The sequence below is a fragment of the Talpa europaea genome (genome assembly GCF_964194135.1).
Source record: "Talpa europaea genome assembly, chromosome: 5".
Taxonomy (NCBI): domain Eukaryota; kingdom Metazoa; phylum Chordata; class Mammalia; order Eulipotyphla; family Talpidae; genus Talpa; species Talpa europaea.
The window spans coordinates 46,014,105-46,555,099 of NC_140071.1; the positions used below are offsets into that span (position 1 = coordinate 46,014,105).

Consider the following 540,995-nt stretch of genomic DNA (forward strand, 5'->3'; position numbering starts at 1 on the left):
AGGATGGGACCTTAGCTTGCTATTAGAATACAGCAAAGGGAATAGTTCATTTAACCTGGGGTTGCAGAACAAGTTTTCATTTAATAGGGGAGTTTTAGGATTTAAAGGAAGGAGAAAGGATTTCAAAGACATCCTTTGTGTCAGCAGAGAATGTGAGCATGCAAAAACATGTTGAGTTTGGGAAGTCTTGAGTTCTCTTTCTGTGACTATTTATAGGAAGAAGGGGTAGGGGTCAGGGAAGGTATGCACATTCAGACTGTGAAAGGCTCTGGAGCCACCCTCTGGGAACTGAATTTCAGCTATGAGAAAAGATTGGCCTGTTATCAACTTTGCTTAAAAATGAATTCTGGAGGTCTACAGCATGTGGGGGTATTTTGGAGGGGGAGAGTGTGAAGACAGGCAAACAAGTTATAAACTCATTTCTATTGTACAAGTCAGGGAGGTTAAGGTCTTGAACCCAGGCAATAACTTTGAGATAGAGAAGAGAGATTTTTGAAAGATGAATTGACAGGTTATAATGTCAGTAAGGTTGTTTCCAGAGTTCTGGGGTGGTCAACTGATTGGTTGTGTGCCAGTTACTTTCTACTCAGATTTGCTTCAGACCCCTTCCTATCCCTTCTTTACATGGCATCCCAGGGAATTGATCCCACAAATTTCATTTCCCGGGTCCCTTGCCTACTGATTTCTGGTTGGGCACAGTAAAATGGGAAGGGTGAGAAGGAGAGAATCCAAGCTATTTCTTCCTTCTATTCCTGTTCCCGTGGCATCATCAGCATAGGCAGACTTGCTTTTGAACATTGGCACCTGCCGTCATCCACGGTTCCCACTCCCACTGGTGGCCTTGACTCTTGGGAGCAGTAACACCACCTGCTCTGTTGTTGTGTCTCTAGAGGTGATAGTAGCTTCCTGCCATTCCTAATGTCTGAGTTGCTTCACCTTCCTCTGTTTTCTCTTTCCACTTTTCTGACATTTTGTAACCAGTTCCCTATGTCAAATTCCTCCACTTGAACCAACTAGTGTGGGTCCTATTTTCCTATGGCTAGATCCTCATTGATAGAAATATAATGATTAAGAGTTGGACAGAAATAAAAATAAAATATTCTAAGTATATATAATGCAGGAGACCAAGGTAGGAGAGGAAGATTATTCAGTTTTGAATCTATTTCCCAGTTTGATGCTAGATGCCTACTGTACCTATAGTGAGCTTCACTCCTGCCCCCTCTAGTCTATTCATCCCAAAGTTAGTTAGAGAAATTTTTAAAAACCTAAGTAGATTATATTCTTCCCTGTTTAAACTTTCCACAATACCAAGAGAAAAAAAAACTAAACTTCTGACCTGCGTATATAAATCTTAACTTGTACATCCTTATCTTTTTCCCTTCATTGAGCTTGTTGAGCCATATTGGCCTTCTGGTTTCTTCAAACTCACCAAGTTAATTTCTCCCTAAGGGCCTTAACATTTGCTGCTCTTACTCTGGGGAACACTCTTTCCTCAGCTTTCTACATGTTGTCTTCACACAGGCCTCTGCTCTGCCTTCATACAGGCCACCTCTTCAGAGACATCCCCACCACTCACTTCCTTATCTAGTTTGTGGTCTTCATCATCAATCACCTATGGAATTATATTCTTTATATCTGAATAGTTCTTTGAAGTTTAAGGAATGAAATTTTGCCTTGTTCGCCTTTCTATTCTCAGTACCTAGTGTAGGGTTAGGCATATATTAGGGACTGCTTAAATACTTGCTGATGAATAAATGAGTAACCATTTTACCTTTCCAAAATTTTCTATAGGTACTTTGCATATTTTATTTCTTTACTTTTGTTATTTATTTTCATTATTTTACTTCCTTGCTTTCTCTCCCTGAAATACCCTCTCCCATTCTATTCTCCCTATTTACCTTTCAAAACAGTTGGAGTCTCTTTCTCTATGAAATTTTTCCTCCCTAAACTGCCAGGGAATTGAATTCCCCCTCCTTTAGGTTTTATTGTACCCCAGAAAGACTAACATTTTATTGTACTTATTTAATATTTGTCTCCTTTTCCTAGACACTAACCTCTTAGAAGTAGCGAGCATGAACTTTTCACCTCCATAGCTTCTGTATCTAGAATAGTGCCTGACACGTAGTTGCATCTGGTAAATAGTGAATGAATAAATGGTCAACATCAGAGATTTTTCCAGTTTCACATTTCTATTTGGTAAAGAAAAATGGCTCCATATATCCCTAAAATTAAGATAATAGTACCAGCCCCATAGCATTTATGGGGAAGCTTGAGTCGTGGAATAAAAGTTCTTAAGAAATTATAGGTATAAAAATCAAAATCAAAACCAACAAGCAACTATAAACCAAAGACACACCACGGGGGGGGGGGAAGGGAAGGGGAGAGGAAGGACTAGGGTCAAAATAAGGGGGGTATGCAATTGTATGGGGAATATAACCAAAATGATAATGCATACATTGTGCAAAAATGAAAAATGATGTAAGAATTATATAAAAAAATTAATTAAAAAAGAAATTATAGGTATAATGTAAATAAAATCCATTGTTTCTATTAGGAGGAAAGGGCTGCTTCCACTGACAAACAAGCACCCTAATGTGAGTATCAGTTTTATTAGACACTTGTCTATAAGAAACTTAAGCTTTCTAGAACTTTGTGAATGATTTGGGAATAATTTGTCCAGATGGAATAAGGTAAGGCAGACTTCACTGAAAAAAGTGGAAAATATCCTCAGGAGCATATAGTTGGCTTTTTTTTTTTTTTAAATGAGTTTGGTTAATCTGGGAGAAAGGCTTTATACTATATTCTCTAGGGATGAATCTACAAAGCCCAGAGGTAAGAAAAGTTAGACTTAGGCGCTGGTCCAAGATGGACAGTTTCATGTATTATACCCACCTACATCTTCCATTTCCAGTGTGAACCCAAGTCCCCCAGCCCAGCACCCTGAGCACTGGAGTGTTGGGTTCTGACACGTATCCCTTGCTCTAGTGCCTTCAAGCCCTCTATTCTGTCACTCTGTAAGTTAGAGGCTTAAAGGGTAAGCAGAAAATGTCTAACCCCCTCTTTCTGCCAGCCTTCTTTTTTTTTTTTTTAAAGATTTATTTATTTATACAAGAACCAAGGTACAGTCAGAGGCATGGGAGGGCGAGAGAATTCACCAGAGACAGAGCGGGGAGCAGAACAGGCAGACGGACTGAAGACACTGTTGAGGGGAGCAGCGGGCAAGGCAGGAGAGTTCTGCCACGCCATGTGGGTTTCTCCCTGGCCAGCTGGGGATCAAACCGAACCGCGCTGCAGAGGCTGCAGACAGCTTCACAGCGTGGTGCTCAACCTGCTTTGCCACCGAGGAGGCTCTCTTCCAGGCTTCTTTATCCTTTGCTCTTCTGCTCTGCCATTCAGGGCCTGTGAGGCTTTTTTTCTCCAGCCCCATTTTGCTCTGTGTATCACTAAGTACCTAATTTACTATTAAACAAGATCAGAAATGAGAAACAGATTTAAAACATTTAAAAATATTTAAGTGCCAAAATGTTGTTGCTAAGGATAAAATTAATGACAGTATTTTTCATCTTAGATTTCCTTGAAGATGAAATGTATCCATTAGAACACAGATTGATTTGATCGGGGGCCACAGTGGATGGGCATATTGGGTTGATCTGTAGGCCTCAATGTAAAGTTGATTGTGGCTTCAGAATTTGAAATGAAGTCAGGGTGCCAAAAGGACCTTCCCTCTTTGTGTTACTCATACTTAACCATAATTTAGACATTTAAAAATACTTTTTAAAACCCCAGTTCTATTAAAGCAAATCCTTGTCACTTGTTATTCCTTCCTTGGATACTGTTCTCATTCAGGTCTCTGCACCGATGTCAACAAGTCAGGAAAGGTTTTCCAGAATCTTCTATCTATCTAGCTTCCTTTAGGTACTGGAGAGGTTTTGTGAGGCTCAGGCTTATATAATTTGAAGACAAACATTATGAATATAAAAACTTATGCAACAGTGAACACTTATTTAGAATAGAAAAAGAAATCACAACAAAGGACAAAATCAAAATGCCATTAATACCCAATCATCAGAAAAGTCAGAAAAAGAATATATATTTTCATTAATTAATTCTCTTTCATAATACTTTATTTACCCCACAATTTTGCTACATTCCTCTTTGACCACCTCTTCACATGACAATGATGGTGTTATAATATTTTCTATGAAGGAAATAAAAAGATAATGTCATTAGTATAGCATCATTGATTAAAATGTTTTTTTCCTTTATGATTTATAGTTTAGAAAATTTTCTTTAGTTTCACTACTCATTACTGGTAGCATCACGCTTATTTTTAATTTGATCTCAAAATTTGAGAAATCTCTATAAGGGCTTCCTAAATATGGGCACTATAAGGCTTTCGAGCACTTCAAATGCCTTTTGTTTTGAGTTGTGTGTGTGTGCGCGCATGTATGGGAGCCTCCATACTAGTGTGTATGTATGTGTGCATGTCATGGCCGCCTTCACACTAGATCTCTGTCATCCCATCCGGGCCTCAGAAGAGGCTTATGTAGTTGAAAAGCTCTGAAACTTAAGCTTCTTTAGCTTCAGGGTCAATGCCCTTCTGTCTCCATTTCCTAATTTCTTATCACTTTACTCAGGTTTTCATTTTCCTCAGCATTTGCTATAATCTAAAATTAACTTAGTTATATGCTTGCCTGTGTGTGTGGACTCCCTGCCCTCACCAGTGTGAGATTGCTAGTCTTAGACCGCTTTGTTCAGTCTATGTTTCCAGGGCCTCTCACAGGAGAGGGACTCGGTAATTTGTTCATTGAATGAGCTAATGAACATTGAATGGAATTTAATGTCAAGCTCTAGAATTTGTTTTTGGAGTTTATGAATGTGGATTTTTATGAGTCATTTTAATTAAACTTGATTGCATAGAACATGTTAGGAACACTAATTGAACTAATAGAACAATTTTCTGAAATGGCAGTTATCACAATGTGTTAATTTCTTTGATTAGAAATTTGAAATAATAAAGCAACAGATTCTTTATACTTTGTGCATCTCTTACATCTTTAGTATTACAGCTTCCAAACTTTCTTGTTCCATTAGCCCCAAAATAATTAAAAAAATCAAAATCCTTATGTATTTTTGTGATTCTTTTAAAAGCGTAAATTTGAATATTTGCAAAGGATGTAATTTCTAACAGTGCCAGCTGACATTTAAAAAAATAGTTGTAGTCACTGAAAGCAAAATACCAAATCAATTTGATTCCTGCCTTCATTTCTCTTAAACATACATTAATTAGCTCATCCTTAGCAGTGGAAAATATTGTAGTGTTTATTTTTTTCCCTTGAATTTGTATTTTCATTCCACTCCTTCTCTCTCTTTCAATATCATATATTTTCATGCCTGAAAGTCTTCTGTGAATAGACCTATCAAACTTTTCTGTAATAAATGTGTACATGCATTTGAATTTTAAGGTTTTTTTTAATATCACAAGCCTCAAGGTATTAAAAATATTTTCTGGATTGGGTTATAACTATTATTAACACACAGACAACTTTCAACATATGAGTATGGAAAGTAAGCTTTTATTAGAAATAAATTTCTTAATTAGATTGAAGGAACATTTACAAATTATTTTATCTATCCATGTTTGAATATTATTGCTGGATGAGAGAGTCTAGCATCAGTTGTCTATTTATTGTTTTCTGGATAAGTTCTGAGAAACCTTATTCACAAATATAAGGAGATGGGAAAGACTGTTTTGTTACAGCAGAGTCAATTGTTTCTTTGAACTTCTTCCAGTTTTGCATAAAAAATTATATAATGAAAAAATTATGTAATGACATATCAAAAATTTTTACTAGTGCACAATGACATGTCTTGGTTCAATTATATTAGGAGCTATCTGACTTGCAAAAAGATTATTCAATTAACCATTAAAATCATTCACTTTCTTAATACCAGTGTTTAGGAATCTCCCTGTGTTGGGTGCCTCAGACTTTCAATGTCAGGTTTTATAATGTAGTGCCATAGAAAGATTTAGGATGAATGAAAAGTGTGCTTTTTCAAAATGTTGATGGTGGGAGTGTTGATTAAAAGCACACCTGGACCATATTATATATATATATATATATATATATATATATATGTGTGTGTGTGTGTGTGTGTGTGTGTATGTGTGTGTGTGTGTGTATATATATATATATATTTATTTTAGACTATAGGAAATACAATACAAATTGAGGATCTCAACTTGATTTCCTTTAAATGAACTTTGAGTTCTAAGAAGGAAAATCTTGGACTCACAGAACAGTTGGAAGATCATTCTGAACCTATTGCACAATCAGATTCAAAGGTGTATTTTTTAGTGGCCAAACCACTAACTCACATAGTAGGCGAGGGATGGGACATACATACCTTCTCTAGTTTTTCTTTTATAGAAATTGCTATTTTTCCTTTAAAAATAATGAAGTGTTCCATTTAAATTAACTTGTAGAGCTTCAGCAACTTCAGTCAGGACCAAAATATAAATATTTGATAGAGGGAACAGAATGTTAGACTCTGGAATAATAACACATAAACTTATAAAATCTGTATTTTATTCTTGAGATTTATTTATCTTGGGACTTCATGCTTGACAACTGCAGCAAGAGAATCAAGCATGACCAGCATAATATTTACAAACAATTGATGAGAATATGATTATTTACAATCAGATCCACCAAAAAAAAAATAAGTAGGTTAAACACTTGTTTGTAAAAATAAACTGAAATTAAAATACAAATATAGTAATTCAGTTTTAATTCATTTAGCAAATATTTACTAAGAGTCTACTGTGTGCTGAGTATATTGACTACTAGAGATTTTGAAATTAATTCTACACTAATTAATGTGCTGCAAGAAGGTGTACACATGGGATTGAGAGGTAGAGCTAGGTCCACCCCTGACTTTACTCTTATCCCATCCTTTTGACTTAGGTGGCTAAGCAAGTCCCAGTTTTCTCTTTTGGAAAGTAGAAATAATAATATGTAGCTTGTAGTGTTATCGTGGGACTTGAGGATGTAATCATATAATAAATAGGAAATGGACTTCTGAAAATATTATCACTCTTCTAATTTTTTTCTGTACCCTGGGGTATACACTCAACAAATGATTGAGTTAACAAATGAATGGATGAAAACAAATACAAATGTTTCAATACACCACTCTCTATAAACAAAAGAATTCACATTGTAGGTAGAAATGGTTATTCTCAAAAGTCTGGTTTTATTTACAGTTTCTAGTCCATTAGTGTTAAATATCTTTTCAAACATTTCTCTTCTGCTTATAAATGAAATCCTCAAACTCACTTTCAGAAAGCTTTCAATGTATTCTAACTTTTTTTTCAAAAATTTGTTTAGCAGTCTGCAGGAATTATTGTAGACTCTTCATAATTATATAAAATAATTCCAAGAAAGTCAAAAGTTTTCTAGAAACATATGGATCTAGAGACAAAAACATTTCACATCTTTGAGAATTCTCGAGTGAAGTGGGAAATGGATGACATAGTGTCTTGTTAGATTATGGTTTAAAGGACCGCTGAGTTATTTTATTGTTAGACCATTTTTTTTCATGTGTCAGTTTGATAAGGGGGCAATTCTCCCACTTTCCAAGGTGAATAGACCAAGTTTTAGCTCTCTAGGGTGTTTCCTAAGATCCCTTTCTGTTTGCTTCCCTTTTCCTGCCTCCTTTTCACCCTGATTCTTCCCTTCAGGGAACAATGTCTACAGAATGTTGGTGGGAGTGTTGGAAGTTAGAGAAGAAATGATACCAGGAAATATGTGTCTTATTGTAAAACAGCTGACTGTGTACATGTGGTGCTTAAGCTTTGGCTATTTACTATATTCTTTACATTGATTTGGATCTTGTTCCTTGTTTTTAATCATTAAATAGGATATTGGGTTATTAAAATTTGAAAACAAAATCTAGGAACTGGAGAGCATGCTTATTTATTAATCCTTCTACCTGATTCCATTAATCTGGTCCTAAGTGTGTTTGAGGAAATGCATTTTAAGTTTCCTTTAAAGTAATATTTCTAAAACAATAACTATAATAAAGTAAAAATCAAAATCAACAGGCAACCATAGACCAGAGACATTCTATAGGGGAAGAGGAGGGAGAGGGATCAGGATAGGGGTGGGAAGAGCACAAAGGACTATGGTGATGGTGTACGGGTGAATTGGTGGTGAGAATTTCACAGGAAATCATACATTGTACAAAAATAAAGGATGGGCCTCCCCCATGGTGCAGGTGGTTGAGCGCAGTGCTGTGAAGCTGTCCGCAGCCCCGGTTCGATTCCTGGCCAGCCGGGGAAACGTCCACATGGTGCTGCAGACCTCTCCTACCTCGCCCACTGCTCCCCTCAGCAGTGCTTTCCGACGTCTGCCTGTTCTGCTCCCCACTTTGGTGAATTCTCTCACCCTCCTGCGTCTCTGGCCTATACCCCTTTTCTTGTATAAATAAAAGTAAATCTTAAAAAAAAAAACAAAACAAACGAATACCATCTTTAAAAGAAATAAAATAAAGGATGATGTAATAAATATATATCAACAGCAAAAAAAGAAAAAATAAATAAAGAATATTCCTAACAATAATTATTCCTAATTATATCTTCTTTAATACACATAACAAATGGTTGAGGTGTTCTTTATCTTATGTTAGTCGTTAAGGTTATGTCAGTACCTCCCATTTCTTATCCTGTTTGAAAACTTAAACCTAGCTCCTAAATTGTACAGGCAGTTCAGGAGAAGAATTAGGAATTTGTTTTGTTCTTTTTCCTAGCTCTGGTTTTCATTCTCTGCGCGCCTACTCCTGCCCACAAATCCAAGGCTGCAGTCTTTCTCTCTAAAACATATTTCTGCCTACAGAGTACCTACTGGTTAATTTACACAGTACTGATTCATCTTGACAGTCATATGCTTCTTGCAGGTGAACACCTCCAGGCAGGCACCTGGAGACACCTTTCTGTAATGATACATATGTTTCATGATGGTGCTATGTATCACCCTCATTTTTCAGGTGTAAGATGTGACAGATAGAATCCGGCTTCTTGTCTTACACCCTTAAGATAGTTGTACTTTTTTTTTAATGTTTCTTTTTATGTGTGTCTTAGCAATCATTTTTAGTTTTTGTAACCTTCTCAGTGTTCCTCCAGATATTTTATTGTCTCTGTGGCTATTTTTTTCCTTCTAGTTTATAATAAGGTAATATGTTGTTCTGGTAATATATTAGGCAAAGATGATTTCTGTGGGGCCATATAAATGAAGTAAATAACTGTGAAAACTTCAGTGGAAAATATTGAAGTTATAGGAAGAGAACCTTAACCAAGAAGGAATAAACTGGCTGGGTTTAGAGATGACTAAATTTATGTAGGTAGAGTATGAGTTTCAGTTTCCCTTTCTCTGTGGCTTCTTCATTCTTTTCTCCCTACTTGCACCATCAATTAACTTCTCTGAAGCTCAGGGTTCTCATGCTTACTAATTTCTAGTTAAGAAGAAAGGCCCCATGGAGGACATGTTCACGGTGTCTGCAATGCTCACTCTGTGCCTGTCTTTTAAACCTGACTCTGTTCATGGGTGGCTTCCTGGTAGACATTTTTATATTAGATGAGCTCATCCCCAGTTATAGTTGATTGGACCAGGAAACATTTGACCCAAATTGCCAATCAGATTCTTTCCCTCCAAATCCTAATTCATTTTTAAAATCTGAGTTTGATTTTAAACTCTTCTCCCTCCTCTCATCATATATGAGGTTTTTGGTTCCAGTGGCTTGTATGAGAGTTTATGTGCTCATGCATGTGAATGATGAGTGTGGATGATGCATTGTTCTCTCACAAGATTCTACCTTCCATGATGTGCCTCTCTAATATGGGGGGAGGGAGGAAGAAAGAGCAAAGATGTCTTCTAAGGTGAGGCTGTAATCTGCACTATGGATGGAACTCATTGTCTAATCTGCACTATGGATGGAACTCATGGGTGGAGGCTCTTCATGGACTTGAGCACAAACATTAGCAGGGGTAGGCCGTGAAGGGATCTGCTCTCCAGGTGGGAAGGCTCTCACCACATCCCTCTGTGACCAGAGCCTCTTGGCCCCATGTCTCAATGGTTCTTGACAAGCCTGCAACCTCCAATGTTACATATCTTCAGTGGTCCCAACTCTGGGGACCAGGAGGAGGTGTTAAGACTACTGCTCTTTACTTCTGAGGAACTGGGAATTTGTAGGGTTACTCATTGGCCTCGCACCCTCTGATCACTCTATTACACTGTTGGCCTCAATATTCATTCCCCCCATGGAGCTCAAGGTAGATCTGAAAGAGCCATGGTCACTAGTCATGTAATCAGTGACTGAAGCTAAGGTTTTTCTCTCAGATATTTACCAACTTGGAGTGGTTTTCCAGAGTTCTTTTTCTCAGCTTTGGAGAGAAGGCCAATATAGAGGCCAGAGTATCTTAATGAAATGTGTCTTTCCCTCAAAAAGGAAAAATTCCTCCTCTTAGACTTTTTATAATAGAACCTGGCAAACCAGTCCAGCCTCTCCTGTCCCTGGGAATAGAGGAGCCTCTATTTAGCAATTAGTCCCTCCTTATTTAACTTAGACAATGTCATAACATTTTTTCTAATGGTCTTAACCCTGCTTTGATCTCTCTGCTATTCTGATAGTGTGAGAGACAAGATTAGCTCTCATACCATTTGGCTACATATCTCAAAGAGATTTCTGTTACTTGCAACCAGAACCTCAGCTATAATACCATCAAATAAATTAATTCTTATTCATACATTTATAGCTTTTTCCAGTAGATTATTGCCTGAAGAAGTCAATGCATGTCTTAAAGGAATGACTCTTCCTGGTATTTTTCAAATGCTGCCATGTTAGTATTACCAAGCAATGGGATCACTGCCTGATGTGTATGGAAGTGAAAACTGTAGCACTGGCCTTTGAGAAAAGAAAGGACTTTACTGCAAGGTCAACTGGTGAGGATACTGAAGGAAAACCTCAAATCTGCCTTGCCAGCCTTAAGTGGACAGGAACTTTTAAATATTATGGCTAGGGCTGGGAACAAGGAAGTATGGAGAGAGGGAAATTATGATGGGTTAGTCCCAATTCAGTCCATAAATAGAGATCTTGGTTCTTTTTCTCTTTCATCCTTGTACCTTTCACTTTTGAAGACTCCACAGATTTTCCTTCCAGTGCTTTTGATTCTGTTTGGGCTCATCTTTGGTTCCCTATAGTGAAGAAGTTGTTTAAGGGAAAGGTGTCACCGGCCTGTACATGAATAACTTGCAGTTTAGCTCTGCTGCATCTGTAGAAAATAAAACTTAAAAGGCATTTTAGGTAGGTTGAATAATGACAGCTTATTGTGTGGTCAACAATCTGAGGGAAAATTGACCTTGGTTTCATTAGTAACTTATGTGAGACTCACCCTCAAGAGAAAAATGATAGTTTTGTGATTTTCCTCCAGCAGAGTTCAGCAAGTGCCATTTAGGAACAGACAATATCCATTGGGACTGCTCCAAGGCTTGGGTTTTTCAGGGAGCAAATGGCACTGAAGAGAATGAAAAAGTAAAGGTACTGGCAGGGAAGTGGTTAAAGTGATGACTATGAGAAGAAAATATAGGTAAAACACTACAAGACATACATCACAATAACATCTTTGAAGACTCATCACCCAAAGCAGTGATAGTCAAGGAAAAGATAAACACCTGGGATTACATCAAACTGAAAAGCTTCTGTACAGCAGAAGAGACATTAACCAAAACAGAGAGACACCCCACTGATTGGGAAAAAATTGTTGCACTCCATTCAAGTGATAAGGGACTGATCACAAAGATATACAAAGAACTCACACAGCTCTACAAAAACAAAATAAACAATCCAGCCAAGAAATGGGCAGAAGAACTTTAAAGACATTTCTCCAAAGAGGAAATGCAAATGGCCAACAGGCATATGAAAAAATGTTCAACCTCCCTTATAATCAGGGAAATGCAAATCAAAACCACACTGAGATACCACCTTATATCAGTGAGAATGGCACATATCAAAAAAACAAGCAACAACAAATGTTGGCGAGGATGTGGTGTAAAGGAACTCTCCTGCATTGCTGGTGGGAGTGCAAACTGGTCTAACCACTGTGGAAAGTTGTCTGGAGGTTCCTCAGTCTACTAAAAATGGAGCTACCATACGACCTGGCAATTTCACTCCTAGGGATCTATCCAAAGGACACAAAAACAGTGATTCAAAAGAACACCTGTACCCCTATGTTTATTGCAGCACTATTTACATAGGAAAAACCTGGAAACAACCCAAATGCCCAAAAATAGATGACTGGATCAAGAAGATGTGGTACATATATACCATGGAATATTACTCAGCATTCAAAAAAGATAAACACATGCAGTTTGCAGCAATGTGGATGGTGTTAGAAGGAATTATGCTCGGTGAAATAAGCCAGAAGGAATAAAGGGGAAAAGGAATATGGGGGAACCAAATAAGACATAAGTGTAAAAAAATAATAACAGTACAAAACACAACAAAGCAAAAACTATTATAAATCAGAGACATACTGCAGGGAAGGAGGAGGGAGAGGAATCAGAGGGAGAGAGGGGGGAGCACAGGGGACTGTGGTGATGGTGCACAGGCGCCTTGGGGAAGGAAATTCTATGGGGACTCAACCTGAGGGAGTGGGGGAAAGCAAAAAAAGTGATGACTATGAGATCCAGGTGGTAGAGTACTGAATAGTTCTCCATCCTGGATGCTCACTGGAATCACTTTTGAAGCCTTTCAATGACTTGATTATTGAGTCCCTCCTCTAGAGCATCTGATGTCCTTGATTAAAGTGACTTAGTCATTCTGAGTTGCAAAGCCTCCCCAGGTGATTCTAATAATTAGCTAAGGTTACAAAAACACTGTTGTATATAAGGGAAAGAAATGGAGTTAGATAAGGGTTGATATATCGAAAAGAGAATGAAAGTCCAGGGTATCGGAGATCCCAAATATAGTAGGACTGATGGAAACATGGATTGGAAGGGAGGGAGTTCTAAGAGTAGATATCGGGTACGTAGTTAGTTTTAGTTGTGGTTTAGAGTCTGCTGAAGTGAACTGGAAGGGAGGCAAAGTGGCTGGTCGAAGGGGCTGCAAACCGTGTTGCATTCGTGGGTGACTGCAGTTTTGGGGCATGATGGCTAGCAGCTGAGGTTGCAGGGAAAGAGCCAGTATGGAGTTGCTCAAGCCCTCACTGACTGTCGTGGAGGGTTATGGGTAGAAAACTGAAAAAACAAGGATGGGAAGAGGATGAGTGGTCGGATGGTATAAGCATTAAAGAAAGAGAGGCTTTTCAGAGGGTTGAAAGAGTGGTGGTTGTTAAGTTGCAGTGGAGAATTTAGAGGAGCTCAAACCACCTCCTGCCACTGTGGGGTTTTGGAGATAGCAGGGAAATGTGCAGTCTACCATTAGACAGCTGTGGCAAGTCCTGGGAAGGAGCAAAACTAAGTAGATCATGTCACTCCTCAGTTCCTTAAAGGCGCCTCTGGGCGGTGTAACTTTGACGGGAAGCAATTGGAAGCTTTTGAGCTGAATCACCCAGGATACTTTATGGAGAATAGATCCAAGGGAGAACAGACAGAAAGCAGGAGTCTCGGTAAAGAAAAATATTGTGTGATAATATACATGAGATGATGGTGGGTTGGTCTAGAGAGAGAGATAATGGTAGAAAGAGGTGAAAAGTGGTCAGATTCTGGTAATAATTTGAAGATAGCTCTGATAGGCTTTGTTGATTAATTAAAAGTGGTTGTGGGCCTCCCTGGTGGCACATGTGGTTGAGCGCAGCGCTGTGAAGCTGTCTGCAGCCTCTGCAGTGCCGGTTCCATCCCTGCTGGCCTCGGAGCAACCCACATGGTGAGCGGACCTCTCCTGTCTAGCCTGCTGCTCCCCTCAGCAGTGTATTTCATCAGTCTGCCCGTTCTGTTCCCTGCTCTGTCTCTGGTGAATCCTCTCACCCTCCTGCGCATCTGGCCTGTACCCTGGCTCTTGTATAAATAAAATAAATTAAAAAAAAAAAGTGGGTGTGAGAGAAAGGGGAGTCAAGGATGACTCCAAAATTTTGGTGTAAACAACAGGAAATTTGGAGATGCCGTTTTCTGGAAGATACCTTGTGAGCAGCAAGTTAGGTGGACAAGCGAAGGTTGTCAGGTTCTTGTGTCAGGTTCTTGTGTCCAGAGTGAAGTTGGGTTGCCTCCAGAGTGTGGAGGGGTCTGGGAAATATTTTATTTTTTTTTAATTTTTTTTCATTTATTATTTTTTTTTTATAGAGGCATGTTTATTTCTTTATTTATTTGTTTTGTTTGTTTGTTCTGTGGGTACAGTCAGAAGCGCGGGAGGGTGAGAGAATTCACCAGAGCCAGAGCGGGGAGCAGAGCAGGCAGAAGGACCGAAGTACCCTGCTGAGGGGAGCAGCGGGCGGCAGGAGAGGTCTGCGCGCCATGTGGGACCCTCCTCAGGTGGCCGGGGAGCAGCCGGGGATCGAACCGGCGCCGCAGAGGCCGCGGGCAGCTTCGTAACCCAGCGCTCAACCGCTGCGCCACCGGGGAGGCCCCTGGGAAATATTTTAAAGGTACCTGTATACATAAACAATATGCTTTTCAAAATGCATTTGATTAAAAACTCTTTTTTATTAAAAATGTTTTTTAAAATGTGCAGGCCCATGTGAGGCATAGTGATCTATAAATGGGATTTATAACAGTGGACTGAGAGAGGTGCTTCTGTATTTGTTGTCCAATAAGTGCATGTGGAGGTTCCCAGTTTCCAGACACCATCTCTTCCTGTAGACAATCAGGGACTATCTCTTCTTGTTTATTATTGTAAAATGTGCTGTTTTCATATCTTCTACTGAGAGAAAAAGATAGAAGTGCTTTTATTTACTCATAGTGCCTTGGTTCTTTGGAAGCTGTTTGTATTGAAACAATATAGATACTGTTTCTGCAGCTCCATAAATTTATGCAAGTTATGTCTGTACTTCTAAGGCTACGTCATCCATGATGTGGCCCATAAACACTGGCTTCTAGCAACTTTCAGAGATGGTTACTGTGCTTGTGGATGATGACCACAGTACTTGTCTTACCCAGAATGTGTGGGAACATGTGAATAGTGATTCATTTTATGATAAATTTGTCTTAAATTTACCATTGGGAGTTTTGGAGTGTAAATGTACAGGAGTTCATCTTCCAGCCATGTTGTTAGGCCCTAAGTGTTGCCTTTCCTGTTGACTGCATGCACGCCTGCCTTCCACTCACCTCCATCGATAGGCAGAACTAGAAGAGAGGTCCCATTCATTCAAAGACTGTCCATCCCTCATCTGGTATGATTTAATACCAGCCCAGGAGACCAGGGCAGCACTCTAACAGGCCAGAGGACATTAGTCAGAATACCCTGTTGACATTGTGGAGCAATGTCTGGAACACTCTCAGAAGAGGCATTGTCATCCCTGGAGGAGGGCTGACAGTAGAGCCTGTGGAGGGGAGTGGTGACCACTGGGTGTCAGTGAGGCTGCTGGTGAGGGTAAGGAGGGTCCATGTCTAGGGGAAGAATACGCAGGATGAAGGACACTCATTGCGATCCCCACTGCCCTTGACTGCCGTGGACTTCAGGCAGCACTGATGTCAGAATCTCCATAGGTGAGAGCCAGTGTTGGGGCCTTCATAAGTTACTCAAGGCTCAGCACCTTGAACTTGCCCTGATTTGACTCATACAAAATCAGTTTCAGTCTATACTGGGCAGGCAGATTTCACCAGATTCCAGGTCAGAAACACTGCACCTGCCAGAGGGGAATCATATGACCACAGGTGCTCCCCCTCAACCCCCTCAGAACCAGGGCCAATATAAGTCCCAGGGCTCCTTGGGGTATTTGGTTGTCTCAAGTAGTAGGGTGGAAGTGGGGGACATGGGAAGGGGTGTAGATGATTCTTGGGCACCAGAAGGGGAGAAACTAGGGATGGTCTTGTGCTGATCTGTCCAAACTTAAGGCACTCCCTTCCCCTGGGTGGCATGGCCACCACCATTCCTAGTTACCAGTGAGGACCAGGCCCATCTATACCTGGATAAACCCAGGATGGGGCACAGGGCCTGAAGCTTTAAAGGTTGGACTGATGTCAACTTTGATGTCAGTGACCTCATTGAATTCTTGGGATTGGTCCAGGCTGAGAATGGCTTTATGGGAAGGAAAACCTTCTCATGCTTTTAACTCCAAACTTGACCACCTCATTATCAAATGTGAGAAGACAGTTCTCTCCCTTCTTGATGAAGAAATCTAAACAAGAATTACCCACTTGATGGTGCCTAGATGGTCCGCAGATTATGCAGTCCTACAAAGAGCTGAGTTCTGAAAATGGAAACAGTTTATGATATAAAAAACCACAGACACATCTCTGTAGGAGGCAGTACCTTTGGGGAGGATTGACATTTCATTTCTCAATTTCAGGTGGAGTCTAGGCTAATACTATTTCCCTGCCCTCTCAGCAGTGTTACTTGTTTTAGTTTGCTGTCTGTTTAGCCAGGGGACTAATTAATTAACAATTAAATCTGCTGGAAACATTCCACCAAGTGGCACTCTGTAAATAGTTGACAATGATGAGGCTACTGCTTATCTAATTGGAAACTATCTAATTGGAAACATAAAATGTGGAGTTTTGCAGTAAGTATGAGAGATTTGTCATCTTACAGATGAGAAAGTTGAAGATCAGAAAAGGGGGAGGTGCTTTGTTTGATGTTGCACAGTGATGTGGGAGAAAGCTAGGAATCCTGATTTTGAATCTACCCCTTGCTTTTTCTACCACATTGCACTAGTGTTGAGAATTGGCTGAATTCCGCTAAGCCAATTCATATGTTGAGACATTAACCTTTCCAAAGAACAGTAAAATCTCATTAAGTCAAAATAATTGGAAGGATGGTCAGGCTGAATTGGGGGAAAAATTTGAACTATTTTCAAAGATATTTAGCTTTTTCCTTTCAAGGCCATGTAGTAAATCAGAACAAATAACCACAAAATGGGCCAAGTAGAGGTCTCACTGAACCTGTTTGAAGGAACAAATAAGAATAAATGGTTCATTAATGGTTTGCATATAAGTAATGACTACTAAAAATATTTTAGGTATTTGGGAAAATAAATGTTTGATAAAAGTCGACTAAATGTTTCCCTTGAAAACTCACTTATTGTAAAATTTACGTAAGGAACTTTCACAAATATTTCAGTTAGACAATGTGTTAAAATTATCCTTTGATTTAGTACCATATAAATTGACCTGTTTTGTTTTTGCTGTATGGAATTATTTCTGTAGCTCGCAGAGGCACAAATGATGACATCTGTCTCTCTCACTTTACATACCCTTAATTTTTCATCTACTCAAGGCCAACAAAATGCCTCCAGCTGCTAGGAAACTGAAAGCATTCTCTGGCTCGTTCTTTTCCCTCACCACAAAGCCACCAATTTTCAACAAATGACCCAATCCTTCTAGTCACCACCTGTGAGAAGTCTTTGTATTGGGCTGCCTTCACTTATTTTCTCTTCAAACGCAGAACATTCATTTGTTCCTAAGGGTGTTTAGAAATATTGGGTCATGTTATCTCTGTTTATCACATGACAGGTATATACTCCTCCTGAAGCCCTTGGGCTCCTTTATTTTTCTCTATTAATTAAATGGACATCTTCCTCCTTTGTTGTGTAAATATCAGTGTCATCTACCTGGCAACTAACACAGGGAAGGTTCCAGACTGGCTGAGGGGATGTTGCTGACTAACAGGGAGGTTTTGGGGATGTTGCTGACTAACAGGGAGGTTTTGTGTGTGTGTGTGGTGGGGGGAGGAAATATCTGTGTAATGCTTTCAAAAAACCCCTGTGTTCAAAACTAGGAAAATGGGGATTTGGTTAGAGATATCAAGTTTTCCTTGTTGGGTGAGTTATTCTTGATATGATTAAAAGATCCATGTGTCTTAGGAAAAAGCTGACCGAAATAAAAAGGGCTACAGCTATTTCTGTCAATTAATATTGCAGTTTACTCTGATGAAACGGCTTAAAATTCAAAACAAGTTACTGAGTCAATCCCTGCTGGTCACCTGCTGCCCCCTTCTGGATAAATTTGAAACTGAAATTTTTGATCTCTTCATGTCCGGTTCTGTCTCCATTGGCTTGTTTTCCCGAAACTTGCTTTGTTGCAGTGTGAAGTATTAGACCATAAACTGCAAAAGATTTATGGAGTACGTTTTTGTTGACTCCCAGCAACACTAGGATCTTTCTTTCCTCACTCGAGGATGAGCTCCTTAGTTTGTGAACCCTCTGTCCTTGTTCCAATCTCCTACCAAGAATCCAAGCTAAAGCAGTCGTTCTTGGCAGGCTTGGACTAATTAGCCAGAAGTCCTTTCCGACTTGGCACCTTGCCTTAGCAATCTTTTCCTTAAAAGGGAGTTTGGATTCTTGACCTCTAAGGTCCCTCTGGCCCTGACTCCGTATCTTTACCACTAAGAAATGGCTATTTAATAGGAATTTTTAGGTATAAAATGAACCTTTCCTTCTAACGTACAAGATTTCTGGAAATAAAATGAATGTACTCGAAGGGGATTGAATTTCAAATTTTTTCACAATCAGTATGCCACTAGGAGGCAGTGTTGACATACAATTTAATTCAAGAATATGTTTTTTACATTTCCTTTTGAGGAAAATATTTTTAAAACCAAGCAAATATAAGACTCAGTAAAAGTTATGATGTTTTGTGTGGCAATAAAGTTCTGAAGATAATATTAAAGGGGCATGAATCTTATGCAGTAATAGAAAAGCACAGTAAAAAAGCACTATTGAAACTGATTTGTGAGAAATGGTAGATAGCAACTTTGCAAAAAAAAAAAAAGGGGGGACCCCACCAACTGGGAGAACATTTTTGCACACAACACTAATGATAAAGGACTGATCACAAAAATCTGCAAAGAGCTGATGAGACTCAACAACAACAAAGAAAATAATCCCGTCAAAAAATGGGCAGAAGAGCTAAAAAGAAACTTCTCTGAAGAGGAAATGCAAATGGCCAACAGGCATATGAAAAAATGTTCAACATCACTTGTCATCAGGGAAATGCAAATCAAAACTACCATGAGATACCATCTTACACCAGTGAGAATGGCACATATTAAAAAAACTAGCAACAACAAATGTTGGCGAGGGTGTGGAGAAAAAGGAACTCTTCTGCACTGTTGGTGGGAGTGCAAACTGGTCCAACCACTATGGAGAGCTGTGTGAAGATTTCTGGACCTACTAAACATAGAGCTTCCATATGATCCAGCAATTCCACTCCTAGGTATTTACCCAAAGGACACAGAAACATCAATTCCAAAGAACACCTGCACCCCTATGTTTATAGCAGCACTATTTACAATAGCTAAGCTTTGGAAACAACCCAAATGCCCAAAAATAGACGACTGGATCAAGAAGATGTGGTACATATATACCATGGAATATTACTCAGCATTCAAAAAAGATAAACACATGCAATTTGCAGCAACATGGATGGCGCTGGAAGGGATCATGCTCAGCGAAATAAGCCAAAAAGAAAAAGAAAAATACCGGATGGTCTCACTCATAGCAGGAATCTAGAAAACTTAAATAAGGGACCAGGAAAATGAATAACTATAAGAAAGTGAAAATCAAAATCAACAAAAAACTATGAACCAGAGACACTTTTGGGGGGGTGGGGGGCGGGAGGGGAGGGATTGGGGTCAGAATGGGGGGTTTGCAATTGTATGGGGTAATATAAAAATAAAATTTATTATTTAAAAAAAAAAGGGGGGGCGGCGTTTGCTTTTCTCTTAGTTGACCTCAGTTATATGCAGCCTCTGAGAGTTGTACTGGTTTGGCTCTATTTCTGTGCATGGGAGGATATGGATTAGATTACTAATTGTCTTAGTAAGAAAATTCTGGAATTTTTTCCCCCTATAAATACTGTAACTATCTCTTTTAAAACTCTAGCATACTGATGAAGTTGGTAGGTAATAGTATTTTTTTAATAGATGGGTAATCTGAAGTATAGATGTTTCATACAGGACGTGACAAATTATAGGATGAAAATAAGAATCAAATACAGCTAAGTCTTATTGCTCTTCTTTTTAGTAGCTGAAAAATTACCACTTCAAAACAACTAAATCAACCCGAGAAAGTTTAAAAAGCAGTACGAACTCTTTTCTAGTAAGTTTAGAGTTGCCATGTTTATTCTTGTATTTTCAGACTTGAGTTCTTAAAGGACAGTAGATATTGTTAGTCTAATAAACCTAGATAGAGTTTGGAGAATCTCTTTTTTTATTCTACTTTTTTCCCCCAAAGCTACCAAAGTAACACATATTCTACTAATCAGTCTTACCAATGGGAGGCATTTAGGTGGGTACAATTTTGAGCAGGATGTAGAAGGCCTACATACTAATATCTGCTCACCCCCCTCTGTTGGTCTGTATGTTTCTTAGTTGTAAAAAAATGGATCAAGAAAGAGAAAAACTCTGGAATTCTGAGAGCTGCACTCTGGGCTTGGATACTTACAGATTGGGTCCTATCCAATTTTCTAAGAATAAATTTTAAAAAGTGTCCCATGGCAGTGCTTTTCAAAGTGTGAGTCAAAACCCAGTAATGGTTCACAAAATCAATTTGAAATGTCACAACTAGCATATTTTAGTAATAAAATAGGAATGGGAAGGAATGGAATAGAAGACACCAGAGATATGAGAATGGATCACAATTTTATTTCAAAGGTTTGTGGTAATGTGCTTTACTGGGTCATTTATATAAATTGTGTTTCTTAATAAAGGTCATGTTCAAAAGAGTTTGGACGTCACTTCCCCATAGCATTTTATCTGTCCCTGTACAGGTGCGAGTCATTTATTATCAGTTCATGTCTCATCTTCCTTACAAGCCTGCAAACTTCTTGAAGTAGGATTAATGTAGGGATTACTTTTCCTTAGTCACAGAGATTTCCTTAATACCTTCTGCACAATGGGTGCTAAGTAAACCTGCTTAAGATTTATTTTTTTATTTTGCTTCTAAGTAAACTTCTAAAACATACTTTCAAAGTTGTCAAGTGCTACGTGCAATTCTATTTTGTACAGCTAATATCATTTTTATGTGTAGGCTGGCATTAAACAAGCATTGCTGTTTAACCATCTTTTCCTTATCTTTAGGAACTGTGGTCCAACCATAGAGGAATTCAGTAGAAATGGGTTCTACCGAGGTTACTGTGAAGATTTGAATTTTTGTTTTTCAAAGAGCTGTCTCAGCTGCTGCTCAGTTGTGGCTTCTTTCTGCTGCATCAGCTCAGCTGTTCCTTTGGTCACTCCCCAGGCATCTGGCTTTGACATTGAAGGGTTGTATGGCCTGCCAGAGGCGATCCTAAGATTCTGCCAGTATTCCTTCCTGGCCCTGTGTTAACAAAACACACATTAGACTTTTCCCCTGAGTGTGGGTCCCCAGGCCACTGAGCTTGAGTATCTCCATGGAGCCATCTTTGGACTCTGAAAGTATATTCACTAATACACATTTGTTAATTTTGGGTAAAATTTTTCCTTCTCTAGAATCTGTAGGTCTAAAATTAACTTGAATTTCTAATGGTAAGATATGCATAGTGATCAAGACCTAAGAATTTAGAATAAGGATATTTTCTCTCCAGCCTATACTATCTTTCCATCCTCACTGGAACTGCCCAAATGAACCAGCTGAGGCCGCATTTGCTGCTCTTCTCCAAGCCCAGTATTGCTTCTGTAGCTCCCACTCTGTGGATCTTAACATCTTTCTCCTTTCTAATTCTATTGTCTCCTTTTACCTCAGTGCCTCAACATATTTGGAATCTAGTCTAGCAAAAGCTTCCTCAAAGGTGCCCCTGTCTCAAGGCTTATATAAAAATTTGCTAACTTGGGTCTTCCCTGGTGGTGCAGCGGTTGAGCGGTGGGCTGCAAAGCTGCCCGCAGCCTATGCCACGTGGTGTGACAGACCTCTCCTGCTGTGCCTGCTGTTCCCCTAAGCAATGTATTTCTTCGTCAGTCTGCCCGCTCTGGCTCTGGTGAGTTCTCTGACCCTCCCGCGCTTCTGGCTTCTGACTATACCCAGTGTTTGTATAAATAAAATAAATCAATCTTAAAAAAAAAAAAAATTTTGCTAACTTGCAAATATGACCTTGTCCTGGACCACTTGAGACCCTCTAGCATCCTCACTGCCTTGAAAGGAAGTCAGATAGTTCATTAGCACAATTAAAAGGCATCCTGCTATTCCTGACAGGTATCTTCTATCAAAGTCTGTCTCCATTATCCCCAAACTTCCAGTTTTTTTAACACATCATTCTTTTTTCTCTTCTCTTGTGCTTTTGTATAGCGTGTTCCCTTGTCTACCAATGTACTTCGTCCTTCAAAGTTCAGTTTCAGCATCTTAAAAAAATCTTAGAAATCCTTCACTAGCTACCACCCCTGTCTTTTATACCATGAGCCATTAGCTCAGACCCACAGCACCCATGCATATCTTTATCCTTGAACTTACTATATTAACTTGAACCTTGTTTATCTCTCTGCCTACTACACTGGCAAATCCTTGGGGACAGTGCTGTGTTTGTCTAGCTTGCTACCTCAGTGTCCACAATGTCTAACATAATTGTGCTCCATGTTGGAGAAACACTGGCACTGCTCTTTCTGTTTGGGGTACTCACCCTCCAGTCCCTTTTCTATCTTGTGGATGCCTGCTTAGTCCTTCAAAACCCAGCCAAAAAGCCCTTTCTTCTAAAATATTAATTAGGCAGAGGCAGTTACTCTCTTCATTGTTAACTTTTTAAAAATCCATGCCTCTACCAAAGCAGTAATCACAGTATCCCTTTACCTTTATCCCTTTATATATGTCTGTTTATTGCTCATCCCCACCAGTGCAATGTAAGCTCTGAGGGCAAAGACCTTTTCTATCTTAACACAATATTCCCAGTCTTAAGAATCATGCTTGGCATAGAACAGGCACTGAATTAATATTTGTTATACTTAAATCTTAACCAATTCATTCAATGTTAATATCCACCACATGATTGGTGCTTTCCTAGAGCAAGAAATCACATTTCATTGCAACTTACACAATTTATAATCTATATTCTTAAGGCCTTCTCCATAAATCACTTCGTAAGGCTGTTTTATAAACATCTCAGTGAGATGTTTAAGGAGAACAACTGATTCTTCGTTATCACACAGCAAATTAGCTGCACTCTTTATAATAACCTCACTTGAACTTGAAATATTCATAATCTAAATGAGTATGGTTTGGCACAATTGGTGTAAATTTTTTACCTGGCTCTAATCCAAGGTTTGGTATGCATGTCCAAACCACTTCCCCAGCTGCCATGCTTTTCTGAAGCTGGTGGCAAAAATCCCCTTTCAGGGGCCAGCTCCTCTGCAATGGCCCTGATGTGGTAGGGCTCAAATCCACAGCACCCCCCAATAAACCTGACACCCAGGTTGTAGGCCTCTCTGGCATATTTTTGAATATCCCATCGGGTTGCAACTCTGGGTTCCAGTCCTGTAAAATAAATTGCATTTTGTCTGAATTAATTTTTTAAAATATTTAAGATAAGCAGTTATAATAGATATGTAATTTCAATACATTAATTAAGTTGTGAATATTCAAATTTCAACTTTTATAAGCTATCAGCTTCTTTGTGTTTATCCTGCTTTAAATGTCATGAAAACTAGTTTCAATATGGTTCCCCATGGTTCCTGCCAACTGATGTTCTCACCTTCATGTACATTATATCAGGTTGGCAGTGAATATGGCAATAGGTAGGGTTTTGTGACTTTGGAGGCTTGGTCATAAAGGACATAATGGTTTCTGCCTTGTTCTCTCTTAGAAAACTCATTTAGGGGGAGGCCAGCTGCCATGATGTGAGAACACTTAAACATCACAACGTAAAGGCCAATGAGCTGAGTAACTGATGCCTCCAGTTAATAGACAGCAAGAAAGTGAAATTCCCAATAGCCAAATAAGAGAACATGGAAGGAAATCCCCTAACCTCCATCAGGTCTTCAGCTCCAACCCGTATCTGGGCTGTAAACCTCTTAAGACACCAGAACAAGAGTTAGCCAGCTATGCTGCTCCCAAATTCATGAACCAAAGAAACTATGAAATTTAAGTGTTTGTTATTTAATTTTTATTATTTACTAAGTTTTATAGTGATTTGTTCTACAGCATAAATTATACAAAATCTTTGCCATTCTCCTTCCATGGTTCTCCTAGAGTGATTATTTTTTAAATATCTTACTTCTCTGTGGGTTCCTATAGAATATAGGACATGGTAAAAGAAGCTGAGTTTGGAATAGGGGGCTGACCATGCTTTGGCCCTGCTGACCTCTTTGGTGTGATTTTCAAGGTAGACTCACCTTTATTTCCCAAACATGCTTTATCCTTCTGCCTAGACTGCAAGTTTTCCCTCAACTCATCTACTTGGTCTCTTCATTCAGATTTGCTATACAGTAACCCAGTGACGCTATCTTCCCCTAGCCCCAGATCCTGGAGTATCTGAGCAATGTTCATAATAGGCAAAAAGAATCTTGGAGATAACCTGCTCTAATATTCTTAATTTTTGGAAGAGAAAATTAAGATCTTGAGGAACTAAAGTATTTTGCTAAGGTCACACAAGTCAGCAGACCAAAGTCAGCTGGGACCAAAACCAATATCTTCACTGATTCTCATCTACGAGAGCATTTTGGGGGGGGGGGGGTGAAAGGTGGGGCAAACTACAAGTATGACTAATTGTCTATCTAGATGTTGATTCAAGTATTTTGCTTGTGGTCCTATCTTTTCCTTCTACTGCTATCTTATATTAGTGGGGTTTTGGCTGCAGGGAAGGAACCGGGGGCAAGAAATAAAGAGATATGGAGTCATTTCTTTACTATGATAAAATATTATGGCTATAGATTTGAAATTTATCAAACATGAAGACATTGAGACAATTTATAAAACATCTGTCTTACCAAAGGGGAATTCCGGAAGATCAATAAATCCCTGTTTGCTGCAGTCAGGGGTGTGGTAGGCCAAGGGCTGAGCCATCAGGTGGGCTTTCAACCTGGCAGCCTCCAAGCCTTCTTTCATGAGCTTCACTGTTTGCAAACTAATTGTGGGGTCAAAGTGGCAGTTCACACCAATGATGGAAGCTCCTGCAAATAGGAAGAACATTTTCGCTTTAGGGAGTCACCAGAAACCAGTAGACTTAACTCTCGTCTCCATTAGGGAGGTTTTATTTATAACAGTGAACTGGAAGTACAGTATTTGGTCCTTGGTCCCTTAAAACCTATCTTACCCTTGAGCAAGAATGATTACTAACAGGCAGCAAGTGCTTTCTGTGAAAAGTGCTTTGAAGAGTCTGGTATAATTGAAGTGTCATTTATGCACACTTGACTGTCCATCTTTTTTATTAAAAAAATCATTATTAGAGTTTTTTTAACTTCAAGTTTTAGTAGTCAATTTTTCAATCTTTGACATTATATTGCAAGCACACTAATTTTTCAATACTCCCAGCTGCTAGATTGTACCTGTGGTTACCATACCACTCATTGGAGGAATAAATCAATGTTCCCTTTCATTAGGTCAATTTAATAATATACTTTCTTGGGCGCAACAGCAGAATGTAATTTAGGAAAGTTTTTCTGTAACATGTTTTCTGGAGGAATTTTGTGTTTGGGGTTTGTAATTAGGAAAAAAACTCAAAAGCCCTTTGACTCTAGCTAATAGAAGTGGCTAACAGTCTATTATTCATTTTGACAAGCTTCTCAGTTACATTTTCACCTCCCCAGACTCACAACTATATGGGATTGTTGCAAAGATTTTTTTTCTGTAAAATTTGTTGTTTGTCCTTATTAAATCAAACAACAAATTTTACCAAAAAACTTTATATTCTTTATGTTCTTAATCACTTCTGGACCAAACAGTTGATTATTGCAATCATTGTACTAATTTTTGAGGTTTCTTTCTCCAGAAGATATAAGGAGACAGTATGACCAGAATACTTACAATCCATCCTGTCAAGATAGAAGGAATTCCCAAATAGAACTTTTCTTTCTTTATTCTTGTGGTTATATACACACAACATATATATGTATATGTACACCCTTATTTATATATATTTGATATTTGTATGCAGTTTAATTCAATTTTGTTGCAATAATCACTATTTCCAGAACTTTTGTCACTCCAGAGAGAAACCCTGTGCCTATTAAGCACTAACTCCCTATTCCCTTTCCTCTAGTCCCTGGTAATGCATTTTCTGTCTTTGTTGATTTGCTTGTTCTACGTAAGTGAAATAATACAAGACTTGTTCTTTTGTGACTGACCTATTTCACTTAGTATCATGTTTTCAAGGTTCACCCTATTTAGAGCATGTATCAGAACTTCATTCCTTTATTCAGTTTATGGGTGTTCCCTTGTATGGACACATCCCATTTGTCTATTCATTCATCATCTGGACACTTGGATTGTTTCCATTTCAACTATGATTTTTTTTTGATGGCTCATGGCCTAAAATTTTGTAGTTGTATATAAAAATACCAAGAATAGGACAGAAGAGATTCTGTCTATAATGAGAGTAACATCAACATCCAGATTCTAGGAGCCACAGAGCTGATGTTACAAACCATGACATCTTTAGTTCTCAGTAGGCTGGGTTTACAGTTTGCTCTTCATGCATGCTCTGGTCAGGCCTCATTCCCCATCGTTCCTCTATATAAACTTTTGTAAAGGGCACCAATGATCTCAATCCTACCAAATCCAGTAGTAGATTCTCTGTTTTAATCTTACTCAACATCTCAGCAGCATTTAACCCTGAACCCATTCTCTCCTTCATCAACACCCCCTTATTGGCATCTGATAACTTTTATAATTTTGAGTGTTGCTTCTGGCTCCCAGGCTGCTTTTTTTTTTATTGCATGCTGATCTCTCACCAAGGCTGACCCCCTCAATCCCACAGTGTCCCTGGATTCCACCAAGCCATCTTCCCTTTTTCATTAATATTTCCTTTTCAGTCCCAGAGCTTTCAGTACCATCTGTATCTAGAACTCTCCCAAACTTCTCTAACTCTGACCTTTCATTTAAGTTCCAGACTTGTATATTCAACAGCTTACTTTACATTTCATTTGGATCTTGACTACTTTTTCTTTCTCTCCTTCTTCCTTTTTTTTTTTTTTTTTGCATGCTCTGTTGCCCAAGTTTCTCCTTCCTTACTTGGTATGATTACATTAATGAATTAATCATATGTTCTCTGTTTATTGGATGTTAATTAGGTATAAAAGTCCTTATAAGAGATTATAGAGAAATATAAAAATCGGACATAGTCCTATCCATAGATTGGATGCAGGCCAAGAATCCCTGCCAATTAACATGGGAATGATGAAGGCTTCCTTTGATACTTTTAAAACAACTTAACTTGCTTTTCCTCCCATTGTTATATTTTCAGTCCAAAATTAGGGTTCTACAACTTCACTCCTAAATCTAAATAATTGTTTTTATTAATGATAAATATGAAGGAACTTTCATGACATATCAAGAGTTGGATAAATATCAGAAATTAAACAAATAACCAATCAAAATCTCTCTATACCACAGAGCAAGTCAGACTCTCTGACACTGTGCTATTCGTTGGCATCAAAATGAGGCAGCTTTGAAAACAGTTTGCAAGTTTTCCCTAATTGAAATGAAACCCAATATCAAGAAAGAAAACTATATAAAAAGATAAATTAGGTGGGCAGTATTTCATATCAAAGAGTTTCTTGATTTATTACACCCATTACAAAAAGGCAAAGCATACCAGTAATTTATGAGACTGAAAAAACTTTGGCAAAGAGGGCAACTAACTTAAAAACTATTAAAGTTTAAAGACTTCTTGACATAAATTTAAAACAAACACATTTTTTCCTAATCCTCTTTTAGATTTACCAAATTTCTTCTCATTTTAAGGTGTCAAACCTCCAGCATAAGTCTACTTCACCCTTTCAAATGGCTGGCATTTATATGTTTTAAACATTTTTTGCTTTGGGACTCAATAATAGTATCATTATAATCCTCAAAAGATAAATGAATGGTTTCCTTTTTAACAAAAGTAGTACATACTGGTTTGTGGGTGGACATGCATTTGTGTATTATTTTAAAAACCTCTCTAATTGCAAACCAATCAAAATCCGTCATCACCTGCTTTAACCAGGCGAACTGCACACTCGCCAGGGGGCACTCCATGCAGGTCTCCCTCTGGGCCGATGCACATGGTCGCTGCCACTGGTTTCCCAGATGATTTCAAGGCTTCAACTGCCCACACAGCTTCTTCAACATGTTCAAAATACTGAAATAAGACAAAGGCAATGTGCTTTTAAACTTGTTTCTCCCCAAATAATTTGAAAACTCATTCTATTCCTAATTTATCAGCAGATGAGCACTTTTCAAACTCTGAGTTGTGATACACAACATTTTTGAAACAGAATAGAATGGTGATTTCTATCTGACTTGCAGTTAGAAGGCTCAAAGATCCACTGTGCTAGATTAAATCAAATTTAGTAAAAGTTCTAACTTGTAAGAGAGAGTTCAAAAGTAAACATTACTCTTATTAGTCAAGTTTAGCACCTAGTTTCACGTGGTTTTCATAAACTTCAAAGCAGAGAAAGTGTAAAGTGTAATTTTCTTTGGTAATATCTTTGTTTACCTCAGCAATCAAGAAGTCCACGTTCTTCTTCATAAAGACCTCTAATTGTTGCTGAAATACTTTTTTAACTTCAGTTTCACTCTTGCAGCTAAGATACGAAGGTGTCTGACTCACTCCTCCTGCCACCAAAGCATCTCCCTCATCAGCCACTTGTCGGGCAATGTCGCAAGCAGCTTCATTGACTTTCTGCCCCTAAAATGGTTGAATATAGAAAATATCTACATTTTCATGTGAAAGTAAAACAAACTTATTACTCAAATGCCCATATTTCCATTGTGTGATTCCAGAGGTGATTTTATTCCAGAAAATACAGAGATGGAATAGTTCAGTGTTTACCAAGGTCAGCAATTAGCAATAACACTAATAATAGTGATGAAAGAAATACATCTCATAATTGTGGTATCTAGGATATTACATTAAACCAAAGATCCGTGAGAGGGTAAGGGTCTTGCATAAAAGGATCCGGCACCTGCCAATTCCTAAGCTGCACTTAGAAGAATACCTAGCAAACAGTGGCAATGATAATAATTCACTTTTATGATTAATTAGAATTAAATTCAATTCAAATGATTACAGAATTTTTGTTATTTTATGATTATGTATTTTCTCAATTGACAGACAAAAGTATCACAAATAAGATATTGTTTAATTAGGCCTTAAAAACTGACACTTACCCTAATTAAAAAAATAAAACCAATGCTGTAACTCCCATAAACTTGTAGAAATTAAGAACTCCCTTTTCATTTTACTTTTTTTTTAAGATTTATTTATTTATGCATACAAGAACTAGAGGACAGGCCAGAGGTGTGGGAGTGAGAGGATTCACCAGAGACAGAGTGGGAAACAGAACAGGCAGATCAATTGAAATACACTGCTGAGGGAAGCAGTGGGTGAGTCAGGAGAGGTTTGCTGTGCCATGTGGGTAGCTCCATGGCCGGGGATCGAATTCGTGCTGCAGTGGCTGTGTACAGCTTCATAGGTTGTCTCTCAACCCCTTGCACTTAACCCCTTTTCATTTTAGAGATGAAGAAGTTGCCAAGCTGATAAGTAAATGTAGTTTCACATAGTTTCTTGTAGTAAGTAGGGAAAGATTCCAGGTTCATAATTCCTTGAACTTATACCTTGCCCCTACTCTATGTCATATTTTAAAACTATAATATTGGCAAGGATGTGGAGAAAAAGAAAATTTCATGCATTGTTGCTAGGAATGTAAATTTGTATAGCCACTCTGGAAAACAGTATGGAGATTCCTCATAAAATTAAAAGTAGCTCTATCATTTGACCTATCAACTCAACTTCTGGGTATTTACCTAAAGAATAGAAAAACAGGGCCTCCCCTGGTGGCGCAGGCGGTAGAGTACTGCGCTGTAAAGCTGTCTGCAGTCTCTGCAATGCCGGTTTGATGCTGGCCGGCCAGCGAGCAGACCTCTTCTGTCTCGCCCACTGCTTGCCTGTACCCCGGTTTTTGTATAAATAAATAAATCTTTAAAAAAAATAGAAAAACACCAATTTGAAAAGATGTGTGCATTCCTATGTTCATTGCACTTATTCAAAATAGCCCAAAAACGGAAATGACTCAAGTGCCTGGTAATGACAGATGAATGAATAGAAAAGATGTGATATATATACAAAACAGAATACTACTCAGCCATAAAAAGATGAAATTTTTCTATTTGCAACAACATGGATGGATCTTAATGGGATTATGCCTAAGTGAAATCAATCAAAAGGAGAAAAAGAAATACCAAATATGCTTTGTTAACAATAAAGGGAAAAATGAACAAACAAGACAAAACAAACACTGACTCTGAGAACAGATTAGTCGTTGCCAGAGGAGAAGATTATAGGGGCAGGAATAGTTAGAAGGGATCGATTAGTTGTTGGTGGATGTGATGGGAAATTTGGTAGTGGTGTGGCATGATATATGCAGTTGCTGATGTAAGAAATTGTACCCGTACATTGTTGAGTAACTCAACTAAATTCACTCAAGTAAAATTTTTTAATCAACTATAAGATCATAAGAATTTGTAAAGATGTTCAGTCAGTAACAGTCAAGAGACTGGGAAAATCATTAATTTGGTTCTAATTTGATCTGTTTCATCAAATGTCTTTCTGTTAATTCAGAGGCTCCAGCTAAAACCTGAGTGTTATCCACACATATATCGTTTCTGTATTATTTAAGACAAAACCAAACTCTGAAGAATCTCAACAGTTTTCTCTATGAAAACTTTTGCGATGATAACTATGTCCACTATGCCCTCATAAAAGTTCCATGTATGGTTTTACTCACTGATATCTTCTCAGCAACATAGTTTCCTCTGTTTTCCAGCTTGTCTTCACTGGCATAAAATGTGAAGGTCTGCATGACATTCGATCCAGCTCTGAGGAACTCTCGATGAAGTTGGCGAACTTGAGAAAGGAATGAGTAAAGGTATTAATTTCTATCAGTTTACTGACCCATATTTTCAAAAGGCTCTAAATGAAGAAATATGAAAGCATCTCCTTAAAATTAAAAATGTTGTTTGGCATTTGTGCATCTTGAAAGCTAATGAGAAGTGGGTTTGGGGTCTCTTGCCAGATAAAAGAGCTTATTTCTACCATGGATGTGAGGCAAAGGGAGGAAGGAGATCTCACAGAAAAGTAATCGTTTTGGCATTTTTGCTGAGCAGAGAAGGTGGGGATGGGAACTCCCTATGATGACTACCTGAGCAGAGATAAGGAGAAAGGAACTGGCGTGGCAAGGAGGATGGCAAGTAGTCTGGAGGGCTGGAATTGAGGGTATGTTGAAGATATGCTGAAGGTGAAAGTGAAGGTGAAGGTGAAATCAGAATGGTGAGCAGACAAAATACGAAAGGACTAGCATGTCTTCCCAAGAAGCCTGGGCTCCAGGTTACATGTAGCAGGGAAATAGCAACAGTTTGTAAGCAACAGGGTGTGTGATTGGCTGTGTGTTTGAAAGATAATTCTAGTAACAGAGTGGAAGAAGAATAATGTGAGCAAGGATCCCAAGCACTGGTCCAGTAATGAATGCCAAGTGGCAAAACTTTCACTGGTTGGAAGAAATATAGTGGGACTCTCCCACCCCCTATTTCCTATATAGCCACTTGTATCCACTTTAAAGAAGGTCATTTGCTCCAAAATAGTGGTCCTAAACCTTGGGCATCCATTAGAAACCAAGAAGGCAGTGACCCAAAAAGGTGAAAACAGCTCCTTGCTTGTTATCATTTTGATTACTCTGTTATGCTTCTTAAAACTGCAGTGTTTCTCAAAGTATGACCCAATTTAGATTCACCAAGAAGGAGTTACTACAACTTCAGATTCCCCAAGACTCTCCAGGTCCAGCAAACCTGATTCCACCATGTGCAAACATCACAACTTTTGACATTAACTTTATTGGGAGAATTAAATATGGTAATTTCTGGATACTCTTTACATTTCCGTTTTATGTTTTTTTATATGAGTCCTAGAGTCTTTGTCCTCTAACCACGAATAGGGTGTGACTGGTCTCTACAACAGTGACATAACCTATTCTAATTAATTATATTCATTTTATGACTTTAAACTCTTCATTATACTTATTTTATTTTATCATCATAGAAGCTAATTAGCTAAATGCAACCAAGATATGTGTGTGTGTATTCTAGCTATAAATATCCATAGTATAGTTAAATAGTTACCCGTGTAAATTTACCTGAAAAACGCAAGTGTTAGGAATTCCACAGAGAACTCTAAGAGGTCAAATAAAACTTTTCAGTATTTCTTCAGTGGAATAATAAATTTATCACAGAATCACTTGGGGACAAAACATGATCAGAACCACTGTGAGGATGTTTGTAATTGTATCCCAATTAGACTAGGTAGTCATAGTCCTTGAGGCAAAAAAAAAAAAAAAAAAAAAAAAGTGCTTGATTATGAGGGAGGAAGACTGCTTCAGACCTTACTGAGAGTGTTACATAATTTGTAGCACAGAGCACTATTAACTTTAATAAGTCCCCCAAATTCTGGATTCCAGGATATATTTGACTGCAAATGGTTTGGGATACGGTTTGTGTAGCTGGAGTGAAACCTTCCTTTTCTTACTGCTCCCAGCATTAAAAAGTCAACCTGGGCTCCAGTCCCACAAAAACATTTCGGGTGCAGGCCAGCTTGCAGGGAAACTTTTCAGGGTTCAGATTAATTCTAGTTATCTTTCAGTCTAAATTAGAAAGTCACTTGTAGATACAAATTTATTTGCATAAAATAGCATGAAGGCTGACCATCCCTCTCATTTGGAGCAGGAATGTTTTAAACACTTTTCACTGCCCCAAAAGGCTAAATACTTCCACTACCTCATAAGGATGTTCTTGTGCAGATACATTACAGAAGATTTCTGATGCATCCCTGTAGTCCACTGTGGGTGACAGAATTTAAACCAGACACTGGCAGGGTGGAATATATGGGATTTCAGTCTGTAGAAGCCAGGGTTAAATCTAATGACTCAGTATCACGGAGTTTTCATTAATTCTTGAAAAGCATGGAACATGCATAAGAAAAAGTAGAGCAAATGCTTAGCACACCTAAATGAGTTCAAAATACTCAAGACCCAGATGGTGAAGAGATGAAACATGGTGTTTCTTCATTAATAAAATAAAAGAAAATACTTTCTTTTGAACTCCTCTAATGTTTACTTTTAAAAAATGGTGACTTATAAAGTTGAAACTTGTAGTTTAAATAATAGTCTTATTTGGTTTATATAGCAGAGATTGGGCAAAGATAGTTTATTGTTAAAATCCATCTGCCCCAAGAAACATTTTATGCTGAGTTTAATACAGCAAGTGAACCTTAAGAAACAAACAATAGAAATATTTAAAATCCTCAGTCAATTAATGGAATAATAATTATTCCATTCTGTTCCTTAAAGCCCTTTAATGCAATGCTTCTCAAAATGTGATTCACCTTATAGTCACTTTGGTACAATTATAAACATGCAGGTTTCTAGACCCCTTTTGAGATTTGAGGACCTAAATCTCTAAGTGGGATCTGAGTTTAACAAACTCAGTTGATGAAATTAAAATTTGAGAACAATTATTGTTTTGGTTCCCCAAGCCTACTGATTTCATTTTTTTAAGGGTAAACAGTATTATTTCTACTTTTATTTGGAAATATAAATTGTATACATTTGCTGGGTTTCACAGTGCAAAGGCTATTATATTTTGGATACTGTGTAGGGATTAGGTGAACATGTTTATCTAGCCATAGATTTATATGACCAAGAATACTATCAAGAGAATAAACTCAACCAAGTTAACAATAACAATAGTTAAAACAATGTTTAACATGCACCAGATACTACTTTAAACAGACACTATTTTAAACACTATAACTTATTTAATCTTCATAGTAACCTTTTGAGGTAGATATCAATATTATTTCAGTTTTGTAGAAGAGGAAACTGAATCCCTGAGAAGCTAAGTTAATTTCCCCAATACCATGCAGCTTAGCAACTATGTCAGGGTTTCTTACTCTAGATCCTGAGTCTTTATGCTTAATTTCAAAGTTCAATTTATGTGCTTAGTTTTCATCCTTTATTACTGAGTTCATAAAAATATACTCTTCTTCAATAAACATAAAAAACCTACTTTATCTTGATAATATTCACAAGAATGTCCTTGAAAGATTCAACTTCTTTCAATTTGTTGGCTGCCAGCTGAGATTCTCCCTAGGCCAAAGGGAGCTTTCCTTCCCTGGGATTGGGAGGGCTGACAGCTTGTTTGGTGCTTGGTCTATTGGTAGGGGGAGAACACAAAGGCCCAGTCCTCTTGACTCAGTTTGGGACAGCTCTGAAAAACCTGTACAACTCCAGAACACCCTGAGGGTTAGCAGAGATCTCTGTTCAAATTGCTTCAAAAGATTGGTCTGCAGAGCCATGGGGCCAGGTTTTATTGTGACTGCTTAGCCATACACACATCACCATGACTCTCCATCTGTGAGAAAGACAGACTACAGTGGTAGGAAACAAAAAAAGAATGTGAAAGACTACTCTCAGAAATGGATGGTCAAGTAGGCTCAAGGCCTGATTGACAAAACCACTGCTGCATTTCAACAGGGAAAGATTTCTTCTACCCCATTCCCTGCTCCTCTTCCTGCAGATACCATGTCCCTCCATTCTCCTGGATCCTCCTGGCCTTGACATGATGCCAGGATCTGATATAAGGGGGCCTTCCCATGATGTCAACAATGGGCTCTCCTGCTCTTAGGATGATGCCTTGGAACCAGCTCCTGCAATAAGGTGCCTATGAGCAGCCACATGTCAATGATGCCTGGGCCCCCAAAGGTGAAACTCTCCATGCATCTCAATACTGAGAGTATTGGTGAATTGAGGTGGGGAGTTCTACAGAGAGTGAGTAGAAAAGATAGGAAGTGGTAGTCAGGAGTGAGATTTCAGATGTGTTTGAGATTTCAGACTGTTATTGGTGATAGCAGGGTGTAAGAGTGGGTTGCTGAGGTGAGGGTGGAGGAAAAGCTCCCTGGAAATGAGGAGATCAGGCATTGACAGAAAGAGAATGGGATAGATCACTAGATGGAGAATGAAATCACCTATAGAGGTGAGGGAGGGCAGAGAGAAAGGCAGTGAGCCAGGTCAAAGCTCATCTAGAGGGGCAGGGATGAAGGGGTGACAGCAACCAGGAGAACCATTGTGCTTATCTAACATTGAATCTACTTAAACACTAGTATAGCACCTAGTAGGCAATAATAAATATTAGGAAAATGTGGCATGAATGTCAATGTTGGATATTAGGCTCCAGACTTGGGTTGACATAGTGCTTTTTGATGAGAACCTAGAATAGAACTTTGCACCAACCAGCTTCTGGGTGTTCCACAGCAGCTTCTGGGGTCCATGGGCCCGCCTTCACATAGCCCCTCTTCTCCAGGGCAAAGACAAACCCTCCATCTCCAATCACAACCTCTCCAGAGTTTAAACGTTCTAGGATGCCCTAAAATGACAGAAGGGGCAGGGGGAGAAAAGGAGCTGCTTGAGTTTTTCAAGGCAATTATCTTTTTTTTTAGTATTTTTGCTATCATTTTGCTCAGAAGCATGATTTCTTTAGAATTCTCATTCTAAAGAATGAGATGTGGGTGTATTTTAAACATAAATCTGTTACTGTCAGCAAACAACCCAAATGCTCATGTAATGAAGATTTTTGTGTACATGTGCCAGGGGCAGGGCTCATTAAAGATTCTTTGAAGAATATTGTGGGAGGATGGTATATCTAAAGAAATACCAATAGGGAATTAAATGAGAGGGGGTTTTTGGTAAAGCCTCAAATGAATATCTAAGCACACATTCACATGAAGGCTAGTCTTTCTTTTTACTCTGTCCATCAACCAAAGAGAGGATTAAAATTGATAATGAAGTTGAAGGGGATATATAAAGCTATAAGGCGTTTTACAAACTAAAAGTCAGCAGACACTTCATAAAGATGGAAGGAAAAGAATACTACCACAAGGATTTCTCTCTTTGGTGTTAACATTCAGTTTCTACAACAACAGGAGATAGGTTACACTGTTTAGGAGATTATGAGTATCCACATTTTGTTCTCGACAAGTGCCAGATGACAAGAACAGGGTAGAGTATTTAAGTGTATATACAAATGTATGTGTGCATATATGTATATATATAGATATATATACATATATGTATGTATGTATGTATGTGTGTATATATATATATATATATATATATATATATATACTTGCAAACTGATTTCTAGCGTAGTCCCCATATCTGTTCTATTTACAATATTATACAATAACTACCCTGGTGTTAATGTTCAAAAGATACATTTTAAATTTAATATTTTTTTTAAAGGAGGAAACTCCTGCCTCTTTTTTTTTTTTTTTAAGATTTATTTATTTATTTATACAAGCACTGGGTATAGTGAGAAGTGTGGGAGGGTGAGAGAACTCACCAGAGCCAGAGCAGGGAACAGAACAGGCAGACTGACGAAACACACTGCTGAGGGGAGCAGCGGGCATGACAGGAGAGGTCTGTCGTGCCATGTGGGACCCTCGCCGGTGGCCAGGGATCGAACCAGAGCTGCAGAGGCTGCAGGCAGCTTCACAGCCCAGCGCTCAACCAGGGGAGGCCCTTAAATTTAATATTTTTAAAGAGCTTTGTGGATTAGAAAGTGTAACCATATTTTTTTTTAATTCCAAAGAATCACAGAATTTAAAAATAAAAGTTACCCTAATTCAACTTGGGTCATTCTGATTTTACAGTTGTAGAATTAAGGCCCAAAGTCAAAAGTAATTTACACAAGTTCTCAGGTGGGGAGTATAGGGCCTCCTGACTCAATACCTTACGTAGTATATAGATGTGGTTTTAAGTGGTGATGAAGAGGTAGAAAAGGCTTGCAAAGACTGTCATTACTTGGAATGTACTTACCATGTTCTATTTATTATGATGAATGACTGCATCTGTTTTGTCACATAAGGGTTACATAAATCTGTGAGAGGCATTCATGGGACTTTGCATCCTAAGTCCTTGACACTTGCTAGAGCCATCCTCATTTTAATCTTTTCCCTTCCTCTGACCCGCTCTATGCCTTTGATCAGCTGGTGCCCAAAGAGGAGAAAACAAGTGATTTTTTCCACTTACAGCAGCAAAATAGTATTATGCTATATGTTCTTTTTTTTTTTTTTTTTAAGATTTGTTCATTTTTATACAAGAGCTGGGGTACAAGGCCAGAGGCGCGGAAGGGTGAGAGGATTCACCAGAGACAGAGCAGGGGGCAGAACAGGCAGATGACCGAAATACACTGCTGAGGGGAGCAGCAGGCGAGATGGGAGAGGTCTGCAGTGCCATTCCCTGGTCGGCCGGGAATCGAACCCGCGCTGCAGAGGCTGCGGACAGCGCTGTGCTCAACCCATTGCTCCACTGGGGAGGCCCTATGCTATATGTTTTTGAGTATCCCTTCCAGAAAAATTTTAAGTTGGAAGTTCATGAGGTAACAACTCCAAAACAGCTACAAATATATTTGAAATCAAAGTAATCTATCACTATTACAGTGTGTAAATGCCACATCTTAAGTCTAGCACTTTGATCACTGTGACTCAATTAATACAAATAGATATACTACTCAGTGCAGTTATATCAAAACTATGAATGAATCAAATAAATGATATATTACTAGCTACTAACTTTGATTCATAGAGCTGGCACTGAGGAGAAAAAGCACAAGCCCTCACAGTCTTACACCCCAGAGATACCATGTCCTGACTTCATCTGCCTCTTCTCCTCGCCATGGATGCCTCTGTCCATCAGGCCTGGGGCTGGGCGCTTTGACAAGAGTCACATTTATTCCCTCCTCCCTCAGTCCCTCTCTTCCCACTGGCGCACTGTAGTCCCACGTCAGTCCCTCAGTGAGTGACTGCATGTCTCTATCCTTCCGTCCATCCATCCATCTCTCAAACTAGTCAAAAACTGAAAGTCTGGACTGTAACATTCATCCCACAAAGGGAAGGGAGGGGCTTATTGTTAATTGGGTGCTGGAGCTGCTAAGTTTTTGCTTTTTAAATCTTACTAACAATCCTTAATATCTTACGGCAACTGTGCCCATTTTTCTTACATTGTCTTTTCGATGTCCGCTTGGTGCATTTTCTGTGATAGCTAGACCCAAACGAAGGACGGATGGAGACTTACCATAATCCAACCAACGCTTGAGCCTTGTGGCTTCCGAGGTGTGGCAAGCGCTGCTAGAACTCGGCAGAGGCGGCCCTGAGGCCGCGGCGGGAAACGGTCGGATCCTGCCCGCGCGACCTCGGAGCCCTGGGCACCGCTGGGCGTAGAGGGGCGCACGCGGTGGCGCCCACAGGGAGGGCTGGGGTTCGACACTGGCGCACTCCCGCCCGCCGCCTTGCGGGAGGGAAGATGCTCGTAGGAGCGGCATCTTTGGAGAGAGTGCTCTGGTCTTGGGGATGCGAGACTTAGAAAATGTTGGGAGTTGAGTCAGAGGTCACATAGGTCTAGGGAGTGCTCTGTATGTGGGGCATGAGTTGGGAGAGGCTCAGGCGCGTTTGGGTCCTGCAGGAGTTTCCTTCTGGTCTCAGCCTGGCTACTGTGACCCTCTGCACTCTCCGAAGGCTGGGATGAGAGACCAGTGGGTGGCGACCTAAAAGTATTGACCGGGATGAAGAATTCGGGTTTCCTGAAGACTCACCTTTTTGGCCTTTTTGCCCCCAGGGGGTGCCATCTTCGTGGTTTACGCACAGGTACTTGCGCGGATGCGGACAGAAATGAAGCAAGCGTTTCCCCCAGTGAAGCGATGAGCTGCTGGGAGCCTGAGGCCGGACTCTTTATATTCGCTGCTGTGTGCGGGGTGGGTTTCTCCAACCTTGGCGCTGTCCAACACGGTCCTCTGGCAGGAACACGCCCACAAACCTTTTATTGAATAGGCCTGCGGAGGATCGTTGGGAACCTGCCATTCGGAGGTGATGACCAAGATTGTTCTCCCAAATAAATGGGTGAAAACATCCAGAAGTAAAACAAGGTCCCTCTTTGCACCTCTCAGGTCCGCGACCCAGATTTACCTCTCCCTTGTCTGGGATCATGCACCATTACTTAATTTACGGGAGGAGGCCCTAGTAATTCCATTCAATAGCAAATATTTGTTAAAGGCCAAGGGTAAGATTATTGAGTGTGGGGGCAATGCCCCAGAACATCAGCCTAAAGTGTGATCTCCTGTGTGATATACATCCTGTGGTTCTGTCATGGAGCACAGATATCATTTATAGAATGGTCCCATACTTATCATGAATTAGTGGGGTATGTTCAAAAGTACTGAATCCTCTCATCCCCAGCACCTCTGGCCTACATCCCAGTTCTTCTATGCATAAATAAATAAATATTTTTAAAAAAAACCACCAAAAGGACCTTCTCCCCTTATATCCAAACATAGTTTGCAGTTTCTAATAATACCGTTGTTTCTAATAAGGATATTGCAATATTTAACAAGGACAGACATTTATGTATGACAGTGAAGATATACTTTCAAGACTTCATATTCAGCATAAAAACTATGTATAAAACATGTAGGCATTACTAAAATTGGAAAGAAATAATTAGCAATGTTAACAATAGTTATCTGTTGATGGGGAACTATAGGTTGTTTTTATTTTATTCATTGTTTTACTGTATTTTTCTAAAATATTTTAATGAGAACACATTGCTTAAAACTAATAAAAACATTAATTTAAAAATTTACAACACACAGTAAATAACCTAGAGAACAATGAAAAAGTCTGAAATAGAATTCATAGCCTTTCTTCCCCAAATAAAAACACGCTTGGAAATTTTGTATGTGAAACAAACTTTATTTCAACATATGCAAAGGAGGAAATTACTGCAGTAAGTGATGAATTAATACAAATTTAGTTGCTAACATGATGTGCACTTGAGATGCAACTGAAGAGTCCTTTAGTTTATTTATAACTGTCAAGTTTAAAATGAAATGATGATAAATTATATTATAAATCAAATAATCTAATATTTCACCTACCCGCAAGAATGAGGTAATGAGGTAATGTTATCTTTCACAGTCCCTGAATTTTCTACCATTAAAGCATTGCAGTAACTGACTAAATAGCAGTTTAGTTCATTAATGCTTTAACTACTTATAGTATTAACCTGGTGAGTATTAGTAAGATGAACAGGTCTGGAACTGCCAATCTGTGGCTGCAAGAAGCAGTTGCAGTGGTGGGTACCAGACGCTAGGGGGCAATATCAGGGCTCCGATGGTAAAAGCTTAAAGCAGGCATTTTCAATTTCAGTTCCTCCAAATTCTGCAAAACTGAGGAGATATTTTAAACTAGTAGCATTTAATTTAAAAATGACTTGTGATTTTTTTTTAGTAGCTAATACAAACAGAAGGCAAAAAAGAAGCTAAAGTCTTCATTGGATATAATCTCTATTACCTGTTAACTATATAATCTGTATTACTTGTTAAACAGAGGGCCTTTATTTGTATTTAAGTGTATACATGTATAGATAAGGATTTGTATTTAAATGAAGGGCATTTTAGTTATGTTAATACTTACCCACTTTCACCTTTTCCAAATAGTTTATAGACAACTGTGAAATAGTTTTGTTTTTCTTCAGTCTGTGAATTTGTTATCCTATCTCCCCCTACTCCTATCTCTATTAGGTCCATTAAAAAAATTCATTCAGCTGCTATTTCCATAGTAGATAATAATATTTATAGTCTGCTAAGTGCTTACCATGTGCCAGGCACTACATGAACCCTTTTACATACATAATTTTATTTATTCCTCTATATTCTGTGAGATGATGCTCCCTCTTTGTACTCAAGATTCGTGAAGTCAGGGAGTTAAAGAGTCATCATTGTGAGTGCTGAAATTCCCTGCCCCACTCCCAAAGGACTAAGTCCGCCTGGATACCACCTGGGGAGTGAATTCTGTAATAACTGTTCTTGGGAAGCTGCCCGTGTTCTTTGTATTCTGCTAAAGCAATGGGATGTGGAAGGTCATAACACTGAAGCCTTTGGCCTCCTGCAAAGATGTTTGTGGTTAAAAATAAATCCTGAAGGGGAAGAGGAAGGTTAGAGCTGGAAATTCATCCCCTAAGTTTTATAACTTCAGAAGAGAGGTTATGAGTGTCTTTAGCTAGTGTTTTGCTATGCTTATATCACATTAATTCATTCAATAAATGATGACTAAGTGCCAATAATACACATTTTCAAACAACACCCTTGTTACTGAAGGTAAAGGGTATCTCCTTCTTTTCTCCAAGGGGAAGATAGACATCATGTCATATCAGAGTTCAAATGTCCCCTTTATCAAGGCTGAGGAGAAAATATCAGGACTTTTCATTTTCCCTTCAATTGACATCTCCTTTATACTGAGCTGATTTTATACATGTTTTTAGACTAAAACAGTTTCATCTAACCTTTAAACCATTGAAGATGTTTTAACACCATGTAGAACAGTGTTTGTGAACTGATGACAAGGAAATGTTGCCAACCTTTTTGTTTTCTTTGGCAAACTCAGTGTTTTTTAAAAAGTGAATGTGAATTCTTCGGAGCAGCCGCTCTTCCCATTTGCCAGTCTGCTGCACACCCAGTTGCCCTACCCCCTTCAAGTTCACTTATTTACTTTACCTTGAAGGCATTTGAGTTCTCAGCTTCTGCTGTAGTAGAAATGTTTGGGGTTATCAAATACATCTGAGGTGTCCTTTGTTCAGAGTTTTTTCAAAGAATCCCCGAATTGAAGATTTCACTTTCCTTATATTTTCCCATGGCCACTAACCTCAGTTTTTTATTGTTGTTACTGCCCAGGATCCTAACAAAGGGATGGTAGAGGTGAACTTTTCATCTAAAACCTTCTTCCCTGGGTGCCCGGCCTTTCCTTGCTTTATCTGTCCATTCCCTCTGTCCATTGCAATGACCACACATTTACCCCAACATATCAGGCAGGTCAAACCACCTCATGCAATTACTCCCCTTTAAAGGCCTTTGTTTCTTTATATGTAAAATGCAAATTAAAGCTGGGTAACTTTTCATATTTTGTTCTTTGCAATGGCTTTGCATAAATTTAGAGCAAAAACAGTCTTTCTGTAGGATTCACCTTATAATAAGCAAGTCCTTCCTAAGGCTGGCTCTAAGAGTCCACAGTGGAGTTTTCACTTTTGATTGCTAGTTCTGAAGAAGCAGCAACATTTTTTGTATTTCTGGATTGTTCAGGGCTTCTTTCCATCATAGGTAAAAATGCTTCTATCAGAGTTTATAGGGGTGCTGACTTATACTCTTCTGGATTCCACAGAAGAGTCTAATCAATGTTCCTGTGAGTTCTGGTCCACTCAGTTTCCCAAACTAGCCTCCCAGCACGGTAATTTTGAGAAAGAAGATATGGAGACATAAAGATCAACAGCAGTTCAGGGAAAATCTGGGTGTGATGCAGTGAGATGTGGTGTTCAGCCCAAGGGATATCACATACCAGCACAGCACTGAGGAACTTACAATTGGTAAGAAATTTACTGCTATGTTGGGACCAAACTTCCTTCCTCTTTTCCTCACAGAAATACGCTGTTTTCGGCTTATCTGCACATAGCTTTTTTCCTAGTTAGCTTTCTGAAGAGGATTTAGTGAGGGTTTTTCGCTAGGTGATAATGGTAAACATCTTTGGGTGGACTGTACAAGATTTAAGCTTACTTTAAAATTTTCATCTGTACACAGCCCTCAGTTGACTTAGGAAGGTAATAATATGTTCCTCAGTAACAAATTGGCACACCCACCAGCTTCTGAACCTCAAGAATCATAGAAACATAAATTTCTTAAATTAATAATGTGTATACTAAGAACCCTAAACAGCAAAAAAGAAGATATATGAAATGCAAGCTTCTCTCTAACTTCCATTTGACCAGTTTTAACTTTTTCTGTGGTTTTTACAGCCTACCCAGCTTAAAGAATTTCTGAAAGAAGTTTGTACTTTCAGAAAATAACTTCCAGTGATACCAGTACATGTCTACCAGAAGAGCTAAAACTAAAACTATAAAAGGTTGGACAGAATGTAGAGTAGCTGAAACTCTAATTGCTGCTGATAGGAGATTGGCATAACTGTTTAGAAAAACATGTTTGGCAGTGTCTTTTAGAGTTGTGCACATCTGTATGAGGCAATTCTACTCCTGAGTGGGGATGTGTATAAATGTTCCTCAAAAGACATGTGCAAGAATGTTCACAGCAGCCCTGGAAACTACTCAGGCACCCATTAACAATAGAATGGATGCAGGAATTGTCACATATTTAGATGATGAAATGCTCTACATAAATGAGAATGATTGACTTATAACTCCATGCAACAGTATGGATAAATCTCACAAGTGTAGTGTCAAGTGTAATGTCAAGTAAAAGAAGCTAGGCACAGAAGGGTAATTGCACTTATGTACAAAAACAGACAAAACTAAGTTATGGTCTTAGAAGCTACAGCATTGATTATCCTAGAGGAGGGAAGAGTGATAAGAAAGGAATGGTGTGCTTCTGGGATATGTTTGTAATGCCAGTTTCTTGATCTGGGTGCTGTGTACATGGTGTGTTCAGTTTTTGAGTATTCATCAAGTTATACATTTACAACATATTTTGTATGCATTTTATGCTCCAATAAAAACTTAAAATAAAAATTTCTCCTTGGCCTTTGAAAGGTCCAATAAATGAAATAAAATAAGGCAGTCTAGATTTTGAATACAGTCATTTCACTGGTGGTATGGAATGATTTAAACAAACTGTTACCTCTAATAGTTTCCTTCTTATAATAGTAATCTATTTTGAAAAGTAAATTCAGGACTTAATATATACATAAAGTACCCAAAACTCAGAAGTTCATTAATTGTTAATGAGATTAACTATACAATTATGATCTAGAGTAAGCAATAAAAGGAAAAAATTAAAACGCTATTTCAGGGTGTCAGTTATATTTATTTTTAAATGGCTGTTAGACCTGCATTGCATAATGTGTAGAAGGCCACATTTTTAAAAAGCTTATTTGATTTCATTTTAATTAATTAGTTAATTAAAATAAATAAGACATTCACTTGAATCAAAATTCAAATGTTAAAGGGTGTGTTGCCCCTCAGGCACCCAGTCCCCCCTAATATCCCCCCATCAATGTTCCAGGGTTTTTGTGTCCATTTAGGCATATTTTATATATGTACAACAAATACTGGCAAACATTCTTTGCCCCCCCCATATAATCAAGCAATAGTACACCATAATCATTGTCTCTACTTGCTTTTTAGTTAACAAAGTATCTTTCAATCAACTTATTTTAATACACAAGGCACTTCTTCATTTTTCAAGAACTTAATATTTTATTGTATAATACACTAGGACTAATTTAGCCTGTGTCTATGATGGACAGTATCATTATTTGCATACTTTACCACTTCAAATAAAGCTGCAATGAATAGCTTTCTATATACATTACTATTTACATTTGAACAAATAATTGTCTAGTCAATATGGAAGACAAGTTAACTTTGTATTATCAGACATTCATTCTCTTTTTTCCACTAGTTCACTTTAATTTTGAGTTTAAAACAATCAAAAGTGAGCTTTAGAGTTATAAATCAAAAGATTTTAGATGAAAGAGATTGATCAACCCATTCACTTATTTATTCTCCTTCCCTCTTGACTCAGTAATCACCACTGAACTTTCTGTCTTCATGATTTTGACTTTTCTGGATACCTAACAGGTAGAATCACATAGAATTTGTCATCTCATTACTGCTTTATTTCGCTTAGCATGTCTTCAAGTTTCATCCTTGCTGCAGCATGCATCAGAATTTCCTTCTTTTTAAGGGCCGAATAATATTACAGTTTATATGCATGCTACATTTTGTTTATTCATTCACTTGCTAATAGGTAGCTAGGTTACGTCTACATTTTGGCTATTGTTTTGCTATGAACATGGGTATACAAATAATTGTGTGAGTCCATGCTTTCAGTTCTTTTGGGTATATACCCAGAATTGGGATTGTTGCATCTCATGCTAATGTTATTTTTAATTTTGTAAGGGAACACAGTACTGTTTTCCATAGCAGCTATACCATTTTACATTCCCACAAACAGCGCAAAGTGTTCTAATTCCCTGACATCCTCGCCAACACTTTTTATTTCTAGTGGGTGTGAGATGATGTCTCAAAGAAATTTTGATTTGCTTTTCTGCATTTATTAGTGATCATGAATATCTCTTCATGTGCTTGTAGACCATTGTATATCCTCTTTGGAGAAAAGTTTATTCAAGTCCTTTGGCCATTTAAAAAATTGAATTGTTTTCCCTAATCAGATATATTATTTGCAAATATTTCTACCCATTCTGTGGTTCTTTTTTTCCCTTGTCTTTCCTGATTCTTTTTTCTTTTATTTTTTGAATGTTGAGTCTTATGTTGATTTATTAACTTGTCAAGATCCCAAATATCTTTATGAGAGTGCTGACACTTGAACATGGGTCTCCTACTCTTTACCTAATCTTTTTTTCTTTTTCTTTTTAACTATTTCATCCATTCCCTAACATTTGGTCACATCAGCATAAAAAGTACTTTGTTCTTGGCAATTGATACTGTATTGGCAAAATAACCTGGTCCTTTGGATGACCCAGTTTCTTGCTTCTAGCCCCTTTTAGTCTCCCTTTGTATATCATCTTAGTGGTTGATGCTCGGAGAAATCAGAACGTACCCAGGCCTTTAGTTACATTAATTATTATGTAATAATAAATTAATAACATTCATTTATTCCAACATTAACTATTATGTAACAATGAATTAATGACATTCATTTATTCCACCATTAATTATTATGTAAGCTAATGAATTAATGGCATTCATTTTTTCATTTAATCCTTCTTAAAATGTTCTATTCTGTTCCTTAAAGTGTTTTTAAAAATCAGCTTTTAAAATGCTTTTCCAAAGGCTATTTATTTACTTCAACAGCTGCTCACTGCTTTACAGCAACAGCCGATGAATTTTTCTACCACATTTTAAAGAACCTGTTATTAGATGGAGCCAGCTTCCATGATCTCCAAATTAATTCTGAAGCACTGATCCTAATAACTGCAGACCATTGCCTAGTATAGCACCTGACACAAGTAGGCTTCCAATAAATATTTTTCAAATGAATGCCACAATGCCACAAGAAAGGATAGGACTTGTGGGGAAAAAGGACTCTATTATTTGACTTAGCAGGGAGAAAGGAGTAATATTTTCTACATTATGGCCTCTGTGGAAATTGGTTTTATTTGTCTCATTTTTTTGTGTTTGGGGCTTTGGGATACTACCTCCTAGAAGGGGGCAGAAATAAATCTCTCCAGAAGAACACAGCAAATTGAAGTAGGCTTTCTGGCTGGAGTTGAAGGAAGCCAAGACTAAAGGCTCTTTTGACTAAGCATCTTCGTTTTGTACTGTGTTGTGAGAGGCTCTGAAAAAGTATTCTTGAAAAAACACTGGAACTATTTGGCTTTTCAATATGATTTCTTATCAACAGTGACCCCTTAAGAAGATAAATCACTGAACATTCCTGGGCCTGTTTCCTGTTATCAACAATAACTGAGTTGAAACAGAAGAGCAACTCTCCTTGGGCTCTAAAATGCTATATTTCTGTTCTGTTATTCAGTTTGGAAGAAAATCTGGAAAAATTAATCAAGCAGGTCTAAGAGATAAATGTAAAGATTCTTTGAAATCAGAGTCTCGAGGTCATTGAAGTTTCTGGAAACCTTAGATGCCCCCCCTTTTAGTTTACATTACAATCATTATCTTTAATAATCTCAACTTATGACCTCAATTATACATTGAATATTATATATTATATCAAAGTTAATATAAAATTTATAATATATTATTCACATGTAATATTAATAAATATTATATACACTATTGTAGATATGCATATCTCATACATATAATGAGATTCTAATGTGACAGCATCACAGTGGTTTTTCTGAATATTTGATTTCTGTTTATTAATGTGGTCATCTTGTCTGGATGCCTACCAACCTTTGCAGGTCCTTATTATGTTCTGGAATAATTTCCCATTTCAGAGTCCTCCCTTCCAAAGATAGAAGCCCCCAAACTCAATTTCCCAGATTCCTGACAACAAAGACATAGCAGACCGGTGACTTGGGCCTTGCTAATCAGACACAAAAACTTGAAAGCCTGAGTGAGAAGCAGCCAGTGTGATGAAGCGGATATTAAGGAGAATCCTTTTTCTGGCTCTGGGTGTAGTCAACCCAGAAGTGCTGGATGGGTCTTCACATCTAGATTTAGCAGTTACCCGTGAATTGACTTGGGTGTTCATTCAGATCAGCCTGGAGGTTTAATGAACTTCCAAATAATCTTTCCTAAATCTTTTCCAGCTTAAACTTAAGAGAGTGGGTTCTGTTGCTGGCAAACAAAGACATTGTCTGATAGAGCTCATTTCCCAAAGAGTCTCTTATGCCCCCCTTGAATCTTGTGTTTACTTTCCAAGACAAAAAATAATCTTTTAGGCATCTGTTCTTAAACTAAAAAATTTCAGTCCATAAAATAATATGATTGATACTTTAATAACAATTATTTATTCATTCAGCAAATCTTGTGCTCAGAGATGAAAAGAGTGTGGTGATTAGTAAGACACAAGCCCTATCTCAGAAAGCTCATGCCTATTTAAAAGCTAAGCATCTTTAATAGTTATAATAAATAATGCTTACCTTTAGTAAGTACTTAATCTGTACAGAACTATTAGTCCTGCAGATGAGGAAAGCAAGGATCATACCCAAGCTAAGTTCCACATGGCTAGGAGCTATTGCCCCTATCTATTCTTGGCCCTTTCTTGAAAGTAACCTTTTTAGTAAGGACTTCCTGAGGTCCTCTCTTATCTAAAATTTTCCACTCTACTAAATCATGTAGGCTCTAGTATAACTAGTTTTTTCCCCCAAGACACAGGACTTTCACTGATAAAATTGAATTTATCCTGTGTAGTCCCTACAACAGTGTCTGATTCATAACAACCTTATTAATGTTCAATATTTGTTGACTAGAATCAATGAATGATGGATTATCAGAGGTAACAGAAAGAGGTACTTTTTGAGAGGAATGTCGGGAATTAAATATGTTCTGATTTTAGGGGCCATACCTATCTCCCTACACTCCCCTCTAATGAAAGCCCTGTGCTCACTAGAGAAATATGGAAATCTTTTTCACTATGGAAAAAAGCCCTGTTTTCATGAATTAGGGACCAATTTTTTTTAATCTACCAAGTAGAAGAGTATGATGTACCAATTTTGCTCTATCTCAAGGTGGTTTGGAATAGTTCATGTTCACCTTTCAGGTAACAGTTGAAATACACACTCTGGATTTAGTTCCTTTCAGACTTTAACATGGTTTCCATATTTTAAATGGCAATTTAAATACGTTTTGAAATGTGTACTTTTCCCCATTGCTTGTGTTCTGGAGGCTGATCTCTCTCCTCTCTCTTGATGCTTCTTTCATCTATTCCAGTCTCGACCTTCCTGGGATCACTTCCTTAGTCATTTTGCTTGCACAGCTTCCCATTTCACTTCCTCATACCCACTGATTTCTCCTACCACTCTCCCCAACTTCAGTTTTTTTGAATGAGTAAAATATGATGTTGGTCTATTGTATATCACACATTTTGTTTGTCAAAATATTTTTGGTAAGAGAATTCAACAAGGCAGCCTAAGATAGTGACTTATTTTTCATCTTTGTATCTCTTGACCTTGGCATGGTTTATACATTCATTTACTCATTCATTCAGTCAACACATCTTTCTTGAGTTCTATAATGTGCAAGATACTGGAAATACAACAATTAATGAGATAGTTTCTTTTCCTCTAAAGCAGGGAATAGGAAAGTCAATAGGAATGATCAAGGGAGCATTAAAACTACATTGTCCTTATTTGTGTTAAATACAAGGTAATATGGTAGTGCACAGGAGGGGTGTATCGACTATTTAGGTCAAGCACTAAGTCAATGTTATTTGAATAATGAATGGATAAGTGAGTGCATATAGTTGGTGTGAAAGCACAGAACTCTCACGGCAAGCATTTACCATCACGTGGACAGATGCTCCTTGATTTGACAGTTTTAAAGAGACCGGCTATCTGAACCTATAGCTTGAAAACTACCACTTCCATTTCCCCTTCTCTCCATTTCTCTCTTTTCTGCTCCAACCAAATGACAGAATGAAATGAAGCATGACTGCTAGAAGTGTCAGGGATATCAGTTCAGTAAGCACCATTTACTTTGCTCAAGACTCTGTAGTAAAATAATGCTGGTATCCGGCAAAAAACTCTTTTCAGCATTTTCATGATCGATTAAACAAAATATGTGCTCGTCTTCAAGGCAGCTAACTGTACAGCCAAATGGGTTGCTTAACTTTGCTTACGATTTTGCATAAGGGTATCAGATCATGACTGTGATCATTGCGAAGCAGGAATTGTTTTCCCAGCTGAACTTTGCCCTTAGTTCCAGCACATTTCTTCGATTTCTTATGATGGTTTCCATGCCAGCTATTTCCTGGTCTGCATTGCTGATTCTACACACAGCACATCAGGGTTTATCAGAGGGCCATCTACTCTTCTTGGTAACTCCCTGGTACAGTAAACATCTGCTGTGAAACTGGAAAGGGCCAGTTCAAGCCAGTTTTTCTTGGTTTCACTGATTATTCCTAACTATTACTTTTTCATTCATTTCTCCCTTCTAAGTCAGAACCTGTTGAAATTTTGCTTTTGTTATGAAAACCTCATTTTTATGTTTAAAATATTTAAATTGTATATTAATTTAGCATGTTAGCATGCATTTTAAAAGGCTAGTATGCATCTCCAAAAATTCAGAACATTCTTTTTCATAGCCAAAATTAACTCTAATTCCTTGATATCCAGTCTGTATTCAAAATGTCTATTTTTTCCCAAAGGATCTTTTATAGCTGGTTTGTCCAAACTGGAATCCTGTCCAGGACCAGGTATTGCATCAGTTTGTTGTCTACGGATAAGTAATCTCAAGACACTGACCTGTGGAAGACACTAGGCCTGTTGTTCTGTGGAATATATAACTTACCTGCTTCTTTGTGGTGTTGTTTACTTTGTCCTACATTACTTGTATTTCCTGTAAACTGGAAGTGAAATCTAAAGGCTTATTAGATACCACTCAACAATTTGGGCTGGTATACATCACTTGTGAAGGAGTGTTTCTTGTTCTGTATCACAACAAGAAAGTCATAATTTCTGGTTCTCCTCCTCTGCATCATAAATCATAATATAAATTCTGAAGCTAATTTATTTCATCAAAAAGGTAATAATTACCATATTAACATATTTAGAGATTAAAAAGATATCAGAGAAAAGGAGACCTTTGTATACCATCTTTTAAATCACTAGTCTTCCTTTCACAGGAGGGAAATATTAATATTCCTCCTAGAAATATGTATGCACAGATGATGGGTATTTTCAAACGTCATATGTTAGAAATGTTTCCATATCAGTACTTGTTGATCTTATGTATTTTTTTAATGACTGCATGGTTTATCATCTTATAGATATAATTTAATCCACTAAATATTTCATTGATGGATATTTAGGTGGCTTCCAGACATGTACTTTTACAAAAATATGGAAATAATTTTATGTCACATCCCTATAAATGACATTATTTGTTCAAAGATGTGAATTCTAAATTTTGATAAATATCACCAAATTGCTTTTCACATAGTTTGTACCAATTTATACTTCTACAAAAAGTATGAAAGACTTTTGCCCTACTCCCTCATTGTCTAATTTTATCTTCCCTGATATTGAACAAGGGTCCCTCATTATTAAACAATCCAGGTTTCTCCTCATTGACCTGCAATGCCCCATTATCATATATTAACTTCATATGGATATAGAAATTATAGATCTATATTATATCTGATCTACCATTTTTTAAAATATCAATACAGGTACCCAGTGGTTTTAGCTACTCTAGCTATCTTGCGTATAGTGATTATCTGACAAGGCACACCTTTCTCCTTCCCTCATTTACCTAATTTTCCCCTGCTGATTTTTTCTCCATATGAACTTGAGCATTTGCATGTCCATTTTCCCTTGATCCTGTTGCTGTTTTCCCTTGGGGTTATATTGCATTTATTAATGAATTCAGAGCAAATTATCCTCTTCAAACATTGTGCCTATCTCTCTATGAGCACATATATAGATGGATTTATTTTATGTTGCATCTTACAATAGCATCCTCAAATTTCCTTCAACAGCTCATGCATATTTCTTGTTACCTTTATTTTTAGGTTTAACATGTTACTGAAAGTATAAAAATATTTTTGGTAAGAGAAGTCAGGAAGGCAGCATAAGACAATGACTTATTATTCAATTTTGCTTTACTTTACCTTAGTATGGTTTATACATTCATTTACTCACTCAGTCAGCACATCTTTTTGCATTCTATAATGTGCAAGGTACTGAAAGTATAAAATAGATCCTTTCTTCAGTGATACTTTCAAAACAGTTGTGGAGTATATATAAAAATGAAATCACTTGTATATAACATTTTTAATGAGCCACTTTACAGAATTCTTCTAATGGAATAATTTTTCAGATGAAAAGCTTATAATTTCTAGTTATACAACCATTTCATCAGCATAAAATTATAATTTTATCTTTGCTTTCCCAATATTTATAATTTTCTAAATGTATTGTCTAGTATTACCAAATTAAGGTAATTAAGAATGGGGGTATTGAGCCTATTTTCTTTTGGGGCACAACTATTAAATTGGAGTTGGAATCCCATGGTTTGAAATACTTTTCCACAAGGTATTTTTACTATTATCTAAAATGTCCTCCAATGACTATATAAATTTTGGAGTCTTTCAGTGTAGGAACTCTATCTCGAGAACTTTTATTGGTTACCACCTTGATTTTTGAAAGTTTTATCAATTTCTGTCTCATCAACATCTTATTCCAGGCCATTGCATTTACTACACCCAAAATGTAACATGGATGGCTAAGAAATCTGGGATGACTGTTGTCCTATTAATAATGCTCAGACTAGAAGTCATCCAAGCAATGAAACACACACAATGAAGTTGTTCAGTACTTCTCTTGAACACAATTTTCAGTGTCTGCACAATATTTCATCAAGTGGGTATAATCTACATTATTGCTCAGGTCAATCTTCATGCAGTGTCTCATCTTCTCATGTCCTTTTGGTCTACATATCTTGTTCAAATTCATTTTTCCTTGTTATTTTTCTTATTTACACCTTCAATACATGTCACTTCTGTAGCTAACAAATTCTGAACAATATGTTTTAAATATATATGTGTGTATGTGTTGTATATGTGTGTGTGTGCGTGTGTATAGTCAATGAAAGGCTGATTAACCTCTCTTTCTGGAAGTCTAAATGAGCTATTCTTAGCTAACATGAACCTCAAATGATTTTCATTTTTCATGGGTTAAGAGATATGTAGATTTAAAAACACTTTGTTACCACTTACTGTATGTAAGTTATGTTTGCTTGCTACACTACTTCTAAGCTGTATGGCATGAAATTGGATGAAGTTTTTCATTTTGCTGGTGCAACCCAAGGACAAGATTCAGAGTGAAAGGTGGCTCCCCTTTCTGATATAGCCTTAGCTCTTTCTCTTCTCCCAATGCCATGTAATGCCCTTTTCACATAATCTTAACCTGCTAAGCAAGCTGTTATTGTGTGTGTATCCATTCCTGCAGTGTGGCATTCAGGGCCACGTAGTGAAGTTAAGCACAGGCTTTGACAATGCAGTGTGCCCAGAAAAGAGTCATCATATGAATGAGAGGATTGGAAACCAAGTCACATACTTATATTACACTATATAACATGCAACAAGTGCCTATTCTATGCCAGGCGCTGTCCCTATGTATCTTGTTATCTTACTCAATCCTCATAGCACTCCATCATTTCACAGATGAGGTAATTAAAAATGTTAGCTGTTCAATGTTGCATAGCAAGTACAGGACAAAGTGTCTTAAAAACTATAACTTAGGTAAGAGGATATGAGGAAAAGTAAGTATATGGAAGTCCTAAAGCCTGTATTTAAATTTTTGAAGGGCTATCATATAGAAGCCATAAATGTGCTCTATGGGTGCACAAAGTTTACACTGGACCAACAGGTGAAAGTTGTTGATAAGTGGATTTCTGGTTAATATATATGCTCAGTGAAGTAAGTCAGAAAGAAAAAGAAAAATACCGGATGGTCTCACTCATAGCAGGAATTTAGAAAACCTAAATAAGAGACCAGGAAAAAGACTAATCAATACAAAATAAAATCAAAATCAACAAGCAACTATAAACCAGAGACACGCTACCAGGGATGGGGGTTGGTGAGGGAGGGGCAGGGAAAGGAAGGACTAGAGTCAAAATAACAGGGGGGGTGCAATTGTATGGGAATATAACCAAAATGAAAATGCATACATTGTGCAAAGATGAAAAAAGATGTAAGAATCATATAAAATAAAATATTTAAATAAAAAATATATAGACTAACTTTCAAAGAATGAGATTTATCTTAACAAAAAAAAAAAAAAAAAAAAAGTGCTGTTGAGAGGTAATGAGTTAATACTGGAAAAGTCCAGACACCAGATGGGCCTATATGGGATGCTGACAAAGACATTCAGTCATTTAGTGGTTTGGATTAGTCACCCTCAGGAATACCTCAGGTCTTAAGATGATGATAAATGAGTCACTCTAATTTCCAGTAAGGTGTGATTGTATAGACTGGGTAAAGTGGCAACATTTAATGTATTCCAAGTTGTCTACATTATAGAAACAAGCAACAGGATTGAAGGGTCGATTCATATTAAGCAGAGTTCATTTTTAAAAATTTTGAATTCTGCAACAGTAAATTTGGATAAATTCTAATAAAAAGCAGCAGCTATGTGTACTACTAGAGGAAATATAGTATAATGGTTGTAAATCTGGATTCCAGAGTCAGACTATATGGGTTCAAATTCTGATTCTACCATTTACTACTAATTATGTGACCTCAGACAAATTGCTTAGCTTTGTTATACCTAGTTTCCTCATATGTAAACTATTGTGTAAAGACACTATCTCATCTTTTTTTTTTTTTAAGATTTATTTATTTATTTATATAAGCACTGGGTACAGTCAGAAGCGTGGGAGGGTGAGAGAATTCACCAGAGCCAGAGCGGGGAACAGAGCAGGCAGACCAATGAAATACACTGCTGAGGGGAGCAGCAGGCGGCAGGAGAGGTCTGCGCACCATGTGGGACCCTCGCCCGGTGGCCAGGGATTGAACCGGCACTGCAGAGGCTGCAGGCAGCTTCGCAGCCCAGTGCTCAACAGCTGCACCACCAGGGGAGGCCCCACTATCTCATCTTTTAATCCCTGTAGGGATCAAATGGGTCTCTTTCTTTCTCTAAATATATCTCTATCAGCAATATAGAGATATTGATATAAATATGTAGAGAGAGGGGAAAGGCAAGAGACTGGAACATAATAAGGAATAAATGTTTGCTATTATTTATTCTAAAGAATGCCCCCTGAAATTTCAGATATTCAAACAATATAAAAAGTGAGTAATTTTTAATTTTATTGTCACAAATTGAGACATTGTTTTGAAAAAAATGGAGAGAAACTGACATGTAGCAAATAACAGAAAAATAAGTCAAAGAACAAAATTTAAAATTTGACTTTTAAAAAGGTCTTCTGAAATAGCTTCTTTGTTTTTATTTATTTTAAACAATCAACAATAAGTGTTTCTTTGAGTATTAAGTCTAAGCACAACCCTAATTACTTTAAGGGAATATGTAAAAATTTTATTACATTATTCTTTCCATAGTTTGTAGTCTAGCTATTTGTAGTTATAAAAACACATTATGCCTTTAAGTAAAATCATCATTGAAAGTAATCACTTTGGGAGGTTATAGACTTATTTCAATAATCCAAACACTGCTCCAAACATTTTTTGCATCTTTTCCTTTGAGATTGTATATGGAATCACTAATACAAATCATTTAAGGAAAGCAGTCTCATGGCTTTAGTTCTGAATTTTGTTTACTTTTTCTCATGCATCTAGCTTAGTCACCTGAATAATCACAAGGCTTGATTCTCAGGGATTGCTGGTTATTTTAATGTTTCAAAATCACCCTAAAAGACAAGTTTTGCTATTCTTGATGATCTTCAAGAAGATGTGTTGTAGCATGACGGGACAGTAGATACCTGGAGGACAGGGACTTTTATCTCTCACCTTGGCATCTGCTGTGTGTCCAGTTCCTCATTTAAGCACAGTGACAGTGCAGTACGGGGTATTGAATAGAACTGAAAGGCACGTGAGCTGTTCAGCAGCTGGAGATGGCAGCTATGCTGAGGGTTAAGGTGAGGAAAAGGCTTTAGAAGGGAATTGAGGAGATTCTTTTCTGTTCTGTTATTTCAGTGTTTCTTTTACTACTCCTTAGGCATCAGGTTTTGACAGCGAAGGACAAAAAGGTCTGCCTGATGCTGGCAGTAGGTTCTCCCAATACTCCCTTTTGGCCCTGCATTAAGATAATAATAATTAATTAAAAGAGTCCTACCTACTTTATAAGTCCAATATGTTTTTATATACAATACTATATAATTATACTAGTATATATACTATATATAATATATAAATACTATATATCATTATACTATATAGTACATATATGTACATATTAGTGTATATATTTAGATAAATAAAACACAGACATACACTCACACATATGTACACATATATGCTTGCCAAATACATACAAATTTGGTGAATGATCAGGCTCATGTAGAACTTGTGCTTCAACAGAGAAAAAAATGTCCAGATTCACTAATTCCAGGGGTGTATTTCCCATTTCTACTTCAATAATAATTAGGTTTCACACCACATTTCAGAAAGAGAATGTTTTTAAATATTACATGTTTTTGTGAATTACATTCATTCTGAAATTTCTAGCAGTTTCTTTCTAATGCTACTCAATATTCTAATGTAATGACAAGTATATGAAGATGGTGTTTAATGTAATGATATTAGTATAATTCTTGAAAAAATAACTATAAACAGATTACACATTTGTCCGTATTTGCTTCTTGTTTTTAAACAAAGAAAGAAGAGTACAAAGGGTGGTCACAGTCCCTTATGTTAAATATATTTTAAAATATTTTTTCTACTTATGAAACAATGAGTAAATCAATATTTTAGGATGATGAAAACATTAATGTTTCATCAGAATAATGTCTTATCTTTAATAGCATTTTAAGGATTCCTAGGCAGTGATAATTAAAACAAGCCATTACTCACTTATTTGAACTATTTCACAAAAATCATCACCTAAGTTGCTTTCTTCTCTTTTTAATCTGTTTGTATGTAGTATTTTTTTCTATGTACAATACCTATGAAAACCACCTTCTTTGGTAAATATATCACCTTGAAGAAATGTTTGGCTAAATGCTTTCTTCTCTACCTTTCAAATCTTTTGTAAATATATACAAAAGATTTTTAAATACTGCTTTTAAATAATTTTTCAATACTTTAGGAAAGTTATTCCAATTAAAAAATGAAGATTGTTCTAAAGTCTGAAGTGGGTAAACACATGCAAATGAATTAAATACAATCACAACACTTAATGAAGAGAAAACTGCAGAGATTGTGAGTGGTTTCTAGGGTGTAGTACTATATGGGCAGGGAGAGGGAGAGGGATAGAGAGGGAGCAAGAGAGAGAGAGAGAACAGTAATTTAGGGGACCTAGGAAAAATGTTTTCAATAATAAAGATGATTGATTCTAACAAATGGTATAATATAAAAATTGTAAGACCTTCAGGAAGGTGACAGCCTACTCTTTCAACAGTGGCAGAAGAAGTTAATTAGAAATTCCTGCACAGTCAAATATTGTATAAAGAAAGTCACAGTCCAAGCATGAAGCAAATTAAGATATAGCATGACTTTGGACTATAGATGAAATGCAAGAGAAGAGAATCAATTTGACCTTGATGACCTTGAACATTCTCCTACAAGTAGCTTAATTTTTATAAAATAGGATTATTTCTCTTTGTCCATAGTTCCATGCTTACACTTGGTTCTGCAGTTAAAAAAAAAAAAGTTTAGAAAATTATTACCAGTATAGCAGGATATTAGATTTGAAATGTAACTGGAGGCACCAAAATAGGTATCAAAGCAAGTGAGATATTGCAGAAAGAGCCAGTCAGATGATTTGCCTGAATCAACACTGGAAAGTCTTGATCACAGAGGCCAGCTACTTTGCTTGTGAGTGAAGAGGGTGCAGTTAAATTGGGATCAGATCAAATTCTTAGAGTCTGTCTGCATAAAAGAAGGGCAAAAGATCCTTTAGCCACTTTTGAGCCTAATAGGAATAAGTGAGCCATCCTTGAGGTATTTAACATCTGGCACAAGAGAATCAGGAGGAAAGACAATCTGCTTGAAAAATCCAGGACCTGAGGGCAAAGCAGCTGTCAGAGAAAAATGCAATGATTGTGGCATGTGAAGTAAAGACAGAAGTTCTCAGTGGAACCATTGGAAGTATCTGCCAGGCCTAGTAAAGGGAGTCTTCCTATTAGGATGTCAGTAAAGTAATAACAGGTTTTTCTCCTTACATTCTCTCTCCTCTCACTTTGATACTTGAAGAGGTCAGAAACCATGGGTAGCAGGATGGGAAGCAGGGGTTGGAAGCAGGAGACAGAGAAAGACACTAAGTCTTGCCTTCCCTGGCTTTCTGTCTCTACGGGAAGACAGAAGATTTATGCTGGAAACATGTTTCAAGTTTCGATTATACATGGAACCGAACACTTTTAAAGGCTGAATTGGGACTGCTAAATCAAGTGATCTTGGGGCTTTCTATTGCCTAAGAAGACCTAAAGAAGTCCTGACATTTGTCAGTATTTTCAAACAGGGACAAGGGAAGGAATTCACCCACTGAGCAGACTCAAGGAGAAAAAAAACCTGCATTCTGATATATTTCATGAATCCTGCTTATTTAATATGACAATGATAATATTATGTTATTTACTATTATGTTACGATATGACCATGATAATATTATATTTTACATTTTTATAATAAACCTACAGACAAAGCTTAGAAGTCTTACATTTAGAAGAGTTACATTTACAGAGCAGAACACTCTGGTTATAAACCTTCATGATATAAAAGTAATGAAGCCAAGAAGTAAATGAGAGAGGAAAGGTAGAGGGAAGCAGGAGTCAATTCTTTCCTTACAGGGAGTGGCATCATGTTATACTGCCTCATTGTGGTGGACTAAGAAATAGGTGGTTAGCTATGAAATTCAAGATTATAAAAATAACTAACAGAAGAAATAAAAATGGAATGAATCAAAATTGGGAAAAGGAGAATAGGAGGAAAAGAAGAAGATTATGTGATTTAAATTCCTCAGCTTTCATAAAGGGTAATGACCATCTCAAATTGACAAAACAAGACAGATAGAAGACTTCAAAACACAAAGGACAGATTCAGTTGGGAATGGGACTGATGTCAGAAGGGGGAAGTTTTTACTTTTAATTTTTATACACTCTGATACCTTTTGAGTTTTTATAACTGTGTATGCATAATGTTTAAAATAAGTAAAGTGAGATTAAAGGAAGGCAATTATGTTGATTTAGAAAATCCTACCTGGCTCTAATCCAAGGTTTGGTATGCATGTCCAAACCACTTCCCCAGCTGCCATGCTTTTCTGAAGCTGGTGGCAAAAATCCCCTTTCAGGGGCCAGCTCCTCTGCAATAGCCCGGATATGATAGGGCTCAAATCCACAGCATCCGCCAATGTACCTGATCCCCAGGTTGTAGGCCTCTCTGGCATATTTATGAATATCCCATCTGGTTGCAACTCTAGGCTCCAGTGCTGTAACACAATAGTTATAACATTTCTGTTACTGTCTCTATTTTCTATTGAAAGATACTCTGGTGGGGCCTCCCCTGGTGGCGCAGCGGTTGAGCGCTGGGTTGCAAGGCTGCCCTCAGCCTCTGCAGCGCTGGATTGATCTCTGGCCAACGGCGAGGGTCCCACAAAAAAAAAAAAAAAAAAAAAAAAAAGATGCTCTGGTGGTTATTATTGTTCAATTAAAAAACTACAAACTTTAGATTATGCATTCTATTATGCATTCTTCAGATGGCTCATTTTTGGTTAACAATGAATGCTTTTGTTTATACAGTCTAGTATGTCAGACTAGACCAGTAAGTAAGTTATTTACTTACTATAGTTGCTTCCATTTTGTTGCAACAAGAAATCACAGGGACCTCCCATATGCACCCGAACTTACCAAAGGGATATTCAGGGAGATCCACAAATCCTCCCTTGTTGCAGTCAGGTGTGTGGAACCCTAAGGACTGCACCATAAAGTGTGCTTTCAACCCTGCAGCCTGGAGGCCTTCCTTCATCAGCTCCATTGTCTTCAAACTGGTCCCGGGCCCAAAGCGGCAATTGACCCCAATGATCGAAGCCCCTAGTCAAAGAAATATAGAAATTCGCAAACTAAGAAAGAAGGAGACAGACAAATACCAGATGGTGTCACTTATATGTGGAATATAGAAAAACTAGACATCTTATTTATTTGCTTGTTTTTAATTTTTTAATAGTTGGAAATTGCCTTAAAGATTAACTCTTCCCCTTCACTTCCCAAGCTTTACAGATAAGGAGACTGTTAAAGTTTATAAACAATGACTGAACTGCTTATCACATTGAGCCCAAATTACCTGCCTTCACCAGCTTCACAGCACATTCTCCGGGGGTCACGCCATGCATGTCTCCCTCTGGGCCTATGCACATCGTCACTGCCACTGGTTTCCCTGATCCTTTTAAGACTTCTACAGCCCACACAGCTTCTTCAGCATAATCAAAATACTAAGAGAAATTTCATTTTTTTTTCTAATGGTCCAAATATAAAGCAGATTTTGAATGACAGAATACAAATATTGCAAAACAGTTACAAAAATGACCACATATATATATATATAAGATATGCTAAGAAATGTATTTTAGCAGATTTTTTTGAGTAAGTAGTTGAGTTTTTTAGCAATAATATACATATTTTTATTTGTGAGCATTGATTCAGTAAAAAGATGACTGTTACTGAAAAAAAGAGAAAAACCACAAAGTTTTAAAAACTGAGTATTTAAAATCGTAATTTGATATACAAAAAATAAAATTGGATTCATCCTTTATGGAACTGGGGTAACTTCTGAAAAATAATGAATAGTTTATCATGCTTTACACTCAAAAGTGTTTTTATATTCATTGCTAGATATTCACAAATAATCCTTAAAAATAGGAAGGCTAGCCCCAGAGAACATTAAAGGACAGAGTGGAGAGGGTTTAGCTACCAGTTTCTTTGCTGATAACTGAAAGGACGCCTTGTCTGGTAAACCCATGGTGCTTTACAGGAACCCCCTCAAGTATGACAACTGAAAATCTGACCTTAAGTTTAAATAGAGAAAAGCCAACAGAAATCTCCTTGGTTTTTTCCTTCTTAATTTAGAGACAGATTCCGTAAATGCAATGTGTGAGGAATGACAGAAAGAATCAAATAGAAGTTCTTACAAAAGCAAACTTGTATTCTCATCCATCTGGGGAATACATAGAGCAGAGTTTGTGTTTGTACCTGCAGATGATTGCTTCAAGGTGGGTTAGCTAGGCTCGTGTCACCCTGAGCCGAGGGAAGGCAAGATTTCAATGGAGCAATTGGGGAAATACAACTGCAAGGCTCTTGTCCTTGTTAGGGTAAAGACTTGTCTTGACACCAAGTAGTAGTAATTGTGATGGGAAATGGTGTTTTAATTTTGGGAGGTGGAAGGAAAAGAATGTTTTAGGTCTTCACGCACTAGGCTTACCTCTGCGATCAAGAAGTAAGTCCACGTTTTTCCTGATAAAAACCTCTAACTAGAGTTGAAAAAGTTTTTTAATCCTAGCTTCATCCTTGTGGTGTTTGTATGTTGCTGTGTGGCAATTCATACTGATTCTTTCTTCAAAATATCACTCATATGTTATTGCCCAAGTAAACACAGAGAGGTGGGAGTGAGTGGAGGAAAGCCAGGGAACTACTGAGGACCAAGTGTTAGTGGTGGGTCTGGATGAGTCTGAGTATCTACCCACAAACTAGGCTTTGCTTCCTTGTGACCTCTAGCCCCAATCACACATTTCCATCCTGTCCTGTCCCTACCATGGGACAGGATGATCACTGAATCACTGTCCCCTTCCTTTCACCCCACATTGTTGGGCCTCCTGAGAATCAACTGCTGCAACTACCCAGAACTTAGAAAACCACAGGGGAAAGTTAGACCTCTCCTGGGTCTGTCCTTTGACTTCAACAGGAACCTAGCATACAAGTGAAAGGGTGTTGGCCTTGACTATAGTGCATTTAAACAAACCTTTGACCATCTGTACAGAATAAATGAGGGCACAAGGCAGTCCAATACCCTCATGAAAGTTGAATACTATGCAGTTATACTTGCCAAAACAGGCTTCATCCTTTCTCTGTAATACGAGGCTTACCTCTGCAATCAAGAAGTCCACATTTTTCCTGATAAAAACCTCTAACTGGAGTTGAAAAAGTTTTTTAATCCTAGCTTCATCCTTGTGGTGTTTGTATGTTGCTGTGCGGCAGATTCCCGCTGCTACCAAAGCATCACCTTTGTCGGCCACTTCTCTAGCAAGGTCACAGGCAACAGCATTTACATCTTCCCACTGAGGTTAGAGAGCAAGAGTTGAGATGGTGGACTTGGTATTTTAAAGGTAAAATATAATAGATAACAAAGGGGTGAATGAGCCAATAAGAGGAGTATAAATTTCTAGTTTAAACAGCAATATGAGAAGACCAGCAGAATTGGGTACCGCCTCCTCTCCTGCCAGTGAACTTTGTATTTCCACGATTGTACTGACTACTCTGGATTGTAGTAAATGTTTATTTGTTTGACTTTCACACTGTGAGCCTCTTCAGATAGGGTCTATGCTTTTGTACCATCTTTGCATCTAGCACAGAGAATGGACTATAATACATACTCAGTAAGTGTTTGGTTGAATGATAAATGGGCATTAACATTTACAGTATTAATACCTTATATTTACAGAATATTTTGCAATACTTCCACATCCTTCACCTTATCCATTTTTTTTTCTAAACAACTTTATGCATGCAAGCATAAGTTATCTCCATTTTGCAGGGAAAAAAACAATGTTCCATGCAGTTGTGTCTTGCACAAAGTCATGCAACCAATAGGTGGCAATGTTGGGTGTCAAAGCCAATACTTTTCATACCCAGCCCGGTGTTGTGTTCCCTAGAACCACTCTGTCTCCAAAGGAATAAGAAGAAATATGAAATACAGTGGAAAGAGTATCTATAAAGTGTTCTTTCTCTGCAGAAAAAAATAGCACAGGAGCATGGTAATGCCCTTTTGATGAGTTATTCTTCCCAGCTCTATTCTCTCCTATCTCCCCTAGTTAAAAATAAAGAAAAAACACTTATATATGTAAAATATAATACTTTATATACATGTAAATTAAACAGTTATAGAAAAGATACTTTATAAGTAGTAACATATCAGGTCAATTCCACAGCTCCCATCCAGAGGTTATTTTTATTACCCCTGATCTTCCTTCCCACCCGCCATCCCACCCCCCCACCCCCAACAGTTGGCATTGCAGTTTACCTTACTTTCCATACTGTCCTCACTGGCAGAAAAAGTGAAAGTCTGCATGACATTTGCTCCTGCTCTCAAGAATTCCATGTGAAGCTGATGAACTACAAAATAGTTGTTTTCAAAATTGAAATTAAAAAAATTAAAATCATAGAAGCTAAAATCATAAAATCATTTTCAGCAACAGGTGCTTCTTTACTCACATCTCTTTCAATTATATACAATTTCAAACTTGGTAATTATAAAAAATTGCATATAAAATTCAGTAAAATCCAAGGATAATACATGGCAGAGTCCCTAAATAGGGGCTCTATGTAGCGGCCTCATATTGCTCTGCTGGTGGGTCTCTGCAGTCACCTGCAGAGACTAAGATCTGGTTGGCCAATTGCCCATCAGTCTCATTGTCTAGAGAGGGTGTATCCATTTACCAGTATCTTTAAAGATGTAGCAGATTTACTTATAGTCAGAGCTGGGCCCTCAGAGCAGAATGAAGAAATTGTCCTAGTGGGCAGAATGCATATGGGTCGAGATTCATTCTGGAAGCAAGCAGCTGGGGAGATATATTCTGGAAGATTTCCCATTTAGAAAGTCTTTCCTCTCTCTGTCTAATCACCACTTCCCCCAACAACCCTTCTTTGCTGTTTCAATACTTTTTTCCTGATTTAGCAAAAAGGTATTCTAAAATTAAGGAAAAGTTCCTCTTGGGCAGATGAAAACTTCCTGCTAAGCACCAGAGAGACAAACCTCATACTATAAAATTCTGGTGTCTGATGAAACAGTAATAATGGCTATCCAGAACTGAGGATATACTAGCCTGTGTCATATCCCCATGTGACAGATGAAAAAACTGATCCTTGGAAAAGTCAGTTTCTTGTCAGTGGGAGACCAAGACAGCACCCCCGCTTTGTTGGATACATTACACTTATGTGAATGAAATTTGATCGAATCAAAAGTTCCTCTCCCAGCTTATATCCCGTTTCACATTTCATTCCTTGTCTTTATTTTCCATTTTAGGAGAGTGAACAAATACACAAAATAAGTAAAAATAGAATTAAAATTCCAATTTGATGTTAATCACCAATCTTACATAACTATGACCTTCAACTGTTTTTTCAGCCAGGAGGAGGTAAAGCTGTTCTCTCTCTCTCTCACATACACACACACACATACACACACACACCCCCCAGAACCTGGCTGTTTATTGTCTATGCTGTGAAGATGGTGATTACCATCAATCATACTTTCTAGTCACACTAATGCAAATTAGTCAGAAGGAGGACTCTGAAGCAATAACAGTTTCACTGAGTTCTATGTCAAGGAAACTTTTGAATGTCCTCAAGGTAAATATTCATGGGAGAAATATTAAGATATGTATTTTAGCACTCTCTAAGAGGGGATTCTCGAGAAAGAGAGTGCATGAGAGAGCGAGAGCATGCCCTTTGCTTCAGTTCATATTCTGTTACCATCTCCACTTCCTGGCAATTTTGCCAAGTGAACCAGTCAGAAAATACTAGTTACTAAAACTTTCTCTTAGGTTTAAGGAAGGCAAGCATTCTTGGTGATGCTGGCACTGACCTGCCTCTGGATGTTCTACTACTACTTCTGGAGTCCAGAGCCCAGCCTTCACATAGCCCCTCTTCTCCAGAGTGATGAGAAAGCTGCCATCTCCAACCACAACCTCCCCACTGTCCAGGCGTTCCAAAATACCCTGAAAAAGAAAGGGAAAAAAATCACCTAAACCCATTCCCTTTCTTTTCATAATTTTAATAAAGGTGATACTATGTTTTATTTTGCAGCTTCAGCTCTGTTAAAATTATCAGTGTCTAAAAAGCAAAGATTTTAAAAAAGATTGAGTATGTCTTGGATAATCCAGGTACTTGTTTTGGGTGATGTGACTTTTTTTTTAAAGATTTATTTTTATTTATTTATTTATACAAGCACTGGGTACAGTCAGAAGCGCGGGAGGGTGAGAGAATTCACCAGAGCCAGAGCGGGGAGCAGAGCAGACAGAAGAACGGAAGTACACTGCGCGCCTATGTGACTTTTTTTAAAAATTAAATGAACATTTAGTGTGAGTCAAATTATAGTGAAAATACTAATTTCATGAAAAATTATTTTGTTTTTTAAACATATGAGGGCAGATTCTGCTAGCTGCCTAATTAATATGCTCTGTTTGGAGTAGGCTGACCAATGAGACATAGGTGGAAGTTTATTAAAGATTTCTGGAAGTGTTGCTTTTCTGATACAGATGCGTACTCCCTTCCATCTTGCTACTTCTTATCCTTCCTAACTGGAATGTCAGCATAAGTCCTGGAAGCCTAGCAGTCAGCTTGCGGTTATGCCATCAAAAGCATGCTAAGGCTAGTGGAGAGCCCTGGTTTCTTAATGACATCACTGAGTAGCTGCAGCAGCTATGGGCCCCCAGACCTCTGGCTAAATGTGAATAACCAATCTCTTTTTGTGTGTGTGTAAAATACAGAACATAATCCTAATGGACACACGTTTTATAATTATGCCCCACATTTTCCAGCATGTCGGAGGATATGTTATTATTGAGTATTCCCAACAACTCTGAGAGCTAGTCAGGGGAGACAGTTTTCCTTACCATTTTATAAATGAAGAAACTGAGGCTCAGAAAGGTTAAATGACTTGTTCAAGATCAAAAAACTAGGTAAAAAAGCAGACTTTTTAGACTCTAGAAGAGATCTTCTAAATACCTAATATGACCTTTTTCTATTTCCCTACCTTTCTATTCATCCCATCCATCATTTAAATAAGGGATTGTAATCAGATCTGTTAGTAATGAGATTATGATTTTCCTTGTCTAAAACATTCCTTTCCTGGATACCCACACCAGCTTACCCTCTCACTTCATTCAGGTCTTAGGTCAAGTGCCTTCTCGGAGATGCTTTCCCTGACCGCCCCATTCAAAACCGCAAACACCCACGTGTTGATCCCCATCCCTGTTGTTCAGACTGCCTTAGACTTAGTTCAGACTCCAGCTGCCCATTCTAGCCAGTCCTATCTGCAGTCAAGTAAGGTATATTAGAAGGGATTTCACTGAAGACTGAGCACCAGGTCACCAGCCCCACGACATCTTCATTTTGCGTTAGAGGTGCACTGGAGCCCAGCTGGTTAGCTGTGTTAGCTGTGTTAGCTGTGTTTCACAGAACGAACTCCTGATTTTAATTATTTCCCCCTATTTTTATATCTAATAGTGAATTTTAGCTAAATGTGAACAAAATGTTCACATTTACTATGAATCTCACCTATCTCTGTACACTCCCTCCATCAAATGCTATTCATTGTTTCCATTTTGTACATTTGAAACATACAAAAGGACCTCAGTTTTAAACTTTCCACAAGGCCTTCCACCTGGCAGATAACCCCTATACAAAAGGGATAAATGTTGGACTAAGACAAGATCTCTGCCCTCAAAAAACTCAAAGTCTGGCTAGCCTGGCAAAGACCAAGAGATAACAAAACATCACAGCACAATGTAATAAATAAGGCTGCAGAGGAATACAGAGGAGAGAAGCAGAGGTATAGTCATCTTTATCAATGTTCATCTGAGAAATCTAACACAGTTGAATTAAGTTAAATGTTAAGAATCAAATTCAATCGTACACGTCAAACAACTTTAAAGGGGAAAAATATTGACACACAATTTGGGTGTTATAGGTTAGACTTTCACTTCCCACAACCAATCTGTCACAGGGTTACAGTGACAGTCCTGTTAGCAATTTGGAACCAAGCTAAATGGGAGGCAAAATATGGATTGAGTAATTTTCATTCTCCATCAAATGATAGGACTAGGGAGAGGGTTTCTTCTGGCTTTATCCCTAAGGGTGTCTATTTAACACTTCTCATGGCTGTTCCCCCTATCCTTGGAATGTTCCACTGTGCACTATCTTCCATTGTTGCCAGAGCAAAAGCTTTTGACTTACTCTTATTTGTAATTATCTCCTCCTTTGAGTCCTTCTTAAGTTCACACACCTTCTTCAACACCTCTACTGCACTGTCCAGTTTCTTACCTTTCTCCTTTGTTTGCCTCAAGATGGTTACGTGCATGTCTCAATTGGCTGTGTCCCTACTTCCTCAGACAGTAGGCAACATAGGGAAGGCCCTTAAATTATGTAAGTTAGCAGACAGATTAGACAGCTTTGAAAATATCACGTCTCATCTATGCTACAACTTTGATCCTGAGGAGACCAAAATATGACAATCTTTAACAGAAAATTAGCTGGGGTTTTAAGAAAATTATACTACATATTTTGACTATCTTTATGATACCAAATAGAGGTAAGACATTTTGATCTTTTATCTGGATGTCTGACCAACAGTTAAAATTTTGCCAGTTTTCTAAATACTCATTAGCAAAATAACTAAATTACCAAGATGTGAATTAAACATTGTTTAACACCCTCTTCACTGTAATACCTACTATCTCAATTAATGATTAGACCATTATAATTAATCTTAAAACAACTCCAGAATGATAGAGGACTGTGTCAAGTGAAGAGCAGTACATTTAGATTTTCATTTTATCCTTCCTTTCAGTGTGTCAGTGAATCCGCTGTGAATTGATAGAGCTCTGAGAGGCATTTACGCCTTCTTTGTGCAGCACTATCACTATCTAAAAACCTGTGAATTGAGGATCTGGCTACAGGGCAGCTTTACTCATGCAGAGGAGACAAACCTCACCCCATGGCAGAAGACAGTCAGCGATCCAATCTGCCTAAAATATCCACCTATCTGTCTGAAATTGTTCTCTTTGGGTAAAAGGAGCAGTTGGAGGTGTTTTGGATGGCAATTAAATGAATTCTTAAAATGTTCTTGTTAGGTGAGAAAAGTGGTGAGGATTAGCTCCTTCCCACTAATATTTGAACTCCCAGGTACACATTAACATGGATTGTCATTATGATAATCTTGGTGTTGCAAGAGCAGAGACCAGGAAGAAATTGAACAGGGACAGCCTATTTTAAAAGTCTTTTTTAAAAAACTGAACTACAAAAGTAAACACAGCATCATAGAAAGTCTGCAGAACGAAATCAGTACAATGTTTTTTGCTGCTTTATCTTTTTTATATTATGCTCATTTTCTTCAGTGCTCATGTTTTACTTTCATAATCGGCAAAGTGTATCTAAAATATGTCTCTGTTTCTCTGTTGTGTTTTTCAAACCCATATTCCACATCTTATGTAACTGTTACCGTTATCGTGTTCTTCCTTACAGTGTATATAAAAATATTTATATAGTTGGGATTAGTCTGCACCATATCTCCTTTTGTAACTTAACCACTGCCAAAGCACTTTTGCTGACTCCATGCTTAACTTTTTAATTAGTTGCCCAATAACTTATTAAGTGGATGAAACTTTAGAGAGCCCACTGTTGTCGGGTGCCTTTGTAGCTCCCAACTTCCCCACCCACCCCAATCTGAATTACAGAGCACAGGTAGGTTGCTCTGAGGGGTTCTGGAGATGTCCCGCATACAAGTTCAAGCGTTTCCCCAACTTTTGGTAACTCCTTCTCCCCATCACAAACACACACTCCGCAAAATGGAGGAGCAACAAAGACAGTGGGTAACTAGATCAAGAGAGACCAAGAAGGAGGTAAAAGAAGGGGATTGTCGGGAGCGAAGAGGCAGAAGGACTCCCCAGCACTGCACTCTCCGCCTTTTGCCGCGGGTCTGTAAGCGTCGGCGCCCAGACAGTTTCCCGCCAGCCCGCGCCTCGCAAAGCTGCGGCCCTTCTCAAAACATGAAGGAAAGGAGTTCTGGAGTCTTGAAGAAGTAAAGAGCGGCGGGTGAGGGTCGGCAGCGGGTAGAAAATGTGAGCGCAGGTGAGCGCGGCTTCTCAGCCGGGAGCCTAGACTTGGAGTCCCCACTCCACCCCGCACTAGATCGGTGGCGGCGCTAGTGCTTGAACTCTCTGCGCCTCAGTTTCCTCACCTGTAAAATGGGAATGAATTTTGCGTAAAGCAATGCCAGACAAAGAGAAAGGGCTCAATAAAAGTCACCCAAGATTGTTATCTAATCCCCACACGAGGCATCATCATCATCCCCAGCAAATCGCGATGCGGTAAACCGAGGTGCAGCGCCCCCCTCCCCAACCCTCCCCCCGCCCCTAGGTGCTTGGCTAAGCTCACAGGGTTTGGCTAGAGGTTGAAGTGGGATTTGAAATCCAAACGGTAGGGGCCCCGCGGCCTGCAGGGCTGAGCACCTCGGACACTCACCTTCTTGGCCCCGGGGCCTGAGGCCGGTGCCATCTTGTCGTGACTGCGGGCACCGGGTCTCGCGGGCGCGTTAGTTCAGGAGTCCGCCCTTCGCCCGGGGGAGGGTCCCACCGCCTCCCAGCCGGCTCCGAGGCCCCGGGCTGCTGGCTGGCCTCAGAACAGGTGCCTGCGCTGTGGGTCTCGGCCTCGCCATGCTCCGGCCAGGAGCGCAGTGGCTCCGGGGCCTCGGGTTTCGGAGCTTCCCGCTGCGTGGCTCCCCCAGCGGCCCGCGCTCAGTCTCAGGCACCAAAGGGTGAGTGGGGGTCCCGCCTGCGCAGAGGCCAGAGGCCCAGGGCTGCTGGGGCGGGAGCTACAGGTTGAGACAGTCTTCCGGGCTAGGGGGCGCTTCGGCCTCTGAGAAACTGACATTCGGATTTCTTGAATTATTTACGTTTTCTTTTCCATACGCAAAGTTGCAAAGTGAAGCAAAATCAAAGGGTTCTTGGAGCAAAATCTCTTTCCCTAGCCCCTTTCCAGTCAACTGTTAACTGAGACTTCATCCAAAGATAGTTTATGTGTAGTGGCGTATGTGTAGGCAAATAGAAGTGTATATGTGTTCTTCTTTGACTTACTCAAACCTTGCTTTTTTCAATTATCAATATTTCTTGGAGATTGTTCATAGCAGCACATATTAATGCGCCTTATTCTTTTTGATGGATGCATAGTTTTCCATCCTGTCAATATTCCACAATATAGTTAAACTGCCTTTTAATAAGCATGTAGACTGTTTCCAGTTTTTTGTTACTGCAAAGCTATGCATATGAAAAATATACACATATATTTGGGTACATACGGGAGTCTGTGTATAGAATTAATTTTAAAAGTGAAATTGCTGGGGAAAAATCATTTACAGTATTGTGCATTTTTAAATATTGCAAGCACCAAATTATCCACTAAGTCAGTGGTGTCAGCCTGCATGTCCCCCACCAGTATATGTCTTTTCTTTAAATCTTGCCTGGTACCTTTGCTAGGTGGAAATGATATTCCCACTTTCAATTTGTCTGATTAAAATAGGAGCATTGCTGAGCATCTTTTGACTTCCCTATCTATGTTGGTAGATTACTCATAGTTGCAAGATAAAGCTTCTATTTTCCAATATCATGAGTTGACTCAATTTTTATTTTATGCCCAATGACCTGAAATTCTGGCATCAGAAGGTCTGGTTTTGAGTTCCAGCCATTCAGCCTTTCATCCAACAAATATTGACAGGGTGTCTGCAATATGCTAAACTTGCTTCTAGGACTAGGACTACAATAGCCACTGAGTCACAGTTCTTGTTCCATTAATTATACAGAATGTGCCTTTAATGCCCGTAAGTTTGTTTCCTCATCTATGAAGTGGAGATATTAATATTTGCTCTAACTCACAGGATTGATGCAAATATTAAATGAGGGAATGCATAGGCAACTGTTTTGTAAAGTGAAAAGCATCACAAAAAATATAACATACAACATATTATCTAATATAATAGTGATGCATTTTATCCAATGAAAAATGAAATATAAATTTGCAAACATTAGTGGATCTGTCAAAACTCAGGACTATCCAAAAATATATTTTTAATAATCATTTGGCAAAATGTGTAGTTCTATTTTGGATAAAATCAACATTCAAATGATTTTATTTCTATTGTATATTCTTTATATACCTAATTCCAAATTATCAAGAAGATGTTTTATTTTGGAAAACACTGGGGCAAGCACACAATCTACAACATTTTGTGTCCACTATAGAAGGAGGGAACCTGGGATTTTTGCATGATTCTTATTTTATTTAATTGCCAGTATTGATGACCATCCCTGACTGCTTCCAGAAGGCATTTAAGATAGTTATCTACATCATTTTAAAATACTATTTTTAGTCTGGAACCCATTGTGCCATGCTGGGAAGAAGAAATACCACACATTGGGTAATGCTTTATCACATATTGCCAAATTGAACCTTCATAATTCCATTTTTCAGGTGAATTTTGAGATTCTTGTCTAAATTTCTTTGAAATAGCTATTCAGTTGGATTGGGGTCTCAAACCCAAGTTTTCTGCTCTTAAATTCTTTATACTTTGTTTCATCTGATTGCTGTCCTGAAAGAAATCATATTTGAACACACACACGTGATATTACTTCTTGTCACCAATACAGTAGTTTCAACTGCAGTGCAAAATCTCCCCAAGCCATTTAAAAAATGGATTTCTGTGCAAATAGTCAGATCATGTGTTCATTTTTTCCCTTATATAAAGAGATAATAAAAGACATTAAAAAATTAAGCATAAGTACTGGAATATATTGTGGTACTAGAAAACAAAGAACTATTCAAAGAATCTTGTGACCATGTCAAAGAATCTTCTGTTAGCTCTATTGGGACAATTTGGCTTTAGAATAAAGGGTGAGTAGTAATGGATTGTAACCCATTTAATACAAAAAATAACCATGAGTTCATATTAATATAAATAACATAAGCCAGAGAACAGGAGAAAGAAAATTACCTCCTTATAGTAGAATGCCAACTGATAAATATAAAAGGGATAATGGAGTTGGGAAATAATCAAGAGATTCTAAAACCACTCAGTGAAAGTTTTTTTTTTTTTTTAAAGATTTATTTATACAAGCACTGGGTACAGTCAGAAGCACGGGAGGGTGGGTGAGAGAATTCGCCAGAGCCAGAGTGGGAACAGAACAGGCAGGCCGATGAAATATACTGCTGAGGGGAGCAGCGGGCGCATCAGGAGAGGTCTGCGCACCATGTGGGACCCTCGCCAGTGGCCGTGGATCGAACTGGCGCTGCAGAGGCTGCGGGCTGCTTTGCAGCCCAGCGCTCAACCGCTGCGCCACCAGGAGAGGCCCTCAGTGAATGTTTATGTGGAGTGGGATTTTTGAGCATTCATAAAACAACACCTACATATTACTTTTAATTACAATGGGGAGAGGGAATGGTGACTTTACTGGATACATCCAACAGCAAGCACCTCAATCAAGTCATCAGACATAAAACAACACCAACAATGGGACAAGATGATATCATAATAATATGCAGTTGGAAGGACACAGTATAATTTCAATAGTTATCTTGCTAAAGCAAATATAAACTGAATGTTCCCATGAGGAATCACCAGAAAAACTCAGAGTAAGATGTGTTCTATAATGTAAGTGTCCAGTACTCTTACAAAATATTCAAGGTCATGAAGCACAAAACTTGCCCATCAAGGGGAACTAAAAGAGACAGCATCCTGAATTTGATCTCTGACTAGGAAAAAAAAGCTCTGAAGTCCATTATTGGGACAATTGATTAAATTTGAATCCAAATTGTAAGTTAAATAATACTATTGTATCAATGTTAAATTTTATAATTTTTATAGCTACTGTAATCATACAAGAGAATGTCTCACATATATATTCTGCAGTATTTGATAGTAAATTGTGGATATCATCTCCCTTCTAAGTATTATAAAAGTTCCTTTTACTTTCTTTCAATCATGAAAATATAAATCTCTAGATTAATTTTGAAGGGAGATTAGAAGCTTGATATCAAGACTGTTCACCAATGTTATCTTTTTCAAATAAACATACTATTTTCTTCCAAATAAAGACTACTATGACAGGTGGCATAATTAGTATCATATCAAATTTAGGGAAGTTTCCATGTGGTCTTTTCTCAGTTTAAAAATTATCCCCAAAATGATAATTTTCAAAGTCTTGTGTTACCAAAATATAATATGGGGAATCTCCCTAGAATCCTTAGTAATTTATACCCTGAGCCTCTAAGACAGAAATTAATGTAGCAAAAGGATTAGTGCCTTAGAAATAATAGTAAGAATAATGTAATAAGCTATAACATAACTTTCGCTAATATAGTCAGCGATATTTACACTAGTTACCTAGTGTTCTAGATGCTGCTCACATATAGCAGTGAACCAATAGATCAAAACAGAGGCCTGGGGCTCCCATGAGAGATCCTTCTGGTGGAATTTTGCTGCCACATCTGGCCTCTCTGAACTTTCATCGCCCTATGCTTTCCTGCCACATAAACATCCCACAACCTGGAGCATCTTTTCTTTCTCATTTTGCCTGTTTGATTTTTACTCATCCTTCAGACCTTTAATAAGCAAACTTCTTCCATATATGCTCTTAGGGCATCCTCCTTTATAGCAACTTTAATTATTTCAATGAATTGCATTGTTGCAGTTTCCACGTTTGTGTTCTTATATGATTGATATCGCTTGACCATTTTGTAAGCTTCAGAGAGTAGAGATAATGTCGGTTTATCAGTGCTACATAGTGTCTAGTGCCCAGCTCAAGGTAGGAACTGAAGAGAAAAATGGATAAATGAATGAGTGAAAGAAATGTGTGTACCAGAAGTATAATCCATGGTAATAATTAACACCCTACTGATCCCTACTTCTACTTGCATTGTATTTTCTGGGAGGCATATCATGTAGGAATCATCAAGAGAAGTCAAGAGGAAACCATGACTATTCTTATTCATGCAACACATATAATAGATGTAGTCACTAGGCTGGGGCCAAGGATCAGGGATAAATAAGACATTGTTCTTAACTTTAAAAAAATAAAAAATAAAAAGCTCATGATTCAGTTAGGAAGACAATCATACAAATAAATATATCAAACCATGAACAATAATTGTGATTTGAGGTGCATGTACATGAGGAGAGGAAGCTAAGTGAGGAAAATTTTATTCTATCTGGCTTTCTTTAACCTCGGAAACATTGAAGGGAAGAGTAGTCCAAGATTAGTAGATGGCAAACCACCATAATTACAGCTTTTCAACTTATAATACAATTATAAGTGTGCTTTCTAAGTAGACTGAGAAAAATTACTCTAGATTCTAAAGGGTAAGAGAGAACCAAACTATTAACAAATCTTAGAAATTTCACTATGAAAATTAGGCAGCAGGGGGAGGAGGAGGGAAACAGGACTCCGTGGACTGTGGTTGAGGATAATGGATGCTTTGGTGGTAGATGTGGGGTGGTATTTACATCTGAAGAGGTGTGAACCTGTACCTCTGAATCATATACAGTGCTGTAAACCATTACCTCAATGAAAAAAAAGTTACTTGTTCAATTCTTTAGCCCTATTAGTTACCTACAGTGGGTCAGAATTATATGGAGTAGGACTCAAATGCCCACACTTCCCTCCCTCAACCAGGTTGCCTAAAGCAAAGTTTAGATGCCCCAATGATTAAGTCAGCACCATGAATATCTCACAGGTACAAGGTACTAGAGAACAAGTAAGGAGAATCACACTAGTTAGAAAAAGCTGTAATTACCATAACCTAGTAAAGCTACCATTTTTAAAAATTGCATTCCAGACAGGAAAAGGCACCGTTATCTCCAGAAACAAGATGGAAAGACAGAGCAGAGACAGTGATAATTGGAGGTGGCTGTGTTGGTGTGAGTCTGGCTTATCATCTGGCCAAAGCTGGGATGAAAGATGTGGTCCTACTGGAGAAGTCAGAACTGACTGCTGGATCAACCTGGCATGCAGTAAGAAAACCATAAAATACACTGAATTATGCCATTAGTGTGATCAATGTGCTTCCTTTTCATGACTCCCCTCTGCCAGCTCTTTAGAGTTTCCTTTCAGTTATGTTGGAAAGTACTTTCCGGTTTGGTTTGTATCCTTCCAGGTAGTGATCAACATTTGTGATGTCTTTGTCTTGAACATATGGTCTCTGGATTCAAACCTTGGGTCTGCTATTTCCTACCCATGTGACTTCAGGGAAATTATTTAAGTATCCATTTTCTGATGTGTAAAATGGGAAGCAGTAATAGTACCTACCCAACAGGGTTGTGATAAAGATTGAATTAATATGTGAAGATTGTTAAACACATGGTAAGTATTTAGCAAATGTTAGCTTTGTATTGAAGGAGAATGGCTGGGTAAGCCTGAATATAGTTTGAGACCTTTATCTATATTCTATTACCTGTTCTTAGTGGCCCTGTTAAAGAAATATATTTATGATTTTAATTTTGTGCTGTGAGACACATTAAGTCATAAGACTTGGCTTTATGGAGACTTAACTATGATGGAAGAAAATGTGCGCTAGAGCTTTCACGTTGTGTTAAATAAAGCACACAAGTCAGTCTTGCATATCTAATGGTATACATAATTGTTCCACTGCTACATATAATTGAGCTCAAATGGAAAGTTGCTCAGGTAAATGAGGTGATTGACACTGCTTTCATACAGCCACACTAATTATCTTTGAAGTCAGCTAAGGATGGAAAAGGAAGTTTTTATGACTGTGTAAGGGCAGGAATGGACACAGTGCAGGTTTTCTGATCCCATGCAGACCGGGTAAAGGAGGAGTCAGAGTCCTCAGTGGTTTTGCAGGTCTTTTATTGGGGTTCAGCGGGTACGTGGCAGGCAGGGGTGCTGGGGGGCTGGGAGGACTGCCAGCCCCCAGCAAATCTTCAGTCCTCCCAGCCCCCAGCAAATCTTCATTCTATCTGGGCTCTCTGGCGTTCTCTGCTTCTGCTTCGGGCTTCTTCTCTTTCGGCTTCTACTGGCATCCCTGTGACACCACCCTTAAAAGCACAGTCTTAGCCCAGGTGTACCCACTTCAGGTGCCCGCCATCAGGCATGCATTCAGGATCACAGAGTTCCCTCATCTATCCTGATGGCGGGAGGGCAGAAAAGCCTGATTTTTTACCTTACCCTACAGACTGTCAGTACAATTTTCATTTGGAGGGTAGATGAAATGGGCAGAGTTAGCCATTGCTCATCATTCCTTCCTTTGACTTGCTTTCCTCTGCTAAAACAAAGACCAGAGAGAACCCCGCTTTTAGAGGAGTTTTAATGTTTAGAATCTACTTAAAGTATGGGGTGGAAGGCTAAAAACTGAAAGGGCTGGCTTTCTACAGCTGAGTTTGGGAGAGAGGGCTGCCAGAACAGCCCTTTGTCTTCAGAATCCCAGGGGTCACATGGTCAGACTACACCCACTTACTAGAAAAGTTACAGGCTGGCTCCTCTCTCATTGATCCTCCCTACTTCCTTCCTTCCAAATGCCTCATTCCTCCCCCTGGGAGGTGCCCATCCTCCCTGAGAGTAATTTTGACTTCTTCACAGGCACACTTGTTTCTTGTTTCTCCCTCCGCCTGCTTCCTCCAAACTGGAGACAGTGGTCAAGGAAGCCACCAACACTGCTGGCGCCTCTCCCCACATTAGGCTTTCTATGCAAACCTTCAGTTTATTATGTAAAAGAAAGCCTGCGTTTCTCCTACTGCTTTCTTGTGACTTCTCCTTGGTGGACTTCAGTCACTCATGCAACAAATGTTTAGTAAGAACCTATACCATGTCAGGCCAGCACTGCTCTTGGCGATGAGGAGATAGTGAACAAAACAGTTTCAGATCTCACAGAGTCACAAGGCAGTTTGTGGGGGTAGTTAGAACACAATTAGGGCTCAACTGAGAGTAATCAGTACCATGAAGAAAAGTAAAGTGGGCTAAAGGGATGAAGAGTGATGAAAGAAGAAAGGAAGAGGTACTTCCAAGAGAGGCAGGAGACTGGACTGTGCAGGTGAGAGCAGGGAGGCAGAGGGGAATTTAAGCCAGTGGGACTATCCTAAGAGGGAGGGCTTATACCCTTTTAGCACTTCTAGGTCATATACTTTCACATTTTAATTGTTTTGCTCTTTTGTTTTTAGTTGATTTGATCAATATGTAGCATTTCCAAATACTGATTCTCAGTCATTCCATGAATTTAGAAAAAGGTGACATAATCCTTAGTCTATGTTCTTTTAAGAAAAATAAGCAAAGTTTTTAAGATGATAGCTTCTTCTTTTTTTTTTTTTAAACAATTTTTATTTATTTATTTATTTATTTTTAAGGAGAGACAGTACATTGAACTTTATTTATTTATTTTTACAAGCACTGGGTATAGTCAGAAGCGCAGGGGGGCGAGAGAATTCACCAGAGCCAGAGCCGGGAGCAGAGCAGGCAGAAGGACCGAAGTACACTGCTGAGGGGAGCAGTGGACGCCAGAAGAGGTCTGCGCGCCATGTGGGACCCTCCTCCAGTGGCCGGGGAGCAGCCGGGGATTGAACCCGGCGCTGCAGAGGCTGCGGGCAGCTTCGCAACCCAGCGCTCAACCGCTGCGCCACCGGGGAGGCCCAAGATGATAGCTTCTTATTAAAAGTTAACTGCAAATAGATGTCTGGATCAAGAAGATGTGGTACATATACACCATGAAATATTACTCAGCATTCAAAAAAGATAAACACATGCAATTTGCAGCAATATGGATGGAGCTGGAAGGGATCATGCTCAGCAAAATAAGCCAGAAAAAAAAAATACCAGATGGTCTCATAGCAGAAATTTAGAAAATCTAAATAAGAGACCAGGAAAAAGACTGTTTATGATAAAGTAAAAACCAAAATCAACAAACTATAAACCACAGACACGCTACATACAGGTGGGGGGTGAGGGGAGGAGGAAGGAGTAGAATCAAAACACGGGGCATGGGAATTGTATGGTTGTATGGGGAATATAACCAAGATGAAAACGCATACATTGTGCAAAAATGAAAAATGATGTAAAAAATATATAAAATAAAAAAACCAAAAAAAGTTAACTTCAAAATAATTTTCTGTTAAGCAAAGAGGTACTAGAGTGAGTGAAAAGGGCATTATCTAGTTTTGGTGAGCAATGTATCATGCTATGTTTAACAAAACGAGAGTCACTCAATGTGACCTCAAGATGGAATCAGGCATCACAAGCCAGGTTATTTGTTCCCCTAGGAGTAAAGGAAAGAAGAAGTTGTCCCAAGAACATGATTCTAGGTCTTTTTGCGAGTCAAGAAGGCTTCCTCTGAAAAGCAACATGAAGAAATCCCACAAATTGGGAATTTTTAACATGGGGAAATTCTTGGAACAGATATCAGAATGTGGATTTTTGGGTAGCTAGTTGAAGGGAAGACTAAAAAGAAATTTATTTATTTATTTATTTATTTATTTTTGATCAACCTGCATAATTGTATTTATTTTCTTTTTCTATAAATTATTTTATTTTATATAATTCTTACATCATTTTTCATTTTTGCATAATGTATGCATTTTCATTTTGGCTATATTCCTCATACAATTCCCACCTCCCTTATTCTGACCCTAATCCCTCTTCTCCTCCCCCCACCCCCATTGTAGTGTGTCTCTGGTCTATAGTTGCTTGCTGATTTTGACTTTTACTTTGTTGCAATTAGGGGAAGACTAAAAATTTAAAGACATCTCACTGAGATATAACATATGTTCAATGTTAAATGTGTCTAGAGAGAGCAGGAATCAAATGTTTGGGAACAAAGACAGAGCTAGCTTAATGAATATTCAAAATGGAGTGACTAATTCATAAATCTTGAGGTTTTGCTATATTTTAATGAGACACTCTTGTCAGCATATGACACTACTGCTAATATAGAATGCTTCATGTGTGATGGAGGGAAAGGGGTGAGGATGGAATGAGAAACATTTGTGGCATGGGGTACCAGGAGAGGCTTGAAAGTAATAAATCTCTCCTAGGAAAGCTCTAACACATGCAAGAGATAAAATCTTTAGCACATCTAAATTTTTTTCCAAATGAGTTTCTGTGGGATTTGAACCCAATTTATTTAGAACACAAAAAAGCGATACCTCCCAATTAGTTTTTTTTTTAATTCTTTTTTTTTTTTTTTAAGATTTATTTATTTATACAAGCATTGGGTACAGTCAGAAGCGCGGAAGGGTGAGAAGATTCACCAGAGCCAGAGCAGGGAACAGAACAGGCAGACTGATGAAGTACAGTCTGAGGGGAGCAGTGGGCGGCAGGAGAGGTCTGCCCACCATGTGGGACTGTCGCCAGGCGGCCAGGGATCAAGCCGGCGCTGCAGAGGCTGCGGGCAGCCTCGCAACCCAGCACCCAACCGCTGGGCCATGGGGGAGGCGCCTCCCAATTAGTTTGTAACAATAACTGATGGATAAGTGCTGCCCACCCGGCGCAGTGGAAGTGCTGCCCACCCGGCGCAGTGGCAGATTAGCAAGGCTGACCCAGGAAGGAGAGACTGCGCTAGGCGGTCAAGGATTCGGCGCAGAAATGACAGACAGACACACTTCAAGAGTGAAGATCTGAATGTAATGTGCTCTAAATTATTACACCTTTTTATACATTTTCTTTATGCATTACATCACATGAAATTATCGCAGAAATGATTAACATGATATTCTTTTCAACATAACATAATCACAAGATATAACCATGACATAGATTTAGTATTTCAAAATGTTACATTTTAACTAGTGATTGATTATGAATTACAATTTCAGTGATTCAAATATACTTCTTGCCCAAACCTGTTTAACTAGTTTATATGTTTTACCTACTGCTATTATTGTTATTACTACTGGAAATCTAGCCTTCTATATTAGCTCTACTATTATTTTGTTAATATTTTACTTGGGGTGGTTAGTTTTAATTAAAAGCTTGCAAGCTTAGTTCTTTTATATTTTAAAGGAACTATTGATTTATGCCTATTTATTTCTGATTCTTAAAAAGTATGTTTTGATGGATGGAGGAAGTTTTTGCATGTTTTTGTCACCTTGGTTGCTTACTGGATTTCAGATTGCCAAATTCATATAGTTATATTTTAATCAGTGACATTTGACTCTGTACACCATTATACCGTAACTAAGAAAATTCAAGTAATGCAGGAAAGGAAAACATTTATAACTAGACAGCTAAACAAAAAGGTATGCTGAAACATAGGGAAAAGTTGTTGCCATGGCAGGAACAGCAGGTGCATTGTCTTCATATCAATCAAACTTCTTATAGTTTAATATCGTCATCTTGCAGCAATGTGTTTGGGGAAAAGTGCAGTATGCTCCCCTCACATACTAACCATGCTGAACAGGGGGTTTCTTAACTGCGAGCCAACAGCATTTGCCTTGCCAGAATATTTTCATAATAATGCCCCTCGGGGACTGCGCCTGTCTTAGGTTGTCAGGAGTCACAGACATGTGCCCGGGCAATGCCATTTCTTGTCTGCCCCTGATCTTACCCGGCATTGACTGTCCAGTCCAGCGCACAGGGGAAAAGGGGTCTTATTTACTCTGACTTATGTTATGTCTGAGTAAAAGCCTCCCTTTTTTCCAGTGTTCACATGCGTTCAGCGGCAGAGGCTGCTGCAGATAAGAGAATATGAAACGTTATAGTCAGATTTCAGCAGAAACTTACAGGTGGTGACTGGAATCGAGGAAGTGGTATGTGGGTACAGGCAGAACAGCCAGGAGGGCACACTGCTTCTTCTCTGTACCAGTGACAGTTATCTTCAGCTACCACAGACCTCAAACCAGTCTCAAAATAAAACAAGCCTTGAATTAGGCCTTCAAATCGCTGTTTCACCAATATCAATCCAATACTTGTACTTTACTAACGAAGTTTGTTACTCACATAGCTCTTGCTTAAGTATTATTCATAGGCTTAAAAGTCAAAACTTGATTCTAAAAAATTCAAAAACTTTTCTATACAAGAAGTAAAATAAATTTTATATGAAGTATTTAATTCATTTCAAGTTGTTTTGTGTGTTTTATGATGTTTTCTAATATAGTAGTACATATTTATATCTCACAGATAAAGAAATACATGTATTTACTGGAGATGCTTAAGCATTTTTATTGGATGTGAGTGCATGGAACTACTAACTAAAAGATTTGGGCCTACTGGGGTATGCTATAGAGGCTCCTGAGAGATGGAGAAGGATTATGAAAGTGATAGGGAGGGCATCGCTAGTTTTAGTCATCGATGATTTTTCCAGCTCCATTATTCTTTTCATTTTTATTAATTTTTTTTAAATTTTATATATTTTTTACATCATTTTTCATTTTTCCACAATGTATGCATTTTCATCTTGGTTATATTCCCCATACAATTCCCACCCTCCTCATTTTGACCCTAATCCCTCCTCCCTTCCCCTTCCTCTTTCTCCCCCCCACCCAGTGTGTTTCTGATAATTCTCACTCTACTGTAAGGGCTCTCTCTTTTCCTTATTTTTAAAGCTATTTATATCAACAATGATTTATAAATTCTTGTTATAGTCAAAGGGATAATTCTTTTTTTTTTTTTTTTTTTTTTTTTATAGAGGCATGCTTTATTTATTTGTTTGCTGGTTTGTTTGTTTGTTTTGTTTATACATGCACTGGGTACAGTCAGAAGCGCGGGAGGGTGAGAGAATTCACCAGAGCCAGAGCGGGGAGCAGAGCAGGCAGAAGGACCGAAGTACACTGCTGAGGGGAGCAGCGGGCGGCAGGAGAGGTCTGCACGCCATGTGGGACCCTCCTCTGGTGGCCGGGGAGCAGCCGGGGATCGAGCCGGCGCCGCAGAGGCCGCGCGCAGTTTCGCAACCCAGCGCTCAACCGCTGCGCCACCGGGGAGGCCCCAAAGGGATAATTCTTAATGATTATTCAAATCTGTTTCGTCTCTCCTCTTTTGTCTTCTTCACTATTATAATTTTTTTCTTCAGATTAAAGGCAAGCCCTTTTGTTTCCTTCCTTGAAGACTTCTGTGACTCTTTCATAATCCTCTCTTTTTTTATTTTCCCTAGTTCTTATGTCTTTATGTGGTCTGGTATTTAATCATATTTTAATCCTAATCATAATCTTATTTAATCTTAATCTTAATCTAGTTGTTTCATGTGTGAGCTTCATGACTTCAGTGAGACTATAGACTCTTGAAAAGTAAGAACAAACTTTTCTCTTTCTCTCAGCTTTTTATTTGATATATCCTTGATGAAGTCCAGCAAAGAAAAACATCATTTTCCCCTCCCATGTCACAAGACCGGTACACGAGTTAACAGTGACTACCATTACATTCAAATAACTGACAGAAAAAAAGCACATAAGTTGACCCAAATTTTAAGCAAAGATTAAAAGACAAAAATCCATTGATAGACGAATGTAGTCTATAAAAAATAAATAATAATCTTTTTATACCTAATGAAAAATTAAGCCCAGGACTTACTTCTGATTGCTCTAGCAGCAAGGAAATGAGGGTACTATGAGTTGTTCAGTGGAAATAGGAATACTATTTCAGTAAGGAAAAGTAACTTTTTCTTGACCAGGAATTCCAAGAATTTACCCTTTAAGCATAGTCTATTGGGCTAAATGTTTTTAATAACAATTTTTCTAGAAAGAACCCATGTGACACTTTCAAATGAAAATTCATTAACTCATAATTTTATGAAAATATCTTTCAGGGGTGGATGGAAACAGACTGATAGAGTGTAGACATATAACATACCTTTCTGGTAGACTGGTCAAACCCAGGTTAGAGAATCATGAGGTATAAATGGTGAATAGAACCTGAAGCCAGTGTTTATGTTGCCAATTCTGAACTGATGGGAGCTAAGTGGATGAAAAAATTGAGTTCTATAGTAAATACATGAAGACTAGAGATTACTTATGATTGTACTAAAAAAGCTCATGTGTACACAGGATACCAAGTATGTTAAGGAGAATTCAGTGTTTGAAAGTTAAAGCTGGACCTGCAGTTCCATCATAGTGGATTTTTCTCAAAAAAGAAAACAGAAAAGAAAAAGTTGTGTATATGTCCAACTGCCTTAACAAGTACTTGAAAGAAACCCAAGGATTCTGGTCCACAAAGGATGATTAATAAACGTTAAATAGAGTGTTTTTGAGTTCAAGAGAACCAAATACTCACCACTACCATAGACGAACCTCATAAGTACTAATTAGATTTTATTTTCAACAAATTTTGCCCTGATGAACTGTGTTCTGATAAAGTAACTGTAAAATGGGACCCTAGATACTTAATTGAGAGAAACTGCTTCATACAGTTGCTTAGAATTCTTTGTCTGGGTACTGTATTGCATCTGTCTGAGATATAAAAAGGATTTTGGTATGCTAATATTTAGGTATTTTTTCCTGACAGTTATTAATCAGTATTTATCAACAAATATTTGTGGAGGAGATTCTATGTGCTCAGTAATCAGGTTGTGCTTCAACAATAGTCTATTTACCAGTTCACCAGTCTTGAATTTTGGATATTTCAGGGAAGGGAACAGGAGGGTGACTCCTTTCCAGGAAATGGTGGGAATTGAGTCAAAGAAAACTCTGCTTCCTGGTCCTTCTCCTGAAGGGAATTCACATGATTCGTTAGGTATGATTTGAGTTCATATGTAATCCATGCCATCCTAATATATTCCTAAATTCACATCTAAATCATCCTATTTTTGAATCTGTGACAACCCTTTTCCTAGTACTATTAAGGACCTAATGTTTATTTTCTTTGACTGGTTCTCACATTATTAATATGATTCAAACTGTATCTTAAAGCTCTGATATGAGCCTCATGTTCTGGTGTGCACACACTGGTGCTGTTGTGGGCTCATCCCAAAGGACTGGCTGATACTTTCTTGCCAGTGAGAAATAATTGCTAACAATAAATTATTGACATTTTCAGAATGTTAATTTTTTTTTCAGAATTTCCTTTCCTTTTCGTTTTTAAGGCAGGTTTAACAACATATTTTCATCCTGGAATAAATTTGAAGAAAATACATTATGATAGCATCAAACTTTATGAAAAACTGGAAGAAGAGACTGGACAGGTAAACACATTTAATTTGAAGTCATCTTTTTGGTCAGATTCTCAGAAATATAGGAATTTCTGGACTAATTTTGATATACCATGCTATGTGACTGAGTGTAGTGATATCACTTACTTGTAAATTGTTTAATATGATAGAGAAATCTGATGAGAGTTTAAAGTAAGACCTTCTAGAGTTTGCTTTACTACTAATTTAATTTCTTACCCTTGAATTAATGTCTCTTTTTGATTTTCTTAAATGAAGAAAGAATAAAACAGCAACTTTCAAAAATATCTCTAGTTAGTTACTATATCTAGAAACTAAGAAAGCATATCCTTTCAGCATTTGGATTGTAAAGGAGCTGACAATGTTGCATGCCTGCCAGATTGTCATACAACATTGAAAAAGACTTCACTGAAAGTCCCCACTTTTATTTTTATCTCTTTTCAGACTTATTGGAACTCTCAAAGTGGCAGGCAAAGAGTGTCTATAGGCTAAGAATGGAGTCTCCTTAAATATTTCATGTTGTTTCCCTTGCCTCAAACCATCAAATGGCTTCTACAGTCTATAGGACAACCGCCAAAGAAGGAGGGTCTTCAGTTGAACCCTGCCTGCCTTTCCAACATTTTCTCTAGCTACTCTTTGCTATGGTCTCAAGCTGCAGCTAGTTTTAATTATATGTAGCTCTGAAAGGTGCTGTGTTCTTTGACTAAAACAACATGCCCACCAGTCTCCATCTTGCCATAAACCTCCCACCCTTCCCAGGTTAACCCCTTTGAGAAGCCAGCCTTGACTTCTCCACCTGCCAGTCAGGCTAAGCTGGGACACATGTTTCTGTTCTAAGATTTCTGTACACCTCTCTTGTGATTATTGCTCCACTGGTCTTCCCTACAAGGTATGAGCAACTAAGGGCAACTACATCTTTAACCTTATCACCTAGTTGAGTGCTTGGTTAATGAATGCAAATGACTGCTAATTTCACTCCATACTTAATCTCATCACTTCAGCATTCTGATTTTTTGTATCCCCTCCTAAAATCCTTTGCATTTCTCTTCATGTAATTTTCTTTTCCTGTATTAATACACAATCCCATGTTATTATAATTATGCATTTAGCTGTCTGCATTCACCTGTAGACTGTAAGCTCCATCTTGGCAGCATCTTTGCCTCTCTCTCTTTTTTCTTTAAAGATTTATTTATGCACACAAGAACTGGGGTACAGGCCAGAGATGCGGGGTGAGGGGGGTTGGCAAGAGGATTCATCAGAGACAGAGTGGGGAACAGAACAGGCAGATTGGCTGAGGTACTCTGCTGAGGGGAGCAGCGGGCCAGGCAGGAGAGGTCTGCTGTGCCATGTGGGTTTCTCTGTGGCCGGTGGGGATTGAGCTCATGCTGCAGAGGCTGCGGATTGCTTCATAGTGCGGTGCTTAACCCCTTGTGCCACCAGGGAGGCCCATCTTTGCCTCTCTTGTTCATTCTGGCACCTCTAGGGTTTAGCATAATCCCTGGCACAGAGGCAGTAGTTAATAAGGAGTTGCTGAGTGATGTCTTTTCATAAGATACAAATATGTTATGTACTTAGCTCTTTCACTATATAGTCAATCTCTCTTCTGGACAGCTGCATTTTCTTTGTGCTAGAGAGCCATGATTAATTTGTGTACTTTTGTTAAAATTATTGTCACAGGTGGTGGGATTTCATCAGCCAGGTAGTATCAGAATTGCTACAACTCCTATAAGGGTAGATGAATTCAAATATCAAATGACTCGAACTGGCTGGCATGCAACGGAACAGTACATTATTGAACCTGAAAAAATTCAAGAGATGTTCCCTTTACTCAACATGAATAAGGTATTTATTTTTAAGGGCATTTTCAACATTTGTTGACTTCAATAAAGATTAGAAAGTTATTCTAAAAATTAATTTAAAATAGAAAAATAATTTTGAATGAATGTGCTCATTTTGAATGACAATCAGATGATTAATGGTGGAATTTGAGCAAATTGCAAGGTAAGCTATTATATATGCTAAATGAAATATTAAAAGGTAATGAAAAATCTTAGTTTTCCCCCTATGACAACTGAGGGAACATTCTCAGTGCTTTTCTATTACTGTGTCCCCAAGATCTAGGGGTTTTCACATATAAACCTTCTATTTGAGAACTGCAGAGAACACAGTAACCTGGTATGATAAATATGTGTGGAAAGACTTGTTAAAACTTTTTACAAAATCAAATTTAGAAATACCGTGCTATGTTGCAACACAAATATCACCTAGCTCATAGCTGTACTCCCCTAACAGGGTCTACAGGAGGTATTGATCTAGTTTTAACCAAACTTGTTTGTGAGAACTCACTTGGGAATTTTGTGTCCTTTTTACTGGGTAATAATAATGCCATTTGATTATAACAATAATGATTAACAACTATGTAGCACTCTAGCACATATGTATGTTTCGGTACTATGCTAAGTTCTTTATATGCATAATTTTGTTTGATCATCACAATAATAAAGGTATATATCTTTACTAAAGGGGAAACTGCCACTTAGATTGCTTACATAGTGGATCCGAGGTCATTCAGTTAGGAAGAGCTAGAGCAGAGATTTGAGCCCAGGCTCTCTGACTCCTTTGTACACACTACCTAAATGTGCCAAGTGGGACTGTGCAGAAAAGCAGTTGTTTATGTTTCTCTAAGCCCTTGGGACTTGTATTATTGATTTGGGTGCTGGTGTTGTTTGCTCTTGTGAGGCTTTACTGACTGCTTGGCACTCCTTTGTATCCTCTGTCTTTGGGTAATACTGGTATGCTAGAAGATTTGTGTTGCATTGAATTATCTGCACTGCAATTCCACCATAGCTAGTATTAAGTATATGCTTACATTTGTTTACATATCAATCAAGTAATGCTTTGCTAGAAGTTTGTGATATCAGAAATGTCTCAAGGGCATTAGAATTAGGCATCCCCACAGTGAAAATATGTGGGAAGAATATTCTCTGGGTCAGGGGCACTGTGCCAAGTCAAATAGATATGCGTTCACTGCCATAAGGACATAACCATTATAAAACATCAGTGTGACATTTGGAAGTCTATAGTTACATGAATTTATTAAAACCAAAGTCTTTTGTACAAAGACAAGATTGGATTAGTATTCAAAAACAAAGAAAATCCTAGATCCATATTATTTCACTGATATATAGTCTACCAAATATTTGAGGAGGAATTAATACTAATCCTTCACAAACTCTTCCAAAAATAGAAGCAAACATTTCTCAACTTATTCTATGAGACCAGTATTGCCCTGATACCAAAACCAGACAAAGACATCACAAGAAAAGGAAGGTCAATATCCCTATTAATATTGACACAAAAATCCTCAACAAAATACTAGTAAACTGAATTCTGCAACATATAAAAAACACTATGCAGCTTCACCAAGTTGAATATACCAAAGAAATGCAAGTTTGGTTTAAAATCTGAAAACAAGTCAATGTAATATACCACATGAATAAAATAAAGGATAAAAATACATGATCATCTTAATAGATCTAGAAAAAACATTTGACAAAAGCTCCTTGCTCATATTTGGTACTCAACAAATTTTTGTTGCATGGATGAGAACTAGCTATACTATTTCACTCTGTTCATTTTCCTAAAATGCATCTGAATTTTATTCGTTTCCCCCACAGTAACTAACCTGAAGCCCGGGTGCAAAGTAGATGGTCAAGAAAAAGCCATTGCATATATTTTTAAAATCAAGCATATATTTTCCTGACACCAGATATGTATTTAACATATGAAATTATTAACTGCTCTAAACAATTATAAATAATTGACCAATTAATATTAGATTTGACTGTGAATGTAAGAAACCAAAATAATAAATGCTTCAACAAAACAGCTTACTTCTATTGCTTTTAGTCAGTCCAGGATTTGACTTGTGGTTCTTTTCCATGAAGACATCAGGGACGCAGTTACTTTCCAGATCATTACTCTATCATTCTTAGAGTGTGACTCTTTTGATCTTATTTCAAGATGGCAGCTAGAGCTCTAGCCATTTTGTCTGCATTCTAGATAGCAGGATGGAGGAAGGGACGAAGAAGAGGAGCAAAAGGCACATGCCAGTTTTCTTTTTAAAATGGTTTGTGAAAGCTTCCACATGACAATTTTTTTTTTATGTTTTTTTGACCAAAAGTTAGTAACAGTTTTAGCTACCTTATTCTTGGAACTAATAGCTACCAAGGAGGTTGGAAATTCCTTGCTCTTAGTGTCTGTGTGTCTAAATAGACATTTGATTTACATTAATATGAGGGGAAGTGAGAATGGATGGTAGAGATAATTACTAACTTCTCAAATAGCCTGTCAACTTAATTCTCGGCATGAGTCCTAAATCTAAGCCTTGTTACAGGACAAAGAAGTGCAAACTGATCAATATGATGCCATGATGAACTTTATTTATTTTTTTATGGTAAATTATTAAAGAGAAAAGGAAACAGAAACCCTGTATAGACATAGGTGGCAGAGAGCTGCATGTGATGAACTTTTAAAGTCCAGTTTTCTTAAGTATTTTCTGTCAGGTTATGGTCACATTGAATAGTAAGTATATATTCATTGAATATTGACTCTTTGTGATTTAGATTTTAGCTGGATTGTATAATCCTGGAGATGGTCACATTGATCCTTATTCTCTAACTATGGCCCTCGCTGCTGGAGCTAGGAAATATGGTGCCCTTTTAAAATATCCTGCACCAGTGACTTCCCTGAAACTCAGGTCAGATGGAACATGGGATGTTGAAACACCACAGGGATCTATGAGAGCAAATAGAATTGTGAATGCTGCAGGTAAGTGTTATATCTTTTTTTTTTTTCAATTTGTGAATTTTTGAAGTGACAAAGATATAAGATATTTAGCCATAATGTTTTATACTATGAATACTGTGATGCTTCCAGTCAAATATTTTGTTTCTTTTAACAGTCCTCCTTCTATTATTTTACTCTGTGTGTGAGATATCACCCAGTCCTTGGTTATTCATAAAAAAAGTTGTTTACCTCCATTTCCCATTTTCTTTTGCTCCAGATTATGTTTTGCCCAATTATATCTCATTTTCCTTCCTATATTCATTTTATACTAATAACTGAATTCTAGTGTTCAAATTCATGAGCACTCTCTTTGTTCTCTGTTTGCTTTTTTAGAATAGACTTGATCATGTGTGTTATCTCTCATCCATCTCTGATTATTTTGGACTCTACTCACAAAACCTTTAACCCTTTTCCTTTCAGATCATTAATAAACACATTTCATAATCTTTCTTTAGGTTACTTGGTTACAGTTTAGATTCTGAGTAGTGAAGCCAAAAGGAATATTTGAGATAATATAACAACTCACTCATTTTCAGTTTGTGGAGACCAAGGTCCAGAGAGGTCATGTTAGTTGGTGAAGTGACACATTAATTATGACAGAACCAGGACTTGGACCTGGGTCTTTTGATTCTTGAGTTAATATACTTTCTAATAGGTCATTTGCTTATGAAATAATTTTCAACTGTCACACACACAAATAAATTCTTGTAATAGTAAATATGCTTGTACACTATAAACTGGGATAATAATTTCTTTTTTACCTGTAGTTCATAATGGCTAATTTAAAACCCAAATATAAGCATGACATAGTAACTAATTTTCTCCTGGAATGCTCCTTAAGTCATTATTTAAATTGTAAAATGAAAACAATCTTTATTATTTATCAAATCAAATGATATGCCTCAAGGCCATACTGGAAACATGTATCCTTAAGATTCTTTCCTCTAAATTATAACCTCTAATTGCTAATATTTGTAACAAAAATGTTTTTTATTGGTCTTCGAAAAAGTCATGTGTTTAATTATTTAAGTGTTTAAATTAGTATTTCTGAATCTTTCTAACCAATGAGTCTCTCTTTAAAAACACAAAAATCTCATGCCTTTTTTGATCTTATTTAAAATTCAAAATAATGTTGAATGACTTGCCTTAAAAAATCAAAGCAAAAGTATAAAACATCATTTTGTTTTGAACTTTGTTTGCTTATTACTAACTCCTCTCACTACTCTCTGCAATCCCCATCTGTCCCCCCCAAACCTCTACTTTTCTTGTCCATCCCCCAGTCTAAATTCTATTAGAAGATATATAGCAATGAACAGAGCTTACCACTTTGGAAGCATATATAATAATGATAATAATTATTGTGGTTATTGTAATTATTTCCTTGAAAGTCTATGCCCAATCTGGGCTGCACTAACATCAAGTTTCTATAATTTCTTGGTGTCAGCCTTATGATTACCCAACTCCTTGTGTACACAGCTTGCTCTATAATCGTGCAGCACTCATTCTGCTAGTAAACTGACTCACCCAAGATCTTGGTTCTTAAGATAATGTGCATAAGAATCACCATGGAAGTTTCCTAGACTTCAAAAAGGTTTTAATTTAGGTGGTCTGGCTGGGGCTTAGAAGCCATATTCTAGCAAGTACTCCAGGTCCTGTGCTGTTGTACCAGATGTTCTGCAAAGTATCTTTTGAGAAACACTGTTATATTATCTAGGTCTTCCTACAGCAGAGAGAATGTAGCAACCTTACTCTTGAGCAAGCAGAGCTGAAAACAGTTTTGACACTGTTAGTGTTCAACAGTCTGACCTCTTAGTGTGCAATAGTCTGACTTGCGTTTGGTACCTGAAGCTTTCAAAATCTGCTTGATTCTATCCCTTCCCTCAGGTGCACCTCAGGAAAAGGGCAGGAGCTATTTATTATGATGCAAACTCTTTCTCTGCATGGTGAATTTTTCTCTTGATGTCATTTCCAATTGACTCAACAAAGCTGAGATAATTGTATAAATTTTACTTAAGAATGTTCCTACTATGGTAAATCAGAAATAGGATTGGATCATGCCAACATGCAGTCCAGTGTTCCGCCAAAAAGAATTGCTTAATTTTGCCTGATACTCTGTGTCACAGAATGAAACCATCACTGCCTTTATATAAACCATGTGGTAGAAAAACTTGTCTGTGTGCCTTGACCTTTCATTTTAGCCTTATTCCTATTAATCACTGCCTTAAAAATAATGAAAGTTATTTCCAATGATTATTTCTCTTGACTCTTACTTGTTTTTCTGGTAATAATGGTAGATTTTAGAACGAATATTCCACTTTCTTTCTTCCCTTTGTACTTGGTGGGTGGGGGTTATAGCAGGGATTGAAGTATAACCTTCCTAAGTTTAAGTTAGCTTGATCCACCTAAGAAGAGGAGAATGTCAAGAAACTGCAGTAGCATAGCGTGAAACAATACAGAGTATGCCTGCTATGGGGTTTGAAATAATACAGTTATATGGTATTATACGTCCATTCCCACTTTGTTTTAATAACAAAATGCATCAATAAGCAAGCAATTCAATTCAGAAATTCATAAATATGTTTAAATGAGACAGAATTAATTTTCTTCAATTTATGTTTTTAATTGAAACAAGTATATTGAGGATACTGCAGTGGTTTGAATTGCTAGACTAAATATTTTGGCTTTTTATACTTTAAATCTACGCTAGTGCATATAACTAGAACATGTAACTTTATTACTTTTCTTATAAAGTCTTGACACTGGTAATTCACATCTTTGTTCTAGAAAAATAAATCAAATCTCTAAATTCTTTTTTTTATTAAACTTTTTTTTTTTAAGATTTATTTATTTTTATACAAGAACTGGTCAGAGGCATGGGAGGGTGAGAGGATTCACCAGAGACAGAGTGGAGAGCAGAACAGGCAGATGGACCAAAGTACACTGCTGAGGGGAGCAGTGGGTATGACAGGAGAGGTCTCCAGCACCATGTGGGTATCTCCCTGGATGGCCGGGAATCAAACCAGCACTGCAGAAGCTGCAGACAGCTTCACAGTGCTGCGCTCAACCCACTGCGCCACTGAGAGGCCCAAATCTCTAAATTCTTAAAAGACCAGCGAGCACTTCTAATGTCCACAGATAAGATTTCTAGTTTGCATGTAGCCACCCATTTCTGGAGCTATTATACAAGTGTAGCCATTGTAACTGTTAGGCCAAAACAAAGCAACAGAACATGAGGGTGTCGTGTAGATGGCTAACTCTGAGTAAACACTGGTATATAAGAATACATAGTCTGACTTCCCAGACTGACTCATGATTGACAATTCTATGTGTAACTATGAACTCCATGATAGATTTCAGATTATTAGATTCTGGAAAAAAAATAGAAAAGTTATGAAAATAAGATTCTCTAGCAGCCAGGGCTTGCGGAAGACATCGGAAGTTGTTGGAGTCACCTGCAGGCAGACCATGTTGAGCCTAGAGAGCGGCAGGCTCACCCCTGTGCCCAGGAAGGGGCATTCACAGTCATCTGAGGTCATCCATAGATGCCTGTGCACCTCCGGGTCTTGGCTGTCAGCAGATCTGAGAAAGAACGCAGAGGAACCCACAGAACCTTCCACTTGGAACTGGTGGAGTTCTTGGTGTCCTGGCTCTCAAAGAAGCCTCTCAGATATGAAGTATCAATAAATGAATTGATTAATGGAGGTTGGGAATAGCTCACTCAGTCATTGATGGGATTCCTGACATGATACTCAGGCAGTGAGGAGGAAACAGCAAAGAAAGAAGCAAGAAAAAATAGAGTAACACTAGATCAGAATTAAAAACAATGACAACCTAGCAATTAAATTTTCTTTTACCATCTACCTAATAAAAAGTCAAATTGGTGAGTATAAGTAGGGGAGAAGAAATGTTTTTGTCTCTTCCTACATTGACTGTCCTCATGCCATTGGTCTCTTTAGCAGAACTGTTCTACTCAGCTTCTGTGGAAGAAAACTTCTCACAAACCTGCAATAGCACAGCCAGCACATCTGGCCTGTGCTTGTGCAGTCTGCTCTTGCCACTTACCATACCAGTTTATGTGTTCTTCCATTTTTGGACTCAGATGGGTATTAAACTTTTCAGGCATAATGAATGCAACAAGACCCAAAATGATGTATATTAGTAATTTGTGTTCAGCAATTTGGAAAGCTCAACTCCATGGAAAAACTGGAAATCCATTTAATTTACAGCAAAGATTCCTTGCCTTGCTTAGTGGTTTAGGATTATGGGAGAATTAAGCTGCAGAAGCATCTTTTATTATAATTTTGTTCTTCCCTTGTTTTCAAAAGATTCTGATTTATAACTGCTATATCAGAAAAACATTTTAACCAAATGTCTTGTTGGGAAATTAATAGACCCAACTCTATCTGATGATTATTTCCTGTCCCATTGATCTAAAATTTAATAGTTTGAAATTTTGTGGGTTTTTTTGGATTCAGAGTCTTTGGTAATCATAGGTTAAGGATGACTGAAATAATTCCAAAAGGATTATGTTGAGGTAGTTGTAGAGAAGTGCATTTAAACTACTATGATATAAAACTGCAACGAAGTTAAAATTTTACCTGCAAAAATTTTGAATTTGTAAAATTACTTTTCTTTGGTAGCAAATGCTTACATTAAATAAAATCAGATTTTGACACTTTCATAAAAAGTAAGATTCTCTAATCATTTGAATAATTTCTCAAAATCATTGTGGAAAAAAAATAGATTACTCTCCCCTTCCAGCTAATGTGTTGATGGGTCACCACATTGTTGCTGAATAATAATTTTTGATTCCAAAATATTTTTGTTCAAATGAAGGTGTCTTGGATTTTTAAAATAAAGTCTTTCTGTATCAAGAGAGTCAATAAGATGTGATGATTCCATGGTCTCCCACTGTGATCCTGTCACATCTCTTTCCTTTAGCTCCATATCTGTATAAAGAGGGTTGCCTGGGGAGAAGCAAGGATTTTTTTTTTTTACTACAAATTTTTTGGTTCCATCTTTTGGAAAGGAAAAAATAATGTTCATTCCCCCCCCCCAATAAGTCAATCATTGTGCACAATGCAAAGTGAGACACGTTGGTTGTGGGACACCCACATGAGGCCTCTTCCCGTTGTTGTGACTTCTCTTCCTCCTGCTCTTGAACTGGTGCCTTCATGTTCTTTACAAGAAAGGATCTTACGAACATATTCAAGCTAAACTTAAAAAACAGGCAAAACTTTGTGCATCTCTCCCAAAGTATATTTACATTTTCAAATTTTTATTTAATAGAATTATCTTGTATTTGTAGAAATCCTAGGCATTAATAATTTGGGCAGGAGAGGCTCTAGGGGAGAGAGGGGATGACTTGTAGGGCTGTATTTTGCATGATTATCCTGAATTATGTTGATCACATCAATATGGGAGTCACTCCTTTGACCATTGCTATCCCCATCTTTCTTATCAACATTTATCTATTTTATATGTTTTTGGTTTTTTTCCTTCAAATAAAAATTTTCATTTTTTCTCTGCTCTCCTTTGCCAATGAGAAAAACACATTTTTAGGAATGGAGTTCCCTTAGATTACAGATATCTTCAAAGCTCTGGGACTATGTTCAATACTGTCTTCTCTTCCCCCATTCAATTTGCAATGACAAAAAAATTAAAGTTGTTATGACATTCTTTAGACTTTGTTATAAGTACTAAGGGCTCCTAAATATTTAATTTTAATGTAAATTGCATATCAAGATTAGATGTGTATATTATTTATGGTGACATTTTAAAATAATTTTTTATTTAAGGATTTTGGGCACGTGAAGTGGGTAAGATGATTGGACTAGACCATCCTCTCATCCCGGTTCAGCATCAGTATGTTGTTACGTCAACTATACCTGAAGTGAAAGCTTTGAAACGAGAACTTCCTGTGCTGCGTGACCTGGAAGGATCATATTACCTCCGGCAGGAAAGGGATGGACTTTTGTTTGGTCCATATGAAAGTCAGGAAAAAATGAAAGTTCAGGACTCCTGGGTCACCAATGGAGTCCCTCCAGGTGGGTTTAGCAAATGGAAGTGTGTACATGTCAGATACGTAGATTTTGTCCTCTCTCTGACCAGGCACTTTCTGTAGAATAAGATGACCCTGCTATACTAGACTATAGATATCCAGGACATTGATGGGGTTTAAAGTAAGCACTATTCTCATTTTCCTTAGAACAGCATGGAATAAGGAAAGAGAAAAGAGGCAGTTGGTGGTAGGGAAGCTGAAACAACATGTTTCTATGGCTTTGGAAGGCTCCAGGTAACTTTTTTATGCCCACACCAAGTCCTACCTCTCACTTTTTCCTGCATTCCCCCAGATTTGGATATTGCTGCTACTGTGCTTTGATAGTTGGAAACAAGATTGGTATCAGAGACAGGATATCCAACCTGTTAAGGATGAAAGCCTCAAGATCTATAACAGAACACATGGGCTGGTACTGCAAAGGGAGAACCCCTGCCTCCTTTCAATATATGGTATATAAATGGATGTGGGAAGGTTCAGGCCACTATGCTAAAAGCAAGAAGTACTATAGTTGCTCATTCAAGGTCTATGAGAAAGATGTATCTTTTTTGTTTTCAATGAAACATTTCTACAAAACCAGATTAAGGATGGAGGTCACATAAGAAGGTAACTCAAAATTTAACCTATAAAAGGAGCTGAAATATTAAAGGAAACCTAAAGAAATGGAGGAAATTGTGCCTTTCTAAAACTATACTGTGATAAAGCTACTCCTCAAAGAACACATATGCCCAAGAAACAACAAATGATCACTAAACAGTCTTGCACAGAAGTTGGGCCAGTGAGCAGAGGGCTTTAGATTTACTGAGTGGGAGCTGCACATTTGGACTTGAGCAAAATGGTTCTAGCAGGAGGGTTGATCTGCCTTCTGGGAGCCTCCCTCTCTGTTTTTTCCCCACCATGGTACTCGAAACAAATATTTAAATAATTCCAGTTGGACAGAGACCAGATCTTTAGGTGGACCTGGGCACCCACAATTGCTTGTCTCACCCTGGTAGTCTGTGCAGATGCCATCACAATGACCCAGCATAAGGTTCACAGGAGCTCCAAGAAGAAGCTGGCTGGCTGCTGTGTGGGAAAATCACCAGTATTGGTGGAGGTATTCTTTTAGAAACTTCTCTTGGACCTACCTTTATTTATAGTGCTTTTTATGAATGAGAAGATCATTGTACTCAAAGACCCTGACTCTTTTCACAGAATTCTAACCCTTGGCTGTATGTGGGAGCCAGCTTGAGCCACACCATTTCTTCCCTGCTGAAAGGAGTATTAAAAGTGGTCTGGACTCCATTATCCTGGACCCTAAAGTAGTTTCCATTCTTCCCAGTGTCCTGGCATGACTTTGTAAATTCCCATTTGCCCTCACCTGAGAGATGGAAGCAGGCTTATATGTGTAGATGAAGGATAAATACCTCTCCAAATGGTCAAGTATGTTTTTTAAAATTATGATTGGAGTAAATATTGGAAACAGTTAACTTTTAAGTTTAACTTTCATGATTTTATTATTTCAACAAAAATAATACTATTATTTTTAGTAATGTTAATGGGTCACCATCTGTTAGTAGTGAACGTCAAGTTTAGACTTAAAGAACAAAGAGGAAGTGCCATTCTAACAGGGCATCTTTAAATGTAAGCTGATTCAGAGAGTTAAATCACCTTGGAATACTTGGCAGTGCAGCTGTGGCCTCCCGACCACAATGGTGTGTCATTTCAGGTTTTGGAAAGGAACTCTTTGAGTCTGATCTAGACCGAATCATGGAACATGTTGAAGCTGCGATGGAAATGGTTCCAGTCTTGAAAAGAGCTGATATCATCAATATTGTCAATGGTCCTATCACTTATTCTCCTGACATTCTGCCTATGGTAGGGCCCCATCAGGGGGTTAGAAACTACTGGGTGGCTATCGGCTTTGGGTAAGTATCTCTGTGTATTCAGTATTTTGTTACAGAATCATGCATTATTAGATACATAAAAATGCCCGGGGGGGTGGGGGGGGGCAAAGAGTTTTCGCCTTTTCATTATAGTTGTAATACAAGAAATAAGAGTTTCAATGTTAAAACTCTGTATAATTAATACCTTATGTAGGTTTTAAAGATTCACATACAAAAGGGCAATGACTTCCATCAACTTTCTCTTTGAATATTCCTGCCATTTCCATTATTCATCTCTTTTTACACTTTGTTATGTTCAAATAGGTCAATTTGCCCCAATTTTACAAGGATGTTTTCACAACACAATGTGACAAGGATAATTCAGAATATCAAGTATATACTATATCTGATGCAGTATTCACCATAATTTATGTCTGTCCAACATGATTTCTTTCTTTATGATTCCTCAGTTTGCTTACTATTTATGATTCCATTATGCATTTGAAGTTTCATCTCTAATATTTGTCCCATTAATTTGGTGAATATGAATGTCAGACCCACTTTACTATCATATCACAGCTTCTAATATTCTATTTTTCTTCTTCATTTTATTTGGCCATTTATTCAACTAATATTTAATGATTGTCAGCTCTGTGCAAGGCATAGTGCTAGGCAATGGGGTACAACTGAGAATAGACAGAGTGCTCTAACAGTAGGCACAAAGCTATCTTGAGTGCTGTTCTGCAATGCAGTAGCGGCTGGGCTCTGAATTAAGAAAGCAGCAATGGGGACCAAGAGCTAGGAGGTAAAATTATTTATATTTGGTGATTGACTGCATCAGATCTTGAGGAAAAGGAAAAAAAGGAAATGATGGTAAGCTTTCTGATTTGACCACTAGTTAGATTCTGGGGCAGTGAGGAGAGAGAGCCAAGAAAATAATAAGTTTCTGTTTTTGATGGGTTAGGTTTGAAGTGTTAAATTTAGATCTGTGGGCCATTCAGAGGAAGAAAAGCAAATGGAGATATGGGGTTGGAAGGTATAATGTAACTGAGGGCTTAGATAATCACTTTAAGGTATGCACCTAAATCCATAAGTAACAGGTACATAAGGAGTACTTCTTATATATTACTAGTATATCTTCTTTGGAGAAATGCTAATTTGTATCATTTGCAGATTTAAAAAAGTGATTGTCTTTTTATTGTTAAATTGTAGGAATTTTTTATATATTGTACCTATGAGAACCTAGTCAGATACATGATTTACAAAAAATTTCTCCCATTAAGTTCACTTTCTTGATGGTGCCCATTAAAGCAGAAAAGTTGTTAATTTTGATGAACTCCATTTTGTGTATTTTTTTCTTTTTTTTTTGCATATAGTTTTGGTGTCATATGTCAGAGGCCATCATTGAATCCAAGTTTATGAAAATTTACACCTATATTTTCTTCTACAACTTTTATAGTTTTAACTCTTACATTTAGGTCTTTGATCAGTTTTAGTTAATTTTTGTATATGGTATGAGGTAGTTGTTCAAATTCATGGTTTTAAGGGTAGCCAGTTTTCCCAGCACTATTTGTTGAAATGAATGTTCCTTCCTCATTGAATTGTGTTGGCATCTGTGATGTCTTTTTTGGATACTACTTCTGGACACTAGTATCCAGTTCCCAGACACAAACTGAGTGCCTAACAATTCAGTTCAATTCTGATGCTAACTCCCAGAGTTAGTGTAGACTCCACTGGTTAAGGACTCAGTCTTACAAAACTATCCCCACTTCAGATATCAGTTGCAAATTCCAGGATCAGCTATACTTCTGACTGGCTGGGTATAAATTTCGGACTTCTGAAAACCTCCTCAGATTCAATAATTCATTAGAATGACTCACAGAACTCAGAATTTCACAGAATTTTACCCATTTAAAAAATATAGCTAAGGGATAACCATAGAAGATAGGGTAAAGTATAGGGGGCAGAGGTGTGGTGCAGAACCTCCATGCCCACTCTGCTATATCACATTCATAGCATATAGATGGGTTCACTAATCTGAAAACTCTTTGTACTCTGGTATGTAGGTTTTTTTTTTTTGGGGGGGGGGTTCACTACAAAGCACCATTGATTAAATAATTCTCCATTGATGATTGAACTTCTGGTGACCAGTGCCTATCCTGAAACTTATGTAGTCTCCCCAATTCCCATCTTAAACTCTCATTAGCTTATAAAAGACTCCACATCCCAATGGCTTTAGGATCTCTGTGTTAAGAACTGGGGACAGGGCCTCCCCGGTGGCGCAGCAGTTGAGCGCTGCATTGTGAATCTGCCTCTGCAGTGACGGTTTGATTCCGCCCGCAGCTCCCCTCAGCAGTGTATTTGATACCCGGCTACCGGGCGAGGGTCGCACATGGTGCGCAGACCTCTCCTGCTGCCCGCTGCTCCCCTCAGCAGTGTATTTCATCAGTCTGCCTGCTCTGCTCTCCCCTCTGGCTCTGATGAATTCTCTCACCCTCCCGAGCTTCTGACTGTATCCAGTGCTTGTATAAATAAATAAATAAATCTTTAAAAAAAAACAAAACAAAACTGGGGACAAACACCAAATTTTATTTTTTTATTATAATATAGCATCCTCATCAAAAATTAACTGACCATATGTATATGGTTTTATATCTCATCTCTCAATACTATCCCATAGATAGCTAGATAATGGCTATCCTTATGCTAGTGTCACACTGTTTTGATTACTGTAGCTTTGTAGTAAATTCTGAAATTGGTAAGTGTGACTTATCCAACTTTGTTCAAGATCATTTTGACTATTCTTGGTCCCTTAAATTTACATGTAAATTTTTCAGTTTCTGCAAGAAAGACTGCTGGGATTTTGATAGCAATTATATTAAATCTACAGATTGATTTGGGGACAATTGACATCTCAACAGTATTAAATCTTGATTCAAGAATGTGGGCTATATTTCCATTTATTTATGTCCTTTAAGATTTCTTTCAACAACGATTTGTAATTTTCAGAGTATAAGCTTTGTACTTCTTTTGCTAAATTTATTCCTATTTTATTGTTTTTGATTCTGCAATTGACTTAATCACAGAATTATCAATTTAGTCAATAAATGTTTTCATGTTATTGACCAGAGCCATTCTCCGAACTGTGAACAGCCAGACATTATCCCTGGTCTTATGCTGTTTAATTTGATAGAACTCCTATTACTGTTGCTAAGGAAATAAGGAGTTAGTTTCTTTAGAACATCTTATTTAATTACTTAGAAATTGTATATTCTTTCATGTGCTGATGTTAGACCCCTGCTCTGATTGCTGTGGGTAATTTTCACAGTTTATAAACATTGGTAGGTGAATGGGGAAGATAACAGGTAGGGGCAAAGAGTCTCACTCTTAATATACAAAGTTAGGATCTTTAAAGTGCTAACTTCCTATGGTGCAGAAAGTTTTCACTTATGACTCAAGCAAAATGTGTATAATCACAGTATGAATTTATTGGTAGGAACCCCCAAACTAACAATATAAGCATACAATTTAATTGGCAGTTAAAGGGGAAAGGCTATGAATTTCCTGCATGCTTGGGAGATTGGTGAGGCAGAGCAGATGGGACCTGGACCAGAAGGTTCCTGGCAACTGTCCATTGACAAATTGTGGAATACCACTCCACATAGTAAAAAGTCCCTGGTGGTTTTCACCAAAATCTGGAGACGGGTTTAGGACCATGGGGATTGGAGTCCATAATTTTCTCAGCTTGGCTTAAATATGATGCCTACATGTATGAATTTTCAGATAGAAAACAAGCCTGCTTACCCCCTCAAGTGATCAGTTAGTTACAAAATACAGGAGCTAGTATTTCCTTGTACCTTTCACCACAAGTCCCTGGGTGACTGCCTGGCCCAATTTTATTGCAGAGGTCATTGCCTAAATGCACCTGAACTAAATTGAGTCTGAGAAAAATATGGGCATGATATTTTATACTGTACATGTTTTTCCTACAAACATTCCTATTAGTCAATAAACAGCTCAAGAGATCTGACAAAGTACCAACCACATCTTTCTATTTTCTTCCTTTCCCATTTTCCTTATGTGAGTAGTTACTATCTAAGAGTAGTAGACTGTTTTGCACATATGCATGTCTTGAAACAGTGGAAACCAGCTATCTGACAAGACACATTTAATTTGGATGCCAAAACATGTACTTTGGAGGGAAAAAAATCATATCATAAAGATTACATTAAATGTATGTTCTGAATAACACAGAATACGCTCCAATTTTAAGTTCTGTAAAATATTTGGGCATGTTTCATTATTTAAAAACAACATGTATTGATAACAAAATCTTTATCTCTGTATTTGAAAGATATGGCATAATCCATGCTGGTGGAGTAGGGAAATATCTTAGTGACTGGATCTTGCATGGTGAGCCTCCTTTTGATCTGATAGAACTGGATCCCAATCGCTATGGCAAGTGGACAACAACCAAGTACACTGAGGCCAAAGCAAGAGAATCATATGGATTCAACAATATTGGTAAAGTTCAAATTTTCTGTTATTTACACAGAATTGACTGCAGTAGCTCTGACTATAAATGCTTTTTAATCTGTTCATTATGATGGTAGTGGTTAGGGACTCTAAAAAGTATGGTACCTCTAAGAATAAACAAGAATGTATACAAACATATGTGTGGTGTACAGCAGTGATTTTAAATTTTATATGTATTTTTACTTTACCCTTTGATAATATTTTTGGCAGCCTTTTAAACATAAATTTTATATATATATATATATATATATATATATAAAATCCAGAATCCATATGTATGTGTGTATGTGTGTGTGTGTAGATAGATATATGGTTATGCTTCTGGATTTTCTGGATTTTAAGTACTGTGTTTTCCATTTTTCTGACTTCCTTCAAAGTATCTTTGGTTACATACTATTTAGAGTGCCCATTTTTCCTTTTCAGTTGGTTATCCTAAAGAAGAACGTTTTGCTGGGAGGCCAACTCAGCGAGTCAGTGGGCTTTATAAAACCCTGGCGTCTAAGTGTTCAATGGGATTCCATGCAGGCTGGGAGCAGCCCCACTGGTTCTATAGACCAGGCCAGGATTCTCAATACAGGTCAGTGAATAATTTAACCTACCTGTGGCTATGACTGTATGATGACATTTTGGAGATGGAATGGAAGGACATCAGCAGAGTTCTGTTTCCCCTTCCCATCCCGTACACCACTCCATGCCAAGGAGTATTGAACTTTTTCTTAAAAAAATGATTTTTGGCAGTAGAAATATTAATCTAGCCCACATGACTTTGGCCCACATCTAGGATTCATGTGACCTTAAAAGTGTCACAACCATTCTGGGTGAAATCTCCACTTGGCATTTTTCAGGAGTTCCAAGAAATCTTCTCCACTACATCCCAACCTCCACATGGTTTCACTTGGCTCCTAAAAGTTGTCATGGTTTAGATTGTTTGGTCAAATCACATAGTGTCTTATCACAAAATGGAAAGTACTTGGAAGGTTTGGATTTTCTATTTATTAAGGAGTAACTCAAAGCAACTGCTTTCTAGTGTATATGCATTGAGTCTTGCAGACTATATGCACTGTTGATGAATTAGGGGAAATGATCATTTATTTAGCACTTTAGGGCTAGCTAAAACATAAAGCACACCACCAACACAATTCTCTGAACTCATCTAAAGTGCTACATGGCATTGTTATACTTAACACTCATTGTGATGTTTTTTCCTCATAAGGATCTATAAACCTAGAGAAAGCAAAGAGCAAACCCAAGAACTAAATGACTTCTTTTTTGATTTGTCATTTTTCTTATTTAAACAGGTTTTGATATCTACTTTAACAGAAAATCCAAGTGATAAAAAGTACAATGGAGGACTAATTGTTGATGAGTGAATTTGGTCTATATAGGCAACCAGTCTAGATTATCTGGGGCAAAATAAGGGTGTGGGTTTTCCTAAAAAACAGAGATATCTATTCTTCACCTTGTGCTATTTAGATTTAACTGTTTATTCTATCATTTTAATAACAAATCTACTGAAAACTCATTAGCATCCTGCTCTGAAGTTAAAAGACCATGTTAGAAGACTCATAAAATAGAAAGGACTTGCATAATGTGTCAGGAGACCTTTGTTCCAGCCCAGTTCTATAATACAGAGGCCTTGGATGTCACTGTGACTTTTCTCTAAAAAATGAAGGCAATGAGCCAGGTCTTCCCTTGCTCCAGGAATGATCAAAAACTTGAGCATCACCTGGGAGTCTGCTAAAATGAGGACTCTCAGGCCCAGCTCCAGATCTGCTGCATCAGAACCTGTATTTTAACAAGTGCAAGTGATTTTATTTGCATTAATGTTTAAGAAGCACTGGACATGATAGCTGCACCCCCATATAGTCTGATTTAGTTAGATTAAAAAAATATTTTCAGAATGCTTCCAGGTGATTCCAGGATGCAACCAAGGTTTAAAACCACAGGACTGGTTAACTTCAAAACTCTCTTCTAGATCTGAGAGCCCACATGTGCTATCTTTTTTTTCTAGTTAATTAATACTTCATTAACTATGAAATGGGGTGGGGGGTGATAGATGAGTAACTTAAAAAAATAAAGATTCCAACATATATGTATGATTTGCAGAACAGAATTTTAGATTGCATTTTTTTCCCAAAAAGGATTTTCTAGATGAATAGAATGTGTTAAAATATCCTTCTTCTGTAATTTTCTGCAAATGAATGAAAGTTGTTGTGTGACACCAAGCATTGTGTTTCAGACCAAGTTTTCGCCGCACAAACTGGTTTGAGCCTGTAGGCTCTGAGTATAAACAGGTTATGCAAAAAGTAGGGGTGATTGACCTGTCACCCTTTGGCAAGTTTAACATCAAAGGCCAAGACTCCACTAGATTGTTGGACCATCTCTTTGCAAATGTCATTCCAAAGGTAAATAACCTTATAGAGGTTCAAGGTCCAAGATTCTGGCCTGCTTAATTCTGCTTCCTCTGATTGAAAAAAATGTTATTTCAGTCCATCTAATGATTTCTGTTTAAAGAGTATACACTTCAACTGAGTAAGACTATACAACATAATTTTAAAATTTAAATTTTTGTTGAATGAATTATCATCAAATGACATTGTGACTTTGCTAAATTGTAAATAGGAACTGTAAGATTTAAATATAATTTTTATTATAAGTAATTATAATGATCACTTAAATTGAGAACTTCAAAATTAATCTTGGGTTTAATTTTATAGGTAGTTCACACAATTGATATAAATGATAAGGTCCAGATGCTTTTTACTATTAACACCCATATTTTAATTTATTTTAAAAGGATAATGGATTTTTATTTCATCCTGTGATAGTTTTAAATTCTTTTATATAGGTGGGTTTTACAAATATAAGTCACATGTTAACGCAAAATGGTCGTGTGTATGCTGAGTTAACTGTTTCTCACCAGTCTCCTGGGGAGTTTTTATTAATTACTGGTTCTGGATCAGAACTTCACGATCTTAGGTAAGTGCATTGACTAATAAAGTTTCATACGGTTTATATACTGACTCCATCTTGCTTTAAGTTTTTATTTTATCGGTAAACTTAGCTTCTTTAATCTTATTGTTTTAAATATGCTTCATGTCTTTTATTAGGAATTATTTGAAGTGAGGGCCCTTACCTCACCAAAAGGAAATCCATCCATAGGGTTACTCATTCTAATAATACTAACTCCCATTTCTTGGGCATCATCAATGCGCCAGAACTCTTTTCCCACATTTTCTCAGATATAAGTACCATTTCCAGACAAGGAAACAGTAGTTTGGGTTAAAGTAACTTGCTCAGGCTAGTCTTGTTGATTCTGATGCCCACATCTGGTCCACTTCAGTAAGATGCCTGAGTTACTTTCTCCTTTTTCATGCTTTGTACTCTCTGGTGCAAAGCTGGATCCAAATCATTGACCTGTCAAGTCAAACCTTCACATGACACTTTGTCTCTTCATCTACTATAAAATGCTGTTTTTAATTTTCCAAATAAATTTGGAGTGTTGTTTAAGAGAAGTCTTACTTTGACAGGTTCCTACTCTAGTTATAAAAAAATCCCCAAATTATACCCTTCAATTCAAGTGGTGTCAGGGGCCATCTATATAGCTTAGCTGTGTGTAAACCCAGATGATCGTCTTATGCTAGACTTGCATTGCTCCAGGGACTGCTCAATAAATTTATAAATCAGTCCTATGATTGAGTTCCAACAACTCATCAAGACTTAGAAAAGGAAGCTAAACTTTAGAGCTTTTATCTTTTTCTTGTAATTGTCAAAGCAATTATGTGCCTGGTTGCAGGCATATCATTAATCTTTAGCAGCACAAGTGTGCCACCTATGTATAGGTATTAGACAAAATTTGCGTGACAATTAATTTTTGAAGAATGAACTATAGTTTAAATGCAGTACTGTCACTATTTAAAAGAGCTGTGTGGAAGAGTTGGTTTGAACTGAAGACGCCTTCTGTACTGTTAAAAATTACTCCCAAATTTATCATTGGGTGGGTTAAAGAGAATCATTTAACATCTCTGGGATTCAGTTTCCTTAACTTTAAATATGTTAGATGTTTAAATGAAATGACTAGACTGAGAGAATGTCTTCAGAGAAATAATGTTACCAGCATGCCTTTTTCAAGCTTGATTTAACACAATATTTATAACCTAAATGCAGATGGATTGAAGAAGAGACAGCCAAAGGTGGATATGATGTTGAAATTAGAAACGTAACTGATGAGATTGGGGTTCTTGGAGTTGCAGGGCCATATGCAAGAAAGGTCCTACAGAAACTGACCTCTGAAGATCTTAGTGACGATGTTTTCAAGTTCCTTCAAACCAAGTCTTTAAAGGTTTCCAATATTCCTGTCACTGCTATTAGGATATCTTATACAGGTAAGAATCAGAAAGCAACCTAGAATAAGTCTCTAAAGTTTTAAAGATGCTATCAGAAATTCAATTTTGTTAGTGTGATTTTGGAGGGAGATTTCTCCTGCCCAATCCTTATGATAATTATGTCTATTCATTTCTAATCTGAGAGACATTACACAGATTTCCAATTGTTCCAGTCCTACAGCTGCCTACCATTTAGAAAGGTAAAGAAGAAAGTGGAGTAAGGATAGCTATTGGAAGAATATTCTGATGCTATCTGGGAATATTTGAGATGATCTCTCTTACATAGTGTCTCCCATAGAGATTACCTTGAATATATCAGCCCTTTCTTTGAGCACTACCACTATCCATCTTTCCTTAAGTTTTCATATAACACTTAACCTTGAGCATTGCAGGTATTAGATACAGAGATAAATGAATACCCTCCTACTCCCCATTAGTGCTCTGGGCTCACTTCTAATTTTCTCTAGACTTCCCTTCCCTTGCATAGACAGAGTACTGGGTACCCAGGCTCTTGTTCAGCTCCATACGTCTCATATTAGGGACATGTGCTGGGGAAAAAATATCACCAGCAGCCCTCAACATTGGTACAAAGAGAACACACAGTATTAAAGACCAGAGCTCTTTCCTGAGACTCCATTCTACCTTTCCCCCGCCCATCCTTCACCTAACCTTGGCAAATTGGTAAACAAAATAGTATATAAACAGAATAATAACCAGACTGTTTGGGTTAAATTTCATTGTCATTGGTATTGCCCACAGTTCTAATGGTGAATGAAATGACCAAGTGTGAAAAAAGTATGTGTGTGTGTGTGTGTGTGTTGGGGGGGGGGAGGTGTAGAAACTTAATTATCCCACAATGAAGATAATTTGAATAAGTATCAGTTGACTTTATTTTATATATTTTTTAACCTTGTGATTTTTGGACAAGGAGTTGGGGGTTAAGGCATCTAAACTGTAAATCCCTTATCTTGATAAAGTATGCTATGCCAATTACTTACTTAAGGTGCCAAATACTTTACTGAAGCTGTGGTCAAGGGTCAGGATTAACTTCTGCTTTACAGCCTTTCTGTATCATGGTAAGAGGTATCCTAGGTACTGCCCTCTGTTTGACAGGACTGAGTATAAATGTGTCTGTGATGTGTCAGGCTCCTTCTCAGTGGGGTTTGGTTGCAAATTTTTTTAAAAAGATTTATTTATTTATTTATACAAGCACTGGGTACAGTCAGAAGCATTGGAGGGTGAGAGAATTCACTGGAGCCAGAGCGGGGAGCAGAGCAGAGCAGGCAGACTGACAAAATACTCTGCCAAGGGGAGCAGCGGGCGGCAGGAGAGGTCTGCGTGCCATGTGGGACCCTCTCCCTGTAGCTGGGGATGGAACCGGCGCTGCAGAGGCTATGGGCAGCTTCGCAGCCCAGAGCTCAACCACTGCTCCACTGGGGAGGCCATGGTTGCAAATTTTTGATGAACTGGTCTTTTAAAATTCCATGATGCCTATGTTGCATAAATGAAATCTGTTTATTTATTTTTGTGTTTTAGCTAATGCACGTTAGGCCTATTGATCATTGTCCTTACTCTGGTTTGTGGCAATTGTGGGTTTATTTCAGGTGAGCTGGGTTGGGAGCTGTACCACAGACGAGAAGATTCCGTGGCTCTTTATGATGCTATCATGAATGCTGGCCAGGAGGAGGGAATTGACAATTTTGGAACATATGCCATGAATGCTTTAAGACTGGAGAAAGCTTTCAGAGCCTGGGGGTCAGAGGTTTGCAATGCTAACACCTTCATTAAAACTTGATGTGTGTTGTAGGATTTTTATATAAGGGCTAGTTTTAACTACATTGACATTGGCTCCAACTGTAAGAGTATTTATATACTATTAGATAACAATTTAATGGGGGGAAAGGTATTTCTCTTCTGTTTCATAGTTGAAAATTCAGTGGAATCCTGACATAATGTTTATTCTGCCCTAACTTCTCCTGCTTGGCTGAGAGCCCTGTACCATCTCTGACTAATGTGAAACTGGGACTGCTCCAAGGAAGCCTGTCCCCACAGGATTTGAGGACCACCTTTCATAGTCTCTATTCCTCCTCTGACATGTTCTGTATTCCCATTTTCTTTTTACTGTGTACCTTTTGGGAAAAAGAAACAACAAAAGATATCTCTCTGAGATGCAGGGTTGATGGTCTAGGATGCATTTGTCCAACCTGCTCCTACCATTCGTAATGGAAACTAATGGTTCCTATTTGTATATTTACATACCATTTTCATATGACCAATTTCATTTACCTTCTCATCTCGCCCCGAAGAAGGTATCATTGGTGATTCTAGGGCAAGGAGTTGGGACTTCGGGTATTAATTATCCCTACTCTACAAACAATCAGATAAAGATTCGGTGAACAATTTGATCCAGATGAAGTATTCAAACTGGTTCAAATTCTGTTCCCCTACTTTATTTCCAATATGGCAGGCTATCTCTGTACTCCTTAACTTTTTCAATTCGTGGACTTGCATTTATCCTCCACCACATACTAGCTCTGTGGCCTTAAACTTCTAGAGCCCCTGTTTACTTTTCTATAAAATGAAGATAATCTTTATCATACAGTCATTATAGATATTAGACATAGTTTGCAAAGTGCCTAGCACATAAAAGAATCAATTGGAAGGTAAAGTGGATTTGAAAGCACAGGCAGGGCCACTAGAGCATTTAGACTGGGCAGAGCACTTGGCTTGAGGTGGAGAGTACAGGCTTCTGGAGTCACTGAAAGCACAGGGACCTGGAACAAGTTAAGATGTTCTCTCAGGAGTTTCTCAGTGATATAATGGGGCCTTGGATGAGGCTGCTGCAGGGGGAGAATAGAGGACAGCCGGTCCCACACTCTAAGGAGTGAAGCAACAGAGATAGCCCTTTGGGAGTGAGGCATTTCTTCACCCTCTTACCTTTTATATTCTCATTCCTCTTCTCTAAGCACACCTCTTAAGAGCTTCTCTATATTCCATGTCCCTTGAATTTCCCAGCGGTGCCAGCACGCCCTCTAGTGTTAATATAGCAATAACAATTTTCTGTGCATTGTTTTGATGTTTTTCTTAAGAGAAATTCTTAAACTGAGCAGAGAGAAAATAATTTTAGAATGGTTCAAATTGATTAGGAAATATGATAGCACATTTCACATCATGAAAATAAGTTTATATTATTTATCTGGTTAATCTGATTTCTGTGTTGTGTTATTTATTTTTTTAAATTTACCTTCTTTTATGGGGTTTAGATCACTTTCCTTAGAGCAAAAAAGAAGAAGAAAATAAATGAAATGAACACACACCACTAACTTCATATATTGTCCTAAACAGTGGCTTTATCTCCTCCTTGAAGAATATTGTAATTATTCATACATATTTGAAGAGGTTGAGATTCACCCTTAATATTTTCCTTTTCCTGGCTCTGTAGAACCCATTTTTCCTACCATCTGTTTTCTCTTCCTACTTATTGGCTAATTATAAGTAAACTACTTGATAAATTTTCAAACTGTAGTTATGTAAAATTCTTATATTAAACACATGGAAGTCTTCTTTCTGGAAGGAACATCATGTTGTGATACCCCTCAAATGTTTATTATAATAAAAGAGCCATGAAAACAAACTGTGAGTTTTAGCTTCTAATTTGCCAATCAGATAACAGTACTTTCTAAAAGGTAGTGATTGAATTTTAGAATAAAAAAATTATTTTAGAGACCAGTCCATGGTTTTTCTTTTTCCTACATTCAAAATCAAAGTGTTCTTTTCCCTAAAATAATACTACTAATAATAAATGAAACTGATGTTACTGAAATGATTTGCACTCATCCAAGATTTAAAATGTGTGCTTCCATTTTAGATGAATTGTGATACAAATCCCTTGGAAGCTGGACTGGAATATTTTGTAAAGCTAAATAAGGTATGTTTACATTCCAGAATGTGCTTGAGTAAGTCTTTGATGCTGTTTTGTGACAGTCAAGCTCTAAAACTTAATTGTGATTTTAGGACAAGTGAATTGAACATAAGACTAAGCACTTCAAAGTGTTTTATATTAAGATTTTGTCAAAATTTGATCTGTTCAAATGAACTATTGCAACCTGCTTGTAGATGTGAGATAGCAGAATACAAAACTTCAAAGACTAAATCTATTTATCATTTTTTATTGTGTTGTGTTTTTTTTATTGAGGTAAAATTGTTTTGCAACACAGTATATAATTTAGAGGTGTAACATCACACTTGTTCAAATGTCTGTTACCACACCACACCCACCAGCATCATCCACCATAATCCATAACCCATCCACCATAGCCCATCCCCTCTTCATTTTTCCCTCCACCCTTAATCCTCTGGCAGGTTCAAATCTACAGTCATATTTCTAGGGTTGTTTTGGTTTAAACTTATCTATTCTTTTGCTTTGTTTCTCTGTATTTGATGAGAGTGAAATGATCCAGTATTTGCCTTTCTCTTTGTGACTTTTTTCACTAAGCATAATCTTCTCTGCTATTATTCAACCTATCAAAAATGGCAAGATTTCATATTTTCTTTTAATAACGAAATAGTATTCTGTTGTGTATATGTACTCCATCTTATTAATCCACTCATCTGCCTTTGGGTATTTAGGTTGTCTCCTTGGCTATAGGAAATAGTGCTGCTGTGAGTTAGTGTTTTGCATTCCTTGGGTAGATACTTAAAAGAGGGATTTGGGGACCATATTGTAGGTCCATTTTTAATATTTTGAAAAACCTCCATACTGTTCTGCCTAGGGGCTGGTTCAGTTTACATTCCCACCACCAGTGTATGAGGGTTCCTTTTTCTCTATCCACATCCTTGCCAACACTTACTGTTTCTGGTCTTTTTGATATGAGCCATTCTCATGGTGGGAGATGTGGTCTTGATTTGCATCTAATTGATTTGATTTGCATGTCATTATGGCTTTAATTTGCATTTCCTTGATGAGAAGTAATGGTGAGTACTTTGTCATGTGCATATTGGCCATCTGTATGTCTTCTTTGGAGGAGTGTCTATGTAGCTCTTCTTCCCAGTTTTTGATTGATTCTTTTCCTTTTGTTGATTTGTGTGAGTTCTTTGTAGATCTTGTATATTAGACCTTTGTTGGATGTATGCTATGCAAATATTTCTCCCATTTGGTGGGTGTAAAGACTAAGTCTAAATTTTAAGATAAAAATTAGTAAAGATAAAGGGCCCCCTGGTGGTCCAAGGGGTTAAGAGGCAACCTATGAAGCTATCTGCAGCCACTGCAGCATGAGTTGGATCCCCAGCCAGGGAGCTAACCCACATGGAGCAGCAGACCTCTCCTAACTCACCCGGTGCTCCCCTCAGTCAGTCTGCCTGTTCTATTCCTCACTCTGTCTCTGGTAAATCCTCTCACCCCCCTGCACCTCTGGCCTGTACCCCAGTTCTTGTATGCATAAATAAATAAATCTTTGAAAAAATTTGTAAAGATAAGATGTCAGCAGATATTCTTGCAAATCCTGGTGGCTTGTGAAGTAACACATGACTAATAAACTACATTAAATAGAATCTCCCTGGGTACTCATAGCCTCAACTCAGCAGATCTATCCATCTGTTTATTAAGCATCTCTGTATGTAGCTACAATTTCTGAGAATAAGTAAATGAAAACCAAACTCAGTTTAGAACTGTTTAATATATAATGATTTTATTTTTAGCAAAAATGGGATATTTTCTGAGAAGCCAATGCAAGTCCAAAGATTCTTAACTGATATTACCATTGTATAACAAACCCCCAGGTCAGTGGCTCTCAAAGCATGGTCTTCACTCAGTAGCATCAACATCAGCTGGGAGCTTGTCAGAAATGTGGATCCCACCTCAGATCCTACCGAAGACCTACTAAATCAGAGTCTCTAGGGGGCAGACCAAGAAATCTGGGTTTTAACAAGCTCTAGGGGATTCTAATGTACCTAAAGTTTGAGAAGTACCATCCTACATAATTATTGTGGAAAAGCATATTATGGGTCAATGTTTTACATCCCAGCTCATCTCTACAAATCCTACAAATATAAATGAAAATATCCCATTGTTATGGATTACATATTTATGTACCTCCACAAGTCATATAGGGCACCTCTATCCACCATATGATGGTATTTAGGGGGGCTTGGAAGATAATTAGACTTCAGGGGAGTCATGAGGGTGAGTCCTAAGTTGGCATTAATGATCGATCATATGAGAAGAGGAAGAGACTTCTGTCCACCATGTGAGGATACAGCCAGAAGGTGATTATCTGCAAACCAGGAAGAGGTGACTCACAGGGGAAGCAAATTGCTGACTCCCTGATCTTGGAATTGACTTGAAAACTGTAGGAAATAAATTCCTATTGTTTAAACCACCCAATCTGTGGTATTTTCTTCTAGCAACCCCAGCTGACTCAAATACCCTTTGAGCTGTGCCTTAGTTCCTGTAAGAAAACCTCATAGAATGCAGTTAGTGGTTGTTTTGAGGGGTTGGGGCAGCAGCTGCTGCTACTTAGGATACTTGCTAGCATTCCAAAAATAAAACTGTTCTGCCTTAGGTACTAATAAGCTTAAAGTAAAGGCTGTTTTCCCATCCTATGGAAATATGTGAACACATGAATATGAATTAGGCTAAGGAAACTTTAATGCCCCTGCATCAGTTCTCAAATTCTGATCTAAGATATTAGCATAAACATGTATATTTATAATATTAGATTTTAGGAAAAAGTACCTCCTAAAGGGTTTTAAAGGGAATATCTTTCTGTACATTTTCCCCATGACTTTTATTTTTATGATGTGCCATCTGCCTCTAGATCAGAGAAAGCAGGTGCTTGGAATTGGACCAGACCCTAGCAACAGATTGCTCCTTCTGATAGCAGAAGTCTTAGTCTAGATGTTTAAAATAAGGATAAAAATGGCCTGACTCTTGGAAGCACTAAAGTTCTGTGGTTGGTTACCAACAGGTAAATAATCAACTATTCTGCTTCAGTGTGTGGGTATTATTGTTTTGGGCTTATGGCATGGATAAATGATCTCTTGGAATTGAAATTGGATTTTTAAAACTCTCTTTATGATTATAAGCAGGTGTCGTTTGTGTGTTTATTAGTTTCTTTAATTTTTTTCAATAACCAAAGCTCAAATCAGAGCTGTTTAATGATAATAATTTTGATATGTGGTATATTTTTTATGATTTCTGAATTGTTGATTCTCATTCTGGTGCTACAGAATTAATTTCTTATGTTTCGTTGGGTGAAGGCCTATGTAGCCCAAAGACCAGGACCTAACTAAGCCAGTCTTTTTCAATTATGTCAGTTCAGGTGGTTAGTGTGTATTAACCTAATCACAGTGATCCTTACTAATTTACAGGATGGGCGAATATGTTGTATCAACTTGGTTTAGATCCTAGTTGGTGGTTTTATGACTTTGTCCTGGTTTCGTAGAAGTCAGAAGAACTTATTAACATTATAAAATAAACTATGTAACTTGATATTTCAGGTACTGTGCCTAAAAACCAAAATGTTACCCAAGCTGGCTGGGTACTTGTATAAAATATTGGGAACTTGTATAAATATTGGGTCCTTGTATAAATATTTTATATAAGTACATAATGCAAGTCCATATTACTTAAAAAAATGATCCTATATGAAAACCAAAGTAGCAGCAACTAATACAGAGGAATATTTATAATCAATACCAATTTTTTAAAATCCTGACATTTTACAATCATTTATAATCAATTCTTGTCTTTCTTTCTCTTCAAAACAAATATGTAGAATTCCCTGATTGGCCCATAAATGTTAACATAGTGATTGTATAACTTCAACATGAAGAAATGGAGAGCAGGATGTTTGGAGCGAGGGATGCCTTTAGAGAAGGCTCAGTACCACCCCATTACTTAAGAGAGGGGAAATTGGTGTGGAGAGGTAAAGTAACCCTACCGCAGTCATTGATGACATCCAGGTTGAACTCTGACCTCACTCTTGCACTTCCTAACCCATCATGCTCTTCTTCCCATCATGGGCTCATCAGCCTTGAAAACCACCCAGGAATTTCTCTCCGTGGTAATAGATAATAGAATTTACACAGACTACATTTTATAACTGACAACTCCCACAGTCATAGTTTAGTTATAACTGATAACTGTTTATATTTTATGATAGAGTCACAATAACTGTCCATCTTAAGTAGGAAGATAGGTAGGTGAGGAGATGGACAGTCAATTGCCTCATCAAAACCAGTACAAAAAGTAGGGAAAAGAAAAATGGCATGTTGAAGAAATTGTAGGTGGCAAAGGAGGATGGTGTGATGGCACTTACCTTCCTTACCTCTTCGAGTTGTTTGCGCTTCAGCCCCCAACTCCATCATGGCATTGGCATATGTGAAGACATACACAATTGTGTGTGCACACATTCATTCCTCTAGTCAACATTTCTTAGACACCTTTCTAGGTCACAGATATCAAAGTTGCAGATATAACTCCTTATAGCGCTCAGCTCTCATGAAGCTTGAAATAAATGGCACTTCGGGATCTAAAGCTGTAGAATACATTCCCCCCCCCCAATTATGTTTATTGAGTAGTTTATAAGTAGGCTTATATCATTATGTATGCTTTGGGGGTTATAAGTTCAAACTGCTACCAGTGTTTATTTTCACACCATGCCCACCACTAATGACCCAAAAATCCTCCACCATGTTCCATTGGGACCCCTCACTCCCCCAACCTAGGATACATTCTTAAATTTAATTCTGAAGATATATTCAGCCTGAGGAGGGCTGTCTAGAAGCATGCAACAGTGCCAGCTTGTGGAGAGAGTTTGTAGGGCGCTGATAGGAAGTGTTAATCAGAACTGTGATACAGATGAAAATACTGAATATATACTTTCAAATCTCCTTAACTAAACTCTTTTTACCTGAAACAACTCATATCACTGTTTTAATGGTATTTTGTTCCAAAGGAAGTTGTTTTGGGAAAAAAATAGTTTCTTAGGAAATTGAGAATAGAAGAAATGCATTTATGAAGAGCAAGGAAAATCAGCTGCCTTAGGAGTCATTTTATTCTTAGATTTTCCCCCTTGGAATTACTGAATCTTTGGCCACATTCCAGAGAACACCAACCAAGGTTCACCAGGAATCAAGTACTAAGTGTAATATATTTAAGCAGATGAGAATTTCTTTTCTATATAATCTCTGTCTCTCTTTTCCTATTTTGGGCTTCTAATTAGTAGAAAAAGAAAATGTGATATAAATTAACTACTAGTCAGAAGATAATGTTGACTCTAGAAAACACAAGGTCTCTGTCGGGTAAAGAAAATATCAGGCTTTTCTGCCCTTCCGCCATCAGGATAGATGATGGATCCTTGTCCTGAATGCATGCCTGATGGCGGGCACCTGGAATAGGGTGTGGGCATAGGTAGATGGGATTCAGCTGAGCTAAGACTGTGCTTTTAAGGGCGGCATCACAGGGACGCGAGCAGCAGCACCAGCAGTAGCAGCACCAGCAGCAGCAGCACCAGCAGCAGCAGCAGCACCAGCAGCAGCAGTAGAACCTGAAAGAGAAGCCGAAGCAGAAGCAGAGTACGCCAGAGAGCCCAGATAGAGTGAAGACTTGCTGGGGGCTGGGAGGCTGGCAGGCCTCCCAGCCCCCAGCCCCCCAGCCAGCACCCCTGCCTGCCATATGCCTGGTGGACCCCAATAAAAGACCTGCAAAAACCCACTGAGGACTCGGACTCCTCCTTTACCCGGTCTGCATGGGATCAGAAAACCTGCACCGGGTCCAGTCCTGCCCTTACAGTCTCTCTTTGGGGAAGGATTATTAAAAGCAAAACAAAGACAATGTGTGTTCTAGAAAATACAGGATCCCTCTTGAGGGAAGATTATTTAAAGCAAGTGATAGTGATGAGAGAAAAGATCACTGCCAGACTTACTACAGCTTAAGTATTCAGTAAAGGTTAGATTAGCATTATGAAAACATTATCATGGAAACAAATCATTGTTCAGACAACAAGTTAAAAAGGAATTTTTAAGGCATTGTAGTGATAAAAGCACCCATGTCTGTTGGGGAAATTTCAGAGTAAATGTAATGGAAATTAAGGAAGCAGAAAATATTCAGTGACCCCTAGTATTGGCAGCACATTAAAATCATCTAGAGTAAAATCCCTAGGCTCAGGAAGCATCCCAGACTGATTTATAAAAAATTTCAGGGGTAAGGAATCAGGCATCCTTTTTTTTTAAAGATTCCAAAAAGACTGAGAATGATTAGTTAGGACCAATGAATTTCAACTGCCTAAACATTGGTTCAGTTTAAGAGGTCCAACATGTTGATTTGATACTGTAATATGTTGCAATGTGATTACCATATTATCTTAGCTAACACCTCCATCACCCCCACATAGTTATTATTTCTTTATTGTGGTGAGAACAGTCAAGCTGTTGTCTCTTAGCAACTTTGACATTTATAATACAGTACTGTTGATTACATCCATTATGCTGTGCATTAGAGCTCCAGAATTTATTTATCTACTAATTGCAAGTTTGTACCCTCAAATGACATCTCCTTAGCTCCCTCACCCTCCAGCCCCTGAAAACCACCATTCTACTCTCTGCTTGTAAGATTTCAGCTTCTTTAGATTCTACTTATAAGTGAGATCATAGAGTATTTGTCTTCTTGTATAATGCTAAGTGAGATAAGTTAAACAGAGGATTGAATTTTCTTTATTTATTTCTGATGTTTCATTGGCTTTCATCCTTGTTGGTGTTTTGGAAGTATAGAATTTACCCCTCAGGTGTAATCACCATACACCTACCACTGAAGCACCTGCCATCGTCCTCTGCCCTAGTCTATCGTGCTCTTTCCCTACTTCATTCTCAACCATTTCCCTTCTACCCTCTCTGAATGCCTCAGTACTATGGTCAGCTTTAAAGTTTGTCTTTGACCCTTTGTTTTATTTCTCTGTATTCCACATCTGTACAAGTGATACCATTTGGTATTTATGTTTCTCCTTTTGGTTAATTTTGCTTAGAATAATCCCTTCCAGCTCCATCCATGTTATTGCAAATGGTGTGAGTTTATCTTTAAAAATCATTGCGTAATAGTCCATTAGGTATATCTACCACATCTTCTTGATCCACCCCTCTGTTTTGGGGCACTTAAGTTGTTCCCATACCTTGGCTATTGTAAATAGTGCTGATTGTTTTCTTTTTGTTGAGTTGTATGAATTCATTACAGATCTTTGATATCAGTCTCTAGTCAGATGTATGGTGTGAAAATATTTTCTACCACTCAGTAGGACGTTTGTGTTCGGTTGTGATTTCTTTCACTGTGCAAAAGCTTTTTAGTTTGATGGATCCTAATCGTTTACATTCTCTTTTGTTTTCCTTGCTGCTGGATAAATCTGCAGACATCACTGAAGCTTCACTTGTAGAGTGTTTTGCTTCTTTTCTTCTGTATTTTATGCTTTCAGATCTTACAACCAAATCTTTTATCCATTTTGAGTTGATTTTTGTGTATGGTGTGAGATAGTGATCCAATTTTTCCCAACACTATTTTTTTGAAGAAGCTTTCCTTATTTCACTGTACATTCTTAGTTCCTTCCTCATAGATTAACTGTCCAAATCCATATAAGTGTGGATTTATTTCTGGAATCATAGTTCTATTCCATTTATCTGTGTGTCTGTTTCTCTGTACCATGCTGTTTTAATTATTGTGGCTTTATGGTAGAGTTTGCAGTCTGAAAGTGTGCTATCACCATTCTTCCTCTTTTTGTCAGGACAGCTTTGACTATTTGGGATCTTTTGTAGTTCCATATGAATTCCAGTAATGTTTGTTCTTTTTATTTGAAGAATGCCATTGAAAATTTCATTGGGATTACATTGACTCTTCATATTGCTTTGGGTCAGATGGCCATTTGACAATATTGATTCTTCTTATCTGTGAGCAGGCAATATCTTTCCATTTCTTTGTGTCTTCTATTTCTTTTAACAATGTCTTATAGTTTTCTTGGTATGTGTCCTTCAGCTCTTTTCATTTCATTTGCAAATAACAATAGTTTTACTTCTTTTTTTCCCCCAATTTGTTTTCTTTTTATATCTTTCTCTTGCCTAGTTCCTCTAGCTAGGATGAGAGGATTGTTTTTAAACAATCATCTCCTAGCCCCATTTTATTTTATTTTTAAAGATTTATTTTATTTATTTATGCATACAAGAACTGGGCTGTATGCCAGTCTAGCTGGCATAGAGGAGAGGTGAGAGGTTTCACCAGAGACAGAGTGGGGAGCAGAACAGGTGGATCTACTGAATACACTGCTGAGGGGAGCAGCAGACAAGACAGGAGAGGTCTGCTTTACCAGGGCAAAACAGGAGAGGTGTGGGTTAGCTCCCTAGCTGGAGATCAAACTCGCGTTGCAGTGGCTGCCTGTAGCTTCATAGTGCTGAGACTTAACCCCTTGTGCCACCAGAGAGACCCAAAACCCCATTTTAAATGAGAAACTTTTCAGGAAAGGATTGAGGGACAGTTTGTCATCTCCTCCACTTTGCCAGTTACAGTAGCTGGTAACCAGCAGTCTCTCTGCTATTCTCTCCACTCCTGTAAACCAGGAGCATAATCTCACAACCAGTGCCTTCCCTGATTTCTAAAGAGGTCTCTCTTGGGACCTGGACTTTATACTGATTCTCTTTCACCTTTGGGAACTTTTGATATTTAGCTTAAAACAATTTTGGAGTAAAAAACAAATCAAATCAAACTGATGACTTTCTTAAAATTTTTTATGGGTTTGACTCCAAATATATCAAACAGAAAAAGGGCAAGATGAGGTTTTTCTCATTTCTACCCTGGTCTAAGAGAGCCCTTTACCCTGACTGCCAGCATCAAAGTTTTCCTATCCTTACTCCTGCCAGATTCCACATGAAACACATATCTGATGACTCTCCATTGCCTTGAGAATCACCACCAAAAATATAGTCTTAATTTCCTTCATTTCCTTTTAGATTCATGTTTGCTTTTTAATAGAGATAATAAGAGATAATTATATTTCACTTAAAATTTACTTAATGTTTTCATCTATATTTAGTATGTATTATAGGTGACTGTTTTAATGACTTATTTTCTTTTAAAATTAATAATTAAAAAAAGCCAAAATTATTTTTAAGCTATAGTTTCAGTGCCCCAGAAATGTATACATTTCTCAATGACATTAGCAGCTATTTATATAGTTAATTGGGCAGTGACTCATTAAAAAGATATATTTTTGTTCTCAGGTCACCCTGAAAGCACCAATTTTAATCACAGCATTAACCTTCAGTACATTTTCTTCTCTCATTTGTAATTAATAATTGCATAGTAGAATAAAATCTGCAATCTTGGGAGGAAAGCCAAGTAAAATGAGAATGAAATGCCATAACCCCACGTTGCCTCTGCCCAAATCAGACACAAGGTTAATTTGGGAAGGAGAATTGTCTCAAGAGGCAGATTAAAGTTATCTCTTATCTGTATTTTAAGTATGTGTTGCTTACTTTTATTAGGTTATTAAAAATTGTATGTTTTTTTCTTACATTGTTGTTCATTTTTGTGCAGTAAGTGGTTTTGCCCCTCAGGTTTAGACGCCATAATTCTCCTGCTACCACATCATCCATCACCATATTCCTCTGTGCTCTTCTCTCCTCTGTTTTGACTCCCCCACCCTTTTCCTCCCTTGCTCTAGGCCTCAGATCTATGGTCAGTTTGCTAGTTTTGTCCTTTTCTCGACCTTTTGTTTGGTTTCTCCTTATTCCACATATAAGTGAAACCATCCAATATTTATCTTTTTCCTTCAGGCTTATTACAATTAGCATAATCCCTTCCAGCTCCATCCATATTGCTGCAAATGGCATTAGTTTGTCTTTTTTTGATTGCTAAGTGGTATTCCATTGTGTAAATATGCAAAATCAATATAAAAAAATCAGTTGCCTTCCTATATACAATCAGACTGAAAAATTGTATTTTTATTGAAGTATCAATGATTTATAATATTATATTTATGATAGAAAGCCTTCTTTTTAAAAGTAAGCAAAAAATGTTGCTCTATAGTTCTTTCCTTATTTAGATATACATACTTTAGTGAAATTTGGTTCACTATGATTTGTTAATCTCCTATAAGTTTGTTGTCATTTTCTACAAGTAGATGTCTTAAGTACCTTAGGTTCCAATCTTAGATTCTTTTTTTTTTTTTAAGATTTATTTATTTATGCATACAAGAGCTGGGGTACAGGCCAGAGTTGTCGGGGGTGAGAGAATTCACTAGAGACAGAGTGGGGAACAGAACAGGCAGATCGACCGAAGTACACTGCTGAGGGGAGCAGCAGGTGAGTCAGGAGAGATCTGCTGCGCCATATGGGTTGCTCCCTGGCTGGCCGGGAATCCTGGCTGGCCGGGAATCTGCTGCAGTGGCTGCGGATAGCTTCATAGGTTGCGTCCCAACCACTGTGCCACCAGGGGGCCCCCAGTCTTAGATTCTTTATCTCATTTTCATTGTATTCATAATAAAGCTTTGTATTTGGTTCTCACCCTTTGAATTACATTAGAGGGAGAAGAGTTGGATTTTCTTTCTGCACATTGTTTTAACCTTGGCCAATGGAAGCTTTCTTTAGCTTCCTAGGCAGGTCAGCAATTTAAAGTTGCAATCACCACAGAAATCATACTACATTGTGAGCTTATCTATAAGCTCTGAATCAGTCAGGGAGTAAACTGAGGGGTCTCAGGCAGAACACTTGTAAGGTCCCGAACTGCTGCTTCACTGAAGATTAGGGGGACCTGTTGCACTCACACCTTATGTTTTGTGTGCAGAAATAATGGTTTAAATCCTAGATGTTGATGGTGAAGAACATCTTTGGTATGAAATAATGTTTCCTTTCCTCTTACCACCAGGAAAAATTAAAATTGTTGTTTCCTTTCTTTGCTTTCAGAGACTAGCTTGTATACTGGAACTGTTTCGAGAAATTTGTTTTCCACACTGTCATCTCTAAATTTCATTCCCTGGAGATATGATTTCTTTGTCACAAATTCCCCCTCCCCCCATAAGATAATAGGTACTTGTTTGGGAACATTTATGCAGAAGCCTTACCCCAGCACCCACTGCTATCAGACTTCTCTCCTTTGCACTGATTACTCTTAGCTTCTAACTAGTTTCTCACACTTGTCCAATGTCCTTGACGTTCTGATGGTTGAATGTATCTCCTTTATTAGCTGAATGTCTCCTTTGAGGAGCCTTGCTCATCTGTTTGTTCAGCTCAGTCAGAAGGTGGTTTGCTAACACTGTGAAAGTCCTGAAGTTTGCTTGTTCCAAAGACTTTATTTCCTAATGCATAAGAATGGATTCAAGGTTGTCTTTGTAAAAATGTCACTCTTACTCACTTTCATTGCATTGGGAATAACCCTGAGCCTGCCCAGGGGAGAGCACTAGTAGGAATATCATCTGTCATGTGTTGCATGGAAGGAGAAAAAAAAAAAGGTTCAAAAGCACACTGTCAGAATAAACTGTTTGATCAAAATGTGTGTGTCTGACTAATTTTGTAACACACATAGGACTGATCATGATGCCTCATACATAGTCAGGACTCAATAAATATCCTGAAAGAACTAATGAATGCAACCCAGCAGGCTAATATATTTCCAATATCTTTATTCTAAGAAAGGAAAAAATACATATACAGCATTTTGAGGTGGTTTTGGCATCACATTTCAAAAAGTGAATTTCCTTCTTGTAAAAAGCTTACTTTAGGTAGAAATTGAGTTGTGCCTTGCTCATTGCCAGCCAGTACCACTGTCCAGAATCATTAGCTATAAGGGTCACTTTCATAATCTACCATTGCAACATCATGCCTTATGTTTTTCTGCCTAGATGGTTCTGGTAAAATTGTTATCACAAGTTATTATCCTTAAGTCTAACCTATTCTGAAGGAATAGGCGGCTGAGACTGTCATTTGAGGACTAAGAAATATTTGTCTAGACATTTGATCCAATCTGTATTTTTATTTAATGTGTAATTGGCGAGAAAATAGCAAAGACAAATTTAAATGCTTGCATCTCTAACCTTGTCACAGTGTCTGAGCATTCATTCATCATCATTATCTTGGATTCCTGCAGCCAGCAGACTTCATAGGAAAGCAAGCACTGAAACAGATTAAAGCCAAGGGGCTGAAACGGAGACTGGTCTGCCTCACCTTGGCAACGGACGATGTTGATCCAGAGGGAAATGAAAGCATCTGGTGTGATGGCAAGGTGAGTGCCGGGGGCTCAGCCAGGGCAGCTCTTCTGCAACAGAAGAGCTCATTGTTTCTGTTGCCTTTTGCAGTGTTTTATTTATTTATCTCTGGGTGAGATGACATGACACACTTTTGATTTCTGAGCTGAAATTCAAGAAACAAATTAATTAACAGGAGGGAAAATAAAATACTGCTCGTTTTTGAACAAGTAACATTCTATATGCTTTGATCAAAAAAACTTAACCAAGGACTTGAAATTCACTGTACAAAAAGGAAGGTATGATTTGGAAGGTAAAATGATCTGTTTGTTCATCACGTCCATTCTGTGAATGCAAGAGACAGTCTTTCGTAAAGAATTTGGTATTGAGATTTAGCCTCTGGGGAGCTTTCAGAAGCAGGCAATTCTTAGCACAGTAGCAGAAAAAAATTTTGAAATGAAAACATCTATGATAATAGAGGGCAGAACCTAACAAGTAAAGTAAAAAAGTAGAAACCAGTTCGCTTTTCAAGGCAGTGTAAAATTACCTTATTCTTATTTTGGAATACTACATTTCATTCATCTATTAATATTGCATAAAACCAGAGTTATTCAGATAACTCCATTTTTTATGACTCTTTATAAAACCCTAAGATGTTGCTGTGTTTTGACCGGTGTCAGTAGGCAAGTATGGGACACTCAGCTTAGACCATGGAGAGGACATCGGGTTGGCCGTGATCCTTCAACAGCTGTTCTTTACTTGAGCAATACCAGGACTCTGAGGTTCCATGCCTAGGTTTTTTTTTTCTCATGCACTTCAACCTCCTTGGTATGTGTTTCCATTTCCCCCTTCTTTTCAGAGTGACAAAAAGCACTTAGGGCTGGGATGGCCTTTGGATAACCAAGGAAATGCCATTTGGGCTTAGGCCTGGATCAGTTTGACATAGAACTAACATCTACAGAGTTTCTACTACACATTGGATATTTTTCATGAATTCTCTTATCTACTTTTATAATACCTCTCCCATTTTAAATGATGTAGGATCATTCCCATTTTAAAATGAAGTTTTGTGTCGGAGAGGTTAAGTAACTTGCTTGTGATTATACAACTAGCCTGATTTCCAGCTCAGGTGTAGTTGAACTTTGATATGCTTGCCCTTTCCTCTAAGCCATGCTGAGTACTCCATTTTGCTCTGTCTCTACTGCTGTCTCTACTGTATTCTCTACTCTACTTCTGTCTCTACTGCTGTCCCACTGTATTCTCTTTATTAATTATACACGGACAGGGTGTGTGTCTGTCTGAAAAACAGGTGGATGTTATTAGACACAGTGAAGCCAACAGGCTTTGCTCAGACCTCAAACCCTTTCTTAAATGTCCCACCTTTAATTGTGAAGAGTTTGCTCTTCTGGGCTCCCTGGTGGCGCAGCAGGTTGAGCGCAGCTCTGTGAAGCTGTCTGCAGACTCTTCAGCACCCATTTGATTCCTGGCCAGCCAGAGAGATTCCCACATGGCGCTGCACACCTCTCCTATCGCACCCGCTGCTCCCCTCAGCAGTGTATTTCGGTCCTTCTGCCTGTTCTGCTCCCTGCTCTGTCTCTGGTGAATCCTCTCACCCTCCCACACCTCTGGCCTGTACCCCAGTGCTTGTAAAAATAAATAAATCTTAAGGGAAAAAAAAGAGCTTGCTCTTCTAATTGAACCACACCTACTCTTACCCCGCAGCCTCCTCTTCCTCTCTCTGCTCTAGATCTCAGGTTCAACCTTCTTAATATGCTCTCCTTTCCCTTTAAAATTTGCTCACAATTTCCACTGATAACCACCTGTACTATGAACTAACTTCTGGTTCTGACCTTAACCTTTTTGGGCCTCAGTTCTCTCATCTATAAAATGAAACAGTTGGGTGAGATAATGTCTAAGGTTCTCCCTACCTCTAACTTTTCCCTCTAGTCATTATATTTTCCCTACCTCAATTTTGTTTTGTTTTACATTTTTCATTCTGTTCTCATCCAGCTTTCCTTTTCTTCCTAACATGGTCCATACCTATCTTTGCAACAACAATCTATTCTACTTGGCCACTGAATAATAGTGTCATTATAGTGTAGTATTCCGTATGTAACCCCATATCAGCCATGATCAACAGGTAGACTTGTAGCCATTTAAAATAAAATACCCAAGTTAAAGTTGAAAACCCTGGAAACCTGCCTCTCAAACTTACACAATGTTATATGTCACTTATATCTCAATAAATTTTTTTGTGGGAGAAGAGTCCTGGAAACCCAAATTTCATTCAAAATTTTATTTCCTTTGCCATATCTGTGCTTTGAATTCACAAGCTATATTTTTCAACTTTTCTATTCTGTGTCATCTGCTTATAAAACTGCTAATGCAATTGTTATTCCTTTATTAATAATATATTGGCGCCTCCCTGGTGGCGCAGGCGGTTGAGCGCAGCGCTGTGAAGCTGTCTGCCACCTCTGCGGTGCTGGTTTGATCCTGGCTGGCTGGCGAGAATCCCACATGGCGAAACAGACCTCTCCTGTCTCGCCCACTGCTCCCCTCAGCAGTGTATTTCGTCAGCCTGCCTGTTCTGTTCCCTGCTCTGTCTCTGGTGAATCCTCTCACCCTCTGGTGCATCTGGCCTGTACCCTGGTTCTTGTATAAAAATAAATCTTAAAAAAAAAATGATGTATTGCTTGAATTTTCCCTGTGTCAGCTTCTCTGTACTTTGATGATTTGAGGGGTCATTTTATCATGCAGATGGTCCCCTTTGATCCACTTTGTACTCTGGAAGGAAATAAAATTGCTTGCTTTTTAATTCCTAGCTTTGAACTTGCACCACGCTTGGTATTTGGAATTCTATTTTCATAATATTACAGTATTAAAGATAGGGTACAACTTTATTCATTCATTTAACATATTTTTATTGAATGTCTATGTGCCCTCTATATTCTCGGCATTTGGAATGCAGCAGTGAGAAAACAGACAAGAGTCTCTGCCCCCCATGGGGCTTACATTCCAGGGGATGAAGAGATAGGCAATGAACAAAATAAATAAATGGCATGGCAGAGTAATTAGTGCCCTGGGAAAAAGTGGAGTCCAGTTGCGAGACTGCGGACCTGGAGAGAGGGATTATGACTTAAGAATTAAATTTTAGAATTCATTTTTAAATTAAAACATAATAAGGGTAGGCATGAGAAAGGCTTTTATTAGTTATAAAACTTTGGCTGGTAAGTTTTTTTTTTTCCAAACATTTACTTATTTATCCATACAAGAGCTGGGATGTAGCCAGAGGTACAGGGGGTGAGAGGATTCACCAGAGATAGACTGGGGAGCAGAACAGGCAGATCTACTGAGATACACTGCTGAGGGAAGCAGCAGGTGAGACAGGAGAGGTCCACTTCGCCATGTGGGTTAGATCCTTGCCTGGGGATCGAACTTGTGCTGCAGTGGCTGCCAATAGCTTCATAGTGCTGAGACTTAACACCCTTGCGCCACCAGGGTGGCTGTGGCAGGTAAGTTTTTTTTAAGAGGATATATTAGAGAAAGTTTGAAGAGTTTAGAACATTTCTTTTTCATTATTTATAAACAAAAGTGAAAGGGACTGTCAAAGAAATGCACGATATTGTCTAACTTAAACTATGTTGCCATGGTAAGTGTCATTTACTGTGTTATCTTCCCTAAGTCAGTTAGCAGTATCTGCAAGTTACATAATTAAGAGAGGAATAAGAAAAGGCTGAAAATAAATGAGGCTTGTTTACATTACTAAAAGGAGGCTAATGTTTGATTTCACAAAGAATTTGAGAAAGAGAATCTACTATGCAGAGGGCAGGAAAGGACTGTTCTTACCATTTACTGAGCAAAAAGTAGGAATGGATTTCATAAAATCTGGAAGATTTCAAGCCTAAATATAAAATTTAGGCTAGAGAAAAATCTTTCCATGAATAAGATAAAAGCAAAGACTAGACTTCTAAAATACTCTGAACTGCGCACCCCTGAATTAGAGAGAAATAAGAAGAGAAATGAAAGTAATCAAGCAAAAAAGTAAAACATTCAATAAACACTTCAAAGTAGCACTCAAAAATAGATCTGCTGTTTCTTTACATTACTAATGCAGGAATGACTCTAAGAGGAATGACTGCTGGGATTTTAAGATATGAGAAGGACTGAGGAAGTGGTGCACGCAGCCTCTGACAAGTCATTGTAGGTTTTTGATCCAGGGAGTAGGGAATTTGAACAAGAGCTTACTAAGGCCTCTTACTGTTTTGTTTTGTTTTAAATGACCAAGCAAACCAGGTTTTCTATGTCATGACTCCAAATACAGATCTCTGTTTTATAGATTAGGAAATGAGGCCAATGTTATCAAGAATGTCTTTCAAAATGCAGTGATTAAAACGCCAACCTCTCTGACCCAAATCCCTGCTTTATACTTAATTGTGATCTAAGGGAGAAAAGCAATTGTATAGCATGTGTGTTAGCTCAGCAATATCTGGACAGTTAATAAATCTGCCGGAGAGGAGAGCAGCTTTGACTAATGAATGCATTTACATTGTTTTTTTAATCAGCTAGTCCTCACCATAATATGTTCAGAAATGATATGGTGATCCTCTGATTTGGGGTTTCAACAAGATAATTAAAAACTGGGACTATGGAGTCTGTATTTATATCATAAATGTGTTAGTTTAGAAAAACTAGAAGCACTGTAAGAACACTGCTGACTGTAGTGGGCTTTTTGCTGAGACACTGAAAGTCCACTGGACTGATTTGAAAAAGTCCCGAGGCTGTAGTGGTTAGTATGCCCTTGTGTAGCCAGGAGAAGCCATTTTGAGTAGGGTTACGCATCACACTTTGCTTTGGTTGTCTTCCTGTTCCTTTTTAAAAATGTGGTGTTTTAACCTGACATTTCTATATTGTAATGTTTTTGCATTTTACTCAGTTTTTCTTTCCCTTTTATTCTTTCCTTTAAATCTGGTTCCATGAATCCTCTTATTTTTTAATCAGGCTTGTTATGTAGAGATTTTTTTAGAACCAAAGCCTTTGTTTTCACTTCCTGAATTTTGATTATATGCTCAGTCTTTTTTCAGGTTTGCCATGCCCAGTTATCCTACTTAATCCTCCTTAAATTTTTTTTAAAGATTTATTTCTTTATTTATACAAGCACTGGGTACAGGTGAGAGAGTTCACCAGAGCTGGGGGGAGGGGGCAGAACCGGCAGAAGGACTGAAGTACACTGCTGAGGGGAGCAGTGGGCGGCAGGAGAGGTCTGCGTGCCATGTGGGACCCTCGCCGGTGGCTGGGGATGGAACAGGCACTGCAGAGGCTGCGGGGCAGCTTTGCAGCCCAGCGCTCAACCGCTGCGCCACCAGGGGAGGCCCTTAATTCTCCTTAATTTTGATTATTCATGCCTAACTCCTTGCAATCACCTAGCCTAGAAAGTTTCATCCCCCATCTCTGCCTACCTAATTCCGTCCATCTTCAGAGTATGGAGCAATCCTGCTTAATTATGGTGATTTCCTTGGCTTCCTAGTTGTATTTTCTTGTGTCTCTATATTCAGTCCTAAACTAGCTGGAAATTCATGAAGGTAGGAATCAGGCCTTGACTCCTCTCTGGAATGTCTAACAATATAAAGAAGTATTTAAGTAAGTAAATAAATAAATAAAATTATATTATATGTAAATAGTATATAATTACATATGTGATATTCACATCACATTGACTATTGATATATTAATAAATAGCTCAATTCAGCACTATTTTGACAGGTCATTTTTTGAAGCCTAACAGGGACAGTTGACTAACTTAGCATTTGGATTTCAGACTTTTACTACTTGTCCCCATTACTGTTATGCTAGTTTGATGATAAAAGGCTTTTTTAAAGTTAAAAATGATAATATTAATGTTAGATCCTTCTTCCTATCAGATCTCTTGGCAGGAAACTGAGCAAAAGAATGCCAGATATTAAGAAACTAGGTTTTATTATTGAAGAATGAAATATTTCAGAGTAGGATTTGTACTTTCAGAGTTATTTTTCATAATTTGTAAACTTCCGTTAATCTACTGAAAAAGTAAAGTTTTTCTCACCATGTTATGGTAAAACTTTCAGAGTTAAATCTGTATGTTAAGTGTTTCTTCTAGAGAAGAGGAGCACAAAGCTGTGACCAAGATCTGAGGAACAGAGATTTTGTTTTTCAGGTGGTTGGCAACACCACATCTGGATGCTACAGTTACAGCATCCAGAAGAGTCTGGCTTTCGCATATGTCCCGGTGGAGCTAAGTAAAGTGGGACAACAAGTAGAAGTTGAGCTTTTAGGCAAAAATTACCCTGCAGTCGTCATACAAGAACCATTGGTATTGACAGAGCCAACCAGGAACCGGCTTCAGAAAAAAGGTGGAAAGAACAAAATCTGAAAAAGATCTTCAGCAGTCAACTGAATTATGATTGCTATATGCTATATTCAGAATTATAATTTATTTCTGGGGGAAGAGGCAAAATCAAGAATTCACTTCGAAATCTAAACTTAGAATCAAACTTTTCTCTATTGTTTTTTAAACAAGATGGAATAATGAAGGAATTTGAATGTTTTTATTGCCCTATATTATTGTTTGTGAAATTCAATCAGGAGAATGTTTAAGTGTTTGCTAATATACAATCATTATAACTGAATTACAGGAGAGTATATAATTTTAAGAACATGTGCATGGTTCTTATTAGCTAAAAACAAATTAATAAATTATGTTTTACATAAGAACAAAATGCAATGCTGTTGATCTATTTACTTCATTGAGAAGGTTTTTTTTTCAGTTGAATTAATGATAATTTAAAAAATTTTGGATTATAATCTGTGGCAAAATTACATTGATATATTTTAATCAGTCTTCTGAAATACTTATTTCTTAATGGCCTCCTTTAAAAGCAGCTTTATGGGACATCATTATTGTCTTTTCAAAGGACAATAGAAGGGAAATTGCAAAAAAGAAAGAATGGTCTTCCAAATAAAGCAGTACTTGTAAACCTTCTGAAATGAAGCTGAAACATAAATAGATTGTGCCAGTACAAACACAGTTTGAATGCTGAACACCTCTCTTTGGAAAAGAATTAATGCAAGTTGACACCACTTTGTGCCGTTCTGAATATCATTCCAGAAAGCATTTGACAAAACAGGTCAAACAAGAGCTTAAAAGCTGACAGGAATGTCCCTCTATTTATAGCTAGAAAAAAATCTATTTAGAATGGACCCGTTGGTATCCTTCTCAAAATTATTTGGGCGGGGTTAACGGAAAAAAATTGTAAAAAGTAGTTTGTCATTTATCATTTATGTTATGCTCATATATTTGTTGTATATCCTTTGAACTTTCTCTAGGTCTTAAAGAAAGATGAATCTGAAGCATAAGAGTCTGTAATTCGGTGCTGGTTAAGGTCTTTGATCCTGTTTTTCTTTCTTTGCCTCTCTATAGTCCTTAACTTTAGGGTATTTATTTACCATCTCTGAACTTTCTCAGAAAAATACTCTCTCAGTTTTCTCTTGATACTATAAATAACAAGAAGTATAAGACGAATAATAATGAAAGCACCATCTTGAATCCATGTCATACAGTTAATATAGCACTAAATCTGACCAAAAAAGAACAGAATATTTAGATGAATGGTGAGCACTTAAAAAAAAATCCTCCTCACAGTATGAAAGAGGTTTTCTTCCTGATTTTCTTAATAAATTTGGTGATAACGCTGAGATTTAACTCCTACGCCACCAGGGAGACCCCAACTTTTAGCTGCTATTGGGTCTCTCTAATACCCCCATTCCCACCCTGCTCAGTGGTCCTGGCAAGGCAGCCTCTCCAGAGACTGACGTATGACACAAGTGGGTCATGGAAAGATGAGCCTGGTTAATCAAATTTCTTCCCATGGGAATCTGAACTCTGACTCATTAAGGAATAAACCAATTGGTTGAAAAATGCATAAAAAGGGATGCTGAGAGGCCCCAGGCAATGAGAAATCCTAACAAGGAGAAAGGCCCTGCTGGAGAAATAGAGTGGGGACCTGAAGCTCCTGATGGCCAATAAACCAATTAGGTGAGAAACTTGACTTAGAAGAGCCTAACTAAAACCACTAGCTTCTAGAAAGTGGATTACACATGTGAGAGGTCTCAAAGGAATCGACTCCAGGATGTGTCAGCCGTGAACAGAAACAACCAGCATGCTCCAAAGAAGTCTAGTGCCGTGCAGAAATACGTGTCTACATTTAGAACAAAATGCTCTTAAAAGCATGACAGTGATCTTTTCTTCCTTTGAGCTAGGAAAGCTTTTTGGAACTACAGAAATACTTCCCTGTCAAATCATTATCAAAATATTTATGGATGCTCTTATGTTGCTAATGTTCATATCCTAAACAATCTATGTCTTTCTCCTTTTCCACTGATAGGAAGGGTGACAGAAAATAAAACATTCAGAATTATGCTGTGTAGGACATCAAATAGCAGACGGAATAGATCTTGAAATTTTATTGAGAGAATTTTGTGCACATTTGAATTGAATAAAAAACAGGGTTGACATTAGGAAACACAACAGCCCTGAAAAGAAGAAAATTTCAGCTAACCAGGAAGCATCATTTAGCCAAAGACTCAAAAAAGCAGAGACCCAAAAATTAAGCAAATCATATCTTCTTCTGATGAGACCTCATATAAAAATAAAGATTATCATCCTGTCTTTATTTCTCTACCATTATTAATGTAGCTTTAGACTAGTTCTGTGGTTTGTGGAAGCTACATTATGAATAATAACATAATTATATTTTCTTCAGAAATAGCTTTTGGAAGTATTAGCATACCATAAAGCACAGAAGAAGAGTGGTAGAAAGACTATTGGACTCGGAAAAGACTTGCTTTTCTGAGATCTGTCCCTGACAGGGCACAGACTACACAACTATCTACTAAAGGCTTTCCTGTATCCCATGGGCAATTGCTTTCCTTAGTAAAATAATCATTAGTCTATACATGTTTGTTGAGTATTTACTATAGATCAGGTATGGGAAAAGCAATGGACAAATATGAATCCTTCCTTGATGGAGTTTATAGACCAGAAACATCAAGGATTTAACTTTAAAATAAAAAGTATATATTTAGTTACCAACTGTGCTGTCATGGAGGCCAAGGAAAGAAAATATTTTGAGAGTGAAGATGGCAAACAGTGTCAGAAGATAGATTCAGGTAAGATTAATGACTGAAAATTGCCCTGCTGGTTAAGCAATAGAGTCATTGGTGCCACTGGCATCAGCTATTTCAGAGGGCAAATGCCAGGATGACTAGACAATGAGTGCAAAGTAAGGAGCTGGAGACAGGGAACAAAGAATCTTTCTATCCAGAAGCAGCTTCCTAAGATAAGTTATAAAGTATATTGATTAGGAAGTTTTTGGTTCCATGTAAGACAATACCCAGTTAACTGTAGTTAATAATTTAATTTATTAAATCACAGTAAGAAGTATGAAGGCAGGCTCAATGACATCATTAAGTATTGTGATTCTTTTTCCATTATGTCAAACCCTTTTCCCCCAAAATACTATTTTAGTTTCAATCTTTTGTTGTTTCAATTATTACTATTTTGATTATATATAAAACAAAGATAACAAAAATAAATAAATAAATATAATATATAAAAATATATAATATATAATTAATAATATATGTTAATTATATATTTTCTATATTATATATATTATATATTAATTGTATATTAATATTATGATATATTAATATATTTATATATAATTGATATATATTATAAAATAATATATATAAAATATGTGTGTACATGAAGTACACATATATATCTGCTTCAAGTTAGCACATCTTTATTACCTACCTTACTAAACATTATACCCTACATGGAAATTAATTTGGAGAACTCTTCCTTATATCACAGGACCCTAACACTTAAATATTCAGCTACATGCATTTATTTCAAGAGTTAGTTTTTGACTTCAGAATTATTCAAGTTTACTTTAGTCATATTTTGGGTCTTCAATCCTTGTGGAGCTAGTTACCCTACACATAGGCTGTAGATTTGAAATAGAGTAATTGTAGATATAACAAAGCAGAAATTGAGTTTTCTCAATTCTATCATTCTATGTGAGTTTCTATTTATGTTCATTATGTCTATTATGAGACAGAGGGCAAACTGAGAGGTGTAATATTATGTTCAGTAAAATGGGAATTTTAATTCATACATGAACTTACTGATTTTGCATATCTTTAAAATTCAAATTTCTTTTTAAATTCTTAATTCAGTTAAAACTAAAGAATGAATTAAGAAAATTTAATACTATATCAGTCACAGTAATTAAGAGTTACCTAAGTTGTAACCTTTTGGTAACTTATTCCTTACTGGACAATTTTTTACATAAAATATCATATCAAAGTCTAATCACAAGAATGGTACATAGAAATTGTGGAGAAAGCAAGAAAATGGTAACTTATTTAGGAAAAATTATCAAATTTCAAAAAATGCCAAGAGAATAGAAAAGATGTTGGTCTTACATGGCTAGAAGAAATTAGTAGAGAAGCATTTGAATGCCTTGAACTTTTTCATCAGTAATTGGGCATTTGTTCTAAAGCAATAGATCGTCATGTCAACATTTTTTATCATTCAGCCATTTTCTCTGATTTTATAGACGAATAAAAATTTCAGATGTTTTTACCATATGTAATATAAATGTTATGATGAATTTTTTGATGAAGATATTTTAGTGAGGAATTTTCAACTACAAAGACATCTGAAATCTATTATAATTATTCCCAAAGAAACAAAGATGTAGACGTATTGCAACTCCTAGGGTTTGTTGTGAAAGGAGATTTTAATGAATCTCTGCCAAACTTTTCATTATGTTAACAGTCTTTTCCTAATTACTTGTACATCTGTTGCTCATGTAAAAGAAACTTTTGAAATTAAGAGCTTAACAAATGTTTTTCAACTATGTGTAAAAATAACTGGGCGAATCTGGCTATACTGCCTATTAAACATTAATATATAAAAATTAATTTCAATGAAGTTACTGCAAAACTTATAGCCTAAATTCAGAAAAGGTGACTTTATTATTCACAATGTACCAATTCTCATAGCAGACCATATGGAGATTTTCCTTTTTCAAAATACATTACTATTGTTAAATAGTAATCCCTTGCTTTTTTTGTACTATAATATTTATTTTCTATTTTTATTTAATTTTAACTAACATGATTATAGATACAAAGTTTAGCAGGAGAAAATTTTCACTTTGCATTTCTTTTCTGTTAGTATTCATGTTATTCCATTATTATTATTAAATAAGGATTCTGTTATGTAATAGAGGCAGGGTTTTTTAAAAAGTATATTAGCTGTTTATTCAAGATGAATTCACTCATTCCTGACACCTCACCAAGGATTACTAGACCAGCTGGGGCTGGCAACACTCTCTCTCTTCCTGGCCTCTCCAAGTGACAAATCTGCTAGGTAGTTCCAAGGAGGGAACTTACCATGAGAACCAGTGAGGTGTCCTCCTCAAGCTAGCACCATACAGGGAGGGGCTTCCTAAGGGCTGAAGCCATGGAAGAGATAAAGCTGCCATGCTATTGAAGATGCTCCCCAGAGCAGACAAGGGAAGAATTACCCAGATTTTTCTTCTCTGAACCTCCAATCTCTGTTCAGTGTCTGCGGTTGACTGACCCTATCTGGAAGACAGGTAGGTAAAGGAGTCTGGGATATGTAGTTTATATCCCTCCAAATCCCCCACCATCCCCGCCCTTCCAATCCCACAGTGCAGAGGAGGATCATGAAATGGTCACTTAGCAATAGGCGATGACTGGGAAACAACACCAATGTTGTCCTTTCAATCATGGTCAAAGGATTTGGGTCAAGAGTTGCAAATGGTTACTCATTGCTGGGGAGATGGTGGGTTTAACTAAAACTTTTGAAAGGAATACTTTCATCAATATTTTTAAAAACATGTTGCATTGTAATATGCAATATACTGCCTTGTAGGTTTAAGTAGGAAAAATTTACACATTTAAATTCTATTTACACCTTTAATTGTATTTAAATAGGCATAGATTTTCTCTGGGTCACACTGGTACTTCTGGAGAGAGGTTGAGATTTACTTTTCACTATATACCTTTTTAACTTGTTTAACTTCTAAAAAAATATTTATCTCTTTCTAAAGATTTATGTTAATTTATTTATGCATACAAGGATTGGGGTGTAGGCCAGAGGTGGGGGGTCTTGGGGGGAGGTGAGAGGATTCACCAGAGATAGAGTGGGGAGCAGAACAGGCAGATCTACTGAAATATACTGCCAAGGGGACAGCAAGCAAAACAGGAACCATGTGGATTAACTCCCTGGCCAGGGATCAAACTCATGCCACAAACCCTTGTGCCACCAGGGAGGCCCAACTTGTTTAACTTTTTAAAAAATACAATATGACTTCTATATTTTAATACAGTTTACATGTTGGTTGGAAATAATCATGGTTGGAAAGAGTTCACTTAGAACGGATGCTTTAGAAATAGGTATACTACGTACAAGAAAGGTTTGGTAACAAAAAATTGAATCAACTCAAATTTTGTATAAAATAAGTACTGTATGAACACTAAGGCTCAGTTTCTATGAAAGGTTAGGGAAAGAAAAGAGGAAAATGAGACAAAATGCCATGCCAATATCCTGCTTCTTGATCTGGTGGTAGTTATGAGTATGTTTGCTTTGTGAGAATTAATTGATCTATAAGCACTTTCGGGTATTTATTACATGCACCAAAAACTGCTATGCCAAAAACTTTTTGTATGAATGATACTATTTTCCTTTCCACGCTCATCTAATTGGTCTTGAGGAAGGGGGAGGTAATTATTGGCAGTACGAAAGGGCTCAAAGGAGTTTCAACCTGATGTAGACAAACTTTTTATCTAGATTATCAATTTCATATATTGGAGAATTTTAGAGTAAAGAGAAATCTTTCCTCTTTTTTTCGATCTGATTCTCTCCCAAAATACACACAGGTACTAGCACACAGAGTATACCTGAAACTTATATAATGTTATAAACATGTATAAGCAGCTTACCTTAATACAAAACTTTAAAATATATTAAAGCAGAAAAAACATGAAAATGCAAGATGCTTCTAATAAAGAATTATCTTCCTCTATGCCTGGAACCTTGACAATGCACTGATAGTAATTAGCGCTGATGGTAGTTAATGCATATAATTTAGGCATGTCACCAGTGGCGGGTAGAAGAAGGGTAAACAAACCTTAAAACACTCATCTCATGCTTCTGTAAGTCCAGACCACAAAGGTCTTTAGGGACCTTCTCTCCCTCATTTACACATGTTAGAAACAAAGATCACTTTCAAAAACTAAATGTATCATGAAAATAATATGATAGCTGATATCTAAAGAAACAGCTTGGATATTTTTTTTCCTGAATTTCAAGACACTCTCCTCCTGGACTATTCAGGCCAGTAACAGAGCAATGAGTAATGTAAACCACAATTTACCACATTTACTGAACTTCAGGTTTTCTCTCTGAAGAAAGACCTCTTACCGTCCTTATCTTTCCCTCAATGGTCAAACATTTAGAAATAAAGTGTTTAAAATTACTTAGTCTTTGTATGCAATATTTATCATGTTCAAAGTCACTAAACCACAAACATGTTGAGAAAAATCTTTGAAATAAAGGGATCTAACTTCTGACTATCAAACATCAGTTAGTACCAGACAAAGGTCAAGAGCACTGCAAAAACTAAAATCAAGAGGCACTAGTAAGCTTCTATGCGTGTTGTGAGTGCCTGACCTTTAGACTTTACAAACATGTTCACTGGGGAATATTTGACTTTCACACTGTTCTCACTTGTAATGCTTTTTACTTAAAAAAAAATGTAAATTAGTGGGCCTCCCCGGTGGTGCAGTGGGTTAAGCACAGTGCTGTGAAGCTGTCTTCAGCCTCTGCAGCGCTGGTTCCATTCCTGGCCGGCCAGGGAGAAACCCACATGGCGAGATAGACCTCTCCTGTCACACCTGCTGTTCCCCTCAGCAGTGTACTTAGATCCTTCTGCCTGTTCTGCTCCCTGCTCTGTCTCTGGTGAATTCTCTCACCATCTGGCACCTCTGGCCTGTACCCACTTCGGCACCCCAGTGCTTCTCTAAATTAATAAATCTTAAAAAGAAAAAACACTGAAAAAAAGTAAATTATTACCATTAATAAAACATTATTATTAGAAATGGATTATATAGGCACAGAGTTCGAAATTTAGAAAATACAAAGGATATATGGTGAGAAGTTAGTATTTTTCCTATCCTGGCCTTCAGTCAACCGGTCTACTAGTTGACATGTGATTATCTCTTCTGTATCTTTCTTGAAATACTCTATAAACATGCAAACATCTCTCTCTTAATATGTGAATATGAGTGTATATGTATACATATATTTTCAAGTAAAAGAAAGCATACCAAACATAATGTTCTTTGCTTAACTTTAAAACTAATGTTGTATTTTGGCAAATATTCCAACACTCCTTTTAAATGATTCCTTAATATCCAAAAATTAATTTGGCCAGGATCTATTACTTGCTTTTCTAATAAAATGATGATAAAGTGATAATCTTGATACATGATATTCTTCACATTGAGTACATCTGAAAGATAATAAATCCCTACATTTGGAACTTTGTGATTGAAATATATGTGTATTTGACATACATGTAAAATTGCTCCCTTTATGGGTTGTGCCAAATTTTACTTGTGATTAATGTATGAGAGGGCTTGTTTCTTTATACCCTACCTAAAGTGGTGAGTTATCACTCTCCTTTTGAGTGAGGTCAGACATCCATTCACATCTTTAATAATCACTTATATTTTCTTTTTGTAAACTAGTATGTTCCTGTATTTTTTCCCATTGAAAACTGGTTTGTTGGTTTTTTGTTTTTTTGTTTTTGTTTTTACTGATATTAGGAATGATGAAATTTTAACTATGGGTTTAATACAGGTTTTGTGTGGGGTCAAAAAGCAAACTAGGTGATTATGTGCAGTACTTTTCTATAAGTTCCAAGCATCCCACCTACCAACTAAACAATTTTTATATCCATGTGTGAGTTGCATCATCTAACTGATTGAAATGCTTTTAACTGATATAATTATGTGTTGGGAAAACACTCCAAAAATCAATGATGACACTAGCTCAAACAAAAAAAAAAAATTCTGTACTTGGGAGAACATAAATTATTATACAGAAATCAATAGCTCTCAAATAATAGAGAGCTAAAAGATACAATGGTAGAGAAAATTTCACGTTGACAGCAAGAGAGAAGAAAATTACTTAGTAATAAATACATAACAAGAAGAGCACAAACCAATATGAGGAACATTTGAAAACCCTTCTAAAATACACAAAAATAGACTTTAATAAATGGAAGACATCCATTGTTCTTAGAAAAGAATTTAGTATCATGATTTCAATTCTCCTTAACTGAATTTATAAGATTAAGGCAATTCCAATAAAATGCTCAAAACTTTTTTTTTAAATGAAATTAGGCCCGTTGATATTAAAGTCATATGAAAGTGGGAGTCTGACTAAAAGGGGCGGGAGACATGCCTGCCCACAACATCAGACGTGGCACTGTACTGGGTAAGAGAGTTCATGAGTAGGCACCCAGGAACATGAGTGCATTGCTAGAGAGTTACAGAGATGAGGGCACAGAGCAAGGACTACCAGCTTGAATCTTAGGCTCGTAACCCAGAACAGCTAGAGCCTGAAATGGCTGGACTACCTTATAGAAGAGACTGAGACATCCAAAACGCCTGCCATTGGTGGCTGCCAAACTAGTAAGCACAAGTTTTAAGAATAACAGAATATGTACATATTCTCAAAGTATCTTCCCATGATATACTTATTAGTTATAAAGGAAAATATTAACTTTACAGAGGAGATCATTAATGAAATGATCAAATAATAGGGCAAATTAATATCATGTTCCTGTGACTATGAAGCATGGAGAAGGATACTTACTTTTGTGGTATTTCTGCACAAACCCACAACCTGAGTCTAATCACTAAGCAGCATCAGATAAACTTCAACAAGAGATTTCATTGTAACTGTCCTGTCCTGTATATTATAGGCATTCAATAAATAGATAAAAAATAGGATCAACTTTTTTTATTTGCATATTTCCAGAGCACCATAAGCAGAAGCTTTTATTTGAAAAATGAAGGACATGAGAAGTCTAGCTGGTTTCAGGAGCAGTTAGTTAAAGGAGAAATTGTCCCTGCAGATCAATGGCCACTGTTTAGGCAATTTGATTTTTATCATGAATGGTAGTATTGAACAGTTAGGGAGCAGGGCAGTCTTTTACAGGGTCTTTAAATGAAAATTTTAAGGCTTAACATAAGAGTCTTCAAAAATTATTTTTTAATTTAATGCAAGGTTTAATCATTTTCTTAAGTTTTATTGATTCCATTAGAAATAAAAAGTGAATGTATAATAATCTTGTGTGCAAAAAGTATAGCTATGGAAGAGAGAAACATTTCTTCTTTTTTTTTGAAAGAAAGGACCATTCTGTTTCATTCAGCTTTAATGATGTGAGTTTTGTTTTTTGTTTTTTTTTTTGGGGGGGGGTGTTTGCATAGAAGAGCTAGGGTCCAGGCCAGAGGTGAGGGCTGGGAGGGTTGGGGAGGGGAGAGGATTCACCAGAGAAGGCTTGGGGAGCAAAGCAGGCAGATTTACTGAAATACATGGCTGAGGGGAGCAGCAGGTGAGACAGGAGAGGTCTGCTGCGACATATGTGGGTTAGCTCCCTGGCCAGGTTCAAACTCAGGCAGTTTTGGTGGGCCATGAAGGTGACAAAGCTGAGACTTAGCCCCTAAGCCACCAGGGAGGCGTGGGAAACATTTCTTGTGTTAAGTAATTTTCAAAAAAGGATGAAATGAGTCATAGAAATATAAAATGAATATATGTTAAGGATTTATTTAACTCATTAATGAGGAAACTGGTAATGTTTCAAACCAGCTGAAAGGACAATCCAAGAAACAGATCAGGAATATTAAACAAATGTGCTACTGTTTTTTTCTTGGTGGTGGTGGGGAGAGTCGTCACTCCAGTGAATAGAAACCATCTGCCAGTATATAAACAAGAATTATTTTCAATTGCTATCAGGTATCCACAACTTTTAGAGTTGTAAAATACCTCCCACGGAATCGCCACATCACCTTGAAGAATGTTCTCTCTAATCTTCCTTTTACAACTATTCACAATTATTATCTCTCTCCAGACTAAGAGTCAGCAGAAAGTCTTCGATGATGGGAACATACAGGTTATAAGGCTCACCTCCCAATTCAACGAATGTGGGATTTTCCCTCCCATTCACATATATTTCAGACAAATTAGATACCACACAGTATGATTCACTATTTGATTGTTGGTGAGCCAGCTCCTATATGGACAAACTAATAAGCTACTCAATGGCCACAGAACACCCCACGACTTCCAGGGCAGCCTGGAAGTAAACCTTCACCTTCAAAGAAGTAGAGCACAGTCGGAGGCCCCCTTTATGCTAGTGGGGAGGAAGTGGTTACATAGGCGTGCACTATTTTTATAAGTGAATCTATAATTTCATCTATACCTCTGCCTTTTCATCGTCACCCATCTGCAGAGGCCGGGCTCTTGCTAGACACAAGTCTTCTATGACCTTCGAGATACCATAGCTCAAGATCAGGAGTCAGAACTGGATTTGGGTTAGGTTCAATCATTTATCAGCTTGTTTATTCTCGGGGAAAAAAAACAAAAACATGGGCACTAATTATAATTCGTAGCTGCCAGGGTTGTTGTGAGCTCTAAAGAGATCTGGGATGTGAAGATGCTTTGTAAACTGTGAAGTCATTCTAAAATAACAAATGTGTTCCTTTTTCAGGATGCCACAGTGCAAAGTTCACCCCGGGAATGTGCTGGAAGCGCGAGGGCGCTTCCACCGAGCCGGGCGGCCCGGGCCCCGCGAGCTCGGCCCCGCTGGCTCCTCCCCCACAGCCCCGGCCCCGGCCCGAGGGGACGCGGCGGGGGCGCGGGCATCGGCCCGCTGTAGCCGTCGGCCCGCGGCGGGTGAAGCCCCGTGCCTGGGCGGGGCAGGCCCCGGTGCCCCAGTTCCTGATTCTATAAGAGGTGCCGGGGGCTGGTGGCGCCACAGGCGCGGGGACCGTGGGTGGCGAAGGATGGGCCCGCGCGGCGCGGCGAGCTGGCCCCGAGGCCCCGTCCCGCGGCGGCCGCTGCTCCCCGCCGTCTCCCCGCCGCTGCCGCTGCCGCTGCTGCTGCTGCTGCTGCCGCTGCCGCCGGGCTCGGGCGCCGGGGCGCGCCGGCCCCACCTCGTCTTCGTGCTGGCGGACGACCTGGGCTGGAACGACGTGGGCTTCCACGGCTCGCACATCCGCACGCCGCGGCTGGACGCGCTGGCGGCCGGCGGGGTGCGCCTGGACAACTACTACACGCAGCCGCTGTGCACGCCGTCGCGGAGCCAGCTGCTCACCGGCCGCTACCAGGTACGCAGCGCCCCCCGCGGCCCGCCGCCCCGCGCCCGGCTCCGCCCCCTCGGGCCGCGGCCCTTCTGCTGCGCGGGCGCCGCCAGGGCCCGCGCCGCCCGCCAGCCTCCGGGAAGGGCCCGGGGAGGCCGGGCGGCCGGGGCGGGCGCCGCCAGGACGGGGTCAGTTCCCTGAGGCGGGCTCTGGAGAGGCGGCTTCGCGCTCCTTCCAGGCCCTCAGCCCACCGCGGCCTCTGCGCATGCCCGGCACCAGGGCGCCCCCTGTCCCCCGCCTCCTCCTCCTCTCGCGGTGGCTTTGTGTCTTCCGCTTTCTAAAGGTCGGAGTGAAAGGGTTTCTGGGAATGCTGAGTGCTGGACCCTGCGAGCCCCTAGGCCGGAGGGTCCGAGCAAACTCTTCCGAGTGGTCGTGTTGGGGGGAGGTTGGAGAGGGACCAGGCCGGCGACCTGGAGAGGAGCTGTGAGAGGTGGGGAGCGCCGGAGCAAGCGGGAAAGTTAAATTGGGAGTTCCTGCCTGGGTGCAACGCTACCTGCCTGAACCCAGCTGTCGTAGGTTAGGGTCGCCCACCAATGATTAAAGTAATCTTTGCAAGTTCTCACCAACCCTGCAATGAAATCTGCCTTGCATAGGTGCTGTTTGTTCAAGCTGGTGTATTTTGGGCCCTTTCTGTGCTGGTCGTGGGATTTGCATGAGCCTTGCTCTCCCAAATCACACCAACCCTGAGTCTTGGAGAAAAACCTTGAGTATTTAGAGTACCCTGTGGTTAAGAAGTGAAGGAGGCTAGAAGCTGGGTGCCCTAAACCAATTTAGGAAACCCACTCAACATAAGAAGCTAGCCTCTCCAAACATTTTACATCACTTTCTCCTTTGTTTTATTCTGTTCAAGTTGGAAAGACCCATTAGAAAGTACCTTGGGTTTGCAAACATACTCCTTTAAGTTACTTACTATTCTGGAAGGGCTAAGGGGCCTTATTGCCCTCACATACTATATACTCATACCATTCTGAGCACTTTACATGATTAACCCTAACTCTCACAGCAACCCAGTAAGGTAAATACTACTGTTACTGTCTCTGTTGGATCCCAAGGAGATGAGGATGGAAGAGGTTGAACTTGCCGGAGATCATAGGGCTAGTAACCGGTGATCAGGATTTCAACCGTGGTCTGACTCTATAACCGCTATGCTATAATGTGTACTCAGAATTATTAAAAGCAGCATCACAAATAATACTTCAGACTTACTAATTAGTCTCTTTATATGATTTTTTGATATTTAGGTAATTCCTGAACAACTCAATTAAAAAAACCCAACTCATCACATTTCCAGTAAAGTATTGCCTATGTGAAATGTAAAATGAAAACAGGGAGAGAGGTTTTATTCCGAATGAATAATTTATTGTGCATACTTTTAAACAATAAAATAAGGAAATTTTATAATTAGGTACTTGAAAGAATTATCTGTGAACTTAATCATGTTTTAATATTTAGAGATTCCCCCTTCCCATAATCATTTAACTTTATACTAGAAAGCTGTAAATTTGATACCAAATGCCAGTCTTGGTTTCTCTTAGCCAATAAAAGGAAAATGAGTTTGAGAAGAAGGAAAGCAGTTTAATTTGTTGACAAATTGAGGAGGGTATCAGACTCCTGTCTGAAAGACCACTCAATAAAGAAAAATCAACCAGCAACTGTAGACCAGAGACATACTACTGGGTGGGGGAGGAGAGGAGGGCTTAGGGTCAAAATAAGGGGGGGTGGGAATTGTTTGGGAAATAGAACCAAAATGAAAATGCATACATTGTGCAAAAATGAAAAATGATGTAAGAATTATATAAAATAAAATAAAAAAAGTTTCCAAAAAAAAAGACCACTCACTGTCCTGGTGTTTGGCACCATGCAGGGATATTTATCCAGAGTTACAAGGGAGTAGGAAGAGCAAGTGGGCAAGGGTCAGCATGTCCATCCTTGTTACATAAATGTCTGGACATTTTGCTTGACACCAGCTTGCTTTCGCTGTCACCTGGTGGTCAGCAATTCAGTATTATCTTCCTAGTGACACCTTTTCCTTTGGAATGTAAGAAATCAAAATTTGTTGAGCCTAGAATGTAAGTAAAGGAAATGGGAATGCTTATCTGGTGGGACAGGGAGACAAGTCCTTCATTGCTGTAACAAAATGATAAGCTTAGGCTGAGTGAACTGATTTTTCCAAGAAATTGAGTTTCTGTTTTTTTGGCTTATAAAAGTTGTTAGTGAAAAGGACTGGTTAGGAATTATAAAAGGTGGGTTTCAGTCTTCACCATGTCAGTTTTCAGTCTCTGACACCCTGACATTATTTTCCACATCTATATGTGGAATTGGATTGATCTCTTGAAGGCTCTTTCTAACTCCAAATTTCCTTGACTCCTACGACTGTGTCCTTTAGAGCAAATGCATACACTAGGCTAACCCACTTTGGCATACCCACTCACCCCATCTGCTGGTAGAGAGAGAGATTAATCTCGCCCAACAGCGCAGTTTAAAGGTTAGGAGTGGCTGGTTTTATTGTTTAAGCCTGCTTTTTTGAAATCTGCATGCTTGGGTGAAAAATGCATTGGGTTAGGGGAAATGGAGAGGGAGACTGATCAATCACGAGATGAGGCAGGTAAGTTTTTGGTAAATTCAGGTTTGCCCACTTAGGCTAGTATTCTTCCCACAGCCCTAAGAGTCCTTCATTCATTCTTTTAAATTTAAAAAAAAAAAAATCTATATTTTACTTTTTTTTTAAAGATAGGATCAATCTCATCCAGTTTTTTTTTTTAACTCCCCCCCCCTTTTTTTAAGATTGATTGATTTATTTATACAAGCACTGGGTACAGTCAGAAGCACAGGAGGGCGAGAGAATTCACCAGAGCCAGAATGGGGAGTAGAACAGGCAGAAGGACCGAAGCACACTGCTGAGGGGAGCAGCGGGTGGCAGGAGAGGTCTGCGTGCCATGTGGAATCCGCTTCTGGTGGCTGGGGAGCAGCTGGGGATCGAACCGGCGCTGCAGAGTCCGTGGGCAGCTTTGCAACCCAGCACTTAACTGCTGCGCCACCGGGGAGGACCTATTTTACTTATTTTTTTAATAGAAAATACATTCACATTGCTTAAAACTCAAAAGTTATAAAAGGCTACACTTATCTTGACAGTCTCTCCTGACACACACATACAATGATTTTTCCCCTTAAGTATCCATTTCCCCATTTTTGGAGACCAACAATGTTATCTGAATTGTATATGTCCTTCCACAGTATTTTATGCTAATACAAACAAATACATATGTAGATAGCCCCCTCCTCTCTTTTTATAAGTATGGCAGCATACTCTCCATATTATTTTGCTCTTTTTTTTTTAACTTAGCATAAAAAGCATCCTCATTAATTTCTATGGCTGTGTAATACTTTTTTTTTTAAAAGATTTATTTATTCATGCATACGAGAACCCAGGTACAGGCCAGATGCCGGGGAGGGTGAGAGGATTCACCAGAGACAGAGCAGGGAGTAGAACAGGCAGAAGGACTGAAATACACTGCTGAGGGGAGCAGTGGGTGAGATAGGAGAGGTCTGCCATGACATATGGGATTCTCGCTGGCCAGCCAGGATTGAACCAGTGCTGCAGAGGTTGTGGACAGCTTCATAGCGCTGCACTCAATCGCCTGCGCCACCAGGGAATGCCCTGTGTAATACTTTGTTAAGTGAATAGATCATAATTTATTTAACCTCTCACATAAAGATGAATATATGGGTTTTTAGTGTCCTGATATATCAAAGAATGCTTAAGTCAGTACCTTGTACTTATGTCATTTTGCAGATGTTTGACAATATCTCTAGGATAATTTCTTAGAGAAGGAATATTCTGAGCTGAAGGGTAAATGTTGAATGCAAGTGGCAAGAATGGGCATCTTTTCTTAATCCTGATCTTAGAGGGAAAGCTTTTAGTCTGTCACCATCAAGCATAATGCATTTGTTCTTCTTTCATTCAAAATTTATTGAGAAACTGTTTATGATGGGCATTGTACTGTATTACTGGTGTTAATTTCTGGCAAAGTTTATTTCTGTCAGGTGAGAGGAAGGAGTGACCAAAAGGAGGGATGAATAATGAATAAATAAATAAGGTCAATTTAAAAGGTGGAGCCATTAACATTGGGGGAAAATGAAGTAGGGGTAAAGTCATAGTGATTCAGGAAAATATCTCCAAGGAGGTGATAAGGGCAGAGGGCTGAGTGAAAAGGAGTTAGGTATGCAAAGATGCTGGGAAAGAATAATATATTATAGTGGGAGTCATAACAGCCATAAAAAGCTCTGAGGCAGGAAGGAGCTTGTTTTAAGAATGGAGAAAGCCATTGTGGCTGAAGCTGAGGGTGGACCAGCTATGCCAGTACTTTTACATTGAAGCCCCTGTGGACTCAAGCATGTTTCTAATCTGACAGGGCTCTAAATGATTGTATTTAAGGATTGTATTTAAGGAGCCTCAATCAAGTGGCCTGTGGCATTCTTTGATAAATGTAGTTCAAATTAGAAATAAATTTATGTTTTATCTTTTTTTAAAAAATCTTTTAAATTGTCCTTAGAAAATACACTGAATATTTCAAATATGAAAGGTTTAAAATAGGATATGATAATTATTAGTTTCTTGGTATTCCTTGGAAGCATGTTATACCCATAATGAAATGAATTTTATTTTCACTTTCCTTTGTTTAAAATATCAACATTAAGAATATTAATTTTAAATTCCTTCAGTTTTTCGAGTAGAATATGTATACTGCTTTTAGTTCAAATGGAAGACTTGAAAATACTAAATGTCCAGGGCCTCCCTGGTGGCGCAAGGAGTTAAGCACCGCCCTGTGAAGCGATCCGCAGCCTCTGCAGCACGAGTTCGATCCCCAGCTATCCAGGGAGCAACCCACATGGCGCAGCAGACCTCTCCAGTCTCTCCTGCTGCTCCCCTCAGCAGTATATTTCAGTCAGTCTGCCTGTTCTGTTCCCCACTCTGTCTCTGGTGAATCCCTCACTCCCACTGCATCTCTGATCTGTACCCCAGATCTTGTATGCATAAATACATAAATCTTTAAAAAAAAAGAAAATACTAAATGTCCATATTCTTATAACTTTTTTTCATATTCTTATGCATTGACTTTATTCAATACAAAATATTTATTATTCCTAGTACACAATTTAAGTGTAGCTATTTGTTCCCTAGTCTGACTTCTCCATCAGAATGCCTTGCTTGTGTGTGGCCTGGGTAAGTAAGCAGCGTTGAACAACTAAATGAATGAAGGGGGAAAGCTCTTTAAGCCAAGGATTTTAACACCAGCAAGCCCTAAAAGAGCTCACTACCATAAGCGCTTAGGGCTGATGTGTCATTTCTAGTCCCCTTGCTTCCTTTCTAAGAAATTAAAATGATTAAAAGCTAACAAAAGTAACAGACCTTAGTGGAAACACTTCTTTTTGGGAAAAAAGTCAAGAAAGGTAACTTTGACCCTCAACTGGGAACGTTCTTACCTTTGGAACTGAGGGGCCACTCCAGCAGAACTCTGTAAACCTTGGCACAGAATAGAAACAATGAAAGATGACAGCAAGGTTTCATTCTTTTTTTTTTTTTTTTTAAAGATTGATTTATTTATGCATATAAGAGCTGCGGTACAGGCCAGAGGTGTGTGGGGGGTGGTGAGAAGATTCACCAGAGAGAGAGCGTGGGTAACAGTACTGGCAGACTGACCGAAGTACACTGCTGAGGGGAGCAGTGGGCGAGTCTGGAGAGGTCTGCTGCGCCATGTGGGTTGCTCCCTGGCAGGCCGGGGGTCGAACACATGCTGCAGAGGCTGCAACAGCTTCATAGTTGCGTCTTAACCCCTTGCGCCACCAGGGAGTCCCAAGGTTTCATTCTTAAGAGACCCAAGCCACATTTTTCTTAATCACATTGATAAACAGGACACTTTCACAGCTTTTCACTCACCTGTGGTGCAGAATCTTAGACAAGAAATATAGGAAGAATGCCACACGGGAGCATGTGGGTAATTTTTGACTTTTCTCAAGTTTAGCTTTAAGAATGTGAGCAGGTGAGACCCATGGCTGAAGGCAGAATAGGGCAACCATAGCGTGGTTAGAGGGATTCTGCGGGAGCAGTTCCTCACCTCCCTATTCTGTTCCTCCTTGCCCACCTCCTTGTCCTGCCTGCCCATTCTTTATCAGCCCCTCCTGTGCCCCCCATATGCTTGCCTCTCAGTGAACTCTTATTCCTGGACTTTAAGGTTAACAGTGGGGCAAAAGGAAGTGAAGAGCCTGATAAAATGGGCAGACTGCTTGGGGAAGGATGGGTGTCCCAAATTGGGAATGTTCATTGAACCCCTTGTCATGAAAGGTGAGTGTCCCTCCTAAGCCTAGCCAGAACCAAGAAGCATTTTCCCAGAAAGGAAGTGTTTGAAGGCTATTCTACAAGTATTATTCTACAAGTATTGCTGATATTTTAAAGAGATAATTCCATTTTTTACCTATTTTACTTCCCAGGTAATGGGAAATAAGGAACTAAGTCTGGAGCTGAGTTGAATAGGACGCACTGAATTAGGGGATTTTTTTTTTCTTGATTGATCTTTGAGGTTTGTTATTTTAAGAATCAGTTTGAGCATAAGCTGTCACTGTCTGTTTTTGTTTCCTTAATCATTCATTTTACTAAAAAAATTTTTCCCTTCATATTTTCCTTCCTTTTCACATTGGGCTGATTGCTATTTATAATCTAAGCAGAGGAAGGCACTGAAACAGTTCTTGCCTTGTTTATTCTTACAAATGACATCCCTTTGTGGGTTTAGCCAGAGATTTACAATCTTTGCTAATCAACACCAAAATAAATAGACCCTTAAAACTGTCAGTGACACCAGCCAGTTCTGCTGCCTGAGTTCTGAAGGACCAGGCCAGATGGCAGAGCCAGACCCCTAACACACATAATGTGTGTTCTGTAGCTCTTGGCTTCAACAACACAGGCAGATGACCACTTTTTAGAAGGCGTAAGGGGAGAGAGAGCAGATTCTCCACTATCCATTTGTTCTGTGGGGCATCTCCAGGAATAAACTCTAAAGTGGCATGAGTGGTACTTGACCGTGGTTAAAACCTATACTGGCCAAGGCACAGGCTGGAAATTCTGAACTCCTGGCTCACCACCAGCAGGTTCTGTGGTTGTGTTCCAGTCAGGAAGCTTCCCTCTAGGCTCTCTGGTATATAAAGTAGAGGGGTGCAGCTGCCTAGTTTTCTGAATTTTCAAGTACTGTAGTAGAAGGTGCTGCTCGAATGTGTGGGTGCAATGAGGGTATGAGTTTTCCTTATATGGCACAGAGCCTTCCTTCTGTTCAAATGGATATTATCTCAACACTACTGAAGTGAGGAGAGAAATCGCTGTCATTGCCATATGTGTAGCTGTGGTTCACCTAGCTCTCCGGAGGGTTTATTATAAGCGTAGCTGAAATATTGTGCTCTGAATTTTGAAATAGTAATCAGTACACCGTAGACCTCCTAAACTCCTGAAAAGGGACATGTCCCAGGTTCTGATGCTGGAGACACCCTCCTCTCTGCCCCCACCAGATTGGTATTTGCTTTTTAAATTCATAGTAACTTCTAGCCTATAGAGCACAGATAACTTACAGGATCAAATAAATGTTTATAACCAGTAAGACTATACAAGCAAGGTGTCCTAATCAGTTATCTTACAGAAAGAACCCAGAGCCTCTGAATTTGCAAACTGCCTTAGCAGAGGGAATCCTTGACAGCCCAGAAAATCCTAGAAGTATTTTTCGAGATAGGAGTTGGCTTAATGAAGAAAAAAACAGCTGCACACAGTAGAATCCTTGGGGCTTTTGTGTATTATCTGTAGAACCTTCTCTATTCACAAGTACTCTCACTGAAGTTTGCGTGTTAACAATGGAGTTGTTTTAAACCTGTTTTATTTACAAGGGGATGCTTGTTTTTTCTGTTGATTCCTGTAGTGCCCTGTTACCATCCTGCTCCATGAAGCATGGTGTAGCTCTATAGTTCTCCACTAAAATAAAGTATTCGGTTGGAACTGGCTCAGCATTGGCCTGTTTACTGCTTCTCTACACATTACAGCTTCCTTACCTCAAATAGTGTTTGAGCAGACTGAAAACATGTTTTTGGCTATGCTCCATAGTTTGGCTTCTGCTTCCCCAGTAATGCCATAAAAATGCTTTGTCAAATAAATTCTCAGGAACTGAAAAGAACAAATTCTCTGCTCCATATGATTGTAGATAATAGAGGCAGGCTTCAGCTGACCACATGGCTTGGTGCCCATGGCTTAGTAAAGCCGAATCACACAGCATCCCTTGACAGTGCTTTATAGCCATCAGAGTTAGTGCTCTGCATGTGATGGATGAGGTTTCCATTTAACAAAATTTGCACTGAGCATTTATTTCCATTGGGTCTTTTGCATTCCTTAAAATGTTATCTTTCTTATCCTGCTCTGTTGCCAATTAGCGTATATTATGGAGTTTTCGAACTCAGGGTTAATTTTTGATCGGGTAAACTTCTAATGTTAACCAGTAGAATCCTATGAGAGAAAGTACTCTCTCTCTCTCTCTCTCTCTCTCTCTCTCTCTCTCTCTCTCTCTCTCTCTCTCTCTCTGTGTGTGTGTGTGTGTGTGTGTGTGTGTGTGTGTCCCTTCCTTAGTCTGGGTATTGTAACATCTTAGCCAGCATTCCAGCTGGAAAGAAATATTTTAGAATAATTAGGGAAGGTTTATTTACAAAGGGACTATTTTAAAAGATATCAATGTATGGGGGTGAGGTGGGGAGGGACAGGACACATAGGATAATATAGTAACTTGGTAGAGCTGTTATTTTCTCTAGATCAGGAGGGCAGGAAGGAAGGGGCGCAACTCTAGAGAGAGAATGCTGTAGCCAGTGCTGCCTGCAGAATGATCTGCTGTGAGAGGCAGAGTCTGGCACTTGGAAGCCACTCATCTCCCTCTCTCTAATCTCCTGTTGGGGCTTCCGGTTAACTGAACCCAATCGGAAGCTGAAAACTGAAATCCCCATCGGTCAGCTTCCCAGGGCAGCGAGGAGGACAAAAGGCAGAGTGGCTTTGGAGGGCAAATAGAAGGCATTGCACATATCCCAGTGCAGGTATCCAGTTATTCCTAGGAGAGACATACAAATCTCAATACAAAACAAACTCACTTTTTATTTTTAAGTTTTATTGAGATATGATTGACATACAAAATACTGCATATATTTAAAGTATAAAATTTGTAAGTTTTGGTATGTATTTACCCGTGAAGCTGCCACCACAATCAAGACAAACATATCCATCTCCTTTAAAAAAAAAAACCACTTTAACATTTAAGATAGTCCAGGTGGTTTTTCTGAAATATATAATGTGTGATAATGAAATAACGTAGCAGCAGGGGCAAATCCAACAAGTGTTAGCTCTAGAAAGACACCAAAAAAGAAATTTATGACTGTCAAAACTTATGAAGAAGCTATAACAAATTAGAAAAAAATTAGAAAAAAAAAAACTCTGAGTTTGAAAAGGTTTTTTTTGTTGTTGTTTATTTCTACTTTGTGTTTTTTGGCCACATATTTTTTTTTTAAGATTTATTTATTTATTTATACAAGAACCGGGGTACAGGCCAGATGCACGGGAGGGTGAGAGGATTCACCAGAGACAGAGCAGAGAGCAGAACAGGCAGACTGACGAAATACACTGCTGACGGGAGCAGCAGGCGAGACAGGAGAGGTCTGCTGCGCCATATGGGACCCTCGCTGGCAGGGATCGAACTGGCACTGCAGAGGCTGCGGACAGCTTCACAGCGCGGCGCTCAACCGCCTGGGCCACCAGGGGAGACCCTGGCCGCATATTTAAAACAAAACAAAATAAAAATCTGAAACTGCTGTGAGAAATAGTTGAATGTAAGAAAATAAGTGTTAAATCAATATTTAGTTAGTGTCAGCACAGCGGTAGTTTCAGTAGTTTTTATAGGGTCTTCATGTGCTATGCAGCAAGCTCCCAGAAAGACCCAGGTATAGGTACATGTTCTGTATAATGACCCCAGTCTCCAGAAAGCAATGCGTGGGAAGGCAGGATGTGCTATTGTTAACAATGCTTACAATTATAACCATTAAATTGTTGAGTATTTAGAATATGCTGGTGATAGAACCAGGATGGGATTTAATTTTCTGAACTTTATTCTATCTTGTTTTAAATTAGGGAAACCAGTAAATCATTTACAAACACGTTAAAAAAACATTTATTAGTAATTTCTTATTACCACCTTACAGCTAAAGGGGGGTGGCCAGAGAGTCATGGTCTGAGTGACAACTGGTATTCTCTCTATCCCTCCCTGTGGCAAGAGCCCTGTTTATTCCACCTCGAGATCCTCAGGATTAGGGCAAGCTGGCATCTGGTCTGGTTCAGGAGTTCAGTGCAAGTCCCCAGTCCCACTTCATGCACAGAAAAGCAATTCCCTCGCTAGAACAGGACAAAGGACAGGCATTGTGAAGTTTTAGATTGAGATTGGGCAGGCAAGGAAGATTGGGCAGGCTGTGGGGTTGAAGGTGAGGGTGGGGGCGGTGTTCAGGGGCATCCAGTGACCCAGGAGTTTCCATTCTGGCCTTCAAATTTACCTAGCAAGTTCAGTTCTCAGGGCCTTTGTGTATTTTAATTCTTATGCCTATATATTGCTCTTGCCCCAGATTTTTGCAAAACTCTCATTCTCAATTCAGATTACTGCTCAAATATCTCTTCCTCATAGAAACTTTCTTTTGCCATTTTTTTATCTTAAAAAATAATCTTTGTTGCTCTCTCCCTCTCCTACTTTCTTTTCCTATTAAAGTGGTCACTGTTGGATAATATCAGTAAGTAAACTTTTTGGTCTTTGAACCACTATACTGCTTAAATATTGTCAAGGACCCCCAAAAACTTGTGTGTATGCAGGTTATACTTTTCAAAATTTACCTTATCAGAAATTAAAATAGAAATTTAAAAAATTTGTTATTCATTGAGATAGAGTAATGCTAATACCATTAAATATTAACATAACTTATAAAAGATAATGGTATTTTCTAAAATGAGAGAATTATATGAAATGAATGATATTGTTTTATATTTTTGTACATGTTCTCTATTGAAAAAAGATAACTAGGTTGTCACATCTGCTTCTGTGTTCAATCTGTTGTCAAATGTTGTTTTGATAAAAGTTGAACATTTGGCTCTACACAGATATGTAGTTGGAAAAGGGAAGGTTGTTATAATAGCCTTCTCATCTAATTGTAGCTATTCTATTTTGACATTACATCAAGACTCAGGAAGTGGTTGTTTTTTAAAGGCTAATTGTTGTGTGGACCTTGCACCCTGGACATATTTATATGAGCCACTCCCAGCTTGTGGGTCAGATGGCTGTTTTTGAAAGGAAAAATTGGTCGCTTTCTTTTGAAATTATGGTTTTTATAAAGTGGGATGAGAAATGGGATCGTCACTTTTATTATACTGTTGAATAACCCATAAAAAAAAAAATCACAGTCTTGAAAGATTTTAGACAGTCCTCCTCATCAAACACCTACTTTTCATGTCACAGAAATTGAATGCTTTTCCTTGATAAATCCACATCTCGTATTATGGCTGCCTTTTTGAGGTGGGAAGTAAGTACTTAATAATTTCTAATATCACTTTAATATATGTTTAATTTATTGAAAATATCTAGCAGTTATTAAGAGTGTTTATTCCTTCCTCCCTCCCCCCTCCTGATTATACTCATTACCTTATTTGAATAAGTGAATAAAGTACCTTTCAGAAATATCCTTAAACCAGTATGGAAATAGAGTTAAACATCCAGGTCTATAGATATGTCTAATAAATTAGACAGTCATTTTATCTGTTTGCTGGGAATGTTTCAGTTTATTAATCTATAATTTTATGTTTATCTCTTTAAGATCCACACGGGTTTACAGCACCAAATAATCTGGCCTTGTCAGCCCAGCTGCGTTCCTCTGGATGAAAAACTCCTGCCCCAGCTTCTAAAAGAAGCAGGCTACATTACCCATATGGTCGGAAAATGGCACCTGGGAATGTATCGGAAAGAATGCCTTCCAACCCGCAGAGGATTTGATACCTACTTTGGTAATGGAAATGCACATGTTTCTTTAACAACCAGGCTAACTGCAGCCATCTCATAAAACACACCCAAGTGTAATCAAATGAAATGTCTGGCAACATGAACACAGAGTGAATCGGTTAGCACCACGGAGGGGAGGCTTTCTTATGCCCCCTCCATAAATGTGGCTCCTCACCCCAGGTGGCAGGAGCTCCCAGGCAGCAGTTACCTTGGTCAGGGTACCGAATGCCATGTTGGAGCCTGTGAAGAGTTTGCTACCTCCACATCTGAGACCATTGTGTTCTCAGAGAGCCTTATTACTGAAAGGGGTACAGATTGATTTTGTTTTTTAGGCCAAATCCAGTACAAGAATATTTCCATCACAGAGATTCAGAATATTTTTTTCTTCCCATGGAATTTGTTTAAAAGTTGTTTTTTTCCCCCCTGGAGATGGTGGAGAAAATACTTTTCCATTAGCATCCTTCCATCTCCCCCTCCCACCTTCTGTGTAATATGCTTTTGAAATCAGGAGATTGGAGAAAGTAAATAAAAAAATAGAATGGAAGGATTAATAACAAGTGGCAATAGGAAGCATAATAAGAAATAAGGGTTTTATGGGTTGATAGCTCTATAAAAATAAATGTGAAAACTAAAGTTTGTTTAGTGCCCTCTTTATATCTGTTATAAATCATGTCTTAACCTATGTATCTTGTCAGTGGCTGTATGTCTTTCTGTCAAGTTCTTTTCATATTGAGCTATCTTTCTGTCTAGCTATTTAGCTACCTACTTACCTCTCATTTGTCTATTTATTTACAACCTGCCATATCCAAAAAGGAACACACACTGAGCATAAAAAGTTTTAAAATAAATAGAATAAACAGTAGTGGTAAATAGAAAAAGATGAAATAGTTTCAAGCTATTGAATTACAAAAACCTGTCTGGCTCTTGGCAAGCTTTGAATTCAACTCTGAGATTCGAGATTTCCTATGTCCAAAGGGGGAAAAAAAGGAAACGGCTGTAAGAATCACGTTATTTATAAGATAAATGGAAACCAGATGTTCAGGAAGAGTAAAACATTTTTCTGGCTCTTAAACATAAGTGAAATTTCTTCTTTATGAGAAGGTAAGGTGGACAGCAGCCTCAAATACATCATTTCAGTAATAAAGTGATTTTCTCATGGATGTTTCTCAAGTCATTCCCTTTTATTCAAGTTAGGGCCTAAACACCAAAGTGCATTTGGTAAAAATGATTATATGGTGCCCAAAACAGTGCAGTGGAAAAACACATTTCTATTGTGCTTGTTGGATGCAGGGTTAAGATCAAGACACAAGGACATCAGACATGACACCATTTGGGTCCTCCTGTAGACACTGCTAATTAGTCATGGCATTCTTTCTTAATGAACCCGGGTATATCCTCAGTGTCTTCAAGTAGCTGATAAAAATCAGGCTTGTATACAGGTCCTCTTTGTCAACTTGGAAATTCTAGAGGAAAAAGCAACCTTTGACAATTTTCAATCATGTCAGTGCTAAAATGTGGGTCACTGCTTATACTCTAGGAAGAAGAAGACTATAGCTATTTAAAAAATTTTTTTTAAGATTTATTTATTTTTATACAAGAGCTAGGGTACAGGCCAAAGGCGTGGGAGGGCGAGAGGATTCACCAGAGACAGAGCGGGGAGCAGAACAGGCAGACAACCAAGATGACTGAAATATACCGCTGAGGGGCATGGCAGGCGAGACAGGAGAGGTCTGCCGTGCCATGTGGGAATGTCCCTGGCAGGCTGGGAATCAAACCAGCGCTGCAGAGGCTGCGATGGTGGCACCGTGCCATTGGGGAGGCCCTGTTTAAAATTTTTATTAAAAGCCAAGTTATATAAAATTCAGTTGGACAGAAAGTAGAAATGATAACCTAATAGTATTAAAAAGTCTAATAGGAGTTCAGTGAAAGCACCCCATATTCAGGGAATGGACGTTTGGAGACAAAGAAAATAAAATGGCCATGCAGCTGTTGTCATTGTTATGATTCGGATGTTCTATTCCAAAGAAGTCAGAGATAGTGAGGCTAATTGTAAACTCTGTGAATACGTTCAATTCCCTAAATTGTGCACTTTAAATGGGTAACTTGTAAGGTATATAAATTATGTCTCAGTAAAGCTGTTAAATAAAGAAGTCAAAATTTGACTGCTTAAAAATTATTTCCTCATTTTTTTTCTGGAAAAACATAGGCTGTCTTCTTCTTTAGGTTCCGCATAGACATTCATTTGTGAATCACTGTGTTAAGAAAAGTGCCATATGACTGTCATGTGGTAGCTTGGTACAAATTTGGCAAAGTATGTGAATAAATAATTCTTAACTCTTCCTATTTGTAATATCTTGCTACTATTTATAGTTCATACATCTTTTAACCAAGTGTATCCTATGAATATATTCTCCCAAATGATAGAAAACAATTTTGGATAAAGAGCCTGAAGTAATTTCCTTAATCTCTAATACCTACTTATTAAAAACCCAAATAATAACCGAGTGTCCTGACCCCTTTAACAGGCTGAGATGATTTTTTATGTATACTTTTCTTTCTCTGTCACTACTAATTACCAACACATTGGCTTTCCCTTTTTGTTTTATACATAAGAGAAAAAATTGTCTCTTAAAAACTTATCTTCATATCAAGGTATCCACTGTTTTCAGGACCTTAAATTTGCTGGATCATGGAAAAGGAGGAAATTAACTTGTTATAAAAGTTGTGTGAGAGTTTTCATAGGGAAAGTTAAGTCCTGTGGAAAGAACTAGGCCTGTTTTATCCTTTTTTTTTTTTTTTCTTTTTCACTTGGGAACAAATTATGCATTGGGTTGAATATGCATTTTGTTTGAAATGCCTCTTTTATGCTTTGAAGCCTCCTCCTTCAAGGAGTTTGTTGTCAAGATTGTCCTGGAGCAATCTCAGATGCTTTATCATCCTCATTTTGAGGTTAACAAGCAGAAGATAGATTAAATTCCATCAGAGCTATTTCTTTTTAACAGCTTTATTAAGATAATTCACATACCATATAGTTCTCCCAATTAAAGTATCCTATTCAGTGATTTTAAACAAATTCACAGGGTGACTACCATCCCAGTTTAATTGTAGAACATTCCTTTGTCCTCAAAAGAAACCCCATTAGCAGTCTCTCCCTTTCCCACCAACTTGGCCAGATCTATGCAACCACAAAGCTATTTTTTGTCCTTATGTATTTGCTTATTCTGGACATTTCATATAAATGGAATCATAATATGCAGCACAGCTTACTTTACTTTAATATTTTAGGAAAATATAGAGCATGTGCAGAAGCAACTATTCCTTTCATTTTAAAGTCCAAATTGTGGTTGATAAGCAGTTGATGCCATTTAAATATAGAGTGAAAATAAGGTCACCGTAGGTAGAAAAATCTAATTACAGTGCTGCACATCATTTCCATCTTTGGCTCTGTTTAGTTGCCTAGAGATCCTCTCTTTGTAAATGTTTGTGTCTTTCACCAGTGGGTGTCAGCATCTGACTACAGATGATTCCTTCTGGAGCTGCTTCCATAAATAACCTTGAAGCCAGTCTCCCAAGGTCAATATCAACACTGTTTTTAATCCTGAGTTCATTTATGTGATCATCTCAGAGTAACAACTTCAAATATCACATTAGCTATATGCTATTTTAGCCACTAGATAGATTTAAAAGATTAAAATATTATCACCTTTACTAAATTTGAACTGTTATTTTTAAATCATATTATTTGAAATCACCCACTTTGAGAGTTACATGATAGAGCCTTATGTTCTAAAGACTTGAGAGAGGAATGGATTTGAATTTTTATCCAGTTACCTTTTAATGCCTTCTGCTATCAAGTATAGAGATGTTAAGATGCTGTTCTGATTAACCTTGTCATTTGATTAGCCTTGTCACGGGTAATCAATTGCATTAGGCAATTAAATGCTGAAACATTAGTTTGTTTAGCAAGTTGTTTGTGATGCTGACTACTTTCATCTCCCATTCTTGTAGGCTATCTCCTGGGTAGTGAAGATTACTATTCCCACGAGCGCTGTACATTAATCAATGCTCTGAATGTTACTCGATGTGCTCTTGATTTTCGAGAGGGTGAAGAAGTAGCAACAGGATATAAAAATATGTATTCAACAAACATATTTACCAAAAGGGCTACAGACCTCATAGCTAACCATCCACAAGAAAAGGTAAGTCTTGCCCTCTTCATTGATATCAAAATTGTGTTAAGATAGCATCTCTTCACATGAATATAGGAAAGATCACTCTTGTTCAGGAAAAAATGTAATGCATTCTAGGAGAGTGGTTTCCAAATTTTAGAATACATCAATGTATGCCTGGAAGCTTTTTAAAATAGAAATTCCTGGAGCATAGTTCTAAGCATTGGATTCAGTAGGTGTGGGGAAATCCATATGTTGGCATTTTAGAGAAATTCTTAAAGGGTGATTCGCATGCAAGTGCTCCCCATTCTTTTTTTTTTTTTTTAAAGAGGCATGAATTTTTATTTATTTATTTATTTGTTTATACATGCACTGGGTACAGTCAGAAGCGCGGGAGGGTGAGAGAATTCACCAGAGCCAGAGCGGGGAGCAGAGCAGGCAGAAGGACTGAAGTACACTGCTGAGGGGAGCAGCGGGCAGCAGGAGAGGTCTGTGCGCCATGTGGGACCCTCCTCCGGTGGCCGGGGAGCAGCCGGGGATCGAACCGGCGCCGCAGAGGCCGCAGAGGCTTCGCAACCCAGCGCTCAACCGCTGCGCGACCGGGGAGGCCCATGCTCCCCATTCTTGAATCCTGTATCTACAGAACTTTAATACAAATGTAATCTTATTGGTGTATTATCTGCATGTTCTGCAAATAGTAAATTGACTTTAAACAATAGGCTGATATGTAAGATGACACTTTATCATGACAAACTTTTTGTTAAATGATTGACAACTTTAGGTTCAGGGTGGTTCTCTAACTTGGTTTTTTTCCCTTCAAGATTATTTTGGCTATTCTAGATATTTTGCAATTCCTTGGTAATTTTAGCCTCAGTTGGTCAGTTTCTACCAAAAATAAAATAAGTGCCTGACTGGATTTAGAATTTATTGAATCTAAGATCAATTTGGAGAGAATGAACGTCTAAATGAGTCTTCCAGTCAATCAACATGGCACACTGGCGAGCATGTTTTTCACGTTTGCCACATTGAAGTTACTGTATATGTATATGTCAGATGTTGAAAATTTTTGACTTATCTATAAGTAAAAATAGAAAAGAGTCTGAATAGTCTTAAAGACTATTTTTGCTGAACCTAGAGTTAATCTCATGAGTGGAAGTTTAAGTTCTCTGGGTTTTTAAAGACAGAGGTCTGCATTAGAAAAATGTGGTCCATACACACATGCGTGTACATGCACACACTAGAATACTTATTCAGCTATTAAAAAAACAGATGAACTCATGCCATTTGCAACAACCTGGGGAACTGGAGGATAATGCAAAGTGAAATAAATCCAAAAGAGAAAGACAAACACTGAATGGTGTCACTGATATGTGGAATATAAGGAAACAAAACAAAAGATCAGATAACACCAAACCAGTAATAGGCCCTAGCAAACTGACTGGACTATAGGGTGGGAGGGTGGGCGGGGAGCAAAAGGGTGAGAAGGGTGCACAAGGGACTATGGTGGAGAACAATGGGTGCCTTGGTGGTGGGTGTGGTATGAGGACATGCCTCTGAGGATGTGTGATTTTGTGCCTCTGAATCACATACAATGTTGTAAACTAGTTATTTCAGTTAAAATAATCTCTGGGTTTAGCTTATAAATGCCTTTTAGATTGGGTCAAATATTTGTGCTGTCAGACGTTGGACTAAACTTTGATTTCATTCAAAACTTCATTAGCACCCCCATGAAATTAGTCCTTCACGTGGGACACTGACAGCAAATTACAGAAAGTATGGTGTTGCCTGGTTCTTCCAATTTCTTGCCCATTGTCTCTTTGACAGCTACTAAAGGTCTTTAGTGCAGATCATAGTGTAGAGTCCAGTTTATGTGCCTGTTCAGACCTAGTAGCTGGCTGCTCCTCCTTTTTGATGTGGGTTTTTTTTTTTTTTTAATCACTCTTACCTATTTGCATTTTGGAGTAACCAGAAGAAATTGGAACATTCTTTCAGATATACTAACCTATGCCTATTTTGAAATTTAGACTTAAACCAATATTTAGATACTTGGAAAGATAATTGCTAGGTAATTGACTTAAGTCCTCAGTTTTTTCCTATTACTTGGCATTTATATATATAACTAAAACCTCAAAGAACAAGATAAAGTCTTAAGGGAACTGCGTTCCTTGTCCCATCCTTTGTGGTAGGCACCATTTACAGATAAGCAAACTGGCTTAGAGAAGTTAAGTAACTTGTTCAAGGTTACAGAGCTATTAAGAGTCAAAATGGGAATTTTAACCCACATTATTTGATTTCAGAGCTCGATGTAATTTAACAAACCTCCCTAGTTTACAGCTAATATCCAAGACCGAAGATTATAAGCCATAGCATGTAATTCAGCTTGGTGGTTCCAATCTTCATAGTATATTAGGATCACCTGGGAAGCTTATAAGAAACACCCGTTACCAAATCTTGTGATTTATTGGTCTGGAGTGGGACCCTGTCATTAGCATTTAATTCCCCTCTGCCTTACCTCCCACCAGTGATTTTGATATGTGGTCACTATTGACTCCCCTCAAATACAAGGGGAAAACCGAGGCCAGCTGGCTTTTTTTTTAACAGGTTCACAATATAACATTACTTAATCATGCAATGACTGTAATGTGCCTACAGTAAAAATTAGTTCCTATTATGGAACAATAGAGTATTCTCTCACAGGGCCCATAACAGTAAGCGGATAAGAGGAAGCAGCTGGGGCGAAACAGTTCTTTGTGGGTGGGCTGCTTAACTGGTTGGTGGGGAAAGCACAGGAACTGAGGAAAAGGAGGCCACCAGAGCTCACACACCATCTGAACTGGAGTTATTAGTAAGGTGCTGCTTATGGGCAGCATTTCTGAAATTGTCAGGTGGGAGGTGTCTGAAATATTCTGAAGCATTATCCAGCATCCCCAACATTCTCAAAGTAGTTTCAAGCATAGACATCCAGTTCTCAATAAATCGATGCATCATATAGTTCCGGGAGCTGCAGTTATTACCATTTTATCCCAGTGTTAAATATGATTCCTTGCTAATTTCTCAGGTGCTATATAGACTATAACATAGGCAACTTGTGCTAATCATTCAAGAAATATCCTGGCAGTATCCACAGCTAAGTTAATAAGGTGCCTATTTAAAAGGGCACTTGAGGGGCAAAAGCAGATGGAACTATTTTGTAACAGAAACACAGTTGGTGCTGGACTCAGGGAGATTCTGCTAATAACTGCTGCGCTGTGTGTTGAGGAATGTCTTTTCTCTTTCCTACAGGCTAATTCCCTTAGCACTAACACTGAAGTGTGAGAGTATCATATTCATAAAATGTCTTATTTAAAAATAGTCCCCCTCAACACTTTGCAGAATAAAAATAAATGTTTTTGCATACACTGAATCTGCTAGAAGCTTCTTAAAGTAAATGTGAATTTTTAGACTTAATTTTCCCTGATAAAATTTTATAAAAGTCAAAGATAGAATAATAATTTAAAACATATAAGATACTTTTTAAAATTTGAACTTTAAGTTAGGAAAATATACTGAAGAAATGAAAATAAGGCTTTCTACCTCTCTGAAATTAGGTTTCTTAGCATTGAGGATACTTAAGAGTACTTATTGTAGATCTCCTATGATATACTAAGAAAGGGGGGAAAAACACTCAGGAGCATCTTACTAGTATACTAACAACTTTCGGTAATAATGCCATACTTTTACGTAATACTTAAACATTTGGGCATGATTTACAACTCCAACTCTGTTTTATATTCCTAAGAAACCTGAAACCCTAGAGTCAGGGTTGCCATGAAGGTGGCAGCTGATGAGACTACATCAAACTAAAAAGCTTGTGTACAGTGAAAGAAACCATGGCTAAAATGAAGACATCCTACTGAATAGAAGAAGACATTTGCTCACCATACATCTGACAAAGGACTGCTATCAAAGATTTACAAAGAACTCATAAATTCTACAGAAACAAAACAAATTTCCTAATCAAAAATGGGCAAAAGAACCAAACAGACAACTCTCCAAAGAAGACATTAATAAGCCAGCAGGCAGATGAAAAAATGTTCACAATCACTTATTATTTTAAAAAAATGCAAATCAAGACCACAGTGAGCTGCCATCTCACACCTGTAAAAATGACCCATATTGAAAAGACCAGAAACAAGTGCTAGTGAGGATGCGGAGAAAAGGGAATCCTCCTACACTGCTAGTGGGAATGCAACCTGGTGCAACCCTCATGGAAAGCCGTGTAGCAGTGTCTCAAAACATTAAACATGGATCTGCATTTGTAGGGTAAAGAAAATGTCAGGCTTTTCTGCCCTTCCGCCATCAGGATAGATGATGGATCCTTGTCCTGAATGCATGCCTGATGGCGGGCACCTGGAATAGGGTGTGGGTATAGGTAGATGGGATTCAGCTGAGCTAAGACTGTGCTTTTAAGGGCGGCGTCATGGGGACGCCAGCAGCAGCAGCACCAGTAGCAGCAGTAGAAGCAGAAGCCGAAGCCGAAAGAGAAGCCAAGAAGCAGCAGAACGAACGCTAGAGAGCCCAGATAGAGTGAAGACTTGCTGGGGGCTGGGAGGCCTGCCAGCCCCCCAGCCAGCACCTCTACCTGCCATATGCCTGGTGAACCCCAAATAAAAAACCTGCAAAACTACTGAGGACTTTGACTCCTCCTTTACCCGGTCTGCATGGGATCAGGAAACCTGCACTGTGTCCAGTTCCTGCCTTTACAGCATTCAACTCAGAAATTCCAGTCGTAGGCATCTACCCCCAAAATTCAAAAACACTAATTCGAAATGAAACTTACACTCCAATGTTTATTGAAGCGCTATTTACTTTAGCTAAACTGTGGAAACAACCTATGTACCCCAGAACAGATGAGAGGATCAAGAAGATGTGATATGTATACATAATGGAATACTATTCGGCAATGAAAAAAGATACTCATGCCATTTGTAGCAACATGGATGGAGCTTAGAAGGATCATCCTAAGTGAAATAAATCCAAAGGAGAAGGATAAATACCAGATGATATCACTAATATGTGGAATATAAAGTGACTAAATTAGTAGTCAGGTAAAGACAAGCTGAAAAGCTAACCCTTGATGGCTGACTACAGAACTGAAACACTAAGGGAGTAGGGAGAGGGAAAAAACAAAGAGGGAAGAAAGCAAAATGGCATATGGTAGTGGAATATAGGTGAGTTAGTAGTGGTTACACTATGGTGGTAATACCTAGAGGGGTTACCCCAGATTACCTCAGTTAAAAATAAATTTTTTAAAAAAAGGTGTCAGTTGAATGTATCTGGTTTGATCAGAGCAGGGATCTGGACCCAAGAAAGAACAAGGGTCAGCATAAACCCATAAATATCAAAGTTGAGGCCAGGACTCCAGTGTTTTGAATCAAGATGTTAGTAAGGTCAGGTTGGGCCTGCAAGTCTGCAAGGGCCAAGGCGTTATTGGACTTAAACTCAAGTCAGTAGATAGCATAGTAATGATGAACACATCCCCAGGATGGAGGTTGCTTGCTTTAGTCTAACAGTGAGCTAGGGTCCTGGATGATAGGTGTGGGGAATTTAGCTACAGCTGTTCACTGGAGGGTCCTAGCTGTGTTTGGAGAACCCTAGAGTCCTACTTAAATGTTCTTTAAATTGGACCAGCATAAAATACCAAGAACAGGACTCTTAGTTTTTCTTTTTTCAATTTAAAAGTTGTGTAGAAATGTTTCCCATCTAGCTGTCTTAGGGAGTGAGCACTCTCATGAATAAAGTTCACCTTGTCAGTGCTGACACTACTTTTACAGTATTGGATGGAACTACTCTGAAATGTGTTGCATTGGTCCTCACTTCATTAAGAGGACTGCACTACCCATCAGTCTGGTCCCAGTGACCCAGTACCATAAGGATGTGTGTATGACTGTTTGCCCCTCCATAAATGCCTCTAGACTACTGCTGATAATGGAGGGGGTGTGAGGAATATAGCTCGTTTGGTCCAAGAACTGCCCTTTTTTTTTTAAAGATTTATTTATTTATATAAGAACTGGGGCACAGGCCAGATGTGCGGGAGGGTGAGAGGACTCACAGAGACAGAGCAGGGAACAGAACAGGCAGACTGACTGAAATACACTGCTGAGGGGAGCAGTGGGAGAGACAGGAGAGGTCTGCTGCACCGTGTGGGTAGCTCCCTGGCCGGCCTGGATTGAACCCGCACTGCAGAGGCTGCGGACCGCTTCACAGAGCTGTGCTCAACTGGCTGCGCCACCAGGGAGCCCACCAAGGACTGCCTTTATCTACACTTACACAGTATTAGGTCCTGGTCAGTAGGCAGCTTGAGGCCTTTTCATGACCTGTGGCTTGGCTGGGCTTCACTTTCTTTTCTTTTTGCCTGACTACTGGGAAAAAACAGGACAATTGCTGCAGTTCTATGATTTTAACCCCTCAAGAGTGATGGCCATGTCTTTCATCACTAAGGAATACTGATGGGATAGATTTTTCAGGTAATTTTGCTATTTAACAAAGTGAGTAGAATGATTTCTTGAATACTTCTAAGACCCCTTAATGATGGTCCCAGAGTCATAATTATTTCCCCTGGTGTGGTTATAAGGACTTTTTCCCCACCATTACTTTGGCCATTACCTCTAAGGACCAGTTGCTGACGTGGAATGATCTGCCCCCTTCCCTGTCTCTCCTTCACCCTGTGGGTTGACATGTGGCCACTGATGACGCGGCTGAATTCCCTCTCTCACTCTCCTACCCCGACCACTGTAGGGAATCCAGACCAGCTTCATCGACTCTCATGTTTACCAGAACCAGGCTGCTAACCTGACTGAAAGAAGCCACTCAAGTAGAATAGTGGAGAGCCTGGCAAGTTGGAGTGCACTTGGGAGGGGGTCTCTGTTTCTGCAGTCATTTGTTACCTGATGGAGTATGGGTATGGGGTTGCTAGAGGTTCTAACTTTTCAAGGAACTAAAAACAAAGAATATTTTTATGTGATATTTCCTATTTTATTTATTTTAAGATTTATTTATTTATGCATTCAAGATCTAGGGGTACAGGCCATAGGCAGAGCAGGGAGCAGAACAGGCAGGCAAACTGAAGCACACTGCTGAGGGGAGCAGCAGACAAGCCAGGAGAGGTCCACCACGCCGTGTGGGTAGCTCCCTGGCCAGGCCTGGGATTGAACTCACACTGCAGAGGCTGCCAACAGCCCCACAGTGCAGTGCTTAACCCCTTGTACCCCTAGGGAGGCCCTAATATTTTCTATTTTAAAACTTCATGTGGGCTGTGAATTGTTGCACCATTCCAATTTTTAATCCTAGTCCCACCCAGACCTTGGCTGGTGGCTGGAGTTGGCTTGATCTCATGCTGGAGACCCTCACTGCACTGTCCAGCCCCTATACCTTCATCCTTTCCCCTCAGAACATCTCATCCCAGGGTCCTTCCTTGTCACCATGGCAGGTCACCCCTCTTCAGAGTCTGGAGGAACACAGAATTCCTATATGAATTGTATGACTGGAGTAAAAAGTGTGTATGTTAAAGGGGAGTGGAGGAAGAGCTAAAGTGGTGTCAAAACTTTTAGTATTGTCTTTTGGAATTGGAATTTGGAATGTCTCCCTGTGGAAATAATGTACAAATGAAGCATAGGTTCTACATTATCATGATTTTTCACTCCGTCACCCACATCTTTACAGAAATAAGTTTTAAAGTGATAGCTCTGATATTTGACAGCTTTTTTAAAAAAAACATTTTGATTTTTGAGAAAAAGTGTTTCTAAGTTCTAAAGATCTGAACTACATCTTTTAGATATCTGTTTGAGCTCCATATATTAACATCCCTTCATCCATTACAGAGATATAAAATATATAATTGAAAACAGTTATCAACAAAGATGAAATATGAGGCCCTCCTGCGCCCTGTCTGTTCTCTAACTCTTCTCTAGTCACTTATGATATTTAAATATCTCAAATACTTTAACAGAATTATATGTTCACTCTAGAGTTGAAACAGTTGTCTTTTTGAGGGTTGTCAACTCATTAAAGAATACTGTAGGAGCACAATGAAGAGAATGCCTTCAGAAAGACTCACTAAAAAGGAGAGGCTGACCTGGAATACCACTAATGTTAAATGTTAAATGTTAATGTTACATTGGGGTAATGTATCACACTCCTTAGTTTCCAGGAATTAAATGCACCTTGTGTTTGGTCTTACATCAAAGACTCCTATAAGGCATGGCATTCACTTGTTTTCTCATAAAAATATCAAAACCCTCTAACCTTCTCCTAAAGAGGGAAAATTACTTTTTAGCTAAAACATGTTTTGGTCCATATCCACACTGTAATAGAGGGGTCTATAGTAGGAAATTTCACTGCAGTTAATGTGAATTTAAGTAATTCATATAACCTTTTTAAGTCTCAGGAAGTTTACCTGTAAAATGGATATAACATAGGGGGGTGGTTTTGAGTATTAAATGAGATAGTAAATATTCTATTATATACTCGATATCAGAGTATATATAGCACATAGACAACATTTAATATATGATTGCTATTATTGATATTATTCTTTTGCATCAGTTCCTTCTAGGCCATTTTAGGATTGTGGCTTTTATTTATTTATTTTTTCCTTTTGTTATATTTTAATATTTTTCTTGTGACATAAAAATTCATACCATAAAATCCACCCATTTAAAGCATACAATTCAGTGGTAAGTTCACTGCAATCTAGATTTAAAACATTGCTGTCACTTTAAAAAGAAACTTTGTCCTTATCAGTACTCTCTAGTCATTCCTTTCCCCCAACTTGCTACAGCTCCAGGCAACAACTAATCTTCTTTCCATCTCCATAGATTTGCTTACTCTGGACATTTCATATAAGTGGAATCATAAAATGTCATCTTTTGTGATTGACTCCTCTCCTATAGCATAGAGTGTTTTTTTTTTAAGGTTTGTCTGTATTGTATCATATGTTAATATTTCGTTCCTTTTTATTGCTGTACAATATTCCTTTTATAGTCATTTATTGCTGAAAATGTACCATATTTTCTTCATCCAATCATCAATTGGTAGGCACTTTGGACGTTTTCACTTTTGAACTATTTTGAATAATGCTGTTGTTATCATCCATGAACAAATTTTTATGTGGTTATATGCTTGCATTTCTCTAGAAATGGAAATGCTGGGTTGTATGGTAACTATATTTTATAATTTCAGAAGCTACCAAGTTGTTTTTCAAACTGGCTGTACCACTTCCTGTTCTCACCAGCAATGAATGAGTGTTCCAATTTCTCTACATACTCATTTGTTATTTTCTGGTTTTTATATTATAACTACCTAGTGAGTGTTATTGTGCTATCTCAGCGTCATTTTGATTTACATTTCGCTAATGATTAATGATGTTGAGCATCATTTCATGCGCTTATTGACCATTTTTGATTTTTGACTTATTGTATATTTTCTTTAGTGAGCTAAAGATAGTCTGAGTCTTTGCTTGTTTTGTAAGTGGATTAATTGTCCTTTATTATTGAGTTGTAAGAGTTCTTTATAGATTCTGGATATAAGCCCATTATCAGATGTATGATTTGCAAATATTTTCTAACCATTCTATGGGTTGTCTTGATATTATTTTTATTGACTGATACATCTGGACTTATCTCTATATATTCAGTACTTCCATGCTCTCTTAACTGATTGCAAACTCTCTTTCCAGCCTCTGTTTCTCTACCTTGCTCTCCAGTCTGTCCATGAACCCCTTCAGGTCCCTGAGGAGTACCTGAAGCCATATGACTTCATCCAAGATAAGAACAGGCATTACTATGCAGGAATGGTGTCCCTTATGGATGAAGCAGTGGGAAATGTCACCGCAGCCTTAAAAAGCCATGGACTCTGGAACAACACAGTGTTCATCTTCTCCACAGGTGAGTCTGTCAATAGAAAAATCATCTTTTGGCAAAGCCTGAGACATGGTATTCGATAAATGGAATGAAGACAAATTAGAGCATTTAGCTGTTTCTTATTAAAATAAATGCTAACTGCAAGAGTGGAGACATGATAATAATGGATAGAAAAATGTTTCTAGGGGAAAAGAATTATGGGCCTTCCCCAATTCTTTCAGATGTCACTATATTCTGGGAATATGCTTGAAAACAAGCACTTGCTCCCTGAATAAATTTATAGGCAGGAAAGCTTGGCAGTGAATCCCTAGAGTGACTTGTTCTCAGCAATCTCTGCAGCCCAGGCATTCTCATTGAATAGGACTTCTGTGATCAGAGGGGTCTCTGCATCTTTGCAGAGAGACAGATTGTGACTTTAAGAAGACAGATAAGAAATGGCAATTTAAGTTTAGACTAGAATCTCTTTGTACAGATTTTTTTTTTTGTATTAAGATTTTTTTTTGACAATAAAAGTCATACATGTTGATCATGGAAAAAACAACAAGGAAGAAAAAAGAAAATTTTTGAAAACTGCTTTTATTTTCTCAGGGCCATTCTGCTTTCTCATCTATTATCTATGTGATTTACCTCCTCCGTTTAGACATAGTTTTCTAAAATTTTCCTTTGATGTACTTTCAGTGTAGATCTTGATTTATTCATTAAGCGGATTACTCTGAGAGCATTTTCTATCTGAAAACGAAGATCTTTTTTTTTTACAGAAAATTTTCTTATTTATTTCACAAGTGTTTGGATCTCCATCACACCTTTGTCCTACTCTATCTACAAAGAAAGAGTATTAAGGCCTCCCCGGTGGCGCAGTGGTTGAGCGCTGGGTTGCGAAGCTGCCCGCAGCCTCTGCTGTACAGGTTCAATCCCCGGCTGCTCCCCGGCCACCGGAGGAGGGTCCCACATGGTGCGCAGACCTCTCCTGCCACGCCCACTGCTCCCCTGAGCAGTGTTCTTCGTCAGTCTGCCTGTTCTGTTCCCCACTCTGGCTCTGGTGAATTCTCTCACCCTCCCGCGCTTCTAACTGTACCCAGTGCTTGTATAAATAAATAAATAAATCTTTTAAAAAAAAAGTTTAAAAAAAAAAAAAGAAAGAGAATTAGGAGCTTCCCTGGTGGCCTAGGGGTTAAGTCTCAGCACTATCACCCCTGGGGCCTGCGTTTGATCCCCTGCCAGGGAGCTGATCCACATGTCTCAGCAGATCTCTGTCTCACCGGCTCCCCCTAGCAGTGTATTTCAGTAGGTCCGCCTGCTCTGCTCCTCACTCTTGTGTCTGGTGAGTCCTTATACCCCCTGCACCTCTGACCTGTACCCCAGTTCCATGCAAAAATAAATAAGTAAAATCTTTTTTAAAATTTTTAAAAAAGAGCAAAAGAATTAGAATTAGAATCCTCTAACTGCCTTAGGGTCTTTCCTCCCTTATTTTTTCCACTATTTGGGAAATTACTTTAATATTATTTTGTGACCCTTTTAATTGAATTCATTGCAACTGCAATAATTTCAATTATCAAGACTTGTTTCTTATATTTTATAATTCTTTCTCTGTAAAGTTCTGTATTTACTCTGTGCATAGTAATTTACTTCTCTGGAGCCTGATCTGTAGTAATTAATTTTATATATGTGCAAGTGTGTATGTAGGTGTGTGTATGTATGTAAATGCATATGTATGTTTGCTTGTACTTCCAACATGTCTCTCTTCCTCCTATGGTCTAATTACTGTCTTTGTTTTCATCAGTCTTTCATGAAGATGGCTTCTTCTAATCCCCAGTGATTCTTGAATAAAACTTAAAAACATTTGACTGGAAACTCTTAAGATGATGAGAAACTCTCAAGACTTGTCATCTAGTGAGCTTTACTGTAAAGTGACTATATGAGGTACTTTCTTTTAGGAGTAGTTTTATTTTTAATTAGGCATGGTTTCTTTTAGGAGTAGTTTTATTTTTAATCTAGTATTTATCACATGCTTACTAGGTACAGTACATAGTTCTAAGTGCTTTACATGAATTAATTTTGTTAATTTTGTAGGCACTATTATCATACCATTTTATAGCTATGAGAAAAAGAAATACAAAGAGACTAAGTAATTTACCGGTGGTCTCACAATCAGGCAGGCAGTATCCTGCCTCTGAGATGAAGACCTGAATGTTCTTATTGGACTTCATGACCCAGCAGAGCTTTTCCCATGGTACTGCTTTATTGATCTATTGAGATCTTAGGCAGGGCAGAGTAACATCTACTCTGAGCAGCCTTGATCAATTGCTTTAGTGCTGTAAGGACTAAAAATTTTCTAAATATCCCCTGTTGCGAAAAAGTTGACTATAAGATAACATTTTCCCTGAAACTCTTATCCCTCAGGAAAGAGTGAGGCATTTTATACATAAGTCCTTACAGGAGCTCTCATATTCTGAGAGTCTTTCTCACTTTACTTTACTTTGAACATCCTGGTAAAGTACTTTTATCAGTGCTAGTATTGAATGCTTATAGAAGTCACTAGAAAGAATCAATAAAAAAGGTGACCAAGACATTTAATACTGATTTAGTAATTGTTCCCGGGAATTGTCTTCACAGTTTCAAGAATTGGTAGCTAAAGGTTTATAAAACAAGCCATTGTTGTTGGGATCACATTTATACAAGGATAAATGATTTCCTGAAATGAAAGTATATATGAATTAATGTATCATACTTAGACTGAAAAGTACTCAGACAGGAGTGAAGATGGTGCTTTAGAAAGCTTAAGTATCCCAAAATGACTTTGTGACAGCAGCTATTGAAATCAAGTATGCATGGGAAGAGGTAGAAAAAAATTTTTTTCATGCCATGTGAGGGTTGAATGAAAGCAATACTTTAAGATCACTATATCTCTTTCATTATATAATTTCAAATGTATACTTAGCTATATTTTAAATAGTTAGCTGACTATTTCATATATATCCTATATTTATTCAAATTCTCAAAAGTAATTTTTAGAATTACTCACAGAAAATGTATTACCTTATAGTATTCTGACACTGTGACATATTGATATGTATATTAGTCTTGCACCATCTTTGCTTTATATAGGTAAATCTAACTTTATTATGTGTATATATTTTTATTACAATTTAATTCAGTTTGCTATGGTTTTATTTGAGATTTTTGCATCATTCAAAAGTGAAAATGGGGGTTGATAGTTTCTTTTTTCTCAGAGGTTTTATTGTCTTGTTTATGTTCACTTCATAAAATAGTTGGGAAGGTTTTTTCATCTTTTCTATGCACTGGAACAGTTTACAGATTGTTTGAAAAATCTCTCTGGTTAAGATAGCCCCTGAAATCTGTTTGGAAACTATTATTTTTTAAAAATTGGCTTCCATAGTTTAAATTTTTTGATGAATTATATCTAGGTGTGGCATTTAAAATATTTAAAAATTAATTTTGCCTAAAATATAGTGACCCCTTTGATCTATGTGCTAAAATTTTCCACTCTAGGAAGTTTTCCTTATTCATATTTTAGATTATTGGCTTCTGTTCTGCTTGATTTATTTTTCAAAGATATCTCTGATTAGGAGCTCGTCTGCATTACCAGTTAGACATCTTTACAATTTTATTTCTGCTCTTTATTTATTTTTAAAGATTTATTTATTTATGCATACAAGAAGTGGGGTACAGGCCAGAGGTGTGTGGGGGTGTGCCATGTGAGTAGCTCCCTGTCAGGCCGGGGATTGAACTCTTGCTGCACTGGCTACAATAGCTTCATAAGTTGCGTCTTACCCCCTTGTGCCAGCAGAGAGGCTCTATTTCTGCTCTTTAACATCTATACTGTAGATAATTATTGATTATGTTTTTAGTTTATTTGTAATCCTTTCTTTGCCTCCAACAGTGCCCGTTTTTTTCTGAGCTTGTTAGTAATAATAATGACTATTTTTTATTCAATATTTCTGCATGCGCAGGCCTTGGGCCAGGGCTTTTCACATACTTTCTCATTATCATTTATGTTGTATACATTAAAATTCAAAGTAGCCTTATGAAACAGGGTTCATTATTCCTATTTTATAAATGAAGAAGCTAAAACTTTTTGGCTAAGTGATATGCCCAAATCCATTGCTATGAACTGAATGTTTCCACCCCAAATTCAAATGTTGGAATCCTAATGCCAGATATTATGGGACTTTGGGAGGTGATCATGTCATGAGGGTGGAGTGCTCATGGATGAGATTAATGTTTTTATAAAAGAGACCTCAGAGAGATCCTTCAACCCTCCCAACATGTGAAGGCACAATGAGGTGTCAGCGATGAACCCGGGAAAGTCTTCACCAGAAGGCTATCAAGCTAATGCCTTCACATTAGATTTTCCAGCCTCCAGAACTGTAAAAAATACTTCTGTTATAGCCATCCAATCTATGATATTTATAACAAGATATTTTGTTATAACAGCTCAAGTTGACTGAAACAGCCACACATCTAACAAACAGAAGAGCAAGAACTGAAATCCATTGTAACTTGAGGTCAATACCTGTTAACCCTAGTCAATTGTGCTATTTCATCTTTTCTTTTCATCTTATCATCCCATAGTCCCTCACTCAGCTTTTTAACCTTCTGCAATTCTTTTCATAGATCCCATGCTTTTCCTGAACCTTTCTGAACTGAACTTTTCTAAAACTTCATTCCCATTGTAGATCATTACCAAGTTATCTACTCTTCTCTGAGAAAGAACAGTGAAGGAAGAATGCATAGTCATCTCTTGGCCTCAGGTCACTGCTCCCTGGTTAATTCTTTCTCAAATCTGTAGCTCAACTCACTCAGTTCCCAGAAACCTTTGGTCATTAAGTCTCCTCAATTACTGATAGCTCTTCTTGGCATTTTCTTCTGTTTTGGCTGCTTTGTCTCTGACTTGCTAAAGGAACCCCAGCATGCATAGTTATGATGCTCCCTATCCCTATGTCTACAGGGCTTTTACTTGTGGGGACATTTCCCGGGGTAAAGTATATCCCAGTGCCAAACCCTTTACTTCTCCTGCATGCTGTTTTCTGGGAACTGAAAGTTGAGGAGGTGACAGTTCTCTGGTTCTGTCTTAAATGAGCACCATCCACTTGCTGGCTGCTTTCCTGCCTCTGTGGGATGAATCTGTGTCATGAGGCAAAGCAGCTATGCCAACCCTTGGCCCCTCAGCCCAGTTTCTTCAATCTTCCAGCCTATGGAAATCTCTCCAAAATTCTGTTTGACATTATAGGTTGCCTGTTTGTCCTAGTTTCTCAGATTGTGATAGGTTTTCATTTTATTCTGTGTCTTTGTTATTTTAGCAGATGTTGGTTAAAGAAGCAGCTCTCAGGAAGGTACCATTTTAAACCTGGAGCCTGTGTAGCAATGGGCTGACTTTTACAGTTGCTAACCTCCAGGAATCTTCTCAAAAATCTGAATAAAATGAGCTAAAATAAGAGTCAACTCTGGAGCAGTTCGATCATTAATTGAAAGTAGGAAAAAGGAGTCTAAAATCTTGAAAACAGCAATTGACCACAATGTCTTTATATAGCTATGATATATTTATATTAACTCTTATCAGAATAATCAGTTCATTTACATGTAGATGAGAATTTGACTCTAAGCGGGAACCTAATTTGCAGCTCTTTCTCTGGAGAATTTTTCTGTGTTATTGACAATTTCATTGCCTGAAGTAGAATTTAATAATGTGCTATAATAATGTGATTAAAACTCAAGGAAACACAACCTGGTTTTGGCTGATCATAGAGTAGTGATTCAGTTTTTCCAGTTTTCTCACTTTGCTTCACTTACACTGCTCTTTATAAGCATAAAAAATACTGGGTGCATCCAGAAAAAATGTTGAATCTATTAATGTAGAAAACTTTGAAATAAGTTAACTTCTTTGTGTCATGCTTATGTTTAGTAAAAAAGAGAGGCAAAGGCTTTTTTTGTTTTTCGGTTTAGATGTTTGGGGAAGCAGACTTAAGAAAATAAAACCAATTTGTATACTGAGGAAAATCCATGAGGCTTCTTATTCCTTGCCACAGTCATCTGAAACTTTAAGGTTATTCTCAGTACACTCTCTGGGGACTACCTGCAGTGGAATGTTTGTTAAAAATGCAGTTTCTGAGGCGGTGATGGTTGCACCACATTGTGAGTATGCAATTGGGTACTTTTAAATGGCTAGTTTTACATTATGTGAATTTCACTGCATTTTTTAAAAAATGCAACTCGGTAGGCTCTACCACAGACCTGCTGAATCAGGTATCCTGGGGTCAGGGCCCAGGAATCTCCATTTTTAACAATAATCCAGGTGATTCCTTGGTGGAAATTGAGAACCTCTGATCTAAGGTAACTCTTATTCAAACCTTGGAATTTACCTAACAAGGAATGTGTATATATATATATATATATATCATTTAAAATTAAATAGTTTGTGTGTATATCTATTATTAATCCACAGAAATATATTGAGAGAGAAGAGGGAGGCATACTGAGATTTCAGGGTTGGCCATGAGATGGGCAGCTAAACTTGCAGATGGGAATGAGAATGGGCAGCATTTCTGGCTGTCAGGGAGGAACCTGAATGAGGGCAGAGAGGAGAGAGCAGTTATGTGGATGGTTCAGCAGGTCTGGAGCCTGGCATGCAAGGTAGGGAAAGGTGAGATGAGGACTGGAAAGCCTGAAGTCAAAGTTGACTCCAGAAGGCAAGAAATTGCAAAGGTGCTCTGAAAGAGAGGGGATGCATGAATGCTTTCAGCAGGATCAAATTTTCACATTAGGATTGGTGCAGAGGGTGATTAGAGGCAGGATGACCCGGCAGGAGGCTATAACTGTAAAGGTGAGAGGGGATAAGAGGATAAGGAGGGCCTGGATAGAGGCAGAGGTAAAATTGATGGATATGAGAGAGCAGATTTAAGAAAAACTGGAGAGATTTGGACCTCATTTTTCTCTAATTCTTGTTGCTAGAATCATTGATCATTCTGTAACTCTATGTTTCCAGAACTGTTGTCAGTGTTGGTGATAGCCTTTGACAGATCCCTCCCTTCTCTTGGCAATGGGATGTTTTTGCAGAGCTGGAAAGAGTGCAGCTTCTGGCCTGAGTGCAGTATGATTTGCACAGAAGTGAATCTGTAGTCCACTTGAGACTGGGGAAGGGTGGCCACAGTATTTAGAAATGTGAAAGAGTGGTTTTGGTTGTCACAGTGACTTGAGAGTGAAGTCATTGAAGGGCAGACAGTGTTCAGGCCAGCCCTGCCCAGGGGAGGCTTGTCCTGCCCCAGACATCAGTAGTACCGCCATCAAGGAACACTGCTCAGTAGCACAGTTCTGCTGAAACAAATAGAGTCCTTTACTACAGAGCCTGACTTTCTACATTTGCTGTCTGAGCTTTCACAAAATTAAATGCAATTTAGAATCTTAACTAATGCTCCTAAACCTATCTTTCTTCCTTATATATCAAATTACTTTAAAAACTTGTACTAGCAAATGGAGAGCTCCTTCATGTATACTTTTGAAATTGGCGAACTGGAAGTATGATAGAAATTCAGGAACAAAGCAGTCTGCTAGCCAACCAATCTCACTGGGTTCTTCAAACACATCCATGAATTTATGGAAAAGCTAAGGAAAACCCAATAAGTGTCTTGTTTTTATTATCTCTTTATTTAGCTTAGCTAGCAAAGAGGGAATAAAAATTCATAGTTCAAAACTATGAGACTTGAATGATCATTTTCTTAGCCAGAAGTCACTAAACCATTTTACCTGTTTAGACCTCCTCAATTAATGTTCATGCTGGAAGCGTGTTGGATTACTTAAAATTTTATTCATAATAGGTAAAAATGCATACAGATTTATTTATTTTATTAGGTAAAAATAGTGACCAATACATATCAACATCTCCCAGAAGAAAATCTTGCATTTGTATTCTCTGTAACAAGCTGTTGAATCCACAATCCCAAGATCTAAGGCAAAGATGCCTTTCAATCTCTGTTGATCAGATCTTCCATGTTTTATTACACTCTGTAATATATAATATACTAATATGTTATATAAAATATTCTATAATAACACTGTATTATTGGCATTATGAATATTTTGTCATAAGAAACACGAAATAATTTTTCTTTCCACACATGTGTAAGAATAGCACTGTGATCTTCCCCGAGTTTATAATTTTTTATCCTTTTTTTTTTTTTTTTTGCATAGAGGAACTGGGGTGTAGGCCAGAGGCATGTGAGGTGAGAGGATTTGCCAGAGACAGAGTGGGGAGCAGAGCAAGTGGATTTACTGAAATACACTGCTGAAAGGAACAGCAGGCCAGACAGGAGAGGTCTGCTGAGCCATGTGGATTGGCTACCTGGCTGGGGATCGAACTCAGGCCAGTACTTAGACTTAACCCGTAAGCCGCCAGGGAGGCCCCCTGAGTTTATAATTAATGGAAAATGTATTGGACTGAGGGCCTCCCCTGTGGCGCAGCGGTTGAGCGCTGGGTTGCGAAGCTACCCGCAGCCTCTGCAGTGCCGGTTCGATCCCCGGCTGCTCCCCGGCCACCGGAAGAGGGTCCCACATGGCGCGCAGACCTCTCCTGCCGCCCGCTGCTCCCCTTAGCAGTGTACTTCGGTCCTTCTGCCTGCTCTGCTCCCTGCTCTGGCTCTGGTGAATTCTCTCACCCTCCTGCGCTTCTGACTGTACCCAGTGCTTGCATAAATAAATAAATAAATAAATAAATAAATAAATAAATAAATAAATAAACAAATAAATAAATAAATAAATCTTTAAAAAAAAATTGCCATGCTACTATGAAAGAAAGAAAGAAAGAAAGAAAGAAAGAAAGAAAGAAAGAAAGAAAGAAAGAAAAGAAAGAAAGAAAGAAAGAAAGAAAGAAAGAAAGAAAGAAAGAAAGAAAGAAAGAAAGAAAGAAAACGTATTGGACTGAGCATAATTATTGAACCAATTTGTTTGGGCTTGCTTTTTCCTCCTGTTTTGCATCCCATTTGGAAGGACAAATTTACAGTGGTTCCATTTCTTATGTTGTACATTCCATTCAGAAATCATGGAGCCAAAATTCCTTTTGAAGGCAAGGAGAGAGTTAGGTTGTCAGTCTACACTGGAAGATGAACAAAGGGAAAAGTAATTTCTGCAAAGAAATAACCACATAGGAAATAAGGTCCCAGAAAAAGGAAGGGGTTGAAATTAAGTCAGGTCTCCACACAGCCCTAGATACATATATACAGCAGGCAGCCCGAAGATGAACGAGGGGACTGAGTGGCCAGGAATCACTAGTTTATGAATCAGCAGAAAGCAGATGGTATTTCAGGTGTTTTCAGTATAGAATTTAAAAAAAAAAAATCAGTGTTATTAATAAAAAAATCAGTGTAATTAATAATAAATAGAAGATTCAAGGAGGAGGCACCAGTATTATCAGTTGAAGAGGAAAAGCTGTGGATTGTTTATAGTTACATTTTCCAGAATGGAAAAGTGGAGAATTACTCTGTAGTAGTTTTTGCAAGAAAACAACAGCAAATATGAGAGTGGCTAAATTTGTGCTCCTACAGAAGCCAAACAGCCTAATTCTTCTCCTTTTTACTCTCCACGTGTGAGGTTTCCCTTGCAGCAGTCGTAACCTCTGTGCATGTGTGTGGAATATATTTGAAATAAGGCATTTGTTCAAAAAATCAGAGCGTTCCAGGGCTAGCATTTGCCTCTGTTCTGTCCAGTTTTTGCTCCTTTTTGGTTTTATACAACAATTGCTGTGGTTTTCGAACTTGAGCTGAGGCCCTCCCTTAGTCAGCTGAGGAGAGACTGCGGGCTTTTGCTTCCCAGGAGTTTATGGATTCTTGCCCCTTGTGGAGGGCCTGGGAACCAGTGCCGGAGTTCTTTGTGGGAGATAGACCTGCTGTGCTTGGCCTCAAACAGGCAGCTCGTCCTTCATTTTCAGAGATTGAGATTCCTTCCATCAGGTCTAAAAACAATAATAAAAATATATTTGAAAAAATCCCCATCGTTTCTCTTGCTGTCTTTGGCAGTTAGGCCCAAAGCATCAACAAATCTTTGTATACACAAATTCTGCCTTCCAGGCTTGTTCCCTTCTTACAGAACAATCCTTAACCTTGTAGGGCTCTTTTCCCATGTTTTCTTAATGAGAAAATATTTCAGAGATTATTGGCACCACAGGTTTATTCCTTTCCGGTGGTTTTCACTCTTGACAAACTATAATCTCTATGATCTCTTTTTAAATTTTCTTTCACATTATGGGCCATATCTAACCAACCTCCTCAGTAGAGTGATTTTTTTTTTAATCATTTCCACACCAGAGTGCTTTCTCATTTGTGTGGATTTCTTTTTTTCTTTTTTTTTCTTTTTAAAAGGCATGTATTTTTATTTATTTATTTGTTTGTTTGTTTGTACATGCACTGGGTACAGTCAGAAGCACGGGAGGGTGAGAGAATCCACCAGAGCCAGAGCGGGGAGCAGAGCAGGCAGAAGGACCAAAGTACACTGCTGAGGGGAGCAGCGGGCGGCAGGAGAGGTCTGCGTGCCATGTGGGACCCTCCTCCGGTGGCCGGGGAGCAACTGGGGATCGAACCGGCGCCGCAGAGGCCGCGGGCAACTTCGCAACCCAGCGCTCAACCACTGCGCCACCGGGGAGGCCCTGTGTGGATTTCTTAAAATAAGAATTGTGTTAAAAAATGTAACGAACATTAAAAAAAAGCTCTATATCTGCCCTCAAAGCAGTCTGTAATCTGATGATATATTCTAACAACTGCACAAATTAGTCAAAAGCATAGAAGCAGTGGGAGTGAAGGAAGAAGGGGGTGCTGTGTTTGGACTGGAAATGCTGGCTTTGTGGTGCCACTTTAAAATCCCACTTTGTGCACCTTTAATGTAGTCCAGAGGTGGTAGAGCAGCTGGAATGATGGGCTCGTTGAAAATCCAGTGACCCAAAGAGCTGTGTGTGCAGTGTGGACAGCTCACATCTGCAAGTCCCTGAAGGAAGTGGCATGATTGGCATCTCCTGCAGGTTGTGGCCATAAGGCTATCACCAGGGGAGGTCACTTGATCAGGTGAGGTCATTGTTTTTTATTTTGGCAACAAGAATTAGTTAATAAGCAAGACTGTTTTACCTAAGACAATGTTCCGGTTATTAGGAGACCGAAGCTGAATCAGCTCAGGTCTTGGAGAACACCTCGTATAGTGGTAGTGGTCTTGAACCCAGCCTGAGGCACAAGATTCTCCTGGGGATGAGGAGTGGGCCAGGCGAGTATACGCTTTGGAGAATTCTTTTTCTGTCTGAGGCTCTGACACATGTCTTAGAAGGACTTAGGTTTATTCCCTGACCTTTAGGCTAGAAATCACTTCAGGGAAGGAGAAATGTTACTGATGGCCATGTAAGTGACCAGGAAGATGACTGAAATATGTTGAGCCAATAGTCCAGCACAGTGTGTCGCATGGAACTCAGGAAATGTTGGCAGATGAAAGAGGATGCGTGCATTCCAGATGCTACAACACACCGCATACAGTGTCAAGTGGGTGTAACAGGAGGATGAAGTTGGAGGAGAGAGCCCCTGGGTGGTAGGGATCAGCAACAGGAGGCTTCATAGAGAAGATGGGATATCAATTCAACTATGCTTGAGTGATTGATAAGATATTGGTAGGTGAATGGAAAAAAGGGGAAAGACATTTTTTTTTATAAATTTTATTGTTATATTCCCCATACAATTGCAGCCCCCCATTCTGACCTCAATCCCTCCCCTCCCACCCCCGCCCCCCTAAAAGTGTCTCTGGTTCATAGTTTTTTGTTGATTTTGATTTTCACTTTCTTATAGTTATTCATTTTCCTGGTCCCTTATTTAAGTTTTCTAGATTCCTGCTATGAGTGAGACCATCCGGTATTTTTCTTTTTCTTTTTGGCTTATTTCGCTGAGCATGATCCCTTCCAGCGCCATCCATGTTGCAGCAAATTGCATGTGTTTATCTTTTTTGAATGCTGAGTAATATTCCATGGTATATATGTACCACATCTTCTTGATCCAGTCATCTATTTTTGGGCATTTGGGTTGTTTCCAAAGCTTAGCTATTGTAAACAGTGCTGGACAGAGGCATGAGCAGATATCAGAAAGACAGAAGCAAAAGTTGTGTCCTGGGGGGTGACTGGCCTGTCCTGCTCTTCTCTTGATGTTCACAGGTATACACAAATCCACAGCATAAACAGGACACATTCTCCTGGAATGCTACTTTTATTTGACTATATTGCAAGAAAAATTAAGTGATTTAACTCATTAATAATTTAAAACATTTCAAAAGTAAAACAGGCAAGGGCATACTATAGAACAGAGTACAGGTAATTACATAGATATTTTTAAGTTCGGAATCTTAGGTTTCTACTCTTGATATTTTGATAAAAGAATTTTGAATTCTTTAACCCAGACACTAGACTTTGAGGAAGTTCAAGAAGCTCATCCATTTTGATGTCACTTACTCTGTCATCATGTCCCATCACTATATTCTTAAATATTTGTATGTAGCATTGACCAAATCCTTACAATGGAACATGGAACCACATTGAGCTTAGAATTTTGATTTTTAGAAAAGGATGTAGGTGTTTTATATTTTGGAAAAGTTCAAATAAAAAAGATTAAATAAATCTAAAAAAAAAAAAGCCCAAGTGAAAAGTAATTCTGGGGCATCCCTGGTTGAGACTCAGCACTATCACCTTATCACCACTTAGGCCTGAGTTTGACCCTCGGCCAAGGAGGTGACCCACATGGCACAGCAGACCTCTCCTGTCTCACCCACTGCTCCCCTTTGCAGTGTATTTCACTGTGGATCTGCCTGTTCTGCTCTCCACTCTATCTCTGGTGAATGCTTTTACCCCATGCACCTCTGGCCTATACCTCAGTTCTTGTATGCATAAACAAATAAAAATAAATCGTAAGAAAAAGAAAAGGAATTCTGGCTCCTGGTCCACAGCCCCTACTGGCTACCAGCCACTAGCCAGCACAGATATGTGAATGAGATGCCATGAAAACAGTGCTAAATGACACTTCTTGGAACAGAGATAAACTCTCCCTGCTCTATTCTATCAGAATTCTCCATGATAGAATTAGAGAATAATAAAATGTTTCCTTTCTTTTATTACACTAGAAAGAAAAAAAAATCTTTAAAGGAGTTTAACTCCATTCACAAACATTTGCTCTACTAACCCTTTACTTAGAGCTCTAGGCACCAGATGAATTTCCTCCTAAGTGCCTAGAGCTCTAGGCACCAGATGAATTTCCTCCTAAGTGCCTGAGAGAGGTGGTGCAGGGAGTCCAACACAGGGTTTTGCTGAGCTGTTAAGAGATCCCGGTTGGAGTCCCAGTGCTTGGACACTGCATATCCTGATGGCAAGTCTGGTGGTGCTTAGTGTGGCTCCTTAGAGGATGTGCCTCCATCCCGCATAGCACACATGAAGCATCTGGGTGCTCAGATCTGGGCTGAGAAATCTGCACCCTTGCTAAGGAGCAGGAAAACCTCACTGCCTAGTCTCGAAGGATAAAAGAATGAAGAATCTCTAGTGGTACTTCTGAGTTTTTAATTTCCTTTCTTCCCTGCTGACCCTAAGCCCTACATTCCTATCTCAGCTTCTGCAGCCCCTCTGGCTCCCTGCTCTCCCTAGGTTTCTGCCCCCATGATAGTCCTTTGTTTTCACCATGGTTGGGTTGTGAATCATTAAGTAACCTACATCACAGGTTCTGTTCTTTGCAGGTAAAGGCAAATCCTTCCCTTTCAAAGCTACTTCTGGCTTTGTCCACCTTTGAGAGAAGACCACAGGCAGCTTCTTGAAGCTAGGGTGGTGGCACAGGCAGAATTGTTGGTGTCTGAAAGTAATTCTGCACCTTTCTTTTACCATTTCAGTTTTAATTTCCATGGTTTTTTTTTTTTTTTTTTTTTTTTTTTTTTTTTTTTTTTTTGCTTAACATCATTATAAAGATTTTGTTGTAATACCAAACTCTACCAAACACTTACAGAGAAGTGTTCTTGTGCCAGGGCTATCTACTCAAAACTTAAAGGAATTAAGAAAATGGGAAGAAGAACCCAGTTAATCTGATACTGAACAGTATACTGGTTTTCATTATTTGGGGGAGAGAAGGCTCTCCACCATTGTCCAATAGGTGATGACCAGCCACAGGCAGCTATGGTACATTTGGAATGTGGCTAATTTGAAATGAGATGTGCTGCTTTGAATTGAATTTCAAAGACTTAGTATAAAAAAAATGAAAAATAAGATGTCCAATTTTTATTTGGATTATATGTACAAATGATAGTAATTTTTGATTCATTCAGTTGAATAAAGTATATTATTAAGATTAATTTTAAGTGTTTCTTTTTGACTTAAAATTGTAGCCCACTAGAAAATTTTTAATTACTAATGTAGCTCCTTTTATATTTCTCTTGGACAATGTTGCTCTAGATTGTATCTTCATAACTGCAATAATGCGTATCTTTTGGGAGCTCCCCATGGGTTGTTTATTGAACATTTCTCCTTTATTGGTCAGACTAGGATAGGAATAACACATAGTAGATTTAAGGCTCTACCAGGCAAGAGTGTGTCTAATGTACTGTAGAACATGAGTGGTGAGGTCATTTTGCTTAGGAGGCTCATAAAATGACTGAAGAAAATTCCAAAAATAATTTTGAGCATTGACGGCATCATTGAAACAAGGTTATTGTTGCTCAGTGATCAACTGAAAGATGGAATTCATTTGGTTGCATAAGGCATTCTCATTACTCTAACTCCATACTTCCAGGGGGTCTCATATATACATATGGTAACCTAGATCACAGATATACATACTATATGTGTGTGTGTGTGTGTGTGTGTGTGTATAAAAAGACACTTGGGGAAGAACCATAATTACACTTTTTGTTATTTTATAAATGCAGAATTGTGATGGAGGCAAAAGGGAGCAAGAAAGCCTTTTCCAACTGTTCCAAGAAAACCCAAATTTTTTAACTTGTTTACTATGATGTGCTAGTACTTCCTCCTCAGTACCAGAAAAAAATATTGCTGTAACAAATAACAAATAGGATTATGGGATCCTGGATCAACATAGTATTAAATGCTCATTTTGTATAACATTTTCTTTGAAGTTCTAATCATGAGTACTTACGTAGTCAAAGGCACTCTAAGTCTACTGTTTGATTTTCAGCAATCTTTTTCTTTTTTAAGATTATAAGTATTTTTTAGGGATAAGTTCACTGTTAAGGTATTTCTCCATAAAATAGAAATAATATTTTCCCAAAAAGATAGCTTCTTTAAGAAAAAAGATTTCCTTTTTAAAAGGGCAGATTTAGGTTCACAGAAGAATTAAGAAGGAGGTAGGGAGATTTCTCTGACCTGTCCTGACCGCCCACATGCATAGCATTCCCCCACCAGTGCTGCTGCTTTTCAAAGTCTTAAAAAAATACTCTTGTTGGGGCCTCCCCGGTGGCGCAGAGGTTGAGTGCTGGGTTGCGAAGCTGCCCGCAGCCTCTGTGGCGCCAGTTCAATCCCCGGCTGCTCCCCGGCCACCAAGGGAGGGTCCCACATGGCGCGCAGACCTCTCCTGCCTGCTGCCCACTACTCCCCTCAGCAGTGTACTTCGGTCCTTCTGCCTGCTTTGCTCCCCGCTCTGGCTCTGGTGAATTCTCTCACCCTCCCGCGCTTCTGACTGTACCCAGTGCATGTATAAACAAAACAAACAAACAAACAAATAAATAAATAAATAAAACATGCCTCTATAAAAAAAAATTTTAAAAAATACTCTTGTTGTGGTGCATACATTATCTACCAATTCTCTGGGATAGGTTAGAAATAACTATCACTGTTTGTAAATAGAAAAATAATTACAGAGAGATTATTTGCTGAAAAGCAAGGGGACCAGTAACTGAATTGGTTTCAAATTTTAGATCTTTTGCTTTCTTCTTAGACTTCTACATTCATGGCATCCCAGGGCTATGTGAGCACTAAAATGTCTTTTGTTCTCACTGAAAAGTGAGAATAGCATATTCAGAGGAATGGTCTTATTTTTAGGTGAACTTTTTTTTTTTATTAAATACTGTAGCGTGTTTTGTTTAATAATTGTAGATATTCTTAAGATACCTGGAAAGTTAAGAGTGGCAAATTAGAACTGAATTCTCAATCTTGGTACTTTTCCTTTCCTACCACTAGTAATAAAAAGGATTGATGCAGCCTTGCTAGTTTCTCAGAGACAACATTTCTGGGAAGTCATGCAACTTTCATTATCACATTCCCACTGCTTTCTCAGTTCATATTCTTCAGGAATTTAATCAATCTTCTTGCTCTGTATGACTGAAAACCAATAGCATTTATTTTCTCTGCAGGAATTTATTTACTTTATTTCTTGGATGGCTGTTTCTTTGTTGATAATATTTTCTCAAGTCTTGAAGCACTAATTGATTTTGGAGCTTCAGCAAAATCACTTGTTACACTAAATGCAGAAACTGTGTTCCTATGGATTAGTGTATAGTCTGTGGAACCATTAACCAGAGATCCTGCTGAGAATCGTAAATGAGGACAAAATGATGGGTCATGATAATAAAATGCTCTAAATCTGAGGAATCAGAAAGGAGCAGATAAACAGCCTCTTCCTTGGAGACACCAGCTAATCAGTCAATATTTGTTTCTTTAAACTCTTAGTACTTAAAAAAAAAAAGAATAGAACTGTGAGAGTATGTTTGCAAGTGCAAAAATAATGGTCAGTGCATCTTTTTTTTCTGTCATGTATTATGTACTAAGTATGACGGATAAGCAGGAAAACATTTTGGAAATGGAAAAGGAAAATGATTTTAAATTGGTATTCAGTACGACACTTTGTTTTAGAAGTTACATGCTATTTTTTTTTTTTAAGATTTATTTATTTATTTATACAAGCACTGGTTACAGTCAGAAGCGCAGGAGGGTGAGAGAATTCACCAGAGCCAGAGCAGAGAGCAGAACAGGCAGACTGACGAAGTACACTGCTGAGGGGAGCAGTGGGTGGCAGGAGAGGTCTGCCCACCATGTGGGACCCTCACCCGGCAGCTGGGGATCCAACCAGCACTGCAGAGGCTGCGGATAGCTTCGCAGCCCAACTTTCAACCTCTGCGCCACCGTGGGAGGCCCGAAGTTACATGCTATTATCTCAACTCCAATATGATTCATTCCTGGAAGCACCTTCCATCCTACCCCTTGCTCAATTTTACTACTCTTGGCACTGGCATACTTTGCTTATTGTAGGAACATGGTAATGGACCTAGATTTTGTCCTTAATTAAAGAATGTATCAGAAATCGCTATTACATTTTAACCTCAAAAGTCTGCCTGATGAAACAGTATAACGTGCCAAGAAATATTCCAGCTTCAGTGAATATAGAATTCCCTGGAAAAGCAATTACTTAAAATGTTGGGAACAAGCAGAGGGTGGGAAGCTATGTCTGGAGAAAGCCAGGAAGAGGGGCCTGAGCTGGCTTTGGGACTGTCTCCCAAAGGTTGTCATTTTTAATGACAGAGCAAACATGGCAAGTTTGAGACCATCTTAGAGGGACAGTATAGCAAATGGTTAAGACAGAGCAGGGACTATGTACAAAGAAATGGGCAGGTCTGGGCAGGCAGGATAGGATGACCAATAATTATTTTCTGTCTTTAAGTGTTATTTAAGTTCTTAAAAATATTGCATAACAATACTCTGATTTTTAAGCCTTTTCCAGAATGTAGGTTTGTTACTCTCTATTTCTCAGACGAAGAGATTTATTTAAGGGAGTGATTCATAATTAAGAAGCAAAGCCACTGTTGCATCCTTTGGCTCTAGGCTTTTCTGTAGAAACAACACTTAGTAAGACATCTGTTGTTGTCGACACCTCTGTGTATCACAACAGTTTCTTGGAGCCCCACATCTTGCTCCAGCTGTTGCTCTGGTGACCAGTTCAAGGAGACTTTTGTTATCTTCTTACAGGGCAACCACAGTGCCTTGTCTTGAGTCCGCATATTCTCTGAACTAAGGGGACTCATAAGTGCATAACCCAGATGAGTTGACAGTTGATGACTGTGGGACCACCCTTATTCATTGGGAATGTATGTGGATAAATGTTTCCTCCATAGTCTCCCAGAGTGACAGTTTTGAGGTGAATTTCATCAGGATTCTCAAAGGATACCAGTGAGATTGAGCAAGAGTCACCTTGTCAGCAGCCACCTGTTAGCATCCGTGTGTGGCATTTCCCTCTTCCCTTTCAACAGCCCCAGCTCTCATGCCTCTTTTCTCTGGGATCACTTCCAAAATAAAATACCTGCATGGAAGCTACTGCTTTTGGCCCAAAGACAGTATCAAAAAACTTCACTATTGCCCGTGTTACACTGACTCCCATTCCTAAACCAAATCAGAGCACAATGGAGCTAGAAAAGCTAAGGGACTCAATTATACTTGAGGAAACTGAGTCCCACATAGGCCAAGTTCCTTCCTATGGTGTAGTGCGGGCAGGAAATAGGGCAGAGAGGGCAAAGGAGAGTCCTGGAGCCTTCAGTGGCTTCTTCATGCTTTTAATAATCATTCTGCACCATCTGTAGTGAGGTTACCAGGTACAGGGTGGCTCCCTGGGCTTCCCTCATGTAGGGTAAGGTAAAAGGTATCAGGCTTTTCTGCCCTCCTGCCATCAGGATAGATGAGGGAACCCTGTGATCCTGAATGCATGCCTGATGGCGGGCACCTGAAGTGGGTACACCGGCGCTAAGACTGTGCTTTTAAGGGCGGCGTCACAGGGACGCCAGAAGCCGAGAAAGCAGCAGTAGAAGCCGAAGCCGAAGCCGAAGCCGAAGCCGAAACCGAAAGAGAAGCCGAGAAGCAGAAGAACGAACTCCAGAGAGCTCAGATAGAGTGAAGACTTGCTGGGGGCTGGGAGGCCTGCCAGTGCCTATCAGCCTCCTGACCCCACCACCCCGCACTCCTGCCTTCCCTGTACCTGGTAAACTCACTAAAAGCCTGAAAAAGCTACCGAGAGCTCCAGGACTCTCTCCTCCTTTACCTGGTCTGCATGGGATCAGAAAACCTGCACTGTGTCCAGTCTTGCCTTTACACCTCAGTGTTCTCTGAGGCCCTGTCAGTCCTCTGCCACCCTGTCCTCTGTGATGCCACCCTTATATGCTCAGTCTCTCAGCTCAGGTGTGCCCACGCACACACACCCACGCCACGCCACACTCCAGGTGTCCACCATCAGGCACATGTACCCCAAGCCCTCGCTCCCAAGCACCTCCTGCATTCAAGGCCACAGGTGATGGCCACAGAGACCAACGGCTCAAAAGGCTGAGCAATCTTCATTTAGCCTACATATAGCACGGCTAGGGAGATGCAGATGTGGGAGTAAGAACCCTTTCAGGTATTGTGGCTAATGGTCTCCTCTTTAAAACTGTCACTCATTCTGTTCCATACTGGGTGTACATTGACTCTAAAGCCACTTGGGCTTCCAACTGGAAGAGAATTAATGATGACAAAATTTGGTGAAGTAAACACTGATAATACCTTTTGGCTGCCTGAGTGGCCATGGAATGTTGACTATCGTGAGATTGAGTCTGCTCAGGTGAATCCAGTGAAAAGAGAGGCGGGAAAAGTGGTATAAAGAAGAAATTATAATGATGGGTCTTGGAATGTAAACTGCTAAGGAGGGAACTTAGGTTGGTAAGGAGTTGTTAAGATATGGTTGAAGGCTTTCCTTACCTTGAGGAAGGGTGAATGATTATTTAAAGCGGGTTTTATACCACTGCAGCCCAATAGGAATGTAATATAGAGCACAAACGTGAGCCACATCTGTAATTTTAAATAGCTCTACTTTTAGAAAACTGAAAAGAGACAAGTGATATTAATTTTAGTAATATATTTTACTCAACCCAATGTATTCAAAATGTTAACATTCCAATATAATCATTATAAAAAGTTATCAGTGACTGATTTCATGATCTTTTTATACCAAGTCTGGTGTCTGTGCCCCATGAGGGCACACTGAGCCCATTCTCCCTATCTCACCTCCCCTTATTTCTCCCAGACTGCAAAGTAGGATTCCCAATTTCCTGCATTGAAATTGTGCCCATCTATCAGAAATCTCATTCTTAAGAAAAATCTCAAAGCTTACCTGACTTTTTTTAGTTTATTCATTTATTTGTTTCAGGTAACACTGGTTTGTATCACTGTATGTGATCCAGAGGAATAGGTACACACCTCCTCAGATGTGCATCACCCCACCCCACTGACCCCAGAGTACTCTTGTCCCTGTATCCAATAACACTGGCCCCTCTCCCTACTTTGTTACTGTCCTTCCCCCTATAGCATCCTCCATTCTGCAGTTATTTGTAGACTTTGTTTTGGTCTAGTTCTGTCAGTTTATTTGTTTTGTTTCTCTATATTCCACATGTACGTGAGATCATCCAGTATTTGTCTTTCTCCTTCTAACTTGTTTCACTTAGCATCATCCCCACAGTTCCATCCATTCTGTTGCAAGCAGTAGAAGTTGTTTTGTGCCTCCTCCTCTACTGCCACTGCGGAACCACTGCATTTTATGCTGGCCTTGCCATGCAGAAGATAAAAGGTTAATTAGCGTAACACTATCAGAAGGGAAGTGAAAGGAGCTAACAAAAACTCTCATGCACTGGGCTTCTGTGAAAACCCAATTAGCACTCCTTTACGGCTGTAATTTCTAATTACTTTTTGAACTGAGGAAAATGTTTTTGCTAATTAGGCAATTATTTGGTAGTGATCTTTTAGTAATAATTCCTTTAACTCTAAAAATGTCTGGAGAATTATTTAGTTTAGTAAATCACTATTATTTCAACATTAAAAAATTAGACATTAAGAAAATATCTTGAAAGATTATAGTTTACATGCTAAAACATGTAAGAAATACTATACTGGGTTGAAAGTCAAGTATGTATGTGTGTGTGTGCACATGAAATTAAGATTTTTGTCACCCAAAATATATAGGACTAATTATGATGTTAGCGTGAAGTGAACTAGGCTTGGGGTATATGGGTACTCTCTGTACTACATTCGCAACTTTTCCATACATCAGTAACTATTCTAAAATTAAGTTTAAAAGTTATGCATGTACATGACATGCCTTTAAAATCAAATTAGATACATTCTACAATAAACTGAATAGGAACGTACTCAAAAATTTTCCATGAAGTTTAATTTCACTTTAAACAACTTTTATTAAAAATCATGTTGAGTTCATTCAAAAGGACACCTGCACCCCTATGTTTATTGCAGCACTGTAAGCTGATGATGGCTGTAAGCTGATCCCATACAGCCATTATGTAAGCTATGTAAACAACCCAAAAGCCCATAGCTTACCTATTGTAAATAGATGACTGCATCAAGAAGATGTGAGATATATATATATATATATATATATATGAATATTACTCAGCAATCAAAAAGATAAACTAATGCCATTTGCAGCAACATGGATGGAGCTGGAAGGGATCTTGCTCAGTTAAATAAGCCAGAAAGTAAAAGAAAAATACCAGATATTTTCACTTATAGGAGGAATGTAGAGGATCCAAATAAGGGATCAGGAAAAAAAAGTAATTATAATAAACTAAAAATCAAAATCAACAGGCAACTATAAACCAGAGACATCCTGCGGGGGAAGAGAAGGGAGTAGGCTCAAAACAGGGATGGGAAGAGCACAAGGGACTATGATGATGGGACACGGGTGAATTGGTGGTGGGAATTTCACGGGGACTATAACTGAGATGAGAAAGCATACATTGTACAAAAAATGAAGAATGATGTAAAAAATATATAAAATAAAATAAAAAAGTCATGTTGATAGCAGATGCCTTCGTAAGGCTTCTTACTGTATCTTAATACCAGTATTTGGGATTGGTAGTTTCAGTGCCTAACAATACTGTCTGAAATCTCTGAAGTGCAAATAAATAACTGTAAAATTGTATGTAGAATATTTTGTTGCTCTATAGGAGATACTTTTCCTAAGAGAAACAATGTCTACTGTACAACCAACTCTATACCTAAGGCAAACTTCTAATTAAAAGCTATGGATTCACTGTCTTTAGGGTTGAAATGATGTTTCAGGAGGGACCGACTGAGGCAGTGTGGCGATGGTTTGAATTGTGCTTTTTCTTGGCTTTTTTCATTATAAGTGTCTAAAAAATAGACTGATTTTGGCCAAATTTAGTCAAAGAGTGTTCAGTTTTCTTAGATGCCCTTTGAAAATATTTTGCCATTTGTAAACATAATTGCATTTGAAGAAAAAAATTTAAGTGCACATATATCATATAAATAAATTTCCATGAAATTAAGTACGTGGGTAGTAGAGCTAATAGAAGGAAAAAAAGTGATGATAACCACAAAATTTAATTTTATTTGATAGCTAGGTGTCATAGCTTGACAATAGAAAATTATCCAAATATAATTAATATAGTCTTGAATTTAAAAGAAACTGGTGTAGAGAATCCCACTACTAGAAAGATCCTTTGAACTTGAGTTCCCCTCTCTCTAGAACTCTCTTCCTCTTGACCTCCACCAGGGCTGATGCCTTATTTTAAGTCTCATCTCACAAGTTAACTCCTCATCTTATATTGCCTCTCCAATCACTCATTGTCTATCATATAACATTTGGGATTTTTTTCATAACATTTATCACTATGGGATTATCTTGTCTGTGTGGTTTTTTTCTTTACTTGTTTATCCCTGGTCTCCCTTACCAGAACTAGGCTCCAAGGGAGCAGGGACAGTATGTCTTATTCAATATTGGCTGAATAGTATTTGACTTTGTAACATTTAATAATATGACTTTGTAACACATATGCATTTATAATTCCTGTAGAAAATAGGCCAAAACATCTTCCCATGAATGAACCTCCAGTAACCTCTAGTTACTAAATCCTTTTCTTGTTCCTTACTCTGTTTCTGATTTCCTTAGACACATATATTGCTTTAGGGCATGATAAATGATACCATTTAACAGGGAAATGATAAATCTTAAGGAGAAAACTTGGCATTAAGGTAGCATTTTATCTGCAGAACAAATTGATGTTATAGCTCTTTTCTTATCTTTTGGTTTTCATCAGTAAGAGAAAGATGACTTTGGGGATGGGAGAGAAATATAGGCAATCTTGGGATCGGGGTCATTATATCTGTAATCTCTTGTATTACCTGAATATTCCCAGAGGACGGACAAGTTTAGTGCTTTACCATATTAACCCAGACATTTGATCAAATCTGCTCTTGGCATTAGAATAAAAAAAACTTTGCCTGTGTGCCCAGGCCCAGTCTTCTTTGCTTGGGAGTGAAACATGCCAAGTTGGATCTTTGTCTTTCTCCCAATAGTCAGGACACCTAGATTTGGCTTGTCCTCTTCTCTGCTATAGGACCTTTGTGAAACCTTTCCAGACCTGAGAGTCTCAAACGAGATAGAGGGTGTGATTATTATCAAGCTGTTCACACATGAGATGTTCATGAGTGTCTGGGATATTTTATAGAAGTCATGCCTCACTTGCCACGGGTTATCCTTATCCAGAACTTCAGTCATTTGACAATGAATCATGCATTTTAGGGGATATTTGTAATAAATACTAATCTCAGAACACAAATGCACTAAGATTACATAAAGATGATAGGATGCAAGCAAACATGCATGTAGCTCTGACAAAGGGCAGATTCCATTTTACTTTCATTTCGCATCCTTTCCCTCCTTTCCGCCAATTAATGTAGTTGTCATGCTTTTAGAGAACTTGTCTGACCATCACCATTTACTCTCCATGACTTCTTTTCTCTTTGTGTGTAGAGCTAGCTTGCTTTACTCGAAGGAAATGTTTTATAAATTATAATCCTCGATATTGCGAATCTTTACCTGAGATCACTGATTTCTTTTTAGTTACAATATGAGTACAACTCAGAAAAGTCCTTTATACCATGACTCATGAAGCTCAAAAAAAGATGTCAAGGGTCTAGATATGTCAATTAGATAAATGTGTCAATTTTAATTGAAGTGACAGCAGTAGTTAGCTGGTCAAGCAATTATCAGATAACTGAGGAAGGTATCCAGGAAATGAATGGGAAACAGAAACTGGGCCAATTGCGATTGATAGTGAAGACCAGACCAGATTTATGTGACAAAAGGCTCTGTTTCTGCCAGAAACTAACTATGTCTCTTCTGGTCAAAAATAAGCAAGAATGAAATGAAGAGCAAGGTAGAGAGCTGAAGAAAGTAATCTATTGGTTGACAAGTTACCTGAAAAACTAACAGGAATGTTTCAGAAGGTTTTCATGAAATAGAATGAATATAAAGTATCTTCACACCATCCTATAACTAAATATTTGTGGTCCACCCACCCCATTCCAACCTGTGGGCTACTATGTTCCAATAAGATGTGATGTTGAGGAGGATTGGGGAGACAATGAGGGTTTGTTTCATTTTGTATATTTTAATAATGTAGCTCTAACATAGTACTTTTTTCTCTTGAAAAGATACTCCTTAGTTCATTTCTTTTTTCTTTGTAAATTTACATCTAAAATAATACTTTGTAATCTTTGGATTAGCAGAGTGGACTTTATTATATAATAAGCCACACTTATTCAGGATTTAATATCAGCTTTTGAAAGAAATCTTTGGTACTAATCTTCATTAATGTATTTAATATTACTTGAATCACATGCTCCTGATTAAAAAAAATACACGGCCATGGCATAAACAGAAAAATGTGAATTATTTATCATTCTACCTTGCAAGTTAAATAGTTAACTTTCTGTAGTGGAAATTTCTCTTACATTAAAAATTCTTCAAAACATAATTTTCAACAGTAGCAGTCATTTTAAGAAATCATAATTTGGATAAAGAGAGATTTATTTTTTGATAAAATTTTGGGTACCTTATTTTGATATTTTGGCATGAACACTTACAGTGGCAGAAAATAATTGTGATATATCTAAAATGGCAAGTCTATAAATTTCAGCTCCAAACACACATATGCAACACTTAACCTATGTTGACATGTGGATCAAGAGGCTCTAATACATTTTTGTAAAATAAATTGATTGGAACCACTACATTTGTGTTTGACATTGTATAAGAAGTTTGAGAATCGAATGCAGTAAACAGTTCCTTCACACAATAGAACAGGTGAAGGACTAAAGTCCACACCAAGCTGTTGCTTTTGTCTGAGACTCAGCCTACTTTATACTCAAAGTGAATCCAAACTAGGATTTAGAAGCCTGCTTCCCGTCAGGTTTTTGGCTGGAAAGAAAGGAGTGGTGAAGGAGGCATGTGTTTCCTGACCAGAAAGCATTCTTGATCCACAAGTCCTTTTCCCTAGCTCTCAGCATGTTTAAGTTACCAGGAAAAAAGGTTTTAGTGGTCAAAATGATACATAGATTCTTCTTTCTAATGTCTTAAATATTCTCTCAGCAAAGTTACTTTAAAAACAGTATCTGATTGTATTTGTGGTTTTTAATCAAGAAACAGGAGTGGACAGTGGTAATGTGCATTGATACAAAAAGTTCCTATAAAATATGGGTACCTTAGATAGCTGGAGAATCTCTTGGCAAACCTTAGGTCCATATTGTCAGCTCAAAACATACCTTCTCCTTGGCCTCGTGCTGTCATGTTATCTGGTTGAGTGAAATGTTGCTCTTACAATTATTTGGATCAGTGCAGTGCTTCCTGACCCACCTGCTGTGTTGGTAAACCTGAAACCATCGTGGCAAATATGTTTATTTGCTTTTCCCTGAAATGTGCTTTCCTCTTTTACCTCCCGCAGATAAAAACTGACAGTTCCTTTTCCTGCTAGCCAAAAACAGTGATGGGAACCAGGTGGAAAATATAGCTTTTAAAATGTTTTAATTCATTTTGAGTCCTGTAAAGTAGGCTGAGTCACAAACTGGGTCTCACCAAATCACTCCATGACCTCACTTTCCCTCTGGCAAACCTTTCTCTGTGTGATATGATGATATGGCTGCTGGAGTATCAGGAACAGTTTGCTTGAAACGAGTTTGCCTGGGGACTGTTAAGCTGACATTCAGTACCATCATAGTCATCCTTCTCTGTTTTCCTTGTTCTTCATATTCAGATGGTCTTCAGGTCCAAATAATGTTATTAACCAAACTAACCACAATTACTTAGGTTGTAGATAGTGAAGGCTAGGTCACAAAACTATTTATTAGCAGTATAATTGTATGGGGAATATAAAAATAAAATTAAAATAAAAAAAATAATTTCAGAGTTGAGAGCCTACAAAGATACTTTGAATGAGACCACTTGGATCTCCAAGGTGATAATTGACTGTTTGTTATGTATTCTATTTTAGATTTTCCTCCAATCACTGATTATTGCCTTTGCAGTAAAATAACATGATAGACCGATTTGGATGGACTTCAGGAAAAGAGGTTTAATTGGGATTTGCTTCTAACTAGCTATGTAGCTTCTTCTTACATGCCAACTAATCTTTCTTGACCTTATGATATTTCATATTGATCTCAAAGATTGTCTTTAAGGAACTGACAGATATGCATCAAAACAAAGTCTAGAAATGACTGCACAATTGAGGCCACTAGAAGAGAGGGTAGGAACAAAGTAGGGAGAGGGCCCAATGGTATACAATAAAGGGGTATGAATGCTCTGTGGTAATGCATATCTGAGGAGGTATGACTCTATTCCTCTGAATCATATACTGTGCTATAAACCAATGTTGCCTCAAATACATGAATCAATTAATTAAAATATACCCTTTGAGATTCTCTGATCCAGTAATGGAAATTTCAGACACTTTTCTACAAGGCAGAATACTTTCGATCCAAGTTCACGAATCACCTAGGAAAACCCACTGCAAGGTTTAGATTCCCCAAGTGCTTCTGTAATGTAGCCAGGATGAGAACCACTTGCATAGAATCTAGGGGCTCATTATTATAAAAATTTCTCCTTTGATGCATTCTTTCATCTCTAAGTCAAGGACAATTTTACCATCCAGAAAAGAACTGTTATAATTGAATTCTCACAGAAGTTAAGGTCTAGCCATTTTATCTTTCTATGAATTTTATGCGTGTCTTGCATTGATTCAATATCCATTTGTTTTCTTGCTTATTTTTCCATCAACCACACTTGACCAATAACTCGAAATAACAACAGAGAAGATACAGAGTGCCAATGGTTGACTTGAATGTAGCAGCCATTCTCTCTCTGCAGCAGTGGTTATCAAAGTATGGAATATCATTATTACCACCTCCTGGGAACTTGTTAGAATGCAAATTCTCAGACCCATGTCTGGCTCAGAAGCTCTGAAGGAGAACCTAGCAATTTCTACATTAACAACCTTCTGGGTGGTTCTGATACATGCTATTCTTTCAGAGTTGTTCTAGAGAGATTTTGTTTTTTTAAATAGTTGGAATTTTTGTTAGATGCTTAGATATTTTTGAAGTAATCATTGTCCATGCTTATATGCTCTGGAAATAGAAGTGACATCATTTATTACATTTCTAAAGGATTATTTCTATTGCCTTCCTATGTTTTCATTCTTTAGAAGTTTTTATATTCTTTTTTGCTCTTACAAAAGCTATCCTTATATCTGCATATTTGCTCACTGAAATTTTAGTCTTAAGTGAGTTCTATTATCACACAAACTTTAATAGTTAGTGCTATTAACATATGGCATAACACTGAACTAACAAAACATTTAATTTCTACTTTTTCATTTAAGCTTCTAGATGACATTCTTTGTACTTTAAAAATAGAGAAGGATTATTTTGAAAAGCACTCCTCAAGCAAATGGAATTGTTCTGTAATAGACCCAAAGTTACTCTGGTCAGAGGGAACTTTTTACTAAGGTGAGCACTCTCTGGAAGAAGGTGCGAGCATAAGCTAGTATTTATCATTAAATGATGAAGAGGATTAGGGCATTTGGTCCTAGGTGAGGAAACTTTGATCCAGGCACCTTTTGTGGCAGTATACTTGGATAGAGTGCACATTTCCATGCTTCTAATTCAGTATTCTCTGCATGAAACATTATTGCCTTTAGGACTGTACAGTTTACCTAATTGGTTGGATTTTTATCAAGAGCTTGTTCCAAGTGGGGGTTTTTGTTTTAATATATAAAGCATTTGCAAGTTCTTTCAAGGGCAGCACATATATTTCTTTATTTAACTCCCTCAAGTCTTTTCACCTCTGTCAAGTTGCACTAGGAAATTCAGGGTCTAACCAGAGGCCCCCAAAGAGTTAAAAAGACAACCAGCCTGCAGAATAGAAGAAATTGATGTCAGAAACAGATGTTCCTCTGTTGGCCTTGCTGGATTCATAAGTCAGGATAAAGCCAGCATGTATGCATGCATGTCAAAAGAAAAAAAAAGTCTTGGCTAGTGTTGTGGAGAAATGAAGTGTTGTCCCCTCATCTGCAATTCCTCTTCAGTCCTTGCTTCATGGGAGCACTGGAATAAGGCTCCCGGGAGACTGGTGGCCCTGACACCTGAGTCATTAACTCAGAACACCCTCTAATCCCTTGTTTTCATTGTCAGTGTTCCTCAGAGCTGCCTGCACAGACCCTGCCCGTTTGCATTGGCTGCGGGGATTGTTATTGGAGTGGCTGACAGCTGTCTGCCAGGCTGTCTGAAACTGCCTTCCTGTGCTCTCCATTGCTGCTCAACTTCACAGCACTATTGTTCCTGTTGAGCCTTTTTCTTAAAATCTTTCCCAGCTGTATCCTGATATGGTAAACCACTTAAATTAGCTCCAGATTGTTCTGTTTATTTTGTGTTAGATAAGCGACAAAATAGTCCCAGGAGCCGGCCAGGAGGGTAGAAGTGGGGGGATGGGGATCCGGGGATACAAGCAAGGTCTTTTTCAAAAGATAGTTCCCAGACAAAATTGCAAAAAGGCACAAATGTGATGCAATCATTGCTCTTGCCATTTGCATGTGACCCCATGGGCTGGTCAAGCAATGACTTTGAATCTGAGCATACCTCATTTCAGAAAAGAAAATCAAGACTCTAGTATGATGTCACCCTAGAAGGAAGTGAATTTTTATTATTAGAAATAGATACAGTGTCTGTCAGGCCGGTCCTGTTCCAGCTGTCCAGGTACCTTGCTTGTTCCACTGACTTCAACAAGAATCCCTTTTATTATCTTTTAAAAATTTCCTTCTGTGTTGCAATGCATGATCGCTGATGGGCCTCAAAATTGGCAGAAGTTAACCAATCTGTGTTCCGCATTTGAAAATGTTCCCTTCCCTGCTGTAATTTAAAGTTAGGAATCCAAAGACATTGAGTCACCAGCACAGGTATTTTCCACACAGCTGCCAGTGAAGAATCAGTGGGCTTGGTCCCTATTTGCTCGCACAGGGTACCTGTGTATCTGCCCCACCTTGGTCTCTCCTCCTCAGTGGCTGCTCACAGGGACTCTTGGGCACAGCCTCTGGGGATACTTAGCAAGAAATATTTTCAAATAAAATAGATATATCCTAGAATGAAAATACTGCCTTTGTGTTTTAGGAATAAGCCCAAACAAAATATGAAAAATAAACTTCTGAATGCTTTAACTCAGCTGAAGCATATGAACAATGCCAGCAACCAGCTGAGCTACAACAATTATTGAGAATTTGGTCTGTGGTAATTCAATATTCCCCAGGAAAGATCCCATGACTCATTCCAGCATGACTGGGCCCCTAGTCCTTACTCTGAACCAAAGTCCTGGAAACCCTTTCTACCAAGTTGACAGTCTAGGAGGTAAGGACGTGGTCAGGAATAATAAAATATCCTTAGAAACTGCTTCTTAGTTTCCTTTTGGGAAAATAAACTCAACATGTGGTCAAAGGTATAAAACCAACTTTGGAAGAGTGATTACCTGTTGGGCCCCCTTCTCTGAAGGAATGTCCCTTTTCTTCTCCATCAAGGTCTGGCATGGGGTTAAACCGCCTCAATGGCACCTTCTTTAATTCCCCAGTCATCATCTCTCCTTTCGCTGTATCTTCTTTAGTCCTAATAGAGGGCAGTCTTCTCTTCTTCCCATGGCCAGGCTTTCCATACATGACATGTCTCTTGAGAGAGGAACTTCTTGTGGAATTGACTTTTGAGAGCACTGTCAGCAGTAGCGGGCATTCAGCAAGAACTTAATGAGGGCCTTTCAAATTATTATTTTCTTTTTCCTTACCTGACACGAGGTGTCATTCGCTCTGTTCCTGTATTAATTCAGGCAAAGGTAAAAACAATCAAAACAAGCAACAAAACCAAGACCAGATTCCACAAGTCCCACTGGCCCATTCTCATTAAAACCGTGAGCGCTTCCTCTGGGGCCAGGCAGGATGGAATGAGGCACCTAAACCCTATCTTTCTTGTGATTTACAACTGAAAACTTTAGGCAGTTACAAAGAGCAATTACCTGGGCACCTGCAGAATAATCAGTGGAAGGCTGAGGGTGAGTGGCAGTGAAGTCAAAACTTGATCAATTCTTTACTCTAGAGGTGAATGTTGTGGTGGTTGTATTTTCTCCTCTGTCTCTCATCTTTGACCAAGGGTTGATGGAACTATGTAGTAGGTGTTGGCAGCAAAATATCCAGGTGAAATCCTTATTTCTAACCAGCTTTGCTTATTTCAAACCTTCCTTTGCTCAGGAATATAGAGGTTTCTCATCTTATTTCTTTTTTCTCTCCTAACCTTACTCCAAGGACAACCCCAGGTGAGGATCTGCATTATTTTTGTGGTGGGAGTTTAGTCACATAAATTCCCAAAAGAAAATTCTCCCTGACTAGAGCACTGAGATGTGGGGGCCCTTTTGTTTCAAGAGTGTGAGAATTCCATTATTTTATCTTTTTCTTTTTGCTGCTTTGCTTCCAAAGGCAGCCTCAGTTGTATGGAAATACATCGCAGAATAGATGCAAAAATCTAGGAGAAACCCCTCTTTCTGATCAAGGAAACCGGGAAAAGGGAATTCAAGGGGTTGGATGGTGTGGGAGAGTCTCAATGAGGAGCTAGTGGAGAAGAGGTTCCCTGATTCTATCTGAATTCATGTAAGTCTCAGGCTCACCTGCAAGTTGTGCACATGCTATACAGACCCAGAGAAGCAAAACAAAGACTTCAGGAACTCAACTGTGATATCAGCCGCTACCCAAGTCCCAGCCTAACCCTGAGAGGTACACACACACACTGGGGAAACCCAAACACAATAGTACAGACATAATAGTAAACTGACATTAGAACTATTGTCTACAGAAGGTGAGAAAACTTGTAGTCTGAATAAAATGGAGTTGCTTATCTGCTAAGACAAATATCCTGGAGAGTATTTAACACCTAGAGCCTCACAACATAATGTTCAAAATGTCCAGCATACCATCCGAAGTTACTCATCATACAAAGAACTGGGAAAAGTTGGCCAAAACTCGAAGGGAAAGAATATCAATAGGTGCCTACTCTGCAATGACCCAAATATCATAATTGTCAGACAAAAGCTTTTAATACAGCCATTAAAACCATGCTAAAAGAGATAAAGTGGAACACTCTTGAAATGAATGGAAACAGAATGGAAACAGAGAAGTATAAAAAAATCAAATTGCAATGTTAAAACTGAAAATATAGTATCAAAATAAAACGGTCACTCTGGGTCCAATAGCAGAATGAAGATGATAGAGGAAAGGATAAGTGAACAGCAAGATAGAGCAGGTGAAGTTACACAATCTGAAAGAGAAAATTGAACTAAGCAATAGGCATCTATGGCACAATATTAAAAGGGTTAATGTGTTTACCATTAGATTCCCAGAAAGAGAGGAGAAATATTGGTGTATAAAATGTTATATGAAGGAATAATGTCTGAGAATGACACAAATTTGCTAAAACATAGGTGTATAGATTTAAGAAGCTCAGTAAAATCCAATCAGGGTGAACCTAAAGAAAACTATACCCACATTCACTCCAACTGTTGAAAACTCAGGATGAAAAAAAAAAATCTTGAAAGGCGCAAGCCCAATTATGAGGATTTACACAAGAGAATTGAAATCATACTTATACATAAACTATACCCACATGTCTATAGCAGTTTTATTCATAATTGCAAAAAAACTGGAGAAAATTTTAAATGTCCTTCAGCTAGTGCATATGAACAAAGGAAATGGTGACACGTCTCTGTAGTGAACTCAATAACACAAGGAAACATTGATATATGCTCTAATATGCATGAATTTCAGATGCATTGTGCAGAGTGAATGAAGCCTGACTGAAAGGTTACACATGGTATAGCTATTCTTATAGAATATTCTGGAAAATGCAAAGCTTTAAAGACAGAAACACCAGAAGTTGCCACAGGTTAAGATTGAGTAGAGGGTTCGACTAAAATAGGAGGGTGCAAGCAGGTGATTCTGGGGTGAAGGAGTTGTTCTGTGTCCTGATTGTGGCACTAGTTACGTAGCTATTTGTCAGAATTCATAGACCTGTTCCCCAAAACAAGTCAATTTTACTGTAAGTCAGAAAATAAAAAAAAAAAGAAATCGCTAGCACAGCACTTCATGCCAGATGGGGTTAATATATCTTCTTGACTCCTTGAAGTATGGAAGAGATTCATGTATTCTCTTATCTATTTTGAAGTCATTTTCCACTTGATTCCACATTTAAACTTGCAGGAAGCCAAAAATGGAGTAAACAGTGAGGCAGTCTCTTTGGGTACATGCAAATCACTTTCCAAAAAGGAATTTTGTGTCTCACATGCCAGGCAGATGTTTGGTAGGATCAGCTTAACACAAAAGATCCTGTTCAAAAATTTGAGGTATAAAAGTAAGGGTCTGTAAGAAAAAGAGAAACACATTGATTCCAGAAAAGATCTACTGTTTTTAAAAGAAGTCAAGTCAATTTGATGGACTGGTGAGGACCAGAACAAAGACTTTGACATGTCCTGGAAGCTCTGTGTTTTGATAATTAGGATCATATTTAGAATGCCCTGTCTGAAAGAATCACATCTGATCTACTAAGGTATACCCTGCTTGTGTTCTGGAATATACATGGAGTGGGCATGCTTGGTCTGTTGCCAAAAGCAGAGAGTATACATTCCTATGACACCAGGTAGAATTTTCCTGAATGTGGGATTTCTTTAACTCTTGCAGAATAGATGCTTAATTGCAGTGAGATCCCACCAGCCACCAGAGCTGCACTTTCTCCCACTGCTTAGTCTGCCTTTGAAATTTTTATTATCATTCACCTTATTCTTACCCTTATCAAAATTTACACACAATGAATAAAAAAAGCTATTGGTTTTAAGAAATTCTTGCCTATCCCTAAGTTAATGAAGGTATTATTCTATTGTGCTTATCTATAAAAAGTCTTATGGTTTTAGATCTTTGATCCATTTTTTTCCTTGTATTATTTGTTTTGTTAAAGCTATCATTCACCTAACTATAAAGTTCACACTTTGCAAGTGTACAAGTCATTGGTTTTTGGTATATTCACAGTAATATAATCATCACCATATCTATCACTACCACCACCCCAATATTCTGCATCCATTAGCATTTTCCCATCCTCCCAGCAACTGGCAACTACCAATTCACTCTCTGCCTCTATGGATTTGCCTTTCTGAACATTTCATGTAATTGGAATAATATAATACATGACCTTGGTTTGTCCCATGTTGTAGCATTTATCAACACCACATTCCTTTTTATTTCTGAGTAATATTTCTCTTATTGCTGTAGATTGCTGAAAATATATCACATTTTCTTTAGCTGCTCATCAATTAATGGACATTTGGGTGTTTTCACTTTGGGAGCTATTATGAATAATGTTCCTATGAACATTCTCTTGGTTATTTACCTTGGAGTTGGATTTCTGAGTTATATGGTAACTCTGTTTAATTTATTCCTATACAGTACACGTAATCATCTAATGTGCTGTGTCTTTTAGGATCTATCCTGCATTTCTCATATAACATATGTGCTATTTTACTATTAGTTGCCTTTTTTCTCCTTTATATTACATTTAGAGTTATTTTTTAAAATTAGGTATGTGAGTACAACATTGTGTGTGAATTTTATTATGGGACAGTTGAAAGAGAATTATGAAATATTATAGGAGTATTGGGCTTGAAAGGTTTAAGAACCATGATATCAAATTAACTTTTTTATTCTATTTCAGAACTTTCCCAGTGGTTATTGTTACTTCTTTATAGAAAGGTAAAATCTGAGAGTGGGTCCTCACATGGCCACATCTTACTGGAGCCACAGTAAAAACAACCAACCACTGCAGTGAGAACAGATCCATCTTCTGTCTCACCTGCAAATTAACGTAACGCAGCTGTTACGCTGGTCAAACAGGGCATCCAGCTATAAAGCTCATGCACGTGCATCTGCGTGACAGACTTCAGTTCACAACTTAGACATTCCAGAGTTGTAACTTACTTTTTCTCTTGTCCCTGTAACTGAACTTAATACTGTTGGGACCCCTATTGTGCTGAGTGAAACCAGGAAACCTGGTTTCAGTCCATTCACATCACCTGTTACTCAAGGTCTTGTCTCGTCCCTGCTTACCCTCCAGGGAGCCGAAGCACTGGAGCTGAAGGGAGTGTGTGGTCCACACTAATCATCCCTACTCACTCTTTAGGAATGTTCCCATTCCCTTCTGGCCTTTTTATGTCATCTCTCCAGATTGTGCAGCAAGCCGATACAGCACATCTGTGCTCTTCTCAACTGCAGACCTTTCGTCAGCAAGGCTGCAGCCACTTCCACACTGCCACGTGAGGGCCCGAGCTGTCAGCTATTGCCTTTCTGCTCTCACACCCCATCGGGCAGGGAAATGCATGGAGCCTTGCTCTCCCTGCCCTGATCCCAGGCTCCACCCAGGGGGGAAGCACAATTATTCCCACTCTTGAATTCCCACATATGTCATTCCCTGTCCACTAGGCTGCAGACCCTTCTTAGGGTCACAGACATGTCCTTTTGCTCCTTTCCAGTCCTCTCTCTTGTTCTGACTGGCTCTGTGTGATTGTTTAAACTAAGCCTGTTAGCTCACCTACTACTGATTATCCCTTTCCTGAGGCCATACATAGATTGCCTACCTACTTCCTAGGTGGAAGAAGGTTCACGGTATAGGAATTACTAGGAGAGAGATAAGCCCTGACTTACACTGTTTTGAAACATCTTTCCAGGAGTGCAATAAGGTACATGAGGCACCCTGTTTGACTTGTAGTTGTGGATAGAGAGCCCAGACTTACCCATGCCGGTTTCTTTTCAGTGTATAAAACTTAATACTCTGGTAGGATAGTAAGTTATTGTCTGCTTATAGTTGTGACCTCTGTTGGAAGATGACGGATAAAGGCGGTGCTGCTTATAATGTAGAGCGCCAATCAAATGAGGCTTCTGCTTGTAAATTCAGAACATTTAACTTGTGTCATTTGCTTGGAAACAAAGACAAAATAATGGATGCTAAATAGAAGGTGTTTACTTTCTCTGGTTTAATTGTGTCTGAAAAATCAGTGATCTCAATTTCCTTCTTTCTTTTCAGACAGCTAATCACTATACTTGTTACTTGAAACCATAATTCTGCCTTTTTTTCCTGTCTATGGATGGTATTTTTGCTTCTCTCTTTCCAGATTCAAAAACCTGCCACATTCAAAAGCACTTTTGTGGTACCTTGCTCATTGGCATTACTGATGGATAAAAACAACTTGTACAATAAAAAATTATCTGGCCACCTTAGAGGCATTTTGGTCTGAAAGGGGTGTCATATAATTTGTGAATTAAACTATGATTCTCCTTCAAAATGCCAAACATTTTCAGGCTTTTTTGACATTCATAACTTCATTACCTAAAATTGAACATTCTTTCAAGATCTAACAAGTTGGACTTTAGTTGTAAAAAAGAGAGAACAAATATTTGCTACTTTTGCTTATTCTAAATGCTCCAAACATGGGGTTTCTTATGCTCTAAGTTGGGGGACCCAACATATGCATAGAAAGCCCAGACTTGCCCATGCCTTCAGTGAGAATGACTCAACATTCTGTGCTCATCTTACAGGTGATCCTTAAAACTTCATTTAAGGATCTACAAAATTTGTAACTACCTGTGCTTTAAATTACAGGAAAAAGTTCTGTTATTTGCCTACCAATGTGTAATAAATTTGGACACTGTTTTCCAACTCCCAGTTGCACTGTAACTTTTATTTTTTTTTATAAATTTTATTGTTATATTCCCCATACAATTGCAGCCCCCCCATTCTGACCCCAATCCCTCCCCTCCCGCCCCCGCCCCCCTAAAAGTGTCTCTGGTTCATAGTTTTTTGTTGATTTTGATTTTCACTTTCTTAGAGTTATTCATTTTCCTGGTCCCTTATTTAAGTTTTCTAGATTCCTGCTATGAGTGAGACCATCCGGTATTTTTCTTTTTCTTTTTGGCTTATTTCGCTGAGCATGATCCCTTCCAGCGCCATCCATGTTGCTGCGAATTGCATGTGTTTATCTTTTTTGAATGCTGAGTAATATTCCATGGTATATATGTACCACATCTTCTTGATCCAGTCATCTATTTTTGGGCATTTAGGTTGTTTCCAAAGCTTAGCTATTGTAAACAGTGCTGCTATAAACATAGGGGTGCAGGTGTTGTTTGGAATTGATGTTTCTGTGTCCTTTGGGTAAATACCTAGGAGTGGAATTGCTGGATCATATGGAAGCTCTATGTTTAGTAGGTCCAGAAATCTCCACATAGCTTTCCACAGTGGTTGAACCAGTTTGCACTCCCACCAACATGCACTGTAACTTTTAGAGATCAACTGTTTTCAGTCTTTCAGTGGACTTTTGAATCTTTTCATAGTAAATTTTAAAAGATATAAAATCCGATTTTTATTTCATCATTATAAGCCATGACATTAGCCCCATTAAAATGAGGAAATCTTTTACTATAACTCTTTTCAATCCCCATTCATTTATGATTTTGTCCTTTCTCTATACCCTTCTTTATCTTGAGATCTTTTGGGGACTATGTCAGTTACATGGGTTCTTGCTGTCAGTTTCACTCGACCAGAATCTTCTTAATGCTAACTCAGGAGGAATGGTCCCTAACCGGTGCCTTTAATCAAGACTACAGATTCTTGTCTGACTAGGAGTTGGGGGTCAGAGCTTTTATCTGCCCCAAGTGCTGCAAACCAGTTTAAATCCCTACAAATATTCCACTGAATAGCTGAACAAAGATTCAGTTTCTGAAAATCAATTTGAATCACAAGTTGTGGTTATTGTACCTCTTTCTTTGATAGCTGATATATACTGTTCAAACTCATGGAAATAGAAATGGGATACCCTGGTTCTTCCCCAATGATAGCTACAGCTCCCCACTTCCCCCAAATCAGTGTGTTATGACTCTCACAAAATTACCTACAGGGGAGAGAATGCAATCTAGAAGGATTCTATACCTTAATAATTTCTTCTTATGAGAGCATGGTGTTTGAGAGTGTAATATCTAATGCTACTAGTATGGTATATGTTTAATAAATACCTAGATAGGAGCCCTTTCTGATCTGTATATTTTGATGCTACTGCTGCTATGATCATCATCAATAAAAATAGGTAACATTTATTAAGCACAAGTTCTGGGCCAGGTACTATATTAAGGTGGATTTTGTCATCCTCATTTTTCAAATAAGGAAATTTAGGCTCAGAGATAGAATAACTTGCCCAATCTCACAGCACTTAACTCCTTTCTCTTAAATACATTTCAGTGAAATTAGAAATGTGGCAGTAGGGTTGATAAAGATGAATGATGACTGTCAAAACAGCCTGATACCTTTCTGTTTATATATAGTCTTCATTCAGCTCAAGTTTTTTTTTTAAGTTCTGGCAACAGAGTGTCCTTAAGAGTATAATTAACTTGGACTTTACTTGAGATGTGAAGGATTCTATATGTTGGACTGAAGTTTGAACTTTTTTTTTTAAAGATTTATTTATGCATACAAGAGCTGGGGTACAGGCCAGAGATGGGAGGGGGGTGAGAGGATTCATCAGAGACAAAGCGGAGAGCAGAACAGGCAGACGGACTGAAATACACTGCTGAGGGGAGCAGCGGGCGAGACAGAAGAGGTCTGCTTCGCCATGTGGGTTTCTCTCTGTCCGTCTGGGGATTGAACTCGTGCTGCAGAGGCTGTGGATTGCTTCATAGTGCGGTGCTTAACCCCTTGTGCCACCAAGGAGGCCCTGAAGTTTGAACTTTTCCTGACTGGAAAGCAACAAGAAGCATTTAAACACTAATTTGGGATGTGGACTGCTTGGTTTTGGGCTTTACAAAGACCCCTACAATGGCACCATGAAGCTGTCTGTAACTTACCACAGGGACCCAGGGCAAAGGAGTTCAGGAGCCAAGGCGGTGGGGCTGGAGCAGGGCTGGACGGGTTGGCAGAAGTCAATGTGCATTCAGTAAATGAATGTGTAGCAAGTGGGAAAGAGAAGAGCATCAGGTCACACATGAGTACAGGGAACCTCAATTTATTGTGCTTCACAGATACTGTAAAGCACCACAAAATAGTGGTTTTTACATGTTGAAGGTTTGTGTCAACCCTGTGTCAAGCAAGTCTAATGGCCCCTTTTTTCCTACAGCATATTCTCACTTTTTGTCACATTTAATCAAGATCTGTATTGTACATAATGCTATTGCACACTTAAATGGTGTAGTGTAAACATACTTTTATCTGCACTGGGAAACAAAACAATCATTAGACTTGCTTATTGTGACATTCATTTTATTACAGTGGTCTGGAACCCAGCTCACAATATCTCTATGGTATGCCTCTACTTGGGTAGATATTTTCTCCAAAATCTTTTAGTAGGGTAAGATTGAATTTACTTAATCCTTTATATGACTATCAAGACATTAACTCTCAAAATTACATTTTAGTAATTAGAAAAATTAAACAAAAAGGACTAAATAGGGCTTCCCTGGTGGTGTAGGGGTTAAAGACAGCGCTATCAAGCTATCACCAGCCACTGCAGAATGAGTTTGATCCCTGGCTGGCCAGGGAGCAACCCACATGGTGCAGCAGACCTCTCCTGTCTTGCATGCTGCTCCCCTCAGCAGCGTATTTCAGTAAATCTGCCTGTTCTGCTCCTCACTCTGTCTCTGGTGAATCCTCTCACCCCCTGAACCTCTGGCTTACACCCCAGTTCTTGTGTCTTATGTAAATCTTTTTACAAAAAAAAGCTTTTTTAAAAAAAGAACTAAATAAACAGCTAGTAGGTCCTTTTTTTGACCATCTCTTCAGTATTTCAAATCATGGTGTTTATTCATCTGTCATGCTCACATTGGTGGTCCTGCTCAGAGAGAGAAACCCAGACCCTGTGCAGGGATCCTGGAGCCTTCCTTTCCTTCCGTGCTCCCATAGTGAGAGTGAGGAGGATGTCTTAGGTAAGCCCAAGCCGAAGGATGCATGGGGTAGTGAGAGGGAGATACACTGATGGATCCGGGCAGCCTTCTGGAGTCAAGCCACAACATTGGATTGTTTGGAGAGTGATACTAAAACCCAATGCCATTGCCAGGCTTCCATCTTAATTTTTATCAGCTGGACACAGATGAAGCTTCATTGTCATATATGGAGTGCTTTTGCTGAGGTCTTTGGCTAACTGAAGTTTTTCCATGACTTCTTGAGACTTACCATCAGTATATGACAGCATTTGTTTTATTTTGGCATTTCTTTTTTAGATAGCAAGGGTTTTACAGTTATGTTTTCCCTCTGCCAAAAACATTACTGAAAAATGATTTCCCTGAAAAAAATGTTTCATAGTTTCCTTTACTACCCAAGTCACTTATTTTGATTTGGAGGTTTTTTTCTTAAATCAGTCAGGAAATAAAACAAGAAAAAACTTCCCTTAACAAGAACAAAATTTAACTTTTGACCAAAAGAAAATTAGGAGGGCAAATGAGATGTGTTTGATATGGCAGTGGTTCCATTGTCTTTTTAAATAAAATTTAAATTTAATTAAAATAAAAATTCAGTTTTAATTGATATTGCTGAGGCTTAAGTGAATAAGAAACCTGCTTTTCTACCTTGTTTCAAATGAATTTATTTTATTTTTGCAATTACTCTCATCAGTTTTATGTCCAGCTTTTTGAAATACTCAGGAAGACTGTTCTAGAACTGATGAAGAGCACCCATTTTCTCTGGATTCTGCCCCTTTGCTGATAAGTGGCAGCCATCAGCCAGGTGCTCCCTGTGGATATAGAAGCCTCTGTCGAGGCTGAATTGGCCTCTTGAAGCAGCCAAATCTGCCATTGGCTCTGTGACAGGGGAGTCCAAGAGAGAAATTGGAGGTGTGTCAATTCACAGGGCTTTCTCTCTGGAGTGCACTTGAAAAAAATGATACAGGAAGCCATACTGATAACAGATGTAGAGTTGCTTATCATTGCTAATGGCAAAAACATCAAAGTGAACTAACAGCAAAAACAGCTGCACTCACTGCATCAGCACCCTCCGCTAATAGTATGTGCAAACACCTTCCAGTTCCTACGGTAGCAACAGTGGCCAAATTTCCTTTACAGCCAAGAATATTTTCCTTTTTGAGTCATACCTAAAGGGTTGCTCCTCAAATCAGATGTCAGACCCAGCCATCCTTTTCCCCTTCATTTCTGCTCTTATTTCCACCATTATTGTGCAGCAGTTTTTTTATTGACTACTAACAAATATGTGGAATAGAGACATGGAATATCTCAAAGGTGTGTATCTATTTAAAATGGAGATAGTAGGCATCTTCTACAAGTATTGAGTTAGTTTTATTAATAGCAACCCAGACACCACAGCAAATTACTATTGCCATCTCAGCTACTCTTCACCTCACTGGTGGAGTATAATAATTTCTTTTTAAAAAAGATTTATTTTATTTATTCATGCAGAGGTGTGGGGGTTTAAGAGGATTCACCAGAGACAAAATGGGGAGCAGAACAGGCAGATTTACTGAAATACTCTGCTGAGGGGGAGCAGCGGGTGAGACAAGAGAGGTCTGCTGCACCATGTGGGTCAGCTCCCTGGCCAGGGATCGAACTCTTGCTGCAGTGGCAACTGATAGCTTGATAGTGCTGCAACTTAGCCCCTTTGTATCACCAGGGAGGCACTAGAGTATAAACATTTCTTTCCAGTATTTTTGTTTCACATGAATAGTACCTTCTTTTAAGTTTCGATGCTTTGGCTGATATCTGTGATAATAAACATGGAGGAATTCCTTCTGTCTAAAGATTGTGCCTCTTAAAAAAATAAATAAATAAATAAATAAATAAATAAAGATTGTGCCTCTTGTTTGGAATATACACATCTGTTCATTGGAAAGAGTGAATATTTAATAAGCTGGCTTGGGCCTTGAGTTTTCTTCAAAAGCGATATGAGTATCTTGGAAGTATGTGATAGCACAAGATGAGATTGACTGTCACCATCCACATGTTGAAAACTTGTTACCTTCATCTGGTCTAGATTAAGACTCTGCTCCCTCCCTTTCATGAAGCACAGGAAAGTTCTGAGGGCCTGGTGTATTAGGATTTGTTCAGAGGCCTCCTTGGTGGTAGAGGCTTGAGCTTCTTATCTACCAGCAACAAAAGTTCCTCTAAAGGGGATTATCATCATCTTGAAATAGCTGTGCTGCTGTGTCCGTGGAAGAGTATACACTTTGCTGACTTTGGCCTGTTCTTATGGTCTTCATAAGAAGTGAAGGGTTTGTGTGGCCAGTAGGTTAAAAATCCACTCCACACCAAGGAGCTCAGGAGCATGACATTCTGGGGCCCAAAGGAGCCCAGAAGTCACCCACATCTTGTTTGAATCAGAGCTTTGCCACTTATTAGCTGTTTGGTCTTTTCAAATCTTGTTTTTTTTTTTTTTTCTTTTTCTTTTAAATTTTTTCAATTTTTATATTCCCCATACAATTGCACCCCCTTTATTTTGGCCCCAATCTCTCCTTTCCCTGCCCCCCCCCATAGTATGTCTCTGGTTTATAGTTGTTTGTTGATTTTGATTTTTTCTTTCTTATAGTTATTCTTTTTCCTGGTCCCTTATTTAGGTTTTCTAGATTCCTGCTATGAGTGAGACCATCCGGTATTTTTCTTTTTCTTTCTGGCTTATTTCGCTGAGCATGATCCCTTCCAGCTCCATCCATCTTGCTGAAAAATTGCATGAGTTTATCTTTTTGATTGCTGAGTAATATTCCATTGTGTATATGTACCACATCTTCTTGGTCCAATCATCTATTTTTGGGCATTTGGGTTGTTTTCAAAGCTTAGCTATTGTAAATAGTGCTGCTATAAACATAGGGGTGCAGGTGCTCTTTGGAATTAATGTTTCTGTGTCCTTTGGGTCAATACCTAGGAGTGGAATTGCTGGATCATATGGAAGCTCTATCTTTAGTAGGCTGAGGAATCTCCACAGTGGTTGGACCAGTTTGCACTCCCACCAGCAGTGCAGGAGAGTTCCTTTTTCTCCACATCCTCGCCAACATTTGTTGTTGCTAGTGTTTTTAATGTGTGCCATTCTCACTGGTGTAAGATGGTATCTCATTGTAGTTTTGATTTGCATTTCCCTGATAACAAGTGATGTTGAACATTTTTTCATATGCCTGTTGGCCATTTGCATTTCCTCTTTGGAGAAGTTTCTTTTTAGCTCTTCTGCCCATTTTTTGACTGGATTATTTTCTTTGTTTTTGTTGAGTCTCATCAGCTCTTTGTAAATTTTTGTGATCAGTCCTTTATCATTAGTGTTGTGTGCAAAAATGTTCTCCCAGTCGGTGGGGTTTCTCTTTGTTTTTGTTATTGTCTCTTTTGCTGTGCAGAAGCTCTTTAATTTGATGTAGTCCCAGCTGTTGATCTTTGCCTTCACTATCACTGCTTTGGGTGATGTGTCTGTCAAGATGTCTTTGAGGTGCATGTCATGCAGTGTTTCACCTATATCAGATCTTGTTATCTCAAGCAATAAAATGGTTTTGATACTAGACTATTTGGGTTATTATAAATATTAGCTACCATTTTTGAACATTAGTTATGCTAGGTACACAGTCAAGAAATGATCATAAATGGCTTCATTTAATTCATACCATAATAATAATTATTAAGAAATTATGGTGCAAATGAAGTAGGAATTATAATCCACATTAAAGATGAGCAAACTGAGGCAGCACATTGCCCAGAGTTACATAATATGTGAGTGGCTTGTATGAGACTTCAATTCTGGTCTGTCGAACCCAGATTCTGTGAGATATCATGAAATTAATGTGTGCCTGGTGCATAGTATGTGCTAGCAAAGGTGCCTTTGTTAGATCTTGACTTCTGTGTTAGATTTTTGTGTATACTGTTCTTTAGAGCGGATCTGTCACACTGCCCTCATGTGGTTCATTTGGATAACTATTTTTTAATGTTTAATGGACTATTTGACCGAATAGTAGGCATTTTTTGTCTCTAAAGTCACCTAACTGTATGAGTACTTTTGGGGATAAAGTGGGTCTACATCTCAATCTATTAAAAATATAACTGTTTACTTTCTACAGTCCAGTTTGATTCCTAACCCTGAGCCCCACCCACTGGTGAGCTACTTTAGTCACTCTTGTACCGTCTCCTTTGGCTTCACTAATGTTCTCTGTTCCCATGGTTGTCCTGAAAAAGAAACTTGTCTTCCTTGGCACATAAAGCACAATGTAGCTTTGTCTTGCCATCCTGTCCACAGGGAAGGAATTTTTCTTGCAATTATTTTTTCCTCCCAACTTTGGTTTTCTCACAGATATTTCTCCCACCTACAAAATCTTGAACTTTCTTTCACACTTAAGGAAGAGTTCAAATCACCAGGGAGCATAGTGTTAATTCAGTTACCAGTTTTAGAGACAGAAAAAATTTCCAGGAGGAAAATAAACAGACTTGACTCTACCCATTATGAGCTTTAGAAGTGAAACTTACTCATAAGTTTCTTTTCTCATACCAGGAAGAATTCAACTTACCTGGATTCCTTCTCCTTTGTTAAAAAGTTACACACACACATTCAAAACCTAGTCATAGTTAGCACAGGGCTCTATCCCAAACAGTTACTCTGTAGACGTCATTGTTTTTCAGAGGCTCCATCCATGGAGGATTTGTTTTTTTTTTTTTTAATAAATAATAAATTTTATTTTTATATTCCCCCATACAATTGCAAACGCCCCATTCTGACCCCAATCCTTCCCCTCCCGCCCCCCACCCCCCAAAAAGTGTCTCTGGTTCATAGTTTTTTGTTGATTTTGATTTTCACTTTCTTATATTCATTTTCCTGGTCCCTTATTTAAGTTTTCTAGATTCCTGCTATGAGTGAGACCATCCGGTACTTTTCTTTTTCTTTTTGGCTTATTTCGCTGAGCATGATCCCTTCCAGCGCCATCCATGTTGCTGCAAATTGCATGTGTTTATCTTTTTTGAATGCTGAGTAATATTCCATGGTATATATGTACCACATCTTCTTGATCCAGTCATCTATTTTTGGGCATTTGGGTTATTTCCAAAGCTTAGCTATTGTAAACAGTGCTGCTATAAACATAGGGGTGCAGGTGCTCTTTGGAATTGATGTTTCTGTGTCCTTTGGGTAAATACCTAGGAGTGGAATTGCTGGATCATATGGAAGCTCTATGTTTAGTAGGTCCAGAAATCTCCACACAGCTCTCCATAGTGGTTGGACCAGTTTGCACTCCCACCAACAGTGCAGAAGAGTTCCTTTTTCTCCACACCCTCGCCAACATTTGTTGTTGCTAGTTTTTTTCATATGTGCCATTCTCACTGGTGTGAGATGGTATCTCATGGTAGTTTTGATTTGCATTTCCCTGATTACAAGTGATGTTGAACATTTTTTCATATGCCTGTTGGCCATTTGCATTTCCTCTTCAGAGAAGTTTCTTTTTAGCTCTTCTGCCCATTTTTTGACTGGATTATTTTCTTTGTTGTTGCTGAGTCTCATCAGCTCTTTGCAGATTTTTGTGATCAGTCCTTTATCATTAGTGTTGGGTGCAAAAATGTTCTCCCAGTTCATCCATGGAGGATTTGAAGGTCTCTGTCAGATTTGTGCCTTGCTACCTCTGGTTATGTCTGGTAGTGGTGGATAGAGTTGGTGGGAGAAGAGTACTGGGTATGGGAGAGGGTTAAGAGGAGTGTTCTAACCTTTAAACACCATTCAGTAACAACATGCAGAGAAGTCTTTTGTTCTGAAATGTATTTAATCATTAATATTGTCCTAATATCAAGACCTAATTGTGTTTCAGATAATGGAGGGCAGACTTTGGCAGGGGGTAATAACTGGCCCCTTCGAGGAAGAAAATGGAGCCTATGGGAAGGAGGCGTTCGAGGAGTGGGCTTTGTGGCAAGTCCCTTGCTGAAACAGAAGGGTGTGAAGAACCGGGAGCTCATCCATATCTCTGACTGGCTGCCCACTCTCGTGAAGCTGGCCAGGGGAAGCACCAATGGCACCAAGCCTCTGGACGGCTTCGACATGTGGAAAACCATCAGGTACCTACTTGTACATTTTTCTTTTTTTCCTACCAGAACAGATACTCCATACGAAGCTTGAAGTGAGAATGGTAGCTTATGATTTTTTTGAAAATCATAGTTCAGCTTTTAAATTAAAAAATTCCTTTAGAAATACTGTTTTGTTTTGTTTTGTTTTAAATTTCTCGGTTTATGACTGTGGCTCTAAGTTTTACATGAAGAGGAAAATTGTCACAGACTTATTCTCTACAGGAGTTCTTTAAGCAGAGAAGTTTCTCTAAGAAAGGGTTGAGTATTATTTGCATCCTGCAGAACATCAAGAAACCTGCTTTATTCCTCCTAGGAGAATGTAGAACCCAGAAAAAGGGAAGGATCTGGAATGTGTGCTGGAGAGCAGTTGTGCATAAAAAGTTTCTAACTGCCCCCATATTGTGTGCAAAGTCCTATACTAAGTGGAGGGAAAACACAAAACATCTAAGATCCTAGCTCACATGGGGCTTATATTCTTATAGTATGTTTGTATATGTAATAAATGAATAAACACATACAAAAACAAGGTGGCCTCTTATAGGATGATATGAAGGAAATTTGACAGTCTTTTGTGAACAAGAGAGCTGGAAGAAATGAAGGAGCTATAGTCTGGGAAGCAGAGCCCAGACTCAACTTTGGAAATGGTAGTATTCCTTTTCCTGTTTAGCCACCAAAGTTAGAACAATCGCCCCCACAGTGGAGAGCCACACACTGAGAAGGTAAAAGAAGAAAACTTTGAAACTTGTATTTATATTCAATTTTATCTCATCCTTTTAAAAGTATATGCTTTATAAGCATTTGTTATATGCTTACTAAATGTTAGATTAGTACATATATCCAATTTATATCTACATGCACTTATACTGGCAGTATTGTTTTTACAGAATAGATGAATGGATTACAGAATTCTCTCTATATATTCCTATATATCTATGTGTATACACACACATACCCATAGACACGTATATACATCCATATATATACACACACACAATAATTTCCCTATATGTCAGTATCTGTAATTCAATAATCAAAAGGTTCAGAGAAACTGGTTGAGTCATACTAAACCCAACTTTCTTTTGTCTTCAGGTGACCCATCTGAGTTCCAAAGGTAAACATAGGCTTAAAGTAAAAGATTAGAAAACAACCCTACAAGCAAATATACACTAAAAAAGCAGGAAAGGCAATATTTATATCAAATAAAATAGACTCAAGCTAAAAAGGTATCAAGAGATGGGATAGGCATTATAGAATGATCAAGGGAGCAACACATCAGGAAAACAATACTCATCAACATCTATGCACCCAAAAAAAAAAAAAAAATGGAGCACTACAAACCTAAAAAACAGACATCAATAGCAACACAATAATAGTAGGGAAATTCAACACCCTAGCTATATCAATGGCTATATCAATCAGACAGAAAATCAGCAAACAAACAAAAGCCTTAAATAATGAGTTAGGCCACGTGGACTTAATAGACATTTTTTGGGTAATGCACTCCCCACCCCAAAGCTGAGTACACATTTTCCTAAAGTGTACATAGGTCATTCATGAGTATGTACCATATGTTGGGTCACAAAACAAGTGTCAATAAATTCATAGAGATTAAAATCATATCAAATTGTTGATTCTGTGGTCACAGTGATATCAAACTGGAAATTAACCACTAAGAAAATAGGAAAAATCTCTAATATGTGGAGCCAAAACAACATGCTATTGAATAAATATTGGGTTAACAAGGAAATAAAAGGGGAAATTCAAAAATTATTGGAGACAAAGGAAATGAAGGCACACGCAATCAGAACTTATGGGCCACAGTGAAAGTACTAAGAGGGAATTTTATATAATACTGGCCTATCAAGAAACAAGAAAGATCTCAAGTAATCTAACCTTACACCTTTAAGGGACTAGAAAAAGAAAAGCAAATGAAACCTAAGTCCATAGAAAGAAGAGTAAATAATAAAAATTGGAGCAGAAATAAATAAAATGGGAGTTTAAAAAAAGAGCACGAAGATCAAGGAAACCAGGAGCTGGTTCTTGGAAAGGATAAAATAAACAAACCCCTTTCTGCACTCATTATGACTAAAAAGGAAAAAACTGATAAATAAAATCATAAAAGAAAGAGAAGTTATAACAGACATCAAAGAAAGACAGAGAATTATAAGAAACTACTATGAGCATCGCTATGGAAGATCTAGAAGAAATGGTAAATTCTTAGTATCACTTAACTTCCCAAGGCTAAATCAGGAAGAACATAACATTTGAATAGACTACAAGTAAAGAAATTGAAACAGTAATCAAAATTCTCCCTCTCCCCTAAAAACCCAGTATCAGATGGTTTTATTAGTGAGTTCAACCAAACCTGCAAACAAACTAGTATCTATCCTTCTTACATGCTTCCAAAAATCTTAAGAAGAGAAATGCTTCAAAACACATTTCATGACACAATGAAAACAACTGTAAAATGGCATGAAGGTTGTTCACAATATTAAAAGTAGACCTACCATATGATCCAGCAATCCCTCTCCTAGATATCTAACTGAAGAATGCAAAAACATTAAGTTGAAGAAATATTATAGCACTGTTTACAAAAATCACACTGTTGAAACAACTTAAGTGCTCAATGACAGATTAGTAGATAAAAAAGATACACAATGGAATACTACACAGCTATGAAAAAGAAATAATCATTTTCTAAAACATAGATGGAACTACAGGTATTATGCTAAGGGAGGTGTCAGTGGGAGAATGATAAATACTAGATGATTTTACTCAGATGTGGAATATAAAGAAAGAAAACAAAGCAAAGGAACAGACAAAAAAAAAAAATCAAACAAACACTCAAATCTGAAATCAGAACTGAGGCTCCCAGAATGGAAGGATAGAGATGAGTGGGAAGAAAAGTAAGAGGAGCCCCAATGGACAATGGCAGAGGGAAGATTATTAATGCTTTGGTGGTGGGCATGGTGTGATAACATTTGTATTTGTACAGGTGAATAATATATCATATTGTAAATCAACATTAACTCAAGAAATATAGTTAAAAATCATTTTTCTGGATTAAAGACTTGGATGTAAGACTTGAAACCATAAAATACAACAAGGAAAACATATACATTCCTTGACATGTGCCTTAGAAATGTGTCTGTGTACTGGACTCCAATTGCAAGAGAAACAAAATGAAAAATAAACAAATGGGATAACATCAAACTAAAAAGTTTCTGCACAGAGAAAGAAACTTGTATCAAAGTGAAAGATCCCACTGAATGGGAGATGATATTTACACATAATATGTCTGACAAGGGCTTAATATCCAATGATCTCATAAAACTTAAAACAAACAAATGAAAAATCCCAAACAACCTGATTAAAAAACAGACAGAAGATTTGAATAGATATTTCTCTAAAGTGGTCATACAGATGACAATAAGCATATGAAAAGATGCTCATCATTTCTTATTATTAGAGCAATGCAAGCCAAAACATATAAATTGCAGGTGTTCACTGAAAGATTGATATTATCACCCTCATACCTCTGAGAATGATTATTATCCAAAATACAAGAAACAGTGTTGGAGAGGATGTGAAGAGAGGGAAAGCCTAATATAATGTTGACAGAAAGTTAAAGTGGTGCAGGTATTATGGAAAGCAGTACAGGGATTTCTCAAAAAATTAAACAGAAATTCCTTGCAATCCAGCTTTTCCACTTTGGGTATTTACCAAAAAACCAAATATACTAATTCAAAGAAACATGTGCATACCCCTCCTGTTTATTGCAGCTCTATTTGCATTAGCCAATAACTAGAAACATGCTCATTAATAGAGGATTGGATAAGAAGATGTGGTATATCCACACAAAGATTATTATTCAACTATTGGAAAAAAAAAAGATGAAATTTGACCATTTACAACAACTTGAATAGACTTGAGGGAATTATGGTTAGTGAAGTAAGCTAGACAGAAAATGCCAAGCACTGTATGATTTCACTCACATGTGGTGTGTAGAGAGAACAAATGGATAAACTAGTAAAACAAAAATAAGTTTTGAAGTTACAAGACCAAATTAGAGGTTACCAGAGGGAAGGGGGAAGAAGGCTGAGTAATTGGGGAAAAGGATATAATGGCATGGTGAAGGAGAGATTTGGACTTTTAGTGGTAAACTTAATGTAGTATATATAGATCTTGTTTCTCAAGTTTCAGTGAACACCTGCAATTTATATAATGTTATAATGCAATATTATTTCAATGAAAAGTAAAATAATTAAAGTAAAACACCATTTTTCAAACTGCAAAAATCCTTTTTCATTGTTTAGCATTTTATTCATTTTTCAATTCACTTTAAGTTTATACTGATTTACTAGATGAATTCATCATGCAGATTATAATAGCCCTGCTGCCTGCAGTATCCTGTGTGAAAAAGGCTCCTGGGTCTGTGTTTGTTCATATCTCTCTTTGACCTGAAAATGTGCAGCTGATTTTATTTACTAATATTTTAAGGAGCAAGTAAAGCCATTTCCATTTAGCTTTGTTTTATTTTATTTTTGAAATTGAGGTAATTATTTTATTAGTTTGTGGAAAGTATTAGATTCTTCTAGCAACAACTTTTTTCTCAGACCCTAAATTCTTTTTTAGTACACACTAAGTGCTTAGGAATTTTATTCCTTTTATATATTTTTAAAGTTAACATTGGTTTTCAACACTATAGGATGACATGTCTTCAGATGTATATCTCCTCACTACACCAATCACCAAGGTGCCCATAGTCCTCCACCATGGTCCATTGTGCTCTACCCCACCACACTCTGTGCTCCACACCTTCCTCCTCCTCCTCTAGTAATCTCAGTTTTATGTCATATTTCTGAGGTTTGTTTCAGTTTGGTTCTGTATGACCCCTTGTTTTGTTACTCTATATTCCACATATGAGTAAAACCACCTGTTATTTGTGTTTTCCCTTCTTATTTTGCTTAGCATAATCTCTCCAGTTCCATCCATGTTGTTACAAATGGTAAGAGTTCATTTTTCTAATAGCTAGTTTTATATATATTCTATATATAAATATATAGATGTACTACCTCTTCTCAATTCTCAATCCACCCAGCTGTCGTTGGGCACTTAAGTTCTTCCCATACCTTGGCTATTGTAGATAATGCTGCAGTGAACATAGACATGCATATATTTCTTCCAGTAAGTGTTTTTGCATTATTTGAGTAGATCCAGATTACAGGCTCATATGGCAGGTCTATTTTGGGGGGTTAGAGTTCAAACCTCTATAAATGCATGTTTTCATACCATACTCACAACCAAAGTCCCCAAAATCCTCCACCATGCTCCATTAGGCCCCCTCTTCCCTGTTCCCACCCCACCACACTCCCCTCTGGTTGACTCAGTCTCACAATCAGATTTCTAGAGTTTGTGTTTGGTTTTCTCTTACCCTTTGTTTTGCTTCTCTGCAGTCCACATATAAATGAAACCATCTGGTATTTATCTTCCTCTTTCTAACTCATTTCGCTTGACATTATCTTCTCTAGTTCCATCCATGTTTTCACACATGGCAAGAGTTCTTCCCTTCATATTGCTGAGTAGTATCCCAATGTATGCCCATTTCTATGATCTACTGTTCTCTCCTTGGACAGGTATTTGTTTCCATACCTTGACTAGTATATCTGTTAATATTTTAAATGTCAAACAGCAAAATTTAATGCATTGGGTAGCTTTCTCTTTATTTTCTGCAAAATGATTTTGACCCTTTTTGTAAATCATATTATTTGGGGAGAAAAATTCCTAACCAGCCCCAGTTTGTTTTCTCTTCTTGCCTGACAAGTTGATTTTTCAGTTTGGAGATAATCACCAGATTATGATTTGCCACTGAAAGAGCACTCAGTGGTATCAAAGTCTCAGGGAAGTTATTGCCATTTAATAGCTAAGTTGAAAACAAGTAGCTGAGAACCTTTTCTCTCATCAGTTATTTTGAAAGTTTCTACTCATTGTTTGCTCATTCACACTAGATAAGTTTTTCCTTAAACATCTTTCTGCTTCTATCCATGATCTAAACTTCACATGTACACATATAGCTGGAAGTTTAAATCCTTTGAGCAACATGCCCCATTTCTTACTTCCCAAGCCCCTAGCAACCATCATTCTACTCTCTGTATCTGTGACTTCGGCCTTTTTTTTTTTTAAGCTAATACATATAAGTGATATCATACAGTATTTGGAAAATGACCATTTAATTAGATAGACATTATAAAACTGCTTTCCAAAAATACTGCCAGTATACTCTCATTTTCCTGTGTATGAGATTTTGAGATTTTGAGATTCTCATCTCCTTCACAACTTTTCCTTATATAGCTTTTTAAAGAATCTTTGCTAATGTAGGTAAAATGATCTCTTTTTAACTTTGGTTATTAAAGATTAAATTTAAAGATACTTTTTAGATGTTCCTATTCCATATTTTCTCTTTTAAAATTAGTCATTTTAGGACCTCTCTGGTGGCGTAGGTGGTTGAGCACAGCAATGTGAAGCTGTCTGCAGCCTCTGCAGTGACAGTTCAATCCCTGCTGGCCTTGGAGATACCCACATGATGGGGCAGACCTCTCCTGTCTCACCTGCTGCTTCCCTCAGCAGTTTATTTCAGTCGGTCTGCCTGTTCTGTTCCCCACTCATCTCTGGTGAATTCTCTCGCCCTCCTGCATATCTGACCTGTATGCTGGTTCTTGTATAAATAAATAAATAAATCTTTTTAAAAAAAGTAGTCATTTTATAACTTTTTTTGTTTATATACTAAAATTTGTATTTTCCTGCTGTTCTGTTTGCTCTTTTAAGTTATATCTTTTACTGTTATATTTTGTGCAGATATTTCCCCGTTTTAAAATTTTTGTTGATGATGTTTTTTGACATGCATATGTTTTTCATGTTTGTCCATGAAATCAGTTTTCCTCTTGCTTTTTTTGCTCAGAAAACTTTTCTCAGCCTGAAATTGCTAAATATTTATGTTTTCTTCTAAGTGTTGTGGCTTGATTTTCTTCCATATCATTCTTGAATTGTTATGAAATGATGTGTATGTTATGTGAGGTCAGAATCTAAATCAGAGGAGTATTGTTTTTTTCCAGGTTTTTGAATCATAGATCTCTTCAAGACTCTGAAAGCTGTGGCCTTATAGGGAAAACTTACTAACATTTGCAAAAAAAATTAGATACAATTCATTTTTATGATACTGGAAATTGCACATTTTTTCCATAGAAAAGGTGAAAAACATTCTTCACAACACTTATGATTCTCACTCATTTTAATGCAAAAGTTAAGACCCACTCCATGATACAAAGGAAGTAAAACAAAAAATTCCAAGCAAAGCAAAACTAGCATTAAATGTGAAGGCTGTTGAGATTTGACTTAAAGAAATAGGAGAAATCTTTGTGTGGTTTTGCTGTGACAGCCTGTATGTCATGCTTGACATTCAGTCAGTTTTGATTTTTGTTTTGTCTTGTTTTGATTTGATGGTGAAAGTGTTGTAAACCATGCCTTATAAATGCACACAATGGCACATGGAATTAAACCTCTTTAGCAAACATTACCAAATAAGAGTAGACTTGAGTTGAGAAACAATTGAATAGTTTGTTCTGATCCCAGTACAATGAAAGTTATCTCTGGCAAAGTCCAAGTCATTGATATTCATCCATATCACCAAATTTTGGATTTTAAGTCCACGTTTTAAGATTATCTTGATCAGATGTAACCTTTAAGATTTTGGGACATTGGGGAAAATTTGGTCACCCTTAACTCCAGATTGCAAGTCTTTCTTCAATGTTAAAAGAAACTGAGCTCCTGATGACGAAGCTCGTTTGGAACAGGAGTGCTCCATTCTTCAGCAGTCTCCATGTTGTTGGCTACGTGGGCATTAACCAGGAGATACAGCCAATGCTGTTATACAAGTCTACTACATTAGAGAATAGACTTTTCTATTTAAAAAGCCTAAAGTTTCTGCTAACAATTTAACAGGCATTCAAGACTTTCCTCTGGAAATCCAGCAAATTTCTGTTTAATAAGTGAAGAGCTGCTCTCATTTCTTCATAAAATATCCTGAAAAATTATTTAAACCTCCCCTCGCCCAGCCTCCCACCCCAGGCCTGATGAAGTTGATGCTTCTCATAGTATCAGGTTAGCCTTCAGTATCTGTAAGAGAACTTTTGGGATTCAAGTCTGTTGATAGGAAAAAACACCAGTCATATGGATGCTTGGCGCTTCTTTTCCAAAGCAGCAAAAACAAACGGACAGCCAAATGTCAGAGACAATTGACCTATGCCCAGAACTTTTTTCTAGTGAAATATTTACTTGGAAATAGCATTTTCAAGATCATGTTAGTTTTTGAAGATTACAAAAGGGCCTCATGAAATAGGAATGCCAGCAACAGATGAGAAACAGGATTGACTGTGCTGAGAGCATCAGAGGTTTCACTAGTTTTGTCGGTATTGATTCCTCTTAGACCTGCTTGAAAGTATTAAAGTTTTAGAAGAAACTGCATTTCTGAAGTGAATGATGTTATTTGCTGTAGTGGTTCCTTCAGTTGTTCCTATTCCAAGCCGCAGAACTTGTTTGTCATTTCTGTGGGTATGGTTTCTCCAAACTCTTTCCAATTCTGTATGTTTTTTTGTTTTTTATTTTTCAACTTGATAAGCAGTCAATAAGTTATTTCAAGATATTTGAAAGGATTATGTGTCATAAGCTTTTTCACCTATTTTACATTTAATTTACTATAAACAGCTGCAGAACCCCTGATCATTATGGTCTTCTGTTTCTCATCTATTGTAAATGCAGATATTGTAACGTGACAATCAGATATTATCTAATGATGTAAAATAACTTAAAAACTTAATATGACATTATTAAAACTTTTCCCTTCCCCTATTGATTCAGTTCCAAGAAGAGAGATGAGGAAAAACAATTGACATTTGACAATTGACATTAAGCCCAATGAAGCTTAATGGTCACTGAGCCAAAAGTTAAGAATCTCTGAATTAAAGTGGTAATTTATTGCAAATATTACAAAGCCAATCCAGATTGACAATTTATATAATTATTATATATAGAAAATATATGTTGAAAGTATCATCCAGTAATAATCAAAATAATAAAATTATTAACATACTATATCAATATTATTGAGATAATTGAATAATGAAATTATTATTCAATAATAATTGAAATAATAGAATTATTATTATTGATTAATACTTACTTTTTCACTGATTTGTGGTACTACTTTAATTATGTTTTAAGTTCTTGTTAATACTAAGGTCTGTCTTGGTGTCCTCTGTATTACTTCACTGAGCTAGCTGTTCTTATGTTAGCAGCTCACTGTTATAATCGTTGTCTTTTTAGAATATATTTACATACTTGGTAGAAATAATTATGCATCTCTTCATTTATATTTCCTTTACAAAATTTTCTTAACAAATTCTACTTTTTAAATTTTTTTCTTATGAACTCTGGAATTGTTTTGTTAAATTAAAAGAAAAGATTTTATAAATTGGACTGAATGAGATTAAAACCTGAAAATTAATTTGAGAAGAATGAGTGTATTTAGTTTTCTCACCTGGATGCTTTAAGTTGCTTACAGCTTACTGATGCTTTTCTCATTAAATAGATTATTTCCTCTGTATTTAATTTGGGTAGATACTGTTGCTATGCCTTCCGGTTTATAAAATTTTCTCAATGTCTAATCTTCTATTAATTCCATTCAGTTTATTTTTCATCTCATTCATGCCTATAGGTTTTCACTTCTGAAAGTTCAATTTGGTGTCTTTTTTTTTTTATATCCTCCATGTCTCTAATTAACATCCTGAATAGCTATCACACAGTTACAATAACTTTAAATATCCTCTGCTAAATCCTATATCTATGCCAGTTCTGGGTTGATAGTGATTGAATGACTATTCTTTTCACTAAGGGTCATGTTTCCATGACTTTTCATCTCTGATTTGATGCCAGACATTGTGCAATTTACCTTGTTGGATGCTAGATATGTTTGTATTGTTATAAATGTTGGAAACAGTTTGATCCTTCTGGGTATTGTTTTATATGATTTATCAGGCAGGTCCAGAGTAGTCTAGGGCTAATATTACCCACTATTGAGTCAAAGCTCTCCCTCATTACCTAGTACCCTTGAATTAAGAGTTTTTCCATTCTGGTTAATGGGAAGGAGTGCTATTCCCAACCCTGTGTGAATGCCGAACACTGTTCCCTTTAATTCATCTAGATGGTTCTTCCCCCAGTTTTGGGTAATCCCTTCACCTTTAATCAACACTCAGCGACTTACTCTAAGAGAACCCTCTGCAAATTCTCAAGGGTTTTTTCCTGTGCAGCTTTCTCTTCTCTGCTTCTCTGTACTATGGGCTCTAACTCCCTTTGACTCTCAGCTGTCTCTTCAATTCAATTTAGGTCTCGGTTCTCTCTCCTGCACCAGGGCTCAGACACTCTCTTGAGGTTGAAAACTAGGGCAATGATAACACTCACTGCCTTTGTTCCCTATTGGTAATGGATCACTGTCCTCTGTCACCTTTCAAAGGCACCTGTTCTTTGTCTGCTCCTCTCAGAACTGATTATTACCACTCTGGTCCTGCACATTTCCCATTCTGCTTCCTACTTTTTATTTTATTCTTTTCAAAAAATTGGTATTGAATTGACTTTGTTTTATAATATTATGTAGGTTTCTGTGTGCTGAATATAAATCAAGATCTGCATTTACTACATTATACTTACCATCAAAAGTCTAGTTTCCATCTTTCAAAATTGACCTCTTTTATCTGATTTACCAACCCTATTTATCCCTTCCCTCTTATGTCCACTCTTTTGAACTTAGTGATCTAACATTTTGTTTGTGTTTTGTTCATTAGTTTAGTTTCTTTATCCTCCACATATGAGTGAATCGTATAGTGTGTCCATCTGGCTTATTTCACTAAGCATAATATGCTTTTGGTCCATCCATGTTGTTGCAAATGGCAGGATGTCATTTTTTTAATGATTGAGTAGTATTCCATTGTGTAGATGTGTCACATCTTCTTTATCCAATCATCTCAATAGGCACTTAGTTGTTTCCAATTCTTAGCTATAGTAGATAATGCTTCAGTAAACATAAGCATGCATATATCTCTTTGAATTAGTGTTTTTGTATTTTTCCATTAGATGCCTAAAAGTGGATAACTAGATTGTATGGAATTTCTATTCTTAAATATTTAAGGATTTTCTATTCTGTTTTCCATCATGGCTGCATCAACATTTCTACTAATAGTGTACAAGAGTTTCCGTTTCCCCGCAGCTTCTCCACCTTGTTTCTTATCTTTTTAATACTCAAAATCCTTCCTTTTAACTCCCAAAGAGCCAGTCTTCTGACCCACCAGGTGTCAGACCTGTATCAGCGTTTTATCACTTTGGGTGGAGATCTCTTTTTCCCTGGTGTTTCTCACTCATGATCTGAGTCCCTTGCCCTCTAATGCCACACCAACCTCTTTTGTATAATCCCAGCCTGACTCTGCCCTAGGGTGGGCACCAGCTCTGACCCTTCAGGTCTCCTGTGTTTTTTTCCTCGCGTCCATTCAAGTTTAAATATGTTCTGTCTCTTGCTTATAATGTAAGCTTGGGTGTTGGGTGATTTACTTTCTTTTCTTTTCAATATGTTTGTTTTGTGGAAAGAGTCAAATTTAGATGGCCACTGTTATTCTGTGGAAATCAGGAAAAACACATGTCCTTAGGCTCCAGTTTAAGAAAACAGCTCTAGAAACTAAAAGTGAAGCATTATATATATGCCTTATGAAATAAAAATAATAGGGAATTCCAACCAGAAGCCCTGCATTCAAAGGCTATCAAGTGAATGAGTGTGTGTGTGTGTGTGTAAGTTAAATGTTTAATGAAAGATATGCTATTTTTTTCTCTGCTTTATCAACCTTTTTGACAACAGAACTTCTAAGAACTTCTATCTTCTGCCAACAGTATGTACTGTTCTGAGGATTGTTTCATATTTTTTGTTGTTAGGTGGCTTCACATCCTAGGATGCTATGTATCTTGCTTAATTTTTTCTGTTGCCTTCCACGTCAGCTGGTGTTTGCTGCCTGGGTGGATGTAGAGAGGGATGCAATTGGAGGGGAGGGAGTAGGGGAAATGCTGGGCTAACTCTCAATCAGGTAATCCTCACCCATTTTTTGTTTAGTGCAGTTTCTGGGTTTCTGAGCTAGAGGTAGACAAAGTGAATTCATCTATTTCTATTTTCTTTGGGATCAGGTTTTGATTCTTATGGTAGAATCCAAAAATATGTTGTTAATCTCTTCAGCATTGGCACTGGTGAAAATCCCCTCGGGACTTTGGCATCTGTTCTTCTCTCTAGTTTCCAACATTGTTGCCAGTTTTCATCTTTTTGTAATTCTTCATGGGTATAATAATGGAAATTGAAAGAAAGGAATATTAGGTCCTGCTGGTTTGCTCTGATGCTAACCCAGAAGTCCTACCAATTATTTTTCAGTAATGAGTAGGAAAAGATTATATTAAGGGTGTGATTCAGTTATTTTTTAATAATGCTTACTTCTTACGTAGCCTACGCAAAAAATTCAATAAGAATCCCTAATAAAAATGTACATGAAGAACTCTCTCCTCATATATAACTCTATCAAATGAGTTTAAGTTACGTATTTCCTCACAAAATTTAGTCAAAATTTTGTAATATCCTTGTCTAACCTCTTTATTTATAGTAACATTTACATGTTAAGATGACTTTTCAAGGAGCGTGAGATTTATATAAATGCAATAGCGCCTGCTGCACCTATATAACAAAATGAGTACTGCAAGTAATTTCACTAGTACAGTGGTTAGCAAATGTGAACTGTGGTTAGATCTGATTCAAATTCTGTCTCCTCCATTGATTATTCATGTCATCTTGGGCAAATTACTTAACAGCGACAGGTATCGATTTCCTCGTGTGTAAAATGTAGTATTAACACAGCTTACCTCATAAGCTTTTATGTGAGAGTTAGTGAAAAACAACAATAAAAAAACCCACAGGTATAAACAGCACAGTACCTGAACGCAGAAACAACTCATTAATTTGAAGTAAAGATGATGACACTGCTTACAAAGGGTTAATCAATGGACATTCCTCTGTGGGTATTTAAGTTTTAATTAATTACATTTATTTTCAAAATTTCATCTCAGAGAAAATTGTCATGGCTATTTCTATTTCTGAAAATTTGATACTGCCTTCTAGGGTGTGGCTTTTTATGACAGATGGTCAACAGCTAGTGGTAAAAGGAGTATGGAATGTAATAGCATTTCATTTATTTATGGGAAATGTTTTACTGCCCCACCCTTTAGATGGAAAATGAAAGTCAAAAACTGGAAACTCTATTTAAAACTGGACAGTACTGTGATCTCAGTGTCTGAAACTGTAGACTTTCAGAAAATATTTATGGCATATTGGAAACTAGTCACTGATTAGTTTCTCCTTGCTTTGTTTTTTAATTTTTAAACGAATATGAAAAATATGAAATTTGGGGTAAATTAAAATTGTTATCAGAGACAATTAGCTAAACATCATTTTAATAGTTCTTTAATACAACAGGATATAGAAAAATGATTATCTCTTTTTTAATTGGCTTATAAATACAATATGATTCAGAGATATAAGATCATATATCTTCAAAACATTGGTTTACAATACTATATTTGATTCAGAGATATAGGATCACACCTCTTCAGATGTATGTCACCTCACCACACCCACCACTAAGGCACCCATAGTCCTCCACCATAGTCCATTGTGATCTCTTACCCTCTTTGCTCATCACCCTCTCTTTTCCCCTCTAGTAGCCTCAGTTTACAATAAGATTTCTAGGGTTTGTTTTGGGTTTGGTTTTGTCTGACTCTTTGATTTGTTTCTCTATTCCACATATGAATGAAACCATTTGGTATTTGTCTTTCTCTTTCCTACTTTTTTCATTGAGCATATTCTTCCCCAGTTCCATCCATATTGTTACAAATGGCAAGAATTAATCTTCTTTGTAATAGCTGAGTAGTATTCCATACTGCTGAGTAGTATATATATCACATCTTCTTAGTCTACTACTCTGTGACTGGGTATTTAGATTGTTTCCATAATGTGGCTCTTGTAAATAGTGCTGCAATGAACACAAGAAGGCACATATCCCTTTGAATTACTGTTTTTGCATTCTTCAGGCACATGTCTAGGAATGAAATGGCTGGGTCATATGGTAGATATATTTTTAATATTTTGAGGAAACCCCACACTGTTTCCCATAGGGGTTTGATGAGTCTAAAATTTCCCACCAACAGTGTCTGAGAGTTCCTTTTTCTGACCAACATATTCCATGTTTTTTAATCCACTTAACACTTGTTAATAAAGGTATTTACTAATAGAACCTTAAAAATAAGCTGAATGAATGAAAACATAGCACTTTCAAAGAGATACTGAGGCCTTGTATACATTTTACTAAGGAGACAATTCAGCATAGTATTTAGGAGTGGGAATCTGAAAATCAGTCTGCCTGAGCTCCAAACCCAAAACCCAGTTTTACTACCTGTTTAACCACATGGTCTAGTAAGTCACCATTCATGTCAAGGTTATATTTATGTCATAGTGTCAAAGATTAAATAATATAATGCATAGAAAGCATTTAAAATGGTATAGGACATATAATAAGTACCCTGTAAATGCTAACTACTATTATTCAGACTAGCCTGGTCAAAATAATTCCAATTTGGACATGCATAAAGCGTGCCTATTTACTGATTTAAAGGTGGATCTCTGTCATTAAATGATCATTGTGAACAATGTGGTTCAGTTCTTTTTCTTTACACAATTGTCTGCTTTCTGCCATAGGATTAGAGTAAGGTAGAGGGTGGGTAGAGAGCATTGTCTAGTAAGGACCCAAATGAACAGTCCCATAGGTGCATACCTTAAAGAAGCTAATAAAAAGCTTGATTTCCATGAGCCTTGAGCTAAAACATTTGCTGTTATAAAAGCTCTCATTACCTAGGTTCACCTAAAATCAGGGTATTTCATCAATTTGTATGATTATTGAAATATTATTTCCCATGAACATCATCAGTCATTCAAAGATTTAAATTTCCAAAATGGAATCAATGGTCTAGTGAAGACAGTTGCTTATATAACTAAAATATACCATCTGCCTAAAATGAAGCTAAGAAAAATTTCTAGTTAATAGATTGCAGTATATCTTTTTAATACGCAGTACATTATGAGTAGATTATATGACTTAAGCTGTATTTGACACTGATACTTTCCTAAAAAGAGACTCTCACACGGGAAAGAATATCATAGCATGGCTTACAAATTAAATACCAGTGTATTTCATAAAGGGAACTACTGCCAACAAGAAGAGTGGATAGGAATATTAATTTTCCATTACATCTGCAAATTATTTTTATGTCTGTATCTCAGGTTAGAGACTTGTCTCAGGTTATATTCTTTCCATGTCTGCAGAAGTCAGGATCCATATTTTATAAAAAAAAAAAAAAGTATTGTTTTTAAGTAACTAGCTGAAACAATGCTATATCCCAAGCATTAGGCGCTTTACATATATTTCCTCATTTAATCCTCTTAACCCTATAAGCAAGTACTTCATCTGCAATCTGCAAGTGAGAAAAACAAGGGTCAAGTTTATATCACCAGTAACTTGTGAAGTTAAGATGCAAATCCTGAACAGCTATGCTCTTGAAGACAGTGCTGTATTGTGTATGAGAGTGGGCCCTTGGAACTGGTCAGAAGGAACATCATATACTATTGAAGCAATTGACATTGTTCACTTTCAAGTGCTTTGGTTGTGTAAAAATGGAAATTTAGAACAGTTTAATGTGTAAAAGGATCACAGAAATACTATAAGATTGTGGTATTACCTATGTGTATATATAGGTAATACCACAAACTTATAATAGTATTTATATATATATATATATATATATACACACACAGTATGTCAACTGTTATATACTATATACATAGTATGTCAACTATATACATATATATATTGATAGAAACTGACACATATGGTAATATAGCAATAATCAATCCTGTAATCCTGAGTTTAATGTGGCCACTATTCTACAGGTTATGGTGAAAACAGTTGACATTGTTGAAAACTGTTCTTATGATCACACTATTTTCTCCCTCTAACCTACGTTGGCACACACCTTTAAGGAAGAAATTATATCATATGCTAAAATTTTGTGCTCCAGGTACTTCTATCTCTATACAAGCGCTTACCAAAAGGACTGGTTGTAGAAAGTCATCTCAAGGTGTTTGCTGAGACATTAGGACTCCCTTTTCAGGTTGACCATTGTCATTATACATGGACCCATTACATAAATGCCCTAAAATCAAGATGCTTAGGTTTTGAGCAGAAGGCTCCCTGAGGAGCCAGAGGTGAGCTGGGAAGTTTGCCCACGCCTGGCCCCTTCTGGCCTGCATTCCCAGCCCAGAGGGGGAGCAGGAACCCATCGCCGGGGCAGACCAGGCACACAGGTAGTGCATCCCGCATTGCCATTTTAGAACAGGGACGTTTCTTCAGTAAAGACTGCCTGAAACCAGCAGAAGGCTCGCCGAGGAGCCAGACATAAGCTGGGAAGTTCGCCCACGCCAGGCCTCTTCTGGCCTGCAGTCCGAGCCCAGAGGGGGAGCGGGAACCCACCGCCGGGGCAGACCAGGCACGCAGGGGAGCGTGTCCCTGCATCAGCATTTTAGAACAGGGACCATTCTTCAGTAAAGACTGCTTAACACCGACAGATGGCTCCCAGAGGAGCCAGAGGGGAGCGGAGAAGTTCACCCAAGATGCCGGCCAGTCCCAGCAACACAGTGTCCCAATGCATATGGCAAATTAGAAAACAGACAGTAGGGAGTAGAAGAACCACACGCAACCTAGCAACTCCTCAGGAAAAAAGCACACCACAAAAAGAAAACCACCCCCCAGATTGCAACGACAGTAACTTGGAAGAACTTCTGAGCCTTCCAGAAAGAGAATTTAAAATTGCCATGATTAAAAAACTGACAGAAGTCATAAAAGAAAACAATAAAAAGGGAGAAATAATCAACGATCAGAAGAATGAAATTGAGTCCCTAAAGAGGGAAGTAAAAGAAATGCAGGAGATCAAAGAATTAATGGAGGCACTAAAGAACTCTGGGAAAAGCAATGAAAGCAGAATAGATGAAATGGAAGAACGAATAAGTACTCTTGAAGACACAGAAATAAAAAGAACCAAAACAGAAAAGGAAAGAGAAGTATGGAGGAAAAAGACCGAAGAAAGACTTTGGGAACTATCTGACTCCATGAGGAAAGGAAATATAAGAATTATAAATCCCAGAAGGAGAGGAGAGAGATGTAGGAACAGCGAAAATATTCAAGGAGATAATTGAAGAGAACTTCCCAAATGTGAAGAAAGAGCTGAAAGTTGATATACAAGAAGCAATAAGAACACCAAACTTCTACAACGAAAGGAAAAATACAGCAAGACACATAATAGTAAAGCTCCCAAGAATCCAAGACAAGGAAAAAATAATGAAACTGACAAGAGGGAAGAAACAGATAACATTCAAAGGGAAACCAATCAGGCTGACATCAGACTTCTCCGAAGAAACACTACGGGCAAGGAGAGAGTGGAAGGACATAGTCAACAGACTCCAAGAAAACAGATGCCAACCAAGAATACTCTATCCCGCAAAGCTCTCCTTCCTCTATGAAGAAAGAATAAGGACCTTCCCAGACAAACAGAAACTCTGGAATTTCATTACAACTAAACCCCCACTCCAAAAAATACTACAAGGAATCCTAAAGCCAGAACCTCAGAGGGACGAATAACAAAGAAAGAAGGTCAAAAAAAAGTTATTAAAAGAATAAATAAATAAAATCAAAGGAAAGATAAACACAGTGGCAAATACAAATGCTAACATATCAATGTTAACTCTAAATGTAAATGGACTAAACTCTTCAATAAAAAGACACAGAGTTGCAGCCTGGATTAAGAAACAAAACCCAACCTTTTGCTGTCTCCAGGAAACACATTTAGCTACAAAAGATAAAAATAGACTCAAAGTTAAAGGATGGAAAACAATCCTACAAGCAAATGGACCAAAAAAGAAAGCAGGAACAGCTATACTTATATCAGATAAAACAGATTTCAAACTCAAAAAGATAAAAAGAGACCCCAACGGTCACTACATTATGATCAAGGGGACAATACTTCAAGAAGAAATAACACTCATTAACATATATTCACCAAACGAAGGAGCACCAAAATATATCAGACAACTATTGTCATCTCTGAAAACGGACATCAGAGAAAACACATACGTTGTGGGAGACTTAAACACACCACTATCAACAATGGATAGATCAATAAGACAAAAAAATAAGTAAAGACACTAAAGCCCTAAATAAGGATCTAGAGCACTTGGGCTTAACAGACATCTATAGAACACTAAACCCCCAAAAAAAGGAGTACACATTTTTCTCAAGTGCACACAGATCATTCTCCAGGATCGATCACATACTGGGACACAAGACAAACATCAACAGATACACCAAGATTGAAATCATACCAACCATCTTTTCTGACCATGAAGGCATCAAACTAGAAATAAACCATAAAAAGAAGGCAAGGAACTGTGCTACCTCATGGAGATTGAAAACCACACTTCTGGAAGACCACTGGACTAACGAGGAGATCAAATTAGAAATTAAAAAATTCTTTGAATTGAATGACAAGGAGGACACCAATTTCCTAAATGCATGGGATGCAGCAAAAGCAGTAATAAGAGGAAAATATGTAGCAGAAGAGGTTCACATCAAGAAACAAGAAAGAACTCAAAGAAACAACCTAATCTCGAAGCTCAAAGATCTAGAAAAAGAACAACAAAAAACCCCAAAACCAGTAGAAGAAAAGAAATAATAAAAACCAAAGCAGAAATAAATGAAATCGAAACTAAAAAAACAATCCAAAGGATCAATGAAACCAAGAGCTGGTTCTTCGAAAAAATCAATAAAATAGACAAACCCCTAGCCAGGCTCACAAAGGAAACAAGGGAGAAAGCACAAATAAACAGGATCATAAATGAAAGAGGAGAAATCACAACGGACACAGCAGAAATCAAAAGAATAATCAGTAACTACTATGAACAGTTATATGGAAACAAGTTCAACAATCTAGAGGAGATGGACAAATTCCTACAACTCTACAATCACCCAAAGCTAGATAAAGAAGAAATAGAACACCTAAACAGACCAGTTACAAGCAGCAAAATTGAAATGGTAATCTAAACCTCCCCAAAAACAAAAGCCCAGGACCTGATGGATTTACAAATGAATTCTACCAAACATTCAGAGATGAATTAGTGCCTATCCTTCACAAACTCTTCCAAAAAATTGAGAAGGAAGGGACAATACCAAACACGTTCTATGAAGCCAACATTACACTAATACCAAAACCGAACAAGTACAACACAAAAAAGGAAAACTACAGGCCAATCTCCCTAATGAACACTGATGCAAAAATCCTCAATAAAATTTTAGCTACCAGAATCCAACAATGTATCCATAAGATAATTCACACCATGACCAAGTAGGATTCATTCCAGGGACACAAGGATGGTTTAACATCCGAAAATCAATCAACGTTATTCAACACATCAACAAAAAGAAATATAAAAACTGTATGATAATAGCAATAGATGCTGAGTAAGCTTTCAACAAAGTGCAACATCCATTCATGATAAAAGCCCTTGAAATTCTTGGGATACAAGGAACATACCTCAACATCATAAACGCCATATATGAGAAGCCAACAGCCAGTATCATTCTCAATGGTGAAAAGCTGAAAGCAATTCCATTAAGATCTGGAACAAGACAAGGATGTCCACTCTCACCACTGCATTTCAATATAATACTGGAAGTCCTAGCCAGAGCAATAAGACAAGAGAAAGACATACACAGAATCCAAATAGGAAAAGAAGAAGTCAAACTAACACTATTTGCAGATGATATGATAATATACATAGAAAACCCCAAAAACTCTACAGAAAAACTAATTCAACTCATCAATCAGTAAAGTGGCAGGATACAAAATCAACATGCAAAAGTCAGAGCCTTCCTATACACAAACAACAGATCTGAAGAAGAAGAAATTAAAAAAAAAAAAAAAACATTCCTTTTATTATCGAAACAAAAAAAATCAAATACTTGGGAATAAATCTAACAAAAGTGCTAAAGGACCTATACAAAGAAAACTATAAAATACTGTTAAAAGAAATAGAAGACACAAAGAAATGGAAAGACATCCCCAGCTCATGGATTGGAAGAATAAACATTATTAAAATGGCCATCCTACCAAAAGCAATATACAGATTCAATGCTATTTCAATCAAAATTTCAATGTCATTCTTCAAAGAAATAGAACAATTATTGATGAAATTCATATGGAATCACCAAAAAACACGAATAGTCAAAGCTCTCCTGAAAAAAAAAAAAAAAAGAAGGGAATGGAGGCATCACACTCCCAGACTTCAAACTATACTACAAAGCCATAATCATCAAAACTGCATGGTATTGGAACAAGAAAAGACACACAGACCAGTGGAATCGAATAGAATATCCAGAAATAAACCCACAGATTTATGGTCAACTAATCTCTGACAAAGGAGCAAAGAATATGCATTGGAGCAAAGAAAGTTTGTTCAATAAATGGTGCTGGGAAAACTGGGTCGCTACATGCAAAAGAATGAAGCTTGACCACTACCTCAAACCATACACAAAAATCAACTCAAAATGAATTAAAGAACTAAACATAAGACCTGAAACCATAAAATACATAGAAGGAAATATAGGCAAAACACTACGTGATATGCACATCAAAGATATCTTTACAGACACATCACCCAAAGCAGTGATAGTGAAGGCAAAGATCAACAGCTGGGACTATATCAAATTAAAGAGCTTCTGAACAGCAAAAGAGACAATAACAAAAACAAAGAGAAACCCCACAGACTGGGAGAACATTTTTGCACACAACACTAATGATAAAGGACTGATCACAAAAATCTACAAAGAGCTGATGAGACTCAACAACAAAGAAAATAATCCAGTCAAAATATGGGCAGAAGAGCTAAAAAGAAACTTCTCTGAAGAGGAAATGCAAATGGCCAACAGGCATATGAAAAAATGTTCAACATCACTTGTAATCAGGAAAATGCAAATCAAAACTACCATGAGATACCATCTTACACCAGTGAGAATGGTACATACATATTAAAAAAACTAGCAACAACAAATGTTGGCGAGGTTGTGGAGAAAAAGGAACTCTCCTGCACTGTTGGTGGGAGTGAAAACTGGCCCAACCACTATGGAGAGCTGTGTGGAGATTTCCTGACCTACTAAACATAGAGCTTCCATATGATCCAGCAATTCCACTCCTAGGTGTTTACCCAAAGGACACAGAAACATCAATTCCAAAGAGCACCTGCACCCCTATGTTTATAGCAGCACTGTTTACAATAGCTAAGCTTTGGAAACAACCCAAATGCCCAAAAAATAGGTGACTGGATCAAGAAGATGTGGTACATATACACCATGGAATATTACTCAGCATTCAAAAAAGATAAACACATGCAATTTGCAGCAACATGGATGGCGCTGGAAGGGATCATGCTCAGTGAAATAAGCCAGAAAGAAAAAGAAAAATACCAGATGTTCTCACTCATAGCAGGAATCTAGAAAACTTAAATAAGGGACCAAGAAAATGGATAACTATAAGAAAGTGAAAATCAAAATCAACAAACAACTATGAACCAGAGACACTCTATGGGAGGTGAGGGGGGCAGGGAGGGGAGGGATTGGGGTCAAAATAAGGGGGTTGCAATTGTATGGGGAATATAAAAATAAAATTTATTTTAAAAAAAGAAAAAATTAAAAAGATGCTGTAGTGGCAGGAAGGGGCACTAAACAGGTTTTCTAAGATCCAGCAGACCAGGTAAAGGAGGAGTCCTGGAGCCCTCAGGGGTTTTATGCAGGTCTTTTATTGGGATTTACCTGGTTCACAGCAGGCCTCCCAGCCCCCAGCATGTCTTCACTCTATCTGGGGCGTTCTCAGCTTCTCTCTCGGCTTCTGCTGCTTCTTTCTCGGCTTCTCTTTCGGCTTCTGCTGGCGTCCCCGTGACACTGCCCTTAAAAGCCCAGTCTCAGCCCAGGTGAATCCCATCTACCTATGCTCACACCCTATTGCAGGTGCCCGCCATCAGGCATGCATTCAGGACTGCAAGGATCCATCATCTGTCCTGATGGCGGGAGGGCAGAAAAGCCTGACATTTTTCCTTACCCTACAGAAGCTTAGGTTTTACTTTACAGAAAAAAAATCAAGAATTCAGAATTTATATAGTGAGATTCCAGATTAGTGATTCTCAACCTAAGCTGTGTTTTATTTTTTTATTTTTTTTATAGAGGCATGTTTATTTATTTGTTTGTTTGTTTGTTTATACATGCACTGGGTAGAGTCAGAAGCGCGGGAGGGTGAGAGAATTCACCAGAGCAAGAGAGGGGAGCAGAGCAAGCAGAAGGACCAAAGTACACTGCTGAGGGGAGCAGCGGGTGGCAGGAGAGGTCTGCGCACCATGTGGGACCCTCCTCCGGTGGCCCGGGAGCAGCCGGGGATCGAACCGGCGCCGCAGAGGCCGCGGGCAGCTTCACAACCCAGCGCTCAACCACTGCGCCACCGGGGAGGCCCCCTAAGCTGTGTTTTAAACTCAACTGTATTTTGACAAAGGTGCCAGATAATTCAGTTGAGAAAGAATAGTCTTCAGTAAGTGGTGCTGGGATAACTGTAGACCCATGTGCAAAATCATGAAATTTGATTCCTATTCTTATAGCATTCACAAAAATTAACCTGAAATAGATTATAAACCTAAATACCAAGAGCTAAAGCTATAACAATCTTAGAACAGAACATAGGAGTAAATTTTTGTGAACTCAGGTTTGGCAATCATGTATTTCCCTCCCAATCTCTAGTCTGTGTGCTTTATGGAGCAAGGAGGAACAAGAAAATCATATAGAACATTAAAATTAAATACATTCAATTTTAAAACTGTCATTTATTCTGAGATGGATATCTCGTGTCTACCCCACAAACATTTGGTAGTGTTTATACTCTCAGTTTTTTCAGAACACTGTTTTGGGAATCATATAACCCAATTTTTGACCGATAGTTTGCTATGTACCTTCCATTAATAATCTGAAGACGTGAACTAAGTGATCATCTTTCTTTTTAGTACTAATACAGGCTGTGGTTATATTTGTATGTACATTGTTTTTAAATGTTAGAGATGTCGGGGTTTTTTTGCATGTATTTGTATGCTACAAGTATTTGTATAAGTCCTATTTTGCAAATTTGGTTATGGAAGATATTATTTTTTCTGATATAGGCTAATATGTAAAAGTTACATTGCATGTGTTATTTTGATGCCACCATCTTGGCAGATGCTCTTTCTTCATTTCCTTGAGAGTGTTTAGTATGGAATCTATGCAAGATGACTTAAATTTGCATTTTTCTGCGGCAGAGGATGGTCTTGTTTAAATACAGACACATTACTGATTGCAGAGGGTCCCAGACTCTTTTTGTTCATTGCCATGTGCTTGACACTGGAGTTTTTACATTAAAGTTCAGTTGTTATTATAATGTAGATGAATGATGGCTCCTTGAAGATGCACAAAGCAGATTTCGGATACCTAAATTCATGACAAATTTGTTAACTATCAGGCCTCCCTGGTGGCACAGGGGGTTGAGCGCAGTGCTATGAAGCTGTCCTCAGCCTTTGCAGCACTGTTTGATTCCTGGCCAGCCAGGGAGACTCCCACATGGTGCAGCAGACCTCTCCTGTTGCGCCCGCTGCTCCCTCCAGCAGTATATTTTGGTCGTCTGCCTGTTCTGCTCCCCGCTCTGGCTCTGGCTCTGGTGAATCCTCTCACCCTCCCGCGCCTCTGGCCTGTACCCCAGCTCTTGTATAAAAATAAATAAATCTCATTTAAAAAAGTCTCTGAAAGAGAAACATTTTAAAAAATATTTATTAACTATCAGATCTGTTATTTCCTATAAGTACAGGGAAAGGAAATATTAAAACAACTTATACCCATTTGAGAGAAAAAGTTAATGTTCCTAAATTTTTACTTTTCTAGTGAAGGAAGCCCATCCCCCAGAGTGGAGCTGCTGCATAACATCGACCCAAACTTCGTGGACGTCTCACCATGTGAGTGCCTTTTCTTTCCCTCGTTACTAAACCAGATCTCATGTGCTTACCAAGAGAGTTTTATCACCTAGTGTGTCTCTAGCCTAGCTTTCTCTTTTTTTCACTTGGGTTTGCCATCAAGGTAAGCAGTTTTCCATGCATCTGTTGTACCGATCTCAGGTGGCCTCAGTGCCACCACGGGTGAATTCTGTTCTGGGCTCTCCCACTCACCGACTGTAGGACCTTAAGCTATTGAACTCTCCTGGCCTCAGCATTCCCATCTTTAAAAGGAGGACCTATGGGATATGAGAGACTCCTTGTCACTGTAGATATGATGTTATTCTTACCTGAGCTCCACAGCCTCCTTCCTGAAAACTCAAAGTCAAATACGCCACCACATCTTGTGATGGGGCTGGCCAGGTGCTGCCCAGTTCCTGTTGGGTCTCACAGACAGGACTTTCCTAACAAGCCTGGGGTTCAATTTAGATTGATTCTGCCTATTGCCTAAATTAACCCAGAGAGTGCCCTGCTGATTCCTTCAGGGAAAGAGGTCATTTAGTGCTCTCATTTTGTAACAGTCTAGTGTAAAATCACGCCTGGTTTCCTAATGTCCCTAGCATGGTGAGTCTGTGCCTAGAAAACTCTAATTATTAGGCATGTTGCCCAGGTTGCATCATAATGCTCACCTTGAGTCTCTTTTTATAAAATAGTACTCTCATTCACTTGCTGCTCACATCTCCATTCTAGACATACTCTTACCCCCTTTGTCCAGGCTCTCCTTTCTCCTCTCCAATCTGCGCTACAACCTGTCATGAGATTTCCCTGCTCAGAGCGTGACCCTACAGTAGTCTTCAGTGTGCCCCTGGGAGTTTGAGGCCAGCTCACCGAGTCAGCCTTACTCCCCCCAGGCCCTCCTTGCCATCTTCTTGCCCTTTTAGATACTTGCTATTCCAAGCATGCATGTCCTCATATATATTCTTAAATACACTGTTTCCTATGCCAGAAGCATCTGTCTCTCCACAGCTGTTCATTGCTCTTTAAAACCCACCACAAATAGCGCCCCTGTGAAAGCCTTCCAGAAGCCCTGGGAGTAGTAGCCACTCCTCCTTCCCTTTGTTCTGTCTCTATCTTGCACTCCCCAAATTCTCCGTATGTGCCTGCATTGCCACTAAACTGAAACAGCTCTTGGAAATGGTAGTCTAGATCTTACTTACTTTTTATCCTCATCAGTCAACACGAATGCCCAGCCCTTGGTAGGCACTCGATAATGATTAACAGATGGCTGAATGGACATTTGAAAGAGAGTAAAGATGGACCAAGGTGGAAGCGCTAGTCCTGAAAAGGGAAAGGTCCAAAGCAGGCAGCAACGCTAACGTATGGAGAACTTGCTGTTGGGTGAACCTGTGAGAGGTGGTAAGGGTAGTAATATGTCCAGGATGGTAGCCAATGGCTGTATGTGGTGATTGAGCATTTAAAACACCACTAATTGTAAATTGAGGTACAATGTAAGTATAAAATACACACCAGACTTTGAAGATTTAGAATGAAAATATAAAATATAGCATATTTTTATTGTTGAATGGGAAATAATTTGGATATATTGAGTTAAATATATTATTAATATTCATTTCATTTCTTTTTTATGTGGCTAATAGAAATCTTAAACTTATGTCAGCTGCCTTGTATCTCTATTGGTCTAGATGGATTGTTCTAGAAGGTGCTAGGAAATGAGTTGATAGCTATATCAGGGGGTTACAGATCCCCTTAGTTACAGAAGGGCTACTATATCATTGGTTCTTAAACATTTCTCTGTCCCAACACATCTAAAGGATATGATATTTTCCAGTCTGTAACTGGTTCACGAGACCAGGAGTCAGTCATGTCAGAGTCTCTAAGGGTGGCTAGATCAGAATAGAGGGGAGGCAAGAGTGGTTTTTAAAACTTTTGAATAATCTAATGCACCACAGAACCCAATATAACATAAAGGGACATGCTGAATATGTTGCCCACATTATAAAAGAAATGAACTGACCTCATCCTCTAAGTTCCACCTACAAGTGAAAAGCCTTAAGCACCCTTCACTCACTAAGCTGTATTTTGTCTTGGCATCAGAAGTGGGTATGAGAACTATATTCCAATATAACACAGCCACAGTGCTGCTTGCTGCAGGGTTCTCAGTTTAACCTGCTGTGATCTTTTCCACCTTCCCTAAAGTGCCCCACAAGGAAAATAGCCACGCCAGCAAAGGGTTTTCTCTGGTGTAAAAAGTTAGTAAAAGCACAGAAGTCAGAAAAGAGAATTGTCTTAATTTTGCCACCCTTAATCTATCAGGTCTTGAGCAATTCCCTTCCCTTTTCTTAGTGTCAGTTTCCTACATAGTAAAAAGGGACTTACTAAGATCTTTACTGCTGCCACAAATTCAGGCACTGTGCACCTGAATTTGTGGCAGCAGTGGCACAATTTGTGGCACCTTCTGGCTTCTGTGCTCCTTCCTGATCCTTGAAGCCCACTCCAAAACTTCTTGTTGGCTCTCTCCCGGCAGCTTGGGACTCTTATTCTGATTCCTATATGTGATGTGAGATCTTGGGAGACCACAGTATGGCCACTGAACCACATTGACTGTTGGTCCACAAAGACAGGGCATTCTCTCCTGTGTGTGACTGCAGGTGGTGAGGTGCCACCCTCCTGCTCACACACGGGCAGCACCTGCTCAGGTTAGTGTTCATGTCAGTCCACTGTGCAGCAGACGTTGGAAAAAGGAGAGCCATTTTGGGGGTCTACTTGTTTCCTTTCTCTGTGTGATTAATTTGTGGGTATTTATTGGATAACCAGGTCTGCAAACCATAGTCATAAAATGTTCTATGAGTATGTCATAGAAACCATCATGGAATAAAACCAGAAAGCCACTGTTATCACAGAAACATTTCTTTGATTTCTAACACCAGCACTTACCTGATTATTTATTCATCTTTATGGGAGAAGAGGGTGGTGTTCTACTCCACCTTTCCAAAAGCCATTTCATCAGTGTCCTCATGTGTGAAGACTGAATGAAATGAGCTCTAGGGGCCCTTCCAGCATCAACATTCTGTGGGTGTCTACATAAATAGGGCCTCAAAAGAAAACTGCTTATCATAGTTTCTCTCCTTTCTCACCCTTCTAGAAATGGCACACAGATTAATACACAGAGAAGTAGCGAAGCATGGTTGTAAATAGACAAATACAAGTGCAAAATGTTGGAAACATTATAAGTACATTATAACTTGAATTATTATGTGATTTTGCTATTGCTGCATCCTGACCATGTTTCTGATCCCTGTTCTAAAACAACACAACCTCTATCCCCCTTTTTCATCTGCTCTCTCTCCTCTAGTGGGTCTGCTGGGATTGTGGACCAGTTTCTTCTCTATTATGAATTATAGGGATAAGCAGTAGATGTTTCTGGGGAAGCCCTGCCTTCTGAATAGCACTAGGTCCTTTCAGAGGCCAGCCCCTCTGGATTTTAGCAGCTATCCCATGCCCTTCTAGTCTAAGAGTTTAGGGCACCACCCATAAGCCTTTTCTATTGGTGGAGTTAGGTATCTTTTCTTGGCCATATACCCTTGATGGGTTGTGGCTAGGGTACTAATGGTAAAAACCCAAAGGATGGTATACACAAATACACCCCAGAGGACATAGGATCTGCCATAGACCTGGAGATTCTGCTGTAAAACATAAAAAGGTTTCAAAGAATTATATAGTTCACATCCATTAATATGGCTACAGGAAGGGAGGGAGGGAGGCAACTGTTGGTGAGTTTATTATTCAAATAATAATAGAATCGTGTAATCCAGTGATGAAGGCTGGGAGCATGATAACTTGATTTTTGTTTATGTTTCTCAAGGTCTTTTGTGACTGCATGCAAATTTTAGGATTTTTTTCGTTCTAATTCTGTGAAAAATGCATTGGGATCTTATTAAGGATTGTACTAAATCTGTATATTGCTTTAGGGAAAAGGGCCATTTTGATAATATTGATTCTTCCAACTCTTGAGCATGGAATATCTTCCATTTTTTTGTGTCCTCTTCAGTTTCTTTCAATAGTGTCATATAGTTTTCAGTGTTTAGGTCCTTCACTTTCTTGGTTAAATTTATTCATAGGTATTTTGTTCTTTTTGAGGTGATAGTGGTATTGTTTTCATCATTTCTCTTTTTGCTAGTTCACTGTTTTGTTATAGAAATGCAACTGATTTTTTATGTATTTATTTTGTAGCCTGCAACATTACTGTATTTATTTATTATTTTAAACATTTTTTGGTATAGTCTTTAATGTTTTCTATATATATTATAATGTCATCTGCATAAAGTCACAGTTTTATTTCTTCCTTTCCAATCCAGATACCTTTTATTTCTTCCCTAATTGCTTTGGCAAGGACTTCCAATGCTATGTTAAATAGTAGTGGTGAGAGTGGACAGCCTTCTCTCATTCCTGATCTTGAGGAAAAGCTGTCAGCTTCTCCCCATTAAATATGATGTTAACTATGTCTTTGTCATATATGGCCTTTATTGCCTTTAGGTATGTTCCTTCTATACACATTTTAAATCTTTCTAATTTGCTGCCATACCCCAAAGCATAACACAGGGTCTTCCATCATAGTAAGTTCTCAGTAAATATTTATTAATGCATGATGAATAGATCATTGTCATATTGTCTCAGCCTTTCCTGAACCTAAAAATATCTCAAGACAACAATTCACCCTCTCCTCTTAACTCCTGAAGCTGCATTTTATATTTTTGTGCCTAAGTAAAAATATCTTAATAAACTCAAGTCACAGCTTAATTTTTTTAAAGATTTATTTATTTATTTATACAAGCACTGGGTACAGTCAGAAGCGTGGGAGGGTGAGAGAATTCACCAGAGACAGAGCGGGGAATAGAACAGGCAGACCGACAAAATACACTGCTGAGGGGAGCAGTGGGTGCGGCAGGAGAGGTCTATCGCACCATGTGGGACCCTCGCCGGGGGCAGCCCAGCACTCAACCGCTGCGCCACCAGGGGAGACCCAAGTCACTACTTAATTTTAATTAACATTATCATATACAGATGTTTGAAACTACTTATTCAGCTTAATGCCTCACTCCACTCTTCTGCATTATAAACACCCAACAGAAGAGATGAGGTGGGATTTTCTTGCCTCTTCTTCACTCCTTTCCCCTAGACCTGCTAAATGGGCAAACATAGCTTACAAAGACCCTACCTCTGGACACGCCTGACCTGACATTCCCTCTGAGTCCAGAGCTTCCTCTTTTTGTTGTTCGGTGCTTCATGCTGGTTCCTGCTAACAGGTTCCTTTTTCACTGTTTCATTGGCCCCTGATCCTCTCAGTGTCTCAAATCTGGCTCCACTTTTATCTTCCCTCCCCTCACCACCATGGCTAGTGTCAGATGTGTGGGTTGTAATTGCTTTCCTGTGTGCTTTGAAGAAACTTTATTCGTCTTTGCATTCTTTGTTCTGAGGTAACCTTGGGCATGTTTTGGTCTCAGTTCAAATAATACCTTTTTCTCTCCCTCCTACCTTTTCTAAGAATAGATCCTAAGAATGTATTCCTCTATATCTTTGAGATATTTCTTTCTAGGCAGCTGACCTAGACTTGGTGTTTTTCTCCTACAATATAGCATGGGCTGAGGAAGAAACCTCTATGAAGGAATCTGAGGGATCAGGATGGCACAGAAAAGCTTATTTAGGGGAAATCTGGAAACATCCAAGTGAGGCGGGGCTGCCATGATCGCAAGTAATACCTGAGATCCTGTGGGTGTGAATTCAGCTCAGCATCATTTGAGGAGCTCCAGCACCCAGCTCTGTTTCCTAGGTTCTAGCGAGCATGCCTCAGACTGTAAGAAATACTTTCAAATGGCCTTAGTTTGCCTCAGAGGGAAAAAAATACACATTCCCATCCTGCACGCCTCAGCCATGACCTGGGCTGGCCAGAGGTAATGACCCTAGCCCATCTAATACCACAGCTCACCTTGGCAGTCTGTGAATCCAGTTGTTAGCATACACATGTGTACACATCTAGAGCACTCGTATTCTGCATGATTGTAGATGAAGGCCAATGACAGATGTGAGCATTTTCTATACCACCAAAGGCCAAGTCTTCAAAGTGATTCTGTACAGCTTTGTTACTATTTCATTTAAAGGGCCTCTTCTCTATAAAGGTTATAATGAGATGTTATTTCTGCTCATGATTACAGGGCAAAAGAACAGTCTTCCCTTCCTCTCCTCTCTCATATACATATTTTCTGTGGTAAAATTGCCAGAACTATGCTCAAGATCCAAGAGTCATCTGGATTTGAATGTTTGGAGCTGTTTCCCTTTTAGAGCCACACTCCCAACACTAGGTTGCCATTTCCAAGATTATTTATTCAGTGGATACCAACTGCCCATGATGTATGAGACTCAGTTGTAATTACTGAAATCAGGTTGATTTAAGTTTTGCTGGAAACTGGTCTAGAAGAGGGTGTGGACAACACCTCTCACTTGCCTGCCTGGTGGCCACAGCCACGTGCAGACTCCTTAGCCTGCCTCCACAGCCTCCGTCACTCAGCTGAAACAGGCACTCAGCGCCCCTGCAATGCCACTTTCAGTCACCATTATCCTCCTCCACTTCTCTGACCCTCCTTTAGGGCCACTTCACATTCCTACTCCTCCACAAAGTCCTCCTTTGCCCCTGCCCCTCTAAACTTGAGTTTCTCTACAGCATCCTGGGATACTCAGTCCTTGATGCCCCAGATTGCAATTTCTCATGTATTTTCCCTCATCCAGAGTCAGAAAGGGGATAAGATTTCATCTCTAGCATTCGCTCAGTGCCTTATATGTTGGTGATTTATACGTGTTGAAAGAATGCATGCTAATAAATTATTCATTTAAGATGGTTATCATCTAATATCATTTTATTAGAATAAATCTAGCAAGAGCACTATCATATATTATTTTCAAAATATGTTCATTTCTTTCTGGGTATGTTTGAAAAGTAGCAGCACAGACCCAACTTTCCGTCATTCAGTCCAAAATTAGATTTTGAGTAGAATAAAGAATTAGGTGGGATATCTGAGTTCCTGGAGGCTAAGAAGCTTTGTGGTCATCAGTTTGTCCACCCTTTTCCCAATCCAGATGGAGACACTGACACACTGGATCTCACAGAACTAATAAATAACAGAGCTGAGACTCAGGGTTCTCCAGATTCAGGCCTCACACATAAGTTACATCTTACTGATTGCAGGGGTCTCTTTGCTTTGTGTCCTACACTTATGGGAAAAAGACACCCAGATCTCAGTTACGGTCATGTCACATAACAGCACATCGACAGAGCATTATGCATTTAAATAAGGCTGGAAAAATGGGTCTAATTGTGACACTAGCTTTGTGGTTTGACGTGTAATCTGACTCTATGAATGACAGCCGCTTGTTTATATAGCTAGCTGTGGAAACCTTATTGGTGCCTTGTAACAGGGTGGGACAAGAGTGTGGGACTAAGCAATAGGGCTTAATGTAATCCACAGAGTTCTGGGATGTCAGAAAGAACTAGGCTTGATTTCCTGTGGATAAATTTTAGAATTATCTGCTTCCTCACTTATAAATTAGGGACAAGTATAACAATTTCCCATAAATATGTCCAGACAACAGCTAATAGCAATTATATTCTAACTGTTGGGGTTGGGACAGGAGTATCAGTACTTTTTACTTTATGTATTTAACATTTTTCTTTATGTATGTACTTTTAATTTTTTAGCAATGGACATATATTATTTCCATAATCAGGAATAAAGGCATAAGATTTAATTTTTAAAAACAGCTCATCAGGTTCCTGTAAAACTATAGTATCTGGAGAGCTATTGGGCTCTAGTGAGTAGGGTTGAGGTTCTTGCTCCCTGCGCCCACCTCTATGGGGTCAGAGAAGCTAGTGTGACGGATGTTCTCCTCGGCTGTCAGCCCGATGCCCTGCCTGCCTAAGTTACAGTTCTTTGTCTTTATCAAATAAGAGCTCATTTTATAGCTTGTCACAAAACTAGCAGAATTTTGTATCTTCTCTAGCTGCCAATATTTGTCTTTAGTGGCTCGTCAAATTTTCCTTGGTGTGGGTTGTTACATGCCCTCAATCAGAGAGTCTAAACACAGATAACTTTTCTCCTTTTTAATTTTCAGTGGCTCTTATTCTGCCTCCTTCACTTTGGGGAGTGCTAAAGCATGTTTGGAAATGTGGCCTTTTTGATGCCAGAGGCAGTCCCGCAAGCCTCATATCCCATCCACCCACTCACACAGTGCATCTCAAGTAACACACATCAAGCCCTCTCTGTTAACACTTGGTGCTGGCATTACTGGCTTTCATCCTGAAAAAATAAATAAACCGAACTAAACCCACAGCATTTTAAAAACACTAATTAATCCTCACCACAGACCCAGCCTACATAGGATGGCAAATCCCCGTGCCCCAATTTTATGTTGGGAGAAATCAGGGTAAGCACCTTTTTTACGGTTTCTCAGGGCCAGATAACAGAAGCTGACTTGAAGGGCTCAGGCTGGTCCTGCCTCTGGGAGAAGGGCATGTGGCCAAGGTCAGCTCCCTCACCGAACTCCCTTCTGCCCACGCCATGTGGTTGGTTGCCCAGGGCCCTATTACACATCGTCTTTTATTTCCCCCCACTACTATTCCAGGATTATTAATTGACCACTTATTTATTTGCTTATTTTTCTTTAATTCTGTTAGAGCCTAGAAATTGTAGCCAAGACTTGCAAGAGTAGCCTGGTAATTCTAGTTGATTAAAAGGTCTATGCTGATTTTGATACTCAGCACAAACGTAGACTACCCTCCAGTTAGCCCTGTTCAGATCCAGCTGGGCCCATCCCATCCTCTGTACAGGAGACTTCTTCATACCCAGGGCTATTCAACACTTGGGGATGTCCAGACTCCACCCTTTCTCTCCCAAATGAGACATCTTCCTACATCAATTCTGCAATCTTTTAATCTCTAAAGAGAAATATATACCAATTTCTTGAAATAATTAACAATGAAATTCTAGAAAGTCATAAAACTTCACTGAATTTTATGGCATGTATATATCCAGTAGAATTAAAGTAAAACAAATCCACTTCCTAAATATTTACTAATCTGGTCATGTTTTTTAGGCCTTTACGGTGCTATGTATAAAGCTAAAATAAAACATTTTTTTTTCCACAGAAAACACATTTATAACATTGCTTAAGACACTGAAGAGTAAGTCAGAATATACCCTTAGGTATATTATTAATGCTTACAATCTTGACATGAGGGCGCCTTAAATTCTTCTTTAAAAACCTGATACTTTAATGCTTCTCTATTATTAAAAGAAAAACTTTTTTTTTTTAATGAATCAGGAGCTTTAGTCTTATTCTTCTTCCTCCTTAATCCCTTTTTTCTCCTCTATCACTTCTTTGGAATGAAAATTGTGAAAACATTTCCAAGAAGTAAGCTATAGGAAATGGAGTACATGGTCTGCCTTAAGTGACCCATAATATAAGATGTTAGTAATTAGGCATTGATAGACTAAAGCCTGTTTTCTCTGGCAGGAATACCTAGGGAATAAATGCATAGCTCCAGCTTCTGAAGAGCCCTTTGAATCAAAGGAAAATACATATACTCAGTAAATGATATTAACACATTATAAAATCAAGTGGGAACAAATGACAGGCAATATAGAGTGAACATATTAGCATAACGAGAAATAAACAGTGAGAGGTTCTGGGGGTGATTAGGACAGACAGACATCCTCAAAAAGTGTAGTTTTAAATGTACCTGTTAGTTAATAACTTTGGTTTTATCTTTCTTGATTTTACTGCAGATGAAAGAAAATAATATTTAATATTTTCTGTTAGTGATGGAATAAATTACCATAAATTTAATAATTTAAAACAACAATATTTATCTTACAATCTCTAGGTTAAAAGTCTGACATGGCTCTCACTGGACAAAAATCCAGGGTGTTGGTTTGGAGGCTTTCCTCAGGCTCTGGGAAGAAGAGCCTCTGGAGGCTGGATCCTGTAAAGGCTGCCTTCGTTGTTTGGCCAGGGGCCCCTATATTTGGAGGCAGCAGTGTGGGGTTGAGTCCTTTTCATAGCACATTGCCCCAGCTCTGCTTCCCTCATCACTTCTCCAACTCTGACCTTCCATCTCCTCTACTTGCTAAGGACTCTTACTATTATATTAGGTCCACATCAATAATCCAGATAATCTCCTTATTTTAAGGTCAGCTGATCTGTAACCTTCATTCCCCTGTGCTACATAATTTCATGTATTTATTGTTTGGGGGATTAGGTCATAAGACACCTTGGGAGGCCGTTATTTTTTCTACCACAGACACCCGCTTTGTTGAAGTAGGCTTTATGAAAAGTGCAAAGGGTTGCTTCTAATCTACTGGGAGAGAAAAGAAAAAGCATACAGAAAGTTAAAAGAAAATCAAACAACAGTTCAACACAGCAGAGGAAGATGTTGCAGGTTATACTTGATCCATGGCATTTCATTTCCTTAGAGTTGGAGAGAGAACTACTCTGCGAGGAGGGAGGCCAAATCATACAGGCTAGTTCATGTAGGGAAGGGAGCCTGGCTTTGAACTTGAAAGAAAGAATTACCAAGGTGGAAAAGACACTCCCTGGACACTGACATGTGTGAGTAAAAGGGTGTATGTGAAAAAGAAAGCCTTTCAGGGAAAAAGGAAAGGCAAAGACAGAAGATGGGAAAGATAAATAAGTGTAGAATGTCAGACTAAGGGGCTTAGACTTGATCCTGTATACAATGGGAAGTTTGTTTTTTTACACAAGTAATACATGGAAGAGTTTTTCTATTTTAGAAATTTTGAGAAACACAGAAAAGTTCAGAGATAGAGGTAAAAACTCACCCTAATCCCTCTGTCCTAACACCCCCCAAATAAATATTGTTAATATGCTAGTGCTTTTTCTATTCTATCTTTCTCTCTCCTCTCCACTCACTGGTGTCAGTGAGTCGTATGTCATACACACATATTGTAATAAAATCTGAATCATATTATATAAATTAGTTCATTGATTTTTTTAGCATAATTAGGTGTAGAACTTTTCACCTTTAAAATTTTTGTGTAACAATCAAAGATTTGTTAGGAGAATCAAATACAAAACACATTTTTTGTGTAGCAATTGTATTAATGGATGCATGGCATTGCATCCTATGATGTGGATCTTCCATTCTAACATGTGGAAATACTTAACCATTACACTCTTTTTACATTTGTTATGATATTTTTAAGTTTTCGTTAATATAAGTAAAGCTGCAAAGACCTTCCATTATTTAGACATTAGAGAATAATGTCTAAAAGTGATATTCTTAGTCCAAAGATTTGAGCATTTTGAAGATCCTTTGATGTACATGACCCAATTTCTTCCGTGAAATATTGTGTAAATTGATAGTACTACCATCACTATGTGAGAGCGTGTATTTTTTGGAATCTTAACTATAGGGTATATTAGCATTTTTTTTAAAAAAAAATTTGCCAATCTAATATAGTATTTAGATTTGGAAGTCTGACTACTATTGAGGCTAGGCTTGTTTTTCATGTTTATCTTTACAAAAGAAATTAGATGTCAGAGGTACTTGATTTGTAAAAGCTAATCTTTGTTCATAAAGTAAGATACAGGTTAGCTTAATTGGTGGAAGTTCAAGAGGTTCAGGTTTACTTGAGTCTGACAAATATTTATGAGTCTGACATAAATATAAATTTATAGTGACAGAAAGTCACAGTTATTTTGACTACTTGCAAAAATTTATTTCAGACTTTTTATATCATTATAAAAACATTTTCCAGAAAATAATTTGGTCCTTATGTGATTACTAGTTCCTTTCTCAAAAGAGAACATAATAAAAGTAGAAAGAGAGAAAAGCTCAAGTATCACCCTTCCTTATAGTCTTTTGCCCGAGATGCAAGGATTATTTGTAATATATGTGTATACACACACACACATATATTTCATTTTAAAAGTTGAAGACTGGATTTGGGTTATTTTGTGGACATGTTAGAATATAGTGCTTGATTTCTAACTATAAACAACTTGTGTTTGAAATTTTTTAATGTTAGAAACAAAAAAAGTCTCTTTCCCTTGTTCTAATTTCAACCATATTTTCAAATTTGTGTGTGGTTATATTTTTCTTAATCTTCCCATGAATTATAAAGAGCAGCATTTATCCTGTGTTGAGTTCAAATGAATACACATTCTTTAAAAATGAAAAATATTGAGTGCAAACCAAATTAGAAAAGAATGGAAAGAGATGTACATAAATCACCAGACACTTGGAAGAGCATGTAAGCAAATCTGAGAACTACTTGTTTGTTTTTTTTTATAATTGTACATCTTTCCTTTCAAAAAATCAATTTCCAAATTGTTGATGGTTTGGCAGCTCCAAAGATGACATCAGTTCTTCTCTTATCTGCTTTCTTTTAGATAAGTCATGGCACTTCATCCAGTTTTGGTGATTAAGTTGAATTAAAAACCAACTGGGTTGAGTTTAAATTCCCCTCACTGCTAAACCAAACACACTCCTGACCTGTGCTTGCTTGTGAACACTCCTGGAAACTTCAATTGCCCATGGGTTGCTTTATTTCTAGAAGTGAGTGAGAGAAAGATACACTCGAGATGTAGCACTGCAGCCTGTGAGATACTTTCAGAACAACTATCCTCTTTTTTTCTACCTTAACCTGATCCCAAATCAAGAGGATTATAATCTTGGCATTGCTTCCCTGCTTCAGAAAACACAAGCCGTTACCTGAGCATCCTTGTCAGCAGCCAGGGGCAGATTCACACCATCAATGAGGTTATGATGAAGAGTTAACAGTAGAAAAATTGGGCTCTTCGTGGGAAAGGAAAACGCGGCTGTGAGCAGCACTAACAACTTGCCTACATCTCCTCTGAGCCCAGTATGATCAGCAGGTGAAAACACCTGCACCTTGCAGGTCTGGTCTGTCACCTTCCTAGAAGGCAGTGCTGCACACTCTTCCTGAGCTTCTCCATCCCCTCATTGGTTGAGCTGGGCTGGGACCTGCCTACAGAATTTTTAGCAAGTTCCCTGGTGGTGCCAGGGCTCCTGGCTCTTTTAGTAGTCAGTGCTGGTCTAGGAAGGATTTTCGACCAAATCTGAAGCTCCAAACTTATAATTTAAACTTATAATTTAAAATATTTTAAAATAATTTAAAATAAAATATAATTTAAAATTTAAACTTATAATTTAAAATATATGCACAAGTATTTAAGACTAAATATTTTTTGTGACATATGCAGTTACAGACAGAGACAAGACCTTAAATTTCAGAACTGTTTTATGTGTTTCTAATTCCCACTGAGTTTCCATTTAGTCTAGGTAGACAGTAGTTTACATTCTCTTCTCATTGTCCAAATGCCAAGTTGTTTTCCGATCCTAAAGTAATCTGGTGTTTGATGAAAAAATTCAAAATGTACTCAAACCAACAAGTCAGGACGATTTTAGAACTCATCTCAGAAGCTTATTCCTTTTTTTCTTTGCTTCCTAATGTTCTCATTCTGTCAGCATTCAGAAAGAAAGTCCAAGTTTCCTCCCAAAATGGCAGTGAACTGAACATCTACCACCCAGGAGGTGGGTCCCTGTTCAAAAATGAGGTAGCTGGCTTCTGCTACCCAAATTCTCTTTGAGACCTGCCTGGGCTGTGGGTTCTGACTCCTTTCAGGCACGTCCTCTGACCTTGCAGAGTATTGGGGATGGGGCCCTGGAGAGAATAAGTGGAGAGACGAGGTGAAAACTGCACTACTTCTGTGTGGAAAGGAGGAAAATTCCCCATGCTCGTGCCTGTGTAGCTGGCTGAGGGGTTGCTCTAGTGTGGCTTTTTACTTCCATGCATGCATCTGCCTGGTCAGAGAAGTTACTGGACACCTGCTGGTCAGTGACAGAGACCTAGTGCCACCGATTCCAGCAGACGCAGTGCGTCCTCATGCAGCCAGTGCCACGCAAGGGCTTCGACCCGCCTCCTGGACCAGCAAGCGTGTTTCCTCTTCTCATCTTTCACAAACAATAGCATAAAATGTCTACGATTTCAGAGACTCTGGGCTCTGTAACGGAGTTAGTTACTTCCCTCGTTTAGAGGAAAATGGTAAAGTTTGATGTTCCTAGAATAGTGCAAAGAAAAGCTTTATTTTCCTTATGAATTGGTGCCTTTGTTTGGGATGTCTTAAGAGGACTCCACTATAGTTCTCCTTTAAAGTGTTTAAAGTGTTTAAACACAAAACATCTGCAATATTTAAGAGTAAAAACACAAAATATACAATTTCATGTTCAGCATCATCTCAGTTGTATAAAAATTAAAAAAAAAAGACATCCAAACATGATTTGGAAGACTAGGCCAAAATGTTATAATGGCCTTATTAGCTTTGGAAAATGTGATTATGGATGATTTTTATTATTTTTTTTCATTCTGTTCACCATAAGCCAGATTTGCTAAAAATTTATTAGTTCTACAATTTAAAGGGGAAATAAAAGGGAAAAAAAAAACAAAGTAAAAGGAAAAAAGCAGCACTAGAATAAGACTGAAAGACCCTGAGCCTAGACCTCCTCCCACCCAGTATGTCTAAATCTCTGTTCAGGGACCTGGGTCTGTAGTTAATTCTTTAATGTTTTATGTGGTATAGATCTGTGTACTGCCTTGGTGACAAGAATAAATTAGAATGTCTCAGTAAAGACCAAACTCATCAATTTCTCCAAAATCTGTATTTGATTAATTCTACAAAGGTCTAGGTCAAAGTTATTCCTCAAACCTTATTATTTTAATAAAAAAGTCCAAAGTTTCCACATTTGTCAGGAAATTCATTATCACTGTAAAATAACAAAAGGTCACAAAATGTCTCCTTCCACAATCAAATAGCATATAAGAAAAATTTCTTTTTCTCAACAATTCATTACCCCAGCAGAACCAAGAGAAACCTCTGACATTTCAGATCCTTTTGCTTCAGGGGAAATAAATGTTCCATAGATCATGGAGAAAAATGACAAACAAATTAATGAAAAACAAATACATGCCTGCAGTATACCCAGCCATGCCAGACCAAGCACAAGTCAGAGTCAGCTTTTATTCTCAGGTCTTTCCAACACAGAAGAGTAACAGTTTCTATTATGGCATCAGCACTTTAGTTACAGAAAGCTGTACACACACCAAAGGAACACAAATTAAAGAAACATGCAGTGGAAAAACAGAAAGAGAAATTCTATCATTTCATGCATATTTAACTATAGTTGGGAAGTCATTGCTGGCAAAGCATTATTGAAATCTTGAGCTAGTAAGTGGAAGCATTCTACAAGTTATTCATACCCCCCCCCATAATGCTTCATAAAATGTTGTAACTTGACAGAATTTAGCAGTGCACAATTTTCCCACATCCTAGAAATTCCTTCCTTTAATTCTGCCTCGTTCTCAAACCTCTTTCTCTTCATTTCTACATTTTGCCAAGGAGTAATTTTCATGTGCTCCAATATCTATCCATTCACAAACTATATAATTTTAACACCAACTACAGATTTTCACTTTGTTAAAAAAAAAAAACACAAACAGGACAAAGGCAAAGTCACTATAACCCCTATGCCCAGGCACTCTCTTAGAGATGACTGCTGCTAATAGTTTTATTCTTCTAGAACACTGTAGATGCATAATATGGGTTTATGAGTGTGTGTGTGGGTGTGCATGTGGATGTGTAAAATACCTTTGCCACTTGGGTACTGTCATATAATATGTACTCTTTTGCCTATGTGTTTTTCACCCAGCAACCTATATTTGAGAGCTTTTCCACTCGGTATGTATAGATCGTTGGTTCTCAATGCCCCCTAGGGGAGTTTTGCAATTTTTTGAGATATTTTTGGTGAGCATAGCCTGGGTGGGGATGCTACTGGCTTCTTACAGATAGAAGCCAGGGATGTTACTAAATATCTTATAATGCACAGGATAGCCCCACATCAGAGAAAAAATTTTCTACCTAAAAAGTCAGTAATGCTGAGAAAGTCAGTAATGTTGGGAAAGCCTCATATGGCTCTTATCTTTTTAACTGCTGCCATAGTGTTCTTACCTTATTTCTCTAGACATGTAACAATGCACTTTTGGATAAATGTTTATGCCCATCAGTGAATTTTTCCCAAATATAATCTGCCTTCTTCAAAACACCCTGTAGGTTTCCAGTGGCCTCCTAATTTCCAAATCCCTGCTTTCTTTTCAGGAAGAGCTTACTTGGTCCATCTGTGACATTTGTCAGTGCTTTTCACCCGTTCTCGAAGTGCTTGGGCTCTTGGCCCTTAGCTCTCTATCTTTGTTGCCTCTTTTCCAATCCATGTGGGTGGTTTTCCACCATATCCTGAGCCCTGAGCCCTCAGCCCCTGCTGTCCTCCAGGCGACGGGCCTAGGGTATAGGAAGGCGTACCCTGGAAGGTCTCCGCTCTGCAGACTCTCTGGTCTAGAAAACCATCACATTCACAAATCACACAAAATGAAGCATACCCCATCAGGGTAGATGCAAAGTTTGCTGAGTGATTGGATAAATGATTAGATATAGTATTAAAAAAATTTTAAAGAACACTACAAATTGTTTTTCCGTCATGGTTTGTAATTTACTAAGTGTTTTATCTTCTTGACTACTTCTCCTGCAACATACATTTAAAAAAAAAATCAAGAAAAATGCTTTCCTTACATGTTCCCCACCACCACTCCTTTTTTGGATGTTGTTTGAAACAGCAACTGCATTGTTTCACATATGCTCTTTAGGGAATGCACTTAGTCTTTGCCAAGGCAGAGGGAAGATCAAATTAGAGAAGGGAGTTTGCTTGCTGCTGGCTGAGGGGTGGGGCTCTCTTTGTCTCTGGAACTTCCTTCCCTCCCCCTAGGATTGTGGGGTCATCACTTCCAGGAGTGGACCAAGTGAAACTGCCACCTGGCCCTGTTTTCTTGGATCAAGGGACTTTGAACCCCTACCTGAAACCTGATAGCAAAAGAAATCATAACTCTAAATCCAACTCACTGCCCAGACTAAGTTCCTTAAACATGTACTGAGGACTTACTGTGCAGGCCCTGGGGAGACATAAAGATAAACGGATTGGGCCTCTGCCCCCAAGAAGCTGGAGGGAGCTTCAGGGTAGGGACAAAGCCTCTTACAGTGCAAAGCAGAATAAAGTTAGCCCCAGCAAGAGAACTGAACAGAGTGGCTTGAGGAGAGGGGGGGATTAGGTATGATATGGGGATCAAGCAAGGCCTTTGGAAGTCATTTTCCTTCTCTCTTAGAAATAAGAGCAGCTTTGTTTGATGGGCTCTTTCAATTTAACCACAAGGAAAGTAAGATTTCTGAAAAGCAGACTGAAATGTCAAGAGAGCTAAATTGTAGAGCACCATGTAGTTTAGGTAAGGCCCCAAGCCTTAGATATGGGAGCTTTTCTCTCAGCTATTTGTCTTGGTCTCAATGGAAGGATCCAGGATTGTGAGTGTCTTAATTCCAAATGTCAGGTCTGAGCAGCCCTAGTTTTATGGCAGGGATCTTAATTTGACTCATTTCTGTTCAAGTTCATTTTCTACAAGTCCTGTTACCTAATTCTTAAAGGCTCACCCACTGGTCAAAGTGCTATTATCTGATTCCTTAAGGCACACCCACTGGTTACTCCAGATCTGACCTCAGATGTTCTGTAGACTGTCTTTGTATTTCCAGTCACTTATGCTAATGTCCAAGTGACTTCAAGCATAGAGCCTTTTATTATAAAATACAAGCCTCAGTAGTCACAAAGCAGATAGGAAGATTTGACAGATATTTGGGGTTAGAGAGAGGAGCACAAATAAGGGAGAGATTGAAGCAGTTGGTTAAATGGGTCAGTGAACAAGGGCAACAATAATAGTCGTCATGACTCTTGCTTAGAGCCTATGGGAGGTCGTTTACCCTAGTCCATAATCGTGAGACTGGAAAATACAGATTCTCTTTAGAATAACACTTCATGTATGGTCAGCTTCATAAGAAGATAACTAGGTTGTGATTAAATTTATGAACATAAGATTAAATAAGGCTCACACCTTTCATTTGTTTTTTGTTTGGTTTATATTTATTGTTTTGGTTTAGTTTGGAGCTTTTAAATTTGTGTGCCTTTATATTTTCAACAAATACTTTTTGGTACTGATTATGTTCATAGCACTCGCTGGTTCTTGTGTAAAGTAGTCTTCAGCCTTTAGAGTACAGGATCACTGAAGCTCTATTTTCATCAAACACCTGGGCAGCTCTAATGATGCAAGGACAACACTGTGAGATAGGTTCCTATGAGAATGGAAAGAGTATGACTCAGAGTTCAAATAACCCATAGTTCCTTGTCCTTAAAAGGGCATATAAATGAGTTAGGAAAACAAAATGTAGACACATTTCAAGATTAACAATATGCAACAGTGGATGATAAAGAGCTAAACAGTACTAGAGAAAGAATGGATGAGAGATGAATATAGCTGAACCTACTGTAATCCTTTCACAATATATGTGACTTGAACTGTCATATTATATGCCTTTCAACCTATCCAGTGATGTATGTCAGTTACTCCTCAGTATACTGGGGTGGGAGGGGCGAGGATGGAGGGAACAGATGAGATACTATGTAGGAGAGGAAGAATATTTCTAAATAGAGTTCTCAGAAGATTTCAGAAAGGAGATTGGATTTTCAGCTAGGCCATTAAAAGAGGGGAGAAGGCATTTCATATGGGGGAAATATATGAATAAAAACACAGTAGTCTTGTGCAGTGACAGCTCAGAGCAACTTAGAGGAAGGAAGAATTGGAATCTCTTTATTGCTTCTTCAAGGATCCCTCTTGAACCACAGTCTTGTTCTTTTTCCTTATAGGGTTGCTTTTTAGAATAGTTCATAAGAGATTGCGCATGTACATGTAAAAGGAGATTAATCATAGTTGAAATGTATTTGCTGAGTTATGTATAATTTCAGCCTGATTTGTTTAAGTGTCTATACTGTTGAAAAACTATATAGACTCCAAATGGCATCTTATTATTAAATTCAGATGCCAGTGCCTTTCACTAGCAATGAATATTTTCCTTTCCAGCATACTTTTTTGCTCTGTATATTTTCCTTTAGAAATGCAGGGCCTACAGTCATCTCAGGCATCACTGCCAATCAGTGAAATAGAGGAAGTAGTCACAAAATTAAATGTGAAAATACTCTATCAACCTTTCGTAATATGGAACCTTTGATTATTCATGGAATCCATATTTGGAACTCAGTCTTTTTTTTTATTTTTTTAATTCAATCACTGATTGAATTTTTTTATTTAAATTTTATTTTTATATTCCCCATACAATTACAACCCCCTTATTTTGACCCCAAGCCCTCCTTTCCCTTCCCCCCACCCCCATAGAGTGTCTCTGGTTCATAGTTGTTTGTTGATTTTGATATTTTCTTTCTTATAGTTATTATTTTTCCTGGTCCCTTATTTAAGTTTTCTAGATTCCTGCTATGAGTGAGCCCATCTGGTATTTTTCTTTTTCTTTCTGGCTTATTTCGCTAAGCATGATCCCTTCCAGCTCCATCCATGTTGCTACAAATTGCATGTGTTTACCTTTTTTGAATGCTGAGTAATATTCCATGGTGTATATGTACTACATCTTCTTGATCCAGTCATCTATTTTTGGGCATTTGGGTTGTTTCCAAAGCTTAGCTATTGTAAATAGTGCTGCTATAAACATAGGGGTGCAGGTGCCCTTTGGAATTAATGTTTCTGTGTCCTTTGGGTAAATACCTAGGAGTGGAATTGCTGGATCATATGGAAGCTCTATCTTTAGTAGGCTGGGGAATCTCCACACGCTCTCCATAGTGGTTGGACCAATGTGCACTCCCACCAGCAGTACAGGAGAGTTCCTTTTTCTCCACATCCTCGCCAACATTTGTCATTGCTAGTTTTTTTAATATGTGCCATTCTCACTGGTGTAAGATGGTATCTCATTGTAGTTTTGATTTGCATTTTCCTGATGACAAGTGATGTTGAACAGTTTTTCATATGCCTGTTGGCCATTTGCATTTCCTCTTCAGAGAAGTTTCTTTTTAGCTCTTCTGCCCATATTTTGACTGAATTATTTTCTTTGTTTTTGTTGAGTCTCATCAGCTCTTTGCAGATTTTTGTGATCAGTCCTTTATCATTAGTGTTGTGTGCAAAAATGTTCTCCCAATCAGTGGGGTTTCTCTTTGTTTTTGTTATTGTCTCTTTTGCTGTGCAGAAGCTCTTTAATTTGATGTAGTCCCAGCTGTTTGTCTTTGCCTTCACTATCACTGCTTTGGGTGATGCGTCTGTAAAGATGTCTTTGATGTGCATATCATGGAGTGTTTCGCCTATATTTCCTTCTATGTATTTTATGGTTTCAGGTCTTATGTCTAGTTCTTTAATCCATTTTGAGTTGATTTTTCTGTATGGTGTGAGGTAGTAGTCAAGCTTCATTCTTTTGCATGTAGCGACCCAGTTTTCCCAGCACCATTTATTGAACAAACTTTCTTTGCTCCAATGCATATTCTTTGCTCCTTTGTCAAAGATTAGTAGACCATAAATCTGTGGGTTTGTTTCTGGATTTTCTATTTGATTCCATTGGTCTGTGTGTCTGTGGAACTCAGTCTTTTAAATGGATTGCTATTTATGTATTTTTACTAGAGTATTTGATGCTTGCTTTTTATAAGTTTTTCTTTTCACTCAAGCAATTTTAAATATCAGAATGCAATTTCAGAAAATATATTTAGTAAAATCAGAAGAAAATAAAGGGAACTCTATCTCTTGCTGATACTAATAATAAATACAAAGTGAGAAAAGTAGAGGTTTGAGAGGCCTCCCCTGGTGGCGCAGGCAGTTGAGCACAGCGCTGTGAAGCTGTCCGCAGCCTCTGCAGCGTGGGTTGTATCCCAGCTGGCAGGAGAGAATCCCACACGGCGCGGCAGACTTCTCCTGTCTTGCCCCCTGCTCCCCTCAGCAGTGTATTTCAGTCAATCTGCCTGTTCTGTTCCCCACTCTGTCTCTGGCGAATCCTCTCACCCTCCCCCACATCTGGCCTGTACCCCGATTCTTGTATGCGTGAATAAATAAATCTTAAAAAAAAGTAAAGGTTTGAGTAGTACTGCTTCACAGATCCCTACTGAGGATTTTTTTTAAGTGATAAATTCTGTGTAACTTCAAATAGAAACTCTGAAGAAAGACATTAGTGGAAATATATTTACTTATTTCTATGTATACTCATAATTTGTAATTTTTATCACAATTTTTTGTTATATTCACAATTATTTCTTATATTCAATTTTTTCTTATATTCAGGAGAGTGCTGAATCCTCTAAACTGCATATAATGCTGCAATAATGTATGTGTGTGTATGTATTTGAACACAATGTTCCTGTGACTTTGTTTCTGCAATATGATTATATTAAGTATTTGGGGTTATTTTAATCATTTTAACATTCATATCTACCTGATCAAGCTTGACTGTTGTATCACCATTTCCAATCTATTGCATATATACACGAGCAAACACTTACACATTTTAACATGTCGATCAAATTTGAAGTTCCCTTGAACAGCTTTCCTAGCTGGTTTCAGCTAGGGCATTCATTGAGAAGTTGGCCTACTCTCTCTCTTCTCCTCCCAATGTAATTCCTTCTCTTCGGACCTGGAGCCTGCCCCCCCACCCCACCCCGGGTACAATGCTGTACTTCCTAGGTCAGTGCCTGCATTCGGATTTGTGCTTCTGTTGTGCAAGTCTCAGCACCTAGCAGGTAGCCAAGCACCTGACTTCTGCTCTGTGAACACTCACCCACACCTCAAGGGGCCACCTTTGAGTCCTATCCTATTTCCAAGTTGATTTGCTTGTGGATCCCCATGTGCAGGCATATGTGCATACAGTCACATGTGCTCTTCCTTGCTGATAAGTGTGTGGCTGTTTTTCTAATTACTTAAACAGTCAAGCAGATCTGAACTCATGTGTTCCAGGCAACACAAGGCTGAAAATTCTGGATATTTAATCTCTGGTGCAAGTTTAGTTCAATTGGCAGATCTCCCTCCAGTTAAAAGAAATGTGGATGAAATATGAATATACTATTGCATCTGCATTAATGATTAGTATTTTTCAGATACTAAAGCTTCTGCTTTTTCTATCAAGATTTTAGAGACACAGTATGGTCACGATTCTAAATTCATTGCTTCACACAATCTATGGTTCCTGAGATAACTATATAATTCTGAATGTTGATACACCCATAAGAGAGTTTGCTTTTCCCTCTCACACATCTGTTTTGCTTTATGCAGGAGAAATTTCTCATGCCAGAATAGCTTTCAGTGGATATAGGCAATCTGCTTTATGTTGAGCCTCTGCAATTCACAGATGCAAATGTTTAAAAAGCAGTGAGGTTAACATGGTTATTTCTTCATCTGAAACATCCCCAGTCACTACTTTTGTCCTTTAAAAAAAAACTTATTGTGCTATAAATCCATTGTGTGTAATCCTTATAGTATTGCCTCATAATTCTTATATCAGAACTGAATTAACTCTTTAGTGGCCCCCATAGGATGAATTTCAGGGCCTGACTAGTTTATAATGCTAGTTTATATGTATCCTCTTGATGAAATTTAGGTTTTTGGGGAAGGAATGAGAGAAGCTGCTTCTCTTCCCAGTATAGAACCCACTAACCAAAAGAATACTAATCCTTCCTACATTGCAGCCCATCAGTGTATGCCCTTAACTACTTAACCAAAAAACATTACAGATTACTATAGTCTGCTAAGTAATGTGAGCAAGGAATGTGGGTGCTCACCTCCGAAAGTGTGCAGCCTGGTTGGGCAGATGAACCAAAAGTATCACCAGGAAGCTGTGTGCTGAAGGTCAAAGATGTGCGCTCACTACGCCAGTACGGAAGGAGCCCTCAACTTGCCATACCCACAGCTCCAGACACCTTTCCCAATTTTTTAAATGTAATATAACACTTTAGAACATGACTTTTCCACAGAAATTGACCCAACTTTTCTTGTATTGCTAAGTCATTACAATGTGGTGTAAAACTTTCTGTATACCCAGAAGTTTAACTGTGTTAACTACACTAGGTCAGATCTTCTTAGCCTTGGAGCTTGGGAGGATATCAACCACAATCATTTTCTGATACAGCTGAACATAGGAGTCAGTGGTTGAGAGTTCCTGAAACTCCCAGAGCTTGGGACTGCCAACTAAAGATCCTGGTTGAAGATGTTTAACTAACCCAGTCCCTGGCAGTGTTCACTGTTGGCAAAAGGAAAGCTTTGTATTTTCTAAAAACAAATCCTAACTAAAAGCTCCAAAGCTATTTGATGTTAATTACAGTTTGGTGATGCAGGTGCAGCTCTGTTGGTGTCTAGGATAAGGACTGTGTTGTGTGACCCCAGAAAATTAGGGGTAGACATAAGCTACCTCTCTGCCAACCTGATGGTTGGCAGGAATCTGGTCTGCTCTCTGAAGTGGAATGCAGGTTTCCAAATACTAAAGCCAATCTCTTTCCAAATAACTCCCAGGCACCAGCTTCATTTTTCCACTCAAAAGCAAGAATTTCTCTGTGCTGCTTCTACCTGTCTTTTCACAACTTACCTCTCCCCTGAAAACTTGTACCTGTGGTACTAGACGTCAGACAGCTAGTTTGGGATATAAATTCAATCTTGCCTATTCTTCTCTCCCCTCCTGCCCAGGCTCCCTGAGTAGTAGGCTCTGTGTCTGGACACTCCTACTCTGAGCACTTGAAGAAAAGACACGAACATTCACCTTGGCTTGGAGATCTGAGGGGGCAGTGAGGCCTGCAGGTCACAGCAAGTTGGAGAAGTGAATAGAGATAAGAGAGCAGAGTTTGCTAAGAATGTTGAGGGACAATGCCTTTTCTCCTGAGACAGCAGATGGGGCACTCTCTGCCAGATCAAGAGGCCCACTGGGGTGCTCACCAGCCTGGGCTACCAGGTCAAGTTTGACAGGGAGGGTTCAGAGGTGGGCCTGTGTAGAATCTGCACCTTTTGCCACCATTTCTCTGTGAGACTGGAGTCCCAGCAACAGCAAGAACCAGAAGGCCAGGTGGCTTATGAAGTGTGTCAGCAGGGTAGGGCTCAGGGCCAGGCCTGCAGGCTGCTGTGGGGAGGGCAAGGCAGGCTCCAGTCTATTGGACAGATTGCCAGGGTGTGATTGTGTGAGCAGGAGTACAGGGTGAAAACGCAGGCAGCCAGTGTGGCCAAATGCCATGTCCCAAACCGCTAGAGTTGCCCCTGGCTGGTTACAGGCCTGGTCCTGGGCTGAGGCTACCAGAGCCTGATGGCAGCATGATTCTCCCAGCTCCAACTGAACAGCAACAAGTGCTGCCAGCTCTGGATGCTGAGTCAGCATCTGACAGCACCCACTCTTCTCCCCAAACAAGTTCTAGTCACTCTTCAGCTCCTCCATGGACCAGCCCTTGGTATAAACTTAGGAGTGTCACCCCTGACATGTGCAGAAAGGTCTACACCAGATGCTGACAGAGCTGCTGGCTGGGGACGGGCCTGACGACCTCTCCACAAGTCTTGCTGCTTAGCACCACTCAGGAATGCCCAGTGCCTGCTCCAAGGTAGGACTGGGCACAAGTGCACACTGCAGAGGCGCTGCTCAGGCTAGGCTGAGCCAAGTGATCTGGCTCCATTTGCCTCCTACTCCCCCCCTGTTCTCATGTTCATCAATGCTTTTGTCAACCTGTTCTCCAAGTATGCCACTTGCTTTCCTGCCTCCAGGCTTCCCTTATGCTGTTCCTTCCTCCTTGATTGCCTTCCCTGCCTAGTACAATCTGTCTAAACCTTCAAGATCCACTTCAAATGAGACGTTCCTTGGTAATGCCTTCCCACCCAGCATCATCACCGTCCCTCCTGGCAGAGTTAATTACTAGTTACTCCTTCCTCAGTGCTCATTCAGCATTCAGATGCACCTCTAGCCCATTATGACGAGCTTATCCATGCATATTCTTTGTTAGTTTCCAGTCATGTCAAAGACAGAGACGTGGACATCTGTCCGTGCATCTTTGTATGCTCCCAGCACAGTGCTTGGAATACATGTCTGTACTGCACATCTGTTACTAAGAGGGATGCCTTTAGCACTTATTCACATTTAAGCCCTGACTAGTTGAGAAAATCAGAAGCAGGGCAAGTGGAATAGCTACCATTTACTGATGCTTTTTGTTATGCTGCCCCACCTCACTCCACATCCAACAGAAATGTTAGCCTCGAGCAGAGGGCCACAGGCGCCATCCTGGCTCCCTCCAGTGACATGCAAATGTTGACATCAGCCAGTGCTGAGTACTGAGCTGCCCTGCTCGCTGGGCGTGAGATGGGTCCCTTGAGGCCTTCAAAAGTATCAAAAGTATTTGGCTTTTCTGAAGCTCCTGTGGCTCCGGAAATCAGGGAAATGCTTTAATGGGAGTGCTTCTCTGTGCTGGGAGGTAAAATGCAACATGAAACAAATCTCACTCCACCCAGTACAGGATGTGCCCTGTGAGTGGACTGGGCTGTCTCAAGCCAGCTATGTGCATGTGGATGGTGTCTTTCCATTCTCCCAGGAGCTAATGCAGACCTCGGCAGAAAAGGGTCTTAAAAACCTATGGATAATCAGGCATTGGAACACCAAGGTATTGGAACACTATCCCTTTATCTGTTTGGGCTGCTCTAACAACATACTACAGTCTCAGTAGCTGATAGACAGCAGAAATCTATTTCTTCCAGTTCTGGAAGCTGGAAGTCCAAGATCAAGGAGCCTGCAGAGTATTGACCTGGGGAGGATCCTCTTCCCAGTTCATAACCAGTATCTTCTCACTATGTCCTCATGTGGAGGAAGGGAAGGGAGCTGTCTGAAGTCTCTTTTATAAGACACTAATCCTTTGATGTGAGGTCCACCCTCATATGCTCATCCTCTTCCCACTGCAAAGCCATCATCCCTAAGGATTAGGATTTCAACATAGGAATTTGCTGGGGAGGGCAAGTGGGTGTAGCGGGAGGGGGATGGATAAACATTCAGACCGTAACATAAATATGTAAAGTTACTAGAAAATTATTGTTAAAATTCTAGAAAACATTTTTAATCTTTGCTCATTAAATCTCTACTAATGTGACAACAATATTGTAATTATGGTTTTTGAAAAGAAATTTGTTCTTTTATAGATATGTACTGAAATATTACAGATGAAATATTATGATGGCTGGTATTTAATTTGAAATGATGCTGGGGGACAAGGGAGAAAGGCAGATAATGATAGAAGAATATGGGCTACAAGTGGAAAATTGTTGGGGGTGAGTATGGGAGACCTTGTGCTCTTTGGTCTACTTTTATGTATGCTTAAATTTTTTCATTATAAGAGTTTTTTTTAATATTTATTTATTTTTGCATACAAGAGCTGGGGTGCAGGCCAGAGGTGAGGGGAGGGTGGGTGGGTGAGAGGATTCACCAGAGACAGAGTGGGGAGCAGAACAAGTAGATCTGCTGAAATACACTGCTGAGGGGAGCAGCAAGCAAGACAGGAGAGATTTGCTGCGCCAAGTGGGTTAGCTCCCCAATTAGGGATTGAACTTATGCTGCAGTGGCTGTGGATAGCTTCATGGTGCTGAGACTTAACCCCTTGCACTACCAGGGAGACCCCCAAGAATTTTGTTTTTTGTTTTTTGTTTTAAAAAAAACTATATGGGAAAGAAAGTAGAAATAAGGTAATTTCATTGATCACCTCAATTCTTGTGTTCATTTTATTATGTCTCTTTTTCTTACTCAAGATCATCTCTGAGGAAACTGTACTTAACTTTTCCTTTGGGTTCCTCAAATATGTCTAAAAGGCTATGAAAATAAGACATACATCCTCCTACTGGTTCAGGAAGGGTGGGGCGGCAGCCTGAAGTCTTGACTGCAGGACTGAATTCTGGGCTTGGTGAAGAGTCACTACCCCATGACAACAGATCATAGAAGAGGAACCTACACTCACTGTATAGGTGGGGAGCTGGCATGGGCACATTTTAAAAGAAAGGCATTTTCATATAGCTAACTCTATTTGAAAGCTAATTGATGAAGATGTATTATTATCTGATAGAGTCCGGTGACCACCAGCCAGTTGGAACACACAGTATGAAGGGCTCAGCACTGAATTATTTAATCTCTCAAATGTTTCTATTATCTCCCTCCAAAGACTGGGTGCTCTGAGGTCCATTAGCTTAATGTTTTCCAGAGTAGCTTTTCATTGGCCTCATTTCCACACCCTCTGGTTTCCAAAACACCACCCCATCCTTTGCCACACTCCAGCATGGAATGCTCTGTGCTCACTTTATTGTCCTCAACCACTTCCCTTCTTCATTGGCCCAGCTTTCTGCCTGTGCAGACCACAGACATGGTTGTAAGAAAGCAGAAAAGAATGACTAATTGGGGCTGACAAGGAGTAGAGGAGTAAGCTATGGCAAGTCTTAAATGAAACAGTAGAGTTTTTGGAGATGCCTGCTTGTGTGAGTTAACTGTCTTGTCTAGCTTCCCATCCATGTTCAGCTTTCTGCTGGGTGACTTGGAAAACGCTACCAAAGCTATAGCATCACATTCCAGAAGCCATAAAGGCTGTGGATGACAGTGAATACAGTGAACAACCGAGTTGGGATCCAGGTGACATTGAGAATAATGGGGCCAGCCTAACAGGTTGGAATGTGACAGGGGAGTGCAGTGCTTGGGGTCATCTGCAAGGAACAGGATGAGGAGGAGTGGCTGAGAGAACTTAATATGAGGCAACAGTATGATGTGGCTGCACAGACCTATGAACGATTTTTCTTAATCCAGTTGCATGGATAAAAGAGGTTGGAAGTACTGAACTGGAATGTACCCAGAGGAGGGCCAATTCAAAAACCATATTTTCTTCCCTGTAAACTTCTTAAGGGGCCATCTCAATAAATGTTAGCTGTTTGCAGGAAAGGGATTTTTACTTCTCTGATGTTGCCTGATACTGTGTGTTGCATGCAGAAGATGATCTGTAAAGATCTTGCTTATTAACATCCTTCCAGTATAAAGTTGTTACGTGTGCCAGGGCTTACTGTGACACTGTTCCTGTTTCTTATTTTTTCTAGGTTCCAGTTAGTTTGGTCGTAGTGTTTTTCTCCTCTACATTATCAAGTTACACAATAGGCTGGTAGAGAGAAGGATGAGGCCAGAGTAGGAGGCCAGTTGTTATTGGTATTAACAATAACAATAAGGCCACCATATTTCCCCCTTTTTCCATGCCAGTCTCTGGCTCAGTACTTTGCTTTCATTGGTCCACTTAATCCTCACAGAAACCTCAAGAGCCCAGGTGGTAGTAGTATTCCTATTTTACAGAGAAGAAAAGTAAGTCTTAGAAGAGTTGAGGAGTTTGCCCCAGGCTGCACAGCCTAAAAGTGGCAGAGCCCAGAACCTGGGATTCCAGGTTCCTTTATAGCCAGACTCCAGGCTCTTTTTTCTGCCTGTATCGCAGTAGAGGGGAGCTGTTCTCTAAGAAGTCTACCCGGGGCTCAGCACTACGGCAGGTACCCCAGTGTCCTGTCCAGTGTAAACATGCACCAGAGCTTGCAGAGTTCGGTAGTGATCGTCAATTTTGATAACCCAAAATTTTAAATTTGCTTTAAATGAGCATTGCAGATCAATGAGCCATTTTCTTATCAGAGGACAAAGGCAGGCTGACCATAATATATTTGTCCTCACATATTATCATTCCCTCACTTGCAAGCTTGTATTTCTAGTTAAAATAAGGGAAAACCAGAAAAAAAAAAAACTATGCTTAGAAGAGTGAGTTATGATTTCTCAGACGTCGTTCTTACTGCCAAGAAAAACAGAGGAAAAGTTTACATTAGCCTCATCTGTGATGGGAAATTGATAGAAGGAAAATAATTGGAAATAAAATTAATGAAGAGAAACAAAAAACCATTTTTCTCCCTATTAACTTCATTTTGCTCTCCTAATGGTATAAATCTTCATCTCATACCTAGTAGAAAATCACTGACTAAAATGTAGTTTCCAGTGATGTAACATTAGCAGCCTGTGGGCTTTGCTGACTAAATTCTGCTCTGACTTGTCACTTACACATCAGATTCTTGCCACAGATAAGTGGTAAATGCAAAGTAACTCGGTATACAGGTAAGCCTAACATGATTATAGGATTAAGTCCGATGCTTCTTATGAGATTAAGCAATTATTAGGAAAAGCATTTAGTGTTTTAACCTTCGAAATTTGGTCAGAGTCTCTCTCATTCTCCAGTGTACATTCCTTTGAGTAAATCTGTAAGGAACTGCCTGTTTCTAAGAGGCTATCTGTGTCACCAAACTGTGGAAACTAAGGCTGAGACCCCTCCAGGAGTCCCTGGCCATCACCCAGGAAAAATCAGTCACTCAACAAATATGTGTGAGTCTCCTCTGAGCTAAGTGCTAGTTAATTTAAAAAGAATTCGAGGTATAGTTCTTACCCTCAGTAGCCTTGACTATTGGAAAGTTGACATAGATCTCCAAGGACACATGGAATCCCTGGCGGTATTTTCCCAATTTCTGAAGAGTGCATAGCTGTCAGGACTGTTGCCTCTGAATGGTGAAACTCATGAGTGAGCTGGGAAACAGGCAGACCACCCCAGGCAGCCCCACAGGGGACACAAGGGCCTGCCCTGCCTGGCCATCATCAGTTCTGTGAAAACAGGAGCCACTCCTTTCTATCTCCCCTCGAGGATCCACTCATTGAAGCCTTTGGGTAATTACAGCTTCCATTTCTGCCTTTGGTTGTTAGTCTTAGTGTATTAATTATCTGCTGTGTCAGGAGATTTCTCCTGATCCCTCTGACTCCTACCCTTTTTCTGAGTGGCTGTGGCACCCTGCTTGATAAGTTAGAAAAGTTACATGGTTTCCAATACTTCTATGTCACATGAAAATTAGGCAGTTCCCAACCTTTCTTTCCTCTCTAACTTAACTTCCACTTTCTTCCTCAAGAGAGGATTACTTGATTACAAGTCCTTAAATATCTATGGTAGGGTAGGTTTGGAGAAGACAAGGCAAGGAAAGAGGAATGAACTAGTTTTGATTAAAAATTCTATCTGACCTGGAATGAAACACTTTTCCTTCCATATTTTGGATATATCTGCATGAGCAATTATTAAATCTGAAAGATAAACTCTTTTTTTTTTTTATTTTTTTTTTTATTGTTTTATTTTTTATTTTTTTTTATAAATTTTATTGTTATATTCCCCATACAATTGCAGCCCCCCATTCTGACCCCAATCCCTCCCCTCCCGCCCCCGCCCCCCTAAAAGTGTCTCTGGTTCATAGTTTTTTGTTGATTTTGATTTTCACTTTCTTATAGTTATTCATTTTCCTGGTCCCTTATTTAAGTTTTCTAGATTCCTGCTATGAGTGAGACCATCCGGTATTTTTCTTTTTCTTTTTGGCTTATTTCGCTGAGCATGATCCCTTCCAGCGCCATCCATGTTGCAGCAAATTGCATGTGTTTATCTTTTTTGAATGCTGAGTAATATTCCATGGTATATATGTACCACATCTTCTTGATCCAGTCATCTATTTTTGGGCATTTGGGTTGTTTCCAAAGCTTAGCTATTGTAAACAGTGCTGCTATAAACATAGGGGTGCAGGTGTTCTTTGGAATTGATGTTTCTGTGTCCTTTGGGTAAATACCTAGGAGTGGAATTGCTGGGTCATATGGAAGCTCTATGTTTAGTAGGTCCAGAAATCTCCACACAGCTTTCCACAGTGGTTGGACCAGTTTGCACTCCCACCAACAGTGCAGAAGAGTTCCTTTTTCTCCACACCCTCGCCAACATTTGTTGTTGCTAGTTTTTTTAATATGTGCCATTCTCACTGGTGTAAGATGGTATCTCATGGTAGTTTTGATTTGCATTTCCCTGATGACAAGTGATGTTGAACATTTTTTCATATGCCTGTTGGCCATTTGCATTTCCTCTTCAGAGAAGTTTCTTTTAAGCTCTTCTGCCCATTTTTTGACTGGATTATTTTCTTTGTTGTTGTTGAGACTCATCAGCTCTTTGCAGATTTTTGTGATCAGTCCTTTATCATTAGTGTTGTGTGCAAAAATGTTCTCCCAGTTGGTGGGGTTTCTCTTTGTTTTTGTTATTGTCTCTTTTGCTGTGCAAAAGCTCTTTAATTTGATATAGTCCCAGCTGTTTATCTTTGCCTTCACTATCACTGCTTTGGGTGATGTGTCTGTAAAGATGTCTTTGATGTGCAAATCACGTAGTGTTTCGCCTATATTTCCTTCTATATATTTTATGGTTTCAGGTCTTATGTCTAGTTCTTTAATCCATTTTGAGTTGATTTTTGTGTATGGTGTGAGGTGGTGGTCAAGCTTCATTCTTTTGCATGTAGCGACCCAGTTGAAAGATAAACTCTTTTCTGCTCTTTCTGTTTCTTTATTAGCAGGCGTCTAACTTTATATATATCTTATATAAACTCCTTGAAACCAAAAGACATTTCTTTTCTATTCCCAAAACACTAATAGCTAGAGAACCTTAGCACCATTCCAGCACACTGTTTATACTTGAGTCTCACAGTACTGCCAGGTGTCCTCAGGTGGGAGCATATGGGCACTGAAATAGTGACAAGGCCCTTCACTAAACCCAGAGCTGCTGGCCTGCTGGGCATAGCACTGGAGCACAGGTTCCAGTACATAGTAGGTGCTCAATTATTCAAACCAATTCCTAGTATGGCATCAGGTACAGGGTAGATGCTGAATAAATATTTGTTGAAATAATGAGTAAGTTACTGTATTCTACAGGGAAAGAATTCCCATGTTGACAAGGATTACACCATTTGAACCTCTAGAAGGATCTGAGCTGGATGAAGTGAGAGCACAGCCATGAGCAGGTTTGAGATGGCTGATGCAGTCCCTCCAGCTCACGAGATCAGCATTGGAAACTTGGATGCTCTGCCTTCATGGGCGCTTGCAAGAGCAGAGTGGGCCCAAGGGCAGTTCTAATCCAGGGACTTTCTCCACTCCCTCTGGCACTCTTACTGCAACACACACCTTGCTGTACCAGGCCCCAGCTTCAGAGTCTCTAGCAGGCAGGGATATATGTAGAAAGAACTTCTTATTAGCAAGTATTTTTCCGGAGATTCCCCAGTAAGATGCTGGCATTGTCTCAAGTGTTCAAAAGATACCAGAGGACTGACAAGCTAGTTTAATTGTATTAATACTTCTCTCTCCAGTGTAGAGAGGAGTAGAGAACCTGAACTGTAGGTTTCAGAGCTAAAGCTGCAGCTCTAACATGTTAGAGAAAGCCCTGCCTGAGAGAGCAGGTTGAGTCTCACAGGGGAAAGGCAGTGGCTTCTTTCAGGCCCTCCCCCCACCCATGCCTTTCCCTTATTTCTCTGTGGAAGGCTCTTTATCTCGTCTTGATAAGTGTTTCATTCTCAGCGCAAACACGACCAAATAAGGCCCTAGATGGCCCTGCCTCATGCTTGCCAACAGTCTTTCCTCTTTGACCATTCGGGAGAAAAGATCCTGGAATTAAGATCTCAGGAAACAGCAGTTCATTTTAAGTCCACCACCAGAATTTCATGAGATGCCCTCTAGGTCTATCAGATTTACCTTGGGCGTAGATTTAAAATTTTATTCCCTCTCAGCTCCCAGTGCAAACAGAAGAGTTCAGACCATTTTAGCATGGCTCATCCAGAGGCCTCCGGAGACCTGACCGGCATCTGCCGCCATGGACACCAACTGGCTGGGTTAGGGAACTTAACTTCTATTTCCCCGTCTATGCAAAGTGGAGCCCAGGGTTCATGATGTGTAAGTCCCCTTGGAACCCCTAACATTCTTCAATCTATAAGAATTATCTCCCTAGTTATTCTCTTTCCTCTAAGCTTTAACTTCACTAATGACCCTTATTGGAGGTGTGAAATTTCAATGTCAATGCTTTACCCACTGTTTATTTCTCCTGTTATGTCTCAGCTTGCTGCTCTCTCTCCTCCATCTGTCCCTACTTAGGTCACTCTTACATCTAACTCCAACCTAAGAGCTCTGCTTCATACACTGGTTCAATAATATTTATCAGACAGACAATGCTAGGTGCTGAGTAGACAGTACACTGGTGAACAAGAGTCACAGTCCCTGCTTTTCTGGATCTTTTACAGGGAGACACATTAAAGAAAGAAACACACAGCTGCAAATTGAAAGACTTACATTATGAAAGATTAACAGGGCTTCACCTAATTTCATTGGGGAGGTCAAAAAAGGCTACCCTGAAGAAGTCCATGTAATCTGAGACCTGGAGAAGGAGTTAGCTGGGCAGAGATGAATCAATACAAAGCACTCTAGGCAGAAAGAAGAGCAAATGCAAACTCCTTGCAGCACAGAGATGCCATTCAGATGAACAAAGCTTAGTGTGTCCAAAAAACAGCTTGTGGAACTAGGGTAGTCTGAATATACTAAGAGCAGAGAATGGTGTGACAGGACAGGTGGACCTGACTTGGGAAGATAACATTGGCTGCTAGAACAAACCAAAACTTTATAATAATCCAAACAATATAAACATTTCTCACTCACATAATGAGTATCCCAAGCAATAGACAGCTCTCATCCAAGCAGTGTTTGGGGACCACCCTTCCTTGCATCTTGGGTCTCTGTCATTTTTTAATGAGCTTCCAAGACTGGCGTGCTGCCTGTTTGTGTGACAGTGGTACACAAGGTTTTCCACATTTGACTGGGACTTGGGTCCACATCTGACTGGGACTTGGACTTCCACTCTGTTCAGATTCCACTGCCACATACATAACCACAGGGAGGCGGGAAACCTGGGGTTGTGATCCCAGGAAGGAGATAGAGTAAATGATATATGTCCTGTGGGCTATGCTATAAGGTTTGGACTTTATTCCTATTGCACTGAGGAGAGTGATGTGGGAAGCACCTCGTGTAAATCCATCATCATATCTAAACCTACATGTTGAATTGCCCATGTCACCTGGCATAAGCCAAATTCATCACCACCACCCCCACCTCACATCTCCCATCCCTGTTTCTTCCTCTTCCAGTGATGCCATTCCAGGCCTTTCAGTCATTTTTTTCCTGCTCTGCTGGTTAGACTTTCCTTCCCAGGTCTATATTGTTCAGTTCTTGCTGGACAAAGCTCTATGATTGGCTTCTTCCTGCTCTGGTACAGAATGCAGAGTTACACATTGGCCATATAGAATCCTTTCCCAGTGACAGTTATTCCTGACTGCAGTGTTTCACAGAATCAAGTCATCTGGGAACCCTATTAATCAGATCATAGTGAACATGGAGATTGGGGTCACTGACTCAAACTAGACTGTCCAAACTTACCCTGTATAGTAACCTCTAGCCAGCCAGGGGGCACAACTGTCTTCCAGAGTGAAAACTGACTTGGTGAATTATTACCTCATAGTGTTCCCCTCTGCATAGGACATCCTCTTCCTAGCCATCACCTCCCTGGATCCTCCCAGTGGTTCAGTGCAGTCTCACCTTCTCTGGGAAGCCTTCTCTTATCCTACCAAACATAAATAAACTTTCTTTCTCTAGAGTTCTATAACACTTACTCCCCAAAGCCCTTTGCTCAATAACTCGCAAATACTAGGTGCTCAGTTGATGCTTAAATTGTTTAGATGGTGTCTTATCTCTCCTTTGACATCTGCCATGCATTACCTTTTATTAACATTTATCCTTCCAAAACTAATCTTGAGTAGAGATTTCTAGAACAGTACCTGGCACATCCTTAAATAGTGATTTTTTTTTAATTCCTGTGGCATCCTACACAATTTCTCCAATATAGCAGATGCTCAAAATCTTCTTGTTGACTTCTTATTGCTGTTCTAATAATTGGTTCCATCTAAAGTGCACAGCCTTAGTCAGTGAAGGGGGAATGCTTGTGCTGGAAAACACAACTCCACAGGGACATCTGTGGGCAAAGTTCTCGGTGGGGAAAGGAGATTGCCGGTGATTCTCTAGCACTCTGTGGGCAGCTTCCTACTTGGCCAGGGTTCTCATGGAGTGTTCAGTTACAAATACTCCCACTTTCCTATTTATAATGCTTCTTTCCCCAAGAAAGAGGTTGCAGAGCCTGGTAAGTTGCTCTGGGGGGTGGGGGGGGGAGGTTGTCTTTTACATTTTCCATGTTACCAAGATTTTTGAAGTGACAAACTATACTAGAGCCAAGAGAGAGCATCAGACCCAATGCCATATTTTCATAATTTATCCTTGCACTGTGGGGGCTTGTCTAAACTTTTGGAGAGACAGCCTCTAAGAAAATGTACTTCCCATGCGATCTAAGGTCCCTCCATCCCATCTCCAAATCTGCCTGTCTCCAAATCTAAACAGTTGTAGTTGAGTCAGATGGAAAATTCAATTTTGTCTTGTCTTTCTCCCCATCTTAATTGGTTTTCCATAAGCAGGTCTCAGAAGAGGGATTTTACTAAATACATCATCCCTTAATGTGAGCAGGCTAACCCCAGTCTAAGGGGGAAAAGAAGAGATGGATGGTGAAGTTTAGAGTTAAGTCCTATTAGACTTCAAGAAAGCAGCAACATGACTCTTAGGGAAAAAGTGTCTCTCCAGACCAGCACAAAATCAGATTCTATCATTTCTGTGAGTCACTCTGTGACGTGTGGGAGGTCCCTAACGGCCAGCATTCCCGGGAGGCACTTTTGGGATTATGCAGGTGACCGTTAACACCAACCCTGCAGACAGAGGCTTGAGGCTGCAGGCGTCCCAGCGTGTGTGTTAGACTCACATAATCAAACTGCCAAATTGAAATCAGCTTCTATGAGATCAGAGCGATTTCAGGGAGGTGATCTCTGCAACCCCGGCTGGTCTCAAGAATGGGCGGCATCCCTAACATTTCTTCTTCTCTTAATCAGTTGTAGAGCAATGACACCATCTTTGCTTATTGTCCTGGCTGTATTTTCAGTTTTCCTTGGAAAGAGAGATTGTGTTCTGAATCCTGGTTCATGTGAAACCCTGATGGTCTCAAAATACAAAACATCCTTATTTTCAATAGGGCTGCTGCCAAGAAGTAGAGTAGGCAGAAAGAGCTGTCTCAAATGTTTGCTTTTTTACCTTTGGCAAGCAGCACCTAGTGGCCCTCATTTCAGTGATTATAGGGTTTGTGTAACATGCTGGGGTTTGGGCTGTGGGATCGCAGTGCTGGGGAGGGCTGTCTCTGGCTGCATGCCAGCTGCTTGGGTTCTCTGCACTGTAATTGTTGCCACTGCTGCTCCAGAGTGAGCAGCGGGTGTGGGAAGGGCAGCTTCCCCAAGCTGCCTGCCTGACAGCCATCTTGGCTGATTCCACGGCTAGCACCCCTTTCCAAATGAAGTATTAAATTAGCATCATTTCATCCTTATCCGAAAATGTGCTCAGAGCCTAGACATATATTTCCTGTGCCCTGCAATGTGAAGTGTATGACACAGGAAGAGCATGGCCTTCAGCACAACATTTTGTACCGTGAGGCACTGTGGTTGGGATTCCACTAAAATGCCATGTTGGGGGGTGGGGAGTCTTTCTTCTTTCATCTGGAGCCAGAGAACAGACGACTCAGCCTGGTTCATACTCATCATCTTAATCACAGGCCGAAGATGAATATCTTTGGTTAGTTTCCCTTTTTTTATATATACACACAGCACCTATTTATAACTATTTGCTGAGGGACTCTACCAATTACTTGAAAATTACTTGTATTTAGAGAGAGACAAACTAAAAATGTGATTCGGTGGATAACCATAAGTCTGCATTAGGCCAGCCTGGTGTGGGGAGGGTCAGAATGGAGTGGAACGTGAGTGGTGAGCAACGAAGCCTGAACTGGAAATAATCATTACTATCATCACTTTAATTGGAAGATGATTAGAGAAAATAAAGTCTTCTATCTATCTTATCTTTGTTATCACAAGCTCTTTGGACCCCTTGTTCATATTTATTAATTATGGACAGTATGTGTTACAAGCCCAGTGAAACTTCTCTCTCTGCAGTCATCAGTGACACCCCACTTGCCAGATCCAGTCCTGTCCTTCCCTGTTTCTCATACTTGCCCTGTCTTTGACATTGGACGTTTTCTCCATGAAACATTTCCTTCTTCCCTTCTACTCTGCCTTTCAAATGTTGGTTTTCTCTAGGGTTTCATTCTCTGCTCCTTAACCTCCTCAGTCCTATGACGCTACCACTTTAACTAGAACAGGAAGAAGAGGCAAAGAACCTGACTTGGGGATCAAGTCGTGGTGAGGTGCAGGAACATCAAAGAGGAGCTGCCTCCAGAAGCTATCTTATGGGCAGCAGAGATACAGGATTTCTCTGCTTCCTGCTCTTCTCCTCCCGTGGCATAGGGTGCTAAAAAAATGACAGTGATGCATGGAGCCAGCAGAAAGGTAGTACAGTAACTATTGGCCACGAAGGAAAAACAAGGAGCAGGTTGAAGTATTGAACCTGTTCATATGATGAAGGCCGGAAAGATGAGATGTAAGTCAAGCTCCCGATGTGCAAATGCGGGGTGGGTGGGCAGTGTGTGCAGACGGCAAGGAGCTTCGCCCCTGGGGCTTAAACAGATTGCAGAAAGTCTGGGTAGGAAATAAGATTTTGGAATCTGGTATACCCAGGGGACTATTGAGCATCAAACCTTGGGGAATGAAACCATTTAAGAGATGAATAGAGAATTAAAAAGCAAAAGAAGATTGTTGTTGGGGGGCGGAGCAACATGGCGGCGAGGAGACGCTGCGAGTAAGATCTCCCATTAAAAAAAGTTAATAGGGAGGAAAAGCGGCAGGTCCCAGTGAGAACTGGGACACGGAAGATAAACGGGTGACTCCAGCAAACTACCCGAAGAAGAAAGTGGCCATAAAAGAGGACGAGAAGGGAGGGAAGCGCAGAACCCTGCTCCCCTCCCCCGCCCACAGAGGCGGCACTCTCCCACCGGCAGAGAGGAGGGAAACAACAAACCAAAATGGCCAACAAGAACAAACGACGCAGCAAGCGGGACTGTGAGTGGAAAGGAACTATTGCAGCCACCACACCCCTTGAACGGGAGCTGAGGCGAACCCTGCAGGATTCGCCGCGGCGGTGAGCGAACGGCTCCGGGCGCCATTAGAGAAGAACAAAGACCCCGGGAGACGCGCACACAGCCCGGGCTGCCGGTAAGCTTGCACGGAAAGCAGCGCTCGGCGCGCTTGAAAAGCAAGTGCAGACCAGGATCGCGGCTGCCCAGGTCCCCGCGCCTGCGACCTAGGCTTGGGAGACGACCTAGGCTTGCGGGGAGACGCGCGGAGATCCTCACTGAGGTGAAGGTCCCTCCCTGAGTAAGCAGGAACCAGGCGCCCAGGCACGGGAGCGGTGCAAAAGGCGCCATTCCCGCGCCACTGAACTGGGCTACAGCCCGCGTCCTGGAACTGAGGGCTTTGGAACTGAGACCCGGGGCACGAAATTAGGGGCGTGGGTTCCCCACGACGGTGGGGCACAAGGCAGACACAGCACCCCAAAGCCGTTGAGGTGTACCCTACCATCCCCGCTTTGCTCCCTGTCCCACGGGGTAGAAAATCAGCTCCCCAAGGGCTCTAGGAGAGATCTTTGGCGCCACCTAGCGACTTGTAGCCAGCAAAGGCTCCTGAAGGAGCTAGTGGCCAGCTGGGGAGTTAGCCCACACCCAGCCCCTTCCAAACAAGTAGTCTGAGCCCACAGGGAGAGCGAGCACCCACAGCCAGGGCAGACCAGGCACGCAGAAGAGTGTGCCTGACACCGGACACGCAGGGAGTGTGTCCCACATCACCATTTTAGAACAGGGACATTTCTTCAGTAAAGACTACCTGCAGAAAGCTTCCTCAGGAGCCAGAGGTGAGCGGGGGAAGTTCGCCCACGCCAGACCCCCTCTGGCCTGCAGTCCAAGCCCAGAGGGGGAGCAGGAACCCACCGCCGGGGCAGACCAGGCGCACAGGGGAGTGTGTCCCCACATCGACATTTTAGGACAGGGACCTTTCTCCAATAAAGACTTGCTTGAAACTGACAGATGACTCCTGGAGGAACCAGAGGGGAGAAGAGAAGCCCACCCAAGATGCCGGCCAGTCCCAACAACACAGTGTCCCAACGCATACGGCAAATTAGAAAACAGACAGTAGGGAGGAGAAGAACCACACGCAACCTAGCAACTCTCCAGAGAAAAAGCACACCACAAAAAGAAAACCAGCCCCCAGATTGCAACGACAGTAACTTGGAAGAACTTCTGAGCCTTCCAGAAAGAGAATTTAAAATTGCCGTGATTAAAAAACTGACAGAAGTCATAAAGGAAAACAATGATAAGGGAAAAATAATCAACGATCAGAAGAATGAAATTGAGTCCCTAAAGAGGGAAGTAAAAGAAATGCAGGAGATCAAAGAATTAGTGGAAGAACTAAAGAATTCTGGGAAAAGCAATGAAAGCAGAATAGATGAAATGGAAGAACGAATAAGTGCTCTTGAAGACACAGAAATAAAAAGAACCAAAACAGAAAAGGAAAGAGAAGTACGAAGGAAAAAGAATGAAGAAAGACTTCGGGAACTATCTGACTCCATGAGGAAAGGAAATATAAGAGTTATAGGAATACCAGAAGGAGAGGAGAGAGAAGTAGGAACAGAGAAAATATTCAAAGAGATAATTGAAGAGAACTTCCCAAATGTGAAGAAGGAGCTGAAAATTGATATACAAGAAGCAAGAAGAACACCAAACTTCCACGGCGAAAGAAAAAATACAGCAAGACACATAATAGTAAAGCTCCCAAGAATCCAGGACAAGGAAAAAATAATGAAGCTGGCAAGAGGGAAGAAACAGATAACATTCAAAGGAAAGCCAATCAGGCTGACATCAGACTTCTCCGAAGAAACACTACGGGCAAGGAGAGAGTGGAGGGACATAGTCAACAGACTCCAAGAAAACAGATGCCAACCAAGAATACTCTATCCCGCAAAGCTCTCCTTCCTCTTTGAAGAAAGAATATGGACCTTCCCAGACAAACAGAAACTCCGGAATTTCATTGCAACTAAACCCCCACTCCAAAAAATACTACAAGGAGTCCTAAAGCCAGAACCTCAGAGGGACGAATAACAATGAAAGAAGGCCAAAAAAAAAAAAAGTTATTAAAAGAATAAATAAATAAAATCAAGGGAAAGACAAACACAATGGCAAATACAGATGTTAACATATCAATATTAACTCTAAATGTAAATGGACTAAACTCTTCAATAAAAAGACACAGAGTTGCAGCCTGGATTAAGAAACAAAACCCAACCTTTTGCTGTCTCCAGGAAACACATTTAGCTACAAAAGATAAAAATAGGCTCAAAGTTAAAGGATGGAAAACAATCCTACAAGCAAATGGACCAAAAAAGAAATCAGGAACAGCTATACTTATATCAGATAAAACAGATTTCAAACTCAAAAAGATAAAGAGACCCCAATGGTCACTACATTATGATCAAGGGGACAATACTTCAAGAAGAAATAACACTCATTAACATATACTCACCAAACGAAGGAGCACCAAAATATATCAGACAACTGTTGTCCTCTCTGAAAACAGACATCAGAGAAAACACATACGTAGTGGGAGACTTCAACACACCACTATCAACAATGGATAGATCAACAAGACAAAAAATAAGTAAAGAAACCAAAGCTCTAAATAAGGACCTAGAGCAATTGGGCTTAACAGACATCTATAGAACACTAAACCCCAAAAAAACGGAGTACACATTTTTCTCAAGCGCACACGGATCATTCTCCAGGATCGATCACATACTGGGGCACAAGACAAACATCAACAGATACACCAAGATTGAAATCATATCAACCATCTTTTCTGACCATGAAGGCATCAAACTAGAAATAAACCATAAAAAGAAGGCAAGGAACTTTCCTACCTCATGGAGATTAAAAACCACACTACTGGAAGACCACTGGACTAATGAGGAGATCAAAGAAGAAATTAAAAAATTTTTTGAATTGAACGACAAGGAGGACACCAATATCCTAAATGTATGGGATGCAGCAAAAGCAGTAATAAGAGGAAAATATATAGCAATAGAAGCTCACATCAAGAAACAAGAAAGAACGCAAAGAAACAACCTAATCTCGAAGCTCAAAGATCTAGAAAAAGAACAACAAAAAAAACCCAAAACCAGTAGAAGAAAAGAAATAATAAAAACCAAAGGAGAAATAAATGAAATTGAAACTAAAAAAACAATCCAAAAGATCAATGAAACCAAGAGCTGGTTCTTTGAAAAAAATCAATAAAATAGACAAACCCCTAGCCAGGCTCACAAAGGAAAAAGGGAGAAAGCACAAATAAACAGGATCATCAATGAAAGAGGAGAAATCACAACGGACACAGCAGAAATCAAAAGAATAATCAGTAACTACTATGAACAGTTATATGGAAACAAGTTTAATAATCTAGAGGAGATGGACAAATTCCTACAACTCTACAATCACCCAAAGCTAGATAAAGAAGAAATAGAACACCTAAACAGACCAATTACAATTAGCGAAATTGAAATGGTAATCAAAAACCTCCCCAAAAACAAAAGCCCAGGACCTGATGGATTTACAAATGAATTCTACCAAACATTCAGAGACGAATTAGTGCCTATCCTTCACAAACTCTTCCAAAAAATTGAGAAGGAAGGGACAATACCAAACACGTTCTATGAAGCCAACATTACACTAATACCAAAACCGAACAAGGACAACACAAAAAAGGAAAACTACCGGCCAATCTCCCTAATGAACACCGATGCAAAAATCCTCAATAAAATTTTAGCCATCAGAATCCAACAATGTATCCATAAGATAATTCACCACGACCAAGTAGGATTCATTCCAGGGGCACAAGGATGGTTTAACATCCGAAAATCAATCAACGTTATCCAACACATCAACAAAAAGAAATATAAAAACCATATGATAATATCAATAGATGCTGAGAAAGCTTTCGACAAAGTGCAACACCCATTCATGATAAAAGCCCTTGAAATTCTTGGGATACAAGGAACATACCTCAACATCATAAAGGCCATCTATGACAAGCCAACAGCCAGTATCATTCTCAATGGTGAAAAGCTGAAAGCAATTCCATTAAGATCTGGAACAAGACAAGGATGTCCACTCTCACCACTGCTTTTCAATATAATACTGGAAGTCCTAGCCAGGGCAATAAGACAAGAGAAAGACATCCAAGGAATCCAAATAGGAAAAGAAGAAGTCAAACTATCACTATTTGCAGACGATATGATATTATACATAGAGAACCCCAAAAACTCCACAGAAAAGCTAATTCAACTCATCAATCAGTTCAGTAAAGTGGCAGGATACAAAATCAACATGCAAAAGTCAGTAGCCTTCCTATACACAAACAATAAATCTGAAGAAGAAGAAATCAAAAAAACCATCCCTTTTGTTATTGAAACAAAAAAAATCAAATATTTGGGAATAAATCTAACAAAAGAGGTAAAGGACCTATACAAAGAAAACTATAAAACACTGTTAAAAGAAATAGAAGAAGACACAAAGAAATGGAGAGACATCCCCTGCTCGTGGATTGGAAGAATAAACATTATTAAAATGGCCATCCTTCCAAAAGCAATATACAGATTCAATGCTATTCCAATCAAAATTTCAATGTCATTCTTCAAAGAAATAGAACAATTATTGATGAAATTCATATGGAATCACAAAAAACCCCGAATAGCCAAAGCTCTCCTGAAAAAAAAAGAAGGGAATGGAGGCATTACACTCCCAGACTTCAAACTATACTACAAAGCCATAATCATCAAAACTGCATGGTATTGGAACAAGAACAGACATACAGACCAATGGAATCGAATAGAAAATCCAGAAATAAACCCACAGATTTATGGTCAACTAATCTTTGACAAAGGAGCAAAGACTATGCATTGGAGCAAAGAAAGTTTGTTCAATAAATGGTGCTGGGAAAACTGGGTCGCTACATGCAAAAGAATGAAGCTTGACCACTACCTCACACCATACACAAAAATCAACTCAAAATGGATTAAAGAACTAGACATAAGACCTGAAACCATAAAATATATAGAAGGAAATATAGGCGAAACACTACGTGATCTGCACATCAAAGACATCTTTACAGACACATCACCCAAAGCAGTGATAGTGAAGGCAAAGATAAACAGCTGGGACTACATCAAATTAAAGAGCTTCTGCACAGCAAAAGAGACAATAACAAAAACAAAGAGAAACCCCACCAACTGGGAGAACATTTTTGCACCCAACACTAATGATAAAGGACTGATCACAAAAATCTGCAAAGAGCTGATGAGACTCAACAACAACAAAGAAAATAATCCAGTCAAAAAATGGGCAGAAGAGCTAAAAAGAAACTTCTCTGAAGAGGAAATGCAAATGGCCAACAGGCATATGAAAAAATGTTCAACATCACTTGCCATCAGGGAAATGCAAATCAAAACTACCATGAGATACCATCTTACACCAGTGAGAATGGCACATATTAAAAAAACTAGCAACAACAAATGCTGGCGAGGGTATGGAGATAAAGGAACTCTTCTGCACTGTTGGTGGGAGTGCAAACTGGTCCAACCACTGTGGAGAGCTGTGTGGAGATTTCTGGACCTACTAAACATAGAGCTTCCATATGATCCAGCAATTCCACTCATAGGTATTTACCCAAAGGACACAGAAACATCAATTCCAAAGAACACCTGCACCCCTATGTTTATAGCAGCACTGTTTACAATAGCTAAGCTTTGGAAACAACCCAAATGCCCAAAAATAGATGACTGGATCAAGAAGATGGGGTACATATATACCATGGAATATTACTCAGCATTCAAAAAAGATAAACACATGCAATTTGCAGCAACATGGATGGCGCTGGAAGGGATCATGCTCAGCGAAATAAACCAAAAAGAAAAAGAAAAATACCGGATGGTCTCACTCATAGCAGGAATCTAGAAAACTTAAATAAGGGACCAGGAAAATGAATAACTATAAGAAAGTGAAAATCAAAATCAACAAAAAACTATGAACCAGAGACACTTTTAGGAGGGCGGGGGCGGGGGCGGGAGGGGAGGGATTGGGGTCAGAATGGGGGGGCTGCAATTGTATGGGGAATATAACAATAAAATTTATAAAAAAAAAAAAAAAAGCAAAAGAAGGTAAAAAACAATCCCAGACAGAAATAATAACCATGATTGAGCATTTTCTCTGTGCTAGGCAGTGTGGTAAGCGTTTTGCATGTATTTTCTCATTTAGAGACTAAAAAAGAGGAAGACACCATAGGGAAAATAGAATTTCAAGAGAGTTCTCCCCAGTCCCCATCATCCTTGTCATACTTAACTTTTTATGTTCATCCTGTCCTGTAGGGTCCAGTTCAAGGAACACTGTCCTCCTGGAATCTCCCTGTCAGATTCTTCTTTGGAGATCCTAGTAGTATGCACATTTTATTCATTCAGTCAACAAAGAAATGTTTATTCCACTATTTTACAATCTATGGTGTTTTAACAAAATTATTTTACCGTTACCTGCTGGGCTCCTGTTTATTCATTCTGAAGATGTGGTATCTGACATGAGAGTGATCACAGAACATATATTTAATAGGTAGTTGATTGAGTAATATAAAATAGGATTCTGTTCAAGATTCCATTGAACCAAAGTATCAGAAGACCTCTCATCAATCCATTTCAGATATCAGTGACTTGATTCACCAGGAAGTGAAGAATCTTTGAATGGTTTTCTCTGTTGTTTGGGTTTGTGTTGCTCAGTTGATACTCCTAGCTAGTGTTAGATACTAGCTGTTGAAGTTCTCTGCAACACAGGCACATTCTCTGAATACTTATTTGCACAATTCAATAATGATTAACATTTGAACTCTGTCTAGGCTGAGCAAGCCACATCAAAGCTTTTTTTTCACTAGGACTTTTAAAATATCAAATATGGGTTGAATGAGTAGGTGTCAGAGAAACTGACTTTGTAAACTGAAAATCATAAACCCAGATTCATTTGAATTATGTCATATGGAGTGCATATATAAAAATTATGAGCATTTTGATTTTTCCCTTGTAGGTAATAAATAACATCTGTAGTGTTCCTCCTCACCTTTTTCTGATTAGCTCTGTGTCTGGCATATTTTCCCCAACACTCCTGTTTCATGTTGTAAGGATTTGGCCAAGGAGACACAGGACTCTAAATAAGCAGTGTGGCTGTAACAGAAAACTTGAAGCAGTCAAATTTAAATCCAGAAATAAGGGACAAGATGAGTTTGGAGATTTTAATGGTGGTCAAGCCTCCCTATTTTACCCTTTTCTGGGTGCATACCAGCAGACCTGCACAGACCCACTAACCAGCTTCACTATGCCCTAAAGCTTACATTGACTGCTCAGGCCTCCCCAGACCCCAGAATCTGCACCTGTACCCACATGGGTGCACCCAGCATTGTGCCTTGGGCCACTGGTATTCACCTGGGGCCAACGAAGACTGAGAGGTCCTGGGGACTTCCAGTGATAACCCCCATAGAGATTGCACAGCTCTGCTTTTAGCTGCACAGGGTTTGTCTGGAGAAGAGCTATGTTAAGGCCATTGTAAGTGTAAATGATACTTGCTGCTAAAGATGGTGATTTCAGGTTGTTGATAGTTTCAGAAAATTAGGCAGCCTGTGCTGGGTAGGCAGGGCCAAGCAGGAGGCCAGGACTGAGTTGCACTGGGCTCACTGGGCTCACTCTGGCTCTGGATCCAGAGTTAAACACTAAGGTAATTAATTATGGGGGCTGGTGATCCCAATGTAGAACCAGATTGGAAATTCCTGCTTCGTTTCATTCTATTTTCACAATTTTGGCCACACCTCTGGTTTAGCATATAGAATTTAGTGGTATTGCCACATTGTTTTCACATAATTTTCTTTCTACATTCATTCGTTTTTAAAACACTTTATTCAGGTATAATTGACACATACAAAAAGCTATACCTATTTAGTGTATACATCTTTGTTTTCAAAGCTTCTTGGTAAAGTAATGCTGTCGATTCTTTGAAATTTGTGTTACAAATATGGACAATAATTTTCTCACAGAGAAGCTGTCACTCATTATACGCTGAATTTTGAGACAAGTATATATCCGTGAAGTCATTGCCACTCTCTGAGCCATAAACATATCTGACACCTCTAAAAGTTTTCTCTCACCTATTTTATTTGTTATTTGTGTGTGTGAGAGAGAGAGTTAAAGAGCATTTAACACAAATCTACCCCCTTGGCACATGTCTACGTCTGCAGTGCAGTGTTGTGAACTATGGGTTCTTTGCTCACGGTGCGTGGACAGGAGTTATAACTCATCTTGCATGATTGAAAACTTATGCCCTTTGACTAATACTCCCCATTTCCCCCTCCCTTCTTCCCATTATTTTGGAATAACACCATGTTCCCAGGCTGGTTCACATCTCACAGTTACTGTCAGGTGGGGCAGATGGTCACACCTTCATTTTGATGACTCTCCATCAAAAGCCGTAGATTCATCCTAAACTGATTTATTTCAGTAGATGAGTCAGTTTTGTGTGCCCAGTTCTATGGCAACTTCTGTGGGAATTTGAGAGACCTGTAATTGGGATTTTTATCCTTGCAGTACACAGAACACTCACAGCCCAAAGGATTGCATTTCATCCTCGCAGTCATCCTGTGAGGTAGGCATTATTTTTATTCTCATTTTACATAGAAGGAAACAGGAATTCAGAGTGGTTAAATGATTAAATAAGATAAAGAGATTATCCTACAGGCCCCTAAAATACATAGTGGTTTCTCTCATTTTTTTTTTTTCAGAACTAGAGTAATGGCACAGAAGCTGTTGCTGAATTCCTAACAGTTCTATAAGTCCCAGCTTTCGAGCTGTGAGGTCCGTCCTTACGAGTTTTATTATTTAGGTGCTTTTTTAGGTCATTGGAGAATCAGCTCAGAGTATGGGGGTCCTTGCCAGTGTTTTTGTCAAGAATTATTTTTAGGGAAAAACTTCTATTTTTAGATGCAGAATAATTTTTAAAAACAAGAATCAAGACAATAATGAGCACATTTGCATCTGGGTATGTAAGTCCTTACCACACAGTGAGATGAGAGACAGCCGTGGCCTCAGCCCACAGTTTTCAGGACATGTAAAACCACAATCACACTGGAGATTCGATCCATATGTGCTCCAGGCATGTCCATCCACACGCAGCCCTAATGTGCTGTGATCTGGGGAGATGCAGGCTGTGGGCGTGGGGCTCCAGGAGCCACACAGTGAGGACATTAGTGACTTGAGCTTCTCTTTGAATGGGAGTCTTTGAGCTTTTCTTGGATTGAGTCATGAAGAAATGATCAGCCAATCAAATGCTTAATGTAAGTAAACTTTTCATGTCAGAGGTGTATTTTACTCACATAATAAACTAACAATGTATTTTCAAGAACTTTTAACTTAAGCACAGAGTGTAGTTAATGTGTTAAATAAACCTAAGCCTTACCTGTTCATTAATAAATGTAGTCGATGGGATTCCATATTAGGAAATACTTTAATAACCGAGTATCTGTAGGTCTGGGTTTTCCCTCAACTTAGCCAAAGTAAGTTTTGCTGTAAGTATATATGAATGTGCCATTGAAGTATGGAGATGGCAGCAGACTCCAGGAAGGATAAAATGGGTCATTAAATGTAGAATGAAATTTAAAATTAATCTTTATAAATTATGAAAGAGATAAAAAATAAAAAGAACTCAGTGGAAAGGGACTAAACTCTATAAAAGTAGCAAATTAAAGTATCCACCACTAATGTATTTTGCCCCTAACCCTGTTCCAACTCTGGAACATGAATGGGGTAATAAATAGAAGTGCCTCAAACCCAGACTGGAGAAGTGGTTTTGTTTTTTGTTTATTCTAATATAATGATGACCTCTGCCTATTTTTCTGCTCTTTGTAAGGTCTTGAGTTTAAAAGAATATAAAAGAAATCTACATTTGGTGCCAGATAACACCAGACAGACATTACTACCTATTTCATAGAACTGTCCCAAGGATCAAATGAGTCAACATATATAGAACACTTAACACAATGTTTGTAGCATATAGTAAGTGCTTAAAAGTATTAACTTATTATTTTTAATGATAGTAGTCTTACAATATACCAGATGTTATGTTAAGTGCTATGTGTGCCTTGTCTTGCTTGTACTATTATATTACTTTTATACTTCATAAGCTGAGGCATGGGGTGTTAAGAAAGTTGTCCAAAATGATACAACCGATAGTAATAGAATTATTGCCACTGATTATATGCTGGGCATAGTGCTAAATAAACATTTTCAATGTATCATCACACTTAGGTCACACAACAATCCAATGAAATATATGGTATTATCCTCATCTTACAGATAGGCCTCTAGGGTCAGCTAACACCTAAAGGCACACAGCCAGTGAACGATGGAGTTGAGGTTTGAACCTAAGCAAGCTGACTGTAAAGCACATGCTCTGTACTTCTGTGTAGTCTTCTAGGACAGGGATGCCAGAGACTTCACTTCAGTCACACAGTCTTGCCTCATGTCCTCATTATCATCCCTGCAGTACTTTCCTTCAGGGTTCCAACATTAATCTTCCTAAACCCTGTTCTTCAGCCACACCCAACTCATTGTACTTGAACAGCTTTCCAGATCCAGCCCATCCCTATAGACTGCTGCACTGATACATGGGACTCCTCACCACCCTGCTCAGTTTTCCCAGACATGCAAACTTGTTTTCTACAACTCTCTTTTCTTATTTGCAACTCAGCTAACATGCTGATCTGATTTAAGCCCTGTGTATTTAAAAGTCTCAAAGGTGATTCACTGAAATGGTAATGCATCTTACAAATTTACAGGTAATTTTAATTTTCTTGACCATAATGTTGATCAAGAAACGTTTGTGTTTTCCAACTCATATAGAATAAACATAAATTCCATGCTCAGAAAAAATAATGTATTTTATATAATACAGCCATAGATAGCAGTTTTCAGGGAGACAGGAGAGTGCAAGGTTGCTTTTCTTGAACATAGAATTGTCCCCAGATATCCCTCAGACCTCCCCTTTGGTGACTCCGTCACCTGTCACAAATTAGTATTTCAAATTACTTTAGTCACAGATACTTTCTTCAAACAATAATAAGGAGAAGTACAATACGTTTCTATCATATACTACACGTTCTTCCTCAACGGTTGAACTGCACTAATTGAAATGGAGATGCAGAATCTGGACACTCCCCCCACCCAACAACTAACTCAGCGTCCCATCGAAAGACAATTCCCCAGGTGTTTCTGGGCCTCTCTCATTCTTGAAAGCATAGTTGCCTACTGAAATCATTGGTTAGCATCATTCTAGAAACTAGAACTCCTTCATATTTCCAGCATTGCTCAGATAAAAACTGTCCAGTTGCCACATATTATATAAGTTAGTTATTTTCTTTAGTTGCCTGAAAATTTTCTACTTAATCTTTTTCACATCCAAAACCAATACATATGACTAATCCATCATACAACTGAGTATTTCTGTCTAGCCAAGAAAGCTTTATTATCTGACAGGTTGCTTTCAGTTCACAAAGAAAAGGAAGATTTTTGTTTGTTTATTCTTCTCTCTGAATTCCCTAGTTTCTGCTCGGAGGTTAAAAAAACCCCAGTGCCCTTTTCTCATCCATCAAGCTGATGGATGGAATATTTGTAACTTCTGAATCACAGTCTGAAATCTTCTCTCTTAACTTCTGTGAGTTTCGGTTTAACTGGTTCTATATCTCATATTACTTTCTTCTCTGCCTCATTTGCTAACAATTTTCCTTTGGCACTTGGTATTCTGTCTCTGATCTTCTGCTTTCCTCTTGCTTCACTCTCCAGACAACTAATCCATTTCTAGGGTTCAATGATCACTGCATTGAAGATGGTGCTCAAATCAGTGAGTGCCTTTAGCCTTTCATATAGAATCACTTTAGCTCCTATATGTAGTGTACCTCAAGCTCATTTTACTGCTTCAGAGACAGTGTGCACACCTCCCGAATCATGTCATCACCACTGTTTCCTACCCACACAGGGAAATATGAAGAAAAGTCAGAAATAAGAATCTATTTTGTATGGTTTCCATCATACACTGTTCAGAAGCAGGCAGAAATTATCTCTACTGCGCGAAGTTCGGGTAACAGTTACCGTCAAGAGAAAGTAGCAATTGGAAGCTGCCAATTTGGTTTTCTGGAGAGCAAGTAATATTCTGTTTCTTGAGCTGGCTTGTATTTAGAGGAGAGAATTCATTCTTCAAGCTATGATGTGATTTTAAGTTTTTTAAATCAACCTTTGATAAAAAAGAGAGATATTTTTGATGATTAAATGACTAAAGCAAAAGATGAAGATTCTCTAGGATTTTAGATAGGTAAAACATCTTAAGTCTCATAGTATCCAGTATAGGATATGGAGAAATAGGGACATTATCAGCAGCAGTGCCATTTAGTATGTGCTGTAAAGTTGGAAATGTGTGCAGCTTGCAACTGGACAGTTCTGCTTCCAGACACATACCCTACGGAAACTCTTTCAGGTGTCCAGAGGAGATGTGGGCAATAATCTCTACAAGATAGCTTGTAACAGCAAAACAAGAAAAAATTAGAACAACCTAAATGTCCAACAACAGGGGAAAGGATAACTACATATGTGGTATTTTTATACAGTGTAATATTAAATAGTTAAAAGGAATATATATATATATATACACACATTACATTAAAAAGTAAAAATACAAAAAATTGTATGAACTAGTCAAACTTCCAGTAAAATACAATTTATCATAACTTACAAAAGGAGAAATTGAAAGTGTGACTAGCCATGTATATATATATGAATATGTATATATTCAAGCTGTATATTTATATACAAATATATATATGTATACATATTAGCAGAACTCTAAAAATGCTGTTGTGGATGAAAAGGCAAGTTACAGAATATGCATAGCACAACACATATACACATTTTCAAAGTATAAAACTACCTCGATGATTCTTTGACATATGTCACTATTTTTTCATGACTGAAGAAAATACTGGATGAGATGGTGACAGCAGCAGCCTCAGGAGAGTGGATGAGGGACTGGCATTGAGGATGGGGACAAAGGAAACTGTCGTTCCATCTTCATTGTCCTATTTCTTTTACTTTAAAAATAAAGCAGATGTAACAAAGCAGATGTTAACGTCTGCTTTTTTATGGGTGATGGCTCACAGGGTATTAGTTACATTATTCTTTTTCATTTTCTCTTTGCTGAACTTCCCAAAATGGAAAATAATTAAGTTGAGACAACAGCTTCTTTCATCATTTAGTCCTAGAATTATTTATTGTTTAGGTATTTTATTTAAGAAAAAATGTACATAAATATACTCTTTGCTTTAAGAAAAAATGTATATAAATAAAAGTAGTAGCTGAGCTAGCTAAAATTCCTTTTTATGTTCACAAGGCATACTTGTTTTATTTAACATTCCCTGGTATGAAAATGTGGCCTTCATATAGATGTGTGAGGAGTAAATTATATACTGTTCTACCAGTCTGTGTATTAAGAAATGTACTTTCTAAATAGATGTCCTCGTGTTTGTCTATCCCTAGAAGCATCCATTTATTCTTGAGCCACATTTTCCAAGCAAATAGAAAAGCAAGAAGTGAAAAGGATTTGCTCTTTGGCACTAATGATGTGTTGGTTCGTGAATGTTAAGACTGAAGGTCTGAAGTCACTAATGTTTATTGGCTCAGTCTCCATTGTTACTCTCTAGGGTCACTTCCACAAAACAGACAAAAGACTGGGACAATCACCTTTTCCACCACCGACAGAGCTTGCTGCATTGAATCCTGAGCAGCACGGGAGTCCTTCTCTGGTAGAGAGGAGGGTGCTCTCAAAGTCCTTTGTAGCAGGATGGAGGACAGATGGGCTGGCCCCATGATAGAGAGTGCACCCAGTGGGACTGCTGTGACCAGATTTGAAAAGTTAATAAAGTTGGACTTGAAACAACTAAATTTTTATGGTTATGCCCTGGGTAAGGGTATGAGTGAGGAGCACAGTTAAGAGTGAGGTGGGGGACCTCTGTATCTTGATCTCACAAACTCACCCAGGTTTTTACCTATTGTGGAACTGGAAGTAGAACTGTCCAGTTGCAAGTTGCACACATTTCCAACTTTACAACACATCTTTACACCTATTTACTCCTTGCCACAGGCAGGCAAAGGAAAAAGTTATCCAAAAGAAGGAAGTGAGCATCCTCAACTCAGACCTCTGGTCTGATTTTGAGGTTAGCCTGTTGCCAAGATCTGTGAACGCACTGGTCTTCTCTCGGGCCAATGCTCTGAGGGAGCCCACTGTGTGTCCAGCAAGATCAGTGATGCATGGTTAAGGCTTTCTAAGTCAATGGTCAGTTATTGACAGGGCCTTTCTACCACAGATCTGAAGCTGTTATCGCCAGTCAACTTTATCAGTAAAAAAAGCAAATATTTTTGGCCCCATCTGTTTGGCTTCCTCCTGTTTCCAAACTCAGAAAGGGATGAGGAGGCAGATATTATTAATTATTCCCCTCAAAAACTTCATGATCTATAGTTAATAAAATTGTGTGGCATATCTGAAAGTTATTACGAGTAGATCTTAAAAGTTCTCATCACAAGAAAAAAATCTTTGTAATTTTGTGTGGTGATGGGTGTTAATTGTGATGAGTGGTGATCGTTTCACAATAGATACAAAAATGTCCAATCATTATGTTGTGTGCTGAAGAGGATATAATGTTATATATTAATTATATCTCAATAAAAGAAACCTCATGATCAATTAATGTAAGACCTCAAGATGATCCATCAGTGTCACCCATGTTGCCAATCAGTAACTTGTCTACTAAGTTTGAATCACAAATGGACTTGATAACCCATAGTTATCCTGACTAAAGAGTTAAATGCACATTGCTCACTTTTAGACCGCATAAGTGTGGTTAAAAAATAAATATACATACTATTTATCATGGCATGCTTGAACTCTCATAACTTGCGATAGACTCCATTAAACATACATTTAATTTATTACATTATCTACATAGGTATAAGCATACACAGAAAAAGTATTTATTTAAATCCATCATTTTACAACAAAAACAAAAACCCCACTCTGCTGTACCAGAACACTGCTCTACATATGGCCAGCTGCACGTTGGCAGAACACAGTGATTTTAGGGATGAATTAGTGTTCTAATCTCTTTGGGATTTCCTTTATATTTCTGGTGGTTTATGACTGACATTTAATATAACTATAGCTTTCTGTTTATATTTAATGGAAGATTCATTTCTGAGGCAGCATACACATTTACACTCTACCGTTGAATAAAAGCTACTGTTCTGCAGGAAGGATATAAAATGTTGATTTATAATGACACATTCCAGTAACAGTGATCTAATTCTTCCAAACTACTTCTTCCTAGGTCCTGGGAACAGCATGGCTCTAGCAAAGGATGATTCTTCTATTCCAGAATATTCAGCCTTCAACACATCTGTCCATGCTGCAATAAGACACAGAAACTGGAAACTCCTCACAGGTTTCCCAGGTAGAGCTCAGAGCATTTCTTCCCCAGAAGATAACGGAAATTTTTACTAAAATAGCAACCACCTTTTATAAAACATATCTCTGGCTGCTGAATGAGTCAACTAAATGAGGAAGAGTGGTGTAATCTACTAATGCTGACAAGAATTTAAATTTAAATTAAAAAAAAAGAGTTACCTGGGGAGCAGATAAGCACTTTAATGTTTCTTGGAAAATAGGGATTTCAGATGTGAATGGCAGTCAAACCCAGCACACCTGACTAGCAAGGAGAACCTCTGAAAGCTACATCCTGAACCAATGGTATAGCTGGGGGAAGAGGTTGCTCTCCCTGATCATGTTGTCTAAAAGTGACACCTTTTAAATACTTTTAAAATATGTGGTATAGTGATTAAGGCTGTGGTACAACTGAGCAGTGTTTATAATGAGGCCATGTGTGACAAGACAATGCAGTGTTTGGGCTACCCCATGTAGGGCAAGACATTTTAGCATCCTGGCTCCTGACCACTAAGTGCCAGTAGCACCCTCCCCAAAGTTACTGTGACAACCCCTCACCACACACACACACACACACACACACACACACACACACACACACATGCATTCACACTCCTGGATGTCCGTGGTTGTGAAGCAGTGAGACGTATCTAGTTAAAGCACCAGAAATCAGAGTCAGAGAGACCGAGACGCAACTCAAGGGCCACATCTCTTTCATGTGTCCATGACCACAGTGCGGCTCGGCCATGGTCCCTGAACTCCCTTCAAGTTACACACAGCCTACCATGCCTCTCCCCCAATAAACTGTTCTATTTCTTCATCAGGCTGTGGTCACTGGTTCCCTCCACCATCTCAACACAACGTTTCTGAGATAACCTCCTCAGACCCACCGACCAAGACCCTTTGGCTCTTTGATATTGATCAGGACCCAGAAGAAAGACATGACCTGTCGAGAGACTATCCCCATGTTGTCAAGCAGCTCCTGTCTCGCCTGCAGTTCTACCACAAACACTCGGTGCCTGTGCACTTCCCAGCACAGGACCCCCGCTGCGACCCCAAAAGCACGGGTGCTTGGGGCCCTTGGATGTAGGAGTTTGGGCAGCTCAGGGGCCGGTGGGGGGCAAGAAAACCTTTCTGTTGCAAGCTGGAGCTCAGTCCTTCACTCCTGTGAGTCTTGTTAATTTTCTCCCAATCTGGGTTCACCTGACCCTTATTCTAAACCACACTGAGGTGTCTCATTTCAACCCCTAGTGCATTTAAGAACCTGGTAAAATCTGAAACACTCCACTTATGGCTGGGGCATGTGTGCCGAGGAGAGGTGGGCTGGTTCACCACTCTGCTGAGCTGTGGGACAGCTGGGAACTGCACTTGACCTGGGAAGTCCTCATTGAGTCCTGGAGGCTGGAGCAGCTGGCTCTTTTTGTCTCACACATCAGATGTTAGATTTCCTTCTGCCAATAGCTGGTTTTTATTGGAATGACTTGCATTTTTTTGTAACAAATGAAGAGAGCAGACAGTTGTTAATGGTTCTCTTAGCCAGGGGTCCTCCCTGTCTGTGCAGGTTCCCGTGCAGGCGTCCTGTGTGAGTGACACCCCCTCAGTTCACCCTCGTCACTCATCTTGTCACGGAGCATAAGGCCCCTTTCTTGTTAAGATCAGCATGGCAGTATGCCTATTTCTTGGTTTTGGTTTTTATAATGAAATGTATTTTTATCCCAAGTTTTTTTCCCCAGCCATTTCTCATTATGCTACCCCCAGCTTCCCTGCAGTTATTTTCCTCCCCTTCCTTTTGACTCAGGTGCCCTGTGCCTAGGAGGGCTGCTTGGCCCGTCCATCTGAGCACCACTGATCTGGAGGCACTGCTGGGGCTGCCTTCCTTTTGCTCCTAATGCTGAAGCCAGAGGCCTGCCCAGAGGAGGTGATGGCTCTGTGAGCAGGTTCATGGTGCACATGAAGAGAGCTAGGTGGGGGCACTTGGACATGTCTCAGCTGTTTGGTGAGGTTTTTTTTTTCTAGTTGCATAGAGTTTATTGTCATGAATGTGTGACTTTGTCTCATAATATATTGAGTTGCACTGCTGTTCGCTAGCAATGAGGAGAAACAAAATTAACACCTGATAATTTTGTCCCAAAATGAGGGAAGAGGGAAATTTGAAGGGATAAGGCCAGAATGTGGGATACTGGGCATTGGTAAGTCAAAGGAGAGTTCATCCACATTTCTCTTAATCTCTCAGTGTTACTGCTGCATTGAACTTGTGGGATTGGGGAAAGTGGATGTACAGTTTGACCTTCCAGCCCTTTCTCAGTGCCTCTAATGATGTACTAATATGAATCAGTTCAGATTAGCTCCAAAGAATGTCAAATTCAGAGAAAAATGTGCAAGAATGACACCTTTTTGCATTAGCTCCACTTTTTCATTGCCTGTGTAAGGGGCAGGACAGGACACAGTGCAGGTTTTCTGATCCCATGCAGACCAGGTAAAGGAGGAGTCAGAGTCCTCAGTAGTTTTGCAGTTTTTTTATTGGGGTTCACCAGGCATATGGCAGGCAGGGGTGCTGGCTGGGGGGCTGGGAGGCTGACAGGCCTCCCAGCCCCCAGCAAGTCTTCACTCTATCTGGGCTCTCTGGCGTTCGTTCTGCTGCTTCTTGGCTTCTGCTGCTGCTGCTGCTGCTGCTGCTGGCGTCCCCGTGACGCCGCCCTTAAAAGCACAGTCTTAGCTCAGCTGAATCCCATCTACCTATGCCCACACCCTATTCCAGGTGCCCGCCATCAGGCATGCATTCAGGACAAGGATCCATCATCTATCCTGATGGTGGAAGGGCAGAAAAGCCTGACATTTTCTTTACCCTACAGCCTGCTTATCCACAATGCCTAACTCAGTACCTGCTACAGAGAAGTCGCTTAGTATACTTTTTTAAGTAAATGAATGAATTGGCAGATGAATAAATGAAAAGGCCTCACACCATGAAAGACGCTAGTCCAATGAGCTGAATACTGTGATAATATAAGTCTCTTCCTACCACTGCTTTTCTGTTCTCAAGCGGAAGCACAGACTACATATCAGGGCAGTAATAGGACACTCTGGGGTGAAGTTGTGATGTCTTCTCTGGATGAGGGCCAGGGAGAAATATACTAACCATAGATACTGTTTTGCTAATAATCCTCAGTTCTATTTTTCATAGAACACTAGAACCTAAAACCACCAAGTAAGATAATATAGCCAGCCCTTCAATTTAGCAGCACTATTTTCTGGTCACTACTAACTTTCATTAAAATAAGATGATTGGAAGGAAATGGTGCTAGAACTAGAAACACCTGTTCACTTACCTTTACCCCATTCCTGGGTTGGCAAACCACTGGCCAAAATGCCATCGTCTCTCATGCCCAAGCCTGTGGTAGATATATGAACTGAGTGCACATGTTCCTTCTGGTTCCTTCCAATCCCACGGCTGTAAGTGAGATTGTAGGTAAACCATCACTACATGACACCTCTTTGCTCTCTCTGCTGGACTCCCAGTAACTGTCCCCAATTCTAATTCCTTGATTGCCATCTTCAATGTAAATGTTCTGCACTAAATGGGTTTAAAAAGAGTTTTAAAGAGTAAATTTTTGTGAAACTTTTGAGATTTCATTTTATCCATAATAGAAGTATCTCACTAGATTTTCTTATTCTGTACTGGAATGTGAGCAGGTGCATGTATTGTCATGAGAAGAATTAAATTGTTCTTTTCTGAATTTGTTTACCTTTAAAGAAGGTGTTATTTGTTTAATTATGAGATAGTTTTTCTTCATTACTACATGAGTGTTACATATTTGGAGGACCAAAAAAATTTAAATTTTCTTTTAAATTGTGTCAGCCATGAGTATGGGGTTTCCACTTGGGGTGAGCAAAAGTTCTAGAAATATATAGCAGTGATGGTTGTACAAGATCATGAATGCACTTAATGTACCTGAGTTGTACCTTTTAAAATGATTAAAATGGTAACTTATGTCATATGGTTTTTGCCACAACTTTTGAAATGTGTCAGCCAAATTTATAGTAAATGACTCATAGCTCAATAAAGCTATTTAATGAATATTACAAACATATCAGAGCTAAAATAATGTGTTAGTCATTATCCTCAAAATACAAATTATAAACTAAAATACTGGAGAAATGTCAGGAGTGAATATAAAGTGATAATAAAAGAGTATATTAGTTCCCTATTGCTGCATAACAATTTACCCGCAAAATCTAGCAGCTTAAAACAATAAGCACTCACTATTCCACACATTACATGAAATTATTCCACACATTATATCAAAACTTTATGAAAGTAGTTTAGCTGTGGTGCTCAGGATTTAAGAGATTGTGATCAAGCAATTGGCCAGGGCTGCAGTCATCTGAAGGCTTGATTGGAGTCGGAGGATCCACTTCCAGAATGACTTACTCACAAGGCTCTTGGCTGAAGGTCTCAGTTCCTTGCCCACTGGGACCCTCCAGAGCTGCTCGAATGTCTCACACATGGCAGATAACTTCCAACAGAGCAAGTAATTCAGAGAGAGCAAAAGGGAGCTACAGTGACCTTTCTGACCTGCTTTCCAAAGTTTTACACTTCCTTAAAGACAAGTCAGAAAATCCAGACCATAGGCTAGGGGAATAGCATCAGCCCCACCTTTTGAACAGAGTGTCAGGTTTGTGGGGACTTAATTGTCCAATCAAGTACACATGCATTTATTAAATGCTGTGATTGGAAGAGAGAGTAGAAAAAAGCATCTAACTGCTATTTACAATGACCATGAACAAATCATGCAACCCTCCCTCTGCCACAGTTATTTTTCCTTGTGAAGTAATTGATTGAAATAGATAAGCCCTAAATTCTGTTATCTCCCTAGTGTCCAAAACAGTGCCTGACACATGCAACATAGTCAATAAATGTTGATTGACTCTCAACAGAACGAATGCCAATGCAACAATGTTAAATAATGTGTAAAATGTAGTCTGTGTTGGGCTCCATCCTAAAAAAGCACTCATTTTCTAAAATTATTATAACAAAAACTAATTTTTGAGGATTAATTTATGCCAGGCATTGTTTAAAATGGCAAATTTTGTGTCATATGTGTATATATGTATATATGTATATGTAATGTACATGATAACAACATGCATAAACAATTGTATCAGGGAAATTCTTAATCAGGAAGCTCAGAGACAAGTAAAAACCAGCAGAAGGAATGGGTGGGCAGGCTCCGGGTCCTCTAACCTACTCTAACCAAAGTAGCTGCCCTTGTATTTCTTTTATAGATTGGTGTTCCATGTAAGACAATTGTTTAATGGTGATAGAAGTTGACATAGTATTTTTGTTGGGGGAAAAGGACATTGCCTATAGCAGGACATGTTGAAGCCTTGGGTAGTCCAGAGAATCCTCTGGATCTTGATCTGAGTCATCTTTACTTGCTGTGCCCAAATGTAAAAATTTACTGAATACTCAACTTATTCACTTTACAGTTTATATTATACCTGACTACAGAGTACTTTACAACAAACAAACAAAACACTTGCCCTTAGAGCAAAAGAGCACCACATGTTTCTCTCACATATTCTCAGCATGTGCTTCTTGTCGGACAGGCACGTAAATAAAAACATTTTCAATGCTGCGAGGAAAGTCACTGTTAGAAGAAACCTTTTTGTGAATCCTTTTGTAAACACAATTCTAGGTTTTTATATTTGACAAAACCTGAATACACGTGTAGCATCCGCAAGGCATGGAGCAGGTTCTCTGTTGATTCAGACACATGGGCAAAGGAGGAATCCTGGAGCCCTCCGTGGCTTTTTCAGGCTTTTAGTGATCTTTCTACACCATTTGTAGTGAGGCCACCAGGTACAGGCAGACAGAGATGCCTGGGGGCCAGGAGGCTGGCAGACTTCCCAGCCCCCTGCAAATCTTTACTCTTTCTGGGCTCTCAAGCATTCTCTCAATATCTCTTTGCTGGTCTCTACTGCTCTCTGCCACATGGTCCTCCGCCTCCCGTCCTCTGTGATGCCACCCTTGTATGCTCAGCCTCCAGGCTCAGGGGTGCCCACTCACGCACGCCCACACCACATTCCAGGTGCCGCCATCAGGCACGCGTGTAAGACCACAGGTGTCCATCATTGATGCTAATGGTGGGAGGGCGGAAAAAACCTGATAACTTCCATTTACCCTACAACACAAATTTCGTTTTCCTAAATAGAGATTTTGCTACCCAAGTTTGTCTGAGTGTGACGGATTTACACCCAGGTGTTAGTGCTGGGGGCGGTACGTAGAGACCAAGAAATGGTATGGGAAACAGGCTTGCCTCCCCCTCCCCCTGCCCCCATAACCCCAGGAGGTTTACAGTCAAATTCTGTACTAGTGGAACCAAGTTTTTTCCAGCTTTCAAGAACATTCCAGACAATACTAAATATATTGAAGTACTTATTATCCTTCCCAGCTGACACTTAAACGTTAAGATCTATTTTTGTCCAAGTAAAGAATAGACGTAGTTTGTGTAAATGGCTTATTTCCAGGCTATTGAAAGGCCAGCCTGCTCACCTGGTCTTCACCTTCCTCATCACCGGGAGCAGGTAGGTGGCAACAGCATATAGGTACCTGCCCCATCTTTGTCACCTTTGCTCTGTTGCCATGGAAGCCACCCACTATATAGCACAAAGCAGAGGAGGAACGCAGTGACTCACCGTGCCTGGGGTCTGACTTCCAGGGACTGTCAGGAAATTGGAGAGGTAATTTCATCCTCAGACACAGTCACTCGAATAACCAGTCATTGAGCTTAAGTTATTTCATGTCATAACCCTTATTACTTTTCTGACAGTAGAGATAATGCATACCACTGTAACAATTATAGCAAATACAAAAACCACATAAAATTAAACACTCCAGAGGCCAGCCTCATAGAGATAGCTACTACCATTAACCTTTGTTTATACCCCTCACAGAGTAATTAAGTGGCCCACTTCCCAGATTGCTTTTCAAGTCTCATTGTACCCAGCTGAACCCTCATGGTGACCGTGGATGGTAGATAAATAAAATGACACAGCTTTTGGAAATCTTCATTTAAATCCCATTAAGGTAGAGGTGGTCTCAGGAGGGGCCTGCTTTCTCTCCCCCACTCACATGCTCCTCCCTGGGCCTCCAGAAGGGAGGGGGCAGAGGGGGCCAGGTGTGATAAATCAAGCCAGCAAGTCTGCAGCCGCCTCAGTCCACGCCAGACTCTTACAGAGTAGGCTACGGACATCACCACATGCATCCCTCCTCTCCTCAGGTAAGCCATTAAATAGACTGTACTGTGCTTTTATTTACATTAAATGAGTCAAAGTTGAATTTTCCCTGTTGCCAGCATATTGTAGCTAAGACCATTCCAGTCCACACTGTGATAAGCGTAAAGGGAAAGGCTGGGGGGCACTGAGGGCGGCACGGGAGGAGGGTGCCTGGGACAGACCCCCTTCCTTGATGCTTACCTTCCTCAGACCACAAATATAAGGCCCACCAGTCAGGAAGAGGGGGTTCAGGGTCAGCGTGGGAAAGTAGAGGGGGGTCATGGTCAGAGAAACGACACCTCAATGCCTGGCAAGGGAATTCATTTGACCCTACTTTTTGCTTGTCTTTTTACATCCACGGAAGCAGTTTCTCTCTCTGTGAACTATTTTTTAAATTTAATTGATGGATCCTCTGTTATGGGAACAACTGTTTTGTATGAAATATTACTTGTTAGGGCGTCAGAAGAAGATGGCTTATTTTCTTGGTTCTTAGGTCAGAGATTGAGTGTTTGGGTTTAAGACATAGAAGCATGAGCGGAAATATGTGGCCCCCATATCCAGGGCTTTGGGAGAAGGCACCCCCTCAGTGGGACTTACACCCTTAGTGTTTTCCCAGCAAGCATAGGGCAGGTTCTCTATCAATTTGGGGTAGATGGATAGAGAGTCCTGGAGCCTCAGTGGCTTTTTTAGACTTTAATTATCTTTCTGTGCCAATTGTGGGGTAAGCTTGCAGGCTGGCAAGGCAGGGAGCCTGGGATGCCAGAGGCTAACAGGCTTCCTGGCCCCCAGACCCCCAATAAATCTTTATGCTTTTCTTTCTCTGGGCTCTCTCAGCGCTCTCTCATGGTCTCTTCTGCTCACAGCCATTCTCCACCATAGCTGCTTTTGTCTGAGTGACACCTCCCTTATAGCCTCAGCGACTGCGTTCAGGTGTGCCCACTCACGCACGCCCACACCACACTCCAGGTGTCCGCCATGAGGCACGTGTGCCCCGCACCCACGCTCCCATGCGCCTCCTGCATTCAAGGCACAGGGGATAGTCGCAGAGGCTAACTGGCGTAAAAGCCTGAGCATCTCATTTACCCTACACTCAGGTACGGAAGGAGGTCCACGGACACTCCTTCCTCCTAAAAAGCATCTGGAGTTCCCTGGGCAGCCAGAACCAGGAGGACAGGCACCTCGGCAACCCCCACAGCTCTAACTTCTGTGGCTCACATTGGCGCTTGGGAGTCAACATGGTGCTTCTTTTTTAAATACTCACTTTACTAGAACAAATGATCCAAACAGATGCTTCCTTATCACCATTGTAAAGGATGGTTCTTTCGTATCGTTGCTAATCATAAAAATAAATGCAATTATTCAAATTGCTCTTACATTTGAACTACAAACTGTTCCTGGGCTGGAAGGAAAGAAAACTAAAGAGGAGCTTTTCCACTAAATGATTCCTGTCCCCGTGCCAGGGCTGTGACCGGGTAGCACGGACCGGGTTTCTCACATGCCCCGGGCTGACGGCGGTTCTGGATGACACTCCATGGTGGCTGGTGAGCTACCGTCCCTTCCGCATGCCATTTCCTCTGAGAAGAATCACAGCTGCACTTTTCTTCTAACAGTTTGTTTTGCTCGTGTGTCTGGAGAGCCTGAAGCAAGAGAAGCATTCTAAACGAGTTAAGTGTATAAACACAAGAGGAAACCAGCATACACATCCTCTGCGTACTGTGGAAACATCACAGAGGGTCCGACCGAAGAAAGAAGCCAAGAAAGTCAATAAACAAGTTGGGGGAGATGCAACATACAGAGATGAGATGTTTGGAAGAAATAACTCAAACACTGAGAGGAGGACAAGGGAAACAACATGGAAGTTTTTGGGGTTAAGAAGTTCCCTGAGCTTGACTTATAATCTAGGGCTGCTGGATCATAAAGCTGCCCTCCACCCTCCCCCCAGAAGATTCCAAGTCACCTATGAATTGCTGCTGCTCTGCCTGTCCCCCAGCACCTATCTCTGCTGTGCCCATGTGAGCCTCATCTGGTCAATTCACCACCGCCACTTTGATCATGTAAATTACCCCATCAGTGCGTGATGTAGTGCTAGCCGTAGGGGCGAGGCAGGGACTATCCTTTATTGAGCACGTACATTTGACTTTTACAATGACTACTAAATGCCTCACAATCATGTCTAATCTTCAGGTAAATGATTCTGCCTCTTGGGAATTATCTTATATGAAGTCAGACTGCTGGTAGAGGTGCAGCTGCAGCCCAGATGGCTCGTAAAAAGTGTCCACTCTCTACCATGCCCCCCTGCCACCTCCAGTCCCTGGCTTCCTCGTCTTCCCTTTGCCCTGTGCCTTTAAAGACAGGAGCGTGTATGTGTAGGAAATCTTGTTCTCACAACTGAGGACTCGGGGAGCCTCTGGTGAGTGAGATTCAAAACTAGAGTTTAAGAATCAACAACTGGCAGAGGGCCTGGGATGAGTGGGGGCAGGGCAGTCAATGAGGAGTTTCAGTGCAACAGTTTAGCCAAGTAATAATGACAACTAATGAGGTATGAAAGTAGCAGGATAAAAAGATAATTGGAGGCTTAGAGAAAAGAAAAAAAAAATTTGAGGAGTTGGAATTGCTCAGCTTGGAAAGGAAGTTTATAATGTTTTGCATGTATTTCACAGGAAAATCACCTTCCCACAGGTCTGAGAGGCTAGTGATTGATCATCTCTGCCTTCATCCCAGCCCAAACAGCCAACTGCACAAGGCTGAAGAGAGGCGAGACTGCAGGTGGGTTCTTAAAGCTCACTGCAGCTTCTGTTGACTTGCTTGAAAATGAAGTTTAATGTTGTGCCTTATTCTATGAGCAGTTGGTATCAACCAGTCTTTAATCTTTACGACAATCAGGTGCCATCTGGCTGAATTCTGGAGGAAGTGGTGGTTCCTGCTAGCAACCACAGCTGCATTCTTATATATAAAGTCGATAGGGCCTCCCCTACCTACTGTGTTTAGGACTCAGATGAAGAATTTTACAAACATTTCGGGTACATAGATTATTTCTTGAAGTTCTTCTTGTACTGATTTATCTTTGGGGATTGCCATAAAGGAAAGTACCGCAGAGGTTTAGCTTTTATATGTGGACTTTCTTATAAGAACATTGATTTGTGAGGGTCTCTCCCTAAATGTTAAAGTTCAGATATGTTTTCATTTAAAACATTACATGAATTAGAGTTCCCTGTTGGAGAAATGCTTTGGTTTCTATAGTTAAACATTATTGCCTTAAGTAAAACGTTAAATGGTTGAACCATAGTAATTATGCCCACAACTCCTGTTACTGGTTGGGAAGAAAAAAAATGCCACAGACAGAAATTCTGAGGATTTCTGCCCCTGAAGGCAGGACCTGTGCTGGTTGTGCAGGAGAGCTGGGCTGCAGGGGTTGCGGGAGGCTCAGCTGGCTTTGAGGCTGAATCATCCAGTAAGCCCGTGCTAACCCTCCTAGCTACCAAGAGGAAGCAAGCCCAGGTGTAGCTAGTCTGCCCCAGATAGCCTGTTTTGGAACAGGGATGGCAGAATGGAGACCTAAGCGATTGGCACCGTTAGTCGTTAGAGTCATCAGCCTTTCTTTCGTTGCTAGGGTTTTAGGGACATCATTGGTGAATAAAATTTGATGTTTCTTTTACCAGTACTTATTATACAATTTAAACATTCTTGCTCTTTGATAGACTTGAAAATGTTACATTTTATTTTTCTTTCGGTGCCAGTAAGATGGACTTTTTCATATATTTATTGGTCTCTATGGCTCTTTAAAAAAAAAAAGAAATTTATGCATACAAGAGCTGGGGTACAGGCCAGAGGCATGGGGGCAGGAGGGTTAGAGAGAGGATTCACCAGAGACAGAGTGGGGAACAGAACAGACAGATTGATCAAAATACACTGCTGAGGGGAGCAGTGGGCGAGTCGGGAGAGGTCTGCTGTGCCATGTGGGTAGCTCCCTGGCTGGCCAGGAATTGAATTCGTGCTGCAGTGGCTGCGAGGGTGGCTTCCTAGTCTGAGTCTTAACCCTTGCGCCACCAGGGAGGCCCCTCTATGGCTCTTTTTTGAGTGACCCGATCAGCAACCCCCCTTCCCAGTCTCCCTGTCTGACTGTATGTGTCCAGCGGGGAGGAGGGCACAGGAGTCCCATTGAGAGGACCCTGCAAGGAACATCCCAGCCTTTGAACCGCCTAGGCTGCTGGAGCTCTGCTGAGGCATTTTGAGTGGTCTGCCTCTGCTTATAGCCAGTCTTTGGAACTATGTGAGAAGGCAGGCAGGTAGAGAGGAATTGGCGAGGTCAGGTCCTTTTCCTTCTTCCCTCCCCTCCGCGTCCCTCCGCTTCCCTTTTCTTTTGTTTAGCACATGGAATGGATGATGCCCAGATATTTTAGAACAGAATATGAAGTGGAGATAGGAAAGTATGCAACTGAAATATTTACCAAGGAAAGACCAAGTGAAGGTCATTTTCCTTTCTTGACAACAAACAGACTTGTGAGCTCTCTGGGAAGGCTAATGATTTGGTGCTCCTTCAAAGTGATGCGTGATAGCAGAATGTTACTACTGGGGTGAGAGCATGGGGGCGGGGTGAAACCAGAGAGGGAAGGGTGCTGGCAGCTGCCAGGTCACTCTCCTGTGATCCCAAACTGGATGAATCTGGTCCCAGCTGGTGCACCCCCTTGACTAAACAAGAGCGCTGCTGATAACTGACTCGCTCTTCTCAGAGGCAATTTTGCAATCACTTATTTCTTATCAAGGGTATCCCTGGGGTTGACCTCACTCTCAAGGGCCATAGCCCACCCAATCCCAACAGGAGAGCTGGCCTGAGGCCCAGGGCTGCTTCCGCCCGCCCTCAGTGACAGAGCTTTCATGGCTCACACGCTGGGTGGCTCAGCCCAGAGTCTTGATTTACTCTGATGGGAACCCTGAACCCCTTTCCTGTAAATGAACCTCGAGAAAGTAGTCATTTCCCTCAAATAAGCAATTCTTATAACTGAAAACTTTCAACTTTTAGGCTTCCTTTTCCTATGAATAATCCCAGGTGATCTGACTTCCTGAACTGCTTTCAGCTCTTCCCACTGCCTGCTCTCTCCTCATTCCAGGCCTTAACACGTGAGCCTCTTTGCCTAGTGCCTCCTCCCTGTCCTCCTTGCTTGACTAGCTTACCCTGGGGTCTAAATGTAAAGGTCCCTTCCCCCGGGCAGGTTTCCCCAGCTGCTGAGCTGGGATGGTGTTCCTGACTTGCACATCTCCTGCACGCGTGGACATCACACTGTACTGTTATTCAGGTATAAATGTCTGTCTTCCCCACCAGGCGGAAGTCTCATGTCTTGTTTGTTTCATGGAATATCTGTCTCATAGAGCTGTGCTTGGCACATAAACAATACTAGTTGGATGAATGTTCCATTTGTTGAATTTAAAGGACCTTACCCCCTTCTGCTTTCAGGATGACATTTTTGTCTGATTTCAAAGTCGGTCCCTTGTTCCCAACCCTCCCAGGCTACCTACAGATGGTGTTTACTCAGGCTGATGCAGCCCCACCAGGCCTGTGCAGGGGAAGTGTGTGTCTGGAGCAGGGGCTATCTTCAAAGGGTTTGTATCAGTTGGATGGACTTCAGCGCCTTAGTCAAATCAGGGTGACCGTAACACTAGCCAGAGTCCTCGGGCAGGTTTTGTTTACACTGGGCTGTCCTCCAAGATACCAGCTGATGCCTTTAAACACTTTTTATGGTCTCAGACTTGGACAGACTCAGATTTTCCCTTCATCTTCCAATCTTTCCCTAAGATTACCTTCTCTCACTAGTTCAAGCTTTGTTACAAATACTTTCCCATATGTGACTTTCCTTGCAGAAACCTGTCTTCCCAGCTAATCCCTAGTACAGAGATAAGGCTCAAAAATGCCAAGGACTAGCTGCAGAGGGCAGATGGCAAGTTTCCCAGTGCTATTTGGTTACTGATCCACATTTACAAAGTTTTCTGCTTCCACAGGATAAGATAAATTAGTGATTTCCTTAAGGGAAAGCAACGTTGGAGGAATTGACGTTAATATGGATATAAGCTTAATCTAGGATAGCGTGAATCTTAGAAGTATATGACAAACATGTTTAAACCACACATATTTACATTGAGCACCTACTATGCATGCCAGTGACTGGTACAGTGGAAAACAAATATAAATACAACATGGTCTTCACCCTCAAGGAGCCTACAGTCTGGGACAGTAACAATACAGAATGGCGTGTGCCGGAAAATATATATATTTATGTGGTCCCCGAATTTGTGATGGTCAGGAATCCAGATGCAGTTTATCTGGTTAACTCTGGTTAAGATTTCTCTGGGGTGGCGCAGGCAGTTGAGTGCAGCCCTGAGAAGCTGTCTGTAGCCTCTGCAGCGCTGGTTCGATCCCGGCTGCCCCAGTGAGGGTCCCACATGGCGTGGCAGACCTCTCCTGTCTCGCCTGCCGCTCCCTTCAGCAGTGTATTTCGTCAGTCTGCCTATTCTGTTTCCTGCTCTGTCTCTGGTGAACCCTCTCACCCTTCTGCGCATCTGGCCTATACCCCGGTTCTTGTATAAATAAATCCAAAAAAATAAAAAATAAAAAAGATTTCTCTGGGGTGCCTGTTGTGGGTTTTTGGAGTCTGTGGGTTTGGAGTGCAGGGTCCTTGGGTTCACTCTGGGAAAGGTTTCACCAGAGCTCCCGTGGCGAGTTTCCCAGGCAAGTTTCTCCACAAGACAGACATTAGTTATATTTAAAGAACAGGTTTATTGGGGAAAGGGACAAAAGAGTAAAAGACACTTGCATAGACACTAGTGGGCAGAAAGAGCTGCCCCAGAAGGGAAAGGTTTGCTGAGAGAGGCCTGCATGGTTGCAGGCGGGCGGCCTTGAGTAGAGCTGCCTCCGCTGAGGGAGGTCAGTGAAGTCCCAGCAGGATACTGGGTTCACGGGCAGGCAGGAAGGCTGCTGCCCTGCGGAGGGAGAGAGTTGGTGAAAAGAGGCACCTGCATGGTCACAGGTGGGCAGTGGGATTGCTGCCCCGAGCCAGTGCAGAGACTGCACTGATATGCTCTTCTGTTTGGGAGGGGCTCACTCCTTGGGAGTTGTCAGTTGGTTGCTAATCTTGGATAACTCTGTAGAATTGAAAGGGACCGGAGATTCTACAAGGGGCTCAATCTCCATATCTCCATACCTTTGGATGCACCCTCAGATACCTGCTTGGATGTTATGCTTTGTAATCCAGGTGTCTGTGCCTAAGGATCATAGTCTACATCTAAGGATACTAATTTCTGCAACTGTGTCAATGGCTATGTTAATCTCTTCTACCCCCACCTCTTTGTGTGAGCCAGGTTTCTGGTCTTGTGGCACACCTCCTTTTCAGTTTTTTTGTTTTTCTGTTCTTGTTCTCCATCAGTGCCCATCTCAACTCACACTTTGACTTAATGTTGGGAGGAAGGTATCCATGCTGGTAGCCACAATCACTTACAACCTAATCTCTCAAATGATGTCCATTACTTCTGTCACATAACATTTGCTTGAAACTAGTCACTAAGTGCAGCTCACACTAAGGGGAGGGAATCGCTCCCAGTGTGGATACCAGGCCCAGGAATCCCTTAGAGACTGCCCACTGTGCCCCTCTACCTGGTCCCATTCTCATGCCTGTCTTTGCTTCCTTCCCAGTTCAGCATGTGCTTATCAAAAGACTGGTGATTGCTTCCCTCCCTCCTCAGTGTCACCAGGAGTGAGGAATGGCCTTACTCATAACAGGACACAAGGATGGATATTCTGCATGTACAGGTAGCAGACCCAGAGGACTTAGTTGTGCTGGCAGACGCTCCTTCTAAAGAGGCCAAATACTGAGTAGGAGGAGGTAGGTTTAGGAAGAGGTCATTCTTGGGACTATTCAACTAGAGGAGACCCTTATTACAGATGTCACCTAAAGTCCTATGCCTTTATGCTGCTAAGTAGCACCCCTCTTAGAAGGATATGTACAGTTCTTCTTGAAGATTTGGGAGGGGCGGGGACAGAAGAGGACAATTTGACAGTTTTGGTGCCACCTCAGGGTTGAATTTTTCCCATATGGTGATGGAGACCAAACTGACCTGGGTACCTCTCCCACCTCCCAATAAGAACTTTCCATTCTTCCCAGCTCTGAGACCCAACACCCTCACCTTTCGGCCCAGGTCATCTTTGTCTCCTGTGAGTTCTCTTCTGGTCAATCAAGTCAGTCCTTGCTATCACTTAGTTGAGAAGCACTTAACAAGTCCTCCCTGGGGACTGGTAGAGGTCCCTGGATACCTCAGACTCCAGTATCTAAGCCCTAAAGTTATAAGGTGGCATGGGAAGCAATAGTTGTTATAACATATTGTTGACTAATGAATTCACCTCTCGGAAAATGTGGTCATATGCAAATGCCTTGATCCTAATTAAGGTACTCCTTCTAGCCAGCCCCTCATCCTCCTTGTTAGTCTTTTTCCCACTGATTTTCCAATGCTGTAAATGTACAGAAAAAAGATGCAAATCAAATGCATCTTCATGAAGTGGGAGGTGAGGTTAGAGATCTCCTTGCTCTTGGGCAAGTCGATTAACAAAAAAGGGTCCAGCAGAATTAGAGCAAAGAACAGACAAGGAGACAAAATTAACAGGGACAAAGATACAACTGGCTCTTGAAAAGGAGGTGATTTGAATATCAAAGGTAGAAGAGAGGCCCTCAGAAACTGATGAAACTGTTGAATATTTTTTTGCCAAATGATTTCTCTCTATCTGCCTGTCCTGGAATGTAAAATGAAGGAAGACATGCCGTTCTCTCATATCATTTTATCAACTCGCTAATGCCAAGAAAAAGAAATACCAACTCATTCTCTTTTTTAGTCTAAGAACTAGTGCAAGATCACACAACAGCCACTTGATAAAATACATAAAATGTATTTTTCTGATTTTTAGTTTTGTTTGTAGATAAAGTTCCTATTGAACTTTCTTTCCCACCTCACTACATACATTTCACTACATACATTTCAGATAAAGTTAGTGGGGATAGTGGTGTGAGACTGAAGGGAGGTCTAAGGAAGGAGAAAGAATGTTTTAAGCAGAAGCATCAGCTAACAGGATGTGGAATGAAACTCTTCCTGTTGTCTCAGGTGTTGGCTAAATCTTCAAAGCTGAAGTCAATGTGAGATAAGGACCAGCATTCTCAAGAGAGGTGCTAAAGAAATCCCACAGGACTTGCTAACAAAAGGTTAGCAGTTCCTGAGAGAGTTCTTTGAAGGGAATTTGTAAAAAGAACAAGCTTTGCTTTTTCTTTCCCTTCCCGTGGGGTAAGGGATCCAGCCACCCAAAGCAAGCAAAGACCAGGAGAACCAGATCTTGGAAAAGGGGAGACAAACTAGCCTTTCACTTTATAAACACAAACTTGTTGAGTGGTGGAAACATTTCAGCCTGCTTAGTGCTGCTCCCAGAGTGGGGAATGGCAAAGGTCTGGAGACCTTGCCATCTGTCTCCTGGAGCTTGAGGGAAGTGAAGACTGGCGCCTGGTTCTTGGGATGATCTGAAAGCAGGAAGCTAGCTGGAACTGAGTGCCAGGATAAGGGGAAAGCTGGAAGCCAGGGAAAAAAGATACATTTCTGCCATTTGAAATGGTTAATTTAAGGGTGGGTGGATTTCAGGGGCCAAGTACTTGCTGGAGGGCTACTTACGTGGGCAGGGGTCCTAGCAAAAAGACTTGAGGTTGACTGAGGGGGTATCACTCATAATACAGGGTAGGAAGTCCCTGAGTTGAGAGTAGGAGAGAGTACCTCAAAAGACCCATTAGTATACCCTACGAAAGAACTGGACTTAGAATGCAGAGGACACGAGATACTCAGGAAAACTGCACAGCTGAACATAATGGCCTCTGACTCGCCCTTATTTTTCCTCATCTGGTGAATCTTAGAAGATATTGATAAAGGGTAGAGGGGGGTCACGGTGCAGAGTGGAGAAGGTGAATCAAAAATGAGAGCAAACCTTACCTCCTTTCTGGCTGAAGGTTGGTAAGCCCATGTCAGACCTGAACTAAATAGAGGGAAGGACTTTAAATTGGATGTGAGATTCAAGTTTGGGTTTAGATTGGAGCCTTTTAATATCCCCAAATGGAACTGTTCTGATATCTGAATGTGATCAGAGTCTCAGGATCCTCCTGGAGAAGTCAAGGAGCAAGAAAAGAGACTCAACAGAGCTTGTTTGAAGACAAAGGTGAGAGAAAGAAGTAAATTGAATCTTATCAAATTTTGCTGGCACCATAAACTGCTGACATGTGTTTGAGGAAGAGTAATGTTCCAATTTACAACAGGAGAGCTTTCCCATTTCACATGTGCACTTGCTCTTGGACTTGCATGCCCCAAAACAGGGCTGTTGCTGGGAAAACAGGAAAGGAGCAAGTATAGTAGTAGTATTCTACTGGGAAAGCGAGGGGACTGTATAGAGGAGGCCACAGACCCAAACATGGAGGCCACTTCCAAGGAGGAGGATAACAGGGGAGTGTTGAGGAATTGACTTTAATGTTTTGGTGGTATGAGTAGATATAGGCCTGGAGGTCAAGAGCCTGGTCTGTGTGCCAGAGATCATGATTTGTCACCATCACGCTCACTCAGTATTCACCCCGCAGGTGAATCAGATCTCTCAGAACACCTGTATACAGAGAAGAAAGAAGCTGTGGATGAAAGTTGGTCAGATCAGGATGAATTTGACAATGCCTACCCCCAGGAACTCAACACCAAATTCCTGTTCTAGTACCTTAGGAGTGATTACTTCATACAGAATGTAGCCAGGCAAAGTTGGCCCCCAAGGGACGAAGCATGAAGGCTTCAGCCCCTAGTATCAAAGAGGAGCCCTAGCCCTAATGTGCTGGGTTTAACCAGAGGCGCCACACTGATGCACTGTGGAAGGGAGCTGTCAGATTTAGATCCAACAGACTAAGTGGCTGCCTATCCTCATAAGCCCAGTGCAAGTCTAGCTCTGTCTTACCCATTTTATAGAGAGGCAAGGTGAACCGCAGAAAAGGCATGGCAAAAAAAAAAAAAAAAGGAAAAGGTGGAGGAGGCTCAAGAAAGGGTCTTGACTGTGAACCAACTATGTGCCAACCTGTGTCCTTGTAAGACGTGAAGAGCCATCAGTGCCCCATGAAGTGAGGAGGGATCCCTGTGTTTGAGAAATAAATGGACAGAAAAAAATAGGACAGAACAGTTGGGGAAATGAGAAAAACAGCAGAGTGTGTTAAGGAAAGAGGGTTTAGAAAAGTGATTAATAGAACAAAAAGGTACCCATTGAATTTAGTGTAGGGTAGTTGCTGCTCACCTTGGAAAATTGAGTTCTAATGCAGAGACGAATTCGGGAACCAGAATGCATGGGCTCGGGCATGGCTGGGCTACAATCACCTGGCGCTAGTGAGTAGAGAGTGCACTTCCCAGAGGCTGACTATGAAGAAAGGTGATAGTGCTAGGAACAAGCAGTGCTTGGGGGGAAATAATCACATGAGGGGGCCTCCCCGGTGGTGCAGCGGTTGAGCGCTGGGTTGCGAAGCTGCCCGCAGCCTCTGCGGCGCTGGTTCGATCCCTGGCTGCTCCCCGGCCACCATAGGAGGGTCCCACATGGCGTGCAGACCTCTCCTGCCGCTCCCCTCAGCAGTGTACTTGGGTCCTTCTGCCTGCTCTGCTCCCCGCTCTGGCTCTGGTGAATTCTCTCACCCTCCCGCGCTTCTGACTGTACCCAGTGCATGTATAAACAAAACAAACAAACAAACAAATAAAGAAAGAAAAACATGCCTCTATAAAAAAAAATAATAATCACATGAGGGAGGGTTTTTCTCTCTTTTCCTCAGTTGGGAGATATTGAAGCTTATTTAAATGTTGGTGGGGAAGAGGGAGGGGGAGGTTGTAGAGGTGAGCAAAAGATGGAAGAACTCAAAGCAGAAGGAGATGGATCTAGAAGAGCACAGGTGTTGCACAGGCAGGGGAAGTTGGTTGGACAAGAAAAGGAACATCTTTCACTGAGTTAGGGAAAGAGCAAAGGGCTTGGAAGGGAAGTAGATAAGTGATAAATGGAGGCACAGAAAGATTGACGTGTTTGTGTTTTGGTGGTAATGGTATAATCCCATTCAACAGTGAATTTACTAAATAAAGCATTTTATAATTTCACAGTATTTGCATAAATATCTCATTTAATCAGTTAATTATGGTTGGTTCCAAATTGGGTACACATGTCTAGTCCTCTATTACTCTTAGCTACCCTGAACTGGTGCTTTCTCCTCCTGTAGATCCACACAACTCAAATGCCTTCAAACTAAACCTTTTCTCCATACATTGATCCAGACCAGCTCTTACAAGTCTTTCTTACAACCACCACTGTTGAGGAAAGCCAAATAATAACTGGTTCTTCACTACCTTATCTATGTGGCTCAAACTTCCCTGCCACCGGATGGCAACCAGCTCCAGCAGGTCAGTGTTCATGCTCTGGCCTGTCACAGAAAAAGGCAGTAGCCAAATCCGATCTATGTTAGAATCTCTTGGTTAAGGTGAAGACTATTCCCTGACTTAATGGTAGTTCAACTTGAAATGATTTGGATTGAGGACACTGGCCAGTTGTCTACTCCCTTTCCTGTAGCTACTCAGCAATCAGAGGCATTGGGGCAGTGGCTGTGATCATTTGGTCTCTCTGACTTCTTGCTATAATTGGCCCCAGAGTCTTTCTCCCAGACCATTCTGGTCTTGGGTAGCACCGTTGCAACTCATTTCTTGGGATTTCTTCATTATCGATTCATAATGTGAAAGAGGGGAGAAGGGCAGGATTTAAAATTGCAAAAAAAAGTGTGAAAAGCAGAAAATTGTATTAGATCAAGGAAGCAAACCTTTGATGCTGGAAGTCATTTTGAAGGTGCCTTTCAAAGAGGATTTTGAAAATGCTGTGAGCAATAATGGCATCATTTGGCTAATAAGATGCTCTTAAGACTAAAACTTGTTTGGGTTATCGTTTCTAACCTGTTTATTAAAAATGTTCATTACTCTCTGATCATAGTTCATGCAATCTTTCAAGTGTGCTTTATTAAAATGGAGCTCTTCTAGCTTAGCTGGAAAGATGTTTTTTAAATGTGATTCCGGGTTCCTGTTTTACGCTAAGTATCTTTAACCTTTCCAGTCTGAAAGATTACAGCCTTTGACATTGTAAATCAACAGTGCGGTTAAAGGTCATAGGTTTAAAAAATTCTGTACAGTTTAGCTTTGACTTGTACATTCAAGAGGCAGATCATTTTGACCCCAGAATGAAGGTGAAATTGCTAATGTTGATAGGACAGAAAGCAATATCACATTGATTTGAAGGTAACTGTTTCTCTGGGTGTTGTGCTTTCATTTAAATCAGACTCACCACACATCAGGGTACCAATAAAATATAAGCCTGGACACTATTTCTGCTCAGGGAAACTGTCCTAGTTACCCAAAATAACTGATTCAGGAATTTTCTTCTCTCCATTTTTATCCTTTTTCTTGCTTTCCATTCATTCAGCAGCCAAATCACATGGTTCGTTGTACCTTTTCCAGGCTCCATGTTAAGTGGACTGCACCCAAAATTTGCTCTTAGGCTTGACTCTAGGTGCAACCAGGCATGACCAATATACTCCCCCTGGTCTTCTTGCGCTTGGCTGTTTCAGGAACCACCTCTCAGCACCTCCACCAAGCAAGGCCTGGCCTCTTTGAGAACAACCAGGAACTGTAATAATCCATGCTGAATGCAGGCCCACATGCACCAGGTGGTCGTGACAGGGAATGAACACGTTTCCCCCAAAATATTGAAATCCTAACTTGGTCTTTGGTTTATGAAGATGCCTCCCCAAAGACGCCATTGCAAAGCTGTGGTACTGCTGGAGATGTGCTTTTGCACCCTGACTTTGAAAGTAAAAACCCACATAGGCTTATTTTACATTTCCTAGGTTCCCAGGGGGACATGAGCCAGCTCCTGCTCTGATTGTCTGCACTCATTGGAAGCCCCCAGCTCTACAGCAGAACCAGTGCCCCCCAGCTCCCATTTGCAAAGTGTCAGCAGCTCTTTTCTCTCATGAAAACCACACATGACCATCGGTTTAGGCAGGGGTTTTTTTCTTAATTTTTGGAAGAAAAGAAAAACATACAGGGTAAAGACACAGTTATGTTGTCTGAGTGATTATTTGGCTTCTGGCTAACTCGCGGTCTCATGGGAGGCAGAGAGAAGAAGCCTTGGTAAAAATTAGCTCATTTTTTCCTTTCTGTAAACAGAACCTGAAAAAATGTAAACCAGCTGAGTCGGCAGAGTCTTTGCCTGCCCCAAATGAAGGCATTTATGGTATCAAAGAAAGTTTACTTAGAGACATTTCAACTTGGGTTTCCTGTGAATGAATTGGGAAGAAAGTGAATGGATAAGACCCAGATGGAAACTGAACTTCTTTCATTTACATAGTCCACTAGAACCAGTGCCTTTATGAAAAATAGGGAGACTATTTGGAAGATAGTTCTTGGGGGGCAAAGAGGAAATAGAAGAAACACCTCCCCAGCAAGAAACATCTCCCCAGAAAGCCCTAAGATATACCCTAGATTTAAATACAGTTCCCTGGCCCTTAATCCTGATGTGGACATTAAGACTGGGCTGACAATTTAGAGAAGTCTCTTGGACAGCAAGGTTTTCTTCAAAATTATGACGCAATTAATTCCAAGCAGACACCACAGTTGCTCAGGCAGCCCTACCGTGACAGTACAGACTTAGCAGAACACCGTTTTTAGCTTCATTAATCAAGGCTCTTTATTAAGGTGCTATATTCCATGGCTGTTTCCTCTCCAGAATGTCGATGGAGTCATGCCGAAACTCTCCCTCCCATGATAGATGGTGCAAACTCTGCTAAAAAGACAGAAACTCATTATGTTGTTTGGACTTAAAGATTGATGACATTTATATCCAACATGTGTAATTTCTTTTTTGTGTTATTGAGCTAACATTGGTTTACAACACTGCATATGTAATTTCGTTACTTCTCTATATCAGCCAGCACACATTCCTCAGCACGTTCAAAGAGGGCTGGCGTACAGAAGCCTTAACTGTGGTCCTTGCCTTCAGGAAACATCATTAAAGAGACTGGGGCTGTGTGCCACATTAATTAACAGTTGAAGACAGGATGTGATAAGTACCAGAGGAGGAAGGATGGAAAAGCCTAGAGAAATTTAGGGAAAATGAAGGTCAGTGGGAAACTAGGCTTCCTATTTTTATAGGGATATTGGGTCCGTCCCCAGAAGAAAGAACTTGGAAATTCCAGAAAGAAGGATTTCAGCTCATCATCAAAAAGAACTCCTAAGTTGAGAAGGCCAACTTAGTGAGCTTGCCAGAGGCACAAAAACAGAGGCTAAATAATCATCTATTAGGGAAGCTGTGAAAGGGTTTTCTACAATAAATATGTGATCTCTAAGACTGGCTTACACCTTTGAAATAGTGACGGGGACATAAACTCAATCATGATCTTCCTGAGGAGCAGGCGCGGTGCTGGGCCTCAAAGGAGGATTGACCTGTAGATGGGCACACTCTTTCCTCCTGTGTGTTCCCACACCACCCACAGCCTGTGGCCTGAGAAAGCCTGAGCTATAGCAGAGTAATCTCTATGGCAACAGAGCCTTGGTGCACAGAGCTTAGAATCCAAGATAGATGTACTCATGACGTAATTAAGGTGTTTCACCAAATGAAAATTTTACCTTCCAAAAAAACTAGATAATTATATGCAGTGTGAAAAGTACTGATGTCTGCAACTTTAGAACACACAAAGAATGGATTGATGGGTACATAAGAGATAAGTAGACATGTGATGAAATATACATAACAAAAAGCTAGTTGTGGATTCCAGGTGATACATATATAGGTGTTGATTGTACCAGTTTCAACTTTCCTGTCTGTTTGAAATTTTTTATAATGAAGTGTTGGGGAGAAATATCCATGAGCTTCATTGAAGAGTGTGAATGGCTCAAACTTTCACAGACTTGAAACGCCACAGACTAGCAATGCAAGTTTATTGAATTTCCCTGCTCACGAGGCACTTTAGAGGTACTACCTCACTCTCACAGCCACCCATGAAGTTAAATACCATCATCCTCTTTGTAGATGCATCACTGAGGCATGAAAGACAGGAAAGGTGTGTCCAGGGTCACACAGCTGGAAAATGTCAGATTCAGAATTTGAACCCAGGTTAAGTGACTTCTGAACCTAAGACCATTACTAATGCACCACACTTGGGACCCAGATGTGGACGCTTGGCATGATGCCTCGTGTTGGGTGGAAAGCATCTGATGTTTGATGTTTGGGGGAAAGTGGGAAGGATGCCTGCATGTTGGCCCGTCCCTCCTCCTCTAATGACTTTCCGAGGGTTTGGTTCTTTAATTGTTCTTTAATTGCTAGACACCCAGACCACCATCTGGGAATATTTTCTGTTTTATTCATTTAAAGAAGTTTATTTAATCAACAAGATGCTTGATTTAAAGGGAAAACTACTTAGGATTCATTTCTTTTAGAGTAATTTATCCCTACTTAAAGACAGATTGTCCCATATGTGTCAACTATTTACAAAAACATAAAATTGTCAAATTGTCCTTGATTTTACAGTGATAAATGAAAAACATTTAATTTCTACCATCAAACAATATGCAAAGACTTTTTATGCGGTTTTTTTTTTTTTTTTTTTTTTGGTTACAGTGAAACAACCAGTGAGAGCAAAATAAGTTACTACAATATAAAGATAAGATCTGAATGATCATGATGCTAATGCAAAAGGAGATATTTTCAGTCATTTTCTCCACCCCATCTCCATTTGTATCTCCATCCAAAAATGCTGCTGGCTGTTCATTTTAAAAAATGCAGCATGTTAACGCACAAATACCAGTCACTTTATGTGCAATAGAGGGGTGGGCAGCAGGGAGTGAAGGCCTGATACTGTAATAGAGACTATGTGTTGTAGTCAGGAGGTGGTGGGAACAAATTCAGGTATTCTAAATGAGAACATGCAAGGTCTGTGCAAATAGAGTTCCAGAGTGAGGAGCAGCTTTCTCTTCTTAGGAGGGCACCTCTAGACCCCTTCTGCCGCCATTTTCACCAGTGCATTATGTCGGCCACACTGGTGGACTGCCAGCTAATTGGAATCTGATATGCCTCATTGACAACAAGCCTGTTGTTTACAACAAAATTCCACAGCTTACCAGGTGGTATGTATAGCAATTCCTCAGTTAACACCATTGATAGTTTCTTGGAATCTGCAACTTTAAGCAAAAGAGCATATAAGAAAGGTCATTTCATTTTATATTGATTGGGGTTGTTTTTTCTCATCGCCATTATAGGAACCATTATTGAATGATGTATGCATCTCCTCCCTACTCCTTCATGAGGCCCATATAGAAGTATACTTACATACACACATATGCACATTTACACATTCATACAATGTGTTTAAGACTAAAGGATGCTGCTGCCAGTTCTAATGTGAGGACTTTCTCTGATGCAGGGAGTGTACAAAGGATCTGTTTGTGTCTGTCCAGCACCCCTTCCATTTCATAAAATTCCAGTGGAGCTGCTGTCATAGTGTCCTGCATCCCTCTGGCTTCAAAGGGTGGACTATGTAAAAGGCAAGAGACCCAAATCAGGCCAACAAGAGTTTCCCTAGTACTTACAGTTACTAAAGCAGTGGGAAAGAGCTCAGCTTTTCCTAAGGAGTTGCTAAGCTTGCAAGCTGTAAGTTGGAACTATCTTTGATCCCATTGTCCTCCAGCCACATGGAGGAATACTGTGAGCAGAGTGAGAAAATAAGAAATCTGATGCTAGCAAGGCGGCTTTAACAGTTCGGCTTTGTGCCCTCCCCCATGTGGACAACATACAGGGGTGTGTGTTTGGTGTAGTGGTAGGGGCAGCTGCTTAAGTCAGTGTGACCTGGTTTTTGTAATTTACACCTGAGAGAGTTGTTTCAGCCTGTGTGTAATGGATTGGGTATAGGATTTAGAGTGAAGACCAGTGTGCAAAGCCTACAGCTGGTTCTTATTAACTGTGTTCAAGATCTCTAACTTGTCCAAACCCTAGTCTCTTCATCTGTAAAAAGTATTTGAGAGACTTAAATGAGCTAATTGTGTGAAAGTGATTTGAATCATGATAAAATGCCGCCTAAATATTACAGGTAATTACTAATCAGCACCTTTTTCCTAAAAGAGGGGAGGATGGAGTCTCCTGGGCACACCCTCTCAGTAAACGCACTCTACCAAAGGGAACCCCTCTTCTGACCGCTATCATCATAGATTGTCAGGAAACCTGGATTTGAATCCCAGGGCCGCTTATTACTACATACTTTAGACAAATAACTTCTCTGAGTCATAGCTTTATCAATAGTAAAATGGAGTTAATAAAAAAAATCTTGCCTTAGAGGGCTCTTACAAAGTATGCTCGAATAACAAAAACTTTCTCATAAAGATCCCCAAAGTGTGGTAAGCCAAGGAACAAGCAGTTTGTTCTGTCTTGAAACCCTCCAGGACAGGTGCACTGGGTTGATGGGTGGCCTGGGCACCAGCTCCTGGGATTTGAGGCCATTACATTTTCACCAATTCAGCCAACAGGAAAAGGGAAAAAGACAGTGGAGGAAGCAGACTGAAAAGGGTCCAGCTTAAACGTGGCAAAGTTTTCCTCAATTTCCTTGATTCAGGGGTGGCTGGGAAATGTAGTGCCTCTGGACAGCCATGTTCCAGGTACAGTGCTTGCTAGGGAAAATGGAAAAAGGCAGCTTTTGTTGGAGCAGTACTGCAGAAGGAATAAATGAGAAAATGCATATAAAATGCTTAAAATATTCCCTGCCACAAGATTGTGCTCACATATTTGCTGTTTCAGTATTATTAATTCTCTCATGCAGTAGGAATTAGGAAAGAAAGCTATTCCTCAAACGAGGCCACAAAATGACTTTCTAGGAAAAATGTTAGGATCTTATGATCAGATTCTGCCAGCTTCCCTTGGCAGCTAAAGAACATCTTTCAGCCCCTTTTCTCTCAAGGCCTCCATTCCTCTGTCCCAAAGAGCTTCCAAAGTACTCCCTAGTGACTATCTCGAGAGACAAGTCATGGAGAAAGTCCAGCTTCATCTGCTGAATCGCACCCATTTATTTATGAGATGAGCTCAGAACGGGAGACTATTGCAAGATGATAAATGGGTGTGAGATTTGCCCCATTTTGCAGTCACACTGAGGGTTCCTGCAGACCCGTGTGGAGGCCCTGCGAGTCTTTTTCTTATTAACTCTGGCACTTACTGCCTCATATTCTGCTGGCATATTTGTGGGTACGGGGGTGTGTGGTGGGCACCTGGGTGTAAGAGGATAGCTAAGATTGATTGATGACGTGCCTCCAATGCCATAAATAATACAGGCCAAAGTCCCATTAACCATGGAAATTTGTAATAGGAAACTAATGAAGTCTTTAATTATAAAGCCCTAGCTATTTAGTCTTCCAAGGAGTCAGTGTTCCTAATAAATACTTTGGAAAAGGCCATAAGTAGGAGGTGGGCTATGTTGTATAGTCGGTCCAGTGTAAACAGGGAGAGACCACCCACAGGCTGGGATGTCAGGGAGGACCGAGTGTGGTCCGTTCACGACCTCAGCAGAAGGGATGCCAAGGAAATAAAATTCCCCACTGCCCTTTTCCCTGGCCCTCACCGTGCCCTCTGGACAGCCCAGATACGTGGGAAGATTTGAGCCATGGCTAAGGACCTGCACTTAGTTCACCAACGAACATTATCTGGCTCCTTAACAACTTGCTTTGGGCATTTCCCTGCATAATTAATTTGCTGGTTCACCTATTAGTTGTAAATAGGATTTGATTTCTTCCATCCTGCTTATTACAGTATCCAGCTGTGACCAAGTGCAAGCATCACTCAGAAAAGAAAAAACAGGAATGATTTTTCTCTCCTACATGGTATATTTAAAAAACAAATGAATTATACAAATAAAAAGAAGCACATGTGTAGTAAAGTACTCTTACAAAAGTGCATGCAGTGTAAAGGTGTCTAGTTGAGGGTGAGGAGTAAGGGGGTGGGTAGATGGGTAGAGCTACTGAAAGCTCTGTCCACACATACTAAGTGAAGTGGCGGCATTTCTGATCATTTCAGCTAATATTCATTTACTGAACTATCTGGAAAGTTAAATTGAGCTGTTTTTTATTCTAGCCTATCATAGAAAATTACCCGTTATCTGTCTTTCTTGTCCAATCAACTTGCACAAAACTCATTAATTACCTAGTTCCTGACATAGTTCAAATCCCAAGTCCAAGAGACTGCTTCTGGAGGCAGCTGTCGTGTTTGGCTCGCCACGTATCACTTCCCAGTGACTGAAGGGAACTGGTACTGCACCAGGACAGGTGATCAAGAGAATGTTGTCATCTGAAAAACAACAGCTAGATGGACCCGACCATGGATTTTTGAGGGAAGTACCAAAAGCCAGAGGAAGTAGCTTTCCAATCTCCTCCAGGTGGTATCCATGGAAACTGGAGGAAATAAGGGTACAGGCAGTTTTTGTGAAGACAGATGACCCAGGGTGAGTCAGAGCTCATAAAAAGTGGCCTGCATTGTCCCAGCACAAACTGTTGAGACACTTGCATGACTTAGAGAATTTTCACTTTGGCCTGGAGCCCCAGAATTCATTCAGATGGTGATTAATTGCAGGAGAGATCCTGGGAAATATATCAGGAACAGAAAGTGGTTTATTCCAGTGTGATCATTAAAATTTGATCAAAGGCTGGATTTGGCTAGTTACTTTTGATGGCATTTTTGAGAGCAAGTTCTAAAAGGCAGTTCCCGGCCTGCTGCATCACAAACTTCCCTTGAATTTCCAAGTAAGGTTTTGGGGCAACACCACATAATAGGTCAGAAAGGAGAGGAGTCTATGAGTAAATTGAGGTCCTTTGAGGTAGGGATGTGGCAACAGAATGGGTTTCAGGCTTAAGACAATTGGTAAAAATCAGGAGGCTTAACAATTGCTTAACAACAATTCTGACTGACTTTTATCTCTGCTTTAGGAAGAAATAGCATACAAGCAATCTTAAATTTGCATGGCGGTTAGGTCTCACAAATTTATAAACCCAAAGTTAGGATTTATAATATTTTCCCACTGTTGTGGTGCCACAAATTCTATGTTTCAAGTATCATCTGAGATACACTTTTTCCAAAAATCTCCCATCTGTCCATCCATGTAGCCTGACTGAGAATGGCCTCTCCTGGGGTCCTTCTAACACCTGAGTTCATACAATTCAACCTATTTTACTGCTGTGGTTGGCTTTTTATATCTGTGTCCTCTACTGGAATACAAGTTCATTGTGAGAAAACTCTCTAGCTTTAACTCAATGCTGGTTACTAAATAACTATTCCATCAATATCTGTTGAATGGATGAAAAAAATGAATGTTGCTTAACTTTTCAGTTGTTGCATGGAAATCTGTGTATTTCACCAGGAAAAAAAAAAAAAAAGAGCTCATATTTTCTATAGATGAGCCCTGCTTCCTCTCCCATCCTGATACAAGTGCATACCCATATGTCACCATTCCTGAAAGTTCTATAGGTTCCTGTGGCTTCTGCTGGAAAATGCGTTTATTTTGGTTTCTAACCAGAACTGAACACCAGAACCTTGTTTATCCTGCTTCAATGCCCTAAATGAAGGCAGTTGTTTTCTACCTCCCTCTCTGCTTTGGCTGCAAGACAAAGTTCTTTTCCTTTCTTTTCTTTATACCCCACTCCCCGCAATGAGGACATACCGACTTCGTCTCCTGGGGGTCACAACAGAAAGAATGTCACCTACTCACACATTCATAAGCACATGCTTAGATGCCAGGGAACATTCCTTAAGCAATAAATTTGTATCCTGGGAACTCTTTTTTTCTCCCTATCTTTTCCCTCTTTTAATATGAAGGAAAATTAAAATTTTGAACTTCTACTTTTCTCCTGTAATAAAATAAAATCATTAGAAATACTCAACTCTCACTCTATTCTCATTCTGCTCTCTTACGATTGGCAAAAAGAATACAGCTATTCCCATCTGCTTTACTAACACCTACCTCTTTTCATTTTTTAACACTATTTCCTTTGTGCATTTCTTAGCTCTCCTCTTGCCATCTTTCAATATGCAAATGACCCCTATCCATCTTGCCTTGCCTTTAGCTCAGGGAAGCTTTTGCCCTGGCAGTCTGGATTGCAGAGAGTCTTAGTTTCTTAACTGTTAATTGATGTTGTTGGTAGCTGGGGAGATGAGGTTGGGAACTGGCAAAATTTGGCAGACAGGAGGAAAAGACTGGTCTCCCTTGAAGGCAACATCTGCCCCATTTATATTTTGTGAAAAAATATAAGTAGCGAATATTAATTTAACTGAAATGTGCTAAACTCTTTGGGAGGATAAGGAATGGGGTGAAGGGTTATATTGGAGGAAGGCCCACTGAAGATTTTAGACAGTTAAATCCAGCTCTTCTACAGTAGAAAGTTAATACACAATGTCCAACATTTAAATCAAGAAATGTCTGGGCCTCCCCGGTGGCGCAGCGGTTGAGTGCTGGGTTGCAAAGCTGCCCGCGGCCTCTGCGGCGCCGGTTTGATCCCCGGCTGCTCCCCGGCCACCAGAGGAGGGTCCCACATGGCGCGCAGACCTCTCCTGCCCCCCGCTGCTCCCCTCAGCAGTGTACTTCGGTCCTTCTTCCTGCTCTGCTCCCCGCTCTGGCTCTGGTGTATTCTCTCACCCTCCCGCGATTCTGACTGTACCCAGTGCATGTATAAACAAAAAACAAACAAACAAATAAAATAAATAAAACATGCCTCTATAAAAAAAATATAAAAAAAAGAAATGTCCATATATTTAAATATATATTTCATGCTGTCCAATATATTTGCCAATTTCCATTGTGATTTTGTGTGAAGAACAGCGAGATGCAAGCTCACAGCCATCTCCATGCTGGAAGGTGGTGCTTTCGACTCTACCCTCTGGCCTCCTAAAGGGGAGTGGGGAGTGAAGGGGGCCCTGAAGGAAAATGAAGGTGGAAGGGAGGTAGGCAGTTGAACAGCACTCTTAAGGAGAGTTTGGTGGAGAAGTCACCCTTTTGCCTGTGTAGCTTCAGCTTGGAGTAAGTTTCTGTTCAGTGGATGTTATCTGGGGTAGGACAGGCAGCATCTGGTCATGTCCCAACTTATAAATTCCCTCTCCCTTCTCTCCCCTCATGCTTCTCATTCCTTGTGTAAACAAAAACTTTTTAAAATTGTCTCCTGTGTCTACTTTTGGTTGTATTGTTCTGCATTCTTGCTGCACGGGTGAGGACCACCAACTTGGTCATCACCATTTCCAAAGGGTTTTGCCCCATTTCCAAAGTATTTTCTAATTTCCATTGTGATTTCTTCTTTGATCCAGGGATTCTTTAGAGAGCTATTTCTGGATTTCTGTATACATAAGGATTTTCCACAATAATTTTGTTACTGGTTTCTTTTCAGTTGCAAAATGGTCAGAGAGCACATGTAAAGTTCCAATCCTTGGACATTTGTGAGACTCATTTTTAAGATACTGTGTTGGATCAATTTTTGTAATTATCAATTTTCATAATTATGCAGAAAGAAACAAAATAATATGTGTCCTGCAGTTGTTGAATGTGCCATGTTGTCAATCAGGTTATTTCTTAATCATATTACTAAAATACTCCATGTTCCTGCTGAATTTTATGTGCTTGTTCTAAGAATTATAAAATACATTTAAAAAAAACTCCCACTAAAGTAATATTGTTGCTTTTCCCATTTGGTTCTTCAACTTTTGCTTTATGTTATTTTGAAGCTTTAGGTGAATACAAATTTAGAATTGTCATATCTTCCCAGTAAAATGTACATCTGATTATTGTGTCCTTCATGTATATAGTTAGCTGTATTTAATATTAACAAAGCTATATCTACTCTCTTTACATTGGTATTAGCATTGTTTCTTCAAACATCTTTATTTTCAACAATTCTGTATTCAGATCAATAATTCTTATGAAGTTTTCTACTATCAGTTCAAATATCTTTGACTTTTAATTCTCATTGCATTATATGTAATTACTACTGTACTTGAGTTTACAATCATATTAAGTAACTTGTTGCTCTAATTTCACCTACATTCTTTATGTCTCTCATTTTTTATTTAGAACTTTTAATTTACCTCATTTCTCCCTTCTAAGTTTGAAGGTGTAATCTTTTTTGCATATTAATGAAAAATATTCTTACAAATCTAATTTGATTGTTGTTTTTATCCTCTTCATGAACAATGTAAAGATCTTAGAAAACTCTAATTTTCCATTACTCCCCCTGACCAGACTTTATATGCTGTTGTAGTTGTGTATTTTGATCCTTTTATTGCTTACTCAGTCAATATTAAGTTAAATTGATATTTTTTTATTTTTCCTTGATTCCTTCCTGCCTCTTCAAGCTTTTATGCAGACTCATTTTTTCTGCCTGAATAATGTCCCCTGGTTTGAGTCTATTAGTGACAAGTTCTGTCTGATTTTGTATTTGTTAAATATTTTTTGGCCTCATACTCTCTCTCCCAAGTATATATCTTCTTATTGTATGCTCTTTACTATCATAGCTTGTGTATTGTCCATTTATTTATCTCTTCATGATTTATTCTTATTTTCTCTGACCTCAAAAATCTGCTTTTGCACCAATCCTCTCTGATCTGTGTCAAAGCCATTGCTAAATCCATCCACTGAGCTCTTCATTTTAGCTTTTTTGAATTCAAAAATTTCCGTTTCTTCTTTCTTATAGTTTTCCAGTTGTCATCACATTTACCAGTATTTCTATCAGCCTCTTTAAAAATAGTAAAACAGTTACCTGTGGGTCTATATGTGATTGGTTCCGGTTTGTTTTTATGTTTCATATCACCTTCTCTCAATTTGTTTTCTATTGTGACTGTAATTTTGACAATTGTCCTCCTATATTGTGTTTTCAACATGTTCATAGAATCCTTTTAGGTCTAGGATGTAGACATTCCTCCAGAAAAGACCACCACCAATTGAATACCTCAATCCAAGTTTAGAGAGGAATGGAGAAGCTCTTTTGAAATTGAGTTTCTGTCCTCGTAAGGCTTTTCTAACTCTAATTAGAAAATTAGTCTAGTTATTCTTTTGGGATCTCAACTTATAGTTCACCTTATTGGACTCTAGCATGGGCCTCCTATCCCAAAATAGGTGGCAAAAGTGCCTTTCAGCTTCTCAGCTATGTCCTTCAGAGTGGCAAAAGTGCCTGGGGTAAAAATCTCCTCGCCCTGGGCCACCTGCCTTGACCTCTGTCCTCCAGCCAGGGAATTCTTTATCATCTTGATAGCTCTCACATACCTTCAAATAGGCATTTTAAATATTTTGTCCACTCCTCTAGTTTTCCTTAGTGGCTTGACTGGTTTAAATTAACCTGTCCATCATTACAAGAATCTCAGTAATTAAAAAAAAAAAAAAAAGAAAGCATAGAATCTACTTAATTACATCATAGAGTTAAAATGTGTATCTCGGTTCCCAGGTGATTCATTCCATTTTTATGGTAATATTAGAGTATACAAATTATTTTTCCTATGTTAAAATCTAGGAGGACAACTGTCAAAATTAATCACAATTTGAGAATCTCCAGTTTTTTTCTTAAGGCATAAAGTGAGCAAGTGTAAGAGATCGTTCCATTTGCAGTCTTCAACTGTAATTTTTTACTTATTTTGGAAATATTCTCACAGGGCAAACATATATTAATGTAGACTTGTATAAACTGTGTCTGGGTCTCTGGCTGTAGGGAAATCTCAATGTTTCGGTCCTTGAGAAACTCAGACTTCAAATTTCTTTTCTATGTTTCTAAGATATCTTTTCCACCTTCCCATAGAGTTTTTAGTTCCTTTCCCTCTGTTGCCATCTTATGCCAGTATTCCAGGGAATTCCCATTTAAAGGAAACAGCATTATGATCACAGGACAGCAGTAAAACTGAAATTGGTTGTTTTTTGGTTTTTGGATTTTTGTGTGTGTGTGTGTGTGTTTACAAATGAAACAGTGGTTTCCAAACTCTAAAATGACCAGATTCCAATGAAACTGTTCTGTGTTTAGTTTGTGCCAGTGCTTCTGGGATCTTTGGGGATTGAGTAATTACTAAACTCATCATCTTTCAGTGCAGAATGAAGAGTGGTTTTGTTTGAGAAATTTTCCAACTACATAGTCCTATATACTGTGCTTCCTCATAACTGTACCATTAAAATGAGACTAGAGCATATGTGATTTGCTTTTTAAAAAAAGAAAAAATTAAGCAGTTAATACATAGATGATAGAAATTTGATCTGATGTTTTTGCCAGATATGATCTTGATCCTTCGTTAGGCAGACTGGAAGATCCTTTCAAGTAGATAATGGTTTCCTTTCAGTTCACGTGGGTACCTCTGTTGGGTAAGTGACTGACAGTAGCTTCCTGAATGAACTCTTGTTGGAATTACAACAACCATCCATGGTGGAGTGCTAACTGCCCACACACCCAGATCAAGCATTCCTGGTTGAAGTTATTTATTCACTTCACGTATTGAACAACATTTATTGATTGAAATTCCAGATATAGTCCTTGCTTCATGGGACCTATGTTCCAGTGGAGAAAACAGGATAAAAGTACCTAATAGAAAAGCAAGGGAATTGCAGGTTGTTTACTGTGTTGTCAAGGAAATAAGCAGAATGATGCTTATTCTGCTTATTCCAGGAGTTTAGGGACCCAAAGAACATGGTTAAGGTTGTATGTGAATCTGATTTAAATAAACATTTATCTCAGTCTGAGGACTGGATTGATCTAATTATCCTTTCCATGAGGCCAAGAAAATCTGCAAGGATTGATGTCTTATAAACTGCCCAGAGGCCTGCAGCCTATGGTAAAAGCACCACATCACTAGACCCAGAGTCAGAACACCAAGAGGTTCTCCCCAGTGTCCATCATAACAAGTTCAGATGCTCCCTGGCCAGTCCACCGCATGGGGTTCTTCTTATGAAGCCTGGATGAAATAATACCCACAGAAGCCCTTGTCAACACAGAGAATTGCACAAATACAAAGTGTTTTCCTTTGATTTCTGGTACAATCTATCTCCTGTAAAGATCCTTTCAAAGAAATTTCAGGGGAGGGTGGCAGGTCATTGGGCATTCCCTCTTGGGTAAAGCAGGGAGGACTGTGCCCACCTACATAGCTGTGAGAAGGGTTCAGTGGAGTTGTCTGTGTGAATACCCACTCATGCTGAATTCCCACTCAGAGACTACAGCCTGAGGCCTGAACTGGTGTCCTCCTTTCAACACGCCTGGTTAAGTATTTTTTTTTAAGATTTATTTATTTATTTATACAAGCACTGGGTACAGTCAGAAGCGTGGGAGGGTGAGAGAATTCACCAGAGCCAGAGCAGGGAACAGAACAGGCAGACGGACGAAATACACTGCTGAGGGGAGCAGCGGGCACGGGAGGAGAGGTCTGCGCCCCATGTGGGACCCTCGCTGGTGGCTGGGGATCAAGCTGGTGCCGCAGAGGCTGTGGGCAGCTTCGCAGCACCACTCAACTGCTGCACCACCAGGGGAGGCCCTGGTTAAGTATTTTCTGTTCCAGATCTTTTTCTATGTCACCTTCAGTCCTTACTTCAAAACTTACCTGTCCTGTGATCTATATAAGAAGGAAGCATTTATGATATTCCTACCAAGTTATACCACCTGGGTCAAATGTACTAGCTTCCAGAAAACCTAAGTGATACACACGGTTTGGAGAATATCAAGTATATGGCAGAAGTCATCAGAAATAGGCAAAATTCTGGATTTTTCTGTACTCTTCAAATTATATCCAGTACACAGGTACTAATTTTGCCCAGAGACAGTGTTGGATCTCCCCGAACTGTTTGACAAAATATAGAAATTAATTATTTCTGTATTTCCCTCTTCATTTTTGTCACCCGATTCCAGGCTAGATTGCCCTGATTTTTCTCTGTTCTAACACTCCTCATGCCCAGTCTGACCTTTCGAGCAGTTTTCTCTTTCCTTCTTCCTCACCAGAAGTCCTATAGCTAAAGTGACCATATATCCCTCGATGATCATGGTTTCTACCTGTTTTTTTTTTTCTAGCATAAATTGCTAGTATACCCACCCCCTTTCAAATGTGTGCTAATTTTCAAATGGAAAAAAATTATACACTAACTCCACCTGTAGCTGAATGAGTTTGAGCAAAGCTGGAATCAGGTCTAAGGTGACGAAAGAATAAAACCAGAGTTACCAAGGCAGAGGTAAGAAGGGAAAATAGTCTCTCCTGCAGCCCCCTTCCTGCACTCAGTGGGCCCACTGCTCGCATCCCAGTCAATGTGGGGAAGACTGGTTCTCAGGAGACTACCCGATGAGCAAACTGAATGCATGAGATTTATAGAAATTAGAAGTAAAAAATTCGGTGAAGGGTGACCTTAAGGGAACATCAAAAGGTTGCACAGACCCCAGGGGAATGTGGAAAGGCAGCTTTTTGCCTCCATTTCTGAGGGGTGGGTGCAATGCACAACACTGCCACTGGAGTGGTTCCCTTTGCTCCTTACCTCCCAGGTGTTCCTACCAAGGTACAAGGGCTCACTCCAACCAGGCAGATTGTCAGGATTAGATCCTGCTGGCTGAGCAAGAGACTGCAGCCTGGGGTCTGGTCCCGTTGTCACTTTGACAAAAATGCTCTCACTTGGACAAAATTTTCACCTCCAAAATAAAGTGAACTGGTGGTCTCTAAGACAATAGTTCAAATTATTTGTGTATTGCTTTAAAAACTGAAGAACTTTCTTATGCAATGTTAGGTTACTTAAAATGTTTTTCAACAAAAGACCTTATTCCCACTCTAATAATTTCACCCCTGATATATCTGCATGATTCAAAGTCTTTTCTATAAAATCACTCTATCAACCTTTGAAGCAAGAAAATATGTAAGCAAATTGAAATTTTAAATTTTTCTATAAAATGTAAAAAGAATTTTAGAGAATTTATCACTACAACTGTTTTTGATAAATTGTAGTCATTAAAGATAAAAGCAAAATGTTACTGGAAATGTATCTGTCACTAAGCTGAAGTAGCTTTAACTAGAGGGAAGTTGGTGGGTGGGAATAAAGGAGAGTCTATAGTAAAGGACTGTCGGTGCTCTGATTGGGGGTGTGGGGTGCTAGTACACATCTAAGGAGTTATGAACCTATTCCCCTAAATCATATGTAGTACTGTAAACCTATGTTACCTCAATCAAAAAAAAAAAAAAGATGGGGTAGCTTTAGTTTTTAAGCTATTTCAGTTATTTATGGCTGAATAGAATTTATTGCTTCAATTTTATTCCCCTCTTTTGTTTTTAAAAATGGCAGTGCTAAGGAATGTTATTTATATAAATAAGCAATGGCAATGGAAGGAGTTTTCTTAGAGTAATATCACTCCTTTGAAGTCCTGAGTTATATGCAAAACATAGTCCTGTGATCTGTTATCAAAACTCATTTTTAATGTTCAATCAGCTGACAACTCAATACATCTTCTTTCAATTATTTTAAAAGCAAAAACCTTAGAACTACTTTTCGTAAGAATTAGATTTGCAAAAGGATTTTTTTCCCCAATCTTTAGATTGTTCACTCTTCTAAAACCAATGCTAATATTTTGAGTTGTTCCTTTGTTTGGCCTCCCAGGGTTCTTTCCACTCTGGGGCAACAACCAAAATAAAATGCAGGACAGGTAAGTGGTGTCCCTGCTTTCTATCAAGGGAGATGAGACTGGGAGAGAGAAAAAATTGAGAAGGCAGAACAGCCAGGCAAGCTACTTTCCCAGATGGGAATTCTAGGCAACAGCACTTACATTCCTTTTGTATCTGGAAACTGATCCCTCCTCCTAACCTGGGCATGTACACCTTGGGAGAAAATCCTCCCGATTCTCAGGGCTACTGGCACCTGTTTGAAGACCCAGGTCTAATATCTAGAAGTCCAGAGAGTAATATGGTAAAGCCAAAACAACTGATAGAAATTTCTCTTTTTAGTAATTTTATTTTAGTTAATTTTTGCAAGGGAGGGATTCTAAATTTTGTTTAAATCTCATAGACAAAGTGACTGTAGTTGACATCTGGGTCACATGCCAATTTTCTTTTTTCCCTCACCATCATCCCTTAAGCACCTTTGACCCTTTCTCCTTTGCCCTTTCCTCTGAGATTTCTTGACCTCAGAAACCTCACTTCGTTTATTGGTGTCTATTAGTTTTTATAAGTATTTTGCTTTGTTGAATCAACCACTGTTTGAACATCCAATATTTGACTTTGTTGTTGACTTGCTTAGCTATTCAGAAGTCCCTCAAAATCCTTCCATTTTCCTGTAAATGGCAACATTTTGTCTTTCCCTATGGCTGAACAGTACTCCATTGTGTCCATACACCACATCATTTTGATCCAACCCTCTATTAGTGGGCATTTAAATTGTTTCCATGTCCTAATTATTATAAATAATGCTGCAGTAAACACCGTGGAGCATATAACTTTTGAGTTAATGGTTTTGCATTCTTTGGATAGATGCCCAGGAGTGGGATTACTGGGTCATAGGGTATTTCCATATTTAGTTTTCCATTTTTTTAAAGGTAAATCCACTATCACTTTCCAAAACAGTGTGATAAAGTTAAATTCCCACCAACAGTGTGATAAGGTTCTTCTTTCTCCAGCACTTGTTGTTGGGGGCCTTTTTAATAGGTGCCATTCTCTTGGATGTGATAGACTATGTCATTGTGGTTTTGACCTGCATCTCCATTATTAAAAGCAATGATGAACATTTTTCCATGTATCTAGCGGCCTTCTGGGTATTCTCATTGGTAAATTGTCTTTCAGATCTGTGGCCCGTTTAGTAATTGGGTTGTTTGCGTTTTATTGTTAAATTGAACAAAGTTTTTTTTATATCTTGGAGATTAACTCACTGTTATTTGCATAATATGTAAATCTTTCCTTCCATCTACTATGCTATCTTTTTAATCTACTTACATATTTTCACTGTGTAAAATCTTCCTAATTTGAGGTAATCCCAATTGTTTGCTTTTGCTATTTTTTTCTTATTTTAAAACTTAAAAGTTGAAGTAACAGTGTTTAAAATAACGTCATAGAGGTTTCAGGCATGCATCATTATAAATCAACATCTGAAATATACTACATTATGTTCCGCACTAAAAGTCAAATTCCATCCTTCATTATACAACTGACCTTTCTTACCCAATTTACCTAATGGCAATTGGATGCACCAATTGATGTTCCCACCAGAAAAGTATATTTTCATGTGCCTGTTGGTCATCTGTGTTTTCTTTATTTTGTTTTAATATTTTTTATTAAAGTAGTATTGGTTTATAACATTATATAGGTTTCAGGTACAGCAGTATTTGTCAACATCTGTATGTTTACTTTGAGTTAGGTAACACAGTCACCTGATACAAAATTAAGTAGTGTTGAAAAACATACTTCCTGCTGCTCCTGCCTGTCAGCCGTCAGTGCCCTTCCCCAGGCTTCGGGTTATTTACAGAGATAATCTGTGCTCACCCACACAGTTATGAGCAGATGCACTTTTCTTGCTCCTCTTTCATAACTGCCACTGTACTACGCCCATTGCTTGTATTTTACTTTTTTGTTATTTGCTTTGAAAACACATTGAGGATATTTTTCTTTTTTTGCTGGACTGAACAATATTCCATTGGCTATAATAATCTGCTTAAAACAGGCCTATATTGATAGCTCTTTAGGTTGTTCCAACTGTTTCTATTTAATGGTATGATAAATATCATACATAGGTCACTATGCACATGTGTGTGTATATCTCTTGAGAGAATTGTGAAAGTTGAATATCTGAGCACAGGACATGTGTTTATATTATTTTCATTAGACATTAGTAAACTGTTCATCTCCAAGGAGGATGTATCAATTTAATCTACTGCCAGCAAGGCATGAGTGTGCCTGTATCAGTTCTCTACATTGATCAATAGATCTATAACTATTGCTGTATAACAATCACCCCAAAACCTTCAAGTAGTAATAATCAATTCTTATTGCTCATCGTTTCCATGGGCCTGAGTGAGGAGTGGCTTGGCTAGGTTCTCAGAAGTTTGCATTCAGGTGGTGCCAGGCACTGAGGCAATTTTGAAGATTTCCTTAGTCCTGTGTCTGGTGCAGGAAGAGTTGAATCACCAGGCAATACAGTTGTGGGACAACTTGGGTGTCTCTCCCTCTGTAGCCTTTTCCACAGGGTGATTTCACAGCCTCCAGGCTGCGAAGGGTAATGGGAGAGGGGGAAAGATGGAGGAAGGAGTCTGTCTTTCTAGCTTTTGCCTGTTTTTGTTTTGTTTTTAATTGATTAAAGTAGTGTGTGTGGTGAAATGCAGGTATAGAGAAAGAAAGGAAGATAGCAAATTAGGCTTTTGTCTGTGATGTGAATCACAAACATTTTTTTCCAGTTTATGGTTATTTTTGTCTTTTATATTGACTTTTCCATTAAAAAATGTCATTTTTGTGTAGTTAAATTTCTCTTTTTAAAATCTTCTGAAGGGGGGCCTCCCCGGTGGCGCAGCGGTTGAGCGCTGGGTTGCGAAGCTGCCCGCAGCCTCTGCAGTGCCAGTTCGATCCCCGGCTGCTCCCCGGCCACCAGAGGAGGGTCCCACATGGCGCGCAGACCTTTCCTGCCGCCCGCTGCTCCCCTCAGCAGTGTACTTCGGTCCTTCTGCCTGCTCTGCTCCCCGCTCTGGCTCTGGTGAATTCTCTCACCCTCCCGCGCTTCTGACTGTACCCAGTGCTTGTATAAACAAAACAAACAAACAAACAAATAAATAAAGCATGCCTCTATTAAAAAATAAATAAATAAATAAATAAATAAATAAAATCTTCTGAAGGAGAAGCAGACCTCTCCTGTCTTGCCTGCTGGTCCCCTCGGAAGTGTATTTCAATCAGTCTGTCTGTACGGCTTCCCACTCTGTCTCTGGTGAATACTCTCACGTCCCGCATCTCTGGCCTGTACTCCAGCTCTTGTATAAATAAATAAATCTTTAAAAAAAATTTAAAAATCTGGAAAAAAATCTTCTGGATTTTTAGTCATATTTGAAAAGATCTTTCTCATGCTTAAATTATAAAACTTTTCCCATGTTTTCTTTCACTGTTTTGTTTTTTGTTTCTTATGATTATTCAAGTGACTTGAAATATTGCCAATATCGTGTCAAATTTCTGAGGTCTATATGTCTTCTTCTGTTGCACTCATCACATGGGGCTTTGTGTGATAGTTCCACACTGTTTTAAGTATTATAGCCATGTCATGAATTTAATACCTAGTAGCACTTCTTCTGATTTATTTTAATAATTTTCTGGGCAATTCTTTCTATTTTTTTTTCTGTGAAAACAACTTCTTGGGGCCTCCCTGGTGGAGCAGGGGTTAAGACGCAACCTATGAAGCTATCCATGGCCACTGCAGCATGAGTTTGATCCCTAGCCAGGGAGCTACCCACATGGCACAGCAGACCTCTCCTGACTCGCCCGCTGCTTCCCTCAGCAGTGTACTTCAGTCAGTCTGCCTGTTCTGTTTCCCACTCTGTCTTTGGTGAATCCTGTCACCCTTCATACCTCTGGCCTGTACTCCAGTTCTTGTGTGCATAAATAGATCTTTAAAAAAAAAAAACTTCTTAAGATAACTGCATGGTGGTAGTGCCAGTCTTGGGATGTAATTAGGATAAAAGAACTTGACTGGTGTGTTTGGGAATTTTCTGACATAAAAGAAGGAAATGGGAGGTAACCTGGCATCCAAGAAAGAAGATTGACGTGTAGCAACATATTTCAATCTCAAGTCTGCAGAGTCTTTGTGGCCTTGATTCATGCTATGGTGACACTTAAAATGACCCACGGTGGTGAAGATTATAAGGAAAAATATAACTTTCTGTAAGATCATTTTACTCTTTTAATAATTTTAGTATACCTAATCTCTCGGAATAATTGAATCCTTCTTTATGAGGAGGAATCACAATTCATTTCCGGTTGTTCATCCATACTGCTGTTTCAGTGTAATTGGCCATGTTTTCCTAAAAACCTGCTAAGGGAGTGGCAGATGAGTCAGTCATTAGAGGTTTCAGTCAGCTATATCGTATGCGGCTTCTTCATATTTTTCGACAAACCAGAGAATCTGACAAAAATCTTCCATAGCTTCATTTTTATTACTTTTCCATTTCAGTTCCAGGATTGTAAATTCTCAAATGTCTGTATTCTGACTAATGCACAATATTTAAAGCACTTGGCCCTTATTGAAACTTTCTTACTGAAGGGATCAAAGGCATTTGATATTGTTCCTTCTCCAGTCTCATGGGACACTAGAAGATCCTGCAGCGTTTATTGTGGCATGATTTGCAGAGGTTTTGCCATTATTGTGTAATAATGGATCTCAGGATTTCCGGATTTCCATCAAGGGGAAAACAGAAGCTAAAAGTTCAAGTAAAGCATGAATAAAAAGCAAACAAATAGAAAATGTGAAGACCCTGTAGTATGTTGAATCATGGCACCAAAAATGTTATGTCTAAGTCCTAATTTCTATGCCTGTGAATAGGACCTTGTAAAATAGGGTCTTTTAAAATTTTTTTTTATTTATATACTTTTCACATCATCCTTCATACTCCTTTCAGGTGTATTCCCCATAAAATTATCACTACCGAGACATCTGTGAACTTTCACCATAGTCTTTTGTGCTCTTCCCTCCACTTCTGATCCTCTCCCTCCTGTTCCCCAGCTGAATGGCTTTGATTTATCGTTTTCCTGCCAGTTTTGTCTCTTTTTTTTTTTTAAAAAGGGTCTTTCAAAAGTTTTTTTTTAATTGATATGTAATTTAGCCATAACATTATATAAACTTAAGGTATATAAACATGTTTTTGATAGATTTGTATATTACAATATCTATATATATAGCATTATATAATTACCATTTTTTTATATGTCGTGTGAACAGTTAAGATCTAGTCTCTCAGCAGTTTTGAAGTATGTAATTCAATGCTGTTGACTATCAGAAATAGGGTCTTTGCAAATGTGTTTAAGTTAAGATTCTCAAAATAAGATCATTCTGCATTTAGAGTGGGCGCTGAGTCCCATGACTGGTGTCCTTACAAGAGAAAGGGAGAGAGATTTAAGACACAGAAAAGATGATGTGAAGATGGGGAGGAAATTGGAATGAGGTATTTACAAGCCAAGGAATGATAGCAATTGCCAGGTAGTGACCAAAAGCTTGGAGACAGCCATGGAATGGATTTTCCCTCAGAACCTCAGAAGGAACCAAACTGCTGACACCTTGATTTCATACTTGTAGCCTGCAAAAATGTGAGAGAATATAGATTTCTGCTTTTTTAAGCCACCCAGGTTGTGGTAATTTGATTTTGACCCTAAGCTGTCAGCCACAGGAAACCAATACAGAAGCCAAGCAGAGAAGCTTTTGTTCTCAAGTCCAGCAGACTTGTCAAGTAGAAGCAACACTTCTTCAGCACCTCCACCCTACCCCAGTGGCCCTCCATCCTGTCTCCCCTAGCCCCAGTCCCAGTCTGCAGCACTCATGTTTCTCCTTTGTGATTTACTCTCCTCCAAGTTCTAGAAGAATCCTTCTTCAGATTTTCTCTGGTGCCAAAACCTCCACCATTGATCAGAGCTGCCAGCAGCTCTGAACATGCTCTCAGCATGGTGGAGACCAGCAATGTAGGGTGTTGACCCTCTCTGTTAAAACAGTTAGAAAGAGCTTTACCACAAAGGAATCTTCTGTACTGGTGGAATCTTTGGGATTGGCATGTGGGTAGGGTGGGTAATTTTGCGGGGCTCTTCTCCCACCTCAAATTTCCCTGCCTTCTCCCCCTGGCCTCTCCCCAAGGGACCCTGGTTTTTGTGGCTTCATGAAGGCGAAGGAAGGACCCCACCACTTCCATCTGCCAGCTTCCCTTTGTCGGCCCAGTAACCTGGTATGGGTGCAGGCCCAGATAGGGTACAGAAAATTGTTCTGGAAGTTAAGGCTTATGTGGAGCTATGGAGAAACTCTTTTGAAGGAAGGGGTATTTCCTAGAAGGGTCATGTGTGATCAGATCTGGCTGTGTTCTTTTCAGGGCCCAGTGCAGAGTGAAAACTTAGGGCTGCTTGTTCAACTCCAGACTTTTGGGATAGTGGCAGCAGAGTATGAAACCATGTTCAAAATGTGGTGCCCCGTGCCACTGCCGCAAAGCTGCACCCCTGAAGCCAGCCTGTGTGGGAATCACCAGAAACTTTGCATCAGAACCAAGGGGGCTGTATTAAATTGGGTCAGTGGGTATCTATTCGTGGCCTTGAGTTCATTCCAAAGCTGCCAGCATGAAAGATGTGGGATTGGCAAGAGGGTTTCCAGAGGGTAATGTGCAGGATGTCCCCATGGGCTGGTGTAGGTGACAGAAAAAGCTAAAAAAAACAGGAAAAGGCTCAGGTACTTATAATTCCTCCATCAGGAGGGTATCTAGAGGCTGGGGAAACTCACAGTGTCATCTAAGCTCTGCAGGTCCAGGATCTAAAATATTTCACATAAAGAAAGAAGTGAGAGTTGGTATGGAGAGTTTAGGATGAGAGGGAAGATGAGGATGCTGAAGCTGAGGGAGCTTACAGGGGTGGTGGGGTGGGGAGGAAGTGAAATTCTGAGTGTGGGTGATATAAATCCACTGCCTCCATCCCTCAGCCCCACCCCACTCCCACAGTGCACCCCACCAAGTCTTCAGTAAATGAACAGTCCCTCAGGGGTCTGTGGAGCTTTTGGGGAGAGTGGAAGTGTTTAGCCTGGGTAAGAGCAGAGCCGTGGGGGTAGGGTAGCCTTCTTAGCATGGAGAGGTGAGCTTCTGCAGAGCTCACTGAAATGAAGGTGGGCCACTGAGCTAAACAGGCCCAAGAAAATCATGGTTAAAATCGTCTTGCATTTTCTTTTTTTTTTTTTAATAGAGGCATGTTTTATTTTTTTTATAATAAATTTTATTTTTATATTCCCCATACAATTGCAAAAAACCCATTCTAACCCCAATTCCTCCCCTCTCGCCCCCCACCCCCCAAAAAGTGTCTCTGGTTCATATTTTTTTGTTGATTTTGATTTTCACTTTCTTATTCATTTTCCTGGTCCCTTATTTAAGTTTTCTAGATTCCTGCTATGAGTGAGACCATCCGGTATTTTTCTTTTTCTTTTTGGCTTATTTCACTGAGCATGATTCCTTCCAGTGCCATCCATGTTTCTGCAAATTGCATGTGTTTATCTTTTTTGAATGCTGAGTAATATTCCATGGTATATATGTACACATCTTCTTGATCCAGTCATCTATTTTTGGGCATTTGGGCTGTTTCCAAAACTCAGCTATTGTAAACAGTGCTGCTATAAACATAGGGGTGCAGGTGCTCTTTGGAATTGATGTTTCTGTGTCCTTTGGGTAAATACCTAGGAGTGGAATTGCTGGATCATATGGAAGCTCTATGTTTAGTAGGTCCAGAAATCTCCACACAGCTCTCCACAGTGGTTGGACCAGTTTGCACTCCCACCAACAGTGCAGAAGAGTTCCTTTTTCTCCACACCCTCGCCAACATTTGTTGTTGCTAGTTTTTTTTCTTTGGTTGACATCTGTTTTCTTGGAGTCTGTTGACTATGTCCTTCCACTCTCTCCTTGCCCATAGTGTTTCTTCAGAGAAGTCTGATGTCAGCCTGATTGGTTTTCCTTTGAATGTTATTTGTTTCTTCCCTCTTGTCAGCTTCATTATTTTTTCCTTGTCCTGGATTCTTGGGAGCTTCACTATTATGTGTCTTGCTGTATTTTTCCTTTCGTCATGGAAGTTTGGTGTTCTTCTTGCTTCTTGTATATCAATTTTCAGCTTCTTCTTCACATTTGGGAAGTTCTCTTCAAATATCTCCTGGAATATTTTCTCTGTTCCTACATCTCTCTCCTCTCCTTCTGGTATTCCTATAACTCTTATATTTCCTTTCCTCATGGTGTCCGATAGTTCCCGAAGTCTTTCTTCGTTCTTTTACCTTCGTACTTCTCTTTCCTTTTCTGTTTTGGTTCTTTTTATTTCTGTGTCTTCAAGAGAACTTATTCGTTCTTCCATTTCATCTATTCTGCTTTCATTGCTTTTCCCAGAATTCTTTAGTTCTTCCATTAATTCTTTGATCACCTGCATTTCTTTTACTTCCCTCTTTAGGGACTCAATTTCATTCTTCTGATCGTTGATTATTTTTCCCTTATCATTGTTTTCCTTTATGAGTTCTGTCATTTTTTTAATCATGGCAATTTTAAATTCTCTTTCTGGAAGGCTCAGAAGTTCTTCCAAGTTACTGTTGTTGCAATCTGGGGGCTGGTTTTCTTTTTGTGGTGTGCTTCTTCCCTGAGGAGTTGCTATGTTGCGTGTGGTACTTCTACTCCCTACTGTCTGTTTTCTAATTTGCCGTATGCATTGGGACACTGTGTTGCTGGGACTGGCCGGCATCTTGGGTGAGCTTCTCTGCTCCCCTCTGGCTCCTCCGGGAGCCATCTGTCAGTTTCAAGCAGTCTTTACTGAAGAAAGGTCCCTGTTCTAAAATGCCGATGTGGGGACACACTCCCCTGTTCTCCTGGTCTGCCCCGGTGGTGGGTTCCCTCTCCCCCTCTGGGCTTAGACTGCAGGCCAGAGGTGTTCTGGTGTGGGCGAACTTCCCCGGCTCACCTCTGGCTCCTGAGGGAGCCTTCTGCAGGCAGTCTTTACTGAAGAAATGTCCCTGTTCTAAAATGGTGATGCGGGACACACTCCCTGCGTGTCCAGTCTCAGGCACACTCTTCTGCGCGCCTGGTCTGCCCCGGCTTTGGGTACTCGCTCCCCCTGTTAGCTCAGACAACTGGTGGGCAGGGGCCCGGCATGGGCTAACTTCCCAGCTGGCCACTGGCTCCTCCAGGAGCCTCTGCTGGTTTCAGGTCGCTAGGTGGCGCCAGAGATCTCTCCTAGAGCCTTGGGGAGCTGTTTTTTTTTGTTTTGTTTTTTTTTCTTCACCCCGTGGGACAGGAAACAGAGCGGGGATGGTAGGGTAAACCTCAATGGCTTTGGGGTGCTGTGTCTGCCTTGTGCCCCACCGTCGTGGAGAACCCACGCCCCGAATTTTGTGCCCCGGATCTCAGTTCCAAAGCCCTCAGGTCCAGGACGCGGGCTGTAGCCCAGTTCAGTGTCCACAGAATGGCGTCTTTTGCACCCCGCTCCCGTGCCTGGGTGCCTGGTTCCTGGATACTCAGTGAGGCACTTTCACCTCAGTGAGGGTCTTCGTGCGCGTCTCCCCGCAAGCCTAGGTCGCAGGCTTGGGGACCTGGGCAGCCGCGATCCCAATCCGCGTGTGCTTTTCAACCGCGCTGCTTTTCCGTGCTATCCCGATCCCAATCCGCGTTTGCTTTTCCAGCCCGCCGCTTTTCCGTGCGATCCCAATCCGCGTTTGCTTTTCCAGCGCATCGCTTTTCTGGGCAAGCTTACAAGCTTACCGGGCAGCCTGGGGCTGTGTGCTGGGCCTGGCCTCCTCCTGGGGGGCGGGGTCTCTGTTTAATGGCGCCCGGAGCTCACCTCCACGGCGAATCCTGCAGGGTTCTCCGCAGCTCCCGTTCACGGGGTGTGGTGGCTGCAATAGTTCCTTTCCACTCACAGTCCCGCTTGCTGCGTAGTTCGTTCTTGTTGGTCGCTTTAGTTTGTTGTTTTCCTCCTCTCTGCTGGTCAGAGAGTGCCGCCTCTGTGGGCGGGAGAGGGGAGCAGGGTTCTGCGCTTTCCTCCCTTCTAGTCCTCTTTTATGGCCACTTTCTTCTTCGGGTAGTTTGCTGGAGTCACCCGTTTATCTTCCGTGTCCCAGTTCTCACTGGGACCTGCCGCTTTTCCTCCCTATTAACTTTTTTTAATGGGAGATCTTACTCGCAGCGTCTCCTCGCCGCCATGTTGCTCCGCCCTCCTTCTCCTGCATTTTCTTTTGACCCCTTAGCTTGGAAAAATCATGAAGAAAAAAAAAAAAAAAGATTTGTAGCAAGTTCAAGTTCGGTTGAGGTACATCCAGCTCCAGGGAAGAGATGAGGATATTCAGGGCTGGTGTTGGCTTAGTTTTGGGAGTGGGGAGGAGGCGTTTTGGATTGAAGAGGATTGAATCCTCAGACTCCTTCTAAGCTAACAGGCCCTGGAGTCCTAGAGGCTATAATCATGTAACACTGTTCCTCCAGTGGGCAAGATTCACTAACTATGGGTCTTACCCTAACCAGATTGCTGACCTGTTGCATTACTGACCTGTTACATTCCCTCTGGCAACCAGACATTTGATTTTGACCCTAAGCTTTGTTATTTTCCTAATCAATAATACTGTTATAGAGCAACCCCGATATTAAAACGGGTTCTTGGCTGTGGGTCCTCACCCGCACGCTTTAAAGGGACTTATGAATACTCTACTACACACACACACAAAAGGTTAATAAAAGGTTTATTTACAAGAGAAAAGGAAATAAGGAAAATGTACAACTCAGGGAAAAAAATAGGGAAATAAAGTCTTTAATGCGTCCTACCCGATCCGACGACCTGGAAACCCAAAGTCACTCTCAGAGCTGGCTGGGCGCTGCGAGCTGGCGGAGAGCCAAAATGGGGAACCCCGAAAGCCCACGTGTCTGCCTTTTATATCCACCTGGCTGCTTAACCCCACCCTCAGGTCCCAGCCACCTTCCTTTGGTGATGATGGGATTTGGAGTTCCCAGTGTCTTTGACTTTGACCTAGGGTGGGGGTGGAGTCCACAAAGCCAATATGGAATTAGCTTTGGGACGTCCTTTTTCCCCTAACAATACTAGTAATTGGTATTTTAGTTTATAAAGTGCCTTCTCTATAGAACTGTTATTGGTAGGTTCTGAGTATGTTTGGTTCAACTCACTGTGGTCAAATTTGTCTGAAGCCAAACTGCATATCGTAACTGCCAATTCCAGAATGGAACAAGGGGCATAAATTCTCTTTAAAAGCAACACACAAAAGATTTTATTTGTCCCAAGTAAATGTCCAACAATGTTCCATAGGAACAGGTTCTACAATGAAATGCCTAAAGATGCAACATGTCCCCAAAAGACCCTGAGAATGCGTGAATGTTCAATTTCCCTTCAACTACGCTGTTTTGGATGAAAGAGGTTCGGAACCTGGGGTTGATGTTTGGCATTCTTGTACAGGGTGGGGAGAGGTATTTCCAGTTACCTGGTTCACCTCTGAGGCCACCTCTGAGAAACAGCACCGTCCAGTACCATTTTTGAACTGAAACTTTAGTTGACCTCAGCTCTGGGGAGATTCCCAGGCACAGCCCCACTTGCACATGACAAAGCAAAAACCAGACATTCATTCCCAGCCAGTGGTTTCACCTCCAGTTCTCAGGCATAGAATTAACTCAGGTATGTAATCTTTTAAAACTATCTCTTCAGATCTATTGTATGTGCTTTGGTCTCTTAAAGAGCTTAAAGAGCTGCTATTTGTATTCATTGCAGCAGGCTAGAAAATATGATAAACTCCTAACCTGCCATTTAGTAGAAATGTTTATAAAAAGGATTTTTCCTGATTCCATAAAAACATAGCAATTCTTGATTTTAGATCCATATATTGTAAGCTGGTATATGTGGCATCCCTGAAAGGGGTGTTTGCCGAGTTTGGAGTGATTATCTGCCTTTTTCATTCTTTAACACTGTTATCTCCCCATCCCAGCCTACCCGCTCCCCCTCCCCCCACCAAGAGAAAGCCTGCAGGAGACCAGTGGTCTCATTCCATTGTTTAAAGGACTGAGTGAAATCATCCACTTGGGGATTCCATCCATCAAACGAAATGTTTGGGTTTGTTTTGTTTGGTAGATGAAAAAGCCTAAATTGGCTGTCTCCCAGTCCATTCTACATACCACTGTGTGAAAGCCAAGAGCAAGGGTCCTCTCAAGAAACAACAAAAAATGGATAATTCTATGAGCTAAGAAGCCAACAGTTCTCAATCCTTCCCACCAAAGACTGTTTAAATTCCCACATGTTTGCTTATCCATAGTCTCTAGAAGCTGAGGGCAGAGGAGCACCCATTGCGGCCAGATTCATTTGTTCATTCCTACATTCTTTCATTATAACAAGCATTTCTTAAGCACCTTCTATGTACAGAACTGATCTGGGCCCTGTGGCTACATCCATAATCAAGATGCTGATGTGGATGTAGATGCTTCAGGATGCCCATAAGTCATAGCTTGTAGATACAAGGTCAACCCTAGAGAGAAATATGGGCTTAGAACCTGTTGCAAGGACTGTCATCATTGGTTTCTGCTTTCTACACTCCAGCTTAAGTTAACTAGAAAGTCTCAATGACAGTTAAGCAAAGAGATTATTTGAACCTAAGTAGTAGACAAATTTTACTTTGTAAGAACTCTTCCAATAAACCAAGTTTGAACTTAATTTACATAGGTAGGAACAGTGAGTCATTGATTGACATTAAAAATGTAATTCTTTTTTTTATTTTTTATTTTTAAAGATTTATTTATGCATACAAGAATGGGGGTGTAGGCCAGAGGTGTTGTGAGGGGTGAGAGGATTCACAAGAGACAGAGTGGGGAGAAGAATAGGCGGATATACTGAAATACACTGCTGAGAGGAGAGGCAGGCAAGACTGGGGATGTCTGCTGTGCCATGTGGGTTAGTTCCTTGGCCAGAAATCAAACTCATGCTGCAGCGGCTGGCCACAGCTTGATAGTGCTGAGACTAACCACAGTGCCAACAGGGAAGCCCCTAAAAATGTAATTATTCTTGACAGGGGCTACAGATTCTAAGTTGTTTTGATCTAAAACAGACCCAGAGCTCTGCTCAGATTTACCCCTTTCTCCAGTGATCAGGTTTGGTTATGAATTTAGCTCTCACCTCAGTCTTACTTCTCTCTCTTCTACCTGAGCTTGTTCCTTACAAGGGCTTCACGGCAGCGTTCAAGGATAACATCTGCTACCTAAGTGCAGAGGAAGGCAGTGCAGGGCTTTAATCTCTTCCTTTCTAAAGAATGCTCGGTGGGGGTGCAAAGCCTGGGTACTCATTGTTAAATCTTTATCTGGCTCCATAGTTTTTGGAAGTTTTTGGAATGAAAAGACAGACTTTAGCAAGCAGCAGATTTTGCATAGCTATTTCAGACTTTAAGTCTATGCAGATGACTACTCTCTTATCTGCTAGAGGAGGGCGGGGTCATGTTCCCAGAACATTTTACAGTATGTTCACATGCATAGCCACCCAGATAGTGAATATTGCCAATGGCAAGAGAACAAAAGAACGGGCTGTTTCTCAAGTAAGAATATTCTCCTCATCATTCCCAGCTTTGCCCCCTAGAACTCTACAGGACCACCTTACTCTTTCTCACGTTCACCCTTCCAACATCATAAGGCAGCTGTGTGTTTCTCTTATTCACACTAAGTGTTGACACAAATGTGTGCGAGGAGGGTACCAACCATGATGGTCCACAGAACAAGCTAAAGTGCAGAAAGGCCTGGGCTTTTCTGGAAACTCTGGAAGTTTGGCCATGAGAAGTTGAATGCTGCTGTGAAGCCCCTGTTGGAAATGAGTTCAGGCAGACAGAGAAGTAAGACTGAGGTGAGCAGTTTGACCCATAACCAAACCTGATCACTAGAGAAAGGGGCAAATCTGAGCAGAACTCTGGGTCACACATGCACATACACAAATATCTGGGTCACAGATTTTAAAAATTGCATGTGTATATGCATAGGAAAGTCATGAGACACAGTTTTCTAGGAGATAGGAATGATCGAGTTTAATGTTTTTATCCTTTTTTTGTATTTTTAAAGTGTTCTACAATGAATGTATAAAGCATGTGACTAGAATAACATTTTTTAAATTATTTAGAAATAATTAGAAGGTGATTTTCCACTCTTACTGACTTATCTTTGACTTACCTGTTTCTTTCCACTATAGAACAGCTGTTAATATTAGTAAACATGCATTACAGAGTTGTTCCTATGTTGTTTTTTGGTATTAGCCACCCCCTCCCCCCAAGTTTAGGAGAGAATCTGTTACAGGGCAGGGAGAGGGGCAGCCCAAACCCCGCAAACCTGCCTATTCTAAATGGGTTCTGCCATTCCCCACTTCAACACAAAACATATGAGACTTTAATGGGAAGGAACTTTATACAACTAGGAAACAAGACAGGAAAGGCAAAGAATCTGGTTTCTAAAATCAAGCACCCAAAGTTACCCGTCCCCTCGTGGGTAAACGCCATCCAAATGGGATTGGCCCAGAGCAAGGCCCCAAAGCCTGCCACAAGTCTAAAGCATCTTCCAGTGGGGACCCACAGAAAAGGGTCAGAAACAACCAGACAAGCCCGGAAGGAAAAGAGCAAAATCAAAATCAAGATAAAAGCTGCCATTGTCCCCTCCCCATGAGTCTCACCCACATCTGTGTCACCCAGTCCACGACCAAAAGACAAGCGCAGTTTCTTCACATGTCTCTAGGCTCCATGTGCCTCCTCCAGGTCTCCTGGCTCCATCCTGCTTCCTTCCTCAGTCTTCTCTTCAGCTTCTCCTCTCCCTGCTCAGCTCCACCCTCTATTTGGGTGGGGCAGCGAACCTGGAACCTCCCCCTTTCCTGGGGACCACCCTGTTACAATCCCCCCTGTTAATTTTTATTACACCATATCTATGGTGGCACAGATCTCAGGGTATAGTCTTAGGAGACAGCCTTTTTTAGGGTTACAATGTGTGTAAGAGAAGTAACAATTAGTCAGAAGCATTGTCCATGAATGTCCAGTATGACAGTTTTCCTTTACTGGAATATAGTCCGCTTTCTTCCTTCTCAGTCTCCTCTGCAGCTTCTTCTCTCCCTGCTCAGCTCCACCCTCCATTTGGGTGGGGCAGGGAACCTGGAACCTCCCCCTTTCCGGGGGAACACCCTGTTACAAAAGCACTGGGCAGTAGGTCCAATAAGTCACTTTAAACTACCTGATGACTTTCTTTCAACAAGCAAGTGCTAGTATTCATTAGCATATGAATAGTTAGAACAAATAAAAGTACCCATAATGGAAATCCATTTCCCTAAAGAACTGCAAAACCAGAGACAAAGACATCAGGGCAGAATTAACACATAATCACATTCAACTAAAATTGCTCTTCAGATGTTTTATTCCCTTTTCCTTAACTCTTTTGACTGGGTGTTCATCAGATTTTATCTTTCTAACATGATAAAATCATACAAACATACTGTTTTCTAATTCTTTGCTGGTCTTAAGATTACAGGGTGAAAATATTCACACTAAACTAGTTTTAAGACTGGCTCCCTTAATACATTCCCACATGGGCCTTGGGAGGGATGAGGTCTCCTTGGAGACCAGAAGCAAGAAGGAACTGGACAAAATAAGGTTAGGGGTACACTCAACTTAGCAGTTCGACATTCTTTGGTCTAAAAAGGCTCTTGAATGTAAATAAATTGTTTCAAAGCCAAAGTAGAAAAGGGAGGCTTGAAAGGACTAAAATTATTGCCCAATATTTATGACTTTTCAATCAGTATTTTCCTTTCTTAAACTTAGTCTTATAAAGGGGTGGCCCCTTCACTGATGCAACAGAAATAACTGACTTAAATGTGGCACACTGAGGTGACTTACTCCTAGAAGGAAGTTTGAGATGGGATCCTTCTTACCTTACAATAAAGGAGTTTAGGGAAAACAAACCTTGGGAAAGTTGACCCTTTAGGCTTTCAAATGTTTGGGCTCATCTAAAATTCTTCTGAAATGAACTCTATGTGGCTCCTTTCTTGGGATCTAATAGTTTACCCAATGTTACCCAATGTTAATTTACCCAGGGTTAATTCTCTATTAGACCCAAGCTGTATGTGTATTTGGGATATTCTTGCTAACAGCACTGCCTAATGTTCAAAAGCTGAGATTCAGGTACAAAATTATGTGGGTTCAAATCCTAACTCCACTACTTAGGAATTGTGTGACCTTGACTAAGTTATTTCATCTCTGTGTGTTTTATTTTCACATCTTTAAAGAGGAATTAGTAACTATCTCATACAATTGATGTTAGAATTCAAAGAGTTAATAAATGTGAATCATAGAAGATAGTCTTTAGCATACAGTAAATGCCATATTTTAAAAAAAAATCCTGTGTTTTTTCCTTTGGAATTAGTCTTCTATTTCCAAGGTATATGAAAATATAAGAGTAACCATTATAATTGGGGCCTAAAAGAGTAAAAATTCTTCCTGAAGTTTCAATTTATTATCAAACAGGAAATCTGGCATTGGAGAGAATGCAGGCCTGTATTTCAAAGTCAAAAAGGTATTTGTTTCTAAGCAGATTTTTTTTTTTCTTTTTGTGGTTTATTTTCAAATGTGATTTTTTTTTTTTTTTTTTTTGAAAGAAGCATTTCATGAATTCTCTCCTTGGGAGAAAAACTGAAAATGTGTCAACTTTTTTCAAGATAGTAAAGCACCTTATATAGAAATAACAGCCCTTCTAGAATATGCTATCATTGTGCAGCCCATGCCAGCATCCTGTTTACCTTTTTCCCTGCAGCTGTTTGCTGGCTGTTGGCACTGGGAAATCACCTATTAACAATACCTAGTTCATCTTCCTAGTCTACATGAAGGTCATTCTCCCCTATAAGAGGACCTTCTTTTTCTTTTTTTTTTTTTTCTCTCTTTTTTTTTTTTAAGATTTATTTATTTATACAAGCACTGGGTACACTCAGAAGTGCAGGAGGGGGAGAGAATTCACCAGAGCGGGCTACAGAACAGGCAGACTGACGAAACACTGCTGAGGGGAACAGGGAGCGCGACAGAAAGGTCTGCATGCCATGTGGGACCCTCCCTGGTGGCCGGGGATCGAACCAGTGCTGCAGAGGCTGCGGGCAGCTTCTCAGCCCAGCGCTCAACCGCTGCGCCACCAGGGGAGGCCCAGTACCTTATTTTTCTAGTTTCATTTGTTTTTCTTTTGTTCACTTTTCCTTCCAAATTTTAGTTTCCTTCAGTTTCTCCTAGAGTTCAGTAAAATGTTCTTTTCTCTTGCATTCCCTTGAATGATTACTTGGACTTTCCTTTTTGTGGGCTGTACTTCCCAAATTCTGACATTCTGTGGCACTTTGGAAGATCTGCTTTTATTTTTCCTGCCCAGGTCATCTGTGCAAACCATTAAAGTTAGAGGATTAGTACTAATGACTGGTCAGTTCCATTAATGCAGTCTCCCCTCTGTGAAGGTTTGCTTTTCGGTTCAGTGTCTTTTATTGCAGAGCTTGTTAAGGACCTTTATTGCTTGAACAAGGTGCCTCCTGGAACCTTAAGATTTCCTGTTTATGCACAGGGCAGGGCCTGGCTGAACTCTAGACAGTGCAGAGTTCTTGAGCTTTGCCAGGGGACTTGAGGGGACCATGACAGGAATTTGAAGGCAAGCTTCTGCTTAGCTGCTACTTTTCTGCTAGAAACCATAAGCAAGAACCCAGCCAAAGTATATGTTGTTACTGTTACTGTTAAGTCCACTGCTCTTCCTGCTATGGTGATACCATATGTGCAATTATAGAAAAGAGTAGAGCAGCAGGCTCTGTAAGGTAATCACGTCTTCCTGTTAAAAAGCCATTTTCATCCTTGTGTGTCCGGCTGGCAGTATCACTTATCCCTTACCACAATAGTCCTGCATGATAAATAACCACAAAACCTCAGCAACACACAATGGTAACCATGTTCTCTTTATTTCTTTGGGTGTCTGATGTGGTCAGCCCTACAACTCTGCTGGGGTGCCTCACATATCTAGGAGTTGACTGGCTGTTGGCTGGGAGACCTAGATGACTCAGCTCAGCTCTGCATATATCTCATCCTTCAGCAAGCTAGCCTTGGCATGTTCTCTTGGCATGGTGGAGGAATACGAGAGAGAGAATAGAATCACAGGAGTTATTCAGCCCTCTGTGAGATACTGCTAACAGCTTATTGGCCAAAGCAAGTCACACAAGCCAAGACCAGGTTCAAGGAGTAGACAAATATTATGCCTCTTCAGACAGAGGAACTAGATGAGTGACACAGCCTAGGATGTTAGATACAGGGAGTATAGCAAACACCATCTTACTCCAGAGAAGGTAAGCTTCTATCACATCAACTGCAAGACAGTGATGAGTTACAGCCAACAAAGTCAAATCTTTGACCCCATGAATGGTCTACAGAAAGATCTCTTTGTTAGAATTTTATAACAAAAGGTGTTTCCCAAAAAGTTCTTTTTCTTTATTTTTGTTTCTTCAGGCAAGTATCAGGAGATCATTATAATCAGAGGCATTAGCTGCCATTTATTTCTAATTATATTGTCAAGTATATTTGTTTAGCAGATAGCCTTCGAAGATGGAGAGAGTGGCTCCATTGTGGACTAGTGAGTGGAGGGCAGATGTCTTCTTCCAGAGGCAAAGTCAGGGAGATCTGCCTATGGCCACTACACAATACTCAGTTTCCACAACTCAGGGTTTCTTGGTTGTGACTTGGAGTCACTGTGCAACAACCAGCTGTGTCTGTCAGCATTGCCCCTGTGGAACACAGGGTGGAGGAGAGGAGCAAAGGACACAATGCAGATAATAGCTCATGCTGTTTGCTATTCTGTGAGAAATAAACTTCTTTCCTCATGTCTTCTACTGGCATCCATGGAACTATGACAGTCTAATTTGTTAGTTTGCTATTAGGGCAAAATCTCAGACCCTTCATGATTCTTGACAAATCAAGTGATATCCTAGAAGGCTATCATGTATCTTGTTTGTAGGTTATAGCATGATGTGTTAGTCATCACATATATCCTTCCTGTTGGCCAGAGCACCCTGATTGCTTCCATGCTTATGGCTTATTAAGGTTATTCTTCTCTCCTTGGCTGTGATGGGCAACTGCCACCATCTAATCTCTGTCTTTTCAGAATTGTTCCCATTGACAAGGGAGTCTATTCTATGATAGCATCTCCTACTATGAACTCTGGTCTCTACCAAGAACAGCCATCATTAAACTTCTCTAGGAGTCAGTGAGGGGGAACATTCTTTCTGCCTTCCTGAGGATGATAGTACATTGGTAGCGCCTATGGTCTTGCACAATAAATCTATCCTAACATTTACATATCTGAGCTTTCTGACCCCTTCATCAACATGATGCTAAGGCACGCCCACCATTTTCACCTCATTTTCTGTGGTCATTGTTTGACCCAAACTTCCAGCAGGATATTGGGATCAGTTCAACATGCTCTTTCCCTGGTGTTCAAATCATGGGAGAGGGCTTCTATATCAATCGGGACTCTTCCATCCTGCTTTATATTCTGTTCTTGCCACCAATACATAACAGCTTTGTTTATAGCACCAAAATACTGAAACCAGCCCAAATGTCACTCAGTTAGTGAATAGCTGACAAACTATTGAGGTACAAACTACGATATATGAGTTATATCCTTACAATAGAATAAATACTACTTTGCCATAAAAAGCAATAAACCATTGATGCATGCAACCAAATAGGCCTCAAGGGTATAATTCTCAGCAAAAAGGGACAATTTTAGGAGATAACACACTGTGGGTTCCCAATTATATGTAATATTTTGAAATAAAAATAAGATGAAGAATAGGTCAGTTTGTTGGGGCAGGAATGCTGGAGGGAAGGGAATAGAAATTGTTGAAGAGCATGGAGAATGGAATGGATGTGGATGATTGAGAACATTGAGAGGGTGCATGAAGTTCCTTTGGGTGATGAAACAGTTATGTTTATGATGGTGGTTACACAAAACTGTTCATGGAATGAAAGAAAACTATGCACACTCACACAAATGCAGGTTAAAAGATGGTGGAAAGTAAGTATAGTCTGTAGTCTAGTTTAATAGTAATTTTTCATTGTCAGTTTCCTGGTTTTGCAAAGGAAGATCTTTCTGGAAGATGCTAGTCATGGATGAAACCAGGTGAAGGACAAACAGGTCTCTACTATTTTTGCAATTTTCTGTGTGTCTATAATTGTTTCAAAATAAAAAGTTTTAAAGAAACATTAAACTCTAATCTGTAATTTATTGTATGTTAACTGAGAATCTGAATTATTTATAGCCACATGATTAGCCAAGATCCCAGCCTTATATCCTAACACTTCCCAGCCCCACTAATTTGTGGGACCAGCTGTGGTATTCATTAAACTGTTAAAAATTCTGGGATCTCTTCCTAAGTTAGCTGACTCTATTGTTCTGTGTGTTTTTGAACATGCCAATATCACACTGATTTACATGTTGTGACTTCATAATGTGTTTCAGTAACTGTAACACTAGTGATTATTTATTGCGCTTAATAGTAATAGAGATAGAGAAGAAGAAAATCAATGTTTTTGAAATACTTACTATGACCAAGACATAGGGCTAAGATTTTTTTATATGGATTATGTCCTTTTATCATCCCAATTCTCCTGTGATATAGATTCTGTTATTATTTCCATTTTACATGCATGGAGTGAGAGATTCATTCAGGACCACAGCTAGTAAGTGGTAGAGCCAGGATTCCAACCCAGGCCTGCAGGCTTCCAAAGACTATTTTATTAACTATTGCAACTTACTGTCTCTTCATTAAACATAGAAAATCGATTTCACCTGTTTATCCATCTAGTCCAACTAGCAAATCATATGGTCATATTCTGAATAGAACCAGAACGCATTTGACATTTTGGTTATAGATTCTCAAGTGTATAAACTAACTTTGAAAAAGTCAACTCTTGACCTTGGCTCTTCCCATGAATGGTCATGGCCTTCAAATCTTGTATCACTCAGTGTACTCAGTTTGAGTTTTAAATTACTTTATATATATTGGAATAGGGAATTAGTGTTCTTGGTAAAAAGGTTATGCAGTGAAGAGGAAATGTCCATCCCATTGTTACCATATGTGCTCTTTGAAAAACAAACTATGAAATTACAGGTATACATAATCTATCTTTAGGCACATACTATCTTTCACTTCAATTTTTCTCATTTAAAATAGATCTTAGAGATAACTCCACAAAATTATATCTAGAATTGTTATATTCTTTTATTTTTTTAATTCTTTTTTTTAAATAATAAATTTTCTTTTTATATTCCCCATACAATTGCAAAACCCCCATTCTGACCCCAATCCCTCCCCTCCCGCCCCCCACCCCCCCAAAAAGTGTCTCTGGTTCATAGTTTTTTGTTGATTTTGATTTTCACTTTCTTATAGTTATTCATTTTCCTGGTCCCTTATTTAAGTTTTCTAGATTCCTGCTATGAGTGAGACCATCTGGTATTTTTCTTTTTCTTTCTGGCTTATTTCGCTGAGCATGATCCCTTCCAGCACCATCCATGTTGCTGCAAATTGCATGTGTTTATCTTTTTTGAATGCTGAGTAATATTCCATGGTATATATGTACCACATCTTCTTGATCCAGTCATCTATTTTTGGGAATTTGGGCTGTTTCCAAAGCTTAGCTATTGTAAATAGTGCTGCTATAAACAGAGGGGTGCAGGTGTTCTTTGGAATTGATGTTTCTGTGTCCTTTGGGTAAATACCTAGGAGTGGAATTGCTGGATCATATGGAAGCTCTATGTTTAGTAGGTCCAGAAATCTCCACACAGCTCTCCATAGTGGTTGGACCAGTTTGCACTCCCACCAACAGTGCAGAAGAGTTCCTTTTTCTCCACACCCTCGCCAACATTTGTTGTTGCTAGTTTTTTTAATATGTGCCATTCTCACTGGTGTAAGATGGTATCTCATGGTAGTTTTGATTTGCATTTCCCTGATTGCAAGTGATGTTGAACATTTTTTCATATGCCTGTTGGCCATTTGCATTTCCTCTTCAGAGAAGTTTCTTTTTAGCTCTTCTGCCCATTTTTTGACTGGATTATTTTCTTTGTTGTTGTTGAGTCTCATCAGGTCTTTGCAGATTTTTGTGATCAGTCCTTTATCATTAGTGTTGTGTGCAAAAATGTAGAACTGTTATATTCTTTTAATACCTCCATTAAATACCCATTCACTGAGTATAGTAGAACTTATTTAACCTGCCCTCTATTGATAGACATTTAGGTTTTCATTTTTTTCCTATTATATATTATGCTCTAAAAGAACATCCTTAAACATACTTTATTTTGTTCACATGTAAGAATTTCTGTACATTAAATTCCTAAGAAGGGAGTTTCTGGATCTAAGGGTTTTTGCCATTGCAATTTGGATGGTGTTTTCCAAACTGCCTTCCAGAAATTTTAGCAAATTTACACTAGCACCCACCCACAAAAGAAGAATGCCTGTTTTTCCAGAGCCCCTCTCAGATTTTCTATCTTTGCCAGGTAATCAGTAGAAAGTGTTTTATTATAGCTTAATTTTGCCTTTGTATTATATTTATATTACAGCTTAAATTTGCCTCATGTTACAAATATGAGCAAGCATGATCTTTTTCTTAATAATTTACAGGAATTTTATAAAAGGATTTTACATTTTGCCTTAATTGGAACTAAAATTTTCCTTCAATTTATCATGTTTTGTTTTGTTTTACTGTGACTGTTCAGAAGAGTTACCATGTGTATTTCTTTTCTCGTAGTCAGGTTTATCAATCTTCTCGTTTATGGTTTCAAAGCCATATATACATATACATATATATTATATATGTATTATATATAATATATTTGGGCTAGATTGCTAGACTGCAAAAATTAAAAATCTATATTTCTTGTAGTAATTGTATGTTCCTTTACACCTTTCGGTTATCTAGAATTTACTTTGGCTTTGTTTGGATAACTAGCCACTTGGTCCGGTATCCTTTTTTTCCTACAGGATCTAATCCAAACTTGCCTATCCAGAATCCTTGGTTGTCTATTGCTTTGTAGATTAATGTCTCTGCACCTGTTCAGATTGCCAGAGCAGGAGCCAGGGCAGCAGGACCAGGTTACCAGAGCTTGCTGCTGGCAAGTAGTAAGAGTTCAAGCCTCCTAAGTTGATGAGGTTGCGGGGGCGGGGTGTGGGTGTGTCTCTCTCTCTCTCTCTCTCTCTCTCTCTCTCTCTCTCTCTCTCTCTCTCTCTCTCTCTCTCTCTCTCAGGTGGGGTAGTGGGGTGGTGTCATCTTCCTCCACACCCCTAGGCCAGTTCCTTAGTGCAAGTATACTGAAGCAGCCCAGGCTAGCAAGAGTCTCTCAGCTATGATTTGATTCTGCTTTGTGGGTTCTGCCAGCAGTAGTTTTCTTGGCAGGAGCAGATTGATCTAAGAGCTGCTGGTTCATCCTGTGGGCAGGCTACAGTCCCAGTTCTGATTAAGGCGATGAGGAGGCTTGTTTCTCCAGGTTTGCATGTAGCTTCCCCAAAGGACTGCAGACCTCTTTCAATGTTTGTAGCACTGGGAGGGGCGTATGGTTGGAACAGAATCATGCCTGGGATTTGTTTCATTGCCTTTCAAGTACAGATCCTGGACTGGAGCACTTGTGCCTGTTGCGAGGGCCCTTTGAAGTCTGGTTAACGGCACTGTGCAGCATATGTAGCTGTCATCTCAGCTTTGGCCCCTAGTGGAGGTGAGGCAGGTATTTCATATAACACAGTCACAAGTTATGGAGGAAGCCTGGTCTGTACAGAGACACAGGTGAAGTAATGTAGCCTTCCCCACCAGTTTCAGCTCTAACTACTCCCATCCCAGAGCCCAAGCTCAAGTAATGCCCCCTTACATAGACTCTACATCTGCAGTCACCCAAGTTCCCCTACCGAGGGGTGTGGGGTGTTTCAGTCTCTGGCTGCCTAGTTGCAATCTAGCAATATAGCATCTGCCTTTGCAGAGTTGATCTACTCTGGAATTCCATCTCAGGTGTGTGCTTCCCTCCATCTTGCACGCTGAATAGGTGGGTGCCCCTCTCCAGGGCAATCCTCAGGCTCTAAAGTCCCCAATGCAGGCATGAGTCCTTTAGTCAACAGTGACTGAGGGGCTCCAGTGGCAGTTGCCTTCCCTTTCTTGGAGAGCCCTGTCCTGTTAACTCCAAACACAATAAAATATCCATTTTCCCTACGCTCTCTGCTACGTTATGCATATGTCCGTCACCTAGTTGCAGGCACTGTTGTCTTTATTTACAAATAATTTGGTTGTAAATATGTGTAGGAGGCAAGTCTGGTATCTTCAACCATCCTCCATCTTGCTGGACTGTCCTCCCCACCCCAGTGTCATCTTTAAAATAATCTCTTTTTTTTTTGGTGATGATTTGAAATGCCAATGCCTCTATCTATACTAAATTTCTGTTTGTGTTTATTTGTGAACTGTCAAATTTGTTTCTTTAGACGTTGTGATTGTGTCCATGCCACTCAGTTTCGCTTATGATATTTTGGTGACGTTTTATTATCAGATAAGACTTGTGCCCTCAACTCTTTTCAAATTAGTAAGTTTCATTTTAGTTTAACTGTGATGTTGAGCCCATAGTTAAGAGGGAAACCCAGCTCTCCAACCGAGCTCACATATTTGTCCCAAGCCCCAGGTTTTCAATACCCTTGCTCTCTCTGCACATTTGAAGACCAGCTTAACAGAAATGTAAATCCCTTGCATCCATCCCCCTTTGGCAGAAACTTCCCCGAAGGCCTCCCCCAGTAGTGCTTCCAAGTCCTAAAGGGATCCACCTTCTCCTGGACCAAACACAGGCTTCAAGTACTTCTCTTGTTTAAATTCTCAGAATAAGTTCTGAGGTTTGACGTTTTTCTCCAACTAATGTCAAATAGCAGGGCTATAATTTTCCCAAATTTAAGAGTATTTTCCCCTGGCCTTCTGGCTGGCTCAGACTTGTGAAAATATTCTCGATTTCAACCTCACTTCCTCTAACATTGTGCAAGACAGTGTGTGGCAAAGCTTTGGAATATGAAATGCTTCTGACATTTTCACTCTGTGACTTGCCAATTCTTCATTTGACTCTTTTTTCCTTTCTATAAAGACAAATTAGAAAGCAATTACTCCATAGCCTTTGGCTTTGTTATTTCTTTATCCTTTGTGCTACCCAGTCCTATTTCCCTGTCTGTCACTCTTCTCTATTGATTTTGGATGGTTTGGTGTTTGCCTTTGTGCTTTGTAAAAAGTGCCATTGATTTTGAATAGATATAGAAGTGTTGGGGTTTTTTGGCTATCTTTAGTAGTGTTACTACTAAAAGCATTAGACATTGCCTTGCAAGTGAGTTTATTGTTTCAGTCTATAATTATGGAAATAAAAACTGCTGACAGCTGTTGGCAAAGATCTACAGAGTTACCCTCTGCCTACTCATGACAACAAAAGCTAGGAGTGACCTGTTGAATGTTCTATTAAACCACTGAAGGCAATGTGTCTTCAATTTCCTCTAAAAAATAGAATCTGATATAATGGAAAGAGAACTTGACAGAGAATCAGGAAACCTGAATATAGTCTTGATGTGCTCTTGCTAGGTGGAATTCCTCACCTGGTACTGTAGAGACAGGCTACTGAAAAACTTATAAATAGGAGATGGCAGCACATAGACTATTCTAGATTGTCTCTAAATGTTAAGTGTGATGAATAATGTGGATAGTGAAGCTACCTTGTCCTTTAACCTTTCTTCCCCAAAATTTTTATCCTGTCTCAGGAGTGCCATGGATGAAATAAGGTGGTCAAAGGGCCAGCAGTAGATAAAGGAAAAAATTTAAGTCATCCTCAGGCTGGGAGATGAGATGCTACACAAATGTATAAATATGTAGGGAAAATATGTAGAAATATATGATTGATGAGCTCAGCCAGTTTCCCCGATGGCTGGAAAAAGATGGCATGTGAAGAAAACCAGAGGAAATTTTGCCCAGGAGATGTCTAAGGTGCTCGCTGCTGACATACCTGGATCCTGCCAGGCTGAGTGTCCCCCGTACTAAGACATCCTTGTCAGTGGCTCTGCCTCTGGAGAAGTAAGGAGCTGTTCCTCTACATGAAATGCTTAGGGGCTCAATGGGAAAACTATGGGGACTCTTCAAGGTAAAGGGAATTATTAAAAGAAGAATCCCACAATTGTAACTCACCCAATATTTGAAGAGAAAGAACATAGGAAATGTGACATTGTGGCTCTAAACTGAGTTCATGAGGGGAAAAAAACAGTCTTTTTTGACCTGATGAAGGATACTTACCAAAATCCTGCTGTGAATGGGTAAGAACATAAACCTAGCAGTGAACACAAATGAATTACAGTTATATAAGAGCGGTCAAAGAAAGTAATTCCTGCATATAAAAATATAGCAATTTTATAAAGGTAGAATGGAACTGGTTAGGTAAGTATTTTTGTAGTACATATGTGTAAAACATTGGGTATGTATATTAGTTTCCTATAGCCATGGTAACAATTACTATAAACTTGCTGGCTTAACATAATAGATTATCATTTTCTCACATTCTGGGACCAGAAGTCTGAAATCAGTTTCACTGGGCTAAAATCAAAGTGTCAGCAGAACTGTGCTTCCTCCAGAGGCCCCAGGGAAGAATTTGTCCTTTGCTTCTTCCAGGTTCTAGTGGGTGCCAACATTCCTTGGCCATATCACTCCAATGTCTGCCTCCATCGTCACATTGCTTTCTGCTTTTCTGTAGTGAAATCGCCCTTGGCCTCCTTTTTATAAGGACACTTGTGATTGTGTTTAGGGCCACCCAGATAATCCAAAATAATTTCCCCCTTTATTGAGAGCTCCGCATTTCAAGATCCTTAATTTAATCACATTTACAAAGTCTTTGCTGTATAAGGTAACATCCTGATCCCAGGGATAAGGATATCTTAGGGGCCCACTGTTCAGCCTACCACTCTACATATTCTCCCTGAGATGATGGATACTGAGTTCAGGGCCAGTGTTGCTGGAACAGACTTGTACAGGTTTATGAAGGCTGGTCTTGCACATATCTTCCTAGCTCTGTGCTCAGTTACTTCAGGTTGATAGCTTGAATTCCGTCATGTGGGAGTATTTATACCATAGAAATTGATAAGAGTTATATATCAATTTTTTCCCATCTGTAAATTGGTTTACAATTTCAGGAGTAAGTTTACCCTCTTGGTGGGGAAGGTGGAGGAGAGGAATTGGGTTTGGTAATGCTCTAGTTTTTAATAGTGTGGCGTGTAAACAGATGTTTGTCTTATTATGCTTTGAACCTAAATAGATTACATACACACACACACATTCCTATACATAATACTGACTTGTTTTTATTTGAAGGGGAAAAAGGGAAGGTAGCAGGAAGTTCTTGACCCTTCAAAAATGAAATAAAACAATAACTGCTGGCAAGGATGTGGAGATATTGGATCTTTCATACATTGCTGATGGGAATGTAAAATGAATAAGCCTCTCTGGAAGATAATATGGCAGTCGCTCAAAAAAATAAGCATACTCTTAATATACAACCTAGAAATTGTACACCTGGGAATTTATCCCAGAGAAATGAAAATTTATGTGCAAACACATCCTGGACACAATGTTCCAGCAACTATTTGCAATAGCCAAAAACTGGAAATAATTTGAATGTCAAATGTCCTTCGATAGGTGAATGATTAAACAAACTATTGTGTTTAGTTATTGATGCAGGCAAAAACTTGGATGAATCTCAAAGATGTTATTCTAAGTGAAAAAAAATCAATCATAAAAGTCACATATTATATGGATCTACTTAGATTCTCAAATGACAAATGTATAGAGATGGAGAATGTATTAGTGGTTGTGAGAGTTAGGGATAGTGGCTAGGGGGGAGGCAAGAAGGGAGGGAGGGGACTAAAGAGAGAGCATAAGGAAGACCTTTGCGGTGATTGGATGGTGTGGTGATCTTGGTGATGGTTTCAGGACTCTGCGCGTGTGATAAAGTGAACTAGAATTATACAAACATTGTATTGATGTCATTTTCATGATTCTAATATACTTTATTTAAGTAAAATATATGTATATAACCAGTGGGGGAAAGTGGAGCCTCTCTTTTCTATCTTTGCAATTTCCCGTGAACCTTCAATTAAATGTATAAAATTCAATGAAGATAAAATAAATTAAAAACTTTCAAAAGAAAAAAATAGTGAAAAATCTGATTGTTTTTATACCTTCCACTTCCAAACTCTGCACAAAACATCTATTCTCTTCGTTGGTTTTCCCCAAAATACCCTTCAGAATATGACAAGTTCCATATTTAAGCAGCCACTGCCTAGCATTATCGCCATGGGCCCCTGCTTCCCGTGGAGGGTATTTCTTCAAAGGTGCATCATTTAAGATGCCTTTCACTCATTTCTCCCTTCCTTTCTCTGTGTTTTTGTAACCATTATCTGACTCCTTCATGCCTTCTCTTGAGCAAGCATCTCTCTAATCTTCCGATGACAATCTGTTCATCGGTATGAGGAACAAACACAGGATTTCTTCCTTTTCCTGACATGATGGAACTTTCCTCCTCTGAGACCTGCTTTTAAATCTCTGCTCAAGTCCACATCACTGCCCTTTATCATAGTACAGTGGGCAGCAGGTTAAAAATATTGTCTGAAAAGGAGTCCACTGAATTTTATGCATTCCCTCTCCTTTTGTTATCATATTCGAATATTCTCTAGTCAGCTGGTTAATAATTATTCTTTGTTTTTCTTTTTTCTTCCAGTAAGTAAGTTCTAGCCAGAATCAATAATAACCCCTGAACAGAGCAGGGTATTCAACATTACTGAATCTGGGGATAGTCAATAGAGAAAAGACTTGCCAACTGGGGCTTCTTGACTTACAGTTTACAGAATCACAGATTATTAGTTGAGGGAACCCTGCAGCCCTGCACACCACACTAGAGAGGGGGCCAAGGAAGGGGGCAAATTTAGGTTGGAACACTCCCACGACCTTTTTGCCCTTGATATTCCTGCAGATTCCTGCTGCAGAACCAAAGCCTATTGATGAAGTTTGCACTTCCTGCCTATGAGTTAGCTTTATTTTTGCAAATTAACATATAATTTTATCTTCATGCTCAAAGTTAAAGTCAAATTGTATTATATGCCCTGTGAGGGAAAACAGCACTCTTTCACCTTCCACTTCCGTCCCATTTTCCAGAGGCAACCATTTTTAACCATTTCACAGATTTCTCCTGGTACTTACCATGTATATTGCTTAACATTTTTGACATGCCAACATTACCCGTTGACTTTCTAACTAATGGTAGAATGGGGATTTAATTTGTTTGCTAATATCCCTCCCCAGAACAGTATCACAACTTTAAAATTAAGTTGATATTTCATTCTTATATTTTACAACATTTTTTTTCTTTCACATCTTATACTTGTTTTGTATTTATATTTTCAGCCATGTAGTATATCTGATTATATTTCTTCTTTAAAACTTTTGTTACTATTTACCTTTCCTTTTTCTTAGTCTTATATATATATATATATATATATATATATATATTTGTCCCTGAGTCTTTGTAGACTGTCCTATAGACATGGAAAATTCCTCAAAAACAATTTTCCATATTATAAAGTCTATCATATTATCTAATCAGATTTTTTTTTAACCTGGAGGTTAACTTTTGGTAGTATGAAGTCTTTCTGTTCTAACCTGGACTGACTACTCTTTGGATATGCTGAACAACATTGATCTAGGGCTATTCTTTACTTCTCTCCTACTGGATTCTTTGAGAAGGAAGCACTAAGACAGAGCTAAGAGTGCAAAAGATTTATTGAAGAGTAATACCAATGAAAGGAAAGGGAAGAGCAAGAACGAACATAAGAGCTCTCATATTATGTTGTAAACCTGATACCAGTCCAGCCCAATGGGAGTAACAGTGTCCTGTTGAGAAGCCCCACAATGGTAGAAATGACTGGGTTACCATCACCATCTTGCTCAGTTGTTGACTAAGGGCCACCCCTAAGAAGAATGTGAGCTTGGCTGAGGCATCTCCCAAAAGAGCTGCCAGCTAAAAGGCTGTCCATACTCCTTTCAGTTTAGAATTAAGTCATCTCCTAAAGGGCCTCTGAGCAGCACTTTTCCAGGTCTATACAGACCCTGTTTTCTAATCCCTATTTTCCTCTTTCTTCTTTCCCCACTCATTTTTGGTGCAACACATCACAGTAATTCTTTAGAAAGAGTACTTAGAATGTAAAGTTTTTAAAACCTAGAAAGTCTCAAAATATCATTATTCTGCCCACGTACTTGATATTTTGGTTGGGCATGGAATTCCATGTCCCTCTGATTTACAAATTTGATGGTCCTGCTTATTGTCTCGTAGACTCTGATGTTGCTATTGATAAATCTGAAGCCAATCTGTTTCCTACTTTTCATAGTCTCACTTTTTCCCCCTACATTTTTCTCTCTGGAAATTCTTAAGATCTTTATTCCCAGTATAGTTCCACTATAATTTATAGTGTGACTTGGTGAGTCTTTTTTATTCATTAGGTTGGACACACAATAGGTATGTTCAGTTTGGAGAATCATCTCATTATATACAGAGCAATTTTCTATTTAATGATTTTCTTCACTCAATTTTGTCTGTTCTCTCTTCTTTGAAGTTCTATTAGTTAGATATAGAACTTTCTGAATTGACTCTAATTTTTTTCTCCTATTGCTTTTGTCTTTCTTATCAGCTTTCTGGAAGACATATCTTCCCATCTTTCCATTAAATTTTTAATTTCAGCTATCATGGCTTAAATTTCCAAAAGGTACTTTTTATTCTCTAATTGTTACTTCATAACATCTGGTTCTTGTTTCATGGATGTAATATCTTCTCCCATTTATTTGATACTAGATTTTTTTGGGAAAAAATGCTCTCTGTATTTTCTTGATTTCATCCAAGTTCTTTTTTTTTTTCTTGTGTTTTTTGTTCTCTCACCGCATGGAGGTTTTTCATAAATATCTGGTGATCCATAGCTGTATGATCAAATTTACAAGTGAACTATTACAGAGTTCCTTGGAAGGTCTACAGATAGGGTTTGTTAAATGGTAGGCTCTGTTCTAGAGAGATCAAGTGATAACCTGGCCTTTTAATTGGAGTCCTTCAGGGTCAGGATTTATATTTATTTATTTATTTTTCTTTGGAAGCCTGAAGTTTCTTTTAAAGAAATTTCCTATCTGTGTGCTACAATTCTAACTGCCATTATTCTGAAAACCAGGAGGCAAAGGGGTTGAGGGACTCTTCATTTAGTACACAGATTTTTATTCAGTCTTCCTATTTTCTATAGGGAATTTCTCTTCCATCCTCCCCTAAGAACTAAGAGGTGCTGATAGCCCAGAAGGGAGAATTTTTCATGTCCAAATTTTCCGGAAAATTAACATCTAATTTCCAAACTGGAGAGTGGTGTAGGAGGCGTAAAGACATGGGGTTATTAAATTCTTTTTAAACAACTTTGAACTAGTCCTCTGTTTTCATTTTCATAGTTAACACCTAACACTCAAATTCCTGAGACTTCCCAGGATTCTGGGTGCCTTTGTTCATACCTAGATGTCAGTTTTCTCAGTTCTGCTGTATCCTACAGCCACTTCTTCCAGAATGTTTATAACTCTAAGTGGCTCATTTCCTTCTTTTGGACTGTGTGGGTATATATTTTTCTAATATGTCTTTACTGGTGTTCTTTCAGACAGAAGAGACAGAAATGCATGTGTTTAATGTACCATGTTTAATTAAAAATTCCTGACATGAATTTACAGTGAACTTAAAGGAAGGCCATAGTAATTTTCTTTCACATTTACTTCAATTCTCCTAAACATCTGGGAAATCTTGTGATACATAAACAGGGGAAATTGCAATTCAGTGCCCAGTACTTCCTGATAAAGCTGTTTCCTTAATTGTCCTGGGTGTAACAGTGTTTTTTTATGCACCATGCATGTCAGTTAAGACTTTGGCTCAGTTGTCTTCTTTGCTATTTAGAATGTACTCTGCCATCACTTTATTTTGTGATTCATACTCTAACTTTTGGTATTAAAGATGGAATAGGAGTGGATATTGTGTTATACTTCCCTGTAGAAATCCAAATCATATTTTCTCAGATTTTTAAACTTAACAGCTAAGGATTGGCTGCCTAGAAACAGTAAATGTTTTCACTAAAATCAAATAACAGTCTTTTAAGTACAAGATTATGTTCTCCAATCTTCTAAGAGCTAAAAAAAATCACTCAAGGTGAAAAGGACTTTGAATGTTGTCTAATTCAACTAATCCTACAATGCCTAGAGTCCTCTAGTACCATCATTGCCCCCCACTTCTGTACAGGAGAGATGAGACTGTGATTGATATCACTGGTGATAAATGTACTCTCCTTTAGGAGTGTGCTTGTAGCAATGTAGGCCCACTGGTTCACTCTCATAAGAGGCAGATACTGAATCTCTTCAGATGTGGTTGAAAATCATGCTCAGAAAATAAATGTGACTCTGCCCTAAACCCACTTTTGGGAAGGGCCAAGATGGGCCTGAATACACTGAGAATATCAAGTCCCATCAGCCTCTGAAATCACACCTCTCTTAATGGAGTTACATCAGAAAGAGACCCAGTTAAATGCTGGGTAATAGTGCTTAATAAAAGAATTCTTAAATAGACTTTGTTTTGTGCTATTAAAACAACTTCAAATTATAAATGCACCAAACAAAATCTATGTAAGTCCTACCAAAAAGTCCAGTATGTTGGTTGCAAGTAGGTATGTTTTACTGTGCTACTGCTCAGATTTGCCTGATTATAATCTCTTGGGGAGCTTGTATATGTATGTATGTATGCATGAGTGTATGTATGTACATATGTATCAATTTATTTTTTTCTGTTACAAATGCATTATGCATTAGAAAGTTTAACCTAAAAATCAACAACTCAGAAAAAAGATATATGTTATCTCTTCATAGCACAACAGGTTTCAAAATATATTATCTTATAAATGTATTCTGTTAATACACGATCCTTTATACAAATTGCATATATTTTTTGTCAGCACCTTCACTACATTTGCAAATACAAAATTTACACAGCATCCTATCAAAGGAAATTTAAAGCTCCTCACAAACATCTCACAAATACATATATTGCATACCTATAAAACTTTCAAAGGAGAGCTCTGTTCAAGGTGGGTCTTAGTTAATGGTCCATTTACTGGTGCAACAAAATACATATAAATCTGTAAATTTTATCTCAAATTAGCATGGCACTTATTGTGAAATTGAGCTTACTAAAGCATCATATTTTAGAAAGGAATTTGATGTGCATATCCCCATGACATTCAAAAGTCAGATAAACAGATGATGAACAGATGGAAATAAAGACCAATTGAAAACAAATGCATATGAAAGAGCATTTAAGGCCAGAGTGTGATGAATGAGAAAAATTGAGAAGTAGGACACAGGAGAGATGAGAAGAAACAAATAGCAATCACATGTTATAGGAGTCTGCACTTGGATATTTACTGCTCTGCTATACAGTTACTAACTCATCCTCACTTAGTTTTCACATTGTTGAAAACTTTCTTAGATGCATTTTTTAATTCCATTGTTGCCACCAGAATGCTTAATGTGTTTTACGTAAAATGTAAAATCACCTTGGATCTGGAGACTCTAGGTCCAAGAATCTGAATTACTAGTTCTACAAGATTTTAATTTAATTTAAAAAAATATTTATTTATGCATACAAGAACTGGGGTATAGGCCAGAGGTGTGGGGTTTGAGAGGATTCACCAGAGTCAGAGTGGGGAGCAAAATAAGTAGATCCACTGAGATACACTGCTGAGGGGAGCAGCGGGCGAGACAGCAGAGGTCTGCTGCATCATGTGAGTTATCTCCTTGGCGGGGATAGAACTCATGCCGCAGTGGCTGGTGATAGCTTCATGGCACTGTGTCTTTAACCCTTGTGCCACCAGGGAAGCCCAAGATTTTAATTTATAGATAAATTTCCTTTATCAGTTTAGGTCATCATTGATCAATATTATTAGTACAGATTTATTAGTAATACAAAATTATTAATACAGATTCAGTAGTATAGGTGCTGAATTCATTGTAGCCAAGGACAGGAAGTAGAAAGAAGAAAAGGAGAGTTAGACTAGGTTTTGTTTTGTTTTGTTTTTACCTTTGAAAAAGGTCAAAGTGACTCTGGAGTGACCTCTCAAACAGCCTCAGATGAGACAGGCACAGTTCAGAGACATAGAAGGAAGAAAGTAAGGAAGAATTCTTCCAGAGATGGCAGTCCTGTCAAAATCCTGCATTTTTTACTGCAAAGGCTGTGGAAAGGCTGCTGTCCCTGTCACTCTGGGACTGTTAGAATAGAACCATCCAGAGATGTGACTTTCTATTTGAGTTTCAAAGCTTGGCCTCCAGATAACTTTGAGAGCTGTGTTTTATTTGTAGGAAAATATTTCAAATTGTTAATGCAGCCTAATGTGCAAACAGAGAGAAAAAGAATGAAAGACAAGGGACAGGAGAAGACAGAAGGCAGGCAGAGCAGTGAGGAGGTCACTGCAAACATGGCCCTGGAGGAGACCACTAGCCTCTCCTTCCAGCAACACGAGGTCCTTTGGTTCCTTCCAGGACGCTCACACTTGCCCCATATCCCTCTTCCCTGGATTTATAGCTGGGCGCACTGATTTGGAGTCTCCTAGAAGGAAGAGAGTTCCCAGATGCTGCTGTCTTGCAGCTGCAGCTTGATGTCCTCATCACTACTCCTGTCTGGAGTGTGCGTCAGGTTGTCTCTAGTGACTGTTAACTGTGTTTGTTAATTCCGCTGCCTTTACTGTGTTCAGGGATGAATAAGGCAACCAGAAAAGACAAAAGCACTGTACATATTCCAGATAAAAATGGCTGACCTGGGGGGATGGTTCCCTGTAGGGCAGCCCTGATGTCAATTCTGGTCCTAATTTGGCGGTTCCAAGTGGACCATGTGGAATATGAAACCATTATATGCCAGCCCCAGGCCATCACATAACTGTTCCAGTTAGGATCCCCCAGCAACCCCTTTCTGATCTGACCCTGCATTCTAGCAGAGACGTGACAATGGATGTGGTGGCCATGTTCCCACCTCCTCTAGACCTGAAATTCAAAACTGAACCAGCGAATGTGAACATCTGAAATCCCCAGCCAAGAAGGACAGAATTCTTATTCCCTAATGATCTCATCAAAATGCTAAGAAAAACTGAGTCACAGAGACAGAATTCCTACCATAGCTCTGAACATTGCACTTTCACTGGATCTGAAACCTGTGACTTGACAGAGAGAAAAACATGGAATACACTCCCAGAAAGTTATGAGAGAAATGAGGTGAAGGGGATGAATAAGATAGCAGAAGGTTTTACAACTTTATTCCATGAGATGAAAGGGTTTTCTTGTTTACAAAAAAACAGAGGTCAGGAAGTTTAGTTATACTATGGAGCCTTCAGACTCCTTCAATCCAGAATCTACAGGGGGAAGGATCTTCCTCTCCAAGGGATTGTCCTCAGCACCCAAGGTTGGAAAGCACTATTTTGAGAAGTTCACTGCCTGAAATTACAGTCCTTATTTTAAAAAGCAGAAAGAGAAACCTATTGAATGAAGATTGTGAGGGCTAATATGTGTGTCAACTTGACTCTGCCATAGTGCCCAGTTATGTGGTCCGGCATTGCTCGGGATGTTTCTGAAGGTGTTTTTGAATGAGATTCACTACCAAATGAGTGGACTTTGAATAAAGCAGCTTGCGCTCCATAATGAGTATGGGGGTGAGAGGTGGGAGAGCCTCAGCTGATCAGTTGAAGGCCCAAGTAGCCCTCAAAAGCTGACCTCCCTCCCAGCAAGAGTGAATTCTGCCACAGACGTCCTTGAGACATGAACCACAGCATTGTCTATTCCCTGGGGGTGGTAGTTAAAATATTTGATCAGAGGAAAAATGAAAAGAGTTATAGTACTCTTCAAGAGGACAAAGGAAGTTAAAATGCAGTGCTGTTTTATGAGTGAATAAATGCTGTGACAGCCTTGCTGTAGCAGGTAACAGCTTATAATCAAATCGTGGAAAACAACAGGGCTGGGGCTAAGGCCTGTATGAAATACTGGATTTGTTTTTAAGTCAGATTAACTAAGGTATAATTTATACACACTAAAACTCTTTATGTTGAATATTGGATGAGTTTAGATGAATGTATAAACTCATACCTCCTCTGCAATAATAAACATGCAGAATATTCACAATATTCACAGTAGTTTTCTTGAAACCTCCCCCCATTTAATCAATTCATTCTGCTATTCCTAACTCCCAATAGTTAGTGATTTGTTTTCCTTCAGTTAGTTTTAAATTTTCTCCAATTCCATGTAAATAGAATGTAGCTTTTCATTTCTGACTTTTTTTGTTTTTACTTAGCACAATGCTTTGAGAGTCACCTAACCCCTGCATCTATCAGTTTTTCCTTTCTATTGCTAAATAGTATCCCCATTGTATGGTTATACCACAGTTTATCCATTCATCAGTTAGTAGACACAGGCTGTTTCCAGGTTGGGGCTATTATGAATGATACTGCTATGAATATCCCCATATTCCCATGCAGGTCTTGGTGCAGACATGTGTTTTAATTTCTCTTGGGTAAATACTCTGGCGTGGGACTGCTGTATCTTTTGCTAAGTATATATTTACCTTTTTAAAGAAACTGGCCAACTGTTTTTCAAAATGACTATCCCATTTTGTATCTGCAATGTAGTGCTGATATTTTTGACAATGACAATCATTGTAGACAGATCCATAGACACCTTTGTTTTATCTTATTGGCAAGTACAGAGAATAGGCTTTGTATAAAGAACTGCTTAAGAGTACTAGGCCTGGAGTCAGACTGAGCTGAGCCCATTACTGGATTCAATAGTTTTGTGTATGTAGTTCTGGAAAAGTCACTAGATCTCTCTAAGTCTGTTTGCCCTATTTGTATAGTGGAAATAATAACAGTTCTCTTCTGCTTAGGCATGTTATAAAGAGTAAATGAGATAAAATACAGGAAGTACTGAATACAGAACCTAGTACATAATAAGTGATTCATATAAATTCCTCTTATTAGTCTAAAGAACTTCTTTGGAATAGTGTTTGATGCATAAGGGTTTAGTCATATGAGAACATGTGCTGGTGACTTGACTTCTTTCATGTTTCTCTCAAATAATACTTTAGAACTCAAAATGGCTTTGGGAAACCAGGAAGTATATTTTGTCATTGAGGAAGATACTTGAGGTTATTTGGAATAAACAACCAGTAAGATTTTCACATCTTCCCTAAACTTTCAGACCTTAGTTTCCTAACCTGTAAAACAGGTCATAATTCTTGCTCTGCCTCTCTTACAATTTCTATGTGAAGATTGAAGCAAAAACCAAACATTATTTGGGCCTCCCTGGTGGCTCAAGGGATTAAGCACCGCACTATGAAGCAATCCGCGGCCTCTGCAGCACGAGTTCAATCCCCAGTCAGCCAGGGAGCAACCCACATGGCTCAGTGGACCTCTCCTGTCTTGCCCACTGCTCCCCTCAGCAGAGTATTTCAGTCAGTCTGCCTGTTCTGTTCCCCACTCTGTCTCTGGTGAATCCTCTCACCCCCACCCCCTGCATCTCTGGCCTGTACTCCAGGTCTTATATGCATAAAGAAAGAAATCTTAAAAAAAAATTACAAACTGTAAAATGTTATAGAAATATCATCTTCTGAAACTTTCATAAGAGATGTTTAATTAGAATTGATCAGACAATGTCATTTAAAAACCCCCTTTTTCTAATGTTAATAGGAAAAAATTAAGAGTTGGGGGAAATTGCGATATATTGCTATTAAAATAACAAGTGTATGCAATCAATACCAAAAAGACCAAGCTACCACACAGTTCCCAAAATCACACTAGTAGATCTTTAATGTAACAACAGCATTGTGCACAGCATGTGTGTGCACACACACACAAACATACTACCTTTCACACCCCAGCTGACTACATGGCAGTATTTTAGTAGCTACAAGAGAATAATTTGTGTGTCTGTGCATCCAAACATATGCTTTCATTTGCTTGTTTGGTGACACATGAGTTTGAACATGCCACTTAAAAGTTTTTTGGAACCCTATTAATTGTAAGAAAAAAGCTGTATATACCGTGGAATTTTTGAAAATATCCAGAAAGTTTTAATAGAAATATAAATTATTTAACTCTGAAACCATGTGGGGGTTGGAGTGGGACAGAATTTAAAACACAAAGTTGCATTTGGGAAGACAGAAGTTATAGGAATTCAGAATGGGAAAAAAATGTGTCTTCCATAATTTATGAGCACTGCCAGGCAGTTAGCTTAAGCTGCAAAGTCATGTTCTTTTCTTCAGGGCCTAGATGGCTCCTCAGCATTTGGTCCTATCTCTTGCAAAGGAAATCTAATGCTCTCTCTACTATGCAGTGCAAGAGGAGGTAACACAAAGGATCATTTGACACAGCTGCCCCTCAGACTTGTGGATTCTCAAATGTAGATACTTAGCATTTCTGTATAAGAAGTCACTTTACTACCAAGTCATCAGAACATTTATCATAACCTGTTTTTAAAACTTAAATCATTTTAAATTTGCAAATGGATACATTTAATTTACCCATTATATTTTCCATATATTTTTAGTATGGACATTCTGATATTTATTGTGTAGCCCAGAACTCAGCCTGATATGTCATTATTCAGAAATACTCATTAATTTAATTGGGACTTTATAGCTGATAATAACTGATAATACTAGTGATTCTTTATTGCTTTTAATAATAAAGAGTTAGAGAAGAAGAAAACTAATGTTTTCCGAGTACTTACTATCACCCAGTTTTCCTCACCTGTAAAATTAATATACATTCTGAGGTCAGAAAACTAACTTACCCAACTTTTCAGAGCTAGTAAGCAGGTAAAAATAGAATTGACATTCAAATCCTGCTATATGGCTACTGGTGAACAGTAGATGTATACCTTAAAAGAATAAGGATGAAAACTCTAGAAATAACATATTTTGATCTGTGACCTCAGGGTAAATTACTGGAATACCTCAGTTGTTTTCCAAGGAAACCAATCTCAAAACCGGGACATGAATCTCAAATTTTATCACTTATTTCCTTAATAGTAGACACAGTTGACATAACAATAGTAATAACAACCTGACATAGCTTACTAGTCCCTAAATGTCTTAATACTTCTTTTGCATTAATGTATTTGTAGTTTCAACCTGGAATATCTCTTGGGATAATACTATCAGTTGTGTAATTCAGTACTATTTTTATGTATACCTAAAATATTTTTTTAGACTTCAGTGGGAGTTCCCTTTCTGAATTTTGGGGTGTGCATTCTTTCCCTATCCATAATTACAAAATTTCATAAAATTTGCTGATATCTTCTTTCTTAGTTGAAAATATTCAATTTCTGGGTATGTCTGAGTCTATCCTCATAAACAAGACTCTTCATTGCAGAAATTGATTCTGAACATTTTGCAAATGAAAGAAAAGACGAAACCATGTCTACCTGACCACATTCATAGGCCTCCTCCTTCCTGGTCATTGTCTCCTCCTAACTCTCCACTCAAGAAACTGATGACGAATTAGACTTCAGATTCTTTCCACCCTTCAGAAAGGTAGGAGATATGCCAAAAATATCTCCTACCTTTCTGATGAGTCAGAATGACTTAGAAAACTGTTATATTAAAAAAAAAAAAAGTCTGAGTAGAATCAAACAAAGGATGTAGGATAGTGAGAGGATAACACTTGATTTGGGAATCAGTAAATATGCAAATCTCAAGTGTTATAGGCACAAGAAACACCTGCAGATTCTTGGGTCCCACCCAGACCTAATGAATGAAGCTCTCTGGCGTGTAGTCCAGGAAATTTTAGTTTAACTGGGTTCCCAGGAGATTATGACCCAGGTGGCCAGCAACGCTACAATGGTGTGATATGATCAGCCAAACGTTTCTCTTCTGGGAAGATGCCATTGGCTGATGTAAAGCTATCGTTATTCATCGCTCACTTGTAATAAAAAATCCCACTTAAAACTATGAGCATCTTAGAGTCTCGTAGTCTTCTTAATATTCTAAAGACAAAACAAAAACACATGCCCATTTAATCAAATGCTGCCCCAAAGAATAGCAGCAGCTAGTCTGTCTTCCTGTCTGTGATCTGGAGAAAGTGTTTTAGCTTTCCAGAAAGTAGTGGGGAGAAAAAGAGATGATTTGATTAGAGTTCTGTTGGTTCTTCTTCTAGAAAACAAATAGAAAACCTTTGGGTTTTGCTCTGACTGAGAAATGTTTAAATATCCACATGTACAATCAGATAATCCCCAAAATGCCTTTCCTCTGGTCTAACTCAATTCAGATAACTGTGTATGTCTGTGAGAAACCCTCAGAGAAAACATTCAGGCCAAATGATCTCATGCCTGGATTTTGCAAAACAATATGTGCACAAGACCAGAATTTATATCATCATTGAATATGTGCAGTTCCCATTCCAGCCCCAGGACACTCTTCAGCAACGTGGCTTCTTCACTGCGTCTGAGTCACTTCCTAGGCCTGGGTCCAGGGTAGCCTGCAGACCCCTGGGCACCATGCAGGCCACATCAGGAAGCAGTTCTGCACTATTTCTAGGAATGGCGTCTTTGAAAATTATTTTACACTTATCTCACCCACTTTGTTATCCCAAATGTTTTTGTAAAGGGAAGAGGGGTATTTTGACCAAAAATGATCTGTTGTTTTTTTCTCAAAATAATTTCCACTTTCTATCATGTCCAACTGCATAAGAAATCAAAGGCACACCATGGTGATAATGCCTGACAATCCTGGAGATAGTGAACTAATCTTTTGGGACAAAATCATGGTCATATGTTTGCTGACTTGGGGAACAAGCTGCATTTGCATCTCTGTTTGGGGGGTGTCGAGGGATTCTGACTCCACCTCTTGTTTTCCAGGGTGATCAGAGACGCAGGAAAATTTGTTCTGCATTGAACCTCTGGCCAGAAACAATTGATAATAACACTTCTTGGTACTTACATTAACCATACTACATTTTTGTGGTTGAAAAGCTTTGACATCATTTTTCCTGGTTGTTTTTTCTGGAAGAGTTGCTGTCTACTTTGTATATGCAATCTATGCAGATATTGTCCTAAAGGGAGGAGATGAGGCTAGAGTTTTCAGACAGGCCTATTCAGAAAAGTATCCCAGAGGCTGTCCTGGGCTCCCTGGCTGGAGACACACCAAACTGGGTGATAATCTGGGTGATCACCAAACAAGGTGATGTATCTGAACCAATCACCCACATGTTGCCTGCTCCAAATTAACTCTTTTGGCTTTGTTATCTGAAATCTCACCTTGGGAAACTCACTGGAATTGATAGAGCTCCTCTTTAAGAGATAGAATAGGAATGAACTAGGGACTTAGAATGTTGTTCCTTATCTCTTACTACCTTACTGAGCTGGTCCTATAAGACTCAGGTAACACAAAGTTCTTTCTTTATTGGTTCATTTGTCCTTCTGTGGAGCCTCACAGTCTAGAGCTGTGTTGTCATTTCTTGTTTGTGATTCACTTTCCCTACTAGCTGCCCTGAAGGTAGGAACTCTGTGACACTTTTCATTGTGTCTCCACTGGGCTGGCACATAGTCATTATAATATTAGGGTGAGGCCCAGTGTCTTCAACTGTAAAATGGGTGTGCTGATGGTAATGACACCTTAGGGTGTCTGTGAGCATGAGATGAGATCATCCCTGTCAAAATGTCAATCAGCTGTGAAGCACTGCACAAACAGAAGTCATAATAGTAACTTGCCAGGAGGTGGGAGAGAAGCCCCAAAGAGGGACACGCAAGCCTCACTGCTTAGAATAATTTCCTGTGGCCAGTTCTAAGTGATCACACTACTAAGTCACTAGACACAGGACTTTGCTCTGTCTTGGCATTAAGATCCTTTGCCCTGTGTAAACCTGAAAGGACTCTGACCCCTAAGGTGTTCTTAGAGTTTGTCTTTCTATAGTATGACTAATTGGAGGTTGGAAAATCAGACGCTATTTTTCACAGAATCTTTTGATAAGTCATTTGGCAGGCAACTGCATTCATTATTAAGGTTAAGAAACAAGGATGCACTCGTTTCCTGTATGGATCTGAGAGAGTGGGAGACTGTAGGGACTTAGAAAAGCAATGCCAATTGCCTCTTCTCTCCGTGGAGAACTTGTCTCCCCTTCTAGCCATCTGTGTGCAGCTATTTGGGCAGGGATGGAGAACTGTAGTTCAAGCTTTCTCACCTTGAAGTAAAGTCAGTAGGGCTGTGTCATTGGAATGCCAAGAGTTTCAACAGAGACACGAAGAAGCTCTCTTGGCCCCCACAGGAAGCACAGCAACCACAGCAAAGGAGCAACCACAGCAAAGGAGCCCCAGCCCATCATTTCACCAGGCCCTAGGCCATCGCCAGCTCTCAGAAATGGTGTTTCATTTAAAAAGTAGCTGAAATGTTAATAGAAGAGGATTGGAAAGCAACATACCTGTATTTAAGCAAGACAGAAAAAAGAAATAGAAAAAGTTTTTTTTTTTTTTTTAACTACTGCACTAAATAGATAGTGTTCACTTATGGTTCATGCAACATTGAATCAACAGTACTTTTTGCGGAAATTCTAGAGGGACGTTCTAAGCTGGTTCAAGTTATTTAGAGACTGGTGATGCTGGTATCTTACTATGTTTTTAAATTTATGTAGAAAATAAATTACTTGAGGTAAAAGCCAATGTGCTATAATGATGGGAAATGGAGATAAGAAATAATTGCATGCAAGATTCAAAATTAAGGAAATGAAAAGAGTGGGGATGAGGAAGAAACAGAGTAAAACTTATTATGTGAATTGTCATTTGTGGCATTTAGTTCAGCTGCTGTCAAAGTAAATGAGTGGGAAGAAGGACTTTGGTAGAGGTTGGGCGAGAGAGTTGACTCTAACCATGTAACTCATACAAAACTTTCTAGGTTGTGCTCATAATTGGATTGTGCCTAATTGGAGATAGTGTTTCCTCAAGAGAAAGAGGGATTCAGAGGATCACAGGATTGCTCTCACAATCATGAGCATAAAAGCACCAGCCTGTGCTTATAAGATTGAATGTGATATATCTTTACATTTCGAGACTTCCCAAAGACCTCTGCTCTGTGATTATGTTTTCACTGTTTTCGCAACTAGAATTTCAAAGGTCCCCTGTACTTACAAGATCTTTGATTCCTTATTCATACTCATGGTTTCTTTTCCTATGCTTGTCCTTAATCTTTTATTTCTTCTTCCAAATATTGTTTTGGTTTTTACTTTTGCTTTTCTTTTCCACCAACCTCCTTTCTCTGTAGAAAACTGACTTATATTTTTCCGTTTTTAGAAATGGAAACTGGCCCTCTTATCACTCAAAGCAGAGAGAAAGAAGGTAATCTCCTTTCCCGTGACTCTACTTTGCTTGCTTTTTGCCACATTCATCACGCCATTGTCTTGTTTTAGGACCCCACATCTTAGAGCAATAATGTGAAAGGTTTAAAAGAACTGTAACCCCGAGGCCATTTGCAGAGTGTTCATTCTGTAAGTACAAAGTTTAAGTGAGTTTGAATGTCAGCTTATCTCAGATTCCCATTTGTAGTTCATTAAATGAGCTACAAATGATAAATATACTCAGTTTATTCCTCTAATCTTGTACAGGCTGAACTCAGGATCTGCCTGAATATTTCTGGTCCTTTTCCAAGTCTACGCAATTTCCAGCGATTGCTTCCTCATAACTCTTCTCTGTGATCCACAGTTCTTCTCTACTTGCCAAGCTGTGCATTATGTGGGGGAGATTATGTGCTAATGGTTTTCTTTTTGGCTATTTTTTATGTTTATAAATTTAAAAAATAAGCTATGCACTACTTTCAGGCAGTCAGGAATCAAATCTATGCATCTTTTCTCTAATCAAATGCTCAGTGAGCACCTACCAGGAGCCAGGCATTGTGCCTGTTTCTGGGGCTGTGGTGATGACAATTATAGAAATACATGTGCCTGCCCTCCTGATGCTTACAGTCAAGCACTTGCATTATAAAAAGAGGAAATGGACTTAGGTATAACCCATAGAGACTCATGTAGCACCAATCAAAGAAGAAAATGGCATTATTAGATTTATGTAGAAATCTCTTGCTATCATTGTTTAATTGAATGCTATCTTCTTACTCTTAGCAATGAGGAAGACCTTTTGCTCTGCATTCTCACAATGAGAATTCTGCATATGTTTTATAAGAGTAGCTATCAAGCTGACCCTTTCTTTTTCTGTTATGCTATTTATCTCTTCCAGGTCTTATTTGTAAGGAATTCTTGCAGAACTTATTTGTGTTAAGCATTTACCTTGTCCCTAGAAGGCTTCGTTGACTCCCGACACACTAGAGCCCTAGGCACATACTGAATAAATGTCAAAAGGACTTGAGAAAGAGATTTTTAACTTTCTGGCTGGGTAGAGAGGGAAGACTATGTTCCCTAGGTATAATATACATTTTCTATTGCAATTGCTCATTTGGGCCACTTGATTAAGGAATTAAGAAGTCCTAGATAATTCTTTTTTCATCAGCAATTTCTGTAGCCCAAAATCATACTAGATTTTGTGTAGCATCCAAGAGAAGATGACCTTCTGTGAATGAAAGGTGGTGTTATTATAAGCAGTGCTTTTGTTACAATTCTGTTACTAATGGCCTTTACTGGGATGTTAAGTTCCTAATAGGCTCTGGAATCCTGTAATGTTATGTCTTAGCTTTCATGATCTATTTGGAACACCCTTACCTTATTTCTTCTTGAAGAGTCTTAACCAACACATACAACAAACCTAATTCTTTTACCATGTGACAGCCTTAAGGTCTTTGAAGACAGCTGCTTTGCAAATCAAAAATCCCTGTTTCCCTCACAAATTCCTCATGTACTCTCCTGGCTGCCTGCTTCCCAAGTCAACTGAATGAATAATACATTTCTTTCTTTCTTGTATCCTTTACATTGGTCCCTACTTTCTTTCTCTTTCAACACCTTTACCTACACTTCTGTGAAAACGACCTCCCCATAGAAACGAACAGATGGTTGAAATCTTGGGAAATGTAATAAGATCACACTGATTTTTTTTTTAAAGATAGATTTATTTATACAAGCAGTGGGTACAGTCAGAAGTGTGGGTGGGTGAGAGAATTCACCAGAGCCAGAGGGGAGAGCAGAGCAGACAGACTGACGAAGTACACTGCTGAGGGGAGCAGCGGGCGGCAGGAGCGGTCTGCGCGCCTATCAGACTGATTTTTATGATTGTGTTTTGAAGAACATGGGAACCAAACAATTCCTATAATCACTGCTGGTCATTCTGGGGCAGGATATAACAAGGTATCTAGCTTTAGTTTTACTTATAGTCTTGGTCTCTTTAGTAAGACTTTTGGACACAGGAGAGTAGTGTGCCTCCTTTAAGTCAGAGGAAAGAGCTAAAATCTAGCCAGAGAAAGCAACTGCTATAGAAATACTTCTGTATCTCAGAATTCCTCCCCTACCTTATAGGACCCAAAGTTAGCACAAAAGCTCTTTGATGATAACGCCATGTTTTATAACCTTTTATTCTTGGTTCACGAGCATAGTGCCTAGCCCACATTCACCATTGTAAATATTTACTAATTATTGATTCCAGGTTGGAGGGTTAAGGGGTGACTAAAACTAGATAGGGAACATGTTATGGAGGAAAACCATTGCTGGAGAGCCAAGGCAGGATGTGGGGACAACAGTATATTCTCGGACACCTTACATCCAGAAGCAAATCTAAGCTGCGTGAAGGCAGGAGCTCTGTTCACTGCATGAGCCAAGAACGTGTCCTCAGAAGTGGGAAGAGATGGACTGAAAGACCCAGTGATGCAGAGCTGCATTTCAAGGGTTTGATGGGACAACTTTCAACCAGAGAGGCTATTCTCTGACCCATGCTGCTAACCCTGTCTCTGGGGCCTAGGGGATTTAAAAGAGAGGTCCTCAAACTGATTTGGGGTAAAAAGGTAGGAAGTAAGGTAAAATGCAGAAAAGGAGCTTCCTAGATAGAGTTGGAATGAGGAGATTGGGGCTTGATGAGGAAGCAGTCCCATCTGAGAGAGAAAAACTCTTTGAGTCATGTTTCAATCATTTTCATGAATTACTTGAGTCCAGACTGACTTACTACTTCTGTATATCCCTTTGCCTAATTCTCAGAGTGGCGAGGCACTTAAAAATGGACAGAGAGATGTGCTGTATGGCAGTCAAGGGGACAAGGAGAAGATTAGCCTCTTCTCCAACCGAACTCCCACAGCACCAGGACTTGCCCAGGGCAGGCCAGCCAGGCAGGAGCCTTGGAAAAGTCACCCAAAGAAAACTCTTACAAAGGACTCTTCTGTTTGGGAACTGCCTGGGGTGCCCTCTTCATCACAAACCCTGCCATTTCTGTGATTCCACAGGTGATAGATATTTTTTAAACAGAGGAACCAGATCTTTCTGATAACACGTTCATTGAAACATTCCCACCCTACCACAGCTGGAAAAGTTCTCCAGCCAGAACATTTGAGGAGAAACAAATCAAGAAAACAGTTGCTTGGCCCAGGGGGTCCCTCTCCCTTGATGAGTGGGTCTTAAGGTAATGGGGACTCCTGAGGCCTCTCCACTCAGCAGTCCCTGGGCCCTGCAAAGGAAACCATGCAAGCGCCCCCACCTGTGTATGGCCCTTTGCAGGGAAAATGTTCTGGCCCCAAACCTCTCCCCTCAATTTACTAAACACTTGCTCTGTGGTGGTGGTGGGGCTGGGGGCTTGGAAGAGGAGCCTGAAATGTAACAACCATTTCCTAAGTAAGACAACCCTGTAACTCTACCACCAGCCAATTGAGATGTCAACCCTTACAACTACTCTGTGGGATTTTATAACTTGTGACAACTCTGTGAGATAGATTTGATAATACTAGTTTTAGAAAGGAGAAAAATGAAAACACTAAGTGGTTAAATAAGGTAAATGGGAAACAAAAGCTTCCAACACAGGGCTCCCTGAGTGTAATGATAACAGCTAACAGATATTGAACTTCTATTACCTGCCAGGCATGGTTTCTTTTTTTTTTTTAAGATTTATTTCTATTTATTTATACAAGCACTGGGGTACAGTCAGAGGCGCGGGAGGGTGAGAGAATTCACCAGAGCCAGAGGGGGAGCAGAGCAGGCAGAAGGACCAAAGTACACTGCTGAGGGGAGCAGCGGGCGTCGGGAGAGGTCTGCGCGCCATGTGGGAGGAGGGTCTGCGTGCCATGCACGCAGTCAGGGATCAAACCGGCGCTGCAGAGGCTGCGGGCAGCTTCGCAACCCAGCGCTCAACTTCTGCACCACCGGGGAGGTCCCATGGTTTCCTTTTTGAGTTGCTTTTTATTAAGATATAACTGCCATATAACACTATAACTTTAAGGCATACAACCTGCTGATTTGATACGTTCATATATGGCAACGTGATTATCACAAAAGGTAACCTACACCTCTATCATGTCATATTGATTATTTTTCTTTTTTTATAGTGGGGACAATTACAATATAGTCCCAGCAACTTCAAAATTTGTAATATAGCGTGGTTGACTTATAATCCCCATACTGTACCTTAGAGTTCCAGAACTTATTTATCGACTGGTTGCAAGTCTGTACTCCTAAATGGCAGGTACCCCAACTCCCCCGCCCTCCAAGCATTGTTGTAAGCACTGTACATGCACCCACTCCCAACAGCCCTCCAAAATGGGAAATATGATGATGGTTTTCCTGCTTTTACTTATGAGGAAACTGAAGCACACATGAAATAGCTTGTCTGAGGTCACAATTTTACCTGAGAGTCTGGGTTTGAACCTAGACAAGTAATCTGTGCTCATCAGAATCTCATCCTTCCTCTCTTTGGCCTGCTCAGGCTGGTAGCAGAAGGCATTGCGAACCTGGAATGCAGGACACAAGGTATTATACAAATTGAGAATTTTTTTTTCCCCTAAAGATTGAAATATTTGGGATCTTAATGAGATATATGAAAACCATGGGGATTTCCTCCAGGAGATTGCTGTCTGGGTTAGTCACTAACTAGTGCAGAAACAGGCCTTATTTAGAGCAACGGGATTTAAAATTGGCGCAAACAAAATTTTTACTAACCTAAGGAAAGGTTTAAGTATTATGTGAAAAAAAGAAAGCTACAAGACTACCTGCAGGGTCTTGGTGGCACAAAAGGATATATTAAAATGATGAACTTAGAGATAGTTCTTTTTAAAGGGTTTTTTCAAAAAAGATTTTTTTTTTTTTTTGGTAAAGATTTGTTTTTTTATACAAGCACTGGGGACAGTCAGAAGCACAGGAGGGTGAGAGAATTCACCAGAGCCAGAGCGGGGAGCAGATTTTTTTCAATTTTTTAATCTAGCAGTAAAGAAAAACATTTCCATGGTATATATTTTTCCCTTAGTTCAACAAGGATATTTGAGCAGCTACTGTGCTAGTGACCCAATGAAACAGGCATCTCAGCCTTGCCTTGGAGAAGGCTGCATTGTGGTGCGGGAAGTTTGGGTAGGGGTATCTTCCCTCCACCACCATCCTGGATTCTAAAAAGAGCTTTAACCCAGAATGGCTGGGCCAGCTTTTGAAGCAGGCAGAAGTTTATGTTGTCTATTTCCTGCCATCTCCTTTTTACTTCCTGCTCCTGTCCCCCAGCCAAATTCCCCAGCATAGAGAAGGGAGCTTAGAATTTGCAACCTTAAACTACATCGCTCCCCTTCACTCCACATAAAATGTCCCTTAGAGTTGAACAATTCCATTGCCAAAAATTAATAGCCTTGCATGTCTTATTCTTTTCCATGTCTCCTACCTGGAAGTGAAATCAGTATTATATGTACACAAAGAAAAGTCTTGCCACCTTTCAACTCACCCTTCTACTTTTTAATTGAGTGATAAATCAATGGATTTCACTATAATAGAAGATGAAAAGCTATTTGATTTTGGTTTCAGATTTCACATTACAACTAATATCTTCGAAACTACCATTTGTTACAATGCAATCCACTTCAATAAAAAAATTAAATATATATATATAAACTATCACCTGTTGAACTTGGTGTTGTATCAAAAAATATTCACTATTGTCTAGAAATGCTATTGAAATCTATTCCTTTTCCTCATATATACGTGTATGAGAATGGATTTTCTTTTTTATATATATATATTTTTTTTTACATCATTCTTCATTTTTGGACAATGTATGCTTTCTCATCTCGATTATAGTCCCTGTGAAATTCCCACCACCAGTTCACCTGTGTGCCATCACCATAGTCCCTTGTGCTCTTCCCACCTCTGTTTTGATCCTACTCTCCTCTCCTCCCCTGTACAGTATCTCTGGTTTATAGTCACCTGTTGATTTTGATATTTACTTTATATAATTTTTATTATATATTTTATAATTTTTTTATTATAATTTTTTTCTTGATCCCTTATTTGGGTCCTCTACATTCCTCCTAAAAATGAAACAATCCAGTATTTTTCTTCCTGGCTTATTTCACTAAGCATGATCCTTTCCAGCTCCATCCATGTTGCTGCAAATGGCATGAGTTTATCTTTTTTGATTGCTGAGTAATATTCCATTGTGTATATGTACCACATCTTCTTGATCCTGTCATCTATTTTTGCACATCTGGGTTGTTTCCATAGCTTACCTATTGTAAATAGTGCTGCAATAAACATACGGGTGCAGGTGTCCTTTTGAATTAATGTTTTTGTGTCCTTTGGGTAGATACCTAGGTGTGCAATTGCTGGATCATATGGAAGCTCCATTTTTAGCAGTTTGAGGAACCTCCACACAGCTTTGCATAGTGGTTGGACCAGTTTGCATCCCCACCAGCAGTGTAAGAGAGTTGCTTTTTCTCCACAATTTTGCCAACAATTGTTGCTAGTTTTTTTAATTTGTGCCATTCTCACTGGTGTAAGATGGTATCTCATTGTGGCTTTGATTTGCATTTCTCTGATAATTAATGATGTTGAACATTTTTTCATATGCCTGTTGGCCAATTGCATTTCCTCTTTGGAGAAGTGCCATTTTAGCTCCTCTGCCCATTTTTTGACTGGGTTGTTTACTTTTTTTGTTGAGTTTCATCAGCTCTTTGTAGATCTTTGTGATCAGTCCCTTATCATTAGTACTGTGTGCAAAAATTTTCTCCCAGTCAGTGGGGTGTCTCTTTGTTTTGCTTAATGTCTCTATTGCTTTACAGAAGCTCTTTAATTTGATGTAGTGCCAGCGGCTTATCCTTTCCTTCACTATCTTTTTCCTGATTATACTTCAACCAAACAACACTGAAACAACTTGAATGCAGAAGCAAGTATGAGCATCCAGCTCTTCTCTAAATCACACATAATGGAGAGCTGCAAAAATATAAAACAATGTCATTTTCCCTATTTGCTTTTTAGTTTTAGAAAATATATTTCTATTGAGATTAAAAAATCCAGTAACCTAAAATTCACCATGTTAGCCATTTTAAACTTTACAATTCTGTAATTTCCAGTATATTCACAAGGTTGTACAATCATTACCACTATTTAATTTCAGAACACTTTTATCACTCCCCAAATTAGCCCTTACCCATTAGCATTCACTCTCCATTTTTCCTTTCCTTTGCCCCAGTAACCATCAATTTACTTTTTGTCTCTCTAGATTTACCTATTCTGAATATCTCATCTAAATGGGCTTTTCTGTTTTTAACATCTGTCTGTATTGTACCATCAATATGTCATTCCTTTCATGGCATAATAATATTCCACTGTACAGCTGTACCACATTTGACTTGAACATGTGGTTTCAGCTTTTTTATAAAGCTGATCTAAACATTTATGTGCAAGTTTTTATTTAAATACCTGTTTTTCAGTTGTCTTGCCTATATACCTAGGAGTAGAGTTATTGGATCATGTTTAACCTTAAGTTTAGCTTTATTCAAACTGTTTCCCAAGCATATACATCATTTTACATTACCACCAGCAAAGTGTTTCTTCCTATCCTTACCAGATCTTGTTATTGTCTCTTTCTTTTTATTGTTGTCATCTTAATGGGTGTAGAGTAGTATCTTATTGTGGTTTTGTTCTATATTTCCTAAATGATTAATGATGCCAAAAATCTTCTTATATGCTGATTGGTCATTTGTATATCTTTTTTAGAAAATGTTCGGGTCCTTTGTCCATTTAAAAAATTGGGTTGCTTGTCTTTTTGCTATTGAGTTATAAGATCTTTTTATGTTCTGGATACTAGATCCTTATCAGATATATGATTTACAGATATTTTCTCCTATTCTGTATATCTTTTTTACTTTATTGAAAGTGTCCTTTGACACCAAAAGTTTAAATTTTGAGGAAGTGTAATTTATCTTATTTTCTTTCGTTTCTTGTGTTTTGGTGTCATATTTAAGAATCTAATGCTAAAGCCAAATCAATAAGACTCCCATGTTTTTTCTTAAGAATCTTATAGTTTCAGTTTACAATAGCTAAGCTTTGGAAACAACCCAAATGCCCAAAAATAGATGACTGGATCAAGAAGATGTGGTACATATACACCATGAAATATTACTCAGCATTCAAAAAAGATAAACACATGCAATTTGCAGCAACATGGATGGCACTGGAAGGGATCATGCTCAGCGAAATAAGCCAGAAAGAAAAAGAAAAATACCGATGGTCTCACTCATAGCAGGAATCTAGAAAACTTAAATAAGGGACCAGGAAAATGAATGACTATAAGAAAGTAAAAATCAAAATCAACAAAAAACTATGAACCAGAGACACTCTGTGGGGGGTGAGGGGCGGGGAGGGGAGGGATTGGGGTCAAAATAAGGGGGTTGCAATTGTATGGGGAATATAAAAATAAAATTTATTTAAAAAAATAATAAAGAATCTTATAGTTTTAGCTCCTATATTTAGGTCTTTTATTAATTTTGAGTTCATTGTTTTATAAGGTGTGAGGTAAGGGTCCAATAAACTTATTAGGTAAGAGGTCCTTATAAACTGGCCATGAGATATTGAAATATAAGACTTGGGTTTGTAGATACTTGGTGTCTGTTGGAATTTCCCATGCAGCAAATTATCATTATGAGCATATCTACAAAGAGTTCTCTTAGTATATAGAGAAAATGAAACCCAAACATGAATTTTCTTTAAAGATTTATGTATGTATGTATATAAGAGCTGGGGTACAGGCCAGAGGTGTAGAGGGTGAGAGATTCACCAGAGACAGAGTGGGAAGAAGAACAGGCAGACTGACTGGAATACACTGCTGAGGGGAGCAGCGGGTGAGTTCAGGAAATGTCTGCTGCTCCATGTGTGTCACTCCCTGGCCGAGGATTGAACTCGTGCTGCAGTGGCTGCGGATAGCTTCATAGGTTGCATCTTAACCCCTTGCGCCACCAGGGAGTCGCCCAAACATGAATTTTAAAAAGGATTTCCTCACCATTCAACTGTCATGCAGAATGTTTGTTAGGTACATTATTAGAAAAATGACCCATAAGTAAATAATGGTCCTGTTTAGGGCTTAAACAATAGACTGTGAGACAAGAAGCCAACACTTGGTATTCCTACACCTTTCCTACTTGCCATGGCCCAAGATAATAATTAAACCACCACATCTGTAGATTGTACTTCGTAAACTGTTAGCAACTATTGCTCAGCTCATAATTTCCTTGAAGACTGCGAGACGTTGGATTTAAAAATGCAATAAAGCTGTCACCTCATTAAAATTCAACGTATGCATCTAAGCAGGTATTATCAAATGTTCTTACTTTGCAATATTGAGAAATAAGATAAATTAATACATTTTTTTCTAAGTGAATTCACAATGTAGCTCCTTGAAGAACGGAGTAAATGCACAACAATCTCTTACATTAAAAATAATAACAAGTTGCTGACATTGCTACCCTCAGATTGACATATTTCTTCTGCTTAAAATATCATGCGTTTGGAAGCTTTGGGAAATGTTCTGGGCCGAGAGGAATAGAGGCTATGCTTCTGGACCACAGCCAATTTCAGACAAAGAATAAGAAAGATTTACTAAATTGTTTTCTAAGTTTGAAATGTTTCTCCTGAATTCCTTTTGTGTTATCAGTGAACACGGCAGTTGCTTTTTCTTTTGAGATCTCTGCGGTCACAATGCAGTTTAAATAATTGTTTATTTTTGAACTGGCATATATCATACTGTCTTTTATCCTATGCTGAAGTGGCTACTTTCTTTCAGGTCAAATAAAGTTCATATTTCTAAGGGAATTTTGCATTAACAGAAATAATTCCACATTACAAACACAGAGATGGTTTCTGATGTAACTTTATTTTTAGGATGTGTTTATTGACTATTTTTTCATGTTAATTTTGATCCCATCAACAATCAATAAATGCATTAAGAGTTGCACTGGAACTTTATTTTGACTTGAGGATCAATAATTCCATTAGTATTTGAGGGCCTTATTTAGTTTACAAAGCTACAAAGGTTTCTTAAGTAGTTTTTTTGTATAACTGCAAAAAACCCCAAAAACCTCAAAAGAAAGAAAACTTTTTGCTTGTCATTTAATTGTTGAACTGGCTAATGAGGTAAGATTCATCAGGAATACTGATTTAGACCACTTGGTGCATTTCACATGTCCCCACAATAAATCACAATATTTTATTCAATCCAACCTGGATAAACATCTGAAAAGAATCTCCCACCCTCCATCAAACCTGCATCATGTAGTTCCCTGGAAGAGTCTTTCCCATAGTCCATTAGATGGTATTTTTCCATCATGCTGGAAAGTATTCTGTTTGCACTATCTAACATAGCTATAGTCTGAATAATTGCATATAAGTTGGTATCTTTAGTGCCTGAAGGCCTCTCCTTGGCTTGGGTAATGTGGAAAGTATGGCTGGTTCAACTTTACAATCTTGTGGTAAAGGGAAGGACTTGATATTGGTCTTGAAAGTTTCAAGAAGGGAAGCGTCTGTTTTGCATATCCTGTAGCCCATAGCCCTTCCCATTCAGGTAGGGATATCACGTTCACCACACCTCCACTGAGATCCAGCTGCTTGTCCCATATTCACTATTTCCTTGACTGGCACGAGCTGTCATGCAACCCCCATACCTTACCCACCCTCCAACCCCAGCCTGGAAATCCAGAGCCATCCTTGACTTCTTTTCCTTCTCAGACCACCCACTGCCCACCACTGCCTTCCACAGTTCTGGGTTGGTAGATACCTGGTGTCTGTTGGCTGGATCTCATCATTTTTGGTCTTATAGCCCATCCAGTTCATCTCACATAGCTGCCAGAGCAACCTTTTTAAAATAAGAGAAGATCCATCCTGGCATTTAAAACCTCCCACGGTTTCCCAGGGATCTGGGATTTGACCAAGGATCACTGATGGTCCCACTAACATCGACCTGCTCCCCAGTCAGTTTCTTCTCAAGTCTCACTATTCTGTTTCCATCAGCCATTTGCTCTGTGGTACTTTGGGGCCTTTATGCATGCCATCTCCGTTGTCTGAGTGGACCACCTTCTACCTTTTCCCTCTGAACGCCTATGAACTCCTGAAAGCAATGTCTCCCCACTTCCCCCTCCAGAGGGCCTCTTCTAATGCCCTCCTCCAAGTGTTTTCACAGCTGTTGGACTTCCTTGGCACCCACTATTATCTTTAACACAGCACTTTTACCTCGATCCTTCTCTCTCACCCCCAAAGCCTGGATGTCTCTAGAGAACCAAGACATTCAATCTCTATCTCCCTAGGTTTGGCACAATTTCTATTTCCCTAGGATAGGGCTCACCATGTCTGTTAGATGCATACTAGAAATTAAAGCTATTTATTTAATTCTGGTTTCATTGGCAATCAAAATATGCATTGATCTTCATTGAACAGCATTCACTAGATGTTTGGCTCTTTGAGGATGGAGTCCAAGCTTAGCCATCTTCATATCCCCATTACACATTGTAAATGTTTAGCAAACATTCAACAAAATTACTCCTGATTGTGGAAAACAATTTCTCTTACTGTTTTTCTTAATTTCTTTGTAAAAATTGATATATATTTCATATACCAAAAAATGTATTCATTTCAAGTATACAGTTCAGTGGCTTTCAGTATCTTCACAGTTTTATTACCTTTACCATGATCTGATTTTAGAATATTTTTGCTACCCCCAAGAGAAAGCCCATTGACCATTTCTGCATACTTCCTCCTACCTCCACTCTCTACCCTGGTCCTTGTCTCTGGATTTGCATATTTTATATATTTCATGTAAGTGGAACCATACAATATATAGGGTTTTGTTACTGGCTTCTTTTACTTAGCATAATACTTTCAATGTTCATCCATGTTATAGTGTGTGTCAGTACTTCCTTTCATGACTGAATAATAAATGAATGTACAGTGTGCCAGTATACCACTTTTTGTTTGTCTATTCATCACTTGATAGGTACTTGGGTTTCCACTTCTGGGCATTATGAATAACACTGCTTGAACATTTGTATACAGGTTTTGGGTACACATGTTTTTGTTTCTCTCAGGTATATATCAAGAATAGAATTTCTGGATCATGAGGTAATTCTATGGTTCACCTGTTGTTGAGGAAATATAAGACCATTTCCCAGACAGACCGTATCATTTACAGTCCCACCAGCAATTAATGAAGGTCTCATTTTCTCCACATCTGTACCAATACTTGTCATTTTTCTTTCACTTGTCTTCTTTATTTCAGTCTTCCTGATGTGTGGTTTTCATTTGCATCTCCCTGATTGCTAATGATTTTGAATATCTCTTCATTTGCTTGTTGGCCATTTGTGTATATTCTTTGAGAAAATATTCAGAGTCCTTTGCTCATTTTTAAATTGGGTTGTCTTTGTTATTGTAAGAGTTCTTTATATATTCTGGATATAAGTCTCATCAGGGACATGAGTTGTATATATTTTCATCCACTCTCTATTCCCTCCCCCACCCCCACACACTCTCTTGATGGTGTCCTTTTGTCACACAAAAGCTTTTAGTTGTGTTTTTTTTCTAAAGATTTATTTATACAAGAGCCTGGGATACAGGCCAGAGTCATGGGAGGGTGAGAGGATTCACCAGAAACAGAATGGGGAGCAGAAGAGGCAGACTGACTGAAATACACTACTGAGGGGAGCAGCGGGTGAGACAGAGGTCTGCCTTGCCGTGTGGGATTCTCCCTGGCTGGCCAGGAATCGAACTGGTGCTGCAGAGGCTGCGGACAGCACAGCACTGTGCTCAACCTGCTGTGCCACTGGGGAGGTCCAAAAGCTTTTAGTTTTTATAAAGTAAAATTTATATCTTTTCTCTTTTGTTACTTGTGATTTTTGTGTCATAACTAAGAAACTATTGCCAAACCCAGGGTCATAAAGATTTGCTCCTATGTGTTCTTCTAGGGGCTTTATAGTTTTAGTTCTAACATTGAGGTTTATGATCCATTTTTGTGTGAGGTAAATGTTCATATTCATTCTCACACATGTATGTATCCATTTGTCCCAGGACCATTTTTTTTCTTGATAAGAACATTAATTGATTTTGAGATTGGACAAACATAAATAAACTGGAAATATAAAGATAACAATTTTCTCTTTACATCTTAAACTGAGGTGGTTAGATTATTAAACACATTTTTACAAAGCATAATTTTAATTTAATTTTGAGCAAAATAATTTCACATTTAAAATCCAAGGAATATTTATTTTTGTTTTAGTTCTACCAACTGAAGTAGCTTAAGATTTCAGACCTATGATTCATATTGCTTAAGGTTTATAAATCTGCTAGCCAAAATATTTAAGAAGACAGTCTGAGGCTCCCTTATTGATATGGTCTCCAAATTGCGCATACTCACTTGCTTTCAATTATTCTTTATGAAGGATATTTTCTAAGCAACAAATTGCTCTCTCTCCTTATTTGAACATCACTAGTTTGTGGATGTTCAGCTGAAAACAGGAAGTGAAGATGCAAACAGCACTCTAGGTAAGATCTGATTATCCTCTTGAAATGAGAGCAGAAGTGTAGCCTCCCTTGATCAATCACCCAATTTACTTACCCAGCACCATTTTTGAAAATGGTTCTTTTTTCCATTGCAGTGTTTTGAAACCCTTATTAAGAATCAGTCACCTATTAATGTGAGCAGTTATTTATAGACCTTCAGCTTCATTCCATTGACATGTATGCCTATCCATCTAGGGCTACAGTGTTTCGATTCTCATATCACTTATGAAAATACATTATAGGAAAGGAAGCTATGTTATTGACAAGTTGGGAAGAATGGTCTCCTTGAGCTGGGAGGAATATCCAAGAGAATAAACATCTCTGGGGCATCCATTATATGTTGGGCTTGTTAGTGGGTACCTTCACACACATTGTAATAACAACCATTAATCATCCTAGTAACCAGTGCTCTTAGGTCCCTTGCATTTAAAGGCAAGGGAACTAAAGTTTTGAGAGGTTACATAATTTGCTGAAAATCATTTAATAACTGGTACATGAAATGGGATTTGTCCACTGTTCCTAGGAATCCAATGCCCATGGTTGTTTCATGGCAAGAAGCTTTCCTTTCTGCACTACTAATGAGAACACATTATTTCTGAAGGCAGTGGAGAGATTTGAATCAATTAATATCAAACATTTTTCTCATGACACTCCAGAAAATTAAGTGGCACTATTAACTATTTAAAAATAGTTGTCTAATAGAAAAATTTCACAGGATTATTTAAAGAAACACTCCGGCTCTAGAAACTAGTTTTATGGTTCATTTTAATTTCACCGCTTATGTTATTCTTATTTATATGATCTCAAAAGGGAATGAATGTTATTTTGCATAATTATCATAGCACAGTGCCATTCCACTGAAAGTAAAACTGGAACTAATCTTAACTGTGTGGATTGGCCTCGTCCTTAATTCTTGTTGTCATTGAAAATCTTTCCAAGGTTGTATGAACACAGGTCATAGTTGTCAAATGAGTTCTATGTGAAATAATAGAAGCCTTAAAATAAAGATTTATGAAATCAACAAAGAAATACCTTTTTTTTTTGCACAATTTGTTTAAAACAAGGCTCCATTATTTTTCTTAATTGAGGGCACAGAGTATTCACTGAATCCCAGAGTCTGGGCAGAAGTTTAGATAATACAGTTTCAGTCATGATAGAAACACAGTCTAGACCGTTCTGTCATCTCTTGTTAATTTCCCACTCTCACTGCTCTGCAGAGCAAGAGTCTGTTGCTTTTTCTCAGTGAAGATGCTGCACCTCAATGTTTAGATTATCCAGTGTCTCTTATGTAAGGATTCCCATGATTCAATTCCTCTTAGAAGTTAATGCCAGGAAAAAGTTTGCCTAAGTTGAAGAATAATTATGATTCTTTTACCAGACTGTGAGTACTATATTATTCATTGTATGCCATTCTTGTCTTGGCTCTGGGAACTGCAGAACTAAATTTAATGTTCAACTGTGGTCCACCAGGACCCTGGTAAGAGGATCTCTTACCTTCTGCTATGTTTAATAACAAGCCACCCCAGGGTGATTGGGAAGTGGGCAGAAAACATGTTACAATAAAAAATACTCAATATTTTTATTACCAATTAACTGTAGCACTTGGTAAAAATAGGGTACTCAACAATTGCCAGTTTTCCAGACATACATTTTTATCCTTCTTGTTTCCAGGAAGAAGATTGGAAGAAATTAAAATTATAAAAAGGTCCTTACAGTTAAGGATTTCAGGTAGGAGATTAGGTAGTTCTGTCTAGACCAGATTAAAGACAAGTGTCCTTTTCACAGTATAAAAAACAGCAGTAGTAGCATCTTAGCTTTATTGAATCATGGCAAATGAGTATTTTCCAAGTTCATTATAAGTACAGTGAGGGTAATAGTAAAACTTTACCTATTAAAGGTTTTGAGAGCAGCACACAATTCCTAATAGAAAAGATAAAGCCAAAGTCACAGATCAGATGCATAACATTATTGCCATAAAGGGCTAAAGCATGCTTTCTCTGGGTGGTTTTATGCCTGTCATGAATACTGTACAACAGTTAATCCCCCACGTTTTTTGTATTCTGAACCTCTTCCGAGAAAGGTTTGTAATCCAGGAAAATGTCTGCAGGTGAAGATTTGAAATGACTAAAGACTCAGTGAATTATATCTGCCAATTAAGTGTTAGTGAGCAGCTAGGAATGATGCAGAATATGAAGGCAATTTTTAAAGTAATGTTGTAGTAAAAAATTCTCACCATATGGAAATTTCCACCTCATTTCAGGGGTAAGAGCAATTGGATCAGGGCCAGATGGATTTGTTTGTGGTAGTGGTGACATAATGGGAGGAAATGAACTGAGCACCTTCTTGTGTTGAGTTTATCCAGAGTCACATGGAGTCTAGTTTTAGAACTGGAGGCAGGAAAGTGGACTACTTTAGGAGAAGTTGGTGACAAATCAGAAATATATAGAATATGGGAAGGCCAGGGGTAGGGTCTATGTCCAGAAGATAAAAGCAGAGACCAGCCCTCTGTTTCGACCAGAAGAGAGTAGACACCCAAAGTTCTATATGCATATTTCCTAGCTGTGGTATGTTTTGAGGACCATGTTCTTGACTCAAGCATGGATGGTGTCCTTAAGAGAAGCATGAGGAAAAAGGAAGTCTTTTTGACAGATTACTGAGATTTTCTTCAGGAGGAGCAATTGGTTCTTTTTGTCTAACTTGGTCCTACCACTGCTATACTCTCATATGGTAACTGGAAAACCCTTCCTGCCCTTTTTGCAATTGTAGTATGTGTTTTTCAGTAGGAGAAATTTTACTAGCCTCATTCAACAGATAACCTATGCCTTGGTAAGGGACTTAGATTTAAAAAGTAGGAAATTTCTTTGGTATTTACAGGCTTCATTTTTCCTTTGACTTAAAAACTACCTGAAAAACAAGTGTTGAAATATGACATTTCTAAGTTCATTGGCTACATTGGCTATTTCCAAAGCCCAAAGATGGCTTCTGTATCAAGTAGGTCAGAGTGCTGATGTTAATCAGGAGAGCCCTTTTTAATCAGTAGAGTCCTTCAAGTCATGCTCACAATTACCTCTTTTCAACCCATATTTGTCAGGGAAAATGGATCCTTAATGCTTCAGATAGCTTCTTGGATCCATGTGGGAAAAATGCAGGATGATAATTTTTAAGTCAGTCATTTTTCACAGGATTCCAAGTTGGTGAATTGCAATTTTGCTAGTTTCCTTGAAGGGAATCCCAGCTTAAATCATCTAATATTTTATGTGATATTCAAAAGATACTGATTTCCAAGTTTATGTCTAGCACTGAAATTCTGATAACATACAGTTTTAGGAAATATCAATCTCTCAAACTGGGGGCAGGGTAGATTTGAAAGGTAGGTTTTGATGAAGATGAATAGACTAATTTAAAGTTAATCATTATTCAATATGCTGGCAATCTTGAAAATATATCAAAACTGTCTTATAAAAATGTGTATTTTATTTAAATTCCAAATGCATTCACCCCCAGAATAAACATTAAGTGTTCACACATGAAAAACATCTAGCCCTGTTGATGCAGTTACACTAAGTGGGGTATAATGTTCAGAGAGTTAAGTGATCTGCACAGGCAAGTAAGTTCAGAATCACAACATTTTTGCTGGGCTCCACTGTAATTTTACCTTATGACCCATCCAAGTGGCTCATAATTATTTTCTTCCAAGGCCTTCTTGTCATTTGACCACACTTTGCATGTACCCTTTAATTTCTTATAATTCCCCCCTCCCCCACTCCTTTGCCTCACAGTAAGTGTTGTCTGAAAATTTGGTTGAAGCACATTCTAGAAGCAGCTTTCACAATACCCCAGAATTTGGGTCATTGTCTTTTTTTGAAACCTTGTCTTTCCTAAGAACTGAGCATCTACTTTCTTCTTGAATAAACATCTTTTAGCATCTCTCTCCTTTATTCTCCCTCCCCTTTTGACCCCCTAGTTTCTTGCTCCTTATTAAGTGCAATTTATCTACGCTTCAGACCAATTATCCTATCTGAGGATGCTTGTTTGCTTTTAGCCCACAGAGTAACAAACATGGCTCTGAGAAAACTTTTGTTTTAGAATTCCCCGATGCTCCTCTTGTGAATTCAAAAATCTTGAACTGGTTGGACTATGAGCTTTAATTTGGAAGTGTTTATTGGGAGGTAGGGGATTTACTTGTATACATTTTGTGCTCATCTTTTAAATTCATCAGGCTCCAACAACTGTCCTTACCATCTTTCCATTAGTTACCTCCCTCTCTTTATAAAGGTAAAGTTCTAGATTTACATTTACTGGAATTTGTATTAGGAATTTAACATAGGTCGTAAACTCTACCAATATGTTTTTGGGAATGGTTACTGTATTTGTTAGTGCTCTGGTCACAATGTTATGTAGAGTTTTTAGTTATTTGTTCCAAACCCTACCTTTCCCATGAGCCATATTTCTAGTGTGTGATTTCACAAAATGGAAATAACACACATATCCTTTTTCAGGAAAATGTACAACAAACTTCATTTTCAATGAAGATAAGTGGGATTTGGCTTTCAGGAGAGGAGGAAAGAGAGGGCATTCTAGTTCTGGCAACTCCCAGGAGGATGCAGTGTGGGCCCTTCCAGGGGGCGCAGAATGGCCAGGCCTCTGGGAGGAGTAGGTGAGTGGATGGTTTTGAATTGAAGAGTTTTAAAGTGATTCTGAACATGGCAAAGTGCCTCCCAGAGCTACTAGAAAAGGGACCTACCAACGTGGCTTCTGGAACCGTTAACCTTTACATTAACCTGCAGGAGTACAGCTGGATGCCAGTGCAGAGAAGGCCAGAGCAGGCAACCTGGAAAAAGGCCACTGAAGCCATGAACCCCGGAAACAGCCAGAACCAGGAAGGCAGCAGCAGGCTTGGAAGGCGTGGGGGTAATTGGAAAGACATTTAAAAAAGTGCCATCAATGGGTGTAACTTCTGGCAACGGAGAGAGGCCCCAACTGATGCTGAGGGTCTGAGTTCAGGTAACTGCTGGATAGAGGTCACAGGCAAAAGGCTTAGAATTTGGAGACAGGAGCAAATTTGAAAGTAAAATAAAAAAACGGGGGGGGGAGGGGCATTGTGTGTGTGTGGCTGGTTTGGTTCCTATGTTTAGATCACAAGGTGTACTGGTAACGGCACTGGTGGAGAGGTGGTGAGTCCTCTCTCTGGGTCAGAATGTCTTTTCGGACTGTCGACTAAAGGGCCTTCGAAATTCATCCCAGAACCGTATTTTGAGTGCAGGGGAGGCTGTTTCGGAATCCCAAGCAATCTGTTTGCATTTGTGACTGTTCACCCTGTTGCCTCACCCAGAGCCTCGCAGGCAGGGAGTCTTACGCCCGGAGCCTCCTCTCCGGAAGAGGGCCGCGAGAGCGGGCCCCAGGAGCCCCAGTCCACCTCCTGCTCCGGGTTCCCCGGGGCCACCCAACGAAGTTCCCGCTCAGTCTGGGCCAGCGGGACGGTTCCGGGGCCCCTCGCAGCAGATGGAGCCCGGACTCTGGCTTCGCCTTTCCCTGCTTCCCGGGCTGGGCTGTGCGCGCGCCCCGCGCCCCTGGGGCGGTTTCTCCAAGCCGACCCCGGAGGCGCCCCGGCGCGGTTCGGGGGAGCCTCGCAGGGCGCGCGGGGCGGGCGCAGTGACCGGCTCCCAGGCCCGCGGGTGTCCGCCCCTCCTCCCGGGGATCCCCTTTCGCCAACACCCTCCGGAGCCTCGCAGGACACTCCCCCCGGGAGGCCGGGCCACGTCCCCCGCCCGCCGCCCTCGCTGCGCCCCCGGCCGCCCCGCCCCGCGCGCCGCGCCGGGAGAGCCCCGGGCCCCGACCCCTCCCCCAGACGCGCGGCCGGAGCGGGGCCGGCGGCGGCGATGGTGACTGGGCGGCGGCGCGGGGCCGGGTCTGGGGCAGGGCGCCTCGGCGGCCTCTTTCTTTCTCTGCCCCCGCCCCGCCTACTCCTCCCGCGGTGCTAGCCCCGGCGGCGGCCGAGGTCGGCGCTCTCGCCTCGCCTCCCCGCCGCGGACCCTCTCCCCTGCCGCCCGCCCCCCTCGCCGCCTCCCCTCGCCGCCTCCTGCGTCCCGCCTCCTCCCCGGCGGCCGGCGGGGCCGGGCGAGGTGCTGCGAGGAGGCGTAACGGAAAGCCCCGGCCGGGGAAGGCTGCGGGCTGGAGCCGGAGCCGCCGAGCGCGTCGGGTGAGTCGGAGCCGCTGAGCGCCGCGCGCGCCGCGGGGGCAGCCCGCAGCCTCGGCCAGGAGGGGCCGGCCACGCCGGCGGGGCGCCCCGGGGGTGCTCGAGGGACCGTCGCGACCCGCGGAGCCCGGCGGCGTGCGCCCCGGCTGGCGCGGGAACTTCGCCCGGCGCCCGCGGGGAGCGCAGCGGGACCCGGCCCGGAGGTGCCGCGGGTCGGGCTGGGATGCCGGGAATGGGAGGAACGGCTTCTGCGCTCCGCGCCCGGCCGGCGGCGGCACAAGTGGAAAAGTTTGCGGGTGCGCGCCGGGCTCTCCAGCGCCCGCTGCCTGACGTGGGGACGCGGGCGCGGCGACCCGGTACAGCTCCGCGCCTGGTGCCGGGCTGGGGGGGCCGCCCGGGGGTCGCCCCGGGGGCCTGGTCTGTGGTGTGTGGGTCACGCCGGCCGCAGACGTCAGCTGCTGCTCAGATCTGGGCTGCATTTTTGTGGGTAAAGCAGTGAGTCGGGGTGCGGGGCCGGAGGAGATGGGCGTGGAGTCGGGAAGACCACATCTGGCGCGGGTGGCTGAGTCCGAGGGGTGAGTGAGGAAGGACTAGGAGAGGCGGTTTGTAATTTGGGATTTTTTTTTTTTTTTTTGGCATGAAGTTAATGGGTTTTCTCTCCCACTCTGACTGCTGCCATTCAACAGTCTCGTGTTCTTTGAAGTCAGAAAAGCAAAAGGATTTCCTTCAATTCCGTTTAACTTTTATTCCAGGAGAGTCCAGAGTGTCCGTAGTTGTTTCAATGGGTGTAAATGGGAGTAAAGTCTCCTCCACCCCCATCCTCACGCCCACCCGGGCCATTTCCTGTAGTTCCCCTTTTCTCTGCTGTGGTTGTGAGCATGCAAATAGATTCCATCAGTGACCCAGAAGCAAAAGTAGAACTTATGTTTGAAATCGCAAAGCGGCTCCTATAGACAAGTGTGTGCTGGAGCCTGAGGCAAGAGGTCTTGGGAGGGGGGAGAAGGTGCTGACGGAGCCTCCTGTGGCGAGTTCTACCTGAGCTGCCCAGTTTGAAAGGGATGTTTATCGTCTGCACGTAGCTCTCCTTCTCCCACTCTTGGGAGAGCGCTACACCCACCAGGTTTAAAACAGGTGTGATGCTAATTTCGTTGGTGATGTCTCATCCTCGGTATTATTGATTTTTCCCTCCTGGTCCTCTTTAAGCAAAATGACTTCTTTTCAAATTTAAGAGGTAAAGAACACATGTGGGTATTCTCACATTTAAGAAACAGGGAACACATGCGGGTGCGGAGATTAATGTTTTAAAGATAGAGAAAAGAAATAAAACTCAAGATTGTTTTCTTTTTACTGTTGTACTGTGACAGGCTGTTATTAATCTATGTCAGCAATCTGATTCGTCAGTGAAATCGAGGGGATTGAGGCAGTAACAGATAAAACACTATAGTAATAGTTCTTCTAAGTGGTCACGGCTGAGAACTGCTAGTGTGATGACTTGTTATTTGCAAAGGGTGCAGCAAACATTTTATGCCTGGGGAGAAGACATTGCAAGTTGCAGGAGATGGGAGGGGGAAATCATGTCTTCAGAGCAGTCCAATTAGGAAAAATAATTACACAGCAAATGAACGTTCTTGAATATAATTTGACTCATGATACACAAAGTGGTAATTTATCTATAGGAAGGAAAAAGGAATCTTTGTGGATGAGAGCAAAGTGATGTCTTCTGGAAAAAGTAATGTATCCTGTTTATCCAGATGGATGGGCTCAGAATTGATGGCACCTGTCTCTAGAGCTGTGCAGACTGATGAATTAAAGAGATATTACTGCATATAGTGTTTGGGCAGGGCAGGAAGGAAAGGTCCAGAGGGAGAAGGTAGAAAAACAATGCATAGAAAAGTGCATATTTCTTTTAGTGAACATTGCTCACAGCTTCTCAAATTCTCTATTGCAAAGAATTGACAATGTAGAGGCCAAAATAGAGCCCCACATTTGGTCACGGACTTCCTAGATATGTCACTACCTGAACCCTAGACAATTGCTGTCAGTCTTGTTTCTGTGTCTTTAAGAAGGTGGTGATAAGAATTCAAGTCATTCACCTTAGAGATAACTGATTACATCTGCATAGGACTTAGGGTGGTGCCTTGAGCAGACTAAATACTCAGAAAGTTCATGATGGTAGCCAAGTATCTCTAAAGTCCAGGAAAAAGCAGTGTCATTCAGAGAACTGGACTGACAGACGCTGCACCTGATTTTAGAGTGACTGCTCTTGCAGGTGAACTCTGATTTGAGGCTGTACACAGGCCCCCTGGCAGCCCCATACCCAGAGACACTTGAACTTTTAGAAATTGCAGACTGAAGCCTGATGGCCCATTCCAGTCAGCCTTTGCTGGGACTCCAGTTCCAGGGAATCTGTCCTGCAGATTCTGTGTGGGACTGAAGACTGGAGCATAGGTGTGGTCTGTAAGCCAGGCTCATGGCTCCTGTAGTGTAGCAGGTGCTCAGGTTTAGTGTCCCATCAAAGTAAATATCCAATTTTTTAAAAAATGATTTTATTTATACAAGAACTGGGGTTACAGGCCAGAGATCAGAACTGGGGTACAGGCCAAAGACATGGGAGGGTGAGAGAATTCACCAAAGACAGAGTGGGGAGCAGAACAGGCAGACTGACGGAAAACACTGCTGAGGGGAGCAGTGGGCTTGACAGAAGAGGTCTGCTGCGCCATGTGGGTATCTCCCTGGCGGGCCTGGAATCAACCTGGCACAGCAGAGGCTGCGGACAGCTTCATAGCACTGCGCTCAACCCGTTCCACCACAGGGGAGGCCCAATTTTATTTGAGAAAAATAAACTAGTGGGGCCATGGTACCTTTCCTGGGAATGGTAGAAGTTACATTTTACTCATTGCTTGGTGTTCTTAGAAAGTTACAAATGTTAAGTAAATAACTCAGCTTTAGCATTTGTTTCAAGAAGCAACTTTAAAGTTTGTCCTGATACGTTGTTCAGGAGCTATGATTTTGCTCAAGAGCAAAGTGAACAGAAGAAACTCTTAGCAACACAGTATTTCAGAGCTGGGAAACTATGCTGTATATTGCTCTTCTAATTTAGGAGGAATGCCTATTTGTTTATTCATTCATCCATTCTTTTTAGCCTTTCATTTTGCAAATACCTGGACCCTCTCCCATAAGCCCAGCTGTCTTGGCTTCTGGTAACATAGCAAGGACCAAGAGAGGCCTCTTTCATATGTGAGGGGCACCCATAAACCCTGCAACCTCCCTTTTGGATTTAAGGCTGTACTTGGAAAGCAGAGTCAGGTGTGCTTCCAGGAGTCAGCCTGATTGGAGGGAAGGGATTTGGCTGTGCTAGTGGTGGGGCAGCTGGTCCTCTAGGTCCTCTTACGGATAAGGGAAAAGAGGGGGTCCTGCTTTTTTCCTGTGCTTTATAAAAGTATGTGTCAGTTTGAATAGTGGCTGAGTAGGACCACTAGCCCCCATGCCGTAAGAACAAATGGCTTTTCTCAGAGCTGAGACATATCAACCCTAGAAAAGCAGAGGTCACATCTGATCATCAGCTATGAAACCCAAATTATATCCAGGGGGAGAATGGTCTGGCACTTGAAGTAGTTGACTGTCTTGCTGGAGAAGACATGGCTGAGAGTAAAGGAAAGAGCGATTATTTGATTCCCATGCACCTTCAAAGTTTTGTTTCCTTTTTCATTACTTTTAAAGTGACAGTAATACATAATGAAATAATAATGCTTTTGTTTGGTGTTTAGAAGGTTTGCAAAAAATAGAAGGTAGTCAGGGTGCCCTCACTTGTTGCTTGGACTGGAGGCAAGTGTGTTCAGGAAGTACCTGAGGGGGTAGGGCCTTGGGTACGGAACTGGGGAGTCTGAACTTCACCTTGAAATTGCACAAAACATGGAGAATTTGTTGGCAGGTGAATAATGTGATCATACTGTGCTTTAGAAAGATCACAAGGGGGTAGGTGACAAGGAGGCCAGGGCGAGGGACAGATGTGAGGTAGGAGGCTAATGCAGGTAGGACTTGGTGAGGGAGAGGCCTTGAAAGGTGCCTACCCCTGCACGGTGCCACCCGAGTGTGGTACTTAGTGAGAAGTAAGTCAGCCAGAGAGACTGGTATGGTTCATAGTGCCATTCACTGAGAAAGCAGCTGTGGGGAATCTGTCTGGGTACATGGCAAGGAATAAACTGTGAGCCTTCCAAGGAGATCAGCTCAGCAGAAAGATACAGGGCTGGGCCGGTGGAGATGTCAGGTGCTGCAGATGGAGTTATTTATAGTAGTGGCCAATGATTGCTTGGTCTGTCAATTTTCTGGCTGTCTGGTTTACTAAACAGTGCTCAGGGTATGAGTAATCTGTATTATAACTGAATTTTTCTCTTTCATCCTTTCAACAGGGCTAACCAAGGATTATCAAGTCCCTGCCTTGGCCTTAAAGATCTGCTCTTACTGGTGTTATTTGCAGACTTGATGAGATCTGTTTATGTTATTTCAAACTGACATAGTTAAAAGGAATGTGCATAGAATGGCTCTAAGCATGTGTACTAGAGAGGATTATAACTGATAACATGACTACCACATACTTGTATTATGGAACTGAGTGTGCCCTCCCCCCAAATTGATATGTTGAAGCCCTCCTCCCTGTTGTGATAGTATTTGGAGGTGAGGCCTTTGGGAGGTAATTAAACTCGAGTGAGGTCATGGGGGTATGGCACCCCTGATGGAATTAGTGTCCTTATAATACAAGGAAAAAACAGAGCTCACTCTCCAGCACAGGGAGAAGGTGGCCATCTGCACACCAGGAGGAGGGTTCGCACCAGGCACTGAATCTGACAGCACCTTGCTTTTGGACTTCCAGCCTTAGAACAGTGAGAAATGTCTGTTTGTCACCTGGTCCACTGTATCTTGTGATAGCAGGCCGAGCTAACTAATGTGCATGCCTGCGTTGTGTTTAAGAAAATGTAAGATGATGTTTGCATGTTGAGAATGTAAACTAGCTTTTTGTGCATCTATAAAATACTGAACCTAATCAAGGAGTCATGTTAGATGCATGTTTTCTTAGTTCTCCCTAATAAGACATCATCAACTAGGTCAGGCGAAACACCTGACTCTGACTTTGAGCCCAGGTGGTAAGAAAGGAGGGCAGCTGCGCATTGACTTCCTCCTTTTGATTTTGATTTAATACCACATTTATCGATTAAGTGGTTTGTAGACACGAAAAACTATCAGTCAAAATTAAATAACACTTCCGAGTATTTATTTAGATAAACTTTTGGGGCCCCATTTAAGACTGTGCAGACAAACTAATTTTTAAAGTTTTCATGTGATTTCTAAAATAACAGGTACTGAACCCTGTAGCTAGACATAGGATTTGAATGATGAGTATGGAGAGTTTCAGCACATTCATGGCAAACAATGTTTAACCCTAATTGAGGGAACATCATCAGTAACAGCATTTCTTACATATGCCTCTTTATGTCTTTATGTACTGAGAATCGTTCAACCAGGTGTAGCCAGGTTGTCTGGCTTTTGGTTGCACAAGAAAATGTGTTGAGGATCCATGGCCCAGGCTGACGTATGAAGCTAGGGTGTTAAAACAGTAAATAAATGGCCTTTCAAAGTACTCTCTGTTTGTGGAACTAAGAACATTCCATTGTGGGCTGAATCTCTCTAATCCTCCGAGTGCACAGACTCTCAGGGCCCCAGGATTACTGGTGGGCAGCTGCACATGTGTTTGTGGTTCCCAGGTCTTTCTCTCCAACTGTTCCATATGCTCATTCCCCAACATTAATTTTCCCTTCTTCAAGAAGGTGGTCTAGGCTCTCCTGGTCTCTGTGTGAAGACAGAGCAGGAAGGCAGCCAGTCTGGAAGAAGGCTTTTATAAGGATCTGAATATCCAGGCACCCTGAAAACTTGTATAAGAACTAACTTTTGTTTTCATGTCACAAGGGACAGACTTAGCCCCTCTGTCTTTTTTTGAAGTTACCTTGCTCTCAAGGACTGTTGCTGTTAATGTGGATTGCATTAATTTGTGGAATAATTAAAAGTGTGCAAAACAAGCCCTAAAGAATGCTTGTTGGATTGCAGACATGTTATTTGGTTTGTGCACACTGTTACTTCAATTGGTGCTGTGGATTTAGGGTAAAGCTGATGGGAATTGTTAATCATTGTCTGTGTTACCGACGCAAATACCTCACCTTAACCTTCCCTCCCTGACTGTGGTGCCATCAGAAGGGCAGTTGGTAGCCATGGACAGATTAGAAGGATGTCGACTAAAATTTTAGCTAATTTTCTTGATCTAGTGGGAATATAGGTGACTATTTTTTTATTCTGATTTTCAGATTTTTCTGTGAGTAGCATACTGGTTTTAAAATCAGAACTATATGGTGGAGGTGGTGGTAGTGGGGTGTGTGTATACAAAACTATCAACCGTTTTGGTCACAACACTGTGTAGATCCTTACATCTGTGGTGCAGCCATTATAAGCAAATTCTCTGTCTTTCAAAGGAATTGAAATTCCTGTCTGTTTTAATATTGTTATTTATGCTAGAAGTCTGGAGGAATGTGACCAGGACTAGGTGCTGTGACCCAGAGCCAGAGTGGGGGGTAGCTTTCTCCCAACCACAGAAGACAACCCACTGGTGGTCGTGGGTATGTTTTCATGAATACTGTAGAGCTGTTTCTCTTTTATAGTGAATTGTGTCAACACCAGTCTGATAAGAGTGCTAAATTAATTAATATGGTGACATACAAGAGTTCTTTCTTTTTGAAACTTACTTCAGTGTTCAACAGAACCCAAAACCAACAGTGAGATCTTAAATATCTCTTTAGCAGCAAACTCCCCACATGCCCGGAAAATTAGAGGGGCTCTTTTTCCTCTACTGATTCTATTGTTCAGCATTTTCTTTCTTTCCACACAGAGCTGTATTGTCAGGGGCACCTGGAGTTCAAGCTTCCTTTCTCCTGGGGCAGCCTGCAGTTGGGCTGAGTTTCACGTGTTGTTTTCCAATTTTAAGGCAGTTAGCCAGTTGTTGAAGCAGGGGCCTTACTGCATGGACAGTAGCCTCATTTCATCTTCAGAGAAGTGGTACATGGCACATGCTTATTCGGGACAAACACATCTTAAAAGATGTACTTTTCCCCTTGTCCTTAAAGATCAAATTTTCTGAAATTAAAAATAACCGGCTGCATAGGCTGGGAACTGCAGACTTATCAGGGGAATCTTATGTGAATGCAAATGACTCGTTTGCATATTGAATGCACACTTAAGAGAAACATGGCTTACAACTTTAAAAACACTTTAAAATCACATCTGTTTTTGAAAAATGGTTAACTGGAAAGTGATTTTGCATGGAGAAGTATGTCTAAACAGATAATTACTCAGTCTTGTGCTCATTTCTATAGTAGTTCTTTTGGGTTCTTCTGTAGTGGAAGCTCATAATTTATGGGCCTAACGACTGATTCTGTGTGAATTCCTGCTGTACCATAGTCTAGTGGCTGGCTTAAACATTAGGTGACTGCAGGTCATCTTTGATCTGAGTCCTTGTTGTGCTTAGTTTGTCTTTTGACATACTGTTTTTTTTTCCCCTCCCAGTTTGTGCCTAAGTCTATAATTCTTTCCTCCGTTCGTAAAGAGAGCGAGATGATGTGTGAAATGTTGAAACTAGAGCTCAAAAAAACTGTAGCCAGGTAAAGATGCCACAATGAATGAGACCCCAAGTGGTGGTGGTTATGAAAAGATGTGTGTGCATCCATGTGGACAGGTGGCTGTGGGCGCTATTTAGGATAGTCGGATGAGCTCTGCTGCAGGGGGATCACTGCTCCCCTGGATCTGGAAACTAGACTCATGGACCCTAAGAGTAGGTTGGCTTTCCTAGCAAAACTTGTGTGCTTTTAAAAACTCTAAAGATTTAAAAATCTCTGCCATCAAATTCTGTTTCCTCTAGCATGTATATGTGTGTTTGAGTTTTGAACTCTTGACCATGGGACTTCCCATTTCTCCTGGTAAAATTTCAGCTTTCTCACCCTGGCATGTTGTTCAGCCTACCCAGATAGCTTTGAGTTCTGCCCTGGTCATCTTTCTTGCCAGCCAACCCCCTGGGCTGCGTGTTGTTCCTCCATGCCTTCTCCTCATCAGTCATTCAAGTTCTTTGAACCTTTCACTGGTGGCTGCTGTGTTCAGCCTGCCCTTGTCACTCTCCTGAATCCTCTTAGTAACAAAGGGCGAGTCAGCCTTTGCAGGCAGCGGGAGGGCAGAGGGTTGAAGTGTGTGCCAAGATACAGAGGAAGCTAATCATACCCCTGACCTCGACCTCATTAACATTGTTCTGGAACCAACAGAGCCGGCATTCCACGGCATTGTTTGACTTTGGATTGTCTCTGCTAATTTATGGTCACCGGTCCTTAGCATGTAAGACACAGTACTAAACGCCTCCTTTTAACTTCCTAAAACTTAGACTTTGGGTTGTAAGTCCTTGGGCCCTTCTGATGGAGAATTGGTCCCAAGATAGATCAAGAGTGACAAGACTCGGGAGTATGAGAAGGAGGCCTAGATGGGTGCGTGTGCACGGGTACGTGACCTAGGTGTTCACGGGTCTGGGTGCAGGCCTCAGACTGGCACTTCCATCCATTACAGCAGGGCTCGTCAAACCTGAATAGGTACAAGAATTATCCAGAGTCTTGTTAAAATGCTGGTTCTGACTCAGCAGGCCTGGGTGGAGCCTGGATTCTGTATTTCTAATTAATTCCCTGTGGAGTTGGAGATGCTGATGTGAATAAAACTGTGGGATGGTCAACTGGAGGCTGCCACCCATGAAGGCTGATACCAGGAGAGCACCCGTAGGGTCTGATTTAGAATCGGTTGCTTGTGACTTAATGCTAACCTCTCCTGGGGTGACACCAAGGGCCCTGAGCGCTTTCATTTCCCTGCGGTCTTGCAGTAGCCATGAGACAGCTGCACAGGGGTTCCTTTAGTCCTTAGGGCGGGGCATTATGAGGGATTTCTGGGTGGGATATAGCCTAAGGGGGCAGGTTGTGTTTTTGTTGTGTTATAGTTAAAGTGATTTCCTCATTACATACTGATTGTATTCCATAATTTTAAGTGTATAACCAAGGTTCTAACACTTGCCAATTAAAACTGCATTTTCTCACATTCCCTAAAACTTTAAAAAAAATTGTGATTGTATAATTCCAAACTTTCCTATTGATTCAGTTAGGACATTATTTCTGAAACTTGCCTGACACTCTGCTAGGGTGTGCATGCACATTCTCAGACCCCCTCCTCCGGGGTTCGGACTCTCTAAATCTGGAATGGGTCTCGGGGGGCTCTGTGTTTTAAACAAAGTTTATGCATCATTCTTATGACCAGGCAGGTTATAGAAACTCATGTAGAGAAAAGGCGGTGTAGAAACCCACCTCTAAGCCTGTGGTATTGGCTGTGGATGTTAGGGCATCCTTGCCTGTGATCTTGGCTTCTTGGATATTTGTTTGGTAGGACTGGCTTCCGTCCCATTGGGCCCACTTCAGATTTTATCTTAACACATACTTTCATTCTTCCAGAGAGACTCTTGTCTCAGATACGACCAAATCAGAGAGTCCTTTGTCAACAGTGTAAGAAGTCAGTTCAGTGAAGCCGTTATTTTTAGGAAGGTTTCACAGACACTGATTATTAAGTGCTTTGGGCTTTCTTGAGCTACAGGACTGTAAGCATGAGCCTTGACAGAGAAGTCTTGGAATGTCTTGAGACTATTTCTACTCCTTCCCTTTCTTTGGTTCAGAATAAGGGGAATTTCTTTGGTAAGTAAATGCTGATGGAAATGGGCGAAGAAGGATCCTTTTCCTACACAAACCAGTTCGGTTCTGGTCCAAGTGAATAGACAGATTGAGGAGTTGAGCTTTCCACATCTTTGTATCAACATTAACCTACATTTCTACAAATGCTATATCCATCACTGCCCACTGTAGAAGCAGACTCAGGTGATGAAATAGTTCAGTGTGATGGGATCAGAGGGATATAGAAAGGGCTACTTATCTAAAGGGGGAGATTCACTTACTGTTGCGCCCAGAACTCTATGATTCCAGGAATTTGAGTTGACATTTCTCTTTAAAACCCATTAGACATATAAGCATCCATAGGCTAGGTAAAACATTATTTATGCCTTAACAGGAGCGATTTCATAAATGCTTCTGAAGACCAGCTGTTGATGGCTAAAATCAGGGTCTGAGGGAGTGGACTTTGATGTGGGCTGGATGCAGGGCTGCAAAGGGTGTCCCAGGTGTCAGGTGTCTCTGGTCAGGGAGAGGCCAGGCACTAGGCAGGACCAATTCTTGTTCGGGGGTTGGGGGCGTGGGGTGGGGGTGGGGTGTGTGTGTGTGTATTATAGGAACTTGAGCATCATTAATGATGTGTCTAAATCTATCTTAAGCAGTCATTTCACATATACTTGACCAGTTGTAACAGAATCTACATGTGAAAATTAAGAATTGAACACCTTATTGTACTTGGGATTATTTTGCTCTTTGTTTAGCTACTTAATTTTGAGAGAGAAACTAAGTCCAAGCTTCAGAAAATGCTCAGCTTCTGTACGTGCTTCACAGCTGAGCTTGATCATCAGCAGAAACTTTACCTCTTCTACTGGGGACTTTTTCACAGTGTGTTTTGAGATGAAAAGCTTGACCCTTACCACCCAGAATGTGTGCTTTAGTATATGCTTTCTCTCTTGTATCTGCAAAGGATAATGACATTTTCCATGAGTGCTCAGCTCATGGCTGAATTGGACATTATAATGCCAAAACCAAAACTTGCTTGAGCGAGACAGCGTGTTTCTAGGATAGCATGAAAATGGGTAAGGAGATTGTCTTGGCCTCTACTGGTGGGGCAAGCCAGAACCAACAGGAAAGTGACACTAAGTACATCCATGGGACAGACCCACCTGCTACCACACCTATGGCCATTTTCTGCCCTTTCTCCCCTGCCTCTACTTTGTCCTTAGAATGAACTTGACTGCCTTAAACTCCAAGATTCACAAGATGTTCCTTCTTGCTCTTAGGTAGGGTCTTGGGGAAAAAAAATTTTTTAAAAGAATTGATTCTTTTTTTTTTTTTTTTTTTTTAAATAGAGGCATGTTTATTTATTTATTTATTTGTTTGTTTGTTTTGTTTATACATGCACTGGGTACAGTCAGAAGCGCGGGAGGGTGAGAGAATTCACCAGAGCCAGAGCGGGGAGCAGAGCAGGCAGAAGGACCGAAGTACACTGCTGAGGGGAGCAGCGGGCGGCAGGAGAGGTCTGCGAGCCATGTGGGACCCTCCTACGGTGGCCGGGGAGCAGCCGGGGATCGAACCGGCACCGCGGAGGCTGCAGGCAGGTTCGCAACCTAGGGCTCAACCGCTGCGCCACCGGGGAGGCCCGAATTGATTCTTATTACAAAGGGTAATGGCCATACTTACCTGGGACAGGTAACACAACCATTGTATGTGAGAAAGCATTGACCTATCCATCCTGGCTGCAATTAGCTTGCTCTGTAGTCTTGGGCAAGTCATTTCACTATTTCTGCTAATAAAGGTGAAGAGATGGAATCCAGATCTGGAATTCTTGTTCTAGATGAGTGTATGACTTGTGTGTTGAATACTCAGCACACCCTCTGGGAGCTTACAGTCAGGTAGGGGAGAGGGCAGAACAGCCATTATCTTCCTTGTAGTTAGCAAGGTATGGATAGATAATGAACAGGCCTCGGAACACTGTTCTTATGTTTTGAACTCAGTTTCCCTCCTTTTGGAAAGAAAAGTAAGAGTTACAGAAACATAAGCAAGAATGTAAGAATCTGCCAGCTTTTTATGGAATATGCCTAGTGTAGAAGAGAGGTAAATTTTCTCTTATAAAGAGGAGATAGATGTTCAAAGAGAGAGATAGCTGAACTAAGCTCTTCTTAACCCTGAATTCTTTTATGACTTCTGGGTCTTGATATCTTTGTAAGCACAGAATTTGTTCCACACTCCAGAAAGTTGACCCTCTGATAAAACCGTGTGGAGCCCTCTGGAAGGCCTCACTGTTTCTTTCCTGGAGCAGTCAGATTTTATGTCTCGGTGGGAGGAGAAATGTCTAAAAAGGGAAACATGGCTCCACAAAGGATTCCCTTCGTCCTGGAGCAGTGAGGGCCACAGATGAGGACAGGGAATTTCCTGGGGAGATGAAACCCTCCCTCGGCACATCCCCACCTGTAGGTGGCCAGTGCATTTCTCTTCTTGGTCAGCAGGGCCACAAATGGGTCCAAGCCTGCACAAACCAATGCCCGTGGATTTTCTTTTAAACAGAAATGGACATCCTGGGATGTGACAAGTTAATATGCTGGGCTAGCTCTGAGCTATATGCTCTGCCCCCACTGCTGACACTGCCCCCATTTAGAACTTACTGCTTTTAGGGGGCATCCCAATCACCTGAGGGGGCTTGTTATAACACATTGGTGGGCCTCACTCACCCCTGAGGTTCTGACTCACAAGGTCTGGAATGGGCCAAACATTGCATTTCTAACACATTCCCAGGTGATGCTGATGCTGTGGGCCTGGGGGACTACACTCAGAGAACTGCTGTGATACCAGGCACTTCTCAACCTTCTGACAGATGTGTTGGGGCAGGCAAACTCTGCTCCTTGAGTGGGTATCAGTATAGGGTGAGTGGTCTTCTGAGGGGACCTGTAGCAGTCACTGGAATGTTACCCAAGGGCTCTGTCTTCTTACCCAAGGGCTGCCTTTCTGTTCCTCTCCACAAATAGACTGGGGATGTGGCATTTGGGGGTAGTTCAGATCGCCTTTCAGTGCCTCCTTCCAATCCCTTCTCTTTTTGAAAGAGGCTTCCTGAACCACGCCTCTCCTCCACATTAGTCCCTTCACAGACTTGCCATTGGCCTTCCTTCAGATAAAGCCCAAACTACTACAACTTCATCTCTCACTGGTTTTTCACTAAGTCTCTGAAATATTCTTTTCATTTATGAATTCACTATGTTTCTTCTTGCTTCCAGGGTGTACCATGTTGCTAGACCTCTGCCTAGCTTGCTCCTTGCTTCTCTCTTAGCCTGGCCAAGTTCTGCTTGTCAGACCTCGAGTAACCATCACTGGCCCTAGGGGACTTCCTTTAACTCCTTTGGGATCAGGTGGTTTCTCTGGAAAGACTCCGCTCCAGCTTGTCATTTTCTCTCTGAAGCTCCTGTCAGCTGCCTCAGGGTCCTGTTTACTACCTGCTAACTTCCCTGTCATGGACCTGCTTGCTTCCCCGCCCTGGGGGCGGGGACCTTGTCACGTGTTCATCCAAGGATTCCAGGCTTGGCCTGGTGCCTGGCATGTAAAGGGCCTTTCTGGTCATTCTGCACAGAAGATACTTCAGTGGAGTAGCTTGAGTCCCTGACTTCCTGTTACCTTGCCAGTGAGTCATAACACCATGATTCTCACAAGGTCTCTGATCCTACCCCTTGGCCAAGTGACGCTGACCATGTTTTCTGCTCTGAGACCAAGGAGTTGGGCCCAATCTATAGGCCCCTGCTGGAACCACTGAAAAACTGGCTATTCCAACTTTGAAAAATGACTCTCCTGTTGCTTTGCAGGTAAACCCGGAAGCAGACACGAGTTCACAGCTGGCCTGCGGTTCTTACCTCTGTTAAGGAGCAGCTCCTCCTTCAGGTAAGGGGTTAATTCCTGGAACCTGCTCAGGCTCAGGTGGGTTGTAGGAAAACTCTGGCCTTGATGATGCGCTCTGACAAACACGCAGAGTTCTCTTTCACTGAAAAGAAAATCCTTAAATGTAGGGCAGCAGCTCCTCTAACAAAGGTATGAGGTAGCCCCCCAACTCTATAGAGTTCCCAGAGAAGTGTTCCCCTGCCGGCTTTCTCCTGGGCACTGCTGGCCTTCTCATCATCCGATGCTCTCCTTTGCACGGACATCCTTCTCCCCTGCATTTGAATTGGGGCTTCAGATTCCTTGTCCTCACATCAGAGCCAGCACAAATGTATCAAACTAAGCAAAAGGCTGTGTGGAGCATAGTCTTTTCTCAGCTTTCCTGCAGAATGAATTGCTGCTTCTCTGTTCACGTGACAACTTACCATGTGAGCTTCACTTACTAGTTTGCATACGTCCTTATCCTCTAGTTCCCTGAGTTCCTCTTTTGCCATCTCCTGTCTAGCATGGCATTCAGAAAATGAATGAATATTTGTCTGAGAAAAAAAATGCCTTAGTAAACTAAACTAAACTAAACTAAGGCGTGCGCGCGCGCGCACACACACACACACACGATATTGTAGTCCTAAAACATTTGCCTTTTTGGATTAATTACATGACTGTTTGCTCACATTACCATGTGTAATTGAGAATTTACCATAATGTAGTCAAGTCAATAGGAGTTTCGGTTCTTGCCCCTACTGAAAAGGGAAAGAAGTTAGGAGTTTTTGTTTCATTGTCATCTTCTTGAATAGTAAGTGATGCTAGGTCATGGAGCAGTAGTGTACTAAGTGACAGCCTGTAACTGTGAGCCCCCAGCCCTCTTGGCTGTCCTGCAAGAAACTGTTGCCAACCAGCCTTTGGAGCCCTGATCAGCCATGAGACTGAGCGTATATCTAAATGTGTATGTGGCAAGGGAGCAAGCAACAATTGACTTTCCCAATTAATAACCTTAAGGCAATGAAAATATTTCTGAGTGAGGTTTAATAAAAAAGCTGTCGATCAGTGCATTCAGTTTTAATAAAAAGGCGGTCGGTCCATGCATTTCACTTTCCCCCACATGTCTTAATAAGTTGGATGCTTTGAAAAGTGCACTGATTGGCCTGATGCCATACTGCTCCATCTGTAGGCTGGGAGTAGCAACCCCCAGGGTTGGGTCAGCTGAATGATGGAGCCAGAATGGGGCCTGCATCCTTTTGGGAAGTGGTCAGGGGCAGAGTTCATGGACGCTGGGGGTGGGGGGATATGGTACTTCAATGTAACCAAAGACTTCTTTCATGTAGGAGAGTGCAGTCTTGAGTTTTTACTTCTGCTTTCCTGTTCTGCTCTTCTTCAGCCTGTTTATTGTTCAGCCTCTCCAGCTGCTTTTTTTGAGTGTGTGCAGCACTAAAAGACAAAGAGTTGTCTTTTGGTGTCTTCATGAGCTTTTCACAACCCAGTCAACAAGTACCATATGAAAGCAGTCACAGAACCATGGTTTCTACTGGTGCTGAGTTCTAGCTGTACAGCCACCTGCAGAAGAAGTTAGTGAAAGACAATCTGGTAGGAAAATGGCTCTTAATTTGACCCTGCTTGTGTTCTTAACACTTTCTAAGGCTGGGGTAGATCGAGGGCTGCAGCTTTGCCTAGGAATTTCCAGTCTTCATGGAATCTAGTTTGCCTGTCAATACTGGAAAAATAAGAAAAATAAATTGCAGCTTAAAAGTCCTGATGTTAAGATGTGAATGGATTTTAGCTTTTTAGTAGGTTTTGGAATCTGAGCTATTACTGTAGAAGTTGATGCAAGGTGATGCTTGTCGGGCTGCTCTCTTTGTGCTGCCAGAAACATGGGTTTTTTTTTTTTTTTTTTTTTTTTAGCACCCAGTGAATAATAATTAGCACCTCACTGAGCTTCTGGGTTAGCTTTTCTCAGCCTGCCTCCTGCTGTGCAATGCAGTTTTGATAATAAGGTTCAAAAAACTGAGGTAGGTCAAGTCTTTGAGCTCCTGAGCTGGCTTCCTACTCACACAGAGGCGTGCCCGCAGGCACATTTTAGAGAACTTTCTAGTTGAACCTTGACCATCCCACACTATCCTAATTAAAGTCCAACAAGTGATGCAGTTCCCCAAAGTGCCTGAGAGCTTCTGAACTGTGTGTTATTGACTTCTGATGTGGTGCTCTTCTTTCACTCAACGAATTGTTTATTCATTCTAAAGATGGAACTGCTAGTGCCTCAGCAGTTGAGTTTATATATTAGGGCATGTGTGTTTTTGATATATCTGTTTTGGAACCTTGGCCTTGATCCAAAGTTACTGTCCAGCATGGTCCCCTTGTGTCTAGGGTAGACATTTGGGAGCAATCAGAGCAAAGGCAACTAGCGGACACAGCAACTGGTCTGCTGGACTCAGACTCCGGTGTCATTAGCATACTGCTCTGTGAACCCTGGTTTCCTTTATTGCTGAAATGCATGGGAACCCAGACTGTGGCTGGTGACAAATACACACAACAGACAAATAGCACATTTCTCCCTCCAGAGACTTTGGTTGTTTGAGGTGAAACCTTTCTCTTGAGCTCCAGGTGAGGCCTTTATCTTTTCTTTGTAAAGAATCAGTTTCCAAAATAGGCTTTCAAGTTTCATTCTACATTTCCCAGGTATTGATATCTTGGAGAAGAATTTGCTTTTTCCATTTCCAGAGCACAATCAATGCATATCTCAGGAACCACTTTTTACTTTGATCAGGTCATTTGTCAGATGTGATTTATTGCCTGGTTTGTCTTATCCACTACAGGAGTTCTGTTGTTGATTTGACAGAAAACTTACAAGTACTTGTTTCTAGAAAAAAGTTGGTTTTAAATGGAATATCTTAGACCTTTGCTTTATGAAAAGATTGGAGAAATTGTTTCAATTACTCTCAGGTCCTCTTCCAGTTAAGAAATCACCATTTCCTGTTCCTTAGTAACTTTTTAGGATTACGGACTTGAATTGGGAGGAGGCCTTTGGATAACTAGTTAATAAAAGTAACTTTTCCAAATGGGCACAAGAGAGTGAAAAAATTCCTCTTCTATCTCTTTCAATGACAAAGAGTAACATATGATTCTTCCCTGTAGAGCATGTCTTACAGGGTGGAGCAGTTTCTGAGGCTTCTGGAATTCTTAGATTCCTTTAAGTCTAGAGGCAGCCTTCTTAACTGTCTTGAGACTGACCCTGTTGATGCTTCTCTCTCTTCCTCCACCACCTGATGGGCAAGCCCTGTGCTCACCTGGCCTGCATTCTGTCCTCCTGCCGGGGGTTGCTGAGGAGCAGTCCTCTATGGCTATAGTCTGAGAAAGAAAACAAACAACTGAGCTCCCATGGCAGCCCAGCAGGCTGGGGAAAATAGTTCTCATTCTCTTTGTTCCTGGGTTCAAAGTACACTGAACGTTTTATGGGGGCGATCAGCCCCCCCAAGGTGCTAGTTTGAGTGGGCCTGTATTTTCGCCTGGTGGACAATTAACCATGCTGACCTCCTCCTTTTGCCTTTGCCTTTCTGGCTGAGTTGACGTTAATGCTCAGAGTGAGAAGGGGCTGCTGCTCCTTTGAGCAGAGCACCAGGCAGGGCTGGGGAAACATTTGATCTTGTTCAAAGGGGATGTCTCTGAAGCATGAAGATTGAACTGATTGTGACCCCACCCTGGGGAAAGGAGAAGCACCCTCTGGAGAACAGGCCCAGAGGAAGAAGCCTGCAATTACTAATCCCCTGGCCTATGGGTCTTCAGGGTCTCATATCCGTTTAAAGGAGAGAGAATTGGGATTGAAGGTAGTAAAATAGGCCTTAAATTAGAGGAACAGGGGGTCATTTCATCTAATTTTGTGCTTGTTACTGATGAATAAAAGGCAGAGGAGATAATTCCTGTAGCCTCCTTGAGATCTTTATCACCATGGGGTGGCATTTGTGGAGCTAGCACAGGAGCTGGCCATTTCCTTCCTGGTTAACCTGGACCTCCATTTCCATAGCACCAGGGGAGGGCGTGGGGATGCAGTCACCCCCTAGGGTACTGTGGTCAGGATTATGGAGTTTCTCCTGTAGTGAGAGGTCAGTGAATGAAAACAGTTGATAAAAATCCCCACACACCACTTGACATGACTCAGGAACATGGCATTCACACTGGAGAAATCTACCAGCAAAGAGAGCTCATTTAGCATTAGGATGGCGTCTTACTTCTGAGGATGGCTTGTCAGTCATCTGTGGTCGATGCGCGTTATCTAGAGCATGATAGTCATCAAATTCCTTTGAGCTGAGCATTGTTCAAAGTGCTAATTCTTGTGGTGGGGAATTAGCCAGGAAATGAGAACTCAGCCTTCTGTTTGATTAGTGCTGTTCTGTTCACAGTGCACATTCAGGCCCGAAACTTCCTGAGAGCCCTGCAGGAGCTGGTGTATGTGCCTGTGTCTGCAGAGAAGGGAGTGAGGCCCAGAGGCCTTGTGACTTGCCCTAGGTCTCCTGGCAGGCAAGCGGGGGAACTGGGATTCTCTCCCTGGACTTCCCTGGACTTCTCCCTACTTAGAAGAAAGTAGGGAAATGGGAGAGGAAATGAAAAATTTCCTTGAGGAGAGGGAGAGAGCACTCATGGTGGATAGCTAGTTCTCTGTGCCAGCCACCAGCTGGCACCATTCCCCCAGGCTGCGGGGCTGCTCTGAGGGAAGCAGTGACCAGGGTGGATAGGGACTGGGAAGGGAAGAAGGGGATGGCTCTTTTTTAGGTCTGAAACAGCAGAAGCAAAGTATGGAGTGCCTTCTGGAAAGCGTTGATCAGGAAGCATGACAGTTCCAGCTGTCTACATCACCGCTGCTGCTTGCTGCTTCGTTTCTAGGCCCCGGTCTCCGTGGCCATTGGATTCACTCTTACTCTCTCATCTCTGATCACTTTTAGTCTCCAGCAACTCCCTCATTCCAGCATACATTTCTGCTTTATATTTGTGGGGTTAGCTCAGAATAAAGAGAAAAGTTCTATAAGATGTGCTAGTACAGGCTACACTGTAAGTGCTTTTAATCATAACTAAGGTTGGTACAGTTCTTATAAAAATCTGTTCCCCCATTGATTCAGGAGCTGATATTTCCCCCTCATATTGATAATGGAAACTCGATACATCGCCTTTCTATTGGATGTGGTACCCTTGGGATCTTCTAGAAGGTAAAACTACAGCCAAGTGGTGTCCTGAAATGTTATTTGGGAGGAATTTCAGGGGAGATACTCCTTATCTCACTGATGCTTCTCTGTAACCTGTACTGTTCGGAGGCAAGGTCCCCTCGCTGTGGTCATACACCGCGCCTTTCCTTCATTACTTTGGCTAATCAGAAGTTGGCTGCACTTCAGTGCCTCTTAAAAGCTTTTCTCTCTGGCTCTGTCCAGGAACTTGAAGTGCAGTGTCAGAAATGATGTGAGTTGATGAAGAAGAAATAAACAAACCCAGGCAACATGTGAGGAAGCCTTGGCAGCCCTGCTGCTGTTTGTAGTTTTGATCTGAAGGAGCCAGATTTCCTCCATGTGGAAGGAATGAGGCGGTGAGTGCCCCAGTGCCGAGGAGCTGGAGATGCACATGGTACTGGGCCTTCTAGATTGGGGCTCCACTTAGTCTAATGAACTCTGGGATGGAAATGAGTCATTTATGCTTGGCAGAGCAGAGATAAGTCACATGTCTGCAGCCTGAGCTATATGTACGTGCAGTGAAAAATAGCATCTGTTCAGGGAAGCAGAACATTCCAGAGTGCCTCAGTCCCCTCCAAGAGTGAAGAATAGGAGAGGTGGGTGGAATTTTAAAAATATTTTGTCCAAATTTAACAGGCAACTATTAATCAGACACTCTGCAGGGGAGAGGGAGGGATCAAAACAGGGGTGAGAAGACCATAAGGGACTGTGGTGGGAAGACAGGGTTTCTCAGGCTTGGGGGTGACTAGGGGGCAGGAATGCCAGAGGTAGGCTGTGTGAGTGGTGCCCGGTAGAGTCAGGCAGCACCTGGGCTGTGGAGAGGCAATGGCTTCCCTGCAGGAATCCAGATAAGTGTGGAGCAAATTGGGCTTGAAGTCACCCCTTTACCCAAGAATAGTACCCCATGACTTGGAGCCCACTTTACTTTTGTAGCTCTTTTCAGAGGGACACACTTCTTGGAGCTTATCAGACTTTCATTCTGTTGGTGGAAATGCGTGTGGGGTGCTGCAAGTGAGGCCAGAAGCCCCAGGCATGTCTGAGAGCAGGACTCAGTTCCCACACTGATAGATACCATTAGCCCGTGGTAAATTAGGGTCTCCAACACTGCCAACCTCATTTTGAAAATTGCGGTCCTGTTGTCATTGCCCCAGCCAAGTAAACTAGATCATGTGGTGTGCTATGCTTAGAAACCCACGGTGGTAAACCACACTGCTGCACGGAGGCTGGTAAGAAAAAGTGTTGCTGTTTGTTAATGTCCTTTCCTAACTTTGGCTGATTCTTTAAAAAAAAAAAAAAAAAAAAGCATTAAAGGGGGCTTTTAAAATTTAGAGCCATTATGAAAGATTAATTCAAGGTTAAAAGTTGCCAGAGAGGGCCTCCCTGGTGGCGCACAGGTTAAGTCTCAGCGCTATCAAGCTATCACCAACCACTGAGGCGTTGAGTTCAATCCCTGGCCAGGGAGCAAATCCAATGGCGCAGCAAACCTCTCCTGTCTCGCCCGCTGCCCCCCTCAGCATTGTATTTCAGTAGATCCACCTGTTCTGCTCCCTACTCTGTCTCTGGTGAACCTCTTACCCCCTGCACCTCTGGCCTACACTCAGTTCTTATATACATAAATAAATAAAAATAAATCTTTAAAAAAAAAGTTGCCAGAGTTTGTGAGACCAATAATATTTTATTTAAACTCACAAACACAGACTGGAGGAGTTGTCATTGTTTACTGCTTGATTGGTTTCCTCCACCCACCCTGGTTCATCTCACCATTATACCCACTTGGCTGGGAGAAAGTGTGTGTCTTTAAATTGACCTTCGGCTTCATCATGTGGCCACCATGTGGCTTCACCTGGACAACCCTGATTCCAGGAAGTAGTATATTTCCTTGGAATCTTGGGCACCTGATCACTTTGTTGAGGAATTTTTGTGCCATGTCTGGGGCAGAGAATACATTTCCTTTTGGAAATTGTTTCTCCCTGACCATCCCTTTCACTGGTTCTCCTGATTTCTACAGATGCCACATATATGAGGTCTCCTTGCTTCTCTCCAGGAAATACACTGAAGACATTCAGTCTCTTAGTGGATCATAAGACAAACTTGACTAAAGTTGTAAGAATTAACAGTGTTACTGGCTTCTGCTCTTTATCAAAGACCACCAGAGTTACTGATCTGAAGTCTACGGGTCAGAGGTGGGTCTTAACAGGTCTCCAAAGTAGCAACAAGAGTGATCCTGGTGGTAATATTACTAGAACTCGCCGGCGGCTGGGGAATGAACCGGCACTGCAGAGGCTGCGGGCAGCCTCGCAGCCCAGCCCTCAACCTCTGCACCACCAGAGGAGGCCCCATGACTTTGTTTTTTGATAGAAATCAAGCCCTGGAAATGTTTTTGTGGTATGTCCTCATATTCTGGTGTTTGAACTTCCTGCGCAGTCTGCTCTTTGGTGCTGATGTAGTTATTTGTGAGTTTATCCTGTTGTCCAGTGCTGTCGTAGCACTTTGGAAACTAATACTACATATTTTATTTGAACTGAAAATCTTCTGTGTGCAAATCAGGAACAAATTCAGTTTCTAAGAATACATATATGTTGATAAAAACAGATTATCTGGAAAATCAAATTTCTTGAATTCATTTACATGTGGCAAAAACCTGATTATTCTCTTTCGGATTCCTGAAAGTACAAACAAAAGTGAAGTGGGTGTGCCTGGCTTCCCAGCTCTGAGCCTTGGCTTTTATGAAGGATAACTTAGAAAGCACACCTGTTAGTGGCACAGCAGCACTGCCTGCTGATAGGAGACATAACTTTTGTTTATATATTTACTTATTGCCTGTGACATAATTTCAGTTCACTAGTTCTCCATCTTTTTTATTAGCAGTGTGTGGGTGTCTGAAACCACAGTGGCTGAAAATTTAATGGAGGTTTATATAATAGTGTTCATATTTACAGTATTAAGTGCTGAAGTGTGATGGAATTCTATATCCATCGGGTTTTTGACTCCCTATAAAAATTTAATGTTAAGTTTAAGATTGGTTCATATCCATGATTTTCTTACTACAAAGTGGAATTGTGTATGTGTGCACATAGATTAACTATGCCCCAAACAAGATATACATCATCCAAGTACAGTTTTATAGGAGTGGGAGTGTAAGAATCAAAGCTCATGGTTATTTTGCAAGCATTTTTCTCTTTACACAACTCAGAGAAGTCTTTGAAGTATCTTGTCTTCACTTCTTCAGTTTGTTCCTTCTGTATTTTCTCTAGATGGTTTGCTCCCCACTTGTAAGACTTGACCATAGGGTTTTCATAAGAGAACTAGGCTCTTCTTTTCCTTGGACCAGAGCACAAGACATCCATGCCTTCTGGTCATTTCTGGAGCCCAATTTCTTCTGAACCAAAAGAGCATGCCAGTTCTGTAACCTAAAAATGTTAATAATTAATTACACAGGATTGGATTTTCTTTGGTGATTATGCAGCCTATTTATGTAATTTACCAGCTAACAAAAATTAGAGAGCCTTTTATCAGGCTCTTCAGAGAAGAGAATGCCTGGGACACTGCCCTTCTGGCCTTATTTTGCACAGCAGGGCTGGACGGAATCTGTGTTTGGGTGGGATCTGTCATGGAGAGACCCATCCCTGCTCCTTCATCCCAGACTGTGGCGTGAGGCAAGTAACCAGTCTCTCAAGGACTTAGTTTCTTCACCTGTAAATTGAGGATAATCATACCCACTTTGTAGAAGTGTTGGGAGAATTAAATGAGACCACATGTGTACAGCATACCTGCTACACAGCGAGTGGTGCTGATCACCACTGAGAGGAGCAAATCTGCTTTGAGTACTTTAGTAACCTCTGAGGGTTTCTCCTGAATTGTTACCCCTCAGCCGAATTGCTCAAAGCATTTTCGTATATTTTCAGGCAGATGGAGCCTTCAGGGCTGCTCTTTCCCCAAGAGTCTTGCTGCCCACTGAGTCTGCTGGAGCTCCCTTTCTCATTAACAGGCTGGATCTGCAAGCTGCGCTTCCGAGTGCTTCCTCTGTCTTTAGCATCAGGAGTTCTAGAGTGTGTCCTTTGACATGAAGTAAATTTAATGGACATTTAGAAACACAGTTAGCCCTGTGGTTGGGTTTCTTAGGTGTGTTGCTTGGAAAGAAAGTCACCTCCCTGGGAAGCTGCTCTGTGTGACAGCTAAGGCCCTTTCCTGAAGGAAAAATCTCAACTGGGATGGGGATGTGTGAAAGGTTTTTTCGTTTGTCCCAGGAGAAATGCATACATCACACACCATGAATGGGCCAGGCCTGCGACCAGCTTGTGCTGCAGTTTGCAACAACCCAGCGAGGTAATTTATTTCACTGAGGGAGTTGTGGTTTTATGTGCCATGTATTGGTGTCAGTGAAACCTTGTTTTAAGAGGAAATGGCAATTAATGTTAAAAATAGGAAATAGCTTTTCAAATTTGTGGTGGAAGAGACCCAATAAAAATGACTATCAGGAGTTCCCTAAAGGTGAACGTAAGAGATTGTGAATGGTATTTTCTGTCTGGTAAGCTGACAGCTTTTGATTTATCAGTATAAATCAAAGTCTGACTGCCAACAATGTGCAGGGCACACAAGAGAGTTTTACTGCAGGGGAGAAAGTGACTCTGAGAAAGTGACACACAGATATCTGGGTTGTCCAAGGAGCCAGCGATGGAGGACCCGGGCGTGCTTGGTCAGCTTAGGCCGTGTCTGTGTCATCACTGCTGCTGTTCTCCCACTGGGAGATGGCAGCTGGAAGATCCTGTGCTGCAGGAGCAGCTGTTAATCTGTAACCCAGGTTTGCTTGCACCCTTGCCCAACATTTCAGCTCATTGTTTTCAGCAACAAAAGACCGGGTGTGCATTGTCATCACTGAGTGCTGAACCCTACAGAGATTGTTTGTCTTTAGTATTACTGATGGGATTGGGTCTCTAAAAGCCACTCTTAAAGATTAAGTTAAAAGTTGAGAATTATGATTTTCAGACTTTCAGAAGAACTCTTAAAATTAGATATGTCAACAGAGCCATAGCACATGTGCATTTAATGCATAATAGAAATTCAGCTGTATGTGCATGGTTCAAAAATAGAAGTAATGATGAAAAGGATGTGGAGTTGCTAAACAGACTACACAATTCAAGTGTGCCATAGAGCTGGATTTGTCAGTCTTGGCACTGGCCTGTCATTGAAGCCTTCCTGAATCCTCCAGACTAGCCCCTGCACCCACTGAAGCCTTTGATTTATGGAACAGAAGCCTCACCCCACTGCTCCTTATTCAAATCCCATAAAATGTGAGACACTGTAAAAAGTTGTTTTCAGTGACCATTTATAAAAATATCAGCCACTTTGTTGGTGGCAGTCACACTTTGATTTATACTGATACATCAAAAGCTGTCAACTATGTCAGCTCTACTAAGAAACTTATTCTAGAAGCTTCTTAGGAGATAGTTTGTTGATCTTTCAAAAGAAATTTTAAAGTCAATCACGACTGCCGTCGTTTTGCCCTACTCTGCTGACTTATTCCCCTCTGGTGTAGGCTATTAAGCAATTAGCAAATATTTTAATTCTAAATATTGCTTAATATCACTATTAAATAAGTGAAGTTGTTCCAGTTTAATTTGGAGATTAGGGTCAGCACCCTGGCCTTCATCTTGTATACTGTCACAGCCAATAGCGCTCAAGTCCTAAGGCAGCAGTTCAGACCATTCCTGAAGGCACAGTTTGAAAGAGCTTTTCAGTTCTTTTCTTTTTTTTTAAAGATTTATTTATTTATACAAGCACTGGGTACAGTCAGAAGCGCGGGAGGGTGAGAGAATTCACCAGAGCCAGAGCAGGGAGCAGAGCAGGCAGAAGGACCGAAGTACACTGCTGAGGGGAGCAGCGGGCGGCAGGAGAGGTCTGCGCGCTAAGTGGGACCCTCCTCTGGGGCCGGGGAGCAGCCGGGGATTGAACTGGCGCTGCAGAGGCTGCGGGCAGCTTCGCAACCCAGCGTTCAACCGCTGCGCCCCTGGGCTTTTCAGTTATTCTGCAAGACTACATCAGTTTGTCCTAAATCCAGTCCTGGGATTGTAGGCTCTCTAACAGGCATGTCTTGGAGATGAGCAGACTTACAGTACAGCTTGTAAAAATTGAACATTTGGTATTTAGATGTGTATATTAGCAACCAAAATAATTACCTCTTAGGCTGAGCCAGGTAGAGAAGAAAAATAGTTATTTGAACTCATCTTTTTCTTACAAGAGAACACCCATGACCCTTTTAAATGTGAAGTTGCTGGCACTTTTAAGAAAATAATGACCATAGTTAGAAGGGACATATGACACTTTACGTTTTGAAGCCTGCATAGTTCTCCAGGAGCCAAGAAGGTCAGAATGAACAACCCACATACAGGTGTCATGTCTCTTTAACTAGGGCAGGTGAACTGGCAGGTGAAAAAAGCCGTTTTGCAGATCGTTGCCAAAATGCAAACAAGTCCAGGTGGTTGGGTGTATGGACATCCAGAGATGTCACTGTTAATGCTAATGTTAGTGAGAAGAGTCAGACGAATAGGAAGAATTGTTGGCTGAAGTGTAATAAGAGAATCATAGTTCCCTTCCATGAAGGCAGTGAAGGACGACCGTGAAAATCAGACTTCCTAGTGGCTTACCCACAACCTGCGTCCCTTTTAGCATCCTTCCTTTTTCTCTCCTGGATCCAGCCTTTCCCTACTGTCCAAAAAGTAGAAGGTTCCTACTAGATATGATTTGATTATTTTGGGGGCCTGGGACTACTCAAAAACAATTTCATATAAATTGTAATAATATTCCAAGACACCCCCCCCCCTGCCATAACCCACCAAATCATAGTAAGATAGGAACATTTTTTTTTTTTCAGGTAGTGGGGCGACATGTATGTCAATACACAGACTAGGGATCAGGAATCTGAAATTTGGATGTGACTGCCTTTAAATTCTTGCCAAAATCCCTTTCTGACTTTGTGGTTTTTGTAGAAAATGTCTTCTGAAGCAATCAATAGTCAGGGTAATTGCAAAGGGAACCCGGGGAAAGACTTCTGGATTTGGCAAGGGGGTGGACTAGAGTTTGTAGACACAGAGACCAGATTGGTGTTCGCCAGAGGCGAATGAAGGAGAAGCACAGGAGGTCGGTGAGGAAGAGGTGAAACAAATGGTGTGACTATTTTGTGTTTCTGGTCTTAAGGGCATGATCACCACCAGGCACCTCAAACCTCTCATCCAGGCACCAACTTTGCAAAGGCACCAACTTTGCACACCAAACTTTTGTTGTGTGGCCATTTCAGGGAGCTCCCTTCGAATAGTCTTTCCAGAGTGGTGCCCCATCAGATGGTAGAAAAGAGGGTACAAGTCGAGGAGGGCATGTGGGTGTTGTGTTTCTGTGTATCCATCAGCTTGACCTTGGACATTTATACTTTGGGTGCCAAAGGAGTCATCCCCTAGTGTCAGATAATTGGTTTTTGTTAATTGTAGCATAGCATTTGAATCCAAATTCAACTTTATATTTTGGGATATGCTGAGCTCTTTTTTTCTATGTAGGAATAATTGACATATAGCATTACATTTGGGTGTAAAGCATAATTATTTAATATTTGCATATATTGCAAAATAATCATAAGTCTGGTGAATATCTGCCATACATAGTTACAAATGTTTTTCTTGTGAATGAGAACTTTTAAGTTTTCTCTTAGCAACTTTCAGATGTGCAATATGTATCATAAACTATAATGTACATTACATCCCCATGGTCTGTCTATTTTATAACTAAAGTTTGTACCTTTTGACCCTCTTCACTGTTTCCATATGCTCTGCTCCCCAGCCTCTGGCGAACACCAATCTGGTCTCTGTGTCTACAAACTCAGCTTTTATTTCTTTATTTTTTTAGGATTCCACATATACTGTGAGATCATTTGTCTTTTTCTGTCTGACTGACAGTCGGAGTGCTTTTAGATTAGCTGAACAAAGGAGTAGGGCTTCTCTCGATGTTCCATCAAGAGGACAGATTTGTAGGTTGAAGATTGTCTGGCAGGTCATAAGTTAATTTGAAATCTTGGGCTTAGTGTTTATGAAAGATCAGATTAAGAATGTCTACCATATATGGATTTGTTTTTAGACAACAGTTTTCTATTAGTTATTGAGTCCTTATGACTTTTCAAAAATTTGGATTGTTTTGGTCAACAGTTCAACAATGCAGGTTTTGATGCAGGAAAAGGGAGGAAATATGGTATGTGTTTTCTTTTATTCTCGCATTTTCATCTACCTTTGCTTACTAACAGGTCCTTCTTGTTCAAATTTTCTTGATCTCTCTTTGATTTCCTTTTCTGATTTTTATAATGATTCTTAACTAACCCTTCTCTTTCCTTGCTCCTCCCTTCACCTCCAGAGGTATTTGCATCTGGGAGGGAGATTTGTCTGCCCAAAGGCTTTAGGAAACAGGGAGCCTAATGCCTGCTCACAATCACTCCTGAAATGTTAGTACTACCCACATTGGTGATGGAAGGTTAGACTCTTCTGCAGTTATGGTGGAGAAAGTCTTGAACTGTGTGAACTGTGTGGGTTGTAAACTGTCTAGCTAAGATAAAACAAGCAAGTTGAGATGAGCATTCAAACCCAGACTTCGGTGCATCTGTTTTATGCCCGGTACTCTATGTTCATTAGCAAACAATTTTCACAATCTCCCTATAAGGTATTACAGCCATTTTTACAGATGAGGCCAATAGAGCTCAGTAAGTACCAGTAACTGTAAATAACACAACTAGCAAAGCGGGGATGTGAATCTCTCACCATGTCATGTGTTGTGAAAAGTCTGGGAAGGTCCCCTTGCTTAGTTACTTGTGGCCACCTCTAGAGCACATGGGATAATCCTGGATTTAAGAACCAGGGAAACCAATTACATGTTCCAAATTTCTGATTGTTTTGTAGAATTGGCTGCATTCATTTCTCATCCAGGAAACTTGCCCATAGCTAAAGAGACAAATAGTCCACAGGGAGGTAAAAGACTAGCAATGGCAGCATGACCTCCAAACATGTTCTGTAGACTTGGCCTCATTCCTATGGCCTCTGCTTCTCAACATGGAAAAGAGCTGTGGCAGTTGGCATTCTTTGCACCTGCAAATGCCTCTGCTTTTGTGCACACCTGCCTAGTCCATACAGCCATCCCATCCTTTCATTGTTTCATCTGCCAGGAGAAAGTCAGGGTCCCCAGGTGTGCATGTGGCAGAACTCACTGGAAAAGAGAGGTCAGAATGATTCTTCCTGTCCTCCAGTGGGCCACTAGTAAGCATTATGAAGGATGACTCTTTGCTTAACCTTAATTCATTAGGACATCACTATCACCCCAGCTCATTTGGTGCCAGCCTTAAAGGCATTATAAATAGAGGGCCAAGTGCTGTTGTAAAATGGAGTCCGGCACTTCCAGGACAACCCTTGGCACCAGGTCTCTTGGCCATCACTGTTTTCAGGAGCTGATTTCAAAGACGAGATTGTGGGTATCGGGGCAAGGATCGGCAGCCTTTGTGTCGAGGAAATCTGCTGTGGGTAGATAGGGGGTGCTTATTCATTTTCTCTTTCAGCCAAATTATTTTTGTTGCTGTTAAAAATTAATTTTAATAATTGCTTTTGGATCAAGCTGTTGAATAGCCGAGCCAAGTTTTCACGCCCAATGAACTTTTATGGCAGAGTCTCCTCTCTTTATAGGGTTATTATGAGGATGATATTTGTAAAGCACTTTAACTGTTTTAGAGGAAGTCTCTGGATAAATAGTAGTCATATTTCCAGTTTTTTGATGATGATGATACCATGACATTCCAGTTCTAGAGGATGCAAGTCATACTCTACTACTAACCATTTACTGTAGTGACTTTTCCTCTTTAATTTCTAAAGGGAAATCTCTGCAAAAGACTAGTGTGATTTTTACATTTCCATATCATTATTCCACTAGTTAAATCTCTTTAAGAAGAAATGTTTTCACAGAGTCAACATCTGAATATTATGTGGCTAGTAGGACATTTTCCATGGTCAGTGATCAGTTAACTTTGCATTAATTTGTGACAAACTGTCTTGTGAAAGCACAGTGCTCTAAAAGAATATGCTTATTCTTATTCTGTCTTACTGATTTGTTTTGTCTTTTGAAAGAAAAACACCAAAAAATTTTATTGTTATTTTAGAGAGAAATACACTGCCTAGAAAGGACCATCTTTCAACATACTATGGTTTTTTAAAGACTGAAGCACCACTATGTACGTGTGTATATTCTTAAGAGCTTATGGAATTAGAAATGGAATTAGAAAAATACTCCCTTTTGTGGCCTAATACATTGAGTCTTAACAGCAGATTTTCAGTAAAACTTAAGGTTTGACCTCCCACATGATCCATTATATACACGGCAGCTGTCAGAATTGTTAAAAATGTAAATTAGATGGCAGATTAGACTATTCACTCCCTGCTTAAAACCTCCCAATTCTTTCTTGGAAGGATAAAATCCAAATTCTTTGTCAAAGCCCAATTAGCCGGATGTGATCTTGGCCTGCTTTGCCAGCTCCAGCTCATCCTGCTTCAGCCCTGAGATCTGTCTACTTGGCTCTCGGCCACCAAGCTCCTTCCCAACTCACAACTTCCCATGTGTCTGTCTCCTGTCTGAAATGCTCTCTGTCCGGTTTCTGACGTGGCTTCCTGGGGCTCACCGTTCAGGGCTCAGCTCTGCGTACCTGCCAAGCCCCTGGTATGTCTATTACTGAGATGGGAGTCCAGAGAAACCTCCTGATGATTCTTATCCCCTCAGGGTGTGGGGACCAAGGAGGCACAGAACTCAAGGCCCAGACTGAGCTTCACTTTGGAAGTCTGTCTTCCATGCCTCTGCCGCCAGCGACCTTGCCCTGCTCTGTTCTGTCTCTGCAGCAGGTCTCGTGGGGCTACCTGTGCTCTGGCCCATCTGGCTGTCAGCTCTGTGCTGGCAGGGGAGGCTGTTGTTTTCCCTTGCTTGATGAACACTGGCATTATATTTTGTTGTGTTTTAAAAACTAGTGCCTTGAAAAAATTTATACCACCTCCCATTTATTTCTTTGCTCATAGCAATTAATAAACTTCAGTTTTGGGTTTGTTTTTTTGTTTTGGTAACAACAAAGTGAACTTAACTGAATCTGAGTCACACCACTTGCTCTATGTCTAGCTTCTTGGGAAAAAATACTCCCATACATCGTATTCAGGCCCATGAGCTGCTCTTTTCTTGACTCGTGGTCTAATCACATCTTTGCCACATGATAGGTGTCAGAATACTGGACAAACTTTGCATATGGTCAAAGTAGATGAAGAAGTACATCATCATAAATGCACAGGAGAGACCGATGAAGGTTTGGGGTGGGAGAGAAGCAGAGAAATGACAGGGAACTTTTTTCTGCTGCTTTAATCCTTGGAGACTGAACTCAGAGGAGCTATTATTGATAATTTTTCTCAGGAGTTTGTTTGCATTTACATAGTAATCTTTTTGCTTACAATCTTAACAGCTGAGGCCCTGAATTTTTTGACTACACAACCACCTCCAAGGCATATTACAGCTCTGGAACCACAGCTAACCTCTATCAACGGATCTGCTAACTGGTAATTGTTTGGAGCCTTTGCTTCTTGAGTGGAATCTTGCCAGAATCAGTGAGCATGTTTGCTGATTTCACCAAGCCGAGAGTTTTCCTCTGCCCACTGCCTGCCTCACATCTTCTCTATTCTACTCCTTTTTTGGAGAAGTTTCTTTTTTTTTTTTTTTTTTTAAGATTTATTTTTATTTATACAAGCACTGGGTATAGTCAGAAGTGCGGGAGGGTGAGAGAATTCACCAGAGCCAGAGCGGGCATCAGAACAGGCAGACCGATGAAGTACACTGCTGAGGGGAGCAGAGGGCAGCAGGAGAGGTCTGCGCACCATGTGGGACCCTCGCCAGTGACCGGGGATCGAACCGGTGCTGCAGAGGCTGCTGCAGGCAGCTTCGCAGCCCAGCGCTCAACCGCTGCGCCACCAGGGGAGGCCCGGAGAAATTTCATTTTAACTCCATTCCCTGCTTGGACAGAGCCAAGTGCTGGGTGTAGAGGGCCCAGCTACCTTTTTCCTGAACCGGACTTTACTGTCCGCCCTACTCTCCTAGAGCTGGAGAGTGGACATGTGCTGACCTGGAGGCTGGTGGTCCTGTGGGCTTGGGTGGGGTCTGGCTGAGGAGCTCTGCCCAACCTCTGTCTGTGGCAGTCTGATGTGACCCTGGCACTGGATGCTACTAACCAGGGCAGGCACTTCACCAGCTTGAGGATTGGGCTGCTCCCATCCAGAGACTACTGTTGTATGGCAGTGGTTCTTCATCTTATAATTAAAGGAAGATTGTTGTGCTTTCTAGAAAAAAGATGTGTTTTTTAAAAAAAGATTTATCAATGACTTATTACCCTCCAAAATGAAAGAAGCTTAAATTTCTGTTTTTTTTTTTAAAACTCATTATAGAAAATTCCAATGATACAGAAAAACCATGTGGTGTACCCACCTTCTAGAAGTAATCACTTTGATGATTACCACACATCTGTACCTTAGGCACGTGATCTGAAATCCAGTAGACATTCTTATACTACGCTTATGGGTCTTTTAGAGTAAGTGTATTAAAACTAGAGTCGAACTGTGACCATTTTGGATTTCCATGCCTGTTGACAAACTACCTGCAGAAAGGATGATTATATACCACAATGAAGGAAAGCCTCTTGCTGACTTTTAGAAATACTGTTCTCTCATGTGTTTTAAGTGGTAGATGATTGTATTTCTCAAATCTTTTAGCCACTTTTCTAGACAAATAGACTTTAGATCACTAGTTTAGAAGAGATTTCATGATATATTTTGTAACTTCAGTGGTTAAAAACCAAAAATTCATGTCCAGTGTGTATTTCCCCTTACATTGTTCTAGTAGGTAGTTATGTCTTTTTTTATTCTCCGTTTTAGGTAATTATCACATTAGGGGTTATGCAATTAAAACTGTCCATTTTGAATAATGTGTCATTCTCCATATTTTCATATCACTCCTAAAACTGCTAACTAGAGCTTTCTTACAGTAAAAGTATCAAGTACTTTCTTGTAATCTGATATGGACCTTAAGAAATAACTCTTGAGCTTTTTATTTGGAAATGTAATTTTCAGGTGAGTGTTCTAACATTTCTACTAAGAACATACTGCTTTCACCATCTTTGGTTTCTACTAGAATGTTTTCTCCATTCATTTAAGCCTCTGAGAGTTTTCCCAGATCCATGTGATTAATGACCTGTTGTTCCACCTCTTTGAACTTTATCTCCTTGATCTCATTTGTCCATCCCCTGGTGTCACCTGAAACTTTTTACCAGTACATTGGTTAATTGCTTATCTCTCTTTTACGCTTTCATGAGTTCATCTAATGATAAGGATATCATGTGTCTTCCTAAAAAGCTTTTTAGTGTGTGTTTTTTAATTGCTCAGAGTGATTCAGTATTTAGCGATCTTTATTTGTCTGAGCCTTACACAGATCTATGAAAGGTAGATTTTGCCTGTTGGGACTGTTGCAATAACAAGATATAGATACTTTTTGCTCAGAGGCAAAGACAACACCAAATTAGTTTCCCTTACAAACTTTTTGGGTATGCAGAGGGGTGACTTTTAAAGTAGTTTGGGAGAGTTTTTTAAAAATGTCTTCTCATTAGGTAGGCTTCTAGGTGAGATCGACTTTTCACGTTGACTTTTGGCTTAAAAGCTGGGGTTAGTAGCTGGAGGAAGGAATGACTACTGAAAAGGTTAAGTAAGATAAATTGGGAATGAGAGGTGGGAACTGTGAGAGGGGAGTAACTGGGATGCACAGAAAAGACACTTTGAAAGAGGATGTCAGAGCAAATATGGCAAATTTTATTTGTAAATACGTCATGACTTAGTTTTAAATGTCCCTCGTTCACATTAGAAAAGCAAAGTATAAATTCGTGACAGAAGATGCACCACAGCTTTGGATGCAGAGTGGTAAAAAAAGCCAGGGTTGTGATAGACTCAATGGGCTGTTGTCTTGTCTCCCCCCCACCTGCCCCCCAGTGCTTAGGGTGCAGGGCAAATCAGAATGCTGGGTTCTTTCATAGGGATGTGGAATAAAGTGCTTGCCAGTCATCCAGCCAAATGCCAGAGTTACTAGCTGAAGTTGGCTACTGTGTGAAAATTCATGTTGTTTTCAGCAAACAGCTGGATTCCCCCAGTGTCTAAATATGCTCCTGGTGAGCAGTATGGAAATGACTCTTTCAGGGCACTAAGGTACCATTTAATGAACTGTTCCTTTAGTGCTATTTAATAACTCACCATCTTACTGCAGTAAGTGGGAGTTAATTACTGACTCTTTGAGCCACTGGGGAACTATAGAGTAATTACTACTTCATTGCCATTTAATAATTTTCTGTCTACATTAAATAGCACTGAGCAATAATTCACAGCCTAGTCCCTGGTGGCATAAAACAGTTAATGGTGCTTCTAGAGATGCTCATCCTAAACCAGATGGTCACTTAGGCATGGGAAAAGCAGAAGTGCAATAAAACCTTGCAAATCAGTGGTCCCAAGGCTTTTGGATTTTGTGATTTCATACACCAGTTACTTTCAATGTTTAGGGACATACATAGGTGGTGGTGGGTGTTTCTAAATCAAAATTTGTTTCTTTTAAGAAGCCTGACATAAGCCTAGTGCATAGTGGACACTTGGTTCGCATCACTTGAATTGGATTGAATTAGAATTTTTGCAGGTGATACCTGTTTAATTTTGCTACTGTGTCATGAGAGCATATTGGAGAGGTTATTTTTGTGAAATGTATTATTGAATGTAGCTGACTAAAGAAATTTCACTTTATGTGAAATTGGTTGAATAGCAAATGTTAACAGCTTTGGAAGAACCTCAGACATTGACATTGTCAGTGTAAGGTAATTAATATTGTACTATGCAGAATTGATTAATTCTGGGGTTATATTAAATTCTAGCAAGTTTTAAAATGTAGAGTTGCTCAATCTAAAGATAAATAATCTACAGGTTGTTGTGTCTTGATTCTTGAGTTAAAACTGTGACAGAGGAGAAAGTGGGTCAGTAAGAATGACTTAGTTAAAATGGATTACTTTAAAGTAGAAGCATAAAGACACTCTGTTTTCTGTGATTTTGCTCATTTTAGAAGCCAGGTATGTTGTAGGGTGACCTGTCTGAATTCTATCTAGTTTAGCTGCTAACATGGCCATGGTGGAGGAAACAATGATATAAAAGACCCTAAAATTCATGGTGAATGTTTTGAAAGATGGTGGAAGTCATGACTGAGAGCTTATAGGTCAGGCAAGTGGTCCATGAAACAGATTACCAGAATGACTGATGCCCCTGTTGGTGCCATCTCATTCTTAGACACATGCCATCCTGTTTGGAGGCTGAATGATGCATTAATGCTTGTCTTGCTCCTAATGCCTTCAAGCTTTTGCAGTTGCATTGATTGCCTGAGTATCCTGTAAAAGTTCTGATTTTGTCAACTAATCAACAGTTCATTGAACAATCTTCATTAAAGTCATCTTCCTGATAATGTGTAAGGCATAACTTAAAACGTAGCCAAGTCATGTGTTCTGGCTTCAGAGCCCATGAACACATGCAAAATTTATATAGTGGGGCTGGATAACCTGTCCTTAGAGGAAATAATGGAAACCTGTCTTCCTTGCTGATAAAATAAATTTTAAAAGTTTTCAGACACATTATTTTGTACAAGTTCATTCAGCAAACTACTAAAGTACAAACCCTCTAAACACATTGCTCAAAGATAAAGTAAGTACATTCAGTTAGAAAATCCACCATGTCTTTAATCCTGGTGGTTTAGTGCTGTGGTTTAAGTAGAAGGGATTTAGAGAGTTCATAAATGCAGAGACTAGAATAAACAAAAAGGATTAAAGGAATGTTTCCTGAGCAGCACTGATGTAGAGCCTTGTGCCTCATTACTCTCCCGAGGAATACTCTAATTTTATAGCCAGTCTTCAAGAAGCTACAGAGCACAGAGGTATTTTAATGGCACAAATTAAGAAATTAATTTCAGCTATTAGGCATCCATGGGATGTTGGCATGGACACATATATTTTGATCTCATAGCCAGGAATATTTGTCTCTGTTTTCATATTTTACATTTTGTATTTCTTCGGTAGTTTTATTACCACCACATCAAGCTCTAGCAGATTGAATTCTCAGGTATATATCTGATTTAGTTTCTGAAATAGTATCCTTGTGGGATTGTTTTATGGTTTCAAGCAGTGGCTGCATCCTATTGTTTAAAATATTTAGTAGTGTTGTAATTTTACATTCCATAGATCTGCTTTGACCACATTCAGCTCATTCTGAATAGCCCATTTAGTATTTCATCATTTTATGTGTCATAGTGTGTTTAGCCAACCCCATATTAGGGCATATATACTCTTTCCAGTTTGAGGCTGGCATAAATATTGCTGCTGCAAACAAGCAGATTGCTTCCCCCTACCCTTACCCCTTCTTGAGATATATTTCCCCAAAGAGAAATGCCTGGTAAAAGGTATAGAATCTTTTGTAGCTCTTATTTCATATTGCTACATCCCATTTGCTTCATCCACTCTCTGTGGAGATATTATAATGTGAAAGAACCTACTGGAAGGAAAGGGGATTATCTCTGAGGTTTGAAATCTTTTTGAGGGTAAGAGAACAGTTTTCAGTTACTTAGATGGAAACATTGCTTGCTATTAGTTAATCATGGCATGAGTTCAAAGTTGTGATGAGAGCTCAGGGTGTGGAGATAACCAGGCACAGGTGAGTCTGACACTTCACCTCCATGGGCCTCAGTTTCCAGATCCATAACATGCATAAAATGATGCCTGTCTCATTGTGGGTGACATGAGGCTTTAATGTGAGAATGTGCTAGAAAGTGATTAATTGGCTCAGGCCTGGCTCACATTCACTGCTCAGTGAGTGCTTGCTGCTGTGACTTGTACCCACAGGGCTTATGGCTTGTGTTTCATGCAGAGCAGGCTGATTGTTTCCCAAATCCTTGGGCTTTAGGAGTCACCCTGGGAGTATTCAGAAACGCCTGGTCAGTGTTGTTCTGCCAGGAGAACATTCTAGGAAACAATATAGTTCATTCTGAGGTCTGTACCTGAGTGAGTATTGTTGATGAAGGGTCCCTGTGACTTTGACTCCCCTATAAGAACAAGCAATTTAGGGCTGAACCTAATGAGAGTATCAACCATGTCTATATAGCAAACTTATGCCATTCTTTCCTGGAGTCATACTTTTTTGTTTGGGTTAACAAAAGAGTATATGTTTGAGAAAGATCTTTTCCTTTTAATCGGTACTTTAGCTTGAATAAAATGCCCTTAGGAAAGCTGGTGGGTAAGAATTTTAATTTATTTGGGCTTTGTAAAAAAAGTTCACACCTTTCACATTACTGTGACATTAGTGGGAATCTTTACCGTACAACCACCTGATTTTAAAAAGTCAGAACAATGTCAATGAAAGGTGGGCCTTAATTTTTTTTTCTGTTTTTCTTCTTTATTGCCACCATCAACCCCTTTACCTATGTGCATGTGTTTTTCGATCAATGATTTGTCATTCTTTTTCCAGAGTAGGTATCAGATAAATAAGCCTTCCTTTTATGAAAATTTCAATGGAACTTCTTTTAAATGTGATGTGTTATTTCATTAGTGTATTTAAGGGAATAGTCAAAATGTGTGTGTTTTCATTCCACATTAATTTTTTTAAAAGATATATTTATTTATTTATACAAGCACTGGGCACAGTCAGAAGCACAGGAGGGTGAGAGAATTCACCAGAGCCAGAGTGGGGAGCAGAGCAGGCAGAAGGACCGAAGTACACTGCTGAGGGGAGCAGCGGGCGGCAGGAGAGGTCTGCGCGCCATGTGGGACCCTCCTCCGGTGGCCGGGTAGCTGCGGGCAGCTTCGCAACCCAGCACTCAACCACTGCGCCACCGGGGAGGCCCATTCCACATTAATTTTAAGACGGCTTTTAGTTTTTTGGTTTTATGGAGTTAAATTTCCTCGTCCATTGACTTCTTCATATTGAGGTCCAAAAACAATTTTTTTAACCAAAAAAATGTGTTTCTACCCCTGTGTTTCTATTGCTGGATGATCTGAAGCTCTGAGAAAAATCATTTTTCCCCAAGGAGACTGACAGGTTGGAGATGTAGCAAACCCAGTCCTGTGGCTTCTCTACTTTCTCCAATAAGTAGCAAGAGACCTGAAGAGAAGGCAGCCAACACAGGTGATTGCATCTTGTGTTCACACTCACCTCACCGGAGGAATGCTTGTGAGGGATTAGAAGGTTTTATTTTTGTTTTCAGTGTTCAGTTCATTGGTGGTTTCAGTTGCTACATAAGCATGGTTGATACTCTTCTAGATTTAGTACTGTTGCTTGTTTTTAAGGAACATCTCCCTTTGGGGCATTTGTCTAATTCACAAGGGCCCTTCACTGTGAATATTACTTCATATACAAACCTGAGAGCAGTTTGCACTGTTAGTGGGCAGTTATCCTGGGCAGAGGGATTCCATGAATGACCTGTGACTCCACGCTCTCGGGACCTTCCGCTGTGGGACTGCATTCTCAATGGTGGCTTTGTGAACATGGTCAAATCCTTTTAGCTTCATAAATCTCCAGGCCAACCAAATCACCCCTTCCAGAAAAGGCATTTGTTCTGTTACCTTACCCCCCAAAGAAGTCAAGGGTCCAAATATTTATCATCCTCAGTGACACCTCATTTCTCCTTTCATCACCAGACCAAATGGTAGGAGCTGTTCTACTTAATAGTATTTTCACAGTTTTTCCTCTGAGGCTTCCCTGCCTGTTGTTACTTGATCTTTTTGACTTGAGTGCCCCACAATCCTACAGGGTCACTCCAATATGGGGTCAGGCAAATGGCAAACATGCTGGTCAAGTGTTGGGCAGGTTTAAATTTGATTTCCTTTTACTTTTTAGTGTTTTGGGAGTTTCAGTTTTTTAAACAGCTGATTTAAGTTCAGGCCAAAAAGTTGTCCTGCTCATCTGCTATTTTTATATTCTATCATAGAAAGTGTTTTCTCAGCCAGAGCATTTACTTTAGTTACCCACTCCCTTCATGGTCTTTTCTTAGTAAAATCCTTCTGAGGGAGTATATTATCTGCTCGCATTCATTAGTCATATTTATTTCTGAAAGTTTAATGATTGGAGTTTTGAAACTCAAAATAGAGAAATTATCTTCTGACCCTGGTTGTAATTTTAGCTTCTCTTTTCATCACCTCCAAGCCCAAACAGGACAACTTACAACACTCTGATATTTGGAGAACAATGATCATATATTGGGAGAACAAAATGAAATAACAAAACTTTTCTAGAGTTGAGAACGGACTTTGCTCACTTTTCACGATATCTGTATTTTGTTTTTTACTTGAAAGACTCATGTTAAAGTGAAAAAACTTCACTTTGAAATTTTCAAAATGAGCTAAGAATTTAGTAGGTACGATTACCTTTTCACAATAATTCTCAAACACAATAAAGCTCTGTTTGCTCATGTTTAATCCAAAACAGATTAATTGATAAAAAACTACAATTAAAATTTGCTTGACCACTTTAAAATATTAGTAACTTGACTCTGAAAAGTCTAAAGAGAACCCCCAGAAACTTCCAATAATTTGGGGGATAATTTGAAAAATTGAAGATTTAAGGGATAAGGAGTGCTCAGAATGGCTAAAGTAGTTATACACGCAGCATAATAGCCCCCCTGTGCGTGCCAGAGTCCCAAGTCACGAGTGGTCAGGGTCATGCTAAGGCAGTGAAGCTGGAGGTTTATTGTCTGCTCATTCATTGATCTGGCAGGCAGAGCCTATGTGGAGACATACGGTCTCTTAATAAAGCTCCACCTGTTAAGAGGCGGGTTTACCCTTGACTTTTAGTCTGGAGAAGTTTTTATCTTTAGAAATCATGGAAGTCTCAAATCAAATCAGTGCACATTATTGAGAAAATGAAACTGTATCTGTAACACTTGGGAGGACTGAGGAGTGATGTGTAACAAAACAAAGCTTACCACTGTGCCAGAAAAGATCAGTCTGATGGCCTGGATAGCCGGGGGAGCTAGGTATACCAGCTGTGAGAGTGAGCGCAGCAATTCCTGTGACTTACTGCTTGAAAAGCTAGTGGTGACTGGACTTACATTATCTACCAGGGCTGAGGCTGGAATTTCTAGATAGTCAAATTCTGTGAAATAAATAAGACTCTCATGTGCAAAGGTCTTTGCACAAATATAATAGCACTCATGCAAATAAGATACTTTTTAAAAATCTTTGGAATGTTATTTGAACTCTAGCATGAAGGAAAATAATTCATAAAGTTCTTGGCTATCAGTGTGTAAGGCATTTACAATTATCCACTGATCTCATTTGAAAATACTTTGAAAAGTGAAGTTCTAGAACTTCCTCAGAATGCTTTTTCCACCAGAACACAATCTTAGACGTATTGGTTTTGAGCAAATGAGTTAGGTTACTGAGCTGTGAAGAGAATATCATTGTAAGATTGTCTTGACCACAACATCCCCAGATTGTCTGTCTCTATTTATGCTATCAGGTGTCTTGATATTTTTTCAAAAGAAATACCTAAGAGGTTTGTTAAGTAAAAAAACAAAGAAATATTTGGGCCTAACAACTTAGCTGCCATTTGAAAAAGTAATACATAAATTTTAAAAAGTTTCCTCTCTGTTAAATCTATTTCATTTTAAAATAACTATCATTATTTACTGGTGGGAGGTATCTATCTGTTGGATACCACACAACTTCTCAAACCTTGGCTTGAGATTGGACACCCCCACTCCCATTTTCAAATAATACTTGACTTTATAGCAATTTCAAAAACTACAGTTTTACAAAGATATCTTGGCACCACAGAGAATATAATGCAGGTTAAAGGTAAATTTAAGTTGAACTAGGAGCTTTACAGTCAGTGTTCAACACTTCATTATGTTTTCTTTGAAAAATCAAAGTACCATTTGACCCTCCTGAGAGTTTACTGTAGCTCTTCTGGGCAACAAGGCACATAGTGTGGGAACCCCTGTCTTAAACAATACTGATTATCTATGGCTAATACAGTTGCCTGTATATTTAATTTTAGTGGCGTTATCAAAATGTTGGTCCCTATTGTTGTTTAGTTTGTGACTGTCAAATTTCAGTGGGTGACAAATACTTTTTAGGCTCTGCATCATAGAAATTCATATTCATATTCATGTTTTGGGAGAGTGGGTGAAAACTCAAGTCTTCTGTATTTTGTAGAGATCTGCCTGGCAAATCTAATGCATATGAAGATATAAGGCTTGAGAACCCCTGAATTCCATCACAAATTCCTGCAGTTTGGAAACCATGTTGTTCTTCATTCTATCCCTTTCCTATTCCTGTAATATAGCATAATGTACATTAGATAAATTTTCACTGACTGCACTGAAAGTACTGTTGTCTTGTGCTTCACTTCTCCTTCCCGATTTTTCTTTTGCTCTGTCCTTTAAAAGGAAAAAAAAAATGAAAAAAGGATTAAGTCTTAGGGTTTTTTGACTTTGTAAACTGCTTGTTTATTCTTCCCCAGTCTTTTCTGCCAGTGCCTCGCCTCCCCCTCAAATCCTTCCATTTTATTAAAACAGTCCGCTCTTACCTTCTAGGACTCACTTGGTACATTGTTTCTACATTTTCTTCTGTAATTTCTTAAGTAGGAACAACTCTGGAATTGGGAGGATTGAAAACAATTTATGTGTATTATGCTAGAAGAGACTTAGATGATTATTTAATACAGCTCTCCCATTTTAGAATTGAGAAAACAAGGAAACAGAGGGGCCCATGCTCCCTCCAAGTGAAAAGCTTATCCCCTAACTCTGTGCCCAGGGCTGTTTCCACTACAGTCCAGGCCCACCTGATTTCTGAGGGCCAGTACCAGATCATGGTCCCATCTAGGGAGAGAGGGGGTGGTGGGGCTGGATCATCTGTAAGTTTTCTAAGTCCCACAGGTAATTCTGATACATAAGGAGGAACTAGCAGTTTGCTTTGCTCACAAAATTATCCTGTTTAGTATGTTAAAGATCACTTTGTGATTTATTTAGTCAATACTTAACAGATTTCATTTCCTTTTAAATATTTGAATTTTAGTTGATATGAATTTACAGACTTGTGGAACATGGACAATTTACAGTCATTTGATTTTTTTTTTTTTTTTTTTTTTTTTGGTGGTTTAATGGGAAGAACTTGGCAAAAGAAAGGCATAACTTAAGAGCAGGAAAAAACTACCAGCATTATCACAAAAGAAAGAATCTGTCTTTCTGGAAATTTGTAAGTTATATTCCTCCAGCATCACAATGAGGCTTACTGGACTTTGAACAGCATTTCCCTGTTGTTCAAATTTGTCAGAGCCTCTTTCTTCTTCGGGTTCCTGGCTGGTTTCTGAAAGGTTGGGGCTACAGCGGATCTGACTTTTGGTTGGGGGCGGGGTCCATTGCTTTAGCAGAGGCACTGACACCTTCAGCTCTAAGCAGTATTGGAGTGAAAACAAGAATTCCCCAAGGAAGATCTGTAATTTTTACTGTGCTTGATCACATTTCTGGTATAATTTGGAAGAAAAGAGGTAAGACCATCATATGAAAGGAAAACTGGGTACGTGGAGACTCATGAAAAATACTTTTGAAATTTGTGGTTCCCCTGGACTACTTCATTCAGATATGCAGTTCTTTCAAGCCTTCGTGCTTCACTCATTTATTCAGCAGGGTTAAAATCTCTGAGAAGTCCCCCTTCAAGTGCTCCTTATCTCCTGTGAGATGATGCAGAACTGTGTGATCTTAAATGGGTTTGTGTTTGCTGGAAGTCCAGCTTTTTGGAATGAGAACCCTTCTTTATTCCTTTCTTGAGAAGTAATCTTGTAGCCCTGTCTCTTCAGTTCAATTTCAGATACTTGTCTGGCTTTATTGTAGACATAATGATATTTTGAAGGAGAAAAAGAAATGGATGCTTTGGATGTCATGTAAAGTTGCTTATACATTATTCTAACTTTTGGAATGTGTTTCTTCAGCACAAGTCAGAATAGCTGGAGAATTGAGTGTCACTTTTTCCCCTCAATGATGGAAGAATGATACTAGATTATTGCCTAATATAATCAAAAACAAATTTAACTTAAATCCACAAATAAGAATAATATTACTGAACATCATTATTGTTAATTTAAACCTCCCTTTCTCTCAGACTACACTTTGCCAGAAGTGCTTATAAGGAAAAAAATGCTGTAAGTTTGAGTTTCCTCTTGCCTTTTCTTTGTCCAGAATTCATTTGAAAGAGGAGCCATTTCAGAGGGAAGAAACACCATAGATTCTCCTGATCCATCCAGAAAGGCTGCACTCCTTGTCATGCCTCTTGTTACTGGAGATATTGTCCACTAGAAAGGACATGCAAATTTTGGGTGACAAAAATCTGTCCACTCATGGTGCTGGGTTGCCCTTAAGCACTGACGTGGCTTAAACTGCATTTGACCTGGTGCTTCGGATTCGAGCCAGTAGGTGACTCACTCTTTCAGATGTTTGTTTTATGCTGTTATAGTTGAAGCAATCTGTAAGAAAAATAGAAAAGCCTGTTGTAAAAATACAGTCTGTCTCCAGGAAGGAGAATCCCTGCGTCCTGCCCGGAGGTGGTATGTCTACACATGACTTGTCTAACTTGTTGTTTTACCTTAGATCCTGGTTTGAAGCAGTCCTGGAAAATGTCCATCAGGGCATGTGCAGATGGCTTGGCTGATTATTTTTACATTCTTGAATGTGAATTTAGAACATGCTGGTTCTAAAGCTTGCTCTCTGGTTACTGAGCGATCACTGTCCACTCTGAGCATGGGCCAACCAGGTGCCCCAATGGTCACCTGGCTCTCTGCAAAGGGAGAGGAGAAAACACAGCTCCCTGCCCATGGTTATCCTAATAAGGTGGTTTCTCTCTGAAGTTTGAGATGTGACTTGCAATTTATAGCCTTTCTTTGGTCATTGGAGACTGTTCACAATCTGTGTGTGATTTAGTAATTATGGAATGTTTGGCTTTCTAGACTCAAACAAAAAATATTGTAAATTATTTTTTTTAATTATTAATTTTTGCACTACTTTTTTATGTACAACATTCTGCTATCTTGTAAATTTGTTTCTTTTCTCTTTCTTGTGTCTTGATTCCTAACTGCCCTAGGGGAACACTTAGGAAAAATTATTCAATCACTCCCCAAGCAGTGTGGTAAAGGAACTGTTTGAAATTTGTAGAAGTGTGGCTATGAGCTGACTGTTGCATGCCAGTTTAGACTTACAGCCTTTATTACTTGATTACAGAATTTTGATTAATTTTTGAGATGGTGATAGTGTGTCCGATGTTTGTTTGGTGAGCTTAAAACTGGATGAATAATAGCTTTTATCTATTGAGCACGTACCAGGGGCATTATTAAATCCTCACAGGTCCACTAGACAGCATATATTATAGATATAGTGACTAGCCAATACTCAGAGAGGCTAATTAACATGCCCAAGACCACACAGCTAGTAAGTGGAACCAGAAGAGCTGACATCTTACTCATGTTGGCTCTTCTGTGTCTCCCCCTAAAAACAAGGGATGGGGGCAGAGCTACCATGCTACATAGTACTTCAATTTCTCTACTAGTCTCACACACACACACACACACACACACACACCCCCGGGGCTGTTGGAAAAGTCATGTATTTTTTTCTATATTTTTCGAGCATATATGTATATTTTTTTCGAGCATATATGTGTATATCACACCATCTCTAGATAGATAGATAGATAGATAGATAGATAGATAGATAGATAGATAGATAAAGTTCTTTCAGATACATATATAGTTGTTCTTTCAGAGAAACAGGAGAGCATGAAGGTTACGAGAAAGCATGACTCCCTGGCTTTCACACCTACTAGCTCTGAATCCTTGTCCCCATATGTCTTACTCTCTCCATCAGTAGATAAGATAGTACCTGTCATTATGAGTGAATATAATACATAATGAGTGAATATCTACAAAATTTTAGAAGAATGGTTCATAATATTCACTATGCTAATTTTTGCTACTACTGTATATTTCCTTGAAGATTGATGGGAATGAGAGACCCTCTCCATCCCTCCTTCTTTCCTCATCAAACTGGTGTCCCAGATTAGCTTCTTTGACTGCTTCAAAGTAGAAAGGACTTTGAGAAGGTCATAACTGCAGGTTTGTGAGTGAAGCCTCTCAGCTGCCTCGTCCAGTGTTTACTCTGGGCTATGAATGCAGCTCCTCGGTTATCCTGCACTTACTCCGTGTGGCCAGTCTCTGGTCTGGCTGTGTGTTCTCCACAAATGTGTGTGTCCTCTTTGTCTACCACATGTGCTGCTATAAATACATCATTGCCCATTCAAACACTGATTTAGTATCTCAGCCTGTTGTCCATATGTTTCAGCCACATTGCCTCAATGGTATATTGTGGTATGTGTGTGTGCATGTATCTAAAATATCTAATATAAATCATGTGCTTCTGGAGGCAAAGACCAGATCTTTGAGAATCTTCTAGAGCATTTTTAAAGTGTTTTTATCATGAAAATATATAATAATGGGAGCATTAATGTGAAAGGAGAGGTACCTGCAGGAGGTAGCTGGTGCCTTTAAAGTCCCAGATCCCATCCTCCTCAATCAGAAAATGACAGGTGGGGGGAAATGTCCCCAGTGATCTCAAGGCCTTGGCTTCTTGATTCTAATTCTCCCCCTTCCTTAATGCAGGGAAACTGGAGAGCTTATTACCCATCCCACTTCAGGGCAGTGAGATGATTCTCCTTTGATTCCTCCGAGGCAGAGAGGAATTGTGCAATCCTGATGCTGCAGCGAGGCTCCCTGGGAAGGGGACTCCATGTGATGAGGAGTGATGGCCACATCTTTGGGCAGAAGCTGGTAGTGAGCTGTAGGAGGCTGTTCCCGGCTGGAAACCTTCAGGGGTGGAGATTATGCACATATTGCCACAACTGGATGTGAAAACTGCCTATTGGTTTATGTTTTCTTTCATTGTGGTAAAATACACAAAACATAAAAGTTACCACCTTAACATTTTTGAGTGTACTGCTGAGTGGTGTTAAGTTCACACTGTTGTGCCACAATCATCACTATACATCCTCTGAACTCTTATCTTGCAAAATTGAAATTCTACACCCATTAAACAGTAACTCCCTATCCCCCACCCCCCACAACCACCACTGAAATCACCCTTATACTTTCTGTCTCTATGAATCTAACTACTTTCAGAACATTATATAAGAGAAAACATAACAGTGTTTGTCCTTTCATGTCTGGCTTATTTCACTTAGTGTAATATCCTCAAGGTTTATCGGTGTTGTAGCATCTGTCAGAATTACTACTTCTTCAAGGCTGAGCAATACTCCATCGAATGTATGTGCCGCATCTTGTTTCTGTATTCATCTGTCTGTGGATGTCTTGGTATTGTGAAAAGTTCTGCTCTGAAGTTCGGTATACTGTCTCTTGGTTTATGTTCTAATGGGATAGTTGGCACCTGGGAGTAGTCTCTTCTGACTGGTTGGGTAAAGGAGACTCTGCACAGTTTTGATTTTTTTTTTTTTTTCAATTCAGAAAGAGCACAGCCTGCATCTCCAGGAGACAGTCTAGCTGAGTATGTTTATGTACCTGGATTTTTCGCTAAGTTGAGAGTAATCGGGGAGAACTTAATGTAGAAGTGAAGAAAGCAAAAGATGTTCCAAAAGAGTCAGTTTGGTATATAATTATGAAACTTTCCTAGAGGGAAAAGAATGCCACAGTGCAGAAAATGTATGCTGTTTATTTTGAGAAATTTAAACCACACAGGAGACAAACCCAAGTTAGCTCGTACTATGTAGAGCCACAAGAGAGGAATTCCTGCAGATTTGCAAGTCTCCCTTCTGCAGTCTGAGCCTTCATTCTCCCACTCTAGGGAGGGGTGTTGTGTTCTGTCTTCCTGAGCTGTTGGATCAGAATACCCTGCCATCTCTGAGCACTTCTGGTCTCTTTCAGACTTTCCTGGCTGGCATTTTACGGCCATCTATGTAACTTCCCTTTGAACTCTGTTAGCCTGTGTTGTTTGTTAAAAAGAATATTATACTATATGCTAATTCAAGAATATGTATTCTTGACCACTGTGAAAAGACCACCAAATGGAAATGATTTGAAGGGAACCATTTCTTTTCACAACTTCCCAGATGTCGTGCACAGCGCATCCCTCACAGCTCTCCTGTGCTGGCGCGCAGTCTTGGATTCACTTAGGAGTCAGTCTGGCAGACCATTCACCACATGTTCATGCCAGTCGTGTGCACCCAATAGAATTGGAAGAAAACGTGAAGCATGTATGTGTCACCCTTTGTTTTTTTCTATCCATTGTCTGTGTTTGTTACCTCAACTAACCAGCTTCCTTTGTGTTTCTTTAAGTCTTTACTCCACCAGGTTCCCAGTGACTTTCATGTTCCTCATTTCCCTTGCACAGCACTCAGTTTTCACAATGTCAATTATCCTACAAGACTGTCTTGCTTAACAGTTTGCTTTCCAAAAGAAAGAGGGCAGAGGTTATGATGTTACAGGAGAAGAGGATCTCTAGCATTTCCTTTACAGTCATCTCAGAATTTACTTTTAATTTCATGTCATACTGTTTCTATCCCAGCTATTCTGACTTGCTTTTCTCGGATGATTTCATTGAAAAGCAATGACAAGTTATGACTTGTCCTTTCTGCTAGACTCTCAACAGATAGTCTATTCCCAAGTGTAAACAGTTTAGTGAGCCTTTTGTTTAGTGACTCATTAATTTGATGAGGAAAATGTCCTAATAAAGATAAAGAAACTGTAAACTGTTTCAGAAGCTGCAGAGGGAAAAAATGTTAGGGCTACGTAGGTCAACTACTTCCTCTGTTCTTTGCATTTCGTCTGTTGCTTGGTCATGGGAACAAACTGGTCATTTAGGGTTATGTCCTCATCTTAATATTTTCTGTAAGTTTAAACATATCTACCACATCAGGTGTGTTTTACATCTGTAGAGTGACTTTGTGGGTGGCCAGGATGATTTCATGAAAAATAATAGATCTGATGTCCCTCTTCCGACCACAAACAAGCACATTAAATTTGTCACTTGGTTAGCATGAAGAAAACTTAATTTTTACTAGTAAACAGAAATGTCACAAACTTCTCAGGTATAAAGGATCAAACGCTTGAGAGGCTAGGAATCTTCTTAACTTTAAGCCTGTGGTTACATAAGGCATAATCTGCATTATCTATCTGCATAAACTTCTCTGGAGACCTTATTCTGACCTTTCAGTCAACACAATTTTATTAAGACTGGTATTGTTGCATGGATATAACTATTTCTAGGTTTCTGTGTGTGAATTTATTCTGTGTAAAACACACTTCATAGCAAGAGTATATTGATATTTTAGCTAGAAATAAACATCATAGATGTTTTAAAAACAATTGTCCAGCAATTTTGCACTTAAATTTCTAGAGACAGTTTTATCAGTGGTTCTCAACTTTCCCAGGAGAAAAACCGAGTTGTAAACTGGAAAAAAAAAATCAGTTACACTCATTCAAATTTTCTTTGATAGAAACTTTACTTGTAGCACTCATTAGTCATAAAAAATGGATAAAGAAGGAAACATTCAGTATAGTTAATGAAAGAAAATATCAAAAGGCCAGGTGAATTGACTGTGAGGCTCTAAGTACAGTATAAGGAACCTGGATTTTCTTTTACTTACTTAATCAGTTAATGCCTTTATCTAAGTTTGTGTCTGCCTTCTTGCTAGTAATGTCAAAAGGAAATATAACACCTTTTTTTTTCTTATTAGCACCTGGGTCCTCTAAGACCACATCTCTTCTCCAACCTCTCAAGAAAACTGAACCGAGGCACTAGCTGTAGTAGGGCCCTAAGTGGGAAAGTATGTGCAGTTATACAGTCACGTGAGAGCATTTTGTAGCAGTCAAGTTGAGTTTCATAATTACAGATATATTTTAGGAAGATGTCTTTCTGTCTACATAGACTTGGAGATGTTCTTCGTAAGGTGTGGTCTTGAATCTTACACAGATCATGTTCTACAGTGGTAACCTGCAGGGGCCAGGTTTAATTCTGAGTCTCTATGACTTCTCATAACAGTCCGTACACCAGTCCTCTGTGTAGCAGGCACTGTGTGCATGGCCACATTCACGCACTCATTCAGCAGGCAGGGCCTTAGGCTTACAAGGCAAACCAGACACACTTCCCTCAGGGAACCAGCCTGCGGTTTATGGGAGGATTCACATCAGCCAGCAGGTATGCAGCTGGGTGACAGGTGCTGCGCTAAAGTGTCTGCAGGCTGGGCAGTGCAGTAGAAGTCTCTCCCACTTACTCATCGTTCACGTGAGTACAAGTTACATGGAGAGCTGAGTCTTGACTGCTCAAGTCCACATCAAAAACTTTTGTTGTTGTTTTACAAGACTTTGAACCACATACCGCTATATAAATTTGATGGTGTTCTAACTTCTTTTTAGGGAAACCTTTATTATTTTTGCAATACATCTTTTTTAAATTTTTTTATTTTTATTAATATTTTATATAATTCTTACATCATTTTTCATTTTTGCACAATGTATGCATTTTCATTTTGGTTATATTCCCCATACAATTGCACCCCCCCTTATTTTGACCCTAGTCCTTCCTCTCTTCCCCCCCACCAGTGTGTCTCTGGTTTATAGTTGCTTGTTGATTTTGATTTTTACTTTGTGTTAATTAGTCTTTTTCCTGGTCCCTTATTTAGGTTTTCTAAATTCCTGCTATGAGTGAGACCATCCGGTATTATTCTTTTTCTTTCTGACTTATTTCACTGAGCATGATCCCTTCTAGCTCCATTCATGTTGCTGCAGACTGCATGTGTTTATCTTTTTTGATTCACAATACATCTTTAAATGGAAATAACACATTGGAAAGCTTAGTGTGGGCCATGCAGACCTGACTCATTCCTGAAGAGCCGCTGGACCTGTAACTTCACATAAAAGATTATAAAATATGCCATACAAGTTGGTTGGCCACATCGAATGAGATAGGATATGTAAAAATAATTATTAGTCCCTCCCCTTTTGTTAGCACGCTGAAGTTGAATGCCTGAAAAAAGGTAATTTATTTTGAAAGGTGCCTGATGAAACAAGAAAGAAAAAAGGTTTATCACAGGATAATGAGTGTGGCTAATATTTGGCACCCTTTATTTTCCTAGCCGCTATTCTAGGTACTTTCTTTGTACTTATTTGATCCTTACAGTAACTCCCGCTTAGGTGCTATTATTTTATCCCCACATCACAGGTGAGAATATTGAGGTTAGAGCAGTAAAATAACATGTATTAAGCCTGCCAGTCAGACTCCACAACTCTTGACTGTCAGAATGGAGCTTTAGAGAAGGAGAATGAAGCTATAGCAATAATGATACCTGAATTCTTACACCTCTCCATTCTTGAAAGAGCACTTTTCTGCACCTTATTGCATTCATTCCCCAAAAGAAATGAATAGAAGATGCCTAGAAATTGGATTAGAAAGTTGATTCCCAGAGGGGAGCTGACTTGCCCACGATTACTGAATAGCATGTGACTGAATTGGTGCAAGAACTTTATCCACCTGATTTTTGTGAGTGTTTATAGAATAAAAGGACAGTTCAAAAATTCACTAAAAAAAAAAAAAAAAAAGATTGCTCCTAAGTTTTTAAAATATGGAACAGATACAGGGAGGTTAATTGAGTTGCTCAAGATCACATGTTGTGCTAGTGGCCTTTGACCGTATTTAGACAAGGCAGATCCAATCGTAGAACCTCACAGCTTCTGTTTGACCCACTAAAAGAGCTGGAGTAGCATAGCTGCATCTCCATTGACTTTTGGTCCACTTGGGGCCAGGGTGTGTCCTCATGCCTCCTCTGGCAACCTGAAACTACCAGGGCAGAACACAGACCAGCACAGCGACCCTCACTTGTCTTCAGCCCAAATTGCTGCTGTCCTAGCCCCAAGGCCTTTTTCTGTAGGTGCCAGAGAGGCCACAACCAGAGGGAGATGATAGGATTTGCCTGGGCCTGTGTGCCAAAGATTCTACAAAGGCCCGGGGCCGCCTTCTTCCATTGCTAATCAGCTCTCTGCAAAATGAAGGCTCAGCGCAATTTTAAAGAAAGCTAGAGAGACAAGAAACCAAATAAGGTTGGACCAGAAGCTTCTTGGAATTATGTGGTGTTTTGCCCTGTAGCTGGGGATCCAGTTACAGATGCCTATGATTATGGCCTTTGCAAACAGTTGTCAGAGAAATTCATAAGATTTCCAAAGACTGCAGAAGAGCAGATGTGGAATTAAATTTCAGGCACAGTTACTCATAATGGCTTACATGTGGACATACAGAGTCTAGGATTCAGGCCTGAGTCCCTGTGTCCCACAGGTATGGAATGCAGAGACAAAAGCAGAGATGGGAGGTGTTAGCGTTTCTGGTGGTCTTTTCCTGTTGAATCACTTATTCTTGGCCCATGGACTCTTAAAGGTGGTGAAATTCTTCCACGATAGCTTGCAGTGGCTAGCGAGCCATCATTTGTCATGTTGAGTAAGAAGGCTCTAATCACTTTCTCTGCCAGCAAGCATCAACCCTGCCAGCAGATAGGTTGTGGAAAATGTGCATCTCTGTGACCAAATGTAATTGGCTGTGCCATAGATATTTTTATTTAGTATTGCTAGCAAAGCTCAAGGTATTCAGACTTGCCTTGTCTAATATCTTTTTTACACTATGCATATGCAAGAACTGTGATGACTGTAAGAAATATCTATATTAATAATGCAGGACCAGATTGAAAGAATAGGACTAGTTACAATAATCTATTAGTTGTTGTGTTATTATTTATTTATTTATTATTTTTTAAAGATTGATTTATTTGTTAATACAAGCACTGGGTACAGTCAGAAGTACGGGAGCATGAGAGAATTCACCAGAGCCAGAGTGGAGAGAAGAGCAGGCAGACAGACAAAATACACTGCTGAGGGGAACAGCGGGCGGCAGGAGAGGTCTGCGCGCATGTGGGACCCTCATCTGGTGGCCGGGGATCGAACTGGCGCTGCAGAGGCTGCGGGCAGCTTCGCAACCCAGCGCTCAACCGCTGCGCCACTGGGGAGGCCCTATTAGTTGTTTTTAAGGAAAGACTACAGCAGGCCCTCAAATAACTTCATTTCATTAAAAGTTGTTGCATTATAACATGGACGAGAGAAAAAAAATCCAGGCTGACTTTGAACCAAACAACCTAATTTGAGGATCTGGTTTCATTTTATGTTGGCACTTCCCAAGAGTTTATTGACAATATTAAGTGAGGTCCTACTGCACTAGGTTTCTCCTTACCTCTCATAAAGAAATATGTTTACTGACTTTAAAAATCCACTAAGATTCACTGGGTAAACACAAACAATTAAAAGGAATATTCTAAGTGTGTGAGGGGTATTTTAGATCTCATTATATTAAAATGCGCTTACCTGCTTAAAGCAATAAGCAGAGGTAGTAGAATAGAATAGAAATATAAACTTTTTCCCTATCAAAGCTGAGTGTTTGTGCTGTTGTTTGATTCTGTTTATACCTCTGTGTGGGGGAGAGAGGAGTCTGGAGTCACTGTGCTGCATGAGTGTCCTCTTCACAGACGCGGTTGTCCTAGCATGTTGAGGTTTGTGGGGACCGGGATGGGGTAGAGCAGGGAACAGGTGGTGAGGAGCCTGTGTAGGCTTTCTCAGCAATGAGGACATGATTATATCTGTGTTCCACAAAGCGCTTCTGGAAAGCCAGATAGGATAGCACTCTTCTGCATGTGAGACATCATGAAGATCAAATGGGATAATGTAAAATCACAGCAACCAGCATTAGCAAACTGCTTTCTCTTTATAACATCATCTCAATTCTCATGTCTGTTTGGTAAGTAGCCTGATGATCCCAAGCTAGAGACAGGGGCAAGAGTTCTTAGAGGCTTGAGTCCCTTGGCTAAGGGAAGGGAGAAGAAAAAATGTAATTACTGATCACTTGTAGGTCAACACATTCCCAAATTTCAAATGGTAAAGCCAGTACATAATCCCAAGAATTTGGCTCTAGGATTTGATGCTGTTCCTCTCCTTCCATCTCTTCAGAGACATAATAAATAAGAATAGACATGACCTTGTCATTCCTTCAACTTTAAGCTCTGAGGGTCCATCCTTTTAGATCACTCACAGGTCATATGAGAAGATTATGTACTGCTTGTTTGCTGTATAACTCAGGAACATTACTTCATCCATCCCACCTGAATCTCCAGTGTCCCACCTGTAACATGCAGTGAATAGCCCATCTCATGTCATTGTTGCGTGTTCCCTGAAGACAGGTGCTGACTGAGTGCAGTGGCTGGCACCTCATAGGGGCTCAGTCAATATGGGATGACTATGATTGTTGTTACTGCCAAGGTTCTCAGTGCTTTCAAAGTTTGGCTGCAGAAGGTTCTGTCTCCCAGGACCTGCATGGCTGGACTTTTTCCTAAATAACACCCACTCTTGACCCTCCTAATCTACACACACCCACTATAGCTTCCTGGGGGCTGAGTTCCAGGGATACCAGCATTTGAACTTCTCTCATCATCTGTTTCCTATTAATTCTACACATCCCACTTCAAACTTTCAAGTTTTTCTATCTCATCAAGCACTGGAGACACCCAGGCTTATGACTTACACCAACCTCCACATCTAAGGCCATTGGCACTCAGAGTCTCTGTCCAGAGTTAATCTTTTAATTCACCCTTGACAGATTTGTGGAACATTTCTATCCAAGAAGAATCAAATGCTGTCTGTCCCCAAGCATCACTTAACTGGGAGTTGGAGAGTATCATCTTGATCTCATTTCCAAGAAATAGGCAGAAACCGGCCCGAGAGAGGACCCAAGAGCTAAAGTCATTCTGCTTCCCTCTGCGTCCTGGTGGGTGAGAGGTATTTCCCAGGACATACTTTTTTCCTTCTCCTTCCTTGAGAAGTTTTCATTGCACTCTTTCAGTTTTAACCTAAATTTTATGAAAACCTCAGATAGCTCATCTGCTCCCATCCCCAGTTGACATCTTCTTGAGCTGAGAATGACTTCTCCACTTATGCTGTCCTTTCAATCAGCTGCTTGCCAAGAGCTCAGAACCATCATTTTGGTCAGATGGTTTCTTTATAAACTTAGACTTCACATTCTTCATTTAGCATCTAGAAGAAAAAACATTTCTAGAATGATCACTCCTTTTAAAGAAATGTTAAACCTTTGCTGTTAAACTTAGTGAAAATTTGAATTGGAGTGGGAACAAATAAGATGCCTATTTTTAATTCTCAGATTCCTATTTATACAAAGAGGTCCAGGGATAAAGAAGTATAACCAGTTTGAGTTGCGCTAGATGAAGGTAAAGAAAAACATTGAAAACTTTTGTTTAGTTATTTGCTGAGTTGCTTATTTCCTGCTACTGCTAGTTGTTTGACTTCTTCTTCTATCACCAGCCCTCAAACATCTTGCTTCTGATTCCTGTAGACAAGAAACTTCCAGTGACTTGCTTGTTAGTTTTTTGTTCAACTGCAGATCCCCTTAATAAGATACCAAGGATTCTAATTAAATGATATTCCAAAGTGCAGAATTTCCAGACCTCTACAAATCAATCCATCCAACCAGTCAGCAAGAGTAAATTAAGAACTCCTGGTGGTCATTGTGACAGATGCATCTTTCTGTTTGGCTTCGTCCAGAAACACGAGAAGATTCCAATCAGGGCTCCAGTTGGTTGCACTGATGTGACCCACAGTACAGACAAATGCCCAGACCATAACAAATAACAGTTATTGTACTTCGGGTACTTAGTAGGCTCTGGGAGAATTGTTTTGTTTTGCTTGAGGGCCTTTTTCATCTCTCTCTCTTGTGGATTCAAATTCAAAAGGATGGAGGGACAAACAAAATTTCACTCTTGTACTGATTTTGAGCTACTCTTCACTAAGGTATGCTGAGTGTCACTTCTCAGAAGTGTCTGCTTCAATGTGATACTCTTCCTGCCCCTGGTTTTTAGCTTCTAGGCAGCAGATAGCTCACCTGCAGCCCCCATGGCCCTCGTGTGTGTTATGGATGCCTCTGCAGTAGTTTTGCTTTGTTGCAGAACACTTGGCTAGGAGTTAGCATTCAGCTGGGTTCCTAGAGTTTGAGGTAAAGTGCAGTGGAATGGTGTCAGAAGCCTTCTACCCAAATGAGCCCTAGAACACGTTTCTTGGAGAAAATTGAGAGTAAAGCCAAGTCATTCATCTCACAGAACTCTGCCTCTCCTCTCCCCCCAGCACCTATCTCTTAGTAAAGCACCTGTCCAGGGTAGAGGGAAAAAACCCTGGAAATACTTAGGGCCCCGCTGCATGTAACACCCCAAGTTGTCCACAAGCAGTGGTAAATGTGACTGCTTGAGACAGAATTTCCAAAACTTCCACACCAGAAATCTTCCTTCTTGCCAGAAAAGGAAATTATCAACTAAACCCAGATTGCAGATTTCAATTCTAAAACCCTGCAAATGCCTCTGCCAGTGAAAGCCTGGCCCAGCCTCATTTGGACTCTGTAATTGGCAGAAAATGATTCTCACTCCCCCTTCTTCCTGACCCTTAGGTCAGAGGTTTTTTTTTTCCTTCTTCTTTCACTGCTTTTGAAAAACACATAATATTCCTTTTATTCTCCTTGTGATTGACATCTTGTTTTTGTCACAAGTTAATGTGCTGGCATTTCCTATATTTATACTGATCCTCTAAAAAGGTGAATTGCAAACAACCATGCCAGTCAGGGAGTATAATTACTGTCTTTCAGCTGCTGTCCAAGTTCTTGAGAAACGATTAGAACTCGATTATCTTGGTGTTTGCTGGTTGAGGTCAAGCCAACATCTGTACTAGTCCTTCTTTCCCAGAGGGCATGACAAGAAAAGAGAAAGAGATGAGTTCAAGGAATTATAAACAGAGTTTTCATTAGGTTAACATTTGGGGTCAGGAAAACATCTCTTTCGAGTTTCATTGAAAAATTCCAGGAGGCCAAGGGCAAAATCTCCAGAAGTTTGTTTCAAGGAGTGTAGCTCAGTGGAACATTCACCTTGGGAGAAAAGAAATCACAAAAGCGTGCATGATGTTGCTTAGAGGAGTCTTAAAAATCCAGAAATGATACCCCTTCCCCTCAAAAATCCCCCTTTCACTTGGGAAGTATGGCAGACCTGGGAAACATTGCCCCCATGACTAGGAAATGGTTCTTGTTGCACATGAGCTGCTTTCCTCCCAGGAGCCCAAGAGTCATTTTTTTTTTTTTTAAGATTTTATTTATGCATATAAGAACTGGGGTACAGGGCCTTCCCTGGTGGCGCAGCAGCTGAGCCCTGGGCTGTGAAGCTGCCCTCAGCTTCTGCAGCGCTGGTTCCATCCCCGGCCGCCGGCAAGGGTCCAGCATGGCGCACAGACCTCTCCTGCTGCCCACTGCTCCCCTCAGCAGTGTATTTCGTCAGTCTGCCTGTTCTGTTCCCCGCTCTGGCTCTGGTGAATTCTCTCACCCTCCTGCGCTTCTGACTGTACCCAGTGCTTGTATAAATATATAAATAAATCTTAAAAAAAAAAAAAGAAGAACTGGAGTGTAGGCCAGAGGTGTGGGGGGGTGGGGGGCGTGTGAGAGGATTCACCAGAGACAGAGTGGGGAACAGAACAGGCAGACTGACTGAAATACACTGCTGAGGGGAGCAGTGGGCGAGACAGGAGAGGTCTGCTGCGCCATGTGGGTAGCTCCCTAGCCAGGGATTGAACTCGTGCTGCAGAGGCTGTGGGTTGCTTTGTAGATTGTGTCTTAACCCCTTGCGCCACCAGGGAGGCCCCCGAGAGTCATTTCTTAAACTTGTGAGTTTGAATTGTAGAAGCAGATCCCTGTGACACGTGCAGACTCCCGGGAGGTAGGGGAGAGAGGCATGACCATCCTTCCTAAGCCAGGGACATTTCCAGTGTCCGTAGTGTCACCTATAGCCTACCTCTTGATTGTTCACTTTGTGGTGTTCCATTTCCAGTGTTCAAATGGCATCTTTTACAAGAAGTAAGCTTTTGTTTAACTTTAAAAAAATAGTTAAGAGAAATATTCTCCTTTGACTCTGAAGGAAATTAAGCCACAAGTCAGGGTACCAATGGAAATTATAGAATTTCTGTCCAGGAGATCTTCAAAAGTGGAACATAAAAATTAGGTCACTTAAGTCAGTCTGGTTGGAGGCTAATCAAGATGGCCTCTTGCAGAGTTCCAAGTTTATAAAACAACTCATGTTAATATTCATGTATCCTTCGAACACAAAGAACCTCAGTGCTTTGTTACATTGTCTTGTTTAATTTTTAAATTATATTATTCAAGTAACATTGGTTTATACATTCATTATCTCTTCTTAAAAATTCTCCCCATGACTTGGAAATGGCTCTCTCATTTGCATTGTGTACTAATGTTGCTTGTGGAAACTTAGGAATGAGTGGGAGGGAGGAAATAAGATGAGTGACCATTTTTTTTTCTTAGAAGATGCCGTTTTCAGAGGACGGCACCAAGAGGACACTTGGCTTAGACAGGCTGACTTGACTGAGCATATTAACAAACTCCCCAAAGAATTGTACTTAGCTTGAGGGCACTTCCTGTGAAGAACTGTTGCATTATTAAATGATTGAGTTTGTTGGCTTTAAATAGCCTATGAAATGCAGAGGTTGTTTGGTTCAATGTCATTGAAAGCTATTGCCTTTAAAATGTTAAGAAGATTGAAGCGAGATTTTTAAGTCATCTGGCACCAGTACAATCCTAGAATGACAAAAATTAAAAAGTGAAAGAAAAGGTTCTTTGAGGAATGCCAAACCACAGTGAACATAGTTCTTGGTGACTTGCTGAATTCCTGGTCTTCCTGGGCTGTCTACCTCTTCTGCAAATTGCACATTCTCTATCCTGCCACATAGTGACAACCCAGTTTCCCTCCTACCTCTTGACATTAAAGAGCCACAGTTCATGGGCTTGTGAGCACCTGTAAGAAGGACTTGGTGGTGTTTTTTTTTTGGGGGGGGGGTGGGAAGAATGGGAGAAATTGAAAGCCATAATAGGAAAGCAAGGGTAAAACTGGAAACCCTGTACATAATAGCCTTCTCTCTCCCTCCCCTGCCCCCTAATATAAGAAAACTCTTTTTCTTCTTTTTCAGCAAACATTTATCTTAGCAATTGCATTAAGAGGTTAATGTCTTCTGTGACTCTTTCTTGCAGTTGTCCAATCAATGCTAAATGGATGTAAGACTTTTTCCCAGGAACCTAGGCACTAAAATATGTTATCTTCCCATTGGTTTTCTTCTCTTTGTCTTTTTTGTTTTCCTTTTGTTTTATTTTCCAGGGCAGGCAAAAATAAAGCTGAGATCTCGAAGCTATAACATTTGGTTTTAGTACTGTTTTCTTTACTTGTTCCATTTAAAATGAGACACATTCATTAAAATAAGACCCTATGTTTTTAGTTCTTTCTCTCTTTTAACTTTCCTTTTATTTGAAGTTAGTTCTGCCATGTGGTGGTTTTCAAGATGTTTGTTTATTTACAGTGAAACCCTTTCCTTCAAATGCAATCTTCTGTTTAACCCTAATACATGAAACAGATAAATTGCAGCTGTTCTGGGTGGGGGAGGGGCTATATTCCTGGCCGCCTCCTGCACCCTGGTTCCCAAGGCAATTTTGAGTACCTGGGCTCCTTCTCACCCCACCCCCCTCCTCCAAGAACTTGGTTTTTAATCCCTGGTGTGAACAGGATATGGAGAGAGTGCCTGGTTTGTTGTCCTTGACTCTGCCACCAGGACTTTCTGGTCCCTTTTCTCTGGGTTCTGTGGTGAAGTGATGACTTTGCACCAGGTCATCTTTGAGGTCCTTCCTGCCCTGACAACCAGCACTTCTGAGCTCTACACAGACAGCACAGAGGCAGCAAGATGCTTGGTGACAGGGCTGTGCACAGCCAGAGCAGAGGGCCTGGCTCAGGGGAGAATCAGCCTGTTCTAGTCTGAGTATTCTTTAGTTCATGCATGTGAGAACTCAGGAACCAAAACTGCTGCATCAGCAGAATGGCCTGTCAGGAAAATGTTTTCCTGAGATTTCAGTGAGGCATTTGTTACCCTCTTCTCCAGAAGAATCTTGTGGAGCAAGGGATTTAAGCCAGCGGTGGGTTGTTGTTTACCATTGATTTTAGTCAACTTTGCTGGTAAGTGGTTAGCTACTAATAAATAAAACAATTTTCCCTTGCTGGACAAAATTATGTCCTATCACATTTTCTTTGTGTGTTAGGAAAGGCATCGGAAGCTTGTTTAAAAATCTGCAGCCAGTTAGCACATTTGGTTGGAGAACAGGGGTGGTGAGGCCAAGGTCAGTTAGCTGGGCGGGGCTCTGTGGCCAGACTGTACTTTTAACCCTGACCAACTGCCTCTCACATGTGTGCCATGGGTCACAGGGAGGGTTGGAGCTTGTGGAAGGATATCCTAACTCAGCTTCCTCCTGGGACCTACTAGGGCCTTTGTTCTAGTGAAGGAGGGGTTGGCACATCATCTTGGTGGATGGCGGGTACTCTGCCTACATCTTTAACAACTACAAAGAAAACTTGAAATACTCCCTGTGAACCAGTCTCAAATCCTGCTGTTGGTCGGTCTCTTCTAAAAATTTAATTGCTGGTCCTCCCTGGTGGCGCAAGTGGTTAAGACACAACCTATGGATCTGTCCACAGCCACTGCAGCACGAGTTTGATCCCCCGGCCGGCCGGGGAGCAGCCCACATGGCGCAGTGGACCTCTCCTGACTCGCCCACTGCTCCCCTCAGCAGTGTACTTCTGTCAGTCTGCCTGTTCTGTTCCCCACTCTGTCTCTGGTGAATCCTCTCATCCCTGCATCTCTGGCCTGTACCCCAGCTCTTGTATGCATAAATAAATAAATTAAAAAAATTAATTGTTTACACTAAGAATAAAGATTATTGAGATAATGCGCCATAGTTCTGAACATAAACAGTCCCCTCCTTTTTGGGAATTGGGAGAGGGCTGGTATTAGGAGAGAAATTTGCCTCTGTTTTAACTCCTTAAAGCCCACTGGTCTCCAGTTTTCAATTCTTCATTTAGCTAATCACCATATTGTAATTAAAATTTGACACTTTTGATGTTCATCTGTAAAGGAATAGCATACAGGAATCTTATAAATGTTGTTTGGAATAAATAACAGGATTCCAATGTCTACAATTCCCTTAGAGGATAGTTCTAGATGAATAGATGTTTGCTATTAAACAGAGAACATTTTCTCCTGTTTCTTAGCATAAATGCAGTAGTGGTTGAGGCCTGGGTGGGATATCATCTTTGCCAGAAAAGCAATTAATTTGTTTTCTTTTTTTTTTTTTTCTAATGAAAAATAGGGAAGACAAGTATTTTGAAGTGAAATATCTCAAATATCTTCTTGATGAGCAAAATACTTGTCTTTATTATATAAAATTCAAATATTAAAGAATTATAAAACAAAACCTCGTCATCTTTATACCAGCCAGCCCCCACAGTAGTTACCTCAAGATACTTTTGAGCCAGTTGTGAAAATGGGCACAAAATTATACTCAGTCACTCACAACTTGTGGTGAGCTTTCTTCCCCTCACAATTAATTTGCTCCAAGGCAATGGCTTCCCAAAGTGTCCTCACAAAGTTTCAAGTGGAATTCTAATATGGGGGAGGGAGGGGATAAAAGCAGAGTACTCTCGAATTGAAGCTGAGAGACGCTTCCTTTTGCTTTACCCTCTGCTTGGCACTGAGAGGCCCTGGGCAGCACTGTCAGTGGGCTCTGAATCCAGCTGCTTCCATGGTTGAGTCAAGTGTGCTTTTGCCTGCTTTCCTTCCTGGACTTCCTATTTTGGTCAATATATTATCTGTCAGCACATGTATAATCGGTATCTCAAATTTACTGAGAACTCACTTCTGTCTCAGGCTCTAGTGTAGGTATGCGGGGTCTTTTTTTTTTTTTTAAGGATTTATTTATTTTTATACAAGAGCTGGGGTACAGGCCAGATGCGCAGGAGGGTGAGAGGATTCACCAGAGACAGAGCAGGGAACAGAACAGGCAGACTGAAGAAATATACAGCTGGGGGGAGCAGCGGGCGCTACAGGAGAGGTCTGCTACACCATGTGGGATTCTCACCCACCGACCAGGATCGAACTCTCACTGCAGAGGCTGCGGGAAGCTTCGCAGCACGGCGCTCAACTCGCTGTGCCACTGGGGATGCCCTATGCGGGCTCTTTATAGCCCAGACTAAAACATATTAAAGGCCTTGCCTTAATGGAACATACATTCTAGTAGACAAACAACTAACTTAAAAATAATCTATATCTGTGCCCAACACCTAGATATATGTATCCATATAGATAGTGTTTGGCATGGTGAGAGCTATGGAGAAAAATAAAGCAGAGTAAAGATGGTGCTGGGGACTGGGAGGGTATGTTAGCTTCTTTGAACTGGGATGGTCAGGGAAGGGTTAACATTTGAGCAAAGACTTGACAAATCGATGTGATAAGCCCCATAAATATCTATGATGGGAGGGGGAGGAGCTACCTCACACTTTATTAGTCCTTCCTGATCAAAGTCTGAGCCATGTGATTTTTGTAATGTTGTCCAAGCCACAATTTGTTAGCTAGGAGATGGATGGATAGACTTAGAACGGTGAGTCACACAAGCCAATAATTATTACCCAGAGTGGTGGGTGTGATACAGAGCCTTGCTCAGAGATCTGCATGAGCTTAAAGTAGAGAGGGTTGGTAAGCAGGCCAGGCAAGAGGAGGTTTAGAGAAGGCTTCATGCAAGATGGTGCTTGAATTGGGTCTTGAGCAGTTTCACCTATGGCACTGGGGAGCCTGTGGAGGTGAACAGTTACAGAAGCAGACTCCCTGGGCCGTGATACCAAGCTTTGGAGGACACAGCATCAGATTTAGAATCAAAGCAAATCACAAAAAGAGGAGAGCACAGTACCATGACCTGTGATGGGGAGTGGTCAATAACCTGGAAGCAAGTGAGTTGGGGACAGTCTTAAGAGGACCAGTGACATTAATCTGACCTTGAATGCTGCCCTTGGGAAAGGAAAGATAGGAGAAACAATTTTAGGGTTTACCTTCTCACCGTGTCCCAGGCACTTCCTTGAAAGCATTCTTTGACCATTTTTTCCCATCTTTCCTTTTTCCCTCTTTGGATTATTAAGATAGACGCAGCAGGGTTCCAGTTCTGGGAGTTGTTCCAGAAACCTCTGCCATATGGCTAGGAGATCTGTCATTGTTCTTTGGAGAAAGAAACTGCTGTCCCATACCACCATGAGAGACCTGGCTGCAATGCCTAAAAGCTTGAGGGAGGGAGGCAGGTCCCCACCATTGCTTCTGACTCAGGATGAGGATGGGGGTCACTTGAGAGAGGGGCAAGAAGGCCATACTGTGGTGGCTCTCTGGATGACAAAATGAGGGCTCCCTGGATGTGGGTGCGCATTAGGAATGAATAAATGTGTCATGAGGACTCTCCAGGAAAGCTCTAGCATCTTCCAAACGCAGCCTTAGCTTTATTTTGGGTTTTGCATGTTTGCCTTCATCTTCTCTAATTTGTCTGGTCAGGTTCCCCACCCCTCTCACCCCTTCTTGAAGTTTTATCTGGAAGACTTTGTCAACATAGTGATTCAGTGATTTCTGACATGTGTAATAGTTTTTATTCTTAATACTTAATCATTCTATTTCCTTGTGGTATATATATTTCTCTGCTTAAGTGAGCAGAGTTGTAGGAGATTTCGGGAGTAAGTGCCCACCTCATTATCCCTCACTCCTTAGAGGGCAGTGGCCGTGCTTTTGTTTTCTTTGTGGGGTAGTGGTTGTACTAAATAGGCCTCATGACACGACTCCACTGCCGAGGCATTTTTAGGATTTATTTTTATTGATAAATTATACTGTATATTATTTAGTGAGACGTAGCACTGTCACAAGCTTTAGGAAAATATTTTATGAAAGGTTCATGTACTCTTCGTTTTGTTATGATACAGTTCAAGGACTGCCAAGGACTGAAATATTTTTGCTGAATGTGGTAAAAATTTAGTCACATTAATCTCATAGATTCAGTGCTTAAAGTGACTGAGCCTCTAAAATTCAGAGACTGCCCTCACTTACGCACACATGGCACAAGCCTTCCAGGCTCTCTGCGAAGATCCCCCTCTTTGGCTGCGCTTCACTAAAATCCTGTTTCTTGCTCAGGAATGTCTAATTTTTAGAAAACCTGAAAGCCTTTGGTTATGTAGACTGAAATTTAAGGTACAGATCCACTTGAGAGAGCAGTGATAGTGCGTGTTGGTGGCAGCAGTGGCTACTTGCCCTGTCCATAGTGAGGGTCAGCATTTGGCCATGCCAAGCACACCAGGCAGTGCCAGGAGGAAATGCTTTGCTTAGGAGTAGCAAGTAATGCCTTCCTTGCTTTGGTCTTCCTGACTCCTGGCAGAGATAGCTGACCAACAGATTTTTTTGACTGGTGATGGATAAACTCGCAGACAGATCAATGCTGTTGTACATTTGTAAGACAATGAAAAGGTTAAAGCCTCCAAAAGCAAACAATCCACTTCACCACTATAGCCAGGCTTTCTTAGATGCAGATTCCCTTTCTTGCTTCCTTTTACTTTCAGGAAACTACAAATATTTAAAGGGAAAGGCATTTCCAGAATGGGGAGGGGGGTGTCTTGATGATAAACCAGCCCCTTCAGCGAGTTTCATCTGTTTGAAGGTGCTACCATACACATGTCTTCAGGTCTTTGGGGAAACATTTTACAGATGAAGCAGGCTCATTCATGATCTTTAAGAGGTTTATATTTGATAACCAGCCTGAGAGCAAGGCTTCCACTTGCTACCTATAGGCTTTGGCTGCTTGTGTCCATAGTACCAGTTTGGAAATTTTTTTATAGACTCTTTCCAATTTTGATATTGACTGTTTTCCAGAAATGTTGGTTGGCTATTAAAGTTTATGCCCAGATTTAGAGTGCAGACTGCTAAGATATGTCAATCAGAGAAAGATTTGTCAGCACCTGTCATGGCCCCAGTCACTATCACAGCCTCCTATTTACCTGGCACCCTCCTGGTGTGCTGTGCTCACCTGTCTGCCTATAATGGCCTGTGTCTCTCACAATAAGTTTTAAATTACTTACTCTTGAACAAGCTGTTGGAGTATATGATGAGGTTTATACATTATTGGTGCTTGGCAATCTTCACAACAGTTTCTGTCTGGCAAAATGATTGCAAGCGTAAAGAAAATAAAGAGTAGTTATCATCTGGAGGTTTCTCAAAATTGCCTAAAGCAAACTTTAATTGTACACACTTGTCCTTGTCACCTCCTCCACCGCTTGTATTCTAAGGACATTCCAGGACAGAAAAGTTCATGAAGGCTGGTCCAGACAGTTTTTGAAGATACACCCACTCAAGGACTCCCCTCTTGTCAGCAGGTTAAGCCTAACCCCTGGGCTCCGTCCATGCCTGCAGATTCATCCATGGCATTTTGTGTTTCCTCCTCAATCTGGAATTCCTGCTCTCACCTTTGCTTACGATTTTCTCCATTCTTTAAACTCAGTATTTTTTTCCTCTCCATATCCTGCCTTTTCAGACTCTCTGCAGGAAATGTTCCTACTGGAGCCATTCATTTGTTTGTTTGGTAGACATTTATGACATGTCTATGATGCCATGCATTGTGGTAAACACAGGAGATACCGAGAGGAGTCAACGAGTTAATTTTGTCCTTAAGGGCCTCCCTGGTGGTGCAATGGGTTAAGACTTAAGCAACCTATGAAGCTGTCAGCAGCCTCTGCAGCACGAATTCGATCCCCCCTGGCGGGCCAGGGAGTAACCCACATGGCGCGCAGACTTCTCCTGGCTCACCTGCTGCTTCCCTCAGCAGTGTACTTCCGTCGATCTATCTGTTGTGTTCCCCGCTCTGTCTCTGGTGAATCCTCTCACCCCTGCACCTCTGACCTGCACCCCAGCTCTAAATAAATAAATCTTAAAAAAGTTGTCCTTAAGGGGCTTCTGGAGTGATGGATTTATAGCTAAGTGTTGGGGAAAGGCTAATAATTTTGTGAATGAACATGGTACACAAAGCCCAGTGTTAAAAGGCAGCGTAATTGAACCTGACGATTGCCGGCACATTGGTAGGCTATTCTGTTGTGTCCGACGTACTCTTTGACAGCTTCATGGTCATGTGATTTTTGATTCAGGTAGTTTTTCCTTCTGTAAGTATAAAAGGCAGTTTTCGTGATTAACAACCTTTGGCTTATAGTCTGGGCGATCTTTGGAAACTTGAACTGGAGTCATTCATTGTGTGGCTTCGTGGCAGGGCAGGCATTGGAGAGGTTCATGTTCCCAGGTTTCACACGCGTTAACACAGTCCAGGCTTTGGCATCCTGCCGCTCTCTCTACTTCGTGGACAGGTTTGTGAAATTTGATATTCTCATGTCTTTCCTGGAAAATCTTGCAAGGTTCAGCAGTGTTTCAATGGCTGACCCATTTCTTTTAAACTCCTGTTGTCAGACTTAAGTGTGGTTATCCTGGACCTGTTGCCAAAATGGAGTCAATGCATTTCATTGACTTTCTTGCAAAATTACTAGTTTTTCAGCGACGACTTATGCTTTGGATGCAGAAATGGGTCATTGCTCTTTGTGTTTCTTATGCTGCCACCACTCCCCTTAAAATGTGAACCAACTTCTCCAAGCATTTGTTATATCAACAGAGTCCAGTAAAGTGGGATTTGGACAGTTATTACTGTGGTTGACACCTATAGGCAGAACCTTAGATTGTGTGTCTACCTAAAATATAGATTACTTCTTAGTGAGGAAGAAGGGATGGCTTATGAGAGTATTAGGGCTCTTACCATATTTTATTCACTGCCATGCTTCAAGTCTTTGGAGGCCATCTTTGCCCCTGTCCTTGATGAATAAACTGATGATTGAAAAGCATCATTTCTGGGTTATTGCAGTATTGCCCAACCAAAAATACACTGTACTTGGTAGTCAGAAGTCCTAGGTTGGAGCCCAGGTTCTAGCATTTACTATTTGTGTGATTTAGATTAAGTTCAAATTCCTGTTCTGTAAAATGGTAATGATCAATGATGTCTGACCCCATCCTCCCTCCAGTTACCAATTCTGCTTACAGTGTGGAGCAATTGAGAACATGAATTGGAAAGTGTCATGTAACTCACTTAGGGCTCAACCATAGGGACTCTCACTCTTGCCAAGGATGGGCGGGTTCAGTAAACTGTCAAGGGGTTCATGGAAGGCTCTCTTAGAGAGGACAGTTATGGAGAGCTTCCCCTCTTTGTAATCCTGAGCAGCAGCCTCTTAATTCCCCCCCAGAGACATCCTGGACCACTGAGGGAGACATCCTAGGCCACTTCAATTGAGCTGAAAGTAAACTTTATGACTTCCAAGATAATTTACACTTCTTGGTTCTAGATTTACAGTTCTAGTTTTACAGTTTTACAGTTCAAATCAGTGCCTATCAAGCCGGAGATATTTTTTAACTGAGAAAAGGGTCTTACAACCAGCTTCCTGTTTATGGCAATTCAATTCAATAAATAAGAGCGGGTGCCTATCATGTGGTTTCTGTGCTTGCTCAGCCTCTACAGGCTGCTATTGTTTCTCCTCCTGATGTCCGGAAGAGGAACAGAAGGGCAAGCCACCCAAATGGAGATAAATGGGAAGTTAAAACTTTTTAACTCTTTATTGTACGAAAACATAGTGGTTCTAATGTTATTTAGAATACTTGCTAGAATTTTTTTTGATGACTTCTTGAAGACTATAATTTGGCATATTTTTAATCCATTGAGTCTTTTTGAAATAGCATTAAAAATAAAAATATAATCTTCTATTTATTCACTAACCTGAATAACAGAAATGGTATGTTTTATCTCTCTGATCACTCTGGTGGCTTCACAAGAACTGACTTTGTTAGAAAAACTTAATCATGAGACTGAAAGCTTTCCCCCAAATGCCTCTTTTCTTCAGTGTTTACACCAAATTTATTTATTTTAGGAAGTGCTCTTTATCAGTAGTGTGAGTTTTTTTGGAAGGCTTTAGATGGAAATCAGGATACAACCCTGCCTTCTCTATTATTGTTAGGTTCTCAAGTTCTCTTAACTGTCCCGAGCTTTGCTTGTGTTGTATGTTTAAAGAGAGAGAGAAAGAAGTTTTTTTAATGTTGTCTTTGATTTTAAACTGTGCTAATTCAAGTATTTTTGTAACCCATTTAGCTTTTAAGGTAATTAAATGTTGATCAAGAGCTCCATTTATAAAAGACCCATTCATAATAATCCTAGGGGCTTAGTCCACAGAACCCATTTTCAGATACAAATACTGATCATGACTTCCCATGACTTTCGCTAAAGGGGTAAAATACAATTGTGGAAAATGCTTGAAATTTATCTAATAATTAGCTTACAAAGAACCATTTTCAAAAAGTCATCACTTCCCCTATGCTATTTAAAACAAAGGACTTTATGAGTTCAGAATTCTTTTACGTATTTATTTTTTTGAAAAATAAAGCCCAATGACTGTTGTTCAGTATCTTCAAGTTCACTACTGAATTACAGTGATTTCTTTGGATAGAACAGCTTTTGAACCTCATATGACTTTTCACCTTTAGGTACTGTTTGGATTAACACCAATGCTGTTAATGTTAAACTAGTCACCTGCATGAAAGGGTGGCTATTTGTTATCTTTTATTATGGGGTTTTATTATCAAAGTTTCTTGATGGGTATGTTTGCAAGTTTGATCACAGAAAACAGGCAGCATATGGACATTTATTGTTTGTCAATAGAGTTGAGGCTGTTGTTGTTGGATCCGTCTTCCTGGAATTAATATGTCTTCACTTCTGATTGTATTTTTAATATTTCTTCAATTATAACCCTTTATTTCTAAATCTTCAGTCATATACTATCTTACATGATACTCCTGAATAGCATGATAGACTAATTATTCTGGAATGAAGAAATTACTCTTAAACATATAAAAAGCAAAAGTTCATTGTGTCTGCTAGCCAGTTTCTTTTCCAGAGATTTGCAGTAGGGAATGTCCATTTTCTATTTGGGGAGGTGTTGAATAGACTATATAGTGTGGAAGGGGAACTTTCAAGGGGACACGTAACACGGTGAGAGGTTGTGATTTGGAATCCCCAGCTCTGTGATCTGAGGCAAGGTTCTTCATTTCTTTCAACATCCGTTTCTCATCTGTTAATGGACATACTGCCTGTCTGGGAAGTTTATTTCCTATGTGATGCCCAGTACTGGTGTATAATAGATTCCCAACAAATGGTTTAGCCACGACATTTTATATTAGAAATTTGTTCTGTTTTGTTTAATATTTCAAAGGCATCCTGACCAGTGTTCTATATTAGTAGGCTTAGAATTTTCTAAGGTTACCTGAAGACTTTGAGGACACTTCGAGGAATCCTTAATTTCTGAATAAACCAAGAATTAAATAAATCATCCTTATTGATTTCTCTTTTTAATGTGTCAGAATTTTAATGACCATTTTTCCATTTCTCCATTCTTTGCCATAGTGGAGCGCTTGGTTTTAAAAAAAACATTAACTGTGTAGCTGAAAAGACTCACAATTTCATGTTTCATCCCTTAATTGGTCTCAGGATTATTTTGAACCTTTTATGGTTGTTTATAAAGTGCCTTCAGGATTCAAATTGTATGTTCAACTTGGTCTCTTTGTGAAGGAAAGGGAAAGTGGAACAGCTGCATGTTTATGGGCTACACCTTCCCCGCCAGCCTCTGAACCTGGTTCATCAGAGGTTGGAACGTGTCCAGGGCTCCAGCATCCCAGGAATGGGGGCTATGTGCTAGTGCACGCTGCACTGTATGCAGCTTGGGGGCCAGTGTTTGAAACGTCACATATTTTAATGAGACATGAAATTGCATGGTAAGTGGCGTGTGTGTGTCTATGTGTGTGAGTGGTTTTTTTGTTTTTTTTTTTTTTTTAATTTAGCCATTTGTTCTATTTGTTTCTCCAGGTGGCGTTTTTCTGAAGTTGTTCATTGAGGTGCCTTAGCATTCCTGCAGATAATAAGGTAAGTAAATGAAATAAGACACTCTGTTGTCAGTGATTCTTTAGAAACACTTTCTAGGTGGGTAGCAAGTTCTTGAAAGGGGAACCATGTTTTAAACTTCTGGACCCGAAATGGTAAACACTAGCATTGGTAGTGGTAAAAACTAGCGTTTTTCTTTGGCTTGAATAGCTGCTTGGACGAGCATACATGAATGTGGTAAAGGACCCTGCAAAGTTTCATAAATGGTGTCAAATGTAATGCACTAGCTCCCATTGCTTCAATTGTGACATGATTTGTTTTGTCTCTGTTCCTAAACAAGTTTTAGAGCTCTGTAATTATCATGGACGTAGTTGACTTTAAGTTGTCTTTCCTTTTGAACTTCACCATGGACCAATTCATAGTTTGTTACCATTTCTTCCCAAAAAGGGAAATAGAGATGCCCAACCTGAATTACCCAGTTTTATTACTCAGTGATAGCTTAGGCAGAGGAATTACCTAAATAAGTTGAAAAGAGTTGCCTAAAAGATGACTGATGATTAAATAATACAGATTATAATTTGTGAAGGTCGCTACTGGAAAATATTAACAACAATAGTAGGGATTGAGTTACCTATGGTATTCATTCAAGAAAATCAAGGCATTGGGAAGTTAATGACTTCAGGTCAGCTCTGTTTCGCACAGGGGAGGCCTGCTTAACCTGGTCTTTCAGAGGTCTTGTTATAACTTGATGAGATAGTTCAGGGAACCTGGTATGTAATACGGATTTGGACCTCTATGGATCTGGACCCTCTCCAGGAGGGTCTGTCTCATACAAGGCCTTCACAGAGTATTTTTGTAGACACCATCTTATTTGTGGAAAGGTGATGTTTTTAGCTTACAGAGTCTAGGGAAGGAAAATTGTTTTTATGTCATGAATTAAACTTTGATTTCTGAGATGTTATCAGCATTTTCTAACAGTTACTGCTTCTTGGGCTAGATTAGGAAGCTTGGTTCTTTAATTTTTTTATAGAAACTGTAAATACTTGCGAGTTATGAAATTACTTGAGCAAACTTCCCTCTTACGGAAAAGCCATGGCCGACCGAAGACAGGTGGTTGTCCTGACCAGGCTAGTCTTTGGCACCTTATCAAACTGATCTTTTCATATCTGTTACATATTTACTTAGTGGGGTGGGAGAAACTTTATTAGTAAGGATTAATAATAAAACATATATTGCTTTTCCTGTGTGTTGAAAATAAGGGGTTTATTACCTGTGATTTTCTGAACCAGGTGTTCATAAACTTGTTCAAAATTTGGCTAATGATATCATACTGCCATGTGTTGTTCAGAGCCAGAATTTCAGATGTCTGTCAGCCAGGTGACACCGGGATTGGTAGTGAGGCCTGTTTTTATTCATACAGTTCTACGAGGGAAAATATTTTCAACAGAGACAGGTCTGTGCTGGTGAGGAGTGTGTTTATTTCACTCTGAGGCACGATCTGCTTGAGTGGAAACAGGTCCATGACCGTTTTCCCCGTTTCGTAAGGAGTTGCATGTGAATCTCTGAGTTAAGTGACTCCATATTTCCAATATATTCCAGTGATGGTTTAGTCCCCCATTGTGGGTTGTCACCCTGGATCACGGCCATGCTGGGCCTCTTTAATCCAGCTCTGGGGAAAAGTCAGTTCTGTGCTGACAGTGCCTTCAGGAGCTAAGTTGTGTTCACCCTTAAAATCCCCTCTCCCTGAAGATTTAACCAGACAACTCACTGTCTTCTCACTATTTTTTTTTTTTTGTTTTTTCTTCATCATGAATTTGTCCCATACAAATATAGTTAAACTTTGCCAAGTCAGACAGATCAAACAACAGTCATTTTGAATTAACAGCAACTGAATTCAGAGACATGTGAGCCAATGTTCTGTTTTATGCAGTCACTCACATTTTACCAACTTGGTGGAAGTTTGCTCTTGAACAAAGAGTTGTGGTTTGGGGAGAGCCTGGTGGTCAGGCAGCTCTGGATGGAGGCTGGTTGGGATGCCAGCCATGGTACCCACTGCCTGTGGGACCTCAGGCCTTCTTCTCTACCTGATGGAACTCGATTTCTTTATGTGTGGATACCCCTTCCTCCCATAGTGGTTTGGAAGAGTGAACGGTGTAGAGATGGCAGTGTGTGTGTGCCACATAGTAGATGGGAAGGGCCCCTACCTGGCTCCCTGGCACCCAGTGTCTTGGGAAGATCTATTCCTCTTGGACTGGAGGAGCTGCTCTGCCAGGTACATCCAGTGCTTCATTGACAAAGTGACGGGTTACGCCACTCTGTTCTGCCAGCCTCCCTTGTGAGAATAGTGGGAAGGGTTGAAAAAGCATGAATGTAGAATGTGTGGATAGTACCAGGGAGCTTCTGATGGACAAGCTTTTTAGAAAAATATACTCAGACTTTCTGGACTGGAATCCCAGCTCTACACCTTATAATTAGGTGTATGACCTTGAACAAGTTGTTAACACTTTCTCTGGCTTTCACCTGCCTTGCAGAATTGCCTTGAGAATGAATGGCATACTGTTGCAGCCTGGAACCCATGCAACACACACCTAGTAAGTTTCAGTGAGCTCATCTAAAGTCACCAGGACCCAGGAAGGGAGGCAGAGAATCTGACTCGAAAAAACATCCATGGTTTAAACTTTGGCTTTTTGAGCTTCCTTTTACATCATGTTAGTTTAGACGAGAGATGGTCATCTTTTTCCTGAATGAACTGAAAGAGTGACTGGATCCTGAATGCAGGACTCCCTTTCAGAGGCATGCATGTTGGGAGTTAGTCTGCCTGGGCTTTCTTCTTGGAGGAGTATATGTTTCCCCATGTGAATTTTAGTAAATTCACACTAGACCAAATGAGCAAAGTGAAAACTCTAGAGTTGGTTCTGGGACATTCTCTGAAGAGAATTCTGCCTCAGCACGTGCAGGCTGCCCAGCTCAGCGCTAGGTGCTTTGTAAGTGTTGGGCAAATAAATGGAGGAGTGAATGTGTACTTAAGTATAACTTCCAGTGTGTAAAGGAGTTTGGTGAGTGTGAACACTTTACAATTTGGGATACCATGAAGGTACTTTTAAGCAGACAAATGAAATTGGAGGTTAAGAAGGCACAACTGTGACAGATTGGTCAAAGGTCAGGAGACCAAGTACGAAGGAGTCTTCAGCAAGAAATAATGCAGGTTAGGAGGACTGGGGAGCCTGGGACGGCAGGGTAGGTAGGACTGCAGCTAACGAATGAAGCACAGTCCTGGAGGGGGAGCAGGTGCCTGGGGGTTAAGCTTTGGACAGCAGCTCAGACAGCTGTAAGTCAGAGGATGGGTTGGGGTTGCCATGGCTAAGCTTAAAGTACAAAGAATAGATGTCAAGAGAAATTTCATGTGGTGGCCTCTGTGCTTTTGAGAAGTAGGATATGGGGAGAGGGGGGAAGCCTGGGGCTTCAGAGGAACACTCTCTTCTCTACATGCTACATTCCTCTTCCCCATGGATGCAGCCATGTGTCTACCATCCCATGGATGTTGGTCCTGTTGGATGGGTTATCCCACAGGGATTTCTGGTTTTCTGTCTGACAGGGCCACAAGGATGTTCTGGGTTACCCTGTCAATAATTTTATAGTTCGGTTATAATCACATGCTGAAGTCTATGGAAAGTCTGTGCACAAATCCCCCAGCAGACAGATTTGGTTCCAGTTGGTGCTCCTTTCTTCTACTCAAAGAAATGATTCCTACAGAGAAAGCTCACTTTACTTTAATGATCCACTTTTAAAATTGCTCCTGGAAAGAAAGTGAACCTCAGTTGAGTGTCTGTACACTGAGGTGTTGTAGGGGTGTCTCCTTCATTGTCACTGTAAAATATATTTATGCTTTTGAACCAAACTGAATTGAGGTAAGCAGTAGCTGTATATGTTTTAATCTAGTGTTCTTTCATTTCTCATGTCAAGCCGCAGTAATCCCTGCTTACCAACAAAGAAGGCAGTCATGTAGCTCTAAAAATCTGAGATTCTGCTCCCATAAACACCCTGTCTGTTCTTTGGAACTTTGTCATGACTTCCTAACAGAAACTGACTTCTGAATTAAATATTGATTTCACCTACATTCCTTTTTGGATTAATTCAATAACCAAACTAAGGTTTTTGTAGCTTTTCCCTCTCTGTGCTCTCACACCAGAGTAATTACTAGTCATAATGTGGTCTGTCCTCCCAGACACTAGTATCCTGGGGCCAGCCACTCACCACATCTTTGTTGGGCTGGGGGTTTGCCCCCCAACCTCAGTACCTTGTGTTACGCCTCAGAACAGCCTGTGAAAAACTCTCACAGCTAATTGGCAAGCCCAGATGCACTTGGAAATGTACCTGATTTTGGTCCAAATTACTCTATGTACTCAGCCAAGTTGTGTTAGGAAATGGACACTTCCTGTCATTAATTCACAGCTTAGGTCATCTCTTTCACGTAATGAAGGTATATAGGACCAAAAACCCACCACAGAAATCTGGTGACTAATCTGGAATAGCTGGTTCTTCTCTTGTTGCTTCACCACCACATTTCTGTCTTGCTTAATTCTCAAACTACATCCCTGATTCATATGAAGTGCAATCTGTTATTCTCCTAATACTCTTGGAATGGCTATGGATTGGAAAGACATAACCTCGAGTAGTGGCCACTGCTTTCATGAGCTCATCATTATTCAAGGTCAGAATGGCCATTGACCATTTACACCCCATACCAGCTACATTTAAAGTCGATCACTCTGAAAACTGTCAGATATTTATTTTAGTAAGAGAGTAGTTAGAGAAAGTCACTGGGGCAGACCCCCAAGAGTGACATTTTTCTTTAGTTGCAGAGATAGTCTGTATTTTATGCTTGCATGTTTGTGTTATCTGCACACTCTCAAAGCGAAGATGGGATGTTTTTTCACCTGTTCCAAAGTCATACCTTAGTCTTCTCTACTACCCTTGAACATGGGTATAGACTTGAAGCCAAACAAAAGTCCTTGCATGCTTATTTTTGTGGTTAGAGTTGCTAGAAGATGTTTATATATACCCCCCTTCCAATTAGCAAAAATAGTCCAAGTTCATACAGAGGAGTATAAGCATAAAAGGGAAAATATCAGGCCCTAGGGCTCTTCACTGTCAGTGTCAAGTCTAAGTAAGACCCTAAGAGTATCTGTGTATGTTCTTTTCCCACATACTTTCACAGTATACTCCGTATATGACTTTATAGTCCATTACTCTTTTGTTTCCTACTTTAAACATTCCCCAGGACATTAAAACTTCTTTCTGAAAAAAAGAATATTGCATTGGTTGAATATTTTATCTTATCATATATATTTAAGACTTTTTAACCTTTTACCTTTTTTTTTGACATTTGAGTGTTACCTGATTTTTTTGAATTAGATAATAAACTTTAAATATTTATGGGTATCTGTTAAGTTTTAAAATTGGGATCTCTCTGGAAATATAAGAGAGTGTTTGTTGTACATCCTCACTAGTAATGAGTTATCATTGGCTCCTGAAATCTTTGCCAGCACCTTTGGAGGTGAGAGTCACATCTCATTTTAATTACTGTTTTTATTATAAGTGAAATAATTGTTTTTCATAAACAGAATAGTCATGTCTATTTTGTATTTGTAAATCACTTATGTCCTTCCTTTCAGGTAAAATTGTCATTGTGACATTTATTATCTTGTCCACATTTCCCTAGAAAGGCGTATTGAAATGCACCATCTTCTCAGTTAGAGTTCATTGCATACAAAATTTTCTATATTTGAGGGGAAGCTAGATGTGGAAGAGTCAGAGAGAACATACTTGCATGTTCTGATGTGGCTTCTTGGTTGTGCCTGTCAGTATCTGGAAAGCCAACGCTACCCAGTGAGCACCCCTGTCCTATCTCACCCAACCTTGTATGCACCCCTTCATCACCTGGTACTTCTGTTTCCTCTGCCTCTCCAGGGCAGACATGGTACAACTCCTGTTAGTGACATCATTATCATCATATCATCAAAACAAATACAATATGTTGGCTCATATTATAATAATAATTCACTGACCCCCCCCCCCCCACTGACTCTTAATACTTTTTGTAATGCTTGCCTGGTTTTTCTTGTCTGTCCCTTAATCGTTATTTCCAGGTAGCCCTTGACCCACTTCTGTCCTTCATCTCCTTACATCCTCCAAACTACCAGCCTACTCCGTGACTTCAGATGCCAACCCGGCCACACCTCCCCAGACCAAGCCTCTCCTCTAGACCACAGAGCTTTAGAGCCACCTATTCATTAGCGATTTCCCCTTGATACGCACTGGGACTTTTAATGCTCTATGCCCCCAAATGAACTTATTCCTCTCTGACTAGCTCTCTAGCTTGGATTCTTTCTCCTAGTAAAAAGACTTTGGCCCCATCTTGGAACCTTTTTTCCCCTGTTGTCTACATCCCATGAGTTGTATGACGTCCTGTCCATTCCGTTTCCTCCACATCCCTTCATCTGCATCCATGTTCTTCCTGCCTCATGCCAGACATGAATGAATGTACATTTTCCTGCTTAGATATATTCTTTAAAAAGGGATAAATCAGGGCCTCCCCGGTGGCGCGGCGGTTGAGCGCTGGGTTGCGAAGCTGCCTGCAGCCTCTGCAGCGCCGGTTCGATCCCTGGCTGCTCCCTGGCCACCAGAGGAGGGTCCCGCATGGCACGCTGACCTCTCCAGCTGCCCGCTGCTCCCCTCAGCAGTGTATTTTGTTGGTTTGCCTGTTCTGTTCCCCGCTCTGGCTCTGGTGAATTCTCTCACCCTCCTGTGCTTCTGACTGTACCCAGTGCTTGTATAAATAAATAAATAAATAAAATAAAAATCTTTTAAAAAAAACATTTAATTACTATTATTAAAAGAAAATAAAAAGGGATAAATCAGATTTGTCTAAATCAAAATCAGTATTTTGTAAGTCATAGTATTTTAATGGAATGTATAAATTCTTTGTATGAAGTAAAACCTTATCCATTAATTTACCTTTTATACAAATCTTTTGATTTCCTCATTTAGATTCTATGTTTAAAGCAAAGCACACCTTAAATAATGTCTAATGTATATTAATCAAATGAGATTCTGCTTCCCCTCCCCCCATTACTTTCTACTTAAAAGGCCTTTGATCTGCAGGCTTGACATTTTTTCTTTGGTTCTTAATTATTTCCATATTGCAGTCTGTATTGTTTTTGTAATATTGGAATTATCCTTTATTAACTAGCTTTTTAACTTTACCTCCTAGGGAACTCAGGCAAGAAATACAAATATTTTCATAAGACTCTTTGAGGGAGTAAAATTAATATTTTTGAGAATGAAAATATGGTGAATTGTCTCATAAGGATTGAAAGACTTTATTAAGATAGCAAAATATCCTTTCCCAGGGGTAAGCTTTTTTTAGAGCTTATTGGAAATACGGTGCTGGGAAGAATAAAAGGAAATTTAATATTATGGAAGTTGGAAACAGCCACTGAAATCCAATCTGATTTTAGAGCACATACAACACATTTATTCCCAGAGATTTCAGACAGCTCAGGTCACTTCCTGAGTCTGCCAGGCTCTTTATGACTATGACATGGAAAGGTTCTTCACAAATATACCATGACTGTATTTTATTTACTGTAAATGTTTACTACTCCTGAAAATAGGGTTTCCTGTGGATCTGCCTCCCCTTATCAGTGTCAAGTTGCTTTAGTGTTGGTCCTTTTCTTAGGCTGGGTTCCCTGAAACACCCTGTGACAAGGATTTAAGAACAGGTAGATTATTTGGATGATAATCCCAGAAAGCATTGTTAAGGGAATAGAGACATGAATTGAGGAGAAGAAACAGGATATTCTTGAGCAGGTTGCTGCTGTGGGCACGTGGGACTCAATATTTGGTGAATTTTAGGAAACATCCTTCAGAATCACCCTTTTTGAGGGCCCAGCAGGCTGGGATATGTCTTCTGCAACTCACATGTGTCATTGATAGATAGCCTGCTTCTTGCTGCAACCAAAGGAGAACGTTTTTTTCCAGGGGAGGCACCAGGTGCTTGGGGCAAGTGTGTATGGAACTGGGGAATTGAAGGTATATGCCTGGGGCATCACAGTTAAAACTGAGTGCCTTGTTTTAGCATTTTATACATTGCAAGACAAATGTACTTTCAGAAGATACCTCAGTGATCAAAAACAAAGCCCATGCAGAGACTGCCTGATAAATGTTGAGGTGACTTTAAAAAATATTCAGTATTTGATAAGTCTTATCCTGGAATGGGAAAGGGAACATGTGGGAAAAATCTTCTAAGAGTTCTCTAGATGTTTTTCTAAAAGGATATGTTTCCCAGTAATGAGTGCTGATAAGGAATTATAGTAACAAATGCAATAGCTGCATCATCAGGGCCGGGAATCCTCAGTGCTAGTCAGCCTACAGGATTACAACTAGGCCTACATGGAAATTACGGTATTTTTTCCCTGCACTCAAATCTGGAAGAAAACAAAATCTGACGGAAATCTGTGGCCAGCCAAGTCTAAACACTCACCTTCATTACTTTGGGAAATTCCAGGGAAGGAAAAAAGGGGGAATCCAGTGCTAATAGTGGACCTTAAAAAAGAATCCTTGGTCTGTTATATTTAATCTGTTGTTCATGTGAAAGTCTTGATGACACATCTTAACATGGAAAATATATCCTCATCCTGTTGGAGGTCCCATTAGTGTCATTTAGAGCTTGTGTCCTTAAAGAACTCCCAATCCATGTGATGAATAATGGGGGCAGGGAGAGGAGCAGTTATCTCTGCCATTTGGGGATGGCATCCAGAGCTGTGACATTCGAACTTCAAGACTGACTAGGTTACCTTAAGAGATGAAGGAGGAGAGCAGCATAAGGTGTGGGCATAGGAGACAGGTGTGGGCAAGAGGGCTTGAGCATGAAGAGCATGGTCAGGAAGCATGAGTGTCTGTTGTGGCTGAAATACAAGACAGGGTGATTCTGTAAAGGCAGGCAGGTGACAGTCCTGAGGACCTCGTCCCTGCTTTTACCATCTCTCCCACACCAACGCCAGAGGCGGTGTATCATTTATGGTCTAACCATTTTTACTAGCTTTTGTCCAATTTCCCATCACATCCTGCCTTTGTAGATACAACTTAGGTGCAAGATGATGAATGGAGCTTGTGGAACTTGTGTAGGGCTCAATACCCCATAGATGTAGCCTTTGGGCAGTGAAACCAGCATTTCATACTAACTTGTGATCCTCTATGACTTGTGGTACCTTGTTGAAGGGGAAACTGACTAGCTTCACACAGATGATCAACATTATACATAAAATAGAATATTCAGCCTCTATTTGCCATGTGTTTTCTGTCACTTCTCTAAGCACCAAGTGTTCTACATTTCTGGAAACATAACTATATTTAACAGTATATAGGTTGGTTATGTTTATTTTTTTCCTGATTCCTTCCCTTTTCTGCACTAGTTGTCTCATAACATTACTGTGTTGGTGCTTTGGGCCATGCTGATTGGTGGGGGGCACCCCTGCCCTTAGACTCGTTCGATATGTGGATTAACAAAAGGAGGCAAAAATAAGTTGACTTCAAGTTTCCTCCATGTTACATTAAGCAGCTGAATTCCTTTAGTGTCATCATTGTCTTTTGTTTTTGATAGATAACTACCTTGGTAGGGGGAAAGAGGACTCAATTCAGTGTTGACGTTCTGGGGACATTTCTCAGGGTGAATTAGAAGCAAGAGTCCAAAAAATACTCCCAGAAACATCTCCAGGAGCTCCTAGGAAGATTGGTCCAGTTACCATCTCATCAAATCTTTGACTGACTTCTTGCTTTTTAAATAAAAAATTGCTCATAGTTCATCCAAATGGCTTTGCTGTGGAAGTCCCCCAAGCAGTCACCTTGTTTGTTTCTTAGGCAGCTCAGTAGACTCACTATTGTTTCCCTTAGAAATTTCTGTTTACTCTTCCACCATTCATGAAATGTTTTTTCCCATGGAATTCCCCATTCCTCTGTAGATTCACTTTTATCCTTTGAAATTGCTTTCATGCTTCTAAGATATGTTTCCTTGATTATTTCACAACACAAGATAAAGACTTAAAATTCTTTATTCCAAAGAATGAAATGTCAGGCCATCTTGGGTCTGGTTTGGTAAATTAGCCTTTGACAGCTGGATGTCTTTGGGTCACTCATTGTCTTTAAGCCAATGAACATAAGAAGCATCAATTCTTGATAAGGGCCTGATCACAAAGATATACAAAGAACTCATACAACTCAATAAAAACAAAGTAAACAATCCAGTCAAGAAATGGGCAGAAGAACTTAAAAGACATTTCTCCAAAGAGGAAATGCAAATGGCCAACAGGCATATGAAAAAGTGTTCAACATCCCTTATCAGGGAAAAGCAAATCAAAACCATATTGAGATACCACCTTACACCAGTAAGAATGGCACATATCAAAAAAACTAGCAATAACAAATGTTGGCGAGGATGTGGTGAAAAAGGAACTCTCCTACATTGCCGGTGGGAGTGCAAACTGGTTCAACCACTGTGGAAAGGTATCTGTAAGTTCCTCAGAATACTAAAAATGGAGCTACAATATGACCGAGCAATTCCACTTCTAGGGATCTACCCAAAGGACACAGAAACATTGATTCAAAAGATTATCTGCACACCTACATTTATTGCAGCACTATTTACAATAGGTAAACAACCCAGATGTCCAAAAATAGATGACTGAATCAAGAAGATGTGGTATATATACACAATGGAATATTATTCAGCAATCAAAAAAGATAAACTCATGCCATTTGCTGCAATGTGGATGGAGCTAGAAGGAATTATGCTCAGTGAAATAAGCCAGAAAGCAAAGAAAAATATCAGATGGTTTCACAGGAATGTAGGGGAACCCAATAAGACATCAGTGTAAAAAAAAAACAGTACAAAACACAACAAAGCAAAAACGGACAATTACAGGGCCTCCCCTGGTGGCACAGTGGTTGAGCGCTGGGCTACAAAGCTGCCCGCAGCCTCTACAGCACCGGTTCATGGTGCGACAGACCTCTCCTGCCACGCCCACTGCTCCCCTCAGCAGTGTATTTCGTCAGTCTGCCTGTTCTGTTTCCCTCTCTGGCTCTGGTGAATTCTCTCACCCTCCCACACTTCTGACTGTACCCAGTGCTTGTATAAATAAATAAATAAATAAATCTTTTTTAAAAAGACAATTATAAATCAGAAGGAGAGAGAGGGATCACAGGGAGGGAGGGAGGGAGGAGCACAGGGGACTGAAGTGATGGTGCACAGGTGCATTAGTGAAGGAAACTCTATGGGTACTGCACCTGAGGGGTGGGGGGAAGCAAATATTGTTTAAAAATGAACAACGATGTAAAAAATTTTTAAAATTTAAAAAAAAAGAATCATCAGTTCTATAGGAGAAAATATTTGCAAACCATGCGACTGATAAGGAACTGATACCAAAGAATTATAAAGAGCTTATACAAGTCAATAAAATCATAGTAACCCAGTCAAAAAATGGGCAGAAGAGCTACAAATAAAAAGACACTTCTCCAAAGAAGAAATACAATTGGCCAACAGGTATATGGAAAATACGTTCAACATCACTTGTCAGGGAAATGCAAATCAAAACTACAATAAGATGTCACCTCACATCAGTGAGAATGGCCCACAAAAAAAAAAAAAAAAAAAAAAAAAAACCAAACTAGCAATAACAAATACTGGAGAGGATGTGGATAAAAAGGAACCCTGTTACACTGCCGGTGGGAATGCAAACTGGTCTAGCCACTGTGGAAAGCTATGTGGAGGTTCCTCAGAATACTAAAAATGGAGCTACCATATGATCCAGCAATTCCACTCCTAGGGATCTACCCAAAGGTCACAAAAACACTGATTTGAAGGGAAACTTGCATTCCTATATTCATTGCAGCACTATTTACAATAGTCAAGGTATAGAAACAACCTAAATGCCCGAAAACAGATGAATAGGTCAAGAAGATATGTTTTATATATACACAATGGAATATTACTCAGCAATCAAAAAAGATAAACTCATGCCATTTGTGGCAACAAGGATGGAGCTGGAAGGGATCATGCTAACCAAAACAAGTCAGAAGGAAAAAGAAAAGTATGAAATGGTTTTACTTCCTAATGAAATATAGGGAAACCGAACAAAGGGCCAGGAAAAAGACAAAACTTGCAAGCTGCCCATAGATCTGAGGCATACAGTAAGGAAGAGTGAGGGGAGAGGAGTAAAAACAGGGGCAGGAAGAGCACAAGGGACTGTGGTGATGGTTCATGAGTGCTGTGGTGATTGGAAAATTATGGGGCCTGCACCTGAGAGAAGAAATCGAATATTGTACAAAACTGAACAACGATGTAAGAAAATAAAAATGCTAAAAAAGAATCATCAATTCTAAGAAACTGTTCCTGCAGCCAGATCTTATCTCTATCCCTGGTCAGTCCTTCTCCCCAACACAAGAGAAAAATGCATAAGTCAATAGGATATTTTTTCAATCTTGTAATTACATCCATGGTTACAGTCTGCACTGGGGTTTTGGCCCTTTGTTCCTGGTCTTGTGAGTGCGCTCATCCTAATAGCCCCAAAAGTTGACTTCCCCCTCCCCACATGAATCTAACACCACTGTTAGTACCATCATGATCTCATGGCTGAAGCATTAGGTCAGGTTTTCCAAGATCATGGCTATCAAAAGCTGCCAGTACAGTCTGATTTTGAGGCTGGATGAGCTTTCTCTTTGTGTGAGCAGAGACAGGGAAGTAAGAAGCAGGGTAATTCTTTTAGTGGTTTGTCAGCCCCTTGTGGAAAACCGGCCTTTGGGCTCCTCTTGGTTCAGGTATTTTCATTGAATTTCAAACTCGTGAATTTGAGTCAATGAATCTTAACTTTCATTCTGTAGAAATGAATATACTCAGTCATTGGTTAAAAAAAAAGAAAAAAAAAAAACCTTATCTGAAGAGAACAACTCCAAACTTTTGTGTGCACAGTTTTCAAAAACATTTTCTAGGGTCTGATCAAGATCCTGTTGAGTGGAAGCTTCTTCATGTCTAACCACCTAAGCAACAACCGGGGTGCCCTTTGGTTTTATAACTCTGACTCAGGACTGGTTGCAGTGTGTGCCATTTCAATGATCATATATACTACATATGTGTGACATATATGTGACATTTCTGGGTGTTTCCTAAGCCCTTAAGACTATGTGTACTAAAACTCTTCCAAAAACCCAGGATCCATGGCCACACTTTTCAAAATGGTGTTACAGGACAGTGGTCTTCCTTGGCTTTGCTAAACTTGTTTGTTCATCATTAAACCCACCTAAACAGGACTTACTTTTATTGCTGATAGCTAGTATGTGCAGTGACTCTTCAAGGATTTGGCATTTGCCCTGGGATTTCTTTTCGAGAGCACAGTCTCCTAGAACTCATGTGACTGATGCAGTGGGGGTGAATGTTGACATAGTAGGTTACAATGATCACCTTTTTTTTTTAACTCTTCTCATGCAGAATGGGTGCCCGACTTCCCTGCCCCTTGAATCTGGATGGGCCTTCTGGCTTGCTTGGAGTGACAGTCCTGTGTGACCTCCAGAGCCTAGACTTTAAGAGGGCTCAGCTTCTGCCTTTGTCCTCTTGGGACTCTGCTCCAAGACCTTCATGGAAGCAAGTGGTCTAGGTTACCAGAGGATGAGGGGTCCCCAGATATGAGATTGTGGTGCCCCAGTTGTCAAATGGTTTTAGCTGACAGGCCTATAATGAAATCTGCATGGGCTTTCCTATACAGTGGACACAGAAAGCCAGTAAAGGACGTGTCCAGTGTACCATGAATTGAGAGAAATAATAAATCAGTGTTGTTGTAAGCTGCTCAATTTTGAGGAACTTTGTTACACAACAATAGTTAGACTAACATAAGCAGTAGCACCCAATAAAAACCTTGCAACAAGACAGAAAAAAAAAAAAGGTTAATCTGATACTCCCTATCAGGCTTTTTCTGGCTTGAATTAAGTTTCTGGACAGAAACTGTCCAAAAACCTGAGTCAAGTGAATGGTTATCAGGTTTGCCAGGTGATTTAACAGCACCAGAAAAAAATGACACCTATCATCACAGAACGCGTGCCCCAGAAAGCTGTGCTGCGGCTGCCTCTGGAACGTTGGAGGCATGATGGAGAAGTTGTAGCCTTCCCATCTGCTCTCAGTGACATTTCCCCGAGGACTGACAACCACCTCTGAAGGTGCCACTTAGGGCCCATTCTTCCAGCGTAATAATTAGGTGGAAGCAGATACGGCTTTGGATAGGGCCCATCTGCTCCGCTCGCTGACCAGCTGTGGAGGTGGGAACCTTCCCAGTGTTCCCTTCATAGAGGAGGTTTAATTATTATTGGCTTCTTTGAGCAAATCTGATTAGAAGTTGAAGGGGGCTGTTTCCAGCATGCCTCTGGTGTGATGTTGGAAATGTGAGAGGCCTGGGGCCTGATTGCTGAGTCCACGGGCCCGGTGGTACCAGATCCTGGGACATTGCCCCGTCTTCTGTCTTCTCGGTCCCCAGGCCAGGTGGAGCTGTTTACAAGGAAGTCAGGACTGCAGGTCATGCACTGCAGCTGGAAGGCCTCAGCTGGAGTCACTTCGGAAGCTTTAATCAGGCCCTAAAACCCTCAAAGCAGTGAGTCGGGGAGAAGCAGAAGGCTCCAGGAATCATGGGACTGGAGCTGGAAAGGACCCACTTGGTCATGAAAGCTCTTCCTCCTTCATGGCAGTCATTCCCCTGGGATGCTCTGGAGTGCTTTGTGAAATTTGTTTCAAATGACTCAGGCTGAGAGTCGTCCAGGCATTCCCTGGGGAGATGGAGAGGCTTTTTCTGTGGAGGAAATATTTTCCTCACGATTGGTTAGGATCTTTTGTTGGTTGGCGGCAGCCCCATCACTCCTGGCTGGTCTCCCTCAGACCACCCTGAACAAGTCCCCCTCTACCTCCTGCATTCCCACAGTTAAATCCATGTCATGCTTCCGCTGAGCAGCAGTTAAACGAAGGAGGAGGGGCCTGCTTTCTAGCGTGGTACTTTCTGAAGTGATGACTTTCTCCAGCTGCTTCAGTATTTGATCCCCTGCACTGAATTGTTCTCCAGTTTTTTGTCCCTGTTACATTTCCTTTGCTTGGAAACTGTGATGGTACTTCACATGCACCGTCAGGGTGTGTATTCCACCACGCAAATGGCCTTTTCATGGAACATTATTTGAAAATTATTTCGAGGTTTAGCTAGATTGGATTGACCTTCATTTATATGACATAACCTGAATAATGCATAATACTGTAAATGAAACATGGCTCCCCAAGAAGCCAATAATGACGACGTCATCCGTCATGCCTTCTGGCTGGCACACTCATGTAAATACTGTTGTCCAAGGGTGTTTCTTTGAGGCAGTTGATGTAACTCAGTGTACACTCAATAAAACAAAGAAAATGAGGGTCTTTTTGTCTCCACAGACCACAGCCATGGGAGGCACATCTAGGAGGCAAGGGGTCTCTGACTTTCTTGTTACTCATGGAGCTAGGAGATGAAAAGCAGGCGTTCACCAGTGGGTCTCCTCAAGTTTAGGCCACGTGCTATTTATAAGCCTTGAGATCCAAATTGGAAAGCTGTTTAGATCAATGTTTTTCTGAGTGTGTTCCACAGGGTATTACTGTTCCCGGGGGTAGTTCAGGGGCTCTTGGAGGTGATGATGGTGGCAGGAGCAAGGTTGCCCCTCTTTCAACCCTTTTTTCATCAGCACAGCTCTGCTTTTATCTGTTGCATATACAGAAAAGGGGTTTCTTGTCAGATTCTGTTTGATAAATAGTGTTCCAGGCTCAAAAAGAAAGTTTGCAAACCACAGGTTCAGAGGACTGACTTCTAGTAAAAACAAACACAGAGAAAAACCTCTTTAGCCAAGCTACTAACGATTACATTTCTGGGACCCACATAGATCAATCCACAGACATTTGGAAGCAGCAAAAAAGCACAGAACTAAACAAATAGATGTTTCTGTGTAACTACTCTGTCATCAGGAAACTTAATCAATATAAACAGAACATGCAGACGGTGACCTCTAAGTGGCAAGGCGAGTAAGAGGCCAATTCTGGTCATATGTGCAGGTGACTTGGCAAGATTGTGTTTTCTTCAGTGAGCACCAGCATGTCCTGGAGTTGAGGTCAGTGAGAACAAGTGATAAAATCTGCCCTTATTGAGAACTTTTCTATTTGCTGGTGCACTGAGCCACAGATGTACCATTTCCACCTAGATCCATAGATTGTATTATTACCCCCATGTCACAAAGGGGGAAACTGAGGCTCAGGTATTGAGTAATTTGGCCAAGGTGGTAAAGTCATGGAGATGCGAATAGGTCCTGTTGGCTAGAGCTTATGTCTGTAAATGTTCTGCTGTATTGCCTTTCTCTGTTAGTCCCTTCTAAATTTTTATCTGCGTTTATTTTTCCTCTAATGGTTTTAGTAAGCATGTTCCTAGTTTGAGAAAATGTCTTTCTTGCCATAGTTAGCATTTGATGGTCAGTCCACTCAAAGATTGTCCCATATAAAGTTGAATTTTAGCATTACATGTAATTGATCTTCATGATAGAAAAAAGAATGTAGAGAAAAGGAGCCAATTACCTGACCTTACATTCTAATACTGAGCCGGCATGTGCAGCTCTGGAAGTGTTTGTGCCTGGGTTTAATGACTTACAATCACTCCAGAGTTTTATTGGTACAGCAGAAATTTAGAACTCTGGAAGCCAGAACAGCAGGTAACATTGTGAAGGTAGATGGGCATAATCTTTGCACAAATTTTAAATTTTTAAATATTAAATAATTAAATTTTTAAATATCTTCAGTTGTACCTTAGCGTCTCCAGTACATCCTTTGTGTCTTTTTGAAGGTCTGCTCCTCTGACCTCATGCCATTCCAAATGTGCATGTACCCATCCCTCATTTCTGCCAATAAACTGATTGTTTGAGCAAGTGTTTTAGTTTCTTCTGGAATGTCTCTCCACTCAGTTGACTGTGGAGCAAAGTAGGTCCCCTAAAGAGTGATTTAATGGGCATTTAGTTATGTTTTTATAGGTGCATTTGGAAAAGCTGGAACTCTTTGAGAAACTATTTCACAGCACATCCAGGTGGCTCAGATGATCTGCCTCCATGCATCACACGGATTTTAAACAAAACGAAAGCTTATTCTTGTCTCAAGCCTGTTCTCTTGAGCAAGTGAGACTCTCAAGGAGAAACATGAACTTTCTTGGGTGCTTAGGAGGAAGTATTGAGCAGTAACTTTTTCAAGCCACAAGGGCCCCATTTGCTAGCAGAGATTTATGAACAGTGCCCTGGTGCCTTACAAACAATTCTTTTCTTTCCCAGGTGACTATCTCACCTCCTGAAAGTAACATTTCATTGAATTTTGACTATACTAGATCTTTTCAGGGACACACCCGAGCATCAGCACACTTATTAATTCTGTAGCACAAAGATGACTTGCTGAGACAGGGCCTTAAAGCTGGCTTCTTCATGGGGAATGTATTGGCTAAAGCAGACCTGGAGGAAAAGTTGCTGAACAGAAGGTATCTCTCTGATTGTAGATGGAGAGATCTAAGTTCCTGTAGGTCATGGTAGAGCTGGACATGCAGGAGCAGTGCAGAGCGTGGACCTGAATGGCTGTGAGAGTATGATCAGCCTCGCCGTGACAGGCAGCTTGTCAGTGGTTTCCAAAACATGTCTCAAAAAGGGCGGTTGAAATTCCAGCAGGGGAGTGTTTCCATTCATTGTCCATGAGAAACGAGAGTGAGTGGGAGTAAGTGAAACACAGATCAAGAGGAAATGAGTCTGCTCTCCACTTGGGATTACAATGCAGATGAATTCCATATTTTGGTCAGGGAATGTTTTCTTTCAGAAAGGAAAAGACAAGAAAGAAAAGCTTCGATTCTGTCCCAGTTACTCTAAAGAAAACCAAAATGCTTGTCGTAAAATGCTTGTTGAAACAGGCATTTTGGTTGGTTGTGCTTTTGCTTTGTGTTGTGCTGAGGGGAGTGTGTATGTGTGTGCTTGTGCACATGTGCATGCAAGAAAATGGCATGTTTTTTTTGCCATAGGCCTGACTTTCCTACCAAGGTGGCCTGACCCTGCTGGAACCAGTTGCCTTAAAACTGCTGCCGTCAGCAGCACCACGGCTCCTTGCTGCATCTGCACAGAGCAGTGACTGGATTCCAACAAATAATACATATTCATCCTCTCATAAAAATCACAAGAGGTTTTCCTGGCCAAATTTTCAGTGTGAAAATGGTAGCTCTATCAGAAAGCATCTGTCCATTTTGCTTTAGAGATTTTATGTATGCACCATTCCCCCTACTGTATAAATCCAGGAATGGAGAAACTGGTTTGCTCTTTGTATGTTGTGTTCAAAGTTTGCCACCTGACAATTCCAAAGTAAAGGCCTTGAGCTCTATTTTATCCACTGGGTGTCGTTCAGTGGGTGGTTATTACACACCTGCTGTGCTCAACAGATGTTGTGTGAGGGGGATGGTGTTGAGAAGAGAGAACACACAGTTCCAAGCCCTTCTTGGGATTTAAAACAAGAGATGCACTTCCCTGGAGAGAGATGCCCAAGAAGCTGGGCAGAGCGCTCCATGGAGCTCTCCAGTCAAATATCTCCCTCCTTACTACACTGGCACTGTTGTGGGGGCCAGTGATTTCCTTAGCACCCCTTGGGCCTCCCCATCCTGGGACCAGCCCAGTCATTTGTGCAGCATTCTGGACCCCTGGCAAGAGCTGGCCTGGCCCACTTCTGGCCTGGAATGGCAAGTCAATCAGAGGCTAAGACAGAGTCCCCTTGCATCTCCCCCAAGTCACTGTGCCCTCAGTTCACATCAGTGATGGTTTTAGGTCTTGCCCTAATCTTGTGCTCCTAGGATTTTGTCCCCGTCACTCTGCAAAGCTCCCTGTCTCCTTCCATCCTCCACCTGTGTGTACTTGAAGGTGACTGACTGAGGAAAGCCTCTTTCTTCAGTCCCACCTTAACCTTCCAATGATGCTAGCTGTGCTTCTGGGACCTACGGAGGTAGGCTGAGTGCAGATGCTCACCTGCACCCAGGAGGCCGGGCCCAGCCTCTGCGGATTGTGTCAGGCTGATGGCACAGCCCTTTTGCAGTGTGCTGAGAGGTGGGAAACCCAGGCAGCCTCAGCAGGAAGGATGGGAGGCTGTCATGGCACTGCCCCGGCAGGTCTATGGGCACATCCCTCCCTCTCCGTGGGCAGGGACAGAGCCCGAGGATGGTTCTTATGGGCACTTAGTGAGGGTGTGCTGGGTGGGTGGCTCTGTGGGGCCACAACAGAGTCAGATGAGGACTGGAGGCTCAAGGAGTGTGCGGACTGTCTAGGAAGGGCACAGCGCTGTCAGAAGTCGCTGAAGGGGCACAAGTCAAGACCCTTCAGTCTTCTCAGTGTTGTTCTGGCACTGGTAGGTGAGCAGCGAGTTTTCTAGGCTTTCCTTGGGAACCCACACAGTGGAAGAAGTAAAGGGGAGAAAGGCTTCTTGGAAGAGATGGCATCTGAGCTAGACCTTGGAGGACAGCTGGGAGGACATGTGGAGATGAAGGGGTGAGGAGGGCAGCATGGAGATGGGCACATGTAGGACGTTCACTTCCCTGGAGCTCTGAGAGTGGTGGGCAAGGTCCACGTGTGTCCAGTGCCCCTTGGGACACATGCACAATGGCTGCCACAGGGAGGAAGCCACAGGGAGGACCCACGGAACTATTCCTGGAAGTCCCAGCAAGCAGTTCACAAGCAGCTCTGCTGGTCAGGTCCACAGAGGGACAAGGGTAAGTGGGCTTGGCAGCTCTGCAAGAGTGGGTATGTTTGCTTATCTTCCTACTGGGACCCAGCAACATTTCCATCCTGAAACCTCAGCCTCTCAGGGGATCCTCCTGGAGAAAGCGTGCCCTGGAGTAACATGAGGCCCAGTTAAGATCGCGACTCTTCTTTCCTCATGGCAAGTCACAGCCATCACACAACGCTGGAGAATTTATTTCCGAAGGATGTGGAAGCAGTTAGACAAAAGCTTAACTACAACAAATCCAAAGGTCACAGAGCTATTAAATTTCTGTAATTTAAGGATTCTAGAATTACAAATGACTTCTCTCTCCAAGTGGACCATTGTCGTAACTCAAACTCACATTCGAGTGTTATTTCTACTGGAGAAATACATTTTAAAATAGTGATGCTTTTTTTTTTTTCTCTCTTTTGTAAATTTAATTTAATTCTCAATGGTACTGGGGCCTGCCGTCCTTAGGCTAGGTGGGCACAAGCTAACAACTGCCCTCCACCTGAGTGGGCACAGGCACCTGGCGGCTGCTTTAATTATTTCCATTTCCCTGCTGTGCAGGCTGAACTGAATGCTCTCTGTTGTGCAGGTTTGCAGCATAGTATTATTTTATGAGTTTATTTTTTATGTCCCTTTTTGAGTGTTACTGGATCCTCCATTACCAGAAAACTGGGATCTGTTTCAGTAGCTTGATTTATCAGGTGCCATGCTGGTCACTCACCTGGCTACAGGAGTTTATGTAGAGGGACGCAGCACCTTCCTGAGGATGTTGTGACTGGCCCAGTGAGCCCCATGGAGCGTGACAGACCATGGGCTGCCTTTGTGTTCTGTACACATGGCAGTGGATGTGAAATGGCTTCTCTGAGCAGCAGGCACATCTGAAATGTGAGCTCTGTAGCCTCCTTCAGCAGGTTCCCCGGACTCAGGGCCGCACTTGGGATAATGCAGGAGTGAACGAGAAACTTCAAAGGTAGCCTTCCTGGGCACTGGCATCACCTATCAGTGTGTGCATATTTCATTATCGATTAAAAACTTGCAAGATGCTCTCCCCGCTTCTTCCCCCTCCTCCTAGTGCTCCCACTGTTTCCTTTCCCCCACCTTTACTGCTGTCAGGGAGGTCCTGTTAAAGGACTTCTTTCAAAGCAGCTGATTTAGCGTCAGCCCTGAGAGCTAGTGTCATTCAGGTATGGGGTGAAGTAGGTGTGACGGATGGTTGGGGAGGCGGGACTGCCACTCAGGAGTGATTCATCAGGCAGGTAATGAGAGGACTCCCTTCCTCTTGGTGGGGGGAAAGGCACTTTTCGTTCCTTTGTTCTTAATACTAATATTCAGGCCATTTTCCCTCTGCAGACTCAGACTCCATTCAAAGCATTTTCATAATTCCCTTTGGTGGTGCTAGAAACCAACATTGTTCCCTCACCAAAGACTCAGGGAAGTCACAGGCAAGGGGTTTCCTTCTTCTTGAAGGAATGGGGGGTGATAACTCTCTCTGTGCCCATAGCCAGGTAGCCTCAGCCCACCCGGCCCAACTGTGTGGTTAGTTTAGACAAGGAGATGATTCCAAACCAGCCTCAGAGAGCTGCTTCAAGAAGACCCTTGTCGGCTTCTGAAGGAGGAGCTGTTGGCCAGGGCTGCTTTTAAAACAGGTGCCAAGAACAAACCAGCACCTCTACTTCCTGCCTATTTCAGGGGCACTAAACATGACCAGTGTGGTCTTGTTCTCGCCAGTTCCCAGTAGTAACCGCATGGCCCTCTCCATGCTTAGACTGTGAATGTGAGACTATCATGGTTCCTAAGAAGGACAGCAGTGGCCTGTTGAAATCAGTGACTGATATTTTAGGACCAAAAGGAGGAACTTGCATGGAAACCATTGTTTCCGGAAGAGCATATCATGTGCTTCTGCCAGTTTTGCTGTGTTGGCAGACAAAGGCTACAGCCCGGAGATATCCTCAGTCCCTTTTTAAGGAAACAAACAAGACAGTGACCCAATTCAGTCCCTTTTCATTTATTATAGTGTATGGTTCAAACATTACCAAAGAAAACTGGAAGAGTTCCATTTCATAGTTTCGTTAACATGAAACATGTCTTCTAGAACACAGGGGAATAAATATTAATGTGCATGGCATGTAATATGTTTGTTATGTTGCTCAGCACGTTGCTGGAGTAAAATAAAAGCAAAAAGGTTTTTTTTTTCTTTGCCTGAAAGAAAAAAATTGGGGTGTGTGTTTACATGTATATACTTTTAGATACACCTTTAGATACTGTACTAATCACCTGTAGAGGCCACACAGTTTTTCTGGAGAGTTCTGTGTCTTATATAAAAAATTGAGAGAATATTAAACTGAATTGTGTGATCTTAGCCAAGTATATTGTGAGATCAGAGAAGGAGAAATTTGTGTGGGTTGGAATGAAATTAAAAAATATATCTTATTAACTTCAAAGAGAGGCATATGGAAATACTAATTTTTTTTTTTTAAGCAAAAAGTTTGGCCTGTGATGAAGCTGTGAGTGGGGGTCAGGAAATCAAGTGTGGTGTTAGGTTTCCATGTCACTCGGATGCTGATGTGGGCAGCCTGTCCAGAAACCAAGCCCCAAAGATGTGACGCCTCATTCCCAGCCCTTTGTGACAGTACAGACTGAGGGCAGCTCTTTGCTCGGGGTAGTGGGGAGCCAGTCAGCTGTGCCCTACTCTTATTAGCAAATCTGCCTTTATTGAATGCCAATCTGTGCTAGGCTCTTTGCTAATAAGTACTTTACAATGTGAGTAATCTCCCATAATTACTCAGTAGAACTAAGGGGTAACTTAACTAAGTTCTACCCCTGATTTCAGAGGAGGAAACAGATTCAGGGGCCATCATCCTGCTTTTATATTGCTGAGCTCCATTTGAACTTGATTGCAGACTTACAGTTGATGTGCTTCAGACTTGTGCTTCCTGGTGTGTGGTTTCTGGTAGGCACAACACACTAGGAAGGCTATCTGGTATGTGGCTTAAGAACTCAGGTAACCTGCCGATCTCTGAAAGAAGGGAAACTAGATGAAGAGGCTGCTGATACTGCAGGTGCTCCTTTCTCTAACACAGGGATCATATAGGGATGCTGCAATGTGGTAACTTACCCTCAGAATTAGCAGAGAGAATTGAATGTGAAGATGGGTGTCATGGATGATTGTTCTTGTTGCTTTGGAAACAGTTACAGTCTCGCCTGTGTTACAACCACACCTTCAAATAGGCACCAGGAGGGAGTAAGCAGAGACTACAGCAAATTTGAGAATTAATGCCCTATCTAAGGAGAGCAGCTGCTAATTAGCTCTTGTTGTCTGTTCTTATGTAGAAATGTAGTCCGGGAACTTGTCCTCCAAGAAAAGCCAGAAATCTGGATTTTTATGTCCTCTTCCCATCTCTTAATGTTTGCTAATACTGTTGTATATAAGCCACTGGTTTGAAACCTGGAGAAGTTGTAGTAGAAATGAAGATATGAGGTTGGAAACCCCAAGATAGTGGACTAGGAGTAGCAAGAGCATCTTGCTTGTTTTGGAGAGCGACGTCAAGTGCAACTCGTGCTAGTGCTGCATCTCAAACTTGCATTTGCCTGGGAATCACCCAGGGTCATGTGCAAACAAGCTTCCTGATTCAGGAGTTGTGGGGTGAGATTCTGCAGGACTAGGGACAGATTGGGAAGGACTCCGCTGCAGCAGCTAGGTTCCATTTGGCAAAGGCACTGTGAGGAATTAGTGCCATCTACTGTGAGCAAAGAAAAGGAAAAAGGCCTCATATATTTGCCATCCCCATAGTACACCAAGATAATAAGATAAATTGTATGTTCATGGTCATTTTCAGGGTCCCCCTAGAAAGTCAGAATTTGAGGACACAGTAGCTTTTGAGTTTTAGACCTTTCCTTCTTATGCACACCTTCCATATAAGAAAGATGTGGATGCATCTATCATCTGGGAAATTGGAATTAGACTATTAAGCTTTCAACTTGGGTGGGATAAAGGGAGGGTTAATTGATTGGCTCTCCTTTCTTTCTGCTGTATTTTAAGGGAAAAAATATGTCTTGCATATGTTGGTGTTCTGTTACTTCCACGTGGCCTTGGCATCCCTTCAGCATGGGTCCAGGGTGGGAGGAAAGGGTGGGTGCTGAGGAAATTGCTTTGAGCAGAAATCATCTTGTTTCCATTCACTAGGAGCTGTTCTTGGAGCCCTCTCCACGTCCCCTGCCTGTGTTCAATGCCCTTGGAATTGTATGCCAGGAAACAATATGATCTTTCTAATTGGGCAAGTGGGAGGCGAGGAGCCGGGCAAGCCAGGATGGGCTGGCAGTTGACACCTAAAAATAGATCTTTTTCCTCATGAATAAACATTTTGGGGGGCACACTGCCTTGCACATTTCTAACCACCCTGGTCAGGTCAATAGAGGAGGCCAACTGGGTTGGGGTGCAGCCAGGTGGGTGGAATGCTGACCAAAGTGGGGTTGCCATAGTGACTGGGCCCCCCTGGAGAAAGCTTCTGTGGTCTCCAAGGAACAGGGGCTAATCTCAGACCTGAGGCTGAATTTGTGGGTGCCGGGGTAGGAGGGTAGCCTGGGAAGTGGGAGGGGAAGGCCTTGAATACCTGTGAATGTTGAATGCAGATTCTGAATCAGGAGGTGTGATTGGGGTCTGAGGTTCTGCAAATCTTGCAGAATCCGGTGCTGCTGCTGCTGCTGCTGCTGGCCCGGAGAGCACCCTTCAAGTTGCAAAGGTTGGAGTCCACTATGCTTTGAGGAAGGGTGACAGGAGCAGTCAGACAAGGGAGTTACCCCACTCCATCTGTATCATCTTGTTTGGCCTAAGCTGAGATAAAAGACAAGACAGCTTCGACAGCTGTTTCTCATCATAGTGATGTTTTCCTTGCACGGTAGCAGTAGTGACACTTTACTGTAACAACACGATAGCTAGTGTTGTGTATTATAATTTTACTGGTAAAAATGCATATGGTTTGACAGACTGTGAACACTGGAGATGTAATGACGAACTCAGTAAAGCCCAGCCCTGTGCTATTTGCTGTGTAAGTGAGATGCTTCTAAAATAACAGAGCAGACTGGACCAAAACCGTAGGGCAAAGGAATAGCCCAGAGAGCAAAGATATAAGATGAAAGTCACTTTGGTCATGTTAAAACTTTCATGCGGGTGTAGGTTGTTTGTGTTGTGACGGGGCTGGGGGAGTAAAGCCATTCCTGGAGAGGCCTGGCTTCTTACCTGGCCCTGGAGAACAAGTCTGACAGAACCCGGCTGAGAGATGAGGATCAACACTTGTGTTGGCTCCATAAGTTGCTGTGGTTTCTTCCAGAGGCTAAGAGTTAACTGCACTCCCCTGTCTCCTAGAAGGGCTTTTCTCTGCGGGAGAGGTTTTGTTTGTTTGTTTGTTTTGCCGGGGCATCTGCTGGTGGTTGTCTGGACTGCAGAGGCACCAACCACCTGCACGGTCACAGCCAAGTTCCTCATTAATGGATGTTGTCTTTCCCCATCCCCCATGCACTGGGCTGCTCCCCCCTCTACATGACTATATTCAGCCCCCAGGGCTGTGGTCAGTTGAAGGCGTGACCTGGGGCTTGGGGGGTTTCTTCATGGACGGACTCACACTGAGCTCCCGTCTCACTGGCCTTTTGATGGACTTCCACACCCCCAAAGGAGAATGTCTGAGTCCCTCCCAAGGATATGAACGGTTATTCTGATTATTAAAACTCTGAGACCAGTAGGCTCCAGCTTGTGATTTTGATTATATTCCAGAGATTGTTATCAGTCTGTGTCAGAATCCGAAGCCCATTGTCATGTGGAAATGGTGTGTGTGGTCAGGTCCGTGGGGCAGCCCACAGCCTGCCTGCCCCTGGGAATGAGCAGTCCTATGGCTGAAGTCACCCTGTGTCTGTGCTTGGGAGTTCCAGAGAGCTCCCCACAACCTTACTTCCAGCCGCGCTTGGCTGGGGAGCAAGGACTCAACCTCCCCACTTACTGCACAGGGGGCTTGGGATGCAAGGTATCAGCAGAGTGAGTGAGGTTGGGCCCGCCCCTTCTGCCCCCCAGGGGGGCTGACTGAAGGGGCTTCTGAGGGTGGGTTTCTCTCCTGGCCCCCTCGCTCTCTCCTGGTTGTGCTGGCTCTGGGAGCCTGGTGTGAAGGGGTCCTAGGTCTCTGTCCTTCTCAATTCCTCCCCCTCATACTGGTCACTGTAACAATCTCCCTCACCCCTTTGGGGAGCCCTGAAGATCCAGACAAGCCAGAACAGGAGTGTGAAGTGAAAGGTCAGCATCACTGCACTAGAGACATCCAGCAGGGCTCTTCTGGGGCTGGCCTTTATCTGTTTGCCCCCACAGTGACTTACTCAGGGTGAGAGAGAGATGGCAGGCCCCCAACATTTTGGTTGCTGAGTATAGTGTTCAGCTCACAACTGTCTCTGATTCCTTGGCAAAACCTGTCCTTTCTGTCTTACCCGGGGGTATATCCCAGAATTCAGGCAAAGTCTTATTTTGTAGAATTTGAACTAAAATGTAATGGGGAGCAGACCTGGGCTTTCCCCCCCTTTACCGATAAGAAATTGATGATTTTGTTCTACATTCCAGCAGACTTGTTGAATTTGATGCAAAATGCCATTAAAGCTTTAGGTTTATGCCATGCAGTTATAGAAGAGGGCAAAAATAACATTGTTAGATTAGAAAACCGTAAGTTGAGGCTGCTGTGTGATTTTGGCAGTGTTTCTCTGTGTGAAATCCCTGGCCTTGTCCCAGCGTCTACCTCCCCCATAACAGATTGGCAGAAACGGGAAGTTTCACCAGAGCAGAGGGGGTTGGTAAAGGCCTGTTTGGGCATAGGAGGTCTTGGAACTTCAGTGATGCCTGGAGGCCAAAGCACAGGCTATTGCTCCCCCAAGGATCTGCGGTCGCTTCAGTAACATGGGAAGCAGGGGAGATTGACCCCACATCTGGAGTTCTGCCTTTGATTCCTAATTTGATTTAAATCTGAGCATAGTCAGGAATAGAAAACACAGCAGCACGATGTGGAACTGTGGGTTATCACCAGGAATGGGTGAGGAGTGAGGATCGGGAATCATCTAGTCAGCGACACTGCAGCTGTGAGGGGCCCTGACAACTTGCTTTCTAACTGCCTCATTTATGGAGGAGACAGAAGAGACCCTGGAGGAGCAAACAACTTGCCCAGGGACGCAGAATTGGCTAGGGGAAGTGCTAGAGGCAGGTTCCTGGACTCCTGCTCCAGTGCTCCTGTCTGTGCACCAAGGTAAGTGCTAGGATCCCACTGACTTCCTGCCCTCCTCTGGGACCCCAAGTCCACTGCGGGGTCCAGGCCCCAGAAGATGCTCTCACCTGCTCTTCAGCCTTGACCCTGAGAGCCAGTGCCACTTTCTGAGTCATCCAAAAAGGCTGTATGAGGAGCAGTCCTGCCGTTCTAGGCTCGTGGCTCACAGCTGGAGCAGGGGTGTCTGCACCCCCAGGCCTCCACGCTCCTGTTGTTCTAATCGCCTCTCTGGCATTTCCCCCCTTTCTTTCTTAGAGTAATGGCTTAAAATCTGCGGGTGCCTGAAGGTTTGGAGGGGCGTGGTGGACCACAGGTTTAAAAATTTTAATAAAACGGCTTTAGTTCTGGGAGTGAAAAGAAACAATTTTAGGTGTTGATAAATGCTTGGCAGACTTCTTTTCCTCTTTTCAGAGCTGATCCTGCAGATTAGGGTTTTGGCACATGGCTTATTACTTAACAACCCATACAAGCAGGGAGAAATGTAAATGAGACTTTCTTTTCTTTTGCTGAAAAGGGGGCTCTGACCTGGGAATATGAGCCTTTTCCTTCAAGCACTGACATCTTTCTGGCTGAAGAGAGCTCCCCCACAGCCCCTTCCTTTGTTCAGTGAGATTGGAAGTCATGCTTTTACTGACCTTTCCCAGGGAGTCCCTCCCTCCAGCCCCCTACTCTGTATTAGTGGTACACTTACAAACTAGCATGTGTTATTGTTCATTCTGATGTGTTCTCCTATTTATTTGTCACATGTCCTCTGAGGAATGTCACCAGGCAACACTTTGTACATATGGTTTGAATTATTGTCGCACCTAAATGGAACAAGCTCTAGGTGTTTAAAAATATTCTATAGTTAAGGCTAAATGTTCAATGTTCCCCAGTATATCTTCATATAAGGTTGTTACTCTTCAGTGAGGGAGCAATCCCAGGAATGTGGGTGATGTCTTCTAGAATGTTGGTTTTGAAAAGACAATTGCAATGCACTAGACCCAAGCACATTTTTCCTACAGTCGAGAAGCGAATTCCTAGAGTCCCAAGGAAGCACAGGACTTCAGTGGTAAGGCTGCAGATGGAAGCCTGGGGCCAGGAGATGAGTCTCTGGAGGCAGTGTTGCTCCCCTGGCCTGCCCCGAAACAAGGTTCACTGGCCACCATCACCTTGAGCCCACGTGTCCACTTCTCAGCACACAACAGGCAAGAGTGCCAGCAGTCTTGTGCCAGCACACCTGCTCATCACTTCTAATCTACACCCCTCCTTGTTTTAGACTCTGCAGTTACTTTAAAGTCTGATGAAATGGACTTTATAATAATGAACTGACATTAGAATCAGTAGAGTGGAAACACTGGCATTTTGGGTAATAAGACGGAAAGGTGTGTGGGATGTTGGTGGTATCTCTCCAGAAGAACCCTGTTTAAATGAAGATGATGTTTTTATCCATGTGTTTAGTGTTTGTTTTTTAAATATTCATAGCACAGTCCTGTGTTACTTAATGATGTACTGGTCAACAGTGGACCCATATGACGGTGGTGCCAATAGGCTTGTCATTAGGTCTGTGAAATCACACTCCATGATGTCTGCCCAGGCACAGACTCTCCTGAGGATGTATTTCTCAGAACATATCCCTGTCCATGGGAAGGGTAACTTACTGTAGTTAGGATCTGCATTCCTCAGTTAACTGAGACCTGATTGCAATGTTTTAAACAAGTTGGGAGTTTTGTTACCTTTAGGTAACAAAGAATCTAAGATTGGGCCACCAGGGCGTTAGCTTTAGGATGGATCGGGGCCCAGGCCCCTTCTGCTCTCTTGCTTCCCATTGTCAGCACCAGGTTTTCCTTCTTTCAGTCACCTTGGAATCTCTATGCTCACATTCCTCCACAGGAGAAAGGCCCTGGCACAGCTGAGTCATGTTCTTTGTTTTGTTTTTGAGCTTTATTGAGGTCTAATTGACAAGTAAAATTGTAATATATTTTAGGATACAATGTGATCATTTGATATACGTATGCACTGTAAAAAATTCCCACCACTGAGTTAATTAGCACATCCATCACTTTACATCGATTTTTTTGGTAAAAGAGCTAGGTCTTCTTGATGGTTTTCCATGAATGGCCACCCCATCTCTTCCACTTAAATCTCATTGATCACTCCACCTGCGAAGGTGGCTGGGAAAATAGATTTTTTTAGCTGGACACCCACCCATCATAAGATAGGGCTCTTTCAAAAAGGGCCAGAAATAGGGTAAGCAAGCACATAGCTTTCACGGCGCCAGAAAAACTCAGTTATCCAAACAAATGATGTACTGCTTTGCCTGAGGCAGAAGGAAATATTGCTAATGCTGATCCTGTCCTTATTTCAAATTTTGGTAGTTTGTTCATTGTGGATTTTAAAATTAATTTTGACTCTTTACATAATTGCACATTAAAATATTATTTATCATAATTAGTCAGTTTTTGGCATCCTCTTAAATTTTGTGCTAGAGCTCAGTGCCACCTCACTCTCCTCAACCTAGCCTTGGCGATAGGTTCTCTTAGCAGAAAAGGCGAGGGTGGATATTGGCTAGGATCCTAACAGTCTCTGCCAAGGAAAAGTGACCCATTGTAGTGGGTAATCTTTACCTGCTGTTGGGTGTAAAATGAGTAAGTTTGTGGTTGACTGGACACCATTGGAAGGATAGGCTGGGGGGGGGGGGCGCGGTGGGACATAATGCCTAGAGACCCAAGAACTGTCCAGAAACAACAAACCCACAGTCACATCTTCCTGTCATGTAGAATCCCAGCCCCCCACTCCATGTGTGGATGCCACTCTCAGAGTTCAACCTGGTTTCATGTGGACTTCCATGGTCATAACCTTCAACAAGGAGGAGTATTAGAGAAAGTATAGACTAAGTGTATTTGCTGCTTTTAAACCCTAGAGATGTAATTTCATTATTAGAATGTTTAGAATTTTTAATATAATTTTTAACGATCACCTTGAATTTCAGAGATGGTCACTTAATTATAATTTCAGAAAAATTCTACTGATGGTGTTTACCTCTGAATTAGAGTGCACCCTTGAGTGATTATACTAAAAATAATATGCACAGAGGATCTTATGAGTTGACTTGGTGTCATCAGAAAGGCAACCATGATAATTTCCCTCTTGGTAATGCTTCTGGTATGGACAGAATGGCATTTAAATTATCTCTGTACTGGGTTAGGAACTAGTTAAGTTTTTCTGCTTTCTTCTCATTTTCAGAAATTTAATCTTAAGGTCGATTTTATAAATTATTTTTACAAATTGCTAAATGAATCAATACCTAGAGACCCAAGAACTGCCCGGAAACAACAAACCCACAGTCACATCTTCACACACTCACACGCTCCCTTTTGGAAGAAAGAGGCAAGTGCTTTTGGAAGTGTTGCTACATTCATAAGGCTGAGTCTTACAGTTATGTTAAAAAAATCATTTTGTGGCTATGATTCATACCCTGATTCTTTTATAAATTCTTGCATTGCACAAATTCATGATTCAGTCTGTCAGATGATTTCCCTTCTTGAGACCCTACAGTATTGAGAAATTTCAATGATTTGTTTCACAAATCCTTTCATCTGTCTCCTCGTGTAATGCTTTCTGTTTTTGAAGCTGTGAGCATTCTATCATCTAGCTCCGTGCCAGCCATTCTGCATGGCCTGGCTACATTGAGCCTGCTGCCTGCAGATTGCAAAACATTTTTCAGAGGTGATCTGTGGCTTCATGCTTCAAGAAAAAGTGCCATACTTGATCACTTCTTTTCAACCTTTTATAGGAATGCTGTGAGAGTAAAATGAGGTCACCAGTAAAAATACTTTAAAGTTCTCATGGAGACACCTGTTACAGGATTCCAGGTGTGGTAATGGGCAAACTTTTACTTTGAAACCATGGAGGTGCTTGATTTTGATGGGCTCTACGAATGAATGTGTGGTTGTTTTGCATCCAGTTGAAGAGATTTTAAAAAGCATTTTTTTTTGAAATTTGTTAGCATTAGACTGGTTAAAACACCTTGGTTGTCAGTATTTATTAGCACCTTTTAAATGTGTCTACTGTGAAAATCTTGAACGTGGAAGGGGGCACTCTTACTCTCTTGGTTGATTCCCATGACCCATGCCACAGTTTTCCCATCTGTAAAACAAGATGATGGCACCTGCCTGAAAGCTGTGGGGAGTTCAGTAGTGATGTGCCACATGTGAACGTCTAGCCACTGTGGTAAGGCCTGTGAATGACCCCATTGCTGCTAGTTATCGCTGCATAAACACATTCTGCAGCAAATGCAAACCATGGCAGTGGGTTGAAAAGAACATAGTATAAGACAGACCTAGAGCAGGGAGCGTGTGAGCAGGGTGAGTTAGCACAATAGCATCTATCTTGTAAGCCCACAGCAGACATAGTTCTATGACTAAATGCCCACATGGCTGCATTGCTTTCTGTATTTTAGGAATTTTTGTTTTAGGGACCACAACCACCCTAAAGAGGAGTCCAGTTTTCAAGAGATAGCTGTCGTTCAGAGATCAGCTGTCACCAATGAAAAGTCCTAGCAGCTGTCAGATTCAGAAAGCAGATTGTTACCAGAACTGAGAAGCAAAGGGAAGGAAAAGTGGAGACTGAGGAATATTGGATGTTACTCTTCATCATCTTGGCTGCCATCCTTTGCTTATGCTCTTCAGGTCTCTGACTTCATGTTCTCATCGAGGTAGTTTAGCTAACATCAAGTATCTGAATAAAGAAAGTGGGGGGTGGGGAGGGGGGCTGCTGATTTTTCCAGTTGAATGTCATTGTTCACTTTCTCTTTGGAGGAGACTAAAACTTTTGTAATAATGAAATTTGAAATTTTTGCAATCTATTTCTTTCCCACATGAATGAAATAAAATGTAAAATCCTTCATTCTTTGGTACCACTAGAAGGAAAGTATCATAAAACTGACCATCCACACTTGTTTTTAGGCAGGGGACTTTGTATGTAAAATTTACAAACACAATAGGGTCAGGTAAAATAACAAGATAGGAAGATGATCTAAATTTCTGATCCTTTTGAATTAAAAATTGTCCAGGGCTTCCCTGGTGGCGCAGGGGTTAAAGACAGTGCTATCAAGCTATCACCAGCCACTGCAGCATGCGTTTGATCCCCAGCAGGCCAGGGAACAACCCACATGGCACAGCAGACCTCTCCTGTCTCGCCCACTGCTCCTCTCAGCAATGTATTTCAGCAGATCTGCCTGTTCTGCTCCCCATTCTCTCTGGTGAATGCTCTCACCCCCTGCACCTCTGACTTACACCCTAGTTCTTGTATGCATAAATAAATAAATATTTTTTAAAAAATAAATTAAAAATTGGGAAATATAACCAAAATGAAAATGCATACATTGTACAAAAATGAATAATGATGTCAGAATTATATAAAATAAAATATTAAATAAATAGAGTATGCTTCAGTACATGTGAAAAAAAATATTGATTTGCATTTCCCTGGTAAAAAAATAAAATAAAATAAATTAAAAATTGTCCCAAAGTGCGGGCGGGGATGGACTGTGCCTCCCCAAAGACAGTCTGAAAGCCAGGTTGCCATTCATTAGCCTTCTTCATTCTAAGCTCTTGGTGGCTTCTCATTTGAGCTTTTGTAAAAAGAAAATATCATCAAGAGCTTCCCTAAAGCTTGAACTTCAGAATCTTGCTTCCTGATTTCCAGACAGAACTGAGTTAAAAACATAGTAACTGAGTCCGTTTGTTTTTCTGTCTCCAAGATATTTGGCCAAGGCGGGAGAGGAACACTTAGTTACTCAGAGGGAACACCGACAGGAACTAGCAATGGAAATGGTGACTTGACAAAATGTTGGCTGGGGAGTGCAGTTCTCCTTCAAGCAGGACTAACTGTTTCCCAAATTAATTCTGACAAAGGGAGTATATAGCTTTTAACTTTCTGGAGTTCCTCAAAATGGTTTATGATATTATAACTCAGCTATACATTTTTGACCTTTCCAATTTTTTAACCTCTACTACCTGTTGAATACTTCACTTCTGTGCAACAGTTTACTCTCTAAACTGTGCTGTGCAAGTTTTTATCTTGTGAAAATTACCCTGGAATGTAAATGCCATGTGATGTCTTTGATTTGATATTAGGGTCAAATGGAGGGCGCTGTGTAGCTTTCCTTCAGGAAAGAATGGAGGGCTGTCTTGTGTTCTTCATTTGGTACTTAGAGTGCATTTAACTGACAACAACATAATAGCACATCAGGGTGAAAAAAAATCTCTCGCCTCCACTGAGTTTTTGTGTAGACAAGACTTAGGCTCAGAAGAGTGTAGATGCGTGGGCGCATTGTTGAATGCTCATGTGTATGGCCTTAAGAGCTGGGCACAAACCTACTACTATTCTGGGTTATTTATTTTCCTTTAATGAGAAGTGAAAAATGTGGTGCATTTGAATGACATAATAGACAACTGCTTATTATTGAGATATAAGTAAATCATAAGTCAGGAAAAAAAAAGACAGTGGTGAAGAGAGTATTTCACTAGGGATTTCTAGGCTTTGTCTCACAAAGACTGGGTTGTATTTTCAAACGGCCAGTTAGGCGATAGAGCCAATTTAGTGATGTGTTCTCTGTGAGTCAGATAACTTTTAAAACGGTTATTTCAGCTACTGAAAAAGTCACTAACTTTTTCCGCACCCAGGAAGCTTTTGATGCCAATTCTGATTGACTACAGCATTTGCCTTCTGAGTACTTCAGCCACCCTGTGAGGCACAAACATGGCGGGCTGAGTTGGTAGGATGGCTGCCTGTCCTCTGTGTGGAGAGGTGGTGGAGGTAGCCAGGGGCCACGGATGCTGGTGGGGAGACTGAACAGGGGGTGGTCGTGTCAGTATCGCACCGATCCCACTGAAGGACCAGGGAACAGCTAGCAGAAGTGATCCTGGTCTGAAGCTCCTAGTCGCCCATCTCACAGACAGTAGATGCTGGAGTCACCCCGTGGGACTCTTGTCACTCTCTTTAGCAGGCCCGGCTGTGTTGGCAGGAACAAGCTATAAGACAGCTTGTGGTCAGAGTTTCCACAGCACTCACATCTTCCCCCTCAATCACTTTGTCTCTTCACTGCATCCACTTCTGAGCATCTTGTTCTTCCCGTGACCATCTTCCACTATCTAGTGCTCACTGACTCTAACCGGGGCACCCTGTCCCCAAATTCAGCATGTACATTTTCATGTGTGGTCCAAGAAGTTTTTAAACAGTGTTTTTGCCTTTTTTCTTTGTGTCAGGATATTTCTCTCTAAGTTGTTTTTCCATTTCATTTACTTTCTCTTTATTACTACCCCCTTTTTTTTAGCCCCCAAAGGATTAAAGCAACTTGATTTCCATTAAGGTTAGTGTTAATGAGTGGCTGTGTTTCTAGCATACTAGCCGCAAGTACCTTCATACAGACTGTTGAAACATGAGCTAGGTGGGTGGCCTGCTCTTACCAAATGGCAGATGAGTGACCTACTCTGTTCCTTCTGTCTTCCAAGGTCATGGGTTTACAACTCTGTTCTTTAATTTTTATCACTGCTCCCATTTACTAAGTGATTACTGTGTGCCAGCCTCTGTGTAAAGCATTCTACATGTATTTTCACCTTTAATCTTCATATCAACCCTATGGAGTAGGTAGTGTTATCCCCATTTTACAAGTGGGGAAACTGAGACATGGGAAGGTTAGTTATTTGCCCAATTTTATTCCTCACGTGTGAACCTCATCTCATCTAGATCCCGAGTGCCTTCTAATATCAGAATTGTTCCCTGGGAGTGTTTGGCAGTATCCTTATTTTCACATCTGGGAGGGGGCTTCTGGCCTATAGTAGGAAGAGGCTAGGGTTCTGTTAAACAACCTATAACTTACAGGACAGGCCCCCAGAACAAAAATTTATCCAGCTGTTCAGGTTGAAAGTGCTGAGATTAGGAAACCCTGTTAGAAATACAGCAAAGCCTTTGTGGTCAATAGTTAAGGGGTTACATTCCAGGTGATGGCCTAAACTTTACTTATCTCAAGAGATATTTCTTATTTGCATAGTTTTAAAAACTACTTAAAACTTAATAGGAAGAAAAATGTTATATAAATAGCTATTTACAAGGAGAAAGCATTGCATGAAATTGCTAGTTTTCACATGCATAGGATTTCTAACAATTCTTATGGCACCATCTTGGTATTAGAACAGTGCAGGTCACTGGAGAATTACACCAGAGATTATTTCCTTGGACCCCCCCTTAGAAGGTTCATACACATAAATTCTCTTCTGGAGGTCTGCAGGAGCTTTTAAAATTGTGAATTATGGTGCCTTGTGTGGGTCCAGTGAGTGGACACAGTCTAGATGGTCACATAGACCATTGCTCCCCAAACACTATGGACCAGCCCAGAAGAGAGGGCCACTGGCTGAGGGGGCATGGTCAGGGCACAGGCTGAGCTGGTCTCAGGCCTCCACAAGAATGAGACTGCAAGTTGGTCCCGTGTGGAACGGCTCTCGCAGCCTTAATCACAACCTTCTGTTTTTGTGTTCCAGTCATGTGCTCAGCCTCTCTGCTCATCAGGCAAAAGCAAGCATTCCCAGTTGGAGAAGTTTAAGGTCTTCCTGTTTGTCTGAACTCCTGGCAGCAAAAACGTAGACATCTGTGCATTGTCCGGCTCGTTTCCTTCCCTCAGTCCCTCCTCACGCCCCCTGCAGCACCAGGGCACTGTATTGTTCACATTCTTCCTCATCTTGACCTTGTGCTCGCTGCCTGTTTACTGTAATGACCCTTCAGATAAAGTCATCCTTGGGACTTTTTTCCCTTTTAATTAAATGCTTGGGGCCAGAAAATTGAGGATCTAGCTAAAATGCAATGCACAGCAGTTTGAAGTGTATTTCAGACCATAGCAAAACCGACTTTAGTTCCTTTTCAGTGGTTTCTAACTGCTTTTAGGGACTCAGTGTTTGAATCACAGGACGTGAACAGCATTGTGGGCTGCTGGTCTCTGCTGGCCACAGACACCCCTGCGGCTGTCTCTTTGCATCTGCTTCTCATCTCTTTGCCAGTTTTCTGGGATCTCCAGGGTACATCCCTGGTCCTCCTTTCTTCTTACTCCAGCCTTCATGTCAAGCGAACTCATTCATGGCTCTCCTTGATTTGGGAGTTCCCAAATCTTCAAGTGCCTGAAGTATGTCCCCATAGATCACAGGTTCCTTTTGCCCAGACCAGACAACATGATCTCCCCCAGAACGTCCCTTCTGCAACATTATTATTCCAAGGAATGGAAGCATTGAAGTACTTGCACAGAAATCTGGGAGTCATCCTTAGCCAGTTAGACTCTGAGTCTCACTGTCCCTGCTAAACATTTTTTTTAAAGATTTATTTTTTATTTATACAGAGCTGGGGTATGGTCCAGAGTCACAGGAGGGTGAGAGGATTCACCAGAGACAGAGCAGGGAGCAGAACAGGCAGACAGATGAAATACACTGCTGAGGGGAGCAGTGGGCGAGACAGGAGAGGTCTGCCTCGCCATGTGGGAATCTCCTTGGCCGGCCGGGAATCGAACCGGCGCTGCGGACAGCTTCACAGCGCTGCACTCAAACTGCTGCACCACTGGGGAGGCCCCATGCTAAACATTTCTTAAACCTGCCCCGTCTATGGCAGTAATTCTAGTGCTCACCTCTTCCTACCTCAGTCACTGTAAGATTTTCCGAATGGCTTTCCTGGCCCTCCAGATGTGCCCCCTCTTCTGCCCGTACCACATCACTGCATGAGTCCTCTGGTCTAGTGCTTAATTCTGCCCTTTGCACAGACCTGGCATTTCCAGCTACCCCCAGAGCCCTGTGGGCCTGTGCGTGCATATGTGCAAGTGTACATGCACTCTTTACTTGTCTAACGCTTGCAAGTATGCAAGAGATGATTTTTTTGAAAGGCAAGTTTGATTTTGTCACTTGTATGCTGAAAATATTGTTGGAGCCCTTCATAATGTGGACACAGTTTAGCACCCCAAATATAGCATAGCCAGCCCTCACAGTGTGTCTCCTCTTCCTCCTCCAGCTACATTCCTGCCCTGGCCCCTTTGCATGGTGGGACAACACTGATCTGAGCAGGGCCTGACTCACTGCTCCTGTCGGTGGCCTCTCTGCCTCCATGCAGAACAGGGCACAACTCCTTACCATTTCCATGGCACCCAGCTCTTCGTACTGTGCCCACTGCTGACTTAACTGTGACCCCACAAGCCTCTGACCCCTTTGAGGATGAGGTGTCATTATTTTGGTGTCCCGGCACTGGCTCAGAACAGGGCATGTGAACAGACACAGAAGTTACTGCTGACGGTCCGTGATTGTGATCTCTCTTTTGCTTTCTCTAGAGGCAGAAATTCAGCACTTGGTTCCTGGGCTTGGCCATGCTCTTCCTAAAGAATGGCCACTCCCAGGCAGGCTATGTCAATGTTGTTGTCTTTCTGACACAGAATTTAGGTTCCCTACAGCACCTCGATAAATTAAATGTCTACCTGAGATGAAAAGCTCATCATTTCTCAATCATATCATCAGAACCCCCTCCTTCCTCTCAGGAAAAGATCCTCTGTGACCACGAACTGAGGGAGAATTTAGTGGGAAGGGATATATTGCAAAACAGATAGCAAATTTCTTTTTGGAATTATACTTTATACTCACAGATTCTTCCCCTACGGTGGTGATCGTTTTGTTTTTTTTTTTCTCCTGAGCCATATATAACATATTATATCAAGTGCAAACTGCCCCTTTGAATGATAATGAGCTCCACTACTGATGGTGAGGCCTAGTGATGTAGAACCAGAAAATTCTAGTTCTGACATAGAAAAAGAAGGCAGCAAGTGAACCTGCCAGTCCCCCTGCCATGTAAAACCATGTGGGCTTGATATCAAATGGAGCATGTTTTTAAAAACTACCTAAACCTGTGCTAGCAGTTTCCTTCTTTGATAGAATTTGGATCTGAAAGCCAGTCACACTTCCTATAAGTTAAAAAGTGAGTTTGAATGGGTAAAAGGGGCTTTTCAAGCAGGAAATTAATATTAATTCTTTTGTTTAAAGTTCATCATACTTATTATCTGGCAGATCTGTGTGGATTAAATTTCATTCACCCTCTCAGTCATTATGTCTGTTTACACACACACACACACACCCCCCAAATACATGTTATCAATACCACTTCGATTTTACTCAGAACATAAGCCCCGTCAGCATGATCCAGCCCCTTTGCTGCCTTCTAAGACGTGTTTTTATGCAGCCATCTTGGATTATCCAACAGAAGCAGGAAAACGACGACCATTTTTTTCCCTCCAACTGCAGCTCTCCAATTTGAATTAAATTACCATCATTTGCTTCCAAGTTATTTTGTTCCTGATAAAACCTTATCATGGCTTTCTCAAGATTGTCTCCCCTGCAGTTCTGCCTCCCTGCCTAGCACACTGGGTTCTTGGGGGCCTGCCCTTGTTCCTCAGGCCTCCCTCTTTATCATTGCTGCTTGTTTCCCATTCCAGCTTGAAGGGCAGTTTCTAAGGGTAAGTTCCTTTGGGTTTCCTCCCCACCAGTCCCCTCCAACTCCATCACCCTAGCTTGTCCATCCGTACACCTTGGGCAGCCAGACCTTGAGCAAGGAGAGCCTCCCCTCTGGACTTACTTGCTAACTCTAAACATAATTTGGCTCTTGCAAGTCACAAGAATCAGCAAATGCATATTAATACGAATTTTCCAATTTGAGGAACCAGCAATTATGAGACTCCTTTTTAAGGGCTTTAGTTTTAGAAAATATTCAATGAGCATGAATTTCAGAGATAACTGGTATTTAATGAGACCAGAACAGAGGAAAAATCAAGAAATCAAATATTCTTGGTCCTGGGGAAAATAAGGGCTATATCTGGGGAGTTGGTGCCTTTTCACCTATCACCTGGGACAGCCACAGCTTCTGCCCTGCTACGCACCTGATCCCTTGTTTCTTGCTGAGGGTGGCAGGTGTTTTTGTGCACAGCCCCCTACCCAGCTGTACTGTCATTCCTTCCCATTATTGTGGAGACCCACGGCTTAGCCCTTGCTTCTATGAATGGTCATCTCCACCAAAGGGCACTTAGGAACAAAGGTCAGGAAGTTAGGAGGGGTGATCGAGGAAGTGTTTGCGAGTGTTCTCGTTGGTATAGCTTTATTCTCACAGCCCATGGCTGCAGCCTACCCACTTACAATGCGTGTTGTTGACCACCAAAAGATTTGTCTACCAGAGCTTCGCACCCCTGGCCTTTGTGATCTGCAGTTATCATTATAATTAGATCAGTTTTACTGATCTTGGTAAAATATTGTTTTTGACAGCATTGGGACTTAAATTTTAGAAAAAAATTTTATTCCATCCATGATCTCAGTGAGTGCCAAGTAAAATTGAAAATCACTTTAAATTAATGTCAGTCATCAGCTTTATCATCAGGCTGTAGGGTTGGAGTGTTGGATTTTTAAACATCATTTGAATAATTTGGTTGATCATAACAAAACAAGACATTTTATTAGATCATTAATAAGAATACTTCTCAGAAATAAGTGCCCCTGGGTGGATGAAAATCAGCCTTCTGGGGCCATTTATAACTGATGAGAGAAATACACTGTTTGACTTTAATAATTCACCAAGGAGCAGAGAATAAACAGCAGCAAACATTAATTTTATAGGACAGTTTCATATGGTTTATGTTTTGAAATAAAAGGGATATGACTTGTGACTGCATAAAACTAAGACTTACGTTGTGATTTCTCCAACTGCCACGCTCACACTAATGTGCTTCTGTTAGTCGGTTGGCATTCTTCTTAAATAGGTATATTTAAATATAAATACATTTTAAAATATGTATTCTGTCCTTTGGCATATGACTCTGACATTCTTCATGCTCAAGCATTTTTGCTTAGCTATAACAGGAAACAAGTATGTAAGAAGGAAAGAAACCAGGGGGCTCCCCTGGTGGCGCAGCGGTTGAGCTCTGGGTTGCGAGGCTGCCCGCAGCCTCTGCAGCGCCAGTTCGATCCCCGGCCACCGGCGAGGGTTCCACAGAAAAAGGAAAGAAACCTTTTTGTTATGACTTTGAATTTTTCAGAGGTGATGGGGGCTCTTTTCCTTGCATGGCTCATCTATGGAGCGAAGTACAGAGGGGGCATCATTTTTAGCTATTAGCTCAGACTAGAGTGGGGGTGCTCTGTGTTCCCAAGAATAAGATACTCTGGAACTGGGAATGAAAGCTTAGAGTCAGGTCCCTCTATCACAGGAAATAAAAGGAATAATTAGAAGAGGGAGTAGGTATAGCCCAGGTCCTTGTCAACTTAGCTCTGTGATCAGATGTGACCTTCTCTTTTGCAACCTTTAAGCCACTGCACTTGGCATTCCTCATAACCAGGAGTGTCTCGCCTCCTCCTGTCCTACCAGAGGCATGGTTTCTGGAGAGCCACCAGCTTCATGTGCTTGAAAGCTGGTCATGAGCTTGAAATCACTGCCTGTGGGCGCTGAAAGTGACAGTGGTGGTCTGCCCCCCTGCCCTTCTCTCTCTGTACCGAGACTTTGAAGCCAGAGTAGTTAAGGGAGCTGCGTGTGATCACACACCAGTTAACCAAGAGCATAGACACAGGTTTTCCCTGCTTCCTGCCTAGTGTCTTTCTCTTACTATGGGCTTTGTCACTGGACAGACTTCAGTTTATGAAGATTTACTGATATAATAGAAGCTTTGTGGCTATGCAGCCACAAACAGCCCTCTGAGAGCAGGAAAATAAACGATGACCAATGTGGTCATAGTCATAATTACCACCACTGCTGAGTACTGACGATTACCTTTTGCTTTACAAGCATGTATTTTATAATACCGGTTAACACCCTGTGATGTGGATGCTTTGGTGACTCTCACTTCAGAGAAATGATGTTGTAGGGCCCTAGAAAAGGAAGATCTAAAGAAGTGCTTGGTGTGTGAGCTCAGAAGCAGCTAGGTCACTGCGTGCTTAGAGTTCTCACCACTTGCCAAGCACTGATCTCAGCTTCTTCCTTATTTGAACTAGTTGACCACCACAGAAAACCCATGTGGTAGGTCCTATGAGCCCCCCCCACCCCCTTTTATTACACAAGAACTAAGGCACATCTGAGCTGCAGGTCACCACCTAGAAAATGGTAGGATCAGAATTCAAATGCAAACAGTCTGGCTCCAGGCTGACTCACACCCTGATGCTGCCTTTCTGGATGAGTTCACAGGTCATGAACAGTGGGATTTATGGTGACCTTAAGAAGGCAACTGTGCCTTAGCATTTTCCCCTCAAACATCATCTGGTTCACATTTTATTCCGGGACCCAGCATTTTCAGCCACACTACTTGTGGGAGATCATGGCACTTGGGATATGGAGAAAGAACCTTCTCTGCTGGTTTGGGTGTCTCCTTACAAGGCCAGGGGCGACCAGGACTGAAGGAAATGGTTTATGGTAAAGTCTAACAGCCTCAAGCACCCCAGGGCACTCTTTTTTTTATTACCTAAGCACAATCTCTTTTTTTCTCCACTGTCCTCCCCACTCCCTCACCTGGCACCTTTCTCCTGCTGAGCCCTGTGGGTTCTCAGTGAGCCCACACTCAGCTTGGTGCTAGCTGGGGAGGTTGGTGGCCTGCGCCTCTGGGGCCCCTGCAGAGCAGAGCACTGGATGTGTGTGTCAACCCAGCCTTCCTCTTTGCTTTGCAGCCTACGGAGGAGAATTGGGGGGGACAGGTCTGTTACAGAAGTCAACCTGAAGCCATTTCTGCTCCAGCCTATATAGAGTTTTGGCTTTTTTTTTTTTTAAGCAACTTAGTCTTCTGCAGCACCCAGTTGAACTTTCTCTATTTATCATGCCTCACTATTGTTAGACGCTGTAATAACTAGTCCCTGTCCCCAGAAAGAGGAGTGGAACATGTGAGCAAGTGCAAGGATTCAGACTTCCAAAACAGCGGTTTTCTCTGACCGTCTTGAACTATGGGTGTGCCGTGACTTCACGTAGGCTGCAGTGAGGAAAGCTCACAGCACCCACCCTCTCTGCAGGGTTTCAGTCCTCAGGCCATTCTGCCTCGCAGTAGGTGCTGCCGCAGCTGGTTTAAAGAAGGCTCTGTGTTCTAGGTACCTGATGTGCTGGCAGCTTTCCGTGGGACTGACTTTTTCTCAAAGAGTCTGCCTCTCCTTGGGTGCTATGCTTAAGCCCATCTGTTTTCAAAACACCCTTTGAATCCTAAATATCTGGGGAATTCCTCCAGTTAATAAATGTAGAAAGTTTAGACCCATCTACGGTTTTGAATTTGGCATTCTCATTAGAGAAGGTTGAAAAGCACTGGGTAGCTTGAGCTGCTGTGAAATCACCGAGATGGATGGTGTTTAATGGACTGGGTATGGGGGCAGCATGCAAATCTGTCTTGATCATTTTTTGGGTGTTTTTTTTTTTAATTTGTCATTAAAAATGTGTGTTCCTGTGTCTGTGCACTCCCGATCCCATACTATTTCACAGTTCTTAAATAGATGAGAAATAAGGCACCAGCGCAGAGATTTTTCATACATAAAGTTAAAAAGAGCCAAGTTTATGAACACATACCCTGTGCATATTGTTTCTCTTTTCTTGTGGGTTAGATGGCAGAGCCTTAGGCCATTTTCAGATCTCCCTCCCAGCTCACTGGCTTTCAGGAAGTGCAGACCTTAGGGCTGCTAGTTGTCTGTGTGGTGGTGAAAGGTCAGAATCCATACAAGTGAAATAAAAGACAGTGAGTTTGACCATTTTAGTGATGGGCTAAGAAATCTGAACAGAGCCTTCTTAATTCTGCAGCTACTTGGCAGTATTGGACAGAAACAGACGTGATCTCAGTGAGAATATAGAGGGTTTAACAAGAAAAAAAATGGACAATGACTGGCAACCAGATGAGGCTGTTGTTTTTTAATTAGGCCGAGCTCATTGATGATATCCTTTAGTGGGTAATGACAAATGCCTCACTCTGCTGCTTTGCAAGCAAACCCAATGGCAGCTGGTAGCCTTGGGATGTGCTTGGGTGTTGTTGCAGTGCGGTCTTGAGTGGAGCCTGCTGCATGGGAATTGCTCCTACTTGGCGTTGGGTGGGCTGGAAGGTGAGAAGCCCTGCTCTGTGGATCCTGCAGCTGGCCTGTCCTTTGGCTGTGCACCTTCGCTTACACCTCAGCTCCTCGGTGGTTGCTTGGCACCGCAACACAAAGCCCCAGCTTGAACATTAACCACTGCAGTTTTCTTCTGTCATTAACATTAATGCGTCAGGTTTTCAGGGCCAGAGAAGGTACAGGGAAGGGAAAATCTTTTTTGCCGTTTTAAAACTACCTGTACCTCTTCCAGATTAATGTTTCTGTCTAGTATTAATTTTTGAGTTTATAAAATGATACCATAATGCTGTGTTTTTTTTTTTTTTTAAATGACTTAGTTCAAAAGGAGGCAAGACCTAAATTGAAAGAACTTCCTTTTTAAGGTGATGGCTGTTCTCAGGAGCAGATAAAAGTCTTCCTCATGGAAGTCACCCATTTTCACCCGAATGCTTCATTCTTCTCCTTTGTCCCAAAATAATTATTCCTAAAAGAAACATTCTGACTTTTGTGATGGAGATCACCTGAAACAATTTCAGCTGTGCACATGCCCTTGGCACCCTGTGACTCACACTTCCACCTCGTGCCCACACTGGGCCAGCTTTTCACTCTCCCCACTCTGACCACTTTGCTTCCTGGTTGCCATTTCCTTGTCAGTCCACAGCTCCAGTCCCAGGGCCTCCGTCACCCCCACTGCTCTCCTCAGTGGTTTCGTGCCCCTCTGTCATTGGTACCCTCTCTCCAGCCCTGTGGTCCCTTGGAAAGACCCGCCTGCCGCAGGTTGGAATCAGGCCTCTGCGCAGCTGTGTCTTCCTTCTGTGCCAACACCCTGTGTACCACTGGTCCTGGGGTGTGTCCAAGCTGCAGCCCAGCCCCACCCTCCCCGTCACCAAGCTCAGAGCTCTCCTTGGGCTTGCTGGAAGCAGACACCCTAGTTGCAGTCCTAACTGGCGGTGGTAGGAGGTGGTTGGAGCCACTCCAAGCGTGAAAGGAAATAGAAGCAGAGAAAGGACAGCGGAGGCAGCTCCAAGTGTGTGCAGACGCTTTGGTAAGAAATGGGAGAAGCGCCTGATACGGGAAGTGAGTCTTGAGGCTGTCACTCTGAGTCACTTCTGATGTCCTCACTGACTCAGAAGAGAGATTTGTTTTTCTTTTTTCTAGAACTTGCCTTCATTAACCCAAAGGCAAATGTATTAAGACACCCAAATTATCATTGTAGCAGCTTTCCTCTTGAACTAAATAGTGAATGCTTCGGAGATAGTTGACAAGCTTTAATGTATATTGATAGAGGACTTTTTTTATGGTTTAATTTCAGAATGTTCTTTGCCATATATATGGTAGGGGATAGTGAAGTTGAATTTAACCCCACACTACAGAGAGATAGGATGTGGCACTTCTACTCTGCCAGGATCCTGAGCTGACAGAAGAGGTTGGGTACGCTGTGGCCCTAAAGCCTCAGCATTGGCAACAATGGCCACTTGGTTTCCAGCCACACTGAGTGGCCCTCCAGGGTCTGCTGTGCCTCTGCTTTGTATTGCCAGGCAACCAGGCTGATGGAGAGGTTTCTGTCTGGGATTTTTCTGATCTCATGGGAGGGAAACGCATAAGCACATCTGCTCTGAAGTGGCACCTGTCATTTTCATGGGCTGAAGCAAGCCCAGTGGTCAGACTTTATGTCACTAGAGTGGAAAAGTATGATCCTCCTCTGAGGAGGCAAAGAAATATTTGAGAGAATAATAGTCTTTCAGAAGAGCTTACCAAAAGCTTCCAGTCAGAAAGGACTCTTATTCTAGTTGATTCTTGGGGTTTCTAGTATTTTACGAGTGTGTGAGAAAGACTCAGCAAGAACAAATGGTCTAATCCTCTCCATTTATCATATTTGGGCCTTCTTAAGCTGTTGGAAGGGAACCTGGCTTATGGAGTTCTGTCTTGTGAACAAGCAGTGATTCTTCCTGCCCCTGTACAAAAGGGACTAGAAAGCCGCAGTTGTTATAAGACTGAATGGTGATGCTCCCCAGCTCTGGGAGAGGCTGCCCAGCTGTCCACTTAGAGGAGCCATCCTCTGAGGTTTTTTATTCTTTGAGTTGTTGTTTAAACAAAGGGCTTTTGGTATTTCTAATCTCGGACACCAGGGAAGAAGGTGATGTGTGTGGATTTATATGTACGTGTTCTTACTTTCCTTTTGTACTTTTCTCCATTAAAACTCACTACTTTCTTATTGATCCTGAAAGGCAACGGAGGCTCACTTTAAAACTTACATTGTGCCTAATACTGAATTCATTATGAACTTGACAAACACCTTTTGTTTAAAATTATGTAATGACACTAAAGGCAACTCTTGAAGTTCAAGTTCTGATTCCATTTAAACAAATCAAAATTCCCCAGTGTGCACAGTATATACCCCACAGACTGTGCAGGGGCCTAGTGCCTCTAGCTTACGGGATCTGAACACACTTTAGCATCTACCTTAGAAATCGGTTCTTCAGTCCCTTCTGTCTTGCAGAAGCTAAAGGACACCAAGACTTGCTTCCTAAAGATTTTTAGATGATATTTAGGGAGAAGGAAAAGAAATTTTAAAATGTGAGCTTCAGAAATCTTAGCGTGGATCATCAGGCAGTAGGACCAGAGAAGTGGACGTGTTCTCTTTGGCTGCTGGTGCCTTAGGATGGAAGTTTAAAAATGACCCTTCTATGGACGAGTGCCCAGAAGGCAGATTGGTTGGCTACAGGAAGAATTGAAGTGGGTATTCAGAAAGAAGTATACTTATGGCCTGCGTAAGTAAACTAAATAACAAATGACAATGAGCAGGAGCTTCTTACATGCCCAGGCCCAGAAAAGAAGGCTTGTTCAGGAGCTTTGCAGGAGAGCAGCTAAAACATTCAGTAGGGAGAGAGAAGTATCTTGTAGAGGGACCCGTACTGGGAAAGGTAATGTCCAGAATCCCTGAAACTACTTAGATCTATTGGTAAGGTCCTCTTTGAGAGCTTCTGACGTTTGGAGTGGCCATGGCCAGCTGAGCATGTCCCGATCATGTACCAACTCTACAAGAGGGAAATTTAAAAGAAACTAAAACCATGTGGCCAAACTTGTAGTTTTCTGAAGCAAAGTCCAAGACTATCAGGTGGAAATAAAGAAAGGTGACAGTAACAAGGAGCCCCATTTTGCTACTTGCAAAGTAGAAATAGATTGCTGAAGACAAAGGCTGACTTCAGTGTGGAATCCAGAGAAACTGCCGAGACCCCAAGAGAGGCAGAGTCAGGGAATAGATATGAGTAGCTATATATGTATGTATAAAATTATTCTGATTCTGACGTATCACCCAGTCATTCCTTCCAGGTATGATACAGTAGGAATTACATAGCATAACCTACAAAAGATTCTTACACAAAAGTGTTTAAGCTGAATCTAAACTAAACTAGCCTTTACATTTAGCCTCTGGTTCTATAAAGCAGGGGATGGAGAACAAGTTTAAATGACATCATGAGAAATAGACCAATCCAGACTTTTGGGGTTATCCTATGACAACTGACATAGCTTCTTCAAAAGTAATGTCAATGTTGGGGGCAGGGGGAGAAGGGATGTGGCCAGGAAGGGATAGGTTAGGAGTGGGAGGATTGTTTTGATGAAAAGAAACTAAAGACATGTCCAAAGGTAATGCATGAGCCGTCAGTCCTGATTCAGTCATGGTTTAAAGAAAACAACTATAAAAATGGGGCAGGGGAGGGAAATTTGAACATGGCCTAGGATATAAGGAAATTATTGTCAGTTTTCTTGGATGTGTGAATTTTATTGTGGCTAAGTAGGAAAATGTCCTTATTTTTAGGAGGTGTATGCTAAAGTATTTAGGGGTGAAGTGTCAAGACATCTGTGACTCATTTTCAAATGGTTCAGAACAAACGTTCTGAATGAGTGTTAAGAGTGTGTGCCCCATGGATCCAGGGAACAAATACTGCAAAATGTTAACAAGTGTTAGATCTGGGTGTTCATTATTCTTTTCAGCTTATGTCTGTAAAATTTAATGTTAACACTGAAAAACATAACCAAGTAAGAAACAAGGTAATGTTTTTCAAACTTTATCACGACCTCATTCACACGCTTCGCAATGGTGGAGAGTGTGGGCTTTTTGGTGAAGTTTTGAAGTCCTTTCAGTTTGCTTCCACCTATCTGGGTTGAAGTAAATTTGCTCCTGGGTGTCTGCACTCTGCAACTGTGCTGGGTGGTTCTGTGTCACTGCAGAAGCTGCCCCAGACAGGGCCCCTGGTGGACGTGACTACCCTCCACCCCCACACTCAGTTCTGTGTGACCCTTCCCCCTTCCTCTAAATATTGGGACTCACTCTGAGCCAACATGACTTTGCCTGACTCCCACACACCAACCCATCATCACCTCCTCCTTGCTCTGTATTCTGACTGTAGTATTACTGTAGGTTTCTCCAGGATACTTGTTTGGTGGTGGTGGTTCCTTTTCTCTTATTACTTCCTATGAGGCTTTACCCTGGAACTGCTGTGACAATCCTCACATGATTTTCTGAAAGTCAGAGAGCTGCTCACATGATCTGCAGCCATCAGGGATGTGATAGTGAAGCCAGATGTCCTAGAGGGGAAATGTGCGTAGTGGCCCAGGGAGGGAAGACCCTTCCGTGGGATGTCAGTGCAGGCCTGGCTGTAGTGAGCTTGGAGAAGCTGGTGTTACAGTGAATGGCAGTGGGTGACTGTGCCAGGGGGCTCTGTGCCTGAATCTCTGTGCTTAACGAGATCTATCAGAAAGGTCTATTTCCCCTTTGGTGTGGATGTTGTCTTAGCAGGTCCCTTCTCCTGCACATGTGTTTAGGCCAAACAGAGACACCTAACAGAGCACATACAGCTACCGAATCCCCTTGCTACATTTCCACCACCGAGAGGGCTTTCCTTAGCTCCTCTCGAAATGCAGTTTTAGTCCATCAGCGCTGCTGGTGATTGCTCTTCCTCTCGTAGTAATTAGCAACCTTGCTGGAGTGCATCTTGTCTCCCTGTTTCAAACAGAGGAGAATAACGGCCTCACTCCAGCATGGATGTGAGAATTTAGTGCAGTCAGCACAAATGAACAGGGAACTACGTTTTCTGAACTTTATTTAGCATGAGTCTTGAAATAATCCTGCCTTGGACCAGTTGACTAAGCCTGAATGTGTTGTCTTCCCTTCGCTTGAAGTTTCCACCCTTTCTCTTCAGAAGTGGCCATCTAAATGCTCCAGACTCTGAGCAGAGCTTGCTGAGCAGGACAGTGGAGCCAGGTCACTGGGAGGAGAGGGACCAGTCCTGAGCCGCTACAAGAGGACACACATGGAGGTTTTATGTCTCAGTAAACAAGAGGAGGGGCAGGGATTGAGATTGAGCTTGTGTATCAATAAATTGGTTTCCTAATCAAAGTGGAAAACTTTGTAGAAGCCTCGTTTGCTAACGGGCTGGCCCTTCACCTGTTGGCTCAAAGTGCCTGTGTGCTTAGTGGGAGTGCAGTTCCTCAGGGCCTGGGGAGGCATCAAGACTTGTTTTCTTGTTCTCATTTGGAATGATTGCTTTCATTTTAGACTCCTCCAAAAACACTTTTGTTTTGGTAAAGGCCTCTGAAAGGACATTTCTATTTAGTGACATTAGAAGAGGGGGTAAGAATGAGTGAGTGGGAGTGTTACCTTTAACCTGATGCTAGTTTATTTTCCGTGGTTTAGTTAGACAACTGAGTTGAGCAGTGGGTAAATGGGAAACCCAGGATCCTGCCCTCGAAGCCCACCAAGGAAACTTAGAGACAAGTGACCTCCCATCTCTAGATAGCCAGGGTACTGCACACCTCCATAGGTTACATTGTTGTTCTTTTAATTATTACTTGTTTTAATTGAAGTAACACTAGTTTACCATGATGTATATGATTTAGAGATCTAGGATCACACCTCTTCAGATGTATGTTACCAGCCACACTCACCACCAAGCACCCGGTCATCCACCATAGGCCATTGTTTCCCCTCCATGCTTTGCTCGTCCCTCATCTCCCATTCCCTCAAGCGGTCTCATTTTCAGTCAAATTTCTGGGGTTTGTTATTGGTGGGGCTCTATCTGACCTTTAGTTTTGTTTCTCTATATTCCACATATCCCGTGTTTGTCTTTCTCCTGACTTCACTTAGTACAATCCTTGGGCTGCGTTGTTGTCTGATCAGTGTCATCCTTGTTAGGGAAAGAGCCCCTGAGATAAAGGAGTTGGAACTTGTTGAGCATTCACTACACCAGGCACTCTGTGAGGTGACTTGACCGGTCTTGCTTATTCCTCAATAATATTGGGAGGCAGGACACCCTTACCCTATGTGTGAGGTGGATGAGGAAAATGAGCCTAGGAGAGGTTAGGCATCTTCATGGCCAGACGATAGTGAGGCTGGGCTGGAATGCAGACATGATGGTGTCCATAACTATTGCTGTGGAACACACCACCTATCCCTTCCCCAGTGCTCCCCACAGCCCCATTTAAACAGCTTCCCACACACACACACCCCCAACAATTATCATGTGCTTGTGTTCCTAGTATTGGGCCTGCAAATTTCCGCAAATAGCATCTTATATAACTACAGTGATGTGATAATTTTTAAATGTGATGTGTTTTATAAGAGCACTGCCCAGTCGGCTGCCACAAGCTTGGAGGAGAAACACACTGGGCTTCCTTATTTCCCCACTTCCCTCCCTCACCATAACTCCTGCCCCACCCTGCTGCCAGCATGCCAAGGGCTCTTTGTACTTCTTATGGAGTTGACATGACCTTGGTTAATGAGATCTAATCATTCAGTACATGGCCTACGCCCAGATGTCTGCTTGATTCTTCCTGACCTTGGAGAAGGGGGGCAGAAAGTGGGGGCTGCCTATGAGCAACTGCAACCTCAGTTTAGGGTTCAGTCCCCTCTGAAGGAGGCTTGAGCTGCTAGAGCAGAGCCCTCTGGTAATGAAGCCATTTGTCCTTGGGAACAGAATGAGTCCTTGTGAGATGTGAAACAATGGGCATGTTGAGTTCCAGACCTGGGTGAGTTGGGGCTCAGGCAGGGGCATATGTGACGAATTGGGATAGTTCAAGAGATGCATTCTTCATGGGCAAGTTTCTGTCGTCAACAAGTCTACTCAGTGGGAATGACACTTAGTTGATGGTCATTAATGCCTCTGTTGTGAATATTTTTCCCAACTGAGTAAGTCATGAACTTTTCAAGTTGTTATTTTTGAGTTTAAATTAGTATAATGTATTTTGTCTAATACTCACCTGTGAGAAATGTGTGAAAAAATGTTTGGGTAGAAATGTATTAATCACTTTTCATGGTACTGTCCCCTTTTATAGTCTTCACTTACCTATGAAGCAAATACTCTGTGCCTCTGCTAGTAACGCGATCCCTAGTCAATAAATTTGGGTGTTGCTACTTTCCAACATTTAGCAAAAGTTTTTGTTGCAAGTTTTTGAAAACTTAGCTTATCAAAGTACCAAAACTGCAAGCAAAAAGTCCTGTAAACTAAAAATGTAGCCAGTCCATTGACACAGTTCACTGCCAGTCATATCTAGACCTGTCTGGATCCCCGTGCTATTTGACTTCTAATAAAAGATGGCACAGGATCCTCTGGGGTAGATGCAGGAACCAGCATTGACCTCTTTCTACTGTCTTGCTGCCTGGAGATAAGAGTAACCACCACAAACAGTTCTGAGAGTATGGTGAGGGAGAACTTGAAACAAAGAAAACCAGCAAATGTGCTGAAAACAGCCGGCATGCTGGCTGGGAACCAGGATTTGCTGTAGGGGGGGTTCTGTGGGACTGGGGTGGTGACAAGGGCTGGGAAGGGTCTGGTGTGTGAGCAAGAGGGCTGATTGGGAAGGTCAGCTGTGCAGGGAGTTGCTGGGCCGGAGACTCACACTTCTGTTCGGGGACCTGAAGTTAGCTAGAGGGTGGTGCCGAGGGGCGGGGTCTGGTCCCTGCTAACTGCCTCCTCCCTTCTCTCCTGTAGGTGAGGCTGGCCCAGCTCAGGAGCTCGACATGGCAGCATGACAGCCCTGGATAGCCCAGCTGCCAGTAGCCTGGAGAAAGGAGTCCCACACTGTGGGAGTGAATGCTCAGAGCAGCAACTGCCTCCTGAGCCAGCAACCGCCTAAGCCGCCTTCCCTGCAGACTTTCTTATATTAACCCCGTGGACTCCTGACTCTTTCTCTGCCTTGAACATCAATATGTGTCATGTCATTGTTACCTGTCGCTCGATGCTCTGGACCCTCCTGAGTATTGTGGTGGCTTTTGCAGAGCTCATTGCCTTCATGAGCGCAGACTGGCTAATTGGAAAAGTCAACCCTCGCAACAACGCTGAGCCCGATGACGAGAATAGGGGCCCTTTGGAGCGCTCCCACCCCACCTTGGGCATCTACGCCCGCTGCATCCGGAATCCTGGGGTGCAACACTTCCAGCGGGAGACATTGTGCGGGCCCTACGCTGAGAGCTTCAGTGAAATTGCCAGTGGCTTCTGGCAGGCCACTGCTATTTTCTTAGCCACGGGCATCTTCATTCTCTGTACGGTGGCCCTGGTGTCCGTCTTCACCATGTGTGTGCAAAGCATCATGAAGAAAAGTATTTTCAACGTCTGCGGGCTGTTGCAAGGAATTGCAGGTAGGTGTGCTGGGAGACAGGAGGGGTCTGAGAGCACTGGGGCCCGGGCTCCTGCAGGGTCACACACTCATAGTTGCCTCATTTTGCTGGCCAGTTTTGAAAATGATACCGTCTGTCCACTCAGATTTCCTCTGGGAGCGAGTGTGCCACCTTCATTGCTGCCTTTTCCCTGCTTCACTCCCCTGTAACCGGAAGAAGCGTCTGATCTCTTGTCTCACAATGCTATTTCCCCGGGTTCTAAGTTGTTAGGTTTGCTTGAGTACTACTGTTTCTGCTTTTCCATTAAATGAAAAGCGTCTCACCACCTCAGTACATTCGCCAAGGAATCGCAGTGAGAGGGGCTCACCTGCAGTAAGTGCTGTGCTAAGAAGGGGACGTGCATGCAGGGGCAGGGTGCCTGGTCCTGCCATGGACTCTCTGCCTTATCCCAACCGCAGAGTGACCAGCTTGGGAGGGGAAGATGCAAGCTAGGAAGGAATTAGAATCAGCTGTTCTGTGTTTAATAATGTTCTGGTTTAAATTGTCTGTCTCCTGGAGCCTGACAGAATGTTTTGTGTGCTCACATCAGAAAATATAAACTAATTCTTCCACTTTCTTGGACTTTCTCACTAATGAGCTGGTTAGAAATAGGCAGAAAGGAAAGTATGAGCTTTACAGGGATTCCAGAGGGAGGTTGTGAGCTGCAAGAAAACATCCACTGCCTACAGTACTTTCACAGCCTACCAGAAAGGTCTGAAAGGTGGATCTTCAACCAAGAGAGTATCAGTCTGACTTGACTCCAAGGGACTTGCTCTAGGCAGTAGAAATTCACACACACACACACACACACACACACTCATGCACACATTCATGCACATACTCATATGTACACGCACTTATATTCACAGCTAAGTTTAGGGATACCCTCAAGGAAGTAGAGAAGCAGACTCAAAATTACTTGATTTTTAGGGGGAAAAACATAAGAAAATAACCAAAGTGTTTATTAGTTGGACACTTAATGGGGGAAATAGTAATCTATCTGCCCCCTAACTGTAGGGCTCAGGTAACTCATCCCTCAGCATATCCTCAACTTTCTTACTTGGGACTCTTCAACAGTGAAGATAAGCACTGAGTCTGATGTCCAGGGCTGTAAAGAAACAGACGAAAAGTAAATTAAGTCTTGTCTAACTTGGAGCAAACTCCACAACTCAGCAGGGCTAGCTTCCAAAATTACAGATCAAACATTTTTTTTTTCCCCCCAAAGAGCTGATAAGATAATGTTTGTAGGTGGAAAAAAAATAAAAAGTTTAGGTAACTTGTTAATAGCTATTAAAACACAAAAGTAACAAGTTTGCCAACTTTAATGATTACAATGAATAGAAGATATTTAATTCAAATTTACAACTAGGATTAAAATAACAAAGAATATTCCTCAATGCTACTCTTAAAACATTGTTTTCTCTTCCTTCTCAAGTGTTAGGGGTCCCACGGGAGTGGGTAATGGGCCCAGAGAAATAACTGCGAGCCTGTCCTGATGTCTGCATGGGGGCTGTCTCCTGATACATCTCAGGCCTGTCTTCTCTTTATCTCTAGGATAGGCCCTTGAGGAGTTGGGGTGGGGGGAAGGGAGAGGATACTAATGTTCAGTTGTGTTACTAACAGTTTTCACTTGAGATAAATGTACCACCTTTCAGGACCTTGGCATTCCTTTCTGAAAATAGATTGGAAAATATGCTCTTACCTTCAGTTGTTTTATCTCAGATTTTGTATACTGTGAAACTCATGGTGTCTTAATTTGCTTCTGAAATCTGAAGTTTATGCTCTCTAGCTTGGTATTTCACTTTCCAGAATTGTTAAACAAGATAGGCTGCAATACCTATCTTGTCAGAGAAATGCTCTTATTCTCCTCAGATACATAGTGCTTCAGGAATATGTACAAAGATCCATATTATCAAAAAAACTTGCTGAGAAGTGTTCTGCTTCATTTTACCTTACCCAGTTGTAGCTGCCCATCCTTGATGACTTCATGGCTTAATTATGAATTTTATCAATATGCTGGTAGGCAGGTGAGCCTCCTGGTGTGTGATCCCTGCATGCTGAGAAAATTGTCATCATCTACAGTAAGGACTGGGACATCTTGGGTCATGACACCATAGTATGTCCTTTGGAGTTTTTTAGAAGCAGAATGCACACATAGCTCTCAGTCTTGAAAACTGTTTACATGCAATTTTTGGTAAGTTGTTAGTCCAGTGTATTCAATGTTGATTAGTCCATCAGATCTTTTGGTGCTTGTTTACTGTTCTCAAATGGCAAGAGTGTGCATTTTGACACAAAGATCTGTACGCCTCCTCGTACTATTCACTCTAATGTGTTATTCCTGACTTTTCTGTCTGTTGTCAGGCCTCAGCAAGAGGGCTGAGGAGAGAAGGAAGTAGTAGCATGCCTGGGTTGTTAGTCTGTAAGTCATCTGTCTCTTCCAAAGGTTTAGAGTCTCTAAAGAAATCTTAACTTTATCCCCACTTATGTTCCCCATGCATATGTACAAAATTGCAAAAAGTCTGAAATTACTCAAAATTTTAAATGATAGGAGACTGCGATTGCTGTATAAACAGACTGCCTCTGGAGGCCACTGATCTAAGTATAACCACTGAAATACTAGAAAGAACTAGGTTTTTTTTTTTCCCTCCTCCCAGTCTTAACAGACTCCTCTGTGAAGAAATCATGGGAAAGATGGACTAAGTGCTAGATAGTCCGCTCCCTCCTGTTTGTGGCAGGGCACATCAATAAGGGATGTTCAGTGGACTTTTTTTTTTTTTTTTTCCTTTTTCTTTTTATAATCCTGGCCAGTGAGGTCCAGATGCCGCCAAGGGTCCGGGAGGGGTGGTGCTCCACTGGTCTCTTTCTAAAGGAAGTCTGCGCCATGCACTTCAAGCCAACATAAATGGCAGCTCTGAATCTGTGGCTAAGAAAATTGCCCCACCAGTGTCTGAAGCAGCTGACTTGCTTTCTCTTCTCTTGGCCAATCTGTAATAGCATCTTATCAGCCCCAGTCTCAGTCAAGGACTGGTTGCAGCTGTGAACATCAGTCTTTTTTTCCTCCCCATACCACTCTCTCCCCTCTGAATCTATTCTACAGTGAAACAAATGGTGAGAAAGGAGGCCATTGCCTGAGCAACAAAAGGATTCTTTGGAAATACACTCAGACTATTTGTTCTTACAACTTTCATTTTGGCATAAATGACATTTTAAAAACGTAACCGGATAAAAACTACAAAATACTCTAAGTATATTTCTTTATTACACCTAACTTTAAAGATTAAATAGGACAAACTTGTTTAGCCTTCATAGTCTGTATCAAATACATCTTGATATTCTTGCCTTTAGAAGTGAGAAAGAAATCTGCTACCTCAGTAGCAATCTCAAAACTAGTTAATTTAAAATAATAATAAAATACAGCTGTTATGATTAACTTAACCTAGATAGCAGAATTTGCCATCAAGGTCTAGCCTAATGATGAGCCCCCAGCTGACTTCCTAAACACTTGTCCACAAATGTCCTTGGTGTTCCACTGCAACTCTCAGCAGTTAAGAGTTCAAGCCTCACCTGGCCTGGATCCGTCCTGAAGTGACTGAATGTTGACCCATTTACCTCTCTACGCCTCAGTTTTCTCATTGGTAAAATGGATATAATAGTAGCATATACCTCAGGGTTGTTGTGAGAATTAGATAATACATTTAAAAAGCTTAAGCAGAGTGTTTGGGACATAGTAAGAGGTAAGCTATATGACTCATTAAAATTATTTCTGTCCTCTTAGAAAAAGGTTTAGTATGTATTTTTTGTTTCCTCTACCTTGTTCTGTTGAAATCAACGATGACTACATTATGGAGGCTATTCCTTGGCCCCTACCTGTGTTAAGACTGCAGAGTATGTAGTCCAGTGCTTAAGGGTCACTTTAGGTGTCCTCAAGGTTTTTTATTTTTAAGCTGCAGATAAGCAGTTGTATTGACAGGAAAACAAAGAACATAAACCTCTCTCCGCTTTTCCCTAAACACACATTCTCCTTTTCTCTCCTTTCTGGAGGCAATTGCTAGTAGTTGAGTCTTGATTGCAGGTGACTTCTTGGGCTCCCCTGGTAGAATAAATTACAGGCTGACTGGTCTTCACTAGGTGAGGACTTGTCCAGGACTTGGCAGAGCCAGAAACACACATCGGTTCATAGCCCTCTGGGATTCATTACAAAAGCTGGGTACTCAGCCAGCGGGGTCGTTTTGTGCCAGCTGTCTTCCTTAGGTTGTGACCTGGATGTAATCCATAGTGAAACTGTAGAATGCAAAGATCCAGGTTTTCCATGACAGCATCAAGCAGTTTGTTTTTGGAAATGCGTGCAGAGTTCTCTCAAAAGTCTGTGGAATCCCCAGTGACTCAGGTTTGGGACAAAAGCCATCAAAATGAGCTCAGGATTTGGCTCACTTGAGCTGGCTGGGACTATTCCACTGGGGTTGCCGTGAGGGTTGGACTAGCATATGAGCTGCTGGGCCTGGCTGCCTGCTGTCTTCCAGTCTTCCCTCACAGGCTTGTTTGCTTCTTTGTGTCTGGCTGGCTCTCACACTCTACTCCCTGTAGCCCGCTGTCTGTCTACAGCGGTCTCAGTCCAGCAGGCTTGCCTTAGCAAGCTGCTCCATCAGTCTGACCAGATAAGATTATCGGGGGGCTTAACTCTGCCTCTGTGGTGCTGAGGGACGGGGTATTCTTCTAGGGGTTTGCTCTTTGCTGTGGTGGCTCAGGGCCTAGTACATGCAGGCTCACTTTCTTGGAAAGTGAGCAATAATTGAGGATGAAGGAGGATTATATAAAAAAAAAATGGAAGAGGAATAAAAGGAGAAGAATCTGAGAGAAGACAAATGGAGGTTTTTGCCTTTGCTGTTTTGTGAATTGCTTTGTCATAAATTGAAGTTATGTATGGAAGGATAGATAGGGATATGAAATATCCCATCTTCACTATCTGGGTCTTGGTATTTTCTTTTTTCTTTTTTTTTAAGATTTATTTATACAAGAGCTGGGGTACAGGCCAGAGGTGTGGGGAGTGAGAGGATTCACCAGAGACAGAGTGGGGAACAGAACAGGCAGACTGACGAAATACACTGCTGAGGGGAGCAGCGGGCGAGACAGGAGAGGTCTGTGGGTTGCTCTGAGGCCGGCGGGGATCCAACCGGCACTGCAGAGGCTGCAGACAGCTTCACAGTGTACACTCAACTGCCTGCGCCACCAGGGAGGCCCTGGTCTTGGCATTTTCACAGATGTTTTTCACAAGGTGAAAAACAGCCACAGTTCAGCCTGGTCCCAGCATCCATTTTGACTTAATCTATGCCATGTTCATTCATTCCCAGGACAAAAAAGAAAATCAGCCATTGGAGAAAACAGAAATAAGAGTAAGTTTGTGAAGCATAGGGCTAGGGGAAGGGATTCCTGACTCCCACAGGATCTTGCCCCATAATTTTATAGCCTGAAAAATTTACCTGGCTTTCTCCAAGAAGGCAGTGAGACCTTGGTTGCCCAACTTCAGAATACCCTCCAAAAAAAAAAAAAAAGGCAGGAGGAAAGTAGAAGGAACATTTCTGCATTTTCCTTAGAATAAACATTGGAAGCTTCTAGCTATCAAGGATGCCTCTTGATTTCTGGCTCTTAACAGATAATGCCTCCAGCAGAAGGCAGAGCTAACAACAGTTCAATGTCTGAATCAAACTAAGAATACCACCAATTATGACACATTTACTTATTTTTCAACCTTTAGTAATCCTTTGTTAAAAAATATTTCTGCATTCTTTAGTTGTTAAAAAAAAATATATATACACACACACACACACACACACACATATTTTACATCATTGTTCATTTTTGTACAATGTTTGCTTTCTCCTCATGTATAGTCACCGTAAAATTCCCACCACCACTTCACCCGTGTCCCATCACCCGAGTCCCTTGTGCTCTTCCCTCCCCTGTTTTGATCCTTCTCCCTCCTCCTCCCCTGCAGAATGTCTCTTATTTATAGTTGCCTGTTGATTTTGATTTTTTATTATAATTACTTCCCCCACCCCGATTCCTTATTTGTTGCTTCTACATTCCTCCTATAAGTGAAACCATCTGATATTTTTTTCTTTTTGGCTTATTTCACTAAGCATAATCCCTTCCAGCTCCATCCATGTTGCTGTGAATGGTATGAGTTTATCTTTTTTGATTGCTGAGTAATATTCCACCATGTACATATACCAGTCATCTATTGATTCAGTCATCTATTTCTGGGCATTTGGATTGTTTCCACAGCTTACCTGTTGTAAACAGTTCTGCAATAAACATAGGGGTGCAGGTATCCTTTTGAATTAATATTTTTGTGTCCTTTGGGTAGATTGCTAGGAGCAGAATTGCTGGGTCATATGGATGCTCCATTTTTAGTAGTCTGAGGAACCTCCACACAGCTTCCCATAGTGGCTGGACCAGTTTGTATTCGCACCAGCAGTGTAGGAGAGTTCCTTTTTCTCCTCATTTGTTGTTGCCAGTTTTTTAAATTATGTACTATTCTCACTGGTATAAGGTGGTATCTCATTGTAGTTTTGATTTGTATTTCCCTGACTCTATAAAAGTGATGTTGAACTTATTTCATATACCTATTGGCCATTTGCAAAATGCAGAAATATTTAAGGAAGGCCAGAAGTAAATTTCAATTCCAGGTGCTTTTATTAGTTATCTACTAAGTGCATAGACCTGTAGCCTGGGTCTACGATTTCTTGAGTTTAAACCCCCAAACCATGTTAGTCATTATTTCATTAAACTTTAAGGATGAAAAAAAGTACATCATTATACATGAAGGGGACAAAGAACTCAACTGATCATTAGATTTAAAAAACTGCCTAGAAGAAAGTGAACCAAGCAGGCATTAATTTGAGTAAACTAGGAACTGGGCTCTGTTCTTAAAGAACTCATTGGTAGGTCTAGAATAAAATCGCAAACTCGTAAAATTCAGATATAGCAATTCATATGAAAATAAAATGTGGAAAGTGGCGTACTATGGTACCCACTTAATTATAGATATAAATTATTATTATGGAGCCATGGGTGAACTATGTTCAAATTCCATTAACAAATAATCAGTTAAGTATGGCTCTGAATATTTACATGAGCTATTCAGGCACTCTGCTTTAAATACTTAATGCAAGGTTGTTATTCTTCTAAGCTGTGGCCACTTCAAAAGTAATCTCCATCTCTAATGAAGAACTATCTGCAACATAGTTAGCCATATTTATGAGTTCAGTTAATGTACAGAGACTTCACAGTAACTTTATTAAATGCCCAGCAATATTTGTTTCTTTAAAGATTGCCCCCAGTGCACAGGAAATTTAAAAATACACATATTGAGAAAATGCAGTCAATATTAAAAACTTCAAACCAAAAAGCATACAGTGGCTGTGTGACAGCTTCCAGACCAACTGCAAAGACTTAGTGTTGAAAAGATGGTACCTGGCTCATTGTAGGAATCATTTTAACATTATCTGGGCCCTAAAATCTTTAGCAGGCAATAAATATACTTATTTACTTGAAAATAATTTTTTTAAAGATATATTTATTCATACAAGAACTGGGGTTAGACCAGAGGTGCAGAGGATGAGAGGATTCACCAGAGACAGTGGGGAGCAGAACAGGCAGACTGACTGAAATACACTGCTGGTGGGAGCAGCAGGCGAGACAGAAGAGGCCGGCTGTGCCGAAAATAATTTTTTTAAAAGATTTATTTATTTATGCATACAAGAGCTTGGGTACAGGCCAGAGGTGCAGGGGAGTGAGAGGATTCACCAGAGACAGAGCAGGAACAGAGCAAGCAGACTGACCGAAGTGCACTGCTGAGGGGAGCAGCGGGCGAGTCAGGAGAGGTCTGCTGTGCCATATGGGTTGCTCCCTGGTGCTGCAGAGGCTGCAGACAGCTTCATAGGTTGTGTCTTAACCCTTTGCACCACCAGGGAGGTCCCCGAAAATAATTTTTAATGTATCTTTTACTCTGCTATACACTGCACTGTATTTTGGCAGCTTATTTTGAATTATCAAATCATTTTGGTAATAATCAAATGGGAGCTCTCTTTTAATCCTACATGTTAGATGAATGATTTCTCAAGAAAATATTTCATATATTTCTTCTAGTTGCCTGTAAGTAGTCCAGGAAACACAACTCACTTGGTATGTGAAGTACAACTTCATCATTAAATCATGGGAAAGAAAAATCTGGCTTAAGCAATTTTTTGGGATACATTTTAACAGTTGAAAATTAAGGCTTAGAAACTGCCAGTGAAATAAATTTGCATATAAACATGAATCATTGCTACGATAGACTTTTGGAGGCTTCAATAAGGGAGAAGCTGCATCTTTTTTGTAAATTGTTTTTCTACATATTCTAGGGACATCACACAATTCTTAATTAATGGTTATTAATTTTGAGTGATTATAACAAACTTCTTTTGGGGTCCTTGATCCTAAGGTCTTTTTATGACAACTGTGATCTGAGTGTCTTCCAAAGAATTCTCTTGATGTTGCTCTGTCATCTGTTCTTTTACCCCACCACCTCCACCACCCACTGCCCCAAACAGTATTTTTCTTGTCAGTTACATCCCAAGGGAATATTTCTAATAGAAAACAAGTACCTTACTAGACTTAGAGCTAAGAAGAAGGTATAAATATTACAACAAGCATTAAAAAGTATTGACACCTGATCTTCCACTATTTCACTCCTCCTCAAAAATATTTTTATCCCCACCACCACCCATTATATGCCCTTGACTCTTTCTCTCACCCCTCCACCTCAGAAATATCACTTTATTAATAATTGCTAGTTTTAACAAGTATTTTACTTTGTCAAGTTGTCCACTATATAAATGTCCAATATCTGTCCTTGCCATTCTGACTTGTTTCACTACACATAATTTTCTCTAACTCTTCCATTGTGCTGTAAATGGCAACATTTTGTCTTCATGACTGAATATTACAGTGTGAATATACATCATCTTGATCCAGTCTTGTCTCAGTGGGCATTTAGGTTGCTTTCATGTACTCACTGTTGTAAATAATGCTGCACCATACATTGTAGAACATAAGATTTTTTTTTTTTGAGTTGGTTTCACTTTCTTTGGTCAAATACCCAGGTATGGAATTGCTACATCATTTGGGATTTCGGATTTTAGTTTTCAAAGGTAAATCCAGATAGCTTTCCAAAATGGCTGTACTAGTACTTTCCAACCAATAGAGTAACAGGGCTCCTCTTTCTTTATATCCCCTCCAACACTTGTTGGGTGTTCTAAAATGTGCCATTCTTATGGATGTGAGGTGATATTTGTCATTTTAACTAGCATCTCCCTTATTAAAAGTGATGATGACTGTTTTTCCATGTATTCACCTCTGAAATATATTTTGCATGTATTTCCTCTTTGGTGAAGTATATATTTAGATCTGCTGCCCATTTATTGGGTTTTTAAAAATTATTAAAATGAATATTTTTGTATATCTTGGATATTAACTCCTTGTTGGTTGTATAATGTATATATTCTCCCATTCAGTAGGATTTTTTTTAATATACTTGCATTTTCTTCACTGTATAAAAAGCTTTTAATTTGAAGTAATCCCAACTGTTTGACTATTATTTTCCTTGCTATACATGTTGAGTCTCCAAAAACCTTTATTGTTGATGTCTTAGAACATATCCCCAGTGTATCTTCTATGTATTTTATTGGTCTTATATCTAAATCTTTAACATATCCAGAATTTTTGTGCCTAGAGTTAGTGATCCAGCTACTTGATTCTTTTTACATTTGTCTGTCTAGTTTTCTCAGCACCATTTGTTAGTCTCTCCTTTCCCCATTGTAAAATCATGACTGCTTTAACATAAATAATTGCTATATACATGAATTTATTTTCTGGACCTTTGATTCCGTTCCACTGACCCATGTGTCTGTTTTTATGGCAGTACCATATAATTTTAATTACTGTTGCTTTATAGTGTAAAGTGAGGCAACATGATGCCTCTATTTCTCTTTTTTCACAGGATTGATTTTGCTATTTGAGGGCTTCTATATATAGTTCCTTATACATTTCAGTATTTTTGTTCAATTTCTTTGAAGAATACTGTTGGTATTTTGGTGGGATCTGTGTTAAATTTATATATTGCTTCAAGGAGAAGAGTTATTTTGATTGTATTGACACGCCCCATCCATTAGCATGGAATGTCTATCCATCATATCTAAATCCTTCAAGAAGGTAAAACTACTTCCTTAATTTCCTTTTTTTTTTTTTTAGTTTATATATAAAAATGCAATGGATTCCTGTATGTTGATTTTATAACATGCCACTTTGTGTATTCACTTATTTCTAATAGCTTTGTAATGAGATCTTAGTACTCGAAATCTTTAGGATTTTCCATATATAATACATTATTTATAGATAGTGATAGTTTCACTTCTTCCTTTCCAACTTGGATTCTTTTCATTTCCTGTTGCTGTCTGATTTCTCTAGCTGATTGCTCTACTAAATTAAACAAATGTGCTGACAGTTGGCATCCTCTCTTGTATCTGATCTCTCAGGGTAACCTTTCACTATTAAGTATTACACTGGCTATTAGTTTATAATGTATGGCCTTTATAATACTAAGGTAGGTTCATTTTATTCCCATCTTAGAGTTTTTAATCAGAAAATGGTTGCTGAATTTTATCAAATGCTTTCTCTGCATCTATTTTATGATTTTTATCTCTACTTTTTTTGATATAATGTATTACACTGATTGATTTAAGTCATCCTTGCATACTGGGATGAAATTCACTTGATCATGATGTATAAACCTTGTGATATATTGCTAAATTTGATTTGCTAGCATTTTGTTGAAGATTTTCACATTGTTAATCGAGGATATTGGTCTGTAATTATCTTTGTGCTGTCTACCTAGTTTCAGTAATAAGGTAATGTTGGCATTCTAAAGTGTATTAGGAAGTGTTCCCTCTTTTCGGATTTTGAGAATTCAAGTAAGATAAGCATAAGTTCTTGAAAATTGGATAAAATTTATTTGTAAAGCCATCTGGTCCTGGGACTTTGGGGGGAGAATCTTTAATTTTTGTTTCAGTTTCCATGTTTGTAACTGATTTACTCAACTCTTCTGTTTCTTCATGGTTTGGTCTTAGTAAGATATATTGATCTAGAAATTTGTCCATTTCTTCAAAGGTTATTAAATTTATTGACATGTAATTTGTACATAGTAATCTCATGATCCTTTGTATTTCCATTCCATCTGTGGTAATTTCTCCTCTTTCATTTGTGATTGTTTATTAATGTTTTCTCTCTGTTAATCTAGCTAGAGGTTTATCTATCTGGAAAATATTCAGTGTACACTTGAAATAAATGTGTATGCTGTGGTTTTGGGGTGGAGTGTTTTATAGATACTGTTAAGCCTATTTGGTCTAGTTCCTCATTTGAGCTTATTGTTTCCTTATTTATTATCGATCTTGTCGATCTGTCCACAGTTGGAAGTTGAGTACTAAGATCTCTAGTGCTACTATTTTGTTTCAGTGTTTTCTCTTCAGTTCTGCTAGTACTTCAGTTCCCTGGTGCGCTATCATTTAATACATAAATTATTTCTTGTTGTATCTCTTACTACCTTTTAAAATTGGAACTCTGTTTTTTCTGATATAAGTGTAGCTGTTCTCGACTTTTTCTGATTGCCATTTGCTTGTAGGATTATCTTCCACCCTTTAACTCTACATTTGTCTTTGTTGGTAAGATCGGTTTCTTGTAAATGGTAGAAAGTTTTACTTTTTTTGAAATCCATTCAGTCTCTCTGTACCTTTTAACTGGTAAATTCAGACCATTTACAATTAAGGTTATTGAGACGTAAGTGCTTATTGCTATTTTGGGGGTTGGTTTTTTTAGTTTTGTCTTTTAAATTTTTACATCTTTTATATATTTTTAAAGTTCCTTTTCATTGTCTTATGTGATTTCTATTGATATTTGTCTGAAAGTTCTGCTGAGATTAGTGTAGGATGAACTATTTATGTGGCATGCTGGATTGTTTGGTTTCAAACTTGTCCTTGTGTTCCTCTCCTCTTTCTCTATTAGTTGTCTAATATCTGTGTTGTTCTGCTGCTTTACAATAACCTCTTCAGCACTTCTCTCATGTGTGGATTGGTGTTGGTAAATTCTTTTAGATTTTGCTTTTCTCTGAAGCCCCTCACTCTTCCTTCTCTCCTGAATGTTAATCTTGGATTGAGGCTGGAATTCTTTCCCTTTACATACTTTAAATATCTCCTGCCATTCCCTTCTTGCCTGTAGGGTTTCTACTGAAAAAAAAAAAAAAAAAAATCTGTAGTCTAATTGGTGCTCCCTTATAGGATTACTACTTTTTCATTGAAGTTTTTAATGTTCTGTCCTGTCATGACATTGACACATTTTATCATAATGTCTTGATGTTCGTATTTGGCATTATTTTGTTTGAGACTCTTTGGCCTTCTTGGATCAGGCTGTCTCGTTCATATCCCAGATTGAGATGCTTCCCAGCAATTACTTCTTTAAATACAGTTTCCATGCCTTTCTCTTTCTCCTCTTCAGGGACCTCCATTATATGGATTATTAGTCTCTCTAGGTTACTCCAAACAGTTCTTACACTTTTCATTTTGTTTAATTCTTTCTCTTGTTCTACTTGATGTTCTCTGACATATGCTTTTGAACTCAGATTCTCCCATTACAATGGGAGCAGGGCACTGAAGGGTGACCTCTATTTGGTTTCCTACTTGAGGTAGCAGAATTATGTAGAGAGGGTCCACAGTGGTCCCCTCCCCCTGGCCCAACTCCTGTGTTAAATGTCTTCTTGTCTTGTGCCAGCCTCAAACTCTAGACTGTGTTTAAGCAGTCTTGGTTTTGAATGATTAACTGACATGTTGATACTGAGAAGGGCAGTGCTGGTTGTTAAGCATTTCTATATTCTTCACCTTCAGTGCCAGGGTCTTCTGTGAATCCTTCCATTTTTCAGGCCCACGCTGGGTCTAGGGAGTACCCGTACCTCTCTGCAGACTGCCATGGTTCACATCCTTCATTTTCCCTTGTAGCCCTTGCTCTTGTCACCTGTTGGTTTCCTGCACTTCTGTTTAACCCTGCACTGCACTGCTGCTCCCTTCCAGCTGGTGTCCTAAGCAGTTCCCACAAATCAGCTACAGCCTTTCTTTTAAGCTGTCATCACCACAGCCAGGCGTAATCAGAAATAAGTAGAATTTTGAGCCTAGACGAAGGCTGGTGTCTAGAAAACTGAAAATTTTACTCTATATTTAATCAAATATTTAATCATATATACAACTTTTTTCCTATATGACCTCCCCATAAATATCCATTTTCTGTAGCTAGAAAAGAGGTTTTCAGTGTTTGCATTTGAGTAAAAGGTCAGGCCTGTGGTTTGGACATATGTGTGTTTCATTAGCAAGGGTGGCTGGTATTCAATTGCCAACACCTGGGATTCGCATCAACTGAAGCTTTTCCTCCAACCATTTAAAAAACTTGGCAAGAACTTACCATAGTGACTTCTTTCAAAAATGTAATATAATCCACAGCACTGTATCTTTTCCTTCATCCATTTATTCAAGACGTACTTAATGAACACCTAGAATATATCAGACTTTGTTCTTGGTGATTACAAAAAGTTCTCCATACTTATTCAAGCTGGTGGGGACAGGCAATAAACAAAGTAGGTAAATTATTAGTATATTAAAGGTGAGAGGTGCTATGGACATTTTTAAAAGGTATAACCCAGGGTAAGGTAACCCAGGTATAACCCTGGCATGAGAATCAGGGGTGCTGAGGGGGGAAGTGACAGTATTAAATAGGGTAGTCAGTGAGAAGAGATTTAACCAATGAGTTATGAGAGATAAGAGTAACCCACATGGGTAATCAGGATCCAGGTAAAGGAAATGGCTGGAATGAGAGCCATTTATAGAATAATGTGGGCCCTAAAAGGAGTCAAAGATGAGTCTAAGGTTTTTAACCTAAAAGGTTTAAAAAATGAACTTCCATTTGCTGAGATGAGATCCACAGGGCCAAGACTAGGTTTTGAAGTGGGGAGTGGGAATTAAGAATGAAGACTGGACACAATTTTCGAGTACCTTGTTAAACAACCCAAGTGGAGGTCAAATGGACAGTTGGATAGGCAAATTTGGAACTCAGAGTTAGAGATCAAAATTTGGGAAACGGTGTATTTAAAATTGTGGCACTGAAGAGGTAATGGATAAGGAGGATGCAGAGAAGATAAAGGATTGAGTCCTGATCTTTCTGGTATTTAGAAATTGGGGCAGTAGGAAGAATAGCAAAAGAAACTGAAGAGGAAAAGCCAGTGAGATGTCTCACTCCATAGTAGAATGTTTTAAGATCTAAAATTCACATAAAAAGAATTGTTCTGGTTTTCCTTTAATTTAGATCTTTTGAACTTGCTGAAACTAAGTTATGTCCCAGATAGCATAGGGTAGGATATAGGAAGCAAGTCATTCTCTTGTCTAATCTGCTTTTCCTTCTGTGTGAGAGATGGCTGCCCAGGGTGGAAGATAGGGGGTGTGGTGGTAGGGGCAGCCTGAAGTGAGCTGGGTCAACAAAGAACTACGTCCCTGGACCTCTGAGTCACAGGGTAGACCTGATAGGGATACACAATATAAGGCGAATTTGTCCTCCCATTTTTTTCAGAGATATGCTGAAAAAGAGGAATGGATGTTTTGATAGATGGCTCCTGCTATGTCACTAAATGAGTCAATGACTGTTAGATAATGAAAAAATAAGTTGAACTTGGTAACAAAAGTCAAGAGTTCAACTGTGACACTCATCAGGTTTATGATAAATGCTTGGACATAATGTCACCTTATTAGAATTAGTATTGATTGAGCAAATGTAGAAACCCAGTAGTGTTAGAAAGTGTGCTGGACATGGGGGATATCAAAAAGGACAAAGCTCTTCTGCCCTCAAGGGGGTCAGATCCCTGCTAACATGTGCAGGGCTAAGAATAGTGTCTGGCCTGGATTCAGTGCCATTAACTATTCACTCAGTAAATAGCTGTTGAATAGACACATGAATATGAATATAACATGTGATGAGGAGGGATGGCCACAGGACACTGGTAGCATACCACATTAGTTTTGTCAGGAAGTGGTTTGGTAACAGATGCTTCTTCACATTGAAGTGTCATTTGGTGGGAATGGGGGAAATGTCCAGGTACATAAGTGACCGAAGGGTCAACATGAAAAACAGCCCTTTATCGGGAAAACAGTGATAGGTATCTTGAGTATCACTGCATGAAAGTGTTTAAATAAGCCTATGAAACCCTACTTATTCCATTCCTCCACACCCCTGCCTGGCTACTCATTACTCTGACCTCAGTAGACACTCCTCAGGAATTACTAAGAAACACTAAGTCTGTTATCAGCTGTCTGCCGTGAATGCGCTCTCCAGTGATATTAGGGTGTTGCATAGCTTTAAAATGAACAGCTTAATTGTGACCCAGTGAGCTGCGCTGTTCCCTTCACTGGGAGCTTCTCCACAGGCTGCCAATAGCTGTAACAGATAGCCTTCATTTCCTCCTGTCCATAGAAAAAATCCTCTGCAAACTGAGGTCTAGTCAGTCTTTACTATAGTGTGGAAACCTGTATGAAAAGGAAGTAGGAGTGGCATGGCTAAAGACTCACTTGATATTCTGTACAAAAGGAGTCTGCCTTTAATTCTCATACTTTTCAACCAGGAAACATGGACTTCCTCGATATAAATGGTGGGTAGCCCATGAAAGACAAACCTTGAGTCCAGGCCCTTGGTCAGCAGGTAGTCTGAGTGGCCATCATGTGACCTGGAGGAGTGAAGGCAGTGCCTTAAAAGCCAGGGAAAAACTGTGCAACAAGCCATGGATGTGCTCCCCACTTCTTCACAAACTGCAGGGCAGTGGTTCAGACTTAGCTTCCTCCATTCCTAGCATCCCTTACTCTTAAAGCTTGAGATGGTCATCTTCAGACCAAACAAAATATTATTCATTGTATTCAGCTACTTCTAGTTTTTCCAAAATTAGAGACTTGGCAGAATTATGGAGATGGTTTCATCTACCTGATAAATAATTCGGTTCCAGGGCAGTAGTAAAAAAACTACCTAAGATGCAATTTTGTGGCTGGTTTAATCACAGCGCTGAGTAATGATCAGAAAGCAGGAGGGCTATGACTACTTTTCCTGGTGGTTCGTTTTTTCCCCCAAATTATGTTTGTTGGAGTAAAGTGGGTTTTTGTCTTTTATCTGCTCTGGGGGCCTAAGTTCAAACCTCCACACATGTATACTTTGACACCCTGCCCACCACCAAACCTCAACAGTCCTTCACCGTGTTGTTAGGCCCCTTCTCTCCCACCTCACCACCTTCCCCCTCTGGTTACCTCAGTTTTATAGTCAGTTTTTTATAGTAAGAGTTTATTGGTTTTGTTTTAGTGTCTTCTATGTTTCAGGCATTGGAAATGGAGCAGTGATAAAGCAGTTCTAGTCTCATAATTATTTGAGTTACACCTAAGTCATATGTTAGGTGTCCTTACAGAAAATTTCTGAGCATAAAATAGCACTGCTGGGAATACAGGTTTGAGTCAAAAGCTCCTGCCAAGTAGGGGAAAATACCAATAGCAGAGGGGAGTGGTGGACATTGCATTGTGATAGCTCCAGCCTAAGGTGGTATCTGTATGGTAGGCCATTATTTTTTTTCCCACTAATTTTTCCTTCCCCAAAGACAGTTGAATCACCCGGTGATCCCATGTGAGCAGATGCTGGCATACTAGTACAATAAACTGGGGAGCTGTTAGCAAGAGAATGAGGCTGTCTTTCAAGACTGGGAAGAATGGTACTTTCTTGGGTACAGTCCTGTCAAGCTGAGCCATAGCAGAGTGTGACTAGTCCTCTGAGTTGTTAATAGTTTCTTTCAGTGATGGCTATTTGATGACCTGTATCGATCTCCCTTCTGCCACAACTCAGCTAGATATCAAGCTAAGACTCACCAGTCAGGAAAAAAAACAAACAACAAAGCAAAGGCCCACTCAGTCCCTTACTCTATCACCTTCTACAAAATTTACACACATAAATCAAAATGACAGTGCATTAAGGCAAGATGATGGAAAGGCCTAACTTTAGAAACTGCTTTTTTTAATAGATGCGGGGGGTGATTAGACCATTTTCTGACTTAGCTCTTATGTGAAACTCAATCCAGAACACACTTCACCTTACAACTGGTCTCTGGACATAGCCCACAACTAAGCTATTAACTACTGAGTGTTCTCTAAACTAAGGGCCATAATAAACCATGCCAAGTTTATAGCACTCTTGGTATGTCTTACTTATAGTCCAACATGCCCATTTAAGAAGACATGGATTTTAGTCCTCTTCCAAGTTCAAAGCCTGGATTCACAGGCCTAGAACAGGACAAAGTAACAATTAACTGTCAAAGTATTTTACTTTTCCCCATGGACAGTATGGTTAGACATCATTTATTACCAAACTACACTGATACTATTCTTAGCACTGACTTTATAGTATAAACCAAATGTACAAAAATTTCTGTACATTTACAGAGCTTAAGCTCTAGGATCGATAAAGTATTAGGTTGAACCATATGAAATGGCCATTTCTGTAGGTTAGAAAAGGGTCAGAGATTGACAGTTTCCTGTGAGAAATATATTATACATTAGTAATAAATGCTAAGGAGAACTTATAAATCAAGGTGGGGGAAGAATAAGTAGGTAAGAGGTAGGTGGTTGAAATTTTAGATATATTGAACCAGAAGACCACACTGAGTTTTCAGGTTATCCTTAAATAACACTACCTATCTGGAAGTAGAACACTGCTAAGTAGGTAGACTTTTTTTTTTTTTGCACAAGTGCAAAGTCCCATGCAGGCCTGATGTGTTCAAAGAAGGGCCAGATGACCAGTACGGCTGGAGCAGAAAAAGCAAGGAAGGCAGTGGTTGAGTCCAAACAGGTAACACAGAACCTTAAATACCAGGGAGAGAAAACTAGATTTTAGTGAGATAGGAAATTTAGTAGCTTTTCCTCAGTTATTTCACAAGGAAGCCAAAAAGAATTGGGATAATGTTTGTTCCTGACTGAAAAAATGCTTGTTAGAGCCCAGAAGCCGCATTAGGTCCCAAGAGCAGTAGTCAGAACTTGAGATGGTCTGAATCATGAAACTTGCTGGAATTCCTTTGCTAAGAATCTTTTTCTAAATACCCAGAAATATGACAGATAGGATTTTTATTTTGTTTGCTTATCTGAAGGTCCACTGTAATCTTTCAGACAGACATATGTCACAGTGACAATTGTGAGGAATCCTGGGAGACGCCCACTAACTAGGGCAGGGTGGACAGTAGGAACTTCCTCACACTGACCCACTGAGAAATCAAATAAGGCAATCTTGTTTGTTTAGACTGCCTGCCCAGAGGGGAGTATGTGATTTTGGCACATATCACACCCACTGGGGCTTGCAGACATACCACAGCACAGTCTTTTTTATTATCCCCCTGCATGGTCTTCCCCATGGGCTTATAAATATTCATGTTGAGGCTTGGCACCCTCATAAGTCTCTCTGTTCAATTCACAAATTGGCTAGTGGCAGCCATTAAGATTTTAAGGTGGCCTGAAAGGCACTTTGGGAATCTTAGCCATTAGAAAAGGGAACACCTAAGAGCTAAGTAATACTGGAAAGAATACTCCTGGTGCGCTGTGAAAGGGAGTCTGATATTAAAACAAGCATTGTATTGTTTACTTTAAACCTGCTTACTAGCCAGAAGGGTCTGAGATAGGCAAATTAGGGTATCTTGTAGCCTATGATGAGCAAGAGTTTGGCACAGGGTAGCAGAGCTGCTATGTGCCAGCAACCCCCATACTTTTTTGCTCACAATCATATTTAAATGCATTAACAAATGAAGTGTGCAGTCAATATTTTACTGGAGCAATAATTCAAGTCTGAATACTCTGGTCTTTGAAAGCCTAGGGTCTACAATAGAGCTGGAGAGCAGAGGCTGCACAGCAGAGTGTGCTTCGTGGTTCCCAGGACAGTAACTTAGCACCTACAGGAAACTACGAAAGCTAGATTGCTAGGGAATAAAAGGGGAAGGAGGGGGAAAACAAGCTTTATCATAGATCTGAGAAATACTGAAGAATTAGCTCAATAATTTTGGATCTCCCCACTTTAGTAAGAGCTATTCAAAGGGAGAATAGTGTAATAAAGGGTACTAAATTATAGCCTGGTTCAAATTACACTTTTCAAAGTATAACCTCAAAAATAAGCTGAAAAACTGCCTGTGCTTCTATGTGGGAGGGGTCTGCAAATGCCTTAATCCTCTACTTTTGTTATTTATGTAGAAAGTACAGACTATTACCTATTTTATGGGTGAGGAATCATACTTTAGACTTTTCTAAGGTCACACAACTCAGACATGGAAGAGCTTGGCTTCAGATCTCTATCTTACACACCAATCTCAGAGTTCTTAATTGGCCCACCTCTTAATTTTAGTGACTCTTTGCTGTGGTCCATTATCCTGCTGGTTTGTGTTCTAGCCTCACACTAGACTGGGGCGGGGCGTTTCTGCTATGTAATGCCTAGTCTTTGAATTGACTCAAACCAAGATTGCTGGTTCAGGGCCTTCCATATTCCAGAGTATCAAGACATACGCCATGGCTGCTTATCCTTGAGGGAATTGGTTCATGCTCCTGGCTATTTCTAACAGTATCCCTCTGAGATGCCTCATTCTGCTGCTCCTCTCCAGGTTCACTTGTGTTTCCCAATGCTGGAGCTCATTTTCCTGCACCAAATACTCTGCCCTATGGAGAAATAGAGGGTTGTAGCACTGTAGAAAATAACTCAGAAAACTGTGAATCACCCATTTCAGAGTGTGAGCATATGAATAGATTCCCTCTACTCTACTCCTGGTACAATAATGGGATTCATTTGAGCAGTAAAGATAATCAGACCCAAAAACATACCCTAGAAGTGAACTGCCATGCTTGCTGAGTAGATGCCCAGTAGGATGACAACAACTATGAAAGTTGTGACCTGTGATTTGAAACACTTTTCCTGATCTTCCTTCAAACCTCATACTACTGCAAAGTCAGTCAGGTTCTCTTTTCCAGGAAGTTGCTATACATGATGTGGAAAGTTGCGTGTGATAAATCGAGAGATTTTCAGGAAAGGTAGGAAAAGAGAATTTAGAGCCAAGAATCATTTAGTATACAGTTACTATTACAAGATATGTAAAATCCAGGACTTTTTGAATCTTTTCTAGTGTAGGCACCATTTTCCCGAGAAGTCCGATTCTTCTTCCTGTGGACCCCTCAGTTAGCTGCCTTTGTCTTTTTTTTTTTTTTTTTAAGATTTATTTGTTTATACAAGCACTGGGTACAGTCAGAAGCGCGAGAGGGTGAGAGACTTCACCAGAACCAGAGCGGGGAGCAGCGGGCAGCAGGATAGGTCTGCGTGCCATGCGGGACCCTCCTCTGGTGGCCGGGGATCGAACCGGCGCTGCAAAAGCTGTGGGCAGCTTCGTAACCCAGTGCTCAACCACTGCGCCACCGGGGAGGCCCTGCCTTTGTCTTTCAGGTTCTAGGCTTCCACAAACAAGGCCTATCTGCTTATACTTCATTTCTAGCCATGGACACAGCTTATAACCCACCAAAGATGGCTTTACGCCAGAATAAACAGAAAACTGGATGTTTTAGTATGATAAGGGTGCAATAAGCAAGATGAAAAAAGCTTTACTGTCTAGTCAAGGCCAAATTCATTTAAAAGCATTCAGACTAAAAATTCTTAGGAAATTTGTTTTCAACTGTGCATGTAAACATAAAAACCACCATCCCAAATATGCAGTTGGATATTGATGTTAAGACTTGGTCTGTAAGGTCAAATGGCAAATATTGCAGGCCATATTACTAACTCCGCTGTTCTAGCACAAAAGCAGCCATAGGCAGTTCCATAAATGAATGGACACGGCTATAATTCAGTAAAACTATTTCTAAAAGCAAGACTACACGTAGCTTATGGGCCTTAATTTGCCAACCTCTGCCATACAGGAAATGCTCATTGCAGTAAGAAGCCAATGGGAAGAACTAGTACCAAGTTAATTTGCTTTTCTAGAAATTAGTGGGTCCATGTTCCCAACATTTACAAAAGCTAAAAATATGTCTAATAGTTTTTCTTGGTCAGATTAGTTGCATAAAACAAATACCTAACACCAGTTACTGCAGAAAGGATGGGACATCTCAAAGCAGGCAAAATCAAGTAACAATCACAACAGATCTGTACTCACTATACACTGTAGAGCCATGGGGGTTTTTCACCTGTTTCTCTTCTGTCCTGCAGGTCTGTTCCTTATTCTTGGTTTGATACTCTACCCTGCTGGCTGGGGCTGCCAGAAAGCTGTTAACTACTGCGGACCCTATGCATCGGCCTACAAGCCTGGAGACTGCTCCTTAGGCTGGGCCTTTTATACTGCCATCGGTGGTACAGTCCTTACCTTCATCTGCGCTGTCTTCTCTGCACAAGCTGAAATTGCAACTTCCAGTGACAAAGTACAGGAAGAAATTGAAGAAGGGAAAAACCTTATCTGTCTACTTTAGTTTGGAAACATTTCACCTCCAGTTTCCTCATTTGAGTCAAGTGGAGAACTAGCTTTTATCTACCAAAGCCAAATTCCACAGCCCTGAGCCTTAGCAAGACCATGGTGAGGCAACTTCCAAGTAGGCAAAATTACTGCACCTGAGGGCCACCATGCAAATCATGAAGTGGAACATGAAAGACTTGCAGGCTGTTTGAGATGAGTGCAAACCTATGAGCATTTGTGCCTCAGAGTGAGACTTGGGGATTGGTGGTTGAGACAACAAAAAACAATGTATTTTCTGTGGACAGAATACTGCCTCTCGCTCAGATGATGAAAGGGGTCAGTAGGGAGGACACTGTGGAATCTGCTGTGGAGTTTATACTAGGCTGAAGTCCTGGGTAAGGTGGATCAACTGAACTGTTACTCCCAAGAGTTTTAGAAAAAAGACCTGTATGACCACAAAATCCTGCTAGTGAAGACAAATTCATTCCAATTTCCAGAAACCATCCCAATACTGGCCCAGTCTCCACTTCCACCAGAGTTCACAATATCGTTTTTCTCCATGGGTTAGGATTATGCTCTGACTGCCTAAGAAAAACCTCACTGTGGCCCCCCTCCCCCCCCATCCAGAAACAGACATCTCCGAGCCAACTATGTCACTCATACAGATACTCACTGGGAGAGCTTTACCAGCTGTTTGCGAACAATGCTGTAGTCAGCTGTATTTCCAACCCATAGAGCAAGAGAATGGGATTCATTCTTTGCAGAAGAAAAAGGAGCTAATCACAGGAGTTAAATTTTTCTTTTTTTTTTTTTCTTCAGGATCTAGTGTTGATCCTGAAATCAGCCTAAAAGAACATTAAATTGTTGCAAGTAGTGAGTTTCATTCCCAGAAAAGCAGAGAAACTTAATGCAAAGGGGGAAAAATATAGAGCTTGATCAAGCCTCTTGCACCTGCCTATACCTGTTTACAAAAAAACTGAACACCACTATTAAAAAGGATTCAGGGGCTCTTAATCTGGTTTTCATAGATTACCAATATTACTGACTCAAGAAAATGGTATTGGCCATTACCTCAATTTACTTGAGAATGATCCACATAGCAAGAAAGAATATAGCCTGGCATTACCCCAAGCTTCAGAATTACAATATGATATAGAAACTCCTTAGCAATGCCTTGCTTTGTTTTGAAAATTACAAGTAATCACTAAGCACACAGTACCATGCCCAAGGTATAGAAAAAGAACCTTGACAGACTTTACAACCTTACCCAATTTAATCATCTTAAAGCCATGTGAGTCTAAAACCATACGTTAGTGCAGAGTAAATGCTTTACATACAGATGGAACAAAACTTGAGAGTTTCATTTCATATTGACCTTTGGCCTCTGACAGAAACCATCTTATCTCAGATTTAACAGCTAGGGGTAGAAATGTGGAACCAAGCTATGATACACTCACCATTCGTGAACCAAAGTTCAGAATGAGAAAGATGTTAAATCCTGTGATGTTTTTGGTAAAGGGAAGGGGTAAGTAGGTATCCTCATACCAGCTTACAATAAGCACTCAGAAGGAACATTAAGCCTTTCTCTGATACCATACAGCAACAGACTATGGCAGCCACTGTCCCCAACTGTGCATTTATATGCTCTAACCAGGTCCCAGTGCCATCAGAATAACTACTTTTCGAACATTGTAACTTTCATTAAAAATTCTTGTCCACAAATCTTGATAAAAATATTTTAAATTTAGAGATGTCGTTTTCTAATGCTAATTTTCCATTCTTACTGTCCTTATAGCCAAGTTAAAATTATATGCTCAGAGAATCCTCTAAGCAATTCCATCACCTGTACTGGCTGGCTGATATTTGTGGCCAAGGTGCTGGCATATCCTTAGATTACCCTGATAATGGTCACAAGTGAAAACGTGGCCTACCTTGACCAGAAGACAGTCATTTGACAGCGTTTACTCTTTAGGAATCTGGATGCTTCAGAAGAGAAAAGTACATGCATACACACAAAACCACAATTGAAAATTAGACACTAAATAAACAGAGCATCTCTAGCAGAGACAGAGTAAAAACATAATGTTGGACCTTTTAAACCTTGGGTCCATAGCCAGACTTTGGTAGAGATGAATGGAACATCCAAAATCTATCTAGTGTAGATCAAAACAGCACAACTGTTTAAAAACCACTGAATATGTGGTAGAAAGAAAATGCTTAAGATAATTAGACATTTATTATTGACATACACCTATTTTTCTAATAAAATTCTATCACTTACCACCTCAGTCTAAAAGTCTAATATACCTGAATAATAATTAGTACCAGAAAAGATTTTTGCCTGCATTTGTGCTTAAAGTTTCATGATTGGCTGGGCATCTCAAACTACAAGGAGGCAGAATTACTTACTTGCCTTTGATTCTGTGGATTCTTTAAACCTGTGTGCTAACTCAACAATGTTATGTTAATTATAAGGGTTTTTGTATAGTTTTGAAACATCTGTGGTGTAATGATCTTTGTTAAACATTTATTCTGTAAAGTGCCATAGTCTTTTTTTATGTGTAGCATATTTAAAAATTTATATATGTATATTATACATACACAAGTCTGTGTGAGAGATGTGCAATAACAAAGGTGTATGTATGTTTTGTTTTTGGAAACTGGACAGGAGTCAGAACAGTTCTGTTTTGGCAAAGGAGAGTTACACAGTTCTGCCTTCATGGCCTAGTCATTAACCCATAACAAGTTTAATGCTACACAAACTGATGTGAAGAAAAGACTGGTACAAAATCATTTTTTTTCCTGGGTCTAAATGATTAGATTTATGTGAAAGCTTAAGCCAGCAAGTCAGGCCCAGTTAATGCTAGTCTTTCATGTAAAATGTGAAGCTGCCATATTGCCTTTTCTGTTAGTGTGATAACTCGTAGCTGGTACATAATCACTAAGAAGCTATTTCTTAACATGCCTAATAGACCATGTTAATGCTAGACCACTATTTAAGGGCTAATCTCACAACTTCTTAGCCGTGTGTGTCTGACTTAGACTTCTCTGTGCAATAACATGTGGCCAATAATGAAATCCCTGGCCTGCATTTTGCACTTGGGCAGCAATGACTCCCAAGAGCTAAAAGAATTAAAGGCACGACTGGGATTTATCCCTCTGAGACTGTGGTGAAACTCCTAAGGTTGGGGGTCATTAGGTGCTTTGGAGGAACGCAGCACCACTTGATATTCAACAGCCACTTGAGCCAAACAAAGTTGTATTTGCCACTAATGGACTCAACTTGAGCCTTCAAAAATGTGTGGTTATCCTATTATGTTGTAAACTAATACATTGTTTGTCTAGCATTGATTAGGTTCTGTGCATATGTATTTTCATTATGTGCTCCCTTTTCCTCTCCCCAGATCTGAATAAAACCAGATTTTGCAAACTTATCTTGATTTTTCCAAGTCTGAGTTATAGATTTCAATATAATGTATATAATAATTTGATCAAGATAATACCTACCAAATTTTACTTGTAACATTTATATGTAATATTGATGACAGGAAAGAAAGTATTCAGATATTTTAAACTAACCTACTCATTAGTGTCATATCCATCCCTACTTTAAGTTAGCTTTTGCTTCAAAATAACTGTATTTTTTCCTTGGAGAAGCATCATACAAGAACTGGGGTACAGGTCAGAGGCGCGGGAGGGTGAGAAAATGCACCAGAGACAGAACGGGAGCAGAATAGGCAGACGGACCGAAGACACTGCTGAGGGGAGCAGCGGGCCAGGCAGGAGAGGTCTGCCATACCATGTGGGTTTCTCCCTGGCTGGCCAGGAATTAAAGCTGCACTGCAGAGGCTGCGGACAGCTTCACAGCATGGCGCTCAACCCGCTGCGCCAGCAGGGGAGGCCCTTTCTCATAAACTCTCATCTTCATATCCCATTAAGTACTTATCTGATCCAATACACAAGAATGGCTATTTCTTCTGATCTAGAGCCTGTGACAGCTGAAAATACATTTATGCTTTAGTTTCTAAACATTTCCTGGATAACTGCCAGGTCTCTAATAGAAAATTAAAAGCTGATGCAAGTATCGAATCACTTAAGAAAAAGCTTTCAAAACAAATTATGGTCTGAATAATTCAACCAAAGTTGGAAAATTTCAGTTACCTTTCTCAAATGTTGATCACAGAATAAAAGGATCTTGGCTTTAAATTTCAGCAGAGGCTATGAAACTCTGATGTGTGCTTCCCATTTCATCCTTAGTTTTTCTTAGCTATTTTGTTACTGGATCAATTTTCTATGAGTGATCTTCCTGAAACACACTGCATTCAACATATTCCTACCTATCCTTAAAGTCTGCTTACTACAAAACCCAGTCTTGACTATCCAGGACATTTCTTTTAGGTGGTTTATTTCAGTAGTTTCTGAAAATTCAGCATTTTTTTTTCAACTCAGACACTAAAGAATAAGGGTATCAAAGCAAACTTGTAGCCTACTCTTCAAAGCTGCAAAAACCAGTAATTGTCTATTCCATAGCCCCTCTCAGCTGCTTAGTCATTTGGGGGGAGCCATTCTACTGCTGCCCTGCTACTATCTTCCATTGCAGTTTCCTCCTCACCCTGAAAGAGTTCTGCAAATTAAGTCTAAGACTCAAACTGCTCATTTTGCTTAGGTATACAGGATGTAGATAAAAGCATAAATAAGTAAAGAGGAAGTAGTAAAACCAAATGGGAAAGAAAACGCAATCAAATGACTACATATTAGCAGCTCTTTGGCTTTTATAGCCAAACATCCAAAATAATCTAACACCTACAGAGAAGCAGCCACAGTATATTTGGGAGAAACCACTATAATCTATTCTCAAGACAAGAAAAATCTGAATAAAGGCAGTGAGAGTGAAAACAATCAATACAACGAATCAGAGATACGTGAGAGAAAGAATGGACAGCTTGGTGATCAGAAATGTCCAGGATGCCTCCAAAATATTTAGTTTGGGCACTGGGTAGGAGATTATGCCAGCAAGAGGGGGAGAGACAGTGAAAGCAGATGCCAATGGAGAAGACCAGTGTACAGCTAGGAATATACATGGAGAGAAGACTAGGTTGAAGAGAGACACAGGAATCATCATTACATTTGACCAGTTTATAATTATTGTGCCTTTCTATGTGCAGGTACTGTGCTAAGCACTTCATATAATTCACTTAATCATCAAATTCCTTTGAGTGGAAACTATTATTCTCATTTATAGATAAGTTAACTTCTACTTACCTGAGTTTAAGTAATGTGCCCTGGGTTAAAAAGCTAGTAAGTGGTAAAACCAAATGTCAAATACAGGTTTAACACTAAAGTCAACATTCTCAAGGAGCTATATACTCTTTCCTTCTGCCTAGAATGTATAGGGTGAAAAGAAAGTTAGTACACACCCATGGGGAATATTGACATCTTTGCACAATAAATTTTTAAGATAACTTCTAAGTACAACTTACAGAATAAGATGACAGCTAATGAGAATACTGCTCTTCCCTTCTTCAGAGAAAAACCTGGTAATTTCTCATACTTTTGAAGATAACACCATATGTCCCAATTTGCTCAATCCTGAAAACATACTACAAGTTTATTAGGTATATAGCCATGATAAAACAAATGATAATTTGACAATTTGTACTATTTTAATATAATCTCTCATCCTGGGTAAGCAGCTATTCTAATTACAAACAATGTATATTTCTTCATAAGTAAAACTGTCTTCAACCTAAGTTTCTCCAAATACACACAAATAAAAAAGAACATTTAATATGTTATTGCTGCTGAACAGCAGGCAGCAGGTACTCACCCTCTTGTGGTAGAGGCAGGCCTTGAAATGGAGATTTCAAAAATATAGGCAGTCTTTTTTTTCTTGGCCATTGATATTTTTACCACTGTCTCTAAAGGATGGCTATGAATTACTAGAAACACGAAAGGATGAAAAGGAAACAGAATTGGAGGGAGGGATCACTAAGTGGCAGAAGCAGCCCCATACTTGGCAGGAATCAAGCTATTCCAGCCACCCCTCCCCAACCCTTCACTACCATTCACTGTGGCTGGAGTAATTTCCCAGTTCTCTATAAAATGGGGCAACTAATAGAAATCGTAACATAGATGTGATGTGAGGATTAAGTGCTATATGTAAAGCATTTAGTATTTAGTTTCTGGTATATAATACTCTATAGAGTATTAAAAAAGAATCTTCTGTGCCTAGAGTAACATCAGTTAGACATGAGCTTAAAAATTAGGAGTTTTAACTGTCAAGAGTAACTAAACCTGTTGTCAAAGAGGCTCGATGGATGGGCTACCTGACATCACCATTTCTTTTTCTATGTCCTTCATCCTACTTCTCTCTGCAGATCTACTTCACTCTTCATTCTCATTGCAGACCAGATTTCTTCATGGCTCCTTCCTCAGGGCTTCCTCCTCGTGGCAGACAAAATGACTACCCCATATATTCCAATTCTGAAACAATACCACTGTAAACAAATCTACGTTCAGAATTAAAGTTTAATGCCCCAAGCATGAGTCCACGATGGTAGGATGACATTCAGTACCAACGTGGTGTGTTCAGGGCCCAAAGAAATGGGGCTCGTGGGACATAAACATTCCTAAGAGATCTATTGCAAGCATGTAGAGAACATCTGATTTTTTTTAATTTTAGGAAAAAAGTTGTCTTCCTAGAAAAATTATTAAAAACAAAAATTTAATAGTAATTATGGTCTTAAATTATGAGCAACTTTAATAATCTTACTGATAAATATTTTCTATAATTTTTACTGACATTTTTATAAATTAAGGAAGTTAATTTTTTTTCATTTTACAAAGTAAACTATCAGGCATTCTATGTGAAGGAAAAACAATTAAGTGAACTCACATTTTCCTTAACCCTATAAAATATGTGTGCATAGAAGAACAGTAGAAAATACAATAAAACATTATAACTGGTATCCCTAGATAATAGAATTAAAGATTATTTTTATTTTTCTCACTTATTTCCAGTTTTTAATTGTTATGCAACAGCTATATATTACTTTCATACTAGAAAAAAATTTAGTTTGAGGGATGTGTATGTCCACTGGGCTCAGTTTTCTTTAGGAGACCAGCAGTTGTACAAACCACTATGATCACTAGGTGACAGTGATATTTGGCAGTCTTTGTTCTAGCACCAAAACACCTGAAGAATACTATACACTGTCAGTGGTAACAACTACTCCACAACCATGAGTTATCTTGGAAATCATTAACCTGAAAATATTAAAGGAGTACAAGAGTAATTCTAGGACTACATCTATAGGCTAAAAACAACTGAAGGGTCAGAAAATAAAACTTGGGCAATATAATTCTACAAATTCAACTTATTTAAATGTAGAGAAGATAACAGAATAATCCTATTCAACATAAGAAACACCAGGTAGACAGAATTAACTCTTCTCTGTCCCTATAAAAGATGACATGAGTATTAATAACAAGAGGGTTTTAGCTACACCATCAGCCAAGCCATGCCCAGAAGGAACGAACTGAAAATCTATCAAGATTTAGATAAATATAAAATGTAACACTCACTGCGGTGCTACTTGGTGGCGCCCATGTTCCTTGCTATTTGAAAAAAAACGAACATTGCTAATGTCTTACCAAAACCATAAACTTGAATTGTAAGTAAGAAATCCACGGGAAAGTTAACAGCAGGAAAAAGTTTCTCCATATTTTCCTAGAATCTTCAAAACAAAATAGCTCCATCTATCTAGGATGGATTCATGCCAAGGCCTGGTATAGAAAATGCCTACAGATTTCCTTCTAGCATTTTATGTCCTGTAATAAAGTTATAACATGAGGGCTAAAAATACCCATTCAAATGCCTGCAGTTTTATAAGATGTACCCTAAAATTCTAAACATTTCACTTTCCATAATATATGACAATTCACATACAACTTTTCAAGTATTTAAAGTGACTGTAGCATTTTAAAGTATTCTACTCTGAAAAAATTTATACTATAGTACTTGAAAATGCTATCAAAGTAAGGTATTTTTTATTTTTTAACCATCTCAATCTGTTTAACATTAACCTCTTTTATTTCACCTCTAAGGTCTTAATCACACAGAATCAACAAATTCCTCTATAAACATTTTTCTTAAGGAAACAATGGAAAGAGATTCAGTGAAATGGCATATGACAGGCACAGTAATATTAACCTACACATAGCAGGGGGAAAATAAGCACAAAAAATGAAAACAGTATGTCTAATCAACAGTCTAAACATAGATTTTACCAATGAAGACATAAAATTATATGCTAATGTCAGTGTTTTCAGAAAAAATACCGCAACAACTGAAAACCTTATGCTATTACAAATGATTACAGAAAACAGATATAAACTTAACATAAATCCATTCTAAAACGGAAATCATACATTATCATGAATAATTTACAGAATAAAATACGTCCAATGAAAATCCAAACTCAATTTTTTCAGTTAATACCCAGAAAATAAAAAACACTGCTTCCATTTTAACATGTATTCCTCAAAATAAGATTCACCATGAACAATATTTTAAGTTAAACTTTAAATCTTCTTTAGATAACCAACAATACACAAAGAAGTACTTTCATCAGCACATGAAACTGCAACAGGTAGTGAGGTTAGGAAACAGTAGGAGTTCAATCAAACCAATTCAATGCAATACCAGTTCAGAGGCATCCATTTGAATTCATAGGAAATATCTGAATCACAAAATCCAAGTTTTTCATTTTTAATCTAACTTCCAGATAGTCTGTGTGGTTGGACCTTAAAGTGGTTAACATATTCAATGAGTTAGAACCTCATGTTCCTTTAATTACAAAAAAGAAAAGGTCTAATGCAACAGAATTATTCTCATTTTATGTTGCTGAAAGTTTTTAACTAAGTTGTTTATATTTGGCACATGATAAAATTATACAGATTATTTTTAAAAAATCGAATGTGGTATTTCTATATACATTAAACTCTCAGCAAAATTTCTGCCTCTGAAGTACCAATACAGTGTTTAAAATTATACAAACAAACATCCATTAAAGAGCATTTTATTTTATGACACTCTGTTAATACAATAAATATACAAAACTTTCAAACCACTGAAAACATGCAACATTAGCGGGACAGATGGAGGGCATTTATATAGTACCAAGACAGTCACCATGACAGCAGCGCAATATTGACAAAATATACAAACTTTGCTAGATAAATAATCCAAGACCCAAATTACAAATCACTAAGCAATGATTTTCCAGTGTTCAAACTGCATTAAAATGTCCACATTTTAACATTGCAAACTGAAAAGTGACATGAATGCCAACAA

General features: G+C 40.0%; 6 protein-coding genes across 6 annotated transcripts; 4 read left to right on the forward strand and 2 right to left on the reverse strand.

Moving 5' to 3' along the window:
• Positions 1–21,180: 21,180 nt before the first annotated feature.
• Positions 21,181–38,977, reverse strand: BHMT (betaine--homocysteine S-methyltransferase; the record flags this gene model as incomplete). The annotated part of the gene is made up of 8 exons (XM_084233176.1): positions 21,181–21,463; positions 23,356–23,584; positions 25,036–25,218; positions 28,241–28,388; positions 28,746–28,937; positions 31,036–31,154; positions 35,587–35,719; positions 38,945–38,977. The coding sequence occupies 8 exons, from the start codon at positions 38,975–38,977 to the stop codon at positions 21,277–21,279; spliced, it is 1,224 nt and encodes a 407-aa protein (XP_084089302.1). The 3' UTR covers positions 21,181–21,276.
• Positions 38,978–55,723: 16,746 nt separating this feature from the next.
• Positions 55,724–69,207, reverse strand: BHMT2 (betaine--homocysteine S-methyltransferase 2; the record flags this gene model as incomplete). The annotated part of the gene is made up of 8 exons (XM_084233177.1): positions 55,724–55,805; positions 58,925–59,153; positions 59,572–59,754; positions 60,005–60,152; positions 61,800–61,991; positions 62,954–63,045; positions 64,517–64,649; positions 69,175–69,207. The coding sequence occupies 8 exons, from the start codon at positions 69,205–69,207 to the stop codon at positions 55,724–55,726; spliced, it is 1,092 nt and encodes a 363-aa protein (XP_084089303.1).
• Positions 69,208–69,365: 158 nt separating this feature from the next.
• DMGDH (dimethylglycine dehydrogenase) lies at positions 69,366–128,108 on the forward strand (the record flags this gene model as incomplete). The annotated part of the gene is made up of 16 exons (XM_084233078.1): positions 69,366–69,466; positions 74,536–74,710; positions 83,713–83,811; positions 85,474–85,638; positions 88,422–88,626; positions 94,443–94,691; positions 96,411–96,609; positions 100,922–101,091; positions 101,527–101,680; positions 103,343–103,508; positions 103,952–104,082; positions 105,271–105,488; positions 107,093–107,250; positions 109,357–109,416; positions 121,606–121,740; positions 127,893–128,108. The coding sequence occupies 16 exons, from the start codon at positions 69,366–69,368 to the stop codon at positions 128,106–128,108; spliced, it is 2,601 nt and encodes an 866-aa protein (XP_084089204.1).
• Positions 92,549–92,803, forward strand: LOC311171194 (phosphatidylinositol N-acetylglucosaminyltransferase subunit Y-like; the record flags this gene model as incomplete). Its single annotated transcript, XM_084233865.1, has 1 exon — positions 92,549–92,803. One exon carries the CDS (start codon positions 92,549–92,551, stop codon positions 92,801–92,803), a length of 255 nt encoding a protein of 84 aa, XP_084089991.1.
• An 11,804-nt stretch (positions 128,109–139,912) lies between the features above and the next one.
• On the forward strand, positions 139,913–290,890 carry ARSB (arylsulfatase B; the record flags this gene model as incomplete). Its single annotated transcript, XM_084233405.1, has 8 exons — positions 139,913–140,236; positions 152,183–152,369; positions 156,373–156,563; positions 166,249–166,456; positions 211,636–211,879; positions 236,119–236,189; positions 289,688–289,810; positions 290,625–290,890. The coding sequence occupies 8 exons, from the start codon at positions 139,913–139,915 to the stop codon at positions 290,888–290,890; spliced, it is 1,614 nt and encodes a 537-aa protein (XP_084089531.1).
• Positions 290,891–509,582: 218,692 nt separating this feature from the next.
• On the forward strand, positions 509,583–531,656 carry LHFPL2 (LHFPL tetraspan subfamily member 2; the record flags this gene model as incomplete). The annotated part of the gene is made up of 2 exons (XM_084233345.1): positions 509,583–510,012; positions 531,400–531,656. 2 exons carry the CDS (start codon positions 509,583–509,585, stop codon positions 531,654–531,656), a joined length of 687 nt encoding a protein of 228 aa, XP_084089471.1.
• Between the last annotated feature and the right edge of the window lie 9,339 nt (positions 531,657–540,995).